This window comes from Aotus nancymaae, unplaced genomic scaffold (assembly GCF_030222135.1).
Source record: "Aotus nancymaae isolate 86718 unplaced genomic scaffold, 86718_ANA_hifiasm-v0.15.2.pri h1tg000036l, whole genome shotgun sequence".
In the NCBI taxonomy this organism is placed as follows: Eukaryota; Metazoa; Chordata; class Mammalia; order Primates; family Aotidae; genus Aotus; species Aotus nancymaae.
This window is the reverse complement of record NW_026988450.1, coordinates 76189394-76766109: the sequence shown is the minus strand read 5'-3', so window position 1 is coordinate 76766109 and position 576716 is coordinate 76189394. Positions and strand designations below refer to the sequence as shown.

The window sequence follows — 576716 nt, the reverse complement described above, 5'->3', positions numbered from 1 at the left end:
AAGAAAGAAAAAGGAAGGAAGGAGGGAGGAAGGAAGGGAGGGAGGGAGGGAAGGAGGAAGGGAGGGAATGGCATAAGAAGATTTGGATCCAGGTGAGAACAGAACCTGGGTTTGAACCTTCATTTCACTATTATTAGCAGATTCTATCCAGTTCCAAAATTTATGCATTGTCTCATGTTTTCACTCCTCTGGGTCTAAATTTTCTCAATTATAATTAAAGAAGGAATTTCACTGCATATCGGGCTAAATAAAATATTATGTAGAAATTGCCTCACATACTGCACTCCAGCCTGGCTCCTGGTGACAGAGCGAGACTCTATCTAAAAAAAAAAAAAAAAGAAAGAAATTGCCTCAGATTACCTCATAGTTACCTATTAGATGCAAAGTATCCAAAAACTACAAGAGGTAGAAAAGTCCATTGGTTCTCAGAATCATGAAAAGAAACAAGAGATATGCAATTGCCAGGCTTGTATGTTCAGTGGTCTCCTTGACATCTCCACTTGGATGTCTCACATCTATCTCAAAAGCAACCTGTTCCAAACTGAAAGTTTTGTCTAACCCCTAATCTTCTCCTTTGTCCTCCCTATTTCATTGAGAGAACCATTGTCCATCAAGTAGCCAGGAATCTGAAAGACATTTCTGACGCCTTCTTCTTCCTAGCTCTCATGCTTAATGTTTCACAATTCTTACCAATTTAACTTCCAAAGTACTCAAATCTCCCTTTCTCAGCTCTTCACCAATGCCACCCTAAATCAGGACATTAGCTCTTACTTCCTTGACCACTCCAGGGGCCTTCTAACTGTCCTTTCTGCTTCCACACTTGCCCTCTCACCTCCTTTAATTTAATCTCTGTAAAGCCACAGAGAGATTCTCTGAAATTCTAAACTGAACCAGGCCACTTTCCCATTCAAAAGCTTTTAGTGTCCCCTTTTGCCCTTAACATGTAATCCGAGGCCAGGCACTATGGCTTATGCTTGTAACTCCAGCAGTTTGGGAGGCCAAGGTGGGAGGATTGCTTGAGGCCTGGAGTTTGTGATCAGCCTGTGCAACACAGGGATACTCCATCTGCTAAATAAATAAATAAATAAGTTAGCCAGGCATGGTGGAGTACCCCTTTAGTTCTAGCTACTTCGGAGGCTGAGACAGGAAGGCAGGAGAATCGCTTGAGCCAAGGAGTTTGAGGTTGCAGTGAGATATGGTAACTCCGCTGTACTGCAGCCCGGGTGACAGAGTGAGATCTCTTCTCTAAAAAAGAAAAGAAAGATATAATCCAAATATTTTGCCTTCATCAGCCTCGCCCCCTGTGCCACACAGCACTCTGGCACTCTGAGCTTTGCGGTGGACTGTGCTTCCTCCACCCTACTGTGTTCTACTACACCGCTCATCCTCCATACCCTCAAATACACCAAGTTATCTCACTTCAGGGTCTACACTCCCATTCCCCCTATTCCTCTAGTCTAACCCCTTCCCACCCCATCTCTCAGGCTGATTAAGTTCTACTCATTCTCTATCAGGAATATCATTCAAAAGATTTCTTTTGACTTCTCAATTAAATTAGCCTCCAGGTTACACCCTCTGTTAAAACCCTCAGTTTGTCCTTGTGGATCCCTGTTAGTGTGAAACTCTGTGTTTATGTATGTGATTGTCTGTTTCAGGTCTGTCTTCTGAATCACCCCAGCACTTTGCCTAATTCCAAATACACAGAAGCCATTAACATATGTTCAATTATTGAATGCATGAATGAAGTTACTGTATCTTCAGTGGCTTTTAATAAAAATCAGTGTTAAGATGTAGTGTCTCAAATAATGTCTCATCATTCTTTCACAGTGAAGTCTCAAAATACTTGAAAAATAGGGTATCTCCAAATAATAATTTTATATTTATTCTTATCATGAAAAAAATTGTATAAATGCGTTTGTACTTCCCTAGCTTAGGAAGCAAATATGATTGAATCTGTTTGGTGAAAAGCTTGCTGTTATTTTGTATTACTGTCAACATCATTACCACAAACAAATGTTTCCTGACCAGGGATCTACTTAATGTGAAGTTCTAGGTTCTCTTTTTGCAAATAAGATGACTACACCCCAAAAAGGTTAAGGATTTTTTTCTCCAGGTCTCACAGCAGGTGAATGCAAAAACCACTACGCTAACTTGAATGTCTGACTTGAAAATCTACGCAATATAAAAATTTAGAAATTGATACAAATCCTTGAAGCAATCAAGAATCACAGATTTCTGGCAGGTTCTAAATGTCCTTCTCTAGAGTCTCAGTTTTCCACCACCCCAGATGCACATTTCCCCTAGTAACATCTTCTTTCTTAACTATTTTATACTTTATTACATTTTTTGTCTTTAGAAAATCAGTATCTTTCCATGAAAATGAAAAGACAGATTAACCCACAATTCAACCCACCAGAGGCAACACTGTTCATTGTAACAGCTCAGATGAGTGACATTCCATGCTAATTGCTGCATGTCTACAATAGTGTAGAGATTATGGGTAATAATATTTATTTTCAAAGATAAAGTAGATATCAATGTTTTGTTTATCTTTCAATCATCGTATAGCAAACAACAACCTCCCTTGAAATTTTAATCTAACAGTCATTACTGGTTAATATCATGCATCTAACTTAAAAGTCTGAAAGGGGAAGCACACAATTTGCTGCAGTCAACTTTAACATGATGCCCAATGCAGTTAATGTTTACAACTCCAGGGTGCTCACCTCCACTAAAAGCCAGTCTTGGACATCAGCCCTACAGGGAAGGACAGCTCATGCCAGAGTGAAAGGTGGGGTCCAAGATAAAAAGTAACCCAGCCTTCCGGAAATCTAAGGTTCAAATGTGTCTGGTTTCCATTAACTGCATTGCAACAGCCTCTTCAAAGGCAAAGAAAATTCCTCCATACACAACTATAAATGCAACTTCCTCCAAGGTGGCAGGTCTGAAAAACGACACTGGGTCAGAGAGTGAAGCTCTCAGTGGAACACTTATTCTTTTATGCTGATTTTAGACAAATTGGTTTTTTTTGTTTAATAACACAAACAATATTTATTACAAAGAAAAAAATCAAAAGCCCCATTCATCATAAACAAGAATTAATTGATATCCTAGTATTATTGCTTTTTAAAAATACATAACAAAATTTTAAGGCATACAAGCATTTTTCACATATTGCTATATTATGATCAGCTTTTCTAACATTTTAATGCTGCCTCATAATCAGTTGAAAAGATGTATGGGTTGCTTCCAATTTCTCTCTATTATAAACATTTCCACAATGAGCATGTTTTTTATTCAACAACTCATTCTACAAAGATTTCTTGAACACCTGCACTGGCAGCCACATAGTATCTAAATTTTTGCTCACATCCTTAATTATTTCTTTAAGGTAAAATTCCCAGAAGTGGAACTGTTGGGGAAAGTATACTTTTCAGATTTTGATTGGAATTGCCAATTGTTGCTTCAGAGAGGCTGTACCAATAGACACTTCTATCAACATCACCTGTGAATGAATGTCTACCTCATCCTACCTCCACCAACGAGGGCAGCAGGTCTGGTTTTAGAGCAGTTTTACTTTCAGTAGGCCTCAGACCAACTGCCGTAGAATCATATGGTAGTACAAATTGTCAGCCCCCAACCTAGAGACCTATTCAATCAGCAATTAGGTTTTTAAAAACTGGTGGGTTTTTTTTTTTTTTAATCATTTTACTTTAAGTTCTGGGATGTATGTGCAGAATATGCAGGTTTGTTACATAGATATACATGTGCCATGGTGGTTTGCTGCACCTTTCAAACCATCATCTAGATTTTAAGCCCCGCACGCATTAGGTATTTGTCCTAATGCTCTCCCTCCCCTTGCCCGCCACCTCTCAACAGGCCCCAGTATGTGATATTTCCCTCCTTGTGTCCATATGTTCTCATTGTTCAACTCCCAATCATGAGTGAGAGCATGTGGTGTTCGGTTTTCTGTTCCTGTGTTAGTTTGCTGAGAATGATGGCTTCCAACTTCATCCATGTCCCTGCAAAGGACATAAAACCAATTTTTATGGCTGCAAACTATTCCATGGTATATATGTGGCACATTTCCTGTATGCAGCCAGTGTGGTGATTCCTCAAGGATCTAAAACCAGAAATACCATTTGACCCAGCAATCCTATTACTGGGTATATACCCAAAGGATTATAAATCACTCTACTATAAAGATACATGAACATGTATGTTTATTAAAAACTGGGTTTTAACAAGCTCTCCACAACATTCCTAAAAGTTTAAGAACCACTAATTTTTTTTTATATTTTATTTTATTTTATTTTATTTTTTTAATTGTACTTTAGATTCTGGAGCTACATGTGCAGATCATGCAGGATTGTTGCATAGGTACATACATGGTAATGTGGTTTGCTGCCTCCATCCTCCTGTCACCTATGTCTGGCATTTCTCCCCATGTTATCCCTCCCCGACCTCCCCACCTTCCCACTGTCCCTCCCTTGGCCCCCTCCAACAGACCCCAGTGTGTGATGCTCCCCTCTCTGTGTGCATGTGTTCTCACTGTTCAACACCCGCCTATGAGTGAGAACATGTGGTATTTGATTTTCTGTTCTTGTGTCAGTTTGCTGAGAATGATGGTTTCCAGATTCATCCATGTCCCTACAAAGGACACAAATTCATTGTTTTTGATGGCTGCATAGTATTCCATGGTGTATATGCACATTTTCCTCGTCCAGTCTATCGTTGATGGACATTTGGGTTGGTTCCAGGTTTTTTGCTATTGTACATAGTGACACTATGAACATATATCTGCATGTGTCTTTATAAAAGAATGATTTATAATCCTTCGGGTATATATCCAGTAATGGGATTGCTGGGTCAAATGGAATTTCTATTTCTAGGTCCTTGAGGAAGCACCACACTGTCTTCCACAATGGTTGAACTAATTTGCACTCCCACCAACAGTGTAAAAGTATTCCTGTTTCTCCATATCCTCTCCAGCATCTGTTGTCTCCAGATTTTTTAATGATCGCCATTCTAACTGATGTGAGGTGGTACCTCAATGTTGTTTTGATTTGCATTTCTCTAATGACCGGTAATGGTGTGCATTTTTTCATATGTTTGTTGGCCTCATGAATGCCTTCTTTTGAAAAGTGTCTGTTCATATCCTTTTCCCACTTTCGAATGGGTTTGTTTGTTTGTTTGTTTTCCTGTAAATCTATTTCAATTCTTTGTAGATTCTGGATATTAGCTCTTTGTCAGATGAGTAGATTGCAAAAATTTTTTCCTATTCTGTTGGTTGATGGTTCACTTTAATGATTGTTTCTTTTGCTGTACAGAAGCTCTGGAGTTTGATTAGATCTCATTTGCCTATTTTGGCTTTTGTTGCCAATGCTTTTGGTGTTTTAGTCATGAAGTCCTTGCCTATGCCTATGTCCTGAATGGTTTTGCCTAGGTTTTCTTCTAGGGTTTTTATGGTGTTAGGTCTTATGTTTATGTCTTTAATCCATCTGGAGTTAATTTTAGTGTAAGGTGTCAGGAAGGGGTCCAGTTTCTGCTTTCTGCATATGGCTAGCCAGTTTTCCCAACACCATTTATTAAACAGGGAATCCTTTCCCCATTGCTTCTTTTTGTCAAATTTGTCAAAGATCAGATCAGATGGTTGTAGATGTGTGGCATTGTCTCCAGGGTCTCTGTTCTGTTCCATTGGTCTACATCTATGTTTTTGTACCAGTACCATGCTGTTTTGATTACTGTAGCCTTGTAGTATAGTTTGAAATCAGGTAGCATGATGCCTCCAGCATTGTTCTTTTTGCTTAGGATTGTCTTGGCTATGCGGGCTCTCTTTTGGTTCCATATGAAGTTTAAGGTGTTTTTTTCCAGTTCTGTGAAGAAGGTCATTGGTAGCTTGATGGGGATAGCGCTGAATCTATAAATTACTTTGGGCAGTATGGCCATTTTCACGATATTGATTCTTCCTAACCATGAGCATGGAATGTTTTTCCATCTGTTTGTGTCCTCTCTTATTTCCTTGAGCAGTGAGAACCACTAATTTTGAGCATACAAAACAGAGTTATGAGTACTACCACCAACCAACTCACACCTCCCTTGACCATTCCCACTGATATCGTTTCTCAATAACTTCCCTATGGCTGACGGACAGGTAGCTCTTCAACAGACGGCCTAGGGGGTTATAAACTCAGCTTTGCAGTCATTTTGGCAAGAAAGTGAACTCCGAAACTGAGGTGGGCATAATATAGAGATCAGCAGAAAGGAGAGAAGGATGTGGTTAGCGGCAGGGCACCTGAGAAGTGGCCACAGGGTTTCCATGAAAAGAGCAGTATGTAGAACCAGGACCGTTAGCTGGAAGACTGGCTTTGAATGTCTGCCCCATCTCACGCCTAACTCTAGGACCTTGGGCAACCCCTCCTCTCCATCCTCAGTTTCCTCTTTGTTTTATCAGGAATAAAAAGTCCCATTTTGTAGGTTGGTGTGAGTTTCACATGCGAGAAGCAATGTGAAATCCTCCAGAAACTGTAAGACCCTGTCCACATTAGGGGGCAACATTATTATCACAGACTTGAGCGTGGGAGGAGGGGAAGGCTGCTCTTCCTGTGCGCAGTCCCCCTTCCTCATTCTGACCATGAAATTCACATTTTCCCCTGAATCTTCAAAGGCCCCATTTATCAGCCATCAGAGTACAAAGCAAACAGCCTCCTTGGCCTTATTTTGAGGGGTATCACTTACACTTCCCAGTTGGAATATTATCCTTCTTATCTCCAGACTGCAGAAATGCATGACCCACCACCTCTCAAAGTTATATGGAAAATTACTTAGAAGAGGCACCTTCGTTGCAGATAAGGAAAGAAACGGTGACAGTTTAGCACACTGTTGGGGAAGGCAGCATAATGTTTAGAGTCCAAAGACAAAAGCTCAAATCCTGACCCTCTTACTAGGATGAAGAGTGTATCATTGGCCATTATGAGAATAAATAGCCCAAAGCAGAAGCAAGAGTTTTATCCCCTACAAATCTGCTTCCTCTACATTTTCTCGTCTCAGAAAATGGCTCTATGGTTTCTCATACCAGAATTGTGAATTATCCTTGATTAATCTCTTTCTCTCATCTTCCAAGTTTAATTGATCACTCTGTTCTACACCCTCATGCAAGTTGCTTAACCTTGGGTCAGTTGCATCATCTGAAAAATGAAAGATAAAAATGTATCTCATCCCAGGTTGTTCAAAAATTAATTTAGATAACATACTTTGAGTCAGTGACCATCTACTTGCTGAAAATACCAGCAATGGCTTTACAGTGAAAAGTGACACCTCTGAGACCCATTACATAAATATTCATGGAGCCCATGCTGTGTCCCAGGTACTGTACAAGGGGCATAACAACAAAAAAGACAGGAAGATCGCTGTCTCCTGGGGGTCAGGATCTCTCTTGGGGTATATAATTTAGTAGGTGGACAGGTGGTTGGTGGAAGGAGAAATAGACAAAGGAAATAAGAAACTCAGATTATGGTAAGTGCTGTCCAAAGGGAGCCTTAAAATAAGATGATTTGATAGAGTAGGCATGTGACTATCTGAAACTGGGTGGTCAGCAATGGCCTCTCTAATGAGGTCACTTTAGGCTGACATTTAAATGACAAGCAGCAGCCAATCATGTAAACAGGATGAAAGGGCAGGAGGCATCAGACAGAGGGAAGAGTCAGTGCAGAGACACTTAGGCACGCGTGAACCTGGAAAGGCTGAGGAATATCAAGAAGGCTACCATGGCTGAAACATGAAGAGTACAAGGAGAGGTAAATGGTAGCTACCAGGGTGATGGAGGAAAATCAGAGGGTTTCACAAACCAAAAAGAAGGAACTGGAGTCTGTTCCATTTTCTCCAGTGACAAGAGAGTCCACTCAAAGGTTTTAAACATGAGAGTGATTTGGTTTTATTTGCCTTTCCAAGAGCTCACTCTGACTTCTGCATGGAGAAAAGATTGTAGGATGAAAAGAGCAGAAAGGAGGTCGGTGAGGAAAATACTTGTAGTAGCTCAGGCAAGAGACAGTGATGGCTTGGACTGGAGTAGAAGAATGGAATTGGAAGAAAGGGAAAATTCTGGATGTGTTTTGAATGGAAAGTCAAGAGGACTTGGTGATCCATTAGATCTGGACGTTGTTAGGAAAAAAGAATCAAAGATAACTAAGATTCCTGGCATGGAAAACTATGAAGCTACTTACAAGGATGGACAAACTCTAGGGAAAGCAGTTTTGCAAAGGGAAATCCAGAGTTCTACTTTGACCATATTATTCTTGTGATGCCAAAGATGCTCATGGGGAAATGTGAAGCTGGCACTTAGATATGAAAGTCTGGGCTTCCAGGGCACATTCAGACTACAGGTAAAAATTTAGGCGTCATCAGAATAGCAGATACCATTCAAGGATCCACTTCTTGCATGTTTTCACACATTGATATATTCTAGATTTCTTGTTACATCCTAGGGAAATACAAATGAACAACATAGTTTCTGCCCTCAAGATAGTCTCACTGCCATAAAGAAAGGAGATCAAGAGAAAAGCGTATCATACCATTTGTAAGTATTAGGATGAAGGTGGTGGTGAGGTGCAGTGTGTGTGGTATTCAGCCATCCTTCCAGGTCTCTCTAGTCCTAGGTTCTGCCTCTCATAAATGGGCATAATACTACCTGTCTTGTCCGTAGGGCACTAGGCATCTCAAAGGAAACAATGTAGATGGAAGTAAATGAAAAATAGAGAGTCCTGGATTATTATCCCAGTGCAAAGAGGGAGAAAGCTGGCATGAAAAGCTTATTAACAAACTTTCCAGTAAAACACAGGGCTAAGTTCTGGCTGATAGAACTTAAATGCATCCGCCTATCTAATCATTCCAGCAGGAAATGTAATTCTTCACAAACCAGTGTTGCTCTGAGGGAATTTGCATGAAGTCTAAGATAGGATGGAAAAATTTCTCTGCTGCTGCTGCAGCTGTGTGATAGCCACCAAAAACCAAGCACAAAGGACTTAGTGACTGTTTGTTTCAAAACAGCCCAACCTTGACCCTTAGCAAACGTTCAACCTTCAAACTTTCTACCAATGACATCACACTGTCCAAATGTGAAAACAATAAGCCATGGAGTGGATATGCCTTGATTCAAACTTTGACATTATCCTTTAAAAACTGCTCCTCCTGATCAAGTCTTTTAGCCTCTGTTTCCTGAAATAGGATATGGCTGTGCTAACCCCCTAAGTATAAGAATTTATCAGAGCTTTCAAGGCATGTAACGTGCTGTATGTGGTACAAAATGAGTGACTTTAAAATGTATTAACATGAAAAGAAAGAGAGGCATATGAGTTTTTTTCAAAACCTTTCTCACTTGGGGAGGCGACAGGTGGGTTTTGTTAATCTGGGCATTGCCAGCACCTATCAGAATAGAGGTTCTCTACATGTCTGTGAAATGAACAAATGACATGCAAAATAGCTGTGTGGAGTCCTCGAAGGACACAGTAAGGCACCTCTGGCTAAACATGCCTGCCTCTATACCAGGGATCCTTTCCTACTGAGCCCAGCTGGTGCCCAGAAGTTAGAAAAATCAACTTTATAATTCACAATTTAAATGGCACCTTTGTTTGAGAAGACTGACATTGGAGCTCAATGGGGAAAAAAGAAGTTCCCATCACTATATAATTACCTCAGTTTTCTTCCACCCCCTAACTAAAGGAAAGGCTTACTTTGACAAAGAGAATATTAAAACCTGCTTCTGCTCTGGCAGGTTTAAAAAAATGTCATGGTGAAGACTCTTCCGAACACGATCGGCTTATGCAATGGGGAGAATATTCATTGCAATAAATGTTCTTCACCGTGTAAAAGTTATTGCACAAAAAGCCAATGTTTCCTTAGGCTAACACTTCCTCAAAGAATGCCAGTTGGGCCACTGGATCTGCAGAATGTTAGTAGATGTCACTGGGAAGACAAGAGCTCCACCATATCCAGGTGCGGGAAAGACTCAGGTAAAAGTAAAAACTGGCCTAAAAGTTGAAGAGGTATTTTTACTGCAGCATTGTTCATCTTCAACATGATAATGTGCATTGTCAGTTCCCAAGAAAGGGAGAATCATTGTTCATGTTCTTTGGATTTCTACAGCATCTCACAGGACTTCCCACACTTTGAGAAATGATTCCTGGGGTCAGGGGAATAGAGCACATCAGCTTTCCAAATCCCTTCCATCCAAAATCAGCTGTCATTTTCTGCCATACACGATCCAAATGGAAGTGACATATCAGCTGAACGTGTTGGTGTCCCCTGGGAAATACTCCCTGTAAACTTCATGAATCCACTTATTTATTCATCCAAGGATTCGTTTACTCATCAACTGATGTTAGAAATCTACTATGGACCAGGCACTGCGATTAAGGCAGAGATCTGTTCTCTTGGAAAGGTGCTGTTGAATCCTACAGGTGATAGGAAAGAAAGAGGAAGCCGAGGGCAGAATGGAGGGTTTAGAATGGAGAAAAGCCTGAAGAGACAGGAGACGGAGGAAGAGACAGGAGAGGGAGAAAGAGGCAGAGAGGTAAAAGCTCTGTTTCATTGCATGTATTTATTGAGAGCTCACTGTTATCAGGCTCTTTTCTAGGTATAGTGAGCACAATAGTGTCCAAGGCACAACCCCTGTCTTTGAAAAATTAACTCTTTATTGGGAGAAAAGAATCCGATTTTGCCTTAAGGAAGACCATGTGGGCTACCATGTGGAAGAGGTAAGGCTGTGACTGGTGTACAGTGGAACAAGCTAGGTAAAAAGCGGGACAGCCTAACCAAGAACAATGACAATGAACATGGGGAGAAGTACGTAAAATACTAACGATACTAACGATACAGAATGGACAGAATGAGATTAGTGGTCTAATTTGAATATTGAATGGAAGACAAAAAAACAAAAGTAAAGACTTCCAGGATTTTAGTTTTTAGCAACCAGGTAGAAAGTGATGCTAGCCAGTGAGATGGGTGGATGATGCAGGCTTAATGATGCGAGATGGGGCTGAGGTGTGTGGAATGTGGTCAGGAGATCCCAGATGTGCAACTGAGGAGTCAAAGATACATTTCTGAAGTTTAGAAGAAAAGGGAGCAGGCCCCAGGGAGAAATTTGGGGTTATCAGCAAAAAATATGGTAACTTAAGTTACAAGATTGAGGGTTTATATGGGGAGATTTTAGAATGAGAATGAAGGAGACTCCAAAAGACACATGACTTTACCAACACATCAATTTTAGCCCACAACCCTTATTTCACACTTCTGACCTCCAGAACTCTAAGAGAATAAATGTGTGTTGCTGAAGACACAAAGCTTGTGGAAATTTCTTACAACATTGGCAGGAAACTAATACAGATGGACACAAAGGGCCCTAATTCAACTTGCAACCTGAAAAAGGTGAACCTTGTAGGCACTCTTCCAAGAAGAAGGGAGCATGCCTCATCTTCTAGGTTCTTGCCTGCTCTATGGTCAGAGAAACTGGAAATTGGTCTCCCATTTGTTGTGGACTAAAGCACTTCAGCATAGCACAGTAGTTGAAACAGAAGCACTCACATGCTGTGTGATTGCATTTATATAAAGTTCAAAAATAGGCAAAACAAATCCATCATGTTGAAAATCAAAGTGGGGATGACGTTTGGGGTGGAGGGAAGGAAGAGCGTGTGGAAGTAAGCAAGTGGAGGGGCTCCTGGACATTGGTTATGCCCTACTTTTTGACCTGGGTGGTAGGTTTCCAGCTGCCCTCACAATGTGATAACACAAAGATTGGCAACACTTTTAGGGGGGAAGAACAGATAGCAAATACTTCAGGCTCTGGGGCCGTTCTTCTCCGGCTTACTTACCTCTGTGGTTGTAGCCCCAAAACAGCCATCAACAATTAATACATGAATCAATCATTGCAGTCTAGTAAAACCTTATTTGCAAAACCCAGTGGCAGGCTGGAATTTGCCCATGGGCTATAGTTTGTTAACCTCTGTGATCATGTACTGAATATGTATTTATAATTTGTGCACTTCTCTTCAAGTGTTTTCTTATTCATCTTTTAAAAGTTTAAAACAAACTATAAAAGAGGGAGGAGTTCTGGATTCAGACTGCCTGGATTCTATTCCTGACTTCTCTACTCAATTAGTTGGTGACATTGGGTTGCTTAAGTTCTCTGTGCCTCCATTTCTTCTTCTGTGACCTGGGCTGTCATAATATTGAAATGAGATAAAGTGTACACAGTGTTAAAAGCAGTGTCTAGTTTACAGGCAGACTTCAATCCATGTTCACTATTTTTAATGAGATCTTGTTATTTGCAACAACGTGGATGGAACTGGAGGACATTATGTTAAGTAAGTAAGCCAGGCACATAAATACAAATTTTGCATGTTCTTACTCATTTGTGGGAGCTAAAACTTAAAACAATTGAACCCATGAAGATATTAGAATGAGGGTTCCCAGAGACTGGGAAGGTCAGTAGTGGCATAGTGGATATAGTTACTGCATAAAATAGTTACAAGTAATAAATAAGATCTAATATCTGATAGTACAACAGGATGAATACAGTCAATAATAATTTAACTGTACCTTTAAAAATAGCTAAGAAAGTATAATTAGATTGCAACACAAAGGATAAATGCTTGAGGTGATGGATGTCCCTTTATGCTGATGTGATTATTATACATCTTATGCCTGTATCAGAATATTTCATGGACCCCTTAAATATATACAGCAACTATGTACTTAAAAAATTAAAAATTAAAAAAAGTTTACTATTCTTATTGTTATTGTTGATGCTCACAATAGTTCTATAAATGTTGGCTTTTAGTTCCATGTTACAAACGAGCAACTGACGCATTTTGCCCAAATCTTTCAGTGTCTCCCCATCTCTCTCCAGATTTCCTGGACTGGTATATGAGGCTCTTTCAAGCTTCCAAGTCTTATCTCCAGCCACACTGTGACCATCACAACCACTTGCAGCTTCCTCACCATACCATGTTCTTTATGCCTCTGGACTTTTGGACATGCTGTTCCATCTGCATAGAAGGACCTTCCTCTTAGCAACTTGGTGAGCCCCAACTCTTCTTTCAAAATCTTGTTGTATGCTCTCTCGTCTGTGAAACTTCTGAGTCTAGACACCATGGATTAGTAACCTCAAAACTTGAACCAATGTATCAGTTATCATTTATCTCATTCTTACTTGTCAAGAGCCATGCACATTCTAGGCAACCAGTGCGTGTCTCCTGAGTGGACTGCATAGCTGAGCTCCCCTCTAAAACTGTGAGCTCTTATTTATCCTTCTTCCCCAGCCCCTAAAATAATGCCCTGTACAAGGCTAGTGCCCAGTAAATATTTGTCAGATGGATGAATGAATTTATTTTGGAAGCCATCCAAGACCTGAGCATCCTCACAGACAAGTAGATCCAGAAGATGAGTAGCACAGTCCCAATCTCAGGGAGCTCCATAGAGAGTTTCAATCCTCATGAACATCAGTCATCAAGGGATAATATTATGAGATTTTTATCTGTATCTTATACCCCAGGGGAAATTCTATGGATGTTATCATAAGTATCGTTCACATTTTCCAGTCATAACATCAAATAAAATACATGCTCACCATTTCCAAGAGTCTGTGAGGGATAAATTTCTTGCTGAGGCAATTATCCTCCACAGCTGCTGTCCACAATTGTGTCCAACTCCCACAGACACCAACAACATTACCTTAATGTTAGAAGGGACCCCAGAGATGAGCTAGCCCAGCCCTACTGTTTTACAGATGAGAAAATAAATAACTTGCAGAGTTTTCTGTTTTCAGGATCATTTTGCTAGAGTGTTTTATTTTTGCTGGACTTGAGAAAATGCAACAACGTTTATGAACAATATTTGATCTCACTTATAAGCTTATAGATATATACATATGTAGCTGAGGGAAAAAATATTTGTAAAAAATCATCGAAAGGAAAATTATTATACAGCCAGGATCTAGAGAGAGTAAAAGAACTGGGGTACCATTTCACCACTTGTCAATAATCACAGTTCCTATTAGGGAAACGATTTTACACAATAATTTTCAAGCAGAGAGCAGAGTGGTGATGAGCACACTACCCATGTCTGAAGCAGTACTGGGTGTTGTAGGTAGAAAAGCATGAATCATTTGGTTATATCAGAAATCATTGAGAGAGAAAAACAATTTGTTATCAAGAGCACTCATTCTTTAGGGACTTTCCAGTGGCATCTATAGCCGCCTCCTGTTCTGACCAACTCATACAACTCTGAAACCCAGTTTCCCATATTCTGAATCATCTTGTGTGCCTTCTGTCCCTGCTACTGGTAAAAGGGCATGAAAAGCCAAACTAGGACTGCCAGACCTGGCCTGAGGATCAGTTCTGAAAAAGCAAAAGGCAAACCCAGATGAGAAATAAGGTTCTTCAGGATCTTGCCTTGCTTCTTCATTCTTATCATCACATTCTAGTGTACTGTTCCAACTGTGTATCTTAATCAGGGCAGACGTCACTTATTTGTATGTGATGACTTTCATATACTTCTTGTTGCCTGGAATCTCCTATTCTTGACCATTGGCCTAGTCAATTTCCAATTCTGAAGAACTTGGTACAAAGCTACTTCTATTTCACTTTCCTGAAAACAATGATTATTTCCAGTTCCTGATGAATATGTCCATCAGAGCTCACATCACAGACCTGTTTATCCACGGTTTACTTATCTTCTTCCTCAACAGACTGAGCCACTAAAGATAGGGACTTTGTTCTACTCCTTGGCAGAACAGTACTGGGCAGCAGTATTGAGCAATGCAACTTTGCTGAAAGAATTAATGATGAAAGAGTCATGAGAGTCATGAGAAGAAGCCAGAGTAAAGTAGTATGGGAATGGGGAATATTTTGTAGTCCAATAATTTGAGGGAATAAAGTTAGTAAGGCCTCTTTATATATATAGACTTCTCAGTGTCTTTTGTATGCAAATGGGCTTGGTAAATATACAAAAGATGGTATTTATAAGTACTTAGTAAAGAAGTACTTTCCAATTTGTCTCTGGAACACTCTGTGTGTGTGTGTGTGTGTGTGTGTGTGTGTGTGTCTTCTATCTCCCAGACGTACTACTCAGGAGATGCAGCTTTCAGGCATCTTCCTCTAGACCTTTTGCTTTAGGGTAAGACCATGACCAGAAAGTGTACTGTCAGTCAATATCTAAGTTATAAGCCCAATGTGCAGGGTTGCAAGTGCTATAACAAATGATTGAATTGAATTTAGATGTAAAAGTACTTCAAGTCATTTTTGAGGCTGAAACCCCCACAATGAAGAAGCTCAAACCCCCACAATGAAGAAGCTCTTCCTCCGAAGTTCTACAAAACCCATCTGAACTTTTGACCCAGAAACTTCTTACACACTCAAGGAAATGTTCATACCAAGTCAATTAGCTTTTACTGTTCTTATCTGTAGGTAAGCAAAGGGCATCAAAAAACTCTCCTAACCATTACATTCATATAACATCTTTCTGGGTGCTCTGCATTCAGTGTGGTGAAGGTAATGAGCAAAAAAAGAAAGACAAGAAAAACAAAAAATACCTTTTGAAACCCTGATATTATTTTCACAAATGATATTTTTATAGGCATAAAATTCTTGCCAAAAATATATGAATGTTTTGATTCCCTCAGATATTATATGATTCTCAAGAAGATCACTATCCCTTTACAAAAATGAATCATAATTGAAGAGAAAAATATCTATGACAGGAGCACTATCTGGTTTTTAAGAGGACATCCTTAACACAAAGACTGGAACATCATAGATGCTCGATAGATATTGAATGAATGAGTAACTGAGTGAACAAATGGATGACTATAGGCAGGATTTAAGTGGATGTCTTGATACATCAAGGTAGGGCTTCACAAAGGGCTGGGAATTGTCAGATACCATACAAACGGGCATCCTCAAAAAGTCATGTTATAGACACATTGGGGAGGGTAAGTGGGAGCTTTTCCTAAGTCCGTAGGATGGCAGAAGGAGAGGAGTGTTTCAAGGATGTACAATGACTAGACTTGTCTGACCCGAGTGGAGTTGGGTTGAGATACAGTATTCACACCAGACAGTTATATTGGAAAAGTCTTAAAGGATAATTAAATGCCATGTTATAAAGCCAGAATTTTATCTTAAAGATAAAAAGGTACCACTGAAAGAAGTTTTTGACCTAAGGAATGATAGATGAAGGTTCTTCTTAGGCATAAGGCTGTCTCATAATTTACAAGGAAAAAAATTGTTGATTAGATGGATATTGAATGAAAAGACCCTTCTCAAATCTCAAGTTCTTGGAAATAGAGATGCAAACCAATGCTTCAGAGTTCTGTAAATGTGAAGAATTGAACAGACAATAACAGATAAGCAATTATGTCATGAGATAGACCAATATTTAAGTTTCTGCTCCTTAACAGCCATTAGACTGGGGCAAGTTACTTAACCTTGCCAAACCTCAATGTCCTCCATTGCAAAATGGGGATATTAATAGCACTACCTCGTAAGGTTGGTGGTAAGGATTAAATTAGATAATGAATGTGAACTATTTACAATGGCGCTAACCCACAGTAAATGGTCAAAACATACCACCTATTAACATTGGACTTGAAATCGCAATTAACGGTTCGTTCACTCAATAGGTCCTTGTTAAGAAGACCATGAAAGAATGAACCAACTTTAAAGGTAATTCCTCAGTCTTCTTGTAATATTAATATTATTAAACATATTTTTAGGGAAGGTCGGAAGTTGGTGTTAATATTTTTGTTCCTTTTATTTATATTTTTGTTGCATTTGAGTCGCCATAATTATATTGGGCAGGGATTTAATTTTCTGTGATATTTAAGGCCTGTTTGTTTCTAGTCTACTTCTTTCTCCTCTAACTCCATTTCCATTTTGTGTCATCTAAGTTAGAGAAAGGCAATGCCAACTCCTTCTCAAAATCACCTGTAGGGACTTGCCTATAGTCACACAGGCAAGACAGCCAGATCTAAAATGTAGATTTTCTCACTTCCAGGCTTATGTCCACTCACACCCATGAAACACTTTTTTTCCATTCTCACTAAAGTATGCCAACTAGGCAACAATACTAATGTGAGAGCAAGTATTGAAGCATCCACTTGAAAAGGTACAGAAATGCATGGGTGTTTACCGGCATGTGGCAAACCTATAGGGTTCACTTTCCAAATGAGTCAGATACCCATTAGAATGGCTTCATTCAACTTATGCATTAAATGTAGAAAATCTTATACAGCAACTCACATGCAAATATTTAAAGTGGTGCTTTTTTAGCTCACAATGCTTTCCCTGCACCTTCTAATCGGCCAACCAGAATCAGCACAAAAACAATATAAAAGACTTACATTTTTTGTTATCAGTAATTTCCAAGTTGGGGAAGACATCATCACAGGATCTCATCCTGACATCAGTACTTCCCCAGCTGACACAGAAAACTCTGCTCTTACAGGGCAGCCCCATGTTGTCGAGCACATAACTAAATATAGATCACAGGCTCACGCCTCTTGATCATCAAACACAGCTCCAAAATAACATTCAAGGAGTTGGTCCACAGCTCCAAAATAACATTCAAGGATTTGGTCTGGTTTTGGGGTTAGAAGGTATGTGTGGACTCATGACTTTGCCATTTCTCATAAAAAATAGGAATTATTTCATGAAGAAGATGCCACGTTATGAATGCTCCAATATCCTGTCATCACCACTGAGCACTGCAGTTAGCTCAAGGCATCTATAGCTTTGCCACCACCAGCAGCCAAAGACACACACACCACAGTTTCTTACGATTCCCATGCCCTGTATCTTGCTCTAACTGCCTTGAAAGTCCTATTCCACCCCTTGCCCGTGTGTCACCCTCTACCTCAAAACTCAGCTTAAACTTCCTCTTGGTAAGAACATCTTGACTGGCCCCTAGGTTCCAAAATCACTTTGCATATGAGCCTTCCACTCTGAGACTTAACACATTACATTATGTGTTGACAAGTCAATTCCACATCAAGCTGTGGTCCACTTAGAAGTAGGAATCATCAAATTCTCCTTTCTAGAGGCCAAGGGAACTTGGTTGGAGCAGCCAGCTTTGGAGCAGCCTCACTCCTTGGGAGCTGAAACAAAGCAGATAGTTATTCAGACCAAACACTGTACTGAGTGTAAGCAAAGAAAGCAAATCAGGGTCATGGAAGGTCATCATGACAGTACCACAGTCAGAGAGGCACCAGCAGCGTTACTTCCACAGAGGGAAGGTGAATTCAGGAGTAAAAGGTGAGGACAGATGAACAAGGCCCAGGGTGATAAAAAGCAGGTAGGAAAGACAATACGAAGTGGAATGAAGTAGAAGGGCTTAGGACAGAAGTAAGGTGGAGCAGAAAAGAAGAGGGCCATGTCCAGGGATCTAAGGCTCTCTGGAGATGGCTTAGAGGTAAATGAGAAAGTTGGCCATTGTAAAGGAACAGGACTGTTCTAGGGACTGTTCCTTTCTACATCTCTGCTACCTGGAACACTGTGTAAAGCAAAGCAGGTATTTGATAACTGTTTACTGAATAAATGAGTAAATTAATGAATAATGAATCAAAGAGTCTTCCAAGAGTAGACCTACATATACCAAGAATCTTAGCCTTGCTACTATAGTAAGTTGGTCATCTGCTCTTGTAGCAGTTCTCATAGGCCGATTGGTTTGCAAGTTGTATATCTGTGGGTTTCCTCTGTTAGATGATTGCCCCAGGAGAGCAGCCAGGGAGTTCCAGAAGAGAGAAGAATACCATCTCTTGCACAAAATAAGCGTTCCATAAATGCCTATGAAAGTGCACTGAACAATATTGAATTTAAATAAATTACTTTTCAGTATAAATCAGTTTAGTGATCCAGAAGAAAAGTTTAGATCAAGATCAAATACAGAAACATTAAAAAGAATAAATTGAATAAGTACATCAAATGATGCTCAACATCACTAATTATCAGGGAAATGCAAATCGACATCACAATGAGATACCACTTCATACCCATTAGAATGGGTAATACATATTTTTTAAAACCCAGAAAATAACAAGTATTGGCAAGAACGTGGGGAAACTGGATCCCTGAACATTGCTGATAGAAATGTAGTGAAAAACACCATGGCAATTCCTCAAAAAATCAAAAGTAGAATTATCGTATGATCCAGCAATTAATTTCTAAGGATATACCCAAAAGAAGCGAATGCAGGAATTTGAACAGGAATTTGTATATCCATGTTCATAGCAGCATTATGCACAGTAGCCAAAAGGTGTAAACAACTCAACTACTAATCAGGTGAATGAATAAGCAAAATGTCATGTACACATACAAAAGAATATTATTCAGCCTTAAAAAAGAAGGACATTCTGGCACACACCACAACTTAAACTTTGAGGACATTATGCTAACCAAAAAAGACAGTCACAAAAGGACAAATGCTGCATGATTCCCCTTATATGAAGTACCTAGAGTAGTCAAATTCATAGAGACAGGAAGTAGAATGGTGGTTACCAGCGGCTTGGGGCAGGTGGAAATAGAGAGTTATTGTTTAATGACTATGGAATTTTAGTTTTGTGAAAAAAAGTTTTGGAGATGATGGTGACACACAACAATATAAATGTATCTAATGCCATTGAACTGTACACTTAAAACTGCTAACGGTAAATTTTATATTATGTATATTTTACAATAAAAAATAGATGTTATTAGCACATTTTAAAAAACTGATAAATCACACTCTAATTTCCTAGTGGATTATCATTTAGGACCATCTCCCCGCTTTGTCACTTTTAGAAAAAATGGGGCTAGTGATCACCAAAATACATACAACACACACACATATAAATACATGCAAACAGTAATTGCACACGCATATATTCTTATAGTAAAGCTTTTTGTAATAAGCCAAAATGGAGACTGTAATAATAATAGCCAGAATATCTTACCTCCAAGCCTTCTCAGCTAATTAGCTTCCAGTTGGGCAGGCAGTGTTCTTTCATTCTCCTCAATCTCCCACACCTTTAAGAACCATGGACTTGAAGAGCAGAAGTAAGCTTAACTGTAAGGTCCAACGGGATGATGAATGTTGAGTCTCTTCCTAGTGTCACAGAGAAAATAATTGTTTCTTTTCTTCTTCCACAAGAGACTCCCCTTCAGCACAACTCACTCATAGGCAGAGAGAAGGTAGAGAAAGTTCTTCAGGTCACTTGCCCACACAGGATATTGATGGATATCACACACAAGACCACATCATTGTGGCAATGAGACATGAGGCTCTGCCTCAGCCAGTCCTGGATACTAGACCCAAGTCCCAGATTCACATCTACCCAAGAATTCAGAGAAGGTCTGTGCTGATCATCGACTTACTAAACAAACAAACAAACCAGTGCGCAGGCTGGAAAGAGGTTCCCTCAGTTCCTGTTCACTCTCAGAGGTGTTTCCCCTCCTCCCCACCCACCTTGTCAACTTGTCCCACAAGGTCCAGTTCCAGTTCCTCCTTGTCATAAACTCTTCTCCTAATATTTAAGTTCTCAGAAGTCTTTTTTCCCCTTTCCTGACTCCTAAATAATGCATTTTGGGTTTTCTTCAGAATGAAGATGTATGTAGTAGAGTCTCTTTGGAGCTTTTATTGAGTTCTTGCTCTGTGCTCTGTCTTATCCTCAATTAGAATGTGAGCCCCCAGTTGAAGCTCACTGCCCTGTCTTCTTGCCCACTTGACACCACCTGATTTATAGTATATTCCCAGGAATTGGTTAAGAGATTGATATATTTCAACAACAGTTTTATTGAGTGAAACCACAGCCTATTGCAATAACATTTCTTTTTAGTAGATCTTGGACACAGTAAATTCTCAATAAACGTCCATGAACTGGCCATCTTAGGACAGCAAGAAATACCCCCTCTGAATGCCAATACTTGTCATTTTTGTGTCTATGAACCAACCAGGAGGAAAGACAAGAATCCTTATGAACCAGCCTCCTCTCTGGAGCAGACTCACAGACTCCTTCAAGGATCAGAATTGCAGGAAATGTACTTAATTAGCCAGTCCAATTTCCTTTTCCAGAAAGCAAACATTAAGTCCAGAGAAGTAGAGTGATTTGTCCAAGATCATCAATGAGTTGTGGGGCAGTTCTTAGACTAGTTCCGAAATCTTGACCATGGAATAGATAAGAAATCTAGTCAAAGGGTTTGTAACAGTACATTTGAAAATACATTTCTTTTTTTTTTTTACCTCAGAGAGAAGTTCTCAACGAGTTATTACTTTGAGGACATTGCAAATTGATAAAGCTGCATAGAATCTTCTTGTCTTTTACTAAGTTTTCCTCCAGAATCCTTATAATTTGAGAAACATGAATTATATTCCAAAGTCACAGAAAGTAGAAAGTTGCAGGAAGGAATTCAGAATGAGGATGAAGATCTTTTCACAACCTGGGCATCCTCTACATTTCATTGCACATTAAGATAAATAAATCATCAGCCCAGGCATTTTCAGAGAAGTCAAGGGCACTTATCCTCCATGGCATAGTGTGGTAATCTCATTTCTTTGTTAATTGTTGAAAATGCATTTCTCATTCAAGTAACTTTAACTTTGAATACCTATGATATGCTAGCTGCTGTGTTAGGTTGAGAGATCCAGAGACAAATTAGGCAAGGCTTCTGCCTATGCAGAGGGCTAGAGACAGGAAATCAACAAATAATGGTAATAAACTGTGGTAGACCCCACAGCAGAAGTTTATAAGATGTCTCAAACCATTCCAGGCACAGAGGAGACACTCAATAAATATTTGTTAAATGAATGAATGAGTGAGTGAATGAATGAGTTAACCAGACTTTGCCTGAGGAATTTGGAAAATATTTTATAGAAAAGTTAATACTGAAGCTGCATTTTTATTCATTTATTCAAGTGATCATTTACCTATTCATGAATTTTGCACATGATCTGTTACTAGGCACCATGGTAAGCTGAGAATACAAAGATGAATAAAGCAAGGCCTTAGACCTCAATAATGAATGACAGACCAATGTTGCAAATAACGTTGTATTTGATATCTTTGTATTCTTGTCTCTGTGTATATCAGAATATAAGTTCTCTGAAAACAGGAGAATTTATATTCTCTGGTTTCTCTACGCTATCTTGAAACACCCAGAACAGGACTTGGCACCTGGGAAGCACTCCACAAACAGTGTTTGCATTAATAACAAGTGACTGAATAGACACATAGATGGTATGTTGACATTACTACAGGAGCACAGAGGAGCAGCATTTCATCAGCAATGTTTCAGGGGCAGAGGGAGAAAGAAGAATTCAAAAACATTGCAGAGAAGTTCCTGTTAGGAGAGGTATGAGGAAAACCGGAACCATCCTAAATGCTAATCAAGGGGACAATTTCTAAAAGGAAAAGGTGGTTGACAAGCCTTCACTCAAGAATCATTTATTGATCAATATTCCATGCTCTAAGGCCAGGGCTAGGATAAGACAAGCTAGGAGTCTAGGGTGGGAGCTTTAAGGAAGCACTCATTCTCAGGCTGGTACAAGCACAGAGTCAGCACCTGAGAGTGGCACCTCCTTACTTTTGGGGTCCTTGAATGTCTCACTTGCCCCACCCGAGTGGCAGTCCTGTTAAGTCCAGTACTGTGCTAGGTACTTGAAATATTGTAGTCAATGAGATACTGTCCCTGCCTTCAAGAACTTCAGGTTCTGATGGGCGGACAGGCCTCCAGCTGGTGATGATGCATTCAGACAAGAGAAGGCAAAAGAAATGGGAAGGTATGAGAGACACAGCATCAGTTCATAGGCTCTGAAAATAAGATCGTGTTTGAGCTGAGCCTAAGACACAATCACAAATTCACAGGAGAGAGAGGAAAAGCATTCCTGACCAGGGAACAGTATCTGCAAAGACTAGAGACCTTGAAAATACATGAAGTGCTTTGAAATGATGAAGTGTATTAGCCAGAAGAGAAAAAAGACTGGTAGTAAATGGGGTTGGATACATAGGCTCTCCTTATTCAACCTTTCAGGGTGGAATTCTGTCTTTATTTTTACCTTTATATCAGTATCTGGGGCAGTTTTCCTTGGAAACAACATGCTGTCTAAATTAATTGGAAGGCCCATCAGTCTGCTGGTTCTGCCTGGTCCTGCCCTCTAAGAGAACAGGGAGGAGGCCCCAGCTGAGCCTTTGCTGCTCGGTCAGATGTATTTTTAGCCCTGGCAGAAAATAACAGCAGTGTGTGCATTTAACAAGAAAAAAATCAAGCCCTGAGAATGATCTAGTGCCAGTGTTGGAGCAATCAGGGACAGAATATGTTTCCAATTGAATTACTACTGTGGTCATAGTTATAAAAAGAGAGAGGGAGGAGGGGAGAAAAATGTTAGGCTGGTCAGTTTCTCGGGAGCATTTAATCTTGGTTCGCTCTAATTTTAACGTTCAAAGACACATGAGCCAACTCTGCCCCTAGGAGTTATTTCAGGGGGACCGGCCAATACCCGCAACTTGCAGTCAACACTGGGCAGCTCTGTTGCCTGAAGTTTTCTTTCTTTTCTTTTTTCCTCTCCCCCAGTTTTGGCCTCCACTAGTTCTTCTGCTTACAAGTTGATGAGATGTAGTGTGAATAATTATGATGAGGGTAAATTTAGAACCTGACAAAGCCGAAGGGTGTAGGACTCAGAAGCTGAGGCTCAGAGAGAGGTGGAAACAGTATAGCATCAAGAAAGAGCCTCGAAGAGTCACGGTACTGAGCCTTCCTGCTGCTTCCAGATTAAACATCTCCATATTACAAATAGTCAGAGACCGCGCCTCCCAGACTGATCACAATTTTCCCCCACAGCGTAGTCTGTCTCCATTGGCTTCCTCCCATCCTTCATCCTATCCTCTACTAAAAAATCATCATAATTAGCGGCCTCCTATTGAAGACCTTCTTTGTGTCAGACATGGGCTGAGCAATTGCAGAAGTTATGTCATTTTATTCTTAGACTGACATGAAAAAGCAGAAACTGCTAGCAATCTGTGACCGAGGAGGAGGCTTAGTGAGGTTAAGTCGCTTTCCAAAGGTCACACACCTTGTAAGTGGCAGAACCTGAATTGTGGCTCATTCTAAAGCCCACTCACCCTCTGTCCATGTATGGCCCTAATCTCCCATCTTCACACCCCCCTATCATACACACGCCACCCTTGCCTTACAATGCATCCAACTCTTTTTCTTATAATTTGCTCCTAGGATGTCTCTTTTTGTTTTCATCAGTCATAGCATGTATTATCATTGGTATTGGTGATAATAACTATTATATATTTGGTACATACTATATGCCAGCCATTGCTCTAAGTGCTTTACAGGTATTATCTCATTTAATTTTCTCAACATTCCTAGGTGGTTACTATTATTATGCCCAACTTACAGAAGGGAAACTGATGCATAAGAAATGGATAAAACTGGGAAAATGACTCTTGTTACTTGACCATGCAATAGGCATAGGACTTAGCACAAGACAGGTATCATTGCACTGGACACTCACAGTAATTGTGAGGCAACATTATTAGCCTCATTTTACAGATGAGAAGCCTGAGGCTCAGAGACAGTTTTGAGTAACTTGGCAAGGTCACAGAGCCAGGATGGAAACTCAGATATGAGAAACTTTTAAGCCCATTGTTCTTATGCTCTGCACCATTAGTTGATTCCATATCTGTTTTCTCAATACGTTGTCACTTTGTGAGAGAAAAAGTCATGCTTTCTTCACTTCAAACTCCCAGCACTTCACACAGTGCCCTGCTACACAATGGGCACTCGGTAAATGTTGGATGAGAGGATGAGTAAATACAGGGCATTTGTAACCTCTTTCCCATGTGATATGTTTAAAATGACTTGGGAGGGAAAAGCAGAGCAGACACGCAAGGAAAGGGCGTTCTAAGGACAGAAGACACTGCCTCCCAGTGTGTTCAGCTCTTGCGGCTGGTCTGGGCTGTCAGGTCAAATCAGACTCACATGAAGGCTATTTTCTTCAACAGATCATCTCCTGTCTAAAAAAAGGTCCAGTCCTGCCCTTCTTGCCCCTCCTTGCTGTCCCCTGGTCCTCTGAGCCGGCTGGCCCTCACAGGGCCTGGATCCCACATCCAGCCTGTCTGTCGGGAAGCAGATGACAATGATCAGGCTTCTATTGGCTCCTCCCAGCACCCCCTGGTCCCCAGCAGTCCTCACCTGTGTCCTGCACTATGCTCCTCCCCTGTGACTCTGAATCATGTCCAGTGTCAGAAAGCTATAAATGCCTGTAGGAATAAAAAGTTAAAGTCCTGAAAATAGGATTACACCTGGGGAGCTTGAGAGCAGATGGTAGAATCACCAGATAAGCCGCTGCCTCTTCTTCACACCTGTCAATCTTGACCTTCCAATCAGTTTCAGGAGAGTAGCAGAGAGGGGCCTCAGAGCCTATGAGAGCTGGATTTCAGAGCTGAATCGTTAGTGCTGAGGCCCTAGACCCTGAACTAGACATTGGCTTCTCTAAGCCTCCTTTTCCCATTAGTAACCCAGGGATAACAATCTCCAATTTGCAAAGTGGTTGGACAATCAGAGGACATCATGGATGAGAGACAAGAGAGTGCAAAGTTTGAGAACACAGTCTTTCCAGTAGAGGTAGAATCTCAGGTACACCGTGTATGACCCATTATTTCAGGTAGTCTAGCACTGAAATTTCTCAGGAGTAGGACTTTGAGTGCTAAGTCTGGGAAATACCCAGACAAATTAGCATGAGTTGGTCCCCCTAGTCATCCACCACACAACAAACTGGGGACAATATATGTTCTTTCCTTGCAGGATGGCCACAAGATTCTGTTAAAATACATGTAAATTTCATGCTCTCATTTCCTCTGTTCCCTACAGTTCCTCCTTGGGTTCACCCATTGACCTCTCTGTTGTTTCCTAAACAAAAGAGGCCAGCCATGCTTTTCAATCAGGCAGAGTACAGGTAAAGGACTACCATACTGCCCTTCCCAATCCCAGGGAGAAGGTCTCCCTCCTGGGCCCAGTGGCTGTATAGCTGACTACCCTGTCTTGAGGATGCTGAGTGGTCCCCACGAGTTCACGAGGAACAGATTTCCATGGTGCTAAATTTAAGCTGACTCCACTCACCTGCTTCATGCCAATCTGGTATCTTGCAGCTGTTAGCTGGAAGAAGGCCAAAGCAGAACACTTATTTAATGAAATGACTCAGACCTATAGCTTGAGAGAATAAAGGAAGTAGACAAAACTCTTGAGAGAATAAATGAAGAAACCCTTTTGAGTGGTTCACAAGAAGAATGTGTGATGGCACAGCATCACTCATGGAAAAAGTCTTTCATCAAGTCTGCTGGGAATGCATGGCCAACAGGCCCAGGGCCTGGCGCATCAACAGGTACATTTTAAAGTGTGTTGATTTTGAAACCATCTTGACAACCTCATTTGAAGTAGTAACGGTTAAACACATTATTTAAAATGTATTTGCCCACAGGTATCTTTTACCAACTTATCTCTCTTCCAAAACGTAAGAGCACAACCTGGATATCCTTTACTTTAAAGGTCAGACCTGTTTTCAAATCCCTCTTCCATCCCTCACCTCCGCTAACCACCTGCCACATACTAGTTTTGTGACCTTGTGTAAATCACTTACCTTTCTGAACCTCAGTTTCTTGACTTGTAAATAGGCAAGAATAATCTTTGCCCATCTACCTCCCAGGCTGCCTTAGTAACAAAAGAAATGGTCAATATGAAATGTTAGACAAATGTCTGTTGTCCTATGTATACACATTGGAACCATTTATTATTAACTTTGTTCACTGTTCATACTGGCAGCTGCATCAACTGTCCAACTTCCTGGCCTTACTTTTCTCCTCCATACATACTTTAAGTCAGAAAGACCAGAGTTTCAACAACATAGCACAGGAATTAGAAATTAGACAGATCTAGGATCAAATCTGAATTCCACTGCTCAGGCTACTTTCATGAGCTTTAGTCTCCTCATCATTAAGATGGAGATTATAAGATCTATCATACAGAGTTGTAATAAGAATCCAGAGACATAAGTCCTGTGTAAGTTACTCCAGGAAAGACAGATTCACAACAGAAGCAGAATTCAAACCCAGGACTCCTGACATCTGAACCAGGGATATGAACATGATGAACACTGCAACTACTCCAGACCAATGTAGCCTCCCTGCCATTTCCTAAGCAAGTTATTCCAATGCAGGTAAAGCCTTAATTTTTACCTAGTATGAAATGCATATATAAATTGTCACCAACATGCTTAGCATGTTACAAAGCACCAGAATGGATAAAAAGATGTAGTAAGTACAGTGAGTGCTGCCCCTAAAAAGTTTATAATCTACTTAGAATTATAGATAGATGGATAGATAGATAGATACTGACAGAGAGAGAGATGGAACAGAGAGAGAATATAATTCCAAGGAGCTCTGAACCACAATATTAGGATCTAGAATATTCTCTGAGGCCAACTCCCACATGTATGATAATGTGAAAATCATAAGAATAAATAACAATTGCAGTATCAGTAGCTGATATCTATAGCATGCCTTCTACGTGCCAGGCATTGTGTTTAAGCATTTTAGCTATGATATCCTTTTTAATTCTTACAGAAGTCTTAATCCTCACAGTAATTAAGCCCTAGTCTAAATACATAGAAACTGAATCTCAAAACATTATCTTTAGTGAAAGGATCTTACACAAAAGAGAGAACATACAGCATGACTCAATTTATATGAAGCCTTAGAACAGAACAAACTAATAATGTGGTAAAAAACATTAAGACAGTGTTTGCTTCTGGTAAAGCATGGAGGTTGGGGCAGGAATTGACACACTTGAGAAAACTTTTGGGGGTCCCAGTGATGTTCATTAGGGGTTGCCGTACACAAGCATGTGCATTTGTCAAAACACATCTTAAGATTTAAGATTTATACATTGGTACATTGCATTGTATGTTTAAAAGGAAAACCAGATATAAAAAATATTAAACTCTGGATAATGATTAAAATGCTGAAGTATGGGCTGGGCATGGTGGCTCATGCCTGTAATCCCAGCATTTTGGGAGGCCGAGGCGGGTGAATCACCTGAGGCCGGGAGTTCGAGACCAGCCTGACTAACATTGAGAAACTCCATCTCTACTAAAAATACAAAATTAGCCAGATGTGGTGGCACACACCTGTAATCCCAGCTACTCGGGAGGCTGAGGCAGGAGAATCTCTTGAACCCAGGAGGCGGAAGTTGCTGTGAGCCGAGATCGTACCATTGCACTCTAGCCTGGGCAACAAGAGCAAAACTCTATCTCAAAAAAAAAAAAAAAAAAAAAAAAAAAATTAAGGAGAATATGTACTGATACTGCAGCTTACTTTAAATTTTGTTTACAAAATTAGATACATTGATGGATGGATAGATCAATGGATAGACCAATGAATAAATATGTGATGATTCAAGTTACAGTAAAGAATAATGGTAGAAATTTGTTGGTAGGTGTAGGACTACTTTCTACTTTTCTGTATGTTTGAATATCCTCACAGTGAAATTTAGTGGAAAATAAGTAAACCCACAGGGACAAACATAGCAAATCCTCATCCTAGTTCTCTTAATGAAATACACACAGTTATTGTCCTGGCTTACTGTGCAGGTAAATTTTAAATGGGGTCAGAATTGGCTGAAAGGCATAAGTTCATACACGTGGATGGGCCAGGGGATGCAGCTAGTAACATTTTTGCTGAGGCAATGCAGACCCTTCTCTGTCAGAGAGCCAAAGGCTCACCCTTGCTGAGTCAGTCCTGTGCTGAGATCTAGGGGCGTAGGGAGTGAAGATCAAGTGCATGTGGTTATGGGCCTGGTGCCCAGCGAGAGACTGATATCACCAAAGGCTCATCTCTTGGGTCATCAAAATGACCTGTTTGCAGTGCCTGGTTGAGGAGGAGGCGGCGACCAGGTACTCCTGGAGCCAGCAGACAAGAAGCTCAGCCCAGGCAAGTAATGGCTCCATTTTCCAATGCAATCACATTTTGGCCTTCAGTTAGCTTTTATTTGGTTTGTTATATTCAATAATAATCTACTCTACTCTGGTCTCTGAGTAGCTGGGCTTAAGCAGAGCCTTTGTTCAGAATGATATAACTTGGCCCTGCTCCTTTCTTAAAATAAGAGTTGCCAGTCAGTGGAAAAAGTATTATCAGAAGCCCTGGATATGAATTTTGGAAATAACTAGCTCTGGGGCTGCATGTGAGCCCTTTAAATTATATGGGCTCTGGTTTTCTCCAAGCATGTAGATGCTATATAAATACTAGATGTAAATTCACAATGAGCTCCTCGTGAGGACAGAATCTTCACCATATTTATGTCCTCAGAGACTAACCTAGTACCCCAAAGCGCAGGAGGCTCCTTGAAGATGTTGGCTGAACTGAAATGGAGAAACAGCCACGTGTGCTTGCATGCTACTGTAAATGCTGATAGATCCTTAATCTGACTTCTGTTATCTCCTGACACAACCTGGTGAGGTAGGCATGATCACTTCATTTTACAGTTTGGGGAAACTGAGGTAGTGAGTGCTTTACGAACAGACATGTGAATACTCTGCCAATGAGCCAGGATATGAAGCCATGCTGGCTTTACAGCCTCCCCTGTTATTTCACACCACATTGATGTCTAGTCAAAGCACCAGGCAGCATTGTCTCTCAGTGTTGCGTTTTCTCCTTTCCCCGTGCGAGACCGTACGTAACAGCTTCTTCCACACTTGACGGAACAGGCAAAGCTGTGAAAACACAGGCAAGCGAGCTCTTCATAGGGAAAATGCCAAGCAACCTCCATCCCCAAGGGCTGAGATGGAACAAAGAAGCAAATAAACCTACTCTTAATTATGAGCTAGGCATTGCTGCAAGCTGGATCACACTGTTGGGTCACCCACACAGATGAGAAGACCCTCGTTGATGACACAAAAAAGCTGCAAGTCACTCAAAAGTGATAGCAAAAGGCCTTCAATACGAGGCCTGATTGATCGAGGCCCTGGGAGAATGTGCTCTTTGCAGACCGTGACAAAACAGCCCCGGTTCATTCATCTTCCCTGACCACAGCCTTTCTCCTTCCTGCTGGGGAAAACGGGCCTCTAATCCAGGGCACGGCTACACCTGCCACGTCTGTTTCCATGGCTGTGGCCATCCTGAGATTACTCTTTGAAGAGGAGATAAAAAATGTTCCAGCTGGAAGAATGGTTCCTAATATCTTTACCCTTGAATGATACCTGTGACCTGCAGGAAAAGGGTAAATCGTGCTTTGATGCCAGAAAGTTTATTCTGATAATTAAATCTCATCATTCCTCAAAAGCCTCGTGATTTTCGTCTCTCCCACTGAAAGAGACTTTGTGTGGGTTTCTAGGTGAATGGCGTCTGGGCAACCAATACGACTGAATCACCCAGATTGTGGCCAGCTCTGTGCACAGTATATTAGATACCTTGTAGCCCTTAATCCCCACAATGGCTTTCAAGCTAGGCAGGCCTACTCAATTTACAGATGTAGAAAATGGGGTTTCCATCTTAACGCAGAAGAAGGTATTCGACTGGAGCCTTGAAAGAAGAATTAGAGATTTAACTAGGTTTCACATAAGTGGCACAACATTAGATAAATGACAATGGCACTTAGAATGGGTCACTGTGGGTTTGAAGGCCATTGACCATGTGTGACTGTGAGCAAGTCCCAAAAGCTTATCTTTGGCAATGGGGATGATGAAAGCACCCTACCCTAGGACTGATCTGATAATTAAATAAACTAATGCATGGGACAGTGCCTGGTACAAGGAAGGCATTAGACAGAATTGTGATGATTTTTAATGAAGAAGCAATTGGATACAAAACACGCAGAAAGCAAAGCAGCAGAGATGAAAGGAATTACCACCAGCAGAAGGTAAGGTGTCAGGAAGCTGCCAAAGGTGAGTGACAGAAACAGCAGAAGAGTCTGCCTGGTTTCAGCAATGCCTCTGGATTGAGCAAGATCAGGAAGAGAAGTGATTGCAGAAGGGCTGAGTCTAGAATAGCATGGGGAAGATTGGGTTTGATCTGGAAGAGGCAAGATGGAGCTATTGGATATTCTTGAGCTGAGGAGTAGCATGGCGAAAGGAGAGATTTTTGGAGACCTCTTTGGTTTCTGGGATGTGATGGTAACTTTGGCATCACATTAGTTGCCAGACTGCTACCAACATTTCTCTTCAATGTCTGATGCTTATAATTCTGTAGTAATTTTTTTTTCTCAAAGTATGGTCTCCAGCAGTCAAATACCCTGGGGAGTCTGAGAAAATTACATAGTTCTAGGCCTTGCCCAAACTTTGGAATTCAAAAACTCTGGTGATAACGCCCAGGAACTCACATGTTTCCAATGCCTCAGATGATTCTTACACATAAGTTTAAAAGTCACTCGCCCCTAAAACAAGGGGTTTCAAACTTGGAGTAAAGAAGAATCCTCATCTGAACAGTTTGTATTATTATAATCAGGGCACAGCATTTCCAAGGCTATGCATAAGTATAATAAACTAAAGATGGCTTTTGCCCTCTTTTTTTTTTCTTTCTTTTTTTTTTTTTTTTTGAGATGGAGTTTCGCTCTTGTTACCCACGCTGGAGTGCAGTAACACGATCTCGGCTCACCGCAACCTCTGCCTCCTGGGTTCAAGCAATTCTCCTGCCTCAGCCTCCTGAGTAGCTGGGACTACAGGCGCACACCACCATGCCCAGCTAATTTTTGTATTTTTAGTAGAGACGGGGTTTCACTGTGTTGACCAGGATGGTCTCGATCTCTTGACCTTGTGATCCACCCACTTCAGTCTCCCAAAGTGCTGGGATTATAGGCGTGAGCCACTGCGCCCGGCCTGTAGCCCTCTTTTAAATTTCCAGACACCTAAAAATAAAGTCAGCAAGGCAACATGAGTTCAAGCCTCAGAAAAGTGGCCAGAGGAGGGATTATAATTTGAAACTGACCCCTGTTACAGAGCAGAACTCTTTTTAGGCCTATAGCTTATGCCAATTCAGTGGCCTGCAGCATATCTCAACTCCAGTGCAGCTTACATTTCTGGCTGAAAAGAGTCCTGGAAAGTAGTCGTGACTCTTGCCAGCTCCAAGTTTGGGAGCAAGGTTGCAGAGCAGGAGGGAAGGAGGAGGAGATTTGAATCAGGTTAATAGCATCGACTCAGTACCTAGTATGAGGCAGATATCCTGGGTAACTTGATAGACACAGAGGTGGGGAAGACTGAAGCCTGCTCTCATGGGACTGAAATCTAGTGTGATAGAAAACATAAAAAGAGTGAAAAAATGACTATGGAAACAGAGAAAAATAAGAGATCAATTCTAGGTAGTTTCAGAAGGGAAGGCTTCATGGAGGAGGTTGACAACTGAGCAGGGTTTTAATAGAGTGAGGGGCATTTCAGCAGCTAGAGAGGATAAATGACAATATACAGATAGAGAGAATACTAAAAGAAATATAGCCAGGGAACTGTATGAAATATTGAATATTCTGATGCAATAGAAATGTTGGATTATCTTCCAGAAGTAAAGAGCCAAGAGCCTGAATAAAAGATTAGAAGCAATTCATGGAAGACTTGAATATCAGCTTAAGAAACGGGGTCCTCGGCCGGGTGCGGTGGCTCACATCTGTAATCCCAGCCCTGTGAGAGGCTAAGGCGGGCGGATCATGAGGTCAGGAGTTCGAGACCAGCCTGACCAACATGGTAAAGCCCCGTCTCTACTAAAAATGCAAAAATTAGCTGGGTGTGGTGGTGCATGCCTGTAATCCCAGCTACTGAGGCAGGAAAATCGCTTGAACCCAGGAGGTGGAGGTTGCAGCAAGCAGAGATCACACCACTGCACTCCAGCCTGATGACAGAGTGATCACAGTTCTGCAGTGTTTTGGAAACATGCCACCACAGTGAACACAAGCTCAGGCTAGCCTGTTGAGGAAGGGGATACAGCTCATCTGAAGCCTTCCTATACCAGCCATTCCCTGGCTGGCCCACTAGCTGGCAGTGATGCACAGGAACAGACAAGATCAGCCAAGTCCAGATGAGACCAGCCAAGCTCAGCTGGGATTAGCAGAACTGTCCAGTCAACCCATAGACACAAGAAAAATAATAATTGTTTTGTTTTGTTTTTCAGCATAACTTTTGTGGTAGTTTGTTGTGCAGCAGTAGTAAACTGATACATGTGGGGTTAAAATGTCCCCAGGGAACTTCTAGATTACAATTTCTCATGACAAACAAGAGCTAGACTCTCCTAAGTGATACATTATAAGCCAGATTATACAAAGAAAATAACAAATGTTTCAGCATCAAGCTGAGGAGGATTTGCTAGACAACAGGTTCTTTTATTATTTCAACAAGCATGTTGAACATTAACCCTGTGGTTGTTAGACATTTAGCACCTAATTAAGCTCATGAGTACTTAAAGGACTCCATGGTGAACAGGGCAGGCCCTTCTCTTGCAGAGTAGGCCCTTCACTGTTACCAAGTGTTTTCATATCCAATAGCTCATTTGATTTTCGTGTTTCCCCATTTACAGATAAGAAAACTGAGGTTCCAAGAAGTCAATTGACTTTCCATAACTGTACGCAACCAGTTAGCAAGTTAACATGCTCCAGTAGATTGACTGCTCATTGTGGGGTGAGAAGAGAGATCCTTGTCTTCCCAACTCCTAGATCCCATAATTAAATTTTAAAGAAATAAATCATAGGAGTAGGATTCAATTCCATAGTTCTGACTCCAATTACTCTGCTTAGTCTATGATACCTGTTTTAAGTAGAAGACGGTATCTATATTCAGGTAAAGGAAAGGAAATTCCCATTCCTCATATTTCCAGCTCCCAACTCTAGTGTTGAGTGTAGTGAGTAATTGTATCTGCTTGATGTAGCTATAAAAGTCCAGGGACTCAGGCATGGCAGGATCTAGGTGATCAAATATTTCTCTTTCCATGTCTCAGCTTTGCATTGCTCTGAGTTGGTGTTCTTCTCAGACTGTTTTAGCATGAGGGGTAAAATGGCCCTTGAAAACTCTAGTTTCCAAGATTCTTTCAGCTTAAGATCTGACAGACATTCCTTCCCCAAATGTCCAAGTTAATTCTTTATATTGTACACTTGCTCAGGTTAGGTTATATGCCAAATCTTGGACAAATTGCTGTGTCCAGGAGACTAGTGTATTCTAAATGATCATCTTTCTGTTAAGGTGAACAAAGGCTATCAATGACCACTACAGTAATCAGTAAATATTTTTGAGTGAATTAATGAATGAATCTTGGCTCACAAAAATTCAAGTCTATCTCCTTTGTTGAGTCACAAGCCAACATCCTTTGCCTGCCCCTCTCACCCCCACACACCCTCACTGCATTCCATGAGCTGAGTGTCATCTAACCAATAACCCTTCCTGGGAAGCAAGTATGGCCTGCAATTCTAGTGGCATCTGTACACTGAGCATATAATTAAATCAGAGGCAAGCACAGCTGGTGGAAGCAGAAAGACATGCATAAACTCTTCAATCTAGGAATGTGTGTGGACCCTGCCATTATAGCCCCCACTTGCTGCTCTAACCCACTAGGATTCCATGAACTCTGTAACTCTAACTCTTCTCTGGCTGAAAACGGCATGAGCCCTTTTCTGAAGTGTGGCTTTCCTCCTCTTTTTCTTCATTGAATGTTCTTGCAAGTCGTCACCAAATTGAAAAGATGTACAAGCCATTTTGTGAGGAATTGATCTAGAAGATATTCAAGGTAGAATGTCACCACGGGGCAGGGCAGGGAGAGTAGGTTCTAAGGCAGAAATGCTCTCTATCCCACATATTCACTGTGGAATTTTGTCAGGTTACTAAACCTCTCTGAGCCGATACATTAATGTCTGTCAACATCAGTAATAAAATCTACCTCCTATGGTCACTTACGAGGGTTTAATGTCATTAAGAACATAAAAGGCCTAGCATGGCAGCAGGACTATGGCAAGTGTTTGACAAATGTCAGTTCTCCTCTTTTTTATAGACATTAAATACTTTGAATCTACTTGTTAAATAAAGTTAAAAGAAAAGAAAATGTAAAGGAATATTCTTTAGAAATGGTCTTCTTAAAGCCAAAGCAAAATCAAATTGCATACCTAATTGTCTAGACTACTCATTTCTTTATTCATTCAATTAATTATTCACTGAACTCTGAATATCTGACGGGTCCCCTACTAGTGCTTGGATGCAACCTTGAGTGAGACATAAGCCCTGGGCTTAAGGAGTGTGTGTCTAGTGGATATGATTATTATCTAATGAGGGATATGTTTAAAGCGACTGCTGTGTTTTGGCTGATGAGCAGTACCCTCACACTGTTAGTTTTTATCTCTCCAAATAAACTACAGGACAGTTAGTGTGAGAAATTTTGTACACCCTTCACATTGCCAAATAAGTGACAAATTTTTTTAAAAAAAATTGAAAAGAAAGTGGGATAGGAAAGAAAATCTTCTTTTCATTTTCTCACTGATGAACAATTTCCCTCTGAATAAATGCTTAAGGGTAGCCAGGTTCTGGGATTCTCCTCTTAGCATGACCAGGGTGTCACAGTATCTATTTAATCACAACATAGCACTTTTCATACTTTACTTTTTCTCATCTATAAAATAGACATGGTAGTACTTTCCCATATTAATCTCATCTTGTATGACTGTGATGCATTCAAGAGCAGAGGCAATATTTTATTTGTCGTTGTATCTCTGCATTTGGCAATTTCTAACACATACTATATGATCCATAAATGGCAATGGCTTGAAACAACAAACATGTCTTATTTCTCTTGAGTCAGAGGGTTGGGTGGGCCATTCTGACATAGGCTGGACTCAGTTGATCTTGACATACTCATCACTTAAGATACATAACTGATCAGCTAGCGGGCCTGCAGGGGTGTGGCTGGTATAGACTTGCCTCAGTTGAGACGACTAGGTTTTGCTCCACATGGCTTCTCAGAGATGACAGGGTCTTCTGGAAAACAAAAGCTTAGCAGGACAGCACTTAGTTTACTTAATAGCACCAAGATATATCCTAGGAAAGCCACTCCATTAGATAGGTCTATATAAGTACAAGGAAAGAGATAAATGAAAGGGATATTCTGATTTCACACGTATATTCTGCTGAAGGAAATACTCAATCTCTCTGGAAGACAACTTGGTAATCTGTGCTCAAATGCAACCTGACTGCTTATTTGGGCTTGAGGCTGGGAAATGGGCTGGGCAAAGTGGCAGGTGAGAGAATGCAAAGGGGAAGGGAGTTGGAAAGAAGATGGAGAAGAAGAGGCAGGGATGTCAGAGGGCACTTTGCATCCTGAAGTCCTGTTACATCTCTGTCCTATGCTCTTCTCAGGACCACTTAACTCTGAGACCGAGTCATAAGTCCAAAGTCTCTTTCTACTTTCTAGAGACAAGAGAGAAGAAAATGTGAACAATTAAACAGGTGAAACAAACCATGCAACCCAGGCTGACTCCCCAGCCTCTTGAGTGGATAAGGGTTGGGGGCAAATCTCACAATAGAGGCAACCCCTCCTCAGCCATGTAGGCAAGGAAAACAGCTGTCTAAACTTCCCAAGCATCACGGACAGATTATACCAAAACCAGTAAGTAAGCAGGTAGTGTGATGTTCAAATGTAACTGGATTTCTTAGCTTCAATCTCTGAAATCTCTGCATGGGGGAAAAAATTTGCCTTTGTTTTTTTCCTTATCGCCTATGTCTGGGTTGTTGGAGTTAGCAGCAGCTTGGCAGTCTGGAATATGTTCTCCATTGTGTTCTTTCTGCGAAGAAAATTACAACGTGAAAAGGAAAGGGAGTGGAGAGGAACACGGCATTCTAAACAGTCTCAGGGAGATAATTGCGAAGTCTCCTTTACTCTCTCCTGGTTCCCCCTCCCTTCCAGGCTCCTCTGAATTTTCTTCCCCATCTTGGATCTGGCAAAGGGCCTGATGCAAAAACTGCCTCTGCAGACAGACGAGACCTCTGGGGCTGGTGTTTCTCAGTGATGTGCCAGCTGTTTCTTCTAGTCTTCCTGGGCATCATGGTACCTGCCCATTGCTGCTAACAGTGAAAAATTCAAAGGTTTTCTTTGGGGAAAGGTGAACTGTTTCGTTTTCGTTCTTTTTCTTGGTCCTTTGGGTTATTCCTTTAATACCTTAACTTCCTGCTTGGGCATTAATTCAGTTAAGGTGGGTCCCAGAACTCACTGAGTAGCTATCTCATTGTTTTATACATTTATAAGCACGTAATAACTATGATTTATTGATTTTTTTTTACTATATGTCCAAGAACAGTATTAAGTATCTATGTCCCTGACTTTATTTAATTTCCACAACCATCCAGGGAGATCCATTTTATTTGTATTTTCATATTAGAAATGAGACGTGGGATCTCAGTGAGTTTCAGTCACTTGCTCAGGTTCACAAGCATTGCCACAATTTGAACCTAGTTATTTCTGATCTCCACTAGAACATGCTCACCCACAAAATTGAGAAAAGCAGTCCTAAGTCCTCAACATCCTTGGGGTCTTAAGGAAAAAGACAGAAACTATAAATGAGGTGATTGGGTCTAGGCGTGGTCACGTGATGCATTTCTGGCCAATGAAATGCAAGCAGAAGAGGCAGTCTTCCAGGAGGTGAAATGACTTGCCCAAGGCCACCCAGCTACAGACCAAGGCCGGAGGGAAACAAAAAAATCCATACAGTTCTTCCACCATGGAAACTTAAAGAATTGTGACTGCCAGGTCACTTTACAGATGCTTGAAATACTGCTCAAAATGATCATTCTCCCTGCCTCACTGTGCACAGCTTAAAAGAAAATGCCACACAAAAAATAATAACCTTGTTTTTATTTTTTCCTCCTTTTTTCTTTTCTTTTTTTTTTTTTTAAACAAATGTAAGTACTGGTTTGTTGGGTAGGTCTGTCCGCATTTACTAGGTAAGAAAACTGAGTCTTCGAGGCAATAAGTCCCCTGTGATCTGAAGGCCAGGGGTGTTTCTCCACACCAGTGTTTCTCGCAGGGCAGCTGCTGGACCAGCAGTACCAGCATCACTTGGCAATTTGTGAGAAATGCAGATTTTCAGGCTCCACCCCAGACCTACTAAATTAGAAACTTTGGTGTTGGGGCCCAGCACTGTGAGTTTTAGCAAATCCTCTTGGTGATTCTGATTCAGTAGCTAAAGATTGAGAACTACTGCTCTACAGCAGCTTACAATTAATAACAAAATCCAATTGTAAATTCATATACTTTCAACTTTCATTGCTTTTACTGGAGACTGCTCTGAAAGCAATTTTATTTTGACCTTGGACAAATCAGTTGAAAAAGCAAGGTGCCAGCAAACTTTCAAAGATCTAATCAGCCATGCAACTTGTGATACACTGACATTTGGTACATGGCACAAAACAGCAGGTTGCTGCATTAAGTACAAAGGTGTGAAGGGGAGGGGGAGGGTTTTTTCAAGTTCTCACTGCTTCCTTCTTGTGCTGTGCCCAGCTGACGCTGAACAAACTGGATTCCACCTCAGCTATGAAGACACAATAGGTCAGTTAGAGATGTTCCCATCCAAGGGCCTCTTTGTACTGATGAGAAACTATGCCAGCTTCCTTGGGAGGAAAGTGATTTGCCCCAGGACACCCAGCTGCAGGGGGAGGCTTGGGGAGGCAATCCAAGCCATTCCCTTTAACATTGATATTTAATTAATCTGACTGCCAGGCAACATCAGCAGATGTTTAAAACAGTGCTTCAAATGACCATTTTTCCTGTGTTCCTGCAATGACTCTTATACAATGCGAACGAAAATGCCATAAAAATCAAAGAGTAACCTTGAACAGTTTTCCTTCTTCTTTTTTTTTTTTTTTTTTTTCTGAGACGGAGTTTCGCTCTTGTTACTCAGGCTGGAGTGCAATGGCACGATCTCAGCTCACCACAACCTCTGCCTCCTGGGTTCAAGCAATTCTCCTGCCTCAGCCTCCCAAGTAGCTGGGACTACAGGTGCACGCCACCATGCTCAGCTAATTTTTTTGTATTTTTAGTAGAGAAGGGATTTCACCATGTTGACCAGGATGGTCTCGATCTCTTGACCTCGTGATCCACCCACCTTGGCCTCCCAAAGTGCTGGGATTATAGGCGTGAGCCACTGCGCCCGACCCTTTCTTCTTTTATTCAAAGCTTTAAGTTTGTTGCATGTTTTAATGTTTTCAAGATTTTGCAGTGGTAAAGTGACAGTATTCTAAAACTACTTGCATAATGCTTTCAGTTTTCAACGCAAACAAAAATCAAGAAATATTCAGTTAAGCCAGCATGAGAACATCTAGGTAGAGCCTAATTGCTCTCTGTCCTTCTGCATCTGAATTGGCTGATAGGGTTGAGCCCCCACTCCCTTGCTGTCATCACCTTTCTCTCCATGCTTTATGTTGGTCCCTGTTCCACAGCCCTATGATTTCTCCCCTGCGGTCACCAGCACCCTCATTGTCTGGTCATCCACTGGCTTTTAACACTTTTCTTGCTTTCACCCTAGTACCCTTCCTTCCTTGGTCACTGTTCCTTCTCCATCTCCTCCTAGAATTTACATCCTCTTGAACTCTCAAATATTGGTGATCTCCAAATTCTGATTTCTGTCAGTCCATTAGCTTCTAGGAAAATTCCATTTCAATATAACAGTAGCTTAAATATATATATCTATGCCACTCTGATTGCTTTTCTGAGCCTCCGACTGGAATATCCAGCCCCCTGCAAGATCACTCCCTTAAGCATTTCCAACTCCCCTTGGTCAAGGTCAACACTGAATTCATCTTCCTACTTCTCTGAAAACCTGCCCCTTCTGTTTGGTAAGACTCAATATGTGATAACACCAACTATCTGGTTTCCTTAGCCAAGCACTAGAGTTATGGTTAATCCTCACTGATTCTCACCAGTATCACTCTCATGGCATACACACACTCATACACTCTACACACATGCGCACCAAACCCCATACACTGTGCCTGTACTCAAAGGCCAGATCCTCTCAGTTTTGACTCCAGATCCTCCCTTTCTCTCCAACTCCATTCCCACTGCTCTTGAGCTGAGATCCTCATCACTGCTCACCTAACCATTGGAAGAATCTTTTACTGCTCTCCTTACCTCCAGCCTTGGTCTCTTTGAGTGAAAGCTCCATGATGCAGCCAAAGGAATTCACTAAAGTGCGTATCAACCATAGCCCTCCTATGTGGTGCTCCCCATCTACTGGTGCCTGTAGAATAAAGTCCCAGCTCTTAAGCATGGCCAACCAAATCCTCCTTGACCTGATCCTAGAGTCCCTTTACTGCCTCCATAAGAAATCTGCCACCAACCAGCACCATAGTATCTTCAAACACTTTACTGAAGATCGGGGGGCAATTGATCTCAACGGAAAATGATTGATTAAAAAAAATAAATATTAGTGGAAATGTAATCTACAAAGTAGAGGTTTGGAACACATGGTTTGTTTATACCAAATTCCACTGCCCCTCCAATGCCACAGCACTTAACTAGCTAGGTGGCATGGGATAAAAAGGGTGTGTAGCCATAAGAAAGACAGAGGGAGTCCTTTATCCACTGACATGGACATACAAGCATTTATTTAAGGAGCCTCCTATTGAGGGAAATAGAGATAGTTGCTAATCTTTACAATTTACATTATTAAGATATCAGTTTGTCCACCTTGGGGACAGTAGGCCTGAAGGGCAGGCAGAGTAAAACTGGGGACCCTAGTTACAGAGCAACAGGCCAGCTAAGAGAAGGGAGGTATTTAAGGACCTAGAGGCCCTGGACTTAAGGAATTTAACCTTGCTAGGAGAAATGCAATAAACCAATAATTTCAGTGCGTTCATTCACTTAACACACATTTATTGACCACCTACTGTGTTCTTCAGGGCTCTATCAAGTCCTGCAGATAAAGTATGAAATAAACACCCGGCCAGTCTCTGCCCTCATGGAGCTTTTGGCCTATTGAGGAAAGATGGGTAAGTATTTCAGAAGGGGCTGATCTAGCCTGGGGAGAAGATGAAAGTGGTTTCAGTAAAAGGTGCACTCGGCGGCCATCACAGAGGCAGAAAAATCTCTTATCAGTGGTTCTTCAAGTGTGGTCTGGATCTGTAGCAGAAGCATCATCTAGAAACTGGTTAGAAATGCACATTCTCAGATACCACTGCAAACCTCTGGAATGATAAACTCTAGGAGTGGGTGGGGCCCAGCAATTTGGGCTTTAATAAGCTCCCCCAAGGGATCCTTACACAGCCACAATTTGGGAGCCATCACCTAGAAACCCAAAAGATGTAAAGCAACTTTCTGTGTCTGGGAATGATCTGGAAAGCTTAAGGCAGGAAGTGACCTATGAGCCCACCTTCAAAGGAGAGTGAGAGCTCCCCAGGAGGACAATCAGAGCTGGCGGGGGAACATTCCATAAATTCCAGGTGTTTGTGTTCCTGAACCAGCTCATAGTACCTCCAACCTTCATATTTTCTTAATGGATTTAAAACTAAATCAGGGAAATGACGTATGCACAAAGTTATTTGCTGCATTTTTGCAAACAATGTAAATCCCCATCAGCAGAAGACTTGTTGAATAAACTCTGATTCATGCATATAAATTAGGACTCTCTCTCACCTGGGAAGAAGCGAAGTCTTTATCTACTCTCTGAGAGGTGAGCTGTAAAATACAGTGCTCAGTACAAAAAGCCAGCTGCAAAATCATGCTATCTTTTGTGTGAAAAAATTAAAACATACATATATGTGTAGAATACTGCAGAGATCCACAAGAAACCAGTAATAGTAGTTTGCCCCTCAAGTGGGGAATTTAAGGAAGCAGAATAGGAGAGGAGGGTGATCTTCACTGGATACCACTTTGCACCTTTTCAATTATGTTTTATGTGCATAGGATTACCAGTGTAAAGAAACAGGAGAGATACCCTCTTCAACAAACAAACAAGTGGAGGGGAGAAGAGAAGGCGCCTGTTCTGAACACCTTCCCTCAATCTCACCCCTGAGACACCTCTTGGGGAATTTGGCAGGTTGGGGGATGTGACAGGGAGGGGTGCCTGGTGTGGTGTTATAATTACTGCTTTCAATACCTATTCTGTTATAACAGGATATGCTGCTCTCGAAGCCCAAAATGCTGTTCTTGGTACAAGCCTTGAGTTCCTGGTATTTGGTAAATGGTCACTGAGCAGAGTAACAGTGGGGGTGGGAGGCAGAGGTGCAAGAGTTAGGGGAGGTGCATAAACAACCACTGCGGTGGGAAAGGGGCCCCACAGGGAGCTCCATTCAGAAAAAGAACAATTGGTGGTTTCAGGCATCTGAACTGAGAGCAGGGAGGGAAATGAGATAGCCTATGAGAGAGGAAGACACTGACCCTTATCTCTATCCAAAAAAGGAAACAAAAAATAGGTGCAAAAGAAGTGGCTTTTCATACAAAATGCTTCTTGGTTTAGCAGTTTTTGGCACCCCCAGAAAACATTATCTCGACATCATTGTCTATGTCGGCTTCCCCACGTCCCTGGAAGGAGAGGAAGCTCACCCTTACAAAGCACCAAGTAAGGATCTTCTTCTGCTCACTCTCCCTTTTTGTTGTCACCTTGAATCCTCTCCAAAATCCTTCCAGAAAAACATCCATTTTGCAGACGTGGAAACTGAGGCTTAGAGGAGCAAAGTAACTCACCCAAATTGGTAATAGTGGAGCCAGATTTTGAACCCAGGTCTTTCAGACTCTGAAGTCTCTGCTACACTTTGCCGCACTTGCCGTATGATTTTAGACATCACATTTTGCCTCTCTAACTTATGGTGTCAAGTGCAGTGTTCATGTTCATTGTAGAGGCACAGAGAGAGAGAGATTGAGAGAGAGAGAGAGAGAGAGAGAGAGAGAGAGATGGTGTGCTACACTAAGCTAGGGAAGACTGTTCTCAGACTCTGAAACCACATGCCTTGGAGTCAGCCACTTGGGCCCAGACTCAAACCCCTAGATTTGAAAACTGAAGTTGAAGGGAGCAGAGACCATGGTGGTGTTTGCAAGAAGATAAAAGAACTCTCCAAGAAAATCCTGTTTAAGACAGAGGGAGGATTCCCAGTATTCATCCGCACTAGTAACCATGGTTTGTATTTGCTTCTATAAAATACTGGTTTATCAAGTCCGTGTAGGTTATGGTAATCTTGAGTCCATCCATCATGCGAGTTGTCTACCATTTTCATGTTGGCCAATAGCCGGGTCACACAGCTCTCCAACTCCAAGAACATTGTCAAGATAAAAGTTTATTTGGAAAGGATGTGACCTTCTCTGGGGTGACAATAAAATTCTGCAGATGGCTTTAACTGAAAGGCACCTTGACTCAAATAAGATATGACCTCTCTGGGACTTGTTTGTTGAATCATTCAGCAAGATTCATTGAAGACCTATTGCATGCTAAGGATACAGAGATGACTAAGAGATAATTCCAGTCTTTATACAACTTACAGAGACTAACGTTAGAGTTCGGAGACTCTAAAACAGAGACCTCAGCAAAGCTTAGGGAGAACAGTGCAGCTTAATTCTCTCCAGGACTGGGGCAGTGGAGCAGGGGTGAAAAGAGTGGGGAATTACAAGAAGCCTCTAAAGGAAGCTTTGAGATAAGCTTAGCAGAATTTAAAAAATAAATAAATAAAGCATTCCAGAGTATTCCAGGTAGAGAGAAGAGCATGAGCAAGTTTTTGGAGACTTGAAAATTTATTATGTGCACGAAGATGTTGCTCATACAGGAAATCTGTCTCAAATTCCTTGCCCTGCTACCAACTTGCTATATGATTTTAGACATCTCATTTTGAATCTTTGATTCGTAGTCTCAAGTGTAGTGTGCATATTTACTGTAGAGGTACAGGGAGAGAGAGAAGAGAGACTTCTGTTTATGGTAAGAAGGGATACAGAATTGCGTTGTCAGAGAGAGTCCTAGCTGGATTTATCACAACCTCTAGGCATCTCTCCATGAGACACACATGTCTGACTAAAAGGCCATGGAGGAAGAATTCCAAGGTTAGCTGGTGGTTGTCATTCATATTGCCTCATAGCTGAGATCTATGATCAACTTCTCAAGAGAAGAGGAAGTAAATATAAAAAGGCTCAATGGCTGAAAGTAGCCAGTCTTGGCAGAATTGACTTCTGGTTCTCTGGGAGAGCCAAGAGATAGAATTGCCCCTTAGCTTCGTGCTGTTTTCTCATACTAGACTACTGGTACCCTTCCTCTTTTACCGACCAGACCCAGCTTCAACATTAACTCTTCCTACATTCCTTCCCTGACCCACCAAGAGAGGTCAGGTGCTCTCTCTTCTGTGCTTTCCAATACTACATGGTTCCTTGACTGTAGCCTTTAGCATACTGAATTGTAATTGCCTATTTGCTTTTGAACACCCCTCATTAGACTGTACATTTCGTTAGGACACCATGCCTCTCCTTTATACTGCTAGCCTGCTATGCAACATGGGCAAAGTAATTGCTGAATATGAATAAGTGAACAAGTTAATGGGAAATGAGAGGGTGAAGGTTGGAAGATAGTAAGCAAATGGCAGTTTGCTCAAAGTGGTCAAGAAGACTAGTTCCCTACAGCATGAATGATATACTCTCTTGGATCCTGAGTACCAGTTTGGATGAGTGCAAGGGAAGAACAAAGGAAGTCCCAGAAAAAGAAGTGTTGTGTTACAACTTACAACTGTCCTGGGAATATGTTATCTCCCAGCTGCTGAAATTTTAAAAGCAGGTGAGGTTTCTGGCCAGTTTTCTATGGGCATCAAAAGGCATAATCCACTCCTACTTGCAATAGTTAGCTTCAGGTGGCTAATCCAGATGAGTTTTTAAAAGACGTGAAAATAATGTTTTCTGAAAAGAAAAGATGAGAAACTATTTGATATGGGAGATGGCAGGTTAGAATGAAATAGAAGAATTGAAGTGAGCTCTACTGAGCCGCAGAAACAAGTGGAGAAGTTAAGATAGACGGTGGTGAAGATAATAATGGTTATAATAACGATAACGATGATGACAATAAAGGCAACAGTAACAGTGATGATGATAAAGGCAGTAGTGATGGCAATGATGATGGTGGTGGTAAGAGATGTCAACATTCTAAGCATCTCAACACAGGCCAAGCCTTCTACATACATCCTGTCATTTACTCACAACTCCAGGAGGTGGGTATTATTTTTGTCTTTATTTTAAAGATGAAGAAAATAAAACTTAGAAAGGGTAAATAATTTACTCACGAGCACAACCCTTATAAGTGGCAAAGCAAGGAATTAACGCAAACTGAATTCAAAGCCCATTCAGCTAACTCTTTTACAGTCTTTTTTACTTATTTACTTCGGATCTTGACATTTTCACGCCAATAGTCCTTGTATACTGGATAACAGTCTATCAGGGTCATTGCTAAGAAGAAATAAACATGACATCAAACTTAACTGGCCGGGCGTCGTGGCTCAGGCCTGTAATTCCAGCACTTGAGGAGGTCGAAGCAGGCAGATCACTAGATCAGGAGTTCAAGACCAACCTGGCCAACATGATAAAATCTCATCTCTGCTAAAAATACAAAAATTAGCTGGGCATGGTGATGTGTGCCTGTAATTCCAGTTACTCAGAGTCTGACGCAGAAGAATTGCTTGAACTGGGACCTGGGAGCCAGAAGTTGTAGTGAGCCGAGATCGCACCATTGCACTCTAGCCTGGGCTAAAGAGTGAGACTCTATCTGAAAAACAAAAAAACGTAGTTCCCCGGAAGTAGTTCAACACACTCCTGACTGTACACAGGAACTCAACGGTGGCTTTGATTTCATATTCCAAAGCAAACGACTGCAGCTGCATAGCAGGCAGTATCCAGAACTCGATTTCAGAAGACAGGTCAGTTCAGATGTGGTAGGACTGAAATTTCAAATCGTGCATGTCACAACTTGCACAAACCACTGAATTGTAATGTAGATTCCATTCATTCTGTGAGCTGCCCCTCTTTATTCAGCAGCAGTCCACAAATCCTTTTGAAACTTAGAGTCACAAGCCTTTGCCTTGGAAAGAATAATCACGGAATCCATTGGCACTCAGAAACTCCGTCAGGTGCCGGATCCATTCCAGGGGATTTAATCACTATGTTTTAACTAATTGCCAGCTCTTAAAAGACAGAAAATATAACCATTAATTCCCATTTACCCAAAAATCAGGGGATGGATATTATTAATTTAATAGTCTGGTGAATAAAAAAAGATTACAGCTAACAAAAGATGAATTTCTACATTTCCGAAATGTAGAGTATGATATAACTACAGTATATTTAACCTCATATGAAGTCAGAATGCCTTACAGTTTGCAGAGTGCTCTAAAGAGCATTACCAAATATGATACAACACCATGACAAAACTAGAAGCATTATCTGCATTAGAGCTAGAACTAGAATTTGAGCCATGCCTTCTAACTCCTCACTCAGAGAGCATTCTACCATCTGCTCTGTGCCATGGTTTTTGGTCACTTTCTAGCCAAGACAAGTGGACATATAAAACTTACAGACAGACAATAAGCAAGTCACACAGAAGCACCGTCAACAAACTTAGTACAAAAGAAACATGTAATTTATTATGGAATACAGATGGTCTTAAGCCCATAGTGCAAAAAGTCATGTTCTACTAACTTTTGTTTTTGTTTTTGTTTTTTTATGCCTGGGCTCAGCACTGAGTAAATGTTTGTTGACTTCTGCAACTAGCATATTACTATTCTATTCAGATAAGAAAGTTGTTTGTGGGGAGCCCTGAGCCACAGGCCAACTCTTTACTTAGTTACTCTGTCAAGTCAAATTAAACCCAGAGCTCAGATACAGCCTGTTCCTGATCAGGATTCCTTGTGATCTTCCTCCTAGAACAATATCATCACATGCTGTCAGGAGGTAGCTCCCTAACAGCAGTAAAAGAAGCACTACGTGGCATCATACTAATGAAGTCAGGGCCTGGCCTGGGTCTGCCGGTAGACACCAAGTCAGGCACTAGCTTCCAGCTTCAGCTTGCATTACATGTAGGACATACCAGATGTTCCCCAAAGAAGCAGGAACAGACCAAAGGAGTTGTTCCTAGTCTAGTGTAGATGCTCTAGGGTATGGAAACTAGGCAAAGTTCCCAGGGAGCCAAATGACGAGGCCATATTTTCAGGGATGGTCAGTTGCCCATTTCCCTTAGTGGCCACTGACCACTTCTCAATGGGGGCATGCCTATTATCCTACTGCCCAGATCGGTCACTAGGGATGAACTGCCAAAGACTTAAGAATCAAACTATTCTGGTTTGAATATCTTTATTCTTCTAGCTGTGTGACTTTAGACAAGTTGATCAACCATACTGAGCCTTAGATCCCTCTTCTATAAAATGAATGAACACAAGGATTAAATGAAATTATGTTTGTAAAGCATCTAGTTTATAGTAAGAAGTCAGTAATATGGAGCTGGATTTCATACAACGTGTAAAAATTATAGACAACTAAAATTACCCTTGAGAATCCTTTGAACTGCCCAGAAAAAACAATATACATTAAATGTATGTATGTATAACATGTATATATACACACAAATATATATAGTCTGCCATAGTAATATAAGTAACAAATACTTATAAATATGTGATATATGCAGTAGTTAGTACATATGCACATATACAATAAAATTTATGATACTATAAGATAGTATCCTAATTATATATGTTTGTAGTTGATTTTCGTGAATTAAATAAACATATGCAAAAACCCTACTCTAAATAGAAGCTGAGCATTTACCATATTACTCTCCTGAAGGTTGTAGATGCAAAGGAGCATGAAATGTCTGACAATAGTAAATTAAGCATATTTTCTACCCAAGATTCTCTTCCAGGCACTGTTTGCTGTATTTCCTCATTTAGTTTTCACAGTAACCTTACAATGCAGTCCCTACTACTACTCTCATTTTGCAGGTAAGAAAGCCAAGGAACAGAGAAGTTAAGTAGCTGGAATAAGATTGCATAGAAAATATAATATATAGTCTGGCTTCCAAAGGACACTGTGATCTAGTTATACAGATGAACGAAAAATGAAATCAATGCTACCTAAATATTTTAAGACGACAATCTGGAAGAATAAATATGACTGACAGAGGACTGATACAGACAATATTTTCTGGACTGAGGACTTCAGAGTTGGAAGCACCCTAAGAGAATCTGGTCAGGATAAGGGAAAGAGAATTTGCTGTGGGATCAGAGGTTCCAAAAGCATTCTTCTGAAGTTAAAACTGAAGCTCTGTCTTAAAGGTGGGAGGAATGGGTGTGGCTAACCAGATGGTAAGAAAATGAAAGCCAATACATCTGTGTTGATTATGGCTGTGAAAATTCGGAGGCAAGCCAGCGACTTTCTGCTTAGTGGATATGTAGGTAAGTGGAGCTGTGGCTATAATGACAACAGATAGGAGCGGTGTAAAAGATAAGCCAAGGTCATATTGTGTTGATCTCTGGGGTGGTGCTCCCAGGAATTTGCCCTGGACTTCAGGAAGCCCCTGAAGACTCCTGCACTGTGGAGCAAGAAGATGAAAAAGGGCATTTGGGGGAGATAAAGTCCCCCATCCCCGGTCCAACATGTTTTGGCCATCAAACCAGCTGGACTGCCCCTCCACGGGGAACAGCTAAAAACAGTTCCAAGGAGCTTGGTTTTACCCAGCAAACAAATCACTAAGCAAATGTGTCTGCTTTCAGGATGAATCTGGACTTTCCAACCCTTGGATGACACCTTCACATGAAACCCACAAGGCCTCTGCTGAATGTCTCTTGCAGTCTAATAAGAAAGCCATTCCTGGCACTAGATGGTCTATGGTCATGGTTTGTTTCCAAAGGTCCTTGTAAATTAAGTCTCCTGGAAGGCACCTTCCTTGAACCTTCTCCCACTGTATTTATGCTTAATTATTTTCATTTTTCACTGCTTCCTCAAATTAAATTTATATGTGCACTTGGCAAATTGTTGCCATTAGTGTAAACATTCATTACAAGACATTCCGACTTCTGATGCCTTGAGATTTTGTAGTAAAATGAATTGTTCTCCCCTTCAATGTCTTCTTTGTATATTCACCCACTTTGATAAAGGTCCATTGACATCAAGTGAGCTTGTTTTGCAAAGCTCTGATCAGAAAGGCTTGTTCCAATAGAGAATTTGTTTATTTTAAAGAACTTGAAGGTAACTCAACATTGAAGTAGCTCTTGTGTTGAATGGTAGAACACAGTGATAAAGTGTGGTGTTACAACTCAGCTTTGTTAGATGTTGTAAGTACCAGGGACAGGCCTGGGATGGAGGTGGGGAAATTGGTAACAGGGAAGACTGAAAGGGCAAAGTGGACCTATAAGAAAAGATTCAAAGGGCTTTCCATCTTAAAAGAAATTTTAATGGATCAAGAAGTTAAAACACACACACACACACACACACACACACACACACACAGAGAAGACAACAGAGACAGCAGGGAATAGTGCTACAATGCAACACTTCTAATAATTGCCCCCAACTTTGCAACTTTATCGTTTTTATAAATGTCAAACTTAGTTTGTTGCTGATTTTGTTTTTTGTTTTTGTTTTGTTTGTTTGTTTTTGAGACCAAATCTCATTCTGCCACCCAGGCTGGAGTGCAGTGGTACAATCTCAACTCACTGTAACCACCACCTCCCAGGTTCAAGCAATTTTCCTGGCTTAGCCTTCCGAGTAGCTGAGATTACAGGTGCCCACCACCACAATGGCCTAATTTTTAGTAAAGACAGGATTTCACCATGTTGACCAGACTGGTCTCAAACTTCTGACCTCAGGTGATCCATCCACTTCAGCCTCCCAAAGTGGTGGGATTACCATGCTCGCCTGTTGCTGATTTTGTCCTGCATAAACATATATTACTTATTGAGAGTCTGTCTGGAAAAATATTTGTTTTATAGTTAACCTTATTCTGAAAAACCAAGAATCACTTTACTTTTTTTCCAGGAGAAAAGATAGTATAAAATATAACCCAGGCCTCTTATACTAGTTTTCTCATTCCCTCATGGATAGAAAGAGTTGATATTCAGTATACCACTGCTGTTCTTTCTGACACCTCAAACACATCTTCCTACTCTTTCTATGACAGCGCACCTCATACTTTAAGACTCAATACCTTCATTGAATAACCATGGTCTCTTCCATATGCTAGTAAGATATTTAAGAGCACACATATTAGAGTCAGATGGATTTGGGTTTGGAGTCCAGCTCATCCATCTCCGACATCTCTGTCCTTGAAGAATATTGAATCTCTTCAAACTTTGGTTTCCTGATCAGTAAAATGAGCATTAAAGAAGAAAATAAATGCTGGCTCCTGGTAGGCTTCCTGATGGGAAGTACGTGCTCAGTAAACTGTAGCTGCTCTGGCTATGACTTACCATGGGTTTTTCTGTGTATCTAGTGTCCTACCACACTGTTTCACTGTGGGCTCTGTGCTCTAATTCTTACACGCTTTAATCGACCTATGTGGATGAAAGTTTTCTCTCAAATAAGACTCTAAGGTCTTTCACAATATGACTCTTAGACTAACTACCACTTAGCCAACTTCTCTCCTTCTGATGCTAACTTCAATCAGCTGCATTGGTCTCGCTGTCCCCCTCATCACTGAAACTTCCTTTTGTCCAGTTCCTCCTGGAATCTCACCCAGATTCTTGTACAAATCTAGCTAAAGATCTCTCTTTTTCTGTCTCTTCCTTTCCTAACCCATTATAATATTAATAACTACTATTTTTGAGCTCTTACTGCTTACCAGGAATTAAGATAAGCACATGGCATGCTCATACTCTAATCTCCATAACAATCCTACATGTATTCCCAATTATTCCAATGTATAGATGAGGAAGCTGAGTGAGGCTGAGAAAGGTTAAGTTCTATGTCCAAGGCTACTCAGTAAATCACCAGGTTAGGGTTCAAACCCAGGTGTTTCTCAGCTCCAAAGCTCTCTCCAGTATGTTCTGCTCCATCCCAATTTATCTTAAAGTCTACTCCTCGATTAATCTTGTTAAGTCACAGATCTGCTCAGAAATGTGCAGCTTGCCCTCCTCTTGATTTGAGAAGATATCTGGTCTGGAATTGAAAGTTCTCTTTATCTGATCCCAGCCTACTGTCTTTTAGGAACCTATCATGGGTACATGAAACTGTTCTCCGCTATGTGTCATGGAAGCCCAGCCTTTACCAACTTGCTGAAACTACTCCCCCTATTGAGAGTGCCTTCCAGGTGGCCATGTCCTCTTACATACCCAATCCTTCCATGAAGCATGCATCCCAGTCACTCTTTTGTTTAGCATCTATCATGTGCTAAGCAGTTTTAACTTCCACACTATTCAGCACTTATAGTGAAGTGAGTGCTCTGACATGATGAGTGTGGGTGGAGTGGGAGATGGGAGGAGAGTCAGCCTGTCAGGAATGCCTTTCTGAAGGACATGATAGCTTACTTGAGACTGAAGAAGTTAGCACTTAGGAAATAATCTCTTCTTATTCTGAATAGATACAGGTCTTTCTTAAGATTACACTTTTTAAAATGTTAGACTTATTTTTTATCTCTTTTTTGACTCCTACTAGACTTGGAGCTCTTGAAGGACAATATTTGTAACATTTCATCATTAAATCTGTTCTACGAAATAGGTACTTCATGGTGGGCATAAGCACAGACTTTGGAATGAGCAAACACGATCTTTAAAAACCCATTTCCACCTATGAGCCACGTGAGCTGGTTAGACTAGTTAAATTTCTTCTTTAAGACTTGATTTCCACATGTGTGAAATAAGAAAAAATAGTATCTGCAACCCCCCCCAGGCTACTATGAGAACACAAAATAATTTCAAAAATGTTTGCATAATGCATAGCATTGTGCCAGGTACACAGTAAGAGCTCAATAAATGGTGGTCCCTTTGTATTTCTAACACAGTCTTAGAGACTGTTTCTTTTTATATACCTCTTAGCACCATACACAAAAATAGTCCCATGTGAACTCAATAACCTGAATTGCCTTATTCTCATCCAAACGTATGTATACAAGTATGATAAAATTAAGTAAAATTAAATCACCAATTTCTTTCTTTTTGCAAAGAAAATTTTTCTTCTGCCCAAAAATAGCACTGGAGGCTGAAAAGCTAGTGCTTAGTCATACACCACCTTGACCAGAGTTTATCAGTCTATAAGTAAGCCTGGTAAGTGATTCATCCTTGTCGTGTGTGTGTGTGTGTGTGTGTGTGTGTGTGTGTGTGTGTGTGTGATAGTGGAGGTGGATCCAGAGGGACTTATTTAACAAATGAAAGCAAAAGCAAAAAAGAATTAAAACCATGTAATTCTTTCTAAGCAGCATTTGTGGTTGGTTTTTGCTTTAGATAGTGATGGTTTTTAATTACCCAAGATACAAACACATCTAAGAAAGAGAATCCCATTATATATTCTCAAGTTGACCCTCATTCATTCAGACCAATAGAGAGGGAAGGACGGATCATGAATTTGAAGAATTTTCCAAAAAAAATGTCATTACCTTCAAATGCACATAGTGGCCTCAGCTTATTAACTACTTATTAAATAGATCCAAACTGAAATTCCCTGATACAGTTTATGAAATAGATAAGAGTATTGAGCACACACTAGGTACCACACACTGCTCTAGAGATTCAGGGGAAAATACACCTATGAATGAGACCTGCCTTTTGGGTGAAAGAACTGCAAATACCTAACTTCACTTCAAGACAGTGAAATAACAGAAAATAGTTTTACGGGCTTCCAGAAGAAAGCAATTGTTGTAAATAGGAATAACAAATTTCCCTGTAGGAGCAAGATGACATTGTAGCCGGGCTTTAAAGACTACACTCAAATGAAAAGCAATGGAATTCATCTTTATTGAGTATCTTTTCTGTGCTGTATGTTGAATATACCATATTTCAAATAATTTTTCCAACTCTCTGAGATAGGCATAAATACGATAGTCTCATTATAGAGATAAGAAGGTATTTTTTCCAAGGCTACACCATCAATGACTAGAAGCTTGGATTCTATCGTGGCCCTGGATGATGTAGAACCTGTGATTTTACACCCCCTATTGCCCTACAGTTTCTGCATAGCACATGAGCAACAAGGTTAAAACGACATTGTACCAGAGTTTCTATCATTGTAGCCAAACAATGAATGCCTGAAAGCCTTTGTAACCAGTTCATTTCTCTAAGTAGATTGAATATGCTCACTGCCAATACTGCTTACACCATTCATTACCCAGTATAGATTAACTAATTTACAGCTAACTTACAACTAATTTAAACAATTAATAAAGGTTATTGGATTGAATCAAATGTATTTCTTTCTCCTAAGAGACAGTGTAAAGGTTAACTTAAACCAGGTTCAAGTCTAATTGTAATAAATTATATAAAATACTAAGTTAGGCAGAGACCTAATGGGGTGTTCCCAGGGCTTTGATTACAGCACCAGCCTACCAAGTACTAATGTACAGATGATGTCTGTGCAAAAGCTCAGGGGAATACAAAGAAGCGTTGTTAGAATACGGGTTGCAGTGGTGTTTGAGTCCTCATGGAAAACAGCTTACTGCCCTTCCTCAGTGGAATGGCCATGTCAATTGCAGTGCCTCCATGTGATGGATCTTATGCAGTCATCACACACCTCACTGGATGCTGCTTTTTGGTCTCCCTTGCTGGCTCCTTCTCATCTCTCCAAAGAAAAACCTTGGTCTTCTTCCCTTTCTAATATTTTCTCACCTCCAAGGTGATTTCATCCAGAAATCCACATTTATATCCACATTTCTATCTCTGCACCTCTATTCTTCACTCTAGACTTGTGCATGCAGCTGCCGGACTGACATCTTCACTTGAATATCTGATAAACTTTTTAAACTTAACATGCTCCAAATTAAATTATTATTAAATTATTAATTGGAGACTCTCCCTGCCTCCTCTCCACAACCCTGATCTATGTCTCCTGAAGTCTTCTGAGTCCCAGTTAATGGAAAGACCAAGTATTCAGTCATTTAGACCAGATGAACTTGGAATCAACTCTTCCTGACTCCTTTCCTTCCTCATACTCCACATGGAATCTACCAGCAAATATTATCATCTCAAGCTTTAAAATACATGTGTAAATTGACCACCTCTGGCCAGCTTCCTGCCACACTCAGCCTAAGCCATCATCACCTTTTGCCTATTTATATTTCTGCAATTGCCTCCAATGATCTCTTTGCTTCTCACCCATGACCCCTGCGTTCTATTCTTAGCCCAGAAGCCAGAGTGGTGTCAGCAGCTCTCCCTCTCATCAGAGTAAAAGTCCAATTTCTTACTAGAAGTCATAACGCCCTATGTGAGGGCTCCCTACACCTCCCCCTTTCCTCCCCCACACACTTTCCCTCTGTGCTGTCTTGCCAACTACAGTCTGGCTACACTGGCCTCTCTGCTGTTCCTTAAAATGACACACAATTTCCCCCAACCTGTGTCCCCTGCACATAGGTAATGGGCCTCAGTCTCCTCACCTGCAAAATGAGATAATTGGATCTGCTAATCTCTAAAGTCCCTCCATAAAAATGTTATGACTTTATAACTATTATCTGGAAATATGAAGACCGTGAAATCCCAACCCTAAAAATGGGACAGTATTTTGAGCTTCAACCAATGATAAAAAAAGAGCCTGCATTTCCATCCTTCTTTACTACGGGCTCTGAAAATCAAATTAGATGTAACCATTCTTATAGTGAAAACTGGAAATTTAGCAGTGGTCCACGAGAGTATATTTAACCACTGAAATAGTATGGTCACAAATACTGTATTAGAATAAGAATAAAAATATTAAAAATATTAAACTGTTAAAAGAAAGTAGGAAAGCAGCTTTATATGAATGCTATTATAACACATGAAAATGTAAAAATAAATAGAAAGAAGTGTAGAAGGAAAATCATTAACATACTAAGAGTAATTGTGCTTAAGTCATGGGATTAAGGGTTAGTTTTTCCTCTTCTTGTCTATCTTTTCTACTATATGGTTTATTTTATTGCCTTTTATAATGAAGATGTGAATGTATATGTGCGTTTAATCTTTCAAATGTTTAAACTAAGAGATGTATCTCCAACTAGAAACAATACGTTATAGTCTTTCAATGACTGGGTCTGCACACTACAGGCAAATTAGAAACAGTGTTCTTTGAACAAGAACATGGTAATAAAAGATTAACAGACAATTTCCCTACATTGATGTGGATCAGCCATGCAGTCAACTGCTCTGGCAGCTAGGAGTTCAAATACGGGGACTCAGGTCTATTTTCTTATATCACAAATATAGTTAGGGACATACTCACTAATTCACATTGTTAGGCATACTCAGAGGCCTTTAGAGGGACTCTAAATTCTTTCTGTCCTCAGTGATGTCAAGATATACCATTCCAAAGGAAAGGGATAGCATAACCCTTATCATTCAAGAATATTCATGGAGTTTCTCAAACTGCACTCCAGTCGATGTGATATTAATTAAGTCACTGTTATGCAGCGAGAAACATAGAGTTCAAAGTTCTATGTTCACCCTTCTCCATACAGATGAACCTGGCTTTGGCCAGGTTGCTCGCCACCATGGGTCTGAAACTCCCTATCCCTAAAATGGTGAAAGTAAAACCTTTGCCACTGTGGAAGAAAGGAAGAAAGGGAGGAATGGGGAGAAGAAATGTGTCCCACCTTACAAGGCTGTTGTGAACGTTAACTATTACAACAGGTTACCATAAGACTTGCTTCAAATTACACACTCAAAACTTCAGTTCTTTATTCATTCAGCAAGTGTTGAGTGAAAATTTAGGATGTGCCAGGACTGTGATAGGTGACGTGGCAGCTACAGTGAACAAGGCTCATTCTCCGGCTCTAAACGGGTGTAGGGGAGCCAAGAAATAAGAGACGATTACAATACTGTGGGCTTTGCACTTTATGGCAGAAAGCACAGTGCCATGGGATCACACAGAAGAGCAGGAGGATGGGGGATAAATAACCCCTAGATACGTAAAAAGGTTTTTAATATCAACAATAACTTGAGTGTTGATTAAATACCAGACACTATTCAGCATTTGCAAAAAAAAACACTTTTTACTTGCGTTATATAACTGATATTCTATTCTGTTATAAATATCTCTATCTTAAGATCATTGAGACAGAGTTATTGAGTTACTTTTCTAGAATCACACAGCTATTAATAATTGGAACCAAGATTCTGGGCCAAGAAATCTGCTTCCAACCCGCATTTCTAACCGCTGTAAATACTGCCTTCTTTATTGGCTATTGTGTTGGTTAAATAAGGTAACAAAGGTAAAGTGCATAGGATATTGTCTACAACATAGCAAATAATAAATGTTAGCCGGTGTTAGTAATAACAGTAGTAGCATCAACGATAAGACTAATAACAAAAGCAGGAATGGAGGAGTAATAGTAGGAGTAGCAGTTACAGTAATAGTGGTGATAGTAATAACGGTAGTGGCCGCAGCAAGATGTAGAGTGCTCTATAAATGCTGGCAGTTAGTCTGGGCTGAGAAGAGACAAAAGAAGAAGGAGGTGAAAAGCGTTCTTATATTTTTGTCTCCTATGGTTTCTGCTCTCAAGAAGTCTACTCTTTGGTACAGAAGGGCCTGTACACATAAAACAGCTGGTCATTTAGAAGAAAAACTCTTTACGCTTCAAACTGAGTAACTGAATTTTTGAGAACCACATGATTTAAGGAAAGGTTGTCTTCTAGGGTAAGCACAGAAGGGACATCATTCTTACGTTTTGGCAGCATACTTGGAATGCACAAGGTGCCGCACTGAGTACTTCATAAGTACCGGGCAGTTTATTCCTTACAAATGCTCTGGGAAGTAGACGCTGCATTGTTGCCATTCTATATAGCAGAACACTAAGGTTCAGACAGGGCAAACTGTCTGCTCAACGTTCCGTGGAATAATAACACAGAGATATGGACTCTGCTAATCTGGCTGCCGGAATGGGGGTACAGTGTAACTCAGGCTGTAGGTGGAACAGACTTGGGCAAAGGGAGAAGAAAAGACAGAGCGTGTTGAGAAGAGGAGCTGCTGGAACTGAAGCAGGTGGAGGTGGCTGTGCTGGGCTCAGGGCAGGGAGGGTGATGCACATAAGCCTAGGTCCTGCCCTGCTAGAGCACCCCACCCAAGAAAAACCACGCACCAGAGACACACATTTGTTTCGTATATTTTGTTTTTAAGTTGCATTTTGTTTTTGTCATTTGTATTAATGTGTGTAAAACCACAATCAGAATAAGGAAACAAGATAACTTTAATTTTGGTATCTCCCAAAATCTACCCAAAATAATAAAACTTTAAAAAAAAGTTAATTTGGGTATAGGACAATATTTGGGGCCATGTTCACAAACCCATTTTACCCTTCTCCCTAATTAGTAGCCTCTAGAATTTGTCTTAGCTGAAGCAACCTTAGGTACTTCAGAAGAACAGTTGTTTATCCAATCAACAAACTTTTTTTGAGCACCTACTCTACATCAGACCATGTACAGACATGACAGTGAAGTGAAAGAAACACAGGCTTTGCTCTTTTGGAATTGACATTCCAGTTGTGCAATCGTTGAGACAGGCAATACATGAAAAACCAAATAAGATAGTATCAGATTGAGACACACAGGACAAATATAGGGTGACATGAAGGAGAATTATTAAGGAAGATCTACACCAGGTTGAGGGGTCAGGGTTTGCCCTGAGAATGTGATGTTTGAGCTGAGAATGGACAGTACGAAGGAGACCACAATGTGGAGATCTAAGACTGGAGGCATCCACGTGGAGGAAACAGCCAGAGCAAAGACCCCAACAGAGAAGAGAACTTGGGGTGCTGAAGCAACAGAGAAAACCAGTTTGGCCAGATGGCAGCATGCCAGAGAGAGAAGAGAGTCAGAGAAAATGAAATCCAGGATATAGCAGGGACCAAATCAGGAAGGATCTTGAAACCTCAGCATAAGATGCTTGGATTTCACTTTAAGTGCTGTGAAAGCCACTTGAGGATGGGAAACAGATCAAAGAAGGAGCTTATTTTCCTTGGTGAAAGCATCTATTTGGTAGCTGTGTAGAGAATGGATTATAGGGGGCTAAAGGTGGGTGGAGAAAACAGTTAGAAAGATATTTTAAAGGTCCAGGTGGGTGAGGATGGAGCATGGACTAGGATGCTTTTGGTTTATTCGGAGCCAAGCAGACAAATGTGGAAAATGTTTTTTAAGTGAGAGTTAAGAGGTCTCCCTGACAGAGTGGACACAGTGGATGAGGAAACTTGTGAAACCTAGGAAAATAACCAGCAGCCAGGTTAGCAGAGTTTTGGTGTAAAGAACTTGATGGATGGTGGTGATCATCAGTGAAACACGTAGATCTGGTGATGAACAAGATGGTGGCGGGTTGGGGAAGAGGATTCAAAGGTTCTGTTCGGACTTAACGGGTTAGAGATGATTATTAGACATCCATGTAGAAATGGAAAGCAGGCATTTATATGTATGAGTAGCGTTCAGAGGAGAGAACAGCCTGGAAATAGATTGTGTTTTTTTCACTCTGTAGATGGTAAGTCAAACGTGATCAGATGAGATCATTGTGGGGGAGAGAGAAGGGAAAAACTAGGTTCAGATCATCTCAACATGTGAATTTCAGTTTCCTCATTTATAAAATAGAGATCATCACCGATACCCCGTAGCATGGCTTTCCAAATTAAGTTTTCTTTATACATAAGTCCCAATCTGACTCCAAAGCCTTAGTTTGTTGTAACACCATATCGCAGTCCTGTCAAGGCCAATTTCACAAGGGTTAGGATTTCTCAAGGGTCAGGGTTTATTAACCAATTTGCAAAGCAAGATCCTGCAGTTCTCTGGACTCCTCTGGCCCTTCTTTCTTTCTCTAGATCCCTCCTTGACTAACTCCATCTCCAACATGTTTTTACACAAACATGCGCAATATTTTTGGGTCATTTTCCATGGACTGCTGAATCCTAAGCCCTCAAAAGAGAGATTTTTCAAGACCCTGACCTGGGAGCATATGACCCCAGGGAGTCATAGCTGGCATGGGTTGCACCCCATTACACAATGTCAACTAAAGTGGCAGCTGATTCCTCTTGGCCGACACAAATAGGAGCTTCCCTTAGAGCCCTGGCCTGGTGCCCAGTGGGGTTAGTGTCAGGCAAGGGAGTCTTCAATCAGTGGGATGAGTGAGGACACTGGCACACATGCTCCCAATCTGCCCTCTCTGCCACATTCCATTGCACAAAAGAAAGAGAGGCAGATTCTGCCGCAATATTAGCTAACATTTCTTGAGCTAACTCTGGGTGAAGCACTTGGGAAAGCAATTTCTATGCATTATCTTATTTAATATTTCCAGCAACCCAGCAAGCTTTATGCTATTATTACCCTCAAGTTATATAAAATAATGAGACTCACGGAGGTTAGGTCATTGCTAAAGGTCAAACAACTAAGAAGTGAATGAGATGTAAAGCATGTCTGCTGTATGCACATTGAGCACAACAGTCCACAGTGTAGTGTGTCAACCCTTTTCAGTCCGTATCAGCAACCTCTTCTATGCACACCATGGGCTGAGCACTGAATGAGGAGTTGGGATGAGTCATAGCTATTAGTCGTGTGGCCTGTAGTGAGTCATTTGCCTTCTCTGGATCTTAGTTTTCTTATATTCAAAGTGGAGAAAACAGTCTCTTCGTCATCAGGTCGTTGGGAGCACACGATGTGATAACTGTGATAAAAATTGCTTGCAAACTCTCAATGGAGAAATGCACATTAAAGACAATGATGCTGATAATAATAAGATGATCATGATGATAATACACATGTACACATACACACATACTAGAATGAAAACATCTCAGGACTCCTTTAGCTAATTATTGAGAATAATTAGACTAGTGCCTGGTGCCTAGATAGTGTTCAATAAATATGAAGTAAATAAATAATTGTGTAAGGAGAAAGAGCTGATAAGAGAAAACTCTATAGACTCAACCCACTTCAAACAATTGAATCTGGAAATGAATCACCTAAACACACATAAAGTTAGGGTTACGATGAAGGTGAAGGAATCAATAACAAAATAAAGATTCTATACTCATAGTTCTGCTTTACCCTTCAGGAGCTTCAGGATCTATTACAACTAAGGAACTTTACCTACCTAGCAGTTAGCACCATACCTAGCATACAGTAGGTTCTTTGTGCAGTTGTTTTCTTATTGTCTTTCATTTCCTCTTTCTCAATCACTCTCCTTTCTCCTCTCTCTCTCTTCTCTCTCTCTAACGCTTTCTTTCTCTTCTTTTTCCCTTATGTATACATATATTCACTCTCATACACACACACACACACACACATATATATATACATATATATATATATATACACACACTAAGGCAGGGTCTTACTCTTTTGCCCAGGCTGGAGTTCAGTGGCACATCACCACTCACTGCATTCACTGCAGCCTTGACCTCCTGGGCTCAAGAAATCCTCCTATGTCAGTCCCGAGTAGGACTACAGTTGCACACCACCATGCCCAGCTAACTTTTTATTTTTACTTTGTAGAGACAGAGTCTCACTATGTTGCCCAGGTTGGGTCTCAAACTTCTGAGCTTAAGCAAACCTCCCACCACAGCTTCCCAAAGTTCACTCATTTTTCCCCTGTATAGCAAAGTCTGGGAAGGAGAGTGTATTAGTCTGTTTTCACACTGCTGATAAAGGCATAACCAAGACTGAGTAATTTAAAAAGAAAAAGAAGTTTAATGAGCTCCCAGTTCCACATGGCTGGGGAGACCTCATAATCATGGCAGAAGGCAAAAGGCACTTACATGCGGCAGACAAGAGAGAAAATGAAAGCCAAGAGAGAAAAAGAAAACCCTTAAAAAAACCATCAGATATCATGATGAGACTTATTCACTACCACAAGAACAAGGTGGGGGAAACTACCCCCATGATTCAATTATCTCCCACTGAGTCTCTCCCACAACACATAGGAATTATGGGAGCTACAATTCCTAATGAGATCTGGGCAGGACACAACCAAAGTATATCAGAGGGGTCCCTGGATTGATGCCTTGGTGATTACTTGAGGGAGAAATGTGTTGAGTAAGATTTCCTCTGATGATTTCCCACTCAGTCTCATTGTTATAACCAGGAGATTTCAGCTGGCCTCAAAAACCTTGACATGTAGTTGTGCCTCAGAGTTCATTGCATGTAATTTACTATCTCATTCAGTGTGAAGAATCCAATTCGGTGAAAGAATTACACCGAGTTATGATTTTCTAGTCAATTAACTTTTATTAAGATCCACCTGCAAGTTAAGATGATTCATTCATTCATTCATTCATTCATTCATTCAATATAGTTCATGTCCTTCTCACACGGTGGAGGCAGCCCTGTACGGTTGTCTTAGCACTCAAGCTTTTGGCTGGGCTCTTAGATTTGTTTTGCTATCTGATTTTGGGCAAGTCCCCTTAGCTTTATGAGGTATACTTTCTTTAACATTATAATGAGAGCAATAGTTACCACATTAGTTTTCAATAAAATAATGTAGGTTAATAAGTCACATGATAACTGGCATATTAACATTCAAAAATTGTATGTATTAAAAACAACAGTGATAGATTGTGATTAGATGAAATCATTAGTCCACGAGCAAGGTGTCTCCTGTTTTATTTAGGAAAACATTTCAGAAAGGCCTGAAATGTTTATTTTACCTTTGAAACACTTATTTGTCAGAAAAAGGGCAGTGTGTCATCATGTGTATATCATTTGGGCCAAAACACACTGACATAAATAAGTTTCACTGTTGAATATGCTTAGACTTGTAATTTTCTTCTTACTCATAAAAAAAGCTCATGACTTGACCATGGTGTTTCCAGTAAATCACTCAAGTTAGTGACCTTATAGGAGGTCATTTGCACTTTTATCTCCTTTTGCTTTAATATCAATTTGAGTTTACACTCCATTAAAGTGGACTCTTTCAGTGTTTTCCAGTATTCACATCCTGCGGTGAATTGACATCATACATGAAAAAGATCACCCCTTCCTATCCCACCAATGCTTGTAAATGTTTAACAATCAGCTCTGTGGGAGTATAGGTTGGGGAAAGCCCTAATTAGTAACATTAACCAAGTTTCATTTTTCTGAGACAGGGTCTTGCTTGTTGCCCAGGCTGGAGTATAGTGAGGCAATTACAGCTCACTGGAGCCTTGATCTCTGGGCTCAGGTGATTCTCCCACTTCAGCCTCCAGAGTAGCTGGAACCACAGGTGTGTATCATCAGGCCTAGCTAATTTTTTTTTTTTTTTTTTTTGGGTAGAGATGGAGTCTCCCTATGTTGCCCAGGCTGGTCTTGAACTTCTTGGCTCAAGCAATCCTCCCACCTCAGCTTCCCAAAGTGCTGGGATTACAGGTGTGAGCCACTGTGCCCAGCCATTAGCTAAGTTTTGCAGCGTAAATACTACCCATGGCCAATTTCCAGCTACCAATATGACATCATGACCAGGTCAAATTATCAGAAAGTGATGAGTTTTGCATATTTGCTACCTGTGTTTTCAATATAATTTATTTACTTTTAGGTTGATATGTATTAATTTTAATAATGCCTACGTTTAACATCAGCTCTCAAAATTCCTAACAATTTAACAATCAGCTCTTCCAAGCCTATATGTTCTGGCTCCAGGCACCACTGGGTAAAGGACCTATCCAGAATCCAATTCAAGTCTGTCACAAACTGCTCTATGAACTTGGGCCACTAAATTTCTCTAAGGTTGGTTCTGCACATGTAAAGCAGGGTAAGAATCCCTGCCCTTCAGAGACTGTAAGGATTGGAGAAAATGCGCATGTAGCCCATGCACATGAATGGCAGCCTTAGTCATGGTGGCCGTTGTTCTCCTTACTGGGTGATACTAAACTTGCAGGATCATAGGAAAACGTTAAGTCCAGATCAGTGTTTTAAAAAGAGCCCTCTCGCAGAAACAGGATGAATTTTTGAGACTGGAGCAATAAAAGAGGGGTATTGGGCAACCCATTTATATTATTCCCAAAATGCACCACACACAACTCTGGTGGGTCACAAGATGATTTTTGGTGGTACATAAGCGCATATTCCATGTTTTGATAACTTTATATGTATTTTGAGAATTTTATTCTATTTATAATAAATACATTGCCTTCCATTCTTTTCAAAATCCATTGTTTATATATGCACAAATCTTCTTTCTGATTTAATTTTAATATATATGAATGTAAATAAATTTTATTTAAAGCATAACATTCCATAAATACTAAGACAGAAGGTGTTCTATTATTTTGAAAAAGCAGACTGGGATAACATCTGAGGTTTGGGGAGTGACTGGATTGGCAGGGGAGAGCAGAAAGGGGTGGTAAAAGGCTGGGCACATCAAGTAGAGTGAAAACTCAGATCACAATTCAGAAAGTCTGTGACCAAAGAGTTTTGCGTGAGTTAAATTGACTTATTTTACTTCAAAAACTAAGAGCTATGTCTACTTGGGTCAAAAGAAAGACTTTCTACTGAGACGCCAGATGGTAAGCCCAGATAGAAACAGGGGAGAGGCAGAGGCAGTCATGAAATCCCTCCCATCTGATTCTTCAGTGGTTGCTGGCTCCTTGGAAATTGAGTGTTATTCTAAAAGGGACAACCCATGGCCTATGCAGAAAAACCCAAAAACAAAGGGAGAAAGGGATATAAGCAAGGAGAACACACACACACACACACACACACACACACACACTATATATATATATATATATATATGTGCAAAGAAACATAGGGGAATCAGGTAAGTTTTCCCTACACTGATTTTCTAAGTGCTAGCCGGATTCTGTCACTGTCATTTTCTCTACACTGATTTTCTGAGTGCAAGCATGCTAAAAATTCTTTGATAACTTCCCATTATTCCGATCCACATTTTGTTACATGATCTATAAGCCCATCTCTTGGAGAGCTGGCCCATTACTCCAATGCAAACTTTGTTACACCATCTATAAGTCTACCCCTTGGAGAGCTGGCTCCTCACCTCCTGAAACTCTGGGTGCCCTTCTTGCATTCCAGCCACGCTGACCAGGACTCAGTTTCTCACACTCCCCTTGCTCTGTCTCACCCCACAGCCTTTGTGCTTAAAATGTGCTTTGGGCCGCACCTGATCTACTCCCACTTCAGCTCTCAGTTGACTTACCCTTTCCTCAGAGAAAACTTTTCTCATCCCACTGTGAGTAGGACAAGACACCAACCTACATTTTATTATGATATCCTTTAGCCTTCCTTCATGACATTTATCACATGTAACTTCCTGGGCAATTATTTGATTGGCATTTAAGTGTCTGCCTGGGCTGGAAATTCCCTGAGAGTAAGGAGTTCACTGATTTTTCTCACCATTGTACACCCAGTCACTAGTACAGGAATTGCCTAATGGGCATTCAGTAAATATGTGTTTGATTAATAAATAATGAATTAGGTAGTAAAAGAATAAATGAGTATGTGTTGTTAACTATAACAAATTGTTCAAATACCATTTTACTCATTTAACTATTTGTTGATTTGTTGCTTTGCTCCAAGTTTTGTGCTAGCTCCAGAGAAAACTAAGCTGAGAAGCCCCAGCCCCTGGCCTTGAGTTCAGAGTCTAGCAGGAGACACAAAACAAGTCATTAAAATACACTGTGATTGCGTCGTATGGACTTAGGTTGTGATTGAATTATGTACAAGAGATGGCCTAAGAGAACAGTAATGCTGCTAGTTTGCATTTGTTTCATATTGCAGTAAGCATTATCAAGACTTCTGTTTTTAACACTCCTTCCTTGGGATCTGTGACTCAGCCACTTAAAATTAAGACTTTTCCCCCATGGTCTGTGCTCTCCTCCACATGACTCTCTGTTCTTTTGGTCACAGTGTATCTATCATATGTATCTATTGCCAATAATCAAAAATTCCTCTTAAAAAGAGAGTAAGATATCACATCTCTTTATGCTATTTTTAAATGTGTACTTAAAAGTGTTTACAAAGTAAGTTAACCTTAAAATGTCATTTTTAATTGGGAATGGAGGAAGAGGCAGCATCAGAGTTCACAGAGAAATAATTTGGAGTTTTTTCTTATTGGAAAACTCTTCCCGGAGACACAGTTTTAACTAACGTTGAGTATACTCAATGTGTGTAATGTTTATAATTAGCATGTATCCATAATTCTGAAGACCCAGATGAATATTTCTGATGAATACAAGCAACTCACATTATTATAGTGAGAAAGCCCATTGTTGACCTCTTTGGATGAAAAAATTAAGACTCAGAAACTTTCAGAGTCTCACTGAAGTTCACACAGGCAGAAAGTAGCCTTGCCAACTCTTGAAGTCAGTCCTCCGATTCCAAACCATGAGCTCTTTCCAACTACTTCGTGTTATCTTGGTAACTCACATGCACTTTTCTCTAACCATACTTTGATTCTCAGAGCTTTGCAGGCAATCTTAGGAGCTTCAGGACCATGGAGATATTCCATTTGCCAGGCTAGATGATACCTAATAAAAGACTTAGGCTTCCCTTTTCCAGGAAACACACCTCTTCTCTGTTACGTGCTTTTGATTTTGACACTTCCACTTCACAAATTAAGTACTAAGTACCCACCTGCACTGTTAAGGTCAGTATCCTCAAAATTGAAAAGGCAGTGCTTAAAAACATTTTTTTTTGAAACAGAGTCTTGCTCTGTCACCCAGGTTGGAGTGCAGTGGCATGATCTCACTGCAACTTTCACCTCCTGGGTTCAAGCGATTCTTCTGCCTCAGCCTCCAGAGTAGCTTACACTACAGGTGTGTGCCACCAAGCCCAGCTAATTTTTTTTTTTTTTTTTTGAGAGGGAGTTTCACTCTTTGTTGCCCGTGATGAAGTGCAGTGTCATGATCTCGGATCACTGCAACCTCCACCTCCCAGGTTCTAGCAATTATCCTGTCTTAGCCTCCCAAGTAGCTGGGATTACAGGCACCCAGCACCATGCACTGCTATTTTTTTTTTTCTTTTTTTTAGTAGGGACAGGTTTTCACCATGTTGGACAGGCTGGTCTTGAACTCCTGATCTCAGGTGATCCACCAGCCTGGGCTTCCCGAAGTGCTGGGATTATAGGTGTGAGCCAGCATGCCCATCCAATACATTTTTTGAAATAGAGTTTAAGTATGTTTATGTTTTTTGGTCCAGTAATTTCTAGGAATAGATGCTAGAGAAATGATCACAGAAATCTACAAAGATTTAGCCTTAGCTAAAGACTGTTCGCAGATACTTGTGTATCTTTTTATTTTTTGAGACGGAGTCTCACTCTGTCGCCAGGCTGGAATGCAGTGGCACAATCTTGGCTCACTGAAACCTCTACCTCCAGGGTTCAAGCGATTCTTCTGCCTCAGCCTCCTGAGTAGCTGGGACTACAGACACATGCAACCATGCCCAGCTAATTTTTGTAATTTTAGTAGAGACGGGGTTTTACCACTTTGGCCAGAATGGTCTCGATCTCTTAACCTTGTGATCCACCCTCCTCGGCCTCCCAAAGTGCTGGGATTACAGGCATGAGCCACTGTGCCCAGCCTGTATCTTAAACAACAATAACAACAACAAAAAAAAAACTTGGAAACAACTTATACAAACTGCAATCTTTAAAAATAATGTGAATGGATATTTAATATCAAGGAAAAATATTGGCAATTATTAATGTAAAAAATTAGGTTATAAAACAAGATGCACATTATAATTTCATAATTTCTCCTTTTTAAACTATATATTTACCTAGTAAAAACCCTAGAAAAAGATGTCAACTTATTAGTAAGGGTAAACTCTAGGAAGTAGGACTATAAATTATTTCTTCTTTTTCTTCTCCTTCTTCTTCTTTCTTCTTTTTCTTCCTCCTCCCCTCCTCCTCCCATCCTCCTCCCCTTCTCCTCCCCTCCTCCTCCCCCCCTCCTCCTCCCCTCCTCCTCCTCTCCTCTCCTCCTCCTCCCCTCCTCCTCCCCCTCCTCCTCCTCTCCTCTCCTCCTCCTCCCCTCCTCCTCCCCTCCTCCTCCCCCTCCTTCTCCTCTCCTCCTCCCCCTCCTCCTCCTCCTCCTTCTTCTTCCTCTCCTTCCTCCTCTCATCCTTCTTCTTCTACCTCTCCCTCCCTCTCCTCTTCCCCTTTTTCTTTTTTCTTTTCCTCTTGTTCTTTTCCTTTTTCTCCTCCTTCTTCTTCTGTCTCTTCTTTTTCTTCTTCTTCTTTCTTATTTTCAGAAAAATACACGATGAACCTGTATTGTTTCCAGGAGAGAAGAATGGAGGCAAGAATAGAGAAAGAAGATTTACCAATGTGGTGACATAAGGAACAGGCTATATCACTTGATCATGAAATGTTGAACCTGGAAGACACTCTACGAAAGGAGGACTCACCTTTCCTGCACACCATGCACACTTCCCACAGATGACAAATTAACCTGACCAGTCATAGCCAAGACTTGAATCAAAATCTCCTGTCTACAGTCAAGGCTCCTTCTGATAGAAAAATGTATCTATAAAGTATAAATAAGTGTACATATGCAAATATTTCAATTAAGAACTCAGAAGAGTTATGGGAAATAGGAAGGAAAAAGAATGTAAGAGCATATTTATGAGCTCTAGTTAAATATATACAACCTCCAGTCAAATACTATTTATTATTTTTATTATAAATAATAATCTTTATGAATGGGATGAATATTTTCAGACACAAAAAGAGAATTAAAAATCTAAAAATTTAAAAAATGAAAAAGAAAATAAATAAATAAAAGAGAACGAATCCACAAAGAAAAGAGAAGTAACTTATCCCGTGCAGAAAGCACCTCATCAGCCCAGACAAACACTCAGAGAGGCATTTAGCAACAACTTGTAGGAGAAGGATTTCCACTGTATATTTTATGATGTCATTCATCATTCTGTTGAATTGTATATTCAGAGAAATACGGCAAGGCCTATTTCTCTTTCCCAAATCCCTGGATTTTCACTCTCTACCCAACCAAAACCCTGTACTAGAAGACAGAAATTGTCAACTGACTCTATTAACAATTTCAACCCCTAAAACTGTACCCTCAAATGCCATGATTGAAATGTGGACTGTCAGTGCATCTAGAGAACTTAGTGCATTGACAACATAGAGGAGAAGTTTTGTGTCTTCTCCATGGGAATTCCCTACTGAAAGGCAGTGCCTTCTTTTAGATTATCCTTTTATTTTATCCCTGCAACGGGATCCTGTATTCTAGCCAGGATCTCAGTGTGCTTCACAGATGTTACCTAGAGGCCAGTATTCACTTTATCTGTTTTCAGAATTGTTTCTCGTATTAGATGACTAATAAGATTTTAGTGCAACATTGAGGTTTACATTTCAACAAAGCTAACAGCCCAAAATTGTGATGATATTTTGTTCCTCTCCTTCATGAAGGCATTAGTTCTCTGGCCGGGAAAGTGTAGGAGGGGATCATAAAAACCTCAGAACCGCTTGATCTCACCATCTGGAACCTTCTCCCCTGCATTGGCATTGACTAATTCAAAGATCTGAAAGATAACTGTCTTTTGGTTATAAGAAAACTTTGGTTCCCTGGAAGCCAAACTCATTATAAACCTCAGACACATAATTTAAATGGAATTCGGGTTTTAATCTTACTTGTATTAACAAGTAATAAAAACATTAATTAAGGTGTCATTAGTTGCTATTATAAACAAATTTCAAAAATGTATAATGTCCCTCCCAAACACAACAGAAATATTTGCAAATATAAAATCCAAAATGGGTGGTGTTCATCAGCAAGCAGATGTTTTTCTGATTCCAAGAAACGGAGTCCTCCCTCTTGTGGCTCCATCATCTTCAGCATGGAGTTCCCCAGGTTAATGGCTTGTCCATGTCAGCACCAAAACGATAGATAGGAAAGACCATGGAAGAGACCATGAGAGATCTTTAAGCACCAAAACAGAAAGTAGGACATTTCTGATCAAACTTTTTTTCTAAATTTTTTTCATTGACGTGCAACACACGCACACACACACATACACACAGAGAGAGAGAGAGAGCTTGAAAAAAAATTGCAGCTCAAAACATTTTCACAAGCTGAGAACACCCATGTGTCTAGCATGAAGATAAAGAAATAAAATATTATCAGCATCCCAAAAACCTCCCTTTTCGTCCTACTCTGTTCACCTCTCACAAAGGTAAGCACTGTCCTGGCTTTTGCCACCAAAGAACGGTTTTGTCTACAAGTTGAATAATACAAAGTAAACACTTCTATTTCTGCTTTCTCACACATTGTGTTTGCAATATTTATTTCTATTGTCACATGTAGTTGAAGATTACTCATTCCCCTGTGGTAGTATTTCATTTTGTGAATATAACTATATTTCATTTATCCATTCTACTGTCTGATGTATATTAAAGTTGTTTCTAGTTTGAGTCTGCAGCAAGTACTGCTACTATGAATTTTGATGATTGTATATCTATATTTCTGTTTGGAACATTTCTGGTAGAGTAATTGCTGAGTCATAGGACGTGTATATTCAGAGTTAGTCAACAGAGCCAAACAGTTCTCCAAAGAGTTGTACCAGTTTACACTTTGACTAGCAATGTATGAGAATTCTAGTTGCTCCATATCCTTCACTACCATAAAGATATTTATTTATTTTTATTTCAATAAGTTTTTAGGGGAACAGGTGGTGGTTGATTACATGAATAAGTTCTTTAGTGGTGATTTCTGATATTTTGATACACCCATCACCCATGCAATGTACACTGTACCTATTGTGTAGTCTTTTATCCCTCATCCTTCTCCCCCCAACCAGAGTCCTCAAATTCCATTGTATAATTCTTATGCCTTTGAATCTTCTTAGCTTAGCTCCCACTTATGAGTGAAAACATACAATATTTGGTTTACCATTGTGAGTTATTTCACTTAGAATAATGATCTCCAATTCCATCCAGGTTGCACTGAATGCCATTATTTCACTCCTTTTTATGGCTGAGTAGTATTCCATGTTAAATATATACCACATTTTCTTTATCCACTTGATTAGTGGGAATTTGGGCTGGTTCCATATTTTTGCAATTGTGAATTGTGCTGCTATAAACATGTGTGTGCAACTATCTTATAATGACTTCTTTTCCTCTGGTTAGATACTCAGAATTGGGATTGCTGGATCAAATGGTAGATCTACTTTTATTTCTTTAAGGAATCGCCACACTATTTTCCATAGTGGTTGTACTAGTTTACATTCCTATCAACAGTGTAAAAGTGCTCCCTTTTCAGCACATCCCCACCAATATCTATTATATTTTGATTTTTTTTTTATTATGGCCTTTCTTGCAGGAGTAAGGTGGTATCTCATTGTGGTTTTAATTTGCATTTCCCTGATAATTAGTGATGTCAAGAATTTTCTCATGTATTTTTTGGGGTTCTTGGTCATAAAGTCTTTGCCTAAGCCAATGTCTAGAAGGGTTTTTCTGGTTATCTTCTAGAATATTTATGGTTTCATGTTTTATATTTAAATCTTTGATCCATCTTGAGTTAATTTTTTTTATAGCATGAGAAATGAGGATCCAGCTTCCTTCTTCTACATGTGGCTTGTCAATTATCCCAGTAATATTTGTTGAATAGGGTGTCCTTTCCCTGCTTTATATTTTTGTTTGCTTTGTCAAAGGTCACCTGACTATATTAGGCTTTATTTCTGGGTTCTCTATTCTGTTCCATTGGTCTATATACCTATTTTTATACCAGTATTATGCTGTTTTGGTGCCTATGGCCTTACAGTACAGTTTGAAGTGAGGTAATGTGATGCCTCTAGATTTGTTCTTTTTGCTTAGTCTTGTTTTGGCTCTTTTTTGGTTCCATATAAATTTTAGTATTGTTTTTGCTAGTTCTGTGAAGAATGATGGTATTTTGATGGGAATTGCACTGAATATGTAGATTGCTTTTGGCAGTACAGTAATTTTTGACAATACCTATTTTACCCATCCATGAGCATGGGATATGCTTCCATTTGTTTGTGTTGTCTACAATTTCTTTCAGCAGTGTTTTGTAGTTTTCCTTGTAGAGGTCTTCCATCTCCTTGGTTAAGTATATTCCTAAGTATTTTACTTTTTTGCAGCTATTGTAAAAGGGGTTGAGTTCTTGATTTGATTCTCAGCTTGGTCTCAGTTGGTGTATAGCAAAGCTACTCATTTTTGTACATTAATTCTGTGTCCTGAAACTTTACTGAATTCATTTACAAGTTATAGGAAGTTTTTTGATGACTCTTCAGGGTTTTCTAGGTATACAATCATGTCATCAGCAAACGGCAACAGTTTGACTTCCTCATTACCAATTTGAATGCCCTTTACTTCTTTCTTTTGTCTGATTGCTCTGGCTAGGACTTACAGGACTATATTGAAGAGGAGTGGTGAGAGTGGGTATCCTTGTCTTATTCCACTTCTCAGGGGTAATGCTTTCAACTTTTCCCAGTTCAGTGTAACACTGGCTGTGGGTTTGTTATAGGTGGTTTTTATTATCCTAAGTTATTTCCCTTCTATGCTGATTTTGCTGAGGGTTTTAATCATAAAAGGATGCTGGATTTCATTAAATATTTTTCTGCATCTATTGAGATGATCCTATGATTTTTCCTTTTAATTCTGTTTATATGGTATATTACATTTATCAACTTGAGGATATTAAATCATTCCTGCTTCCCTGGTGTGAAACTTGCTTGATCATGGTGGATAATCTTTTTTTTAAATTGAATTTTAGGTTTGGAGGTACATGTGAAGAACATGCAAGATTGTTGCATAGGTACACATGTGGCAGTGTGATTTGCTGCCTTCCTCCCCATCACCTATATCTGGCATTTCTCCCCATGCTCTCTCTCCCCAACTACCCACCCCTCGCTGTCCCTCCCCTGTTTCCCCCCGACAGACCCCAGTGTGTGATGCTCCCCTCCCTGTGTCCATGTGTTCTCATTGTTCAACAACCACCTATGAGTGAGAACATGCGGTGTTTGATTTTCTGTTCTTGTGTCAGTTTGCTAACATGCTGTTGGATTCTGTTAGCTAGTATTTTGTTGAGGATTTGCATCTATGTTCATCAGGGACATGGATTTGTAGTTTTCTTTTTGTGTTGTATTCTTCCCTGGTTTTGGTATTAGGGTGATACTGGCTTTATAGAATGATTTAGGTAGGATTCCCTCTTCCCTTATCTTGTAGAATAGTATCAATAGGATTGATATTAATTCTTCTTTGAATGTTTGATGTAATTCAGCTGTGAAGCTGTCTGGTCCTGGACTTTCTTTTGTTGGTAACTTTTAAATTATCATTGCAATCTCACTGCATGTTGCTCTGTTAAGAATTTCTATGTCTTCTTGGTTTAATCTAGAAGGGTTGTATATTTCCAATAATTTATCCATCTCCTCTAGGTTTTCTAGTTTATGCACATAAAGATGTTCATAGTAGTCTTCAATGATCTTTTGTATTTCTGTGATATGGGTTGTAATATCTTCCATTTCATATCTAATTGACCTTATTTGGATCTTCTCTCTTCTTTTCTTGGTTAAGCTCCTCTAATGCCCTGTCTTTAGTATTTTTTGTTTGTTTCCATTTCATTTAGTTCTGCTTTGATCTTTGTTATTTCTTTTCTTCCTTCTGCTGAGTTCGGGTTTAGTTTGTTCTTGTTTCTCCAGTTTCTTATGTGACCTTAGATTGTTTATTTGCTCTCTATCAGACTTTTTGATGTAGACATTTAATGCTATGAACTTTCCCCTTAGCACCACTTTTGCTGCATCCCAGAGATTTTGATAGGTTGCATCACTATTATTGTTCAGTTCAAACAATTTTTTAAATTTCCATCTTCATTTCATTATTGACCCAACTGTTATTCAGGAGCAGGTTGTTTAATTTCCATACATTTGCATGGCTTTGATGGTACCTTTTGGAGTTGATTTCCAATTTTATTCCACTGTGGTCTGAGAAAGTGCTTGATATAATTTTGAATTTCTCAAATATATTGAGACTTGTTTTGTGGCCTATCCTATGGTCTATCTTAGAAAGTGTTCCATGTGTTGATTAATAGAATGTATATTCTGCAGTTACTGGGTAGAATGGTCCATAAATATCTGCTAAGTCCATTTGTTCTAAGGTATAGTTTGTGTCTATTGTTTCTTTGTTGACTTTCTGTCTTGATTACTTGTGTAGTGCTCTCAGTGGAGTATTGAAGTCCCCACTATAGTGTGTTGCTGTCTATCTCATTTCTTAGATCTAGTAGTAATTGTCTTATAAATTTGAGAGTGCCAGTGTTAGATTCATATATATTGAGGATTGTGATATTTTCTTACTGGACTAATTATTTTATCATTATACAGTGTCCCTCTTCATCTTTTTTTAATGTTCTTGTTTTAAATTTGTTTTGTTTTGTCTGACATAAAATGACTACTCCTGCTTGCTTTTGGTGTCCATTTGCATGGAATATCTTTTTTCACCCCTTTCCCTTAAGTTTATGTGAGTCCTTATGTGTCAAGTGAGTCTCTTGAAGATAGCAAATACTTTGTTGAGTTCTTATCCATTCTGCCATTCTGTAATTTTTACATGGAGCATTTAGGCCATTTACATTCAATGTTAATATTGAGATGTGAGGTACTATTCGATTCATCATGCCATTTGTTGCTTGAATACCTTGTGTATTTTTTCAGTGTTATTGTTTTATAGGTCCTGTGATATTTATTAAGTATCTTCTATTTTGGTATATTTTGAGGATTTGTTTCAAGATTTAGACCTTTTAGCATTTCTTGTAGCACTGGCTTGGTAGTGGTGAATTCTCTCAGCATTTGTTTGTCTAAAGAAGACTGTATTTTTCCTTCATTTATAAAGCTTAGTTTCACTGATACAGAATTCTTGGCTGATAATTTTTTTGTTTATGGAGGCTAAAGATAAGACCCTAATTCCTTCTGGCTGGTAGAGTTTCTGCTAAGAAATCTGCTGTGAATCTGATAGGTTTTCCTTTATAGGTTACCTGATGCTTTTGACTCGCAGCTCTTAAGATTCTTTCCTTCATCTTAACTTTACATAACTTGATGACTATGTGTCTAGGCTATGATCTAAGTGTGTCTTTGATATCCAGAAGTTGTAATAATTTTTTATTTATGCTATCTATTTCACTGGAGATTTTTTCCATTCATATCTGTATCATGTTTTTTATTTCTGGAAGTAGTATTAAATAGCACCTTTCTCTGGTGGCTCTTTGATTGGCTTATTGATCAACCTTCTGAATTCTTTTTTGGCAATTTGGAGATTTTGTCTTGGTTTGGCTCCCTTGCTTTTTCATATTATCAAAATCGTTTTTCTGGTTCCTTGTCATTTGGGTAGACTATGTCAGAAGGAAGATCTGGGGCTCAAATGTTGCTGTTCAGATTTTTTTGTCTCACAGGTGTTCTCCCTCGATGTGATGCTCCCCCCTTTCCCCTATGGATAGGGCTTCATCAGAGCTGAACTGCAGTAACTGTTATTTCTCTTCTGGATCTAGCCACCCACTGGAGCTACTGGACTCCAGGCTAATACTGGGGAGTGTCTGCAAAGAGTTCTATGATGTAATCTGTCTTCAGGTTTCTAAGCTGTGGATCCTAGCACTGGCTCCAGTGGAGGTAGCAGGGAAGTGAAGTGTATTCTGTGAGGGTCCTTGGTTGTATTTTTGTTAAGTGTGCTGGTTTTGTGTCGGATGGCCTCCAGCCAGGAGGTGGTCCTTCAAGAGCACATCAGCTGTGATTGTACAGGGAGGATACAAGCTTACACTAGGGTCACCTTTGGATAAGTATTCAGGTTTCTCAGGTGGTGGGCAGGGCCATAGAGCTCCCAAAGATTATGCTTTTTGTGTCTTCAGCTATGAGGGTGAGTAGAAAAAGACCATCAAGTGGGGACAGGCGTGTCTGAGCTCAGACACTCCTTGGGTTAGGCTTGCTGTGGCTGCTGTAGGGTGTAGGGGTGTGGTTCCCAGGCCAATGGAGTTACTTCTCAGGAGGATTATGGCTGTCTCTGCTGCTTCAGCCAGTTCACCAGGGAAGTGAGGGAAAGCCAGCAGTCATGGGCCTCACCCAGCTCCCACACAGCTTGCGGTATGAAAGACCAGTCTCACTCCCACCATGCCCCGCCTGTGGCACCAACTTTATTTCCAGTTCTTGTTGAGAACTTGCCCCAGGCTACAAGCCTCTCAGGTGAGAAAGCAAGCTGACTCACAGTTCCTTGGCTGTCCCACGGAGCCTGCAAGTGTGATCCACCTCCTTCAAAGCCTCTGGGGATTCTCTTGGCTTCCTGGTATATTTCTGTGGTAGTTCTTACAGGAAAAAAACTCACAGTGTGGATTTCCACGTGCTGCTCTGTCCCTCTGAGTAGGAGCTGCAAGTTAGTCCTGCCATTTTTTCCACCATTCCCATTTTTATGAAGCTCTTCCTTGTTTTCTATTTCTGATCACATTCCATTGGTCAGCTTTAGTCACATGATTACATCTAAATGCAAGGGAGACTGGGAAATGTAGGTTGTGTGCCCAGGAAGAATAGGTCACAGTGTGGTATACTGCCACAATATGCAAATATGTTAAAAATCAGCCCAATAACAATAAAATGACAGCTCCCAGAGCATTCCCTCGAGGCTGGAGAAATGAAGCCTACTCTCTCCTAACTGCATATTTGGTCCTACACAGGAATCCCTGAACAGAATAAACATGTTGTAAGTTTTTCTGTCTAAGAATGTTTAATTGCTACCACAGGACTTCTCTTCCTAAGAAATGAAAGTAAAGAGATGAATTTCATGGGGAAATAAAGGCATGTTTGAGGAAATAATTGAAGGAGAAAAACATTATCAAAATATCCTTGAGTTAGTTTAAAAATGTAATTTACCCAAAGCCACATTCCTCATTCAGTCAACTAATTTGGACTTTACCCTAACTAGTTAAGAAACCATGGCTATTAATAAGAGATTTTGTAGTATTAATTATCCTAGTGAGTCCCTATTTATAATATATTCTGTCCCAGACTAAATAGATACCTCATGATAGAAAAAAAAAGAAGGAAGAAAAGAAGGGAGGGAGGGTGGAAAGAAGAAAATAAGGAAGAAAGGAAAAGAGGGAGACAGAGAGGGAGAGAAGAAAGGAAGTTAGAAGAAAAGAAGGAAGAAAGGAAACAGGTCCCTTTCTGTATCAGTTGTAAATCCCCTCACTTCTTTGCTGGGGAACTACAATTGGCTTCTAAAACCAGCCTCTCTGGTCTAATGACAATGACAAAAAGTAACTCTGAGTAAGGAAACCCAAAAGTACTTGAAACCACTTTACAACCCCCATTCAGTAATTTGGTTCTGTGAAAAAATATTCATTGCAACAAAATATTCTTAACTCCTACAGTAAGATATCCAGCCCTCATGGGAATTTGATTTTTTTCTAAGGGTGGAAGTGAAGAGATGCATTATTTTTTATCAGTTTTTAAAACGGATTTTATGACTGTAAGCATGAAGGAATAGTTCTGGCAGAAAAACACCTTCACTCTAATTAAAGTCCAACTGAGATTCTTGATGTCATAGGGTATGAAGTGAGGAACAAAGGGATTTTGCTCCTGTATTATGCATGTCTGCCTAAAACCAAATACACACACTTTCTTGTTCCCTTCAATCTGACCCATCATCCAAGAAATGCTAACACTGAGATACAGACTTCCCCATCATATATTTTAAATATCACCTGATATCAGAAGAGTGCATTTAATAAACACTGCTAATGAAATTACATCCTCAGGAAGCAGTTTCATTGGACATTTGATCAAGATTAGATGTGTTCAGATTCTTTGAGCCAATGATTGAACTTCTGACCTCATTTCAAAGGAAATATTCTTAATTTCAGGAAATAAAGGTCTTATACATAAATGTTTGTTGTAGAGGTGATTATGATAACAACTACAAACTATAGAGATTTGTTAAATTAATTTATCATCTAGAATGTAATGATGATTGAAATTATGTATAGCTCCAATCATATGTAAATCCTTACAAATTTTGAATTAGTAAACTTATAATAATTGATGAAGAGCTCTACTGCCAAAAGAATTGGGCCTTCAGGCTGTAGCTTTAAGTGAACACATTAGTATGTGTTTTCTGAATGGTACAATATTGTATTTCTGTTTCTAAGGGTGTGGCATTTTGATGACTTTACATTTGAGAATGGGTTGAAATTTAATTTAGGTATCACTTTGAAAGTGAGATCATTTTGCAATAACTTGAAGACACGCTTAAAAGATAATGTTAATTGAAAAAAAAGCAGGAAAAAATTGTTAGTATAATCTGGTAACAAAACTGAAACCAAAAAATGAAATACAAGTAAAACTGTTTAAAAAAAATGTTTATTTTTCACAATTTTTCCTCTTCTTTCAAAATTTCTTCAAGAAAAAATTAAAATATTTCTTGAAAAGGAGTATAAATATATAGAAATTTGCAAAAAAAATGCCTCTTAGGTCTATACTTTCTCACAGGTCAACTGCATGTATTGTAATTATAAGGATCACTTAGGTTAGATGAAGCCTGATACTAGCCATGTGTCCACGATGCTTTTTTATGAAACTCAGGATGCCTCATTCCCAGTGGTAGTGTGAGCCCATATTAGTCATTCTCATGCTACTAATAAAAACATACTTGAGACTGAGTACTTTATAAAGAAAAAGAGGTTTAATAGACACCCAGTTCCACGTGGCTGGGGAAGCCCTACAACCATGGCATAAGGTGAAAAAAGGGAAAGACACGTCTTATGTGGTAGCAGTGATAGAGAGAGCATGTGCAGGGGCACTCCCACGTATAAAACCATCAGATATCCTGAGACTTACTCACTTTCACGACAACAGCATGGGAAAGAGATATCCTGAGACTTACTCACTTTCACGACAACAGCATAGGAAAGACTCACACCCATGATTCAATTACCTCCCACCAGGTCCCTCTCATGACACGTGGGAATTATGGGAGCTACAATTTGAGATTTGGGTGGGGACACAGCCAAATCACATCACAGCCCTTACAAGGGGCAAACGTCCAATAATTAGAAGAACCTCCCTAAGCCCCGCAATCAAGTCTTCCACGTCCACAGCCACACGACACATATCTATGATGATGCTGCTGATTGAAGATCAACTTAGAAAAGGGACGCCAACAAGAATTGCATTCTTCCTCAACTCTGCAGCTCTCTTTTACCTTCCTTCTAGAAACAATTTCTCAGTGTGAGGAAATCTGGGGTGGCAAAAGGATCAGAATTTGCCTTTTCCCTTCCTCTTTAATTTGAATGTGCCCTGGCAAGCAGATTGAAGCCACTGCAAGGCACGCTGAGTCAAGTCTCTTTTTATTAACCTCTTTATTGCTCTTGCGGGCAGCTTGCGGTTTTGTTTCTCTTTCAGTGCCAGTGGCACCCAGCCTATCTTTAGTCAGGACCTCCTGCACCATTCTAAAAGAACATTTTTTTTTTCCTCTCCTGCATTTAATCATATTCTCTGCCACCACATTTTAAAAGAAGTGATCTAGGTCCAATCCAGCTGGAGATGCAATAGCCTCTCTGTCCCTAGAGTTCTGATAGAGGAACACTTACCTTCAGATTGGGAAGCATCTCATGGATCCTGTTCACCTGTGATCCCACTCCAGCCCCAATTCCTCACTCATCTCAAAAATTTGGATACAGTGTTTGTTTGGAGAAGGTGCAACACAGAGCTGTTATGTCACTTCGTCAGTGCAACGATATTTCTTGAGAACCCACTGGGTGTCGGGCAGTGTATTAGCTGCTAAAAATGTGGCCATGGAGACATACCTTAAACAAATTATTTCAGTCAGTTATTAAGTCATCACCTCAACTGTTCAGGGTGCTACAGGAGTGTCTCACAGGAAGACATACTTTAAGGCAGTGACTTTCCACTAGGGGCAATTTTGTCCCCCCAGAGACATTAGGCAATGTCTGAAGACATTGCTGGTTGTTACATGAGGGAAGGTGGAGAAATGAATGGGAGTGCTACCGACATTGAGAAGTTAGAGGCTAAGAGGCTGCTAAACATCCTATCATGTAGGATTTTTGGAGGTTTGGGGGTGGAGGAGCTACAGGACAGGCCCCCACTCCTCAACTACTGACAACAAAGAATTATCTGGTAATTGTATCAAGATTAAGAAACCATGGTAAATTTCCAAACTTAAGCAGGCAAAGAATCACCTGGAGAGCTGGGCCACATGCCCAGAGTTTCTGGTTCAGAAGGTCCAGGTGGAGCCTGTGAATTTGCATTTTTTTATAAAAGTTCTCGGGTTATGCTGGCGTTGCTGGTCCAGGGACCATAGGGACCTATAAATGTGGAGTTTCAGAGAACACATCTTCCCCAAAGAAATGATGTGTGAAAGTTTAGCAGAAGTTAGCTACATTTAGCAGAAGTTAGAAGATAAAATTTTGCAGGCAGTTTGTGCCAAAGTCTAGAGGTTAGAGGTCTTGGCATGTTCAAGGAATTGAAATGAAATATGAGGTAGAATAAAGCTGGAAGGGGACCCAGAGTCTGACTGCTCAGGGCCATATTAGGGCTGTGGTCTCTATTCTATTTGAAAGCAATGAAAGAGCACAGAAGAGATTTTAGCAGCAGATGGAGAGAACTTTACCAAGCAGTTGGGGTAGAGAGGTAGAGTAGGGTATGTCACCTACAATTCAATGTAGTAAGACAGTGAGGCCTTTGGAGACACACAATCCTGGCTTCCAATCCTAGCTCAGCCCCCTAATAGTTACATGATTATGGACAAATTATTTAACTGCCATGTGCCTCAGTTTTCTCACATTCAGATCTATTTCAGCAGATTATTGTGAGAATAAATGAGATCATGTTCATAAAAGTTCCCGGCACACAGAAGGGCTCAATGAATGTTAATTCCCTTCCCTTAAGTGTTAATAATGAAAGGACAAGGGGCTCCTCCAGAACCTCATTTGAATCACAAAGAGAACACAGGAAAGCCTGATCTCAGCAATCCAGGCCTAACCAAAGAGCACTTGCATTACCAGTGTGTGCCCAACCTATGCCAGGACCTGCTGCTGGCATGTTAAAGTGCAAGTTAAGCAACCACCTGCCCACACGAAAATGCTGCAAAGCTAATGCTAGGTTTGCAGATACCATCACAGAGCTCAGGCCAAAGTTACCTAATTTATAGATGTTTGGATACTTCAGAGGCTTTTCTCCCTTGTTCTTTATTGTTTTGTAGACTGACAATGGGGAGGAGAAACAGTGTTTAAAATCACAATAAGTAATAATACTTAGCACTTAAATAACATTTGCCATCTTCAAAGCCATTTACAAACACTCACAAGCTAAGGCTTACCCAGCCCCAGCCTTGGGAAAGTGTCATTATCTTTGTTTCTTCAAGACAAGACGGCAAAGAGGATGAGGTAATGGAGTTAGCCAAAGCCTGTAGCCAGTTGGCACCAGAATGAGCAGTTTAATTTAATCCAGGCATCACTAGTGAGCCCATTCCAGAAAGACCTGGACATTTCCCTGAACCATGAGCTGTGCAAAATGTGACTAAAAGAGCAAGTTCCGCTTTTCAAGAACCCCTTGTGAATCCAGTTCGGCACAGATGTTCCCAGCACAATCTGAATTAGACTTAATCGGAAGGTGTGCTTTGGCCAACAAGGTGTTGTCACTGGTTCCCCAACTCTCTTACTCTGCCACCTCCCAGAAAACTGAGCAAATGTCAGGACTTTTTTTGTGTGTGAAATAATTATGTAATTAACAATGATAATATCTCAAAGTTTCCTAATCTGTAAGCTGGAGTGATAATAACCCACGGGGTAATTGTGAGGACAAGGTATGAAAATGCCAGGTAGGTGATCAACACAGGAAGCTTTCTTTATCATTGTTGTGGTTGACGTCACTGCTGTTGTATTTATATCATTTTATTATCTGCCATAAGTTACACATATGCTCTGCCTTAGGGTGTTCATAACAACTCTCTTGTAAAGATAAGCGGCTAACGTCATCCTCTGTGGAAACGTGGGCCAGAGAGGGAAAATGGACTCACTCAGAACCACACAGCTAATCACTGGCAGAGCAGGAAGGAGCCCGAGGACTATCTTTATCTCACCTGCACTTCAATCTCAACTTCTTCTCCTATCACAAAAACTTTTTATTTGTGTTCATGAGCTCTGCCTTTCCACATTCTGTGAAAATAACATCTCCAGTCTCCCCTCCCGTAAGTCCACACTAACTCAGAGGAAATTTATTAAGCTGCTATTATATGCCGTACTCTGTTCCCAGGGCTTATGGAATGTCTTCAAACAATTTGTTCTCAGGAAGTTTCCAATTAAGTGAGAAAGATGAGCACCAACCATCTAGAATAACTGCTTCTCTGAATCTAAGATTTGGAAGGGAATGGCCACCACTACAATTTGGGATTTGTGGAACGTCAACTATGCCTCTTACCCCTTATTCCTACCCCTATGTCCTCGAATGTCCTCCTTTGTCTCAAGGCATGAGATTCACTTGTTAAGATACCTAGAAATTCTTTATGCTTATTTCAAATTAGATGATTTTTTTCTGACCCCAGGCTTTGGGGTCAGAGATATGTGCACCTAATTCTCATATTAACACTACCTTGTATATTTTACTTGTCTTTGAAGAAACTAGAACTCCTATAAAATAAAGATTACAGATTTTTGGTGGAGGATTTGAAGAAGAAAATGTATATCAAGTACTTCCCACAAAACTAAGCACTTGGTAGTTCTCCATAAGTAGCATGTATTGTTACTATTGTATTATTTTTATTATTATTGCTATTATTACAGAACCATGTTATTTAAGCAAACATTGTGTTAAATCTGAATGCAAAGTTTGGCAATGATGCCACTAATATCTCTTCTGTAGATAATCTTAGTGCAATTAATTGGTTATCTAGTGTAATAGACCTGAGGTCCTTGCAAATAATACAGTTATTCATGATGCAGCTGCATAGATTAATTAAAATTTTTAAAAATCTTTGTCCTTTTTTTTCCTGAAATCGTAATAGCTCAGTTTGGAAGCATCGGTCATTTCATAACCACCAGCCATAAGGAGGCGTTACCTCAAAAGAACAGACTTATTGGAGTCAAGCAGAGTATTAATTCCAGCTCTGTTTCTTAGTATCAGTGTGATTGTTGAGGAGTTCAGTTCCATCAGGACTCTGCTTCCTCATTTGTAAAATGGAGATGGTAATACCAACCTCTATGGGCTATTGAAGAGTCAGTGAAATAGTATGTATAAAAACCACTGCCCTATGCAAATGCTAGTAAAATACTAGTTATTTTGCTATTCTTAACAGATCAATTTCTGTTAAGAATATGAAACTGGAAAAAATAATTATTTTATAAATATAGTTATTTGGTAGATAGACTAAAAAAAGAAGGTTACTGATTAGAAAAAAATAATGGAAGGGATAGTTGGTTTTAAACAGTGGAAGAGAATGCATGATAATGATTAAATACCCATTGTATGTCATCCACACAGCATACTAACTAACACCATCTTAATATTAATAATATGTGTTATAGATTCAGACAGACCTGGGTTCAAATCCTAGTTCTATTGCTTCTTAGCTGTGAGGCATTAGACAAGCTACTAAATCTCTCTGGGCCTCTGCTTCCTGATCTACAGGTGCAATAACAAATGTTACCTACCACATTGGATTTTGATGAAGATTATGTACGTGAAAGTACTTATCATAGTACCTGAGAAATAGCAGGCATTTAGAACATTCACTTTATTTTAACTATTATAATAGAAAAAAAAGAAAAGACAGCTTGGTCAGGGTTCTCAATATCAGTGCATTAGAGAGAAGAATACACTTATCTCAGGCAGAGCAGCAGTTTCAAGAGTAACATCTGAAGGTGCTGTGCCAACTGAGAGAAGCAAAGGCATGGAACTGAAGTCCAGAGTGCTTGTAAATCAGAGAACTGCAGCAAACAGAGAACCAAGGCTAGGAGCAACCTGAAGGTGGCAGGATGCTACACTGCCTGAAATATTACCACACATAAGGTGATCATACCTCTCAGTCTGCCCAGGTGTTACAGTATCTACTCAAATGTAGCAATCCACTCCAAATTTAGCAGCTTAACATTTTGTTCATGTATCTGCAATTTCAACAGGGCTCTGCCAGGAGAAAGAGAGAGGAGGAGGGAGAACAGGAGAGAAGACGAGAAGAAGAAATAAAAAAAGGAAAGAAGGAAGGAAGAAAGGAGAAAGAAGAGAATGGATTAATAGATCGACAAATAGATAATTGAAAATTACAGGATGGCAGAGTTTGCTTGGATGGAAGAAAGAGATTGTAGAGAATACCTCACCGTCCCTGGTGTGCTCCAAAGGAAAGGAGATTTATGTAGAAACTGATGGTTGCTCTAGTGAACTCTGACATCCCTTTTAGCTCTCAGATTCTGTGACCCACTCTAAGGAACAGGCATGGTGGTGATTAACATTCTGTTGTCCCAAGATGAGTGGTGCAAGCTTTCATCTTGCAATGTTTATAAATGCCTTTCAAAATGGAATGTGCCATATCCACACTAAGAGCTATTATTAATATGGTGTCCAAACACCTCTCTCCGCATGATAGTTAAACAACAAAGCATTAGGACTTCCATAGTAAGTATGTGTGTGTGCACACACCCCAATGAAGGAATGTTCTTTATTCTCTCCCTGCCTTGGGAGAGATCAGAATATCTCACAGTGACCAGAGATGAGGTAGAACTGGGGACATACAAGTGCCTGTGTAGATAATTGGGTGACAATAACATAATTAATCAAACCACTTTCTATGGAGCTCCTATCTCCCGAAAGATACAGAGCTAAGTGCAATAAGAAATGTAAAAACTTAACAGTAAAAGGCCCTGTCCTGGTAATAAGGATATGACAAAACATTGACCTGGCTGTAAGAGGTTTACTCTCGGAAGATAAACTTTAAGGTGAGTTGACCAGGCCCCAGTGCAGAAAACCCATGGCTCTGAGCAGGAAGTAAGAAAGAGAAGCTCCTACTTGTAAATAACCGGGGGTAAGTTATATAAAATTTTTGCTGTGACTGCAAAGGCCATAGTTTAATTTTTTTTAATTTATAAACACTTTAAGAACCCAGTGAACATTATAAACCGTCTTCCCAGAGATATGCACTTGCAAATAAAATTTTACAATAAGTGTCTCGTGGAGTTCACAAACTTCCTAAAGCTCTGTTCTCCATGGACTCTTTTTTTCTACCTCTTGTGTAACTGTGACTTCTAAGCTGTACATCAGCAAAGTCTGAATGGATTCAAAGCAGAGACCAGATCTTCTCCAGCTCTTGATTCTGGGTATCTAGTCCAGGGTCCAGCAAGCACATTACACAAAATTGAGAAAGCCTCTCTTAGGAAATCCTAGATAACTAGCAAAGCAGAACCAACCTAAGTATACTTCCTAAACTTCCAAATATTCCTCTATCATGAAAGAAATAGAAGCTGAGGAAACTTATATGCCCCAGAGCTATAAATGCTTCTGGAATAGACTTCTCAAAGAGACAAACACCCACTGGTAACCATTCACTGGCAGAAAATGATCTTGTCACTTAAGCAAAGTGCTCATTTACAAAAAGGAGGCAAAGACAAGAAAGTGTAAAAGAGAGAGGGTAGGAGTGGGAGGGGCAGGAGAGATGGAAAGAGCGATTTGGAAATTCAAAGCTTCTCATCTCATCTTTTTCTAAAGCAGTCATCCTCCTTGTGTAGGTAAATAAAACAGCCCCATATGGGTATCCAGTATACAAATGAGCAGCAGGCAAGAAGTTTTCACAGCTACTGAGAGGAAGAGGCCCAGGTGGATGGTCACATGATGGGTCACCTCCCAGTGTCCTCTCACCTGCCCAGGCCTTTGCATGCTGCTCTAGAGCTCCGCCCCTTGAGGGCTTCCAACGTCCGGCCACCTTGAGGGACTTTTTGGTAAAGTGCCACAGAAGATAAAATTAGAAACCAGGCTTCCTTTTTTTCCCCTTCACTCTGTTGCTTACACATACATCAGCGTTCAGTGAGAGACACTCCCCACCTTCTACTGGCAGACACAAGAGTAAGCTGGGTTTCAGGGCTACCTCCCATCTGACTCTCAGACCCCTCCCTTTGCTCACCTGCCACTGCAAAACCAAAGAAAAACATGCCCCTAGCCCCTACATCCTCTTCATTTTATGTGCTCTTTTTTCTTTCAAAATGTGTGACCCTGAGCAAATGGCTTAACTTCACTGAACTTCATCTGTAAAATGGGGAATTTAAAAAGCCTGTCCACCCACACAGAGTGGCTGTGGGAAAAAGAAATGCAGCTACATGAGTGGTGTTTGACAGCAAGCCGGACACCCACACTACTCAGCTGAGATTTTTGTTGGCAACATCGCCATGAGCCCTGTTCCTCGGGGTTGTAACCCCAAATTCAGCTTCGGATATAATCCCTGAGGATCATGTTTGCATTTCTCTCTCACTGTAATAGTCTGCACCCTTAAGGGTGGTCAAAAAAAGTTGCAGACACTAGGGATGTGAATAAAAAATTAGTTGATTCTCTCCTTTCCCCAAGGCTGCTTCTGATCTAATTTTTGTGCATCAAGAGGAGAAAATAAGGACAGAAGTTTCATGTTTTTTCATAAGGGTCAGGATGTGGTTTGCATTTGCTTAATAAAGGAGGATGGAGCATGGTCTAGAAAACTTGCAGCAACTCTTCAAAGCCCACTCTTGACAAGTCAGGTCTGGAGGAAGCCCTGGGCAGCACCTCAAGTGCCATGACACATGGAGAGATGCTTCTGAGTGGTACATGGATAAATTTTATGTTTTTGTTGTCAAATTTAGAAGTGCATTTTAAATAATTATAACAATTGGTACCTGTTTTCCATTAAAAGTCATTACAATTAATTTTTCTTCTGTAATATTTCTACTTACATTTTAAAAAGAGTCACTATCTAGAAAATATAAAAAGATCAATAGTACAAATAGATTTCAAGTGGGTCAAAAGTCTTGACATGTTACTCAAATGAGATAACACAAATAGGGACAGCTTTGAAGAAGAGGCAAGCTATCTGGGCTCCAATTCTAGCTCTAGTTATTTTTCTGTAAAAACGTAGACACCCTGTATGACATCTCTGCTCACAGTTTTCCTAATAATGACAAAGCGAATGTTGCTACGTGGTAGGAAAAATGTTCTCTCTCTCATCCTCATCCTTTAAAGTTTACTCTATCCTGTCTTCCCTCTCTGATGGAACATGTCTCTTCCTGCCTCACTCCCGTGTCATGAAGCATAGACTCCTTGCAGAACAATATAGCAGTGTGATTAAAAGCAAGAGCTTTAGAGCCAGGTTGTTGGGTTCATATCCCAGTTCTGCCACTCACTGCCTGTGCCTCAATTTTCTCATCTGACAAATGGAGCATCTAGCTCATAGACTCATTATTAGAATCAAAGAAGATTAGGAGACGTGCTTAGAGAAGTATCTTGCTCATAATATGCACTCAAGACATGCTGGTTATTGTGATTGTTCTATTAGAAGTTATTGTTATTGTCCTACTGACTATGTCCCACGTGGTTTTATTTTACAGTCAGTTGTCTACTTCTCCCATGAGAAGAAAAGCATCTTGAGGGCAAAGGTGGGGACTCTTCAGTCTTGATTTTTCCCTTAACACCCAACACTATTCTTTGTATGTGATTGGTATGTGTTATTGAATTAAAGAAAATGTTATTTGACAATTTTAGAAGTATTTAGTTGAGTATTGATTTATTCAAGCCAGTGTATTTGGATCATATTTAAAATAAAGTGATATAAAAACAAACGGTACTCTGACCACCTTCTCCCCTCCTGCCCCTTCCACATTCACAAGTAGATAAGATAATTAAATCTCCAAGACTTAAAGATATGTGTCTTTCCTCTTTAGAGTCCATGAGACTTTCACTCCAAATAGGTTCATCATGAAAAATGTGCATCACAGACTCATGATATTTTAGAGTTGAATGAGACTGTAAGACAATAACTCTTATCTCTTATTTTGCAGAGAGGGAAACCGGGGCCCTGAGATGAAAATAGATGCACCCAAGATGACAAAGTGCATTAGTGGCAGTGATAGAATTAGAACATTTCTCAGCATGCCTGGAAGTATCACTGCATTACAAATCTGTGTGGCTGCAACACAATGCTCTGCTAAAAAATATACAATAAGTGGTTTAATGACTCAATGAACAGCTTACTTCTCCAGGAAAAATACATAATCAATTTTTCAGAAGGAATTTGAAGGAAACTCATCATCATATGCTGTACATATCCATTTCTATCATAATCGCATCAATAATTGTTGAGTAGCTGCCATTTAGAGTAGGAGTCTGAAAACAAAAGCCCATGGGCTAAGTCTGGCCCACCACTTGTTTTTGTAAATAAAGTTTTACTGGAACACAGCCCTACTTATCAGTTTCACATTGTCTATGAATATTTTCATGCTATAATAGCAGAATTAAACAGTGGTGACAGAGACCAAATGGCTAGCAAAATGTAAAATGTTTACTTTGACCTTTTATGGAAGAAGTTTGCCAACCTGTTACAGAGCATATACTGCATGCTAGATGTTCTGCTTGGAATGTAACATATATTTCTCTAATCTTTAAACTGATTTACTGAGTGTTTAGGATTATCCAGCCTTATTTTATAAACGAAGTCTTGGGCAAATACCTCAGTTTATTGCTCAGTTTACAATGCTTGAAGAATTCAAGGGATTTGCCCAAGACATAATTTCTAGGCACCAAATTGACTTTTAATAAAAGCAAAACATTAGTACATATTATTACATGTCAATGGTGACAATATGAGATGTAACACCACAGCTTGACATGTTTGACTCAAGAAACCAATGAGAATGCAAAACTGAATAGATAGAGAAAATGTAAAATAGCTTTGACAGTGAACAGGACACACAAAAGAAGAGTAAGAACCTTTTTATAGGAAAAAACAAGTGCCTTCCAAAATATGGAGATCTCAATTCCTATCCTAGCTCTTGCTCCTACATTGCTGTGTAACCTTGAGCAAGTTACATGACCTCTCTCTGCCACAAGTCTCCCATCTACAGAATTTGGTCTTAGGCCCCAACGATTGCTAAGGCTCCTTCTAAGTCTCTGGTTCTGTGGCTTTTCTTGTGGCCATGCAGAGCCAGGACCTCTGCTGTGATTGAGGCAGGCCATGTTCTTTGGGCTATATACTGAGAGTTTTCTGAGGCCCTTGAGAGATCCTTTCCAGGATTCTATCACACTAGAACCTGCTCAGTCAGGACTCTAAGTGTGCAAGAATCTTGATGATAAATCTTTCAGGCAGGGTTTAGGAGTGGAGGTGAGAAGACTGTAGAAAAGCAAATTTGAACTTTTACAAATGAAATTAAAATCAACTTGCCATTTTTTTTCCTCTCTAATGACGACTCCAGATAGATGATTGACAGATAGATAGATAGATAGATAGATAGATAGATAGATAGATAGGACGGGTTCATTGGGTCCAGGAGAAAACATGATTTTGTTATTGTTGTTGTTCAGAAGTGTAATCAATAGTATGGCATTATTTGGTATATACCTGTCAAATTGCCTCTTTACTTACTCAAGTTCTAGAGAATTATCTAATCCTGTGAACCTCAGATTATTCACTATCTTTAAGATACATTATGCAATCAGTGGCAAAATAAATTTTACAGAAGCTTGACTTAACCAATATAACAGACAATATAACCGGCTTTCTCAAGGCAGAGTTCAATCATCTTTAGCCTATGGATTCCTCCTACATAAAAGAAAGCTGAACGTTCTATAGGAATGGCTATTTCATTCAGTGCCAGACCTCTTCATTTTTCTTGTTTGTTCACAAAGTGATGTGGTCAGAGAATGCTGCAGCTGATACTGGAGTGAGATTTGTCACAGAACATACCCCCTTCATCAGAGAATAAATCCCCATTTCAAAATAATTTCCTGATCCCATCAAGATCACAAAAGATTACTAATACTACAGGTCAATGTTATTCAAAATAATATTTAGATGCTTAAATGCCCTAAAAGTTCAGAAATTCTGAAGGCTAATATCTTAATCCTCCTGAGGACCTACAGTTTGACCTCCAGGCCTAATTGAGGCATGGAGTTTTCCCTTAAGAACCAGCAAACTCAGAGAGGAATTTTCTCTTAAGAACCAGCAAGCCAAGAAAGTAAGGAGATGAGACTGGTAGGTCAACCTCTGAGGAAAGGACAAAGGAGACTCTACTACTCCTACACCCAGCTGTGCAAATCGCTGCTGCTTCTTTAGCCTGGATCCAGGAATAGGAGACACGTGGAGCTGTCTGAATTATTTTTAGATAACACAGATACCATTATATCAACATCACACCAGGTCTACTCATAAATGCTCTGTGAGGTCACAGCAAGATGATGAGTTCTAATGGTAAACACAACCACATTTTATTTTTCAACCTGAGAGTTGGCAATCACATGCTCCAAATGATGTTTCACATGGTCTCTCCAATAAATCAAGTGGTCATTTTGACTGGCCAGCAGTGGTACTACGCCCTAGTAACTAAAAAATGTGTTTAAATTAGGCAACAGACTACATGATTCTTATCTGCTGGTCTAACATCAGACAACAGATGCTTACAAATATTTCTAGAATCTTAAATTAGAAAGAACTTTTGGAGTTATATGGTTCAGCCTTCTAACTAATGAGCCTAGAGTCTGAGGCTCTGATAAATCCGATTTAAAACCCCACCTCTGCAAATAACGAGTGCATGGCCTTGAGAAAATTATTAAATCTCTCTGAGGCTTGGGTTTTCCATCTGTAGCATGGAGATAATACCACTGTAACTTTAAAGATAGCTGTAGAATTAAATGAGCATCAGCTCTCAAAGCACCTGGCCCAACATCTGGTACAATGAAAGCATGCAATAAATATAAACTATTAATATCATTATTATTAGTACTGTATCCCCAAAGGCTGGCCATTTGGCCTTCTAAAAATCAATTTTATTGTGACAAAATCTGCATACAATAAAATACACTTATACACAGTTGATGAGCTTTGGCGAATTTATCTGCTGGTCTAATATCAGACAACTGATGTTTGACTGTATCATGTAACCACCATCAAAGCCACAATATAAAACATTTTTTGGGGAGCCGCAGTGGCTCAGGCCAGTTGTCCTGGTGCTTGAAGAGGTGAGGCTATGCATTTGAGGCCCATCTGGGCAACATAGAAACCTCTCATCTATTTAAAAAAAATTCTTTGACATCAGAAAGTTTCTTTCTGACCTTTTAAAGTCAATCTGTTCCAGCCTCAGCCCCGGACAATCTCTAAGCTGCTTTGCACAAATCTTAAATGTTACTATAGATTAATTTTTCCTGTTATAGGATTTCATGTGCACAATACCCTAAAATATGTATTTTGTTTCTGACTACTTTTTCTCAACACATTTTGAAACTCTTTCATATTGTAGTAGCGATAGTTTATTACTTTCATTGCTGAGTAATATTCAATTGTACATATATACCACAATTTGTGTATTCATTTGTCTGTTAACAGATATTTGGACTGTTCCAGTTTAACACTGTTACAAATAAAGCTATGAACATTTGTGTACAAGTCTTTTTTGTGGCCATATATTTTTATTTCTTTTGGGTAAATAAAGAGAATAGCTGGTAGAATGGCGGATTTATGAGAAGCAAGTGTTTAACTTCACAAGAAACTGTCAAATATGTCTTTCAAGTTGTTATGGCATTTTATAATCTCCATTATGACCATGTGTTGAGAGAGGAACCTATTTGGAAGGGATTAGATTGTTGGGGTGGTTTCCCCCATGCTGTTCTCGTGATAGTGAGTAAATTCTCACAAGATATGATGGTTTTATAAATGGTCGTTTTTCCTGTGCTCACACACGCTCTCTCTCACCTGCTGCCATGTGAGACAGGCCTGCTTCCCCTGCCATCACGATTGTAAATTTCCTGAGGCCTCCCCAGTCATGCAGAACTGTGAGTCAATTAAACCTCTTTCCTTTATAAATTACCCAATCTCAAGTATTTCTTTACAGTGGTGTGAAAACGGACTAATACATACTCCTACTGGCAATGTTGAGAGTTTTAGTCACCTGCTAAAACTCTGACTGACAGTTGATATTTTCAGTCTTCCTCATTTTAGTCATTTTTAATGAGAGTGTAGTGATAACTTATTGTGATTTAAACTTGCATTTCTCAGATGACAGATTATGTAGTGTAGATTTTCAGATGTTTATTTGCCATCTCCATATCTTCTTTTACGAAGTGTCCAAAACTTTTACTAAGTTGGATAGGGACAATGTCTTATTATTGTTGAGTTATACAAGTTTTTTATATATTCTTTTTAGAAGTGTTTTGCCAGATATATATGTTGAGACTATTCTACCCCAGTCTGCTTCATTTGGTGTATTTTAAACACACTAAGTATTTTAAACACACTAAGAAAGTATCAGTCTTTTCTAAAGCAGTTCTGAAGTTTAATAGCCTTATTTATCAGGAATATATTGAAGAAAAATCCACCTTTTTATATCAGGGACTGGCAGACTATGATCTGTGGACCAAACATGGCTCATTGCCTGTTTTTATAAATAAAGTTTTATTGGAACGTGACTATTTCATTTGTCTACTTATTGACCATGGTTTCATTTCTGCTGCAAAGGCAGAGTTGAGTAATTACAACAGAGGCCGTGTGGCTTCTGAAGCCTCAAATATTTACTATCTGCCTTTTTATAGAAAAGTTTGGCAACTGCTACTTTATAGCATTGGACTGTTTGTTCTACTCCAACTTGTGGGCAACAGAAAAGAAGCCTGTCATCTCCTCCAAATGATCTCAAACAACTTCTTTGTCTTCCCTTCTGTTCTCCAGGCTAAATAAATAACTCTTAACTTGTCATAGAACAGGTTTTTAAGGTTGCATACCATCCTGACCACCCTTCAGTTTGTTAGTTCCTCTTAAATTGCCACGTCCAAAGCTATCATAAGACTTCTTTGTGATCAAGTCATTATAGGTAATGAGAAAACCATTTACTCCTTTAACTTGGGGTCTATGGCTTTTTAACAACCTCATCCCATGGTTGGCTTCAATTAGGAATGTGGTCACTTATAGACTTCAAGTGTTTTTCTTCTGAAAGAGATCTCCCTAAGATTATTCACCCAATCATTCATCAGTTCACTTAATAACATTATATGAAGTGACTCCTGTGTTTGATGCATTGTATACATAGTTATTTGAATGTAAATGCCAGATGCAGAATTTGTCTCTGTTAATTATTGGAGACTAAGACATTCCAATCTGCCATGTATGATATTGGCTATTGCTAAGATTATCTGTTGCTGTGTGACAAATCACCCCCAACATGATGCATCAATAAGCAATGATCGTCTATTTAGTTCACAATGATGCAATTTGGGCCAAGCTCAGCAGAGAACACTCATCTCTGCTCTGCAAGGCATCAACTGGGGTCCTCAGGCCCTGTCCTTTTTCTATGTAGTCTCCTCATGAGGTCACTCTAATATGGCAGCTTCAGGGTAGCCATCTTCCAAGAGAGCCAGACAGAAGCTGCAGAATCAATTCTAACCTAACCTCGGAAATTACTTAAGGTCACTTTTTATTTGTTACATTTTTTTGTTGAAGAAGTTCCCTCCTGTTTTTCAAGGGATGAGGGAACTCATCTCTACCTCTTGATGACTTTAAAATCTCCACAGCTGCCATTGCTTTGATTGGAAGTGATGGTTCTCAAACAGTGGTCATAAAGAGCTCTGATAGTCCAGGGACTGGATTGAGTTTTTCCTACCATAAACCACAGAACTTTAACACGCATTCCCTTAGTCATTTCTCTCAAGAAGTAAATATGATTTCAGCCTGGTGACAGCCACCTTCACTGCCCACTGACACCTACACTTAAGCCGAGAAGCATCACTCCAGTAGACCCATAGCAAGGACATGAAGTTTTCCACAGGCCTGTGTAAGACAGGCTCATTCAGTTAATTTTCTCTACATTGGAAGCTGTGTTCTGGAGCTCAGCCTCAGGAAGATTGCCTGGGCAGCTTTAAGATAAAATTAAATTCAAAGAGGAGAAGAAATACTCTTTCAATCCCTTAGGTTTCTGGAAATACCATAAAATTTTGCTGATGTCACTCAAGAAAAGAAACTCTTTATAATAAGTAAATTCTGCCAAGACTATCTCCTTGAATATCTTCTGGGGCCAGCAGAGTGATAACATCCTGAGTTCATTTAAAGCAAACTAGGCTTTTCAGCTTTTAATTAACATTATTTTTAAAATGTTAAACATGAACCCTATTACATTGCTCAAGGAAAGATGGATAGGGCTTTTAAGCAGACCCCAGAACTACTCAATTAGAAGAAGCAGGTGAGGTGCTGAAAAGCACGTGAGCTTTGAAACTAATATCCCAGCTGCAGCAACATCACCCTATGACCTGGGGAAATCATGTAACCTCACTGTGCCTCAGATTCCTCATTTTTCAAATAGTGAAAAGCAAATGTGAAATGCTTACCGATGTTCCAAGTGACTTTCATTAAATCTGGAAAGCAGAAAAGTTCCAGGCTTAATTCTTATTATCTAGCCCCCAACAAGGAGGAATAAAGACAAAAATAGAGCAAATATGGGACTTAGAATTAGTCACTTTGCTTCCAAGTAGCTTCTTCGAACCTCTGTTTCCTTGTCTATAAAATGCAGGTAGCCATTCTTGCACTGCACATATACCTGGGAGGATGAGCTGATTAAATAAGTTGATGCCTGAAAAATAGCACCACAAACCCCAATAGCATCAGAACTTGTCAATGGCTTTGTAAAAACAAACAAACAAAAACAGGTTATATGAATCAATCAAGTTCTAAGGTGCTAGTATTGAAAAAAAGGCAAGAGGAGGTAGGAGTTTGAACTGATCCAAGCTCTCACCTTTAGACTGAATCTGCAAAACAGCAAAGATTCAACCAAGATATCTGGAGCATCCAACTATGTGATAACTATGCACAGATTCTCGGTGACAAGGAAGAAAGGAACGTAGGCGGGGAGGGATAACTGACCTTGCTAAGAGAAGGAATAGGACTTAGCAGTTTGGTGTAGGAATCCAATTGCCTGGCTCTGATTCTTAATACAGTATTTCTTAGCTGCAAGGTCTTGGCAAGACCAATTAAACTTTCTGTGCCTCAGTTTCCTCATCTGTAAAATGTAGATAGTTAATACTAGGGTCTCCTGACAGTTGTGAAGATTTTATTAGTTGCTATAAGTGTTTAGAACTTGAGTGCTTGTAGTAAGCCCTCAATCTGTATTATATTTATTAATTTAATTATTGCACTTAACTAAAAATATATTTATAAAGAGCTTAGACTATGCCAAGCCCTGTTCTAGAAACTAGGCAAACAGTTATGAACAAAACAAATCCCTGTCCTCAGGTAGTTTGGACAGGGTTCTAGAGCAGTTGCCAAAACATAATAGACAAATTACTATAAAGTAGGTGAGTTCATATTACTATGATAAATTACTACTGTAAATAGTATGAATAAAAATAAGGCAGGGTAGAGGGGATATTAGATTAAGGCACTGTAATTTTAGGTAAAGTAACCAAGGAAAGCTCCCTGAGGCTGTGACTCACTGTTCATTTATGGGAAGGTGTGCTAGACTGCCCCAGGGGCCCTGAGGATGGAGGTACTCATTTCACCTACTACCAAAAGATCTGGCTGCTGCCTGTAGACTCAGCCAAATAGAACTTTCTCGCTCCAGTTGTTACTCCCTGCTCAGAAGGCAGCCTTCATCCATGACTGGTCAACATGGATATGCAAGAGCCCTGCCATTCATTTCTCAACTGAGAATAATTCTTTTATTTCTTTCCTTTTCATTTCATTATTTTCTCTTTTTCTTTTTTCTTTTTTCTTTTTTTTTTTTTTTTGAGACAGAGCCTCACTCTCTCATCCAGGATGGAGTGCAGTGGTGCGATCTTGGCTCACTGAAACCTCTTCCTCCTGAGTTCAAGCGATTCTCCTGCCTCAGCCTCCCAAGAAGCTAGGAGTACAGGTGCTCGCCACCATGCCCAGCTAAGTTTTGTATTTTTAGTGGAGACGGGGTTTCACCATGTTGGCCAGAATGGTCTTCAACTCCTGACCTCATGTGATCTGCCCGCCTCGGCCTCCCAAAGTGCTGGGATTACAGGCATGAGCCACCATGCCCGGACATCAACTGGGACAATTCTGGAGGGCCAACCCAGCTTCAGGATTACCTGTGGGGATTTCTAGAGGCCTCCATTGAATTGCACCATGGTCCCATTTCTCCCTCTGCCTAATCCCTGTTTCCCTTTTTTTCATAGTTGCTCCTGAGCGTACTCCCCAACTGGCATCCTCCACAAAAACTTCAGAGTCTTGGACTCTCTTCTCTAGGAAACCTGACCTATGACCAAGCTAAGTAACTCGTACAAAGTCTTCGAGCAGAAAGGAGCTAGGACTTGCTCCAGGGCCTGCCTGCCTGCCTTAGTGACCTGTGCACCTCTTGGCAGTTATCAGCTGCAGTACATTCCAGCCTGTTCCTGTCAGTGAGGCAGCAGGAAACGTCTCGGAATTTCTGAGCAACACAGAGCATGAAGGTGGGTATGGCTGTGGATAAGCGAAAAAGAAGTGAATGTTAATTTCAGTAGCAGAAGATACTGAATTTCCCACATCAAAACCCAATGATGAGGAAAACGCATCATTGCACTTTGAAAAAAAACCTATAGTATTCTAGAACTTGACTTATGCTCTGCTGCAAATTCAGTGCTTTTGCAATAAATGGATAACGGTTTACTTTATGTTAGCTTAAAAAACCCTCTTTACAAATAAGTTCTAACTTTCATCTTTCAACAAGTGTTATTTTTCTTATTTTATTTATATTGTTTTATCTTTTTTATTTTAAGTTCAGGGGTACATGTGCAGGATGTGCAGGTTTGTTGCATAGGTAAACATGTGCCATGGTGGTTTGCTGCACAGATCATCCCATCACCTAAGTATTAAGCCCACCATGCACTAGCTATTCTTCCTGATGCTCTCCCTCCTCCCACTCCCTACCCTCTGATAGGGCCAGTGTGCATTGTTCCCCTCTGTGTCCATGTGTTCTCGTCATACAGCTCCTAATTATAAGTAAGAACAAACAGTACTTGGTTTTCTGTTCTTGCATTAGTTTGCTGAGAATAATGGCTTCCAGCTCCATCCATGTCCTTGCAAAGGAAAGAACTAAATCCAAATACATGTAATTTTTAATGAACAGTTACTATGTATATCAGTTCAGTCTCTAGATGTACCTCCTTTTTGTGGATGCATAGTATTCCATGGTGTATATGTACCACATTTTCTTTTCCAATCTATCAGTGATAGGCATTTACGTTGATTCCACGTCTTTGCTATTGCGAATAGTGCTGCAATAAACATACTCCGGCATGTATCTTTTTAACAGAACAATTTATAGTCCTTTGGGTATATACTTAGTAATAGGATTTCTGGGTCAAATGGTAATTCTGCCTCTAAGTCTTTGAGAAATCGCCATACTGTGTTCCACAAGGGTTGAACTAACTTACACTCCCACCAACAGTGTAAACAAGTCTATTTTTCTATGTTTTAGAATGGTATTTATATCTTAGGACATAAAGTGAACTTTTGGAGAGGCCCCAAAAGGCGATCTTCCTCCTACTCTCAATGACATCTTTACTTTTATATCTGAATGTTTTTAATACCTGACTTTGGCTTCAGGCACAACCCTGCATGGAAAAGTTCCAGAAGCTGGTATAAAGCTATCTCAGATGGAAAGAGGGAAGACAGAAAGTCTTCAGAGATTCGGAAAGTCTTTCTGTGTTACAAATGATTGGAAGGGAATCCAGGAGTTGAGAGAGAATTAGCATCACTATAGTGGAATCTCAAAAAAAAGCAAAAGTTCAGTTAAAATACCCAGAACTTGAAGGAAAGAACTAAGTCCAAATACACATAATTTTTAATGAACACTTACTATGTATCTATGCTCAATTTCTAGATGTATGACTGAATTTATTCATCTCCTTTACGTGGAAGATGGTATTATAACTAAGGAATGAAAGCTGAGGTTCAGAACAGGTGACTTTCCAAAATTTACAGAAACGGCTTTCAGAGTGAGTGCTTCAACCTAGATTGGCTAACTCTCAGTGCTATGCCCAAAACCAAGAATTTATTTTTCTAATCATTGGGAAGGCAACTCAGGAAACAAATACCCAGTTTTTTCACAGTTCTGCTCTTACATTTTCTGAGATGCAACATTGTAACCCTCAGGAAACTTAGTTCAGTGGAATGGATTCTTTGAGTTTATCTGCAAATCTGTATAAATGTTTAATCTTCTCTGAAAGTGTTCCTGAAGACACATTTCTTTTGTTCTCCCAGAAACTCTTGAGCTTTCACTGTGGCATTAATAGCACGGATTGAAGCCCACCTTATCAGAGCTGATGTAGAAAAATTACAAAATTTCTAGCAGCACAGCATTCTTTACACAAGTTTAAGCCTCTCCTAGAGCCTATGAAAATCATAATATGGGTCTGACTGAGAAATGATTAAAAGAGAGGCCAAATATTTCTACTAAGTATTAATGGTTCTGACTTTTACTGATGAATGTTGGCCTCTTTTTATTTCAGAATCTTGGAAGAACTTCCAAACCAGAGATGGGAATCCTGATAAGGCATCAAAGCAAATGTTACTTGGTCTCCAACTGAATTTCATAGGAATTCCTGGAATCAATAGGATTCTACCAAACAAAAATATATAACATGATCTTAAAATATAATTTTTTTAACTCCTGCATTATTTGATTAGTGTCTTTGACCGTTTAACCCCCCACTTCAAGGCTCAACTTCTTTTTTTGTTGTTATGTGTACCTTTTTTTAAAACTACACTTTAAGTTCTGGGGTGCATGTGCAGAACGTGCAGGTTTGTTACATAGCTATACATGTGCCATGGTGGTTTCCTGCATCCATCACCCCAGCAAGCCTCAATTTCTGCATATGCTAAGTGAGAAATATCTATTGGAGTTCACATACCATGCAGGTCTAATGTGAACAGCTAACGATCCCTTTGGTTTTCTGGTAAGATATTCACTGAGCTGCCTTGAAAATGTTTTATTGGATATTGGCTGCATAATGAAAATACTCTAATTATGTACCTTCCTCACCTCTCTATGTTCAGCAGCATTTGGGAATTGTCCATTATTCAGTCTAACCACATAAACTTTGTTTTTGAGGCTTTTCATGATCTGCTCTCAAACTCCTACCTCTCTAGACTCCACGGGCATAATCTTTTTTCCCACCACAGCCAAAGATATACCACTTCTGAGACCAATCATTGACTTTCATTTTGCATTGATTTGTTTAATCAGCTTCCTCTGTGAAGAATGCTCCTCTCCTTAGTTGCCCAATGAAAATCAAGTTAGTAATTTAAATCTTACTCAAATATCACCCTAGAGAAGCTTTTCCTGCCACCCCCTTGCCATCTCCCTGAGCTCCATGGCATTTTGCTCTTATGGCTAACCAAGAACAGAAGGCTTCCAGCTATGTTCAAGGTGACCTACAAGATTTACAGAATTGTAATCCAGCAACCCAGATTTCCTAACTCTTTGTTCTATTCTCTTTCCACAGATACTTCTGTATTAAAAAATAATAATAAAAAATAAAAAATAAATTACTCTAGGATCTGTGGGAGACTCTGATGAATACCCGAGACAGTCATTTCATGTTTAATAAGCTAATCTACCCAGCCATTCTAATAAAATTGTAGAAATGCAATTGACTGGACCTCATGACTCACTCATGGCTGGCTCTGTGTCTTCAGATAAGGCAAAGAAAGCTGAGTACAGAGCTTCCAGATAATAAACAAAAGCAAGAATGAACTATAGGGCTGTAGTTTCATCAGGGGTCTCTGGCCAGTGACAGAAAACTCCAAAGCAGGCTTCTGCGATCTCAGAAATGACCACTTCTGTGAAATCATTAGTCCCTGCAATATTTGAGTTTGATTCTGACAGTGACAAGACTCACCAGATAAGGCCATGGACTGAAGTCACAGATTGAGTTTGTGTAACAAAGTTGTCCACAAATGGAGGATTCACTTACTGTCAATGAAAACAAATAAATTCCATTGTAGTGGTGCCTTAAGTCCACAACCTCAAAGTAGAATTTTACCTCCCTCAATTAGAAAACATCCCTGTATGCAAAAATTGAAATACTTCAGGATACCCGTAAGTCATAGGAAGAGAGCTTTTGTCGTTAGAGCTAATCGACCGTACATTTTTTTCAGGTATAGGAAGCCAAGAAGATCTGTAGGATTCAAGAAGGTGGAAGTAACGTTATAACCCTGCCTTGACACAGCATGGCATCTTTTGCAAACACTGTACAATTATCTTGATATATCCTCTCAAAATCCATAAATGTAGGCAAGTAAGTAGCGTAATTATCCCCACTTCACATATGAGGGGAAATGTGGCTCAGAGAACCTGTGTGATTTCCCTAAAGTCATGCTAAGTAGAGGCTCAGGGTCAAAACTACCCTCAGTCCAGTGATTTTCCACTCCCCTAAATATCCTCTCTACCCAGGGGTTTCACACACCATGAAATAGAGAATGAGAAAATCAGAAACAGGGAGCTTCTGTGAAAAAAAGAAGAAAAACAAAAAGAAAAAGAAAAGTATAACATTCTAAAGGAAACTCTAGTTTCTAAAAGTTGTCAGGCAATAATGCTATGAATACTTAAGTTACTGTTGTGATTAATAAAGTGTGTCAAGATTTTCCTATCTAAATTTTGGTCTTTACTCTCCACGGAATGTATTTTACTAGGGATGAAATATAGTGTATTTTGAAGTGCATGGTATTTGGCTAAGGAGAGTCTTGGGTTCAAATGCCAGCTTTGCTACTTACTAGCTTTGTGACTAAGGGCAAGGTACTCAGTCCCTTTGAATCTGAGTTTTCTTATCATGAATATAAAAATTATAATAAATTCATCACAGAAATAAGGAGTAAACACAACTGCATGTGAAAAGTGTTTAACAGGGTGTAATTCGTGCATAATGGGTGCTCAAAGAATGTCAAAATCTAGGGAAACAAATTCTTTAACATCTTATCTGCTAACGGTGATCAAGCCACCCACAAGTTCTTTCATAGGCAGACTTCATTCAGGCTGTGGCCCCACTAGGGTGCTCCTCTTTGCATAACACCTTAGACTTTGTGAAGAAGGTAGACACACTGTCACAATTCAGGAATCAAATCACTATCTTCATTTTCAGCCATTTGCCAGAAATCAAGTTAGCTTTCGTATCCACCAGCAAAAGATAAAGAATTCACTTCTTTTCCTTATCAACAGAGTTTAAACAAAACATGTCCTAAGCATCTGAAACAAGCCCCAATATTGGGAGGGAACTAGATGTGTCCATTAAAATTTCTTGAGTATCTGCTAAGTTCCAGTCTCTCTGTAAGGCACTTCTGCCCACTAAAAGGCATTAGCACATATGAGCCCTACAAACAACTCAACAAGTAAACCATGTAAAGATAATATTCTCTTCATTTTACAAGTGAGAGAACTGAGACTCAGAGTTGCCCAAGGTTGCTTAGCTCCCAAGATAGCAGAACATGATTCTGCTAATGCTTTTCCCCCATCCTTTCAGTCAAGGGCTCATTGCCTATGCCTCCCAAGTGGCCATCAGGTCAACATCCAACAGAAAGTGCCCAGGAGTGTGCGTGAGTGACTATGAGTGGGAGGTGCCTGACTCACCACCGCTGACTCCACCGAGAGGGATCTGCTGCACTGGTTCTCTGCACTCTGACTCTCTTTTTGTGAAATAGGATGGCAACTTACTTAGTTTAGTTTTAAGTCAGTATCTACTTACCAAGTAGCCTGATTCATTTCAGAATTTCACGTGTACTATGTTTCCCAGAAAGCCATTGTAACTGCAGCCTTGATCTGTTTTATTATTTTACAAAGGAAAAATCTTTTTCTCACTGTTGTTCCCTATTTATGAAGTCAACACTCTTTGTCAGGCACAGTGCTAGGTTCTGGGTACAGAGAAACTGACTAGACGGATTCCATCCCTGCCTTCATGGAGCTGATAGTCAGTTGGGCATATCAGACATAAACACTAAATTATGAAAGTTGATTACACAATAAAACTCTAATGACTGCCACAAAGGAGAAGTCCAGCATGCAATAAGAGAGGATATTAGGAGACATACCACAGTTTCAGGGTCAGGGAGGGCTTCCCTGAGAAAGTGCTATTTAAGGAGAAAGGAGAAGGATGAGTATAAGTTGGCCAATCAAATGGAGGGGTGATGACCCTTCCAGCAAAGGAAACAGCACTTGCAAAATCCCCAGGGCAGGAAGAAGAGTGAAACATTTAAGGAACTGAGAGGTCAGTGTGGCTAAAGCCCAGAGACCCAAAGTGGAAAGGATGTAAGAATGGAGGAACAGGAGGATAGCAGTGCTTTCTAAAGCACTGACTGGTGGTGCCCTTGTGAATGCCTACAGTCAGCCCAATGCAAATGCCAATTCATCTATCTGATATTTATGGAAGTTAGACCCAAACCCACAAAAACTTCCATAGACTAACTTTTCTTTCTTCTCTTCCTCTTCCACCTTCTATTTTCTTCTTGATGATTATATGACTTTCTAAGCATGAGAGGGGAAGTAGAGAGAGAGAATCTCTGAAGAAACTGCTTACATTACACATCTCACGTGCTTGTGTGTAGGGAAACATGGTATAACCGTAAGCAAACTAATAAGCTTCAGGGGTTTTTGTTCTTCTGCAAAACAGTGCTGAAAAATCTCAGAATGCTTTTGAGATTAAATGAGGCAATGTATGCAATCTACTATGCACAGTCGCTCACTCTAATAGTTACGTACTAAACAGCACCCTCTTTCTTCTCCAGGTGAGACGGGAAACTGAAGAGGTGTATTAGTTAGGATAGGCTAACTGCCGTAACAAACAAACCTATGCATAGTGGCTCAAACACGATAGAAGTTGATTCCCTGCTCGTGTAATGTCTAAAATGGCTATTCCGGAGGTGGCCAGCTCTCGTCCACAAATGAATCCAGGAAACTGTCTCTTTCTCTCTCAATGATACACCCTGTTCCTCCACATTGGGATGGAGGAAAGGATAAAACATGAAAGAGTGTGTATGAACAAGGCCTAAAAGTGAAAATGTTATTTCTCTTGTAGAGCTCCATTACTTAATCTCACCTAACTACCAGGAAATAAAGTCCAGTGGAGCATTCAGGAAAAAGAGGGAGCAGGTGTAAATGATTAGCCAGCAGTCTTGACCACCACACATAAAGGAGAAAGAGGTCTTTCTTATTCAATCAGCTTAAATAAATCGATTTGTCTGCAAATAGGTGCTGCACGTCTCCTTTCTGCAAACCTCAGTCTAGGTAGAAGTGTGACAGTCACAATGAGCAAGTCAGCGTCTTCTGCCCCATCTGGAAGTTCCTAAGGACATGACAGCAGAGCAACTTCTCCCTTTCCTTTATCTCCCACGACCACTCACTTGTCTCATTAGTTTTGCCAGTTTTCTCTTCCAAGGATGTGTGAAAATCTTTTCTCTTCCTATGATTACTGTCACACTTCTTGAGCTCTCACTTGAGTCATGGTGAAATGTTACCTTACATCACCTGTAACCAGACTGAATCTCCTCCCACCCACCTGTCTGCCTTTCACCTCCAACTCCAGTCCATTCTTCCCCCAGGGATAACCAAAGGGCTAGCACTCCAACACAAATTCCAAATGCAGTAGCCACTGGCCTGTTTCAAATCCGGTTTGGCTCATCCCAGCATACAGGATAAAGACCAAACCTCTTTATTTGACAGTTTACAGGACCCAGCTCAGGCCTCCATGCAGCTTCATCTTCTCCAAGCCCCTTATGGTACCTAGGGCTCCAGCAACACAAAATTACTTATGGTTCTCTGCACAGAGAACCACCAAGCTTTTCTTTTCTCCAGGTCATCTTGGGTCCTGTTGACTCTCTGGTAACACACACATCTTTAAAGTCCATCTCAGGCATCACCAATGATTGGAAGCATCCTCTGATCCTCACTCTGCTCTGCTGTTCTCAGAACACCTTGTGCATGTATTTTTCTCTGAATTATCCCTCTAGTGTATGCTCCTTTGTAATTCATCTGTCCACCCTACTATCCCTGAAACTCCCAGAATGCAGGCAGCATTGAGAGCACTGAACGTCAGTCTAAGGACTTGCAGGTTTATCCTGCAATTTGAGAGAAATTACTGAGGATTTTTTAATAGAAGGAGTGGCACGATGTAGTCAATATTGTAAGAAGACAAATTTCAGGGATGACTTTAAAGTTGAATATGTAAAGAACTGACTGAATGTAGGTCAACTAACAAGAAGGGAGAAGAAACCAGGGTGGAATTTTCTCTACATCCAGGGCCTCAGAATTTGGTCCCAGATCTAGCAGATGTTGGCTGTATAATGTAAGCACCAAACTACCTCTCCTGGCCTTGTTTTATTTGTGAACAAGAAGGAAATAATAAATTCTGGACCATCTCACCAGTTTGATACGTGGGCATTACAAAATAATGAATGCTAATGTGCTCTATAAATTCCAGTAAAATTGGCAAGACTAATAGTTAAAATGTAAATAAATTCAAAATTAGGGAGTGTCATGGTACCTTCAATGCCAAATTGAGTCTCTTCTTGAAGTCAGGATGCATCCCAGAAGCCCCCATTATTTCGTTGTCCAATGTGAGGCTGAGATCATCCCAGCTTGCCTGTCACCTGAAAGCTGAGCTTTAATATTTGAAGGATTGTCATGCAGAAGAAAATGGGACCAACTCCATGGGCTGTGTAGCAGTTTCCAAGAGATGAATACTAGCTCAACATGAGAAAAAAACTTTCAGCCAGAGCTGTCCAAAGGCTGCCAAGGGCTGGGAATGGAGATGGGCCATGAGTTCCATGAGACTGAAGATGATGGGGTCAAAGCTGGATGCCCATGGCTAGACTCCACACATCAGAAAAGTTTGGATTGATCAGCTTCAAAGCTTCCTTTCAGTTCTAAAATTCTACTGTCTGCTACCATTTGGTGCACCTCTATTATTGTGCATATTAATGACACGAGATGGTTGATTCAGGTCTCTTTTTCCCTCCACTAAAACAGGCTCACCAGGAAGGTAGGAACTGGGTATCCTTCACTTGGAATCCTCAGTGCCTGGTACAGCTCCTGGCACACAGTAAACACTCAGAATTGCTGATGGAATAAATGAATGCCTAATGAACTCGTTTTTTCATATTGACACCCCATGGTGGGAAAATGATGGTGTATTAGTTCGTTCTTATACTACTGTGAAGAACTGCCTGAAACTGGGTAACTGGGTAACTTATAAAGGAAAGACGTTTAATTAACTTGCAGTTTTGCATGACTAGGGAGGCCTCAGGAAACTTATAATTATGGCCAAAGCACCTCTTCACAGGAAGGCAGGAGAAAAAATGAGTGCCCAGTGAAGGAGGAAGCACCTTATATAACCTCAGATCGGCCGGGTGCGGTGGCTCACGCCTATAATCCCAGCACTTTGGGAGGCCGAGGCGGGTGGATCACGAGGTCAAGAGATCGAGACCATCCTGGTCAACATGGTGAAACCCCGTCTCTACTAAAAATACAAAAAATTAGCTGGGCATGGTGGCGTGTGTCTGTAATCCCAGCTACTCAGGAGGCTGAGGCAGGAGAATTGCCTGAACCCAGGAGGCGGAGGTTGCGGTGAGCCGAGATCGCGCCATTGCGCTCCAGCCTGGGTAACAAGAGCGAAACTCCATCTCAAAAAAAAACCTCAGATCTCGTGAGAACTAACTCACTGTTATAAGAACAGCGTGGGGGAAAGCGTGCCCCCATGATTCAGTTATCCTACCTGGTCCTGCCTTTGACACATGAGGATATCACAATTCAAGGTGAGATTTAGCTAGGGACACACAGCCAAGCCACATCGGACGGTGTCTTTCAGTTTGTACTAGGATGAGCTCTTTCCCCGTTGACCTTGTGTATAATGATGCTGATCTACTTTCATACTCTCCAACTTGGAGGTTAATTTCAATATTTTTAAAAGTCAAGTAATAAAAATCAGGCATTTGTCCATGTTACAGTGCCCAGGTTTCAAACACACCCAGTTTTTGTGCATCTAACTGAGAATTTATGAATGCAGTATGGCCACTCTTTATCTCATATAGCAAACTATACCCCTGGAATGTTGCACATATTGTCTCATTTAATCCTTACACAAAGCCTGTATTTTAGGTCACCTCATCTCTAGTTTATAGACAAGGAGACTGCAGAGCTCAGAGAGGCTGTATTAGAAATTTAATGTCAGAGGCAGAATTTCAATCCAGTACCATCTGGCTGACTGACCCACGCAGCACTTGGCTTCATTTTAGAGAACAAGTTTCCTCTGATGTGTGTTTCTGTCACAGATGTATTTGGGATGGGGACCTTTCCTGGCTATTAGCAGTTTCTGTCCCTTAATGGGTCAGTCAAATACGAGAGGCAAAAAGATCAATGCAAAGAAGGCCTTCTGATCTCTCAAGAAACCTGGGTTTAATGAGAAGGCAGATGCCCTACCTGCTAAGTAAACCTGGCCTCACAGACCCACCAGGCACAGAGAGCTCCCCACTGTCCTTTTCCAGTGCAATCTCCTTTCTTCCCTCAGATATGATATATAGCAGAACACCGGGAAGTCTCCCAGGCACTCTATTCTAGACCTTATATTTTTCTAGTGTTGACAACTTAATACATGCCCATGCTTCCTCTCATGGGGAAAGATAAGCCCCCAATCGTACTCAGGGAACCGGTGTAGGAAATGCCACATTCCTCCTGTAAACATTTGATTGCACTTTCTCCAAGACATGCATCATTGTGCTGAGCCCCAAGAACAGCTTCAGGTCCACAGATCGGCAGGTGAGATAGCCTGGTCATGAATTATGAGATGGCTTGTTTAAAAACCAATGTCAGAGCTGTGTGTTCTGGGGTGGCCCCCACTCTACGTGACAGACAGCTGTTCAAGTCTCTGATAGGGTGGAGTTCTCTACTTCAGAAACTCATCCCTGAGAAAGGGGGCCTGTTCAAGTAGCTTTTAAAAGGAAATCACTGCAATTATATAGCTAATTTTCTTATCTTCTTATGAATTGAAAAATCAGGTACAACCTCAAGGTCAGTGAGGAACAGTGTACATCTATAAATGCAGTGCACAAACAATAGTAAAACTATTGACAATAATTACCATTATTAAGTGAATGCCTCCAACGTGCCAATAACCATGGTAGGTTCTTTTCATGTTTCACTCCATTGCACCTCACAACATTCTCTTAAGGTCTCTTAAGGTACTTATAGCCCCACTTTAGAACTGCAGAAACTGAGGCAGAGAGAGGTTGAGCAAATTGTGCAGGGTCTTGCATTAAGCAAGTGATGGAACAGAAAACTCTGCAGCCACTAGAAATGGTGCCATAAAGGAATATGGATGGATTTAAAAATATGTGCATGGTATATTACTGAAGGGGAAAATGCAAGTTCCCAACTTGTGTGATCCCACTTTTTCTAACTCACAAAAAGGAGTACTACCTCACAGCATTAGGATGGCTACTGTAAAACAAGAACAAACAGAAAAGAGTAAGCGTTGGTGAGGATGTGGAGAAATTGGAACTGTTGGTAGGAATGTCAGCTGATGCAGCTGCTGCCGAAAACAGCATGACAGTTTCTCAGAAATGTAAAAAAGAAAATCCATATGATCCTGTAATTTCAATTCTTGGTATATGTTCAAAAGAACAGAAAGCAAAATCTCAAGGAGATATTTGTACACCCATGTTCATAGTAGCATTATTCACAACAGGTAAAACACAGAAGCAAACCCAGAAAGGAAAAACAAACTGTGATACAGGCACACCTCACTTTATTACACATTGCTTTATTGTGCTTCTCAGATATTCTGTTTTTCACAAATTGAGGGTTTGTGGCAATTCTGAGTTGAGCAAATCTATTGAAACCATTTTTTTTTCTGACAGCATGTGCTTGTCTCATCTTTCTGTCTGTCACATTTTAGTAACCCTCACAATATTTCTAAGTTTGTAATTATAATGATGGTGATCTGTGATCAGTGACCTTGGGTGGTACCATTGTAATTGTTTTGAGGTGCAATGAACCTCACGCACGTAAGATGGCAGACTTAATGGATCAACATTGTGTGTGTTCTGGCTGCTTCACCAACCAGTCACTCCCATCTCTTGCCCCCTCTCCTCATCTGGCCCTGTTTTCTGAGACACATAGTATTGAAATTAGGCCAGTCTGTAACCCTACAATGGCTGCAGAAAGCTCACGTGAAAGGAAGAGTCACACGTCCCTCACTTTAAGTCAAATGCTAGAAATGATTAAGCTTAGTGAGGACAGCAAGTCAAAACCTGAAATGGGCCAAAGCTAGGCCTGTTGTGCCAAACAGTTAGCATAATTGTGAATGCATAGGAATAACTTTTGAAAGAAATTTTTAAAGTGCCATTCCAGTGAACATATGAATGATAAGAAAGCAAAACAACGCTATTGCTGATATGAAGAAAGTTTTAGTCGTCTGGGTAGAAAATCAAACCAGCCACAACATTCTCTCAAGCCGAAGCCTGATCTAGAGCAAAGCCCTAGGACTGAAGATGCTTTTCAGTTCTCTGAGGGCTAAGGGAAATGGGGAAGCTGCAGAAGGAAAGTTTGGAGCTAGCAGAGTTTGGTTAAAGAAATTTAAGGAAAGAAGCCATCTCCACAACAGAAAAGAACAACATGAAGCCACAGTGCTGATATAGAAACTATGGTAAGTTATCCAGAAGATCTAACTAAGATAATTGACGAAGGCAGCTCTATTAAACAAAAGATTTTTAATGTATACAAACAGTCTTACATCGCAAGAAGATGTCATGTAGGACTTTTATAGCTAAAGAGACATCACTGCTGAGTTTCAGAGCTTCAAAGAACAGACCTACTCTTTTGTTAGAGGCTAACGCAGCTCATGACTTTAAGTTGCAGCTAATGCTCATAAACCATTCCAAAACTCCTAAGGCTCTTAAAAATTATGCTATATCTACTCTACCTGTGTTCTATAAATAGAACAACAAAGGTTAAATGACAGCTCATCTGTTGACAGTGTGGTTTACTGAATATTTTAAGCCCACTGTTGAGACCTACTGCTCAGAAAAAAAAAAAAAGAATATATTTAAAAATATTACTGCTCATTGACAATGCACCTACTCACCCAGGAGCTCTCATGAAGATGTACAAGATTAATGTTGTTTTCATACCTACTAACACAACATCCACTTTGCAACTTATGGCTCAAAGAATAATTTCAACTTTCAGGTCTGATCTGATTATTTAAGAAATACATTTTATAAGGCTATAGCTGCCATTGATAGTGATTTCTCTAATGGATTTGGGCCAAGTAAATTGAAAATCTCTGGAAAGGATTCACCATTATAGATGCTATTAAGAACATTTGTGATTTATGTAACCAACTCAAAACATTCACATTAACAGGAGTTTGAAAGAGGTCTCATGGATGACTTTGAGGGACTCAGAACCTCTAGATGTGATAAAAATAGCAAGAGAACTAGAATTAGAATCGAAGCCTAAAGAATGTGACTATAATCTTATGATGAAACTTTGATAGATGAAAACTTATTTCTTATGGATGAGCAAAGAAAGGGGTTTCTTGAGAATGAATCAACTCCTGGTGAAGATACTATGAACATTATTAAAACAGAAAGGATTTAGAATGTTACATAAGCTTAGTTGATAAAGCCACAGCAGGGTTTGAGAAGGTTGACTCCAAATATAAAAGAAATTCCACTGTCAGTAAAATGCCATCAAACAGCTTTCTACAGAGAAATATTTACCAAGAGGAAGAATCAATTGCAATGAACTTCATTGTTGTCTTTTTTTAAGATATTGCCACAGCCACCCCAACCTTTAGCAGCCACCACTCTGATGAGTCAGCAGCCATCAGCATTGAGGCAAGCCCCTCCACCAGAAAAAAGATTATATTAATAACTATAGGAAGGCTCAGATGATCATTAGCATTTTTTAGCAAGAAAGTATTTTTAATTAATGTATTCACATTGTTACTTCACAAGCATGACACTTATACATGCTGCTGATAAAGACATACCCAAGACTGGGAAGAAAAAGAGGTTTAATTGGACTTATAGTTCCACATGGCTGGGGAGGCCTCAGAATCATGGCGGGAGGTGAAAGGCACCTCTCACGTGATGGCAGCAAAAAGAAAATGAGGAAGAAGCAAAAGTGGAAACCCCTGCTAAACCCATCAGATCTCGTGAGACATATTCACTATCACGAGAATAGTGCAGGAAAAACCAGCCCACATGATTCAGTTACCTGCCCCCTGGGTCCCTCCAACAACACATGGGAATTCTGATACAATTCAAGTTGAGATTTGGGTGGGGACACAGCGAAACCATACTACGTGCTATTGCATGCTTAAGCTACAGTACAGTGTAAACATCACTTTTATACACACGAGAAAATGAAAAAATCATGTCATAACTTATTGTGATATCTGCTTTATTCAGATGGTCTGGAACCAAGCCTGCAAAATCCCCATGTTATGCCTGTTTATACATACAGTGGAATATTATTCTGCCTTAAAAAGGAGGAATACTCTGACATGAACTACAACATGGATGAACACTGAGGACATTATGCAAAAGTGAAACAAGGCAGTTACCCAAAAAAAAGTGCTGTATGAATCTCAGTATATGAGACACCTGGAGTAGTCAAATTCATAGAGACAGAAAGTAGAATGGTGGTTGCCAGGGCCTGGGAGGAGGAAGAAATAGGGAGTTATCATATAGTAAGCACAGTTTCAGTTTTGCAAGATGAAAAGAGTTCTGGAAATTGGTTGCACAATGGTGTGGGTATACTTAAGACTATTGAACTTAGAAATGAAAGGAAGAAAGGAGGAAGGAAGGAAGGAAGGAGGGAGGGAGGGAGGGAGGGAGGGAGGGAAGGAAGGAAAAGGGAAAGGGAAAAATAAAGAAAAGAAAAAAAAGCAGGTTACAGTATGCATGAAAATATATCCAAAAGGATATACACCAATGAGTTGAAAGTAACTTGCATTGGATCATCATTTTACAAATAAATATACCTAATTTTTGCCTGTTTTTCTATTTTTTTCTACAAAAAATGTGTGTTTCACTTGTAATAAGATTTTTTTAAATTGTCTTCAAGACAACAGAAAAGCAGTGTGAGGGAGTGAAAGCTGGAGTAGAGGAAAAGGAACCTACAACTCACGTACAGAGGGATGGAAGGGAACACTGGTTCAGCAGGAGTGTGGTTCCAATCAGGCAGGCTGTGCACACTCCTCAAATGAGGCTTTTGTCCTCAGATGCTCAGCCCTTGTGAAAGAGGAACTTACAAGAATCCTGAATAACCAGAAGCAAGAGGTCTTCACCACATTAAAGAGAATAGGTGGCAACAGTAGAATCAGAATTGTAATTCTGGGTGGAGATACACATTGCTTTAAGGGGGATCTTGTAATATACCTGTTGAGCTCTGCCCAGGAAGGTGGAGGCAGGCACAATGAAGATTTGTGGGAGGGAGAGTCCCTTCCCTGGTCCACTACCAATTAAGATACCAAATTTAAAACTCAGAGATTAAAGGGATCTTAGAAAACATTCAGCCTAAATACCTCAATCCCCCAAAGAAATTTAAGCCCATGAAAGTGACATGATTTGCTTAGGGTTGCATAGCCAGTTTTGTGGCAGACACCAGATTACAATCCAGCTATCCTGAACATGCCTTCCTTATCGGTCCACCATTTATGCCTGGATTTATTCATTGTTCTATTCTTCATTCACATTTATTGAGCATCAAATCTATGCCAGCCTCTGAAAGAGCCACTATCCATCTCCTTATACCCCACACAGTGCTCCACACAAAGTGTATTTGCAGAGGAGGTAAAATGTAGTAGAAAATGTCAGATGCAAGTTTGTGCTTTGCTGCATTTTCACTTCTCTTTGTCATCACTGTTTGCATTGTTGCTTATTCTTCACTTCACTCTGCAATAGTCACCTCATACACAACAGAACCACCATCGTGAGAAGAACTTCTTAGAGAGAAGTGCTGTGGGGGCAGAATCTATGTGAGTGCTTCTCTTAAGCAGCTTTTATAGTTAAGGATATGCTGTGTTTATCCTGGCCAAACTCTGCTTTATGAGCTGTCATGCAGGAGGCAGGAGAAGGTCTGCCTGTCTTAAGCTAGTCATTGTAAAATCTGTTAGAAGTGTAACAGTAGTAGAGGTTGAATGGATATTAACTTTCTCCTCCATCTGCACACTCTTGCCCAATAACTTTTTCGTTTTGTTTTCACATCATCTGTCCCATTTATCAAGACCATCTTCTAAAGTCAAGGAACAAAGATAAATGAGGGCAGAGTATTCTTCAGATTAGTAGAAGGAAATAGTTTTGCCAAGTTGATCTACTTTGGGGAAGAGGATGAGGAACTACGGCCCATGAGCCAAATGTCATTGTGGTTCATCCATTGTTTCTGTCAATAAAGTTTTATTGGAATGCAGTCACATTCATTCATTTACATATTATCTATGACTGTTTTCTCTATAATGGCAGAGTAGAGCAGAAAGGACAGTGACTCTGTATCCAGTAAAGCTGAAAATATTTACTATCTGTGTCTTTACACACTAAAAAAAAAAGCCAACCTCTGATTTACAATATGTGTGGTATTTGATCAAAAGATGATTCACACATCCTATTTTCTTCTCCAGATTTCCAAGATGAAGGGGTGTACAATTGCAAGAATAACTAAAAGAAGGACGAGCATATGCTCTGCAGCTCTAACATTCTGCGGACCACCTTTTACTCAATTTCTTCCATTCTTCTTTATAATAGTGACTGGCGTTAAGTGGCAGGCAGTGGAGAAATGTAACTGGTTTTCTACTGGTAGATAACGTTTGTTACATCTTAAGCATAGTGAAAAAAAAAAAAAGCCAGTGACTCTAGGACTCACAATACATCGGAGTGGTTAACCTTGAGGTACTGAAATGACTCATCAGAGTCCCTGACTTTACTCCTATTGGTTTCCTTAGTTTCAATCTTCAGTCACTGTCTTCATGCTGCTCGTGTTCCTGAAAATGCCCAATATGTGTCAGCTGCACAGGTTCTTGATTTGCTGTCAGGGATTTTAAAAATTTATTTTAAGAACCTTTGACTTCCCTTAGCAGCTGACGAAACTGTAAAAGTTTCTGCTTCACTCCACAGTCTATGGACACAAGCTATTGACTTAAGAAATAACAAGAAAAGGATGCTAAAATAATATTAAGAACAGAACATTTAACTCAATCTGAAGTTTCCAAGTCTAGATAGGAAGACAGGATGCTCTGCATGGTTGAGGCAGAAAGGAACTTAATACAGGGAATTAAAAGCTTAAACAACTGTGGGATGAATTGGAGTCATGTTGGTCGAGAAATCTGGAAAAACTGAAATCCAGGAAGTTGTGCAAATTTGGATAATTCCCAAGAAGATGCACAGAAGGAAACCACTGGAAACTTCCTGCATCTATTGACACCTACTACCTGACAGCCGCTGCTGAGAATAAGAACTTCTTCTCTTTTGCCTTCAAAATACCACATCAACACTTCTTAGAAGAATCTAACCCTGAACCCTCCTGGCAAAAATCTAGAAAATGCAGTCCAAGGCTAGCTTCTCTTATGCAGAGAAGAACATAAAAGGAAGGAGAGGATAATGTTGAGTTGACATTAAATAATCCAGCATATTGGGGATCCAGGAAGACTTCCTGAAGAATATGATGCCAGAGACTGGGTTTTGAAAAATCAAAGTTGGCCAATCCCTGGTCTTGGTCAATGATTCATCAAAGGAGTTTCCCTTTCTAGACTGCAAGAGCCTGAATTAGGGAAGTAGAGCCTTCCTAAGAAGCATTCATCTTATGCAAAAAATGAAGAGAGATCCATAAATAGCCTGATTTGCTCACCAAAGAGAAAGAAAGATATGCTTTATAGTGATTAAAGTGAAAAGCAGTAGCCCTTCACATTAGAAATGTAAGTGAGGAAGAATTTTTCTCCCCACGTATTTCCTAAGCAATGTGGAATTGTTGTGCCAAGAGAGTGTGCCGGGGGGAAACTGACCAACTTCATGGTTGTCAGGCAATGCATAGAAGGCAGACCCTAGCATCCCTCCTGTTATATTATTCTTTCTCTCCTTTGTTGCCCCCATCCCTTCTTTCCAGAGACACACTGGGAACCTTCAAATAACCATCCCATTGGCAGTTGATCCTTCTTCTTTTCCTCAAGATTTAGATTGACAGAAATCTCACAGTGTCGTGAAGGTAAAGGTGCAGCATCAATTAAGCACTTACCATTTCTCTTGCTACGTTACATGCTTTGTGTGCCTGATTCAGTTACGTCTTCTAAGGGACCTTTGAGATAAGATTATTATCTGCACTTTCCAGACAAGAAGGCAGAGGCCAAGAAAGATAGACTAATAATACTGAGGTCACACATCTACTGCTTTGCTCCATAGAAAATGGAGTAGGGAGACCCCGCTTCTCTACTGTAAATGAATCCTGAATGCAGTGGGGGCATTCCTGGGTCTCATAGAGGTCATAACATTCTCACAGCTGTGAAAACATGAAGAACCTTAAATCCATCTCTTGGGACTTCTCTTCTTCCCTCCTTTAGCCTAGAAAATGTGAGACAGTGAGGTCACACCATGGCCAGAACAGTAGCCACCATGGAGTTCCCCACACTCCAACTTCCCTCTGTGCCATTTTCCCAAAGACACAAAACCAAAAACCAAAGAAACAAACAAAAATCGCTCTTTAGAGACTAGAAGATAGTCTAATATAGGTATATTTTCAAATTTTCAGATCAAATTCACCTGTGGGTGTTTTATTTCTTGCAAGTTCTTGTGTTTTTCACCTTCCCCGTTTTTGTGGTTTTTTTTGTTTGTTTGTTTGGTTGGTTGGTTTTTTTTTTTTTAGCCAAGTACGTACTAGCTTGTGTTAGAAAAATTTTAAAAAAGGGGACCGGGCATGGTGGCTCATGCCTGTAATCCCAGCACTTTGGGAGACTGAGGCAGGTGGATCACTTAAGGTCAGAAGTTTGCGACCAGCCTGCCCAACATGGTGAGAACCCTGTCTCTACTAAAAATATAAAAATTAGCCAGGCATGGTAGTGCACACCTATAATCTCAGCTATTTTGGAGGCTGAGATCTGAGAATCACTTGAATCTGGGAGGCGGGGATTGCAGTGAGCCAAGATCATGCCACTGCACTCCAGCCTGGGTGACAGAGTGAGACTCCATCTCAAAAAAAAAAAAAAAAAAGAATGAAAAGAAACATTAAAAATATAGATACACCTGAAGAAAAACAAAATCTATAAACACATTACAAATATAAAAATACGTAGGTCTTCTATGACACAATGAGTTTAGCACTTCATTTTTCTTCTCCACATTCCATTTTGGGTATTTCCCAGTCTTTGTTAATAATTCTTTGAAGTCTTGAGACCCAGATTGTTATTGTGACATTCTTTTAGACATTAGAAATGTTCTGTGTGCTGAATGGATTTCATGCTTTCTTTCAGTTTTAGAACCATAATAGTGACATTTGGACTTATCTCTTCTTTGTTATCACTGCCTCTTGCTAGTCCTTCTATATGGTAACCATTTAGTTCGGAGTCCTTAGTTGTGTTTTATTACTCAGTCTGTAGTATGTCTTAAAGTTGTTCAAGGAGAGTTCATAGATAATATATTTTGTCTCTTTTGCATATCCAGTGATATCATTCTCTTCCCTGCATATGAGAATGCTAACTGGAATATATACATGATATTTTCAGTGCATATTCTTTTCTTCATCAAACTCTATAGATGCTGCCAAATTGTCTTCTGGCATTTAGTGTGCTAGGAAGAAGACTAAGGCCCGGCAAATTTTTATCTTCAGAAACTACCCATAGTTTTATGTCTGGATATTTACAGAGTTTTGTGTTTGTCTCAGTAGGCTGAAAGTTTCACCAAGCTACATAGATGGGAGGCTCTTATCCTTGAGTTTTCCTAAATTAGGGTCAGCTCTTTCTGTCTACCTGAGCTTGCTTTGTTTTAGCTCAGGGATTATTGTTTTTTTTTAATTCTTTCCACTCCATATCCCCTTTTTTCTCTCAACTCTGTAAGATCTTCCCAACTATGTTCTCCACACCAGTGATACACCTTCAGGGAGCAACAATACTGCCCCTTTTTGCCTCTCACATGGTTTAATTCCAGCCGTTGATGCATATTTTTCTTATTTTGTCCCATCACTATTCCCCGATATAAATCATGTTTTGTCTTTATTTCCCTTCAGATCTTGTTTCCAGACTTCTGCTTCCATTTCAGAGAGACCAAGGCTTCATACAGTTTCTGTGCATGACACACAGTTGTCTAAAATAGTCATCTAGATACTTTATGGAAAATCATTTTCAAGATTGCCCTGCCTCCCTGAAGTTATTACATCCCCACCCACCCCTCAGAACACACACCTATTTTTTGGGGGGCATCATTTTTCACTGGCCCCTTGGTGTTGCAGCTGATAACATTGTTTGTTTTACTCATCCTCAGACAGGACAAGGTCAATATGTCAGTATTTATTAATGCCAGAAAGAGTGATTTGCACTGTGCATTGCCCTCTTTGTCAAATTCTCATTTCAAATCCACGATTTATGTTCAGAACTGAGTCTAGCTCCTACTTAATAACCAACTTTCACCTGTGATGCTCTTGCCTTGAATATGGTACCCCTTCCTCAGCCCTTGGCCCAGCTTCCAGTACTTAGAGATAATAATACCAGCCCAATGCCCAGCATGCAGAGCTAGTTGCAGTGGCTCAAGACTTTAGCTTGGCAGCTGTCTCCAGAGCTTTCTCATGATCTATTGTCTCCCTGTGGTCACTTTAATTGTCCCCCGATTCCTGCCCAGCAATTAGCTGTGATTTGCAGAATGTGCCTGGATTGGAGAAAATGGGAAAAGGGGAGCTTGAGGAAAGATAAGTAATAATGGTTGAGAGAGCAGCACATGAGGAAGGGAAATAAGTGATTGCTTCATTTCCGTATGATGCAAAGCTTAGGGGTGAGTCTAGGTTCAGAGAGTGGGCAAAAGCAGAGACACTTCTTGCTTTTTCAGGGGAATTTTTCTCATGAAGAAAAGCAAGAGTATGCCACATGCTGGAACCAAGGTAGGTCTTTCTCAATCCAGACCCATCTACCCTGTCATGACTGTGAATCATTCCAGATTCTATCAATCATTAGGCTGTACTGTTGGTCTTCATTTTCCTTCTCACCTACAGTTTTAACAAGAAAAGCCATGGGGTTCAGCTTTGGAAGGCCCCAGCCAGCTGTCATTGTGAACCAGAAGTCAGTGGGCAGCTAACTTTGAACTTTTCCAATTTCTAAGCAGTCGTTATCTCAAAAAGTCAGAAAGAAAACATCCAAACATCTAAAGCCCATGGTGGTCTGTCTCTCTTCTACTCAGCCTGGTAGAAAACTTGTTCATAAAGCAAGAGAAAAAGATGACAAAGTATTATTATTATTATCATCTCCATTTTAGTAAATCCTCTTCACAGAATCTTTCAAACTGACAGTTTAGTTTTCACTCAACATCTCAGCCTCTGCAGATTGTCCCACCAGTGGGCTTACCACTACTTTATAGATTACCCCAGGTCAAATCTGTGGAGTCCCATTTCTTAGGGACAGCCATGCAGATTCCATAGTCAGCCTCTGTCCTTCTCACTGGGAGGCAAGGGTGGTTTTTGCTGGTCAGGGTGGCTGAACTGGAGCCCTGTTCTTAGAGCCTTGGAAGGAAGGTTACCTCACACCTTCTGCCCTTCACTTATCAGTTTTAGACTTCCTTCTTACCTTCCATTCCCTTCAAATATAATTATCCTGCCTATCTCTCAGACCTCCACCCAGTTTAGGGGCTGAATTTCATTGAGTCTACGCCAGGTAAAAAGACACAAAATGTAAACCAAGAGAAAGACCAATATGAAAAGAGACTAACATGATTAGGGTACATACATGTTAAGAACAGCATGACAGTTAAGATTGAAGGCTCAGGACTCCCCAGGTTCAAACTCCAGCTCTGCCATTTAGCATCTGTATAAATTTGAGCAAGTTATTTGACCTCTCTGTGCTTTATTTCCTCATCTATAGAGCAGGACAATAAGAGTCTCTACCTCGTAGACTTGTGTGAAGATTAAGTGAGTTAATATCTTCAAAGTGCTTTGAGAAATAAATGCCCAAGATCTGCTAGCTATTAACATCAGCGACCACATGGCAAGTTCTTTTGGTGATATTATTGTAGGCATTCCATCTCCTTATCTGTTCTCTCCAGGAGTATTTGCTCGGCTTGCAACACACAAGAGGAATAATAGGGAACAAAGTCAGAGTCTTGTTACTAGATGCACAAGCACACCACTATCCCTTCTCCCAAAAGAGAGTGGGATTACTCAGCCTAGCTTAGTAGCTTAGCACAGCAAGTGTGTAATCAAGACTGAGGTCTGAAGTGAAGACAACACCATGTTCTAGAATGGTCAGTTCTCTGTGGCATTTGCTGAGCCCACTCATCCATCCCTTTACCTAGACAAGAATGCCCAACTGCTTCTCCCACCTGAGAAATAGAGGTAATGTGACCAGCTGCTAGATGGAGACCTGGTCTGCTTACACATGGTGGCAAGATGTGGGAAAAAGAGTTTACCCTGAATGGGCCACACTCTGACAACCAATGCCTTTCTTGAGGGCAAACTGGAAGCATTTCCTCAAATGAACATGCTTCTCCCACCACCCAATAATTTCTCCATAGCCTCCCCATAGCTCTGCCAAATAGACATGCTTACCCACACATTCAAGTTGAACATACTGAGGCTCTGAGTTTCAGGGGTAGAACCAAGAAGAGAATCAGGTGGTTCCCAGCCAGTGTCCATGCTGCTTTCCCCCTACCCCACAGGAGTGATGGGTGCATGCAAAGGTGATAACTCATCAAGTCTCTTCATTCAGTTGCTGAGCCAATTGCAGAAAAAGAATTCAGGAAGAACCTGGAAATCTTATTTGAACTTAAGTCAGAGTCTTCTTAGGGTATCTAAGGTCTCCTTTACTTCAGTACATTCCTCTCTTGTTCTCTACTAATGTGTTAAATAAAATCTGTTCAAATACCTGAATGCAAGACTCAAACAAGGTTTTTCTCAGATCTTACTGAGCCTCATGTTTCCCAAGTGCAGAAGTGAGTAGACTTGGTTGTAGTGGGTATATACCCAATATTGGGTATTTCTTCAGAGCAGCATGAGGATGGACTAATACAGAACCTGTACCTCTTTTCCAGATAGAACCTGAGAAAGTGGTGAGTTCTCAGGTACTCAGTATGGTGTGCAAGCTGAACAAATATTTACTATGCAGCCAAAGCAGCTAAGAGCCCGTGGACCTGAAGGAGCCCTGTGAGGTGAACAAGGGCCATGAAGCAGACACTCATTTGGGCCAAAAAGAGGAGGCCATATAAGAACAAGCATTGGCTTAGTTGATGACACCAAAGAGAGGTGATGATTCAGAACAGGTGATGACCCTGTACAACCAAGGTACAGGGCTTTGGAGATACATTGAATGCTCACTTGTGAAATGATATATATTAATATAGTCTTCCTGATATTTCCCAATATTTCTAGTCTCTCTCTCATCTTCTCTTATTCTGGCATTTAGACATAGTAGCATCAGGTGATTCAGGGAAGAGTAACAGTAACAGAAGGTAAAGATCTTTTAATCTTCAAAAGATTAACTACTGCTTCCAGAGACAGAGAATACATAATAGGTCACAAATAAGCTGTTTCCTGTCTCCCAAAATTAAATGAAGATTCCATGGGATGGGATAATGGAAAAAAGAAAGTCCTTGGAAACAAGCCCTGTGCCTTGTTACCTGAGTGCCAGGTAAAGATGGGGGTGGAGTTGAAGACTGACAGAATCCCCATAAAGTTGGGGCCTCTACCACAGAGGGGACCTGATATAGTTTGGCTGTGTCCCCCTCAAATCTCATCTTGAATTGTAGTTCCCATAACCTCCACATGTCGTAGGAGGGACCAGGTGGAGATCATTGAATCATGGGGGCGGTTTTCCCCATCGTGTTCTCATGATAGTGAGTTAGTTCTCACAAGCTCTGATGGTTTTATAAGGGGCTTCCCCCTTCACTGGACCCTCATTCTCTCTCCTGTGGCCTGCGAAGAGATACCTTCTACAATGATTGTAATTTTCCTGAGGCCTCCTCAGCCATGTGGAACTGTGAGCCAATTAAACCTCTTTTCTTTATAAATTACCCAATATTGGATATTTCTTCAGAGCAGCATGAGGATGGACTAATACAGAACCTGTACCTCTTTTCCAGATAGAACCTGAGAAAGTGGTGAGTTCTCAGGTACTCAGTATGGTGTGCAAGCTGAACAAATATTTACTATGCAGCCAAAGCAGCTAAGAGCCCGTGGACCTGAAGGAGCCCTGTGAGGTGAACAAGGGCCGTGAAGCAGACACTCATTTGGGCCAAAAAGAGGAGGCCATATAAGAACAAGCATTGGCTTAGTTGATGACACCAAAGAGAGGTGATGATCCAGAACAGATTCCTTTTTTCTCTTCCCTCAAAATTTCAACAAGACGTGATGCCCTTACCTTTAAACAAAAAACCTAGACAGAACACCTAGGTACAGAGAAGGGATCTCAAATTGACTGAGATCAAATTTCTAGGACCAGGGAGCAGAGGCTTGCTATACTTGCTATAGGTATTAAGATCTAGTACAAAAGAGAAAGGAAGTAACTTATCTTTTATAAATATTGTAGCCTGAGTTTTATACCCATTGCACTGCTGTTTTAGTATCTGTAGAATCTAGAGCAGAAGACCCATAATTTAATGCAAATAATGGATAAAACTGAAAGAAAACAAATAGGATCATAGCATCTTCCTCCCATGATATCTACTGAAATAAACATAAATTAGGGCCGGGTGCAGTGGCTCACACCTGTAATCCCAGCACTTTGGGAAGCCAAGGTGGGTTGATCACCTGAAGTCAGGAGTTCAAAACCAGTCTGACCAACATGGCAAAATCACATCTCTACTAAAAATACAGAAAGTTGCCAGGTGCGGTGATGCACACCTGTAATCCCAGCTACTTGGAAGAATTGCTTGAACTCAGGAGACAGAGGTTGTGGTGAGCCGAGATTGCACCACTGTACTCCAGTCTGGGCGATAGAGCAAGACTCCACCTCAAAATAAATAAATAAATACACACAAATTAGAAAAGAACAACAAGCCAAAAATTCACCAGAACTATTTAATAGGAAAAGACACTATAACCTTATTCAACAAACTTCAAAAACAGCAAATAAGAAAAGAAATAAGATTCTGGTTCACCAGAAACTAATGTCATGTGCAATTTCTCAAAGACACACTTAGGAAAAGAACATGTAGGAACGGTGAACATGCACAAATAGTGAAGAAAATGGCCAAGAATGAACATTTGAAGCAAGAAGTCCCACATAACATTCATTTATTCATCTATCCACTCATTCAGCAAATAAGAGTGTGCCTACTCTGTTTCAAGCACCATTCTAGAAACTTGATAACAGGGAACAAAGTAGAAAAAGAGCTGCTGTCTTATATTTTCATGGTGGGTGAGAGAAGAAGCAAATGATTAAAAAAAAAAAAATAAGACAGTAGAAAATAAAATGTTTCTGATGATGTTAAGTGCCTTAAAGAAAAATAACAGAGATGGGGATGGAGGGTGCCAGGTCATCTGCCTTATATAACAGTATATATGAAAGTATATTTAACCATATAAATGAGAGCAAAGACCTCACTGATATCCTGACATCTAAGCCTAGACCTGAGGGATTTGAGGAAGGAAGCCATGTGGTTATCTGGGGGAAGAGTATTCTAGGCAGGGGAACTACACTGCAAAAGACCTGCGGACGATGTGGGTCTGGCAGATTTGAGGCTCAGCAAGAAAGCCAGTGTGGGCCGGGCACGGTGGCTCATGCCTGTAATCCCAACTCTTTGGGAGGCCAAGGCAGGTGGATCACAAGGTCAGGAGTTTGAGATCAGCCTAGCTAACATGATAAAATTCTGTCTCTACTAAAAATACAAAAATTAGCTGGGTGTGGTGGTGGACACCCATAATCCCAGCTACTCAGGAGACTAAGGCAGGAGAAATGCTTGAACCCAGGAGGCAGAGGTTGTACTGAAGACATTCTCAAGCATGAAAGTACTCAGGGAATATATGAGACATTTTGTAAAATACACTGGAAGACTAAACACAATCACAAGATAAATTTATTTCCTTTTTTTAAGGTTGTAGTGAGCCGAGATCGCTCCATTGCGCTCCAGCCTGGGTGACAGGGCAAGATTCCATCTCAAAGTAAAAAAAAAAAGAGAGAGAGAGAAAACAAAAAAGAAAACCAGTGTGACTGGGACCAAGCAAGCCAAGGGACAGGAGAGTGGTGCCAGTGGCCATCACCCAGAAGCCTAGGAAGCATCTAAGCCTTTGGCTTGAGCAAGATTTTGAGCAGGAGAGTGTCATGATATAACGAATATTTTTAGAAAATAGAGTCTAGTGAAGCACATTAGACTTTAGCAGAAAGAGCAAGGGCCATCAGAGCCCAACCTGTCACAGTACCCTGTGCTGAGGTGGTGAATGAAGGGGAGGTGCAGCTGGTGGTGGGCCCTGATTCAGGACACTTTGTGGACTCAGATGAAACCAGTGTGAGGTCAACCAGCAACTAGAGCTGAGCTCTCACCCCACACTCTGTATCCTCAGAGTCTGGGAGAACATTCAGAAAGAAACAGCCAGCCCACACATTTAACTAAAAATGACAAGACAAGTCCACCTTATTAAGGATAAGGCAACAAAGGAACAATCATGTGTCCTCCACCTTGAATCAGGGCGAAGAGATGATCTGGGCAGAGCTCACCAAGCTAAGCATGAGAAAAAAAGGGGGTGAGGGGGGAATGGCATTTCAACTATGCAAACATTCTAGAGCACAGAAGAGAAAAGAAACACAATCCACAAAAGAACAATAAAAAACTCAGTATGGAATCATTTATACAAGACTGAAAAACAAGATGATGAAGCAATATGCTGTGATGAAAAGGAAGATTACCGAGTTAAGGAAACAAGGAAGGGCCAAAGCGACATCTTTACAGATTAAATAAATAAATGTAAACCAGCAAAGAACCGACTGGGCACGACTGAAAATTCAAACAATAGCATAAAAAAAGGCTTCAGGACATCACAGTGAATGCAAAGGTAAAAGATAAAGCAAATAAATACATCTGAGATGGTGATAAATAAGCACTTCAAAGTTGACCCACATGAGGTCACTTGTATTTCTCAAGTACAGTGTCCAACTAACGGAAGAGTGTTCAGACATGTAACTTCATGTCTGAAGTTTTTTCTGATATTAGAAAACTATTACACTAAATCTGCAAATCATAAGGAAACTAATAAATTGGAAGAACAACAATATAATTTAAATAGAGGCACTGAATGTATCATGATCAATATTAATCATAGAGAATGCTTTCATTCAGGCCGAACAAAACACACACACACACACACACACACACACACACACACACACACACGGGAGTGGAGGTGGAATCAAGCTGGTCTCTGACTTCTCCACACAAACGTTTTTCCAAAAGAAATCAGAGTAATATCTACATAGCCAAACAAAAGAATGTGTAACCCAAGAATATTAAAACTGAAGACATTCTCAAGCATGAAAGAATTCAGGGAATATGTGAGACATTTTGTAAAATACACTGGAAGACTAAACACAATCGCAAGATACATTTATTTCCTTTTTTATAAAAAAGCACAGCTCTAGAGTAAAGAAGTTATGGTTAAGAGAACTAGTGGTTAGGATTAAATCTATTAAATAGTGTGTGTAGACAACACAACAGTAAAAATGTGGTTTGCAGAATGGAATGTGTTATCAATCATTTAAGTTCAAAATTACAAAAGAAACAAAAATCAGGAGGCAAAAGAGAGAAAGTGGGAGGCACTATTAAGAGTGAGAATCACTTGATTTTTCAGAGAAGAAGGAGAATTCATGCTGCCTGAAAAACTGAAATATTTATGTTAAAAGCAAATAACATGGTACTAACTTACTTGGTTTCAGCAAGTTTTTATTTAAACTTAGAAGAATATTTGAGGAAATAATATCATTGGCCATGAAAGAAACATGATCTAAATTTCAGCAATTCCTTGAGTTTCACTTCAGTTTTCTCTAGTTGCATTAGACTGAAGTTAAGTAAATGCTTTATTTCACTAAATATGTCCAGTAGGATATTTAATAGACTAGCTATTTGCCGAAATAGCTTCCAATTCTTTTTTTTTTTTTTTTTAATGCACACTAATACCTGGTATGATGTCCACCAAGAGTTAAGGCTGGCTATTTACTTCTTGCTGGTGGAATTTTGGGGTAATTTGTTGCTTTCTTCTTTATACTTTTAAAAATATTTTTAAAAATAATTTATTATGATCATGTATCATCTAATAAAAATGAAATTTTTATGTTTACTTTCTTTTATATAATTTTTGAGACAGAGTCTCACTCCATTGCCCAGGCTGGAGTGCAGTGGTGCCATCTCAGCTCACTGTAAACTCTGCCTCCCAGATTCAAGCAATTCTCCTATCTCAGCCTCCAGAGTAGCTGGGATTATAGGTGTGCACCACTATGCCCGGCTAATTTTTATGTTATTAGTAGAGACAAGGTTTCACCATGTTGGCCAGGATGGTCTCAAATTCCTGACCTCAGGTTATCTGCCCACCTCAGCCTCCCAAAAGGCTGAGATTACAGGCGTGAGCCACCGCGCCAGGTCAAAATAATATGTTTATAAACTACAATGAGATACCACTTCACATGCACTTCTGTCTTCCTGAAATTGACTACTATATGAATTTGAAGTGCTCTAGGTGCCTCATATAACCGGAATCATATAGTACTGTATGGGTCTTCTGGTGACTGGCTTATTTCACTCAGCATAATGACCTCAAGATTTATCCACGTTGTACGACATATCACAATCCTACTGATGGCTGTACTTTTTGAAAAAACAGATTGGCTACCAATTTTTGAAAAAAAAAAAAACAGAAAATAACAGGTGTTGGAAAGAATGTGCAGAAAAATGGAACCCTTGTACACTGTTGATGGGACTGTAAAATGCTATAGCCACGTGAAAAACAGTATGGCAATTAGTCCCCCACAAAATTTAAAAATAGAATTACCTTATGATCCAGTAACTCCACTTCTGGGTATATAGCTCAAAGAATTGAAGGCAAGATCTCAGGGAGGTATTTGTACATTCATGTTCATAGCAGCATTATTTGGAACAGGTAAAAGAGGGTAGCAACCTAGTGTCTATCAATGTACATACATGTATTAAACATTAAATGGCATATACATACAACAGAATATTATTTAGCTTTAGAAAGCAAAATAATTCAGATATATAGTACAACATGGATAAACCTTGAGGTCATTATACTGAGTGAAATAAGCCAGTCATGAAAAGACACATACAATACTACATGATTTGGCTTATATGAAGCATCTAAAGAACCTCAAATTTATAGAGTAGTCAAATTCAGGAAGAGGAAAAGCAGAATGATGGTTTCCAGGAGCTGGGAGAAGAGGAGAAGGAGTTATTGTTTAACAGATGCAATTTTAGTTTTGCAAGATGGAAGAGGTTCTGGAGACGGCTGGTGTCACGTGTGCACAATAGGAATATACTTAACACCAGGGAAATGTACACTTAAAAATAGTTAAGATGGTTTTATGGTTAATGGTTTTATGTTATGCATATTATACCATGATAAAAAAGTTTTATTAAAATATTAAACAAATAAATAATAATTTAAAATTTGCACAATCAATATTAATGTAACAATAAATCACTATTAGATGGTACCTTAAACCTGAAATTATTATTCACTAGTAATTGATTTATCGAGGGCCTTATATAAAGTTGCCATTTATTTTAAACATCACAACTTCATGAGCGTGTTCTCATTTTAGAGACAAGAAAACTAAGGCTCAAATATGCTAAGTGACAAATGCAGCATTCACACACTTCCAAGCTCTGAGAGTAGAAATTCATGTTTTTAATTCCAAGCCTATTCATCCATTCATCAGTTTTGTACTGAGGCCCCACTCTGTCCCACACATTATGTTTGTTCCACCATGACATAATTTCTAGACTTCTTCCTGATGACTGATTTTGACTAAGAATTTCCTCTTTAGTTGGTTACAGAAAAGTATATGGCAATATTTCATACTGCTTTAGAGACTCTAATTCATAAACTATCCCAGAATGGTGCATCTATTTAGTATTCCTTTCATCTTCTCTTTGAAGAGGAAACGGTCCCTGATTTTACATATACTCTGCAAATTTATTCCATTTAAAAAATACAGTATAATGAAATTGGAACCATGATGTTTGTTTATAACTGGTTCAACTCTACATGTAGACTGTGCACTTTCTATCTACAGTTCTATTTTACAATTTAAATTTTTTAAAAAATGTCTGTTAAACACAAAGATAACATCAGTTCACTTCACTCAATAAATTCAACTGTGATGTGTGATAGTAAAACATAGAAGACTAAAATATTCATATAAATGTGTCTAGGATTATATATTATTTACCTATTTGTATTTGTCAAATTACCCCCAACATTCATGGCTTACACAACAAACATGTATTCCCTCCAAGACTCTGGGTCTGGAATCCAGGCTCCACTTAGCTGAGACCCTCAGACTTACCCTCTTTCACCTTTACAGAGCCAAACCCCATGTGTTGACTGGGGAGGTCACCATAAAGCTCTACTGAGGAGAATCTGCTTCCAAAGTCGCCGACATGGGTCTTGGCAGGTCTCAGGTATTTCTTAGCTGTTGATCAGAGATATCCATCCCTTGCCACATAGATTTCTGCTCACAATACAAGTTTGCTTCTCTCACAGTAAGGTATGTCAGAGAAAGAGAAACCCAAGATGGAAGATACAGTCTTTGTATAACCTAATGTCAGAAGTTACCTCTAATCACTTCTGCCTTATTCTGTTCATTAGAAGCGAGTCACTAAATCCAGCCCACACTCAAGGGGAGAGGATTACACAAAAGTGTATAGGGAAGGAGGTGGAGGTCACTGAGAGCCCTTGTAGAAGATGATTGCCAAGAATACAAAAGCCACGTACCAAAATGTTAGCAGCGGTTGCCTCTGGATACTCGATCAGAAATATACTTGGCTTTTATATTTTTATTGCTTCTCTGTTTTTCTAAATTGTCCATGGTGCAGAGGCAAAAGTAGTATATATTATTATTATTTTTTTTTTTTGAGATGTAGTTTTGCTCTTGTTGCCCAGGTTGGAGTGTAATGGCACGATCTCAGCTCATCGCAACCTCTGCCTCCTGGGTTTAAGTGATTCTCCTGCCTCAGCCTCCTGAGTAGCTGGGATTATAGGCACGTGCCACCACAAACAGTTAATTTTTGTATTGTTAGTTGACACAGGGTTTCTCCATGTTGGTCAGGATGGTTTCTGACTCCCGACTTCAGGTGATCTGCCTGCCTTGGCCTCCCAAAGTGCTGGAATTACAGGCCTGAGCCACCGTGCCCAGCCAGAAGTGGTCTGTATTTAAATTCTGCTTCTGTCACTCATCATCTGGATAACACATAAGACAAAGCTCTTAGTCTTACCACGCTGTAGCTTTCCCAGTGCCAACCTCTTACAGTTGTAAATATCAATCTGATCTGTGTATAAAAGACTTACGCAGTAGCACATTAACAAAAGCTTATTATCCAAACACCATGGCTCATACCTGTAATCCCAGTACTTTGGGAGGCCGAGATGGGAGGATCACTTGAGGTTCAGGAGTTTGAGACCAGCCTGGGCAACTTAGTGAGAACTTGTCTCTACAAAAATTTCTTTTTTTAATTAGGCAGGCACTGTGATGCACTCCTGTAGTCCCAGCTACTCAGGAGGCTGAGGCAGGGGGATCACTTGAGTCCAGGAGTTGGAGATTACAGTAAGCTGTGATTGTGCCACTGCCCTCCGACTGAGTGAAAAAGTGAGACCCTGTCTCTAAATATAGGTGTTTATTATTAGTCAATATGTAATTTTTAACATATTGAAAATTAGATGGTGGCCAGACACGGTGGTTCGCGCCTGTAATCTCAATATGTTGGGAGGCTGAGGGGGTTGGATCACCTGTGGTCAGGAGTTCAAGACCACCCTGGCCAACATGGAGAAACCTCATCTCTACTAAAAATACAAAAATTAGTCGGGCATGGTGGTAGGTGCCTGTAATCCCAGCTATTCAGGAGGCTGAGACAGAAGAATCGCTTGAACCCGGGAGACGGAGGTTGCAGTGATCTGAGATCATGCCACTGCACTCCAGCCTGGGCAACAGAACAAGATTCTGTCAGAAAGAAGGAAAGAAAGAAAGAGAGAAAAAAGAAAGAAAGAAAGAAAGAAAGAAAGAAAGAAAGAAAGAAAGAAAGAAAGAAAGAAAGAAAGGAAGGAAGGAAGGAAGGAAGGAAGGAAGGAAGGAAGGGAAAAGAAGGAAGGAAAGAAAGAGGGAGGGAAAGAGAAAAAGAAAAAAGAAAGAGAAAAAGAAAGAAAGTAGGAAGGAAGGAAGGAAGAAAGGAAGAAAGAAAGAAAGAAAGAAAGAAGAAAAAAGAAAGAAAGAAAGAAAGAAAGAAAGAGGAAGGGAAAGAGAAAAAGAAAAAAGAAATAAAGAGAAAAAGAAAGAAAGAAAGTAGGAAGGAAGGAAGGAAGGAAGAAAGAAAAAGAAAGAAAGAAAGAAAGAAGAAAGAGGGAAGGAAAATTAGATGGTATGGTTTTGTCCCCACTTATATTTTCATTAGCAGGGAAAAGATATAAACACATAAAACACAGGAAAAATGACAGCAAATAATACAAAAGCAAGTGCTACAGTCTGTAGGTGAGACCATAAATGAAGATATTGGATATAAAGAGAAAATAGAAGATGAGGCAATTGTGGAAAGGGATACATTTTAGAAGAGGCAGGGCAGGCTTTGAACAGATTAGGTGACAGATTAGAGGGTTTGAAATTCTAATGAGCTTCTCATTTACTAAGGGCCTTGTCAGTGCCAGGCTCTGAGGGCAAGGTGTTGAACAAGGCAGAATATCTTCCCTCAAGAAACTCATAGTCTAGGAGACAAAGATATCAATGAAAAGAATCTTTCAGAATATTTGGTGACTTCAGAGCCAGAGATTAACATTGGATCAATAGCTACTTATTAAGCACCTACTATGTGCAGGCATTACAGTGGATACTCAAAACCACTGCCTCCAAAGAGCTCATAGTATAGTGCAGAAGATGGATAATTAAACAGACTATTTCGACGCTAACTTATTTGGCAATGTAACAAATGCTAAAGTGAGAAGAGAGATGAGACGAGATGGAAGAGCAGAGAAGGGTAGAGGACTGCATAAGGAAGGCTTTCTCGGGGCAGGTTATATCTAATTAAGTTGAGGTTACGTTAGCCAAGCCAAGAGTTAGGGGAGGGAAGTTTTAGCTGAAGGAATAGCCCAAGTACAGGGCTGTAAGACACACAGAGAAGATGGCATAACCCAGAGACAACAGGCAGGAGGATTTAGACAGGGAATCAAGGCCAGAATCGAGAGTGTCCAAAACTGCAAACAGGAGGGAGGGTGCACATTTAAAATCTGCAGTGATCAATGACATGGTGAATGCTCTATTCAAGTGTGGCCATGTGTTTCTCACAGAGATCGTGTGCAGAAAACGTTCACAGAGAACCTGGGGAGAAGGTGACCATGACATCAGAGGTCGAGTTCACCTGGGGTCATACTCCCCGGGTCATTTCCTACAATGCTGATGACATCTGGGCTAGAAACTCACTGCAGTTTATTCTAAGCTCTGCAGAACCAGGTGATGCCTGTAGAAACAATTAGTCTCATGCACAATAGACAGTGTCTCAGAGAATGACAGAGAAGAAAAAGCTCTCAAAACAAATCAAAACACACCAAGACTCAAATGGAATCCTCACAGACGCTTTCTTCAATGAGATGGTGCCAGCAAAGGTAGAGTACAGTCTAAAACAGGATGGGAGAAGTTTTCAGTTGCCACCACAGTGGGAAAACCATCTGATTTCACTCGTCCAGAGCACTGTGGCTTTAGGCAAATCCCTTGATCTTTTTGACCCAAGTTTCGCATCTGTGAAATAAGGATAATTAACCTCTATTTCACAGGACTGTTGCAGGGATAAAATGAGATTATCACTATGACAGACACAAACCACTACCTAACTATAAACTAATTTTACTATTATTATGAGACAAAAAGTAGAGTGACACTGTTAATGCTTGAACTCTGAGTTCAATTCCCAATTCTTTCAATTCCTCGATGTATAATCTTAGACAAGTTACTTACCTTCTCTGAGTCTTACTTCTTTATCTGTAAAATGGAGGAAATAATAGTAACGACTTCATAGGAGTTTTATGAGATGTAAATTATTAATTTATGTAAAATGTTAAAACAGCGCAGGCATATAGTAAACTCTCGATAAACATCAGCCATCATCATCACTATTAATAGTAGCAGTTGTAATAATGGCACCAGTAATAATAGTAGTAGTAGTGTTTCTGCGCTTTGGGATCCTGATTTTTACACAATGAATATGTGAATGGAAAAATCACATATTGATGCAATTCAGATTTGTTTTGCACCTCAGAGTATCTTCATCTATTTTGTGCTCTTCAAACCCAATTGCCGGGTTGCAGCATTATTCTGAGATTAAATATAAGGACAAACTTGGAGAAGTCACAAGAATTTCTTATGATCTTACAACAAAATGCCATGCAGAGCGTTGAACCCAACTTTCCTAATGCTAAATTCAGTGTTCTTTCGGATATGTTATCTCTCTGTACTGGGTATGGCATGCTTTAAAAATAATAATTTTGAGACATCTCAACAGGAATTTTCTTTAGATGGAGCTAAAATTAGACTGTATGGGATCAGTGAGTGTTATGGGTCTTTTAAAAAGCATTTGTCTTTTCCAGTATTGTCTCAGCCTTTTCCTCCAAGAAGAAATTTTCAATTAACTATTAGCTTATGTTGCAAACATTTGTTCTTAAATGCACTCATTCATTCTCGTAGGTGATTAAGGATGATGGGTATATAAATATACAAGTACATAAATGACAAGTCAAACCATGTACATATGGTAATTTAATTTTGAGATGAGTACCATGTTTATGCATTTCTATCAGGCTGCCTACTTTTGATGAATGTGCAATTTTTTTAATCCACCATTTTATCATTGCCAATATTTAAGTAAATATCCTAAGTGCAGCACTACAGAAAACCATCTATGCCATCCGGATAATTTGCAGCTGGGAAACACAAGCAATGTGTCATTTTTTGTTTTTTTTTTTTTTAGATTCTAAGTAAATTGATGTTCTGTACTTCATTAACGCTGCGTGTTTCACAGGTGTCAGTGATTTGGAATGTGTCGCTGGGTGAAATAATATTGATCCTAGATAGGAGTATAAGATTTAAGACAAAGTTTAATAATTTGACTAAATATGGCCAAGAATATTTTGGAAACTATCACAGATTACATAATTTTATAGTTATAGAAATATAGAGAAAAGATACCAGATCCAGCTAAGTAAGATTAACCATAGATAAAAGAAGAGAAAGGACATTCTAGAAAGGAGGAAGTGGGTGGAAAAATAGGATGACTTCATTCAGGAACCTACAGGGAGACTGGTGTTGCTGAAGACAAAAATGGCAGAGATGAGACTGAGGTGAGCCAAGGGGAGGTACAGGGTCTTGGATGCCACGCTGAGGGATGTGCACTTTATCTTGAGGTCATGGAAAAGTGTTAGGCACACTGTGGCATGGCCAGGTTTGGTCTGGGACAGGGAGTTGGAGGATGGTGCCTCATTTCCACAGCAGGCTGGAACTCCCAGCATTCCCTGCTCTTTTCTCACTGTTGAGGATGATCTGAGGCTTCCCAAGCACTACCCTCCTCCTCCTCTACAGCAAGAAGGCACGGAAAGTGATTGAAGGACATCCAGAACACTCTAGCTGGTAAGCGTCTAAAGTTAAAATCATCTCTCCCCATCAGCAAAGTCAAAATGTCATTAGGTTTCACAGGGCTCAATGCTAAGGGATGGGAGCCCTCCAGATATAATGTGAAACCAGAAGTGAGACTCTAGGTGGCCAGATACTCTCTTAGGAGCTTTTTGCAGGGTGCTGGCTAGAGCTGAGCTGTTGTACAGCTGTGAGTTTTGCAAACCTGAGCTTGTGAGTTCCTTTCCCAAAACTGTTTCCTCCCTATACCACACAATTCAACTTAACCCCTCTATGAGACTTGAGGGGTCTCAGGGTTTGAAGTAAAACTGAAAATTCCAAAAGAACCACAGAGAGTTCTGCTGTCATGTCCTCCCTAAACTTCTCCTGCCAAAGTATGCCCTCTTCTTTTACTGCATGAGTACTTCACAGATGTAGGACTGACTCAGAGTCCAGATGTTACAGTAAAAGAACGCTGGGCTCAGAATACAGGCATTTGATTTGTATTCTTGTTCTGTAGCTTTCTGACCATCTGACCTGTAAATCCATTTAACGCAACTTTCCCATCTGCAAAACAGAAGGCTAACTAGATGATGTCTAAGGGAGTTTTGAGTTCTCTAACATTCTGTGACTGCGAGATCTTCCTGTCCTTGATGCTGAAAAGGCATAAAAGGAAACAAGGCACAACCCCACAATTATAATATAGCCATGATATTGATAATAAGCAGATACCCAAACAATGTAGTAGGAAAGTGCCCAGTGATGTGGAAAATTCTTCAGCTCTATTGCCAATGAGAAAACAATCTACAAAGAAGTACATTATGATCTCATTTTTGTAAGGCAAATATATGCAAAGAAAACCAAAAAGAGTTTCATGGTCCTCTTGGGCCATAAAATTTTCTTTTTTGTGTTTATTTTTATTTTCTCTCTGCTTTTTTCTTTTCTTTTTTTTATGAAGAAGGTACATCATTTTCCCAGTAATCAAGCACATTTTATTTGTAATATAGTAAGGATCATTATTCTCTGAAGTTTTGTGGCTCTCATGGATCTACAGATTATTTTTATAGAGAAACAATGAAATTTTTGCAAATAATGTGACATTTAATCTGAAACACAATGGATAAATGGGGGTAAGTTTTTTTCTTAGCAACCTCTTCATTCACCCATTTTCCCATCCTTTTCTCTTGAATACCTCTTACGGTTTCTTATGAGTAGCACTGGCTTTTCCTGCTAAAGCATATATATACCACTTGAAGGCAAAAAGCATTTCTCCTGGTCCTCCTGTATTCCCTCTAAAAATAACAAGCATTTGGCCCCAAGAATATACAGAATAAATAAACTTGCGCTTATGATGTTGGTTTTTCTGAAGGCAATGACGTTGTTTGACACCTAACTCTGTGGATGGTTGTGCAAAACCCTCTGTCCCTGGTTTCTCAGCGGTGTGTGACCCAATCTCCCAAAGCCAAATCCATGAGTTCATTTCCTACATTCCTCGGTTTTATTGTTTTCCTTGTGGCTTGAACCAAAATCCCAACAAAGTGTGCAGTCATTGCACTGGGGAAACTAAGTACAGACAGACGGATAAACTAGAAAAGCACCAGAGAGTTCAATTGTAAATGGATGGTTCTGTACAGAAGCAAGAACTCATTGGGGTAGGAAAGAGAGATGGAAGAAGTAGAGGGAGGAGAAAGGAAGGGAAAAACTTCTACTTCTTGGACCTATGCCAAAATAAGGTGAAATTAATCTTAGGAAAAGCTGGTAGTGGAATAGTTGTTAACTGCACTGCATTTCTTAAATACTATATATCTAATGGGCCTTGAGAGCTTGTTTGGAGGTTCTAGCAGCAGAGCACAGCTAATTATATATCCTTGACCAAACCCCAGTCCTCCTCTGTCAGGGAATGGTCGTCCTCTTTGACCAAGTGCGCACCTTTGGGAAGAATGCACTTGGAGCGGTGAGCAAGGAAAGGGACACCCACCTAGCCAGCCAGATCAGCTGAATTAACACTGGCCACCAATGGGGTGACAGTTGTCGCAGCCAGATCACCCTCACACTCAGGACCATGTATCCACATGTCAACAACTCCCAGATGTTACATCTCCTGCCCAGCCCGATCTCCCAAATCCCAGGCTAGTATATTCAATTCACTACTTAATATGGCTACTTGGATACTTAATGAACTTCTCAAACTTAACAAGCCCTAAACTGAATCCCTGATAATCCTCTCTTAAAACTGTATAACCGGAAACCTCCCTATCTCAGTGGACAGGAACCTCGTCCTTCCTGTGCTCAGGCCAAACTAGGAATAGGAGTCATCTGTGCTGTCTCCCTCTCATATCCCACATTCAATTTGTCAGGAAGTGCTGTTGGCTCTATCTTCAGAAAATACCAGAAACCAACTGCTCTTCACCAATCACACTACTTCTCTTCTGGCTCCAGCCACCACCACCTTTTGCCTGTGTTACTGCAAAACCACCTGATGTTCTGCTTCCTTCCTTAACACCCTATACTATATTCTAAGCACAGCATCCAGAGTGAACTTCTTAAAACATACATTATTTTACACCACTCACCTGCTCAAAATATCACCCTGGATTCCCTTTTCACTCAAAGTAAAAGACAAAGGAGGGGTTTTGTTTGTTTGTTTTGCAGACAATGGCCTACGGGACCCCCTGTGAGCCAGCTCTCACTACTTCTGTATTTCTCTTACCTTGTCTCACTCGTTCAGTTCTTGTCACACACGTATCCTCGCCTCTCCTACTAGACAATTATTCACTGTTATTCATGGTTGCTTATAGACACTCTATCTAACTGTTAAATAACATGAAGAGCTAATGTTTTGAATCTCATGTGCAGAGCACTTTGCAGTTTACAAATTGCTTCTGTATATAGTACTTCACTTAATGTTCACAATAATATTGTGAATTCAGCATTACTTGTCACATTTTATAGATAATACATCCAAGCTCAGAGAGGCTGAACAACTTGTCTAGAGTCATATAGTTAGTAATTGGTGCACTTGCGTACAAATATAGGTCTGTTTGATCCTAAAAGGAAAAGGGGGGGATTAATATTGATTTGTTTGTACTGGAGTAAGTTCGTTTACTTGACAATTTCATTTAGTTTCCTTAGTCTATCATCTTCTCTCCTTCCATTATGTCCTACTCCATTACACAAAGTGTCCATAGTAGATGCTTATAAAATGTTGATAAGTATCATCATCATTATCATAATCATGACATTATACATTCCATCTTTTGAGTCAGATTCTCAGTTATCACAGATCATGTTCTTTTTATTTCTTCATTCATGAACTAAAGAAAGAGACTTAACGACCAACAAAGTGGGAGAATTAAATTCGGTGTGCAATAATTGTCTATGTCTCTTTTCCTTCTTTCTAAAATAATTCTCTATTTGTCCTCACTGTCTGCTCTATGGCCATTCCTAAGGGATCACTTGGTTCCTTGAGTTCCTTCCTAACTTGATTCCCACCTAGCAGCACAGTTATTTAATTCGCCAACTGTATGTTTCCAAAGGCCCCCAGCATTGTCTTTTGTAAACGTCATATGGTCTAACTCATCATCATTCCATAAATTGTTCATCTATATCCTCAAATATAATCATTTTTCTCCTTTCTCAGAACATGTTCAGAGCTTGGTCAGTCATGTAGCCAATAAGTATTCGTGTAGCCTTTAATATAGGCTAATCCCTGATTTAGGAATTGGAAATTGACAGAGATAGGACACTTTGTCCTTGTGGTACAATGAAGGATAAAGATAAGAACCAAGGTAATTTTAGTCTCCTGCTAGGACATAAATGTCTGAGCTGGAAACTACCTAAGAGATCAGTTATTCTCCATTTTATAGATCCTGAAACTTAGTCCCAGATTTTTTGGGGCAGTTTCCAGTATTTTGTACCAATTATTTTAATCCTAACAGATTTTAAATGTTAAAGACTGTGTACTCACTTAAAAAAACCAATACTTTCAAGCAATTTCATTGCTCCCTAGTTTTTTTTGTTTTAATTGAAGCTATCAATTGGGGCTTCCAATTAGCATGAGGTAATTGATTTCATTCCATCAAAATTAGAAAAATTTCTAGCCTGGCCAAAGTGGCGAAACCCCATCTCTACTAAAAATGAAAAAATCAGCTGAGCATGGTGGCGGGCACCTGTAATCTCAGCTACTCAGGAGGCTGAGGCAGGACAGTTGCTTGAACCCAGAAGACAGAGGTTGTGATGAATGGATATGGTGCCACTGAACTCCAGACTGCATGACAGAGCAAGACTCAGTCTGAAAAACAGAAAAAGAAAAAGTTGATGCTTTGTTTTGGCTGAGCCTGTGTATTACTAGGAAGACTAAACATATTTTTCATTATAATTTTCACAATTTTTTGTGAATCCCTGGGCATTCAGGGAGCACAGCTTAGGCAAACTTGCTAAGATGGGACAATAATGCCAATGGCAAGAATCAAACGATGAGTCCTGCATTCTGCCCATAGCCCTTCATGTTTCATGCAAGCAGCCATCATTTCTTGGGCCCCAGCTGTGTTTTGGCCACTCTTCTAAGTACTACGACACAAAGAGCTGCAGACGCTCCCAGAAGAGAAGGGAAGAGGAAACTCTGCACACGTGAATAGCAATCATTGACAGCAGTAAGACCAAGTGAAAAAGTAGTGAGCAGAGGGATGAAGGAGGTAGATGCAGCAAACCACGGTGGCACCTGTTATACCTATGTAACAAACCTGAACATTCTGCACATGTACCCCAGAACTTAAACTATAATTTAAAAAAGAAGAAGAAGAAGAAAAGAATTTACATATCATCATCCCACAGACTTTAAGCCTTATTTCATAAGCAATGAGAGGTCACTGAGGATTTTGAATTAGGGAAATGGCACAATCACTTTATGTTTTTTGAAGGCTGTAGTGTGGAGTGTATATTAGCTTAGGGGAAGAGATCAGACACAAGAAGACCAAGTCAGAGGCTATCATAATAATCTAAGCAAGGATATATAAGGGCCAAAGGAGTGGGAAGAGAAGAGTAAATGGAAATGGATGTGAGAAACATTTAGAATATTAGATAGCGCTAGAGGAGCAGGAAGTCAGAATTTTAAAGTGCTATAAGTGTTCTGTCAATTTAGCAGTCACTTCCACCCTGCTTTTTGAGGTCATTAGGTGCCATGTCCCATGAGACCTTCTCTAAGCGAGCCTGAGCTTGGCAACCAGAGATAGACACCTGACCCCAAATAAGCCAGATTTTCTTTCCTGGAATCTTAAATGAAGGCATAAAGATTGAATTGTCCATACTCTGGAAAGCTCTGTATATTTTCATTGGCGCTTTGGAGACTCAAGGGCTAAACACCATGTTGGGGCATGAATAAGCAGCAGAAGGCAGTCTCTAAGGTAGACAACAGAGAAAATGCATACAGAGAAGAAAAATGAAGGACCATGTCAGCCAAGAGAGGAAGCAAGGGAGAGGGGATAGGAAAAAGATAGGAGAGAGAGATGGAGACCTTGGTAAGGGATCATACTCTTTAAATTGTAAGAAAACAAATTGAGAATCATTATTCCAGAGAAACGGGAGTTACGCATTCGACCTGGAGAAGGTGTTTGAACAAAATGCTGCATTCCACTTTAGAGTGGTTTCAAGAGACAGAAAAGAACCTGGCAAAGAAAATCTTAGTAAGGAGGCATCCTGTCCCCGCTGTCATGAGATCAAACATGGCACAAGGACATTGTGACACTTAAGTGTTCTCAAAATGTGACAAATCAGAGTGTTTGACTGTGTTTAAGAAAGGAAGCCTTCTGTGGAACAGTAAGGTAATTATAGCCATTATATTTACATGTTTGTTTAACACCAGTAAATTGCTATGCCACATTTTGGGGTTTGGGGTTTTTCCGAAAGAATGCCTGTGGTAAAGGGATAACAAAAGAACTCATTGAAGAGAAATGTAAATGCATACATGCTGGCCATTGTGCTGGGTGGGAACAAAGACACAGAGACTGAAGATGATTCCTACCATAGGGAAGCTTACCTCCAGGGAACACAGTGGTAGAATGCTAAGTATTACAGTGGAAGTTTTTTGTTGTTTTGTTTTATACTTTAAGTTCTGGGGTACATGTGTAGAACGTGCAGGTTTGTTACATAGGTATACAAGTACCATGGTGGTTTGCTGCATCCATCACCCCGTCATCTACGTTAGGTATTTGTCCTAATGCTATCCCTCCCTAATCTCCCCACCCCCTGCTATCCCTCCCCTGGCCCCCCAGACCCCAACAGACCCCAGTGTGTGATGTTCCCCTCCCTGTGTCCATGTGTTCTCATTGCTCAACACCCCCTTACGAGTGAGAACATGCAGTGTTTGGTTTTCTGTTCTTGTGTTAGTTTGTTGAGAATGAAGGTTTCCAGGTTTATCCATATCCCTGCAAAACACAGGAACTCATCCTTGTTATGGCTGCATAGTATTCCATGGTGTATATGTGCCACATTTTCTTATCCAGTCTATCATTGATGGGCATTTGAGTTGGTTCCAAGTCTTTGCTATCATGAACAATGTCGCAATAAACATATGTGTGCATGTGTCTTTATGATTGAATGTTTTATAATCCTTTGGGTATATACCCAGTAAAAGGATTGCTGGGTCAAATATAGTGGAAGTTTTAACAGGAAACCAGCATAAAACAGAGGGATATGGATAACTATTTTCTAGGAGGAGACATTTGAATATTACAGAATAAACAGAAATGCACTGAACAATTAAAGGTGGAAGAGAGAGGGTGCTATGAAGAAATTATCACATTTTTCCTCCCAGTAGTATTTCATACATGTAGGTACTGATTCATAAACAAAACCTTAAGTCTCTTGAAAGTAGGGTCTAATTCTGTTTTAAATTGATGAGCTGATATTATTCTTGTTGGGTCCCAACCAGTCTTAATATATTTGGTGTTACTCCACGGTGGTGAACCACATGAGTTTGGGAGTCCAACAAACCGGACCTCAGGTCTAAACTCAGACAGTTTCTAGCTGTGTGGCCTTGAGCAAGCTATTTCATAGCTCGGTGCCTCAATGTTCTAAAACGGGTGATACTGATATTTACTTCATTGGATGTTTTTGACAATTATACTACTTCCAGTAATATAAAAAATATTTGAAACATCTTACATAAGAAAAAACTTATTCTTTATATCCCATTCTCCAGTAAACTTATCTCAAAGTCATAAATATATTGGTATATGTAGTTTGTTAATGTACTAGCTTTAAAAATATTACAAGAAATTAAGAAAAAACATTTACCCACTATGTTCACCCAAACAAAACATCAGTCCCTCATCCTCTACCTAAGCTCCCTTCTGTTTTTTGATCTTCCCAGACTTAGATATTAAAAACAGCTAAAATTCCAGTATACATTTAATTACATGTTCTGCTTCTTTTCACCTAATATTATTTACAAATGTTTTTCTTTTGATATATTTTTCATGATTATTGCTCCAAATTTAGAATGGAAGTATTATCATTAATTTAAGTTGTCCCCATTGTTAGATATTTGAATCATTTACAATTTTGCACTATTAAAAATAATATTACATTGCCTTCATTTATTCTGTAAATATTTTTTGAGCATCTATTAGGTGCAAGATATGATTCTTCAATGTTGGATTAGGAAACTGATTCAGTCAGAAATTCTGCTTGCAAGTTTTCAGCCTAGCAGAGTATAGCTAGATCAGTAGGTAAATACATGCAGTAAGAGGAATGGCATGGGTGCTGCAGGAAATGTCCAGTTACACTTTTGGAGCAAGTGGTTTTATTTGGCTATCATTCATGGTTACTGAAACAAAACACAGAGAGATTAAATTGGAATAGTAGGGACCGATCATGGAAGGTCTCGAACTCTAAGTTAGAGAGTCTGGGCTACTTCCTAGAAATGATGGGTTACCATCAATTGAGGCATCATGAAATAATGGCTAAATGAGCATGAGTTCAACAATAAAGGTTTGTTAAATAAATCATGACATGTACAAGAAATGGAATACCATAAAGCCATTAAAATAAGTGGTAAAAGAATAACTAAAGACTTGATAATTTAAAATATTATCTACACAGAAAAGTCAGGTCATAAAGCAATATATACAGTATGACCCCAAGTTTGTAACAGAAAGAAAAAAATGAAAAAAAGCTGGAAAGATATGCACAGCAATGTCTTTGTGGTTATTTCCGAATATAGAAATTATGAGTGATTTTCATGTTTTCCTTTGTAATTCATGTTACTTTTTTCATTTGAAAGTCGGGCATTTAATACAGCTCTAACTGGTCAGCATTTGGATTGTCTCCAATTGCCATTAGTGGCGGAAATGCTTTGATGAAAATTTTTATGCAGAAATATTTGTGTGTGTCTCTATCAATTTATGTAAGTGAAATTTGGGGATCGAGAGGTATGCCCACAGGATATGTATACTTCTAAAAACTTTGGTATTCAAATTTTTAACTTTAAAAAAAGGCATTGATTCTAGAGCTAGACTACCTATGCTTCAATGGAAGCTCCACCATTTCCGAGAATGTGACCCTGAACAAGTTATAGTAGCTTTCTGTGCCTCACTTTGAAATGTGAGGATATTAATGTACCTTCCTCATGGGGTTATTGTAAAGATTAGATGCATTGTTTCCTGTAGCTTACAACAATGCCCAGTGCAGGGTAAGCACTTAATCAATGTAAAACATTATGAATTTGTTTTTTTCTTGGCTGGGTACAGTGGCTCACACCCGTAATCCCAGCACTTTGTTTGGGAGGCTGAGGAGGGTGGATTACTTGAGATCAGGAGTTTAAGACCAGCCTGGCCAACATGGTGAAACCCCGTCTCTACTAAAAATATGAAAAACTAGCTGGGCATGGTGGTACCTGCCTGTAATCCCAGCTACTCAGGAGCCTCAGGAGTATCGATTAAATGTGAGAGGCAGAGGTTGCAGTTAGCTGAGATTGTCCCACTGCACTCCAGTCTGGGTGACAGAGCAAGACTCTGTCTCAAAAACAAAACAAACAAACAAAATTATATAAAAAAAAGAAATTATGAATTTTTATTATTGATAATACAACAAAAAAATTTTTTGTTTTACCTGAAGCACTTTTTTGTCATTTAATGTTTTCCATTAAGACAGTATTTCCCACCCTCCAAGTAATTCATTCTTACAATTTCTATCATCACTTTAGAAAAATGTTCTTTACTAGGTTTGAATCTGTGATCACTAAAAAAAATAGAAAATTTTCTTTAAGAATAATTCCCAGGTTATGGGATAAGAGTCATTATCTTTTGCTCTTGGTATGAAAATGTATATTTTTAATAGTCTTTAAGCTATCCAATCAGTAGTCACAATATATTTTGGCATGGAAGCTAGTTAGGATGTAGTTCTACTGTGTCAAAATCAATTCTGAAAGAACACAGAGATCCCTACAGGATTTCAAGCTTCACTTTTCAAGGGACTATTACAGTTTGAACAAGCATTTGTTCCCAACATTTCCCCCTGGAGCCTCTCTGAGATAGATGAAAGAGGGAAAGGAATCTTTTTTATAAAGTGGAAGGTGCACCCGCCAGAAGCAATTACAGATCAGCAAAGAAAGCATCCTTTAAAATTTTGGGTTTTGTAGAACATAATCCTATCACATAAAATATTCTGTTAAACAAAGCCTTCCTTGCAAAATGAGGCTGCATTAGAATTCAGACGTATTCTGTGTGCCAGTAAAAGAAGTACATCCTTTCCAGACTCCTTTGTGCATCCTCTGCACATGCCTGTAACTGATACAATACCCACGGCCCAGAGGAAGGAACTTAGGACTGGAAATAAGGATACTTGGACTTTAGACTTGCTTGCTACTAATTACCTGGGTGACCTTGTACTCACAGTTACAAGGAAACTTTTCTGAACTTGTTTTCTGTGGTAGAAATAAGTCATACAAACAGCTTGTGTCCAAGTGTCCTTGTGGTCCAAACATTTTGCTCTGTTTTTCCTGATTTTATTATTTCTTTCTAGACTTGGCACAGAGTTAAGAATGCAGTAGGAAGTTATTAAATATTACAACAGGATTCCCCTTAGCACTTGGAGAGAAAAAGTGAAAATTCATGTGCTAACATTTTCTTCCTTAGCACACAACCCATATATGTATGAGTGTGTGTGTGTGTGTGTGTGTGTGTGTGTGTGTATATATATATATATATATATATATATATATATAGAGAGAGAGAGAGAGAGAGAGAGAGAGAGAGATGGAGTTTGCTCTTGTTGCCCAGGCTGGAGTGCAATGGCATGATCTCAGCTCACTGCAACCTCTGCCACCTGGGTTCAAGTGATTCTCCTACCTCAGCCTCCCCAGTAGCTGGGATTACAGGCACATGCCAGCATGCCCAGCTAATTTTTGTATTTTTAGTAGAGAGGGGTTTCACCATGTTGGCCAGGCTGGTCGCGAACTCCTGACCTCGTGATCCACCCAACTCGGCGTCCCAAAGTGCTGAAATTACAGGCATGAGCCACTGCATCCGGCCCAACAATCCACATTTTTAAGGTACCTATTAGGTGTTGGGCACTGTTATGTGGTGGGGACACATAGTCAGCAAAACAGAAACAGTCTTTGTTCTTTGAAGATGAGAGGAACATCGGATAATTAAGCAGGTGATGACTATCAAGTTTGACAGGTGCTGTGACCTCGGGGATAGCCAGCTTTGAGGTGCTGTGATTTTAAACCTGGACCAATCACTGGAAGATGCTAATTGTACTGATGTGTCAGCTCCTTTAGACAACCCTCCCTGGCCCTTTCCAACATCCTTAGCTCAGGCTGGATGAAGTGTTTCCCCTCTGGGCTCCCACTGGATCCAGTGCCAACTTCCACTGGCTCCCTAGTACATTGAACTGAAAGTGTCTGTATATATGTATTCACTCCATTAAATGCACAGTTCTCAAGAAGACAGGTCATTTCCATTATTTCTTTGTGCCTCTACCCAATACACCTATTTTAAGACATAGCACAGTTCCTGATGTTTTGTTGGGACCCAGAAAATGTTTGTTGACTAGACATACCAGGTGGTAGAACTCTAATCAGAGTCCAATCAGCCCAGAAGTCAAGGACCAGCTCTAGCCAACTAACTAGTCTTGCATGGAAAACATCTATATAAAAGTAATTATTTGGTTACCTTCATTCTCACTCAGATTTATCTTTTACTGCTCAAATATTTCCTCCTTTACTAAGCCATAGAGAGCATTGAGCCTTAAAGAGATGATGTTGGAAAAGCCCTTTGACCTCTCTGCAAGAAGGTGAGTACACACACACACACACACACACACACACACACACAAACACATGATAACTTTACATTCCTCTGAAGTTTTCTTTTCAATATTGAGTTCTTATCAGCAGTTGACCCTGATCTCCCATTTCAGGGAACATGTTTCTAATAAACTCAGTAGAAAGTCAAAATAGACAAAATTCCTCTAAGACAACTCTAAGGCATTGGCATTGTCTTGCTAGTGGCCTGAAGGCACCCCAGCAGCATCCTGATCAAACTCAGGGTTCCTACCACTGCCAAGCAACCTCTTTTCCAGTCTGAATCAGGAAAGAAGCTGTCTGAGTCTGTGGGTGGCTGGGAGCAGGGAATCTGCAGGTTAGTTGCTGTCCAACACCTTTGATTTCTCCATTGTTTGCCCCGACCCATGTCTATCTTTTCTTCCTTCAGCTCCCAGTTGCTTTTGCCAAGCTGAGGCTCTCTGCTCTCTGAAAGCCCAGCTTATCTTCCACCTCCTTGCCTTTGCACAGACTAAACTCTGGCATCCAAACTCTCCCACCCTCTCTGCATTTTCAAATATTTCTTATTTTCAAAGTTAAAGTCACAGGGCAAATGCTTCAAAATGTCTTTTCTGATTATTCCAACTTCATATAGTTTCTCCTTCCTCTGAGCTTTCTATGGAGGCTTCTGTTTGTACATATTCTTCTTATTACTTCCTGCCTGGTGCTTCGGGAGTTCATGGACTGCTCTCATCTTCTCTGCTAGCTGCAAGTTCACTGAGGGCTAATTCATTGCTACATTCCCACACCCAGGACAGAAAGGATGCTCAGAACATTTGAGGCTGATGCAGGGATGGGTTCTTCCACCCACTCTTGCACTTCTCATTCTTCAAAATAATGGACACATCTGCTGTTTGAAAGGAGTAAGGGAGAATTGAGAGGCCTGGTTGCTAAAGAATTGCTATAGCACTTCCTCAGATTGGGTTCTTTGTTCTTTCTAGGCTTCCCCCAAGCTAGGCTGATTCTTGGGTGGAAAGCACTCAATCCCAAGGGGAAAGCGTGGGTAAAGGCACAGAGATGTGAGCAGGCTGTGACTTTTGGAAACCACAGAATGAATTGAATGCAGTGTCTAAAGTGAGAGAAGACATGTAACTAGAAAGGTAGAAATATCCTCAGATGCTAGAGACACTTACATGTTGTGTCGGAAGATGAGACTTCATCCCATGGCCAATGAGGGGCCCCCAAGGAAGGTAAGCAGAGGAGGCAACAGTTTGTCTCTGAAACATGACTCTGGCTGTTTTGTGAACAAAGAGGGATGGGAAGTAGGGTTCAGGGAGATCAGCTAAAAGAAAGTTGGTTAAACTCCTAGACTGTACCGTATCATTTGGTTTACCCTGGGTGGGTGAAGGAGAAATAGTAAATTTAGATGCCATACAAGCACTTTTTTTGCAATTAAAAAATATCTGAGAAACCAATGGGCTAACTGCACTGAAAAGCCTTCCAAAACCCCAGGCTAAACACAAATATAAGATACACATTCCCTCTGGCTAAGGGAAAAACGAAGCTTTGAATTAAGTACTGTTTCTAGGCACATCTGCCTGCTCTTTTTTTTTCACACAGTGATTGACACCTGTTTTTAGCTGAAACATTCATTCTTTCCCAGAAAGTGAGGAAGAGGGCACAGAGCTTGCTGAGCCAGGGCAAAAGAGTAAGTCAACAGTAAGTATTATTTTAAAGTAAAAAATTCCAAAGTGATTTTTGTTTAACTCTTTTAAACAAACAAAAACAAATATGTGTTTGTTTCACTCATATGTCTTTCATTTCTGTCTTGGATTCATGGCAAAACCCCAGGTAAAAAACTACCACTCACTGAAGAAGGTATTCCTTCATTTCAGCTACCTTTCTCTGCTGTTTGGAATATTCTGCTTTCCTGTGCCTGCTATTTTTAGAGGCTTAGATATCATATGTAAAGAGAGTTGATCAGTGGGGAGAAATTTGAGTTGAGGAAGTGGTATAGTTTGGATGTGTGCCCCCTGCTCAATCTCATATTAAATGTAATCCCCATTATTGAAGGTGGGGACAGGTGAAAGGTAATTGGCTCATGGGGACAGATTTCTCATGAATAGTTTAGCACCATCCTCCTTTGTACTGTCCTCATGATAGTGATGAGTTCTTGTAAGACCTGGGCATTTGAAAGTGTGCAGCACCTCTCCCATTGCACCCTCTGGCTCTTACTTTTGCCATGTGACATGCCTACTGCCTGTTCACCTTCCGTCATAATTGTAAGTTTCCTGAGGCCTCCCCAGAAGCCAAGCAGATACCAGTATCATGCTTCTGTACAGTTTGCAGAACCGGGAGCTAATTAAATCTCTTTTCTTTGTAAATTACCTAGTCTCAGGTATTTCTTTACAGCAATGCAAGAACAAACCTAATACAGGAAGAGACTCAGAGCTGGTGCCCTGTGTTGCTGCAGTGCTTCCCTCTTAGCTGGGCAGAACTCTTCATTTGGGTCTCATAGAGCATAATCCTATCACGTTAGATATTCTGTTAAATAAAGCTTTACATGGAAGATGAGGCTGCTTTAGAATTCAGATGCATTACTTATGCCAGCAAAAGAAATCAGTCTTTTACAGACTCCTTTGTGCTTCCCTTGTACGTATCTATAGCTGATAGAAGATAGTTGATGAGACCCCCACATGGCAGAAATTTCTTTTTGGAGTCTTGTATGAATTCTCTAATCTCCATTTTCCCATCTAAAAGGGTTAAAAATAATGACAGATGACCTTTGGAGCCTGTTACTCTTTCACAGGGGCTGGAAACTATGGTTTGTGAACAAAATCAAGCATGCCACTAATTTTTGTATGGCCAGAGGGCTAAGAATGGTTTTTACATTATTATTATTATTATTATTATTATTATTATTATTATTTTGAGATGGATTTTCGCTCTTCTTGCCCAGGCTGGAGTGCAATGGAACAATCTCAGCTCATTACAACCTCCTCCTGCTGGCTTCAAGGGATTCTCCTGCCTCAGCCTCCCAAGTGGCTGGGATTACAGCCATGCACCACGACACCTGGCTAATTTTGTGTATTTTTAGTAGAGACAGGGTTTCACCATGTTGGTCTGAAACTCCTGACCTCAAGTGATCCACCCACCTTGGCCTCCCAATGTGATGGGATTACAGGCATAAGCCACCGTGTCCAGCAAGGTTTTACATTTCTAAATGATTGAAAAAAATCAAAACAATAATAATAGATTGTGACACACGAAAAGGATATAAATCAAATTTTGGTGTCTGTAAATAATGTTTCTTGGAATATAGCCACTTGTTCGTTAACCTGTGGTCTACAGCTGTCTTTCACTGTGGTGACAGAATTGAGAAGTCGACACAGAGACTTAATGGCCTGCAAAGCCTAACATATTTGTTATCTGGCCCTTTACAGAAAAGACTTTCTGATCCATGCTCTGTCTACTTAACAATGCTACATGTGAGTTTCCACCAGTGTTTCCATTTTAAAGGTGAGGAGACTGGGGTACAGAGGATAACATGCTCTAGTGAGCACAGCTAGGAAGTGGATTCACCGTCTGTACCACCCAGTCAGACTCCAATGGACATACTCTTATTCTTTATATACTATACGTTCAAGCTTCAACTCCCCACCAAAGAGAAATTGGTTAAAGCTTAAAAAAATAAGATACTGTTAGATGGAAGAAATTAGTTCTAGTATTTGATAGTACAGAAGGGAACTTGTAATTATCACTAATTTATTATCTATTTCAAAATGTAACTAAAAGAGAAGAATTATAACATTCCCAATACAAATAAAAGATCAGCTTTTGAGGTGATGGATATCCTAATTTCCATGATTTGATTACTACACATTGTATGTGGGTATCAAAATACCACACATAGCCCCAAATATTTACAACTATTATTTATTTAAAAAAATAAATCTAAACCGAGTTGATGTCTCGTTCCCTCTGAGAAGTCTCTCTCCACTGTTTTAACTTCTATTATTCTCTTTCTCCTAGCAGCTTTTCAAATCACTCCCTGTCTGTCCCATTCCTTTTGGCCCTTAGTCATGTACTACTGCAGTCACTTATTTGTTTTGCCATCCCAATAGAACGCAAAGCTCATTGAGAGTAGGCAATGTGCCTGCTTTTACACCCCAGCCATCGGCACAGGGCCTGATACACGGTAGGAGCTCAGAACAAATGCCACTGATTGAACAAATATGACTTAGCAGGCCAGTGTGATTCTTCTCCCCGCTACTAAAGCAAGCTCATTTATAACAAAGATTAAAACTTCCACTCCCAGTGTTTTTCCTCCCAGGGAAAAGCAACATGCTAGCCCTCAACGGTCCATTATTAGAGATTGCCCCTATATTGAAAAGAAAAATAACGACATTATAACCCTCATTTACTGACAACGGTGTTTGACCCAACCCACCAAGGACAACCTCCTGCCTTGAGGTTGTTCAGTCATGCCATTTCTCAGTGAATTTCAAGTCTCTCTTCGAGAGCCTGTACTGACTTCCTCCTATCTACAGAATCAAGTCCAGTTTCCTCAGCTTGGTGTTCAGAACCCTCAGGGGTTTGATCCCAAGACAACTTTCCAGCTACATCTTCTCTGTTTCCTCACATTAGCCTTTCCACCATCTCCCAAGCTGCCACCCTTAGCCTGTGACCAAGCCTTCAATCACGCTGTTCCCCATCCTATGTCCCCAGTCATTATATCTTTGAATGCCTAATGCCATGGGGAAATGCAACCGCTACAAGGACAGACACTGCCTCAGTGCCCTCCTCTTGTCCTGCAGGGTTTAACCTAGTGGTTGTGCACAATAAATGCTCAAGAATGGCTTGCTTGTTGCTATGGTTCTAGTCTGTTATCCATCCACCTGTTCTCATCTAAATCCTCTGACTGCATAGGGGTAGGAACACTGCAAGAAGGCAGGAAAAGGAACACAGGCCTGTGTGCCTCCAGTCTTCAGCTTTATCCATTCATCCAGCATTTATTAAACACCTACAGTGTGCCAGGCACTGTATTGAGAACTTTACATTTATTATTTCTCCTAATATTTATAACATCTCAGCGAAGCAGATACTATTATTAGATTCATTAGACAAAAGGGTTAATCTAGGCTCAGAGAGGTGTGTAATTTGCCCAAGGTCACACAGCTATTTGTGTCTGCTCATGGAACAAAATGTATGGTTTTTCTATTACGTGTCATCATCCCAAAACAAAGACCTTGCCACCGGAGAGCTGAAGGACAAAACCTGTGAAACCCAAGAAAACAAATCATAACTCCCTGAGCATGTACAACAAAGGAAGTACAAGTGGCTTATTCACATCAGATTTTCTTTTCAAAAAATGTGAAATGAGGAACTCTACAAACTTGGGTGGGGTTTTCAACATGGTTGGCCTAGCTGAAACAGAGGAGGAAGTGAAAATCAAAGGAAGGAATGAAACATTGATTTTGGGTGAATAAATCTCTATTATCACACATGTTCTAAGTTTTTTCAAACTAATTAAAGTATATGTTCCAAACAGAAAACTTCAGGAAATTTAGGGGCTGGCCATGATAATATACTGCACAGATCTGCCATGAGAAGCTGACTGAATGCCCCAGCTACTGATATCTGCCGTGTTCATGTCACGGCCACACCTCCCGTAGGCACCACCCAGCCAATGACTAAACACCACAAGGAGACTGGTCTGGACCCGTTTCTTAAGGCAGCAGTCCCTAGCCTTTTTGGCACCAGGGACCAGTTTCATAGAAGACAAATTTTCCACAGACTCATGGGATCGTGCGGGATGGTTTTGAGATGATTTAATTGTATTACATTTATTGTGTGCTTTATTTCTATTAATATTATTAATACATCGTAAAGTATAATGAAATAACTATACAACTCACCATAATGTAGAATTGGTGGGAGCCCTGAGCATGTTTTCCTTGAACTAGATGATCCCATCTGGTAGTGATGGGAAACAGGGACACATCATAAGGCATTAGATTCTCATAAGGAGCACGCAACCTAGAGCCCTCACATGAGCAGTTCACAATAGAGAACTCTTATGAGAATCCAATGCCACTGCTAATAGGACAGAGGGTGGAGCTCAGGAAGTAATGCAAGCAATGGGGAGCAGCTGTAAATACAGATGAACCTTCAATGGCTGGGCCACCACTCACCTCCTGCTCTGCGGACCAGTTCCTAACAGGACACAGACCAGTAGAGGTCCATGCCCCGGGGACTGGGAATCTCTGTTTTAAGGCATGAAAGTATTCAGACAGGCTCAAGAACTCCCTCTGATCATGCCAAATACTAGAATTTAGAGCTGTACTACAATCTGAGACTCTGCCACTCAATTTTTTTTCTCCTCCTCTCCTTTCACAGATGTGAGACCTGCAGCAGGTCTGAAGCCTCTCCCTGCCTTCTCCTACTTCCTCTCTCTTTTTCTTCACAGGTGTTTCCTCCAATAAATTTCCTGCACAGCTGATCCTACCCTCTCTGTGTCCTTCTCAGAGGGCCCAAACTTCCACATTACTTCATTTAGACTTTCAGATAATCAGAGTGTTGGTTTTTTTTAACGCATCTTCAGAGAGTTGGAAAGAATTGATCATAGAAAAACAACAATTATCATACCCTTTGCCCAAGAAATTTCTGGCTTCTGAAAAAACTTCTCAAATACCACAGCAACTACAATAATTGCTATGATGAAATATTTGTATCTTTTACTCTGGAATAACCAGCTGAACAACATGAATGGCTGTTTGCTCACTTCAGAGATCAGAAAGCTGAGTCCCAGCACAGTGAGATGACCTGTGTGAAGTGCCACGATGTTAGTGAACATGTATGGTGAACCAACATTGCCCAGCTCCTGGTTTTATAGGCACTTCACGCTGCAATGTTACATGATTTCATGTTTCACACCAACTGCAGGACACAATCAATTCAAAAAACCTGAAGTGACAATTTTGAGTAACATAATCAGTCCATTTAAACTAAAGAAACTAATTTTTGCATAGCAAAGAAAGACCTATTTCTTGAGTGTTTTTAAACCACCTTGATTGTCTGGTCAAAGTTTTCAGTGGCATGAGGCCTCATCAGTTGCTCAATATAATCCAAGCGCCCAGGGCCATTCCAAGACTTTAGAAACCTCCTTACAACATTGGTGAACTGTTGTTGGATGGGCTGACGTTCAGATAGCCACATGGCATAATCTATATTTCAAAGGTGACAACTACAGTTGTCTTTGTAAAAAGTATGCGTTTCAGTGACAAACTGAAGAATATAACATGTCAAAAGCAATTAAAGATAGCATTTATTTCACCCTTACAATGTGCCATGCACCATGCCAGAACCACCCTCGATTAATGCCCAGTTTTGCAGATGAGGACACTGAGGTTGGAGACATTAAGCCATTTGCCCAATGTGTCACACTAGTAAGTGATAGCGAACAGATTGAAGTCAGATTAGACAACCACTCTGCCATTCTATCTTATTCCCCTGAGTATTCCAGATACGAGCACAAAAATCCTCATTTTGGCCTAGCAATGGAGGTAAACAGGACTGAAGCCACGAATAATCCAGAACACCACTTACGTAAAGAAATGTTTTCCAGTGCTTCATTCAAACTAGATCAACAAAGTGATACCTAAAAATGTGTTGTAGATCATTTGAGCTATGCACTAAGTAAAGGACATTTATAATTATCTCGTTAAAGGTTTGACAACTAATGCTTCCAAAGTGCTTAGTGCATTTCAAATCATTTCTCTTAAGATTTTTTTTCTGCAGATCCCTGTTATTTTGTTGACATTCTAATGGGGTAGCTTGAAAAGCCATAGGAAACCGCCCAAAGAGATGATTAAAGGGAATAAGCTTATCTTGACTTCCAATCTTGCTTAGAAAGGGCTTGGTCAGGTCTGTGCATGCAGCCCTTGAGTATGCCATCAGCCTCACCCACGGTGGCCTGTCTTTGACCACACTGACCAACTTATATCAAAGGCTGAATGTGGACAGTGTGACAGGCCGTATTCAATTCTTCCCATGTTAGCAAATTTAGAAAGTCATCTTCAGACTGGAAGAATACCATGGCTGCCTACCCGAGACTCAGAAAAGAGGAAACTAGAAGTCTAAATGAAAAAAAAAAAAAGATAAAAAGAAGAAAATTCTATTCATTACTTATTTAGTCATTATTTATCCACCAAAAATATATATTGAGTGCCATTTTCGGCCAGGCACTCTGTTAGGAACTGCTGAAAACAATATACGTGTTTCTCAAGGAAAAGGGAGGGATTGAAAAAGGAAGTACCCTTTTCATCAGACCCTGTGCACCCACTGGCTACTCGCCCTCCTTCCTTGCTTCAGTCCCATGGATGAATCCTGAGTCTTCTCAGCCAACCGTGGTTACCCACTCACTTTGCCAGCCATTTGTTTACAGCTGGATATGTGACACACTTCTGGTCAATGACATGTAAGAGAAAGTCTGAAAGGGGCCTTCTTGGAAATACCATCCTCCCAAATAGAAAGCAAAGCATAGGAGAAGAGGCCCTTTTTTGCCACCTCGCCCCCTTTCTTCTTGTCAGAGATGACGTTCTGAGAAAACAGAATGCAGGGGGGTGATGCAGCCATAATGCAGTCATGAGGAGAAGCATTGCTGAAACTTGAAGAATGGAAGAACAAACAGAAAGATGGACAGGATGTGGGTCCTTGACGACATCAAAAGGTGACACGCATTGGAGTCCAGCAAGTATGTGATCAGCTCAGATAGGCCTAATGCTTAAGATTTAAGAAGTGTCAGATTAAGGGCCGGGCGCGGTGGCTCACGCCTATAATCCCAGCACTTTGGGAGGCCGAGGCGGGTGGATCACGAGGTCAAGAGATCGAGACCACCCTGGTCAACATGGTGAAACCCCGTCTCTACTAAAAATACAAAAAATTAGCTGGGCATGGTGGCGCGTACCTGTAATCCCAGCTACTCAGGAGGCTGAGGCAGGAGAATTGCCTGAACCCAGGAGGCGGAGGTTGCAGTGAGCCGAGATCGCGCCATTGCACTCCAGACTGGGTAACAAGAGCGAAACTCTGTCTCAAAAAAAAAAAAAAAAAAAAAGAAGTGTCAGATTTCATTAATAATATCAACAAACCAAATGAAAACTTATAGTTTCCACTTATTCTAGATCTAGTTTGTGCCAGGCAATGGGCAACGTGCTTTTCACATTATTTTCATCAGCATAGGAGAGCAAACAGATGCTCAAAAGAGTGAGGTTGGACAGCCACCTCATATTTACCCAAACCGAATGCAGTGTTTAAGTCTCATTCTTCCCCCTTCTTGTCTTAAGAGCCCCCTGATGTTCCCATGGGGAGCCACAGTTACCCATCCCATGTGGTTCTGGATGAACCACCAACTTGTGGTGTCTCAGTCCCCTCTTAGATAATTGAGAAATAGTAAACACTGAAAAACTACTGATGTTCTCTCCTCTGTACACCCCAAAGCACATTTGGCTCATTCTCTTTAATATATAAAATATGATATTTTTACCTTGTTCTTTTCCCAAGGCCCCACCATATTTTTTAAAAAATGACCATCTTTTTAATATATTTTTCAGGACACCACTTATTCTAGATAAATATACCATATTACTAAGGTTCTATTTGGGAGTCAAGCAAAGTTCCAGCCACCCAAATTCTTTGTGTTCTCACCACAGACTAGCTCTAGAGTTATGTGGAGAAGGTGCACACTTACCAGGAAACAAGAAGTTAGAAGGAAAATACGTGGGAGGAAGGGCTCTCACCACTCACACCTGTTAAAGAAATATTACAAACAAACATAAACTTGGAGAACACAGATTCTCCTGCCAGGAAAGTATTGCTCATCGTTAACACTGGAAAGGAATGAAGAGATGAGCTTTGCCTAGAAAGTTTAAGAACATTTTCAGTCTGTTAATGTGGCTTAGCACCTTTCAGATTCACACTTCTCAGACCATAGAATACAGAGGTCAGCAAACTACAAACCAAGGGTCACATCCCGTCTACCACCTCTTTTCATAAATAAAGTTTTATTGGATCACAGCCATGCCTATTTGTTTATGAATTGTCTATGGCTGTTCATACTACAATGGCAGCGTTGAGTTTCCGTGACAGGGACAGTCTACTCCACAAAGTCTAAAATATTTTTTACCTGGTCATTTACAGGAAAAGGTTGTTGGCCACTGGTCTAGAATAATAATATCAGTAATTATCATCAGTTGTTCAAAATCTACATTTATCTAGATTTAGGTCTCAGAACCACTAAAGTCATTACCCAACTTCATATTTCTGAACTGAAAGGAACATGGAGCTTAGAAAACTTCATTAATTCACCAAAGGTAATAGAAAGAGCAAGGATCCAAACTTGGACTTATTTAGTGACTATTACCTGATGCCCTACTGCGTGTTGGGCATGGGCTAAACACAGAGACCACAATGGTGAACAGCACTCGAATCTCTCTTCACTCTTTGGCAAAAGGGGCAGCCCCTTCTCCATCTGCATGCACCACCTGGGTGAGTTGTGTTCCCTTCTAGGCATCTCTAGATGCATATTTTTATTTCTGCCAATAGCAGAGATATAGGAGGTGGGGAAGGCTAATAATAGTACTCACATTCAATTTCAATGTCTAAAAAGATTTTAGATACCTGACTTATTTCACCTTCACCAATGCTTTTTGTCCCCTTCAGAGAGGCAGTATCACAAAGTAGTTAAGAAAGAAACTTCTGGCACCAAAATACCTGCATTTGAACCCTGTTTGCTGGATGTGTGAACTTGAACAAGTTGCTCAACCCCTCTGTGCCTCCATTTTCTCATGTTTAAAATGGGGATTATAAAAGTAAATATATTGTGGGGTTATTAGGAGAATTATTTGCATAAACACATAAAGCACTGACAATAATGCCTGTAATAGTTAAGTGTTCAACAAATGTTTGCTTTTCATATTGTTTCATGGATGAGCTCAAGAATCTTGGTCAAGGCATGTAGGCAGAGGCAGAGCAAGAGATTCTAAATTCCAATCATCTCCTCTTCTTAATGCTAGAAATGTCCTGGAACCCAGCCTTCTCTGTCTCTGCCTCTCAGGTCTCACCATTGCCCATCACACATTCTGTTGTTCTTGTTCAAGCTGCAGGTGTTGTTCTGTGGTGGAAAATGACCTAGAGTTGGAGATCAGAATGGAACACTGCACAGCAACATTCAGAGAAGGAGAGAGAGATGGAAAAAGAGAAATGAGTATGAGAGCATGAGGCCCTATGCAGCATTCTGAGCAGCATCAGGACTTCACTCAGGGGTGGAAGCACCCTGGACAGGGGAATGATTCAGTGCTCCTTCAAGAAAATATGGTTTTAACTGTTTGGCCATCTATGATGTGTGGGGAAATCAGAGAAAGTAGCTTGTTGGTAGCAGCCTCAGCCTCCCCTTTGTCCTCTCAAATGATTCCACTCTGGGCCAGATTTGTATACCATCCTGGCCCTGGCCTGATCCACCATCCCTAGAAGATAACTGTCCGGTACCTCTTTCCATCTTCAGTGTCTTATCAAACATTTCTTCCAAGTAGACTTCTCTGTGCATGGAATATTAATAAATAAACTGTTCCATGTCATTAAATTTCCAGTAATGTATCAAAGCCTATTATAGAATCAATCCCCTGGCAACTTCCTGTCTAGCTCACCCCTTAATTTGACTCTGAGTAGAGTTATTGCCCATTGACAAGGCTAAGTAAAAAGGCATAATCATGAAGATATGGCCAGAGAATGGAGAGGATCCAAATTATATACCAGTGTGAGCAGAAAGGTGTCTTTAATTCAGGGGAATCAGGTTCCTTCCCTGCAAAACTTTCCTCCATGTACCTTGCCAAGGGGCCTCCTTATCAAGATATTCATTTTTTAGGAGGAAGCAGCCATTTAAGACATCAACTGATAAAAGATTTAATTGGAACCAGAAATGTGATTTAAATCCTGATTCCAAAATCCATTACTATTTACCTCATTTATAACGTAGAAATAATTATACTCACTTTACAAATATCATCACATTTGAATGAAATAACATTTTTAAAGTATCATAAAACACTTCATCTATTGCAATTGATCAATAAATATTAGTGTCATTTAAGTAAACAAAGGAGGTAACAGGGTCCAGAAAACTTTGTTTTGCCATGAATCTGCTAAGCAATCAATTGGAAGGAATGTCCAGATGACATTTTTTGAAAGCATTACTCTCTGTCTACCTGCCACCTCCTGGCAGCTGGTGTCCAGGTGAGTCCCTGATGCCCTGGACGCTGCATGCAGAGTTGGGTGATACAGTGAAATAAATGAGATGCACCCATGACCTCTCTGGGAACAAGAGATTGAAGGGGTACTTTGTTAAGACCACTATCTCTGAGTGAGGATCTGAGAAGGCAGAGGTGATGGATAAGGAAGTAAAGATTAAAATGGCAATGGACAAGTAGTGGGAGATTTATGTGTCTACTAACAGCTAAATCATCATCCTCACTCACTGAGGCATCCTTTTATGTCCACGGCTGCTTTGCCCTGTGAACCAGCCTTTGGATGAGATAATAACAACAACACAGTGCCTGTGTATTCAGCACTTATTAAGAGCAAGACAATCTAGTAGGGGTTTTACATACATTCTTTCTTTTAAAGTCTCCCTCAATTCTCATGAAGTTGGAACTCTAATGATCTTCATTTTGTACATGAGGAAATAATCTCAGAGAAGCTCAATAACTTGCTTGGGATCACTAGCAAAGTTGTGAATTAAACTCAAGGTCGCCTGTGTTGTATTTTCTGGTTGGTAACATGCTAGAGCATGTGCAACCCAATAAATGGTGACAATGATGATCAAGGTAAGGAGACAGCCATGGGTTCCAGAGCGGTAACTTAAAGACATCCTTGTCTCCTTAGCACCTCTCTCTGATTTCTCCCCTTAGTCTTCCCTCCCTCCTGGGACCACCAAGTTCCTATCTTTTCCATTCTTCTTTCAATTCTAGCTCATCTAGTCGGGAGAAGTTGTGACAGTTACTGAATCATGAGGAGAGGTTCTCATGATTCAGAGGCTCACTGAACCGCTAATGCCTCACCCTACTCTAGTGAGGAAATGTAGCTTTGACATACTCTCTAAGGAGTCAGGGGACTGGGGGTTTGAGTGCATTCATTTGTCACTGATTACCTGACCTTGGCCAAGTCGCTTGATCTCAGTGAGTCTTAGTCGATAATCAACACCTGTTCTACAAACACATCACATTCCCAGAGGTGGTTGTGATGTCACCTCTTTCTACTACCTTCTCTCATCACATACTCTTTCTTAAGAGATTCTACTTCCACTCTACCCTCTCACGTATAGTTCAAAAGTCCAAAATAATAGCATCTTTTGGAAGAACATCTTCTCAAGGCTCTAAGCTCATCTGGTGCAGTCAGTGCTCTGTACAAGTCCTTTCTTCCGAGAAAGCACAGTGATTTAGTATGTCCAGTTCTCAAACTTCAGTGGGCATCAAGGTCCACTGAAAAGCCGTTAAAACTCAGATTTCTGGCCTCTACTGCTAGAGTTTCTGATTCAGTAGGTCTGGAGTGAGACCAAGAATTTGCATCTCTACCAATTTACCCATTGATGCCAATGCTGCTGGTCCTAGCACCATTTTAAGAACCACTGGTATAGTTTTTTGTTAATGAACAGGCACCTTCACAGCCAGCAAGAATTGGTCAAACTACCTGAAGTTGCTGCTCAGCTCTTCCAGTTTCTAGCTGAGTAACCTTGGGCAGGTCAATTTCTCCGAGCCTCAGTCTCAATCACCATTAAGTAGAGATGATAACAATGCATATCTCACAAAGTTATTGCAACTACTGGGGGAGCTCCTGCACATAGAGCCTTCAGTATTCTACCTTGCCCTTAGCAAATGCTCAATATTTATGAGTTGTTAAAATTCCAGGGATTTTAAAGTCCCTGGGATCAACTATCCTGCATTCCCTCACTAGGCTTCACTGTGCAACCCCTAGAAAAAAAAAACAACTATTGTAATTATTGAATGTATCTCTTCCAGGAGCTTCCCAGAGATGCAGGCAAGCTTCAGAGTAAACCAGTAATTAGAGAATGACTATGAATCATTCCCAATCTCTGGGCTAGTGGCCAAAGTTGAGGCTATTTAGTTTTTTTCTGTAATGAAAGAGCTCATGACACAACACTGAAAATTCAAAATCTGGACCTGGTTAACCTAGTGGGGTAACGTCAAGCAAGTTCAATGCAATTTCCAGGCCTCAGTTTCCTCAGCCGTTCAATGGGAACAATAACGTTCACCTCGAACTGAATGAGCTGTCAGCCTGTTTTGTGAGCTATGGTCCTTCTAGTTGTGAGAAACCTAGCAGCTACCCAAATGTTTGTGTCCATTACTAATCCAGGCAATTAAGGGGCCACCACTGATCACCTGAGTTCAGCCACTGTTCCCTGTCCCTTGACTCTGCTGCCACCTGAATTCTGTTATATAATGAACCCTCATTTCTGAGAAAGACCAGGTTCCCTGTATTTCCAGTGAATGCCATTGGCCTATGTACCCAGCTACAGGCCATTCCAAAAAAGTGATGTTTTGCAAAGACTGGACAGAACCACAAACCTCACAGGAGACAAAGTCCATAATTGGGTACCCATTTTTCTTTCCCTTCTCCTCCAAAAGTCAATTACATTAGTCACTAGTCATGCTTTGAAAAACCTCCAAAAATCCCACAGGAAAGCACCACAAATTGTTTTTATCATTTGTTCCATTTCTCCTGTTTGCTTAGTAATCCTGGCAAATAGCATTGTACAAACAAAAGCCTTTTAATTCTATTGGGTTCTTGCCTGTGACACTAAGGCTCAATGTTAAGGTCCAGGGGTAGGTGGAAAAAGTGCTTTGGATTTAAACTTCCTTATAAATGGGCTTATAACAAAAATGAAAGAACACTTAGCAGTAATTTCTTTATTTATTTAAAAAATATTGAGTGTTTACTGGGTGGCAGGCACAGTTCTTAGCTGTTCAGTATATAACAGAGAATATAACATAGGCTCTGTCCTCTTGTATTAATGCCCAATCAAAGAATATTCTAGATGATAGAAATAATTAATTGCAGAGTATTTGGCCAATAAACACTGGCTCTGTCTCCTTCAGTAGTTTAATTTGTATTGGTCAATGTATGAGTATGGAAGGACAAAACTTTAAAAAGATATCTACCTCTTGCTTTTTAATGTTTTTTTACTGTCAGAAGAAATTATGACTCTTCACAAATCAGAAAACAAGTAATGGAAAATATTTTACCTAATTCTTTTTAATTGGCTACATTAAACAGCTATTCGTATGTTTATTTATTCTTTCAGTCAATCAATGATTGTTTTCTGAGACTTTTTATATACCAGGTACTAGAGATAGAGCAATGAATGAGACATGCTCCCTGCCTTCCAAGACCTGTTAGTCTACTAGGGCCAGACAATTACCATTCAGAATGGTGAATTGTAGTGTGGTTTTTAAGCTGCTATATGACCATTGGGCAAAAGTAGCTTGCTCCTCTAGACCTCACCCTCACCATCCTCCAAATCTTGCTTTGTCCCTCTGAAAGAGTATTGTATCTCATGTACTCTCAGTAAACCTGACTCCATGTGAAAGCTGTTTTTTATTACCATTACCATTATCAGTACAATGATCATCATCATCATCATCACCAACTCCGTTAGGACATTTGGCCCACAAATACATCAGAATGTATTTACTGAGTGTAAGTTAGTCTGAGGCGTCAGAATCTTTTATTTTTATTTATTTTTTTCGACTTTTACTTTAGGTTCAAGGGAACATGTGCAAGTTTGTTATATAGGCAAACTCTTGTCACGGGGTTTTTGCACAGATTATTTCATCACCCAGGTACCAAGCATAGTACTCAATCATTGTTTCTTCTAATCCTCTCCCTCCTCCCACCTTCCACCCTCAAGTATGCCCCATTGGCTGTTGTTCCCATTTGCGTCCATGTGTTCTCATCACTTAGGTCCCACTTATAAGTGAGAACATGCCATATTTGATTTTCTCTTCTTGTGTTAGTTTCCTGATGACAGCTGCCACCTCCTTCTGTGGTCCTGCAAAGGACATGATCTCATTCTTTTTATGGTCACATAGTATTCCATGGTGTATATGTACAACATTTTCATTATCCAATCTACCATTAGTGGGCGCCTAGGTTGATTCCATGTCTTTGCTATTATGAATAGTGCTGCAATGAACACATGCGAGTGTGTGTGTTCACGGCAGAATGATTTCTATTCCTTTGGGTATATACCCAGTAATGGGATTGCTGAGCTAAATGATAGTTCTGTGTTTTGGTCTTTGAGGAATCACCACACTGCTTCCACAATGATTGAACTAATTCACACTTCCACTGACAGTGTATAATTTTTATTTTTTCTCTGCAACTTTGCCATCATCGGTTATTTTTATACTTTTTTTTTTTTGACACAGAGTCTTGCTCTGTCACCAGGCGCCAGGCTGGAACACAGTGGCACAATCTCAGCTCACTGCAATCTCTGCCTCCTGGGTTCAAGCAATTCTCCTGCCTCAGCCTCCTGAGTAGCTGGGATTACAGGCACATGCCACCACACCCAACTAATTTTTGTATTTTTTAGTAGAGACAGGGTTTCACCATGTTGGCCAGGATGGTCTCGATCTTTTGACCTCATGATCCGCCTGCCTCGGCCTCCCAAAGTGCTGGGATTACAGACGTCAGCCACCGCACCCAGCCATTTTTATACTTTTTTAACAATAGCCATTCTGACTGGTGTAAGGTGGTATCTCATTGTGGCTTTGATTTGCATTTCTCTAATGATCAGTGATATTGAGCTTTTTTTCATATGCTTGTTGGCCTCATATATGTTTTCTTTTGAAGTGTCTGTTCATGTCCTTTGCCCATTTTTTTAATGGGGTTGTTTGGATTTTTCTCATAGATTTGTTTAAGTTCCTTGAAGATACTGGATACTAGACCTTTGTTGGATACATAGTATGCAAATATTTTCTCCTGTTCTGTAGGTTGTCTGTTTACTCTGTTGATAGTTTATTTTACTGTGCAGAAGCTCTTAAGTTTAATGAGATCCCATTTGTCAATTTTTGCTTTTGCGGGGTGTCAGAATCCTGAGCCTAAGGCGACTTCATCAGTCACAGCCAAAATCCCTAGAGAAAAAGGGAACTCTGTTGAGGTTTAGCCCAAAAGGGAAATCATCATCACATCAGCAGCTGCTTCTTGCTGACCTGGCATGAATGGACCATGTACTCTGGATAGGCACTTTACGAAAACCACAGAACTTTGCCAGCTTAGAGTTTCCACATTGCCCCACTGGCTTTCCCTGAATTACCATGGCTGATGCTATTCAGTGATTCTGTGTGGGCCATTATGCCACTGCTATCAGCTAAGGTAATAGGAAAGTCTTGGTTAGCGTCATTCTAGTTTTACAGCTTTCTAACTACAGTGCTGTATTTTCAGGTTCTCTTACCTCTCTAGTCTTTTTCACACAGTCCCTGCAGGGATTTTTCTTTCTACTATGCAGTCCAGGTCACTCCAGACTTTTCTTGCTTTCTTCCATGAATGTCACAGACTGGCACTCTCCACAGCCTTAGCTCCAATTAATTCTTTGTTTGATTTCTAGACAACAGCCAGCAATTCTTTGGGTTTTACTCCTGGTTGCTTAAATAAATAAACCAAATGTTAATTTGTTCTCATTGATTAAATGCAGAGATCGTGTAACTGAAAATACTAATGATTTTCTAAGTGTCTACACTAGCACAGTAATGGCGTTGGATTTAGTTCATGTTTGGTGTAGTGGAGGGAAAGGGATGCTCTTACTTTAACATTTTTTATTTGATTTGATTCTTCCAATAGCCTGGCAAAGTAGACAGTACAGGAATTATTGTCTGTGTTTCACAGATGAGGAAACACAGAGACATTAAATAACTTGTCGAACGCCGCACAGGTCAGGAAAAGGTAACCACAGCTAGAACTCAGTAAGCCTGACTCCCTGTTCCATGAAACTGTTGTAGGTGGTTCCATGTCCCATCGTGTTCTCCTGTGGAATAATAACACTTTATGTGATGTATTAATATTTTCTTAAACATTTTCTGTGTTTTCCAGAATGGCTTCCATGGAACAGCAGTTGTGTGAAATACACTATAGGAAAAGAGTCCTGTGGTCAAATGTCTGTAATATGCTGCATACTGCACCCATTTCTTGGAGAGTCAGTACCTTAGTTAGCATATGAAAGCCTCTGAGAAGTCCTGCAGCAGTACAAGACTTGGAAATTTATTTTGACTCAGTATTGTCCAAATACATTTGAGCATGAGGAGACAAGAGTGAAAGCGGAGACACCATATCCCAGCAATACAGACAAGAGAGAAAAAGTGTTTGGGCAAAGGAGGATGGCAGCAGAGGTGGTAAGGAGCAGGTGGGTTCTGAACATATTTCAAATGCAGAGCCAATCAGATTTGCTGGTGGATAGGATATAGGGTGTAAGAAAATGAGAGAAGTCAAGGATGACGCTGAGACTTTTAGGCCTGAGCTACACATGAAGAGAATTTTCACTTCCTTCAGGAAGCTCTCCCTAGAATAATAACCACACCCTTACCATCATAACCTCTTACCACATCACTATACCTTTGTTGATGACGTTTTTGACAATGGCTGAGTTTGTCATTTTTGCTTGCTATTGAATCTCCAGTGCCTCGCCCAAGGTAGGCACCCAATAAATATTTGTTGAATGCATGAATGGACAGAGACTATCAAGTGGTAGTTGCTTAAATTGTAGCTACCATATTATTAATCAATCTAATATGCAGGTAATATTAAGAGAAGATGACTAATCGATTTAATATGCTCAGCAAACTGACACAAGAACAGAAAAACACCACATGTTCTCACTCATAGGCGGATGTTGAACAATGAAAACACATGGACACAGGGAGGGGAGCATCACACACTCGGGTCTGTCGGGGGGAAATAGGGGGAGGGACAGCAGCGGGTGGGGAGTTGGGGAGAGATAGCATGGGAAGAAATGCAGATATAGGTGATGGGGAGGAAGGCAGCAAATCACACTGCATGTGGGTACCTATGCAACAATCTTGCATGTTCTTCACATGTACCCCAAAACCTAAAATGCAATTTAAAAAAATGCAGTGCAGGGCTAGAGAAAGGTGGAAGAGGAGTAACTGCTAACAGAAAACAAAACAAAACAAAAAAGACAGTCAGAAGTCCCAGTTCTAATGTGAGCCATGCCCATATGTTTCTGAGTTGGCCTTGAGCAAGCCCCTTCACCTTTGAGACCCATTCTTCTCATGCTACTCAAAAATAGATAAGACAATATGGTTTTCATCAGCCCTGCACCTTGCTGCCCATGGGTCTAAGTGGAAGCAATAGCTTGTATCTTCAGTAATATCATGCAGCACTCTTCAAGACAGAACCTGTCTGATTTAATGTTCCATTCCCTAGCACAATTTAAGTCCTTTAGGTAGCCAGAAAAGGGGAATACAATTGTTGCTGAAGTCACCAAGAAGACTTCCTGGAGGTTTTCTTTCTTCCTCCTTCCAAGACCTTTAAGTAGCAGATGAATATAGTGGTGTGTGGTAGAGGAAAAAAAAATCTTTTACGGTTTGTACTACTCTAGTTTAATTGACAAGACTGTAATAGGAGCCTGAGCCTTTTCTACCCCCTAAAGGACCATTGAGCAAAAGTCACTTGCTCTTCGAGATGTTACCATCCACCTGAATCTTGTCTTGTCTCTCTGAAAGAGTCCTTCTTTTCCCCTCCAGTTAGGAATGCACACAAATATATATCCCCATCTGGACATTTTTTGAACCATTCTCCCTAAAAACCAACCTTGGGTTCTTGGATCTGGCCAGCTTGCATGGACAGTAGCCTCACCACAATGCATACACAGGTCCACAAGTTTTAATTAGCTCTCTCAATGAGGGCTCTTTTGGGTAAGACTACCCGGAAAGTGATTTTTAGTTTCAGTTCATTTATTTTTGTTTTCCACCTGGCTGCCCAGGGCAAACATCTAACCAGAGAGGTTTTCCCTCTGGGGACCATCCGCTCTATCACTGGTTGCCTTGGTTGCATTGAGTCCCTGCTAGACTCTTTCTTTCCCCAGAAGAGGTCACCACCTGATTAAGAAAAACCGTAGCTTTTGTCCAGCCCCCAGCCCCTCACTGCCACTCAATGCACAATTCTCTATGGCTAATATCCAAACCCAAAAGTCACCCAATCTTTCCTAATGTTATTACCATTCATTTTATTATCATTGTTCTGTGAAAAATATTCAGGGCGCCATCTGCTTATTACTTCCAGTCTACTGTGACAATTTTTTTAAATTTTCCCCTCAAAATGACCCTCTGCTGCTACTTAGCCTAGTTTATAGGTGAGAAGACTGAAGGACAAAGAGATGAACTGGCTTACACAAAGACTATTGACAGCAAAGTTTACATGAGAATCTTTATCTCCTGATAACCTGTTCAGGTGTTGAAACAGAAGGTGCCAGAATTTCATTGGCTGAGCCATTCTTCTAAAAAAGGAGGGGAAAAACTGGAACATGGAACAATTCAAGGTGAGAAATGTCATCCTGTGAAAATAGACAGGAGGTGACTTGAAAGCCAATGGTTTAGCTAGAGGGCACCTCAACAGTCTTTCTGGCTCCAGGGTTCCTTAAAAACAATGGAAACTATGATACAAAAAAAATTACAGCAGAAGATCTCACCAACCCTTACAGCCAGTCACAGGGACAAGATCAAAGGGTAGGCCAATGCATCATGGATCTTTTGTTATTGAATGAAGTGCCTGGGACATGTAGTATGTCACTCTGAGTTCTTGGTTTCAAGTAACATATGCAAAAAAAATTGGAAAAGAGGGGTTAGTAACTTACTGGAAGTTTATCAGATATTCACAGCAACAGAAGACTTAGAAAACAAGAACCCTATATAGCAGTCTGGATGATTTAAGAAGAGGAAGCTCAACAATGATCTTGTAGGAAGAAGGAAGAAAATAGCTGAATACCATTCTGCAGCTGCCTGTGCTGTGAATAAATTTTACGTGCATATTTAGCTTTGGGACATAGGCTCAGGCCTCAAAATCCCAGAAGCAAGTCACACAGTCGGGATTCAAAATCCCAGAGGCAAGGCGGCAGAGGAATACAATGGGCCAAACTCTGGGCATTCGCTAAACTCTATCAACCTAGAGATGAAGAGAGGGAGGATTTAAAGTCTCTGACATCTGTGATAAGTAGAGGCCACTATTCTCTAACAAAAGAAGCTCTGTACCAACCAGGAAGGAGTCTGCATGCTGGACAGCTCCCAAAATTAAAGTCTACAAGAGCCCACTACACAGCAGGCTGGTATGCATCCCTGTAAGTTTAGTGGTTCTTCCAGAGCCCTAGAAGATACAGAACACTACGGCATTCATAGTTAATATAACTAATAGCTATAATTTAGTGATCCCCTACTGTGTAGTGAGCAAAATAGGTACTATATTCATATAGTATCATATTTTATTTTCACAACAGCCCTATAATGGGTTTTGTTGATTCTGCTTTATAGAAGAGGAACTTGAAGTTCAGCAAGGCAAGATATTTCTAGAGTCAAACAATTTGCAGGGAGAATTAGAACTCAGATCTGGTTTTCTGTGCAAAGCTGCAGCTCTTTCCACTACCTGATACTGTGCTCCCCAGACTAGAGATGGCAATCCTGTATTTCTGTAGCAAGGACAGAAGAAGAATGATGGCTCCACAGGAGCCAAGTTGGAAAGGTCATTTTTGAGAAGGGTTTGAACCAAGTTGGTAACTGAAGTCATCCAAAAAATAAACAAACAAATATACTACTGGAATAACCCCAACAATACATCACTTTCCATTTTTATGTGTTATTATGTGGCTTCAACAATAAATAGGCAAGTATTTGTTGAGTAAGACTGTATTAGATTCTATGGAGGGTAAGAGAACATATAAGCCAATATCTTTATCTCTTTTCATTTAACTACCTTGAAATCATGTTGTTTTTCCTATATGCTTAAGAAGAAAACTAGCAGTTTGAATTATATACTTTCAGAGATTAAGCAACAAGGGTCCTTTGGAGGGGTAGTCAGGGGAGTTTCACAAAAGCAGCAACACTGGGAACTCCCCACTGAATATTAGGTTTGAACAAGTGAAATCACGATGAGGGGCACACCTGGAAGAGGACCACTAAAGTGAAGGCACAGACACAAGAGAAGACCGGCCGACCTGGAGCTTAGAGTTCATAATACCATGTAGTGAGAGAAAGAATTAAAAAGCAGGTTGAGCTGGGTATGTGGCATGCACCTACGGTTCCAGCTAACCAGGAGACTGAGGCAGGAAGATCCCTTGAGCCTAAGGGTTAAAATCTATCCTGGGTAACATTGCAAGAACTTGTTTCTTAAAGAAAAGAAGAAAAAGTGTAAGGGTATAAAAGCAGGTTGAAACAAGTAAACGCAGAGATTTTTGAATCATAGGCAATGGGCCTTGACATTTATATGACAGGTGATAGGAATCTGAAGAAGATATTTGAACTTGTTAATATGTCTAGTACCTACTGCAACGTTTGGGCTCTACCAGGTATGTTTGCTAAGTGAGCAAATGAGTGAATGAATGCTATGTATAGAATGTGCTGGCATGGAAAGGGTTAAGAGTGCATTGCAGTGGCAGTCTGGATGGTATAGGATGGTGTTGGTAGATGTAGAAAAGGTATGAAAAGTTTGGAAGCAATGAAAAAGGTACTGTGAAAGGAAAAAAAAATAGATTCTATTTGACCATTATTTCCTGAGTGGTAATTTACATGAAAACAGTAGGGAAAATTTTTCTAATAACCTCTAAATTCAAGAACTCATAACTCTACCAGTAGAGCTCAATATGCTTATACATCATCTTTCTGGCAGGGGAAGAAAATGAGAAGCATATTTTTAAAAGCAGAAAGTAAAAATATTAAAATGTGCATTAAACTTTGGAAATAATATTTCACTGTTTCTCTAACTAGGTAATTGAAGCTCAATTTACTAATGGTCAATGGAGAAACGCAGGTCTTATTATTCCTAGTTTGCAGATGGGAATACTGAGGGTCAAAGAAGCTGGACATTTCACAATGACTTGATTCCAGGTAAATTTGTTCTAAGACCATTTTTGTTTTGTTTTGTTTTTGTTTTTTTGATTATTATCACATGTCACAAGACTCGAGGAAGAAAAGAGAAGGAAAGAAAGATGAGAAAGATTCAAACCTAGGAAGCCTCCAAAGTAGATGTCTCCAGAAATACACGATGGGACTGTATTATAGTGAGGACCCATAGTTGAGTGTGTGTAAAAGTTTTCTCTCTACACAGGTATAGCACCCTCCTGCTTACCCAGGAGAATTTGCAGTGAATGATAATCCCTTTTCTCTCGAGAGAGTTGGTAAATTGATTTTGTTTGTTTGTTGCTTTTGAAATGCACAGGCTGCATGTTTGTAGTTGGTACTTTTTTACAAGGCTCTATTGGGTCAATAAAGACCCACCTTTTCCATTTCTCCTCCCTACATCATACAGTCATCACGTTCCAGCAGATGCTAGGGAACTCTCACCCAAGCCAATAAACCCTAGAGTTACCTAAAGCTACAATCATTCCCATCGAACAAGATCTTGCAGTTTGGAACAAGTCCCATAGCTTCAGCAATTTGGTTTCTTAGCCAGAGCCAACAATACTGATTTCCCCTCTTTGGAAGGTTTAGAAACCTGGGATGCACCATGGATAAAGTGTTCCTTATGCTTTCTGCATCCTTATTCATGACACAGGATCTGCTGAAGAGATGACTGAAGCTTCATAAAAGCTTTATGGGACACAGTGGAGCAGAAAGGCTTTAAGCCACCATCGCCTTCATAAAGTTCAGCTGCTGCCATCAGCTCTCCAATAAAAGCTGAACAGAAAGATTGGCCACATCCCACAAGTAATGCTTCTTCATTATGATTCATTCAGGACCACTGAGTCCCACTGACAAGCTGGGGATAGTCCAGAGGCCGTCTCAGCCAAAACTACCTACTTCTTGGAAATTATCACCTAAGAAATGTGCTTGAGGTTTAAGCCCCAACAGCTGGTTGCATCCCACTGGGCACTACTGAGGTTCCTATCTCTTCACCTGTAGCACTGACTGCCTTTTCCCCAGTCCTCTGCTAACCCACCATTCAGCCTTGCTCCTCTAAAAAAAAAAAAAAAAAAGGAAGAAAAGAAAGAAGAAAAAAAGGCTTCTTCTGAAACAAAAACCCAGAGTTAATAAGATGCATAAAAACTATGATAGCTGGGCGTGCTGGCTCACACCTGTATTCCCAGCACTTTGGGAAGCCAAGGCTGGTGGATCACCTGAGGTCAAGAATTCGAGACCAGCCTGGCCAACATGGTGAAACCCCATTTCTACTAAAAATACAAAAATTATCTGGGCGTGGTGGTAGGCACCTGTAATCCCAGCTCATTGGGAGGCTGAGGCAGAAGAATTGCCTGAACCCAGGAGGCGGAGGTTGCGGTGAGCCAAGATTGCACCATTGCACTCCAGCCTGGGTAACAAGAGCGACACTCCATCTCAAAAAAAAAAAAAAAAAAAAACTAGTATAGACTAGAGCAGCCAGACGGAATGGAGCAGCATAATGGTGATCATTGATGAATCATGGTTATGCCAGGATTTTGCTCTCATTCCTATAAGCAGCTCAAGTTCCCAAAGATGTCATCCTTCTCTTTAGCCAAGTTCATCATACAAAACTTTTCCTTTCTTATGTGTACCTAGAAGTTAAAATAAAAGGGAGGGGGTGGGGAAGATTGAAATTATTGCCATAGATTATTGGGAAAGGAACTTGGTAAAGCCTTTTTGAAGAATAATTAGGCAGTATTCATCAAAACCTTAAAAAGTGCAAGTCCTTTAAACTAGAAACACCACTACTAGCTATTTATGCTATGCTAACAGGAACAGAGCTAGTGGTTGAGGTTATAGAGTTAAGGTGCTCTGACCTTCATGGTGAAAATACTAAGAGACTGTGGATTATGGACATGGCAGCCCTGTGAATGACGACCCATAGATGCAGAAAGCAGAATGCTCCAGACTCTGTCCATGAGGGAAGGGCCATGCCTAGCAAAGCCCAATGAGCACCCACAGCTTTGTCACAGTGCCAACTGCAGGATTCTCAGTGTGCTTTCAGGCACCCCCAAGTGCTTCATCCCACTGCTCCAGAAATGAAAAGTGCTTGGCCTTGCTCTTGGAACTAATTAAGACCTTTAAGACAAGAATCCTTAAGGGGTTTCCCTGAGACCAAGAATAGATATTTCCTGTAATCATGATCAGCTATTTCTCAGTCTCTATCAGACCAGTGAAAATGACCAAAGCAGATAAAGAGAATGAAATAAGCCTGAACTCAAGACAATGGAGTTGTATCGAGGTGGAGGCTGCCCTAAGACCCAATACAATGGAGTTCTCCCTCTCACTTTGTGTTTCGCCTCTTCTGAAAGCTCTCCTAGCTAAAGATGTATACAAATGCATACACACAGGCCCTACTCACATACACTCAGACACATACATCCATGCATGTGCACAGATTCTCCCGAAACAAATATTATTTTAAAATATTAGAAGGAAATGACCTGTGAATTACTACAGCAGCACTTTTCCTTCCAAGCCAAAATTGTATTTGAGTCAGTGTCTGTGGCCCAAATGCTGTGTCACTGAGTGAGAATTTCATATGGCTGTGTGGGAAACTGGTCCGTAACCATACTTGTTAAGAGCATTTAGCATTCTAGCTCCAGCCATTCTGATGTCTGTCTTAGAAATATATCAGGACCTAACGTTAGAAAAAGAAGCAGTATCATTCAGCTTAATTGGGCAATGGTTAGGACTTCCTCCAATAAAGAAAGTAAGCAGGAAAACTGTACCTGACCTCTCTGGGGCTGTTTAGGAGTCCTGGGTTCAGGGACACACAGGATAAATATATCTGAAGTTGCCTAACCTCCCAGTCTGATTTAATTAGTAAACACTTTCAAAGGGATCAAGCTGACTTCTGAGACAACGTCTACCACATACCGCAAAGGTGGGCAAATCAATATTTAAAGGGCACATCCGTGTAGGTGGAGGGTGGAGGGAAATAGATTAGGAACAGATATGGATTTACTTTGGGAGTTCTGTTGTGTAACTGCCCTTGACCTTGCCCCTTCCAGTGGCTAAACTTGCCCCTTCTCCAGGGCTTTTGTAGGACCTCTTCACTAGACACAGCCACCCAGCCTCAGAAAGAAATATATCAAAATACGGATTCACTTAACCTTATTGTAGTCATGTCAGGGTTCTGCTCGTAGAATATTACAATTGTCTTGAATGTCAGGGCTGAACAAGATCTATTTAAGGGTCTAGAACTAAACACTGCTATTCATCAAACTTGTATTAACATACAAATCACTACTCAAGTTTTTTTTTTTTAATCTAGTAATGATATAACCTAAAGGACTGACTCTTCGATGGTGGTGTTTCAGGTAACACCAGCCGTTGTCAACTGCACTTCTGCAAAACACCAGCCCTGTCTGTAGCATTTCCAGACTCTTTATGCTTTTCCAGTGGCTTTTAGCCAATTATCACATAGTTCCCCACCACATTGTGCTGGAACAGCAACTAACAAGACTTCCCAGGTCACACAAAGGCTTTGAAAGAATCAAAGTGCATGCCGCACAAATGAACTATAATCAGTTCCACCTCCACTGTTAACACTCTGGAGAACTTGGCATAGAGAGATTTTCATAACTGGATTTAAAACTAGTAGTCGTACTTGGAGTTGGAGTTCAATTCTCTGAAGTGGTTCAGATGGGAGACTAATATGAGCTTCTTAATATACTTTATTTCACATATCAGAAGGGAGATGAGGCAGTGAAGTAAAGAATACCATTCTTGGAGCACCTGCTGAATTCCATGTATGATATTCTAGGTATGATATGCTGCTGTCCATTCACTGCCTCACTTAATCCTCATGGCAAACATGCAAACTAGGTATTATTATTCCTATTTCACAGAGAAAGCTGAGGCTTAAGTACTTCAGATGGGCTACACACGATCCAGTCTGTTTTGTTTTTGCTGTTTGATTGGTTGGTCGGTTTTTTTGTTTTATTTTGTTTAAGTTTTTGTTCGTTTTGCTTTGTCATTTACACATTAATCATTCATTCAGCAAAAGTTGTAAAATACTCGAAGATAATAACTTTATCTGAATTTATCCCTCTCTATTCCCAACATTCATCTGAGTGCTAGACTCATATTCATTCATTTATTCATTCAAAACGTATTTACCATACAACAGGAATACAGCAGTGAACAAAATCAAAAAGGTGCTTGTTATTATGAAGCTTACATTTTAGCAACAAAGACAATCAATTAATAAATAAGCAAGTTGAAAAGATGTAAGGAAGAAAAGAAGAAAGGGAGGGAGGAAGAGAGGAAGGAAAGAAGGAAAAAGGGAAATTATCAAAAAGTGAGACATATCATGCAGAAAACTGAGATTGGAAGATGTGATGGAGATGATACCTCAAATTGGGTATTCAGAACAGGATTCTCAGACAAAGGAGACCTTCAAACTGAAACCTGAATGACAAGAAAGAGGAAGCCACAGAAAATCAAGGGGAAGATATTGTAGCCAAAGAAACTGCAAAACCCTGACATGGAAAGGAAATTTAAGGGCTCAAAAAAACAGAAAAAAAATGAAGGTGACTAGCAAAGGTCAGTGAGTCAGAGAGAGAGAGAGTCACAGAAGATGATGTCAAAGAGATGGTTAGGAGCCAGGTGACATAGGACTTTGTAAGCCACAGTAAGAATCATTCATCAAATATGTGTTGAATGAATAAATGCACAGGCCTCGGAGAACTATGAGAATGTAAGGACCAGTAGCCTTTTAGGAATTTATACTTGCGTCAAAAAGACAAAAGAAATCCATATTCACTAATTCAAGAACTATTTCCTGAGGCCCTATGGCATGCTGGGCATTGTGGTTGATACAGGGGAATGAGAGTGAATAAGCCATCAGTTCACAGGTTTCAGGGAAGAGACAAGACCATGGTCAGAGTAACAGATTCTTTAATTTGAGAAAACACTATATGAGTACATGGAAAACATCTAATTCAGCCTCAAAAAAAGTCAAGGAAAAGACAGCATATAAGTTACAGCCAAGATAAAAATTCGGAGATGCATTGGTCCCTATAGGCTAGAAAGGTCAGAAAAAGTTGGCATAGAGAAAGTTAGACTTGAGCTGGATCTTCAGGAGCAGAATTTGTTGGTAAGAGGGAGGAATTCCAGATTGAGTAACAAATACACACAGGTTTGAATCAAAGGTCAGCACCTTGATGAGGCATTCAAAGCTCTCCAGTCTCTGCTTCTCCTAAGCAACAGCTTCCCTGCACACACACATAAGCTCCCATGCTCATCCTCCCTCTCCGCTGAAATGCAGCTGAAATGGCCTGCTACTCATCCCCCAAATTACTTAATATCTTGGGCACTGGGAAATGAAGGTCTGATTCTCACTCCAGCTACAAAGACTATATACATCTTGCTGATGGTTGAACATCCCCAGGGATAAAAAATTCCTAATTTTACCAGTTTTTCTTTCTTGGCAAGGAGATTCCTCCTTAAATGCAATAGAAGTCTGCTTCCTTGGTGCAGCTATTCCTTGATCCTAATTATTTTTTCCCCCGATCCTATCTTGGAAGTATGTTGGCCAACTATTTCTGGGTAAGAATCACTATCATGACCTCAGAGGCATGTACAATAAGGATTAATTCCTCACTTATGAAGGTATGGGCTAGCTGGGAAGACTCTGGAGCATGCTGCAGGGTGGTGGGAGGTAGAGGCTCCACATGTTTCTCACCTCGTCTGGGACCAGTGGGCCAAGTGGGGCAGGTTATCACAGTGATAGCAGAAGTATAGGAGAATGAGTGGAAAGGTGAGGTGTTCCTTATAGGGCCAGAATTGGCACTCTGCAACATCCACCTACATTTCATTGGCCAAAGCAAGCCACACATCTAAACCGAAGGAAAATACATGCTGCCTGTTATATGGCTATGACAAAATGGATGCAATGGGGCAAGAATTGCAGCCGAACATTGAACCAACCACAGAAGTCACAAATTATTCAGCTCACTTTCCTACTAATTTCAGATCTCAGAAGGTGGAGTTTATGTTCCTACAAACATCTTTACTTTTCAAGCTAAGCTTTCTCAACTCCTTACCCAGCAGGTTTTCAGAGTCTTTCTCCTCCCCACTGCCCTAATCTGAACACATTTAGTTCATAAACATTTGTAGCCAATGTTTGTGAATGTTTCTATAATCAAATGTGGTCATGGTATTGTCTTCCAGAGTGGCTTTGCCAGTGCAAGCCAGTGGGTACATCTGTTAGGATTTGATGCCTAACAAAACATTGTAAAAGTTAGCTCACACTTCTAGAGGTCAGGCAATTCTTCTGGTCTGGATTGGGCTTGGTGATTTCAGCTGCGACCATTCATGCATCTGCATCAGCTGCAGATCAGCTAGAGATTGGCCGGTCTAAGGTGACCTGGGCTAGTACAGGTGGGATCTCTCTCAACACTATTTGTCTTCCTCCAGAAGGCTAACCAGGACTTATTCACATGGCTGTTATCGGGGTTCCACAAGTTCAAGACTGGAGACTACATGTTTGAAAAATGGGCTCAAGTGACACAACCTCACTTCTACCATATTCTAATGGTCAAAGCAAGTCATGGGGCCAAACCTGAATGAAAAATAGCTGGAACCTCATATAGGAGAAGCTGGAACATACAGTGATCATTTCTGCAATTCCACAACAGGAGTATTCTGTACTGTATGTCCACGAATGCATTGAATATAACCAAGCTTGCCTTAGGTTTTGGCCCATCGCACACTGTTAACTCATAGAGAAGTCAATAAACAACCGTAGACTTTTAATCATGAACTGTTGCCAACTAAATTCATATTACACTTGTATTTATGCAGCTGATCAGAACCAAATTATAACCTTTCATATTCAGTTTCATCTCCATTGCTTCAGCCAGCTTTGATCCCTTTATATCACTTCTTGTAGCAGTCTTTTGATTGCTCTTTAAATACATTGCCAAATTCTGAATAACCTCTTCATGTATTTTCTTATTATAGTTGATGTAAGCAATAAACTGATATCAGATTGGTTCTATCAACAGTTTAAGGGCAGGGATAACCACATTTTCTCGTCTTCTTGCATATTCTATGGTAGCCATTGCTGTTCTGAACACATAGCTGGTCCTTGGTTACCACATGAAATTATATAAGAATGAATCAATACTCAAAACAACACAATTCCAATGGGGTAAGTCAGTGGTTCTTGAATTGCTTTTTATTTCCAGTAAAGTTCTTCTTTTTAAGATAAAATATTTTGTGAAATCCAACATGAAAGGCAGATAAACTTGAGAAGACATTTCTGAAATTCTTTCTACTGAATTTTTTCCATCCTAATCTCCCATAAGATATCTGAGGCCTCCTCAGATGCCATGGAATAGAACTTGAAAAACACTGGATGGAATCAACACTTTTCAAACTTTCACAAACATAACCCTCAGTAAGAAATGCATTTCACATAGTGACACAGAACACACAAACATATAGATAACTGAAGCCACTGCTCTCGAGACAACTTCACCCTAAGTACAACACAATCTCATGTCTTCTATTCTACTCGCCTCATTGTTTTAATGTCAGCCATGAACTGCTAAAGTGATTTTATAATCCACTAAACAAGCAATGCCCCATAGCTGGAAACCATTAGACTAGACGATCTCTTAAAGAAGTCTTTCAAGTTTTAAACTATTGTCCTATGGTTCTACGGCTTCTGTATCCTCAGTTTCTATTGTCTATTCTCAGGGCAGAGAAGGAGCTGACGGACACCTCCAAAAAGAGCAGAAGTTGGGTTCTGGATAAGCCACAATAATGCTTCCCAAGTGCATGAAGACCACATAACCTCATGGGCATCAACAAAATCAGCGGATCACTCTTACGAGGAAAACTCACTCTAGAGTCAGACTACCTAAGTTTAAATCCCATTTACTCAGGCTTATTACTTAATCTGCATATCAGTAATTACCGTCTCTGAAATTTATGCCTAATAATTGGTACCTACCCTGCAGAGTCATTAATAGGATTAAATAAGATAGTGTATAATGAATGTAGCTCAGTGCAGGAAAACATGAAGTGCTCCAAGTTCTCTAGTATTAATAGGAAGTAAATGGTTATTTTTTTTTCCAAAGGAGTAAGCTCAATTATCAAGACCAAATATAAATCACCCCCCATCCCGCCACACACACACACACACACACACACACACACACACACACACACACTCTTTAATAAGCAGGAAGATGTAGGTTCATTATTTCTCTGTCACTGACCAGGTGTGTGGTCTGAGCTTCAAGATCCTCAGTTTCAACAGAGAAATAGCAAAACCCATCTGACAGAGTTGCTAGGAGGATAGTTGGAATAATGATAAAACAATGAATACAAGACACCTGATCCAAGACTCGATGTATAGTAAGTGCTCAAGAAAAAGAGGAGTGGTAGAAAGAGAGAAACAGCCTCACAATATCTGGCCCAAAATAATAATAATAATAATCCAAGTACTTTGAAAAGCAACTGTTGATTTTTTTTATTGTATTTAGGTTCTGGGGTACATGTGCAGATCCTGCAGGATTGTTGCATAGGTACATACATGGCAATCCCTCCCTCCCCCCGTGAACTGATGGCTTATTCACTCTCATTCCCCTGTATCAACCACAATGCCCAGCATGCCACAGGGCCTCAGGTACATACATGGCAATCCCTCCCTCCCCCCATCACCTATATCTGGCATTTCTCCCCATGTTATCCCTCCCCAACTTCCCCATCCCCCCGCTGTGCCTCCCCTGCCCCCCTCAACAGACCCCAGTGTGTGATGCTCCCCTCCCTGTGTCCATGTGTTCTCATTGTTCAACACCCACTTATGAGTGAGAACATGCAGTGTTTGATTTTCTGTTCTTGTGTCAGTTTGCTGAGAATGATGGTTTCCAGATTCATCCATGTCCCTACAAAGGACACCAACTCATCCTTTTTTATGGCTGCATAGTATTCCATGTATATGTGCCACATTTTCCCTGTCCAGTCAATGGGCATTTGGGTTGGTTCCAGGTCTTTGCTATTGTAAACAGTGCCTCAATGACCATATGTGTGCATGTGTCTTTATAATAGAATGATTTATAATCCTTTGGGTATATACCCAGTAATGGGATTGCTGGGTCAAATGGAATTTCTATTTCTAGGTCCTTGAGGAAGCGCCACTGTCTTCCGCAATGGTTGAACTAATTTACACTCCCACCACATTGCTATTTTTAAATAATTAAAGAAATAACCACAGCCAGATCATGTTGGTTATTTTAACTGTGATGCATTGCTCTAAAATGAAAGCCCTACTAAGAAGTTCCAGCAACATAAAGTTGTGAAATTCATCACTCTTTTGTGAGTGTGTGTGTGTATGTGTGTGCGAGACATCTGTTTGGGTCAGCAACCACAATTGTCTTCAGTGTGCCACACAATGTGTTGAGGCAAGTTCCTGTCATCAAGGAACCTACAGTTTATCAATATCTCATCTTCCTCTCCGTCTCTCTGACGTTCTCTCTCATTTTTATTTAGCACTTACTAGGTTATAGGTACTGTACCAGGTTTTTTACATCATTTCACCTATTTCTCATAGCAATCTGATCAGATAGGCTTTGTTATTTGCATTTCATAGTAAAGAATCCTGAGGCCACATAACTCTTCAGAGGCAGAGCAAGGATGCGGACTCAGGTTTCTCTGACTATTAACCCCTCAATCCTCTATGATTTCCTGTAGCGGCACAAAGGTGTGATACCTTTCCTCACCCTTACTCGTCCTAAGGATGACATTCCTATAACAAAAGATGGGTTGCCAAGAGAAAAGCAGGACAATTTTCTTAAATGAAAGTTTGATGTAACATTCGAACCTTCAGAAATGAAGACCCAATGACCTAGAGAAAACTGTCCATTTTTATGCTTAGACTGAATGAAGAATGGACCGCCATGTAGAAATGTGATTGGGCCAGAGGGTATGATCTAATGGGGGAAATTCATCATGACCTGTCTGTTTCTATTCTTCTTGTCCTCTCTGTGTGGCATTTCTCCCTCCCAGGTATGGGGTAGGATTCCTCCAAAATGAGAGTCTGATGACCTACTATCCAATAAGGTAGGCCGGAGAATTTCTTTTTTGGCCAAATCCTCCACAGTAAGGTAGGTGAAAATTACAGTAGTATTTCCAGTTTCTGTGGCTGGGTCTGGGCCAACAGGTAGTGGGAGCAGAAGTTCAGAAGGATCTCACTTCTGTGAGCTCCCTATGTCCTTCAACTCAAAGTACTCAGCAGGCCATGGCGCCATACTTTGGGATATCATGTTCTGAACCCCAACACTCCCAATTCTACTCCTATAAATTGATAAACACAGATAGAAAGTTCACCAGATATAAAATTCTAGCTACGTGGTGCCTGTCTGTGTAGATTGTAACAGCATAGGGTAGGAGCTGAGAACATGGGTTTCAAACTTGGCTAGATCTAGGTTTGAATTTTTTTGTGGTACCACTTAGCTCTGTGGGGGGGGAGAGAGAGAGAGAGAGAGAGAGAGAAAATTGGATTGAAACATGATATAATATAAAGTTTACATAAATACACACATTCATACACACACATATATAGGCATACAACACACACACACATATACACACACACATACATGCACACACCACCACCCCCATAGACTCATTGTTAAAGGTACTTTAAGAGAAGACTGAGAAGATCTGATTCAATCTCCTTCCTTTGCAGTGGAGAAAATCAACCCTGGGTGGGGACAAGGGCACAATGGATTTCTTGCCTGTGCTTCCACAGGGAGGGAGAGACTGTCACCATTGGTACCCCAAGCTCCAGCCCCTCAGCGCTGTGATTTTCCCAGCACTGCATCCTAGGAGCCCACATTTTCTATAAATGTGTCCCGGTTTTCAAGTGGTTACTCCTGAGGTCAAAGGAAATGGCCATCTGGGATAAGGCAGACTCTTACAAAAGAAGAAAGTTCCTCTCATTCTGAGATTTTCCTCTATCTGCCTCATGGAGGTCAAGAAAAGGGCAAGGGAAAGCTCCCATGACTTGACTCCTAAGTCTCCACATCCAAGAATGTTGTAGAAGTTTAAATAAATCAGGCTGTAGGCAACAATTCAGACAGGCTCTCCCACATGTTCTATGATTTTTTTTTTCCTAGTGGATACCATCAGCTGTCTTGTTGCTAAGAGACCAGAGTGGGTGGGAAAGGCCAACAGCCGTATTTTTCAAACTTATCTGCAAAACCGGTTTTGCCCTTGCTCCCTTCAGGAGTTCTGCTTCCTTAAGAACAGGATATTACAACTGGGCAGATGGAGAGAGTGAGACTACATTTTTCGAGAAATGGACTGAGCTTTTCCTGGACATTTGGTGTCATCCAGCAGAGTCCTGGGAGCTGCCAATTATGGGTCTGATGCAGTGTTTGGGAAAGAGCCGCAGAGTACACATGACTCAACAAAATATTACGATTTGCATTCCTATCTCTTGGGAAATTGCACTTATCAGCATCAACAAGTGCCATGTGGTCAGCGAGAGTGCTGGGCTGAGTTTGTCATTGGAGAATTAAAAAGGAATTTTTAAAAAGCAAGAAGGGGTTGTGGGGAGGTGAGTGTTTGAATCACTCCGGGACTTTCCTTTCGGGTTGCATTCCAATCAGACAGACCTAAACCTGGCAGAGTCATAGCATTGCTCAATGTCAGAAACATTCGCCTGGAATGCGGAGATGTGTGAACTTGGACACCCCGTGCAGCTTCCCTGTGTGGCCCAGCATGCTGAATCCACCATAAACACACCATCAGGAGAGCAGGGCAGAGCCCAGAGCCAGGGTTAGCGGGGAAGCGGCATATTTCGTTTAAAGGAAGACACAAAAGGTAAGGCTATCGGCAGCGTTCCCCCTCCAAGGCCTTTGTACAGGCTCACAATGCACACTGATGAGCCAAGCAGAGATGGAAAATGAGCCGGTGCATTTTTTTGCCCTTAGAAGAAAGCAAGAATGTGAATTAACTTCCTCCTTTTCTGGGTTTCTACTTGGCAGTCTGAGACATTAAAAAAAAAAAAAAATCCCTATTTCTAAAGAAGTCTAAAACTCTAAAAGTGGATATATATGGACATCAAATTCTCCATCCTGCCCCTGTCCAGGGACCTTTTCCACCCCAGCTAAGATAGTCAGGGTAGTAAATCCTTGTCACACGAGTATAAATGAGAACATAACTCAGCATACCCAAAAGCCCATTTAGACCTTGCAGCTTGTTCCCAAGCTCAGTGTCCCAGCCGGCAGAAAAATGATCATTGGCAGAGCATTCTGGGTAACCATATGCAAATCACATCACCCCCCGAATCCCCAATACAGAAGAAAGGAAGGCATCACAGCCAATCTGCCATCAACAGCAGAAAGTAATGGCACAGGGTGCAATGTTCACAAAGGTCAGGGATACACAGATTCTAAAAAGTAAAAACAGCCAAGCTAAATCAAATGCATAGTACAAACAGGCAGACAGTAACGATGTGATGGCTTTGTTGCATTTAATGGTCACAACCATCAATGGGATATATACAATAGATTTTCCCATTCACCACTCTGATGATGAACCAGTCAAAATAGTGCTGGCAGTTCCTATCACACAGAAGGTGAAAACTTACTGCTAAAGCAGTGATGATTACTCATGCCAGCTGTCAGAGATGATGCAGTCTTTCACATAGGACAGCAATTAGCTGAAATAATCCCAAACCACTGCTGCCCTTAATGCCTAATTGCCTATCTGGGCTTGTGGTTTTGTCTACCCAAAAGACACATAAAGTAGCAAGTGAAAGGGCTTTCCAACGAAGATTCTAGGGTGAGGGTGAGGGTGTCTTTTTGGGAAACTGACAGGTGCACAAAAAATCAGATAGCCAAACTGAGGGAGACCAAAGGCACTGTGTTCAAAATTGAGAGTACTGCCCTTTAAACTCTAGAAGTAGGGAGGAGGTAGAGGGAGGTGGGGACAGAGGACAGGATCACAGTAACTCTGAGCTCAGACCGATCACACTATGGTTTTGGTTATGAACTGACTGGGTGACGTTAATGTTTTATTTAGGGAGGCAACACAATGTAGTGTCATAGATATCAGCAGCCTTAGTTCTCCATCACAATCTGATAACTCTCATTATGTAACATCAGGCAAGTCACTTCTTCCTCATGAAACAAAAGAGCCAAACCCAAGATTACACTTAAAGCCATGGTTATGATTCCGACAAAGGCATTTTATATGTTATCTCTTAGAAGACAGAGTACAATTAGAGTATATGGCAATAGATAAAACAATGAGTCACATTGAAATCTAGATTTGTAGTTTGAGAAAGTAGTAAAAGAGTGTGTCAAATTCTCCTTTGTGGCCGGGCATGGTGGCTCTCACCTGTAATCCCAGCACTTTAGGAGGCCGAGGTGGGCAGATCACCTGAGGTCAGGAGTTCAAGACCAGCCTGGCCAACATGGTGAAACTCTGTCTCTACTAAAAATACAAAAATTAGCAGGGTATCGTGGTGGGAGCCTGTAATCCCAGCTTCTTGGGAGGCTGAGGCAGGAAAATCACTTGAACTCGGGAGGTGGAGATTGCAGTGAGCTGAGATTGTGCCACTGCAGACACAGCGAGATTCTGTCTCAAAAAAAAAAAAAGAAAGAAAGAAATTTCTCTTTGCATTGTGCAGGACATGCAGAAGAATGTCGTCCTTACAGTGGATGTCCCTTAAATAGGGCGTGCTTTGACATGTGTCCAATATAATGGTAATCACTGTCAGGTTAAAATCTAACAGTGTCTACTGAGCTTTTAGGAAAATTGCCACTAGAAACTTGTCAGCATTATATTGCTAGCATCAAGCACAGTGCAAAGGTGTTGAATAAATGTTTGCTGAGTAAATTGGTGGCTCAATGAAACTTAGTTTTGAGTTGAGTTAAAGGAGATATGCCGGGCGCGGTGGCTCAAGCCTGTAATCCCAGCACTTTGGGAGGCCGAGGCGGGTGGATCACGAGGTGAAGAGATCGAGACCATCCTGGTCAACATGGTGAAACCCCGTCTCTACTAATACAAAAAATTAGCTGGGCACGGTGGCGCGTGCCTGTAATCCCAGCTACTCAGGAGGCTGAGGCAGGAGAATTGCCTGAACCCAGGAGGCGGAGATTGCGGTGAGCCGAGATCGCGCCATTGCGCTCCAGCCTGGGTATCAAGAGCGAAACTCCGTCTCAAAAAAAAAAAAAAAAAAAAAAGGAGATATTTCTCCAGTGAATATTTGGGATTTTTTTCCCTATAGGACAGACAGCTCAAGCAGGTCAATTAGTCAGGGCCATGACTTTCAACCTCACAATCTTGCCCCTCCTCCTATATTTCCTGCATTGGTTAACTCTGCTCCCGTTTACAAAATGCCCTCCCCCCACATTTGCCTAGTAAATTCCTATTCCTATTTTGAAAGCTTTCTCAGATGTCTTCTCCTCTGAAAGCCTCTCCCTGCCACAGCCTTGAGGATAACTGATCACTTCCTCTTTTGTGCCCACACTGATACAAAGAACACAGTGCCTGGCAAATAGTGTTACCTCCATATCCATACATTTTGATTAATGAGCAGATGAATAAATAAATGGTCTGTAAGAATGCTGACAATTGAGGTAAATCAATCAATAGCAATTAGGTGCCTACTTAGTGTAAGGCATTGTGCCTCTGCCTTTTTTTTAGAATCACATATCACAATAAATGTCTGGAGGTGGAGAGGTAAAGAATCTATAAAATGAAACTCCTTGTAGCTTTTGCTATTCCTCAATAATCCCCACAATCCCCTTGGGTTGGCCCCAATTACTAATATTCTCCAAAACTGAGGAACCAAAGGAAGCATTAATGCTAATATGATCCCTTAAATGTTACTCGTTGCAAAGCGTTGTGTTCAACACCATCTCTAAAGGGCTTCCGCCCATTCTCAAAAGAAGAAAAGAAAGCAGAAGCAACTACCTTCCTCCTCTGAAATAGCATTTGTCATTTTCATAAGTGTCTTTGACTCATGCAATTTGTCATTCAGGCACATTTTTCCTCCTGGGTCTGTACTCTTTCCCCTTGAATGGGGAAGGATCATTCTGGCTAAAGGAGTCAAGTTCTTGAGGAGAGAGATCTGGTTTGAGGCAATGTCTTCCAAAGCAGAAGCATAAGACCTAGAGCTAAAAGCTTTGGTCATACAGAAATGTTAGAATGTCAAGAGGATTCCCACCATTTTCTAAATTCAGTAAGCATCTGGATTTGTTAACATCCAACCCAGGCCCAAAAGTCATGGAAAAACAAGATTGTGGAGCCCATTCGACCATTTTCTCTAGCCAGCATTTTATTTTTGTCACAAAAGTTTCAGGAACATTCAACTCATGGATCATTCATAGTGTTGGTGAGGAAGTCTGTACCTTTGGACATGCATGTTTCAAATCCCTTAATAAAATGTCTAGAAAGGTACAAAGAGAACTCTTCACTGTGGTTATCTTTGGAGAGATAAAAGAAATTAGAAGAGTTATAAAGAGGAATTTTTGGTATTTTCTCTAATGTTCCTGTATAGCTTGATTTTTTTGTACCATGAGTACATTGGAAATTTAAAAATAGTAATACATTTGTCAAAATGGGAATATAAGATGAGTTTGGGCCAGCTCCCTTATACTACTAACTCTAATTTTCCCACCTTTGTCATGAAGCCTCTTGGTACATGAATTCAGTCTCTTGTTCTTCAACATTTACCAGGTCACTCGGGAGGGATTCAAGGGCTCACAGGGAAGAGATGAGAATAAAACTGGTCCCAGCAATGGCTGAGCCATTTCCTTGCACAATCTCATTTTCATCCTCCTAAAATCCCCACATAAGTACTAATGGCTACAGAAAGCTGAACATCCAAATCTTATGACTGATTTTCAGATTTTCTTCCATCTATAAATGAGTTCTATACATGTCCTTCTATTTTACAACCTGCTTTTTGCATTTACCTGTACATCGTAACTGTCTTTTTAAGTAAATGAATTTCATTACTGTGGTCATTCTTGATGGCTGCCTAGCATTTATTTATATGGATGTGCTGAAATCTACTCAGCCAAGTCCTTATCACATTTTGAAGATAAGAAAATGAAGTTCAGAGAATTTAGTGAGATACTCAGGACCACATAGCTAGTGAGTAAGAGCAGGAATTAGAATCCTGGTCTGCCAGGGGTCTGGATCCCACTCTTACAGCTGTGCTCCACATTCTGTTCCCAGGACCCCTATCCTCCAGCTTCTTCTGGGAGCCCTGGCCAATTGTTGGATCCATCCTGGCACCTCCTCCTATTCATTGTTCCATCAGAAGCAGTCACTCTTGGAGAAACATTCCATGTTCATGGTTAGGAAGAATCAATATCGTGAAAATGGCCATACTGCCCAAAGTAATTTACAGATTCAACGCTATCCTCATCAAGCTACCAATGACCTTCTTCACAGAACTGGAAAAAAACACCTTAAACTTCATATGGAACCAAAAGAGAGCCCGCATAGCCAAGTCAATTCTAAACAAAAAGAACAAAGTGGGAGGCATCACACTACTGGACTTCAAACTATCCTACAAGGCTACAGTAATCAAAACAGCATGGTACTGGTACCAAAACAGAGATATAGACCACTGGAACAGAACAGAGGCCTTGGAGGCAACATAACATATCTACAACCATCCGATCTTTGACAAACCTGAGAAAAACAAGCAATGGGGAAAGGATTCCCTGTTTAATAAATGGTGTTGGGAAAACTGGCTAGCCATGTGCAGAAAGCAGAAACTGGACCCCTTCCTGACACCTTACACTAAAATTAACTCCAGATGGATTAAACACTTAAACATAAGACCTAACACCATAAAAACCCTAGAAGAAAATCTAGGCAAAACCATTCAGGACATAGGCATAGGCAAGGACTTCATGACCAAAACACCAAAAGCATTGGCAACAAAAGCCAAAATAGACAAATGGGACCTAATCAAACTCCACAGCTTCTGCACAGCAAAAGAAACAAGTCATTAGAGTGAATCGGCAACCAACAGAATGGGAAAAAATTTTTGCAGCCTACCCATCTGACAAAGGGCTGATATCCAGAATTTACAAAGAACTAAAAAAGATTTACAAGAAAAAAAACAAACAAGCCCATTCAAAAGTGGGTGAAGGATATGAACAGAAACTTTACGAAAGAAGACATACATGAGGCCAACAAGCATATGAAAAAATGCTCATCATCACTGGTCATTAGAGAAATGCAAATCAAAACTACATTGAGATACCATCTCACGCCACTTAGAATGGCGATCATTAAAAAATCTGGAGACAACAGATGCTGGAGAGGATGTGGAGAAATAGGAACACTTTTACACTGTTGGTGGGAGTATAAATTAGTTCAATCACTGTGGAAGACAGTGTGGCGATTCCTCAAGGACCTAGAAATAGAAATTCCATTTGACCCAGCAATCCCATTACTGGGTATATATCCAAAGGATTATAAATCCTTCTACTATAAGGACACATGCACACGAATGTTCATTGTGGCACTGTTTACAATAGCAAAGACCTGGAACCAACCCAAATGCCCATCGATGACAGACTGGACAGGGAAACTGTGGCACATATATACCATGGAATATTATGCAGCCATCAAAAACGATGAGTTCGTGTCCTTTGTAGGGACATGGATGAACCTGGAAACCATCATTCTCAGCAAACTGACACAAGAACAGAAAATCCAACACTGCATGTTCTCACTCATAGGTGGGTGTTGAACAATGAGAACACATGGACACAGGGAGGGGAGCATCACACACTGGGGTCTGTTGAGGGGAAATAGGGGAGGAACAGTGGGGGGGTGGGGAGTTGGGGAGGGATAGCATGGGGAGAAATGCCAGATATAGGTGAAGGGGAGGAAGGCAGCTAATCACACTGCCACGTGTGTACCTATGCAACAATTTTGCATGTTCTTCACATGTACCCCAAAACCTAAAATACAATAAAAAAGAAAAAGAAAAAGAAAAAAAAAGAAGCAGTCACTCTTTTCAGATGAGCAAAAAATGAAAATGCAAAGCTCATGCATTTTATTTCGCCTGTGGCTCCCCCAGTGTGATTGGCAACTTCTCACTGCCAGATTATAGTAGAATTTAATCAGCAACTTTTTACTGCCAAATTACAAGGCTTATTCTCGGACTTCCTCATAGTCATCCACCTGTCTGCTCAATAATAAGTTCACTGAAGTCCAAAAAAGTAAGACAAAGCACAACCGGAGAATAGAGGAGACATGGCCAGTATGAAAATGTCTGGGGGTTTTAGTCAAAGTAGTTCCAGAATGAGTCAGCAGGGAGATGTGGATGACAGGAAAACAGATTTCCACTTTTACAACATTAAAATAACTCATGTTCCAGGAATAGGGAAAGTCATCATTCCCTTGAATGTAGGACTAGGACAAGTTCCTTAGCCTCTCTGATCCTCCTTCTCATCTAGAGAATGGTAATCATGATAAAAAGCATGCATGTAAACTGCTTCAGAGTGCCTAACCCATAGCAAGCACTCCAAAAACAAAGATAGTTTTATCACTCTCTCAACGATTCTAAAGCAAACACTATTATGTGCCTTACTTTACAAATTATGAAACTCAGGTGATGAAGCTAAGTGGCAGAAAATAGACTAAAACCAAGTCAACCCGATTTTGAAGTCCATTTTCATAACCACCAAGTTATTACTTCCTCCCTTGATAGAAAAATTAGAACAAGAAAATCCTTCATAATCTCGTGACCCTGAGATAAACACTTTAACTCTTTTAAACACTTTCACTCTTTTAAACACTTTCAGATTTCTCTTCCATACATAAATGAATACTATTATTCAAAATTGGAGATCATGCATTACATTCTATTTTATAACCTGGTTTTTACATTTACTATTACATTGTAACCATCTTTTTAGATCAATAAATGTTCATTCCCATAGTCATTCTTGATGGCCATTAGTTCATATGGACAAGCTGTAATCTGTTCAGTCAGTTCTCTGTTGCTGGACATTTATTCACAAAGTAATCAATACTGCAGTGAAAATTCTTTTTGTTAAGTCTTTGTCTTAGCTAGTATAGGTTAAGGTGATGTAGATACATTGGAGCTTGTTCTAAACTAGCAATTGGATGGATGATGAGAGTTTAAGACTCATTCCATGAGAAAAATTTTGGAGAAACTGGCATCCTCCTCTCTGGAAAAGTGAGGGTCCATAGGCTGAAGTGGTGACATGACAGCTGCCCTGAAATGGACAGGAAGGTGTTGGTGACACAGTGACTAGACTTTCTCCAAAGACTCTGAGCAAGTAGGACTACAAGGCAGCAGGCTTCTGATGAAAAGGACTTTCTCACAGATTCAATTGTCAAAGGGCAGATTTATCTGCTTGAGAAGTGACAAATGCTCCAGGATGCAAGAAACTCAATTATATGCTGATGTCCCCACTGTGCAGGTATGTTCAAGAAGAAAGCAATCAGTCTTAATTCTTACGATTGCCTGAACTTTAAGCATCTAAGCTCTGTCTCTAACTTCCTGACTTGCAATGAAAGTCGGGAACCTACTAAACACCAAGCACATCACAACATTATTTCGCTTCATTCATTTACAGATACTTTTATAAAGAATGTGGCACAAGAAGGTAACCTAACTTATTTCAATGAACACAGCTAGTAAGTCTTGAGAACATAAACCTATGTATTTTTGGCACCAAAGCCCATGCAGTTTGGTCCAGTAATTTAAAGCATGGATTTTAGAGGAGAACAGACTCAGGTCAATAGTAATCCTTTACTTGCTGGCTGGGTGACCTTGAGCAAGTGATTCAGGCTCTCTGAACCAGTGTCTCATCAGTGGCTGCAGGATAATAACACTCCCTAGTATGGCTATGAAGGTTGAAGGAGCTGACTCATGTAAAATTCTCATTATAGTGCCTAGCACAGATGAAGCACTCAATAAATGTTAGGCAACATTAGCTAGTTGGCATGTGCTCAGAGGTTTAGGAGAAGAAAATTGAGGGTTGCACGCTTGGTATCATAATGTGTTCATCCTTCTCTAAAATGAGTTCATCTGTGTGTATCCATGAAGATTTTATGCCCTAGCTTCCAGAAGAAAAATCTTGAACATGGACTTACCCAAGCCATGACATTCATTTGTTCATGGCTGGGCACTGGGCTAGGTGCCATGACTATGAAATGAATAAGCAAGTCAATGATAGTGTCTTCCCTCGTGGAGCTTCCAGCTTCCTGGAGAAGACAGATCTTAACACATATGGCAATGAGGAAGGATGGGAAGGCCACCATAGGTGAAAAGAGGGATGCTATTTGCAGGGCTCCTCACTTTGTCAAGGGGAGTCAAAGTAGGCTTCATAAGTGGGTGATATCTAAGCTAGGCCCTACAGGAAGAAGAGGTAGAACAGAAAACAAAGTGCTGGGTGAACAGAATTACTTAAGGATCAAGCACAAAAGGGAGAGAGGTCATGGAGCAAGTCTGGAAAGCTCATCAGGAGCCCCTTTTACGACAAGTACACTTTACTGTAAGGGAATGGGGACCCATGGGGTAGTGGCTTAAGCAAAGAAGTAATATGAAGAGACAAGCATTTAGAGAGCTCATGTGGGTATAAGAATGGATAAAGGGAGCAAGCTTAGAGGCAGAAGCTTCTGGAAAATAGTGGTAACCTCAAAAGGAGAGTGGCAATGGGACCCAGAAAGTGGTCAGATTGGGGAAACCATTAGGAGCAGCGTCGGCCAAGCGCATTCATTCTGGATGTAAACCTAGAGCACCTGCGTGAACAGGGTTTTCTGTCTGGGTTCTGCGTGGGGCTTAACATGGTAGCTTGCACCAGGGTTTTAAAAAGCCAAACAAAGAAAGATTTTGGTGTCAGACTTTTTCAACTCTGCTTCTCTGGTTCTGCATGTTTAAATCAGAGAAATGAAGAAGATTCTTTGGTAAGCAAAGCAGAATGATTTCTAGCCTCTGGCTCCAAAGGTGTGCTTCTCCTGATCCCCAGCCTCGAGCCAACTCAGAGGATGGGGAGGATGGGGGAGCTGGAAGAATCAGGAAAATCAGTTCTTAATAATAATAGGTCTGTATAATAACAGCTTCTGGCTTACAGAGTACTTTCACAGACATTATCTCATTTGATTCTCACAGTAAATGGGACTGTGGGGAGGTCAGTGGGGAGAAATAGGGCAATTAGCATGAGCCCCACCCTTTCAAATATGAACACTTGTGGCTCAGAGAGAATAAGTGATTTGCCCAAGATTATAAAACTGGTGAGTAGTGGGGCTAGGAATGCAAGTTTTATGACTCTCAGTTCAGTGCCTCAGCTCCCTGTGTTATAGCTATTTTGCGGGAATGAGAGTGGTTCATTAGGCCTACTGAGAAAGATAGCATATATGTACCCATTAACTCCTAAGAACAGAAAAGCCAAGGCTAGAAGAGGATCTCTGAGCAGATGAGGTACAAAATAGGACAGTCTTGAATGGAGTGGGCGGAGGATACTCATAAAAAGAGTGCACATACTCAGTGCATGCCCACTCTGGGGTGCACTGGAGGTACTAGAGGCAGAAAAACACTAGCACTTGTCTGAACCCAAGGAGATCACATTAGGGGAGGAGTGGAGTGGGGAAGGAAGAGTAGACACTCCACACAAGAATCTGGGGGCCTCTGGTCAACAAGTCCTTCAGCCGAGTCTGAAGGCCCATCGAAAAGTCAGGAAGCAAAAACAAATTCCACAGCTTCACCAACTCTGAGTGGGACCATTCAGGTAAAGAGACCTTACTCTGATGCCTGTTCATGTTATCAAAGAGTTAATCAGAAAAAAGACCTGAGACTGTGTGTCTGGACAATTCAGTGAAATCCTCAAAGCAAAAACCTGGCCCGTGTGGCCCTGCTAAGATTAGGGTCTGGCAGCTGCCCAGGAGGTTGTGAAAGGGTTTAGTTTCAGGAGCAGTTGAGCTCTGCCGTCCAGCCCTGGAGAACCACAGAAAGTAATTTTGCAGGAATGATCCACAGTGGGCAACCAAGAAGAAGGAAGAAGAAAACTGTTCCCAGAAACCTGCCGGAGACCTCTGTCAAAATGGTCCTGCCATCTACATCTTGAAAGGTGAGAATGAGGGCACACAGACGCAAACCAAAGGCACTCTTGGTCCTTCCTGTACATCACTGTACCCCAAATTTTCTGCAAAGTCCTTTATGTTTAACAACATTCCATTCTCACAACAACCCTACATTATGTTAAGGAAACTGAGACCCAGAGTAGATGTGGTCTCTGCTTGGGGTCCCATAGGAAGTAAACTACAGAGTTGTGATTTCCCAGGAGGTCTCGTAGCTCAGAGCCCATGTTCCTTCCACTCCTCACAAAGTCTTGTGAGTTTATGTGCTTGAAATAACACTGGAGGGAGAGAAGAGGAAGGGAGCACGGAGCACAGTGGAAATTGTGTCTTAAGCCACCACCCTGACTCACTCCCTTAATTCAGTAGGGAATGGCAGCTGAAGTGTCTGCCTTGAAAGAGTAGGGGTTTCTAGAATAGCAGTGCTTATAAAGGGGAATCCAGGCTGCTAGTGACTGAGGCATGATTCAGCATGGTGACTTCCAGATCAAAGAGGAAGCCTTAACCAACGGCAGCCCCAGATACAAGAAGAACAGTGCCCATGCTATCTGACAATTCTGAGACCCACTGTGGCTCCCTGCTTCCATCTCCAGCCTTGTTTTAAACGAAGATGCAAAAGACTGCAGTCTTGTTCTAGGATGCCGTATCAGGAGCCCCACGTGGGCTTCGGCCTTTGCTCCTGAGTTGGTCCCTATTGGGAATGTTCTTGCTTTCCTCTCTGCCTCTCTAACTCTGAGCCATATTTCAGAGATGACCCTCTCAAGTCCCTTTTGTTTGACCAGATTTGTTTAACCTAATCTGTTTACTCATGGACTCATCGTATCATTCATTTAGCCAATATTTGTTAAGCACCTTCTATTTTCCCGGGTTCTGTGGCAGATATTGGGATGCAGCATTTAAAAGAAAGCTCAGCTCAATCCAGCAAGTGTTTATGATGGTCACCTGGTGTGTCGATCCCTGTTCTAGTCCCCATGAAGAAGACAGAAGATCATTGTCCAGAGAAGACCTGACCTGCACCTACTCATCCCCTGTCCTCACTGCCACATAGGAAAAAGGAATACATGACAATAAAGGGGGAAAATAGTAACAATAAAAGCTTGGAAGATGATTCCCTGTTATAGAAATATTTAACTTCTCTGGGATATGGAGGGGTCAGAAAGGCTTCTAAAAGCAGGTTGCAATCTAGATGTGTTTGAAATGATGAGTGAGATGAATGAAGAGCTGGAATCAAGAAACCTGAGTTCCGGTGCACACTCTGCCTCTGTGCTGACTTGGAGCAAGTCATCTCATCTCTTTGGATCTCATGAGGGAGTTGGAATGGCACAATGGCCAAGGTCTCTCTTGCCTGAGCTCTGATCTTCACATTGATTGACTTCATATTAACTTCACATTGCTCATCTTGTATCTCCAGGCTTCTATTTCCTTGTCTGTAAAATGAAGATTCTAATAACCAAACCTTGAGACTCTAGAAGATTCAACAGGAGAATGCGGAAATATGAACATGCTGAGCCCTGGGAAGGGATGAGTAGGTGCAGATCAGGTCTCCCCTGGACGATGCTCCTCTGCCTTCGTCATGGGGACTAGAACAAGGATGGACACTGAGATGAACATCATCAAGACGTGCTGGGTTGAGATGAGCTTTCCTTCTCACACACACACTCACAGACATACAGTTATTACCCTCTCATCTCAGAATACTCTCCTCCTTCATTTTCATCAAAGCACTGAACTCCTCTGTCTAAACCCTGCTCCATCAGCAGCACCAGCAAAGCTCCAAGGCCCCTCCCTCACTCTCCTTTCTGGGCTCTTAAGTTGCATACACGCTGAGCACAAGGCTTTGGGGGAAGCCAGAGTTGAGATTAAATCCTTCCTAACTGTATGATTTAAACTCACTGGGCCTCAGTTTTCTCACCCATAAGGTAGTGGAAATAACATAACTACATTATGGGATTCTTTTGATAATTAAGTAAGGCAATCCATGAAAGGTATGTGGCAGAGTGCCTACACACGGTAAGTGCCTGATACACATTAGCTGCTGCTATTCCTACTCTGTCAATCACTCGCAGTATGAGTTTGACCAAGTGACTTCACCTCTCCATCCTTCTATTTCTTAGGATTGTTATGAGAATTGGGTAAATTAAAGTATATAAAACAGTCCCTGGCATACATAAGCACTACAGTGTGACCTATAATTGTCATTATTTTCATTACTACCTTTTGTATCCAACTTACTCTTATACTCCTATTATTTCAAGAAGACCTTTTTATGTGATTGAATTTAGAACAATGGCTTCAAATTCTTAAACTCTCTTCCCATGGACAAGTAGAGTCTATATTCCCTCTCCTGAGTCTGGGCAGGTTTATGATAGCTTTGACTAATAGAGTAGAATATAAATGACACTGTGTGGCTTTAAAAGCTGAGTGAAAGAAGGTCATGTTCTTCTGCCTTGTTTGCTGGAACACTTCCTTTCAGAACTCTAAAGAACCGTGTGGGAAGTATGACCATCTTGAAGCCACCATGCTTGAAGAAAGCTCAAGCCACATTGAAGGGCCATCTGCAGGCACCTAGTAGCCAGTTCCAATTGATCGCAGGCTTCCAGTTGTTAACCTAGTTCAGAAATTCCACCCCTCCGTTGTTTAAACAATTCCCAGCCATTCAAGTCTTCCTAGCTGAGGCCCCAGAGAGCATGCAGGACACACAGGCTATCTTTGCTGTGCTTTGTCCAAATCCATGGAATCCTGAAGAATCTGTGAGCGTAATACATGGATGTTGTTTTATATCATTAAGGTTGGGGTGGTTTATTTTACAGCAACAAACTGGCAAGCCCATGATCTATCAGAGACTTCACTAAGATTTCTAGAGACCAGTTTGATAACTGTCCATGATCCAGCTTTCTCAAGGACTTTCTCAGAATCTCTCTTCTACTCTGTAGGCGTCTCAGTCACACCCTCACTATTTCATCTCTTAATGTTTTATGGGCATCCCAATGGGCTCCATGCCTGTTTGCAAAATCTTCATCTTTATTCAATGAGTTCTCAGGTCAGATCATGTTTTCTATTTTACAGAAGCTAAAGCAGAGGTAAGAAAAATTAACTGACTTGTCCAATGTCATCCAGGTATTTTGTAGGATGCCTGACTCCCCATCCAGTGCTTTTTCTACTGCCATCTGTCACAAGCACAGGGATAAAAATTGTCAAATCTCTATATTCTGGGTCTGAATTGGGAAAAAAAATCATCTGGAGCCAGAGGGATTACCAACTCCTTGAACAACTCTAATCTTCATTTCTTTATAAGCCCTATAGAACTGTCACCCAGCCTGCCTCTGCAGAAACAACCTCTTAGTGGCTTAAGCAGAATGACAGGCAAGCATTTGCTTCAGAATAAAATGCTGCAATTACTCTTAGGTAATAGGGGCATGGGTGCTTACGTGTGTGTATAAAGCACTTTAGCTAATATTGCCAGTCACCACAGTACCTAGCAATCTTAAGTCCTGCCTAGCCAGCCACTGTCCCCCTCGTTCTTTCTCATTCCCCAGGGCGAAAACACAGTGAAGATTTGTAATTATGTACTAGTAAAACAGCAGTTCGAACACACACACACACACACACACACACACACACAATTCTTTTTAAAGCCCTTATTTGTAACACTGCCAATTTCCAGGGCATGAACACTTTCACCTCATGTTAGCAACATGAGGAGTTAGGAAGATGTGAGCATAGTCGGCTCTTATGAACCAGTGAGTCAGTTTCAGTGCACCAATGAGCCTCACTTCTCACTCTGTTGAAACATAACCACAGAGTCAAGCTGCCACACTGGTTTTGTCTCTTTAATAGTTTGCCTTCTGCAATTTCTCCCCAAAGACCAGTGTTCAGGGAATAATTTATTCTCAGTACATTGAAAGAGCCATTTTCAGCTAGAACACAACTTGCACAAGATTAGGCTGGTGTAGTTATTGCTTGTTCATTTGTGCACTATTTTTGTGGGACTTAAAGCTTTTGATAATTACAAAAAAAAAACTCTGGTATTAGCAGAATTTAATACTCTACATTTTGGTTTGGAAGCCTAGCATCTACTTGGCCTTTGAGCCCCTAAGATGTACAGTTCTATCTGAAATCCCAATGTAAAGAAATGTAGAATGATAAAATCCTTAGAAAAGTGCCTATACTAATTCAATATATACTATGTGCCAGACATTGTTCTAGACACTCATGACAATACAACCATGATTACAAGAAAGTCTCTTGTATAGTGAACTTTGATTCGACTGGAGGAGATAGTTGATAAACAAGTCAACAGGAAAATGAACAAGATAAAGCCATGTAGTGTCAAATGTTGAAAAAAGTAAAAAAGGGTGAGGTGCTAGAGAAAGTGTGGTATGACTTTAGATTAGGTAGTCAAGGACAGCCTCTCTGAAAAGGTGACATCCAAGCTGAGACTTGAATGGCAAGGAGGAGCCAGCCGTGCCGAGAGCAAGGGGAGGAAAGAGCTTGGTATGTTGAACGTGGCTTTGATTTGCATTTCTCTAATGACCAGTGATGATGAGCATTTTTATATGTTTGTTGGCCTCATAAGTGTCATCTTTTGAAAAGTGTCTGTTCATATCCTTTACCCACTTTTGAATGGGTTTGTTTGTTTTTTTCTTGTAAATCTGTTTTATTCATGTTTAGATCCTCACAGCCTAGTACAACATCTAGGAAAAGAGTGGTACCCAATACAGCTTTACTGAATCATCAGTGTTAGCTGGCTTTGTTAAATTCATGAGCTGGTCCTTGTTTTTTTGTTTATTTGTTCATTTGCATAAGCCAGATTGGGCAAGAATTACCATATCCACAGGTGGATGCTTGCATTTCATCCTGAAAGCATAATCACTTAGTATAAACTTTAAACTCTCATTATATACAAAGGGCTCTAAAAGTTTGTGAGTCACGGATACCTTTGTGCACTAGAGAAACTGGAGTCACATCCACTGAGAGCCTGAGAGATTTAAAAACCCTGGAAGTAGAGGAAACTTCTAATTCTGACCAAATTGGAGTAACAGGGATCTGCCTTCTCACCTAACCAAAAAAAAAAAAAAGACAAAATATGAACAATAGTTTGGAAAACACTTGACATCAGGCAACAAAGGACAATAACACATACCTGAGGCATGGTATGGAAATATAAAGAATATTGACCGAAGAGGCAAAGGTTGGGGTTCTAGCTCAGGAGAATCCTATGACTGCCCTAGATGACCACCTCGAGAATTTTTCCAGGTCTCAGCACAGGGAGAGGGATCTAGGCAGAGCCCAGCAGGCAGGCTGAGTTGGGGAGATAAAGGTGAGTCCAGGTAGAACAATGTAGCAGGAGCTCACAGAACCCAGAACCAGACGGGAAAGAGCTGCACAAAGAACTGCAAAGTCTGCACTACATACTTATTAGAATAGCTAACATGGAAAAGACTGACCGTGAATTGCAAAATTATTATGCAGAGTGAAAGAAGCCACGTGCTAAAGAGTATATAATGGTTAATTCTTTGTATACAAAATTCTAGGGAAATGAAAACTAATATCACAGCGACAGAAAGCAGATCATTGGTGCCTTGGGGACAAGGGACAGGAGGGTTAACAGGGACAGTCTGGAAGAAGGGATTACAAAAGGGCACAAGAAAATTTTGGGAGTGATTGGCACTTTCATTATCTTAATTTCATAGATGTAGATACATGTCAAAACTTACCAAACTACACACTTTAAATATAAGCAACGTATTATATGTCAATTATACCTCAATAAAGTTGTTCGTTTTAAGAAAACCTGGGATTAAAGGTCATAGGAATATAGGTGTCAATTATAATAAAAGCTTCTTTTTTGTTTTTTAAGACAGAGTCTCTCTCTGTTGTGCAGGCTGGAGTACAGTGGCATGACCTTGGCTCACTACAACCTCTGCCTCCCAGGTTCAAATGATTCTCCTGCCTCAGCCTCCTCAGTAGCTGAGATTACAGGCACATGCCACCATGCCCAGCTAATTTTTTGTGTTTTTAGTAGAGATGGGGTTTCACCGTGTTGGCCAGGCTGGTCTCGAACTCCAGACCTCAAGTGATCTGCCCTCCCAAAGTGCTGGGATTACAGGTGTGAGCCACTGCGCCTGGCCTATAATGAAATCTTAGTCTTGTGTAAAATGGGCTTCTGTACTATCCCAGAAACAGTCACACTCAGGCATCTGCTGGGGCTTCCCCAGTGGTGATTGGTGTGGAAAAAAAGAGTATCCGTTGATATTTATTGAGGAAGAAAAAGACCTGGGTTCTAGCTCAGACTATCCTTTTATACACTGTGTCACTTCACATAGAACTGTCCCAAAACATGAATGGGAAGGAACCAAGCTCTTATTTTTAAAAGCAAGAGGAAATAATGGAGAGCACAAGTTTGCAAACCAGACACACCTGGATTTGTTTTCCTACCTGGTCCCTGAAGAGCAACACTCATAGACGAGTACAGGAAGCCCAAGTGTATGGTGATAAATTTTTATGCACTGAAAAATTTATCTTTCTCTCCTGAGCTGCCAACATCCAGATCAAAAATCAGAACATTATCAGGCCCCCCCAGGAGCACCCTCTCATGCTCCATTTCAATCATTACATACATCAAACAAACCTCAGTTCAAATTCTACCTCTACCACTCAGTGGCCATGTGACTTCCAGCACATTTTCTCTTTCATAAAGTGGAGTTCATAATGCCAATTTGTCAGATTTTATTTCTTGAAGAATCAAATAAAATCGCAGGTTTAAATCACCTACCACAACGTCTAACATGTCAGTTGGTTTCATATACAGGCGTTCCCCTCCCAAAGAGAAGCTTGGAAGGGCCAGAATCCAACAGGCAGGAGACAGTAAAGGACTCAGAGGGTCCCAAGTAGCATCAGGGGCATACCTGTGGGTGAGTCATTTTGCCATCCTGGGTTCCAACTCCAATCTCATCAAATGAAGGCCCCATAAACACTGGATTCAACATGGTACTCCTTCAGGACACCTTGCCAGGGATACAAGGATGTATAAGACATGGCCCTCACCCTTTGAAGAGTTTGGAAGTCAGACCTCTCTAGTTCTGATCAGCTGTGAGTGTGAACTTCAGTTTCTGTGAAATTGTGTAAATATATGTAAGTGTACAAATGGGGAGATGAGTGCCGTCTTTTAGGATGGGTCATCACAAGTACAAGAAAACTTTTACAATCAGCATCTTGCCTTACACTCTCAAATCAGATTCTCTAGGGTTAGGCCCCAGAAATGTGTGGTGTGCGTTGCTAATTCCCCAGGTGATTTGGATGCAAGTGGTCTACATAGAGCACATGAGAACCTCCAGTGAAGGAGCTGGGATGATGAAAGTTGTACTGAGCCCAGGACATACACTGCCAAGTTAACCATTACTAATAACTCTCTAAGGCCAATTTGCTTCCTCTTCATGCGCCTCTTTTCCCTAAGACATACCAAAAATATACTCTCCTTAATTAAGAATATCCAGTTACTTGAGCTCCAAACAAGTCTTTTCTTTCAAACCAGGATCTCAGCTCCCCATTCCTACTGGACATCAGCTATCAGGAATGATTTGCCTGTTTTTCAGCAGCAACTGATCATGACATGACAAGCCTGTCCTGGGGCCTCCTCCGAATAAACAGCCCACAGCACTGAGAACAAACCGTTCTGTCAACCAGCAGGCTGCTAGCACAGACCACTCTGTACACCTGTTGTCACAAGTGCTAATGATAAGTGACACTCATCACTGAGGATGTCTGTAACAGCCTTCCCAAAAGAATGGACAGTTGCATCCAATTACTAGCCTTGAATTATACAAAATAAAGAATGATCATTAATAATTATAACAATAGCCGGCATTCACAAGGCACAGATCAAATGCCCAGATACTTCTGGACCCTTTTAATGTGTTATTTCACTTACTCCCTGGTATAGATTGAATTACTGATTTCAGTTCTTCTTCTTTCATTTTTCCCTTTTTTACACCCTTTGCATGTGACTTGCAGTTGTCTCTAAAGGTGGGGGGGTATTTCCCCACTTCTTCCCTCAGACAAACCTAGACTACATCAGCTAACCACAGATCTGTGCGTAAGAATAAGTTGTTCAAATTAGTGGATAGGAAGCCACTTATGTGGTGACTTGTTACATAGCAACAACTGACCAATTCTATCTCCTAGAAAAGTGATTGGCAAACCAAGGTCTGGGCCTAGGTTCTGTTTTTGTAAAGAAAGTTTTATTGGAACAAAAGAAAATAATTCATGTACTTACATATCATCTATGGCTGCTTTCTTGCAGTAACAGCAGACTTGAGAAGTTGCCACAAATACTGCGTGACTTACAAAGCATAAATATTTACTGTCTGGTCCTTTACAGAAAAAAAAAAAAAACTGCTGGTTACTTCCCTAGAAAAGGGTTTCTCAAACATTAGCTTGCATCAGAATCACCTGGAGGACTTATTACACAGGTGGAGCTGAGCCCTAGACCCAGAATTCTGATTCAGTAGGTCTGGAGTGGGACTCAAGAATTGCACTTCTAATAAATTCCATGTAGATGCCCATGCGCTGGTCTGAGGACCACACTTTAAGAACTACTCCCAGAACAATGGTTCTCAACGCTGGCTATATATTAGAATCACCTGGAGAGCTCTCGCGTTGAGCCTTGAGGTATAGCAGTAATTGTTAAAAAGCTTCTTGGGATTTCTAGTTTGCAGCTTGGATTTAGAACACTACTCAGGAGCAACCCTTTTAGTCATTGAAGTATTGGTTGAGCACCACGAACAAGCAACTGTCCTGAAAACACTTTTGAGGGCACAGTCCTGAACCTGAAGGAACTCCTAGTCTGAGGAGCAGACACACAGGTAAATACCAAAAGGTAAGCTATGTGTATGCTGGAGGTGAGCATTCGGTGAGAGGGACGCCCCAGGGATGAGCTGTCAGGCAAGGCTGGGAGAAGGGTAGGGGAGGTCACCTGGGGGAGATGACACCTGAAGCAAATCTTGAAGAGAGAAATGTAATACACATTTCACCAATAAGGAACGTGGACTCAAAGTTTTAGGCCGCTTGGCTAGAATCACATTCTAGTATGTGGCAGGTCAGGACCAGGATTCAAACCCAGCTCTTGGAACATTTCCCTCCCACCCAGATGCCTGTTTATGTCTGTCCCGCTGCATGACAGATTGGTGGAGGCTTCTATTCCGGACTCTAGTCCCTTCCACAAATGTAATGACATCTACAAAATAAGTACCTTCTAAAATAGTTGTTGTTAAATAATGGATCTAATTGAATCATGGTCTTCAGGTGTCTCAAGGACATCCATTCAAGCAGCAGTCATCCAAATATTCTAGGTACGTCAGAATCCTCACTTGTCTGGTTGAAGATTGTTTTGTACATTACAGAGAGACAAAAAGATATCATTTGCCTCTTGATGGACTACACCACCAGCTGATGTAGTCTTCTTGCCTGAAAATCAAACTTAAGTTCAATCAAGAATCTAAGTACCATTTACCAGAAAAACAGTGAACCACAGAGAGGCAATCTGAGAAATCCAGATAGAATGAATCACTCATTTCAGAACAAACAATTCAGCTTCTTCAGTAAATTTAAATTGTGAGGGAAAGGTTATTATGAGCTAAATTGTGTCCCCTCTTTACAATTAAGATGTTAAAGCCCTAACCCCCACTACTTCAGAATATGACTGTATTTGGCGATAAGGCCTTTAAAGCGGTAACTACGTAAAAATGAGGTCAGGTGAGCGGGCTCTATCCAATATGACTGGTGTCCTTATAAAAAGAGGAGATTAGGATACTGATATGCAGAGACAAAGGACCATGTGAAGGCATACAGAGAAGATGGTCACCCGTAAGCCAAGGAAAGAGGCCTCAGAAGAAACCAACCCTTCCAACACCTTCATCTCACACTTCCGGCTTCCAGAACTGTGCGAAAATCATTTCTGTTGTGTAAGCCCTCCAGTCTATGATATTTTATTATGTCGGCCTTAGCATACTAATATGACATCCCTTATCTTTAGAGCTGATGCTTTGGGCATTATTCAACAAACGTTTGAAAACAGCCTCCAGCAACTTCCATCAGCTGGCCTGGTCTTTGGTTCCAACTTCCGGCATTACGTAATAGAAAGTCTTATCCTTCTTCGGATAAGACTTTGAACCCTTTATGTGAGGGAAGCTGCCTGCTATTCACAAGTCTTCCCTTTTCTCCCCTAAACACCTCAGTTCTCTCACTTGTTCCCAGGCCGTGGCTTCCAGACCCTCCCCAAGCACGGTGCTCTTTACCCATCTGAAGAAGGCCTACACCCCTGGAGGCCTGCCTTGCTCAGGGCTTTTGAATTCGCTGTTCCCTTTGCCAGAGACCATCCCAGCCTCGGAGATCTGCTGGGCCCACTGCTTTGCTTTGTTTGGGTCTTTGCTCAAATGTGACTTCGTCAGAGAAGTGTCCCCTGGCCTTTTCATTCTTCACTCCTTTACTTTGCTTCTTCTCTTTCTACAGCACATATTAGACATTTATGCAAAGCTTTATGGGTTGCCTATCTCCATCCAATAGACTGCAAGTTCCCTGAGGACAGGCACTCTGTGTTCCTCCCTGCTGTGTCCTGATGGGGCCTGCTGTTCTGCAGGGACTCAACCTGTATTTCTTGGATGAGTGAGTAAATGACAGCTGGTTTTATAGTGGGGCATTCCAGTTCCAAGTCACAACAAATATCTTTGCTTATGTTCCCCGCTTCCCTTTAAAAAGGCTCAGCAACAAGCCTAAAAGTAGCAAAAGGAAGCTCTGTCAGCGGCTGCCCAGCGCCCTCAGCATCAGCCCCTCCAAAACCGCCAGCCCGCTCAGGCTGCAGCTGGACAGCCCAGAGATACTTCGCGGCCATCTGCAGACCACCGGGCCCAAGACAGCCAGCTGCGGAGACAGCAGGAGGCCTCGGGGACACGTGCTTCAGGCAGGCGTGCACCCACCCCAAGCATATTCGACTTTCTCCTCATCAGATGGCTCCTTTGCATCTGCCCGTGTGTACTTTGGCTTCCAAAGCCTCTGTTTACAAATCTGGGTCAAGGAAGGACAGGAATTCCAACAACACACAATTCACAGAAGCCGGCCCAAGGCCTCCGTTCTCGTTTTTCCTTGTAAGAAGGCTGTGTGGAGCAGCGTTGAGTCACTGTATTTGGAAGCTTCCCAGAGCCAGTTGATATCCAGTTGTCATCTGTATTTACCATCATTGCGACTTGGAGAAAACAGTACCATCTCTGTGAGCCTCCGTTTCCACACTCTTTAAAAAGAAGACAATGACACAACCTTAACAGAATTAGAACTCATGTATGAAGAGAGTAGCACACGGAACTCATTCAGTAATTTGATATTTTTATTTACATTCCCAAGTTATACTCTAGAGTGTCCCATCTCAGGCAGAATCCTGGAGTCATCCTTGATCCCACTTTCTCCCAAAGACAATCGGCCACAGTTCTACTTCTTAATTTATCATGAATTCATCTACTTCTTCCTCTTTCTGTGAGGATCTTCACTGGCTGTTCCTAGCACAGACTCAGGAGTTGTCCCTTGTGAGTTTAGTCACATCTCCGCCACTTCTGGCTGGGCGATGTTGAGCATGTTATTTATCTTCCGTATGACTTGGTTTTTTAACCTGTAAAATGGAATGACAGGGGTGGGTGTGGAGTCAACACTGTTGATTCCGGACTAAAAGTCTCTCCCAACACTCTTCTCCATTGCTACCTCTTGTATACAAGCTGGAAAGCCAAGTATTAGAGTTCCTAGCCTCTCTGTAGCCAGAGGTGTGCTGTACTCATCCTGGCCCAAGATACAAGCAGAATTCTGCTGATAAGTGCTATCAAAGCTTGAAGGTTAGGTTATAATATCCATGGGAAATGCTTAGGGAAAGGCCTGGATCATAGAACAGAGATGCCTGTGGAATGAATGTAGCAAGGTAGAGACCAGAGAGGAAACAGGTTTAAGCAAGAGGAATAAGGTGAGGACCAGGTGATAGGAGAAGATTTCAGGGAGGTGGGTAGTGCTGGAAGGAAGGATAGGACCTGGCTAGGGCCTGAACATCCCTACCCAACACTGATTTAAGACGATCTCAGAAGTTGCCTGTCCCTTGAAGGGAGCTAGTTAAGGAGTCAGTACAAGGGACCCATCATTCATCTTTGGACTGTGAAATGCTTATGAATTGGTCTTGGCACACATTCCAGTCACCGTTAAGTGTGAACGGTGTCTTTCATCTTACACTGTCTGGCAGCTTTCTCACCAGACAGGGCAAAGCTTCGCGGGAAACCCTAGAACATAGGGTTGTGCACAGCAAGGTCCCCTGGGGTGCTCTATGGGGGCAATGATAGCCACAGCCCCACTTGGGGGAACATTCATGTATGATACCCCTTCATATGCCCTGTCCCAGCTGAAGAGCTGCTACACCGTGTCCAGGCCCTCAGAGGCATAAAGTTCATCGAAAGATGTTAGGAAAAATTCCAGTGAATGGGTCTGTCTGTAATCATCACAAAAACTGCTCCTCGCTTTCCTGAACCTGGGTGGGTCCCTTCCACCTACCCAGCCACCTCATGGTAGAACTGCTAATATTGGGGAAGAAGCCAGAAAACAAACAGAGAGAAATATTCCCCCAAAAGAGTGGCTCTTAGGTCTCCCAACGAGGTGACCAATTGCTGTCCAGAAAGTATGTCCAGATTCTGACTCCAAGCAGAGGTGGTTCTAGCCCCAGCTTGGAGATTGATCAAATATGTAAAAGGTTATATTATGCTGGGCACTCAGTAGCCCTTTTGAAAACATGTTTTAAATACCTTCAGTGTCTAGTTTCTCACAGGCTGAACCTGGAACACAACCACAGAAATGTCCTTTCCAAAATGCAAATCATATTCTGTCACTTTCCTGCTCAGAGACTTTGGTGGCTCTGCCTTAACCATGAAATTGAAGCTCAGCCTGGCAGATGCATCCACTGTTTCGTCTTTCTTATTTCTTTTTATATGCTGGATGTCTCAAACTCACTGGTATTCCCCAGACACACAGTGGTACTCATCCCTGCTTGCTCTGCACATCATTGAATTCATTCAATAACTTAACCATTCATTGAATGAACATATATTAAGCGCTTACTGCATTCCTGTATGTTACTTTCTAAGATATAATGATGAACCAGAACAACTGCCTGTCCTCAAAGAACATATCATCAGGAGTACCCATGCCTGGCAGGACATCAGAATCACACACAGGGGTGCTCAAAAGCACAGAGGTTTGAGCTTCATCCTAGTACTCAGAATGGAAAGAGAGGGAAAGGAAACAGCCAGCAAAAGCATCATAAGAGAATAGGGGGAGCTGATTACAGATTTCTCCTTTTACCTTCCTGACAACCAACTGGGTGAATGGGCTAGGCTGTAGAGCCAAAAAGACTGATTCAAAACTCAGGCATTCTTATATTCTGGCTTGCTGAGACCTTTCATCTTTGCATCTGTGGCTGGGTGAAATTATTACTAGTTCTCCCTTTTACTTTCAAAAGTGCCCTGTTTGGGACGATAAGTTCTATAAGCACCTTATTCTATAATCAGATTTCCCCTTTCCTACTTGTGAGCACTTGGGGGAAATGGCTGAAACTTCCTGAGCCTCAGTTTCATGGTCTGTATCACAGAGTGAGCCGTACCTACTTGAGAAGGTGTGAGAATTAAGTGAGGTGATGTCTGTCAAGTCCCTGGCACAGTAGATGTTTAATTCACAGAAGCTGTTGTTATTTTTTTGCCTTGTGGAAAGTGGTTCTCATCTGCTCTGCATTGTTCGTTATCAAATGAAATGAGACCTCAACGACGAGAACATTCAGATGAAACACAGAACAATTTATATTGGTGGAGAGGACGGCCTGAGTCAGCAAGACATTGCTTGGGTAGTCGCTGGCCAGGATGACAAGCCTGTTTAAGTATCTCTGTTACAATATTTAAACTTCAGCTCAACAGCCTAGAAAGCTTCACTTTACTACCCTCCTTCTGGGTTTCAATTTCTCATAGTGTTAGGTCAAATGCCAGCAATGGATCCAGAAGGAGGGAACTGCAGCCTATTTTGATGTCCAGGGTCAGGCCGAGGAGAGAGACTGACACGTTATCTGTCTCGCTGACTGTCCACTCCCCGCACCACAGGGGTGACTCATCAGATGGCCTGTCTGAACAGTGATTCTGCCGGTGATTCATTGTTGCCCACCAGAAAGCCCCCTTCTTAACGTCCTCTTTCTGAGCTCTTCAATTAGCATTTGAGATCCAAGGAGATTTAGAGGGAAGGGAGGGTAGAAAAATCTGCCAGCTGAACTGAGTGTGGCTTCCCTCCATGGCAGTGGAACACAGGGAGGGAGAAGAGGAAGTGTTGGGTGCAGCTTGCTCCCAGAGTGAGAACTTGGAAACAGCCAGAGGAAAATATATATGTATAATAAATGGTGAATATTTATAATATTGCAGAGATCCTTAGGGGTGAAGGAATCTCATCAAGGACAGGAAGAAGGGTGAAAACTTTATAGAAATCAGAAATCTTTTTGAATGGCGTTGCATGAAGGTTGCTATGTGAATGGATTCTTTAAAAGTCTAACATATAGCAAACTGAAGATAAAGTGGATCAACATAAAGAGAATATGTGTAGAGTCTGGGATAGAAGGAAGACTAAGGTAGGAGTTATCCAGTGCTATGCTAGAAAGACAGTTACTGACGCTGGTAGATATTCAAGTCTCTAAAAGTATCCCTAAGTTCTCTAGAATGGGCCTAAAAGTGGTTAGTTTTCCCGAAGTGTGATAGGTAAAATTATTAACATACATACACATAAAGAAAAATTCTTTTACAAGTCATCTGTGCCTCATATCACTTGTACAGCAAACCAAGATTATCACATGTATTTTTCTTTGAGCATAATTAAGTAAAAATATGCAAACTTTTTCTTTCTCCAGACACGCCAAGCTTCCACTGAAACTCAGGCCTCATGCAGTTCTCTCTGCTTAGAATGTTCTCTGCCCAACCTCCACCTGCCCCACTTCTTAACATACAGGTGTCAGGTCAAATGCCTTCTTCTCAGCGAAGACTTCCCTGACTACCTTGTCAAACATAAATGTCATCTGGTTATCCTTTCTCCAGCCTGTGGTGTATTTTTTCTAAAGAATTTTCCAGGATCTCAGCCATATCTTGGTTTACTTGTTTGTAACCTGTCTCTCTCCTCCAGAATGTAAGCTCCAAGAGAGCAGGAACTCCTCCTTGACATTCCTGCCTTAATCCTCAGCATCTAGCCTGTTTCTTGCCATATCATAGACGCTTAATGCATGTTTGTTGAATAAAGACCCATTAAAGTGAATTATGCACTGAATAATGCCATTCTTGCATTGGGGAAAAAAGTGTGGAGTTGTAGGTAGGACATGGAGAATTATGTGTCATCCTGGACATGGCCATAGGAAAGTGTAAAACGTTTAGTAATAATTATACTTTTTCCCCCTCAAATGAGCCATAGACCTGAGAGTTAGGTGGGATGAATTGTTTTTCTATGCTGGTAAATATGGATTAGAGCATATGGCTTAGAAATGAGTCTAAAACAGGTTTCCCGCTCCTGCCTCTTTTGTTAGAGATGACTTAGTTCCAACTAGAAACTGCAAGCTTCTCCATTTCCTTTCCTCCCTCTTTCTCTTCCTCGCCCCTCCTATCACCCTGACTCAGGGCAAAGGCTCTCCCAGTGGGCTGACCTTATGGAAGACATTGAAGCTGAATGAACACCTGTGACTCTGAAAGCCATTCTTTCACGGGGAAGAGCAAACCAGGATACAAGCTTCCTCCCCAATTCTTCTGAGACTAAAGGAATTTCTGTATGGAAGTGGGCTAATGCAGAAATGAGTGGAAGTAAAATGGGTTTCCCTAGAGTAAATATGGTCATAAATGTGTCATGGGTAAAAACGGAAGTCAAGGACCACTGTAAACCACTGTGAGCTCCTAGAGATGAGGGATTATGTCTTCAACTACTATTTAGAGATGACTGATCCTAGCATGTGTCTTTGTGCCTGGCACACAGTAGTGATCTATCAGTGTGTACATAACAGTATGCTCTGAAGGAATGGAAGACTGTATGAATGATTGACTAGATTTGTGATTGAGTGAATAGAATATGCATTATACATCTGTCTCTTACAAATCTAGTAAATGTGAGTCTAATCTTAAACGCTGCTCTCCTTAGAATATAGAAGAAAAAAATATATTTTTTAGACACACAAGACTGAGAAGAAGAACCTGGACAGACTTGACCTCACTAACTTCTGGCCATGTTTTAAACCCTCTTGGGACACCTTATAGCCCCAAGGAATCTGGGGATCTGTGAGTAGTTCACATCATCTGTGATGAACCAATAAGCCATCTCTACCTGCATTCAGTCTCTTGAGGAGAGGTTCTTAACTTAGGTCCATGAACTCTGCAAGGATCAGAAAGCAGATGCCTGGAGGTCTGTGATGAATAAGAAAAAAATATGGCTTGATTTTCACTAACCTCTAACTGAAATTTAATATTTCTATCACTTGTGTATGTAGACAGACACAGTTTATCAGCAATAGCTGTGATTTTTGTCATCCACAGAAATGACAGATGATTTCATATCATATGTCAGCTATGGCAGAGATAATAAAATATTGCCCTCATGTCTATTTCAAAGTTACATTAGTTACTGGGCTTCTGATAGATCTTCTTTGATGCCTTTACGTAACATATAGAGTACTTGTGGTAGTGAGGCCTCTAAGATGCCCTTCAATGACTGAGCCTTCTGGTTTTCACAACCCGTATTCAGCTCTCCCTTGAGGGTGAGCTGGACCTAGTGACCTGCTTCTCATCGATGGAATAGGGCAAAGGTGAGGAGATGTCACATCCAGGATGAGGTTATAAAAGATTACAACTTCGGTCTTGCTCACATTCACTTTCCCTCTTACCTCCTCACTCTGACAGAGCCAGATGCCACGTTAGGAGCTATCTGCAGAGAGGCCCACGTGGCGAGAAACTGAGAGCAGCTTCTGGCCAAGAATCAGTGAGGAAATGAGGCCCTCAGTTAGACATCTCGTGAGAAACCCAATTCTGCCCACAAGCCTGTGAGTGAGCTTGGAAGCAGACTCATGCCCAGGCCATCTCGAGATGACCACACAGCTCTGGCAGACACCTGAATTGCAGCCTCATGAGAGACCTGGAGCAAGAGGACCCAGTTAAGCCACACCCAAGCCCTTGATCTGCAGAGACTGGGAGATAATAAATGCCTGTGGCTCTAATATGCTGTTTGTTGCTCAGCAATGGAGGATAACTAATATAGTTTTGTGTGTATGTGCTTGTGTGTGTGCGCATGCGTGTGTGCTGTTTCATAACAGTTTTTTGCTATAGTTTCCTTTGAAATCCCATGTATCTTTATTTAATGCATTTAAAGTCATTAATCTGAGAAGGAATCATAGGCTTCACCCATCTGCCATGGAGGTCTATGCCACCTAGAAGAATGCCTGCCCCAGACTCTGTTTTGAAGAAGACATGGGTTCCTGGAAGAGGAATGATACATATAGAGTGTATATATATATATGGTGTGTATTGTGGGGGTGGGGGTGTGTGTGTGTATGTGTATGTACATACCACATTTTCCTCACTTTGGAGGTGATGAAGTGGAGTTTGGTCCAGCTGATGGGGCCCCTGAGGTTGGAGCAGTAGATTCTCATCCAAACAGCAAGAGACACCAAAGGGAAAGAAGAGAGCAGAGATCCTGTGTGGCAAGTTTGAGCCCAAAGTCTGAAAAGTGACAGAGCAATGGGACAGATAGAAATGACAGGGTTAGAGCCAGGAATGTCAGAGGTTGGGGAAAGACAGGCAACCTGAGCTCAGCAAGACAGGGGTCCTGAGAAAATGCTGTGTCTGCAAGTGATTTGGCCTCATTCCATTAAAAGGATAGATCAGCAAAGAGAATGTAATCTCCCATCCCATTCAGAGCAGAAGCCCCATGTTATGTGACAGGCATCTAGGCACTGCTTTCTTGCATCTGTTACAAAGCCTGCCCTCTCACCTAAATGGTAAGCTCCTTGGGGGCAAGACTTATGCGTCCTTGTTTCCTTTTAATTCCAGAGATCTACTGCAACACATATGTCCACACATCAAATATCTGCTCATAAACCGTGGTGGGTCTGCGAAACAGAGATGAACTAGGTTTGGTCTGTCTTGAGTTGATCATGGTCTAAAGAGGGAGACAGATCAATACAGGCATTGACATTAAAGAGCTTCAGTTAAAATGTGAACTGCACTTCTCAGCAGGTTTGGAGTCTCTCCAACCCTTGACTTTACATCTGTTAAAGAAAGGTAGTAACACTCATCTTGCTGGTTTGTGGAACATTAAATGAAATAATATATTTCACGAACCTTGCATAAGACCTGACATGGGGCAGACATCTGTACCTTCCTTCTGATTCTCACACCATTTCCAGTCTTCTGATCACAAGGCCACAAGTGTTTATGTGAGATCAAATTGCTGTGCAAAAGCTGTGGCAGACTTCTAGAGACAAGTCCTTTTCCCAACAAGCTTTCCTTCTCACTGCAAGGTAACATCACCCACATGCCATGTTCTGTGAGCTTTTGGAAGCAGAGACCACGTGGAACTCATTTTTGCACCTCAGCGAGTAGAAAAGTGCTGCATCAAAGTAGGGGCTGTTCAGCACAGGTCAAATGAATGACTAGGATGATAAATAATAAATCACAGTAATCCCTCCAAAATCGAGTGCAATAATGCCATGTAAGAAAGATCATCATGAGCTGGAGGACAGGGGCCTTGACCTGGCTCTTTAAAATGTGGAGGACTTGGAAGAGTGGAGGAGAACTGGGGTAGAGAAAGGAGGGAGACAGTGACGGCCCACAATCACCTCGGGAGAGGAAGGAAAAATACTGATGAGGAGATGCGTAAAAAAGCTACAATGGCCTCTGTCAAGTTTCATTTTAAAAAAGAAAAGATCAGAAGTAACTGGCAAATGTCAACATCTGTTAAATATGAGTGGTAGGTGCAAAGGTGATTAGTATATTCCCTATGCTTCTTGCTATGTTGAAAATATTTCATGACAAGAGAGGAAAAAGCATTTTAGGTGGGAAGAGTGCCAGAGGCAGGTGCAGAGAAGTCAGGAGACATGTGGCAAGTGCAGAACAGGAAGCCCTGAGGTAGACTTCTTAACTCAGGTCCCACAGGCCACATCCCAAGTGAGGGGCAGGGGAGCAAGTCTGGTGCTGTCCTTGGTCCTGAGCAAAACCACGTCCTTGGGCATTACTATTTCTAGTTACTCTAAAGCAGTGGGTTCCTGCCTAATCCCCCCAGTGCTCAAAGGTTTCCTTAGTATTCTGTAACTTAATTTTTTTGACTTATTTTAAGTTCAGGCATACAAGTGCAGGTAACATAGGTAAATTTGTGTCATGGGTGTTTGTTGTACAGACTATTTCATTGCCCAGGAATTAGGCCTAGTACTGTTAGTTGTTATTTTTGTGTGTGATTTATTATTTATCTGTGATTTATTATTTATCATCCAAGTCATTCATTCAACCTATACTGAACATCCCCTACTTTGATGCAGCACTCTTCTACTTTCTGGGGTTGTAAAAATGGCAAAAATTAAGCCAACCTGTTGGTTGCTTTTCCTGATCCTCTTCCTTCTCCCACCCTCCACCCTCTGAAAGACCCCAGTGTGTGTTGCCCCCTCTATGTGTCCATGTGTTTCCATCGCTTAGCTCCCACTTATAAGTGAGAACATGTGGTATTTGGTTTTCTGCTCTGCATTAGTTTGCTAAGAGTAACGGCCTCCAGCTCCATCCATGTCCCTGCAAAAGATATAATCTTGTTCTTTTTATAGCCATATAATATTCCATGGTGTATATGTACTACGTTTTCTTTATCTAATCTTTATTTAGGTTGATTCCATGTCTTTGCTATTGTGAATTGTGCTGCAGTGAACATACAAGTGCATGTGTCTTTATAATAGAATAATTTATATCCCTTTGGGTATATACCCAGTAAAGAGGTTGCTTGATTGAATGGTATTCCTGTCCTTACGTCTTTGAGGAATCACCACACTGTCTTCCACAATGGCTGAACTAATTGACACTCCCACCAACTGTATATGTGTTCCCTTTTCTCCACAACCTTGCCAGCATCTGTTACTTTTTTACTTTTTAATAGTAGCGATTTTGACTGGTGTTAGACGGTATCTCATTGTGGTTTTAATTTGCATTTCTCTAAGGATCACTGATGTTGAGCTTTTTTTCATATGCTTGTTGGCTGCATGTATGTCTTCTTTTGCAAAGTGTCAGTTTATGTCCTTTGCCAAATTTTTATGGGGCTGTTTGGGGTTTTTTCTTGTAAATTTAAGTTTCTTATAGATACTGGATATTAGACCTTTGTCAGATGCATAGTTTGCAAAATTTTTCTCCCATTGTGTAGGTTGTCTGGATATTCTGTTGATAGTTTCTTTCACTGTGCAGAAACTCTTTGCCAGTTTTTGCTTTTATGTAACTTAATATTTTGAAGTCCAATTTTTCCCAGCTACTATCACTGAAAAAGAAATAAAAATTTTTAGCAACAGAACATGGGTTTTTTTCCCAACCTGATAGTCGTATGTATCTATTATTTACCAAGCTCTTGTATGTGCTGGGCACTGTGATAAGCAGTTGTTATATATTGTCTCACATTGCTATAATTATCTTAATGTTACAGATGAAGAAAGAGGCACAGAATGATTGAGGTCCCAGAGCTCATAAATGGCAGAGTTGAGATTAAAAGAGGTCACATAAGTACATATCCCAGGAATCAGCTAATCACTCCCTGGCATAGGCAAATAAGGCCTTAACTAGGTAGAAGGAAGTAACCCTGTGAAGTCACTATTTTGTTTTTCCATCTACACAGGCAAGATTGTGGATGCCAAAAATGGCAGTGTAGGTGAAAGTACCTCATAAATTATTAAGTCCTCTGCTAATGTTGGCAGCTCCCTCTGCTCTCTGTCATTGATAGAGATGGTTATAGTGACAATTATATGTCTTCAGCAGATGCCAACAACATAAACTAGATTCTACTTCTGTGGCTCAAGGAGGTAAGCCAAGGCAATAATAATAGTAAATAAATAAAAAGTAAAAGAAAGAAGGAAAGAAATAGAAAAAGACCCTTTTTCTAGATGGGACAGACTTGATATGCGCCCTTTATTTTAACATATATTAGCAATGTGACTGTGGGAAAGTCATTTGATCAGTTGCCAACCTCAGTTTCCTCTGCTAAGAAGGGGTTGTGTCAATCCATAAGGGTAAAAGAGATCATGTTGATAAGGCAGCCTAGGAAAGACTACGGCAGTGCTGCTGATGGCGATGGCAGCTACTTATTGATTGATTGATGGATTGCCTTCTGCCTCGTGCCAGCCACTGTGCTTAGGCACTTTATGCACATTGCTCCAATCCTCATACTCGTTCTAGAAAGTTTCTATTCTATTGCTATCTCCATTTCAAAATAACAGAACTGAGGCTTAGGGAACCCTTAGTAACTCTCAGCTAAATCATAACGCAATTCGACTCATCTATTCAGATGGCACTTGGGAGGCTGGATGGTAAGGGCTGGTAGATAAGAAGTGGCCCTGCCCTACTTTTTCCAGCATCTAGGCAGGTACTTCCAACAACAGGTCCTATTTCAAGATAGTATTTGAGAAGAGAAAATCTCCCAGGCTGCCACCCAGCTTACCAAAGTGCCAAATTCCAAGCCCAGTGGAACCCAGTCCGGCTCCCCGGTGCTCAGAAGGCAGCTGCCTCAGGTCCTTCCCTATGTCTCCCTTTCTCTAGTCTCTGAATCAAAGAAAAATTTTCCCTCCAGGCAGCAAAAACCAGTACAAGGGAACTTGTTCCCTACTCCCTGCTGAGGAGGCAGGGGAGAGGATAGAGGAAATTGTGCCAAAGGTCACAGTGTTCTGGGTCAGCATGTCCCAGCTTTGAAGTCAGAGCTTCCAGCAACCAGGCAAGAAAAATGCAGTGGGCTGCTCCATCTACCAGGCCTCGGACAAGCTCTGGCTGGGCCTCGGCCTACACAGCAGCTGCACACCTCAGGGAGGGCCACCTACACCAGAGACGCCCCCTGGTAGCCACAGCAGCACCCTTAGGAACCTGTGACTACAGAAATAGCCAAGCCACAGAGCACACAACAGCTTCACAGGTGTGCCCAGGTCCCTTGCCCTCTTGCTTCCATCACCAAACTCCCTGGGGGAAAGTAAGCATTTCTGCCTTCCCCAAGTTGTCTTCCTTTCTCTCGCTGTACTTACAACTTCTCCTTAATTTGTTCAATTAAGGAGAACAATTAAGGACTCCCACAAAAAAAAAAAAAAAAATTAATTGTGCAAGCACCATGTACACAATGAAGGGCTAGTTATAAAAACACCACTGGCCCTGTCTTTGTAGAGTTTATAGAGGGACATAGATATTAACTAGTAAATGAAGAGGTTAGGATAGAATTAAAAGTTGTGGTGGCATTATGAAGGAAAGAGAACAGGGTGCCAGAGGAGAGAAGAGAGAGCAATACAGCAACCTCCAGATAGGAGGATAGGAAAGGTTTCTTCCATCAGGCACAATGAGATTGAGGATTGAAGGATCAGCAGGAGGCTGCCTTTAAGGCAAGCTGGAGTGTGGAGTGAGGGATTTTTCTAGGAAAGAGCATGTGCAAAGGTCCTGCGGCAGGAAAAAGAATGAGATATTCAGGAAACTTAAACAATATACGTAATAAATAGATGTGAAACCCCAATTAAGCTGTGAGACCTCAAGTCTATACTTAAATTCTCCACCTCAGGATTCTCAGGTAGAATTAGGTAAGGATTCAGGGAGGAGGTACACTTGAGCTCAGTGTGAAAAGATGCGAAGATGGAGAATCAGAAGATAAATAGTTCTAGTTTAGAGGGTTTTTAGCAGATACCCAAAGTCTCCCTGCTAGAGGATAGAACATCAACTTGTACCTACAACTAAAATAACTAACTTACAGATGTATATTTTCTAAGTATTTTCATCTAGTTCTTCTTCATCATTCTTCAAGCTGGTCTAGAGATAAGTGTGTCTACAGATGGGAATAGAAGTAGGAAAAATGAGAAGAATCCAAGTTCCTGACTCTTTCTCTTCTCCTTACTGCTAAGGAGAACCAGTCTATAGAAGTGTATGGACCAGTCTGTAAAAGAGGGGTCTTGAAATAGAAACATCACCAGCCACATATTCAGAGCTTCCAAGTCCAGCTATCCCCAGCAGGCCAGCAAAATCAGACTGTGGACACTTGTGCGATTATGAACTCCTGGACCTAAAACAAGCCACTGACCTCTCTGAGCCTCAAGTTGCTATTCTCACAAGACGGCAGAGCTGACAATATAATACGAATGTGGGGCCCCTTGTTGGAAAAGCAGGGGGAAAGTATCATTCAAAGGACTATTAATAAAATATAAAACTATTTCCTTTCTGCCAGTCTCTCTTTTGACTTGTCATGCTGTTTTAAATTTTTTATTTAATGTATATATAAGCATCATAAATATTTTAAATCATCAGCATAAATTTTAGCATTCATCTTTATATGGCACAACTCCAGTTTTAAGTGCAAGTATAAGGGAATTGAATCCACATATAGAATCACCAGAATTACCCAGTTTGTATTTTGTAGCCTATACACGCAGATATATTTTCTTCTTACCAAAAGGATAAAAACACGGCCCAAAACAATCTCAGTTATTTTTATTTTCTTTTTCAATAAACACACATTATACCAATGCTCAAAATGGGTGGCGGCTTTCATGACACACTTACCTGGTCCTGGCTGTGAGTTCCATTGAACTTCCAGGCTCCGTGAGTCCACCAGAATTCTGTCCTCATGGGGCATGGCAAGGATGATATGTGATAAACAAGAAATGTGATATGTGCCTTTCTCCTCTCATCACTTATATGGTGCATTACTCCATCAACTTTACTTATAAAACTCAAATTCAGGCCGGGAGCAGTGGCTCACGCCTGTAATCCCAACACTTTGGGAGGCCGAGTCATGTGGATCACGAGGTCAGGAGTTCAAGACCTACCTGGCCAAGATGGTGAAACCCTGTCTCTACTAAAAATACAAAAATTAGCCATGTGTGGTGGCGGGTGCCTGTAATCCCAGCTACTTGGGAAGCTGAGGCAGAGAATTGCTTGAACCCAGGAGGCGGAAGTTGCAGTGAACTGAGATCACGCCACTCCACTCCAGCCTGGGCAACTGAATGAGATTCCGTCTCCAAAAAAAAAAAAACCTCTCAAATTCAAAAATAAAATTCATGAGAAAAGCTAAGGACAGCAGAGCATTAAACCAAGCCTAGGGCTCTTCTGAGCATGGGGCCATGTGTACCTGCCCTTGCCACACTCACATGAAGCCTGCAAGTGTGACGCTCTGGGTAGTAATCCTGACTATATGTGCTTAGTGTCACCAATTATGTTTTGACCATGATAAAATATTTCACCTTTCTGAATCCGATTTTATCTTCCTAGAGGCATTTGCCCTGTACACGCAGATATATTTTGTTCTTCAGATGTATTTTGTTTTGGCAGATAAAGTAGGGTTCCTGTGTATAGACTTGAGAACCAGGGAGAAGGTCTCCTAGAAGAGTCCACACTGGCTTAGGTTCTTGGCGGGCCTGTATTTAAAGCCCAGCTTCCCCACTGAATAGCTTAGTAACATTTAGCAAATAATTCGGCCATCTGAAATCTCACTTTCTTACGTCATAAAATGGGGATAATGGCTGCCCTATTAAAGAAGGGCTGCTAGAACTCAACGTGATGTAGATCTAGTCCCTGAACATAGGAAGCAGAAAACTCACAATCACTACTACTTTTAAGTTCAAGTCTCTGAACTTCAGGTGTCCTGATCACTCTTAGTGTCCCCAGTCACTCCTTGTTATGCTCCTTGTTACCCATAGACACGTGCCTGGTAGAGGAGGCAGATTTGTGGCATGGAGTGGAAGGTTAGGGGGGCTTCCAAGTCCGTCTATTGGAACACAGGTTCCAATTTCAGTACCATTTACTGTGTGACTCTGAGCAAGTGACTTCACATCTTAGGGGCTCAGTTATCTCATGGATAACTGGCCTAACAGAAACTATACCAGTTAGCCTCTTATCAAGGAGTATTACATGGTACCTACTTTATAAAGCTGTTGGGAGGATTACATGAGCTCTGTGCACCACTCAGTATTCTATTTGGCACAAATTCATGCTCCGTAAATTATTCCATGCCTCAATGACCTATCTGCAAAATGAGGATACTGGTAGTCTCTACAGTAGGAGGTTGTTTTCTGAAACAAATGACAATGTCCATGTCATGTGCTCAGCATGGTGCCTGGCATATGGTTATGCCTTAATGAATGTGAAAAACTAACAATAATGATGATTGGCAGTTATCACATTCCTGGTGGTAACAGATAGCTCTCACTTCTCCCCACTTCCCCAGCCTTGGGCACTCCTGACAGTGCCCAAAGGCATCTGTTCATTCAGTATCCATTTTTCTGACTGCACTTCAAAACCCCCACCCCCACCCCAAGAATAGTTTACTCAAGGACTGAGTCTATTTTTGTTTTTGAAGAAGGAAAACAAACCCATGTGCCAAACAGACTTCTTCAAAACAAGACAAATCCCAGACAAGGCCATGGCCCTGGCTTTTAGGAGTTGAGAGGAAGGTTTAATTTTGAGTAACCTCTTGGCAGAAGATAATAACTGCATCTCCTCCTCCTCTGTGGTTGTGAGGCAAGGTCTATTGTCCTCTGGTTTAGCACAAAGGGTCATGTGCTTTTCTATTTGAAGCTATGAAATTATCTCACTTCAAACAACATCAGAACATCAGTCTTTGTCACTGTCCCCAGGCCCCTTTACCCCTTCTTCTGTAACAAAGAATCACTTTTCATAAACTCTTAGAGTTTATTACCCTGGCCTTAAGATGCCCCCCATCAATACACCTTTCTGATAAATCTCTCATTTTCCCCAACCCAACTCAGACACACCTTGTTTAGCTCATTTTTTTTTCACCCAACAGACATTTCTTGAACATTCATTATGTACCAAGCATAGTGCTAGACGCCAGGGACAGACTTGTTGAGTATGATACAATCTGTTTTCTGTGTGTAAGCAGATTATGAATGTACACACATTACCAATGTAATGTAACACATTCCATTGAAATATACATCTAGAATGTTCAAGAATGCACATTACATTGAAACCTACATATCTGGGTTTGATACTTTCCCAGGTATTCTAGTACAGCACTTGCCTACCTAAAACTCTCCAATGCCTTTCCATCATACGCACCATGGCTTGCAAAGTCCTCTGTGCTCTGTTCACTGGCGACCATGGCCTCTCCCACAAACAGACCCCCTCATCTCAATTACATTTTACACCTCAGTGTACATTTCAATGTAATGTGTTAAATGCAGTAGGAAAGGAGAAAAGACAGCACCATGGAAACCCAGAAGAATAGAAGAGGGGGCTTAGCCCTATGCGAGCAGTTCAGTATAAGCTGAAGAAGAGGACATCTTCAAGAAAGAAAGTCAAGCAAGAAAATGGCTATTTCTCACTCATAACTTCCCTACTCATTCATCTCACAAACACAGATTAAGCAATGTTTCCCCAACCCCCACAAATTATCTGGCAGCTACCCTCACCCATTTCAGCTCTCAGCAAGAGTTCTCCTATAAATGCACACTTCATTATTTTACTCTCAGAACACACGAGGATCTCTATAAAGGCAGCAAGCAGCCTGCCATGTTCTCTGTTGTAGCCGTGGCCCCTGACATTAGTGCCCAGCACATAAAAGGCACACAATCAATATGTATCCCATTGAACAAAATATCTTTTGGCAACCTAATGTTGTGAAGGCTCCATGCTAGATAATGGTAATCCTGCATAGACAAATATGCATAAAGAAGTAATTAACAATAGAGGTTGGCAAATGTAAATACTAAATGAATGATACAGACTGTAGATGTTAGGTATATTCAACTCTGTTTAATTAAATTCAGTCCAACGAATACTAATCATGCCTTCCAGGAGCATTATAGGAACAGGAAGGGATACGAAAATAAATCAGAAAAAAAAAAAGAAGTCCTTATTCTCAACCTGTTAACCTAGAAGAGTGAATACAAATGTGCCCCCCCCCCAAAAAAAAAGACTATGAATATTCAAGGGAGGGGCATTAGAAAAGATTTCAGGAAGTGTTTAGTAAAGCACTTCTGTGTGGGTTCAGATGGAGACAGAGGAAGAAATCATTCCAGAAAGAAAAAGCATTTGAAGCAAACAAAAAGAAAGACAGAAAATGGGTGGGGCACTTCAGAAAAGCTCGATTCAACAGCCATTTAAAGACAGTGCTCAGGAGTAGGAAGAGTCTCACCTCAAGTATTCGGCAAGCTCACCAGCTCTTCCAGAAACCTCCTATGCCCACAGTGCTAAAGCATCATGGCCCGGGCCACGACTGCCACACAGAGGCACTGGCCCTTTTTGCTTCTTTCAGCAAGGAAATAACACAATTAATAGTACATCTTAAGAACGTTTAATAGGCAGCTATACAAGAGACATGTACTGCTATTGTCTTTCGAGTCTTTCTACTTCCATGAAGGGACTACACTCTTTTCCATTCCAAATGGGTCTAATCAGTCTTCAATCAGGGTAGTCTCACCCTAACCCTCAGTCTCAGGAGTGGAGGCAAGAAGGTCCATCATAAAACCCATCGCTGCAATAACAACCAGTCCAGTGGTGGGCAGGTTCCCCACCAAGAGTTACTCAGAATATTTTTCTGGATCAATACACAGCTATTGGGAAAGAGAAGTCTTTTCTCAGCGGACATTGCTAACCTAGGAGGAAACAAATTGGAAATATGTACAACTATCTTCTCTGCCCCATAGAAAGCCAGGCAGGCGGCATGAAGCCAACAGGCAGAGGAAGCCAGGCTGAAGGATGGAGAAGGGGCCTGACAATCTCCTCTGACAGATGGTGTGTTTTAAACCTTCAAATGATTGAAAGGACAGTAGACCCATCACCAGAGATACCGAAGTCAAGGGGATGATCTGATTTTCAGAGAAAGATAGTGTCACCTCAAATCATCAAACCTTACAATCAGAAGGGTTGTAAAGGGATTTGGTCCAACCACTTATCTGATGCCTGAATTGCTCTATCTCTTATTTATGTTATTCCTATAATGAGTTTTATTCTGCTGGTGGCCTCATGCAGTCAACAAATGTTGATTAAGCAGTTGATTGATCTGGTGAATAAAGCATGAAGCGCCCTCTTTTTGTGGGGCTTTCCATTTAGTTGGGAAGAAGGCAATAAACAAATGAACATATACCATATCATCAGGTTTTGCATGCAGGGCAGTACGAAAATTGAAACAAGGCCCCATGACAGCTTTGGGGTATGCTGTGTTAGATCATGTAGCCAGGGAAGGGATATTGAAGGGGATTATATTTAAATAGAGACCTGAATGGTGGAAGGAAGTGAGTTATACAGCCAACAAAACAAAAAGAAGAACATTCCGAGCACTCAATGAGGTGAGAGAGCCCTTCATATACAGCTACAAAGCCAGGTACATGTAGAGCTGGGTCAGTGGAGGTGAGGGGGTCTGATTGTGGGGGAGGCCATGGTCACCAATGGACAGAACACAGAGGACTTTGCAAGCTGTGATGAGTATGATGGAAAGGTGTTGGAGAGTTTCAGGTAGGCGAGTGCTGTACAAGAATACCTAGGAGAATATCTAACCCAGATTTCCTAAGGGGAATTCAACTTGTCTTGAAAGTTGAGAAAGACAGATATGGGGACACGAGGAGGTGTTCCTGGCAGGGGGCCATGCAGCCCTCAGAGCAGCAGTGAAAATGCACTTCAGTTGCCTAGAGGAAAGTGAGTGGGCAAAAGGGGACAGACACAGCAGAAGATCTAGGTAAAGGCCCAGTGGACCAGAAGCTTGAAAAAAGAGGTTGGAACGATTCTTTAGTGGAACTTAGATGCCAAGCTAAGGAAACAACTCTTTATTAAATGGGCTAAGCTTTTCTTTGCCCATTTCCATTAAAGATTGTTGGAAAGGAAAAATGACTCCACTCAGCCTCAGCAAATACTTGTATCCCTGGAGAAGAAGTTGACGAAGGAGGAATGAGCATGAGCTGGGATTCAGGCAGACCTGGTTCAAATCCAGTCACACACTCTTAACCGTGCAATGTTGGTCAACAACACCAAGAGGATAAAACCAAGGAAGAAAATCAGAAATGCATAGAGTCACCTTATCGCTCACGAGGAATGTTCTAGAACAGACACTGGCAAACTACTTTATCTTTATAAATAAAGTTTTATCAGAAACACAGACACAGTGTGTGTTTACACATTGCCAATGGTGATATTTTGCTCACTGCAATAGCAAAGCTCAGTAATTGCAACAGAGACCTATGTATGACCAACAAAGCCAAAAAGTAATTACTATCTGATCTTTACAGAAAGAGTTTGCTGACCCTGCTCAGAATTAAAACTTTATTTTACAGAATAAAACTTGATGTAACAGGATGGCCCCTCTGCAGTGGGAGGAAAAATAAAAGGTTGATGCACTTACCACAATTTAGGAGACAAGAAAAGCTAATGGGTTTGGCAATTACCTTTAGACTCGAAAGAAACATTATTTTCCCATGACAAACAGTGGAAGATGTGTTGTGAGACCGGAGACAGAAACGGAGAAATGCAGATGAGAGAAATGGGTAAGGCAAAGAGGCAGAAAGAGAACTATGGAAATGGGTGAAAAGAAATAGGGGGTTGGGCGTGGTGGCTCACGCCTGTAATCCCAGCACTTTGGGAGGCCAAGGTGGGCTGATCACCTGAGGTCAGGAGTTCGAGACCAGCCTGGCCAACATGGTGAAACCCCGTCTCTACTAAAAATACAAAAATTAGCTAGACGTGGTGGCACACATCCCAGCTACTCTGGAGGCTGAGGCAGGAGAATCACTCAAACCCTGGAGGTGGAGGTTGCAAGAGCTGAGATCATGCCACTGCACTCCAGCCTGGGCAACAGAGTGAGAAGACTCCATCTCAAAAGGAAAAGAAAAAAAAAAAATAGGGACACAGGGAAAAGGGACAGGCAGAAAACAGGTCAGGGAATCACAAAAAGTACCACACAATAAGGGGAATGGGAGACTTTTTTAAACCTATGTATATCTTATGTATATGCTGATATTACCTCTCTAGGGTTGTGACAGTGTTATGTCCTCAACACAAAGAAAATGTCTTGACTGGAAATGTCAAAAAGTCATTTCTTCATTCCAGCCTATGCTGGGATGGATAATCAGGATATATTGTCCCAAGGGATACCTGTGTTGACAGAGACCAAGATAAGATCAATACAAGTTTTCGATGGTAAAGTTTGTAGAACATCGAAGAATATGTTTCCCACTTGCTTTTATCAGAAATATCTGTGAAGGTTTATGGGGCCTCCTTTCTAGTCTGTCTTTCTGAGCTTACAAAATTGCTTTTAGGGGATGTCTTACTGATTGCAAATATGACAAACAGAAGTAATGAGCTTTTAAAAGTTCCCTTCCCTGCAAAAAAAAAACAAAGCTATTTCCTGATTTTAAAGACAAGAAGAAGAGTCTGTTACTGTAGGGAAGAAAACTCAGGCAGGTCTTAGGTAAAGTCAGCACTTCTGTTCAAAGTGTGGGCCATGCCCTGCAACCACACTGTGATGACTGAATTGGTCAAAAGCCCTGAAAGCTGGGGGAGAGGGCTCAGGATAAAGAATAGAATGGGGAAATGGAGAGAGAGGCCTTTCATGCCATTCACTATTTTTGCTCTGGAATAAGTCATTGTGCCTGTTATGGATAGAAGCAAACCAGGATTTGAATTCTAAATCTGACACATGGATGGGGAGGAGAATGGAAGAATAGGGAGACGTTGGTCAACGGGTAGAAAGGTACAGTTAGACACCTAGCAGGAAGTTTCTAGTGTTCCAATACACAGCTGGGTGACTATAGCTAATATGTTGTCTATTTCAAAATTGCTAGAAGGGACGATATTGAATTTACTCACCACAAAGAAATCATAAAAATTTTTGGTGATGGATATGCTAATTACCCTAATTCAATCATCACACATTTTATGCATGTACTGAAACATCACCTTGCACCCCACAAATATAAATAATTATGTGTCATCCAAAGTTGAAAATAAATTTTTTTAATTTAAAAATAAAAAGCAAATTAAAAAGAAATAATATGACACATGGGAGCTGGCTGATCCTGAGCAAGAAGTTCTCTCAAGTTCTTTGGTCTAATTTCTGTTTGAGGAACTACAAACAGCTTACTGTAGTTGGAGTAGGCAACGTTTGTGGAGATACGGCAGGAGAGAGTGATGATGGTAATGATGATAAGTAATAACAATAGCTATTGACTAATTGTTCCACGTGTGCCAAAACAAGTGCTTTAAAATATAAACTAATTTTAATCTCACAACAACCTTATTAAGAAGTGAGTTATTACTCTTATTAGCTCCGTTAGATAACTGAGACCCAGAATGTGATAGTTAATTTCATGTCTCAATTTGATCGGGACTTGGGGTGCCTAGATATTTGATTAAACGTTATTCCGGTTGTGTCTTTGGGGTGTTTCTAGGTGAGATTATTATGAAATGGTAGACTGAGTAAAGCAGACTGTCTGCTCCAATGTGGGTGAGCCCCATTCCACTCATTGAAGGGCTAAAGAGAATGGGACTGAACGAGAGAGAATTCATTCTCTGCCTCACTGCTGCTGACCCGGGATGTTGATTTTCTCCTCAGGCCTTTGTATCCGGACCAGAACTGTACTATCAGCTTTCCTGGGTCTTGCTGACTTCAGATCTTGAAATTTCTCAGCCTGAATACCCATGCAAACCAAATCCTTATAATGAATCTCTTTTTAATGTATCTATTTCCTATAAATTCTGCTTCTCTGGAAAACCTGGACGACTACAGAGATTTAAGTGAAGTGGCCAAAATTTGAATTCAGAGAGTTCAATTCCAGGGTCTGTACCATTATCCACTGTGCTCTCTGTTGCCTCTACGATGAGGCTGGAAAGGTAAGTGGGAATTATAGTATTAGTCACCTGGGGTTATCATAACAAACTACCGCAAAGTGGGTGGCTTACAACAATAGAAATTTATTCTATCTGACTCTGAAGTCTAGGATACTGAAATCAAAGTGTGGGTAGAGCCATGCTGTCCTTCAAGGCTACAGGAGAGAATCCCTCCTTGACTTTTCCAACCTCTGGTGGCTTCTGGGAATCCTTCACATCCCTTGTCTTGTAGATGCATCACTCCAATCTCTGTTTGCATCACCTTCTTCTTCGTGTCTCTGTGTATTCTGTCTTCTTCTTATAACCACAACAGCCATTAGATTTAGGGCCCACATTAATCCAGTATGATAGCGTCTCAATTTTCAATGTCTGCAAAGACCCTATTTCAAATAAGGTTACATTCTGAAGTTCCACGTGGACATGAACTTTGGGGAGATATTATTCAACACACTACAATTATGTAGGGCCTTGTGTAATTCGATTATTACTTTTTAGTCGGGGTTTCTTGAGTTGCAAGTGATAGATATCGACCTAATTCATACTGGCTTTAGCATAAAAGAAATTTATGAGCTTAGGTTGCTCAAAACTTTAGATACAAACTTAAGGTATAAAAGTTTCAGAGATGGCTGCTTCCAGGAACACAAACGAATGCCATCTTTTAAGTCTAATTTCTCTTGTTTTGATTTCAGTGAGGCAAACTCTTTCCAAGAGATGTCAAGGTGGCTTCCATCTCTACGGAAATAGGACTAAAAGAACAAATGACCAAATCCACATTGCTTTATTTTTCTTTGAAGTTATTAATAATGATAAGTCAATAAAGTTTCATTCTCTATCTTCTTAGCAATCTCAGGTGAAGGAGAATCTCTCTCCAAAGTTCAAAAAAAAAAAAAAATTCTCAGGAATAAGTTTCAGTGGACCAACCTGGATCATATTACATCTTCAATTACATCTTCAATCCCCAGCTAGGGGATGGGACACCCTAATTAGCCTGGACATAGACCCATTGCACTTGGTCCCACTCATCTGGATGAGTCAGGGATGGTTTCTCAAGGAGAAATTTAGGCATTGGACCAAAAGGGAGGATGGCTGCAGGGCAGGCAAAACCAATACATGCCAGCCTTAGATTCAAAAGAGGTGAGTGACAAAGTTGAATAAACCTTGGGTGTTCAGAAGAAAGCATCCAGGTGGCTGCCATTACATTCAATCCTACATCTCTATTTAAAAAGAGTAGAGCAAAGCAAATACAGTGTGGAATCCAGAGTATGTGCTTATTCCTCTAGTAGGAATGCATTAAGAGGAGCAATTGCTTTTATTTTCACCATAGTTATTGTTATTGATGAGGCTGTATAATTTACTGAAGAATTTCAGCATACCCAGCTCTATTTCATAAAGAGCTAGCCTCAAGAGCTTACATTTTATTTGAAGACATAGCTGCTAGGAATTTCACAGGAGACAAAGAGGAATAAAAGCAGACCAAATGCCAAAAAAATGGACTCAGCTTAATAAGTTGGCTGAAGAAGAAGAACGTTTCACCCACTCTGCATGTCTTAAATGTAGTATTTTCACAGGGTCGAATCTAATTAGGAGCAATGGCATAGAATAGAGTGATTATATGAATCCTCCTGCAGATGACTATTGTAAAAACTGGATTTTAAAAAGTTTAAACAATTTAAAGACACTGGAAAGCATCCAAAACCAGAGAGTAGCCAGAGGAGAGTTTAATCCTAAAAAACCACAGCTGTGAGAAAGATTGGTAATTTGCAGCTTTCTCATGAGGGTGCTCTGTGATCCCCATGGCTGCAACTGAAAACCCATAATCTTACTGGCCTAAGGTGCCAGAGGTCAGAATATAGGGACCGAAGAGGAGGTAACATTTTAAAGGATGATTCCTGGCAATGAGAGAATCATAGAAGTAGTGAGATATAAACACCAAGTATAAATTCCACCAAAATCTTCAGCTGACAGCTAAAATGTGCATGCACAGGAGAGGCCTAAAGGGACCAGGAAAGAGCATAAGTAAGTAGACCAGGTGGACATTTACTCTTTAAAGATAAAACTACAAAAAATAAGATCTGTGTTTTCTATTTTTTTTTAATTAAATGTCTTTCCCATTTTGCACAGTTTAGGTGGCAGAAAATTGAAGTTATAGAAATTATAGGCCTGAAATGTCAGGATAGAAAACCTGAGGTGGGTAGATGAACTAGAAATTAGAGGAAATCCCTAAAAGAAAAGAAAACTGAGAGGGTGAACCTCACAATGCCCAAATTCTTGGCAAATAACCAAGTTTTGCAGGCACCTAGGAGACCCCCAGAGAGTCAGGCTAAAAAAGTGGCAGTGGAAGCCATAAGAAAAGAGTAAGGCTATCAGGTGTTACACACTAAAAGAGATAACCTTTGAGCTTTGAATCCTTTTAACTACTTACTGTAACAAAAATGCAACAATTCTCAAACACACCCAACATAATCCAGAGTCACTATGATGTGTTATCTACAATGTCTACTTTACAACCAAAAATTACTACACATGCAGGCCGGGCACGGTAGCTCACGCCTGTAATCCCAGAACTTTGGGAGGCCGAGGTGGGTGGATCACGAGGTCAAGAGATCGAGACCATCCTGGTCAACATGGTGAAACCCTGTCTCTACTAAAAATACAAATAATTAGCTGGACATGTTGGCACGTGCCTGTAATCCCAGCTACTCAGGAGGCTGAGGCAGGAGAATTGCCTGAACCCAGGAGGCGGAGGTTGTGGTGAGCCGAGATTGCACCATTGCACTCCAGCCTGGGGAACAAGAGCGAAACTCTATCTCAAAAAAAAAAAAAAAAAAAAAAAAATTACTACACATGCAAAGAAACAGAAAAGAGTGACCTATACGCAAGAAAGAAGGCAATAGAAAATAACGTGCATGGGCAAAGATACTGTAGTTTGCAGAAAAGTTTCAAAATGTGACATGAATGAATTATCTAATAAGAAATTCAAATGGGGAGTTAGAAACTATTAAAATGAAAATTATAGCTTTGAAGGAAAAATAAGTTAAATTTTTAGAGCTATCAGAAGAGAACAATCAGTGAATATGAAGATAGAGCACTATAAATGATTCGATTCAAATAACAGAAATTTAAAATATTTAAAGAAACTAAACAGAAGCTCAAAGACCTGTGAGACAATATCAAGCATGATCCAACATGTGTATAATTAGAATCCAAGAAAAAGTGGTAGAAAGGAATAGAAATGTTGTTTGAATACACAGTGGTCCAAAGGTTCCCAAGGTGGCTATAAATCATTAATTTAAAGGTGCCCAAAACTTAACAAACCCATAGCATAATAAGCACAAAGACATATACTCCCGAACACATCATAGTAAAACTATGACTATTTTGGGCTAGAAGCCAAATATAAAGCTAAAACCTTGGAAAGAGCCAGAATAAATAATACATTCCAATAGGAAACTAACAATAAAATCTATGGCAGACATCTCATCAGAATCTATGTAAGTCAAAAGATATTGAAACAGTATATTCAAAGTGCAGTCAAAACAAAACAAATTATCAATCAAGAATAGTGTTTCTAATTATTTTGCTTCAAAAATGAAGGTGGAATAGAGATATTTTCAGATAAATCAGAATTAGTTTCATATTAACTCAAAGATCCATAGAGAAATCACATACAAAAAAATTCAGAGACAGGTAGATAGAAAACAAGGAATTAAAATAAAATATTTTAAAAATACTTGATAAACATGATGACAGGAAAAGGGGGAAAAAGTAAAAAACGAATGAGATAAATAATAAAGATAAAAATAGATGACCTCAGTACAAACTTACCGATCATTATAACAATCTTAAATAAAAAGAGAGAGTCAACAAGTATCGCTTAAGACCAGGAGACAGAGGTTCCAGTGAGCCAAGATCATGTCACTGCACAGCAGCCTGGGCGACAGAGTGAGACTCTGTCTCAAAAATAAATAAATAAATAAAAAGAACAGAAAAAGAAAGAGTCTCAAACTGAATAAAAAATTAAGAACCAACTATATCCTGCCAACAAGGGACATACATTAAAAATAAGACCCAAGCAGATTAAAGGTAAAAGAATAAAAAAGATACCATGCAAATAATAACCGTAAGAAAGCTTGAGTGGCTATATTAGTGTCAGACAGAAGAAACTGCAGGATTATTAGAGACATTGAGAGACAATATGATAATAAAGAGGTCAATAACTGATTAGATTTGATAGATATAGACATAGACATACATATAGATGTAACAACAATAAATTACATTTCACGTCTCTGATTCTGTAATATGAGGATATCACATATACTGAAGCAGCATATGTGAAGCATATATATTTTACTAATATATTTTTTACTAAATTTTACTAGCACATTTTTTTCTCTCCCACCAGAATATAGGCTCACAGAATGTGATTTTTTTGTCTGAGTGTTACCCAGCACCTAAAACAGTGGCCAACGCATGATAGTTGCCCCAAAATTTTGGTTGAAAATAGACCTCTGTGACTAAACAAATGAATGAAATGCCATGGAAGAGCTTGGGATAGCGTCGGGGCTCAATGAATGCTATTTTCCTGCTCTGTTTTCCTTTTCCCCAACATGCAAATAAATACATCCGCAAGTTATTGTGAGACTTGAGTTCACAGTTCAGGATTCATACTCATCCCAGCCAGAATAATATGATTATTTGCTGAATGAGACAGGAAATGACCAATAGCCACAACTGATGACACAGTCACTGGCTGAGGAGATGAATGAACAGCTTCTATGCAGAGTAAGCAATAAGGAACCACAGGAATGCGAGGCAGAAACATTTGTTAATGATTTTTTAAACGAAATGATACAGCTTGCCTTCCAGTTATTCTTTGATGAATCTGACACTCACCCTACAAAATTTAACTGCCATTTTTGCAGACTAAATTCTTTTTGCCTGCACACCCAATTCTGGGAAAAGCGATAAATCAATTCCACAAATCAGAGAATTAGAGTTCCTCATCTTCTGCAAGTAAATAACAAGCCCCTTCCAAGACCTGGTGAATAGTATACATCTTCCGCCCAGAAAAATGCATTCACACCCAATGTTTTGCATACGCTTTTAGGACATTGAAGGACCCTGCTGGCCAGATCCATGCACTAAGTTTTCTGAGGCAAAGTTCTTCATTTTACAGAGGAAAATACCAAGGTCCAGAGAGGAAAATCATCTAGCTCAAGGTCACTGGACTTACAAGAAACAGCTGTGAACCGACTCCACATCTTCTAATATCAAGTCTACTATTATTTTTACTATAATTATTTTGCTTTTCATAGCAGACAAAATCTTTGCAGCCATCTCTGATGAATGAGGTGTGTGACTCAGCTAGTTAATATCCATTTTGGAAGGGGAAAATATGAGTAGAAAGTAATGAGATTAGGGTTTGTGCCTGAGAGGAATGCTGATTTCAACCTTCACTCTCTACTTAGCTGTGTGATCTTGAATGCATTACTGAATATTTCTGAGCTTCCATTTTTCTTGTTTGGAAAATGAATATTAAGAACACCTATCTCACATAGCTTTTGTCAACATTAAATAAGAAAATCTTAGAAAGCATTGGCTGTTAGCAGGAGTAGTAGTGTTATCAGGAGTTTAGTATTTTTATAATGTAAGGCAGTTTTTTGAATGGAAGTAGAAAATGTTTTGAGTAATGACAATATCGTTGGGAGAAGTGTCTAGCCATCCACAGAAGCAACTACAGTCAGTTCACAGAGGGCTCGAATAATGTGCCTCTGCAATTTAGGAGAAAGGCCATCCTGTAAGAGCTAATCTCATAATATTCGATAGATAGTGAATGTTTTAGTGAGAATAGGCTAGTTCGTGCTCCTGTAACAAATCATGAAGGCTGACAATTACAACAAACGTTTATTTCTTATTCACATGACTTGTCCATCACTAGTTGCCTTTGAAACTCCTGGACCTGGCTGTGAAACAGACTGTCTGCAACATCACCTATCATCAGGGTAAAAGGGAAAGACAAATACATAAACTGCATGCTGCCTTCTTCCTGGAAATGACATCTCACTTGCACTCACCTTCCATTGGCCAGAGCAAGCCACATGGCCATGCTGTATACCCACGAGGCAAGACAATATAATCCCTCCCTCTGTGAAGCCCAGGGTATCTGTGAACAGTAATGCAATCTACATTGCTCGATTGGAGCTACCCTTGTAGAACAGCCTACTCTAAGCAATGAAATACGGAGCTGAAGTATTTGAGCCCAACCAAAATGACCAATTGAGAGGAAGGAGTTCTCAGCTGACACAGAACAAAACCCAAGGCCACATCAAAATTACCACAACTAGGCAATGTGAGAAAAAGAGGCAGATTAACAGAAAGTCCATAGTCTCCATCGGAACTGGAAAAGGGAGAGGGGGGCATAAAATATGAATTCCCAATCATTTGGCAAGAGCGCTCTGGTGCACTTAGCAAGCATTTTTTGCCTTAGTGATATTTGTAGGATGGGGGTCACAATAATAAACAGGTCTTAGAGTGGTCATGGGAATCACTAAACAAAATGATTGATATGTGCACAATCACAGCACAGTATGTGGTCCCTATTAGATGATCATTAAATGCTAGCGTGTGTGTGTGTATGTCTCTGTGTAAGTGTATACATAGATATACATATGTACACATATGCATATACACACACACTGTATCATCCATATGTTATAATATATCCACATATTGTGGATCACATCCAGGTTCTGGACCCTGGGAGGAGGCTGAGTCTGCAGACCCCACTTGGCTCTGGTGCTGCCCTCCATGGTTATGCGGCACGGCTTGGAGCCCTTACATATATATTGTGCATTACCATTTGCAAAGTACATGGCCACCCACTTTTTCCCATGGAATCCCTGAAAGCCCACAAAGTGCGAGGTCCCACAGTTTGTAAGTGGCAAAGCCACAGTCCAAGTCGGACGTTACCAGAGGCCTTTGAGATCCAAATTCTGTGCTCTTTCTCCAACAAAATCCTGCTTGCAGCAAAGTTCTGGCCACCTTCTTTGATCTCTCCATTCCCCTCCCCACCCACCCCCCACCGTCATTTTCTCTCTCTCACCCTCCATCTCTGTGATAGCTACTTCAAAGGAACAATATTTGCAGAATAATGGTGCTCCATTACCCTACTTTTCATTCAGGGTCTGTGCCTTCCCTTCAAGTCTCCCGGTGTGTCCAACGCAGGACGTGACTGGCTTTGGGTTGGTTCAGTCCCTGTTCTGGGCTCCATCTGCCCTGGCACTGAAGGCTGGGCCTGCTTCTCATTGTAACAAGGTTGCACTAATTAGCTGTGTTGGATTTTGCATATGGAGAGAGAATGCAAATGAATGCAAAGCAGTGTGCAAATTAGCATCATCCTGGCTCTCCCAAAGAACCAGCCTGCAATACTGATGTCAGTGACAAAGTATATTAATAGCCCATCTCACTAACGCATGCTATTTTTTCAAAGGAGGCAGGCATCAGGGTTTTTCTTTTTTTTTTTCCTGGAATAATAGTGACTTTATATTGAATTCCAAGTTTATGATCCTTGACAAGAAGTTCATTGACCACGATGCTATGTTCTCTACAGAAGGTTTTTGCCGGCAGTAGGGTTTGCTGGAAAGAGAGCACAGACTCAGGAACTAAGCCATAGAGATCGTAGTTTAAAATCCTGCTCTTTGCTTGGGCAAGTTACTTAACCTGAGCCTCAGTCTCCTCAATTGTAAAATGGGGTCAATCAATCTCAGAGTTGTTGATGAGGACTAAATGAGATCGTGTTTAAAGTAGACTGAAACAGAGTAGGTGAGCAGTGAGTGTTCATCTTCTTCTCTCGTATTCCTTCCCCTCTTTGAGGAACTAAGTTGGTAATTAACGGAGACTGGAGGGTGCTCATCCCCTCGTTGTTTTCCCTGTGTTGCTTGCCATTCCATTAAATGTGTCTTTCTAGTACAAAGCTGTGAGAGTAATGCACAGGCTGAGTCATTTTTTGCAAGAAATTATAGGGCCTCTTACATCTTCCAGAAATGAGACGATGACTCTGTCCTGCTCCCCACAGCCCACCTCTGTAATACAGCAGCTATTCTTACAAAGCCTCTTCTATCATCCTCCCTTCCCTAACGCTTTATTCTGTTCCCTGGGAGGTTAGGGGCTCTCCTTTGTGCTCCCAGAATGCCCTCTCCATGGCCCCTTTAAGACTAGACACTGTTGCTGCAACCTGGTTTATCTTCCCCCCAAACAGATGGGAAGTTTCTCACAGGCAGGGACTATTCTGAATCATCTGTGTGTACTGAGCACACATGGAAGACGTCCCGGCCCAAAGAAGGTGCTGGGTCTATGTGGGAGTTAAAGAGATGAGGGAGGATAAAAGGAAAGAAGCATCAGCATATATTTAGCAGGTACCACGTAAAAATCTGCATAATTATTTACAAAACACAGGCAAAACTGATACTTCTATGCTGGAAATGCATGAAAACCTGAGCTTGGGTCCCTGACACAAGCCTCACCTCAGAGCAGAAAGAGGCCACCCGGACGTGGATCTGCTCTAACACAGAGACAGTGCCCCGAGGTGGGCACTGTGGGGACAGTGGGGCTCCTGGTTAGGGTTCTGGGTTTCTCAGACCAGGCTCATCTACTCGGAGTTGAACATCCCAATGTTCTGATGTCCAGGATTCACATTCTGTAACCGAAGCCTGGTGTCTGAAGCAAAATAAATGACTGTTGTTCGAACTTCCTGCCCACCCACTGGAGGGGGGGACACGTGCACACGCACACACATACACACTAAGGAGCACACGCTGGGAGCTGCTCACAGGCAACAGACACACACTCTGAGATCGGCTTTATCTTCTTATGCCTTCTGAATACCCAGACATGGGTCTTGGTGGTTACGGGCATTTCTGAAACTCCGTAGATGCCAGGCATGAAGACAGCCTCAGAGTCCCCAGCCACTCCACCTGCCCAAGCCCACCACAGCCTCAACTCTCCATGAAGACGGCACTCATGGGATTCCACTCAACAATCAGTCTGCAGAGGACCCCTTGTCGTTGGGTCTGAGGAGTGTCCTCGGTCTCCTTTTGGGGCTGTTGAGTAAACTTCAAGGCCAAAAGGTAGAGCTATCAGCTGAGTGACCCAGAGGACCTACAGGAAGGAATCTCTCCAGCCCCCGGCCCCCAGCTCTTTCTCCTGGTAGCTCCTGGGAGAGTTGTTCTCTCTTTGCTGGTGAAGAGACTGAGAGATGATACGGCACTTACATTTGCACTTTGCTCCTGGACTGGAGCCGAGACCATCAAGCAGCCTCTTGGGTCCTGGTCTGGGGACCCAGGTAGATGGTTCCAGGGTCCTGAGTGGGTGGTTCTCAAAGAGCTTTGAGCTCTTTGAGAAAATAAGTTCTTCAGAAGAAAACAGTCCAAAGCACTAGGTTGAAACTTCTAAGCCCCCAGAGGGTCCCACCTCTCCATAGGGGCAGTTGGAGGGATGGGCATGGCCCTTTCTGGGGACACAGCTGAAGGGTAGCATTTGGCCCTTCCGGGGCAGAAGACTCCGTAGGAGGAGGAAAGGGCTAGAGAGACTGAGGAGTAAAGCGGAGAGAGAGAGAAAAGAAAAGGGGAAGAGGAAGGGAGAGAAAAAGAGAGAGGGAGTACGTAAGGAATGCAGGGAGAGAGGGAGGAGGAAGGAAAGGGGAGAGGAGAGAAGGAGCGAGGCGGGGAGGACGTCTACCTTAGAGGGAAGAGTGGGTTCTCCATGGAAACAAAAGTGCCTGTTTGCCTTAGGATCCCACCAAGGAGGAAAATTGTAAATCACTTTCCAGGCAGGAGGCAGGATGATTGCCCTGTCTTTGACAGCTGGATTTGAAAAACACTCCTATCAATCATCATAGATCCCGCGGTGCCCACCTATGCCAGGTGCTATGGGGGCTATTAAAAAAAAAGACAGACCTCACACCCACTATTTTAACTTACACATCACATTCCTTTTAGACAAATATTATGCAGGAATTATTTTGTCTCTTTCCCCATCCTCAACTGCAAAGAGAGGAAGGGAGAGAGGAGGGAGAAGCCGACGAACTTATTTACCTGCCACCATACCAGGAAGGACCTTCCATCCAGGCGCAGGTGCTCGAGGTGGAGAGACTTGAGTCTGAAACTCAGGAGCCCCTGTGCCATTTGTTGAGTGCTTACTGTGTGCCAGGCCTGGTACAGAGTCACCCCCATTCTCTCATTTAGTGCCTACAGCATGCCCTGGGGTGGGCACTGTCACCACTCCCATTTTTCTGAAGAAAAAGCTGGTTTTCAAGAGATGTCACCCAGGTGGTCCAAGTTATAGCACTAGCAGGAGGCCGGTGGCAGGACTTTAACAGACTGAAACAAACGGTGCTATTCTCAACTCCCATAAAATGCCACTTTCCCTTTTCTGTTGGAGACAGAGTCTCGCTCTGTCACCCAGGCTGGAGTGCAGTAGCGTGATCTCAAATCAGTGCAACCTCCGCCTCCTGAGTTCAATCGATTCCCCTGCTTCAGCCTCCTAAGTAACTGGGATTACAAGTATGTGCCACCACACCCAACTAATTTTTATATTTTTAGTAGAGATGGGTTTTCACCATATTGACCAGGCTGCTCTCAAACTTTTGACCTCAAATGATCCACCCACCTCGGCCTCCCAAAGTGCTGAGACTATACGCATGAGCCTACTCGCCTATTTATATATCCTGATTCCATGTCAGCAAATGCCATAGCACTGGGTTGGAGGAAGCCAGGCCTGCAGGAAAAATGAGAAGCTGAAGGAAGGAGGTTGACCCCTTCCTGTGTTAACAGGCACTTGTTGGCCTTATGAGGTCGCTGTGTATGTGTGTCTGTGCCTGTGTATGCGCTTATGTGTGTGTGTACCTGCATACATGTGTGAGCATGAATATGTGTTTATGTGCCCCTCTACATGCCTGCATGTGTGTCTGTGCCTGTGTATGTGTGTGTACATGCATACATGTGTGAGCATGAATGTGTGTTTATGTGCCCCCCTACATGCCTGCATGTGTGTCTGTGCCTGTGCATGTGTGTGTACATGCATACATGTGTGAGCATGAATGTGTGTTTATGTGCCTCTCTGTGTACATGTATATGAGTGCAAGTGTGAGTGTGTGTGCATGCGTGTGTGAGAGAGCATAAGTGTGCATGTATGTGTCTCCATGTGTGTGTAGTAGCTGTGTGGTGCTGAGGAGGATTGTCTATGACAGGGTAGCTGGAAAGGCATTAAGAGTTCCCTTACTTTACATGCAGATGATGGTTTTCACCAAAATGGAGTACTCTCTCTCTCTTTTTCTATTTGTCTGCCTCTCTCTCTCTCTCACACACACACACACACACACACACACACACATCCTTGTATGTGATTTTTCTTATGTGTGACAGAGGTAACTGCTTAAAAATTACCTGGCTGGCAGCCACTGCACTCATGCATTCACAAGCTTTACTCCATGTGGATTCCATGATGGGAGTGTTGTCACCCTCATTTGATGGAGAAAATGAGGCTTGCAGAGGTCAAGTGACATTTCCAAGGTCACCCAGGTTGTGACTCAATAGTGGCTTAAGGTCTCCTTAAATGTGACTGATTTCAGACATACCAAAAAAAGTATATATGGGAACATAATGAGTACTCATGTGCCTGCTGTTCTATTTAAGATAAAAATACCTCCTTCCCGTAAATCTGAGGTTTCTCATTCCCTTAAATGTGTGTGTAGTCTGGTGTTTGTGAACAACGTACATTCTGGTTATTCTCCGTTTGCCCCTGTCCTACCCAGATCCATCTCTGTGCCCCAGAGACTGCTCCCAATAGAGGGCATCTCCCTGACACCCTTGTTTTCTGGTTTTTACTGGGCTCAGCCAAAGGGCCTGGCAAGAGATTGGGGGGTGGGGCAGGAGGAGAGAGAGACTTGGGTATTTTCCACCGCACTTCATCCTTGCTATGGTTGTGTGATCCTGGGGCCTGCCCCCCAGCCTGTCCCCTGAGTCTCAGGCCCCCACTGGGCTCCTATAACACTACCTCCTACACTTGCCCCTTAAGGTAATTCCCAACTTGCAAGTTCCTGGACACCTCAGAACTTCCTTGGTTCCTTGACTCCACTATGTTGATTATAAACTAGTGGCTTAAAACAATAACCAGTTCTTTGCTCACAATTCTGTAGGTTGGTAATTTGACTTGGGCTCAGCTAGGCAGCCCTTCTGCTCAAAGTGGTGCTGATTGGGCTCATTGCACATTTGCAGTCTGTCAATATCAGCTCGTCTTGATTAGTAATGGCTGTTGATGGTATCTTTCTCTCCAAGAGGCTTCCAGTAGGCCAGTGAAGCTTATTTACATGAAGTCAGAAGCATTTCAAAAGGGTCAGGGCAAAAATCACAGGACCTCTGGAACTCACCTCAAATCTCTTTTGCCACAGCCTAATTTGTTAAAACCAGTCACAAAGCCAGCCAGATTAAAACAGGTGGGAAAATGGATTCATTCTCTGGGTATAAGGAGCAGCAATGGGGAATAAATAATGGAATGGAAGGAATCTGTGGTTATTAAATAAATAACTTCCAGAAAATTCTGTAAATGGTCCCTTCCTTTCCTTCTCTTTAAAATCCAATTCCAATTCCAACTGGGAATGCCTTCTGCTTCCTACTGGGATCCTACCAGGCACAGTATATATGGTTATTATGATATACTACACCTATTCTTTTTTTCTAGATGGAGTCTCACTCTGTTGCCCAGGCTGGAGTCCAGTGGCACAATCTCAGCTTACTGCAACTTCCATCTCCCAGGTTCGAGCGATTCTCCTGCCTCAGCCTCCCAAGTAGCTGGAACCACAGACATGTACCACCACACCTGGCTAATTTTTATATATTTAGTAGAGATGGGGTTTCACCATGTTGACCAGGCTGGTCTCAGACTCCTGACCTCAAGTGATCCATCTGCCTCAGCCGCCCAAAGTGCTGGGATTACAAGCATGAGCCACTGCACCTGGCCATACACCTGTTCTTCAGATTGCTTTTTATGCTTTACATCGTGTTTTTGCGATTCACCTGTATTTACTATATGTAGCTCTAGTCCATTGATTTTCACTTATGAGTTACTTGTCCATTCTCTGTTGGATGGACATTTAATTTAACACTTTTTTTGGTATTGCAAATACATTTCTGCTTTGCACATGAGAGTTCTCTAGGGAGTACAATTAGGAGTAAAGTTGCTGTAGTGTAACACTGCCAAATTACTTTCCAAAGTCAATATAGTCTTTAATAGAACAAATAGAATTTGAGAGCTGAACAAAACTGGAAAACCGGGTTCCCCTTACATTATGCAATTATATGTTTTGAAGAACTGTAGGAATATCTGGTTGGAATGAGCCACCCACCCAATGTAAGAATCCTTTCAACAGCATTCCCAGGGGATAGTCAAACAATCCTTTCTTGAATTCTTGGAAATCCACAGGGAAAGCCTGATACTTTAACTGTGATTCCCTCTGCAGAGCAAGAATAATTTTGGAAAAAGAATAGTCCTCTCCTTTTGCTGTGCTGCTGAAGCCTGCACTCACCACTGGAACATGTGGCAAAAGGGAAAAGGAACAAGAGATGAAGGCAGCTGGGTAGGCTGGGTAGAGGCAGAAGGAATATTCTGCCCTGCTAAGAAGTGTGCGCTTTATCCTGAAAGCAATGAAACGTCACTGAAGGAAGATGGGCAGGAAAGAAGCATGTTCAGATTTGATTTTGAAAAAGCCATTCAGTCTGGAGTATCCACAGTGATGGCAGAGGAACCAAAGAGGGGACAGTTACAGTGACCCTGAAGAAAGATGCTAATGCCCACATGAAGAGATATTAAGGCTGCAGAAAGGAATCTGCTTCAGTGGTTGAGACTGGAACCTGGAAGAGATCTGCCATATGGCACTTACTTGCCCTGTTAACCTCCTTGAGCATTTGTTTCTTTATCTGTAAAACAAGGGTATAATGGTACCTATTCCACAGAGTTTGTATGAAGATAAAATAAGATCTTATATTTGAAAAGTTTGATGTCTGGCTCATGGTGTGTGCTGATAGCGTAAGTGTTAGCTATTGTTATTGTTTAAGAACTGCTGAGAACACTTTGGGACAACAATAGTCAGGGTAGACTAAAGTGCTGTAGCTGAAATCCTAAAATGTGTAATGGTTAAAACACAACAGGATTTTATTTTCTTATACACATGGGAGTCCAAGATGAGAGTCCAAGATGAGAGTCTCTGATTTACAGACAGTCTCTTCCATGTGCTGATTTAGGGCTCCTGGTGGCTTCACGGTCGCCTGGAACTTTGTTGTTCTCTTCATCCAGCCTGAGGAAAGGACAGAGGTACATCTACTTCCTAAAAGCCCTCCTCCTGGATGTGGGCACAGCATTCCTGTTCATGGTCCCTTGGCAAGAACCAGTCACATGGCCACACCTAGATGCAAGGGAAGCTGGGAAATGTAGTCACTGACCAAGCAGCCACTTCTCTTTCCACCAGGGCTTCCCACCCTCAGCACTATTGGCACTGCAGGGTGATAATTCTTTGCTGTCAGGCTGTCCTGTGTACACAGTAGAATGTTTGGTAGCATCCCTGGCCTCCACTTACTATATACTAGTAGTGTGAGCACAGGCACCAGTGCACACATGTGCACACACATGAACACACACACACACACCCCTCCTGTATCCCCTACCAAGCTGTGACAACCAAAACTGTCTCTAGACATGTCTTTTGGGGGGCAAAATTGCTCCTGGTCAAGAAATACTGCTTTACACTAAAGAAGGGGAGAAGATATACTGTGAGGCAATGGGCAACCTCTTTTGGAGAGAGAAAATCCAAGCTACTAGCTCAGCTGAATTCCTAGTCCTGACTAGAATGTGAAATCCCTGAATGCATGGGTTTCGTACGCTTTGTTTCCTGCACAATCTCCACCTCCATACCTACAGTAGCTCCTGACACCAAAAAAGGTACTCAAAAAATAGTTGTTAACTAACTTAATGTGTTAGTTAGCTAGACCAACACTTACTAGTCAAACATACTTGGAGTGCTTTCCATAAACCGAGCACTGTGCTTATAAAGGATGTCCTCTCTCCTCACCACAGGTAATAATTAATAATAACAAAAATAATAAAAGCCCAGATCCAGTGGAAGAAGAAAATATCAAGAGATATGCCAACCCCACCTCTCGAGGCATTCAGCACTGGTACCTAAAGGGCAAATACAAAATTCCGGCTCCATCAGCTGCTCCCCACAGCTGCTAAGGGGCCTTATGACACCCAAATGCTGCGATCCCCCTGCCATGCCTGACATCAAGCCATTACATTATCTGAAAGAAGACCTGATTATGCCGGAGGCAACAACCTACAATTTCTCATCTGCTAAGTGAGGTTCCGTGGGGTTTTAATTCTCCCCTTCACGTTAGAGGCTCCCATCCCATCTTTTAAGTCTTTCCCCTCCTCCTGGCTCTGACACTTCTGTCAACATTACAAGGCAGGAGATGCTATGACTTTATGGTTGCCATGGATGAATCTAATGGCTATATTGATTTCTTGGTTACATCTGTTCCAAAAGAGCCACAGAGAATCAGCCCCTTAGGGTCTGGAAAGATAAAAGAAGATAAAACATAAATGGACATTTTTGTTCCTTCAGGGAAAAAATTACTACAAGCAAATTAACGTGTGAGCCCATGTTCCAAAGCATTTATTACAAGATACCATGAAATACAAGCACAGCAGTACAGGGCACACGGTGTACAACCCAGAAAGAGTCAAACGTCAAAATCGCTGGAAAAAGAACCTCGAAGTTAGATTCAAGGCAGGATGATTAAAGAGCCAGACAGATTGTACGTGTCATGAAAGAAAGTTGTTTACTAGCTTTATGAAATGACAATCCCTAAGCTGCCATTTCCTCACTTGTAACATGGAACTAATAATATTAATACCTACCTTGCAGAATGATCATGAAAAACAAATGAAACAAGTGTGAAAATACCCAGCAAAGTCTCTGCCACACATTACAGTTTCAATTGATATTATTTTTGCTTCACAGGGAACAGGGAAAAGAAAAGTGGATAGTCAGAAAATATGCATGGCTTTAAGCACGACAATTAATAAGAAGGAGTAAAAACTGGGGCAACCTCTGAACAATCTCCTATAAATAGAATTAGAAACAAAAGTAAAATGTCGATAAAAATCACATGCAGTTCCTCCATGACATGAGCAGGCAATAGCCACCAGGGTCCCTCTAAGGAGGTCATAGGACACTGAACCCACGTGATGGCTTTCCAGCCCCCAACATCTGTACCTCTTTCCGCTGTCAGCCCAGCACCAGCACAGAAGGTTCTACCCCGGCCAGCCTTGGGGAGAGCAAACTTCCCATCTTGCCACCCGCAAGAGACAAACAAATCAAGCAATTACATAAAAAGGTGAGAGAGGGCCTGGCAGGGTGGCTCACACCTGTAATTCCAGCACTTTGGGAAGCTGAGGCGGGCAGATCATGAGGTCAGAAGATCGAGACCATCCTGTCTAACACGGTGAAATCCCGTCTCTACTAAAAATACAAAAAATTAGCCGGGTATGGCGACACGTGCCTTTAATCCCAGCTACTCGGGAGTCTGAGGCAGGAGAATCGCTTGAACCCGAGAGGCAGAGGTTGCAGTGAGCCAAGATCGCACCACTGCACTCCAGCCTGGGTGAAAGAGCGAGACTTCATCTCAAAAAAGAAAAAAAAAAAGGTGAGAGACAAAGATTAATTTCTACAGCCAGTTTGGACATCAAAACCAGACCTCAGCTACCAAAGAAATCAGAAAAATTCATGAAAGAAGAGCCCGAGGGACTGTTTTAGCCCAATGTTACCATCCACACCATTAGGCTAGTAGGGCAAACATTTTGACTCCAAATCCACATCTCTAAGACATTTGCCAGTGTGGGAAAGGCTGCTTCTTCCCTCCTTCCTTGGTTACTAGGCACTAATCTAGGCACCGTGGTATCAGGAGATGATGAGATGATACTCTGCAGTGCGTCTTCAAATGCAGCAACTGTTGAGAAGACTTGGAAGATTCTAGGGATTGTCCAAGAAACACAGGTGAAATGGTGTCCTCTCGCACTGTTCAGAGAGCCTCCCAAACCCTGGACATTTAAAACTTGGTCAGGCTAGACCATGGAGAGCCTTGTGGTTCACAAGGTGGCAAAGTCCAGATACACTGATTAAAAGTAACCCTTCCACGACTAAGGCCTGTAGATGACATGCATCCAGAGTGATCCGGTTTCCTGCAAGAGGAAGAGTCCTGGGTAAGCAGCTACGATGCACTCAGCATTGGGAACAGATTAAGAGATGAGCAACTTTCATATATTCATTCAGCAGGTGTTCATTAAGCTTCCACTACATGACGATCATGATCTTATGGAACTGGGTTCAGAGCAGTAACTCCACTAGGAAATGAGCACCTTGTTTCTGCTCTCAAGTTGTTCATGGAGATACAGAAAAGTAGATAGAAGTCAAAACAGGAGTGCTAAATTCAACAGGAATGGACAGGAAGGGCCAAGATGAGTCTACAGGGTGAGGAGAAATGAATTCAGCAAAAACTTTGTTAAATAAATGAATGAACAAGTATGAATTAATTAATTAAGAGGTGAGGGACAGGGACCTCTAAGCAGAAGAGATAAAGTGCAAAAGTAAAGGGGCATGCAAGATCAAAACTGCCAGCAAATAAGTGATCTGGTGCAGCCGGTGTGTGCTAAACAAGAGCAATGATAAGAACACAGTGATGATTGGCATTTCTTGAGTGTTTCCATGCACTGTGTGCAAAGGGCTGTAGGTGCATTATTTCATAGAATACATACAACATTATTAGCTCCACTTTACAGATGAGAAAATGGAGGCATTCATGACACTAAGAATTTCCCCTTGGTCACACAGCCTACAAGTGGCACAGCTGGGATTCAGACAAGTGCCAGAGACTTCCTTCTTCACCCGTGGATCTCGAGGAGGGCTTCGCATGTCACAGGAAGGCTTCCAGACTCAGTCTTGTCAGAAATTAAGAGGCCAAAAGAAGATGCCACACGCTCTTGTCTCTTGAACATCTCACATTCTCTAAGGAGAGTCAGGCAAGGGCAAAGTCTACACAGGCCGTGACAAGTGCTAGACCAAAGGCTAGACAAAGAGACATACCTGTGCCTCTGACCCAGAGTGAGGGTAAGTTGAATATTTCTTTGACAGATTGATGAAGACTTCGTAGAGCTGGTGTCGTCTGAGTCAAGTCTGGAGGGAAGAGGAAGATACCAGGCAGATGTCACAGTACACGCAAAAGAAGGGAAGCTAGAAACTACACCACGTGTTGGAGGCAGGTAGGTTTGGAGCAGTCCGAAGCATAGGGGAGGAGTAGCAAGGACTTGTTTTCCACTCTGAGCTTGTCTGTGGCCTGGAGTCCAGGGTTTAGGTCCTGGAGAACCAATAGCTTGAGGGTTCTTCAAATTCAGAGATGGTGGTCCTGAATCACTTAACATGGTACAGATGAAACTTATGCAAGAATGCCCTGCACACATGTTGCGGGGACAGCGGGGGGCTTTCAAAGTACTGATCAGCCGTGACGCTGAGCACCTACCTGCACCTCTAAGAGGGTGAAGGCTGCTGGCAAGAGAGTGGGCTGGAAGACCCAAAAATGTCTCTTTCCTCCTCTTTTTTCAATTTCACACACATACATACAGAAGCTCCTTAACACTGAGAAAGCCCAGCAAAAACACCTGGACCAGGAAAAAGCCAAGAGAGGAAGGAGGGAAAGCACCTGAGCACAAATCCCAGCCCTACCCTGACCAGCTGTGTGCTTATCTTATCATTACTACCTCCCGGGGAAGAACTACATTTCCCAGCCTCCTTTGCAGTTAGTTGAGGCCTCGGGGCTGATTCTGGCCCATGGAGGCTGGGCAAGCGGCACAAAAGCCTCTTCCAGGCCTAGCCTTTTTGAACATCCTAAGTGACCCTCTGACCTCTCTTTTTCCTTCCATGGTGACTTTGGGGACTGTATGCTCCAAATGATAGGGGCTATAGCATGAAGGAGAGCTGCCCAGTAAGACTGCAACTTAAGCAAGAAATGCATTTGCTATGTTAATCCATTGAAACTTTAGGGGTTGTCTATTGCTGCAAAAGATTCTCCAGTGGTTCTAAAACCTTGATCTGCAAACCAACAGCCTGAGACTCAACTTGGAACTTGTCTGAAATACAGATTCTCTGGCCAGGTATGGTGGCTCACACCTATAATCCCAGCACTTTCGGAGGCCAAGGTGGGTGGATCACCTGAGGTCAGGAGTTCAAGACCAGCCTGACCAACATGGTGAAACCCCGTCTCTACTTTTAGTAGCTAATTTTTAACACAAAAACTAGCTAGGCATGGTGGCGCATGCCTATAATCCCAGCTACTTGATAGGCTGAGGCAGGAGAATTGCTTGAACCTGGGGGACGGAAATTGCAGTAAGCTGAGATCACATCACTTCACTCCAGCCTGAGAGACAAAGTGAGACACCGTGTCAAAAAAAAAAAAAAAGAACAAAAAAAATAAACACAGATTCTTAAGTCCCACCCTAAAGCCGCTAAATCAGAAACTCTGTGCTCAAGGCCCAGAAATTGTTTTCAAGTGATTCTGATGCAGCTACAGTTTGAGAACCACTGGCTTTCTCTGAGAGGCTACTGTGTGGCCTTCATCTTTTTGAGTCTTGGTTTCCTCCTCTGTGAAATGGAGATAAGAACACCTCCCTCTGCAGGGTTCATAGGAGGGTTAAGCGATACTGCATGAAATGATGTGTTTAAAGAATCTGGCATGGTAGTTGATACATAGTCAATGGACAATAAATGTCATTTCTTAATAAATAAAAATGTTAAATGTTAGTTCTCTTTCTTTCAGGTAGGGGCCAGGGACTGCCAGAGAAATAGAAGATGGGGCCAGACTCATACCTGTAACCCCAGCACTTTGGGAGGCCAAGGTAGGCAGATCATTTGAGGTCGGGAGTTCAAGACCAGCCTGGCCAACATGGTGAAACGCGCCTCTCCCAAAAAATACAAAAATTAGCTGGATGTGGTGGTGGGTGCCTGTAATCCCAGCTGCTCGGGAGGCTGAGGCCGGAGAATCGCTTGAACCAAGGAAGCAGAGGTTGCAGTGAGTCAAGATCGTGCCACTGAACTCCAGCCTGGGTGACAGAGCAAGACACCTTCTCAAAAAAATTTTGCAACTTTTGAAAAAAGAGAAATAGAAAGTGTGATTCCTGCCTCTTGGCACTGTGCGAGAAGCTTTTACGCTGCCCCACAGTGATTCCTGCCTCCCAGGATTCAAGCTCTTGTGCAATGCACTCCAGCTGCAGGTGGGCTGGACCTAGGGACTCACTTCTAATGAATGCAACATATTAAGCTAACCTCCTTTTAAATGTCCTAAGGGAGAATTATTTGCCTCTTCCAGTTTCTGGAGTCCCCAGGTGTTCCTTGGCTTGTGGCTGCATCACTCCAATCTCTGCTACCTTTTTCAAATGGACTTCTCCTCTTCTGTCTCTTATAAAAATACTTGTCACTAGATTTAGGGTCACCCAAAGAATCCAGGATAATCACACCTCAGGATCCTTAATTATGTATGCAAAAATACTTTTTTTTTTTCCAAGTGAGATGATATTCACAGGTTCTGGGATGTAGATATTTCTTTTGGGGATCCACCATCCAACCCACTACAGTGCCCAAAGAAGAGACAGGTCTTATTCAATCTTATATTCCACTGATCGAGACACCTCATGTGTAGTGCATGACACAAACTTGAAATCTGACAACGTTTTGGAACAGAATGTCAGAAGCGCATAACAGTAAAGCTACTGGGCTTTAGAATTAGCTAAACCCCTATTCAAACTTCAACCACTTACAAATAAGTGACGTTAAGCAAATTACTTCACCTCTCTGGACCTCCGTTTCCTCCTGTGGGCATTTGAATAATGCGTATCTCACGGAGGTGTGATGAGGATCGAGGTAGTAAATGCAGAGCCCATACACAGTGTCTGGCATCAGACAGGGCTGCCAAGTGTGGACACGGTGCCTGGCACACAGTGAGTGCTCAGAAAGGCTCTCTATTCCAACTAGCATTTTGAGGGTTGGAGTTGCTGTTGTTCCTGCTCTCGCAAAACCTCCTAGCCCTTTGCTCTGACTGCCACAGGGATCCTTTTCAGCTGTTCAGAAAGGAAAAAGGAAGAGGGAAGTCCCTGAGGCACCCAACAGCCCTCCTTCGAGACAGCTGTGGACAAAATATCCTAGCCCCGCTCTCCCATCTCCTGGCTGGTTGCCTCCAGCAATGCCTTCCAGAGAAGGGCTGGCGGCAAGCTCGCCCGGGCCCCTCATTGTTATTCCTGGCATGAGGTAATCCTGCCAGCGTCCTCGGAGGCTCATAAGAATACCCGCAGTTTGTCATTCATCAGAGCAACTCAAAGCTGTGTGGCATCCTCCCCAGAAGACCACGCTCCCAACCAGGCTGTGGGAGCCAGCTACTTCCCAGGATGGTCTGGTATGTGCAAGGCAGAGGGAGTGAGTGTGAACCGAAATAACCCAGCCCGGCACTGACTGGAGGACCACATGCCCCCAGACTGCCAGGGAGATACAAGGCTTTGTGTGTGGAAAGAAGCTTCCTGGGATTTTCTGGATGTCAATGCTCTGACTCACACTGCAGTGGGCCCACATTCTCACTGCGGACTGAGGAGCTGTGTGACTCTGAACATTTCACTTAACCTCTCTGGGCTTTAGCTTTGGCTTCTGGGAAATAAAGTAGAGGATAATAACATCTACTTCCTCGAGTTCCTGGGAGGATTAAAACAGACAGTGTGAGTAGAGACTGGAAGAAAGTATGTGCAGCACGTGTATCTGCCCAGGGATTTGTATCTAGGATATATAAATAACCCTCGTGACTCAATAATAAAAAGACAAATGACCCATCTTCCCAAACACAGAAAAGACTTGGACACTTCACAAAGAAGATATACGCAATAAGTGCATGAAACAGTGCCCGATGTCATTAGTAACTAGGAAAATGCAAATAGCAAGCATGGCGAGACAGCACTTCACACCCTCTAAGATGGCCAAAATACAGCATCAAAAATACTGTCAATACCAAGTGTTGGTGAGGAGTGGAGCAATTGGAGCTCTCCTCTGCTCCCGGCAAGAGTTAAAAAATGATGCCACCCTTTGGAAAAACAGTTTGGCAGTTGCTTAGAAAGCTAAAAATACACTCAGCATATGATCCAACAATTCCACTTCTAGGTATTTCCCCAAGACATATGTCCATAAAAAGACTTGTCCATGAAATCTCATAGCAGCCTTACTCATCATCAACACACACTTAAAACATCCCAAATGTCCATGGAATAGATGAAATGATAAACAGTGTGGCGTATCCAGACAAGGAAATACTAAGCAGCCATAAAAAGGATGTGTTTTTGATCTATACAACAACCTGGATGAATCTCATAGTGTACTGAAGAAAACAAGCCAGACATGAGGAAAGAAAAGATGATTCTAAGAAGTTCTAGAACAGAGAAAGTGCATGGGTAGGGACAGAAATCAGAACGGTGGTCTTCTTCATGCGGGGTGATCAGAATGGAAAATAGAGACACAAGGAAACTCTCAGGGGGAGTGTTTGGGGGTGAGGGGTACATGGATGCATACATTTGCAAAACCAGCCAGATTCTATACCTAAGATCTTTGCATTTTGTCATCTGTAAATTATTTTGTGATAAAAAAGATTTAAAAGGGATATTACCTGTAGTAGAGTGATTAGCAAGGGGGCCAAGCTCATAGATGGAAGTCAGTAAAGGCCAGCTACTATTAACAAATTGTAGAAACAAGTAAAAATGACTCAATTGCATGTTGGGAATTTAGAGCCCCGATCTGAACCTCAGGCTTCACTAGTCAGGTCCCCTCTTGGAGAAGGAGCAAAACTTACCCAACGGAACCCAAGGTGAAGTCTGTTGTGCCCTGCCTCTCACGCTTTCTATTTTTTCTCCCATAAACAGAGAAACAGAAAAGGTGCATTCAGTGATGCAGAGATGAAAGGTGCCGCTCTAGGAGGAGTGGAGCAAATGCAGAGGGAGGCGCTGGAGAAGTGGTGAGCACAGACTCGTTAAGCAACAGGGAGGCATGGATACAGCAGCGTGTCCACTCCTGGGCTGCTCCATCTGGGGATTTCAGAGATGCCCGAAGCGGTTGTGAAAATGAGATTGGGCCTAGCCACTGGGGCAGTGACCTCTTGAAGACTGCATAGCCTCCAAGAGGAAGAAAAGGGGCTGGAGCCCGACTGCCTCTCCCCTACCGTACCGTCCCAGGCCACCTTTTCCCATACTGGCCTCCCCTAGCAGGCTCCTCCTGCATCCTTCACTCTTTCCCGGAATGTTCACCCTCTGCTGTGCTGTGGCCTATACTGAAGCAGGAGAGGTTGCTCCCAGCCCAGCGTAGTCTATTCTACTTTAACTGAGACCTCTCATTGGACACAAGTCTGCAGTGGCTTCCGGGATTAGCTTTGAGTGGCTGCTTGCTCAGATCTCAAGGAGCCTTATCTATTTCTCATGAGATAAACCAGATAAGGTGTCCTCCCTGGTTCTGCTCTGCATGGCTGTGATCTTCCCATTACCCTGACTGTGGCTGCTAAGTCTTCTCCCGGGGGTCCAGGGGGCAGCAGAAGAAAGTTGCTGAGACCCACAAGCAGGACCTCCCTCCTGGCCCCCTGCCCAGACAGTGCGGTCCACTTTCTAGGCTTCTGTGGCCTGGCTCCAGCCTTGCCAGCCATCCAGAGATGCCCACATTTGCATAAAGTAATTGCCCTTTAAAAGCGTCTTTTAAAGAGAACACTCTGCATCTGAGGATTACAGCAACAGCAGAAGAAGAAGGAAAAAAAGATTTTCCTCTCATCCACTACCAAACAGGAATGTCAGTTGCAAAGAGCCCATATTTTGGATGCAAATCTTGCAAAGGCCTTAGGAGGCTTTAGGGAAAATATATACATATATTTGTAGACGGTGGCAAAAGTATTACCTTTCTCTCCTCAGCTAAAGATTTTGTCTCTACCTGAATCAAAAGTCTGAACAAACTGCACTGAATTACTAAACTTGGAACAAGTATTTTTAAGGTTTTTCTGAAGCGAAACAGTGCTATCATTTCATTCCCACCCATGACATGCTTCGCACCCAGATCTGGCTACGTTATTAGCAAGGCCTGATGCAGAATGAAAATGCTCGTTCAAACAGGAAGAAAATAAAGCTTTTTTCTTTATTTTGAGATCTCCATCCTGGTGTGTTTTTGTTTTGTTTTCATCTGCTATGTAATGTCATACTCTCTTGGGCACAGGAATACTTGCAGGGTGAATGCAGCCCCTTGAAGACCCCCACAGCCCTGCCCCATGGCACAGTTATGGGATTGATTCTGACCCTCATCGGTCTTGGGCATGTCTGGGGAGACGGGGAGGTGGCAGAAGCAGAACTTCACTTACAAAACACAAACTCAAAGATAAAATGATTAAGATTCTCAAGAACTTCAAGATGGCTATTGCAAACCTTTAAACCCCAAGTGGGGAGCCCCCTTCTGCTAGCAGTCAGCATAACTGAAGTCGAGGAGCCTGCCGCTAGGTTGTGTTATCAATCGGGGCTCAAGGCCTGCTCCTCTGCCCTTGGCCAAGTTACTGATCTTTCCCGTTTATTAAATGGGACTAATCACAGTACCTCCTTTGTCAGGCTGATTGGGTAATTAGTTGATCTAAGAATACTGGCTAACTCTTCTACAGCACTCATTGGCATGAGAGACATTAGGGACTAGCCTAATGCCCCACAATGCTGGACGTGCTTTAGAAATATCAACTCATGTAACTCTCATAACAGGCCTGGAGGGAAGTCGGTGCTGTCTCTGCCTGACAGGAGAGCACGTGGAGGCATGGAGCCACAACGCAACTGGTCCAGTCACACATGGCTTGGGCGGGGAGGAACAGCCTGGCCAAGGTCTGCACCCAACCACCCAGCTCCAGAGCGAACACTTGTGCCAGGTGCCTAAAAGGCAAACAGTGGTTACTGTTTCATTTCACCGAGTCCTCGTCATGTACCTGTGAGGTGGGGTTGTTACGTTCATTTGAGATTGTTAAAGAGAAGGATATGGAAGCTAAGAGAGGTGAAGGAACTTGTCGGAGCTCCCCCAGCTGGACTAACTCCAGGAGAGGAGAGGATGTGGGCTGAGAGGAGGAACAGGGGTGGAGAAGCTGGGGCCTCTGACAGAAGGGACCTGCATGGATGCCTAGGAATTTTGTATGTGAGCCACGGCTCCAGATAGGATAGAAAGGCAGGAGTATGAAGGGTATGGAAGAACAGGGCCTTGTAGCCCTGGGATGCTAAAATCCCAGATTATCAGGGCAGGATAGCAGCATGGAGAGCACTTCTATGTCTTAATTTTATAGCTGAGGAAACTGAAGCTGGGTGTGGGAAGTGGCTAGCCTAACATCCCTTAATCAGAAAACACAGCCCCAAGAGCAGGTGACCCCAGGCCAGCTTCGTGGTGTGTGCTAAGCTCATATCAAGGGTCCCAAGTCCACAAATCCAACAGTCCAACTTCTCTCAAGAGGCTGCTGGATAACCACCAGGCAGTCCCAGGCACAGCCCAGATCCTCACGATAAAGCCCCTTGCCATCTCTAGTTAGGATGTGTTTTTAGTTGTAAAATTTAGGAAAGGAAAACCACCAACTTTGGAGTCAGGCAGATCTAGAATTGAAAACAGCTTTGCCATTTATTAGCTGTGTGACCTTAGGCAAATCACTCTGAGCTTCAATTTCCTCATCAGTAAAAGGGCTCTGAAGTGAGATCACATCACAGTGAACGTAAATTTCTGGAACAGATTAATGAAAAGGAAGTTACAGAGTGTCAAACTGCCTAGTGTAAAAGCTAGCACTTTTTAGGTGCTCAATAAAGACCATTCTGAATCCATCGGAGGCCAAATCCACACAGCATGTAAGAGAAGGGTCTCACGGGAGATGTCAATTGCAGAGGTGCTTACCACACATCTCTGTCTAAAACCCAAAGAGGGAAAGTTTAGCAGAATTCGGGGAGGTCTGAAATAGGGCCACCATTCATCATGACCCAGGAAATAAGATCTGGAGGTTCTGGTGATGGGAAGGAAGAAGGGGAAGTTGAAACAGAGGCTTAAGTGTGAGAGAAGTTACATATTTTGGAGTTTCTTTTCTATTTAAGGTCTTGCTAATCACTTGGTAAAACTCATTTCTGGTTCATGTTCTTAGCAAGAAAACACACTTCATGCTAAACAGTGAGAACAGGCCCCAGCTTGGAAAGTCCTCAGAGGTTCTCAAGTTTCTTGTGTCATCTGCAACTGTAGGGTACCATGGGCTGAGAGACTCGATTTGAATAATTGTACTTTGAGGATTTCTAGGGGAAGCACCCAGGGCAACCTTCTGACTGGTTATAACACATAGAGTCAAATCAAGATGCCTCTGAAGTCCATAAGGCTCACTCCAGACTGCAAACATTCATTCAGCAAAAACAGATTGCTCACCCCATGAGTGCTGAAGGTGCTCTCAGAGACTGAGGACTTACAGTGGGCAACCTGGACACAAAGGGGCTTACACTCTGTCAGGCGAAACTACCCAAAAAGAAGCTCCCGTGGGAATAGGCTGTGGGGCTGCAGGTGTAGAACTTGGGAGCCTAGTAATGGCTGGGAGTTAAAGAATGGCTTTTCAAGGAGATGGTACTGGAGGTGTGAACTGAAGGAGAAGGAATGTATTCGTCTCCTGGGGCTGCTGTGACAGCACATCATAAACTGGGGAGCTTAAAATAACAGGAAAGTACTTTCCCACAGCTCTGAAGACTAGGAGTCTGAAATCAAGGTGTCAGCGGAGCCGTGCTCCCTCTGAAAGCTGTAGGGAAGAACCTTTCCTTGCCTCTAACTAGCGTCTAGTGGTTGCCAGCAATCCTTGGTGGTCCTTGGCTCAGAGACGCCTCATTCCTATCTTTACCTCCATGTCCCCAAGGCCTCTCCCCTGTGCGTCTCTGTCCTGAGGACACCAGCCAGTGGATTAGGGGCCACCCTCATCCAGTGCGACCTTATCTGAACTTGACTGCATCTTGGAAGACCCTATTTCTATTATACATCAAGTCACATTCACAGGTTCTGGGAGTTAGAACTTGAACATATCTTTTGGGGGATGTGGCTCAGCACACTACAGGAAGCAACGGAGGCAGGGTGAGCGGCTGACAAAGCCCTGAGCTAGGCAGGAGATGGAGGCTTCAGGAAGGAAGGAAGCCAATGTGTGTGGAGCCCAGCGAGGGAAGGGGAAAGCGGGTGGCAGTCAGATCATACGGACCCAGCAGATGGGGAAGAGCAACAGGGGAATTTGCCAGTTTTAACTCTCAGATAGACACTCTTTTTCCAGCTCATGCTGTTTGCCTCAAAGAGGTCAACGTCCCAGCAGAGTCAGGGCCACCCAGCCTCTTCATAGTCTGATGCACCACACCTGTGACCAGCCTGCCACTCCAGAACACCAGAGGTGAGGCAGAAATAGCTTAGGGTGTTGACAGCTCTCTGGTCTGGGAAACCAGAGACTAAAGGTGTCCCCTTTACTGCACAGTTGCTGCCTGAGTGCCTCCTGACGGGCAGCAGGGAAAACCAGAAGGGACCTTTCTCTGAAAAAAAAAAAAAAAAAAAAAATAGAGAAACTTGGACATATATATGTATATCAAAAGGTTTATGCTTGAAGCAAAGATTTGTTTTCTGTGCAGACTGTCTTTGGTATAAGGAAGTCCAATCACTTGTTTTACAAATACTTATGGAGTGCCTACAAGTCCAGATACTTTTCTTGGAAAGAGATAAGACAAAAATCCCTGCCTCCCTGAAGCCGATACTCCAGGGGAGTAGGAGAAACTAATATATCAACTCAGACAATTGTAGGACCCGACACCAAGAACAATGGAGGAAAATAAAGCCAGCGAAGCGTATAGTGAGCTTCGTGGGACGTGGGGAGGTTTGAATGTTAAATTTGGTGGCCAGGGAAGGCCTCATGGAAATGATGACACCTGAGCAAAGACTGAGAGGGATGAGGGATTGGGCAAACAGGCTCGAGAGGAAACAGCAGGTGCCTGGAGGGGCTGACTGATGACAAAGGTGCCAGGATGCCAGGATGAAATGAGATAGGAAGGACAAGGAGTGACTAGAGACGTCACGGGGCTGCACCCCATGGGCCACACAGGCCACGGTGAGGCCTGTGGCTTTTACTCCGAATTGGATGGAACCCTTTGAGAGTTTCGAAGCAAACAGGCTTATGTGCTTTGGTTGCCATTCAAAGGATCACCCTGGCCGCTGTTTTCAGGACAGATTGAGAGGCGAAGGCAGAAGCTTGGAGGCCAGTCCAGGGGCTGTTGCAAAAATCCAGGCAGGAATGATAGTGGCTTGGACCAAGAAGTGAGAGGAGTTAATATTCTGGATACATTTGACAGATGAGCTGGATAGATAGCGTAACTGCCCAACCAAGGGGTTCTTCCTGCCCACTGCTTCCATACATCACAGTCAGCAGTGTCCCGCCGGTAGAGATGGTGCTGGAGTCAGCCCCCATCTCTCTGCCGGGAGAACTAGGCAGCTGCTTGGCCTGGCCTCCAGGCCCATTGCCAGCGGGGGGCTACTGAACCAAGGGCAGGTAGCCACCAGCACAATCCAAGATGAGTCCCCAAATTTGTAACCGCTCAAGGGGTTCTTCCTGCCCACTGCATAAAGAAAGACCATGGCATTGTAGTAGAGAAAGAATTTAATAGACACAAGGCCGGCCATGCAGCGTGGGAGATGGAGTTCTTACTCAAATCATCTTGTTCAAAGCTCATACGTTAGCGGGTTTTCAAAGGCAGTTTGGGGGAAGGGGTCAGGTGCTTGCTGTTGATTGGCTGGGGCAGAGATGAAATTGTCGGGGGTTGAAGCTGTCCTCTTGCAGGGCTGAATTGCTTCTGGATAGGGCCATCAGGTCCAGGCAGAGCCATGGGTGTCAGACACGCAAAAAACATAGAAAGAGCTTGTGAAAGGCCAATCTACAATGTAAGTGTTATTTGCTGGAGTAATTGAGGAAGTTGCGTACCTTATAACCTCTGGAATAACATCTGCACCTTAGCGGGATTCAGGCTCCTCTCCTCCCTGCACCGTGATGGCCTCTTACTAGCTTTACGAAAGTGGTTGGGTTTTGGGCAAGGCCTATTATCATTTAAACTGTAGCCTAAATTTCTTCCAAAATTAGTCTGGCCCAATATCCCAGGAATAATTAAGGGAAAGGCAAGATGGAGATGGAGTTAGCTTAGTTTACTGTTATAATTTTCTCACTGATACGCCTTTTGCAAAGGTAGTTTCCATAAGATGGATGAGAGTGGGGAGTCCCAAAGTTGACTGACCTCAAGGTTATGGCCTGAGTGACTGATAAGACAGAGTCGCCATGAACAAATATGGAGAAGAGGGCAGATCAGGAGATCCTGGGGCAAGGGTCAGAAGTTTGTGATGATGATTAGACACTCAAATGAAGATGTGGCAGAAGCAGCTGGATACACCAGCCTGGAGGCCAAGGAGAAGGAGATGGTGATGTAAAGATGACGTAGATTTCCCTAAGACTCAAGGAGTTGTGTAAAGATAGAAAAGAGAAGCCATCTAAGGACAAAGCACTCAAGGCAAATGTTGTGACTCTCGAGACCAGTGAGAAAGAAGGCAATTCAGAAGAGTAGGGTCTGAAAGCCAAATGGAGCCTCTGCAGATTAATCTCCATGCAGCACCCCAAAGAACTTTAAAATGCAAATCGACCCACATAAAATCCCTCAGTGACTGTCCATTGCTCTTAAAGCCAGTCTCCCTGCCGATCCAAGAACCCAGTGTCTCCTGGCCGTTGTTGAACCCCAACCTCCCTGCAGACTTCCTGCTCCCTCATGATTGTGGCCGCTCTGACCAACTGAAGTCCCTCATCTAAGCCAAAGCCTTCCCCATCTCAGGTCCTTTCCCGTCTCAGGGCCTTCCCCATCTCAGGGCCTTTGCCAGAACATCTCCATCCTCCCTGCAGCAGGCTCCTTCAGGTCTTGGCTTGACACCTCCCCAGAGAGGGCTTTGCTGGACCCCAGCTCGAGTGCGTTCCCCTGTAATTCCCGTTCTTACCCATGTCAATGTTGTACTTAACACCAGTTAGTTACCTGTTTAGGTTTTGTCTGTTGGCTTGATTTGAGTCTGTGCCCCCACTGGATGCACTGTGCTCCTGGGGAGCAGAGACTGGGTTTCTCCTGTGCAGTGCCACAGCCCCAGAACCAAGCTCAGGGCCACTCAGAAGAGGTGCCCACGTGATATTTAAATGAGTATATAAAATATCTAACAGGGCGTTTGTTACAGAAAGGAAGGAAGGGAGGGAGGAAGGGAGGAAAGAAGAAAGGAAGCAAAGAAGGAAGGAAAGGAAGGGAAGGGAAGGAAGGAAGGGAAGGAAGGAAGGAAGGAAGGAAAGAATGAAGGAAGAAAAGAAGGCAGGCAGGCAGGCAGGTGGGCTTATGGAATATGCAGACTCAGCATTTAAACCCGGCTTGTTTACTCAAATCTCACTCACTTTCTACTTCCTTCCGCTTCCCCACACAGCCACCAATCAATGAACAAACCCATCCTGGAGCTGGCTGAAGAACATGGGTGCTTAATAAGCTTACAGTGTAACTGAGGATGCTAAACTAAGATGCACGTAACACAACAGTGACCACGATAAAAAAAAAATTCATTAGGAAAGTTTGTTGTAGAAGACTATTTAATTATAAAGAGAGATGTTCGTGATAGTTTTAAAATAACATTTTAGAAAACAGTATGTAAAATTTAGTCTCCTTCCTAAAAATAAATATATACATAGAAAATGTACTGGATGATTAGATACCAAGATATGAGCTGGGTATATTTGACTGGGATGATTACTGGTATTAATTGGGCTATTTTGTTTATTTAAATTTTCTATCATGATTCTCTATCATTTTTGGAGCAATACAAAAGTAATTAAAATTATATTTATGCATACATATAAGTCCATAGTAAGTGGCAAGGCCAGTAGGGATTCCCATAGAAGGGGCAGGCCAGTGGTCAGGCACAGCTTCCAGAAGGAGGGAAGGGGCAGCCTGAGGTGGTGCATGCAGGCGAGAGGACATTTCCTGCTGCTGTTCTCCCACGGTAACGCTGAGGTGGCCCCAGACTCCTCTGGCTGTTCCGCCTCTTCAAGCCTCTGAGGAAGAAATGCAACTTGGTGGCTGGGCCCTTGAGAGGACCCTCCTGCCTGGCTTTGACCTAGAGGTCTCTCGGCCTCCACTGCCTTCATTCCAAAGCACCCCTGAAAGAATCCTTCCTCAGAAGACCCAGGAGAATCTCACAATTCATATCAGCCAGGGATGTGTGATCATGTGACCCACACGTCGCCATATGCAATGACACGGAGAACAGGAGTCAGAGTGAGAGGGCCTGGGTGGGTGGCCCACTCGCCACTGCTTAGCTAGGTGACCCCGGGGGAGTCACTTCATCTAGGAGCATTAATTGTCTCTAATGTGAGGTAATGAACCTCTCACAGGGCTGTAGTAAGGGCAAAGGGGGATAACGTTTTTGAAATCAATGGGAAAAGGTCAGAAAAGCTGCTTTCTAGACAATGACTCACTCACAAGTGTTAGCAAGCAATGATCCCATGGAAATTCAGTGCAGGACTCACTTTTGTTGGATAAAAGAGAAGGAGGGCCCAAAAGTCCCTGCCCAAAGGGGCCAGGATCCCTGGAGGTCCTGAGGCCTGGGCAGAAGGCACTAGGGATGCACCCAGGAGGAAGTTAGGTGCTGCCAGCTTGCTCAACCTCAGCGTGGAGGAAACCTCTGCAGAGGAGGTGCGGACTGATGAAGGGGAGCAGGCAGAAGACAATTTCACACCGAGCAACGTGCCAGGAACCGTATTATCTCTAATATAAGATCCTGCCAGGTAGTCATCATCATCATAATTTTAAAAACAAGGAAAATGAGATACAGAGTGCTTTGCAACCTGTGCAAGGTCACACAGCCAGAACATGGCCTCTCTACCTTCACTAATGTCCACCCCCAGGGCTGAGGGGCTGCAACCGGATGGTAAGGTTTAGTCTTAGCCTTGATGGTGAGGCGGGGAAGGGACAGGGTGACTTGAAAAGCTTTCTGTTCCCCTTGGCAGCTGTCCTTCCAGTCTCACCCCTTCCTTTACCCCTTTGCCAGGTCTGTTGATCACAGAGGCACCATCCCATTTGCTCAGCCTTAAAGTTCAGCATCACCCCTGGTTACTGAAGCCTCCAGCACTGTTCGTTGTGACACTCTAAACACCGCAGCTTCTCCTCCTGGGGATGGGAGCAGGTCAGCCAGAGCCCTGGGTCTCTGTTCCCAGCCCCTGAGCCCAGTCCTGTTCCCAAGGCTGCACACTACAAATCCAGTCCCTTATTGGAAGGACATGGTGGGAGGTGGGGAAGGCAGAGAGGAGAGGGGACCCAGGAACTGCCCCTAAAAAGGGAGGCCCCGAGGTCCAGAGAGGGAAATAACTTTAGGCCTCGCTCATGGAGATGTGTCCAGCCTCAGAGGGAACAGGATCAAGCAGACTTCCAGGTGCCGGGTGGGGCAGAAAGGGAGGGTCGGCCCGGAGCCCCATCTAAGTCTCTGCAGGAAATCGCTGAGGAGGAGCTGGCTGGGGACAGGCTGGGGTGCAAAATGCCTGTCCACTGGCTGTGGGGCAGTAGAGGGCAGAAACTAAGAGGGGAGTTCTTGTCTGAAGCTTATCCCTACAGTCACAGCCCAGAGAGTAGCTAAGTAAAGGACAGTCATAAAACTTGATCACAGCCATATTCAGAGGCCAAGTGGCATGCCGGTTAAGAAGCATGGACTGTCAAGCTGGACAGCCTGGGTTTGAATCCTGGCTCTGTTACTTAATAGATTCTCAGGTAAATGTGTTAAACCACTCCATGCCTTAGTTTCTTCATCGTTACAAGGAATGATAATCACACCTGCCTCAGTGTTGATAAGAGAAAGGAAATGAGTCCGTGTGCTTGAAATTTTCACAGGGAGCTTGGCATGCAGTTAGCACTGCCTAATCCAGTGACTGGCACACCTCTTCTGTAAAGGGGTCAGAGGGTCAATACTTTAGGCTTTGCTAGCCAGATAGCTTCTGTTGAATATTCTCTTTATATTCTTCAAACCTTTAGAGACATAAAAACTGTTCTTAACTCAGAGCTCTTACAAGCACAGATCACTGATCAGATTTAGCCCAAAGGCTGTAGTTTTTTTGTTTTTGTTTTTTGAGACAGAGTCTCACTCTTGTTGCCAGGCTAGAGTTCAGTGGTGCAGTCTCAGGATCCCTGCAACCTCTGCCTCCTGGATTCAAGCGATTCTGCCTCAGCCTCCCGAGTAGGTGGGATTACAGGTGTGCACCACCATGCCCGGCTAATTTTTATATTTTTAGTAGAGACGGGATTTCACCATGTTGGCCAGGCTGATCTTGAACTTCTGACCTCAAGTGCTCCACCTGTCTCAGCCTCCCAAAGTTCTGGGATTACAGGCATGAGCCACCATACCCGGCAAAGGCTGTAGTTTAAGGACACCTGATCTAGACTAAAGGTGACCCTAGAGTTGTAGGTGTGGTTAGGGGCAGGCACGTTGGCTGGCTTCAGTTGGAAGCAGTTTCTAGGCCAGCCTAGTGAGGCAGAGAAAACATAGCAAGACTGGGGGCCTGGGTGGGGTGGAGCAGTGCCTGCTGTGAGCTCTCACGCTGAGCCGTGGACCCACCTGCTGCCATCATCCACATTGCAGTTTAAGAAGCACCTGAGGCTGGAGCCTCTGAGGACAATGACAGTGGACAGTGTGCCGTTCAGAAGAGATGACCCACTGTACATCCTCTAACAAACATTTTCAAGTTTTTTACTATATGCTAAGCACTGTCCTAAGCCATGAACAAGGCAAAGAGGACCGGGCTCAACCCGTGGAGAGCTCAGCTGGCAGGTTGCACCTTTGACAGCCCCAAGCTGGGTCTTCATCCTGGAGTCTCCAGATGCACTAGCCTCAGTGAACTCCTCAGCCTCCAAGGGTTCATTGGGTGATCCTCTTGGTGGGTCTTGGTAATCTGGGAGTCCATTATTCTGTCCTTCTGGAGAGAAAGAGAGAAAAAAAGATTCTTTGACAGTAGCCCACCTGCATTGCTCAGCTGGTACAGGGGACAGGGTGCCCTTCACATAAGGACCTCAGAGCACTTGACACATGTTCACTCATTCCAGAAAGCTCTCCTTCACCACCCTAGACACCAAGGTCTTGAGAGGCTCCTAACTGTGAGCCCTGGTCATCAAAGAGAGTGATAACATAAAGTGAACTCTGCCATTTCACAGATTGGAAAATTGAGTTTAAATGAAGCTAACTAAGGTGTCTAAGGACGTACCATTCGCCATGATGGAAGAGTAGATCAGAAACTTACGTACCCTGTGCCCCACAAACACAGCGGACTCCCTCCTATACCCCATCCGCATTCTATTCTATAATATTACAAAGCACAGTTGTACCTGGTTGGTCATCTTTTTTATCTTGACTCCTGTCCTCTGTGCCCTGAGCCTAGACTTGTTGCAGGACCCATGGTTAATCTCTAATGAACAGACCAGCAATTGACAGGTGGATTGAGTTTCTTTTTACAAAGAAATGAAAGTAACACCATCTTACATATGAGATCTGGGGGGAGGCACAAAGAAGCCAGTTCTGACCACACCAAAAGAGTGTGGTGGAATTGGAGCAGAAAAGAAAAGCCTCCATACATATCTTAGAAATGGCATCAAGAATACGTACCTCAAGCTGGTTCCTTATTTTTGACTTGTGACTGACCGCAACATGAACAAACAAGGGAAAATGAAATTCGTGACCATCCTCAGACAGGGTCACCCTGACATTCAGGGCAGGAACCACAAAGTTTTGATGTAAAGAGCCAGACAGTATATATTTTAGGCTCGGCAGGGCATAGGTCTCTCTCACAACTATTCCACTCCCCTGCTATAGCAGGAAAGCAGCCACCGACAAGATGTAAAGAAATTGGCATAGCTATGTTCCAATAAATCTTTATTTACAAAAACAGGCTGTGGGACATAGTTTGCCAATTGCTGGTTGAGTACAGACAATGGCAATGTGACTACTTAATAAGATTCTATCGTGTGCCAGGAACTCTACATCTTTTAATCTCCTTTCTAAGGCAGGTGCTTGCTGAGTGCTTACCCCAGGCCAGGCACTGTTCTAGGAGCTGAGCTTCAGTGCAGAAAGACAAAACCTAGCTCCCTCAACCCTACATGGTGGAGAACCCTGCCAACACCCCTCTCCAGTAAAAAGCATCACCCCCACCTTTCAGAAAAAGAAAAAGGTATGAATCCTAGAGCTTGTGAGGGGCACAACTAGGATTCCAGCCCAGATTCCAAATCTTGGTTCCTTTCAGGATGCCATACCATTTCTCAAAGCAGAATCAAGACCCTCAATTTCAGCCCAGAGGCTGAATCCCACCTTAAGCCAAGCCAAACTAAAGCTGCAGACCAAGTTTTAATGCCCAAAGCAAGAAAAGATGCAGGGAAAGCTGTGAAGCCTCCGATAAACCAAACAGAAGCTGCTCTCTGGGGCAGGCCAGGCAGGGCTGGTCGCATCCACATCTGGAACCCGGAGATGCAAAATGCAAAAATGCAGATTTAAACTCTGCCTGTACCCCAGCAGTCCCACAGACTTAGAGGCCTGGGGAGGCCCTGGAGCAGGAAGTGGAGCTGACACACACAGCTCTGCTGTTCTGACGCCTGGTATGGGCATGGCACTGGTCCAGAGTCTCCCTGCCATCCTTTCCCTTATGGTTTTACATGGCTCGGACCCTGAAAGAGCCCTCTGTGAAAGGGAAAGAAGACAGGGAGAAACAGAGAGTAGAAGAAAGAATTTTTTTGAGTGCCCACTTGATATCAAGCACTTTAACATTTTACCCACACACGAAGGGCAGGTATTCATCATTGCTTCTGTTTCGTAGACCAAGAATCAGCACAAATTTTTCTTTTTGTAATGGGCCAAGTAGTAAATATTTTGGTTTTGTGGACCATGCCATGTCTGTTGAAACTACTCAACTGTACCATCATTGAGTGAAAGCTCTGCACACACCAACTATAGCTTGTGTAGATAGTATATAAATAAATGAGCATAGTGGTGTGCCAATAAAACTTTATTTATAAATGCTAATGTTAGAATTTCCTATAATTTTCATGCTATGAAATTGCACTTTCTGTGATTTTTTTATTTAAGCATGTAAAAATGTAAATATTTACATTTGCATTTAATTTACATTACATTACAAAAATGTAATGTAACATTTTCTATGTAAAAACCATTTTAAAATGTAGCAACCATCCTTAGTGTGCAAGCTGTACAAAACTAGGCAGTGGACTGGATTCAACTTAGAGATCACAGTTTGCTGACCCCTGTTTTAGAAGAATTCACAGCTGTCATTTAGGTGACCTGGGAGTCTCAAGCAGAACCTGGATTTGCAGGTGTGTATGCCATGCTGCTGATGTGGCATTAGGAGGGCTGGCGAGGACTGTAGCAAAAACCTGTCCATGTTGACAACTTCAAGTAGACCAGTAAAGGCCTTCGTCCATTCCATCATTCAGTCACTCATTCATTGGTTCCTTACAATGTGCAGAGCCCTGAGACGGGTGATATTCAAGCTTTACGGTAACTCTTAAGAGGGCTGGTTATTTACAATGCTTATCCCCATTTTACTGAAGAGAGAACAGAGGTGTGGGGAGAGCACCAAGCTCCTGCCGTGATCCAGGCTGCTTAGGCATCATGAAGGTAGAATCTCTTCCCTAAGGAACATGGCAGCAAATAACCAAAATGGAAAAAAAAAATATGAAAAGACCAAAAAAGAGAGATTTTACAGTTGCATATATGTATCATTCCAGATGGGGCAGTGGGAAAAGCTTGGTAGAAGAGGCGTCTGGGCAGGATGGGAGAGGGAAGCATTTCAGCCACGGGAGGTGGGGGCACCCTGGGGAGCAAGAAACAGAAAGAACAGAAAGAATAAAGTCTCAGAGAGTAGGATGGAGGACTGAGTAGACAGCGGGAGGTCTCCTCGCTGTGCAAAAGTTATTATGTTGGTGCAAAAGTAATTGCGATTTTTGCCAACCTAAGCCTCTGGACACTGGGAGGTGGGCTAGATCCTTCAGAGGAAGGCCTGAGGCCCCTGCCCAGGGGAGGGGAAGGGAAGAGCTTCAGCGAGCTGGGGACACCTGAGCCATCTGCCTGATATGACAATTAAGCAAGGGTTGGTGTGTTGGTAGCACAAGTCTAGGGAGTTTCAGAAGGTGCTAGAAGGGGAGATGGAAAAGGAGATAGAGAAAAATAAATGAGACATGGCAGGGGGGCTGACTGACAGGTAGAAATTCTGGGCCTATGGGTTCTTCGCAGCTTCCCAGCCCCTGTGCTGGGAGGGTCAGCTGGGCCTGCCCGGTGGGATGGAGGGGTAGGTGTCACCACCAGGCCCAAAGTTCCCACAAGGCCCAGGGGAGAAGGGGTGAGTTCAGTCCAGCTGTTGACCTGGTGGGCTCTGGCTTTCTCAGACTCCTCTCAAATTCCCATCCTCACAACCTATGAGAACAGCTCTCAGCAACCCCACAGGACAGTGGGGGCACTGAGACCCAGAGGCCACAAAGCCTGGAATGGAGACACACCCTGAGTTTTCCTATGACTGCTAATGATGCCAGCTGGCCCCTGTGGGGTGCTTACGACACGCCAGTCACTGGGCTAAGCTTTTACCATCGTCACAACTTCACAGAAATGTATTACATAACATAAACGTATGTATATATACATGAAATACTGTATATTATCCTGTTAAGTGACCTTAAAGGTAGAGCAGTTGTTCTGTCCCGTAGAGTATGCAGCCAGGATTGAACACAGCTGTTTCCTTTGTCACCTTACTGCCCTTTCATGTATCCCTCTACAGTCTAAGCAGCACCTCTGGAGGACACAGTTATCAAAAATGAAGAAGAAAGGAAAAGCAGCTGTCTTGGGGATACTGGAACCCCATTATCTCCCCAGATGAGAATGTAAAGGACATGTTGTAGGAGGGGCGGGTGAGCCAGGGTGCTGTGTGATGCGGGCGCTGGAGGACGATTCTGAATAAAGGTCAGGCTTCTCCAGCGTGAGAAAGCCAGCTGGAGAGGAGTGATTCCCTCACCCGCAGCAGCGCAGGCCTAGCCGACAGCAGAGGCAAGTACCAAACTTGGCCCGGAGTAGAGGTTGTATAATCATCTCAGCCCTGCCGGTCACTGCAGAGCACCAGGGCAACCTTGGGACAGGAAAAACAAACTCGGGAACGCCGGCCAGGCCAGGACAGTCCAAGGAGTAAACAGATGAGTGATCGCACCCCAGGGGCCTACCACGCCTCTCTGTCCTGCTGGGCTAATAATAATCATAGTAACTAACATTTATGGAGCACTCACATGCCAGGCACGTGTGCCTAGAGCTTTAGACGCATTCTCCCTTTAATCCTCTGGGAACATCTGTGGGAAAGGTGAGAAAATCATCCCCATTTTACAGATGAGGATCAGGAACTGACCTGGGATCGCTGAGCTGTTTAAATAGAGGAGCTAGAACTGAAACCCACAGCCTGACTCCACAAGCTGCACCCAAGACCTCCGTGCCTCAGGGAGGCCGCTGAGCAGGTGGCAGTAGGAACAAAGCAAATATTTAGGAGCCTGGATGATATGGAATCAGATCTCAGCTCCACTACTTCTAGCTGGATGACCTTGGATTAACTATGCTCAGCGACTGTTGTCTCGGTGGTGTGGTGGGGACCCCGGGTCCCAGGGTGGTAATGAGCATGGGGGGCGCCATAATGAACAAAGTGGATGCCAGTCGTTCTCTCATGCCTGGTGTATGATCTCATGGGACCCCCAGCCCCCGCCACCTCCCAGAATATGACATGGGTCCTTCCTCAACCTCTGACGTCTCCTCAGCTCCTTATCCTCCTGGGCTACTCTCTCTGTTTGATGAACTCCCAAGGAGAGTTCCAAAGACTAACAAGGATGAAAGGCTCCCTAGGAAACACATTCTCTGATGACTCAGAACCCCATCAAAGACAGCTTTTAACTTTTCTCTTCCCTCAGTTGCCAATTCATTATACTCCATACAGGGAACACGAAGGGAAATGTAAAAGGCGAACGATTCAGCTGCATCAGTATGTCTACTTTCTGGAAGTTTGGGCACACAGTCTTTTGAGAAAAGAAAAAGAAACCTTAAGCTCACCAAAGGCAGGTAAAGACAGGCTTCGGTGGAGTTACCCAAACCTATTTGAAAGTAAAATCTCCAGCCGTGCCCTCCTTGGAGGTAACCAATTCCACAAATAGAGAAAACTGCCAACCCTAGGAAAGACTTTTTTCTTTGTCTGCAAAATATCTCCCTACTCCTCTGTAAACATCCAGGTCCCCGTCCCCTAGAATGAGCGAGGTGGAAGGGAAGGCCCATGTCTAGAACTGAATTTCAACATAATTGGTTTCTTCTGCAATGAAATCTGAGGATTGTGTTACGTGCATTTTAAAGGCATTATTCTGAAAAGGTGTCCATAGCTTCTCTAGTTTGCCAAAAGGGTTTATGGTACAAAAAAATGTTCCAAGCATTTCTGATCCTAGTGGGTGAGGCCCTAGTGAACTCACATGTTCCTTACCTTCATGAAATCATTCTCTAACAGTTTCTAATAGGCTTATAGATAAGATCCTGCTGTTTTCCCCTTTCAGCTTCCCTGTGGAAATCCTCCTGGTTTGTCTGCAAATGTGTGTAACAGAGAAAGAGAGAGGGAGACACAAAGAAAGAACGATTCTCTTCTAATCTTGACATACGTTTCCGATTATGACCCCCCCCAACCCTGCTATGCATCATTGTGTGTTTAATCATCTTACTCCCTCATGGCCTGCAAATTCCAGAGAGGCAGGGGCAATGTTGAATCCTTGTATCCCAGTTGTAGACCGAACATTTGCATCCTCCCAAAATTCATATATTGAAATTCTAACACCCAGGGTAATGGTATTAGGAGGTGGGGACTTTGGGGGGTGACAGTCATGAGTGAAGCCCTCATGATTGGGATTAGTGCCATTATAAAAGGGACCTCAGAGAGCTCCCTTGCCCCTTCCTTCGCATGAAGTCACCAGAAAAAAAAAAAAAAAAAGCATCATTTACAAACCTGGCAGTTGGCCTTTACCAGACACAGAATCTATCAGCGTCTTGATCTTGGACTTCCAAGCCTCTAGAACTGTGAGAAGTAAATTTAATCTTACAGTGTTCTGTTGGAGCAGCCAAAATGCACTAAGACAGTAAGTCTCTGATCAGTTTTGGCTGAGGGCTTGAAGTGAAGAGAAGGGGTCTTATCGCACATAGCTTCTCTCATTTCCATGGGTAAATTTCCCTCCCTCCAGCAAATCTCAAGATATTTTCCCTTGGCCTCAGCCATCTGTTTAGAGTTCCTGGCCTTTTCTTCTTATTTGGGCCACATGAAGGACAAGCTGGCATAGCAACTGCCTCCTGGGGTCAGGGCCTGGCAGTGCCTTCTCACCCACATGGACTTTTGCCCTCTCTCCTCCTCTGAGCTCACCACAGCGTGAAGACTACATTCTCTCCAGAAACCTCTGGTCTACACAACCAGCAAAACAGCATCTCGCTTGTGGATTTATCTGGTAATCATGGCAATAAATGAAAACAATCTCTTCTTAAACAGTGACTCTATACCAGGCTGAGTACTGGACCTTTCACAGTTGATATTTATGGAACACTCCATCCCCAAACTGCAGAGGACGTATTCTTCTCAAGTGCACATGCAACATTCGTCACAGTACACTGAGCCATAAAATCAGCCTCAGTCACTTTCAGAGGACTGAAGTCATGCACAGCATCTTCTCTGAGGACAATGGAAAGAAGCTAGAAGTTAACAACAGTAAATAGGTAGACAATCCCCGAACACCTGTAAATGGGGAACCTCACTCTGTGCTTGGCACAATGTAGGCTTTTCAATAACATTAGTTCCATCCTCCAACCATGCCCCAGCATCTTTCTCACCACAGGTAGGATGAACCCCGCTGCTGCTGCTGCAGGTGAAGGTAAACCAGCGGCCAAGGACATTGCTGAAGCCCTGAGTGTGTCACTCACTGGCCAGCCTGCACCGTGAGCTGGGACAGTGAATTAACCTTGGCCCCTGCTCTGAGCCCAGATCCATGCTTAGACAGGAAGATCTTCAGCATTCTGCCAGACAGGGCACCTACTTTCCACTCGGGGAAGCCACAACCTTGCTGAGGGAGCTGCCCAGGTGTGGGGTAAGGCTTGATTTAGTAGTGGATCTTGTTCTGCTGACTCAGAATATTCTCTGGCAAATGAAATCAAACTTGTTTAGTTTGGGGAATTTAACTGTTATGTCTTGAGGGAAAAAACAAAGTAGTGGCTGAACATGGTGGCTCATGCCTGTAATCCCAGCACTTTTGGAGGCCAAAGTGGGCAGATAACTTGAGGTCAGGAGTTCGAGACCAGCCTGGCCAACATGGTGAAACCGTCTCTACTAAAAATTCAAAAATTAGCCGGGTGTGGTGGCATGCAGTAATCCAAGCTACTTGGGAGGCTGAGGCAGGAGAATCGCTTGAACCCAGAGGTGGAGGTTGCAGTGGGCTGAGATTGCTCCAAGGCACTCCAGCCTGGGTGACAGAATGAGACTCTATCTCAAATAAAAACAAAACTCACACACACACACACAAAAGTAGCACATCAGGAATGTCAGTTGAGTTAGAGGGTTTCCATGATCACAGCAACACAGAAAACCAGCAAAAACCTTGGTGAGCCAATCATTCAAAGTAAATGGCAGGCATGGCCCTGGAGTCCTTTGGGTTGGAGAATGAGATGAGCTCTTCTTTATACTTAAGAGTTTCCTTGAGCTTTTCAAGGCCAATAATAGGAGCGATCCATGTTTTTGATTCATTATCTAAATGGGCAGTTGTGTTGTTAATAATCGTCCACCCGTCACATATACACCATGGAATATTATGCAGCCATCAAAAACGATGAGTTCATGTCCTTTGTAGGGACACGGATGAACCTGGAAACCATCATTTTCAGCAAACTGACACAAGAACACAAAATCAAACAACACATGTTCTCACTTATAGGTGGGTGTTGAACAATGAGAATACATGGACACAGGGAGGGGAGCACTACACACTGGGGTCTGTTGGGGGGAAACAGGGGAGGGACAGCGGGGGGTGGGGAGTTGGGGAGAGATAGCATGGGGAGAAATGCCACATATAGGTGAAGGGGAGGAAGGCAGCAAATCACACTGCCACGTATGCACCTATGCAACAATCTTGCATGTTCTTCACATGTACCCCAAAACCTAAAATGCAATAAAAAAAATAATAAAAAAATAATTGGCCACCCGTAAGAGCCAGGTGGAGGGACACATTATTGCCAGATGCATGAAGTGTGTAAACAGCCACAGTTTACGAAGACAAACCTGGTTGCAGCATCATTTTCCTACAAACTAGGATAATGCCACCTAGACACAAATGAGTGGAAAATTAAGATCTGAATTAAAACACATCTAATGAGGCTGGCACATGACAAAACTTCCTTAGAAATCAGTTCTTGGAGGCTTTCACTGGGACTCCATTGAGGGAAGGGAGTTTAAAAAGGTATGATTATAGCCCAGTTTTGTCACATCTGAGCTGTGGAACCACGGGCAAGAAGTTTCACCTCGGTTTCCTCATCTGCGAAAAGGGAGTGGTACTGCATGTTCTCACTCATAAGTGGGTGTTGAACAATGAGAATACATGGACACAGGGAGGGGAACTTCACATACTGGGGCCTGTTTGGGGGCAGCTAGGGGAGGGATAGCAGGGGGGTGGGGGGCTAGGAGAGGGATAGCATTAGGAGAAATACCTAATGTAGATGACAGGGTGATGGATGCAGCAAACCATCATGGCACGTGTATACCTATGTAACAAACCTGCAAGTTCCACACATGTACCCCAGAACTTTAATACTAATAAAAAAAGAAAGCGGGGTGGTAGTGAAAGCCCTACTTCAGAGGGCTGTTGTGAAGATTGAGCTAATGCACCAAGATGCTCTCCAAGTGCCAATCACACAATAGTAAACAGTATTGAGCACTGACCATGCAGTCTAAGCAAAGACACTGCATTATGACAATTCTGGGAAGTAGATAAGAAAATTAAAGCCCAGGAAAGCTAAGACATTTGCCCAAGGACACAGCTGTAAGTCATAGAGACGGGATTCAAACTTAGTCTAACTCCAGAACCTCAAGAAACCTCCAGTCCAATAGGAGTAATCAACAGAAACCACTCCCAGCAATTCCAGGAGGGCCAGCCACACGGCCCCAGGGACGATGTGCTGGAGCCAAATGCAGCCAGGGACCACCCTGTAGGAGCAAGGAGTTAAGCTGTTCCATTTGAGCTGGATCTTCAAGGATGTTTTGTTTTCACCAGGAAGAAGAGGAGGTAAGAAGGGCCTTATCGGAAAACCCATACTGGCCAAAGTAACACGGTACGGATTAAAAGGCTTCTCTGTTTAGGTAAAGCTGACAAGACAAAGACAGCTGCTGTGGTGTGAGCTTTGAGTTTGTAGGAGCCTCTTATGAACTATTTCTGTGTCTTTGCAAACATTCTGGTTAGTACAGCGCTGTGGGTATAAGGCAGGCTCTAATGTCTAATGGTCTAAGTTGACATCAACAAGCTGCGTGACTTTGGGGAAGACACTTAACTTCTCTGGTCCTGAAATAGGTTTGCCTTTTACACGAGGTCAGCATAGTAACACTCTGGGCAGCTGTACTAACTGCAGAGCTCCATGTGAACACTTAGCACCAAGCCTGCTAGGATGCTGACACTTATGTTTCTGTCTCACTAGATGTAGCCCTGAGTCTCCCTGTGCCATCCTTCTGCCCACTGGCAGGAATGCTTAAGGAACTACTAGTTCATGTCCTAACAAAAGGAAATTCTTAGGCCGGGCGCGGTGGCTCACGCCTGTAATCCCAGCACTTTGGGAGGCCAAGGCAGGTGGATCATCTGAGGTCAGGAGTTTGAGACTGGCCTGAGCAACATGGAGAAATCCCATCCCTACTAAAAATACAAAAATTAGCCGGGCTTGGTGGTACATTCCTATTATTCCAGCTACTTGGGAGACTGAGGCAGGAGAATTGCCTGAACCCAGGAGGCGGAGGTTGCAGTGAGCCAAGATTGCACCATTGTACTCCAGCCTGGGCAACAAAAGCGAAACCCCATTGCAAAAAAAAAAAAAAAAGAAAGAAAAAGAAAGAAAAAGAAATTCTCAAGAACCAAAGAGAAATGGAGCTTAGACCATTATTATTACTAGGGATGAATTGCACTAAAGTCAGCTTGTCAACACACAGTCAGATTTAGGGATCTGACTTCATCCCTTTTGCAAAATACATTTTGGCTAAATAACTGTGATGTGATGTCATTTGAATTCTAACCATTTGACAGCTGACAAGGAAGGCACTTTGTCTGGACCACAAGGATGTCCATACTGATCTTTGTGTTTTATCGTGTAAAATGGAATGGCAGATTGGAGACTTTCATACAAAGGTACATTTGCTTCAACGTCTTCTCTTACATTTCATAAACTCTAATCTTGGGGATCTTGTTTTGTGCCTGGGTTTAGCTACGTGCTTATGTTAATCAGTCTTTAAATCAAAGATGCTAAGACATTCATCTTTTCAAATTTCAACATCTCCAAAATAGGTATGTGTCCTGCAACCAGTGGCATACAGTGATGTAGTACTTTAGCTGGAAACATTTGTTTCTTTCTTTGTGCACATTAATTAAGGGTGAGTCATACAAATGAAGGCATCTTAAATTTGAGAAAATATCGTTTGTGTGGAGAAGCATGCTAGGTTTTGGACAAAACTTGCTTTTGCTCGAAACAACAATCACATTAAAATGCATTACCACTCTTAACTTACAGTTGAGAAATCTGAGGCCCAGAGTCTTAAAAAAAAGTTTTTGTTCATGATTGCCTCGTACGTAGGAGGAAGAGTTAGGGTGGGGTTCTCATTATTATTGCAGATTACATATTTACTGCAAAGCTTAATGTTGTAAAACAATAATTGTTTTATGTTGAATGATATTTTTGGTCAAGAATTTGGGATGGGCTTGGCTGGGTGGTTCTCACTTGGAGTTTCCCAGGCCCTTGTGGTCAGATGTCAGCTAGGCCATTACAGGGCTCACGCCTGTAATCCCAGCAATTTGGGAGGTCGAGGCGGGCAGATCACAAGGTCAGGAGTTCGAGACCAGCCTTCCCAACATGGTGAGACCCCATTTCTACTAAAAATACAAAAATTAGCCAGGTGTGGTGGAGCGTGCCTGTAATCCCAGCTACTCAGGAGGCTGAGGCAGGAGAATCATTTGAACCCAGGAGGTGGAGGTTATAGTGAGCAAACATAGTTCCACTACACTCCAGCCTGGGCGAGCGAATGAGACTGTCTCTCAAAAGAAACAAAGAAGTGCAGAGGGCCTACAAGCTCATCCAAGATAGCAGCTCCCGGGGCTGCTGGCTGACATTGAGAGCTCAGATGAGGCTACAGACAAGAACACCCCCCAGGGGCCTCTTTAGCTTGACAGTCTCAGTGCTTTCCCCTGAAGAAGGATGCTCAGAAAACCAGGCAGGAGCTGCATAAGCAGTCACATGCCTGCACAGACTCTAGGAAAAGTCACATATCCCATCTTTCAATGGAAAGAACATCAAGGAACAAGATCATTTTGTTTTTAAACCACCGCAGATGGGAACCCCGTTCTGACTAGTATCAAGACCCCATATTTGGAATTACTTTTCTGGTGCCTAGGAGCAAAGCAAGGAAACAAGAGTGTGAACTAAACATGATGAAGAGGATTTTTAAACAAATGCAAGAGGCTTCATCCAGTCACATGTAGATTCATTTTCGATGTATTCACATTAGAACCTCAAACACTGGCCCAGCATTGCCCCTATCATTCAGAACGTATCTAGAGCTTTCCGGGCCAATTTAGCAGGCCCACAAGAAACATCAGGCTTAGAATTTTGTCACCCATACCTTATTTCTAATCTAAAATGGCTTTATGTAGTTTAACAAATATTTAGTGATCACCTACTATGGAATGTTCTGGTTTCTGGGGATACCTTAATCCGCAAAATAATACCTCATTCTTCACTAGGCTTACATTTTGCCGGAGGATGCAAAAAATAACTAAATTTGTAATAACATCCAGAAGTCATTAGTACTACAGATAATGATAGGAAATGAGGGGCGGGGGAACCTCTTTTAGAGGGAGTGGTCAGAAAAGGCCTCTCTGCGAGTTGACATCTGAGCAGAGACCTGAATGAAGTGAGGAGATGAGCCAGGCAGATGTGCAAGGAAGAGAGAGTGTTCCAGAAAAGGAAAACGGTATGTGGAAAAGCCCTGAAGCCGCACTGGTCTCAGATACGTCTGGCCCACAGCAAGGAAGCCAGTGTGGGGAGCAGGAAGAACAAGGGGGGAAAATGGCAGAGGAAGGGTGGGCCTGGGGTCCGCTCAGGTCAGAGAAGGCACTGAGGATTTTAATCTGAGATGAGATCCATGGGAAGATTTTGAGTGACTGAGTCCCATGATTTGGCTCATATTTTTAAAGGATCTCCTGGCCGCTAAGGGAGAATGAAGGATAGAGTGGAAACAGGAAGACAGATTAGGAGGCTCCTGCAGTAACACAGGCTGAAGGTGGTGACAGCTTTGTCTGGACTGTCCTCTGTGGAGAAGGTAAGTAGGGGTGAAAAGAGCAGATATTTTGAAGGAAGTTTCCACAGGATATTTGCTACTGAACGTACCTACCAGTTGATCCTTTAAACCCATGAACAAGGTTTATTTCAAAATATTGCTTAGTTGCTGCCTAAATTAAGATGGGACCTCGACAGAGGTGGCAACTTGGGTGGCAGAAAATGAGAGACTCAGGTTCCACCACTTCCCTCGAACACGGGCTGAGGATGTTGATCCTCACTGCATAGAAAAGACAGGAGCTGAGGCATTAGCCCTTCCTTCTCACTCTCACTCTGGCAAGAAAGACGGGAGGAGAGTCAAAGAATAAACCACTGGTTGGAAAGACCCTCTCAAAAAAGGAGCTCAAAGATAAGTCTGGAGCCTTCAAAGGGGGCTGCCAGGAGAGACCCAAGCCCATTTGCATGGGCAAGTTTGGGTATTTTGGTCATTCAGTTGTTGACACGACTTGGTAGTCACAGCCTTTCCTTCTTTGCAAGCCAGCGTTCTCTAAGGAGCCTTTTTTCTTTGTCAAAAAGAAACCATCACTGTGGCTGCTTTGAGACAGATTTTAGGGGGAGTTTCATGCTCCGTGAGCCTCAGTAGTGAAAGGGTTAAGGTTCTGCTTAAATACCACAAGTGGCCCAATAATGGGATCAAGATGCAAACCCAAGCCTATAATAGTGACTACTTTTCTTTTAATTTTACTTTGACAAGCACATCTGCAGCTACTTACAACGTGTCAAGCCATGTTCTAATCATTTTATAAAACATTTAGTCATTTAATAATCCTAACAATCATATGAGTTCTGTGTCACTATTATCCTTTATTTAATAGTCAATACACAGTTACTGAGCATTTCACACATGAGAAAAGTGAGTCACCGAGAAGCTAAGTGACTTGTCTAAAGTCATGCCACAGAGCCAATATTAGAACACAGGAACTCTTGCTCTGGAACTTTGGTACATAGGTACCATGTTAAGCTTCTCTACGCTGTGCTTTGTTGGAAATCTGTATATCTATTAGAAATAATTTCAGCTGCAAATAAGAGACAATCTAAGTTAGAGTGACTTAAACAACAGGACATGTTGTACATAACAGGAAGTCTGGAGACAGTCATCTGTCTTGGGCTGATGGAATAACTCAACAATGCTATAAAAAATCCAGACCTTTTCTGTCTTTGCTGCTCCGCTATCGCAGTCTATTGACTTGTCACCTCATAATTACAAGATGGCTGCTGCACATCCAGATATCACATCACAGATCCAGGTAGGAAGAAAGGAAAAGAGTAATAAGCTTCCTTTGCGAGGGGCTTTGCCTTTTTATTTGGGAAGAGACTCCCTCCCCAGCATATTGTTCCTAACAGGACTGGATAACTTGCCTGCCATTACCATATCTACTTTAAACTAGTAATGGTTCATCTCACCAAGTTGGGATAGGAGTCTGATTTCCCTGAGACCTGGGGCCTCCTGCCAACCCCTTGAACATACTGAGGTTATGTACAGTGGGAGGCAATGGCTTTGAGGTGACAAGAGACAGCATCTGCCATGGTAGATGTTACTACCCCATGATGGGAACATTGCAGCTAGAAGTCACAAAGTTAAGATCACATGACTGACAATATGGCAGCTCCAGAATACTAATGCGGGACCATCTAACTCTAAATCTCATTATTTTAACTGTAAAGTAGTACGCTGCTTAGTGGAGTCGAGAACGGATGGACACACAGTTGGCTTTACCACTGAAAGTTGTAGCACCCTGGACAAGCTACTTAACCTCCCTAAGGCTCAATCTACTTATCTCTAAATTGTGGCTAGTAATGATACTGAACCAAGGGGCAGCTATGAGTGTAAATGAAATAATATATGCAAAGACCCTGACAATACTAAACAATGAATAATTTTGGCATTTTTATTATTGTTGCCACTACTATTATCACTCTTTACCCTATGAGACTTTGTAGCTACAGTGGCCTTGTACTCAGATTAGAATACCATTTTGGGCATCTTTGGGCAATCTGGCAATGAAAGTCCATAGTGGGTAGGCTTGAAAGTGAGGAGAGGGTGTTCAATACAATATTAACTACAGATTCAAGAATCCTCCGGCTTGTCTTGCTTGAATGTTGTGAGTCAAGAACTGATGGTTCAAACTATAGGTCTGCAGATCTACAGGGCACACTGGTTTACTTTTAGTCTTGGTTCTATTACTAGTAAAATACAATTTGGCCAGAAGTATCTCATTTCTTGTTTTGGGATCTCTGTGTTTTCATGTGTATGGTGAAGTGGTTTTTCCATTATTGGTATTCAGGGTGTAGCGGACACTAATTGAGCAACTATTATACTCACAGTGCCATAGAAGCCATAGAGGAGCAGTGATAGGGAATGCAGATCTTACACTCAGAAAGCTTAGAGGCTTAGCAATCTTCAGTGTTTCTTTCAGCAATAACATTTAAAGACAATAGCCAGAAGGCAAGGCTAAAACCCTCAACCCAGAGGTTTATTCTGAGGATTTATCATGTTGGTGACATTATAACAAAAAGTCTCTGAACAAATGCAAAAAATATGTAGCTATGGCAGTTTCCTAATGAGTTAAACAAGATTCACCATGTGATCCAGTAATCTGCACTCCTTGGTGTCTACCCAAATGAGTAGGGTTTCTGTTCCCATAAAAACTATGTACCATCATCTATAGCACCTTTATTGGTAGTTGCCAAAAATTGGAAGCAACTAAGATGTCCTTCAGTGAGTGAATAAACAATCTGTGGCGTCAAAATCCCAGCAAGTTATTTTGTGGATATCTACAAGCTGCTTCTTTTATAGAGAGGCAAAAGACCCAGAATAGCTGACACAATACTGCAGGAAAAGAACATATGCTGGAGGACTAACACTACCCAACTCCAACACTTGCCGTAAAGCTATGGTCATCAAGATGGTGTGGTATTGGCAAAAGAATAAACAAGCAGATTAATGGAACAGCACAGAGAGCCTGGAAATAGACCCACATAAACATAGTCAGTTGACCTTTAACAAAGGAGCAAAGACATTACAATGGAGTAAAGATAATTTTTTTTTTTAACAAATGGTACTGAAACAACTGGACATTCACTTGAAAAAAAGAATCTAAACATTGATCTTAAACTTTTCACAAAAATTACCTCAAAATGCATCATAGACCTAAAAGTAAATTTAAAATGATAAAATTCTCAGAAGATAACAAAGAAAAGAAACCTAGATGACCTTGAGTATGGCAATAACTTTTTAGATAAAACACCAAAGGCACAATCTATGAAAAAACTAATCGATAACCTGCACTCCATTAAAATTAAAAACTTCTGATCTGCAAAGACACTATAAAGAGAATAAGAAGACAAGCCACTGACTGGGAGAAAATATATGTACAAGATATGTCACTTAAAGGAATGTTATATACAAAGTATACAAATAACTCTTAAAATTCATGAATAGGAAAATGAGCAACCCAATTAAAAAATGAGCAAAAGGCCTGAACAGGCATCTCATCAAAGAAGGTATACAGATGGCAAATAAACATAAAAAGATGCTCCACATCACATGTCATCGGGAAAATGCAAATTAAAACAACAATTAGATACCACTACACACCTATTAGAATGCTAAAATCCAAAACATGAATACCAAATTCTGGTGGAGGATTTGGAATAACAGGGACTGTCATTGTTGGTGGGAATGCAAAATGATATAGCCACTTTGGAAGACAATCTGTCAGTTTCCTATAAAACAAAACATAGTCTTACCATAAGATCTAGCAACAGAGCTCCTTGATATTTTCTCAAATAAATTGAAAACTTATATCCACACAAAAACCTACACACAAATGTTTGTAGCAGCTTTATACATAATTGCCAAAAACCTGGAAGCAAGCAAGATGCCTTTCAGTAGGTTACTGGGTAAATAAACTGTAGTAATCCAGACAATGAAATGTTATTCAGAGTTAAAAGCAAATGAGGTGTTAAGCTATGAAAAGACACGGAGGGACCTTAAATGTATATTACTCAGTGAAAGAACCGGTATGAAAAGGGTACATCCTATATGATTCCAACTGTGTGATTCTGGGAAAGGCAAAACTATGGAGACAGTAAAAAGATTAGTGGTTACCAGGGGTTAGGGGGAGAGAGGGAGTAATGGGGAAAGACAGGGGAAGCACAGGGGAATTTTAGGGCAGTGAAACTAATCTGTATGATATTATAATGGTAGGTACATAACAGCACACATTTGTCAAAATGCACAGAACTATACAACACAAAGAGTGAAGCCTAATGTAAACTATGGATTCCAGTAACTCTTAATATATCAATATTGGTTCATAAATTGTAACAAATATACATTAACTCAAGATGCAAGTAATAGGAGATATGGAGAGAAGAGGAGAGAGTAGATGTGAACTCTGTACTTTTGACTCAGTATTTTTATAAGCCTACAACTGCTCAGATAAACAGCCTACTAATTTAAATACACACTATAGCTGAGTAACATCCATATCCTTTAATCTAATGATTCCACTGCTGAGATCCTCTTAAGAAACAGGACGTAGAAGGAATACAACTTTATTTACAGAAAGGGAAAAAGTCAGCAACCTGTAGTTCATCACGAACAACCACATGGATAAAAGCAAATTTCAAAATAATAGTTGAAAGGGTTATGGAATAACGTGGATGATGCTCGTGGAAAGACGCAAATGGAAAAAAATTGGAAATCACCTTAATATAACAACTATGTAAAAAAAAAATTAATTAATTTAAAGAAAACAAAACCCTAATTAGCCCAGCGTGGTGGCTGGTGCCTGTAGTCCCAGCTACTTGGACGGTGCTGAGGTGGGAGGATCGCTTGAGCTCAGGACATCAAGGCTGCAGTGAGCCATGTTTGCACCACTGCACTGCAGCCTGGGCAACAAGGTGAGACCCTGTCAACACCTGTATAAATGAACACAAATGGGTTATAGCACATTAATAATAATAATCGATATTACGTTACCAAAGGCATGAGATTAGGATAACTATTTTATTCATTTTTCTAATTTCTTATACTATTTTTAATTTATCTTCAAAAAATATATATGAGGTCTCAAACATATATATATAGTCTATGAATTCTACAGTTAGGGAAAAAAAGACAAAAACAGTTAGTAAAGCCAGATGGCTAATAACAATAGCACCACCTCCACCTCCACCTCCACCATTTCTTAGGAACGTACTACGTGGAAGCCACTGTTCTCAGTACTAAGTTCTAACTAATCTGGGGTAACCCACTCAAAGTCACAGAGCTAGATAGCATGAGTTTGCTTATAAGCAACCGAAGAAACTGGCCTCTGAACCTCTGGCTTTTTCCAAATATACTTATTGAGAACGCAGTAGAGTCACCAGGTGCTTCAAACATGCAAAGAAAAGCGAGAAATAGAAATTTAGAGAACAAGGAGAGGAGGTTAAGAAACTACTCACTCACTCACTTGCCTACCCAGCAAGCATTTATTTACGAATTCCTTATAAGAGGCTAGGCACTGGAGATACACATGACTAAAATGTTATCTCTGGCCTTTAAGAACTCCCATTCTAGTCTCCTCAGAACCCTGTATCTTTCAACTTGTAACATTTCTAATCATGGACAGGCAAGCTAACTGTTTCAGAGGCTGGGATCACAGGCATAAACTGGAACTCCACTAGCAACCACGGGTGTGTGATCACCCTACGTCAGCGTTGGGAGTGCAGCTCCTGAAGGGCAGGAACCATTCCCACGACCCCTCTCTGCCCATCCTAGTTCACTTGAACTGACTTTTGGAGTCAGGAAATTTACTTTTGTCTCTACCCCAACCCCACACCACCAAGCATTTCAGATCAAGTATCTGTGAACCCCATCTACCGACCCCACACCACAAGCATTTGAGATCAAGTATCTGTGAATCATAGGTCAGGTTGACTCATTTCTTAAAGTTTCCAGGTTGTGAATGAAAACGGTATTTGATGGCTGGGAGGATGATCAAATGCAGGGAGCGTTAATGCGCTTTCGTTTATCTACAAAATGCAAACCATTTATCTACAAAAATGCATTTATCTACAAAAATGCAAACCAGATCTGCAAGCATTTCATTAAAATGAAGAAGGCAGCTGCTGAAAAATTTGTAGTCAGAGAGGCTTGAGAAATGGAAACGATCACCATTCCTTTTTAAAAAAACTAATTTATCATGTATACCTTCCTAATGATATTTTCTCTATTTGTGGTACTGCCTTTGTGGTTTATTTTGGTTAATGTGAAAAAAGTGCCCAGGGTGGGTTTTCGGAAGCTCAGTTATGAATTCAGTGCCTATAAAATTATGGTTCATTTTCCATATAAAACAGGAAAAAAGAAATAAAAGAAATGTGGATTGAGCACCTATTGCAGAGTCTCATTTCATCCCCTGAAGCCCGAGCAGGTTAGGAAGGAGAGGCTGGGAGAGGGTTAGCCACCTGTCCCAACAAGCTCAGCAGTGGAAAACACCTCAGGCTTTGGTTTCCTTTGGTAGAAACCTTCTCAACCAGGGAACACATAACCAAAGGGGTGTTCAGGAACAGAAACTCACAGTAGGGTCAAAAAACAAAGTTCTGGGACTAGGGTAAGCAAAACCCAGACGTCGCTTATCTGGGCTATGCCTCCCATGTGGCTTCACACCCATTCACACTGACCTTTCACCTTCAGAATCACATTGTGTCTGCTGACCCATGTGAAACACCCAGAAAGGGCCCATAACTCTTGCCCTACATGGAAAGCCTGATTAGGCCTCCTAGGGAAACCCGCTGGCATCTGAATCAGCTCCTGTGACCTCTGTGGTCCTGAGCCTCATAGCAGGGGAATACCCTTTGCTGCGGATCCACCACAAAGCTTCAGGGCTCAGGTGAGAAAACTTCACCTATGAATCATGGCAGCTCAGCACCTTCTTTGGGCCTCTCTTAGAAGCTTCTGAAAGGCTTAGCATGTGTCACCAGGGGCAGGACAGCTGCAAATTCTCCTGTGAAACAAGAAGATTTCATAGGCCCTGGTAGTCTCTGAGGATGCCTCATCAATTCATGAGATGACCTATTTGTAGGTGACAAGGCTCAGAAATGCCAAATGAAACACTCATAAGTGAGTGTGGTTTTCAGCTTTTCAATGTCATTTTAGTGGATACCTGGCTAATTCGGAATGGTGATGTCACAGAAGCCCGGAGAAGGTAAGTGACTTGTCAAAGAACACACAGCTAGAATTAAACAAGTTTTATTTTATTTTAAATCCACATTTTTTCCCATCATCATACTGCCTTGCTTAGAACAAAGACAAATCTAAGAAAAATAAAAAAAAAAATTCATTTTAATTGGATAGCAAAATAGTAGGAAAGAGGAGAAAAATCTAAAGATGATACATTCCTTGCCAATCACAGGCTCTTTGAGACATTGTCTCAAGTCAGAGCTCTGGGCTGGAGCTTGGAGCTTTCTCATGAATTGCCTATCCCCACCCCAATATGTAGGGAAGGTTGAGCTAACAAGACATTCTTTATGTCAATCCTGGTGGCGTTACGTAGGCCGTATTATAGTCTAAGAGCTTCAGGCTGCTCACTGAGTCCATTGTGCAGATGACAGAAGTAAAGTCCCGGGAGAAGAAATGATCTGCCCAAGGAAACCCAGCTGGGTGTGGGCAGACCAGACACCGGATCACTCTGTCACAACACAGAGTGATGGCCACCATCACTCACTATCCAACCCCGTGGGGTTTCTAGAGCACAGGGCACTTCTCTAGACTGTGAGGACAAAGAAACTCTGGCCCCTCTGGCAACCCTTCCAATCTTACGTAATCTGTCTACTGGTTTGATATAATTTCTTTCTTTCTATTTTTTTTTTTTTTTGAGACAGAGTCTCACTCCGTCACCAGGCGCCAGGCTGGAGAGCAGTGGTGTGACCTCGGCTCACTGCAACCTCCGCCTCCTGGCTTCAAGCAATTCTCCTGCCTCAGCCTCCCAAGTAGCTAGGACTACAGGCACGCGCCACTACGCCCAGCTAATATATATATATTTTGTATTTGTAGTAGAGACGGGGTTTCACTATGTTGGCCAGTATGGTCTCGATCTCTTGATCTTGTGATCCGCCCACCTCGGCCTCCCAAAGTGCTGGGATTACAGACGTGAGCCACCGGGTTTGATATAATTTCTAAGGCAAGTGGCTAATGTGATGAAATGTGGTGTAGCTACCAGAAAAAAAACAGCAATGGACGTGACTGGGTTTGTCAGCTTACACATGAGAAGGGATCTGGAAGTACAATGAATGGGAAAGCAGGTAAAGAGTTTGTGTATTCGGTACAAATAAAAGGTGGTACATCCACTTGATGCGATAAAACAATGTAGCAGTTACAAAGAGCAGAGTGGCTACCATGGATAGCACTCCTCGACATATTACTGAGTGAAAAGGGGTAAACTGCAAAATACTCTACCAGAGGTGTACACAGTAGTACTCGATGTGTATACGTGCGTGCGTGTACTCTGAAATGCATCAGAAAGGTCTGCAACGATGTCCTCTAAAAGATAACAAATGTGATCTGCACAGAACTAATGAGGAGACAAGGATTGAGGACAGGTGAGCAAGAAAACTAGCTTTATGTGGAAAGTTCTTAATTTTTCTGAAATGAATGCAATCATTTAATATTTATGTAATAAAAGATTATTTAAAAAAACAGAAATAGAATTTTAATGATTCATCTATCTATTCACTCACTATTTGAACATCTATTATATGCCAGGAATGAAAGAAGGTAAAAAGAAAATCCAGCCCCTGCCCATAAGAATATGTTCTAACATACAAGGAGGAGGTTTCCTGCTTATAAGCACAATGAGAATAGTGTAAGTGCTCTGGTGAATGAAGAAATCAGGGCAGAATAGGAAAATAAAGAGAGGGATCTCCATCCATGTTTCACAGGAAATCCAAAGGCCAAAACAGAATCCCCAGTCAATTCTGCCAAGGCCTGCCATCTTGAAAGACAATGAGTATTATGACAACAGTTTGCAAATGGACACATCATTTGCAATTTTAAAGGAATATCCATGATCTCTCACTTTAGTTAGAGTTCACAAATGAATATAACAGTACAACGGAGAGTTTGCAGTTTATAAACATTTATCCCTTGTGAACGGACAGAGATCGTTGTGTGGCTTTTAAAAGAAAGTGACTCTTTGGCTGCATTTATCAGTACATATGGTTTACTCCAGTAGGCTAGAAATGGCTCTGCCAAAATTGCTGCTTGAATTTGGGTTTCTAAAAATAACTCATGGGAAGCCTGCAGTGTGAGGGGAAGATGGTTGCACACAGCTCCAGGGAGGAAAATCTCAAGCATTCGATTTGAATTACCTAAGAGCTGAAATTGAGTGCAAATATCTCCTTGTAGCAATTGCTATATAATTAGCCATCCTAATGGAATCCTTTCAAAACCAAGGCAGTTCAACAAGTAATTTTAATTGAAAATAAAACTTTCTGACCAACTATTCTGTCAAAACCACATTAAATGAAGATAGCTCAGCAGTGACCAAATCACTGGGAAAAGCATTATGTGTTATGGGAGAAATAAGCGGGAAGGAAGAGGGGGATATGCTTTTCTTTTTCTTTCCTTTTTGAGATGGAGTCTCACTCTGTCTCCCAGGCTGGAGTGCAGTGGCGCAATCTCTACTCACTACAACCTCCACCTCCTGGGTTCAAGCAATTCTCCTGCCTCAGTCTCCTGAGTAGCTGAGATTACAGGCATGAACCACCATGCCCGGCTAACTTTTGTTTGTATTTTTAGTAGAGATGGGGTTTCACCATATTGGCCAGGCTACTCTCGAACTCCTGATCTTGTGATCCACCTGCCTCGGCCTCCCAAAGTTCTGGGATTACAGGCATGAACCACTGTTCCCGGACAGGATATGCTTTTCTATAGGGGTAAAATGTGGCTCTTTTCTGGGCTTCTTTTTCTAGCTTCATGTGTCTTCTGGTCTCTTGGAAAAAGTATTCAATTTTCTCTGAATCGACGTTAAGCAGCCAAGTTAAGATCTCAGAGATAAGGAAGAGAAGAGAAAATGACACTTGCTTTCTATCCCATTCATGACTAGCACAGGACACCTTCCATTCCAGGAGGGCCACGTTCATGCATGAGCTCCTGGAGAAGAAAACAGAGACTCAGAACTGCCTCTGCACTTGGACCTCTATCTTTGCTACTTATCATCTGTGCCGAGTTATTTTTAGCATCTCTCAGTAGCAGTTTTCTCAGCTTAAAAAAAAAAAAAGAAAAAAATTGCTATTTATTATTCTCACACCTCCCAAAATGGTCAGGAAGATCAAATGTGTGCACCATCAATCTGGTATTCTAGACAGTATCTGCAACTGCCTGTGTGAGGAGGAAGACGGAGGGGACAAGACCCTTTCTCACAATTGAAATGGGTTGGCGAGTGGACCAGCAGCATCAGTACTGCCTGGGAGCCCATCACTAGAGCAGACGCTCAGTCCCACACCGAAAAATTGATCAAAAATCTGCATTTAACAACTACCCCGGGAGATTTGTATGTGACTCAAATTTGAGCCTCACTGGCTGGCATCATCTCCCAGGTGTATGGTTCTATATTGGGTGGCCTGTGTTGAAAAAAAAGAAGGGAGGAATGAAGGGATGGAAGGAGAAAGCTAGGGAGAAAGGGGTCAGTTGAATTAAACAATAAAGTTAAGAGATCTTCAAGTCACTAGTTATGCAGGTTTAGGTTAAAACACCCTCCCTAGGAAATCTTGGGCTTGAAGCCATCCTTCTTGCTTTGAACCACATCACTGAGCTTGCCATCTTCATTCAGACCAAATATGTGGCTCCTCAGACCCAGCATCAGGCCTACGTCTAAAAATGCTCAGGTGGGCCAGGTGCGGTGGTTCATATTCTGTAATCCCAGCACTTTGGGAGGCCAAGGTGGGTGGATCACCTGAGGTCAAGAGTTTGAGACCAGTCTGGCCAACGTGGTGAAACGCCATCTCTACTAAAAATACGAAAATTAGCTAGGCATGGTGGTGCACGCCTATAATCCCAGCTACTTAGAAGGCTGAGGCATGAGAATTGCTGGAACCCAGGAGGTGGAGGTTGCAGTGAGCTGAGATCACACCACTGTACTCCGACCTAGGCGACAGTGAGACTCTGTCAAAAAAATAAAATAAAATAAAAATGCTTAGGTGAACACATGTGGTGAGGGAATGTCTTGTGTGACAGAAAGCTACCTGATTTATTTTCTCCCAAACTGGTAAGCACTATAGTTAACCTACCCTGTAAAAACCCCAGCAGTGCCCGCCTCCGGCTCATTTAGCTTGAATAAGAAAGGAAACATCTCTTCCAGAAGATTCTGAAATTCTGGTTTCCTGAGCCTCGCGGTGACTAAAATGGAGTTGGGGGGAAATGACTCTTAGACTTTTTGTCAGTGTAAGTGGAAATTGAGATAAGAAACAAAATGAGTGACACATAAAATCCTAATTCTGGAATAAGGACCCCGGCAATGCTCAGCTTATAAGGCACTTTTAAAATCCTTACTGGGAGGAAATATAATAAAAACCTGGTTTTAAAGACAAGGAAGTGGAGGCTCTGCAAGATTGAGTGGTCAAGTTGGGAATTAAGCGCTGTGCCCTTTCCATCCCATCCATGCCTGGTCTGTGGCCTGGTATCCGTGTTCCCAGCCATCTTCCAGAAATGATCCAGTAATGTGTTAGAAGCATTACACCATGTCTTTGTGGTCTTTGTCACTGAGTCTTCGCTGAAAATTGACTCTACTGATGAGGGAACTAATGGTGATGTTTCCTTGGATAAAAGCCCAGCTTCAGAGTCAGAAACTTTTGGATTCAAATCATGGCCCTGCTACTTATAACTAACTTTTGGTATACTGACCCCTCTCAACCTCTTGGGTTCTTTATTTTAAAAAATGGCAGCAACAGCAGCTAATAAGCATCAAGTGCCATTCTAAGCACTTTATTAACTCTGTGAGCAGATGCAATATACTGTTATCATTCTTCATGTAGAAATGAGAAAGGTAAGGTACAAAAAATTGAAGCGACTTTGCTAAGGCCACATGGCTGATCATCATCAGAGCCAAGATTCTGTAGGTGCCTGTGATGCAGCAATAATATAGAAATGCTCTTGGAGGGCTGCCAAGAGGTATCTATGAAATCGTAGAAATAAAATGCGAGAGCAATGGCATGATCATGGCTCACTGTAGCCTTGACCTCCTGGGCTCAAACGATCCTCCCACTTCAGCCTCCTAACTAGCTGGGAACACAGGCATGTGCCACCAAACCTGGCTATCTATTTTTAACTTTTGTAGAGACAGGGGTCTCCTTAGTTGCTCGGACTGGTATTAATCTCCTGGCCTCAAGTGATCCTCCCACCTCAGCCTCCAAAAGTGCTGGAATTACAGGCATGAGCTGCTGCACCCATCCTAAAAGTTAATTTCTTGAGTTAGCCAGAAACATAAGGTTACTTTGGCATCCACGTGGCTGATAAGAAGGGGAAGTTGCTGCCTGCGGAAATAGTACTCCCTGACAGGTATTCCTCCCCACCTGTCGTCAGCAGGCATTCTGCTTTGACATCATGGTGCAAGGCAGGAACTTTGGTGCTCTGCCCTTTGAATCTCTCTATTTACTTCTCTTACATGGAGCCTGTATGGGAACCTTGGCTGGAACAGCTGGCATGGAAATGGATCGCCTGTCTGCCTGGCAAAATGAGCTGGACAGATCTAATCTCCAAGGCAATGGACATGTATGAGTGACTCACGGCTTCTGAAATTCTCTGCAAATAGTTAATCAAACAGATGTGAAGGAAGATCCCTTGTATAGAAGAGGCAGCATGCATGCAAAAAATTGGCACATGTAGAACTCTGATGTAGAAGACTCTGTTGGCTGCCAAGTTACTGATCAGCCACTGTTCTCTTCTTCTTTATTAAAATATTCCCAGTTCTGCTCTGGGATAAGGCAGACAACAATGTGCTCAAAAGAAGTCCATGGCAGAAGGAAGCATTGGCCCTGGCTTGAAACAGCCATGACAATCTTGTTATCTCCGTCAGGGACTGGCTGGGAGGTCACCTGGCCCAGTTTGGCCAGTGAGACACAGGGAAAGTCTACTGGGGATTTCTGGGGAAAATTTTCTTCCCTAATAGAAGACAGGGAGTCACAGTCAAAAGGCCCCTTTTTCCTTCCTGATGCTTCTTCCTGCTCAAAATGCTGGTATGACGAAGTGATGTCTGCAGCAGAAATGGCCGTGAGAGATGCTAATCGAGTGCTCTGATGCGGTTGAGCTATCAAATGCATCCCTTCTGATGCATCTGCCAATACCAGGTGCTGGCGAGGATAGAGAAAAACAGAAACCCCTGAGCACTGCCTGTGGAAGTGTAAGTTGGTACAGTCATTCTGGAACACAATCTGGCAGTACTTGCAAAATTAAGTGTGAGTGTGCACTATGACTCATCCACATCACGGTCCATATCAGAGAAACTCTCCCACAGTCCACATGGGTACAGGTGTGAAGAGCTCATCACAGAACTAGGCTGTGGTTACCTAGTGTCCACCAGCAGCAACAGGAGAAGCAAACAGGCCAGGATCTATGGCAAGGGCCAGGTTGATACAGCCCCTCAGATGAACCAGGTGAACACAGAGCACCAAGACTGGATCTGAAAAAGACTCTTGAGTAAGGAGAAGAATCAGATTGAGATCTATAGCAGAATCCTATTTGTCTAAATCAAAAACAGATACCTGGGCCAGGCGCAGTGGCTCACACCTGTAATCCCAGCACTTTGGGAGGCTGGGCAGGTGGATCATGAGGTCAGGAGATCGAGACCCTCCTGGTCAACATGATAAAACCCCTTCTCTACTGAAAAAAAAAAAATTAGCCAGGTGTGGTGGCTCACGCCTGTAGTCCCAGCTACTTGGGAGGCTGAGGCAGGAGAATTGCTTGAATTCACGAGGCAGAGTGAGCTGAGATCACACCACTGCACTCCAGCCTGGTGACAGAGCGAGACTTTGACTCAAAAAAAAAAAAAAAAAAAAAGACAGAACAAGACAGGGAGGATACACATGCAGGGCCTGCAGCAAGCACACAGTAGTGGCTGCCTGGGACAGAGGGAAGGCAATGGGAATAAAAACTCATTACTTGTCTCCTCATCTCCTCTTGCAATAGAGGAGGCAAGTGACTGAGGACAGGGGGCCTGGTAGAGACCAACGATGATGATAATGATAATGAACAAAGAAGGCATTTATAATCAGATTCAAAAGAAAAAAAAACCACAACCCAATTTAGAGTCAGAAAACCCAGGTGGGAATGCTGCCCTGATCCTTGGTGGCCATGGCTCCTGGCCAAATCGCAGAGCCTCAGTTTCCCCATCACAAAGAGCAGGTGTGAAGAGTGGCTCTGCAGAGCTGCTGTGTGAGCATCCAAGGAGATAGTGTGGGGAGATTCTAAGCTTGGAACGTAGCAGGGGCTTCCTGGATGGCAACTGCCAGGAGCCCTAAGAACTCAGCTATCTCCTCTATCAAAGGGGGATTATTCCATTACCTATCCAGCATGGTTATGGTGAAGTTGAAATGAGACATGACCATGAAGGACAGAAAGCAGGGTCGTGATACCCAGGAGCACCTTCTGCCCTGACCCCTGCATGCAGCAGCGATGCGCTGTGGCCATGCCAGATACAGCAGCGAGGGTCAGGCTGTCCTTTGGCGATGTCATTCCCAGTGGAACATGGGCCATACACATTGACATATATACATTTCCTTTTACTTTACTCTATGGTAATGACTGAAGTTTAACTGAATAAGACAAGTTATAAAAAAGGGAAGAGACGAGATGAAAGAAGAGAAAAAAAGAACCTGCCATACTCTTATTATCCCAAGTAGGTAAAACCTTCATTTTTCCAATGAACAGCTAGCCTCTCTTTATACAGGTCTTCTGTCATCTCAGGAAGGACGTAATGACTTATGTAATTATCACATCACAGATTGTCACTGCTCGCCTTAAGGTGCCACCTCTTCGCCATGATGAGACCCTTCAGATGCCTGGGGAAGATTCCGTGAAAAAGAAGGACCACGTATCCCTGGAGTCCATCCTGTTTCTAATTTTGCCCTGAAGTGCAAGAGGCTGCAAGAATGCCCTTCAGCACACAGCCTTCTCGTTTTCTGGAAGCTCTCTTCTAAATAAACTTCCCAAATAGGGATACAAGGTCAAGATGCCTCTTGACAAATTGTTACTGCAAAAGAACAAATTATGCTGCCACTGGCAATGGAGACATTTGCCAGGCTCTGATATGTTCTTAAAATAAATCCCAAAACCAGCTGGGCATGGTGGCTCACACCTGTAATCCCAGCACTTTGGGAGGCCGAAGAGGGCAGATCACTTGAGGTCAGGAGTTCGAGACCAGTATGGCCAACATGGCGAAACTCTGCCTCTACTAAAAATACAAAAATCAGCTGGGTGTGGTAGCATATGCCTGTAATCCCAGCTACTTGGGAGGCTGAGGCAGGAGAATCGCTTGAACCCAGGAGTCAGAGGTTGCAGTGAGCCGAGATTGTGCCACTGCACTCCAGCCTGGTGTCAGAGTGAGACTCTGTCTCAAAAACCAAACAAACAAAAAACAAAATAAAACTTGCTCTAATTTTTGGCAACCAGATGAGAGAGGAACATTAAGGTTATCTGATTCTGGTTGGCATCACTGTGACTCTCAGGGACTCCAAGTTCACTGATGTGCTATTTTCCTCTTATAAGGTCTGTGGAACAGCACTGACATCTTGCTAAAGTGAGTTTTCTGCATCAAAAGAGACCCCTTTCACATGGGCAGGCCTGAGGGGTGAAGCGGGGAAGGAGACAGTGAGAAAGTCAGGGAGAGGGGAGAGTGGGAGCCTAAAGCCTCCTGGGAAAGAAGGAAAAACAGGAACAACAAATAAAAACGTTTGTGTAAAAAGCTGCAAAAGAGAAAAATATCCCAGTCCACTGAGGACACGTCTCTATAAAATGTATGCACACACAGCAGGAACAGCGGGCAAGAGGCCATGCAGACATAAAGACAAGAGTTGTAATTGGGTAAGATGATGGCTCTGAGGTTTGGGCATTCCTTAAAATTGTTTTTATAGATGTGGTTATATTGATTGTCAAATAAGATAACCAGAGAAGCACTATGATAGTCCAATAATAGAAAAATAAGAGCAGTCAGGAGAGAAAAGGCAGAAAATGCAATAAGGGCATAAAGGAGCATGGTCAGTCCCTTCTTTCTTTAAAACCCTCCTGGGGCATCCCTCAGGGCTAAGGATAAGGTCAAGTTCCTCCCTGCAAGCAGGAGGCCCCACATCACTCCTCCAGCCCCATCACTGGTCGCTGGCCATAGGTTGCTCCAGCTCACTCCTAACTCCAGTGCTTCTGCCTGGCCTTTATCTGGTACTTGGGTTGCAACCTCCACAGATCATTCCTCTGGCCCCTCTGTTGGGTTAATCCCCACACTTCCTTCTGGGAAGAGCCTAAGAGCCTAAACATCCATTCCACTGGGAAGCCTCCCCTTTCCCCTGAAGTCAAATCACTGCCTAGTCTCGTCCTGCCAAGACATCCTGTGCATTCCTTTTCTGAGTTTCCCACTGCAATGGCTTGCGCTGGGCTGCTTCAATCTAAACCTTTTGATTGGAAGTCTAACCATTTCAAGAAGGGGACATCACACGAGGACTGTGTCAGCCATGGAAGGAAGGACTGGTCTGGGAGACAGGACAGGCAGAATGGGATGGACAATGGCCATTAGATGACAACATGTCAGTTTTCCCCTTCTACTCCCTAGCCCCACACCACCAATCCAATTAACTCTTCAAAAACTTATTTCTCAAGTGTCTGTTATCACCAAGACATTGTGGTGAGAAATTGCAAAACCAAGGTCATTCCTTGAGTGTATAACCTAGTTAGGGAATCAAGACTTCAGCATGAGGCTTGTTAGCTAGCCATGCAGCAATGAAGTGTAAGATAAAAGAAGACTGTCAAAGATGAATCAAGTGTGGGCACTGTGTGTTCTGGGTTCAGGAGAGTAGGGTCACTGTGGCTGGAAAGGAAAGTCCTCTGAGAGCCAGATTTAAAGGATACCCACAGGACAGGTAGGTGTGCAGGGGGTGGGATGAGAGGCTAGCAGTCAGTGATCAAGGCCTAGAGCAGGGAAGGGGTATTGCATGCTCAGTGACCAGCAAGAAATCCCCTGAGGGAGGGTGTGTTAGGGTCAGAATTTTGAGACCTTAAAACCCAAGCAGAAGAATCTGCACTAGGAAAGAGACGAGTGAAGACTCCATAAAGCAGTGCAGCTGATGAGAGTCATTTGTGAGGACAGATGCTCAGGACAGACTAGAAAAAGATCCAGTTAAGAACCTCCTATGAAAGTTAAAGCAGGAAGAGACGCATGTGGTACAAGAGCTGCCACGTGCCACCAACAGGCATGGTGGTCAATTCCAATTCATTGGAGCCCACGTTTTTACAGGGTCCAGTTGAGACCTCAGAATTATTTCCCACGCAAGGCCAAGAAAACCCCTACCAATGGATCCAGAGTGACAGTTCAAACCTATTTTGCCTTGCAGGTGGTATTAGTATTAGTCAGAAGTGACACTGTGATGCTGCACTAACATGTATCCCCAAATTTTAGTGGCTTAAAGCAAAAAAGATTAATTTCTTCTTTTGGCTGTATGTTCATCACAGGGCAACCTGAGATCATGCTCAATCTCAGCATCATCCATACCAGGCCAATGTGGCAGCCTCTACGCACAGCACTGCTCAGCAGCCGGCCAGAAGAGAGAGTGACCTCTGGAGGGTTTCTTACTAGAATTCCAACATGAAGGACAGAAATGACATGTCAATGCTGCTCACTACTCCTTGGCCAGAATTGCTCACAATGGGCAAGGAGTTCAGTCTTACTCTCTGGAAGGCAGAGTCAGAAATAATAAATGAACTAAGTATATCCCCTTTCAGGTCACATGGAATTTACTATTCATCCATTCTGCTAGCAAGAGCTTATTTTAAAATGGCATGCTCTGCACCCAGCCACTTTCCTTCTCATTATCTTCTTCTATCCTCTTCATAGCAGTGGGCACTATCTGAACTGTCTTAACTAAAATGCCTTCATTGTTTGTGAATCTGTCATCTGCTGTTCCCTGTCTCAGGCCAGGTTCTAAGCTCCATCTCTGCCTTGTTGACAGTGTGGGGCACACAGCAAGAGGCTCAGCAAATATTTGTGAAATGAGTGGGTGAAGGAACGAAGAAGTTCCACAGGGCAGGGACTCCATCAGCTTAATTTAGTGTGCACAACGTCCATCATATAGTCGGAACTCAGTGGGCTGCTGAGATTAGCCAGCTTTTCATGTGTCTGCTTGAAGTGACATGACTCAGCAATTCTTCCCCTCTTGGTGCATTTCCTCTCCCTTTCCCACTACAGGGACTTAAGCTGAAGATTGCCCTTGACAGATACTATGCCTTAGTAATTTCAGCCCTAAGACCGCCACTAACTTTTCTCCCTTACCCTCAGGGATTAGGGCCAGGTTTCAGATTGGCCTGAGAACATAGGGACCAAAGGGAAAATATAACCAGAGTGAAAGAGAGATGAAGGAGAGACTTCTGGCTGGGTGCGGCAGCTCACACCTGCAACCCCAGTACTTTTGGAGGTTGAGGCAGGTGGATCACTTGAGGTCAAGAGTTCAAGACCAGCTTGAACGTGGTAAAAGCCTGTCTCTACTAATAATACAAAAATTAGCCAGCCGTGGTGGCGTGCACCTGCAATCCCAGCTAATCAGGAAGCTGAGGCATAAGAATCACTTGAACCTGGGAGGCGCAGGTTCAAGTAAGCCGAGATTGCATCACTGCACTCCAGCCTGGGGAACAGTGCAATTGGGTCTCAAAAAAATAAAAATAAAAAAGAGACTTCTGAAAGGGATGTAACCAGCCCTTGCACACACATGCACATGCCCGTAAATGGTAAATGCTTCACTCTAGTCTGGCCTCTTCGGGAACTTGCTGTGCAAATTTCAGCAAGGCATTCTCCCTGTAGGCCTCTGTTTCTCTGATAGTAAAATCTGGGTATTGAAGAAGAACATTTCTAAGGTGCCTTCCAGATCTAAAATGCTACAGGCAAGAAATCAGCTAGGGGTATATTTCTCAGAGCAGGGTCCGTGGGGTTATGGCTTTAATAAGGCTTTTGTGGGCCTCACACATAGTGTATCAAATACATTAATTGCACTCATATCCTTCATTAAAACATAATTCCTATGTAACTGTGAAAGTTAAGGTGAACTTGACAAGCTGACATAAAGTTCTATAAAACATAGAGTGTTAACTATTTCTATTTTGTGATTTTGTTTTCATATTTTTAAACTAAGAATCTTACGTGTTTGTTCTCAAGCTTGTTTGTGAGTCTTTGAAGTAATGATAAGTCCCAGACACTCTGTTTATAGCACTTAACTGGTCATATGGGACTATCTCAGATGTTCGGTAAAAATGTCGTTTGCAGGCAGAGCCTGACCCTAGACCCAATGAATTAGAAAATCTAGTGGGGGAACCCAGGAATCTCCGTTATAGCACGTTTCCCAGATGATCATTTGCAATCTGAGGTTTGAAAACCACTGCCATAAAAAGAAGCCGAGGAAAGGGGCCTGGGGAGGCAATTAGGGAAGAGAAAGGAAGGTTGTAAAGGTGACCAAACAAGGGCGAACAGATGATGGTGCATGGCTTATGTTTTGCATGTGTGCAAATGTCCTTCTGCCCAACTGAGCCCACACGTTCCACCAGAGTAAACACATTTTGCAAAACCATGAATCACTCTCTACTGAGCCCCTCCTCCAGACCCGGAAAACAATACTCAAACTCAGTCTGGGACTGCATCCCCTCTGGTGATTTGCAGGAGGAGTTAATATTTCTAGCACATCAGGGCTGGGCGCGGTGGCTCATACCTATAATCCTAGCACTTTGGGAGGCCAGGTGGGCAAGTCACGAGGTCAGGAGTTCAAGACCAGCCTGGCCAATATGGTGAAACCCCGCCTCTACTAAAAATACAAAAAAACTAGCTGGGCGTGGTGGCACGTGCCTGTAATCCCAACTACTCTGGAGGCTGAACTCAGGAGGTGGAGACTGTGATGGGTGGCGATCACACCATTGCACTCCAGCCTGGGTGACAAAGCAAGACTCTGTCTCAAAAAAAAGAAAAAATTCCTAGCATATCATTGAGCACCCACCCTGAAGACTAAAGCTGTTTCTGCCAGGGACTGGTACTGCAGGAGGGACTATCAATAGCGCTGTCGCCCAGATGCTTGCAGCAATGAGTTCTACCTTTGCTTAGTGATGCATACTAGCTCCATCAGTGAGTGGTCTTAACTCATCCACAGGGATGGAGTTTTCGTTTAATCTTGTTTTTTTGGAACTCACAGATAAAGTTGTATGTATTTACTATTTACAGCATGATGTCTTGAAGAACACAGTGCATACATTATGGAATGACTAAATCTAGCTAATTAACATGTGCATCACCTCATGTAGTTATCCTTTTTATGGTTAGAACACTTTACATCCACTCCCTTAGCCTTGTTCATGAATATAACACATTATTAACTATAGGCAAAATCAACTTCTTGAACGCATTCCTCCTATCTAACTGAAATTGTACATCCTTTGACCAGTATCTCCACAACCCCCTCCCCAGGCCTGAGAACCACCAGGCTCCTTTCTACTTCTTTGAGATCAACTTTTTTAGATTTCACATGAGTGAGATTATGCAGTATTTGTCTTTCTGTGCCTGGATTGAGCCACACACAAAAAAGTTATATGTGTGCATGTGTGTGCATGTCACATACACACATGCATACACATACCAAATGTTATATGCATGTATGTTTAGTTTATTTTTTGAAACAGAGTCTTGCTCTGTTGCCCAGGCTGGAGTGCTGTGGTGCAATCTCAGCTCACTGCAATCCCCGCTTCCCAAGTTCAAGTAATTCTTGTGTCTCAGCCTCCAGAGTAGCTAGGACTACAGGTGTATGTCACCACATCTGGCTAATTTTTGTATTTTTGGTAAAGATGAGGTTTTACCACGTTGGCCAAGCTGACCTCAAACTTCTGACCTCAAGTGATACTCCTGCCTCAGCCTCCCAAAGTGCTGAGATTACAGGTTTGAGCCACTGTGCCCAGCCTGTGTGTGTATTTAAGCATCTGCAACAATTAGAGATGAAGGCTAGCAATAAGAAGTCATCAGATTGTTCTGCTGAGTGCTGGTTTTCATGGTGCTAGGAAAGTCCAGGATAAAGGGGTAGGTTGGAAAGGAAGGGCAAACTAATTCAAGAGACCAAGTACTGTGCGAGGGATTTCCTACGTAGGTCTCACATCAATCCACTGGGGTGAGTATTACCTGTCTGTTTCTTCCAGTGAGGAACCAAGACACAAAAAAGATCTGTGACTTGCCCCAGATCCTGCAAGAACAAACCCTGACCCAGCTAACCACAAAGTTCATGTTCAGTGGCCCAGGCAGTGCTGCCTGAAAGTTCCCTAGCTTTAAACATAGGAGGGATGAGAGAAGGAAGCCTGTTCTAGAAAGAGAGAGCCTGAGGAAACTGATCTCTCGAATCAGAGATAACAACCCAAGTAATTTCTCAACAATTTAATTCATAAGCAATCAGTGGTTATCAGAAAAAAATAAATCACAGATTAGCAATAAGAAAAAAACACACAACCACATCCTCCCCCAAGTAATGGTGATTTGATACTTCTATATTTTTACTAGCAAACACATATTTTTTTCTGGCCTACAAATGATATGATACTATTTTTGAAATTTTATCAAAATTTATATAATTTCCCCTTTTTAGAAACATGGATAATGTGTTTCCTGGCCCAGTTGTCACCTTCTGTGAATTTGTGTCAATCCATACATTTCCCTGCACATTCTAAGGAAGAAAGAGAAAAGCTTTCACTTCTTTCTTGTTTCCTGTTGCTGTCTGCTCCTCTGAACAGATGCATTTAGGAAGGGTTAAAGAGTCTCCTACTAAATGTTTTCTGGAAGATAATGTGGCCTTCAGAAACACACTAAACAAAAATTAAGCCGGTTTCCTCCTCCTCCTAGATGAAAATAAAGAATAGGTTTTGTAGCAATTGAGAGACAATAATTTCTAAAAATTATCTTAATGCCAGAGGGAAAAGCAGCTGTCCTGTCTCCCCCTGCACCGCAGGGAGCAGCCCTCCAAGTGCCCCCATCACCCCTTCCAGGCATCCACTAGTTGGGAAAGTGAAAAATAGCCTCCTTTTCACTCCCTGTTGTTAACGAGGTTCCCTATTGAGATGTAGTTAATCACATCAATTAAGAGCTTTTCTTGCACGTGGCCTTGCCTGCCAGGCATGGCCCTGAGTCCATGGGAAGGTGGGTAAGATAAGCAGCCAGTCCGGTGATGTGATTATTAAAATATAGATATTTTGCTTTTTTCTTTCTATGTTTTTTTATTTGTACATTTTTTTTTAATCGGGGATAAGTCATATGCAGTGAAATGCTCAATTCTTAAATAAACAGTTTGATGAGTTTTGACAAATGCAAGTATTCAAATGCACCAAACCACCAAGACACAGAACATTTCGCTCCCCAGAAGGCGTTCCTGTGCCTTTTGTAGTTGGCTCTGCCGCAGTCCCAGGGCAACCACTGTACTGACTTCTAGCACCATCATATGAATGGGGTCACGTTCTGTGTTTAAAGATAAACGTGAATAATGAGCAAGAACAAGCAGCTCCTGGTGCGAATGTAAAACAGGGTAGACACTTTGGAAAACAGTTCAGCAGCTGCTCAAAAGGTTATACACAGAGTTACCATATGACCCAGCAATTCCACTCCTAGGTATATATAGGCCCAAGACAAATGAAAACATACATCCATATAAAGTCTTGTACACAAACCTTCAGAGCAGAATTAATCATAACAGCCCCACCCCCAAAGAAACAACCCAGCGTCCATCAACTGATGAATGAATAAATAAAACAGGGTATATATCCATAAAATGGAATATATTTTGGGCATAAAAAAGAATGAAGTACATGTTGTTCCATAGACAAAACTTGAAAACATTATGCTAAGTGAAAGAAGTCGCTCACAAAAGACCATATATTATGTGGTTCCGTTTACATAAAATGTCTGCAATAGGCAAATCCATGGCCAGGCATGGTGGCTCACACCTATAATTCCAGCACTTTGAGAGGCCAAGGTGGGTGGATCACTTGAGGTCAAGAGTTCAAGACCAGCCTGGCCAACATGGCAAAACTCTGTCCAAAACTAGCTGGGCATGGTGGTGGGTGCCTGTAATCCCAGCTACTTGGGAGGCTGAGGCAGGAAAATCGCTTGACCCTAGGAGGTGGAGGTTGCAGTGAGCCAAGATCACACTTCTGCACTCCAGCCTGGGTGACAAAGAGAGACACCATTTAAAAAAAATATATATATATATATTAATGGTTGCCTAGGACTGGGGATAGAAGGGAGATTGGGAGGTGATATCTAAAGGATATAGATTTCTTTTGAGGTGAGGAGAATATTCTAAAATTCGTAAATTGTATGGTATGTAAATTATATCTTAACAAAGCTGTTTAAAGAAAAAAGAAGGAGAGAGATCCAAGATGGCTGATTAGGAACAGCTCAGGATTGCAGCTCTCAGCGAAAGCGCAGAGAGTGAGTGGACACCACATTTCCAGATGAACTTTTGTTGCCCACAGACCAGGAGATTCCCAGCGGAGGAGCCCACGGGTTGCCAGCGAAACTCTTTTGGCCAGCGCGGCTGTTTTGCCGGCGCCCCGGCGTGATGGTTCTCAGTGCGGAGTATACAGGACTGGGTGCCCTTTTAGTTGGCATTTGGAGCTCCGGGAAGGCAGAGTCACCCATTCAGCTGATTGAAAAGGGGACTGAAACAAGGAGCCAGGCCAGGAGATTCCCAGGCAAAAAAAGCACCACGAATCTCAACACCGCTGTTTCAGCCGGTGCAGTGGGGTGCCGCATGGGAAATCATACAGATCCCGGTGGCTTTTCAGCAGGCGACTGGAACACCTGGGAGAGAATTGACTGTTCAACTAAAAAAAAAAAAAAAAGGCTCTGAGCCAGGGAGCCAGGTGATCAGGCTCAGCTGGTCCCACCCCCACAAAAAAACAGCAATTGGAAACACTGTGGGTTAAGAGTTTCACAGCAAGCACAGCTGAACCAGGGAAGGTCCAGCTCTGTGGGGGAGGGGCATCCACCGAAGGAAAACTAAGAAACAGAAATAACTCCAACACCAACAAGCTGGACATCCACTCAGAGACCCAATCTGAAAGTCAGCAATTACAAAGTCGGCAGGTGGGTAAATCCACAAAGATGGGAAGAAATCAGCGCAAAAAGGCTGAAAACACCCGAAATCAGAATGCCTCTCCTCCTACAGGGGATCACAGCTCCTCATTAGCAAGGGAACAAGGCCTGATGGATAATGAGTGTGACGAATTGACAGAATCAGGCTTCAGAAGGTGGATAATAAGAAACTTCGGTGAGCTAAAAGAATATGTTCTAACCCAATGCAAAGAAACTAAGAACCTTGAAAAAAGGTTTGACGAAATGCTAACGAGAATGAACAATTTAGAGAGGAATATAAGTGAATTAATGGAACTGAAAAACACAACACGAGAACTTTGCGAAGTATGCACAAGTTTTAACAGCGAATTGACCAAGCAGAAGAAAGGATATCAGAGTTCGAAGATTAACTCAATGAAATAAAATGAGAAGACAAGATTAGAGAAAAAAGGGTAAAAAGGAATGAGTAAAGTCTCCAAGAAATATGGGACTATGTGAAAAGACCTAATCTACATTTGATAGGTGTACCTGAATGTGACGAAGGGAATGAATCCAAGCTGGAAAATATTCTTCAGGACATTATCCAGGAAAACCTTCCCAACCTAGCAATCCAGGCCAATATTCAACTCCAGGTAATACAGAGAACACCACAAAGATATTCCTCAAGAAGAGCAACCCCAAGGCACATAATCGTCAGATTCACCAGGGTTGAAATGAAGGAGAAAATGCTAAGGGCAGACAGAGAGAAAGGTCAGGTTACCCACAAAGGGAAGCCTATCAGACTCACAGCAGATCTCTCAGCAGAAACCCTACAAGCCAGAAGAGAGTGGGGGCCTATATTCAACATCCTTAAAGAAAAGAACTTTCAACCCAGAATTTCATATCCAGCCAAACTAAGCTTCATAAGTGAAGTAAAAATAAAATCCTTTGTGAACAAGCAAGTACTCAGAGATTTCATCACCACCAGACCTGCTTTACAAGAGCTTCTGAAAGAAGCACTACACATAGAAAGGAACAACCAGTATCAGCCATTTCAAAAATATACCAAAAGGTAAAGAGCATCAACATAATGAACAATCTGCATCAACTAATGGGCAAAACAGCCAGCTAGCATTAATGGCAGTATTAAACTCACACATATCAATATTAATCCTAAATTTAAATGGACTAAATGCCCCAATCAAAAGACCCAATCAAAAGACACAGACAGGAAAATTGGATTAAAAAGCCAAAATCTGTCAGTATGCTGTATCCAGACCCATCTCACATGCAAGGATACACAAAGACTTAAAACAAAGGGATGGAGGAAGATTTACCAACCAAATGGAGAGCCAAAAAAACCAAAAAAAAAAGCAGGAGTTGCAATTCTCGTCTCTGATAAAATGGACTTTAAAGCAACAAAGATCAAAAGAGGCAAAGAAGGACATTGCATAATGGTAAAGGGATCAATGCAACAAGAAGAGCTGACGATCCTAAATATATACGCACCCAATACAGGAGCACCCAGATACATAAGACAAGTTCTTAATGACTTATAAAGAGACTTAGACTCCCACACAATAATAGTGGGAGACTGTAATCCACATTGTCAATATTGGACAGATCGACGAGACAGAAAATTGACAAGGATATCCAGGACTTGAACTCAGACCTGGAACAAGTAAACTTAATAAACATTTACAGAACTCTCCAGCCCAAATCCACAAAACATACATTTTTCTTAGTACCACATCACGTTTGCTTTAAAAGTGACCACATAATTGGAAGTAAATCACTCCTTAGCAATTGTATAGCATTTCACAGGTTTAAATGAAATATTGGTTGGCTACTTGTTTGTTATTTTCCTCCCTTATTCCTTCCTGTCTCCATTGTTAAGCACAATTATTGGCATAAAAGAGGTTTTTAATACCCATTTTTAGACTGCATTCTAGCCTGGGCAATAGAGCAAGATTCCCATTCTCTCTCCCTCTTTCTCTTCCTCTTTCTTTCTCTCTTTCATTCTTTTCTTCCTTTCTTTCTCTCTTTCATTCTTTCTTTTCTTTTTCTTTCTTTTTTTCCTTTCTTCTTTAAAAAAAAAAAAAGAAAAAAAATTCAGAATCAACAAAAGTGAAGACAATTGTAACGGGCAGAGAAGACAGACCAGTTTTCCTTCAGTGGAAGTTGAACTGCAAAAGTGTTTGGCATTGCGGCCCAAGCACCCTGTGCCACCTGGGGAGCATAACTGATGTTCAGGAAAGAAGGTCTCCTTCCCACGAGAAGGTTCAGGAGTCGGCTGCTTTCCCCGAGTCCCTGCCTGTTCCCAGAGTTTAAACTCTGAGAGTCCAGGAATTATTCATCAGATTCATTTGTTTATTCCACAAACATGTATTAAGCTTATGTTTAGTAGGAAGTACATAACCACATTGCTATCAAGTGCTGATATCAAGTCCTGACATTGCTATCAAGTGGCTGCATTTACAGGGATATGTTGAATGCCTCTGTGTGTCTGGGCCTATGTTTAGCAGGTAGTCCTAGGAGACTAGCATGGTGAAAGGAGCTCATCATGAGAGCAGGACTAAGTACTTAGAGAGCAACCTGGTTCTAAATTCTTATTCTATCATGCATCAGTACATGACTTTCTCTTTTCCTGCCTCACAATCCCTCACCTGTAAAGACCAATGACCTACCCTATGGCTAAACGATAAGGAGTCCCAGCTCTGGGAACCAGACTCCAACCCTACCACTTCCATGCCACATGTGGCTTCATTTAGTTTCTGAACCTCTTTGCACGTCACTTCCCCATGTGTAAAATGGGATGGTATGATAGCTGCCGGCACTATGCAGGATTTGATGAGCTTACAAAATGTAACCCAGGGGTCAACACACTCTTCCTATAAAGTGTCAGACAGTCAAAATCCTGGGCATTGTGGGCCAGCTGGCCCTGCCCCTCCTCATCTCTGCCATTGTAGCATAATGCAGCCATAGGCAATACGTTAAGAAAAAGGGTCTGCTATGTTTAACAAAGTGTTATTTATGGATGTTGAAATTTCCATTTTCATTTCATGTAATTTCCACGTATCAAAAAATATTCTTCTCTTGATTTTTTCACAACCATTTGAAAATGTAAAAACGATTCTTCACACTTGGATTGTACGAATACAGTGGTGGGGACAGACTTGGCCCATGAGGCACAGTTTGGCAACCCCTGCTGTAAAACACATAAACAGTATCCAGCACATAGGCAACTGCCCTGCTCAGCCACTGAGCCTGGGCAACAATGACTGAGCATTATTGACCCATGTTGAGCTGCGTACTGAGCCTTTCCCTACCATGTCTTATTTAAACCTCATCATAATTATGCAAAGGGGGTTCTAGATGAGAAAGCCAGGACCCAGGGTTCTCAGATGAGAACAGAAGCAGAGTCATTGTAAATCCAGGTCTTTCTGACATCAGCCATTGCTTCTATCCATGTCAAAATATGTGCTGGCCACCAGGACACAGCAGGGAACTGACTCACTTGGGCTCAGCTCCAAACAATACAAATCACGATTTAATTAATCTGAGGCATGTGTTGCACAAAGCAAGGGCTGGAAGAATAAAAGGGCACTCACTACACAGGGAGCAATGAGGGAAACCCTCTACAGAAGGGACGATGGAGCTGAGCACGGTGGCTCACGCCTGTAATCTCAGCATTTTGGAAGGCCGAGACTGGCAGATCACGAGGTCAGGAGATAGAGACCACCTTGGCTAACACGGTGAAATCCCATCTCTACCAAAAATACAAAAAACTAGCAAGGCATGGTGGCGGGTGCCTGCAGTCCCAGCTACTTGAGAGGCTAGGGAAGGAGAATAGCTTGAACCTGGGAGGCGGAGGTTGCAGTGAGCCGAGATCACACCACTGCACTCCAGACTGGGTGACAGAGTGAGACTCCATCTCAAATTAAAAAAAAAAAAAAAGGGATTATGGAGTAAGAATAGCTGTGTATCTGGTGCAATGCTGAGTGCCAAAGAGATGAGGCTGGAAAAATAAGTCCACCTTTGGACCCTTGTGCAGAGGGCTTGAGGACACGGTCGTTTCTTATGCTGGGAGTGGAAGAAGACACTGTTCCCCACTGTTTGAAAGAAAACTCCACAACCTCAATAGCCTAGCCAGCCCTTGCTTCAGCCATTCTAGTTTATGGGAATATGTCCTAATAAAGTAGGAAGACATATTCACAAAGATTTAGCTTTAGGAATATTCATGGCAATGCTGTTCCTAATAGTGCCAAAATTGAATTCATCCTAAGTGTCTGCCCTAGACACTTAGAAAAATTCAAAGAGTTTTGCCACTTAGGTCTGAACAACAGTGAAGTTTGGTGTCCAAGCAATCAGATAGTGATGTAGTACAGTACACGTGTTGATGTCAAAGTATATTTATCATGTATTTAGTAAAAGAGCTATTTACAAACTAATGTGTATACCACCATACAACTACACACATACATACATACACACACACACACACACACATCCGTTTGTTTAATTAATTACATCTAAGTGATATAAGGGTTTTTCACTTTTTTGGGAAGAGGTGTGTACTGCTTTATAATAAGATGTAAAATAAAACTGATGCCAGACAAGAGTTCAAAACTCCCGTGATTTAATTGGTTAGGTAGAATCACTATTCATTAATTTATCCAATACTACCTTAGGAAGGATCCATGACAAGCTAGGATCTGGATTATGCACTGATGAATTGAGAGAGATGAGACAGACAGAACTCCATGTTAAGTAGGAATGCTGGTCAGGTAACCACACCCATTCATTCAGTGGTGCTGATATTCTATAATATTTGCAGAGGGGAGCACCAGCTCCTGATCAAGGGTGCAGCCTCTTCCCCTAATTTGATCTCAGGCTTGGCATATACCGCACACAATCAGCTAATGATCAATTTAACAGGAGACCTTCTGGTATCCATGATGAGACTAGTGTTTGGATTGAATGATTCCACCATGTGAGGCTTTCTTTTCCTCACTCACAAACAGGGTAACCTCTCACAGCTTTCAGGATAAGCCAAGGCTCAGGAAGTGTTCTGCAAATGGCAAGGCCCTGCACACACTGCGGGGGAGAGTAATGCCGAGATCCGAACCCCGTTCTACAAGAATGATGACCTGAAATTTAAATGATGATGGATGCCCAAGTGCAGGGAGGAAAACATGTTTATAAACTGAAAAGCTGAACAGAGACAGGCAGTGGGCAGTGGGACTCTAGGTCACCACGCCTCAGAGGGGGGTACCCCTCATTCTGTGCCTCCCACCTCAGCCAGCTCTAGGGTGGCTCCTCATTTTCTGGTGCTTGTTTGTGACTCCAAGGACAATCTGTATATTTGAACTTGGATAAAATTTCCCTGCAGGTTTTTGTTCACATACATAAAACAGAAGTGTTTAGGAAGTACTTAGGACCTACGGCCTTGAAAACAAATCTTAACATATCTTACTTCTGGTGTCGTAGAAAGAAAATGGGTTTGGTCATAAGGGTTTGATTTCTTGTTCTGTGCCCTTTTGTAAGCTATTATCTCCTAGCTTCAGGGTAATAATACCTTTTCTACATGGTAAGTAATAAGAAAAGCAACGTGTGTATACAGTACTGATGCTCAATAAAGAGCAGTTGTAATTTTCTTAGTTGGAAGGCCTCAGGAAACTTACAAAGAAATGGGGTCATATCAGCCAGAAGCTGGGCCTGGGGAAAGTCAGCTCATTCTTAATGGGAGGGAGGTCCAGGGTGGTCTGGTTATCTCACAGCTAAACTTGACGTCAGCTCAGCTTGGAAATGGTGAGGCAAGAATACCCCGTCTTTCTCAGTGATGCAGGAAGCTAAACTAGACTAAAATTCCAAATGTGAAACTGGCCCTGTGTTCTGTACTCCTCTGAGATCATGGTCGTGAATGAATAGAATGCATTCAATTTTTCTTGGGAGGAAAAGGAAAATGAATTAATCAGAGTCAAGAAGGTACTGCTGGAGCAAAAATGGGCTGCCAGGGACCATGATCAGAAGCAGCTTGTGACGTTTCCATCAGAATCACCCCAGGGCAACTCAAAAAATAACAAGATCCTAGGTCAATCTCTTGGAGTCAGCAGGCCTGGGGTGGGACCCAGTATTACATATTTTACCAAGACCCACTGATACTACTTCTGATGCGTCCCAAGGACAGGCTTAGGAACCATTTGTGTGGTGGAGAAGGCACTAGCATTGGTTTCGGGAGGCCCCAGTTCAAGACTCAGCTGAAGACCAGCTCTCAACCACAGTGGTAAAATTTTCTCAAATACTCTGGGGCAGGGCCCAGGGTAAAGCAGTCTGGGACTTGTGTACATGATGCAAACAAATGTATAAACAGGGAAACATCTTTGCGAGCTATGCATGAAATTTTATGTATACACACAATAAATACATATTGTATATATATACAATGCATGAGTATACATACATGTATATTCATATGTAAATACATGAACACATGTATATAGGCATGCATATGCATACAGGCATGAATACACACATGCCCCTATTTCGATTAATCCTGACACAAGTCCTACTTTAATTCCAACATTATCCTCACTTTCCTGATGAGGAATCTGAGGCATGAAGGAAATAAGAAACTCACCTAAGGTCCCATAGCTAGTCAGTGGCAGAGGTAGGAGTTGAAAAGGACAAGCTTGCTCCAGAGTTCCTGGTCAGAGGTCACTACATTATTACAAACCGACGTAAGAGGTTAAGCAGAGTAGAAGTTGAGAGTCATAAAGTTGAAAAGCAGCTTGTGCACAGGGGTGGACTGTGCCCAGTGATGAGTGACAAGAATCCTTCCCATTTCTGTACATGCATGTTGTTTCTCCCATCAAGAGTTGGAGTTGGTTTCCCTGACATGAGTCTGGGCTGGTCTGTGGCTGCTTTAACCAGTGGAAGGTGATGGAGATGATGCTGCCCCAGTTCTACGTCTAGCTCTCAGGAAACTTACACATCTACCCACTTGGGATTCAGCTACCCAACCTACCATAATAAAGAAGGTTGAGCTAGACTGCCATGGCCTCATGGCCAAAGAGAGGCCACCAGCCACTCCAGTCACCCCAGCTGAAGCACCAGACTCCTAATTTAATGCAGCCACACACCGATTTCAAATGCTCCCATGTGGAGCAGAAGAACCACCAGTAGAGCTCAGCCAACCTGTAGAACTATGAGGAAAACAAGTTGTTGTTTTTTAAGCTACTTAAAACAACATTTTATTATGGTTTGATGTGCAGCAAATAGATAACTGATTCACACACCTACATGGCAAGTTGTTGTTTTTTAAGCTACTTAAAACAACATTTTGTTATGGTTTGATGTGCAGCAAATAGATAACTGATTCACACACCTACATGGCTTGCATTCAAGTATAAATTTTAGAATAACCAGCATTATGTGTTGAGTCAGGTAGTGTATTAAGTGCATTACATCCATTGTCTTGTTTGGTCTTTATTGGCATTAATGTAGGAGGTGTTACTATTATTTTGATTTTATTGATAAAGAGACTTAAGCCCAAACAAGTTAAGTAACTTACCCTTGACACTGGCAGTTCTTGAAGTTGTACGTAAATCTGTCTCATTTTAAAGTCTGCATATTATGATGTCTAGGATTTTTAAAATAAAAATAAACACAAAGCTTGCATGTAATATTAATCAGGGTTCTCCCGAGAAACAGAACAAATAGGGGGTGTGTGTGTGTGTGTGTGTGTGTGTGTGTGAGAGAGAGAGAGAGAGAGAGAGAGTGCGTGTGTCTGTAGGGATATTGAGAGATTATAAGGAATAGACTCACAAAATTGTGGGGACCCTTAAGTCTGAACTCTACGGGGCAGGATGGCAAGATGGACATCCAGAGAAGCCTTCACGTTGTAGTTCTAATCCAAAAGCAGCCTGTACGCAGAATTTCTACTTCCTTAGGGAACCTCATCTGTTTTCCCTTAAGGTTTTCCACTGATTGGATGAGGCCCACCCACGTTGTGGAAGATAATGTACTCTACTCAACATCTGCTGATTCAAATGTTAATCTTATCTGAAAAATACCTTCAGTGACATCTGGACTGGTGTTTAACCAAAACCTGAGTAACTATCCAAGGTGACAGATTAAATTAACCATCACATGACATTTCTCTCACTCTGTGATCTGTGTCCCTAAAAACCTGGGCCCAGCATTCCCAGTCAAAGTCATGATTAGCACAAGCAGCAAAATAAATGAAAACTGCAGTTTCATTCAAAATAAATGAAATCTGTCAAATTCAACAGCTGGGGGTGCCCAAATCATGTGGCAACAGGTGACCAGCCACACTGAAACCATTAAGGAATGAGCCCAGAACACAAGGAGAACCAGCACAGCTGCAGGGGGCCATCAGTGTTTCAGCCAACAGGTGCAAGGAACTGAGGATGGCAACAATTAGGAAGCCACAGTTGGTTCCAGGAGCTGGCTTTACCCTCAACTCGCTGTGTGACCTTGGGCCATACCTCACCTCTCTGAGCCTCAGTTCTCTATGCAAGCTTGCTGTTCTGCAAAGAACTGTCAAGTCCTTTCCATGTTTCTCTTCAACTGCATCTTAGGCATAGGTCATGGCCATCGTAACCTCCTTTCAACTGTAGGAAAAGTGTAACAAATTCCATTTTGCCACTACAAAGAAAATGGGGTAGAGTACATCATGCACTTCCCGGTTGCAATAAAGGCAGTCACTGGTGAAACCTCAAACACTTGGGAACTCCCAAAACCCAGGCTCTTCTCTTCCTATTTGTTGGGAGAACCAATAGGAGGTTCTCACTCTGTTGTCACACAGTGGATGGTAACATAGCATCTGTAGGAATTCACATCCTCCCACCACCTCCTACAGTCACCAGCAGATACGCAACACAGAACCCAAACTGGCAAGAGGTTATCACTCACAGTGGATTTTGCTTTTTTGCCCCAACTAAAAGCAGCTGTTTCCTACAAATTTGTGTCAATCAGGTCAGGAAGTTTCTTTTTCCCTGCAATCCATTGTATGCAGAAAGATCAGAGGGCACTGTCAGATACAAGGACGGAACCAGCTGGGCACTTGGAGATACAGGCTGGCTACTCTGGCCTGGCCTTGCCCTAGCCCTCCTGGTTGCTCAGCCGGTCTGCTGTGCTGGTGCAGATGTACCTACCGACAGACACTGAGAATGGGAGACTTATGATAGTTAATTAGGAGCACTGCCATCATCGTAAAGGACCTCTGTTCTGCTCCAAAGCCAGCTAAGAAACTCACATTACTCACATCCTTTCCTGTCTCATAAACATGTTGCCTCTAGTCCATTTAGGGGCAAAACAAAGCCATTCTGAGGAGCCTGTGTGGACATCAGGCAGGACTACATCACATTCTCATCTCATGGATGAAAAAGCCAACACTGATAATTTCATATATTAATGAAGTTAAATAGTTTGCTCACAGTCACTTAGTGAATGGGTGGGCTCAGATTTCAATCTAGCTGTGCTGAATTCCTAAATCCAGGTCCCTTCCTCTTTACCATGCTGTTAAGTCTGTGCCCAGTGCATAAACCGCAGTGAGAACTTAGCCAAAAAATAGGATAATGATCCTTTGTTTCATGCACAACCCATTTACTGAGCATCTTTGCCGGGGTGGTTACTAGAAGAAAGCACTAGAAGGGTCTGGAAGAGTGGTTAGGTACACAAATCCTGGAGCCACTGTGGGTTTTAAAATCCTGGTTTTACCATCTACTATCTTCATGGGAGAGGTAGACCACGTTACTTAGCCTTTGCATGCCTCAGTTTCTTCATCTGTAAAATGAAGTTAGTAACAGTATCTCTACCTCAGTTGGGTCTTATGAGAATAAAATAATTTAGCAAACATAAAGAACTTAAAACAGTACCCTACACATAGTGTGACATAAACAATAAAAACAGCACTGGTTTTTATTGTTATGACTGTGGTAAACACAATTGACTTCATCCTTCCCCTTACAGGGTCCCAATCTAGTGAAGGAAGACAGATGTGAAATAAACAAAACTAAGTGTATCATTTTAAATAATACTCAAGAGAAGAGTAATGCTAGCAAGATAGCACAATAGTAACTTCCAGTGTGCATCCCTTCACAGAAGCAGCAATTTATACAACCATCCATGAAGAAAAATACCTTGGCATTTCACACCCTGGCAAGGCCACTACTGGCATCTTAAGAGAGAACCCCATCCTCTTCACTATGGGAGAATAAGGGCATCCATCTGAAGGCAAGAGTCAACTTCTCCTTAGGCGCAAAACTTCCCCTAGTCCCCTATCAGCACCAAGTTCTCAGCTACCTGTGTCTTATGCAATTCAGGCTTGGCACAGATTCACAGTAATGCAACCTCCTCACTGAATGATAGGCTATGTGAAGACAGAGTCTTCATTTTATGCATCCTTGCAACTCCAGTGCAAAGCATAGACATAACATATGTGTACTCAATCAAATTTTGTTCAATGAAAGAACAAGTGACTCTCTTTCATTCTCTTAGAGTTGAATACTCAATCATCCTGTCACTAGTTCCAGTGCTCAAGCTGAGAACCTTACACCACGGCCAGTACCCTGAAGAAACTGAGACTGTGCTGGGAAATCTGACACAAAAAGAAAAAGGTGAGGTCCATTCTTGCTTTCAGACATGAGGAACTCCGAATCTTTCAAACAGAAGAAGATAACTTTGTGGCAAAAAAAAAAAAAAAAAAAAAAAAAAAACCACAGAGGAAGTGAATGATGGAATGGAACTTAAAGACAGGTGGGATTTGAATAATCGGTGGGGTAGTCCATTAGAAGGTTAGGGAAACCCCCAGTCACTCTTCTCCTGACAAATCAAGCCCCAGTAGGAGCCTTTAGACAGGTTCTTCTCACAAGAATCCTGCAGGCAGGAACTATCAGCCCAGGTTAACGTCAAGGATATAGGGGCTTAGAATGATGAAGTGACATTCCCAGGGTCACAGAAGCAGCAACTGTCAGAGCTGAGATCTGAACCCAACACTCTCTGAAGCCAGAGCCCATGGATCTCTCAGGCATCCGAGGGAGAAGAAACCGGATCAAAGTACAGATATCAAGGAAAGAAAGCAGCGTTTAAAAGACAAGAAGTGAGACCTGTTTACCAGGACTGATCTCCCACATGGGAGGCACAGAGGCAATCAGGCTTTATTCACAGGCTGGAGTGATGTTGCCATGGACTTAAATGCCCCCTAAGAGCTCCGACTTCAAGCCTGTGGGTGACATGGAGCTACTCTCTGTGTTTGAGTTGGACAGGGACATGGTCAGAACTGTGCTTTCAGAATCTGGACTTGGCCACTGGAGGAAGCAGAAGTCAGAGACAGCTAAACTCAAGTTGCCCAACAATGAGGCCTGGGATGGGAGAGGGTGGGGGAGGGATGGAAGGAAACAGAGTGGGCACCAACCGGAAGGAAGCAAAGGTGGGAACTGCGGGCTGGAATGGGTCCAGGGACAGGGAAAACCGCTTTTCTTTCCCTTTCTTATGATAGCAAGATTAGTACTTGAGAGTGGGGCTGCACAGGCCAGGACTTCCCAAAACTCAGGAGGGAAAGAGCCCAGGGCACGTGTCCCCAGCAGAGACCGTAGCTCCAAATCACGTGATCATCAGTCATCTCCGTGGCCACCCTGGAGCCCTTGTCCCCAGTGTACTTTGGCCTCAGACAGGCCCTCAGGGGACAGCAGTGTCCTTTCCTTCAGCATTCAGGGCAAATGAGAGGCAAAGAGATCCATGGGGAACATAAAAGCATTACTATAGATAAAAAGTCCGACACACAGAGAGATAGCAAGTGCGTGTCAGAATCAAAATTTAAACCTAGGGCTCTCTGTGTAAACCTTACATGAATCAGTCAAGGAGCAGCAGGGAGGCAGGGAAAGAATAGGCCCCCCAACCTCACTCCCTGCCTTCCCATCCTGCCAGTGCCTTCCAAACAGATGCCAGACAGCACGGGAGCCCCGTGTTGCATCCACCCTGATAATGCATCCACACAGGTCAGTCTTCTGAGCACAGAACAAGGCATAGAAGAGCAAGGAGTGGACCTGGAGGGGCCCACGGAAGCTCCCAAGCACCCACCACTCCAACAGCCCAGCCCCTGCAGGTCCCAGTGCCCTTTACCCTATAGAGCCACAGAATCCCCAGGCCTTGACTCTGCAGCAAGGGGCCGCCTGCCTCTCAAGAGAAGGGCAGAGCCCCACACAGGCAAGGGCTCTGCCTCCGCCCAAAGCTGGGCATGCATCATCACGCTCCCGCCTTCCTTCCCCATTCACACTCCCTTGCCCTGCCTCTATCAGTGGCTCCAAGATGCAAACATCTCGAGATGGCCCACGTCTGTGCAGGTCAGCTAACAGGAGTGCTGTCTTAAGAGATGAGGGCTAGCTGATGCCCACTACCAGGCCCAGCCAGCCCCGCCCATGTCCCTGCCAGCCCTGCATATGGAGGCCTAGCGGCCAGGAAAAAGAAAGGGCTCCTATCTCCGATTCCGCAGGGCCTCTGATAAGAAATGTCATCCCTTGCTGGGTAATATTACCCAGCCAGATAAAAATCTCTATCAAGCTTAAACATATGGCTGGCTACAGAGCACAGTGGAGAAGGGTAATTTATTTGCTTAAGCTGAAAACCCTGCACAGCCAAGAGAAGTGCCTGAATAAAAGAGTAAGAGCCAAATTATAACCTCTTCTGACTTGGCCTGGGGACTTTTCCCTGGGAAGGATGAGACACCTGAGAACAACAGGGGGCCCTCCACACTTTCCTCCTGACACAATAAGCACTTTCACCTTCCTCTTACTTCAGAGGGCACGTTCACTTATGTTATCACATTTAATCCTCAGTACAACCTCAAGAGAAGCATTTTTAGCTTCCTTTTACAGATCAGGAAATTGAGATTCAGCAAGGTGAAGGAAAGTGGCCAAGGTCACACAGGCAGCCATGCTGGAGCGAGGACTCAAACCCCAGCAGGTCTGACTTGCCAGCCCACCATCAGATGCGAGGCTGATCCCAGCTCCTGGGGAGGCTCGGCTCACACAGTAACCTAACCAGCGAAGTTAGATCTGCCCGACATAACTGACAATGTCAGCTACACATTGTAATCTTGAAGGTCCATTTCCAGGCTCTCCCCTGTCTCCTTGTTTCTCCGTCGCTTGGGGGATTAAAGGAAAGCCTTGCAGAGCACAGAAGCCCAAGGAAAAGGAGGAGAAGCCAGGGACAGCACCCGCAGGAGCAGTGAGTGACCTCAGGGCTTAGATTCCAGCCTCATCTGCTCAAGAAGTAGCAGGTAAAAGGAAATTGTGGAAAGAAAACTCCTCTCTTTGTTCATTCATTCATTCATTCACAAATATTAGTGGAAAGCCTATTGTGTGCCTTCTCTGAACTTGGCCTTAGAGATACCAATGCAAATGAGCAGGCTGGGGTCCACCTTCCTGGAGCGTCCGTCTTCCAGGACTGAGTTACAGGTCAGTAAAGAGGCAGCAGCCACAGTGTGTTAGTTGTGCTTGAGGATGCAGAAGTGCATGTGACTGACCTGGGGTCGGTGGCTGTGCATTAGTGTGTAGCTGTTAGCACGCTCCACACACTGTTCTAGGCCCTATTCTTTAAAAAGTCAATGTTGTTAGGGTGGACATTGCTCTTCAGTAATTAATTTAGCTTCAAGATTGTTCCCAATTAGTTCATACAGCCACTAATTTTTTTAGATTAATTTTTAATTCACAAACAAAAATTGTATATATGTATGGTCTACAACATAAAGTTTTGAATATGTACACACTGTGAAATGGCTCAGTTAATTAACATGTGCATCATCTCACATACTTATTTTTCTTTACATATATATATATTTTGTTGTTGTTGTTGTTGTTGTTGTTTTTGAGATGGAGTCTCACTCTGTTGCCCAGGCTGGAGTGCGGTGGCACGATCTCAGCTCACCAACCTCCACCTCCCGTGTTCAAGTGATTCTCCTGCCTCAGCCTCCCGAGTAGCTGGGACTACAGGAGTGTGCTACCACGACTAATTTTTTATTTTTTTTAGTAGAAATGGGGTTTCACCATGTTGGCCAAGCTGGTCTTGAACTCCTTACCACAAGTGATCCACTTGCCTCGGACTCCCAAAGTGCTGGGATTACAGGCATGAGCCTCCTCGTCCAGCCTCTTTACTAATATTTTAAACAGCTGTATTAGTGTTCTATTTTATCACAATTTAATCAACCAATCACTAACTAATGAGCATTTAAGCTGAGTCTCATTTTTCTACGTCAAACAGTGTTGTGATAAAGATTCTATTCACATCATGCATGTGTTTCTGCATGAAAAATTCTTAGAATTCACTCAGTGTTTTTTGAGCTTGGCTTTTCCTGTGCTTGTCGCTGTAGCTGTAGATTTACAAGATAATGGCTCCCATGCACCCACCCTCTTCAGACCCTGATAGCGTTCTAGTAAAAGGGTTTTAGTTCTCTTTGGTAAGCAACTGTCACCATTTCCACAAAAGCACAAGAAACCACATCTCTCGTCCCTGCCTCCTCTGGCCCAGGGTGGCTTAGCCCAGAACCAAGCTGAACTTACTAGCAAGACACCAATCTCTCTTCTCACAGGTCATTCCTAGAAAGTATCAGCTTTCTTTTTCTTCTGGACTCTGAAGGATTCAAGAACACAGAAACCCCAAGGTTAGACAGAGGCAAATCTCCACTGAAGCTCAGGATTCATCTAAAACCAAAGCCTGGCCTCCAAAAGCACAGCAAACATCAATTGCACACTTTGGAGCCCAGAGTATCTTAGAGGAAAGCATCAGTCCCAACCAGCACATCTTCGGATAGTCAAATGATAAACAGAGTATGACCCCATGGCCGGAACAAAGTAGAACAGACAGAAGAGGACATCCTGTTTGTGAGCGGTTAGCCAACCACTGAGGACACTGTGGGGGGCCCTGAAGGGAGAGCAATCATGAGAAAGGCAGAGCCCCATTCCTTGGGGAACCCAGAGTCCGCTGGAGAAGACCAAAGAAAGGGCTGTGAGGTATGTGATCATAGACGGAGAAACTAAGAGCCTCGGGAACAAAAAAAAGGGCATCACTCGCTCTTTTTGGACAAGTTGGAGAAGAGGGTATTTGAGTTGGATATTGAAGAGTAAGCATTTAGCAGACAGAAAAGCGGAGAAGACTTTCAGATGGTACTAACAGAGCAGGGTGGCATGGAGAGTGAAAGAAGGTTCGGCCAGTGGCCAGGCTGTAAAGGGTATTCCTCATACAAGATAAGGAGCTAAGGAGCTGCGCGAAGGAGCTCGGCTTCTCCCTCCAGATGCAGTGAGGGACTGTGTAGACGCCTGAGCAGCAGAATGACAGATTAGAACTACGCTTCTGCGCCACCATGGAGCACAAACTGGTGAGAGAAGACTCTCGGCCATGTGGGAACCAGTATCCTACAGTTAAACGCATCCCACAAGGCAACAGACGTAGTGATTTAAACAGAGGCCCACGGAGCCAGGCTCCCGGTCTTCAAATCCCAGCTCTGCCACTCCCAGGTTGAACAAGTTACTTACTGACCCCATGCACAGTTTTCTCATTTGTAACATGGGGATGATATCAGCAGAGGCCTGGATAAGTCAGTATATGTAAAGTGCTTAGGACAGTGTCTGGCACACAGCGGGGACACAACGCAAGGCACCTGTTGGGATGGCCTCCATCTCTCTTGTTCCCTTGGTTTTCTCTTTCAGCATTGTCATTTCTTCTGAAAGGTGAGCTGCCATGAATCTGAGCAAGAGTGAGGAGGTCTGAGCCAACACCTGCTTAGGAGGCTGGAACTACCTCTGAAATAGTTTGGGGTCTGCAGCTTCTTGTTAGTCTCCAGAATCCCTGTAACAGGGATGCTCGAAGACCACGGTCCTCAAACTCCACTGCATAATAGAGTCACCTGGGGAGATGTAAATCCCCACGCTCAGGTCCCATTCCAGACAAAATCAGAATCTTTGCAGCTGAGGAACTAGCAGCAGGATTTCAAAGTTTTCTAGGCAATTCCAACATTTAGCCCAGTCTTAGAACAACGGATGTAAGAGTCAAATTGAATAGGAAAGGAAAACATGGCAGAGGGGAAAGCATTCCCACCCCTGAGCTGTGTCATCTGCAGAAACCACGTCAGCTCATTATGATGCCTCTCCTCATTACACCTTCCAGGGCAGCTTGGCTGTCACATGGAGCTGCCAGACTTAGAAGTTGCCCTGGATCATTAAATTTGTAACACACCCTTCCAAAGTCTTCTGGAAGCAGGTTAGAGTAAGAGCCGTGTGGGTAACTCTTGTGGAAAAAGCACTGGGTTGCATGCAGACAGCTGGTTCTGGCCCTAGGCTCGTTCACTAAAACTATGTGACTTAAAAAGCCAATAATGCTTAAGCATCAGTTTCTTCAGAAGTAGAATAAAGATAAGAACTGACTTACCCATTAGATAAGGTGTTCGTGGGGTACAAGCCGGAAGACATAGGTCGGCCATTGCAAAGCATTTTTATCTAACATGTTTTCTAAGCCTTCAATGGAACATAAAAAGTTTAGGTTAGAGAAACACCCCCTTAAACAATTTTTTTCAATGAGAGAAGGGAGGAGTCGAGTAGGGTCGGCCGGCCACATGAAAGCTCTCTTCAGGGCAGGCTGCAGTGGTGCCTGGCCACACGGGGTCCAAGTGGGGCCAATGATAGGGCAGGAGCTGAGGGTGTGTCCCAGGGCTGCCCCAGCAAAGACGTTGAGATGGGATATGTTATCTGGGAACGATGGAACAATTGTGCCGTTTTCCTAAACCTGAATCTGACAAGAGGGGATAAGACTCCAGGAAGCATGTTCCAAAACCACTGGCTGGAGTGGTCCCCACAACCCATTGTTCATTCGTTTATCTACTTACTCCTTCATGTACCTTACAATACTGTATGTCAACCACATACCAAGAACTGTGTGGATGTACAAGATTGTAGGAATGCTGGAATGAATAAGGCCCACTCTGCACTCTCAGAAGGGACAGAGAGAAGTAGGGCAAACAAGTGGCATTTAAGTACAACACAATGTGTTGAAGTATAATAAAATAACAAGCATAATAGCAAATAGCCACCACGCGTTGATAGCCAACTATGCACAGGTACCAGGTTTGGTATTTTATATTGAACATCTCAAATTCTTGCTGTCTCCTCAAGGTAAGGATCTTTCTGGGGGCACAGACAGTTGTCGTAGGCATTACTACCTTTATTTAACATGTACTGAGTCCTGACTGTGTTACAGGCATGTCGCTGAGGTTTTGTTTGCCACCGGCAGAGAGGTAGTAAAATTTAGATTAGAGCATGGGCTCTGGGCCCAGATTTGTCTGTCATTAGCTGGGTGACTTTGAGTAAGTTACTTTACCTCTCTGTGCCTGAGGCTGGGCCTGGAGGTCATCTCTAAAATAGAGACGTATGCATTTAACAAATGTTTACTAGGTACTTACCATTTCCCAGGGAATAAAGCACTTAATAAAATTAACAAAAGTCTCTACGTTCCTGGGGTTCATGAAGGGATGGGGGTGTCAGACTGTCAACAAATAAACAAGTAACTATATGGTGGGTCAGATGGTGATAAGCTCTATGGAGGTCAATCAAGATAGAAACAAAAAGGAAGATGGAGGTGTGAGATGGGTGCTGTCTGCAGAGAGTGGCCAAGACAGGCTTGTCTGATAAGATGTTTGGGGCGAGGTGCGGTGGCTCCTGCCTGTAGTCTCAGCACTTTGGGAGGCTGAGGCAGCAGGATTGCTTGAGCCCAGGAGGTTGACACAAGCCTGAACAATATAGTGAGACTCCTTCTCCACCAAAATAATAATAATAATAATAATCAAAAAATTAACCAGATGTGATGGTGCATATCTGTAGTCCCAGCTACTTAGGGGGGCTGAGGTAGGAGAACCACTTGAGCCCAGGAGGTCAAGGCTGTAGTGAAACATGATTGCACCACTGCACGCCAGCCTGGATGACAGAGCAAGACCCGGTCTTTAAAAAAAAAAAAAAAAAAAGGCAAGACGTTTGCCCTTCTTGTGCATGTGTGTGTGCATGTGTAGAAAATAGTTGAGGAAAATAACTTAAGTAATACTCTACAGCAGTTAAAAAAGAGTAATGTAAGTGTACACATTCATACATATGCACACACAAAGATCTCCAAAATACAATTATTGACTGAAAAAATTAAGATGTTGAAACACTTGGTTTCCCCCAGCTCTAATGCCAGGGAGTCCACAGAGCCACAGACAGCGGGTGGAGGACCCAGGGATCAAGGCTGAGGGGCTCGGCTGCTAAGGCTCCCGCCGTAGGCGTCTCCCTCCGTGAGGGAGAGAATGCCATGCCCTCTGTCTAAGTCTCTAGCCAACAGCATCTTGCAACCCACCTCCAGTCGGGTTTTGCTCTCTCAGTTCCTTGAAGATATACTGATTTCAAAACAAAATAAATCAAAAGAGCTTCCCACACCTCCTGGCCCCTAGCCTGTGATAAGCCATGGGGAGCAATGCATGAATACTGAGTTGCAAAGTGAAGTCCTAGGGGCTTTATCCAGCTACAGATTTCACCCACAGGGTGTTTTAAATATTTTTGAAGTTATTGCCTACAACATCCAAAATTCAGAAACTTTCATTATATTCAAAGTCCAAAACTCAATTTGGTATCACTGAACCCACCCTCCCACAATACAACAGCAAGTGGATACTAAGGTAGAGCTGGCCCCTTTATTTAGGGAAGGCACCCTCCCATTGACCCATCCCCACTGCTTAAAAACCACCTAGTCCAAGGATAAGCACACTGGCTCACACTTGTAATCCCAGCACTGTGGGAGGCTGAGGCAGGCAGATCACCTGAGGCCAGGAGTTCAAGACCAGCCTGGCCAACATGGTGAAACCCTGTCTCTACTAAAAATACAAAAATTGGCCAGGTGTGGTGGTGCACGCCTGTAATTCTAAGCTACTTGGGAGGCTGTGGCATGAGAATTACTTGAACCCTGGAGGCAGAGGTTGCAGTGAGCCAAAATCGTGCCACTGTACTCCAGCCTGGGCGACAGAGTGAGAGCTTGTCTTAAAATAAAATAAAATAACCACCTAGTCCAATTTCCTCATAGATGGTGATCCCACTGCTCAGACAGATGAGAAGACTCACATAGCAAGACGGAGCCATTCCAGAACTACCACCACCACTCAGTATTCCTCACACAAAGACCTATGTCCCTTCCTCCTGCCAGGCTGCACTCCTTCTTCTTTAGGATCAATTACAGCCTTAGAAAGTAGATGATCCAGCTTGACATTGGGTGACATGGGGCTAGAGCAAGGCTCCGAGGATGACCCTGGGTCCAGGGCACCTTGGGGAGAAGTGGTGTTCTTGTAGTGCATGATGGTCCAAACACATTGCAACACTATCGCCATAATTAGCCCAGGCTTGGTCATCAGGATGACTCTTGCTCAATATTATTCTTTGCTTCTTAGTTTCTACATCCAGAGAAACAATACTTCTCTAAAAATCAATTGTTCCCAGCAACCCACCTACCCAGTTCTTGGAAAACATGGATTAAACATTCTGCCTTACAAAGAAAACAAGGAACAAAGAGAGTGAGGGAAATTCATCACCATGGTCCCGCACTTCACATTATTCACACCAAGTGTTTTTCAAGTCACCAAGTTCAAATGACCCTGTCCCTTGGGGCTGCAAAACTATTTGTTCCAACACTTGCCAGTAAGGAAGCTTCATATGCTTTAATAAACAGGATTGCTCAGTACTGAGGGACGCTAAATAGCTTCAAGAGACTGGAGGTTAGGGGAACTGAGAATAGCCTGGAAGGAAGATGCTGGAATAATCAATTTCTGACACAGGAGAAGGAATGACTGGATGCCAGTCTGCTGCCCAGAACACGGGAGGGACTATGACACAGGAACTGCAAAGCATCAGTCAAATAAATAGGTGGCCCTATGAGAATCCCTCCCAAACTTCCAGAAAAAGTAAGGAGATAGATGCCTCTCCATGATGACATCAAACTGTCTTAAGAAGAGGTAGCATCTAGTAATGTGGGATGCTTGACACATAGTTAGTGTTCAGCAACCTCTACACACATACACACACACCCCCCAAACACACACACATGAACAACACACACAAAATACACACACATTCACCAAACACACATGCACACCACACACATGCAGACAAACAACACACACAAATATACACACATGCACACAAACAACACATACACATATGCACACAAACACACAAGCACAAACATGTACAAACAACGCACAAGCACAACACATTAACACAAGCATAAACACACATGCACAAACATGTGCACAAACACAGGCCCACAACACACAAACACACACATAAACACATGCAAACAACATACAAGCACAAAACACAAACACAAGCAGAAACACACACATATACAAGCAGAAACACACATGCACATATACACAATCACACACAAGCACACACACATGCAAACACACACAAGCACAAGACACACAAACACATGCACACAAACAATACATATACAAATACACAAGCACAAATGTACATACACAAACACAAGTACAAACACACACAAACACACACACAAAAGCACAAAACACATACAAACACACAAGCACTCATACACAAACACATACAACACACATAAAATACACACATAATTTCTGAATCTCTTAACCTGTGCTGTGCAGCCCCGTGGACTTGCTCCTCTCTGCCCACGATGGCCTCTTGATGATCACGCTCATATTTAAGGCTTACATAACTTATAAATCCAAATCCAAATATCCATTTTTGCATAAGTTTTGGATATCGAAATGTATCCCTTTATTCCATGTGTTAGGATTTTCATGAAAAATAGAATCAGTAGGATGTGGCGTATGTGTAAAGAGAGAGACAGAAAGAGAGAGATTTTAAGGAATTGGCTCATGTGATTATGGGGGCTGGCAAGTCCAAACTCTGCAGGGCAGGCCAGCAAGCTGGAGCCCCCAGGAAGAGCTGATACTGCAGGTTGAGTCCAAAGGCAGTGTGAAGCCAGAATTCCCACTTCCTACTTCTTTGGTCTTTTTACTCTTAAACCCTTCAACTCACTTTTACACTGTTGGTGGGAGTGTAAATTTGTTCAACCATTGTGGAAGACAGTGTGGCAATTCCTCAAGGATCTAGAAATAGAAATTCCATTTGACCCAGCAATCCCATTACTGGATATACATCCAAAGGATTCTAAATCGTTCTATTATAAGGATACATGCACACGAATGTTCATTGTAGCACTGTTTATAACACCAAAGACTTGGAACCAACCCAAATGCCCATCGATGATAGACTGGACAGGGAAAATGTGGCACACATACACCATGGAATATTATGCAGCCATAAAAAATGATGAGTTCGTGTCCTTTGTAGGGATATAGATGAACCTGGAAACCATCATTCTCAGCAAACTGACACAAGAACAGAAAATCAAACACCGCATGTTCTCACTCATAGGCGGGTGTTGAACAATGAGAACACATGGACACAGGGAGGGGAGCACTACACACTGGGGTCTGTTGGGGGAAATAGGGGCGGGACTGCGAGGGGTGGGGAGTCGGGGAGAGATAGCATGGGGAGAAATTCCAGATATAGGTGAAAGGGAAGAAGGCAGCAAATCACACTGCTATGTGTGTACCTATGCAACAATCTTGCACGTTCTTCACATGTACCCCAAAAGATAAAATGCAATTTAAAAAAAAAAAACCCTTCAATTGATGGGAGGAGGCCTGTTCACATTGTGGAGGATAAACTCCCTTCCTCAATGTCTACTGATTTAGATGTTAACCTCATTCAAAACATACTCCATGATGACATCTAAACTGGTGTTTGATCACATGTCTGAGTGCCATGGCCTGGCCAAGTGGACACTGAGGATCTGTACATGCAGCTGCCTCCTCACTGCCTCCACTTGGAGGTCTGACCAACATCTCAAACATAACAATTGCATCTCTATCCAAAATACAAACAAACGAATAGGCACTCCTGCTCAACCTGAGGATTCGCCCATATCAACAGATGGAAACTCCATTCTGTAGTTGCAGGAGATAAACAACAATTGGGATCATATTTCTTTGGCACCCCATAGCCAATCCACCAGCAAATCTTACCTTTGAGATATATTCTGAATCTGATCAGGTCTCACCATCTCCTCTGCTTGCCCCAGGCCAGGATTACTGTCATACGCTGGATTTCCACAATAGCCTCCTGATCGGCCTGTCTTTCCACCTTTGCCACTTCCAGCCCACTTTCAACATAGCAGCCATAAGGATCTGAGTAAAATGCAAATCAGAATCTTTTAAAAATTTCCAATGGTCCCCTCTCAATAGAGAAAGAGCCCAAGTGCTTACCAAGACTCCCTCTGAGCCATCTCCTCCCTGTCTTTTTTGCTCTTTGTGGCTAGACTCTCTTCCCCACCACCATTTTCCCTGAGGTATGGCTGCCCATCTCTCATGCCCAGATGGGGCATTTCCTGAAACCCACCCAGCTACAAGGAGAAGCAGCATCCGCCAGGGCCTTAGAGGCTGAGCAAGGGCCATTTAGGGCATTCACTTGAGGACAACAGGAGGGGAGGGAGGGAGCACCGAAAGGCATTAACTAGAGGAAGGGTGGGCACAGGGTAGAATTCGTCTCTTTGGAGGATTCCCCAAGGCAGCTGGTGCGGATTGTTCTCTGAACCGTATTTTAAAAGAGAAGAATTAGGTGACTGCCAGGTAAGGAAAGGTGGCAGGAGGGAAGAAGGGGGAAAGGAGGGGAGGCAGGAACCTGAGCAGGAACCTCCATGAAGTCCCCTGCCAAGCAGCTACTATTTCACACAGCAACAGTCACGGACCCACAGGGAACAAAGGCAGAAAGAAGAAACGGTGTTTGATTGTGGCCAGGAGGAAGAAAGCCTTCCAGTGACCAAGAGGAGGGACACCCAGTGCTGAGTAGGTTGGCTTGGCACATGTAGCTGATCCGTCTCTCCCCTCCTCCTGCTTCCCTTCCCTCCCTCCGACAGGACCTGAGCACAAAGACGCAATGGCTGCAAGATCCCTTCTGTGTTCTGACGACTTGGCTGCAGACATCTGGAGAGGGAGAGAGGAACTATCATCTCTCCTACTGCAGAACATTAAATCTCCTTCCAAAGACCTGCCCAGCTCTCAGCAGGGTGCTTTGTCTACCACGTCAGGTTCAAGGTACCTACAGGGCCTCCTCTCACTGAATCTAGTGAGATGGGGCTGCTCCGCTTCTCAGAACCCCTCTCAATTAGTAAGACACAACCTACTGCAGAGAGTATTTTTGCAAGCAATAAAGGATTCCGTCCCCAAGGAGTCAAATAACAGGAACTGGGCCCTGTCAATGAATCTGCTAAATGACCCTGAAGGGGCCAAGTTGAAGCTGTGCAACGGGCAGAGCTGGGAAATGGGTGGCTTGATCGTTTCCAGAGGCTTGTTACTCCGGAGACCAGCACCCTCAAGCCCATTCACGTGCCACACCTCCCTCTCAGCACTTATCACTGCTGGAAACGACATTCTTTCTTTCTTAGCCTCCCTCACTTGGCTACAGACCCCATTAGGACCATGGCTGCGTCTGCTGTTCACCGCGGCAACCTCGCAGCCAGGGAAGTGCCAGGCATGTGGTGATCACTGAATAAATACGTGCTGAATAATGACACCGCTCACGCCAAAAGGGGACAAGACAGGACAGAGGCTCTGGAGGAAATGTGGAGCTCAAAGGAATCTTCCATGGACATTTGATCCAAATTCTTAATTCCACACAGCAAAATGAAAGTTTATACCAGTGATTCCAATCTCAGGCCTCCTCTATGGGGGTCCTCAAGCTATTTTTCAAAGAGTCAAGAAGTCTACCAGAAATTGCACCTTTTTTTTCCCAATAAGGTCACAGTTGTCACCTAAAATATCAAGCGTCTTTGCTTGATACTGGCCCAAATTATAGCAACGCAGCTTGGTGACCCGGATCAGAAACTCCCACTGGCAGGTATTTTTAGATGAGAAAGTGGAGAAATAAATACATAACCATGAAGTTTGTTGGGCTGATAAACTCCCTCCCAGGGAAGGAGAGCCAGTAAAAGGGATTTCTGGTATTGCAAATGTTGGGAACCACTAGACTACACCAGTGGTTCTTCATCAAGGGTGATTTTGCACCCTCACCTCCCCACCAACACCAGGAATGGCACTGAGCTCAATGCGCTAGCGGGCTCTCAGCCACCAATGCCAGCAGCGTTTATGTTTACCTGGAAGGCAGGGGCAGAGACTGAGCTTCGTGTGCTCCTGAGCAGCTCTGGGTCCCACTGAGGCATGGGGTTCAGAGCCCAGGCTTCTCAGCAAGGGTAGAGAACATGGGATGCTTGGGTACTCCCTTCTGTCTGTGGGCACAGCTAACCCATGTATTTATGCTAAAAACATGCATTGAGGTCTGGGTGCAGTGCTTACACCTATAATCCCAGCACTTTAGGAGGCTGAGCTGGGCAGATCATTTCAGGTCAGGAGTTCGAGACCGGCTTGACCTACATAGTGAAAATACATATGTGAAAATACACATAAAAAAATAATTTTTGTCTCTTCTAAAATACAAAAATTAGCCAGGCGTGGTGGCAGGCACCTGTAGTCCCAGCTACTCAGGAGGCTGAGGTAGGATAATTACTTGAACCCAGGAGGCGAAGGTTGCAGTGAGCCAAGATTACTCCATACTGCACTCCAGCCTGGGCGACAGAGCAAGACTTCCTTTCAAAAAAAAAATGCATTGAGATCCTCCCTCAGAATGGACTCTTCTTACAGGCCAGATGCTTCAAGGCTGCCCCAGACTGCCCTCTCCAAGCCTTTTGCTGACATGGTCTCAGGAATGCAAACAAACTGCAACAACACAGTAACAGTGACAACTGCATTTCCAGGTGGGGAAAAGAACATTCTCTACAGCAAATCAAAGCAAGCTCCCCCAAACCCATACCTGAAAAAAATCTATTAAAAGCATAAATCAGAGAATCTCATATGAGATCACCTCTTACTCATTGTGTGACCATAAGCCAGTCAGCCTCTCTGTTCCTCAGTTTCCCCATGTGGGAAGCAGTGATAATGATTACTCCCCTCTGAATACATGTGCAAAATAAAAACAGATGGGCTTTATGCCCCGTAACCAACTGAAAGACAGGGGGGAGGCTGTAAAATGAGCCCAGTGTCTCCTGCCCTTCGAGGTGGGGTGATCTCAGTGCCTAAGGCCCAGCACAGTGCCCAGCCCCCTAGAAGTGCTGGGTATTGGGAACCTCTGCCTCCTCCCACTGCCTGGGAGAGCCTCCTTCTCTGGACCTCTGGCAGTGGCAGTGGCGGTGGCTAACTGCTCAGGAGGAGAGGGGCCCAGGCAGCTGTTTGGTGAGAATCTCAATAGCAAGTGTGACAAACCAAAGAGCATCAAAGCCATCCCGAATGTCCCAGAGAAAGAGTCTGAACCCATGGCAGGCCTGGAGGCTGCATCCTCCATGCAGCAGGGACAGGCAGAAATGGAACAGCACCCTGTGGCCAAGTCCTGGCCCTAACAAAGCCTCGGGTTTCTCTAACAGTCACCTGCTCAGCTGTCCTCCAGGAGCTGCTTTGACAGCCTTCTAGTACCTTTCTGTCAAAGCCCAGGCGTGGTAACCCTGCGGCAGCTTCCATCCACTCTACTCACTCCTACGATGACTGGCAGGTACATGGCAGGGGCAAGATTCCTGTTTACTAAATAAAAGAATGATGTATGTCCATGAGTAGCTTGCAGAGGTAAACTGAGGCTGCCTGTGAACTGCAGTGCCTGTGAGGATCAGGAGTGAGTGACTGTTTCAGAACAGCCAAAACTACTAAATGTCCTATCAATCCTCCTATCCACAAGCCCCACCCCAGAAAACCTCTCCAGACATTGCCCAGCACTGCGGCATCCCTGCTGACTGGGTCTCCAGCATCCAGTGCCTTCCTGTTGATGAGGAGGCACAGGAGGAAGGCGCTGGGGTACAGACTGTGCTCCAGATAGCGAACTTCGCGTGCATTTCACAGCTCAATCCTCATCACCACACATGACATGGAAATTACTATTACTCTTATTTTACAGATGACAGACGAACATGAGGCTTTGAGAAGCAACATGGCAAAAGGCCCCTTAACCAACAAAAGGTGGACGTGAACTTGGAACAAAGCACTGGGACTCCAGGGTTCTAGCTTGGAACCACCGAGCCAATCAGTCTCCTTCATCATTAGGGAAGTGGTGTTAACACTTAGAATATGGCAGGGACACACTGTATTAGTTCCTCTTGCTGCTGTAACAAATAAGCGCAAACTTGGTGGCTAATAACAACATAAATTTATTCTCTTATCATGCTGGAGGTCGGAAGCTGAAACAAGTCATAAGGAACTGAAAGCAAGGCACCAGCAGGGCTGGGCCCTTCTGGAGGCTCCAAAGGAAAATCAATTTCTTGGCTTCCACTTCCAGAGGCTGCCAGCATGTCTTGGCTCCTGGCTGCATCACTACAACCTCTGCTTCCGTGGTCGCATCTCGGTAGTCAGTCTCAGTCTACCGTCTCCTCTCAGGTAGTCAGTCTCCCTCTGCCTCCCTCTAATAAGGAACCACTAATAAGTAACTGTTTGTGATTACTTTGGGTCTACCTGAGAAATTCAGCATACTCTTCCAATCTCAAGACCCTTAACTTAATCACATCGACAAAGTCCTTTTTGCCACATGAGGTAACAGTCAAAGGTCTCAGGGAGTGTGGTCATCTTTGGGGGGCTGCTGTCCAGCGGACCACATGTGCTGAGTTGGCTGTGCCCTGCACTGTGCCTTATTCATCATCACATTCCCAGCACCTAGCAAGGCTCTGTAAATGCAGGAGGGAAGAAGGGTAGGAACAAAAGCATTCCATCCCCTCGCCCCCCACAGAGTGTGAGAGCAGAGAGACAGGCTCAAGTCCAAGGAAGGCTGAGCAGACACATGGATATCTACTGGGAACCCTTAGAAATTGCAAGGTGTCAGCGCCTCATTGGCTTGAGGTTGGAAGTCCCCAGTGAGTCATGTATTTGTTTTCCTAACCCTGTGTGTTCCCACAGCGATTGCAGCCCAAACAGCAGGCCCACAAGCAGCAGGCAGCTCCTCTCCTGCCAATTTCCTGGGAACTCAGGCGGGGCTAGAGTAGCCAACAGGTTTACTGCTGTGCTGTGGTGAAGGCACTTTTCCTGCATGACAGTAAACAAAGCCAGACAGAAGAGAAGCCTGCAAATAACTGGATCCTTGCCACAGATGCTTTTATTGCCCCCTACCCCTGCCCGGCACATGATATTATGAGCAGTTGCTTTTCAGGATAAATAAAATAGCCATAATAGCTACTGCTCATGCCAGGACTTTGCAAATATAATCTCTGTTCTTTTCAGCAGATCAGGCAAAGCAAGTGTTTCTCTGTTCATTTCACAGATGGGGAAACCGTGGCAAAGGCAGCTGTAAAGTAACTTACTCAAAAGTCCCCTGCTGGGAAAAGGCAGAGCAAGGATGCAAATCTCAATCTGTCAGACTCTCAGGTAGAGCTCTTTCAGCTTTGGCACACATTTGCCAAGTGTGACGAATAAACTGTGTATATGGAGCCACGGGTTCTGTCTGTGCTGTGACAGAGCCAGGTGTTCTGGCTTCCAAGCCAGAGCTGAGTGATCCGGAGCCCAAGCTCCCTGCTGAACTAAGGGTGTCCCTGCCTGTACTGACATTTGTTCCATTTTGCACATGCATGTTTAGCTTCCATGCCGTGTTTGACACTGCAGTAGGCACAGAGGACACAGAGATAAATAAAGGAGCCACGGTCACCGCCTTCAAATGGCTCAGTGGACACACACACAAAGAGAGAAGCCAGGACAGCACAGTAAGCGTGTTCTAGGTCAGAACAAAGCCCTGGAAGTGTCAGGTTCCAGAATGGAGAGTCCAGGAGGTGAGAACAGTTTTGTGGGAAATGGGCTTCTTCCCCCAGATCCAGAAAGATGAAGTTTTCCAGGAGGAAGAGAATACCAGTCCTTGTAGAGAAAAGGGCATTCTCCTTACAAACCTTTATTTCACTGGGAAAAATAAATACACCCCTGGGTTGATGTTTCACATAGAATAAGCGTAGAGAGGGAAAGAGGAAGAAAAGGAGGAGAAAAAAGAGGGAGCGAGGGAGGAAGAGAACATCTTGTTTCTATCTCCCCCCATTCAAATCTCTGCCCTGTGCGTTTATTAGGCTAAAGGTCAGGGCAAAAAAAAAAAAAAAAAGTGCAGATGGTACCACCTGTAAGCTCACAGCTCGCCAGGCTGGGGAGGTGGCTGGCAAAGTAGTTGGATTCCCAGCCTTCTGACTTTGGCCACCCAGGAATCACTTTCAGATGGGTCTCCTTGACATGGGAAAGCAAGTAAAAGTGTGGAGAGGGGGCTCTGGCAGGCAAGGGAAGAAAAGTATTCCTAAGGGAATGGATTCAGGATACAGGCCAAAGGCTTAATTTGGCATCTGGACTCCCTGGGGCTGTGCCATAGCGAAAGGGGACAAAGGAGAAGGGGAAACAGCTCCAGCTACACAAGGAGGAATGCCTTACTTCAAGGTCATGGTCAAATTCAGAGCCCCAAGTCAGTTTCAGTTCTCAAGGCTGGACATTTCTCTGGACCTGTGAGGCCCCAGCCTGCACACTATGGCTAATTTATGACTCAGGGGCCTCATTTCTCCATGACCTATCTCAAAAGACCTTCTTCTGAAGACTCCAAAGATTTCACGAAAAATTCTCTGCTATGTTCTAGCCCCTGGGGTGGCCACCCAGGGAGAAGCCTTTGGGAAGCCTGTGGCTCTATCAACCTGGGGAAAAAGAGGTCACAATTTCTTTCTCTTAAAGCTTCTTTTCCTTCCAGCCTCCACCAAGCAACACTGTGAGGGAGAATTGACTGCAAGAGTCACAGAAGTCTGACCTGGGCACAGGTGTGGGTACACTCACGCTCACACACACGCGCACACACGCACGCTCACACATGCTCACACACACATATGCACACACGCACGCTCACATACATGCACGCTCACACACATGTGCACACACGCACACACACGGACAGACACGCACACTCACGTGCACTCAAGCACACGCACCCACGCTCACACACGCACACACTCGTACACACACATACACACACGCACACACACATGTACACACACGCACATACACATGCGCACACACACACACACGCACCAGGCAGGTGCCATTCCAATGCTGGATGAGCCACTGCTCCGTTAAGCAACCTTGATAAAGCCCCCTGGTCCTATAGAGCCTCAGAGAGTCATACCACTGGTCTCCTTAAGTGGATTATTGGGTATTCAGTCATTGTTAGTCTCTCCTTTTTTCTAATGATGCAATTATTTTTAAGTAAGGATGACAGCAAAGCTCAGAGAAGTCTGAGGACACGTGAGATGACGTTACCTGTGATCAAGTGCATACAGCTCCTAACTCCTCGCCCCACCTGCACCCTCACCCTCTACCATGCACCTCTGCAGTGCCTTCCCACTCTGACACTCAGTGTGGTGAGGTCACTTGCCTCAGCCAATGGGGTGCTAGCTAAAGAGGGGCCGGCAGAAGCTTGGAAAGGGCTTGCTCACTTTGGAGTGGTCTGGCTCATGCTCTGTGCTTTTCACCATAAGAAGGACATTTCCCCAGCTAGTCTGCTGGTTCCAGAAGGAGATGAAAGACCCAGAGAGCAGAGTGAGACACCCCAGCCACTCCAGCAAAATCACATCAGCCACCGGGCAGCCATACCCCAGACATAGAGGCAGTCCAGCCAAGATTGGCAGGGCTGCTCAGCCAATCTCCTCAGATGTGTAGATAACAGATGCTTAATACTGAAAGCCACTCAGATTCTGTAGCTGTTACTCGGCATTACCGTGGCAAAAGTAACTGATGCAATTATGGTACACCATGATAGAAATATAATATGCCTCTTTCAGGGCTACTGATGAGATTAAATGAAATAAATGAAGGTCATACACAGCGAATGGTAGCTGTGATCCACCATCTTCATGACAGGGCGAGGTCATCACTGTACTGTCTGGAGAGGTCAAGGGAACAGCCTCAGTTTCCTATCCTGAGGGAACAACACATGTTCATGAAGGCAACAGGAATAGGGCAACCTCCCCACACTTCTTGCTGTAGCCCCGCAGGTTCCAGCAGCTCTGGGCCCATTCACACAGTCAGGATCCAGAGCTGCAGGCACAGCAGTATGGGCTGCGACAGCTTCTAGGACCATGACCTCCTCCTCAGCTCTGGGCCTCGCAGACTCCACCGCATGACTACATGGGTCTTCAGCTGCCCCTTCAGGCCCAGTTTCCTCGGATTTCAGAATTACTCTCCCTCCAAGGCTTGCTCTCAGAATCAACAATGAAAATGAATTTGAAATCCCAGCAAGAAGGAGATCACTACACAAAATGGAGGCAGGTCTTCCTCCGTCACCACTGCCATCACTGTCATCGTCATCATCATCGTCATCATCACATAATTGTCCTCGCCATCATAATAAGTAGGGGAACAAAATATCCCAAGATTAGGGGGAAGAAATGGGTAGCAAGGTAGCTATAGACCAGCGCTTCACAACCAGAGTGCCAGGTTCAAATTCCACATCTTAAGGAAGTTACTTAACATCTCTGAGCTTCGGTTTTCTCATCTATAGAATGAAGGTAACAGTACTATCTACGTCTAGTGTCTTTATGAAGATTAAATGAATTAACATAAGCAGTTGAAATAGTGTTTGGCACGTATGAAGTGCTCAGAAAGTATTAGCTGCTAATGTTACTACTACCATTGCTGTTACCATTATTTGATGCTCACACAGAGAGCAGGCACTTTAACTTATCCTATCTAATCCTCACAAAAACTCTAAGAGTTTGGACTCATTCAGTCAATTTGGCAAGGTGAAGAGCCTTGCTTAGCTTCCAGGTGAATGCTTTGTACACAATACCAGGGGCCCGTGCAACGTGCAGGCAATCACAGGGCCCAGAAATGCTCCCCGTGCCTCCCTACACCCCATACCTATAATGAGGAAACAGACTGATAAGCTCCCTGGCAGTTCCTGGGTCGTTTTCACTTTATTTGTGCTGCTTTCTGCAGCTTTTGTGTTCTACAATGCCCTTGGCTGGGTGAGCAGCCCCTGGAGCATTAAAGGCCCCGCTGGCAGCAAATACAAAGCCAGAGCAGTGCCAAGGGTCCCTCCCCTGCCAGTCACCCACCACCCGCCACACAGCCCGGGAGATTCACAAGGAGGAGGTGCCCAGCCTCCTAACCACTCCAGGTGTTACTTAACCCTCAGCCTTGCGCTCTTTCCTGGAACAGGCCAGGTGCGCCAACCCCAGTGTGACAGGCAGGGCTGATGTTCAAGTTGCTCCTGGGCTGAGGGCGGCAGGCAGATAGCTGTCAACACAATGGTTTGGAGAACTTTGGCGTGAAAGAGCTCAGAAAAACTTCTTAGGGAGGGCGCTATCTTGAATCCAGAATGGAGAGATCCCTGTTTCCATAATTCAATATTCATTTACTGAACACCTGCTCTGGGACTGGGGCTGAGGGATTCAAAGACAATCTGACATGGTCCTGACTTGAGGGGTACACAGGCTAGTTGGGGGGGCATGTGGAAAGACATGTTGAGTGTTGTGATGAGATTTGAGCAAGAAATGAGATCAAAACAGAAGACTGAACTTCCTGTGTCTATTCATTCAGTAACTACTAACAGAATGCCCTCTTTGCAGCAGGTGCCGGGGGGTGACAGTGAGTGAGGCACACAGTTCCTGTTCTCAAGGAACTTGCATTCTTGTTGACTCTGCCTTGGGGAACTCCAAAAGCCTTCCCAGAAGCTTCTGGATGTCAGCTGTGCCCCAAGTAGCTGAGAAATTTTGGGGATCTTATGTTGCGTCTCAGCACTTCCACATCCTCAACTGTAAAATGGACGTAACATGTTTGTAAGATGGATATAACGTGTTTGTGTTATAACATACCAGGTGGCCTTGAAATATTTCCCTGAAATTTCCTAACAGAAAAAAACAAAACTCAACTTATATTCAATGACAAAACTTGGTTACAAAAGCAGAGGAGCCTATTCTTCACCTATTCAAATATATGTATATGCAGAAATATGTATTTAATATGAAATGAAACTTACATATGTATATAATAGGTATACACTGTTATGTCCACAGAAACTATTATTACATATCATTATAAACTAGCAATTCAAGCGTGTGTAGGGGTATGCATCCGTGTTTGCAAATGTGTTGGTAGGATAACACGTTTTTTTTCCTTTTTCTTTTTCTTAAGATGGCGTCTCATTCTGTCACCCGAGCTGGAGTGCACCGGCACAGTCACAACTGACTGCAGCCTCTAACTCCCAGGCTCAAGTGATCCTTCCTCTTCAGCCACCAAGGAGCTGGAACGGCAGGTGCCCACCACCACGTCCAGCTAATTTAAAAAAAAAAATTTGTAAAAACAGGGTGTCACTCTGTTGCTCAGGCTAGTCTCAAGCTGTTGGGCTCAAGCGATCTTCCCAGCTCAGCCTTTCAAATTGCTGGAATTGCAGGCGCAAGCCACAACATCCAGCAACAAGCATTTTGTAAGTTTTCTTTTACTTATCTGAATTTCTTAAATTGTAGTGTAATCATGTACTATTTTTTGAAATTTAGAAAATAGGAGGCCAGGCACAATGGCTCATACCTGTAATCCCAGCACTTTGGGAGGCTGAGGTAGGCAGGTTGATTGAGCCCAGGAGTTCAAGGCCAGCCTGTGCAATGCAATAAGGCCCTGTTTACAGCAAAAAAATAAAAAATAAAAATAAATAAAAAAATTAACTGAGGCTGGTGGTGTGCACCTGTGGTCCCAGCAACTTGGGAGGCTGAGGTGGGAGAATTGCTTAAGCTCAGGAGGTCAAGGCTGCAGTAAGCAGTGATACAGCCTCTGCACTCTACAAAAAATAAAACAAAATAAAAAATTAGCCAGCCAGTCAGTCAGCCACGGTGGTGGTGGTGTAGTCCCAGCAGCTACTTGGGAGGCTGAGGTGGGAGGATTACCTAAGTCCAGAAGTGTGAGACCAGCCTGGACAACATAGTAAGACCCTATCTCTACAAAAAAATTAAAAATTAGCCAGGCGCAGTGGTGTATGCCTGTTGTTCCACCTACTTGGAGGCTGAGGTGGGAGGATTGCTTGAGCCTGGGAGGTCGAAGCTGCAGTGAGCTGAGATCACATCACTGCACTCCAGCCTGAGTGACAAAGCAAGACCCTGTTCCAAAAATAATAAATAACATTTAAAAATTTAAAAATAGGAACAGGAGACCCCTCTTGTACATGAGAGTCTTTTAGGCTCTGATACTCCTCAGCTACTAGAATGAAGATCCCCACATGATCACAGCGTTCCCCCAGCAACTCATGTTGAAGGCTCAGCTTGCAATGTGCTAACCTCTGGTATTCATCACCCTTCACTGTGCCAGTGAACTGGGTGCTCTGTGCTACCCACTTATAGAAGAGAAAACAGAGGCACAAAGCAGATAGGTCCCTAGCTAGTGATGGCAGAGTGAGGTGCTCAACACTCACTGAATCTTGCATCTGATTGAATCTTTTGGCTGAAGCCAAAGTCTGTGCTCCTACCCTCTGCCCAGCCCTGCCTTTCCTTGGAGAGCTCAGAACTCAGCCAGGCTATTCCTGCTGCCAGTTCTCCTTTGTTGGGACTGAGGCTGTGGGCTGCACAGCCTGGGATGAACCAGAGGGCTTCACTATGGATAACGGGGAGCCTGGGAAAAGACTGGGCTGTGGGAACAGCCCCAGCCGGCAGCCCCGGATGCAATGCCCATGCCAGCCGAGGAGAAGGTCTGGGCATTTCTGTCCCCATATGAATGGGCCTGGGAGCAGCCAGGTCACAGGAGCCAGAAAGGCGGGAAGCAGCTGCCAGGGCGCCGGCACCAGCACCCTGCCCTGCGTGCTCGGGCCAGCTCGGTTGGCTGCCTGTCAAGGCTTCAAAGGAGTGTGTGAAGCAGGCTGGGAGACCTGGCTGGACTGGTCTGCCTGAAACTGAGGTGGCTGAACAAAACGAGGCCATGTGGGCTGGTTTGGCGGGAGCCCGTGGCGGGACGGAGGGCAGGAAGCAGGAGACAGGGAGTGGGGGTTGGGGAGAGATACAAAGTGCAGTTGGCACTGGGCAGCCTCTGCCTGCAGGAGGAGACCGAACGCCAGCTGGGGGCCTCAGGTGTGGCCCGAATACAAGCAAACAGGCTGAGGGAAGGCTGTGCCTTGGCAAGGGGCAGCCAGCAGAGAGCAAACCCTTGTGCTAGTTAAAATCCAAGGGATTAGGTGCAGCATCTGCACATCCTGGGAAATTCAGTCATTCCTCCATTCATCCAACAGTGGCTGAACACTCACCATGAGCTAGCACTCAGTAGTGCTGAGGACCCGGCTGGGGGCCAGAACACCAGGGCCCCTACCTTGGCCAGCTTGTCTGGTGCCACAGCCCAGGGAGGTGAGAACCCAGGGTCTCTCCAGGATGAAGAGAGGGCAAAGACTTGTCACGCGGCACAGAACCTAGACTAAATGCCTGGGCTCCCCACTGATTGCATCACTGACTCTGGGACTCAAAGCCTATGACCTCCCCCAGAGCCTCAGTGTCCATCATACACTACTGTGCTCAGTAACTGTTGGCTGGGCAGTCAAGCACATCAGTGAGTGGGTAGGAGCGGGTAAGCGCAGGATATAGGATGCCTGTCCCCATCCAGGTTCTCTTCTGACTACATTCTGCCCACTCCCAGGGGAATCACCACCTTGTGGATGAGAGATTCCACTACCAGGGACCACAAACAGTGAAGTCCTGAGCACAGGGCCTGGCTCTCTAGGTGTCCAGTCAAGGGAGCCATTGTTAGTGCTGTCGGGGAATGCAACAGTGGGAAGAGACGTCACTTGACTTCAGTGACAAGCAGCGGGCCCTCGGCCACACAAGCAGGGTTGGAACCCAGATCCGAGGTGCTCGAAGCCCAGCTCCTTCCTCAACTTCAAGCCAGAGCCAAAGAGAAGGTCACAACCTGGCCTCTGTCTCTAAGATATTTATGTTCTTCCCAGAGAAGAGATCCACACATAAATGGAACTGGGGAGACCGTGAATGACATCTTGTCATGAAAGGTCCCAACAGATGACCCATTAAAGAGCTCAAGGAGATCAGGGAAGGCAAAGAGAGGGGCTGGGAGATGGCAGACAAGAAAGCCTCAGTGCACGGGCCTGGGAATCAGGGGTCCTGGGTTCTACTCCAGACTCTGGCATCTCTTCTGTGGAATGAAGCCAGTCACGTTCCCCACACAGCGTCTTCCCGTTTGGTAAATGAGAGGATACGCGCAGAGTATCTGTACACAAGGTCTCTGCACACTTCCCTCCCTCCGTGCTTCCTGAGGGAGGGCAGGTAGGCAGCTGTAAGGAGAGGGCCAATATTTGAACTTTGCTGGCCTCTCGAACAGGACCAGCAGAGCTGGAATGGCTCTGGGTGCCGCCTGCCCTAGCAGGAGCCCAGCCAGCCTCCTTGCCCTCCAGCCTGCCCTGGCACAGCTGATCTCGGTAAGGAGCCAATGTGGCATGCAGAGAGCCAGGTTGCAGAGATGGAGACAGAGGGACCTGGGCTGATTTTCTACCCACTGCTCAATGTGGGGCTTGGGGAAAGAAATTTCTCCTCTGTGAGCCTCACCTTCCTCGGGTGTAAATATGGGAGCGAAAAACGCTTGCTGCAGAAGGTTGTCAGAGAGATTAAATGAGAGCCCAAACGAAAAGCAGCTCAGTGAAACATGAGTTCCTCTCTCCCTACTCTCGCTTTATTCAAGCACAAGCACTTTGGATGAGAGCAAACAAACAAACAGTGTCTTCTTAAATGTCCACTACTACAAAAGAGTGAATCAGAAAGACGGCTGGGGCCAGGCACGGTGGCTCGCACCTGTAATCCCCACCGTGTGAGGCTCCCACCTTGGGAGGCTGAGAAGGGTGGATCACTTGAGGTCAGGAGTTTGAGATCAGCCTGGCCAACATGGTGAGACCTCATCTCTACTAAAATTACAAAAATTAGCTGGATGTGGTGGTACACACCTGTAATCCCAGCTACTCTGGAGTCTGAGGCAGAAGAATCCTTTGAACTCTGGAGGCAGAGGTTGTAGTGAGCTGAGATCACACCATTGTACTCCAGCCTGGGCAATAGAGCAAGACTCAGGTCTCAAAATAAATAAATAATGGTGGCTTGATTTTCAAGAAGGAAGATCTGGGCTCCAGTCTCTGCTCTGATACTTCTTCTACCTTAAGGCACTGGGCAAGCTACTCAAGCTCTCTTGGCCTCAGTTACTTCACCTGTAAAATGGGGCTAATAAGGATATTCCATTCATAGGGCTTGGGAGACCTTAAGTGAGCTAACGTATGTGCAAATGCTTTGCAAACCAGGAAGCTTTCAACACGTTCATTATTGCAATGCTCTGTCTCAGCAAGGCAGATCCTCGTGTAAGAAACAGTCCTGAAATAGTCTCTCACATGGTTCTAACAGGAAGGGAGCTGTATTGAGATTCTGCATGAATCTTCCCTAACATCTCATCAAAGGCAGGCAGTATGGCAGATTCTTTCTGATGTGGCCAAAATGGTCTGAGAATGGGGCAAGACTGGGCATTTGGAGAAAGGTGCCTGGGGTGAGCTGGACAGAAGCCTCTTTCCTCTTAGGGCTGAAGGTGCCTGGTGCAGGGCTCTCAGGCACCTTGCCTGTGTTTGTTCTGTGCACACTGGCTGGGTTTCCTGCCTTCTCCTCTGGGCACATTAGGTGATGGTGGGATTACCACCTGCCTGACAGGTAGTTGAAAGAGAGAGGGGTAAAAAGAGGGCAAGAAACAGTGAGAAGCTGCCAGCCGAGCAGCTGGCCCCCGAGGCCCAGAACATCCAGGGTGCAACAATGGAAGCCATCCTGCTTCCGCACCCCGAACTGCTGAGCAAACACACAAGTGTGGCAGGTGCCCGAGGCTGCCAGCCAAGTAGGGCTCCTGCCTGGCCAGTGGCAGCCCAACCAGCTCCCTGGCACCGCTCCCACTCTCTGAGCTGGCAGGCAGAATGAAGGATATGTAGATGCCGGGGCAGCCAGCAAGAAGGGGCTTCTCCCCTCAGGTCCTTGGAGGGGTCGTCTAGAAATGGCACAGCTGGGGCTGGGCACAGTGATTCATGCCTGTAATCCCAACACTTTGAGAGGCCCAGATGGGATCACTTGAAACTAGGAGTTTGAGACCAGCCTGGTCAACATAGTGAGACCCCACCTCTATAAAAATGAATGAATGAATGAAATAGAAATAGCACAGCTGCAGCTAGCCAGCCCTCAGGCCTCCTCCCCAAAGGCACCCTTCTCAGGATGCTGACTTGCTTCCCTGAAGGGAGCACAGGCGCACAGGAGCAGCTCAGGTGCTTCATAGCACGTCTTTTGTTTTTTTGCTGTTAAACTATAGTGCTTCTTTTACGGTGCTCACATGGAGACCTGGAAACTGATAATGCCTCCACAGGAAACTTTTTTTTTTTGAGACAGGATCTCACTCTGTCACCCAGGTAGTGATACACCAAGCAGTGACACAATCATGGCTCGCTGCAGTGTGGACCTTCCCAGGCTCAGATGACGCTTCCACCTTAGCCTCCTGAGCAGCTGGGACTACAGACACGCACCACCACACCAGGCTAACTTCTATTATTTCTTTATGTGTATATGTATGTATGTACGTATGTAGAAATGGGGTCTCGCCTGCCATGCTGCTCAGGCTTATTTGGAATTCCTGGGCTCCATTCAGCCTTCTGCTTTGGCCTCCCAAATCCCACTTTGGCTTCCCAAAGTGCTGGGATTATAGGCATGAGCCACTGTGCCAGCCCTCCGTTAGCAACTTTTATCCAGGAATTTCAGTGACACCCACTGGGCCCGTGAGATCTCAATAAGTCACATCAAGGGCCCTAGAAGGGATATTAGGTAATCTGGTCACACTGACTGCTGTGTAGCCTTGGGCAGGCCACTTCCATTCACAAGTGGAATTCCTTCATTGATAAATTGAGGAGCTTGACCTGGATGCCTGCTTTGGCCCCTGCAGACTGTGGTGGGGGGTAAGATGTTGTCCTTTGCTGTCAGGTAGCTCTGGATCTAGAAGCTCGTGCTATTACCTCCTTAGCTGTGTGCTCTCTGATCAACTATTTGATGTCTCTGAGCTGTTTTGTCCCCTTTAAAAATCAGAAGAGCAGTTCCTCCATGCAGAATAGACAAGAAGGGCCTGGTGTCGAGCAAATGCCCAAAATATGGGGACTGCTATTTCTTTTGTTCACTCATGCCACGTTCTCAAACTAACACCAATGTCAAGCTGTTTCCTCCTTGAAGAATGTAACAGGCTTGCCTTGAAGATGGGGACCCAAAATACTCGGTGGATCAATCAACATCTTACATAAAACTAGGAACATGGCTACTTCACATCTCTCTCTCTGAATGTCCAGCAAATGGAATATCAAGTGGGTGGCAGTGATCCCGGCCTATTAGAGATGTTCTGAGCAGAGAAATCAGGTGCAGAGGGGTAACATAATTTATCCTTCTAAGATCATTCAGTCATTCCCAAAGTTGTTGATGTACCAGGCAATGCATGTGGCACTGACCAACCCATGCCCTGGCAAGATTTGAATCCAATAGTTACTATGATTGTAATAAGCCATCCAGTAGTTATTACTGATGTTCCCACTGTCTCTATCACCAAAACAATGTGCACAGCAAGCTCGGTGGCATAAGCACTAAGTGTCCACATATCTGCGTGGTCAAGCAGGTAGTTTGGTGACCTTGGCTGGGCTCACACGGAGGTCTGGGCATTGGCTGGCTGTCAACTAGGACCATTAGAGTGCCTTAGTTATGTTCTGTGTGCCACTCTTCCTTCTCCTGGAACCAGTGACTATCCCTGAAATATCCTTTTCATGGTGGTAACATAGATTCAACCATGGAAAGTCAACTTGCAGCTGGGTGCACCGCCTCACGCCTATAATCCCAGCACTTTGGGAGGCTGAGGTGGGCAGATCACTTGAGGTCAGGAGTTCAAGACCAGCCTAGCCAACATGGTGAAACTCCATCTCAACTAAAAATACAAAAATTAGCCTGGTGTGGTGGTGCACTCCTATAATCCTAGCTACTTGGGGGACGGAGGTGTGAGAATCACTTGAACCCAGGAGGTGGAATTTGCAATTTGCCATTGCCCTCCAGGCTGAGTCACAGAGCAGGACTCTGTCTCAAACAAACAAACAAACCAAAAAACTCAGCTTGCATCATGTCTGCTAACAGCTCATGAGACACAATCAGTCCCACATGAGATAACAGGGAATGATGAAGAGTTGGGGCCGTTCCTGTAATCAATTAACCACATCATTTTATAGATGAAGAAGGGAGGGTCCATATAATTATGCTTCTTATGTAAAGTTACTGAGCTCAGTGTCTGGGTCAGGACTTGAACTTGGGCTATTCCAACTGTACCAAGTCCCATGCTGTTGCCATCAGGTATCATGGGCGCAAAGAAGAGGAAGTAAGAACTTGGAAAACCAAGAGGGAACCTGACACCAGATTTGGCCCTGCCAGAAATTCTTCAGTGTACCTTATGTGTGGAGTGCCTTTGTGAGTTCAGGGAAATGCCTTCCTGGCCCTGCTGGAGAGCTAGAGCAAGCTCTGCCCAACAAAACTATCCTCACCCTACACAGAATGAAAGCAAATAACATTGAATGAAATAGCTGCAATCAACCAGCAGCTTTGTTTGGGAGAATGGATATGAATTAAGCAGTTCCTCAGAGAGGAATGCAACTTTACCTTTATTTCTAAGCCCCATAAATCCATGGTAAAGGTCAAGCCAAGACTCCATGTTAACTGATCCACTGCCACTCCCTCTCTACCCCAAAATGTCCTGTTTTACTGGCGATAAGGAGAGCACATTGTAACCCACCTCCACACAGGGTCTGCAGCTCTGCTGGGTTGACAAAGGAAAGAAAAGGACAAACAGGGTTCAGAGCTGACACCCAGCATCTAACTCAGTGGTTCTGGAAGCTGATTTTTTTTTTTTTTTTTTTTTTTTTAAAGACAGAATCTTGCTCTGTGGCCCAGGCTAGGGTGCAATGGCATGATCTCGGCTCACTGCAACCTCTGCCTTCCGGGTTCAAGCGATTCTCATGCCTCAGCATCCTGAGTAGCTGGGATTACAGGCACATAATGCTTCCCTGCCCCTGCCCTCTCCCTCACTCCGAGCACCTTCCGTAATGCCACAGACATAATGACGCGTGCCATCTGAGCTCAGACGCTAATCAAGAACGAAGGATAAAGGACGCTGAAGACCTCTCTGCCGTATTAGGAATATCACCTACAGTTGCTCATTAAAATAGTTCATAAATGAGTATTTATTCGGTTGTTTTTGCACTATTTTAAGATGGATGTCTCCAAGGACTTGAAAAATCTCAGTAGTATTTTTAGCACACTCACCCTGCAACAGCATTTCTGTTTGTAGGGGCTGCTTACACTGAGTATAAAGGTGGCCCAGACACTGGCAAATAATATTTGATTCTATTAGAATATTACTATCACAATTTTAAGATTATAGCTAATACATAGGAAACATGTTATTCCAGTGGATTAGCTCATTTAATCTGTACAACAAGGCTATGAGGTTGGGACTTTTGGTGTTTATATTTAACGGATGAGGAAACAGAGGCATGAAGAAGGTAAGTGAGTCACCCAAGCTTGCGCAGCTAGTGAGGACTAGAACTCAATTTTGAACCCAGGCGGTGTGGCCATAAACCCTGCAGCTATAATACCTCCCTGTACGGCTACCATTTTGGTCCACTCATGAGACAGATTAAAACCCTTTGTCACTGGATCAATGTCATTATCAGTAATGTGAGTGCTACAGTTCATTGTCTGTCACTATTTTTAACACTTTATATGTGCACAGAGCTTTAAAGTTTTAGAGGCTTTTCTCTTAATTCTCACATTGGATAGCTGCATGGATGTGAGGCTGGCGAGCAAGGCAAGGATGATTCTGCCTCATGGATGGTCCCCAGTGAAATGACAAAGTCCAAATTCCAAAGTCACAATCCCACTGAAACTTCTGGCCCCAAATTTCCTTCTCCCCAGGCTGGTACGCCCTCCTTCCACAAGGACCATCCCCCTCCGAGACCCCTTCCACTCTGACTCCAAATGTTGCTGTTCCCACCTGGGGATACTCACACAGGCCTGAATTGGAAATTATGGTGTTTGCTTTCGTGTTTCATTGTTGGTCTGTGAGTTTCTATTTGTGAGTGTTTAACCTTCTGAATTGATAGGGAAGCCCATTTTCTTCCTTTTTCTTTTTTTTCTTATGTTCCTCAATCTGGGAAATACAGGGTAGGGAGGGGAAAAAACCTTTCCATCTTACATTCTTGACATGACTCCTTGCCAAGGAGTCTGTCCTGAGGGTTGCCGGCTGGACATCCCCAGCCTCAGAAGCCACGTCTGCAGTGAGCATTCTGCACGGGGAGCCGGTGCCCAGCCGAGGGGTCTCCATGGTAGACCTGGGCACTGAAGGATGCAGGCAGGCCTGCCCTGGAATGCGTCTTAGAAAATACACTCTCCTTGGTTCCCAACTCTGCCCCTGCTGCTGGGAAGCTGAGGATTTCCCATTCCCAATCCTGTTCCCTCCCCCATCTTCATTACTTTCAATAGTTACATAGGAAGTTCTTTTCCCTCCAATAAAGATGGTCATCACTTTTTTTTTTTTAGCCTGGGTGTCAACATTTTCTTTAAATCCCTGAGAGCTTTGACACAAGCCTATGAATCATACTGGAGAGGGGGCGAGAGGTTGGGCTTTAGATTAGACAGGGCTGAAGTTCAAATACAAGGCTGGGTCTCAGACTGGCTGTGTGGCTGAGGGCACTTAGAGTCGGATAGGGAGATGAGCCTTGTGCATAGTGCCCCTCAACAATGGCACCTCTGGGGAACCCATGAGGGCTGCAGGGATGAGATGGAATGAAAGCAGGGCCCTACAGGACTCGGGAAACGGAGAGACCTGGGGCTGGAAAGCTTGGGCATGCAAGAGGGCAACAGTAGAACAAAGCACAAGAGGGAGTCCTGGGAATCGGACCGGAGAGGCAATGCCCCTGTCCCCAGTAGAGACTGTGAATCCTAGGCTGGGGGATGTGCCCTGGATTCAGTAGAAACAGGAAACCCACAGGATGCCTGTAGCTAGGGAGTGAGTGATGGAAGCAAAGCCACACTCCAGGAAGAGGAACCTGGAGGCAGTGTGAGGAATGGTTGGGCAGATGGAGGGCCTGGAGTTGGGAAGCCTTTTAAGGAAGCTACCAAAACATCCCAGGGGGTCTGAAATAGAAAGGCAAGGCCCACATTGCAGTGGTAAAACCCACCAAGTGTTGACTGTAGGCAGATGGGGCAGATAAAGTGTTCAGAAGATGGTAGAACCTGCTCATTCAGGAGCAGCAGGGCAAGCTGGGCTGAGACACGTGAAAGTGAGCTACTGGGACTTGAGAGTCCCCTGCGAAGGTGCAAACATGCTCTGGAAGTCAGAAAAGAGGGGCCCAGAGTCTGCATTCCCAGCAACTAGGATCTTACATTAATTTTCTACAGCCACTATAACAAATGACTACAAACTTAGTGGCTTAAAACAACACATACAATTATCTCAGTGTTGCTTAGGTCAGAATGTGGGCTGGCTCAGCTGGTTTCCCTGCTCCTCGTTCACGAAGTTGAATTCAAGTTGACAGCAGACTGGGCTTTTATCAGGAGGCTCTGGAAGGATCCTCTTCCAAACTTATTCATGTTGCTGAACTCAGTTCCCTGCTGCTGTAAGATGGAGGCCCCCATTTCTTTGTTGGCTGTTAGCTAGGGGCCAAACTTAACAATCAGCCCACATTAGTGGGCTTAGTGGGCCCATATTTCAGAGCCCACTGTGGCACATCAACTCCTTCTCACGCTTAGAATCCTTCATGGCATCTTCCTGATCACAGTCAGAAAAAAAAAAAAACTCTCTGCTTTTAAGGGCCCATGTGATTGGATTGGGCCCACCTGGATAACCAAGGATACTCTCCCTATTAAAAGTCAATTGATTAGCAACCTTAATTACATCTACAAAATCCCCTTTGCCATGTAAAGTAACGTATTCATTCATAGGCATAACATCAGAGATTACGGTATGGGCATCTTTAGAGGGCCAGTCTGTCCACCAGAGCTTCTCTGCTTCTCCACAGGAAACAGGTACAGACATTACATAATAAATCATAAGGTGTAGAGAGCCCTGCCACAGAAGGAGGAGTGGGTTCTAAGCATCATGGAGATGAAGCACTTTACCCAGCCTCAGGGACGGGTGATGGAAAAGAAGAAAATCAGGAAACATTTCCCAAAAGAAAAATGAGATTCTCTGATGGAACCTGGAATTGAGCAGAGCAAAGGGATGTGTCACCAGCAGAGTTGATTAGGCTACAGGTTATTAGAAGAACATATTTAGAAGAAACCGGAAGCTGGAGTGAACTCCAAGTAGACACCAAATGTGGACAGCGTTGCAGAAGCACAGCATTGCAGGGGCTAGCCTCTGAGTGCCATGCTGCTGCCACCTCCCCTCTCCTGGGGGGCCGATTCTGTCCTTCCAGAAGCAACACAGTGCGCCTTCATGGAAACCCCCCCGATAGGCGAGAGGAGCTAAGTGAATCTGCACATGCTGGTCTGGGAAGATGTCCATGACACCGTATATAAAAATGTCATGCTTACGAATACCATTGCAAAGTTCCAATTCCTGCCTCCCTCAAATCAAAGTACAAAAAGCAAACACTTGGGAGCATGTATGCACTTGCGAAAGCTGACTGTTAAATATTCAAGAATTTTGCAAACTAGTTTTTAAAGCTTTGGTTGCCTGACAAACCTAGAGTTCAGGGTTTTTGTTTCTTTCTCCTCTTGAGGGGTTTAACGGTACACCCTTAGGTTTGCATGAATTACCAAATTGATAACAGGGATTATCTCAAGAAGGGGCAGGATGGGTTTCAAGCTGGTGTTGGTGACTCTCCCTTCTTTACAATATTAGTTTTTATAATTGGTGCAATTATAGCAATTTTTATTTTTTCCATTGTCTTCCAGATGTAAAAAATTAATGAACATAAAACAAAGTCACCGTGCTGTAATTCCCCATTTTCAGAGCTCTTTTCCTTGGAGGAAGCAGCAGCAGCATCCTGGGTACCATGGCTGCCTTCAGCTGGTCCAGACGCAGTGGCTCTGATGTTCTCTGGCAAGCAGAAAATGCTGCCTGATGATGATCAGGGGCTGCTCATAGCTGATGCACTAGTAAGAACTGGGCAGCCCACACCAGCTAGACAGCTGAGATCTTCCCAGGAAGCTGGACACACCTCTTCAGGGAAGAGCCTTCTTCAGCTGCAGACTGAGCCACAGACCTAGGGCTCACCTGCTGCAGCCATTATGAATCATACTAGGATTGTCAGGGAATAATCTTTTTCTCTAGGAATCAGCCCTTTCCCTCCTGCTTTCAGATCCAGGGAATTTTAGGTGGTGGGGGAGAAGGGAGGTAGCTGATAGATTCCAGACAGCAACACTAACTCCCTGTCCTGAGGATGCAAGACTTTCTCATTTGTAAGGCTCTGCATAACATACTTATCCTAGCACACAGGGCTTCAATGTCAGGAAGGAGGCTCCTTCCCAGGAAGCTGGCTGGACACAGACGAGCTGAAGCTATCCCAAGAAGACACTTCCTGTTCGACCCTGTCGTTCATTGCTATGGCCACCTGATGCCGAGATTTTCCACCTGGAACACTGCAGTACCTCTCTCCCTGGCATTTCTCCAGCACTCTTCTTCTGTGACTGTTTAGCCCAATAGCACACAGAATGACATTACACATAGTGGTGAAGAGGCTGTTGCATGTGGTGATGAAGATGTCATTACACACAGCGATGAAAGGGGCTTCCAGGAGCCTAACAGAGGTGACAGAGGCACAGAGGGGCAGCTGCTCACTTACTGGGGAGAACATCCACCGATTTACAGCCTGTGTATCTGGCACAGAGCGGCTAATCATGACAATATGACCCCTGATCTGTGGGTGACTTTATATGACCTTTTACAACATCTTTTTTTCCTTATCATATCATCATGGCATTTGAACAATTTGCATCCTGTCTCTTTTCTTCATAATGCAATCATTTTTAACCATCATTTTCATGTTTAAATGGCTGAAGAATGAATACTGTGCATGTGCTCCAGAGACTTCAACCACTCCCCTCTCACAGGACATTGAAGCTATTTCGGAGTTTTCATGGTTATAAATGTACTGCAGCCAACATTTTTGTACATATGCACAACAGGATTCTGAAAAGGTTCTCTGAAATAAATCTACATATTTATAGATTATTACAAATTCCCAGGGCACAGGAGCGTGAGTGAGATGTGCTGGTATTCCATCTGATCCTGGAAAACACAGGAGCTGAATGTGACCACCAGCTGGGTCACATGTGGCATCACCCCTGACGTAAGGAGTGAGAGCCCCAGAGACCTCATCTGACATGTGGCAGGCTGCGATGGCTGCCAACGTAAATGAGGCTGTGTGTGTCCAGGTCCTATTAACTCATATTAAAAAAAATGAAGGAGGGCTGGTCATGATAACTCACACCTGTAATCCCAGCACTTTGGGAAGCTGAGCCAGGAGGATAACTTGAGCCCAGGAGTTCGAGATCAGCCCTGGCAAAATAGCAAGGCCCCTGTCTCCACCTTTTTTTTTTTTTTAAATAGCACTTGGTGGCATGCACTCCCAGCTGCTTGGGAGGCTGAGGTGGGAGGATCACTTAAGCCTAGGGGGTCGAGGCTGCAGTGAGCTGTAATCATGCCACTGCACTCCAGCCTGGGCTATAGAGCAAGACTCTGTCTCAGAAACTAACAAGCAAAACAAAAACTTAAGGAGGAGGCAGCTGGCCGTGTCATTGTGTAGACAATACATTTTTAATGTCTCGGGAACCAGCCAGCAGGATTTTTGGTGTCGCAGGAACCTACCCACCTGTTCCGCTATGGGTACTTCTGCTCCATTCTCCATTGCCCTTTGGCACAATGAGAAGGCCCTTTGATGTGGAGACATTCAGAGGCAAAGTTTGGACAACAGGACTCTGGGGCCTCCATTCAAGGGCAAGAGGATTTAATTCAGGTTAGGAAGGCCTGGATTTGAGGTCCACTGGATTTGTATAGCTGTCTGTACATCCCCCAGCCTCTCTGAGTTTATGCATTTCCATCTATTAGCAGGTGGGGTGATGATGGCCAGATAATCTCTGATGTTCTACACCATCTTGGAATCTTTTTTTTTCTTTCTGAGACAGGGTCTCGCTGTGTTGCCCAGTCTTGTTCTGAATTCCTGGACTCAAGCCATACTCCTGCCTTGGTCTCCCAAAGTGCTTGGATTATAGACATGAACCACCATGTCCAGCCACCATTCTAGAATCTAAGACGATGGGAGCTGCTGACCCAGGAATGGCAGGGGACTCGTTCTCACCTGGACTGAGACATCAGGCCCTCTAAACTTCAAATTTCCATAGCACTGAAGCTCTGATTAGGAAAAGCCATGGTTTTCTGGCCAGGATAACCATGTCATGTCACCTGGATAGCTTATTCAATTATGAGTGTTTTAAAAGCACTGCTGATGTCACTCATCTTTGTCTCCCTCACAGCACCAGTTGTGTGGTGGGCATGTAGGAGAATTCATGCTGTCTCCTTTGTGGTGAAAACACAACCGAAGACAATCTAAAAGACACCAGCAAGGGAGGAGTTAATGTAAATCACGATCCAGCTGTAAGCGTTAGCCATTACATTCATGGTGGAGATCTGTCCTTAATAACACAGAGAGATGTCCACCACATTATTTCCAAAGGGATACATTAATTCCAGGACCACATGAATGGTCCTATCAGGCCATGTGTACCTACAAACAATCCACACGTAAGTAAGGCCATAGTTGGTGACAAACGTTATACAAGGGTATATTCACAAACCCAACCTCACTTACTCTTAAGCAACACTAAAGGAAGGTAAAAGGTAAAAGGTATTTATGGCAGAGAAAGGTTACCATCCCTCCTCCTCCTCGTCCTCCTCCTCCTCCTCCTTTCTTCTTCTTCTTCGTCTTCTTTTTTTTTTTTCTTTTTGAGACAGGGTCTTGCTCTGCTGCCCAGGCTAGGGTGCAATGATGTGATCTTGGTTCACTGCAACCTCCACTTCCCAGATTCCGGTGATCCTCCCACTTCAGCCTCTTAAATAGCTGAGACCACAGGCATGTGCCACCACACCTGGCTAATTCTTATATTTTCTGTAGAGTCGGGGTTTCACTATGTTGCCCACGATGATCTCCAACTCTTGAGATTAAGCAATCCCCCCATCTTGGCTTCCCAAAGACCATCCCCTTCTAAAGCTCATCTAGAACTGATCCCTGGCAAGTGAAATGATTGTATACTTCTTTCAGGAAGAGGCGTTTTAAGAAGTGGTGTGCCTTCTCTCCTGTTCATCCTCCTGCCGGCTGGATGGATTTCAAGGTTCCAGGGATGGCAGAACAGCAACATGCAAGAGACCTGGGTCTCCAGACCACCACATGAAGAAAAGCCACCTAATGACCAGGAATATCCTTCTCAAACTGTTATCTGAGTTCAAAAAGGGGCATCTTTTGAGCTACTAAAATACTGAGGTCTATTTGTTATGGCATCTAGAGTTACTCTAACTAAACAATCACTTCTCAGACAGTCACAATGGCTCACACTTGTAATCCCAGCACTTTGGGAGGCTGAGGCGGGCAGATCACTTGAGGCCAGGAGTTTGAGACCAGCCTGCCCAATATAGTGAAAACCCGTCTCTACTAAAAATACAAAATTGCTGGCAGTGGCGCATGCCAGCAATCCTAGCTACTCAGGAGGCTGAGGCACAAGAATCGCTTGAACCTGGATAGCAGAGGTTGCAGTTAACTGAGATCACACCACTGCACTCCAGCCTGGGCAACAGAGTGCGATCCTGTCTCAAAACAAAAACAAAAACAAAAAAAAAAACACCTCTTTTCTTTCTCTTAAGTGAGGAAACCAAGGCTCAAAGTGGTAAATTAAACTGTCAAGAATACACTACTCATAAGATGTTGATTCCACTAGTTTCTTGGAAAGTTTCAAAGTCTGTGATCTTCCACAGTACCCAGTTGGTGGCATGCTAATTGCTTAAGTGCTCCTAGAGTCCAGATGAAGAAAGTTCGGGGTACAATACTCTGAGAGTACAAAGCACTCCAGAAATAACCCAGTTGCATTTGTCATTAGCTTTCCTGTCCACGTTCCCTTTTCTTAGTCAGGTTCAGTCCATCTAGAACTTCAATTTCAATGGAAACAGAGGAGGCGAATGTGGTAGCAGACATCACTAAGCACTCTGAAAGCCTTCTTGTTACTTTGAAACGGTCTAAAAAGCCCATTCTTTCTACCCACTGGGTCCCCACCTTCCCTGCCAAGTCTGTGTTCTCTGTTCGGTTCATTATCAGCACCGCCCACGGCCAGACACAGCCAGGCGGCTTCACAGAAGCCAAAGAGCTTATCAGAAATAAGTACTTTATTTGACAGTGAGGCCAGATGTGGAGAGAGAGGCATTTCAAGGCCCTCACTTCCCTTCTCATAATTAGTCAGCTTCTAGCAATGATGAGAGTCCGAGGACATCAAAAATAATGAATGACCTTCTCAAGCAGCTCCAGTGAGGGAGCATTGTTTCAGCACCCATCACAGGATTCTAGAATGTAAGCATTGAGGGAGAGTCTCAAAATACTGGCAAACCTGCCTTGTACAGATGAGGACAAACTCCCAGAGAAAAGCGATGTCGTCTGTCCAGCCACTCTCTACGTATCGACTGTGCACCTGCCATGTGTTAGGCGGGGGGGAATGAATGCAGAAAAGACACATTCCCTCACCTTGAAAAAAATAAACAGAGCTTCATGAGAGATACTGACACATTTATCTCAGGCCCATACATGTCTATTACAGGGCCAACTAATGCCTGGGTCCCCACTGCTCACCAGAACAGCAGCTATTACAGCAGCTGCAGTGGTCCAGACCCATCCCCATACACATGTCTACAGTTCCCAGTAGACTATGAAGATTTCTGTAAAGGTCTTTTGTGACTCTGGGATTTAACACAGCATCTCAGGATGTGCTGTTTAAGCTAGATTGAGTCAAATGAATTAATGAATGAATCACACTGGAACAAAATGAACAAAAGTTGTTTTGTTGTTCCAGGGTGATTCATTCATTAATTCATTTGACAAAACACAGTTCCTAACCCTGACGATTAGGACTTACTGTTGAGGGATAGAGAGGTATGTAATTACAGTAAATCCCATGACACTACAGTGGAAGGTGAAGAAAGAATGCAGACGGCACAACTAACTGTCAGGAGAGTCTCCCCCACAGCAAGGTACGGATAAGGACCGTTTGTTCTCGTTCTGTAGCATCCCAGCCAGCCCCCACCTGGGATCCACTTCTTCTGTTCATTATCTGTCCGCTTCAAAGTGCGAACAGCCCAAGAGGCAGAGGTTGCGTCTCCCTTGGCCATTCCTCAGCATTCATCAAGTGTTCAATAAACATTTGTGGAATGAATATATTTGGTTAGGAACACAAAAATGCATTACAATTCTATAATAGAAATACAAAGTGATGATATGCTTATACAAAGGAGGAAGTGGCTAACTATGCTAGAAGGAAAAAAAAAAACAAAACAGGGACTATATCTTATACACAGTTTATTTATTTATTTATTTATTTGAGATGGAGTTTTGCTCTTGTTGCCCAGGCTGGAGTGCGACAGCACAATCTCGGCTCACTGCAACCTCTGCCTCCCAGGTTCAAGTGATTCTCTTGCCTCACCCCCCCCCCAAGTACCTGGGATTACAGGTATGTGCCACCACATCAAGCTAATTTTGCATTTTTTTTTTTTTTTGGTAGAGATGGGGTTTCTCCATGTTGGTCAGGCTGGTCTCAAACTCCCGACCTCAGGTGATCTGCCTGCCGCAACCTCCCAAAGTGCTGGGATTACAGGCCTAAGCCACCACACCCAGCCTTTTATATACATTTTTACAGTCACACACATGCAGCTATTGCAATGATCACACCAACCATTAAGCAAGTCTTACTTATGGAACCCTAACTATTCACCAGGTATAGTCCCAAGTGTTAATGCTCACAACAGGCTCATAAGGAAACTAATATTATTACCTCCATGTTGAAGACGAGATGGAAAGAGAGGCACAGATGAGTAGGAGGTGGCCTTTCTTAGGTCAAAGAGCTAGTAACAACAGGAGTCGCAGTATAAATCCACACGCCATCCCACTAGACCATGACCTCCAATTAGGACAGTTTCAGGGAAAGAGAAATGAAATCATTTCTACAAAAGCAAAAGCAATCAGCACACAGCTAGCAGGCCCTGGGAACATAGGGCCCTTCATGCCTCATTCCAATAACCCACAAACCTGAATGCACAAACCTAACCCAAACCAACAAAAATTTGGTGATTCTCAACCATCTGAAGAGATTTTTTTAAATACCAAAGCCCAGATCCCTCTCTAGATCAATTAAATCTTAATCTACGACATACGGTGGGAGTGAAGTGGATACTAGCAGATTTTGCAAGTCGCTAGATGACTATGGTATATAGCCAGGACTGGGAACTCCTAGAAGCATTTGTTTACAAGGAACAAAACACGACTCTAGCAGGATGAGTGGCCAAGAAAGAATGAGTTGACTGTTTGACTACGGTTTCCCTAGACTGATCGTTCATGTGACTCGAAATGGGGTCTCCATCAACTCTGCCAGAACTTCTGGCACTCCCAACAGGGCCAACGCTGGCTCACATTCATTTGAAGAGGGTGCTCAACTGCCTGTAACCTTAATGCTCTGCCTGAGGGGAGTTGAAGACCTTGCTAAACTCACTCAACTCTCGAAGCCTCCATTTTCTCATTTGCAAAATAAGAATAATAAAAGCTTCAAAGGGCATTTGTGAGCATTAAGGGAGATACTGATATTGATGAATTTACTACAATGCGAAACAAACAGAAAAGCATCAGCCTCAGAGAAAATGTTATCATTTCCACCTTGGAAAAGCTGAGCAGAGTGAAGAGTACGGTAGAGACCCGGGTCCCAGCCTGGTTTGGCATTTCCTAGCAAGTCTAGAAATCACTCTGCCCACGGTTTCCTCTTCTGCCAGCCAGGCTCCTTCATGCATTCCCTCATTCAGCAAATGTGTATTGAACATCAACTCTAATGTTTTGATATTAAATCATAGGAGATAATATACATATAAAAATGCTTTGGAAATTTTAATGTGCTCTACAAATAAGAGGGAATTGTTTCTGTTTGTAATGATTCATTGTGAGCTCATAAGTCCCAAGGTCTACAGGGCCCTACAAGGGGTCATGTCACATGCAATGCTTGGATCCTTTCAGCCCCACCCCCTCTCAGTAGTGATATGGTCCCTGTGTGGATATCTCCAGTGATGAGATCCCAACCACTGTCAGAGACAGAGCATTCTCTCGGGTTCCTCTTCCTTTTATTAGGCTGTTTTCTGTTTGCTTGCTGTTTCTACCTCTCCATTTTGGTTCTGATCTTTGGGACCACAAAAAATATATTTGACCTCCTCTCAGCCTTTCACTAATTGAATATCACCATCATGAAAGTCCAGCCTCGACCTCCTAACTCCTCTCCACATCTTCTCTCTGTGAAGCGAAGATGGCCCTCGTTTCCTTGTGTTACTCAGTTTGGAAGGCCATAATAGACTACCCCAGACTGGGGGTGGCTTAAATAATAGAAAATTAATTTTCTTACAATTCTGAAGACTGCAAGATCAAGGCGCCAGTATGATCCGTTCTGATGAAGGCCCTCTCCATGGATTGTGGATGGTTGCCTTCTCACTGTCTCCTCACATAGCAGAGAGAGAAGAGAGACAGCAAGCTCTCTGGGGTCTCTTCTTTTGAGGGCACTAATCCAATCACGAGGGCCCCACACTCATGATCTCATTTAATCTTCATTACCTCCCAAAGATCCACCCCTTAATACTGAATACATGGGGGTTGGGGTTTTCAACATATACATCTGGGAGGAGGAAAACAATTCAGTCCATAACACTTCCCCCAAAAGTTTCTCTTGCTAAACAGAAGCAAATCCGATTGAGACATTGACTAAGTACCCACCATGCCTACAAAACACGACTTGTATATGCTGAGGAAATCAATTTGATTACCTTAGTATTAAGGCACATATACTCTAGAGATGGTTACCATATACATTTTAGAGGTCCCTGAATCTTCAGAGAGAATGAGCCAGAGGCCTGGATTAGGGAATTTACAAATAGAGTCAAAGAAGTCAAGGCAAGAAGAAAACATAGCCCCACCCGTTGATTAGATTTTATCCTAGAGATTAAGCTCCTGAATCAAAATCACAAAATCTCAGCCTATTCACTGTTGACTGACTGCCTTCTCTGGACCATGCTGCAGTGATCAGAGCAGCAACAAACATGGCAGGCAAATGTACCAACCCTTGGGGGACTTTAACTTGTTTTCTGCTATGGGAGTGAGATAAACTATGTGTGATTCAAGGGGATGGGTCATGTGAAACTTCCCTGTACCCCTCAAGCCCAGCACAGAGCCTGATCCAGAGAAGATGCTCAATGATGACACCTTGTAAAACAACAAATAACAGCCAAGACCTCTCCTAAGTCTGCTGAAGGGCAGCCACAGGGCTTCCTAAAAATCAGAGGCCATTTGCTATTAAAGAATGCCGTGAGTTTTGCACAGTGGCAGTATCATAGCCAATGAGGTTTATCTGAGGTGCAATTATTGCTGTTAGAAAGCCACAGACGGTTCTAGAGACCAGAGCCATCAAAATCCTTGTTCTTGTGCAGAAAAGAAGGCAAACCAGGGACCGAACTTGGCTTTTGATGATGACTCACCACCATAATCCCAGGTCTTGATGACAGGTTAAATCTTGTAAAACTTTAATTTGGTGAAGAAGTTGGCTGCTGCGTTACTGTGTCATATGTCTTGGGAGAGCTCCAGTTTCTGTCACCCTAGCATTAACTGAAAAATGGGATGAAATATGAAGACATTTTGCAGTTTATAAGATAAAAGCACCAGGGAGTTTTAACAGTTTGGAGAAGTTATCATCCTAAAATTGGACTCCAATGGTCACTGAAACCATTGCTGCATTCAGTAAAACTGGGTTGCCTAAAGCTACTGCCATGGAAGTGAGAATCTAAGATATGGTTTAGGAGGCATAAATCAGTCACATAGAGGCTTGATGCACACTATGTCCAATGAAGCTTCCACCATAGAACGGAAAAGCAGTAGCTCAGCAGAATGGCAACTTCCGATTTTAGGTTTCTGTCAATCTATTCCAACACTTAGCAAAAGATTCTCGCTGTTCCGCCCCAGAAACAGTTTTATCTTATCAGTTGACTTCCCTGAAATCATGCTGTACTGAGCTATGATTCTTACTCAAGTGTAGTTCCTATGTCAGAATCTTATCAATGAGAAATTTCACATGATGGCGTGCCAAAATACCTAATACCACACTCGCATATTTTTAATTCCAACAGAATTAGCATTGCATCTTCGACACAGTGCGGTTTACCCTGGTAGTCATCTCAAACCCTGAAGACGGTGACTGTGCTATGTGATTATTTACCTGCTTAGCTCGGGTTCCCGTTGTTCACTTTCACAGCAAGACAGATCAGGACTGGTACAACCACTGCTTTTACTGGGTTTACCAAGTGTTAACAGATCCTTCAATGTGTTTCTCAAAATTTCTCTTGACCTATGATAAAGAAAAGTAATATGTATTTTGAAAAAAATCACAGAGCTCGAGTTAAAGCTTCATTTAATACTGTCTGTATGTCTTAAACGTCTTTAGACCAAAAAAAAAAAAAAAAGCTTTACAGTTCAATTAATGTTTCCCCTTTGGGGGCAATTTAACAGGGAGGGCTTGAGAAAAAGAATAAAAGAGAGCTATTAAACTCATTTTTTGTAAAGTCACTTGTGTCTCGGCCAGGCGAGGTGACTCATGCCTGTGATCCTAGCACTTTGGGAGGCCGAGGCGGGCAGACCACAAGGTCAAAAGATCAAGACCATCCTGGCCAACATGGTGAAACCCCGTCTCTACTAAAAATACAAAAATTAGCCGGACATGGTGGTGCATGCCTGTAGTCCCAGGTACTTGGGAGGCTGAGTCAGGAGAATCACTTGAACCCAGGGGTCGGAGGTTGCAGTGAGCCAAGATTGTGCCACTGCACTCCAGCATGGTGACAGAGTGAGACTCCATCTCAAAGTACAAAAAAAAAAGGATACTTGCGTCTTATTCAGGACTTATAGAATAGGTCTTTTTTTTGTAGCAAATATTTTAAACAAGAGGTATTTTGTTATGGGATGCTTTTTTAACTGTAGCTAAAACACTTTTTAGCAGTGGAAATTCTGAAAAGCTTGCCATTTCTTTTATTATACTTACTGGAAGATGATTACTTTTGTTGAAGGACAATATTTTCCCCTCTTTTCCTTACCCTTTGGCCCCAAAAAGTGTTTCTGCTAATGATATAAGCAGATTTGTAATACTTTATCTGCTTTTAAGCTGTGCAAATTAATATTTGGATAATTCATAATTAGCTTGATTATGTCACTTGATAAAATAGTGATGTGTATTCATGTTAGTTCAACCATATATTAATACTGCCTGGGAATAGGTAGCTATAATTGTGTTAGGAACCTAATTTGACAGTGTTCACTGGCTTGGAAAAACCTATTGCAAGAACTTAAACATCTACGTGAACACTGATATCAAAAGAGCATGTAAGCCTGACCATAACTTCTGTTCCTAGACGGATCTGGCTGTGGTTTTCAGATCCTAACCCGCAGGGAGCCCCTACAACCTCATCAGCTGAGTGGGCAGAACAATGACATCAGGCCTGCACATGCCCAGGATTGTGCCCAGCATGGTCAGGGACTGATAAAGACACCCGTACATTCTATTTTTATTACTATCACCACCATTGTAATCATTACGGAGAGATGTATCCATAGAGACATCATGTCAGAGAAAAGCAGAGGAACCCAAAAGGCAACAATGAAACCAACATTTAGAAAAAAAAGGTGATGGAACATTCCAGAAAGCTGGAGACACTGGCAGAAACCATTTCAGAGAATTAGCTGCAAAAGAAGTAGGGAACAGGTGAGAGAAAGGGACAGTTCTTTCCGGAGCTAACTCAGTGGATGCGCCAGAGCCTGTGGGAGCATACATTTTTGCATCAGTTTCCTCACTGATAAACTGGAAGAAAAGTACGTGGCAGACAGAGTGACATTAGTCAATATTTATAACAAGTCAGGGTACACAGTAGGCCCTCACTCAAGAGAAGACACTTTTGTTCTCACCTCTTTTTAAATTAAGGAGCATCTGCCCTGAATACAATCTTGCACAAAACTAAATCCACCTAAACACAACTTCACATTAACTACGAAAGCCTAGTGATCATTAAAAATTCCTGGGAGTAACAGATGACCATTCACTAATTAATCGGGTTTAGGTAACTCAAGTGCCACTTAAAGAATCATTGCTCCTTAAAGGGGTAAATGCAATGACAGTCACTTGGGAAATTTCTAATTTGTCACTCCTCTGGGGAGACCAAAATGATACAATCTTAGTCGTAAATTTCTCCCTAAAGTTTCTGAGGGTGAACAATTTCCAGCCTCCTCAGACAAAGGTAAGATGAGTCAGCTGGCATTACTGTCAACCAGTATGAAATGCAGGCCACCTTTGTGTCTACAACTAACAGACTTTGTTAAGCATCAGATGTAGGGCAGTGGTTTGTGGAGTGAAAACAAGGTGGGTGTCCACTGGGCAAGACACTGCACAGCACTGCCCGTGCAGGGAAATAGAACAGAGAATGAGCTGAATGGGAAGACGTCAACGCTAAACCTACACATGCAGAAACACACCAGTGCATGCAACCCACATACTCACTGTTTTCCCATTATGATATTAAAGCATGCTCTTCGTTTTCAAAGACATCAGAAAGTAAAAGGTGTCTCACACCTTCCAATCACATTTCCCAGAAATGTCTGTCAACAGGAAGTACATACTCTTCTCAGAATTTCTCCCATGTGTAGATAAATATGCATATTGCTCCGTCTTGAGTCTACAAAAATGGGCCAATTCTATGCAAACAGTACTACAACTTATCTTTTCCAATTGATGGTGGACACCATTCCATATGGGTACGTATAAATCTATCTCATGGTTTGTATTTAGTTTTTATTTTAAAACAATTTCACCTGTACAAAGTAAGAGTGTAAAAAACACAGAGAAGTTCCATTTAGCCTTGCAGCTTCTCAATGCTGACATCTTATATACAGTACAATTATTTAGTTGTGCCAGGAAATTAACTTTAGTGCAATACTATTGCCTAATCTAGCTATTTAGTACACTATTGCTTTGTTGCCTTATCTAGAGACGGTATTCAAATTTCATCGATAACACTTTTTTCCAATGCAGAATGCCGCCCGCAGTCATTCGTTGCATATACATTTGGCATGTCCCTTTGTCTCTTTTAATCTGGACTCACTCCTCAGTCTTTGTTTGTCTTTCATTTTTTTTTTCCTTTTTTGAAATGGAGTCTTGCTCTGTAGCCCAGGCTGGAGTACAGTGGCGTGATCTCAGTTCACTGCAACCTCCACCTCCCGGGTTCTGGTTCAAGCAATTCTGCTACCTCAGCCTCCCAAGTGAATTAATCACTCAGGTTTCACCCTCAGAAACATAAAGTTCTGGCATCGGAGGGACAGAAGGACTGTTCTGACCAGTGCCTGGTCAGGAAGGTGAGTTCGGTCTAGGAGGATTGTGCCTGGGAACTGCCATGGTCTGAATGTTGGTGTCTCCCCAAAACGCATAGTTGAAATCCTAACACTCAAGGCGGTGGTATTTGGAGGTGGGGCTTTGGGAGGCGATCAGATCACGAGTGTGGAATCCTCATGAATGGGATTAGTGCCCTGATAAAAGAGACCCCAGAAAGCTCTCTTGCCCCGTCCTCCATGGGAGGACGCAGTAAGAAGACACTGAACCGGGAAGCCGGTCCTCACCAGACACCAAGTCTGCCAGCACATTGATCTTGGACTTTCTGGTTTTGAGAAGTATGAGAAATAAATTTTTGTTGTTTGTAAACCACCCAGTTTAGGTATTTTGTTACAGCAGCCCAGATGGACGAAGACAGGAATGAAGGGGAAAATCATAGACAGAGAATCACTTTTGTTCCACAAACCTTTCACACTCTGTTAATGGCTCGAGGTGAACAGGAGGAAACAGAGTCCTAATCTGCTGGGGGCCAATGGTGAGTCTGAAAGCGACACAGGAAGGGTGTCAGCCTCAGCCTTCTGGGGCCCTTGAGCAGCCGGGCACTGGTGCAGAGGAAACCCCCCAAGAAGCATTCAGCCCACATTTCCCCCCAGCTAGCCTCACTTCCCCCCTCAGCACTGCCGTGGTTTATTTTGACAAGGTTGTTTCCACCCGGCATGGTCACACACCCTTGCAGACACCAGGGAGCCCTGCCCACTCTGGGAACCACTGTTCACTGTGGAAAACCCAAAGCATCACCTTTACGCACAGCAGGCTGGGAAACAGAGCTGCTAGCAAGCCCCTCAGGAGCAGTCATGGCTGTGGGCAAGCAGCAAAACGGCGTGCAGACAGCAGGCAGGGCTTCCTGGCACAGACCTGCAGATGGGCGGTGGAGGGGGGACAGCAGCAATGCCCTGTGCTTCCAAGTGACGAGCTTGGAAACCTGCTTCAAGCTGAACTGAGCAAAGGAGACAAGGGTGGGAAATACAGAAATACGCCTCGCAAGAGAAGAGGAAACATACCAGATGTTTTAACGGGTAGAACTTCAGATAAAAAACAAACCATGTATTGAAAATGGAAAAGGCGCAAACAGGACAAGTGGTCTGGGAGAAGCAGCAGCTGCAAAAAGCAAGTACACCCCTGGCTGGGCATGGTGGCTCGTGCCTATAATCCCAGCACTTTGGGAAGCCAAGGCGGGCAGATCACAAGGTCAGGAGTTTGAGACCAGCCTGGCCAACATAATGAAACCTGTCTCTCCTAAAAATACAAAAAATTAGCTGGGTGTGGTGACGGGCACCTGTAATCCCAGCTACTCAGGAGGCTGAGGCAGGAGAATCGCTTGAACCTGGAAGGTGGAGGTTGCAGTGAGCTGAGATCGCACCACAGCACACCAGCCCGGGCAACAGTGCAAGACTCTATCTCAAATAAAAAAAAAAGCAAGTCCACCCCTTTTGGGATGGGATCTGGGGGTGGAATCATCAGAACTGAGAAGCCTAGAGGAGTGTGCAGAGCTCCAGGCTGGGCTGGCATCTCTGGTAGTAGCACAACGCAGCTGGTTCCAGGTATGGGAATAAACAACAAAACCCTATGCACTAAAATCAACTATCGCTATTGGGACAAAGTGCTGCTGCCAGGAAAGTATAGCTACAGTGACACTGTCAGACACAGAAGGCAAATGGGAAGGGGCAAGGCCCTCCGCCCTCCCCACCTGCCAGTTTTCCTTTGAACAACCAGGTCTGGCCACTCTGGGCCTGCAGAATATCAGGGCCATGATCAGCGGACACAGACTGGCCATTGCCCATTTTATTCTGAGCATACACAAGAACGAGAGTCAAAATATTTCTCAACAATTAACTTGCCATGCACAAACCTTGGGCAACCAGTGAGGTGCCTGATCACTCAGAGCAGGTGCTGGCCTGAGCCTGGGGCCAGGCCAGTACGTTACATGAGGTCTCCTAGCTCCTGATCACATCTGGTGCTTCGAGTTCTGCAATGAGCCCTCCTGACTGCCCAATAGGCCCACATCACTTACTTTTATTGCCTGCCTGGCCTCTGTAGACAACTGAGTTTGCAACACCTGGCTGAGAAGGAAGCCAGGTGGGAGATTCTACGTGATATGTCTTTCATCCCCATTCTGTGTGCCTCAGGTCCCAGGAAGGCAGTGACATCCCTAATAGGTCTAGCCCAGGAGTTCTAGGAGCAGTGTGCAGAGGAAGAGGTTGTATGGAGTGGGAGAGGCATGGGAGGGGATGGCAGCAGGAAAGGTTGTCAGTAAGAGGACAGGAGCAGGACAGGACAGTCCAGAAACCAGCAAGGCCACAGGAAGCCCGGGGAGGGACACGTTCAAAGACCTGTGAGCATAACACGGTGTCCTGGTTTGCAAACATCTCGGCAATACACATTTCCAAGTCTCTTTCTACAGGCATCTGGCTCACCTTGATTTTGTTGAATGAGGCCACATTGACCATAGGGAAAAGTCCAACGTTCTCAGCCCACTGCTCTTGCCCCATGTGAACTTTCCAACGTCTCCATTCATTACCTTCTTTTGCCAATCAATGTGGACAAAAAAAAATAAAAGTCTGTTAAAAGTGGGTGGAGGCTGGCAGCAAGTGGCTCACGCCTGTAATCCCAGCACTTTGGGAGACTGAAGTGGGTGGGTCACCTGAGGTCAGGAGGTTGAGACTAGCCTGGCCAACACGGTGAAACCTCATTTCTACTAAAAATACAAAAATTAGCCAGGCATGGTGGTGCGCACCTATAATCCCAGCTACCTGGGAGGCTCAGGCAGGGGAATCACTTGAACCTGAGAGATGGAGATTGCAGTGAGCTAAGATCATGCCACTGCACTCCAGCCTGGGCAACAGAGTGAGACTCTATCTCAAAAAAAAAATAGTGGGTGGAACGTGGTAATGAATTAGAGTTGGAGACAGCAGTATGAACTCATATTTAGCTTAACATAGATAAGATGGATACCCGTAGAAATATTTACACATATATGCATGCACACAGATTCGTATACACACAGATCTTTATTTATTTATTTATTTTTGAGGCAGAGTCTCGCTGTGTCGCCAGGCGCCAGGCTGGAGTGCAATGGCACAATCTCAGCTCACTGCAACCTTCACTTCCCCAGTTCAAGCAATTCTCCTGCCTCAGCCTCCCAAGTAGCTGGGACTACAGGCATGCGCCACCGCGCCCAGCTAATTTTTGTATTTTTTAGTAGAGACAGTGTTTCACCATGTTGGCCAGGATGGTCTCTCCCAAAGTGCTGGATTACAGGCGTGAGCCACCGCACCCGGCCTATTTTTATTTATTTTTTACAGGGGAAAGCGTGAACACAGTCCTTCACTACTACAAATTATGCAGTCAAGTTTCCCACATTTGGGGAAACTGCAGGGGTCAGCACATCCAGAGTGCAATGGATAAGCCTCACCCTGAGGAAACTACCTTCGTGATCATGGTATCTCCCCTGCCAGGTAAGTATTTATATATTTATTAAAAACAAATTCTTTTGATCCTCCCCATCCTCTCTACACACTTATATTTCACTGCTCTATCCATTGAGAAGATCTGGAGGAAACAATACCCCAAGCACATCTAGCACCCAGATCTTGGATCCTTTCTTCAATAAAATGAGCGGGGATCCTTGGAGAAATGACTGATTCTACAACTGGGGCTGGAAATACACAAGATGAGCCCTAGGCATCTTAAAGTGCCAGAAAGTATGTATGTACCAAAAAGAGAAAGAGAGAGAAGGAAGAAGGAAGGAAGGAAGGAAGGAAGGGAGGAAGGAAGGAAGGAAAAGGGGAAGCGAGGAAGGGAGGGAGGGAGGAAAAGAAAAAGAAAGAAAGAGAGAGAAAGAGAGAGAGAGGGGGAGGGAGGGATGGAGGGAAACATTTACAATGAGGAAGTATGTCAAATGGACACAGGAAGTAACTGAAGTGTTCCTAACAGCCAAGGAAGAAAAATCATGAGCAACAAAATAAAGTCATACTGGATCATAACCCAAAGAAATTAAAACTTATAAAATAAATACCTGCAAGTCCGTACTGATATATAAATAAATAAATAGGAGAGAGGAGTTAAACCTCCCAGGCAGAAAGTCTATATAGTTCATATAGATCCTCTAGCCATGGAGAGGGAAGAACCGGAATCCCCTCTCCTTAGGGGATGGCTACGCACAGTGACTTTCTTCTAAAGAATCTAATATCAAAAGGGAGTTAAGAAAGAACAAAGAAAGAGAAGTATTGTTAAGGTGGACAAACCTGACAGGCACTGCTGCAGCCAGGTAGTCAAAGTCACCATCAGGGACAGGTCATGCTGATGGTGCCTACCCTTGATTTGATAAAAGCAGAACTTCACCTCCGTGGTCTTCCTCCATAATCCCAATCTAGCGATAAGAAGAAGAATCAGACAACCCTGACAGAGGTGCGTTCTACAAAATATCTGACCAGTCAAAACTGGTCATCAAAACGCACAACTGTCAAGGTCATCAAAAACCACGAGAGGGCCAGGCGCAGTGGCTCACGCCTGTAATCCCAGCACTTTGGGAGGCCGAGGCGGGTGGATCACGAGGTCAAGAGATCGAGACCATCCTGGCCAACATGGTGAAACTCCATCTCTACTGAAAATACAAAAAATTAGCTGGGCACGGTGGCGCATGCCTGTAATCCCAGCTACTCAGGAGGCTGAGATAGGAGAATTGCCTGAACCCAGGAGGCGGAGGTTGTGGTGAGCCGAGATCGTGCCATTGCACTCCAGCCTGGGTAACAAGAGTGAAACTCCATCTCAAAAGAAAAAAAAAAAAAAAAAAAAAACAAGAGAGTCTGAGAAAAGTGACACAGCCCATGAGGGCCTAAGGAGACATGATCACTAAAGGTTGTGGGATCACAGATGGGACCCTGAAACAGAAGAAGGACATTCGGTAAGAACTAAAATAATGTTTGAACTTCTATAAATAATAATGTATCAGCATTGGTCCATTAATTGTGGCAAATGTGCCACACTAATGCAAAGTGTTAGCAACAGGGAAAACTGGGATCAGGTATATGGGACTTTTTTGGACCATTTTCACAATTCTCCTGTAAATCTAAAACTCTTCTGAAAATAGAGATTATTCTTTAAAAGTGTCTGGAGGATGTGCACAAGCGTATGGAAGCAGAAGGGCTACAGGTAAAAAATCATGACACCCAGAAAATCTCCTTCCATTTTTGCTCCCCACGGTGACTATCTTACATGGCTCCCATTAAACTCTGAACAATGTTATCAGCCTGGAAACTGAATTGGCATAAATGTGTAATGTCGAAGCTGGGAGGGACTATGGTGGCCATCCAGCCCCCTGCTTTCAACTGCACTTGAGGAAAATCTGATCCAAAGACCAGAAGCAAATGACCAATGAATGTTTTAGTTCAGCGCCCAGGGGTAGAGCTAAAATCCTCAGGGTCCTGGAGGGGTGACAGACAGCAATGTCAGCCAGTCCTCAGAACAGCCCACTCTGCAGAGGGAACCGAGGCTCACTAGGGCCCAGAGGCTTCTTCCCAGCCACAGGGCTGGCAAGCAGCAAAGCAGAGAGCCAGGTTCAGGTCTCCTTTCCAGCTTCACAGAAGCGTGACCTCCCTACCTCCACTAACCCTCACACCCTCAACCCCGTCCCATGGCCAGTCACTGTCCCATTTCCTCCCACAGCAGCAGGGGGCGGGGCTGAAGACTCAGATAAGACACAACTCAGGAAGGATGGCACTTAGATTGGTTTCTCTTTTTTTTTTTCTTGATTCTGTCTTTATGAAACTTTTCTTTAATCCAACATTGTTTAAGGTCCTGAGCTGATTTCTTGTGAGCTTGAAGCCAGGGTGCCCATGCTCTGCAAAAGCAAAAAGATGCCCATATGAGTCCTCGAGGCTCAATGTTGTCATGCACTGCATGGACAGGCCAAGGTCCTAATTTCAAGGTTTTATTTTTGAAGGAAAAAAAAAAATCCACAGGATGCAGGATGCCCTCCATCCCACAGTGGGTATGCCCCCACTGCAACCAGCTCCGGGAGGATGATAAAACTAAAAAGGAAGCAGTTCCAAACAGAAGGACACAAATTACCAGCAGAGCCATTATCACTCACAGCAACTCAGGCCGAGGGTTCATGCAGTGCAGGGTTTTGAAACCCGGACTATACCTGGGAAGGAGGGAGAGAAAAAGAGACCTGGATGCTGGGTGGGGGTTCTGTTATTTACTTCGTTACAAATCAAGAAGGAAACCTGCAGGATCAGGAGCTTTTCCTAGCTCCTCAAATAAACCTGGATCCCAAGAGGAACAGAAAGGGGAAGGGTGAGAGCGGGAGAGGAATCGGAGTGCAAGCTCAGAGGTCCTTGAGGGAGGGAAGAGGAGGTGTCTGCTTTTGGGGAATGGCTATAAGAGGCATGTTGGGATGGAGATGCCCAAATGTGTAGCATTTATACCGATTTAGCAAATGGCCCTCTCATTAGTAAAAGCTTCTAAACATTAGCCTTAAGTTTAAAAAAAAAATTTTTTTGAAATTTTGCAGCCGGGCGTGGTGGCTCACGCCTGTAATCCCAGCACTTTCGGAGGCCGAGGCGGGTGGATCATGAGGTCAAGAGATCGAGACCATCCTGGCCAACATGGTGAAAACCCGTCTCTACTAAAAATACAAAAAATTAGCTGGGCATGGTGGCGCGTGCCTGTAATCCCAGCTACTCAAGAGGCTGAGGCAGGAGAATTGCCTGAACCCAGGAGGCGGAGGTTGCGGTGAGCCGAGATCGCACCATTGCACTCCAGCCTGGGTAACAAGAGCGAAACTCCGTCTCAAAAAAAAAAAAAGAAATTTTGCAAAAGCCCAGAGCACCAGTATGTGCTTCACACACTTCCCGTGGGAAGATTCCTTCATTTGCAAACTTGTATATTACATAATCGTCTCCATTTCCTCACAGGTTGTGAAGAGTAAATGAGATAATATAATGTAAAGTGCTTGGAATATCATGAATAAGACACCTGAGCTATTACTATTTTTACCATGATTACTGGTAGATTACAAGTAGTCTCTTCATAGCCATCATGATTACTACCAGTACTAACACGACTATCACCACAAACACTATTACTACTATAAGGATAGTACTTTATTAGTGGTGCTTAATAGTATCTATCATCTTTCTCAATACTTAGTATATTTCAGGAAGAAAACTGATGAATGGACTGATATAACACACAATTAAGGAAATGAACAAAGAAATGGATACATTCCTATAATGTGGGGAGTGTATCTTAAAAGGAAAGAGGTCGAATAGGTTGCAAAGAGGAAAACCAGGAGTCAAGAGCTGTCTCTAGTGCCAGGAGCTGGATGCTGTGAACCCAGGAGTGTTCAATAACTACCAAACTGATGTCTGAGCAAGGAAGAGACAAAGAATGACAACAGTCAATTGGGCTCAGCTTAGACAAACCCTCAAAGCCAGGACACAGACAGAACAGGACAAGAGTGACACTTACAGTCACTTGATTCCGGGTCCTTGTTTTAAAGATGGGGCTGTGAAGGATCAAAGGGGTCAGCTGGGCTCAATACTCAAAGGGCAGCTGTGGGCCAAGGCAATCGAACCAGCCTGGTGGGCGGAGCTGCACACTACCCAGAAATACAGGTGTTTGGATAGACTGTGTCTCTGCAGGGCGATGGTTAATTTTATGTGTCAACTTAATAGGGCCACAGGGTGCCCAGAGAGCTGGCTAAACAGCATTTCTCAGTGTGTCCAGATGAGGCTATCATTTAAACCAGGAGCCTGAGGAGTAAAGCAGATGGTCCTCTCCAATGCGGAGTGGGCCTCATTCAGCCCACTGAGGGCCTGAATACAACCTAAAGGCGCAGGCAGGTTGACTTTCATCTCTGCCTGATCGCTTGTGCTGGGACATCAATCTTCTGCCCTTGGCATTCCTGGTTCTCAGGCCTTCAGACCCAGACTGGAATCTACGCTACGGGCTCTCCAGCCCTCTGCCCGTCCTGCGACGACAGCAGCTGTCCTAGTTCTCCAGCTTGCAGGTGGCAAATCACAGGACCTCTCAGCTCCATAATTGCATGAGTCAATACCTTATCATAAATAAATCTCCTATAGACATAAACATCAAGGCAGATATTGATATAGACATAAATATGCATCTATCTTCATCTTCTATTGGTCCCGTTTCTCTGGAAAACCCTGACTAATACACCAGTATATTTTCAAGACTTTAAAGAAGGACAGAGATCTTTTTTGCCCACTCTGTTGGCTCCTCAGAGCCTATCTCAGCACCTGACTCATAGCAGGAAAGTGGACAAGGGCCGAGAGGACAGGAGGGAGTGGCTACCTCCTGCCAGTCACCACACAAGGTGCCAGGGAGGTGGATTCAGTGAGACCCAAGGCTCTGTGCCCAGGGAAAGCTGAACAGACCATGTTCCCAGGTGAGATCCCCAAACACCGCTCCCTATCATCAGATCCCTTCCTACAAAAGGCACTGTAGAGAGAAAGATCTGCATCTTCAGAAGAAACAGAGCTGAAAGAGGGGGCCAGGAGTGGGCAGAGAACAATGGTGGAGAAGGAGAGACGGAGAAGGGGTGAGGAGCAGCACGAGAGTACAGTGGATGTGCTGGGAGAACAGGTGGACACGGGGCAGGTTTAAGGGATTCAGAAGACTCATGTTCTGACTTGAGAGCCACCATCCACAAGCAGGAGAGATCTCGAGCAATGCAACTGCTCCCAGCCTCAAGTCCCTTTATCTGTGAAATTCTGGGAGCCATGAAGCTGGCTTCACTCCCTGTGATTTCCTTCAGAGAAAGCACAGTGGCTTTGTTCCTTTATTTCAGGCACCCTGAACAGCAGCACTCTGCAGGTTCTCCTTCGATATTAGTGCAATAAAAGAAAGGAGAAAGGATGAGAAATCACTTTATAAACGGTAAAGTCCTAGGCAGATGACAGGGCTGGCTCTGTTTCTCAAGGCAGACTGGGGAGCTTCTGAAGGGGGAGTACTTTCTTCATCACTTTGCCAATCCAGCCCCAAGTCAGTGTCCTGAATTGAGTCAACCCAAGAAAACATTCTCCAAGCACGTCCTCTGTGCTGTCAAAATGCCAAAAGCTAGAAGCAGACAGAGAATAAGACCCAGCCCCTGCAATCCAGGGGAGGAGAGCTGGTGTTCAGGAAATCAGAATGCTGCTTCTGGAGACAGAATAAATCCCTTCGCGGAGATGATCAGAATTGACCATTCCAAAGCCCGGCCTTTCCTGGAACCACAGTGATAATCATCACCCATAGTGACAGCTGCAGTGGGTGGTCATCCATGTGGCCAGCTGCTAGATAAGCTGGCCTGAAAGAGACTCAGAAATGCTTTTGTTTTCAGGGGCTGGCGCAGCCACTGTTCCCTGCCTGGGCCTTGCCCGTTGCAGGCATCACGGAGGAAGCTCCATGTTTGTGGGTGTGACAGTATGTGATCAGTGAAAGATGTTATCAGAAGAAATAAAATTAAGCACATTTTCCCCTAGACTTACTAATCCTTCCTCTGCAATTGCCCTCATGTTTTGACATTAATTGAACTCTGTCTTTACTACTAAAAATAAACTCCAGGGCAATTGCAATGCACCAAAAACCTCACTATGAAACCACAAGAAACAGTAATAGAGAAATGGGCCACTACCAGATGTGTTTTGAGATGTTTCTGTTTCAAAAGCAGAGTTCCAAGTGGGCCGGGGGTTCTTTAAATCCTGTGGACATCAAGGGCAGGAAGCAATCTTTACACATATACCTTGTGGCTAAAGACTAGTGCTGGCTTGTATCCCTTGATGGGGAAGCAGGGGCCTGCTGATTCGTTCTCACCAAAGGTCAGGGGGCCAGCATGGCCACTGTGGCCGTAACAGGCAGGGAGCCAGCAGATGACAGCAGGGGAAGGCAAGACCAGGAGAGGAATCTAAAAGAGCAAGGTGAAGGTCGAAAGGGAAGAAGTCCATTCGGTCTGCACATCCAGGGAGGGGACCAGAGTTGAGCAAGAACGAACTGAGAGGGTCAGGAGCCAGACAGGTCAGAGCTGGAAATAGAAACAAGCAGGCTCCCTTTCATTGCCCATTTTCTTGGGCAATGTTCCAGCATCCTCAGAACGAGACCAAGTGGCTTCTGGTCCATGATGCAGTTGAGAAAACTAAAGTCTGGCTGGGTGTATGGTGTGTGCCTGTAGTACCAGCTACTAAGGAGGCTAAGGTGGGAGGATCGCTTAAGTCCAGGAATTGGAGGCCAGGGAGGGCAACATAGCCAAGACCCTGTCTTTAAAAAGAAAAAGAAAAAAATGTTTGTGTGTCTTGAGACAGAGTCTCGCTCTGTCACCCAGGCTGGAGTGCAGTGGCGTGATCTTGGCTAATTGCAACTCTGCCTCCCGGTTTCAAGTGACCTCTTGTGCCTAAGCCTCCCAAGTCATCCCTGGGATTACAGGTACGTGCCACCATGCCCAGATAATTTTTGTATTTTTAGTAGAAATGGGGTTTCACCATGTTGGCCAGGCTGGTCCCGAACCCCTGGCCTCAAATGATCTCCCCACTTCAGTCTCTCAAAGAGCTGGGATTACAGGTGTGAGCCACCGTGCCTGGCAAGAAAGAATTTTTTTTTGTTTTTGTTTGTTTGTTTGTTTTTTAGAAAGAACTTTGAAAAGCATAAAAGACTTGCCCAGAGTCACATGGGCAGTAGGGGGTGGAGCCTGGGGTAGACCCTAAGTGTCCAACTCCGTGTTCATGGCGCCTTTGCTGCATGGCAGGCAACAGTCACGACTCATGAGTGGGAAAGGTGAGGATGCTCTCCTGTTGGTGTGCGTCCCAGCCAAGCTGATTTCTAGGTAGGCGCAGGCAGGCAGGCTCCCAGAGTGAGAAGTGTCTTTAGGGAGTAGAACTACACACAGACGCAAATGCCTGAGCCTTTCTTCTGTCATAGAACAGCCCTGTCTCAGGACTGTGGGCCTTGGAATCCCACCACTTGCCCTTGGTGTCTTCCTGCTCCCAGCAGCTGAATTTTAGGGAAATGTCTCTTCGTCACCCCACCCCGAGATAGACCTGTCAAGCCTCTGGCTTTCAGACTCTCTGCCCACGTGGCTGAGGTCCCATCAGCCCTTTTCGCCAATATGGGAATCGCTTGCTCCATCCCTCCAGGTGCAACAGGGCACGGGGATCAGCTGAAAAGGCTGCTGCCCCTGCACGCTCTCCTGCCCCTTAAGCCAGTCACCTGCATCAGAAGCAAGGGCTCCCAAGACATAATTCAATGACTGTCCTTGAGGGTCAAAAAGAGGTACGCTGGGCTCCCAAAGAAGGTCTGTCAGCTGTAGGCATTGCAGTAGCGGAAATGAGAAATTCAACAATGAAAAGAAAATGAATGGGTAATACAAATGCACAAAGGTGCTGAGCTCTAAAAGATGGAAAAGATTTTAATCGCTAAATAGCAGCTCGGCTCCCAGTACGTTTTATTCACAAGCATATTTCAAGAGTCACAGGAGGCAGCACTGCTCCAGGAAGCCTCCCTGCACAGAGAAAGTCCCCTCCGCCACACTTACATACCCCTGGGAGTATGGAGTATCCTATGTGTGCCAGTCTCCCCACCTTGACTGAAGGGCAAGGCCTCATGCTCTTCACCTCTGCGTGCCGTAGGAATGCTGACTATCACAGCAGATTTGAAATGCAAATGCACTTTGGGAAATTTCAGGCACAATACAAAAGATGACAGATATAGCGCAACGGGAGCACAATTCTCTGCTACCCTCTCAGTTCTGACTTCTCTGTCTTCTCACCAGTCCGCACCTTCTCACCCACCTTTCCACCCTTGCACAGCTTTCAAATTCGTGGTAGGAATCATGTTAGTTTCCTGTTCATCATGTCATTTATTCTTTCCAACATCTTACTTCAAAAAAAAATTGAAACTGACCTCATTCTTTCCTCTGAAGCTTTAAAAACTTTCTTCTTTTGGTTATGTCTCTATCGTGTTTTCTCTCTCCTTTCAATCACTCATTTGTTTTCTCTTTCGCCCTGGGCCAGGCACGATGCCAGATCTTGGGATGTGTAAGACAGTCCTTGCTCTAAGCAATTTCACCAGCAATAATGGAAATGGGTAGGGGGAGGGGTAAAGGTAATTTCAACCCAGTGCAGCAGCCATGGTATAATGGAGCCATGTCTTCACTCGCCCGCTGCAGTCCAGTGGAGGGAGTAATCAACTCTGCTTTGGGTGAGGGGCTGGGCACAACTGGGAAGGTGATTCCCAGCCTCTTCCCAGGCTGACTTGGTGGTAGGTGAAAGGCAGCGGGGACAGCAAATGAAAGACTTTGAAATAGCCTGGTACGTGCAAGGAACCCCAAATGGCAAAACTGATGAATAATTTGAAAAAACTCTTCCATTTTGGAGCATTTCTTCCTCCGTGCAAGACAGCATGCTAAGCTGTTTTTCTCCACTACCTCATTAACACACACAACATCTTCATGAGGTAGGTACTAATACCTTCTCTACTTTACAAATGAGGAGACTAACGCTTTGAGAGGCTGAGTGATTTGTCCAAAGTGAGGCAAGTAGCAAAACTAAGAAAACCCAAGTCTGCCTGAAGCCCTTGGTCTTACCCTCTAACCCTTTACCCCCTGCACCCCCAGCCTTCGTGTGGAAGGGCCATGGAATTCAAGGAGGTGAAAGAAGGAAGCACAGATTGGGCTGGGAAAGGAGGAAGAGCTCATGTTCTGGATGCCCCAAAGGTGTTTCGATCTGATTATGTAACCTTCACCCCACCCTTTCCTCCTCCCCGCAAGGCTGTCTCCACATGTTCTAGCAAGACAGCTGGAGCATCCTGCACCTTCTGCTACCAGTGGGGAGTTCACTAAGAGATGGTGGGGTGGGCTCTGCTAGGGACAGAGGGAGAGCTTCCGAGGCACAGTGAATAGGTAGACTAGACTCTGAGAACCAGGTTGGGGTGAGGTTATGGAGAACCAGCTTCCCAAGCACTTTGGAGCAGTCCAAGAAGACATGCTGAGAGGTCAAGAACCACAACCCAAGTTGTGCTGCAAGAGACCTTCAACTCCAAAAGCTATTTTTGGTTTCACAAGGATCAGGAGGATAAACTCCCTTACCTTAATTCTCCAATCTCAAAATACTCCAGCTTTAGTTTAGGGAAGGACAGTTCTCAAGTCCATCCAGAGTGCTGAAGGGATATGTATTTTTTCAGACTGAAAGTGCCTAAATAAGACATATGCACACATATGTTTATTGCGGCACTGTTCACAATAGCAAAGACTTGGAACCAACCCAAATGCCCATCAATGATAGACTGGATAAAGAAAATGTGGCACATATACACTACGGAATACTATGCAGTCATAAAAAAGGATGAGTTCATGTCCTTTGCAGGGACATGAATGAAACTGGAAAACATCATTCTCAGCAAACTGACACAAGAACAGAAAACCAAACACCACATGTTCTCACTCATAAGTGGGTGTTGAACATGAGAACACATGGACACAGGGAAAGGAACATCATACACTGGGGCTTGTCAGGGGTTGGGGGGCTAGGGGAGGAATAGCAGGGGGTGGGGGGATTGGGGAGGGATAGCAGGGGTTTGGGGAGCTAGAAGAGGGATAGCAGGAGGTTGGAGGCTAGAGGAGGGATAGTATTAAAAGAAATACCTAATGTAGATGACGAGGTGATGGGTGCAGCAAACCACCATGGCATGCGTATGCCTATGTAACAAACTTGCACATTCTGCACATGTACCCCAGAACTTAAAATATAATAATTTTTTTAAAGTGCCTAAATCCCAGGTGTAACAGGATTCCAGAAAGACACACAAAAAAAGGATCAATATTAGTATCAATGTTTACCTTGAATAGATTTGGTAATGAGATGTTTCCTTCATTTAAAAGATAAGGACTGCATCTTTACTATATGCTGAATGAGAAGCAGAAGAAGAGAAGACATTTCACAAGCAATGCGCATGTGCCAAGCACTGTGTCAGGCATTTGATGGACATTAAACCATTTAATCCTATGAGATTGGTTTTGATATCCCCCGTTTCTGAAGTCACACAGGCAGCAGAGGCAGAAGTGATGGTTGGGTCTTTCTGACTCACAAGCCCCACCCATCAATCATGCTTCCCTTCTCTACTAGAGCACTTTCATTCACCGTCTTCCAAGAATACTAGGTAGAGAGGAATAGGAAACATACACAGCAACTCCATTCTGAGAATGGCCTGTCCCTGGGTGCCCAGCCCATTTCATACACAAAGGAGATCACGAGAGCCATGGATGCTGCATCAGATTAACGTTGTTGTAAGTTTCATCTGAGCCCAACACTGTCATGTGGTAACATGTGTTCAGTGGACATCATGCATTATTCGGGAAACAAAAAAATGTTGCCTCATCAGAGACTCTTATCTGAACTGATCATCAAGATGGCTAAATACTGATCATCAAGATGGCTAGATGAGGTGATCAAAAGGGGTGGCACAATGTGGAGAATGAGATCCAGGAGTCATCCTTCTACGCTACCCTGAAGCGGTGCCTGGTGCTTAGCCTGGGGGTCCAGGCACTGACCTTCTCCTCCAAAGAACTGTGATGCTCCGGTGTGAGCCCCACAGAAAACCCCATTCGTACATTTACAAGGTGCCCTTTTCCCTTTCCAGACTCTTCACCCCCTCATCCTCATTGGCAGCAAATCATGAATGAGGAGAGACCTGTCAGCACAAACTCAGAATAAAGAACCTTGAAAAGTTCTGAAGGAGAATTTGCCCTCAGCTCTGGGACTAGCTAGTGAAACATCCTTGCCCCACAGGTGAGAAGAGAGGGCAGGTGGCCTGTATTCCCCACGTTGATTTCCTCATCTCTCCCCGAGAAACAACTTGCCGTGATTGTCTTCTCTGCGGCCCTCTAGTTGTCACATTACTCCCTTAGATGTGTTGGTGTCACAGACAGACCTGCAATGGTTCTGCAAGCCTCAGAGTCCTCGCATCCTCCCATGAAGTGCTGGCTTAACACATCCCGCACTCAGAGTCCGGTTCCCAGCAGCACAGGGTGAATTCCCCCTCACTCAGAAAAGTCCCTTTGACTAGAAGGCATGCAGAAAGATACTGCCCTCAGCGCCTCCGGGCTCCCCAGTGAGCAGCCTCCTACACTCCTCAGGCACCATGATCGGGAAAGCACTTTTAGCCTTATTGTCAAAATGCATTTGCTTCATTACCCAAAAAGGGCAGAGGCACAGCCTCCTGGTCGGCGGTGGGCTCGTCTCAGACTTCCTGGGTTGGCATCCCAGTTCTACGACCTAAAGAGGCTTCTTAGGACCCTGAGCAAGTACTCAAACATGAGCTCTCTGGGCCTCAGTTTCTCGTCTTCAAAGCTTGTTCCTAGTGTTAAATGAGAATCTTTGCAGAGTTCAGCGCTTATTATTATAAGCCCATAGAAATGTCAGCTTTTATTAGCACCACGTAGGCAAACGCTAGAGACTAAACCTCTCTCTCTCCTCCCAAGAGGAAATGAAAAGGTCTCCCCTCTTTCTGTCTCACCACGGTGACTTAGCGTAGGGGGCTCAGCATGTGGGGCCAAGGGAACAAATGAAGGCAATGAGATTGAGCCAAAGCCTGGGGCTTCAGTCAAAGGTTCTCAGCTCCAGGCCTGGCTGTGACCCCTCCTCTTGATGCACTCATCTGTGAAAAAGAGTGGATTCGAACACTACCTGCCTGCCAGGTGTGCTGCCACGATTAAATGAGACAGTGCATGAAAGAGGCACTCTGTAAACTACCAGGGAAATCAGCTAATTCTAAGGTATCAGGGAAATCCACCTCATTACAATAGTGCCTTCACTAGCAAATTCTGTAGAGGACATTTCACTAAGGATCGCCCTCCTGGGACCTTACCGAACACACACAGAGTTCCCAAGAGGTCAGGAGACAGACACAACCTTCCTTCCCATTTTACAGATGTGGAAACTGAAGACCCGAGGGCTAAGGAGGCTGCCTGACGCCAAGCGACAAATCCACCAATACAGGGCTGAAGTGTTGGTTTGCAAGCTCCGTACCTTCCCTCCTCCTTGTAAGGGGTGGGGTTGGGGGGGGGTGGGGCTGCTGCAATAACCTAGCACGCTGGCTCCTGCAGAAAAAAGAACCTCTTTCCAAGACAGCCAAACTGATTAATGTTTTCAATTAATGTTTTTAACCACACACACAAAGCAATGTTCCATGGAAATTAAAGAAATTAAAATGTTTAAGCTTCTCCCAGGAGCCGCCAAGAATCCTGGGCAGGCCACGGTGTTTAGAGCCCAGTGCGAAGCAGGAAGGTCAGAGCCCCACCTCAAAACACTGAACCTGCCCAGCAGTGGGGACACTTCCCATCCACAGGGTGACAGGACACGAGGAGATAACATGCTCAGTTATTGCCCATGTCAATAATTGGTGAGGGTAGCAGGGATGAAGAGGGAGGTCTGATAGGAGGTGCTAGGGCCTGGGACTGAAGGGTCAGGTGGCTGCCCCCAGACCCTCTGGCTACCCTCTCACTTGACACACAGTCCTCAAGGATGGGATATCCACCTGCTGTGTGGGTGACAGAGGTACCTGCACCCGATGTGACCAAACAAGCCATGGGCTTTCTTTCCTTTTTTTTTTTTTGTTTAGAGATGGAGTTTTGCTCTTTTTGCCCAGGCTGCAGTACAATGGCTCAATCTCGGCTCACCACAACCTCCGCCTCCCGGCTTCAAGTGAATCTCCTGCCTCAGCCTCCCAAGTAGCTGGAATTACAGACATGCGCCACCACGTCTGGCTAATTTTGTATTTTTAGTAGAGATGGGGTTTTTCCATGTTGATCAGGTTGGTCTTGAACTCCCGACCTCAGGTGATCTGTCCATCTCAGCCTCCCAAAGCGCTGGGCTTTCTAAGGGCACTGACAACACTTCCTTGATGGTGCCTGGGACCACAGAAGGTCCTGCTGGGGCCCGATGCTGTGCTTTGATATCTGAGAAGCCTGCCTACCAAGAACAGGCAGACCCAGGCCCCCTGAGGCTCCCAGGAGGTTCAGGGCAGAGGTGTGCTCTGTGTTAGCATCTGCTCTCCTCTCTGCCAGCAGAATATCAAGCACGCCACAGATTCAGATCATCCACGCCTCTCCACAGGCTGAGAGGCAGGGCCATCTGATGTTCTTTCTCCCACCGGAAGGTGAACTGCACAGAGGCTAGGTAACCTGAACAAGGAGAGGCAGTCCCACGTATAGGGCAGGTCTCTGGAAAGACGGGAAGACTCAGGGTATAACACACAGCATTGAATAATCACTAGCTCTGCCACCAGCAAGGTGGCTCATCCTGTACAGCTGCTGGCCTTAGATGCCACTAGAACATGGCCCCGGCCGTGGGGCCAACTGGGCAGGCAGGTGGCAGCCAGGACTAGCTACCAAGGGCTAGGGTAGGAGCCCTTGGTCACTTGGCAAGAGACAGTGAGCAGGCTTTGAAATGAGCAATGGCACTTGGGTTCATGATGTGGAAATCATCAAAACACCAACTGCAAATAGACCGCAGAGGTAGACTAGGTATCTGCAGGAACTGTGGATGGCAGAGAGTGGGACCGTTTCCCCCGGGAAGCTCCTGAGTGCAAGCTCCAGCTTTGGGACATGTTCTTTTCCTCTGGAGAAGGCCCCAGAAAGAGACACAGAAACAGACACTGCCGTACTTCTCACAGGGTCAGCAGAGCCTGGCTCCCATGCTCGCTAGATTCCATCAAATCCAGCAGGTCGAGAATGAGGGGAACGTATACAGTGTGCCCAGCTCTGAGCCGGTCCCAACCAGTTAGGAGCCGTCTCAACGTGAGAAGTCAACATAACCTCTCTGGTCTTCAACTGTAAATCAATAATTAAAAACAAAAAAACAAAAAAACAAAAAAACAAAAAAAAAAACAGCTACTCGGCTGGGCACGGTGGCTCATGCATGTAATTCCAGCCTTTGGGAAGCTGAGGCAGGTGGATCATTTAAGGCCAGAAGTTCAAAACCAGGCTGGCCAACGTGGTGACACCCCATCTCCACTAAAAATACAAAAATGAGCTGGACATGATGGTGCACACCTGTAATCCCAGTTGCTTGGGAGGCCAAGGCAGGAGAATCGCTTGAACCTGAGAGGCGGAGTTGCAGTGAGCTGAGAGTGTGCCATAGTACTCCAGCCTGGCAACAGAGCAAAGCTCTGTCTCAAAACAACAACAAGAACAACAACAACAACAACAAAAACCCAGCTACTGCTGGACTGGGTGGGGTGGATGGGTGTATTGCCCTGCAGTGTCTGCAGAATGCTTAACACAACCCCTGGCTCAGAGTGGGTGCCTTATAAACACTTTGTTATTCTCAGGGTCAAATTGCTGACCTTACTGCTATTGCCTGGTAGGCGAATCAGGTTTCAGGGCAAACAGTCCAGATTTGAATCCTAGCGCTGCCACTTGTTGCGAATGTGACCACAGACAAATCACTTTACTTCTTTTATTTATTTTTCTTTTTTGAGTCGGAGTTTCGCTCTTGTTACCCAGGCTGAAGTGCAATGGCGCGATCTCGGCTCACCGCAACCTCCGCCTTCTGGGTTCAGGCAATTCTCCTGCCTCAGCCTCCTGAGTAGCTGGGATTACAGGCACGCGCCACCATGCCCAGCTAATTTTTTGTATTTTTAGTAGAGACGGGGTTTCACCATGTTGACCAGGATGGTCTCGATCTCTTGACCTCGTGATCCACCCGCCTCGGCCTCCCAAAGTGCTGGGATTACATCACTACTTCTTGATTCCTCGGTTTTCATTTCTACAGAAACTTGGATGTGACCCCCAGCCATAGGGGACCGTTGAGAATTACAGGAATAAAGCAAGTCATACGGTATGAGTTTCCAAAAATAACAGTCCCAACCCAAACTGAGGAGTGTTTCTACAAAACACCTTCCCTGGACTCTTGAAAAATGTCAAAGTTGGCCAGGTGTGGTGACTCACACCTGTAATCTCAGCACTTTCAAGAGCCAAAGTGGGTGGATCACTTGAGGTCAGGAGTTCAAGACCAGCCTGGTCAACATGGTAAAACCGCATCTCTACTAAAAATGCAAAAATTAGCCAGGCATGGTGACGCATGCCTGTAACCCCAGCTACTGGAGAGGCTGAGGCAGGAGAATCACTTGAACCCGGGAGGCGGAGGTTGCATTGACTCGAGATCATGCCACTGCACTCCAGCCTGGGCCACAGAGCAAGACTCTGTATATTAAAAAAAAAAAAAAAAAAGTCCAAGTCAAGTATGACTGAGAAACATGAGACACAGCTACTAAATGCAATAACAACCCATAATTGGCGGGAAAAAAAGTAGTCAAAAAGGCATTATTGGGACTACTGATCAAATTGTGTGAGGCCTGAGGATTAGATAATACAATTGCAGCAATGCTAAATTTCCTGAGTTTGATAATGACACACTCATTATGTAAAGAATGTCCCTGTTCTTAGGAAGCACACACTGAATAGGGATGAAAGGGCATGTCTACAACTTACTCAAATGGATCAGAAAAAAATAACATATTTGGTGTTGGGGTGGAGAGTGAGTTAGTATGATGATCTGGGTGTGCAGTAGTTACTCATATCTTCATAATTTTTTCTGCTAGTTTGAAATTATACTAAAATAAATGAAAACCACAAGCTACAGAAGAAGGGGACGAGAACCACTCTGAAGAGCCTGGAGTATTAACTGTCCACGCAAGCACGAAATCAAAACCTTTCTCAAAAGACCTACGTCAAGGCTGGGCGCGGTGACTCACGCCTGCAATCCCAGCACTTTGGGAGGCTGAGGCGGGTGGACCACGAGGTCAGGAGTTCGAGATCAGCCTGACCAACATAGTGAAACCCTGTCTCTACCAAAAATACAAAAATTAGCCAGTGTGATGGCGTGCGCCTGTAATCCCAGCTACTCAGGAGGCTGAGGCAGGAGAATCACTTCGATCAGGAAGGCAGAGGTTGCAGTGAGCCGAGACCATGCCACTACACTCCAGCCTGAGAGACAGAGCAAAACTCCATCTCAAAAAAAAACAAAACAAAAAAAACAAAAAAAACTACCTTACCTTATCTACAAATGTTAGGATTTTTATGTAGAAAACTACAAAAGCTAAGAGTAAAATATTATTTGAGCTACCACCTCCGTCCAAGAAAAAGGAAGAAAAATAGATGACTACTACCATTCATATGACCCAGGGCCAGGCTGGGAGGGCCAACAGGAGACAATTAGGCTGCATCCTGGCCATCCAGCATCCTGACGCTCAGACCTTAACACGGCTGCAAACTTCAGGGGAGCCCACACCCGCGTCTCCCCGCCCTGTGTTCGCCCACCACACTGTCCCCAGCACTGCACACAACAGGGGCCCAACACTCGTTAGTAGATGTACTTGTGGACACAATCTTTTCAATAATGCACAGACTCTCTCAGGAAGAAGGACCAAAAAACCTGCAACAATTGTGTCCCAGGAAGGAGAAACAGGGGTCAGGGACGCGACGGGTAGCAGTCTTCATTGGAAAACTTTGTATTCCTTTTGGATTTTGTGCCTTGTAAATGCTTTAGTTATTCAAAGAGTTGTGGTTTTATTTTTCTTAGTTCTTTTTTTAAATTGATTCTATTGATTGATTGAGATACAGTCTCACTATGTTGCCCAGGCTGGTCTGGAACGCTTGAGCTCAAGCCATCCTCCCTCTCCTGTCTCCCACAGTGCTGAGATCACAGGCGTGAACCACTGCCCCAAGTTATTTTGTTTTTTTTAATACAAAAGGAAAAAAAGAAATCAACAAAGTTACTTGTGAGCCTGCCCTGAGTGTGAAGCCGTGAGTAATTCCATGCTACTTAATGCTGAGTCTCTCGCACATGGCTGTTGCTTGCTACGCTACACATCCTCCTGTTTCCAGAGGGTGAAGAGACTAGAACGATTCAAGACTTACAGTCAGCAGCATCGCTGATCATACTTGGGGAGCAGGGGGGGTGTTTAGATTTGATCACCAAAAGGCCAGTCCTTATGTTCCTGAAACCCTAGAGCTGCTGTTTAAACAAGGTAGGAAAGCCAGCCTCAAGTCATCCTAAGAGAGTTATCCAACTCCAATAGGTGCCAGGAACTGTGAAGGTGTTGCCATCCCGACAGCAACCCCAGGAGGTGGGCAGGTACTCATATAATCCGCATCTTACATCTCAAGGAACCAGGTCACAGAATGATCACAAAAGGCACCCAAAACTTCTGCAGAAGGAGAAGGCTGGTAGGTGAGGAAAGGAAGGCTAGCGCCAAACACTGGGCTCCTAAAGTCTGTACTTCCCCCTTGCAGGGAGTGTGAGGACCGCCACTGTCCCATGAAAAAAGTCGTTAGAGTCAGAGACACCTGGGTTCCACGCCAAGCTCCCTCCAAAAGCGGCAGGTGTGAGCAGACAGCCTCCAGCGGCACTACCTCGTGTGAGGACTGAAGGAGACAATAGGTGGGGAAATGCTTTGTAAACTGTAAAGTGCTGTGCCAATCTCACCGTCGAAACAGGACGCAGTGGGGGTGTGGGGAGGAAGGAGGCGTCTGGAAGTTCAGTGTCACCAGGAGGTTTTCCCTGAGCCATCAGAAGTATTTCCCCTCCTAATCTTCTACCTCAAACTTTCCTTTTTGTATTACACTTACATTCAACTTTCCCTCAAAAACATCCTCCTACTTCAGGGGTGTTAAGTTATTAAGTCAGCCCCAAAGGTAAATAGTTTTCATTTCTCTAACCCCAAAAACCTCCCTTCCTGCTAGCACGCCTAGGTCGTGTCACCCACAACATCAAAGCCATTGCTTTCCGTAAAAGCCTTTCTGATCATTTGGTGACTTGTGCAGAAAGCCACCACCCACAACATGCCAGGCTGTGCAGTATCTTCCTGCCGCCCTGTCAGGAGGTGAATGGGCCGGGAAAAAAATGCCAAACTCTACCAGCACATGCTTTGCACATGGTCACATGCCCTGCACTCTCTCCAAGCCATCTGAGTAACCTTGGCCAGGCCAAGAGGGCTCCACCAGGGCCCTCTTGCAGAGGAAGGAGATTGGACCAAGCAAACTCTAGTTCTCTTGGAGATCTAAAATTCACTGATTCCATCTCATCCTCCCTGCTCAGAACTTCCTGAAATATAATAGTTCATTTACACACACACACACAAACACACACACACACGCATGCACACACACATATACACACACACAGAAGCTAAGTAACTGCGTACAAGCTGGGCTGTAAGGCTGGGTGCAGTAGCACACATCTGTAATCCCAGAACTTTGGGAGACCAAGGCAGGGAATCACTTGAGGTCAGGAGTTCAAGACCAGCCTGGCCAACATGATGAAACCCGTCTCTACTACAAATACAAAAATGAGCCAGGTGTGATGGTGGATGCCTGTAATCCCAGCTACTCAAGAGGCTGAGGCAAGAGAATCACCTGCACCCAGGAGGTAGAGGTTGCAGTGAACCGAGATTACACCACTACACTATAGCCTGGGCAGCAGAGCGAGACTCTGTCTCAAACAAAAAAAAAAGAAGCTGTAGTTTTTGGTGACTCACAGAGGAGAAAACATAGTTTTCCACTTAGCTCAAAAGAATGGTTCCTCCATTCTTCAATTACTCAAATGATGTAATGACGTAAAGTCACCAAGCCAATGGGGCACCTGGGGAAGTTCCAGGCTCCTGGGAGTTCAAACGTCAATGAAGGTAAGTGAAGCAGGGAATTTCCCACGGTGGACAGGTGCACTCAGAGATGGCCTGCAACAGAGTCCCCGCCCTGAGAAAACATCCCATGTCCATTCAACTCTCCAGCTCGGTACCCTTCTAGGGAACCCAGGAAACAGTGAGCCCGATGCTGGCCCAGAGCCCATTGTCCAGGAAGTCACACCCAATGTATGAAGGTTGCCTCTTCCAGGAAGTCAGTGTTGAGCCACCGCCCAGCCCAAACCCCCTAGACTCTAACCTCCGTAAGAGGAGTAATGGTGCCTGGCGTGTCACAGGAGCATAAGACACCATTTCTAAAATAGTAAATGTTTGCTAAATGAATTACTCACATTGCTTCCATAAAGCTTAGGTAATTCCATTCCCCAAAATACTGGGTGCCTTTTATGTGCTAGATAGTGGGGATAAAATGATAAACAAAGCAGATATTTGGCCAGGCATCATGGCTCACACCTGTAATCCCAGCACTTCAGGAGGCTGAGGCAGGAGGATCACTTGATGCCAGGAGTTCAAAACCAGCCCGGGCAACACAGTGAGACCCCATCTCTGCAAAAATACTTTAAAATTTAGCCGGATCCTGTGGTATGGACCTGCAGGTCTAACGACTTGGGAGGCTGTGATGGAAGGATGGTTTGAGCCCAGGAGGTCAAGGCTATAGTGAGCTATGATCGTGCCAATGCACTCCAACCCGGGTGACAGAGCAAGATCCTTTCTTTAAAAACAAGCCACCACCACAACAAAAAAACAAAGCAGATGTTTCTCCATCCAGACTTCTTCTAAAGCAGTTACTAAAGGGCTGGCAGATGACCATCAGCTCTCAGCCCTCTCAGGGGACTTCCTTGGCAGTTCAAGATTAGGCATACCTTGTGGGGGCACATAAAATGACTGATCAATCCTCACCTCCATTGAGGACAATTCTGAAGGACCAGACCAGCTCCCAGGCTCCCCTGGCATTGCTCCCAGCAGCTGTATATGTGACTTCCTTGCTCAACCAAATGTGTAAGTTCATCTATCTGTCCATCTAGTCACCATCTAATCACCCAACAGAAGTTTTTATATTAGGTGCTGGGTGAACCAAGTTGAAGAAAATGGGTCTCTGACTCATCCATGCATTTGCAACACATACAGCTGTTGGGACATTGTTACAGCTCCATTTCTCTCTCTGTCCAACCATGGTTTCTTCCCCTTCAGTTTCACAGCTGTTGATCCTAAAGGAATCCCAGAACAAATATCCTACTCACTAATCTACATCTTAGCATCTGTTTCCTAGAGAGCCCAGTCTGCATCATCAAGAAGGTTCATATGACAGATGCTCAGGCCTTGTGCCACCAAGATGAAGGTTTAGGACCGGGGGGCACACATGTCATGGAAGATGGGGGCTAGTCTGTGGGAACGCCTTGCTGACAAGGATGCAAATCCTGGGCTTAAGGCTGTGATCAATGAGGAAGGGTAGTGAGCGGTGTGCAAACACTTGCGGTTGTTTTAATGAGTGGATGAGTCCCAGCTCACTGAGTTAGAGACCCGTTTCTTCAACTTGGTTCACCCAGCACCTAATACAAAAACTTCTGTTGGGTAATTAGATGATGACTAGATGGACAAATAGATGGATGAACTTATACATTTGGTTGAGCAAGGAAGGCACACGTACAGCTGTCAGAGAGACCTGGGTTCCAAGCTAAGCTCCCTCCAAAAGCTGCAGGTGTGAGCAGATAGCCTTCAGCGGCACTACCTCGTGTGAGGACTGAAGGAGACAATAGGTGGGGAAATGCTTTGTAAACTGTAAAGTGCTGTGCCAATCTCACCATCGAAACAGAGGATGCAGTGGGGGTGTGGGGAGGAAGGAGGTGTAGACAATAAATGAAAGATGATTATTTGGTACAGGTTAAATTGGTTAAATTGGCCAGGCATGGTGGCTCACGCCTGTAATCCAAGCACTTTGGAAGCCAAGGTGGGCGGATCACCTGAGGTCGGAAGTTCAAGACCAGCCTGACCAACATGGTGAAACCCCGTTTTTTAAAAAAAAATTGCTTAAATTGTGTCATTCATGTAAAGTATTAATCACAATGTTCAAATAACAATAATGATAAAAATGGCAATTGCCAAAGTGAGAGGATGACTTGAGGCCAGGAGTTTAAGATAAGCCTGGGCAACACAGTGAGACCTACACATACAAACACAAATGTAAAAAAATCAGCAAGGCAGATTGAGTCTGGGAGTTCAAGAATACGCTGAGTTATGTTTGTGCCACGGTGCTCCAGCCAGGGCAACAGAGCAAAACCTTGTTTCTGAAAAAATAATAATAATAATAATGGTTCGGGTGTGGTGGTCCACACCTGTAATCCCAGCACTTTGGGAAGCCAAGGTGGGCAGATCACCTGTTTTCATGAGTTCGAGACCAGCTTGGCCAAATAGTGAAAACCCATCTCTACTAAAAATACAAAAAATTAGTCGGGCATGGTGGTGCATGCCTGTAATCCCAGCTACTCAAGAGGCTGAGGCAGGAGAATCACTAGAACTCAGGAGGCAGAGGTTGTAGTGAGCCAAGATTGTGCCACCTGTGCACTCCAGACTGGGCAACAGAGTGAGACTCCATCTAAAAATAATAATTAAAAAAAAAACAAAAAGATGACAACTATGGCTGGAGGTGATAGCTCAGGAATGTGCATTGGGAGGCCACGGCAGGAGGATCACATGAAGCCAGGAATCTGAGACCAGCCTGGGCAACATAGTGAGATCTTGTCTCTACAAAAAAAAAAAAAAAAAAAAGTAATTAGCCAGATGTGGTGGTACACACTTATAATCCCAGCTATTCAGGGAGGCTGAGGTGGAAGGATTGCTTGAGCCCAGGAATTTGAGGCTGCAGTAAACTATGATTGCACCACTGCACTCCAGCCTGGGTGACAGAGCAAGACACTATCTCTTGAAACAAAAAAAGGGAGAGACAAGTAAGCTACTCATGGAGAACTTTGAATAAGAGGTAACTTGTGATCAGCAGCTTGAAAGAAGTGACGGATGGAAGTTGGCAAGAGAAGAGAAGAGCAACAAGACATTGGCACATAAGCCGTGACTCTGCTCTGCTCATCAGATGCTAGGTAAATATAACACTGTCACCGGGACAGCCCAGCAATGCATGGGGAGGCATGCTGTCACCTAACACCCATCACTACGGATGTGGGTGAGAACATGCCTGCAACCAGTGAAGATGAACAGTTAAACAGAAGGCACCGAACTTACAACTGCGGTTTATAGACTTAATTCTACAGTGGTAAGAAGCCTTCAAGCTCATGGAACCATGGTATTGGGTGGACAGCTGGTAATGCAAGTCTTAGAACTGAGACGATTTCTTTTTCTTTTCTTTTTTTGGTTGAGGGGGAGGTAGAGCAGAGTCTGGCTTCACTGCCTAGGCCTGGAGTGCAGTGACAAGATCTCGGCTCACTGCAACCTCCACTTCCTGGGTCCAAGCGATTCTCCTGCCTTAGCCTCTCCAGTAGCTGGGATTACAGGCATGTGCCACCATGCCTGGCTAATGTTTCTGTACTTTTAGTAGATGCGGTTTCACCATGTTGGCCAGGCTGGACTCAAATTCCTGACCTCAAGTGATCTATCCGCTTTGGCTTTTGAAAGTGCTGGGATTACAGGTGTGAACTACCAAGCCCAGCCAAGATTTCTTAAACAATCCAAACTTTGAACTATCCATAGTTTCTTCAGGTGTCTCCTGCAGCAGATGGGGACTTCAGAAGTACCTGGAGTCTCCATTCTGAGAAAACAGCTTCAGGAGCAGAACCCACACTTGAGAAGCTGAGGCTCCAGCTTCAGTTCCCCCACAGGAAATATACAGACCCTGAGGGACAACCTCATTCAGGTGCCCACCAGACCTACTGGGCATCCTTATTTCTGAGGGTGATTCCTGGAGAAACAGATGGGAGGATTGATAACAAGGAGAATAAATTAGAGCCTGGGCTTTGTGCAAACAAGAGTAAGCCACAATAAGAAAGGGATAATAAAGTTCGACTGGGAAAATCCTTAAACCGGTGGTGTCACAGAGGCTATTTGCTAAGTGGTACATTGTATCTGGAAAACACTGATGCCTTTAGACTATTACTACACGTCGTGGATCTGGGTGCACCTAAAACACTAAATACGGGCGCTGTCAGAGGTGGCAGGGGGATGTCAACTCAAAGAACTGAACTCCAGGACAGGCTGGGATGCTGTGTGTCAGGTTGAAGGTCACAAGTAGCAAAGAAGCAGTGACGCTCAGAGCTGAAGCAGACAGGCCTTGCTGCTGAGCTACCTGGGCTGGAACTGAGGCTCCACCACTTCCTTCCTGTGTGACCTCAGGTAGCAGAGCAAGGAGCACCGCCCTGAGGCTCAGGCCTGATCTGCGATACGGGGATAAGGATACAGACCCCCCAGAGTGTCTGTGGGAACTGAACATGACCCGTGCAAAGCCCCTGACACCTGGTTAGTGCTCACTAAGTAGGTGCTGGTGTTATCATAAGCATAGGTCGCAGTGCCCCCCTTTCTAACTACTCCACAAATCCCTAGGAAGTCAAGAGAGCCTCCTGAAGGTGACTCCTGGGAGCCTGATGGAGATGGAAGCTTCAGCAGGAGGACTATAGCCCTATTTTGATCAAAGCAGCTTTCCTTTAACCAGTTATAGGTATAGGGCTTGCATAGAAGATTTCAGAAGCCAGTGGAGTTTCAGGGCTTTAAGACAGAAGCAGCACTTCAAATATTCATCCTCTTGTTTAATAATAATAATAATAATAAAACCTCCAGAAAGCAAGGAACTCATTTAAACTCACCCGGCAGGTCAGAGGCAGGGAAAAGGCAGCTGCAGCTGCTGGCCCTGAATCTCCCACACAGGCAGTTAAAGGCCAGAGTTATTGGATTCATGATCCGAGGTCTAATCCTCTGGACTTTCACACTATGGACATAGGGGCTTGACATCCCAAATGGAAGTCCACAAGTCTTCGCCCCTACAGACTGGTGAAAAGAATCAAAGGGATGTCAAGTAGAGAGTCTTATTCCAGGCAGAAAGGAATGAGTCCCTATCTTCCCTAAGAAGAGATAGTCTTCACCAGAACCACATCTGGAGCTGTGATGGGCTGGGCCGGACACGGGAACTAGGCCCTGGGGTCCCTAGAGGGCTGACACTCCAGGAACTCTAGAGGCATCAAAGAAAACCTCAGATTAACAAGCGCCAGAATTGAGAGAGGTAAGGAACTAAGGAAAAGAACTAGTCCCTTCCTTGTCAAGATTTCATACCTCCCAGCAGACAGTAGGGTCTTACCCAAAGTCACAATGCATGAGTCTCCATCTGCCTAAAAGGTAGGCCCACCCAAGCAGTTACGTGACTTCTCCCCAGGCAAAAGGAGAGAAGAAAAAGATTTCTCAGAAGTGTAAATGCTCTCAAGTGACCACAGGTCAAATGTCAACTGAAGCATCAGCCCAGGCGAAGGAAGGAAACTCCAGCATAGAAGAAAAAAAATCAATCCTCATCACAGCCACTCATCTCCAGCCTCCTTGGTGCTGGGTACTAGCGGGTTTGTCATGTGGTCACTGATCCTGAAAAGCCACCTAATGCCCTTGAGCAACAGATGGGCAAAATGAGGCTGAGAGAGCTTACCCAAGGCAGAGCCAGACTGAATGCACACTGCATACACTGTTCATAGCAAGACCTAGGTAATAAGGCTTTACCAAGTTCCTCTTGCTTTTGCCCAAATCCTTTCAAATAGAAATCTTTTTAAGAAAAAATTAATCTGTAAGAGGATGATTTTCAACAAGAAAGTTATGAATTCCCCAGCATGGGAAGGGTGCAAGTAACAGCAATTTCACCATCAGGAATGCTACAGAGGGAGTTCTGCTCTAGAGAAGGATTGGAAGAGATGACCTCTGAGGTTTCTTTTAACTCTGGGATTCTGCAAATGTAAGTTGAAATTCTAACTCCCATCCTTTTATTCCCTTTAGTTGAATGTCGGCATTTCTGGAAACCCAAACCTGTAAGTTCCGCTCTTCCTCAGTGACAGCAAGGATCTTTAAAAGCCATCCTGGCTTTTCCCTGCTAGCCTCAGCCTTCCTGCAGAGGAAGGTTCCAGCTGAAGAGCTGAGGAGGGCTCCAGGGACTCAATGTCAGACGGGCAGAGACAAACAGAGCTAGAGAAGCCTCCAACCCCACAGGATGTAGTGAGTGAAGCAGCAAGACAAAATCAGAAAAAGCCATCCAGAAACACAACAGCCCCACAAATAAAGAGACAACACGAAAACACAGGGACTTTTTTCTTCTCTTCATTTTTCAAGCTAGGAAACCCAAAAATAGTTGAAGGAGCTGTAATCTCAAGCTTTCTGAAGAAAAACGCTGCCTAACTCAGAAGACAAATCTAGAGGGACAACTGTCAAGTTTGAAGTCATAAAGACCACAAGGCCATTCAGTGATTTCATGCAGAACCCCACGACGTGAAGGGCAGTGTTGCAATCCCAGACTCCAAACTCAGGGGCCAGCGTGCTAAGCCGAATTTCACACAGAGACTTAATGCTGAAGCTCACTCATTTTAAGGCTGCGTCACAACTGGCTCAACTTGAAGGCATCCACATGGAAAGTAACGAAGTTGGCTGGGGGAGCAGCCAATGTCAGCATTCCCAAAGAGAGTTGGTAAACACACAGACGGAAAAAAGAACATTTCCCTCACTAAGGATAAAAAATAGATACAAATCTAACAAGAGACCATTTTGCATGCATTGAATGATAATTTTTTTAAGCTAATCACCCCCAGTGTTGATGAGGTTGTGGTGAAACTGGCATGTCCACATGTTGATGGAGGCAGCGTCAACAACCCTAGTTGAAAGTAATTTGGCAATGTGGGTCAACGGCCATAAAATTGTGCTCTTTGACTCAATAATCCTTCTGCTGAGAATCTGTCCAAAGGATTTTCCAAGAAAAAAGAGTTATATGCACGAGGATGCTCGTGGCACCCTTAGACGTGTAACAACAAACTACTAGACACTTTAATTTTTAACAACAGAGAACTGATTTAGAATATGACTTGTCAACTTGATGAACCATTATACACTCTTTAAAAATGACCATTTGTTAAGAACACATGGACACGGGGAGGGGAGTATCACACATTGGGGTCTGTGGGGGAGAAATAGGGGAGGGACGGTGGGGGGCGGGGAGTTAGGGAGGGACAACATGGCAAGAAATGCCAGATATAGGTGATGGGGAGGAAGGCAGCAAACCACACTGCCATGTGTGAACCTATGCAACAATCTTGCATGTTCTTCACATGTACCCCCTGTAAGGCTGGTTGCCTCGCTGGGAGCCGAATGGACACGCCCTTCTCTCTCCACGCCTGAAAACTATGTCACCATTCTGAGCGCATTACTCAGCATTTGTCCTCTCCACGCAGGCTCCCCATACCCGTTTCTTCATTCCAATCTCAGCCCTGCACCCGCCAAAATTTTGAAAAAGCCCGCCAAGGACCTGCCCTATGGCAAGCTTACCCCATACGTCCTCGACCAGCCCCTCATCCGTGCCCGGTCCCATCATAACCAATGGAAATTCCTCCGCTTTGTTCACCTCGTCCATGCCCAGTTCCCTCATATCCAATGAAATTACCTCCTCTTTGTTTCCCCGCAGTCGATCGGCTACCTCCACTCCCTATAAAACCCCACGTCCCAAGAAGAGAAGCGCAACTTCTTTGGCCCCTTTCCAGGACCATAGAACCTCGCCCAGGAGCTGAATAAATTGGCTTTTAATTTCCTTACTCCGGTCTCTGTTTCCTCTAACTCGACGAGAAATCTTACACCCCCAAACCTAAAATGCAATTTTTTTAAAAAAAGAAAAAATGACCATTTGTAAGATGCTTTAATAAAATGAAAAAAATGTTTAGGACATATTATAATAAAAATGTTTTAGTTTTAGGGTTTTAAAAAACCTGATTACAAACCATTCCTTACATCTATGACTATATAAAATCATTAATTAATGCATAGAAAAAACATATCAGATATCTGAAAACAATCTGATTAGTCAAGAAAGAATTACTGATTCTGTTTTCTCACCCGTGTCTATTCTTTGGAATTACAATGCTGTGTGTGTAATCAATGACATCAATAATGACGATGGGCTGGGCGCAGTGGCTCAAGCCTGTAATAGCAGCACTTTGGGAGGCTGAGGAGGGTGAATCATCTGAGGTCACGAGTTTGAGACCAGCCTGGCCAACATGGTAAAACCCCATGTCCACTAAAAAATACAAAAGTTAACCCCATGTGGTGGTGCTCACCTATAGTCCCAGCTACTCAGGAGGCTGAAGCAGGAGAATTGCTTGAACCCAGGAGGAAGAGGTTACAGTGAATTGAGATTGTACCACTGCACTCCAGCCTGAGTGACAGCGAGACTCAAAAAAAAACAAAAATTAATAACAACGATGACGATGACATTTTATTGGAAAAACTTCAGTAATGTATAAAATTAGGATAAAACTCTGGGGAACTGGAAATAGAATTCAGAATATGAGAAAGGATCAAACTCAGAGGCATTTGAGCACCCAGTCAAAGAAACACAATCTCTAATCAGAGAATGAAAACTAGAGGCACCAATGGGGTCATATATTAGCAATGTCAGCTATCCAGGCCCCACGGCACATCCGGCACTATCTGATCATCTCAGTTTTGTGAGATTCAGTCTTCCTCCCCTGCACTCAGCCCCGAGTGTTCAAAGAGGAACAGAAAATCCCAATCTGTGTATATATAACTGCCCATCATTCGAAAACATAAAGCCCTTCTGAGAGGCCAAGAAATAACTTAAATACTGAATTTCCTCAACTATCTCTTTTCAAAAAGGCAACTTCGGTCAGCTTCTATACGTAGCACTGGAAGTAACGAAGAACTTTAGTTTCCCATTGGGTGGGACCTAGTTGGGATTTCCAGTGTGGACCACAATCCCAACTGTCCCCACTGAAAGTCCAAGCGGGGGTGGCCAAGGCAAAGGCAGCCCTTTGGAATCACAGGGGACCTAAGTCTACTTAATCCCAACTGTCCCCACTGAAAGTCCAAGCGGGGGTGGCCAAGGCAAAGGCAGCCCTTTGGAATCACAGGGGACCTAAGTCTACTTCTGACTCCAACACTACCAGCCCTGTGCCTTTGGGCATGTTATTTTACCCCCAGGACCTCAATATTCACATCCACAAAATGGGGACATTTCAGAACTTTCCTCCTAGTGGCATGGTGAGGATTGCGCGTGGCTCCTGGCAGTAGTTGATGTGCACTAACTGGTGGCTCTCTCCATTATTCTTATTTCCTAGGTATTCCTGTCACTGATTCATCTCCCAGGTCTTCAGGAACCATGGGTGCACACGTGGCAAGGAGGGCACATGGGTAAATGACTAAATGTAGCTCAACAGCCAGGCATGGTGGCTCATATCTGTAATCCTGGCACTTTGGGAGGCCAAGGCAGCAAGATCGCTGGGAGTTCAAGACCAGCCTGGGCAACATAGCAAAACTCTATCTTACAAAAAATATATACATATATAAAAACTTAGCTGGACAAGGCCGGGCGCAGTGGCTCATGCCTATAATCCCAGCACTTTGGGAGGCCAAGATGGGCAGATCAGAAGGTCAGGAGTTTAAGACCAGCCTGACCAACATGGTGAAATCCTGTCTCTACTAAAAATACAAAAATTAGCTGGGCATGGTGGCGGGCACCTGTAATCCCAGCTACTTGGGAGGCTGAGGCAGGAGAACCACTTGAACTGGGAGGTGGAAGTTGCAGTGAGCTGAGATAGCATCACTGCACTCCAGCCTGGTGACAGAGCGAGACTCCATCTCAAAAAACAAAAAACGTAGCTGGACAAAATTTTTTAAATATCCAACTCAACCTTGGCTGATATTAGGATCACCCGGGAGCTTCAAAAAGCCACAGACACCTCAGTCCTTCCCAGAACAATTATATCAGCTTCTCTGGGAGTGAAACCCTGGCACAGCTATTTTTAAAGTTGATTCCACTGTACCACTGGGTAGGGACATATCCAATTCAAGCAAGAGCAACCCAGTGATCTCCTCCACACCCGAGCCCAAGAAAGCATGAGGCAAGAGTCTTCCTTAACTGACTAGGCCACAGTTCAACAGCTCCATTTGAAACAATCAAGAGCTCTGTTAGTGACCAGCAAATGGCAAGAAGCTCCCCAACTCCCTGCCCACTGCTCAGCCCAGTGACTTTCTGTAAAGCAATAAAGCTGGCCAGCTGGAGTGGTCCATCCCACAGAGGTCACTGGGAAGCACCTGACCAATACAGGCAGGGGCACCGACAGTCCTGGGGTGAACACAAGCCCATGGGGCAGAACTGTGCCCCAGCGTGCAGCTTGCAGGTCTTGTGCTGCTGTCCCAGCACTGAAGTGCTGTAGTAGTTGCGGAAGAATCTGCAGGGCTCCTCAGGAGCAGGTGTCCAGGGTGGCTGGGGCCAGACACCCTGCCTGTCCCAGCCCCAGTGAAGGGACCAGGACAGCAATTCTCAGACTGGCTTTTCCATGGGTGATATGAGTAAAGTGGGTCTTGCTGGGCCATCTCCAGCACTCTCACCCGTCTGGCAGTCTCACTTGGCCGGACTGTTCAAAGCAGCATTCTACTCTGCTTTACTCTTTCTTCCTCCATTTCTAAAGAATCCTCAGTAAACACCCTGGGGCCTCCAGGATAACAGCCCCTTTCTGTCCCAGTGGTGACAGATATGCTAAGAATGTTCCATGCACACAACCTGCAGTAGCTCCTGTAACCTCACAGTGGGCGTTTGGGGTTGATGTTGTCCTTATCCCCATTTTACAGATGAGGAAACGGAGGCCCAGAGAGGTCGGCTACCTTGCCCAAGGTCAGGGCAGACTGGAACTCATGGCCTGTCATGGGTTCCAGAGGCTGAACTATTGTTCTGGGCTACACTGCAGTGCCCTGGCTTGAGGGCTGCCCCCTTCATTGATTCCTCCCTTTAATCAAAAAATATTATTGGGCCCCTGCTCTATGCTAGCACATGGCAGGGGGCTGGAGATAAGGCATGGGAAGAGGTATAGGTCATCCTCTCAAGAGCTCCCACCTAAACCTAACTCTCTCACAAACAACCCCAAACAGATCATGTACTGGTGGAAACCTCTCTAAGCAGTGTGGGCCTGGACCGCCTTCTGCAGAGGCCCAGCAGGGAACGGAGGCAGGGGGGCAGAGGGGCAGGGTGAGGCAGACCAGGAGGTGAATGCCGGCTGTGTAGGGACTGGCTTCGTGATCTGGGCAAGCCTCTCCCTGGCTCTCAGCTGCCAAGGCCTGCTATGCAGAACAAATGAGAAACTGTCTGCCCTCCACAAAAAATAGCTCCGACTGGTTAGAAGTCAGAAGTACAGGCCAAGTGCGGTGGCTGATGCCTGTAATCCCAGCACTTTGGGAGGCCGAGATGGGCGGAACAGCTGGGGTCAGGAGTCTGAAACCAGCCTGACCAAATGGTGGAACCCCATCTCTACTAAAAATACAAAAATTAGCTGGGCGCAGTGGCGTATGCCTGTCATCCCAGCTACTTAGGAGGCTGAGGCAGAAGAATCGCTTGAACCGGGGAAGCGGAGGTTGAGGTGAGCTAAGATCATGCCATTCCACTCCAGCCTGGGCAACAAGAGTGAACTCCAACTCAAAAAAAAAGAAGTCAGAAGTGCAGTTTAGAGCAGGGGCTATCAACCTTTTTCTTTAAGGGTTAGACAGAAACTATTTTAGGCTTTTTGGAGGCCACAGGGTCTCTGACATGACCAGACTCTGCTGTTATAATAGTGTCTGAGCAGCACTGACAGCACACAGAAGAATCGACATGGCTGTGTGCCAATAAAACTTTATTTACAAAAACTGGCAGCCTGTCAGTTTGCTGGCCCCTGATTTCGATGGCATGAGATGGAACATGTAACGGCCATGCTATCAGTTAGCTGAGTGATAAGCGGCTCCATTTTCTTTTGCGTTCTCCCAGAGCACTTGGCCTTTAAGGTAATAGTGACTCCCAATTTTTTGAGGTTTCCTACTTTCTTTGGTGATCTTTAGTTTTTGTTTTGTTTTGCGGGGAGGTGTCTTACATAGCTTTATTTAACCCTACAGGGCCCCTAACCAAGGGTGAGACTCCAATTGTAAGTCTTCTCCCGGCCCCTGTTAGGCTGTGACCGAGGGTTGGAAATTGATGGCTAGTAAAGAACAAGTCACGGCAGATGGAGAGGAATGTGAAATCAGACAAAATGCTGTAACTTATGCTTGAAGCGTGCGTCCCCTGAGGGTCTGAGAAGATAGGAAAAGGAGAAGATCAGGCATAGCAGGAAAGGTGAGAGAGCCACATGCCTAGATGCACAACTCCCGCTGATGTGGTAAGGCCTTTCCCTGTTATCCAAGAGCCAAAGGGGGATTGAGCGTGCTGGGTCCAGGCAGAAAGAGCTGCTGGAAACCATGGGGGTCACAGCCCTGACTTCAGGTCTTCCTTTCTGAAAAGCCCCTTCCACTTCACCCATGCAACAACTTCCTATCACCCTGGGTCCACTGCGAAGAAGACCAACCAGCCTGGATGGACAGCGCTGCTCCTGCTCTGTCCTCTGCAAATGGGCGTTCATCCCGGGCCAAAAGTGGCCCCGCCATCAGACAAGCCAGCGTTCAATCCCAACACTTACACTGGTGAACTGTGTAGACCTTAGGCAGGTTTCTTATTTCTGAGTCTCACTTTCCCATATTTATCTTGACAGTGAAAATAGCTTTATTCACCCACGTAGCCACCATTCACTGGAGTGGATATGACCCTCTACTCCCTAGCACTGTCCCCAGGAAGGGAAGAGAAAAGCCTGGGACACAGTGAGTGCTCAGGAAGAGGCAGTGAAGAGGACAGAGACTCCTTGGAAGTCCAGCACAATGCTGACTCACAGGAAACAAACAGGAGTGTTTCAATGGCTGCACACCAATCTGAGGATGACACGAGTCCCTAGGTGGTCAGCGTCCAACTCACAGGGCTGTAGAACTTTAGGGCATGGTGTGTGGTGGCCAGGAGGGGCTCCAAAAGGAATCTAGGAATGGCCAAGGTCTGAGATGGATAGATTTTAGGTTGGTCAGAGAAGCCCTGAGGCCAAGGAGAATCAAGATAAAGGAATGGAAACCAGCAGAGCCTGGGGTTGCCACCTGTTTGATGCAAACTATGGGTTGGAGACTTGGATTACCAGATCTCAGCAGACTGAATGACAAATCCTCTGACATAATAAGTGTCCACTAATAATAAAGAATGAAAGAGAGCATTCCCAGTCCAGTATCAGCAGATGCAAATGTCAAAGTTCACGTATAAACATGCAATTCCTGGCTCTAAATGGAGTCTAGGAAAGCCATCGCCTCAAGATAGAATGAGATTCTCTTCTGTATTTGATTCTCAGGGCTGCTGTACTAAATGGTCACAAAATAACTGGCTTGAAGCAACATGTAGCTGGGCATGGTGGCACGTGCCTGTAGTCCCAGCTACTCAGCAGGCTGAGGCAGGAGAATCACTTGAACCCGGGAGGCGGAGGTTGCAGTGAGCTGAGGTCTCGCCACTGCACCCCAACCACTCCAACATGGAGGACAGAGTGAGACTCCATCTCAAAAAAAAAAGAAACAGCATAAATGTTTTCTCTCAATGTTCTGGAATCTGCAAGTCCAAAATCAAGGGGTCAGCAGGGCCATGCTGTCCGTGAAGTCTCCGAGGAGAAAGGCTTCTTTGCCTCTCCTGGCTTCTGGTGGCTGCCAGGAATCTGTGGCATCCCTTGGCTTGTAGGTGCATCCATCTCATCTCCACCTCCATCATCACATGGCCTTCCTCCAGAGTGTGTCTGTATCTGCATGTGTCCTTCCTCTTACAAAAACATCCTTCATTGGATTAAAAGCTCGCCATACCCCAAGATGGCCTCATCGTAACTATTACATCCTCAAAGACCCTTCTAATGAATGTCACATTCAAGGGGTCGGGGATTAGGACCTGAGCATATCTGTTTAGGGGACACAATTCACATACTGTACTCACCCTTTCAGGGCCTCCCAGATATGCCCCACTGGCCAGCTTTTGCCTAAGCCAGGCCTCCTGGAGTGTCTTCAGTTAACAGGAACGTAACGCTGAGTCCCTGGTGGCAATTGTAAAATCAGAGAAGCTGCAGGTGCCAACCTCACCTCCAAAAGCACTTAGCTTGTGCGTCCACATCGGCACTGTCTTGATGTCTCCCTAATGGTGTTTTCGAAAGAGGTTTCAAGCCACCCCCATCCCACCACGCCCTACAGCTAAGCCAGCCCTCTACCCTCAAGAGGCATCCAAATGCATGGTGGCTCAGCGACAGGCATCCCCAGGCCTGCAACAGTTAATAAGTCAGGCAGTTAGTGAGGGACCGTTGAGGACAAATCCTGATCCCAAAAGCCAGGCAAGTGGGTCGCCTAGGAAAAGGGACGTGCACACCCCCGGCTCTCCCACTCAGTTCTGACAGATCCGGAACTTCTCCCCAGCTGCCATTTGGAAAACCCTATGCAATCTGTGTATGGAGTCAGCCAGGCAGGCCCTCCACAAACACTTGTCAGTTTCCACTGTCCTACACAGGATTGTTGGCTGAGCACAGACGCAAACAAAGAAGGTCAATGCAGAAGAAGAATGAGTGCTCCAAAGCCATAGGTTTCCGGAGCCTTCAAACCCAAAGTGTCCTCTTGAGGCAGCACCCAAGCATACAACAGGTGCTCAATAAATGTCAGTGGAAACAAACTGACCGAAAGGACTTTGCCATTCTGTAAAGGAAGCCTGTGTGTGCTCAGATACTCACCAATGAACCTCCTGTGAGACGTCTGGCGAGTTACAGAACCATCGTGAGCTCCTCTCCTTACCTGGATGTATAAAGCTGACGTTAAAAGGAGACTTAAAGCACGTGCCATACTTTCCCTTTCCATCTTTGTGGCAGGAGAAGTACAGCCCAGGCGAGCTGCCCTTTATTCGGGAGATGGCTCAAAGCAAGCTGGGAAAATACAGGGTGAGCCTTTCCTGACGAAGCCTTGTTCTTGGCAGGGCCACAGAGCACCCTGTGGACCGGGCTTTGTGGTAGATGCCAGGCAGGGGCATTGACTGACCTCGTGGAACTGTCCAGACATGCACAGGTGAGCACACCACGTGCTCAGGGTGGCCCCCGTGCTAGCCTCTGCCATTTTTCTACCTTTCAGCCAATATTGTATTACAAGCCCAGTTAGTGTCCCATACAGGAGGAGACGTGGACAAACAAGAGCCCAGTCTTCATGGGACTAATCCCAGGGTCCTCTCCTCCCTCCTCCTTGCTTTCTAAGCCCTCCAGAAGTTAACCTCCCTTCTCCCCAGTTCACTGCCCAGTTCATTCTTAATCTTCCAGGAGAGGCCCCGGGTCAGGTTTTCCACTCAAAGAAAGGCCCTGTCCTCCTTCTGACCTGTACCTTTGCCATCAGCGGGTGGGTATCCATTCCTACCAAATAGGACCCAACCTGCAATCAGCCCTGGGGTGGGTGTCCCATGAGCCTCCAGAAACAAACACTCATTACCCAAGGCATTGCCAGGTATGCCACCCTTGAATTAAAGTCTTTCAGGGCTAGCATCAGCAGCCTCCTGGAGGGCTTCCTTTCTGGGGCAAAGGGGACTGGGGCTCAGGAGCCATCTCGGCCAGCAAGCTCACCAGCCACAGCTCTGGGATACCAGGGAGAGGGGCGTGGAGTCTCGGCACATCAAGGGAAGAAAAAAAGAAAGGCATTCTAACATCCCCATCAGCAGGCATTCCTCACCATACCCCTAAAAGATGAAAGGATAATCCCAACAGTCAAATGGTTTCCTAAAAAGTCCTTCCTATGTCCCACTGTGGCTCAAACTTGACTTTCACATCCCTGATGCATGCTGTCCAATGGAGTGGCCACTGGCTACATAGGGCTATTTAAATTTAAATCTGTTGAAATGAATTCACACTAAAATTGCAGTCCCTCAGCCTCTACAGCCCCAGAACAAGTGTTCAACAGCCCGATGTGGTCAGGGGCAAGGATGTCAGGCAGCTCAGGTAACAGAAGGCTCTTCACTGCTCCCACGGCCTTCTCTGGCAGCTGAGAAGAGGGGCAAGCCCCACCCCCCATCTTGTACCCCAGTTTAGCTTCCTAGAGGTATAGTGGAAAGCAACTCCATAAGGAGAGAAATGGGAATAGCTCGGAAATCAACAAAATAACTAGCCTGGAGTCTTTTCTAAGACTCAGGGACGAAGGGCAGCTCTGCTACTTACTAGGTGCGTGATCCTCAGCAATTCAGGTCACCTCTGAGTGCCTCGGCTTTCCTCCACAATGGAGGCAAATGTACTCTCCCTGCCTCTTCCCTCAGCTTTGGGACAATTATGAGACTCCGTAAACCAGGTAAATTCAATACCATACAATGGCAGGATGAAAAACAACACGGTACCATTAAGGTTTGCCTTCTCTTAGACACTATTATTGTCATTCTTGTGTTGTTATGAAAACATCAGTTACATTGCTCCACCAGCATTTACAGGGACTCTGAGCAATGCAATTTAATTTAATACAAACCAAGCAAGCTACTGACTCCATGCGCCTCCTGCGAAACCTCTAAAATTGGACTTGCAATTATTCTATTCATCGTGACATTCTCTCTCACTGGTCTTCCAGCCCTGATTCTGCATTCATATCAAAGCAGTCTTTCCCAAAGGTAAACCCTGTAGCTTCCTTGCCTCTCCTCCTCACCTAAGTTCTGCATCGTCATAAAGATAGGATAGAAGCCCTTCAGAGCCTCAAGCACAGAGCTCCGGGGAGACTCAGAACAGCCTGCTCATCTCCTGCTAATCTCTGTTCTGCACCCAACACCTGACTCTGTTAGTTCCTAGATGTAGGGCAGAGGCTTGGACACCCAGCTCAAAATGGACCAAAAGGCAGCGGAGGGTGAGGGGAAGCCACCTTCTCTAAAAAACTCTACCTGCATCAGAAGTGCCTGCAACTTGATGGGGAGGAAGGCAGCAAATCACACTGCCATGTGCGTACCTATGCAACAATCCTGCATGTTCTTCACATGTACCCCAAAACCTAAAATGCAATTAAAAAAAAAACAAAGAAGTGCCTGCAACTGACATATCCAAGGGCAGAGGGAAGAGAACAAGGAAGGGTCCCCCAACCCAGGATAGTCAGTTGGCTTTAAGTGGGGGTGAACAGAACTGTGTCTTCAGCCTCTCTGTGACTGTGCCAGGATGATGCCACCTTCCCAGTGACAGATGTGACGCCAGAGCCTACGACAAGCCCTAGAGTGAGGAGCTGCCTGAGAGACCAATCACAACTGTCCAGGCCCGGGGCAGACCTATCTCTGCCTGACGCTGTGATGGGTAGGGGGAGCGCGGGGCTCTGATGAATCTGCCACCTGGCTGTAAGAAAATGTGTAGGTTATACCCACATCAGGGGCAACCTGTTCTCACTGATGAACTTGGGTAAAGTACATGAGGGAGTGCTTTATACACTTTTTGCAGCTTTTATTAAGTGTAAAAGTGAAATTATATCAAACATTTTAATTAGGTGTTTAAAATATGTATATATTTCTCATATAAGATAACAAAAAAGTGACAAAACAACAGAAAAGAACATCTAGATATGAGATCTGGGTCTTGACTTTCCCCAGAAGTGCTGGGGCCTAGAGTGGGTTCAATGCTCTCTTCTCCCCAGAAAAAAAGACAGTGCCCTTAGAGCCTGGTGCCTGTGGCCTTCTTCGGGAAGAAGGCTTTTGCTGATGTAATGAAGTTAAGAATCTTGGCTGGGCATGGGGGCTCACGCCTGCAATGCAGTGCTTTGGGAGGCTGAGGCAGAACAATGGCTTGAGCCCAAGACTATGAGAGCCACAAGGGGAATATGGTAAAACCCCATCCCTAAAATAAATAAATAAAATAATAATCATAAAATTAAATAGGCCAGGCATGCTGGCTCAGCCTCTGGGAGGCTGAGGTGGGTGGATCACAAGGTCAAGAGATGGAGACCATCCTGGTGAAACCCTGTCTTTATTAAAAATACCAAAAATCAGCCGGGTATGAAGGCAGACGCCTATAATCCCAGCTACTCAGGAGGCTGAGGCAGGAGAATCACTTGAACCTGGGAGGTGGAGGGTGCCGTGAGCCAAGATTGCGCCAATGCACTCCCGCCTGGGTGACAGTGCTAGATTCCACCTCAAAAAAATAAAAATTAAAAAAAAAAGAGGAGAGATGGACATAGAGAAGGCTGTGTGGAGACAGGAACAGATTGGAATGACTCAGCCACAAGCCAAGCATCACCTGGCGTCACAAGCAGCTGGAAGAGGCAAGAAAGGCCCCTTAGCACCTTCAGAGGAGGGTGCACAACCTCGCCGACACCTCGATGTTAGACGTCTGGCCTCCGGAACTGTGAGACAATAAACTTCTATTGTTTTAAGCTACCAGATCTGTAGAAATTTATCACTGCAGCCATAAAAAATGATTAGAGTCTTTGCCTCCAGCATGAGAAGGAAGCCAGGTGGTGAACTCAGGAGGAGGGTATGAGGCCCAGTGTGGCTGGCACCCTTCCGAGGACCTCCATCATCCAGTTCTGGTCCCACCAGTGGCTTGGGTTGTATCCGCCAAGCTGAGAAGGGGCCACCACATGACAGGCATAACCAGGAACTATTTCTGAACCAGTGAGCTAATGGTCTCCCACTCTGGTGCAGGCCTGCTGCAGGGGACAAATCACGGAACAGCTGGGAATGGCAACTGACAAAAAGGCTCTCGGCAGATGCTGCTTCTCTCCAGACATGGCTGAGATGCCCCTCTTTGCCCAGCCTTCCCTGACCCCATCTGCTTGTCCTGGAAGGATGCTCCAGGTCATCACGTCACTCCCCCATCTGTAGTAAGCCTTCGAAGCCCCTGCGGGGTCCCCTCCAGCTGTGAGTTCCCCGAGGGTGTGGACTCAGCCATTCTCCACTGGACATTCAACCCTTGACAAACATTACTGGATGAATAAAAGATCCTAGAACTGGAAACAGAGTATGAATATATTTCTATTCCAACTCTCAGTCAATAGATATGCAAACCGAGAATCAGAGAAGTGGAGACAACCACCAGGACCGGGTCCCAAGGCACCCAGGACAAAGGCCACGCTGGATTTCAGGCAGGACTCTATTCCTCTGCTTCCAGCCCCACCTGGACTTCCAGCTAGATCAGCTTCCTCCCCAAACATCATTCCCTGATGTTTCCCAAGTGCCTAAAATGGTGCCTGGCACATGGTATGTGTTTGAGTGAACATTGGTTAAATGAGCCCAGAAGGCAGAGTGGGGATGTACAAAGTTGGTTTCAATATTTGTAAATGCTGCTACTTTTAAAAAGGGGGTGGGGGGCTGCCTTCTATGGAAACATTAAAAAGTATCTAAGGACGCTAAATCCCCTGTGTTGGTAGTTCAGGGAACTTTGCTGTCACACTTTTTCTCAGAGAAAACAGGAGGGGGTGAGAAGAGCAGGAATTGAGTGATTTCCAATAACAACCCAAGTGCGAACCACCACACTCACCCATCACCAAACATGTAGCCAGTCTCACCAGGCACTGAGAGGCACTGGACACCCAGAAAGGGCAAACCCCAGCCCAGCCCCCTGGACCGCACAGTCTAAGGTGGAGGGCAGGCAGTCACTAACAAGGTGGCAAGTGGCCGATGCCAGCCTGGGACCTGGGATGACAGAGCGTGGTGTGGAGTCGGACGGGGCAGGGTCAGGAAAGCTGATGTGTGAAGGGTGGAAGATCCCAGGACTGAAAGATCCTGCCTTGGGCACCTCTAGGAGGAAGAGAAAGCTGCTGGGCAGGGTGAGACCCAGACTCTATTGAGGAAAGGAAGAGAGCTGGGTAGTCCGTCCTCAGTCCTGCAGGCCGGAGGTCCATGCGGGCCCTCTCCCAAACACCTCCTCTTCCCTGACCACCCCAGCGGGGATCTGATGCTTCTTCAAGTCTCAGTCTGCTCCTTTGTAAAAGAGGGACACTAAAATGCAGACGAAGTTGGGTGTGGTGGTTCATGCCTATAATCCCAGCACTTTGGGAGGCAGAGGTGGGTATCTCACCTGAGGTCAGGAGTTTGAGAACAGCCTGGCCAATATGGTGAAACCCTGTCTCTACTAAAAATACAAAACTTAGCCAGGCTCAGTGGTGTGTGCCTGTAATACCACCTACTCAGGAGGCTGAGACAGGAGAATCACTTGAACCCAGGAGGCAAAGGCTGCAGTGAGCCGAGATCACGTCACTGCACTCCAGCCTGGGTGAGAAATCAAGACACTGTCTCAAAAAAATAAAAAATAAATAAATATATGCAGACAGACCCCCAGAAGACAGGGACCAAAAGCCCAACCTGGGCGTGAGGACACCCAGGCCCTAGGCCCTAAGAGGGATGGTAACCCCTAGTCCTGTCACCTACAAAATAAGGTCACAGCAGAGCAAGATAATCTATAATGTCACAGCTGAAGTAAAAAAAAATTCAGTGAGTTAAGCCAGGCATGGTGGCTCACATCTGTAATCCCAGCATTTTGGGAGGCCAAGGCGGGTGGATCATGAGATCAGGAGTTCAAGACCAGCCTGATCAACATGGTGAAACCCCATCTCTACTAAAAATACAAAAATTAGCTGGACATGGTGGTGGGCACCTGCAATCCCAGCTACCCAGGAGGCTGAGGTGGGAGAACCCCTTGAACCCAAAAGGTAGAGGTTGCAAATCACAACACTGTACTCTAGCCTGGGCGAGACTCCATCTCAAAACAAACAAACCAAACAAAAAACAAATTTAAGGAGTTGATCACTACCATCTCAAGGGGCTGGCCTAAGGATTAAGTAGGAAAACACATGTCAAAAACCATTAGGCTGCAAAGCAGTGGCACTGATGATCGTGTGTTTAACAACGATCCCTCAAATGTGTGGCCCACTCCCAGTGAGCCGGCCCTGGGCTCAGAATTCTACATTCATTATCTCCTTCGTCCTCACAACAAACCTGGAAAATGCAGAGGTGCAACATTTCTACCCATTTCACAGACCAACGTGTGAAGGTACAGGTTAGTCATTGCTGAAGCCAGGAATCAGGAGTTAGACCCGGGCAGGGACCCCTGCAGGCCATCCCCACTCCCTCTCCAGTCTAAGAAGGCGAGGTCTAAAGAGGAGCACCATGGACAGAAATGGGTGTTTTCCTCACTTCTTAGTTTGACAAAAGAATCCTTCATGTTGTCCGTGGTTTGCAGAATAGTAATGTGTTTGGGGAATAGGTGCTCAGTGATACAGACAAGGGTGTACATTTCCAGTCTCAGAGTCTTCAGGGCAGCTTGTTGAGGGAAGAACCCAGACTTGCTCATGCTGCCCTTGGCACGGCCCTCACTTACCTTAGCTACTCACCCAATGTGGGGTGAGGCATACCCGTCCCAGACTCCAGCCCAAACAATCCCCATCATCTCCATGTTTCCTAGTACAACACACAGTACCGAACCTACGCAGTGGCCTAAGCTGGACACCGAGCAGAACATTGTACCCCTTCCTTCCAGTAATCCCGGAGGCTCTTCCCACACCAAGTCCAGGGACTTCGCGCTATTGAGTCTCCAGTCCATCCCTGTCTCCTCCAGCTCAGGCCCTCATCACCACTGGCCACAAGCTTGGACCTCCCTTTGACCTTGTCTTCCTACAGCAAAGGCCATGCTTTCAAAATGTCAACCTCTCCCTCTCCCACCTTTGCTTAAAAGTTGCATCATGAGACCACTGCCCTCAGCACAAAGTCAAAGTGATCTTTCTAGGATCTGGTCTGTGCTTACCTTTCTTGTCTCCCTCCTGCCTCCTCTCTGGGCAAACTCCTTCCTTCCCCTGACCACCCCAAGTCCACACCGTGGGCCCTTCTGTGTGCCTACGACATGCTGTGTTCCCAGGCCCCTTGGCTGTGACTACCTGATTTCTTATCTAAATCCCTCCCCTACCCACCCCCAACAGGAGAACAAAAAATCTCTAAGGAAAAAGAGCCAAGTCATTCCTGTACTTCCAGAATGCAGGCAGCACTGTGCCTGGCCTCTAGTATGTGCTCGATTAAACTACTGCATGATGAGAAAAACCCTACATTTCGAAGTGTCCCAGGAAACTGAAACAATAATATCCTCTCCCCACAAACAAAACTCAGAAAACAGTTATCCATGCCTCAGTTTTTGTGTCTGCAAAATGGAGACAGACTCCAGAACAGGGTTGACAGGAAGGAAGAACATCAAAGCAAACCCTGCAGAGGCCTTCAGTGATAAGTGTTCACTTTCCCTATCTTCAGCTTGCTGATTTCCCTATCAGGGTGCATGCATCCAGAAGGCCACCAAGATCCTATCTGCCACCAACTGAACTTCAAAAGCATCTTTATCTTCAGAGCCCACCTCAAGGAAGATGGATTCCTAACTTCTCTCAGTAATCCTTTTATTCTGGGGTAGCTGCCCAGCCTTATCTGTAATGTCCCCAAGCTGTTGTCTTTCCAAGAAGGGTGTCGCCTATCTACAGGCCTCCAGGAGGCAAGGCCAGGGAGGCAAATGGAGGACAGCACCTCGGAGGCCTGAGATCTGGCTTCTGCCACCCACAGGCTGTATGGCTTGGGACAAATCAACCCATTCATCAGAGGCTCAGTTTCTCCATGTGCCCGTCTGTTCAAATAAGGGAGTGGACTCACAGACCCTCCAACTTGGGAACTGCAGTAACAGAGGTTACGCTGGACATGCTGAACGAACGGCACAATGCCTGCTCAAGCCGATCCCTTCTAGCAAAAGAGGGAGAGTGTGAAGCAGAAAGAAACTGGGGACATTTCCAGAAACCATGTCAACCTGGGTTGCCTGCAGATGAGAAAACTACCATGTGCAGAAGACCCCTTCCAAGAACCACGTACTGCCTCTGGGGAAGGCCAGAAGTAAGTGCAGACATACATGAGAAAGCAGCATTAGGGTCAGTTCAGTGGATGCCAACTCCCTACTCCCAGAAATGAGTTCAGCCTAATGAAAATTCTGCAGGGCCCTCACCTGTATATTACATTCAGAGCTAGGAGTTCAAGCATACAGGGGCTCCTGAGGGGCTGCTGACCTTGGTCCCAACCCCCTCCTGCCATTTCCTAACTGGTTTGTTCTCAGCCTCCTTGAACTTCAGAGGCTGAGCAGCTTAACGGTGTTGGGAACAGCCTAGATCAGCCTCTGGCCCACTGAAGATGTCTGTTTCCTGACTCCTTTCCTTAAAGAGTTTGCAATGAGAATAGCTCCTTTAACGATAAGCACTGGGTCTTTTTTCTTTTTTTTTTTTTAAGATGGAGTTTCGCTCTTGTTGCCCAGTCTGGGGTGCAATGGCGTGATGATCTCGGCTCACTGCAACCTCCGCCTCTTGGGTTCAAACAATTCTCCTGCCTCAGCCTCCTGAGTAGCTGGGATTACAGGCATACACCAACATGCCTGGCCAATTTTTTTGTATTTTTAGTAGAGACGGGATTTCTCCATGTTGGTCAGGTTGGTCTCGAACTCTTGACCTCAGGTGATCTGCCTGCCTCAGCCTCCCAAAGTGCTGGGATTACAGGCATGAGCCACTGCGTCTGGTCTTTTAACATATATCCTCAGAGTGTAGCAACATTTCAAATACCAGAGTTCCTTCATAAATGCTCACTAAATACATGGATAAGAAAAACATAAGACAGGAAGCAATCAAGGGACTGATAAGCAGAGTCATCAATTCACTTGGTAAAATGTACTCACATGGCGAGCACTCAGGAAACATCCCAAATCTCCCTCCCACTCTTTCTTCCTTAGAGCCACACAGATGCTCCTAGGCCTGAGCTCAGCCACCCCACCCTGCTAAATCTTCAGCCACGAGAGGCAGCACAGAACAGCAGCAAACCATGAGGACCCAGGCCACCTGCTGTGTTCCCACCTTGGTGCTGTGACCGTGACAGCTGACTGAAGCCCTTAAGGTCCCCTTCAGTCGCACCCACTTCACAGTGAGCTATGAGGATTCTGTGAGTTAAAATAGGAAATGGGCTTAGAAGCGGGCCCGACACGTGGCTCTTGTGGCTGTGGGCTGTGGGATTATCAGTGCCACTTTTCTTATTCAGTACAACCAGATGTTGGAAAAGTCCTGGACTCACTGAGCCACAGAAGGCACATGTCCAGATCCTGGACTGCAGCTGTCAAGACACACTTTGAGCCTTGGACATGGAATCCTAAATCATTGAGTCAAATCCTGGCTCTCACCTACCTCTGGCACCTGACTTTCTCCTCTCTGAGCCTCAGTTTCCTCACCTGGAAAGCAGACCTTTCAACCTGCTCTGTCTTCCCCAAAAAGGGGATCAAATGAAACAGAAAGCATGGGCCGGGTGTGATGGCTCAGTCCTGTAATCCCAGCACTTTGGGATGCCGAGGCAGGTGGACTGCCTGAGCTCAGGAGTCCGAGACTAGCCTGGGCAACAAGGTGAAACCCCATCTCCACCAAAACACAAAAAATTAGCTGGGCATGGCGGTGTGCACCTGTAGTCTCACCTACTGGGGAGGTTAAGTCAGGAGAATCGCTTAAACCTAGGAGGCAGAGGTTGCAGTTAGCTGAGATCATACCACTGCACTCCAGCCTGGGCAACAGAGCGAGACTCTATATCAAAAAAGATAAAAAAACAAAAAACAAAACAAAACAACAGGAAGCATGTAAGGTTGGTATAGTAGGTGCTAAATAATCATATTCATTTAAATGAATGGATTACAACCTCTCCCACACTTAAACCAATCAGCCAACCAACCATTCTGTCCATCCTGGTTGATGCCACGCCCATCTTCCCTTCAGCTCACCACCTGTCGTTCCCATGTGCCTCTCTGCTTCCTGTTAGGAGCACTCAGTTTTGATCACCCAGCAGGGTTTTTGGTGCCAGGGAATTAGAAACCATGGCCAAGATCTGAGAACACATGTATCCCCACATCACACAGGCTGCCAGCTATTTCTTGGCCTTGTGCTGTGGAACCAACCAAGGCAGGGAAGCTGTAAGGTGCATCTATACCTCCCTCCTGCCATGTGCCTGCCTGTGTGCCCCTCTTGTGTGTACCAGTTCAGGGATTGCAGCAGTATCAGCTGCACAGCACATGCTGCAAAGCCTCCCAAGGCAAAGAGAAGCACTCGTTCCCATGACTGGGAAGGCCTAGGATGGAACAAGCTGTGTGGTCCTGGGCAAGTCACTCCTCATGCATCTCAGTCTTGTCACCTATAAAATGGAGACCGTGTCCTCCCTGGCCTGCAGAAGACACGTGTAAAACCAATCCTGAGTCTGAAGAGGGCTTCATATCACAGACCATCACGGTGCTTTTCCTAGTGCTTGGGAGCGGAGTATAGACTCTGCCATCCTCAAGCTGTGCAGCCTTAGGCATTTGACTTGAAATTTCTGAACCTGACTTCCACATGTGCAAAACAGGGATGGTAATAGTAGCTAAAGTAGAGGTAAATAGTGGTTGAGAAGTTCTTTGAAAAGCATTAAACCACCATGCAACCTAGGCCAGTGATATGGGGTTAATTTCTAGAGAGAAGAATCAAAAGTGGGGCCGGGCGCAGTGGCTCACGCCGGTAATCCCAGCACTTCGAGAGGCCAAGGCGGGTGGATCACAAGGTCAGGAGTTTAAGAACAGCCTGGCCAACATAGTGAAACCCCGTCTCTACTAAAAATAAAAAATAAAATAAAATAAAGTAGGCGGGCATGGTGGCAGGCCCCTGTGGTCCCGGCTACTTGGGAAGCTGAGGCAGGAGAACCGCTTGAACCTGGGAGGCTGAGGTTGCAGTGAGCCGAGATCACGCCATTGCACTACAGTGTGGGTGACATGGTAAGACTCTGCACCCCCCAACAAAAAAGAATAAAAAGTGATAATGATTGTGATGATCATAATACTAATAACAGTACCTACCATGATAGTGAGGCCTATGAAAGGCCATTGTTTATTTGTTTGTTGAGATGGAGTTTCACTCTTGTTACCCAGGCTAGAGTGCAGTGGCACCATCTCAGCTCACTGCAAACTCCGCCTCCTGGGTTCAAACAATTCTCCTGCCTCAGCCTCCTGAGTAGCTGGGACTACAGGCATGCACCACCACACCTGGCTAATTTTTTTGTATTTTTAGTAGAGACGGGGTTTCTCTATGTTGGTCAGGCTGGTCTCGAACTCCTGACCTCAGGTGATCTGCCCGCCTCAGCCTCCCAAAGTGCTGGGATTACAGGCATGAGCCACCGTGCCCGGCCAAAAAGCCATTCTTAAAATGAAATAAAAATGAATACACAAGAACAAGCTTCTGCTAAAAGGTGGGCTCTAGCTCAGGTGTGAAGCAGACCCTGTTTTCATGTTCTGCAAAGAAACATGAGACTTAATAAAACAATTAAACTGAAGAGCTGTGTCTTCCCTTCACCAGGGAACATGGAATAGAGGTGGCAGTGCCTTCTCCTGCCATAGCTCCCGATCTGTCCCTACACAACGTGAAAAGACAGAGCAGACTTTGTTCAGAGCTCCCTTCTTGCCAGCCAAGGAAAGGCCTTTGCTGGTGCTGGATGGATGAGGGGCAGGCCCCTCTCAGCCTCAGCTCTGGCGCCAGCCCTGCCGGCCTGGCTCTGCACCATCCTTCCTATGGACCAAACACTAGGGTTCAATCTGGAACAACTGAGTGCTGGAGCCAAAGCCAGCGCTCTTCCCTTTTAGCACAGGTCCCAGGTACCCTTCTCACACTCCACTGTGACATACTATAGTTGGAGATGTGCCTGTCTACCTTCCCGAGCTCTGCAAGGGCACTAACCCGGGCTATCTCTGTCAAGAGGTGGTACAGGATGATAGACAAATTCAAAGCCCTAGAGCCCAGCTACCCAGCATCAAATTTAGCCTTTGCACAAACTAATTGGGCATCTTGGACAAATTACTAAGTCTCTTGGAGCTTGCTTTTTCATCTGCAGCACAGAAATGATATTCCAGCCAGGCGTGGTGGCTCGTGCTTGTAATCCCAGCACTCTGGGAGGCTGAGGTAGGCAGATTACTTGAGGCCAGGATTTGGAGACCCGCCTGGGCAACATGGCAAAACTCCGGTCTTACTGAAAATACAAAAAAATTAGCAGGGTATGATGGAGTCCACCGGTAATCCCAGCTGCCAAGAGGCTGAGACATGAGAAGCGCTTGAACCTGGGAGGTGGAGGTTGAAGTGAGCCAAGATTGCACCACTGCACTCCAGCCTAGGAGACAAGGAGGAGCGGGGAGAGAGGAGAAGATAAAAAAAATTACGGACTCTTGAGGACAACTCTCAGGCCCACTGTGTTTTGGTAACTTAGTGTCTTGACCTGAACTACCACGAAGCTGTTTATGGATTTTATTTATCCCACTTAGTATGAAAATGAATGTATTTCCCTGCAGAAACTTTAGGCTTGGTTAGAGGCACTGCCCCAGACACACGGTGTATTAGTCTGCTAGGGCTGCCATAACAAAGTCCTACAGACTGGGTGGCTTTAACAACAGAAACTGACTTTCTCATAATCCTGGAGGCCAGAGGATCACGTTGAAGGTGCTGGCAGTCTGGTGTCTCCTGAGGCCTCTCCTTGGTGTGCAGACGGCCATCTCTCACTGTGTCCACATATGGCCTTCTCTTTGTGTGTGCGCATCCCTGGCGTCTCCGTCCAAATTTCCTCTCATTACAGGGACTCTAGCCAGGTTGGCTTAGGGCCCACCCTAATAGCCTCATTCTAACTTAATCACCTCTTTAAAGGCCCTGCCTTCAAATCCAGTCACATACTGAGGTCCTTGGTACTAGGACTACAACAAGTGAATTGGAGAGACGCCGTGCAGCCCGTAACACATGGTATGATATGTGTTATCTCTCTAAAATCTCAAAACGGTATTAACTCCCAAGCATAATTCATCCTAAATGTTTTGAATAAAGGATGGAGGACCTGGAACACAGGCCTGCAGGCAGTGCGAAGGATAAGTGTGGCAGCACACGGAAAGCACTGGCCCAGGGAACGGACCTAACAGCCTCCCTGGACCACGCAGAGCACTGGTTACAGAGCAGCAGCTTGCTCACTGTTTGCTTCATGGAGGAATCCACCAACTCAAACAGAGCCCGAATCCTTCTTCTAAACTGTTTGGCCATGGGGAAGCCACTCCCTGGGCCTCAGCTTGCTCACCTGTGCAAGGGAGGCAACTTCCACCTGGGAGAGGCATGGCGGGGCTGAAGGACACCCACGGGAAGAAGTGGGTACCTGCTGAGTCTAAGTCACAGCAGGCAAACAACCACCACGAGACACGATTTCATCAAAAAGCATCTGTGGCTGTTAAGATATAGGCACTGTCACCCTCAGAATGATTCTCAAATAACATTCGGAGGTCCACAGGAAAACTGAAGAGCCACAGAGGTCAGCTTCACCCCCAGAAGCAAGTCTTTTCTTAGATCAATGTCAAGACATGGCAAAAGTCATGGCTTTGGTTTCTTTTTGCATCTATTTATGCCTTACTGCTAGTAATTAAGAGATACTCAAGATTATCAGTATTTCAAGTTTTGTAAAAGTTTTCTCCAAAGTCCTGTGGCCAACCTGCCTAGGCCATGCTTTGCATTTATGTATTTTCTGTAGTTGGAATTCCACTGGAGAAATTATGGGCCAGGCAGCTTTTGCCCCACTTATGTGAACTGTAACAAAAAAAGAAAAGAGTGGCTCATGCCTATAATCCCAGCACTTTGGGAGGCCAAGGCGGGTGGATCACGAGGTCAAGAGATCGAGACCATCCTGGTCAACATGGTGAAACCCCATCTCTACTAAAAATACAAAAATTAGCCGGGCGTGGTGGTGCACACCCATAGTCCCAGCTACTCAGGAGGCTGAGGCAGGAGAATTGCTTGAACCCAGGAGGCAAAGGTTGCGGTGAGCCGAGATCGCGCCATTGCACTCCAGCCTGGGTAACAAGAGCCAAACTCCATCTCAAAAAAAAAAAGAAAGAAAGAAAAGAAAAGAAAACAAATGAAAGGAAAGGAAAGGAAAAGAGGAAAAGAACAGGAGAAGGGAGGGGAGGAGAAGGGGAAAGGGAGGGGAAGGGAGGAGAGGGGAGGAGAAAAAATGTGCCAGTCATCTAGGGAGTCCACATAGAAATGAGCTCACAACAGATTTCTTGGAGTTGGGAGAAGGGAGTGTCTTCTCTAATCTCAGGAAATCTGGGTTTCAGCTCTCATTCTACAAGTTAGAGCTTCAACCTCAGCTTCCTTATCTCTAAAATAGAAGCAAATTACCTGTTCGACTTATCTCATGGTGAATTTGGGAGGGGTGTGGATAGCGCTGTTGCTACCACATCAAACATTAAATGGTTTCTAGCATACACTAAATACTAAATAAATGCTACCTATTATAATCTATTCTTCTAACTATCTTTAGAGCCACCCCCCGATAAAGGTATTCCAAAGAGCTTGATTTTTGCAGATGGAGACAAGAGTGGGGTTTGAGTCAGATTCTTGGGCAATCTACAGCCTGTCATCTCTCATCTCAAGGTCTATCTGTTCATTCATTTTTTTCCTTTAATATACCAAGTAATGTTCATTCATTTTATGCAAAAAGTCCAGTGAAAGCACTCCCGCACAGGGAGGTTAAAGTAGAGTGATCTCCAAGCAGATCGGGGCCAAGATACTTCAGAACAACTGGGAAGGACAGAGACTGCCCAGCCTGACCTTCAAAGCAAAAATAAGTAACATGCAAAAATAAGTGATCATCAATCAGTTCAGGGCCAAATTCCAGGCAGGCCCTTGTTCTCCCATGGAGGAAGGACAGAGAAGCTTCTCCTACTGGAGAGAATGACCTGGAAAGGGCAGGCATGACCCAGGTGCAGTCACAGCTTGCCATTCTAAACCCTGAGACCCTGCTGAGCTCCCCAGACCGAGCCTGTGTTGTCGCATTTTGTTTCAAAGGATGACTATAAAATCAATGGAGAAAAAAGACCTAGCACAAAATAAATACCCAAAACGTGCCAGTGTATTCTAGAATAGGGTGTTTAAAGAAAAAAATAGCAGATTTTCAAGATGTAAAGACAAGTCAGGAAACAAGGGGGCTTGGAAGCAGGGAAGGGGCTTTGCAGCCCTCGGGAAAGTTTTGCTGAGTAAGCATTAAGACTGTGAATATTAAGACAGCCTCAGAGCTCAAGGGAGCTCAAAGGGTTTTAACAGACATGATCTCACTGGGATTTTTTTTTTATTAGCTTCTAAGGTTAACAGGTTTCTCCATCTCTGCTGAGACAGTGAAACTGTGGGCTCCTCTGGCCTCCCTGGGCACATGGAGGCCGGAACAGTCTTTCTGAACCTGCTTGGGTGGCAAACGCCCAGGATCTGTTTCTTGATCTACAATCTGTCATGAGCTAGGCATTGCAGAAGGAAATTAAATTTTTATAAATGAATTTCCTAGAGCAACGTTAAAAGAATTCTGTTTTTTGGCCAGGCGTGGTAGCTCCAGTCTGTAATCTCAGCACTCTGGGAGGCCAAGGTGGGTGGATCCCGAGGTCAGGAGGTCAAGACCAGCCTATCCAATATGGTGAAGCCCCATCTCTACTAAAAAAACAAAAATTAGCCAGGCATGGTGGCACATGCTTGTAGCCCCAGCTACTCCGGAGGCTGAGGCAGGGGAATCACCTGAACCCAGGAGGCAGAGGTTGCAGTGAGCCGAGGTCATGTCACTGTACTTCAGCCTGGGTGACAAAGCAAGACTCTATCTCAAAAAAAAAAAAAATTCTGTTTTTGTTTTTCTAAGGAGCAGAGCAGCGTAGAAAGAAGGGAGGCTCTGGGGTCAGCCCTGGACTTGATTCCCAGTTCAGCTGCTTTCTGGATGTGTTTCCTAGTCTGCAAAATAGGGTAAACAGTTTTCCCCCTTGAAGGGCGGTGCCAAGGACCAGTGCAATGACAAATGTGAGTCTCAGGCACAGTCTAGGCATGTGACTGGGGGGAGGCTTGCTGTTGATATTACTGTATTCCTTCGTTACACGCCTTTTAGCTTCTCCCAGGGGTATTCATTTAGCTCTAATCTCAAGACCTTTCTGTGCTCTGACGTCCCTCGGATGTCAGATCCATGCTGTGACGCTGTCTTCCTTTTGATCAGCCCAAGGCCTGCATCAACTCTACCCGCTGGCCTTGCCCTGGGCTTCCCACCCAGGGCCCTACCCCTGAGTCCTCTGCTGGGGTACGGGTATGACAGCGACACGGCTGTGGATGCTGCTGTGCTGGGAGCTTTGTCTCAGGAACACTGAGCGCCAGCAGTGCACTGGGGTAGAAGGAGCAGCGTGGGGTGGAAGTTTCCCAGAAGGGTCCTCTCCATTCCCTCTTCAGTAAGACAGGGGCTTGGATTCCCACGGGATTGCCCAATGGAGTGAGATAATGTCTGTGAAATAGTTTATAAACTGCAAAAGCGCTGAGCGGGCTAAGTGGTGTGAGCCATCCTCCCTCTGCACCTCCTCACGGGCACCTGAATCTTGAGTATGAGGGAAGGAGACGTAAAGGAGAATTCCCGGCCCAGACTCTTTCGGGGGAAAGTCCTCCCAGGTCAGTCTTTAGTTCTGGTGGCACATCTCTCTCCTAAGTGACTGCCAGCTGTCTCTTCCCAACCCCCAATCAGCATTTCTCCCCAAGAGTCCCTTAAGCAAATTTCATCTGAGTCTGGTAACCCCTGGCCCCCGGTGCTTATTTGAGACAGTGGGAAACTCCTCCGCCTTCAGGTTCAGGAGTGGTGGCAGTGTGGAGCCGTGGCTGGAGCTCCCATGCTTGAAGCAGGGGCTGGATCAGCCTCACCTGAGAAACTCTGGTCTCATTTCCCCACACGGCACGGCAGTTTGTGGTTAAGGGCTGGACATGCAGATGGTACACAGGTGCTGGGACGTCCAGAAACACCCAGGTCTCAGCCTCCCATGAATATGCAGGGAGAGTAATAACAACACGCCGCCATGGGACTATCGGATGTTAACCCCAAGGCTTGGCACACAGTAGCGCCCAAGTGAGGGGAGCCGCTTTCTGTGTTAGCATTCCCACTGCTGAGACCGCATCATCAGTAAAAGGGAGATTAGAAGAGCATGAGCCCCAGAAGTTAATTAAAAGGATTAAATGAGAAGATTCATGTAAAGTGCTTAGCAGTCTCTAACACTTAGTAAGTGCTCAATAAACGAGCGTTCTAATGGTTTGAGTTGGAGGGAGACTCCCATTCTATGGCATGCAGCTTTTCCAGGAACCCGGGCCGCCAGGGAAGGTGGGGGACAGCCTCAGCTGGAAGCAGAGGAGTCTCTGGCCTGTGACTAAGGCGCAGCGAGTCAGAATCCAGCCGCTGGGTAGGGCCGGCTTGGGCTGATGCCTGGGCTGGCCCCCATTCAGGGTGATGCATTTTTACCGTAAGGTCTGGGTAACTCCACAGCCAGCACTGGGCCTCCTGGTCCCTGGGTGGGGCCTGACACTCACCCATCAACCACGAGAGCGCTTCGTAAAAGAAGCGGGGACTCCGGAGCAGTGAGGGCCGGGGAAGAAAGGGCAGATTTACGGGTTTCAGGGTCATCTGCTAAGTGCCACCCCTGTTGGTGTAACCATGCGAGATGTTAGGATAGCACCGCAGCTCTGGGTGCCAGGCAGAGCTCCGGGACAGGAGCCAAAGTCAGTTAATACCAGGGATGGGGGAGGTGGCTGAATAGGGAGAGGAGGCTGATGGGCAGTGGCAGTGAAGGGGAGGCTGGGCTGTCTCCCAAAAAAAGGAGGAGAAAAAAGAGAGATGGGGGAAGGGGAGGAGAGAGACAGACAGACAGACAGACACACACACACACACACACACACACACACACACACACACACACACAGCTCCTGGAGTTCAAACATTCCAAACTCAATGCAGCAAATGGGAGGTTCAGGTCAGACACACAGACACAGACACACACACACACACACACACACACACACACACACAGCTCCTGGAGTTCAAACGTTCCAAACTCAATGCAGCAAATGGGAGGTTCGTTCAGTGGCGGGTCTGGCCTTCACCGTGTCCCACAGGTCAGGCACTACTGGGTAAGTCCTTCACCTACACGTCTCACTGTAACAAAAGCTGGGACATTATAGTGATCCTCTGTGTGGGCGCCAGAGACCAACTACGAAGTTCCACTTGTTGACTGGCCCCTTCCTTGCTGAGTAACATTGGGCAAGTTAATTAACAGCTCTGTGCTCCACTCTCCTCATCTGTAAAATGGGAACAATAGTATCTCCCCTCCCCCCGGGTAAAGGCTACACGTGAGGATTAAGTGTGTTCAGACGTGGAAAAGGCTTAAACAGGGCCTGTCCCACAGCGAGCCCCCGACGAACGTTGGCTGTTCCTGACGCCTCTTACCACAGCCTGGGAGGTAGAAATGTTCATGCTTCTCTTTAGAGCAGAGCCCAAGGGGGTTCAGAGAGGGTGAGTGACTTGCTCATGGTCACTGTATTGATCATCGAGGGTGGCCATAACAAATTTTCACAGGCTGGGTGGCTCAAACAACAGAGGTTTACTTCCTCACAGTTCTGAAAGCCAGAAGTCTACGATCAAGGTGTGGGCAGGGCCGGTTTCTTCTGAGGCCTCTGTGCTGGGCTTGTAGGTGGCCATCTCCTCCCTGTGTCTCCCTGTGGTCTTCTCTCCTCGTGTGCCATCTTAATCTCCTCTTCCGCGGAGGACGCCAGCCTGCCTGTATCAGCTCGCCGTGTGAGCTCAGTTAACCGGACCTCTTTAGAGACCCTGTTTCTGAATGCAGTTACATTCTGAGGAACGGGTGGGTAACATGTGAATTGTACAAATCCATTGTATTCCTTTGTGACACCCAGCCTCTGGTGGGCAGTCACAGCACACTGGCCATGTCCAGAGAGGTCCAGAAGCCTGCCTCAGGTGTCAAAGCAGCTAGGAGGCAGGGCCGGCTAAGACTCTGCCTGACTCTACCATTCTCCCAAATCTAAGCTAACCAACCAGTGACCCCTATGCCCACTTGAGAGGGGAGGAATCTGAGGCCCACCTTGTAAATACCTGCAGGCTCAGTGTGCCTGGCTTTAGACAGAGCAGGGGACACAGAAGGGAACACAGAAGAAAGAGCAGTTACAAAGGGCAGACCACAGGTCCAGGACAAGGCAACTATCCAGAGCTTATCCGTGGTTCTGTTTTTGCCCAAACTCTCTCGGCCCACCTTTGAGCAGCAGTAATTATCTCTTTGCTTTATCAACTTCCTTTACCATCCCTTGTCCAATTCTTTCCCAATAAGCCAGAGAATAAGAGTGCAGACACTAAAGGTCAGATTTTCGTGGTGCTGCACACATTTCACCCAGCTGAGTGGCTTTGAGGAAGCTACCTAAACTCTCTGAGCCTCCATTTCCTCGTGTGCAAATCGAGGAAAATACCCACCTACTTATTCGAAGGAAACAAAAGATTGAGTACCTGCCATGTGACAGGCCTGCAACAAGGGACACCTCTTAGCCTAAACAAGAGGCACATTCTGAACAAGCAACCATGGGTTTAACGGGTACCAAGTTATGAAAACAACGGGTCTGCGTTTCAATAAATATTTGTTATATACGTGAACAGGACTGTTCCCAGAGCCTGCTGCTTGGAGGAAATTGGGGAATAAAGGACTCAAAAACAAGGTAAGACTGCCAGAGCAGGGAAGGGAAGAAAGGAGGGAGGGAGTGATGACCTTGGATCACAGGCAGGCTGATGCTGGCAGAAGCTAAAACTTACTTTTCTGGGATTCTAGGAATTCCAACAAATGAGACCAACAACAGATACTCTCAAATTAGAGAAAGGCATTGTTTCCAAACTTTGGCCCTTGTATACAAGCGCTGCAGACAAGCTGTCACTTTGTACTCTGTTTCCTTATAGATAAAAATGGGGATAATAATATTGCCTGTCTGCCTAATTTGTACAAAGCTCTTACAAGAGGGTCTCGCACGTGTAGTAGGTGCTCAATAAATGTGAGCTCTTCTTTGTATTTCTATTTAATGGTCTTGCTATCATTCCTCCACGGTCTCTTTCCTTTGCTTGGGAATCAGCACTTTCTCAGACATAAACTAGTTACCAAAGCAATGGTGATGGCCACCAATTCCTCTCTCTTGTGAGTAACAAGCCTACCTGGAAACATTTGAAAGACGGAACATGCTTTCTTGACATTGGGTTCACCTTCCTACACATACTTAACCTCTTCCCCCTACCTCCACTAGACTATATGGCCCACAAGGGCAGAACTATGTCTGTTTTGCCCGCTGTTATATCCCTAGCACCCAGGAGGATCTGATATTTTAGGTACCCAATACAATCAATTGAATGACTGGTGTATAATAATTACCCAAAAGGCCTAGGTGAGTAAGCATGAGCAGAAAGGCCGATCACCCTAAGTTTCCTGCCTTAAACGTCTGGCTGGTACCCTGACAGACCAGCAGCACTTTGGCCTGCAGGGTTTTTCCTGGGTCTGCACTCCAGCGAGCCCGGCCTTGGTGCGGTGCTTCATCTGTCTCTAAACTCCTTCGTACACATTCATATGTGTTACTAACTTTCTCTTTTCCAACCCACAGGGAGGCTGGTAGCTTTAGTCCCTTATTACAGAGACACAAAATGAGGCCCAGAGAGCTCATGGGTCTCTCCCTGGGACACAGAGCTGACCAGGGACAGTGAGTATCCCAAAAGCCAGGCCTTTGGTTCCACATCCTGGGCTGAGTCAAGTGCTAACTAATGTTGGTTAATTGAAGGACAAAATGAACGGATGGGAACAACAGTGGGATATGATCGTTTTCCAAAGAACTCAGCCCTGTCTATGGCTACGTGACAGAAAAGACTGCTCAGTGGGAGGTCCGAAACGGACACTCACTGGCAACAAAAGGAACGGGGAAAGGGAATTGTTTCAGATAATCAATGGACGAGGGCAGCGTGTCCTCCTAGATTGGCAGGGCATGGGCGAGGGGCTGTGAGGGTTCACGCTGCCTTTGTAGGGCCTTCTGCATGAGGCAGGTGAGGGCAGGCTGCTCAGCCTTCTGGCAGTCAGGGTAACTACCAGAAATGTCATCTCCCCCATGAGATTAGCAAAAAGCAAAAATCTGACCCATCAAATGTGGGTGACCAGATGGGGAAAATCAGGGCTCTTGTGTACAGCGGGTGGGAGTGGAAATTGGCATGATCGTTCTGGAAGGCAATGTGATCACATCTCATAAAACGGAAAACGTTCTTTAGCCTCCAAGGCAGTGAAGTTGCCTCGGGGTATAAATCCCGGAAGAGCTCTCACATAAGTGACCAAGAAAGCTCGTGAGGATGTTCCTCTCAGCAGTGTTTGTAATATGGGGGGAGCGGGGGGAAGAAAGAAAGAAAAGAAAAAAATGCATCAAGCACAGTGTCTCTCAACAGGGGAATGGTTAACTGGCCCTTGAAAAATACTCGGCCACTGTTCATTGTTCATTCTCCTCTGATCTGACTTCCCACACACGCACTCACCCCACCCACTTCAGGTTCATTTTTATGTTTTATCAGCCCATTGCCTTGACCCCCAGGGAAAAGTAGAATTCACATATGAAGAAAGAGGGTCAGACTCCCCGGAAAGCTTTTCAGTGTTCTTTGCCCAGGAGAGGTTCCCATTACAATCGGGCCTGGACCTCAGCCATGAGCCCGGGGAGGGAAGGAACCAATTTCATTCCACTTAAACCAATTTGCCAGGCCCAGACAGCAGCTAATGAGCAGCCTGCGCCCTCGGAGTCATCGATACCACTTTCCAAATCAAGTTACCAAATTGGTCTTAAAACCACTTCAAAGGGGCCGGGCTGACCGTTAGCAGTGAGGCATCCTGCCGGCCATATGGCCACGGTTCTTCCCACTGGCATCCTCCTCCTCGGTATCAGCTACAGAGGGGATGAGCTGGCTGGCTGCTTTTGTCTCTGCTTTGGAGCCCTCCTTCCCCTGAATGCCTGATCGTCCATAATGGAACTTGGGTCACCATTTAAAAAAAAAAAAAAATGGGACAACTGTGGCAGGGGGATCCAAATAAAGAAGGGTCCGTGCAGGCAGCGCAGCCACCAGCACAACAGCCAGGCGACATCAGTCCTCTTACTGTCCCCATTTTACAGACAAAGAAGCTGAGAGTATGAAATCTGGGCAAGGTCCACCACAGCTACCAAGTGGCGGAGCCAGGAATTGAACCTGGGGCTTCCTTAAACCATAATCCGTGCTCAGCCTGTAAGCCACACAGGCTTTATAATTTAGACCTTAATGACTTACATTTCCTTCTCTACAATTAAGCATAAAAAATAATCAGATGGGCCAGGTGCAATGGCTCATGCCTGTAATACTAGCATTTTGGGAGGCTGAAGCAGGAGGATTGCTGGGGGATGAAGGCTGCAGAGAACTAGGATCGCATTACTGTACTTCAGCCTGGGCCACTCCTCTCTCTTTTTTAAAACAAAAATGGTCAAATGAACCTTGAACAAGAGCCAAAAATAATTTTCCTTAAGGAGAATCACTGGAACCCGCGAGGCAGAGGTTGCGGTGAGTGAAGATCACGCCACTGTACTCGAGCCTGGGCAACAAGAGTGAAACTCCGTCTCAAAAAATAATAATAATAATAAAATAACAATTTTCCTTAAGGTGCCTTTTGTTACTAATCATGAATATAACCCCTATTTTTTATTGAGTGCCCATGGAATGAAAAGCACTTGACTATCTTGTCTCTTTAATCACACAAAAGTCCTGAAGTAGATGGGGAGATTTTTTTTCTTGCGCGTGTAGAGTAGTATGTTCCACGTCCTACAGCCAGGAACAGAACTCTTCCACATAGGGGATGAAATTCACTTCAGACCCTCAATTCAGCATTCTTTTTCCTGAATCAAACTGTCCATCAACTTGTCTGTCTTCCAGCAGAAGGCTCTGTGGAGGAGCCCATGTCAACCCTATCAGTGGTCTCTAGATTAGTGGTTCTCAACAAAGGGAGACTTTTTTGCACACATATATGCACGCGTGCACACACACCACACCACCAGCAGTAGCAGCAGCAGCACCATGAAGGAACATGTGGCAATGTCTGGAAACACTTTGGATTGTCCCAACTGGGAGTTTGGGTTGGGACTGACAGTGCCACTGGCATCCAGTGGGTAGAGGCCAGAGATGCTGAGCTACATCCTACAATGCACAGACAGCCCCCACAACAAATTACCTGACCCAAAATATGAATGGCGCCAAGGCTGTGAAACCTGCTACAGACCCTGCCTATGCCTTTGCGATTTCTTCATGGTCTTGATATCATACAAAGAGCTTCTTTATTAATGAATACAATAAAATAATACTCATTTGCATTAAAACTGAGCACAACTAATTTTTGCAGCTAATGGACCCACCAGGGCTGGACAGAATAAAGGCCTGGGCTGAAATTCATTACATGAAATGATGCTAAGATCACATGAGAAATGCGTTCTTTCACTTCAGATTACCGAGAGGCTACTATGTGTCAGACCTCACGTTAGGATCTGGGGATGGTGTCAACAGGCAGGGACACTCTGCAGGACCTCCTTCCCTCCCTGGAGGACACACATCCTCTTACCGAGTCACCAGATGGTCCATGGGACATTTCCAGGCCCCCCACAACAGCACATCTTCTTTCAGGACCTTAGGGGAGAGGCTCAAGACAGAAAAAAAGAGAGACCTGGGAAGATGTGTCACTCAACTTGGAGGGGAGGCCGTGATGCAGGCCCCACTTCCCTGCTCAGACTTTATTTCTCAAATCCTAAGGAATAGTAACCACAGTTAAAATGACAGTTTATACAAATCTCAGCATTGGACATGACAGTTTCATTATAGGCTTTCCAAAGCCACTTCAGAACAGCCACTACCTAAAAAGCACCCAGGACAGGAGAGCCAAGGCCCAGCTTCCAGGAGGGACCGAATCTCACAGCCTTTACCATTGAAAGACAATAAAGCTGGAGGCTCCAATACTTAACACAAAATGAGGCACCCGCTGGTCAGGCAAGTCAGAAATTAAATCCAGCTCTACTGGATGAGAACCTTCAACCTTGACACCAGTTCAACCTTGACACCAGGTGGCTATCACTCATTCTGGTCACCAGTACATGGTGGACCTCAGAAAGTTCTGGACACTTCCTGGGCCTCAGTTTCAGCAGCTATAGAATGGGTCATTATAACCCCTATGGCAGCCTTGGGGGACTCTTCCAGGTCAAGTGGGAGAGCTAGTGATGTCAGTGTCAATGCATAAAGATGTAAATTAGGTGCTTCCCTGCCACTGGCTGTGTAGTTGTATGCAGGAGAAGCCTAAATGAGAGGTGGCTATAGGCCGACAAGAACAGAACCACACCGTTTCTTTCCCATCATCATAGGCAGGCGAACCTGGGTTGCGTTGCCAGCTCCACAACCTTAGACAAGCCCTGGAAATTCTCCATGATTCCTTCCGCAGCCACCCAATAGGATGACACTTCCCAACTGGCAGAACTGACAGGTGAAAGTGTCCAGCCAAGGCAAACATGCCCTTGTGAGTCTCAAGAGCCACATGCATGGAGTTACAGAGCTGGTGACACTGGATCACACTCTGAGGGCCCGACATCTGGGGGCCTGGGGACCTGGGACTCAGGGTGCCCTTGGGAAGGGAGTCATCCCCTGACAAAAATGGGCCCGCAGGGGTGCTGCCCTGCAGGCCTGGTTCAAAGAGCCACAAGGCCCCCTGAGGAAGTCAAAGGGGATGGTTTCTGGAAGGAGAGGCACAGTCCGCTTCCCAAAAGGGAGAAGTCCCACCCTATACCCATGGCCCAGAGCTGAGCTGGTGCTGGACAAGGGGCTTTGCAAGAAAGAGGGTCCCCTCAGGCCAGACAGACACTAGCACTGGAGCAGGAAACTGAACATGGCCGGGAAAGAAATGCATTGCCCTAAATCACAATAAAATTTGAAAAAGACATGATAATCATAGTTTTCACATAAACGCCATCATCCCAAAATCCAAAATAATCATAACTTCTTTTTTTTTTTTTTTTTTTTTTGAGACTGAGTCTTGCTCTGTCGCCAGGCTGGAGTGCAGTGGCAGGATCTCAGCTCACTGCAACCTCCGCCTCCCAGGTTCAAGCGATTCTCCTGACTCAGCCTCCCGAGTAGCTGAGACTACAGGCACTTACTACCACGCCCAGCTAATTTTTGTATTTTTTAGTAGAGATGGGATTTCACCATGTTGGCCAGGATGGTCTCAATCTCTTGACCTCATGATCCACCTGCCTCAGCCTCCCAAAGTGCTGGGATTACAGGCGTGAGCCACCACGCCCGGCCAATAATCATAACTTTTTAAAAAGTAATGCCCAACAAGGAAATCAGAATAATAGCAAACTGGCTAAAGAAAGCATGACATTGTTCCCACTAGAATAATGACAGCAAACATTTACTGAGGATTTTCTATAGATCAGATACTATTAAGTTGACCTTCTAAAGGTCAACAATGCCATGCTGCCAAACTCACATGGTTCCCCGTAATATTTTAAGCACTTTGCATGTATCCACTCAATCATCACAGCAACCCTTCTGAGGCACTGTGTCAGAATACTTGCCACACCCCATTCCAATCAAAAAGATGCCCATATCTGAATTTCCAGGAACCTGTGAATATGTTGCCTCCCATGGCAATGGAACTTCCTAGATGTGATTAAAGCTAAGGACCTTGAAGTAGGGATTATTCTGGATTATCAGGGCAGCCCCTGTCCAATAATCACGTGAATTCTTAAAATTAGAGAATCTTTTCCAGCTAGGATCACAGAGGTGAAAAGAAAGAGGAAGAAGAGATTTAGATCCTAAGAGGAACTGGACTCACCATTGCTGGACTTAAACATGGAGAGAGGAGGCCACGAGCCCAGAGGGGAGGCTTCCAGAAGCTCAGTGCAGCTGGACAGCCCACAAGAAAACAGGATCTCAGATTGACAACCTCAAGGAAATCAATTCTACCAACACCCAGAATGAGCAAGGAAACAGACCCTCCTCTGGAGTCTCCAGAAGGAAAGGCAGCCTGCAGGCTCCTTGACTTTAGCCTGGTGAGATCCATGTCTGATCTCTGCCCTAGAGAACTGGACATGAGCTGGGGACAGTGGCTCATACTAGTGATCCCAGCACTTCAGGAGGCCAAGGTGGGAAGGTTGCTTGAGTCCAGGAGTTTCAATCCAGCCTGGGCAAGACAGTGAGACCTCGTCTCTAAAAAAAATACAAAAAATTAGCCAGGCATGGTAACTTATGCCTGTAGTCCCAGCTACTGTGGAGGCTGAGGTGGGAGGATCACTTGAGCCCTGGAGGTCAAGGCTGCAATGGGCCATGTTCACACCATTGTACTCCAGCCTGGGTGACAGAGCAAGACTCGTCTCAAACCGATCCCCCCCAAAAAACTATACATTAATATATTATGTTGTATAAATGGTAATTTGTGTTAGTTTTTATGGCAATCACAGAAATTAATAAACGAGATAAAAAGCATTCGTAGCCATGCTTGGGGGGTGAGGGCACAGATGAGAATATGAATCATGGTGCCCAAGGTCACTCAGCCAGCAAGGGGCAGAGCTGGGTCTGACCAGCTCCTGGGACCTCCAGCTCTGCTGTTCTGCTCCGCAGTCTCGTTGAAGAACAATTCCAAATCGAGTTCTCAGATGGTAATACAAAGATTGTATTTTGGGCTGACTCTGCCAAAAGTTGGACTTAAAAAAAAAATGCAGTTTTTTTTTTTTTTGAGATGGAGTCTCGCTCTGTCACCAGGCTGGAGTGCAGTGGCGCCATCTCGGCTCACTGCAACCTTCACCTCCCAGGTTCAAGCAATTCTCCTGCCTCAGCCTCCCGAGTAGCTGGAACTACAGTCTTGCGCCACTATGCCCAGCTGATTTTTGTATTTTTTAGTAGAGGCAGGGTTTCACCCTGTTGGCCAGGATGGTCTCAGTCTCCTAACCTCGTGATCCACACTCCTCGGCCTCCCAAAGTGCTGGGATTACAGGCGTGAGCCACCGTACCCAGCACAGTTATTATTTTAAATAATTAAAAATACTAAAAGATCTTGCCCTGACCAGGTCTGGATGATAGCAATAAAAACGTGGCTAGACATATACACCATGGAATACTATGCAGTCATAAAAAAGGATGAGTTCATGTCCTTTGCAGGGACATGGATGAAGCTGGAAACCATCATTCTCAGCAAACTAACACAAGAACAGAAAACTGAACCCGCATGTTCTCACTCATAAATGGGAATTGAACGAGAACACATGGACACGGGGAGGGGAACATCATCACACCGGGGCCTGCTGGGGGAGGGGAACATCATCACACCGGGGCCTGCTGGGGGAGGGGGCTAAGGGGAAGGATAGCAGAGAGTGGGGGGATTGGGGAGGGATAGCATTAGGAGAAATACCTAATATAGATGACGGGGCATGGATGCAGCAAAACACCATGGCACGTGTATACTGATAAAACAATCCTGCACATTCTGCACATGTACCCCAGAACTTAAGGTATTAAAAAATAAAGAAAAAACAGATAAAATTAAAAAACAAAACAAAAAAACGTGGCTAGAGATGAACTAACATAGAGGTGGTGGGGGAGCGGGGAGATGAGTCTAGAGAGACCAGGCCTGGTATTCAGCAGGAACTCACTTACCTGCAGTGGTTTTGTGAAAGATGGAAGTGCTCCCATAGCAGCGAGTAAACAGATGCCTCCCCATGAGGGCAACTGTTGTCCCCCATGTCTGGGTATGTTCCCTGGGGGAACATTCCCCCATCCGCCTCCACAAAATACAAGGTTCAGGCCTGACGCAGAGTGCCTGACCCTAGCATCAGGCATCCCAATGGCTCAGACTTGAATATTTGACTATCACCCCCAAGGGATCAGAAAGTTAAGAAACAGCGGGCCCAGCTGGCAGGTGCCTTTGGACTTACCTAGAAGAAAGGTAAACCTCTACTTTCATCAGGCTGCTAAAGATAGGGAAGGTATGTGGAAAATGTATAGACCCTTAGGCCTGGTCTTAGACCTGGATTCATGGGACTGGATTTCTGATTGGATGGTGATTTCTTCATCTTCTCTGTTAGCACATGGCCTCGGGTAAGTCACTTACCGCTCCAAATCTCAGTGTCCCGGAGGTAAAATGGGAACACCAGGGGAGCCATGTTCTGTGCAGCTCAAAGGAGAGATGATTCAGCCTCCACTTAAAGTGCCATCACGATGACTGCATGTGCCAAGGATGCCCGGGCACTGTGGGAGAAGTCCCAGGGAGTGTGTTCAGCTGCAGAAGCAAAAGGGATGAGTGTCAGCGCCCTAGGAGTCAAGGCAGGCCTTACAGAGCACAGCACTGCCAGGGCCCCACACCCGGCTCCCATACTGCCTAACATGGCTTTTCTCCAGCACCTCCCCGGGCTGGGCCACACCCACTCCACTTCTGCTCCATCTGTGGTCCCAGGCCCCCATCCATGAAGCCTGTGTGCTTTACCCATTCCATATCAGGATGCAGGGCCACAGTGCTGGTTGAGAAAGTGCCACAGCCCCACCTTTGTACACGGAGCCCTTAATAAATGTTGGTAAAGGAAGGTGAGAATAGGCGAGAAGAGTCACTGGGTTGTCAAGACAGATCCCAGTTCTTTCTTCCTCCGTAACAACCAAGCCTTGGTTTAGAGAAAGCTGAAGCAAGAAGACCCCCGGTCCAACCCCCATAGTCCAATTTAACTTCCAAAATAGAGAAAGTACACCCCACAACAGGGAAGGGCCTTCTGTGATATCACCCAGAAGTCCTAAATTGCTGATCCCTTTCAGCCTCGGTTTCCTCATCTGTGAAATGGGCATGATGCCACCTGTGCACCTCACCAGGGGAAGGAATGCTCAAAGGAGACGCTCAACAAAACCCCGTGTGAGCATCTTTCTCCCACATGATGGCCGCACTATCGAACGAGACCCACGCACCTGCCGCTCGGAGACCCTGGGACGGAGGAACTAAAGGGCAATAAACTAAGATTTTGGACATTAGTAAAAACAGACCGGAATTTTCATTCATTTTCAGGGACACTTCAACCTTTCTCTTCTGTATTCCCTAGTGTTGCAGCTTTAAAAAATGGCATATCTTTATGAGAATGCCATTTTCTTTTTTTTTTTTTTTTTTTTGAGGAGGAGGAGTTTCGCTGTTGTTACCCAGGCTGGAGTGCAATGGCGTGATCTCGGCTCACCGCAACCTCTGCCTCCTGGGTTCAGGCAATTCTCCTGCCTCAGCCTCCCGAGTAGCTGGGATTACAGGCACACACCACCATGCCCAGCTAATTTTTGTATTTTTAGTAGAGACGAGGTTTCACCTTGTTGACCAGGATGGTCTCGATCTCTTGACCTCGTGATCCACCCGCCTCGGCCTCCCAAAGTGCTGAGATTATAGGTGAGAGCCACCACGCACGGTCAAGAATGTCATTTTCTTTAAACGCCTTAAGAAAAAGTCCCAAAGGGATCTTACATTTGAGTTCCTATGCAATCTGTATTGCTAGAAGCTTTCAAATGTATATATTTCTGAAACCACAGGATGTAGCCCTAGGCCTTGGGTTCCTATCAGCAGCCCCTTAAGGCTCTGGGAGCATCTCCTCTTTTAGTTTGGAGCCGCTGCCCTTGAGGAACATGCCGTGGACACAGCTGTCTGAGATGAATAAGCCTCATCTCTGGCTAAAAGGAAACACAGTGTGATCTGGGGTCTCTCTGCTTTAGGATGGGGCTTCCTTGGGGGACTGAAGCCATGCGGATGGCATCCTTTCCCTAGAAAGCGCTGAGACTGTCAATTTCACTCACTTTCGATCAGGGCTTGTTGCCTCTTCACGGCCTCCACTGGTAAAAGCAGGGCTGGCGCTGTCTCTGGAATGATGTGAAGGGCACCACCCCCATCCCCACCCTAAGCAAAAACAGTATCATTCTCTGGGTGGCTACGCTCCTTGTGAACACCCCAAGGAGGTCACTTGAAGAGGTTACAAGGCCAGTGATTCCCAGCTGGCTTCTGCTGAGGGAAAGAGACTGATCTGGGAAGAATCGGAACAGGAGCCTGGTGAGGAAAATCAGGGGCTTCCAATGTTGACTTCCACACGGGGTTTGAACTGGATGGAGCATGTAGCATGATTTAGCATGATGGAGACCAATTTCCAGCTCTGTCACTTTCTCAGTGAGACTAAAAAATGTCTTCCCTCTCTGAGCCTTGGGTTTGATGTCTGTAAACCATGGGTGGTAAATAATGTCCTTGTCCGATGCCCATAAATGTTGAATTGGGGCTGGGCTCACTCCTGTAATCCCAGAACTTTGGGAGGCCATGGACTGTGGATCACTCTAGGCCAGAGTTCAAGACTAGCCTGACCTACATGGCGAAACTCTGTCTCTAATAAAAATACAAAAATTAGCTGGGTGTGGTAGTACACACCTGGAATCCCAGCTACTCAGGAGGCTATAGGCACGAAAATCACTTGAACCCAGGAGGCAGAGGTTTCAGTGAGCCAGGATCGTGCCACTGCACTCCAGCCTGTCTACAAACGGAAAAGAAAAAAAGAAAAAGAATGAATTAGGTAATGTGGCAAAGCATCTCAAGATTTTCACCCAAGACTCGTCAGTTTCCTTGGCCCTGCTGTCAACTTAATTGCAGTTTACTTGTAGAGGCAAAGAGGATGCCACAGCCAAGGGACTGAACCAGGTAACTCAGGATGATGCGGGCTGCAAGCCTGAGGGGTTAGGTGACTTGGTCTGGACTTAAAACGGAGACAGGAAATTAGATACCAGCATCCATTTTTCTGATTTACAAACACTTTCCTGCATAAAACTCTTCCAAGGCACGTAGTATGTGAACATACACAGTTATGCTTTAGGCAGTCCCTCCCATCTAGAGAATCCAACCAAGGCTACACAGGGTGTCTAGGGAGCAGAGGTTATTCTGTGGCGCGGCTGGCTCTGCAGAGGTGGGTGTCATGCCGAGTCACATGGGAGGGCAGGTTCCCAGCCAAGAGTTTAGAGCGAAGACCTGCTCAAGCTACATTAGGGGTGAGGTTCCCTCTAGAAGGCGCCCTCAAGCAGCCCCGTCACTGGAAAGCACAAGAGGAAGCAGCCCTGCCCTGAAAACTGCAAGAGCTCAGCAGTGCCCACTGCCTTTGTTGACCTTCGCAGGCAGGCAGGCATGGCCGGAGGAGAATGATTTCTCCAAGGCCAGGACACGGAGCAGGAGGACGCACGGATCCAACCAGGAACCAGATTCAGAAAGCGGCAGGCCAGCACTGGGGCGGCCATAGGAAGCCAAAGCCACATCCAGCATCCCCAGCACTGCCTTACTCCTTTCTGAGAAAGTCCATCAAAGCAATATGAGAGCAGCTGGCACGATGGAGCGATCCTCATTCGATACAGGAGAGTTCTGGCCTGGCCACTTCCGGGCTACAGTTCTGCTTAGAGAAAACTGTCCAACTCTTACCTCAAGACCATTCCTCACTCAAACCCCTTCCACCCTCACCTGGCCACCCCTCACAAGATTCTCATTCTTGGGCCCACAGCTCCCAGTGACATCTCTCAGATTATGAAATTACCAGTTACTCCAACGTTTGGTCAAATCCACCCTAACCAGGACGATCATTCCAGCCAAGATCATCAGAGCATGTACTGCATGCTGGATGCGGTTCTCTGCTCCATACAGAGGACCTGACTTGGACAAATGTTCACTACGACCCTTTGGGATACATACTGCTCCATTTTACAGATAAGAAAACAGAGGTTTCTCAAGATAAAGTAACCTCCCACACTTGTGCAACCAGAAGTCATGCTCTGTGCCACCAGGCCATGCACACCTCACCTTCTTCCCGGCTGTGGACCAGACCCCCGAATAGATACGTGACTCTGTCATCTATTAGTTGTGTGACATCAGACAAACGACTTAGTCTGTCTAAAACTTCACCTCTTCCTCTACAACAGGGGATCATAACAACACCTGCCTGAATAAAAATGCCCACCCCAGGGAAAAAGACACACACACACACACACACACACACACACACACACACACACACACACCCCAGACCCACCTGGCCTCTCTAAATAGGGAGTGGGTTAACCTTCAGAAGCAAAAGGCAGACAAAAGGGCACAGCCACCCAGCATACAGATTATGTTTTGTTCCTTCTGAAGGAAAAGGCTTAAAAGAAGAAGAGAACGCAGGAGAGGGCCTGCTTGGATAACAGAGCACCCAGGTATGACATTAAAACCAAACAAAACTCTCCAATATTGTTTCTATCCCAATCCCATCTGGCCCCAGGAGCAACTGAAGTGGAGAATGCCTAAGCAATTATCAAACTGTATCAGTTCCACCCCAGCTCCAGGCTCTCCAGGAAACCGTTGACAAATCAAAGTCAAGAATTCAGCAGTTTCTCAACCCTTCCCCACACCCCTGGAGGTAGACCCCTATCCCAAAGAACAAAGTCTTCATCCTGTTAGAAATCTATGAAATCTATGAAGGGAACATGTGAAGAAATATTGCAGAGATAAGGAAGCCTGTCACGAAGGAGTCAGTCTGGAATCTCCAGTCCAGAAAGTGGGAGAAATGTTCCCATTCACTCTTTCCAGACCTAAGACCATTCGGGAGTCCCCAGACAAAGCCTGGTCGTCTCTTTAGCCTCCATCTTTGGCAAACCTGTTTCAACGATCACTGAGGCACTTTCAGACCAACTTCCTTCCATCCAGAGAGAGCCCAGATTGTCCTGGGGAAAAAGACACCCACCCAGAGGGAGGGTTCAAGGGGCCCAATGTCTCAGCAGCCCCCACCCCAGTCACGACCACCAGATCAGTGGCTTGATGAAGATGAGGATGGGGCTGTCTTATTTATTGCCTTTACCAGGACGGGTACCTACCTGGGGCAAAGGAAGTATTCAATACATTTTTATTAAATGCTGGAATGTGCAGCATCCTTCCCCGAAAAAGCTGCACATAGTCACCTCTACTCAATAAAATGCCCAACCAGGGACTGAAGTTTCTTTGCCCCTTTGAAAATATGAAAGGCTCTTTTTCAGTTACCTTAGCAGATGGCCAATACTAGGGAAAAGGAGACCCATCGAAGGGCAGTGAAAAGGGCTCGGTGTTGAACGCTGTGGCTGAATTGATGGTTTCAGTGCTGACTTGGGAGCAACCTGCAGCTCTGTAAGAGTCACAGCTAGTCGAGAGTTCACCGTGGGGCTGGAGCCCTGCTGAAGGCTTCGAATGCCCATCTCATTTGACCTTCTGGCTTTAGAGGCTCAAATAATAATTCTGATTTTATCGACCAAGAGTCCAGGATATAGAGAAACTGTTCAAACTTTTCTAAAGTTGCTCATCTAGAAAGCTATGGAGGCAATACCCCACCCAGTTCTGCCCAGTAGCACCCAACACACAACAGGCCCTTTAAAAATATTCATGAAACTGGCGAGGTATGGTGGCTTATACCTTAATCCCAGCCTGTAATACAGGAGAGTTCTAGTCTGGGCATTTTGGGGCTACAGTTCTGCTTAGAGAAGACATTGTCCAACTCATACCTCAAGACCATTAAGAGGCCTTGAGGTAAGAGGCCTCAAGGGAGGCCAAGGTGGGTGGATCACCTGAGGTCGGGAGTTCGAGATCAGCCTGACCAACATGGAAAAACCCTGTATCTACTAAAAATACAGAATTAGCCAGGCGTAGTGGTGCATGCCTGTAGTCCCAGCTACTCGGAAGGCTGAGGGAGCAGAATCGCTTGAACCCGGGAGGCAGAGGTTGTGGTGAGCCGAGATCATGCCATTGCACTCCATTCTGGGGAACAAGAGCAAAACTCCATCTCAAAAAAAAAAAAAAAAAAATGCATGAAACTGAGTTAGCTAACAAATTAATTCTCATCTGTAAAAGGGCAATAATATGCCCTTTTATAACTCCAAGGCCTTTAGAAGGAAAAAATAAGATAACCCATGAAAAGAACTGCTAAGATCCAAATTGCTATAGATAAATCCCTAATTCCTAACAAGAAGTCTCAAGATTGATAAACAGAAGAGAAAAATTGAATGTGCCAATACCTGGCACAGGACTATCCATGCATTGGAGGTAGATACACATATATATTCACGCACATGTGTGTATATGTACGTATAGACAGAGTTGTGTATATCTAGGCATCTATCTATTAACTTACTGAGATAAAAATAAGAAATGTGTATTATAAGATAGAAACATAATGTGTATTATGTTTTCTTTTCTTTCTCTTAATTAGCAAAGGAAGAAGGAAGCCTTGGGTGTGGAAGATGAAGCTCTATGTAGCTTGGTGTCCATCAGGTACCGTGTCTACAAACAGCTAATCTGCACAGAGTTCACTGGGAGTCCAGAGATGAGCCCGTAGAAGGCTGGGACTCAGCCACAGCGTGGTGAATCGGATAAAGCAGGTGCTGAGAAGTAAACGGGGCCGATTTCCCTTACTGCTTACCTGCGAAATCCCGCAGACAGGATAGAAAGGAAACTCATGTGACGATAGTTCTCACACGCTCTCCAATGTTCAAGCCCCCCTGGGATAATCCATCTCAGACTTCCCAGGGAAGGCCGTCATTATTCATCCCTTTACCAGGAGAGGGGCAAAGAGGAAGGAGGCCAAACCTCATTAGTAATGGGAGAGGAGCAGAAACACAGACCTCCTGCCTCCTCAAGACCTGCCCTGCCCAGGAGCTCCTGACACCCACGGCTGGGCCTCACCTGCCTCCAGTGCTGGCATGGGGCAAATGGGCTGGGAGGACATGCCATTTCCAGCACAGAGGCAGCCCCCACTCCTGACGTTTCTGCCCATCCACAGCCCAGACTGTCCACCGCCAAAGGCCAGGTCCTCCGTGGTGGTGCTCCCGGGAATCCGGAGAAAATTCAATAGAGGAAGCCTGGGGATGGGGTGGGAGGAGGAAACGAGGCAAAGAGGCCCTGCCAAGTTTTCCAGAGGAAATGAGTAACCCGTTGTTATGCAGTCACACAGCGCCAAGCGAGGAAGTGGCATTGTCTGGGGACCAGCCACGGGGCCTTACATAATAGGCACCCCTCTCACTTTCTGGCCCTGGCCGTATTTGGGGATTGGCAAAAACTTCTGATGAGCACCTCTAGCCTGTATAAACACTGGCTTTATGAGGGTGGTGGAGAGAGGTCTGGATGGGAGTTCTGCTTGGCTGGCACTGAGTGAAATAGATTCCCATGGCCTCATCCAGCAGGCTTCCATCCGTTGGGTGGCAGTGCTGCTCAGTGGTTAGCCCTGACTCTGAGTCCAGGCTGCCAGCACCCATCCAGATTCCAGCTCCACCACTTTCCAGCTGTGTGATAAGGGCAGGTTGCTTAACTGCTCTGTGCCTCAAGTGCCTTATCTATAAAATGATACTATTTGACCTGACTCCTAGAGTTACAGAGGATGAAGTTGAATCATCCACATACAGTGCTCAGAACAATGCCTTGCACAAAATAAGCTTTCAATGATGAGCCAGTCAGGATCCTGGAGAGAAGCATAGTGTCCCCCCACCTTCAAGACAGGAAACAGAATAAGTAAAATGCAGGGGTGGGGCCTGCATGCGGTACAGTCTGCACCAGGTTTGGTGGCTGGGCAAAAGAGAGGTGGGGCAATCACTTCCCCCCCAGCACCCCGGAAGCACAAATGGACAAGGAGTCTCCCTGGGAGCAACTAACAGAGGAGATAAGCTTGGAAATAAGAAACACCAAATTCTTGGCCAGGCTGGGACTACAGTGGCTCACACCTGCAATCCCAGCACTTTGGAAGGCTGAAGTCTGCAGATGGCTTGAGCCCAGGAATTTGAGACCAGTTTGGCCAACATAGTGAAACCCCATCACTACAGAAAAATGCAAAAATTAGCTGGGCGTGGTGGAGCGTGCCTGTAGTCCCAGCTACTAGGGACGCTGAAGGAGAGAATTCCTTGAGCCTGGGAGGCTGAGGCTGCAGTGATAGCGCCACTGCACTCCAGCCTGAGCAACACAATGAGACTCTGTCTTCCCCCAAAAAAAAAAAAAAGAGAGAGAGAATTTCCCCACTGTAGGTTTATCATTATTATTATTTGTGAAACAATTGCAAACGTGCTAGTAACACAGAGCAAATCCTTTTCCCCTATAGTATGTGAGAGGGAGTGACTGGCCCCTTGATGCCATATCACCACAGAATGCTTTCATGCTTTCTTATGTATTTTTCTTCTTTTTTTTTTTTTTGAGACAGAGTCTCACTCTGTCACCCAGGCTGGAGTGCAGTGGCACAATCTCAGCTCACTGCAACCTCCGCCTCCCAGGTTCAAGCAATTCTCCTGCCTCAGCTTCCTGAGTACCTGGGATTACAGGGGCACGCCACCATGCCCAGCTAATTTTTGTATTTTTAGTAGAGATGGGGTTTCACCATGTGGTTCAGACTGATCTCGAACTCCTGACCTCATGATCCACCCACCTCAGCCTCTCAAAGTGCTGGGATTATAGGTGTGAGTCACCCGCTCCCCGCCCCTTGTGTACTTTTCTAAAGCAAGGACATTCTCCCTGGGATCCTATAGAAACATCAGGAAGCTGACACAGATACACAACTAACATCTAATGCTTCCAGCTATCTGAGGTTTAACAATTGTTGAGAATCAAGCTTTGCATTTAATTGTCACATCTCTTTTGCCTCTTTCAATCTGAAACCATTCCTCTGTCTTTTGCTGACACTCACGACCTTGACACTTCTGAAGATTATAAGGCAGTTATTTGGAAGCACATCCTTTAATTTGAGTTATTCTGATATTTCCTCATGATCACATTCACATCATGTATCTTTATTAAAATTTTCTTTTCTTTTCTTTTCTTTTTTTTTTTTTTGAGACGGAGTTTCGCTTTTGTTACCCAGGCTAGAGTGCAATGGCACGATCTCGGCTCACCACAACCTCCGCCTCCTGGGTTCAAGCAATTCTCCCGCCTCAGCCTCCTGAGTAGATGGGACTACAGGCGTGTGCCACCATGCCCAGCTAATTTTTGTATTTTTAGTAGAGACAGGGTTTCACCGTGTTGACCAGGATGGTCTCGATCTCTTGACCTCGTGATCCACCCGCCTCGGCCTCCCAAAGTGCTGGGATTATAGGTGTGAGCCACTGCGCCCAGCCTTCTTTTCTTTTTTTTTAAAAAAATGTTTCCTGGGAGCACAGAACATATTAACATTTATTTTTCTTTTGCATAATTGCAAAGCAAGAGTTGGGAGGAAGATTTCCTGGAAGAAAGTAAATCATCTAAGTCAACTGTGATGACAAGCTGCACCCAATCATTTTTAATTGGGCAAGGCAAGACTGTAGTCGTTTATGGCTTAGGGAGGATCCAGCAGTCTGCCTGTCTGAGGAAGGACGACAGCTTTTACACAGCCGAGTGGATCCTGGCATCATTTGCTCATGCCAGCTTTGCTTACAAATAAAAAAAGAAAGAAAGAAAGAAAAATGAAAACCCTCAGAGTTCAGCTTAAAAAGACCTTTCATGCAATGCCAGACCTCTCCCTTTCCCACCCCCCAACCCCCCTTGCTTCTGTTCCAAAGTACAATACATATGTTTATCTTGCTTCTAAGTAGGGGTATATTAAAATACTTGAGGATTTTCCCCTCCTAATTCTGGCATGCTGGCTCCCGCTGGCTACGCAGCCACATATCATGAAGCGCAAAAGCAACAGTAAATTACACCCTTCACAAACACAGGGATCTTTCCTGAGGTTGGAAGTCGCATCACTTGAAAGGCTGACTTTCTTCAAACTTCCAGGAACTGAGTGGCCCAGCGCCCGTCTATTTAAAGGTCAACCCAGCCCTGCTGCATTTGGAGGGCTGCCTCGGACACAGGCTTATTCTCAGCCCCTCTCTGCAGCCACCGCAGCGGGCCAGGCTGTGAGCCGCACTGTGTCCCTTCAAAGGGAGAAGGGAGGCCAGAGACAGAGGAGGGCCAGCGAGAGATGGGAGATTAGTAACAACCAGTCGCCTCCCCGCTACCCACTGCACCCCTCTGGGGGACAGGGCGGGGTGATGGTGGCTAGCAGAGTAAACTCCTCTGCCATGATTAAATCTCAGAATCGAGCTCAAGTCCCAATTTTCAGGGACAAGATGGTCCATTCGGTCACACTTTTAACTCAGCTGCCTGGGCCTAAGCTCTAGCAGAGTAGAGCAGATGGTAAAGACAATTCAATTCACGACCATCTTGATAAGCATAGGGACCATGGCAATGGGATTTTGCCATGTAGGAGAAAGATAGGGCTCAACTCAATACAGCCTGAGCAACTGGAAATTCATAGCCAAGGAGCAGGGTGGGTGTCAGTGGATAGAAAATTACCACGAGGCAACATCAGGAGTAAGGGGGATTCTGCTTAAACCAACCTAACAAGATTCTTGGTAAAGGCAGGCCAGGGTGACCAGACATCATCTGGAGGGTGGTGGAAGAGAAGGAACCATATCTATCAGATATAGAAAGTGATCAGATATTGAGAGTGGGTGGTCCTTGCCAAACTGACTCAGTAGAGCTTTTTGCTAAAACTGGATTTTACAAGAAAGGGCACAGATGGGCCTAAGAAAAGACTTAAGTATCTGATTAAATTGGGTCAGGCAAAGAATCTTTGTCAGTAGTTAGTGGGAGATGGACCCCGTACCAGCTTGGCAAGGCAGCCAGAGGGGACAACAGCCCTTCTCACCCACCCACCACACTGAGAATCTTTGGAAAGTATTTAACCCTTAGTTTGGTGCTAACATACACACGTCTGTATTTAATTCTAAGGGCTTTGCTCAGTATGTGCTCACTCTTAAAACTGCTGGTGATTCAGAGGATGCCAGACAGTGAGAAGTCACAGCTGACAGAGCACCTGCAGCGGGCACAAGAGTTCTGTGGTTGGGGGCGGTCAGTGCAGCTTACAGATGACTTCCAGGATGATGTAGTCAGTAGTCTAAAGTCATCCAGCTAAGGAGGGGGGTGTGGCCAGAATCCCAACCCTGATTGGTCTGACTCCGGAACATACCCTCTGATTTCATCACACTCTTCATGCACCCCCACATTCGTGAAGTCAGCAATGTTGTAAAGAAGACAGGCCCCACAGATCCTGCACCACACAGCAAGCAGTGCTAGGACAGAAAGAACTCATCCCCCTCGAGAGGCATCCAAAAGGGCTTCCTGGAAGAGGTGGCATTTAAATTTTGCCGACAATGGGGCTTTTTGACAGGTCAGAGAAGAGAAAAGGAAGAGCAACCCAGGAGGAAAGTACAACATGAACAAAAGCAATGAGACAGAGATGGGCTTGGGTGGGTGACGACAATTGACTGGTGAGGCTGAGCCCCCACGTGTGAGGGAGCCCAGGACTCCTTCTGGGTGTCTTTCCAGCCTCTATGAAGTGGGTGTCCCCTCAATGCAAGTCACTGCACCACATCATCAACCCAGATTATTTCCAACCCCCACAACAGTGTGAGGAATAGAGATGACTAGTCCCCGGTGAGAGAACTCCCCACTACTGAGTCCCTAGCTCCTGAGTAACAGGGCCCAGACTTGAACCCAGGGCTGTTTGGTACCAAGGTCCGTGAGTTTCCCAGGCGGCCCTCCCACGTCCTTTTTCCCTTTCTGGTGAGGTCATTGTCGGCACAGAAAAGGATGTTCAGGGGGAATGAACGGAGGAGGGAAGGAAGAGGGGAACAGTGCCAGGGCTGTGATTCAATACAGACCTTTCCTAGCGTCTGATTAGCCTGAAAAGACTTGGAAGTCAAAACCAACCAAACAAAACACTCAAGGGGCCAGCCCAGGAAGCTTCTATTCTTCGGAACAGCACTGAAAAGAGAGCGCGCAGGCCAAGGATCTCTAAGTCAGATACATCATCAGAGCAGACTGAGGAAAGGGAATGTGTTTCCGGATCGTGTCTGAGCGTGGGCACCCAGGGACAGATCCTGAGAAGGGAATGTCTGTCGCTGTGATTTCATGGGGAGCAGCCTCAGGAGAAAGGAAGTGAAGGCAGCAGAGCCAGGCAAGGGAAGGGGGTGGTCTCGGCTGGCGACCAGCTCAGGCCATCAGGCCATCCACAGGGAACCCTGGAACATGAACTGCACCACGGAGTTTGCCCCACATGGAAGCAAGGGGGAGCAGCCCTTTGCACCCCTGAGTCAGCCAGGGCTGGTGGAGGGTGAGCAACTTCCCGGATGAAGCAGCTCCATTTGGAGGAAGGCTAATCTCCAGAGGAGGGGTGCTGTGGACATTAGCAGCCGCCGTCTCGGCAGCTGGGGTGAGTGCACCGGTCCAGGGACGGGGACCTTCAACAACATCCACTACAGTTAGTCACAACCGAATGACTGTGCGATGCTCAGGAATGAGAACTGCCCTCATTTGTTAACATTTCCTGCAGTCTGCTTCCCTAGGTCAGACACTGCCTGGGCTGAATCAGCCTCTCAAATGGATGCTGGAAACATCTGGGACTTAGAGGGACACTAGGAGCGGGAAGAGCACCCCTCTGGGGAGACGAGAGCCGGGCAGAGACCGTGACTGGAGGGAAGTGGACAGAACAAGAACAGCGCTGCAGAGTCCCCCTTTTCTCCACTCTTCTCTTCTAAAGAGAGCTGGCATCCCAAATCAAATGAAACGAGCTGAGAACACAAACTCATGCTCCCGTTCTTACACCCTAAAAAAGTCTAAAACTCAGCTGGGCCTGGAGGCTGACACCTGTAATCCCAGCACTTTGGGAGGCTGACGGGGGTGGATCATCTGAGGTAGGGAGTTTGAGACCAGCCTGGCCAACTGGGAAACCCCATCTGTACTAAAAATACAAAATTAGCTGGGCATGGTGGTATGTGCCTGTAATCCCGCTACTTGGGGGGCTAAGGCAGGAGAATCCCTTGAATCCGGGAGGCAGAGGTTGCGGTGAGCCAAAATTATACCATTGCACTCCAACCTGGCCAACGAGAGCAAAACTCCATTTCAAAAAAAAAAAAAATCTGAAACTCACAGAACAGCCTCTGATAAATGTTTTCACAAGATTATACAATCTCAATAATTATTTTCAATAAATTAATTGATGGGTCCTATCCCAGTGCCTGGCATACAGTTAGCACTGAAGAAAAGCTGAATGGCGTGTCCACTGACACACTGTAACATCCACCATACGCTTACAGACAACCTCCTCGATCTTTCCCAAAATAGTAGAGGCTCTCCTTTGTCAAGTTGAGTTTGGCCTTAGTAACATGATGCTGAATTAGCCACATCTTGATTTTTCTTTCTTTTTTTTTTTTTTTTGAGACATCTCGCTCTGTCTCCAGGCTGAAGTGCAGTGGCACAATCTCAGCTCACTGCAACCTCCACCTCCCAGTTCAAGTGATTCTCCTGCCTCAGCCTCCCGAGTGGCTGGGACTACAGGCATGCACCACCGCGCCCAGCTCATTTTTGTATTTTTAGTAGAGACGGGGTTTTACCACGTTGGCCAGGATGGTCTCAAACTCCTGACCTTGTGATCTGACCACCTTGACCTCCCAAAGTGCTGAGATTACAGGCGCGAGCCACCACACCCAACCTATATCTTGATTTTTCAACTACAGCTTTGCTGTCCCCAAATGTTCATCAACAGATGAATACATTTTGTTAAAAAATGCAATACATCTGTGCTATGAAACATTATTCAGTCCTACCGAGAAATGATGTGCTGATCTATGCTACAACACAGATGAGCCTTGAAAACATTACACCCAGTGAAAAAAACCAGACACAAAAGAGCGCTCCAGAATAGGTATATCTGTAGTACAAGTAGCGCAGCAATTTCTTAGCACTCAGAGAATTGTGGGGAGAAAGAGGTGACCGCTAATAAAAACAAAGTTTCTTTCTGAGGTGATGAAAATGCTCTAAAATGGATTGTGGTAATGGTTACACAACCCCATGGATATATTAAAAACAATTGTATTGGCCAGGCACAGTGGCTCGTGCCTGTAATCCCAGCACTACGGGAGGCAGAGGTGGGTGGATCACTTGAGGCCAGGAGTTCAAGACCAGCCGGGGTAACATGGCAAAACCCTGTCTCTACTAAAAATACAAAAATCAGCCGGGCATGATGGTGTGTGCCTGTAGTCCCAGCTACTTGGGAAGCTGTAGGAGAATTGCTTGAACTCGGGAGGCAGAGGTAGCACTGAGCCAAGAGGGCACCACTGCACTCCAACCTGAGCAAGACTCTGTCTCAAAAAAAAGTTGTATTGTATACCTTAAATGGGTGAGTTGCAGGTGAATTACATGTGAATTACATCTCAATAATGCTGCTATATATAGAAAAGAAAGAAGTTCACTGTGATGCGAAGGAATAACACCAGCAATGATGGATCCTGGTCACTGTACAGAAACGCAAACTGGTGGCTTCGAGAAGAGGTCTGAACAGCTCCATGAACACACAGATGTGTGTCCCCAAATGCATCCCCCTGGAAAGGCGGAAGAGAACAGCTGCTGCCCACTACTCCCCAAATCTCTGGCCTCCGCCTCCAACACCATGCCAGAGGGGGCATGGAACAGACAGCAAGGAACTTTTATTTTGTCTCCTGCCCTGAGCAATTCCTAAACAGTGGGAGTTAAATATTTATAAAGCCGTCACTGTTTGTTTAATGTTCAATCTGTACTTGGGAAGGCTGAGGTAGGGAAACGCGGAAGTGACAGCTGATTATACAAGCCGGGAGCAGCTTGGCGCACCAGGATCTGACACTTCCCAGGGCTCTGGCCCTCACCTTCTCTCCCTTTTGCTCCCAGCAAGGGCTGCCTTCCTCCTTCTCAATGTGCCCCTGGGTTAGGGGGAGGCTCCTGTGTTTAGTCTCCTCTTCCCAGCTCCCGTAGAATAAGACAAAATAGCCCTTTTCACCAAAAGCCACAGTCTCCTTACTTTTGATGTGATGTGAGCAGTCCCTGAGACTAGGATGCTGCTGAGGAGACAGCTTGCTTCATGGAACTCAATGCATTGAACCCTCTGCCAACAGAAGATCCCGCCCAGAAGCGGGGACCCAAACCAAGAAGCCCCCCATAATCATCCTCCTCGTCCTCTGAGCATGTCCCTCACCAGGCCCCAACCTGACGCTTCATCAAATACGAATGTTGAAATCCAACTCACAGGCTTCACATCTGGCTTTGTCATTTATCAGCTGTGTGACATTGACCTCCTCTGACTCAGTTTCCCGCACTGTGAAGCACACATGAATGGCCCGTCTGCTTCGCAGAGTCGCTTTTGAACATTAACTAAAATAGTACTTTGAGGCAGCCAGCGTCGTTAGGAAGAACTCGGCGGTGACCCCACCACCTGCTTCTGAGTCCCAACTCTAAACCTCGCTTGTCTGTGACTTTGAGCAATTCCAGTCACTTGTCCCAGACCTTCTCACTGGCCTACACAGAAAATGAGATTACTATATAATGAGATACCCAATACAATGACAAAAACGAAATATGCCAGCAGATAAAATGAGGTAGGGTGAGCACTGCCCAAAAGTGTTGCTGATACCACGCAAGGTGGGCAGATGGCCACTAAGGCTCCTTCATGCCTGGGACTCCCATGACTCTTTTGGGGGCCCAGATACCTCTGAAAGTGGCTAATGCACAGGGATTATACTGCCAGCTTCATCTGGTAAGAGCTTTGCCAGAATCTCCAAATTGCTTTCCCCATTAGGGTGTCACCAGTTAGTCTAGAAGTGAAGAGATGACCTGGGCTAAGTAACAGTGAGAGGCCCGGTCCACCTGCAGGACCTCTCTTAAACCTGCCGCCTTCCCTTCCTATCACTATGTTGGCAGTAGAGTGGGGGCACAGAGATGGATAAGCGAGATCTCCCTCCTCAAGGGCTCCTGGCTCCCACAGTGAGCCAGACACATAAAGAAACCCCTAATGAATGCTGGGATGGAGGTAGGAAGAGACCCCTAATGAATGCTGGGATAGAGGTAGCTCAGAGAGGTGTAGTCAAGGCAAAGGAGAGTGAACTAGGCAGAGGGAACAGCAGGAGCTCTGCAGGCAGGGAAACTGAGGCAGAAGAGAACCTCATTACCCCAGAAAATAACCCACTTAAGATAGGTCCAGATATTCCAGGCAGGGTATGGGGGCACAGGGGTTGCAATATCTTGAAAAATCAAGCTTCACCACCTGCTTCTGATTCCCAGCTCTACCCATTTGGCTGTGATCTTAGATGACTTTTGTCACTTGTCCCAGCCCTCCTTAGTGGGGGGTGGGGGGAGGCTTTATCTTGGAAAAAGAAATAAATAATTATAAAAACTACATTAGTAGGCAATTTATAATTACACGTAAATGATGCATAAAATAAGATTTATCTGTCCTATACTTTAAAACTTAAACCTGAAATTATAATTTTATTTATTTTTTGAGACAGAGTCTCACTCTCTCACCCAGGCTGGAGTGCAGTATCACGATCTTGGCACACTGCAACCTCCATCTCCTGAGTTAAAGTGATTCTCATGCCACAACCTCCCGAGTAGATGGAATTGCAGGCACACACCACAATGCCCAGCTAATTTTCTGTATTTTTTAATAGAGATGGGGTTTCACTATGTTGTTGAGGATGGTCTCAAACTTCTGGCCTCAAGTGATCCTCCGTCTTGGCCTCCCAAAGTGCTGGGATTACAGGCATGAGCCACTGCCCCCGGCCCCTGAAACTAATAATTTTAAACTACAATCTAATTTGCTGAGTTGTGTACAGAAGGAATCTAATGTCGAGGCTTTCCTCAGCATGCACTTTCTCACAAAATGTAAAATTCCTTCAATCCACCCCTCCATCATTGATGCAAAGAATCATTTTGCAAAAGACCTTCTCAGGCCTTCTCTTAATTTTTTAACATTTTTAAATCCCTTTCCCTTGATTTGCCTAAAGGGCCATCATCTTTCCTTTCTCTTCTCCATGGTTAACTGGTCCGATTCTGCCAGTGCTCCCCACTTGCTGTATCCTCAGCATTACTTAACGTCTGGCACACAGGAGGTGTCAGAAAGCGTGTGTGGTTCATGCCACCTCTCACAGGCCTTTGCCGATTACAGGAAACCCTGCACCTGGTGCAAAACATGCAATTTCTTGCAGGTGATCTGCCGTGGAGAGAAAAAACCCTGTTCCCCAATTCCACCACTGTCATCTCATTGAAAACATAGGAATCATAAGGATCAACACTTAAATATTTTATTATGGTTGCATATTTATTAACCAATCAAAGGGTAGGATCTTTCTTTGGTCTGCTGATTGGAGATGCAAATTGTCTTTCATGCAAAATACACACTCACAAGTCAACATCTACAATTCCTGGTTTCAATTTCTTTAAAGCAATGCCAAAGCTAGTCACCTGTAAAGCATATGGAATACAAAACCCTTATGGTTTTACAATTTTTTCTCTATTTTTTACAGCTGTTTTGCCTCTAAGTTATTTAGTGACAATTTTTTTTTTAGCAAACCAATATTATCCATTCTATCCAAAGTACTAAATTTTCATAAACTCTCTTTATAAACTCAATTTTCATCAGTTTATGTAATATTTAATTACCAACACGACAACTTTTGACAAGCATATAAATTAACTGGTTGTAACAAGCCTTCTGGGCACACCAATATCAATAGCTAACATTTATTGAGTGCTTACCTTACGCCATAAAATACTGTTCTAAGTCTTTAAATATATTAATTCATTTAATGCTCATAATCACTTTAGAAGGTGGGTATTAGTATTAGTCTAATTTTACAGATGCAGCGTACAGGCACAGAGAGGTTAATTAAAACTTGCCCCAAGGTCACACAGCTAAGAAATAGAAAAAAGCTTTGAATCTGAAAAACTGGGCTTCTGGGTAGCCCACGAGCCTTCAGTGAGCCTGGGGCCTCACTCAGTTTGCTTTCACAAAGGGAATGAGTAACATCACTTAATTCAGTGAGTGGGCCAAATGGAGGTCAGCTAAGAGTTTCTGCTGTTCTTGCAGTGGACTGACAGATGTTTACAACGTCTGGCCATCAGTAAATGACTGATTATCATTGGATGTGGGTGGGCTGAATGCTGGCAGTGAGTTTATTCGTGCATATTTTTATGTTAGGATGACTTTTGCCTTCCTAGGCAAGCTCTGTCTGCAGGAACACAGATAACGCAGGACCCTCTCAGTTTCTGTGTGGCTAAAACATGAACTGCTGCTGGGGACAGGACGAGAGGAGAGGCTGGGGAGACTGAAAGGCCAGATGTGTCAGGCCAAGGGATTTGGATCTAACTCTGCCTATAGATGCTTCTTTCACGTTCAGTGACTGGCCAGAAATTGCACCTGCCTACTGCTGCCTCCTAGCAAAGGGATAAGATTCAGGAGATCCCCAAACTGCTGGCACAAATGACAGAGCAGAAGGAAGGGGAAGCAAACCTGGAAGTGGAATGGTGGGCCTGCGTGCGAGAGCTTGGAGGCTTTCCTTCCACATCTAACCTTCCCTGAGTCCCCAGGACACCTGCACTGCTGGATGGTGGGCCACAGTGAGTGAGGCTGAGCAACGAAGGTAGGGACCCTGACCAGAGGCCAGGTAGCCCTTCCAGGCAGAGGGAAGGTCAGACATCCGATCTCTGGGCTCTCGGTCCATTGTCCTTTCCACTGCACCACGCCACAGTCACCAACAGAGCTGAACTGGGTAGCAGGATGGTGACTGCTTAGGGGAGGGGGTAGACCCAGGTCAGACCGGAAGAAGTGTGAGAAAAAATATATACCATTGCACAAAAGCAGGGAGAAGTCTCCAAAGCCCCCTCCTGAAGCCCAGACAAACAGACTGTGTCACTAAGTCAATAACTTTACAGAGTGGAGGGTTAACAAGAGGAAATGGCTTTGTCACTTGAATCCTTTCTACCTGTTAAAAGAAGTCACCTTCCTGCTCCTTGAAGTAATTGACATCAAGGAGGAATGCAGAGAATTTTCGATTCCTCAGTCTGCTGACAAGGTGCTCTGTTAGAATGTGTACACTCCACAGCAGCCCAAATACTACTTAAAGTGCAGAGGCAGGTGGCATTAGAAAATAGGACAAGCCAACAAAAGCAAGCCAGGCTTCACTGCTCCCTGGATAGCAGAGGTCGAGGCCTGACCAGGGTCCTGGTACCCCACATGCAATCACATCTCAAGGGAGGGAAGGCCCAACACGCACTGCGTTCACCAACCTGACAGCTGCCATCTGAAGAAGGGTGTCAGGAGGGCCCCAAAGATCAGAACCCAGAGAGCTGGCCGATCCAGCGGGAGGAAGAATATAGAACTCTGCATACCATCTTTCAGTGGTAGTGAGTGCCCCATCAGTGGAGGTATTCCAGGGCGGACTGAAGACAAGTGGCCAGGTTGCTCTGAGTTGGGGGGTCAACTTATCTCTTGGGTGGTTAGAAGAGAATACGGCAAGATTCCACCAATGACTCAAGACTTGTGCATCTGTTCACAAATGCATCTCAGAAAGGTTGCACAATCTAACCTGACCCGTTGTTCCTTCACATTCCTTCTCTCTCTCACTTGCAAAGCTAGAGGAGCTGTATGGATGTCAGGAGCAGAGTGTCCTTTCTTCCTTTATGGAGGGCCTACGACGTGCTGGCACTGTCTGGGGAACTCCCTGGCTGTGCTGGATGTTTTTCTTTTTTGAGATGGGGTCTCACTCTATTGCCCAGGCTGGAGTGCAATGGCGCGATCTCGGCTCACCACAACCTCTGCCTCCCAGGTTCAAGCGATTCTCCAGCCTCAGCCTCCCGAGTAGCTGAGATTACAGGCATGTGCCACCACACCCAGCTAATTCTGTATTTTTAGTACAGATGGGGTTGCTCCATGTTGGTCAAGCTGGTCTCAAACTCCCAACCTCAGGTGATCCACCCGCCTCGGCCTCCCAAAGTGCTGGGATTACAGGTCCCTAGTGCCAGTTCTCTAGAGCTCTGGCACAATGGGTCCAGTTTATCAATGAGACTAGAAGCCAATAAACATTCCTGAGGGCCTCCTGGCTCCACTTGTGAAAGCCACCATCCATTGGTGCTAACGTTATTCTATCATTCCCACTGACAAATGAGGACACAGATCAGAGAGGAGAAAGGACACCCTCTGTTCACCAAACAAGTCCGTGGAGGAGCTGGCTTTCCAATTTAGCCAGCCCTGCTCAGCTCCAAGGCCCACACTCTCTCCCTGGCTGTGCTGGACGGGGCAAGACACAGTCCCACCCCCCCAGGAACACCCACCCACTCCACCAGGAAAGTCAGGGCTTGCTTCTGCTGTCTCCGCTCCCCGATCCACAGCCTCAGGGGTCATTCCACCATTTCCTCTATATTTCACCATTGGCCCAACTGAATTCCAGTGGTGCAGGCTGCTCCCAAGGCATGGCAGAGATGACCAGGGCTTTGAGCGCACAGATGAAAGGCAGCGCTGCAGAGCGCATGAGGTCTGAGCACAAATGTCAACTGCTTTCATCAGGAAAACCCAAAATTACCCACTCTTACAAGCAGTCTTTCATCTGCTATGGGGCAAGCAGAGGCTGCTTATTAGAAATGCTGCCTTGTCCGTAATCTCCTTGTGGGGGATGGGGTCGAGGGGCAAACGCCAGCATCACCCTCAGAATCACAGCGCTGCCTCACTCCCAGGGGCAGCCAGGCTGTCGGAAACACAGGCTCCACTCTGCCCTCGGCCACCGGACGCTGACTAACCGGACAGAGAGGAGGTCTGCCTGGGCCAGCTGCCACCACTGCAGAGGCGCACTCTGCCAAAAGACAGCTGCCCCCAAGGCGGGCTGCGGGAGCGGCGGGCCGGCCAAGCCACTGCTGTGCACCTCCCACACATACAGACTGTAGCTCCAGGAAACAGAGGTCTGAGACCGCAAACTAAATGAACAGGAGGACTGACCGGCCCCTCTGTTTCTTCTTTCTCTCTTTCTCTCTCTTTCTCCAGCAAAGCCAGCAATTGAGAACTCCACATCATAGATTACTGTGGCTAAACGGGGCCTCTTGAGGTCATCGATACGGTTCCCTGGATCAAGACCAGTCTGTCCTGGGTCATCACAGGAGCCAGGCCATAATCTTCATGAAAGGGATCTCAAGAGAGCGCTGGTTTCCTTTATTGCTACCAGAGCAGCCTTCACCTTTCTGAATCCCAGAACTCATGACATTTGGCTTTTGCCTTTTATTCCAATATCTATCTTCTACTCATGATCTATGAGCCCCTCAGACCAGGGGCTGTTCTGGTTTTTTGGTTTGTTTGTTTGTTTTTCTTTTTTGAGACAAGGTCTCATTCTATTGCCCAGACTGGAGTGCAATGACGTGATCTCAGCTCACCTCAACTTCCGCCTCCCGGGTTTAAGCGATTCTCCTGCCTCAGCCTCCCAAGTAGCTAAGATTACAGGCATGTGCCACCACACCCAGCTAATTTTGTATTTTTAGTAGAGATGGGGCTTCCCCATGTTGATCAGACTGGTCTCAAACCCCCCACCTCAGGTGATTCGCCCGCCTCAGCCTCCCAAAGTGCTGGGATTACAGGTGTGAGCCACCGTGCCTGGCTGGGACCAGGGACTGTTTCAGTCTTCTCTGTGTCTTCAGGACTTAACACAAGGCCTAGTCCAGGGAGCTGGCTAGTAAATGTGGGTGGATGGATGGGCAGGTGCATGGATGGATTAGTAGATGGTAGTGTAGGCAGAAAGGGGAACAGATGGAAGAGAATTGTAACTAGGGGCTATCAAACACACCTACTCTAGACTGCCACCATCATGGAAGTTTGGGACAAAACGGGGCCTGAGAGATGCTCTAAGTCTCACTGCCACTCCTTATTTTGCGGAAGAGAAAACTTGCACTCCAGCACTCACTGCCTTGTGCAAGGTGAGGTAATTCATGCTAACACCTAAAGTTGTTGGCAGCCTCCACCAGAAAGAATAAATAACAATCCATTCTGCTATCAGAACCGAAATGATACTCCTGCTGCCCTAGCTTGTGCGAGAAGTGCTGCTAAAAATACAATAAAAGCAAGAGGAAGAGGGGCCCAGAAAGGAAGGAACACAGGTCTCCCACCACTATAAGCCAAGCTTAAGGTGATGGGTCACAAATTCCCACCAGGAAGGCCAGTCCTCTCTGCTTCTCACCTAGATCACACACCTCACCAGGATGAGGAGGACGAAGCTGAGCACTTGGATCTTCCTGGAATAATTCCTACTGTGAGAGAAAATGCAGCCAAAATCCAGAGACCAGAATGAAATCATCTATCTCCTGCTTGGTGATGGCGAATACAGACAAATCAATCCATGACTACTTCCTGACAGCCTGCTGTGCATTCAGTCCTGGGCTGAGCACACACAAAAGACAAGAAGGCTAAATCCCGACCAGGCCCACATTGAGGTCATTGCTCGACTACTCATTCATGCACTTGTTCACACAATAAATCCTTACTGAGCACCAATCGCATGGCATAGCACTAGATTCAGGAGTTTGGGTCTGTTCTCTGCTGAGTATGCAGGAAGCCTGAACTTGATTCCAGGAGAGACCGTCTAACAATAACCATCATGCACATCACTCATGTCTGCATTCCGTTAGCAAAGCACTTGCCCCTACATGGTGTGTTTAATGCTCACAACAACCCCAGGGAAGACTTCAGATAAGTGTTCTCATGCTCTCCCACTGTACATTTAGGGAAACTGAGGTACTGAGGGTTGAAGGCACTCATCCATGACCACATAGTGGAACGGTGACTGAAACCCTCATCTTCTGTCTTCTTTTGGCTACAAATCTTTGGTGGGCTGGGCTGTGAAGCATGCGAATAGGTGGAAAGCACAGGGCAAGCCTGCATGAAGACATAGAGCCGGACTCTTCAGGGTCAGTACCCATGATACTTAGCACTTGGCATGAGCCAGAATCGGAAGCAAAGCAAAACGAAACAAAAGCCGTCTGCTGCAAAGGAGGAGAGACATAGACAAGTGATCGAAAGCAGGAATTCTAGAGTCAGACCAATCCTGGTTCTACTTCTACACTGTGAGCTCTGAAGAAGCCTCTACTTTCTCATCTGTAGAATGGGGCTAATGAACTCAGCCCATCTCTGTAGAATCCACCAGGATTAAGTACCAGACATGGTGCCCACATGTCCTTTTTAACCTGATGAGATCTGTGATGTCACAACTGTTTTAATTGAGATGAAATCTACATAATATAATATGAACCATTTTAAAGTGCACAAATTCAGTGATATTTATTTAGTACATTCACAATGTGGTATAATCATCATGCCTATCTAGTTCGAAAACATTTTCATCATCCCCAAATAAAACTTTGTACCCATTGGCCTGGCATGGTGACTCACGCCTATAATCTCAGCACTTTGGGAGGCCAAGGTGGGTGGATCACCTGAGGTCAGGAATTCAACACCAGCCTGGGCAACATGGTGAAATCCCATCTCTACTAAAAATACAAAATTAGCCAGATGTGGTGGTGCATGTCTGTAAATCCTAGCTAATTGGGAGGCTGAGGCAGGAAAATCGCCTGAACACGGGAGGTGGAGGTTGCAGTGAGCTGAGATTGAGCTACTGCACTCCAGCACTCCAGCCTGGACAACAAGAGCGAAATTGGGTCTCAAATTAAAAAAAAAAAAAAACCTTTGTACCCATTAAGCAGCTACTCCCCATTGCCCCCAGCAACTATTAGTCTGCTTTGAGTCTTTATAGTTTTGCTTATTCTTGAAAATTCATAAAAATTGAATCAGATAAGGCTAGGCACAGTGGCTCATGCCTGTAATCCCAGCACTTTGGGAAGCTTAGGTGGGTGGATCACCTGAGGTCGGGAGTTCAAGACCAGCCTGAACAACATGGAGAAACCCTATCTCTAAAAAAGATAAATAAAAATGAAAAAAAAAAGGAAAAAAAATTGAATCAGACAATATGTGACTTTTTGTGCCTGGCTTCTGTCACTCAGCACAGGATTTCTGAGGTTCATTCATGTGGTAACATGTATCAATGTCTCATTCCCTTTTACAGTTGAATACTCTTTGCCATTCTTCCACTGACAGACATGGGACATCTGGGTTGTTTTCACCTTCTAGCTACTGTGAATAGAGCACACGCACGTACAAGCTTTTGTGTGGACACACACTTTCAACTCTCTTTGAGATATACCTAGGAGTGGAATTGCTAGGTCATATGCAATTCCATATTTGATTTTTGAGGAACCACCAAACTATCTTCCACAGAGACTGCATCATCTTACATTCCTACCAGCAATGTACAAGGGTTCCAATTTCTCCACATCCTCGCCAACACTTTCTATTTTCTGTTTTGTTTTTTTAAATATATCCATCCTACTAGATATGAAGGGGTATCTCCTGGTTTTACTTTGCATCCTCCTGAAACCCAGTGCTCTTGAGCATCTTTTCATGTGTTTATTGGCCATTTATATAACTTCTCTGGAGAAACGTGTGTTCAAGCCTTTTGCCCATTCTAAAATTGGGTTGTCTTTTTGGTTTTGAGTCCACTGTTGTTTTGAGCATGTGTGTAGCAAATTCATATGCTGCCTCAGGCCTATTCATCTGGCAGTCCCAGACACAACCAAAAAGCAGGGTTGGCGTGAGGCCACGGGGCTGCTGGATTCTGCATGCGGGCCTGGAGGAACAGAGAGTGGTGTGTGTAGCCCCAAACCCTTCAGTTAGAGAGGCTGCTGGGGCCCCTGGAGACTTCCAGGTGAGAACAAAGGACAAGATTAAATGGAATGGAAAATGGGACCTTCGAGGAAGGTGAGAGGAGGTCAAGAGAGGGAAAGATTGTGGACTGCTTAATCCCTCTTAGACCCTGGAGTGTCTGAGTAGGTGATTGCAAGGAGTCAGTGGCCAGCTGTTTTCCATTTCCCCAGCAGAACAGAAGGAAATGTGCAGTCGGGGAGAGGGTTAGACTGAGCACAAGAAAGTGCTTCCGGCCGGGCACAGTGGCTCACACCTATAATCCCAGCACTTTGGGAAGCCAAGGCGGGTGGATCACGAGGTCAACAGATCGAGACCATCCTGGTCAACATGGTGAAACCCTGTCTCTACTAAAAATACAAAAATTAGCTGGGCATGGTGGCTCATACCTGTAGTCCCAGCTACTAGGGAGGCTGAGGCAGGAGAATTGCTTGAACCCAAGAGGCGGAGGTTGCGGTGAGCCGAGATCGCGTCATTGCACTCCAGCCTGGGTAACAAGAGTGAAACTCCGTCTCAGAAAAAAAAAAAAGTGCTTCCATACTGAAGAGCTCTACCTGGCAGAATCTGCCAACACTTAGCACAGAATGCAGACCACCCATGGGGCAGACTGGACCCACCCAAGCAGCAGTGCCCAACAGAAACCAGGCTTAATTGGCCCTGTCCCCCATGGAAACGCCTTCTTCATTCAGCACAGAGAGAGGGACTCATTGCAGTCATGTGTGGCTCAGCATTCGCCACAACACCCCAAGGCTTCCCAACATGGGAGGGCCTAGACTGGGCCCGGTTCAATGGATCAGGCGAGGTGCAGTGAAATCCTGGTTGGAAGGCCAAGTGCCAGGAACCAGACATGAAGAGCACGTTGTGCCTGACCCTGAGGAATGCATGGCTGATGGGAGGATGCTGGGGAAACCACTCACTCCAACCAGCAGAAGGCACAGGCACTATGGAAACACCCAGACAGAAAGGCTCTTGGACAAGGAGTTGAGCTTCAAAGTTAGCAGGAAGGGAGGGAAGAGGCCAAGCATGATGGCTCATGCCAGTAATCCTGACACTCTGGGAGGCTGAGGTGGGTGGATCACTTGAGGTCAGGAGTTCATGACCAGCTTGGCCAACATGGTGAAACCCCATCTCTACTAAAAAGAAAAAAAGGGGGAGGTGGAGGGAGGCAGGCGCGGTGGCTCAAGCCTGTAATTTCAACACTTTAGGAGGCCAAGGCAGGTGGATCACCTGAGGTCAGGAGTTCAAGACCAGCCTGGCTAACATGGTGAAAGCCCGTCTCTACTAAAAATACAAAAAATTAGCCTGGCATGGTGGCGGATGCCTGTAATCCCAGCTACTTGGGAGGCTGAGGCAGGAGAATTGCTTGAACCCAGGAGGTAGAAGTTGCAATGAGCCAAGATTGTGCCCATTGCACTCCAGCCTGGGCAACAGAGTAAGACTCTGTCCAAAAAAAACAAAACAAAAAGAACAAGAAGAAGGAAGGGGAAGGATATAAAATAGTTAACTCAGTATTCGGAGTCAGTGGACATGTATCTAGTGCTAATGCCACCATTTATAATTTCTGGCAAATTCTTTCACCTTTCCTCCTCTATCACAATAGATAACTCAACCTTTCCTCACAATAACTTCTCCACTGGGATGGTGGGGAATAACTCGAGTGAGACAGCTCACAGAAAGCTGCTGCCCTCCCACAGTGGGGGCTGTACCTCGGCCGGTGCTCACGCTGCAGCCTCTCCCTGGGTTCCAACCGCTCCTCAACCACTTATTTGCCAAGGGATCTTTGGCAGATTACTTAACTCCTCTGAGTCTCAGCTTCCTCATCTGTAGAATGGGTGTGTAATAATAGTACTTATTATAAGGTGGTTGCCTGTGTTACATGAGTTAACATGTGGAAATCACTTGGAAGATGAATGGGCAGTGCTCAAAAAGTTAAGTAGCTATTATTCTCTAACTTTCAATAAAATAAACAATCCTTCTTCCTAAACTCTCTACATATTCAGTATAGATTTCTGCACAGTGAGCTGAGCCGAATGCCAGGATGTTCAAAATGCAGAATCACAGAACTTTAAAACATACGGGATCTGGAGAAACTAATGTTCTGCTCAAAGAAGTCAAGAGACAAGTACAAAGTCTCCCCTAACTCAGGGCAACTCAAATCCAGGTCTCCACTAAAGGCTAGGGACTCCCCTGCCCTCTCCCCATCCACCAACTTCCCTACACTGAGCCGCACCCATTCTTTATCCATTATGAAACAAGCACCACCTGTAAGCCTGCGGTGAAGTTCAGTTAAAACAGTTTACTGAATGTAAAGCTGTTCTTTTTGCCATCGCCTAAGATAAGGCCCGAGGCCAAAGGGAGCAGGGAGGTCACCCATAGTGCAGACCCCTAGTCGCAACAAAAGAACCATCAATTTCTAAATTTCTAAACAGCGCTCCATGAAGCAAAGAGAAGCGCAGCAGAGGGGGCATACATGCCATTAGACACGGCTGGTGTAAGCCCTAGTTCTATGACTGTCCCTTTGGACAAGTTCTGGACCTTCCCTAGGCCCCAGTTTACTCATCTGTAAAACAGGGACTACAGGGCCGGGTGCAGTGGCTCACACCTGTCATCCCAGCACTTTGGGAGGCTGAGGTGGGTGGATCACCAGAGGTCAGGAGTTCAAGACCGGCCTGACCAACTGGAGAAACCCCATCTCTACTAAAAATACCAAAAAAAAAAAAAAAAAATAGCCAGGCATGGTGACACATGTTTGTAATCCCAGCTACTTGGGAGGCTGAGGCAGGAGAATCACTCGAACCCAGGAGGCGGAGGTTGCAGTGAGCCAAGATCATGCCTGGGAAACAAAAGCAAGACTCTGTCTCAAAAAAAAAAAAAAAAAAAAAAAACAGGGATTATGCAGGTGTGGTAGTGAGGATGAGAAACAGAAGCTTAGACAGTGCCTGGTGTTTGGCAGCCTGTTCTTATTAGAGCCGTCATCTCCTCTGAAGACCTCCAGCCCTGCACTTCACAGTGGCCACAGGGATCAGTTTTGGTTATTCACAGTCCGGGGGTGGGCCCTGCAGAGCCTTTGCAAGGCCGGCCAGGTGAACAGCTGGGAGCTGGGGACCCTCAGCCACTCAGTTCTGCTGTGCAGGTCAGAGCAACTGCACACAGGAGCTCTCCCCTTGTGGTATCCTCAGGGCTTTGAATCCCAACCCAGTTGAGTCTGGATGCACTCAACAGACACAGGTCCAGAAAAACAAAGGCCAAAATGAGGAACACATATAGCATAAGCAAGAGGGTGGCCCTATTAAGAGGAGCCGGACTGCAAATGGCAGAGGAGGTCATCATTCTGGGAGTGCTGCCTGTCCAACCTCCTCTGAGTCCCTGGATGGTTCAGAGCAGGAGGAAGAGGAGATGGAAGTCTACAGGTCCAGCCTGCCCCAGGTTCTGGGACTGACGAGTTGTCGGAACTGAGTTAAAGACCATATCTTCATCCTTCTCAGAGCTGCAGAACTTCTATAAGTAAGCCTGACCCACCAAGACTATAGCACAGTAATGCCTTACAATAATTTCTATTGCTCTTTACTGTACAATGCAGTCTCTCTCTCTCTCTCTCTCTCTCTCTCACACACACACACACACACACACACACACACACACACACACATAGCATACTGAGACAATGGTTAACAGCACAAACTCTGAAGCCAGACTTCTGGGGCTGGAACACCAGCAAGCCACTTTCAGCTGTGTGGCATTAGACATTATACTTAGCCTCTCTGATCCTCCAGTTTTCTCGTTTGTAAAATGCGGCTAATTATAGCACCATCCTTCTAGGATTATTATGGGAATTAAATGATTTAACAGATGAGACCTAATTGGCACTGCCCAGAAGTTAATAAGCACTAGATAAATGTCAGTTATGATGATTATTACTAATCTAATTATCATCATCAGGAAGTCATTTAAGTTAACTGATCTAACTGGTAGGTTCCTCATGAGTTGTCAATCACACAGAGATTTACCAAGGAAAGATCATAAAGAAAAGAAGGAAGAAAATTAGCATTCTTCATCACCTTCCTACACATGTGATCATTCAGGTCAGGATTTCACATCGCCCCGCAAAGCTGAGGTTGTGATCCCCGATTTCCAGGTGAGGACACCAACGTTTGGAGAAGCCAAGGCAACAGAGTTAGGTTCTAAAGCTAATAAATTTGTTATGGAACAAAAACCAGCTTCTAAAATGTTACTTTCTTGGGCATGATAACGCGACCCCGTACCTTTTGCACACAGCTGCCCCTGCTAACATCTCCCCAATCCTCCCACTAGCCCCATCCTCCCCTTGCGTGGCCAGCAGAGACCCGAATCCACAGTGGACACTGCTTAGGCACCCCACTAATTGCTCTTCCAGCCCGCGTAAAGCCGACCTCACCGCAGGGTGAGGACGGACAAGGTGTGCAGAGACCCTTCCCCACACCCCACTCCCAGCACGTTGGGGCCAACCCCCACACACCCAGCCTCTGCCCCATATTGGAAAAACTGCCTCCCACTCTGGTGCTGCAGGTGTGACTCTCAGCCGCAGTGACAACTGTGGCACCTACAGACCTGACAAACACCCCGACAAGAAAAAAAGCGTCAAGCCATTTTCCCCACAACTCTCCACTCCAGTTGGCTGATCACTGCCTCTCAGAAAGAAGTCCTGGGTCCCTCTGGGTCCCAGAGCCCCCGCAGTGACTCTGCCCACTGTTCCTTTCCAACATGGATGCCCTCAATTCTGGGGTCCCCTGGACCCTCCCCTGTACCACACCACATCCCCGTGCCTGCTCCAGAGAGCACTAACCTCCTGTGACCAGTGCGGCCAAAGCAGTTCTTTTTTTTTCTTTTTGAGACAGAGTCTCGCTCTGTCACCCAGGCTGGAGTGCAATGGCAGGATCTCGGCTCACTGCAACCTCTGCCTCCCAGGTTCAAGCAATTCTCCTGCCTCAGCCTCCTGAGTAGCTGGAATTACAGGCGCATGCCACCACACTTGACTAATTTTTGTATTTTTAGTAGAGACGGGGGTTTCACCATGTTAGTCAGGCTGGTCTCGAACTCCTGACCTCAGGTGATCCTCCCGCTTTGGCCTCCCAAAGTGCTGGGATTACAGGCATGAGCCACCATGCCCAGCCAAAAGCAGTTCTTAAAGGTCCAATCCACTCAGTTATTAAATGAAAAACAGTTGCCCATGAGTCACCCCCAAAGAGTTCTGCACATATGCCAAACATTCTGTACCCACGATTTAATTGATCTTTGAAACAACCCCTGAAGCAAGCACTATTATCACACTCATTATGCAGCTGGGAAAACCAAGGCTCAGAAGGTAAAGTGATTAGAATCACACGCTGGTGATTTACAAAGCCATGATTCAGACCCAGGATTTCTGTCACTGAGAAGACTCACTTTGAAGACTCTTTCATACTGTTTTCCTGTAGTTTCACCTGATCTGGGGAGAGAGAGCCCTGTTTTTCCAGTAACCACCCTGAAAACACAGCCGCCCGTCACCTAGATTCACGAGTACTCTGAATAGTAAGAGGAGCCAATATGCAAGTAGAAAAAAAGCAGCCTGTATGACACCCTTTAATTGTTAAAAGTCTCTTTTGATGGGCGAGGTGGCTCACACCTGTAATCTCAGCACTTTGGGAGGCCGAGGTGGGCGGATCATGAGGTCAGGAGTTCGAGACCACTCTGGCCAACATAGTGAAACCCCATCTTTACTAAAAATACAAAAAATTAGCCAGGTGTGGTGGCGGGCACCTGTAATGCCAGCTACTCAGGAGGCTGAAGCAGGAGAATAGCTTGAACTAGGGAGGCGGAGGTTGCAATGAGCTGGGAGCACACCACTGCACTCCAGCCCGGACAACAGTGCAAGGCTCCATCTCAAAAGAGAGTCGCTCTTTCAACCAGGTCTCTTCAGAGTTCTTCATTCATCAGCAAATACGAACTAACACCATATTGAGGGCCTTCAAATATACAGTGGGCCAAACCTTGTCCTTCCACCAGAAATGCCCACAGGCTGGGAGGCATGGACCCATAACAGCAGGAGCCGTGTGGGAAAAAACAGGCAGCATCTATGAGCTGAGAGGACAGTACAACCAACTCTGCTAAGTGAGAACAGGCTCTGAAGACCCGGCAGCTGGGTTCGAAGCTGAGACTGGACTGCGGACGGGAAAGGGAGACAGAGGCGGAGTAGGACTGCAGCTCTTAGCACTGGTGATGGTGGCTGCCTCACTTTCCTGTGGCAGGCACCCTACTGCTATGACTGTTCCAACACCTCCCACAGCCTTTCCACCCACACTCCAAGGAGTTTCTCCATTTGACTCAAATCCACCAGGAAACTGCTATTGCATCTAACCTCAAGGTCCCAGATGATGGGGTTTGTAGCCGAGAGTCCCATCACGGGTTAAGAAACTGAGCAGGAAGGAATGCAGGGATACACAGGCACCCACAGATAATGAAGGACCCACCCTCCTAACGGCCGACCAACGTGAAAATACGAAGCCTGGGATGCTCAAAAAGGACTGTGTATGGAAGACTCAAATGTGGTTGTATTTTCTGGTGTTGTGCCATAGGTGTCCTCCGCTTATCACCCAGCACACAAAAAGAAGGCGAATTCCAAAAAGATGAGGCAGCCATAAAATTAAGATCGAGAATGCCATGGGTGATGCACGGCCACAGATTAACTGAAATGGAATTTCCTTCTTAGTCACTGGAAGCCATAGGAACCCAACTCTAGGCAGAGAGGCCACTGAGCCACTTGAATCAGCCCCTTGTTTGCTGCTCCTAGGGAAATGCAATCAGGAAGAAGCTGGGTGTGGAATGTGGTCCTTTCCGTAGCACTTTTTCATTCCTTCAGCTACGCCCCACCCCTCCCGATCCCCACCCCAACCATCCCCTCCTTACAACCACCATAAAACCTTGCCTTGGAGATCCAAAATCCACAATGATTAGGGTGATCGCTTAGAAAACAGGGTCCCAAATGGTGAGGATTTCGTGGAAAAAGTATGAAGATTTCACACAGTCTTTCTGCCGTCTGGGCTTCCTGACCCAAATCTGATTGTTGGAGGCACTGCATACTGATCCAGGAATTCACTGACCATACGGTCTGAACTGTTTCAGTGGTGTTCTCTTCCCTACCAGTCCTGTCCGCCGCCCCCTGTCCAGCATGCACCCCAGCCAGCCAGCAGAGCTGCGGCAGAACTTCCTGTCATCTTCCGGTGTGCCAGCCGCCGCGGCTTATGACTTCCGGAGACACCGCAGGAGAACAGGCACTGTAAACATAGCAGGCCCGTGTCACTCCTATCAGGCGAAAAGATCCGGCCTCCTGCAGGCCAGAGTGCCTTCAAAGGGCCCCAGCTGTCCATCTGGGACCAGAGCACTGTCATTTCTAGCTCTGCATTTTGACATATGAGGGGTAGAAAGCAGGCATCTGGAAATATGCTCAGGAGTGCCAAGGAAGGCTGGGAATCCCAGCTGAGTCCTCAGTGACGGGGTGTCTCAGCCTCTCTGAGCCTGTTTTCACATCTGTAAAATGAAGATGGGATGACATTTACATCTTGGGGTCACTGGGAGAATTATTTAAATCCTGGCACATAGTATGCACTGAATAAAGGGTAACAATTACATAAGAATGGTGACATCAGCTGGACGTGGTGACTCAGGCCTGTAATCCCTAAGCACTTTGGGAGGCTTAGGTGGGCAGATCATGAAGTCAAGAGATCGAGATAACTCTGGCCAACATGGTGAAAACCCCCTGTCTACTAAAAATACAAAAATTAGCTGGGCGTGCTGGTGTGTGCCTGTAATCCCAGCTCTTTGGGACACTGAGGCAGGAGAATTGCTTGAACCGGGGAGGGGGAGGTTGCAGTGAGCCAAGATCGCGCCATTGCACTCCAGCCTGGTGACAGAGTGAGAAGTTGTCTCAAAAAAAAAAAAAAAAAAAAAGAACGGTAACATCTATGACTGCACATTGACACCTCAACCATTAAGCACAAGACCTTAACATCTGACAGAATGCATGGGAATAAGACTCTAGCAGGAGACCACAGAAGCATCGGGAAAGCCCTGGATTCTCCAGGTGGCAAAACGGAGTCCAGCCCCCACGCCCCCCTCAACCCCTAGGAGCAGGGGACATCAGATGTGTCTTTTAAGCCATTTCTCACCCATTCATCACACCAAAGAATTACAATCTGCTCAGCCACAGCCTAAATTTCCCCCAATTTCTCCTTTTACCATTATCTTTGGTGCTATCTAAACATTTATCATCCTCAGGAAGACATAAAATGCTGGTGCTGTCTGAATTCAAAATGCAATGTCAACTGGAAACCTCAAAGCCATTTGGAGGATTTATTTTGGTGCTAACTAGAGAGCAAATGAAACCCCAGGAATGGCTTAATTAACCCCGCAAGCAGCAGCCAGGCATTTTCTTCCTGTCTCGTTCTGGTTCTCGAGGTTCCCTTAGGTCACCAACAAGGACAAAGGAATCGACAGAGACAAGAACATAACCCAGGTGGTCATTAGGGCTGTCCATGAAAGCAGAGTGGGGAAAGGAGGTCTCATTTGGAAGAAGACCAGTCCAGCTCTGCCTGAGATCTGCCAGACACTGATTATGTGACCATCTACAAGTTCCTAACCCTCTTCAAACCGCTCTGAGGTCATAAGGATGACCAGGCTTCATGAACACTTGGTATATGTGGGGTGCTGTGCAGAATGTATCTTATTGAAACCTCAGACCCTTCCTATACAGAGCAACTAGCATAGCCCCATTTTACAGATGGGGAAACCAAGATCAAGAGAAGTTAAATAACTTGCCTCAGATCTGCAAATGGCAAAGCCATGACTCAATCCAGACCAGCCAGCTCAGACCCCCTGAATCCACCACACTCTTGCACATGACACAAAAGACTCAGACTGTGAAGTCAGGTAAATCCAAGATGGGAGATTGACTCAACCCCAATTTCCTCACCTGAGAAATGGGGTTGACAGCGACAACTTCACAGTGTTGCTACAGCAATGAAATGAGGTGAAAGTCATGTAAAATGACAGAAGAACACAATTATACATATTCAACAAAACCCACAGTCCTCAATTTTTCAGCACACTTCCCTGCACATAGCACATAGTAGCTGCTCAATAAATATTCATAGCAACTCAGCGATGACCAATGGATGTGAAAACCTTACAAAGCTGTTGTAAGGATTAAATGATGCCAAAAATAAGAACTGCCAGCGTACTAAGACCACAAGAAACATATATCCCAAAGGAAATTCTCTTCTCCATGTGAAGCTTTCCCTGGACATAACCCTCAGGGCACCATGCAGGTGGTCTATATTTCTGTAACCAATCAGTTACCAGAAGAGATACTGAAGCTCAGCACAAAAGAGCAGGTGAGTGCTCCCAGCCCATGGCATTTGCCCACGTTCCTGAGTCGGGGGGGGAGGGGGGTATCAAAGCATCACCCCCAATGTTGCATCCCCCAAAATCACGTGAAGTCATCAAGTCACAGACAGAAGCTGGTCCCATTGGATTCCTAAATATTCATCTGTGCATTTGTGTGTTTTGAGGCTAGGGAAGGGCAGGGGAGAGAGAAACTGTTCCCCAAGGAAGCCAGGCTCCTTCGAGCACCACAAAGACTCATCAGCAGATAGACCAGTGCTCTGCAGACACACAAAACACAGACTGGACCCAGGATGCTTGGCCATGGAAGTCAATACGAGGCCTGAACCTTAATCCTGCCCGGGATCAGCTCTTTGGATGTACAGTCTGTGTAGGCGCACAAGGCTCCTGGCTCAGAAGGGCTCAAGCTTGGTTTAATGCTCTGCTGTCCACTTCTAGAAATTCTTCATCATTTTTGAACAAGAGGGCTCATATTTCATTTTACACTGAGCCCCGCATATTACGTCCCCAGTTTGGCCTACCACAGACAAGCCAACAGGCCCAGCTGCTCCCCCTCTCTGGCCTCAGTCTTGTCAGTAGTAAACTGGAAGCATAATGCCTGCCTCTCAGCTGCCAAAGCTATCCAGAGACCTACGCAGTCAATGCTTCATGAGTGTAGCTGCCATCCCCCTAACTGAGGGCCATGGTTTGCTGCCTGGCAAATGGGGTTATTTTCCCAGGTACTGGCTACCATATGGAGCTTTGCAGATACGATGAAGCCAGAGATAGACACACACCTCAAAATTATGGCTGTTGACATCATCATCATCGTCATCACTGTAAAACACTCAGCTGAGCCCAGAATAAGTCACATCATTTAGGGGTCTGAGAGTGCTGCACAACAAGGCTGGGGGTGGTCAGATTCGGCAATGATACCAACATGCATCCTCTCTCCTGGTATCAATCTGCAAAACTGGATAATGCACCAGAACAAAAATATCCCTAAACCCCTAGTACTCAATAATAAAAGAAGATATTGCCCAGGCTCCAGTAAGACAAGTGAAATGCCTCTACTACATACTAAAGACAAGTGTAAGTTCCTTAAGGATAGAAAACAGGGCTTCACACACACACAAATGAAACATCTAGCAATACATCTAACCAAAGAGGTGAAAGATCTCTACAAGGAGAACTACAAAACATTGCTGAAAGAAATCAGCGATCACACAAATAAATGGAAAAACATTCCATGCTCATTGATTGGAAGAAGCAAAAATCAATAAAATGGCCATAATCCCAAAGCAATTTATCAATTCAATGCTATTTCTGTCAAATTACCAACATCATTTTTCACAGAAGTAAAAAAAAAAAATTCTAAAACACATATGGAACCAAAAAAGAGTCTGAATTGCCAAAACAATCCTAAGAAATAAGAACAAAGCTAGAGATCTCACATTACCTGACTTCAAACTATACTACAAGGCGACAGTAACCAAAACAGTATGGTACCGGTACAAAAACAAATACACAGAACAATGGAACAGAATAGAGAACCCAGAAATAAAGTCACATATCTACAACCATCTGATATTCAACAAACTAGACACAAAGAGGCAATAGGGAAAAGACTTCCTATTCAATAAATGGTGCTGGGATAAATGGCTATCCATATGCAGAAGAAAATGAAACAGAACCCCTACTTATCATCATACAAAAAAATAACTCAAGATGAATTAAAGACTTAAATTAAGACTTCAAACTATAAAAATCCTAGAAGAAAACCTAGGAAATACCCTTCTCAATATAGGCCTTGACAAGGAATTTACAGCTAAGTCTTTAAAAACAATTGCAACAAAAACCAAAATTGACAAGTGGGGCCTAATTAAACTAAGGAGCTTCTGCAGAGCAAAAGAAACTATCAAGAGAGTAAACAGACGAGCCACAGAAAGGGAAAAAATATTCACAAACTATGCAAAAGTTCCAATATTCAAATCTATAAAGAACTTAAATCAACAAGCAAAAAAGCAAATAATCCCATGAAAAACTGGGCAAAGCTCATAGACGGACACTTCTCAAAAGAAGACATCATGCAACCACCAAACATGAAAACATGCTCAGCATCACTAGTCACTGGAGAAACACAAATCAAAACCACAATGAGATACATCTTGTACTAATCAGAATCGTTTTTGTTAAAAAGTCAAAAAATAAGAGATGTTAGTGGGCCTACATTGAAAAGAAGACGCTGACATGCTGTTGGTGAGAATATAAATTTAGTCCAGCCACTGTGGGGAACAGTAGCGATTTCTCAGAGAACCATGAGTTAAATTACCATTTGACGCAGCAATCTCATAGCTGGGTATATACCCAAAAGAAAATAAATAATTCTACCAAAAGGACACACACACCCATGTGTTCACGGCAGCACCATCCACAATAGCAAAGACATGGAATCAACTTAAATGCCCATCAGTGGTGGACTGGATTAAAAAATGTGGTACACGTCCACCAAGGAATACTATGCAACCATAAAAAAGAATGGAATAATGTTTTTTGCAGCAACATGGATGCAGCTGGAGGCCATTATCATAAGCAAACTAATGCTGAAACAGAAAATAAGATACTGCATGTTCTCACTTATAAGTGGGGGCAAAACATTGGGTGCACACGGGCATAAAGATGGGAACGACAGACACTGAGGACTACTAGAGAGGGGAGGAAAAGAGGGGAAGAAGGACTGAAAACCTGACTATTGGGTACTATGCTCAGTACCTGGCTAATGAGTTCAATCATATGCCAAACCTCAGCAGCACCCCATATACCTCTGTAACAAACCTGCACATGCATCTCTTGATTCTAAAATAAAAATTGGAAAAAAATAGAGCTTCAGCTCTAGAGCACTGATGTAGCTCCCAGAACATGCAGCCTCACACAATGCCTTGCACACAGCTGGAACACAATGACAGCCCTAGAAATGCCTTGTGAACCATCAACGTGCTTGATGCTCAGTGGTATCCTTCAACTCACAGGTAGGGTGAACCACCACTGCAGTTTGCACAAGACTAAGGAGGTTCCCAGAATGTGGGACTTTCGGTGCTAAAACCAGGAAAGCCTCTGGCAAACCAGGACAAGTTGGCCAATCTAGTCACAGGTATTATCTCTGTGTGAACAGAGGTTCCTCCTCAGGGGAGGGTTATAGGGCTCTTCTTAAGCCATCAACACATTTCTATGCATTCTAAGTTTTCACCAAAGAACTTCTATTAGTTTTATCGCCACAGAAAGTGTTTAAGAAGTAAAAAGACTATTTCACAGTATGCACTATCCATTACCAAATTCAAATTTTCCATTTCTAATCATATTTTTCTTAAAAAAAAAAAAAAAAAAAAGGTATCCTTGGCCAGGTGCGGTGGCTCACATGTGTAATCCCAGCACTTTGGGCGGAAAAGGTAGGAGGATCGCTTGAGCCCAGGAGTTCAAGACTAGCCTGAGCAACACGGTGAGACCGCATCTCTATTAAATGTAAAATTAAAAATTAAAAAAAAGGCCGGGCGCGGTGGCTCACGCCTGTAATCCCAGCACTTTGGGAGGCCGAGGCGGGTGGATCACGAGGTCAAGAGATCGAGACCATCCTGGTCAACATGGTGAAACCCTGTCTCTACTAAAAATGCAAAAAAAATTAGTTGGGCATGGTGGCGCGTCCCTGTAATCCCAGCTACTCAGGAGACTGAGGCAGGAGAATTGCCTGAACCCAGGAGGCGGAGGTCGCGGTGAGCCGAGATCGCACCATTGCACTCCAGCCTGGGTAACAAAAGCGAAACTCCATCTCAAAAAAAAATTGAAAAAAAAAAACAAAAAAACAACTCAGCTCAAACTTACTCTGTTTAATCCTCCCTTGTGGCCGGGCATGGTGGTTCATGCCTATAATTCCAACACTTTGGGAGGCCAAGGTGGGAGGATCACTCGAGTTCAAAAGTTTGAGACCAGCCTGGCAACATATCAAGACTCCGTCTCTAAAAATAAAAAAGAAAAGAAAAAAAAAAAATCCTCCCTTGCTCATTTCTGTCAGCTTTTTCCCATAGCATTCAGCTTCCTTCCAGCAGTTTTCCCCTCCTGACCTTCTATAAACGGCCCTGCTGCCCTGAAGTGTCCTTCTGGGCCAAGGCAGGCATCTCAATCTTGTCTTTACTAAAATGTGTCTGTGCTGTGGGCTTTGCTAGAAGCCCCAGATCCTGGCTGACACAGGCTCCTAAAGGGGTTCGTCACAGTAACTCTGGGTCCCCCACACCTCTTATTGCAATGGGTCACCTGGGTAAACCTCAGCGAGTGAGGACCAGACTCCAGGCAGCCCCTCCAGGAGCCCTCGGTAGTAAGCCCAGCTTCTTCCTCAGCTCTCCACCACGCATCCAACTCCCCAAAAGCCCACAGCATTGATGTGGGGGACCTCCGCATCCATCCTCATGATACCCAGCCAGGTCCAGACACCGCTGCTGGCCTCTTCACTGGTGTCTTCTCAACAGCAATGTCTTCACTCACACGCCCACTCTAGGCCCCTATTTCTTTTTTCTTTCTGTTGATCCCACAGGGGCCCCTATTATATTGCTCCTTCTACACCTGGACTCTGGACCTGCCCTGGCACTTGCCTTGTCCCCTTCCAGAATTCACCCCATTCAAGCATATCACAAGCTGGTACTTGGTGTCGGGCACGCTGATGGGCAGAGGGATATAGTGGTGAGCACCACCCATCCCTGCCCTCCAGAAGTTCCCAGGTTCTCAGGGAAGGAACCCAGGAAACAGTGCCAACTAGAGAGTGATGTGGCAACCTCTGGTCAGGCTGCAAATGCACATGCTCTGTGCCCTGTGCTCCTGGGACACACTCAGACATGCACCTGCAGCCGTATGCCAGGATGCTCATGACAGCATTGTTTACAATGGCAAAATCCTGGCAACAACCCAAGACTGTGGCGCAGTGAATGAATGAACGGGCAATCGTCTGCCCAGCATAAGGCTGGGAGAAAAGAGGAAACTGCAGACATCTTACACACGATGTCACCTGCCTACAAATTTAAAAACACACAAACTGGTGCTACCAGTGATCTTCAGATAGATTTGTAATAAAATTGTAAGAACATGACCTGTTATACCCCAAGTTCAGGAGAGGTACTTGTATGAAAAGAAGGACAGGGAATGGGAGAAAAGGCTCGTAAACTTCTCACTTATCCCTATTTTTTTTTAAATTTCTTTAAAGACAATGATCCAAAGCGAAGCATGCCACATCATGAGCACGTGCTAATCCAGGGGTGGGAATACGGCGTTTGTTAAATAACCCTTTATGGCTTTCTGCTTTGTGTATCAGTGCTAGACATCGCATTATGCAGAGATCACCCCGAAATTCCACAGCAGATTCTAGAATGTATGGAGGCTTTGGGAAAGACAGTGGAAAGCCTAGGAGCCAGAGAGCTCCAGGCGCTCACAGCACAGCAGGGAGGCGGGCCGCTGGATCATGAGGTCTCCAGCCTGGCCTGAAAGGACTGTGCTCTATCCCCTCACTTCCACCAGCTCCAGGCTCCCTCCCCAAAGAATCAGGGGTCAGGCTCTGCTCTGCTCCCTTCCTTCCAGAGGTCTCTGTGGATGAAATGCAACCCCACAGAGCAATGGCATCCAGCTCTCAGGCACTTTCCCAGAGGTGACTCATCTGTCCTCTCAACAAGCGCATGAGGGGCACAAGACGAGAACTGTCACCCCATTGAGAGATGGGGAGCCAGAGCCTCACAGAAGTCCCAAGAACTGCCTGAGCTGACTCAACAGTCAGAAACTAGGGCAGTCACAAAGCCCGTCTGACTTCCACATTTGAATGAGATGCAGGGCTTACTATGCGTCATGTTCGGAGAGGGGAGCTGGACCACTGGCTTCCCGAGGGAGCAAGTGAAGGCCCAGAGAGGCCAAGTGTCTTCCCTCAGCTCACACAGCCAGAAAGTCCCAGGGATTTCCTAACATCCCTCCACCACCTCCCCAGAGCATTTCTCCATCAGGAAAATTATTTTTATTACAGGTATCCTCATGTTCCCTGAAAACCCAACATGAAGCTTCTGCCCCACCCCACCCCACTCCCACCCGCAGCGAGCAGAAAGCTGAGAGCTGGGGCGGCCAGTGTTTATTTGTTTATGTCATCATCCCCACTGAACCCAGTCTCCAGCTTCTGAGTGACTCAGAGACCTGATGACCACTAGCAGCTGCTCTTTGCTTGGAGCCAGATAAGCCAACAGGGGGTGGGGGCGTCCATTGCACTTCCTGGTAATCAGGTGGGACACACTCTTCTCCCCAGTGCCCCCACCCCTTGTGGAGTGATAAATGGTGACAGTTAGATGAGAGGGAAAGACCCCATCCCCAGCAACTGCACTGGAGACCCAGCTATCAGCTTAGTGCCAACACTTTAACAAGCCTGCAAGACAAAGAGAGAGGGATGAAGCCCCCACCCCATCGCCTCACCCCCACCACAGGGAAATAATCTGCCTCCTGGGAACAGGAGAGATCAGAGAGCCACCAGGGCCACTGGAATACAGGTTCCCAGCCAAGGCCACCCTGAGCCCCAGAGTCTCAGGAATGGGCCATGCTCGGCTCCAGTCCAGTGTGGTCCATCAATTATGGTGGCTTCACTGCCCCAGTCTGGTCTCCAGCATGATAAGCAAATGCTCTTCCCTGCCTGGCTTGGTCTCCAAAGCCTTTTCCGTGGAAGTTCCCTGGGCCAGAAACAGAATGCATCTTGAGGCTTTATCTGTCCTCAAAAGCCTGATCTCTGGATCCTACTCCTCTCACTTTAACTGAACACAACACTCAGCTCCAAAGAACAGAATACTAATTTTTTCTCTTTCTTTCCTTCTTTCTCCCTCTCTTTCTTTCCCTTTCTCTTTTTCTCTTTCTCTCTCTTTCTTTCTCTTTCCCCCTACCCCTTCTCCTTCTTTCCTTTCTTCTTCCCCGCTCCTTCCTTCCTCTTTCTTTCTCCCTTCCCTCCCCCTCCATCTCTTTCCTTTCCTTTTCTTTCTTTCTCCTTTCTCCTCCTTCCTTCCTTTCCTTCTTTCCTATCTTTCTCTTTCTCCCTTCCTTCCTTCCATCTCTTTTTCTCTCTCTCATTCTCCCTTTCTTTCCCTCCCTTCCCCCCTCCCTCCCTCCCTCCCCCATCCCCCTCCTTCCCCCCTCCCTCCCTCCCTCCTTTCCTTCCTTCTTTTCTTTCTTAGAATTGGGCCTTCTTCCAGACTTCTCACATAGCCGCTTACTCTGCTCTTCCTATGGACAGCAGAGAATCATTTGCCAACTTTATCAAATATGCTCCCTTCTCTTAAGATAGGCCGACCTGGCTGCTCCCTGTGTCTCTCACAGGCTAACCAGGCACTGTAGGGAAGAGGCCCAAATGCACCCACCTGGCCAGACACCCAGAGGCCAAGGCCATGGTCCTGCCCCACATCGTGAGAGTTCTCTGCAGTGCCTACAAACCTATGCATGCCTCCAAACTAGCTCAGGGATAACAGGGGGCTGGGGAAAGGGTGGAAGGTCAGAGACCCTCTTGGAATCTGTTCCCTTCATTAACTTTGGAATTCCACAAGCCAGTGTTTTCTCAAGGCTTCTTACACTGAATACTCACCCAGGAGGAGGGGGCTGCAATCTTTACACCCACAGGCTCTAGGGGGAAATACAGGAGACAGCTTCATGGGGTGAGGCCAGCCACCACCTGCCCCGCCCCGAGGTGGAGGAACTAACATTTAGAGAGCAAATACTAACTGGCCAGCTTTAGAGTAAAACTAGAGGTTCAGAGGTGTTACAGTTTGCAGATGAACAAAGTGCTCAGAGAGGCCGGGCACTGTAGCTCACGCCTATAATCCCAGCACTTTGGGAGGCCAAGGCAGGTGGATCACGAGGTCAAGAGATCGAGACCATCCTGGTCAACATGGTGAAACCCTATCTCTACTAAAAATACAAAAAGTAGCTGGGCATGGTGGTGCACGCTTGTAGTCCCAGCTACTCGGGAGGCTGAGGCAGGAGAATTGCTCGAACCCAGGAGGCGGAGGTTGTGGTGAGCCGAGATCACGCCATTGCACTCCAGCCTGGGTAACAAGAGTGAAACTCCGTCCCAAAAAAAAAAAAAAAAAAAAAAAAAAAAAATGTGCTCAGAGAGATTAAAACACTTGGGCACGTTGTGGGGCAGGGGACAGCGGGAGGAAGGGCATCAGGAAAAACAGCTAATGCATGCTGGGCTTAGTATCTAGGTGATGGGGTGATAGGTGCAGCAAATTACATGGCACACGTCTACCATGTAACAAACGTGCACATCCTGAACATGTACCCCAGAACTTAAAATAAATACATACATAATAAATAAAAATAAAATCCTCTATACAGAAAAATAAAAACTTGAGCAAGATCACACAGCAGGTATAAAACAGCAAAGCTTCAAAACCTGATTTAGTTTTGTTCCAAAGACCACACTCTTCAAATAATTGTAGCTCTCAGTCAAAGAGGGCCAAGATCTCATATGACACAGCCACTCATGAGGCAGGAGGCTGAGTGACTGTCCCTGGAACCCAGGCCTGCCAGACACAAAGCCCACTCAAGTTAGCATGGAGGCCTGTGTGTGTCATTCAGGGACTGAACAGTATGTCATAGTGAAAATGTTCTAAAGTGACGTCCCCAAACTGTCACCAAGATCCCTACCTGTGAATGCAGCATCCCCTGCCAAAATGCACATGCCTTTCCGTTTTACTATGCATGGATATCAGAGCCTAGGACACAGTAAACCCTCAATAAATGTCTGCTAAATGAACAGTAAGAAAACTAGCCATGTGAAGGCTGTCTTTTAAGTTTTCTGTAAACCCCAATGAAAACACTGCGCATATGCTGCTTAGCAAGTCTCAGAGAAATATCACATCTTGTAACAATTTTTTTTTTCAGTCTGTATGATCCAGGAGAAGTTTCTGCCTTTCAAAGACAAATAAGGTTCCCTTATTTAGACCAAGGACAAACTACAGTCTATAGGCCCATCGCCAGTTCTTGTAAATAAAGTTTTATTGGCACACAGCCACACCCACTCATTTACATATTATCTATGGCTGCTTTCCAGGTACAAAGGCAAAACTGGCTAGCAGTACAGAGATGTGTGGCCCACAGAGCTGAAAACATTTACCGTCTAGCCCTTGATATAAAAAGTCTGCCAATCTTTACTTTAGACACAAATATAACCTACTCAGCGTTGTGCTAACTAACTAGGAAGCTCAGAGCTAAATGTAATGTTAAATTTTAGTAACTCATTCATCTTCAATATTTTTTATATCTTTATGCCTATATGCTTTGATCTTCTAATTCCATTTTAATGTTTTATTTAAAAAAAAACTAATGTTCCCGGAGTACATATTATATGCCTGGCCCTGAATTAAGCTTTTTAATATGTTCTCTTATTTAATTCTCACAATAAACTCATGGAGTAGGTATTATTATCTTCAATTTATTTATTTATGTATTTATTTTGGAGATGGACTCTCACCCTGTCACCCAGGCTGGAGTGCACTGGTACAATCTGGGCTCACTACAACCTCTGCCTCCCAGGTTCAAATGATTCTCCTGCTTCAGGCTCCTGAGTAGCTGGGATTACAGGCACATGCCATCATGCCCAGCTAATTTTTGTATTTTTAGTAGAGACAAGGTTTCGCTATGTTGGTCAGGCTGGTCTTGAACTCCTGCTCTCAGGTGATCTGCCCGCCTCAGCCTCCCAAAGTGCTGGGATTACAGGCTTAAGCCGCCTCACCTGGACCTTATTTTCAATTTATTGAGAATAAATGAATGGAAAGAATAAACAAATAAGTCACCAATTGATTGTATAGTGGAAATAGTTACTATTTCACCATTCAATCTCAGAGAATAATTAATGCAGGAATTGACTGAAAACCTTTGGGTGCTCAATGAATGTAACAGGCAGCACTGAGACGTAACTGCAGGCAATTTCAGCCAAATTATAGGATTACCAAGTGCTAGCGTTCTGGGATCCTTACTGTTTTCAGTCTAGCTTCAACCAAGTCGTGCAGTCGCTTTACCATGAATCTTCAGGATTTGGGGAGAACCATGATGAACTGAAGCTACAGCAGACATGACAGAGGACACAGAGCTACTACTCAAGTCACAGGCTCAGACACTACCTCCAGTGACATGGCCAGAGCCACACAGACAGAGCACCACAAACAGAAACAATGGCCTGCACCCCAATTTAGTCCCCTTCAGGAGGACCAGGTCCACGTCTCGTTAACAGTATTTTTGAAAAGTTGACCTTTTCTTAAATACCAACATCCTAAGCAGTATTATCTGCAAAATCACAGGTCTTATGTACAATTGCTGTCTTTTTCAAATCTGAGTTAAATACAAAACAATTTTTAAATCTTATCTGTAACCTAACATCATCTCACATCACTCATCAGCATGCTTTGAGAAGCGCTGGCTGGACGGGAGTAGCGGGTGTCGAGGCTGACCGTGAGACTGCAAACACTAGCTTCTCTGCTCTCACCATCAACAACCGTGGCAGCTTTCTGGGTCTCACTGAACCTCAGTTTGTTCATATGTAAAAGGGGAAGCCGCATCCCCCTCGCCAGATGAGAAGGTGAACTGGGCACATTCTAGGTATTCATACACACCAGCTCTTAAGCAACCTCGGGCTGTTGACCGAGAACCCCTGGAGATGACCGAGTCATAGCACTTCTCTCACGGTCACCCTGGGCAGACTGTCAGGTGCTCCAGGCACCCCGAGGGGGAAGAGGCCCAAGATGCCAGGCCATCTCCAGGAACCTGGCCAGGATGTCAGCGTGGGTGACAGGGCAGCCTCTACAGCTAGAGAATGTGCTGTCAATCATTCCAGGAGCCCATCAAGTGAAAAAAGTACAGGTTGGGTCTGCTCTAGCAGCCGTCAGGGATAACAGGGCTCTTCTAAGTGGCTGAAGGTAGGCTTGTGACATGACATCAGAACAGCAAGCTCCTGCACCATGAGCAGAAATGCAAACTGTTCAGGCAAAAGTCCAGGGAAAACTGGGAGAGCCGCCCTGGACTCATGATGCACGAGCAGCTCCCTCAGCGCCAGCTCCCACCATCTAACTGATGAGTCTGGGAGCCACTAGGCCTGGTTTGCCCGACCACAGTCTCGTGTACACCTGTTGTCCCAGAGTTTAAGTGATACAGCACCCTTTTCACTCTCAAGTGTCCTGGCTGATCAGTTTCTCTATGAATGTACTAAAGGCCCAAAAAGGAGACATAGTTAGCTCAACGTCACAGTCACCGGTGGCCAAGAAGGGAGAAATTGAATCTCTCAATTGCAGTCAATGTTGCACAGTGGCTTCGGAGTCAGGCAGAGCTGTCAAATGCTGCCTGTATTCCCTGGGGACACTTGATTTCCCTCTGGGTGCTCCAGTTACATCAACAGTAAAACAAGCTGGGCGCGGTGGCTCACGCCTGAATTCCCAGCACTTTGGGAGGCTGAGGCAGGCAGATCACTTGGGGTCAGGAGTTTGAGACCAGCCTGGCCAACATGGTAAAACCCCGTCTCTATTAAAAATACAAAAATTAGCCAGGTGTGGTGATGTGCACCTGTAATCCCAGCTGCTCAGGAGGCTGAGGCACGAGAATCGCTTGAACCCGGGAGGAGGAGGTTGCAGTGAGCCAAGATCGCACCACTGCACTCCAGCCTGGGCCACACAGCAAGACTCAGTCTCAAAAAAACAAGAAAGAAAGAAAACAGTAAAACAGATGATCACCACAATGGTGTGTATCTCATAGCTCTGTTTTGAGGCTTGAATGGCAAAACATGTGCTATGTGCCCTGTAGAGACCATGGCTTCATACATAGAGATTATCACTACGTCAGTGTCCATGGGACACAACGTCCTTGCTGACACAGAGAAGGAATCGTATTCATCGCCATAACCATTCTGTGTCCTTTGGTGCCTGAGCCCACTCTGGCCCTACTGTGAAGAGCGGGAGATAACCCGGACCAGCACAAATGGGTTGTTCTAGGGAGTAACTGATAAAAGGGGAAAAAAACAGAGCTATGGGCCATGTGATAAGGGAGGCACAGCTGCCACCACCATAGGGCGGGGGAAGAGGGCAAGAGGGGTGACAGAGGCCTGGGAAGGCACAGGGGAGCGGGGAGTGTGCTGCCTCTATCTTTCCCGGCTAAGCCCCTCCCATCCCAGAACCTCTCTGCTCACCACTGTGAGCCTCTCTGCAGACCCTCAGCAATCTCCCTACCCAAAATGACTCCTCTGCCTGCCCCTATGTGACCACAGTATGGCAAGCACAGCCCAGCACCCGCTGCAGCACAACGTCACACACACCGTTCCCAAGACTGCAGGTAACAGTCTCCAGCCGAAGGGGCCTGGTTCAGTGTAAAACATGAGGTACTTCTCAGCTTCTGGCTCTGCCTTCTCCTGGATAAATAACTTTGGACAAGGTACATGGTCCCTCAGAGCCCCAGGGCACTCAACTGTGTAATGGATACACCACTGCTCTCCTAGTGGGATGGCTGGGCTAAGTCATACATATGCTCAATAAAAGAGTATCTCCTTTCTGTCTGACCTTTTCAAAGAAGCCAAAAGAAAACCACTGAGAGCCACCATTTGATCGGGGCAACTGTGACGCAGCAAATAAAATGTCTGCTATGTGTCTAGCCTGTGAGCAAGGCAAATGCATTTCCTGAACTCAGGGAGATTACTTTTTAGTGTGAGAAAAAAGACATGAAACCAAATAACTTGCACAGATGAATATACAATTGTAACACATCTAGGAGGTATGGATGAGAGCAGCGTGTAACACCCAGAGGGACGTTATTTGCTTTAGGGGATCAGGAAAGCCTGAGAAAGGGCTGTGAGGCAGGAGCAGAACTAGGAATCCAATCAAAATCAGACTCAAGGCCCCGCCCCAACTGCGGTCTTGGCCGCCACGTGCCAGGTGGCTTCAAGTGACCTGAGAACTGGACCACTTGCTCTTTGAGCTGCAACTCTGCTTCAGGCAGCTTGGCACCACTCATTGCTCAGAGCTAGCAGCCTCCCAGGCCACAAGGTCCAGACCTGAGAGGCCAGTCCTTCCACTTTTCAGCTGCAGAACTGCAACAGGCCTTTGTGGCCAACCCAGCTGCTCCCTCCCTCCAGCTGGCACGAGACTCCATTTCCTCATTTGCCACTGACTTGTCACTCTGTCTTCCCGTGGGCTGCAGGGAAACTCTGACCTTTAATCCACTGTCCACGCCAACCAGCTGTACTCAGATCAGAGTCCAGCACTGCCTCCCTGGCTGTGCTCAGAAGGATCATCAGGGCCAAGAAATGCCCATCATCCCCAGAAGCTACCCTAGCCAGCATTATCCACCACGTGCTGAGTGTCTGCCATGTGATCAGCATTTCAATGTCTCCTTGATGTTCAACTCCAGTCCTGTGACATTTGATAGTACTTAACCCTTCACTGCAGGGAAAGGAATCCAGCAGTTCACATGGAGGCACGCCATGTGTATGTGTGAAAGATTCACACCCAGGCCCATCTGCCTCCACATGCACCTGCCCACATCCAACCCTCACAGTACCAGCCATATGGCCCATGTTGTTCCTAGCCCTAAGCACAGAGCCAAGAAATTAACCCCCACGCATATCCTCCCATTGAATCTCCCATGTCTTTATTCATTAACAATCCTGTCTTAATTTACCCTTTCTGCAGTATCAGAGGCTGTGCCAAGTGGCACACAACGTCTTCAGGACACAGAACCAACAGCAGAGGCACTTTATAGGGAGGTCGATGATAACAGCTAAACCGGGAGAATCAGAAAAATGGTGATGTGTGTCTACAATGACACATGTGAGTGCAGGGAGCAGTCATGGCTTCCAGGAAGGACCTCTGGATTTCCCTCTGTCTCCCCCATGCACCCAGTATCACACCAACCACACAGAGGTGCTCATTAAGTGCCAGCTCGTTGCAACAACCAGCCACATCCCAGTGAACCCTCCGCCACCAGCCAGAGCAACCTCACCTCAAGCCCAGCTGAGCCGGAAGGAATGTGTGTGAGATGCTTCACCAGGAGAGTCGGGGTCTTACGTTCCACAGGGAGACCCAAAGGAAGTTGGCAGAGACCCAAGTAAACAGAGGTCTTAGCCCTCGCAGCCAGCTGCAATCCCTCGTCCCCCGTGGACATCCAAGCTGTAAGAGTCCATGAGGCACTCAGCCAGGGCCACCCTTAAAACCACTTTAAGTATCCTGAAATGTGCCGGGCGTGTGTCATTCCAGTGCATGGTTCCACCAGGGTTATTCCCTAGAAGACTGAATATTCACTGTAAATCCATCAGACTCAGAAAATAACACTTGACCGAAGCTCTGTGCAGCTGACAGTTGCAGCCATCTTGAGGGGCATCTTTTTCATCTCCTTCTGGCCAAAAGATCAGGCCTGCAACAGGGAAGAAGAAAAATAAACAGTCTTGTCACGGTCACCAACTCTGAGCAGTATTCAGTCATTCTTTCCTCCTTGTAGTTGGTCCTAACATAGTCAGAGAGTAACTCACTAAAAATAATTCTCCATACCTGGTAACACACAAAGGTGAGACTGGCCTCTAGGGAGGTCTTCAGGTGAGAGCTGCCTCCCCTACGGCACCAAGGACCTCTCAGACAGAGAACTGGCAGCTGCTCAGAGCCTCAGGACCACCCTGGGAGGGGACAGGAGGCTGTGGGGCGTCCATTATAAAGACGAGGGGAGAACATTTGTGAGTGGCTTAGAAAGCTGACAGCATGGCCAGGCCTGGCAGGCAGCCGGGGCTCCCCTGCAGAGCTGAGACGTCCCTGCCGGGAGCTGGGGGTTTAGGGTCAGCTGGTAGGAAGTAGTTCTTTGTTTTGTTTCTTTTTAAAGACAACCACAGAACCCTGGCCTGGCTCCAGGCCTTGTCCGGCACTGCGAGCCTCTTCCAGGGCAGGGCCTGGGGCCCGTTCTTTCCTTACTCATTCATTCAGTGATTACTGAGCACCTGCCAGGTACTCAGCACTGTTCCATCAGTGGGGCGATAGCTTTGTCTTCCCAGTCCAGTGTATTAAAATCACTCCAGAGATAACTGAAGAACAAATCGGTCCAAGTGCGTAGGGCTGGAGGCTCAATATCCCCCAGCCCACCCAGTGATAACAATAACTGCCCTTTAAGGAACGTCTATGATGTACTTGCTAATATCCCGACCTCTCCATCTGATTCGATCTCTCAAACACCCTGGGACGCCCGCCCCTATTTTCCAGATGAAGAAAAGGAGGAACAGACAACCACTCTGCTTTCAGACTAGTAAGAGAGGAGCCTAAATCTGAGGCTAGACAGTCTGTCTCCCAAGTCCATGCCCTGATCTGATGCTCTAAGTTACCTTGTGAGGAATTCCTGCCCAGAATGGCCGCAGCTAAAACTTACTTCCAGGCTTTCTGCATGTATGAAACCCTCATTTCATTCTCACAAAAAACAATGAGTTGTAGATTATTGTTAACCAACTTTAGAGATGAGAAAGATGAGGCCCAGAGAAGTGAAGCAACTTCCACAAGGTCACACAGCTAAAAAGGAAAAAAAAAAAAACCCACACAGAAAAGGGGTTTGAGACAGAGCGCGGTAGCTCACGCCTGTAATCCTAGCACTTTGTGATGCCGAGGCTGGTGGATCACCTTGAGGCCAGGGGTTCAAGATCAGACTGGCCAACATGGCAAAACCTTGTCTCTACTAAAAATACAAAAATTAGCTGGGTGCGGTGGTGCATACCTGTCATTCCAGCTATTTGCAAGGCTAAGGAATGGGAATCACTTGAACCAAGGAGACAGAGGTTGCAGTGAGCTGAGATCACACCACTGCATTCTAGCCTGGGCCACAGAATGAGTCTCTATCTCAAAAAAAAAAAAAAAAAAAAAAGGAAAAGGTTTTTGACAAGGCAGCAGACTGGCAGACTGGCTCCAAAGCCCACGAGCTTGACCACTACTCCAGCTTCCATCAAAAGCAACTATTAGAGCCCAAGAAATGTTTACAAACTTAGTGGTTTAAAACAGAAAAAGAAATAAAAAATAAAACAGCACACATTTATGATCTTCCAGCTCTAGAAGTCAGAAGTCTGACATGGGTCTCACGGGGCTAAAATCAGGCTGTTGGGAAGTCTGCGTTCCTTTCTGGTGGCTGAGAGGGAATGGGTGTCCTTGCTTTTCCAGCTTCTAAAGCCTGCCTCATATGCCTTGCCTATGGCTTCTTCTTCCGTCTTCAATTACACCCCCAACGCATCCCTTTCACTCTGCTTCTGTGGCCATATCTCTGTCTCTGAATAACTCTCTGCCTCCCTCTTCCACTCCTAAGGACCCATGTGATTATACTGGGCTCTCCCAGATGATCCAAAATCATCTGTCATCTCAGGGTCCTTGGCCTTCATAGCATCTGCAAAGTCCCTTTCGACATGCAAGGCAATATAGCCACAGGTTCTAGGGATTTGGATGTGGACATTTAGGGGGATGGTGTTCTGCCTGCCACGCAGGAATGACAGAGAGCACCCATCTCCTGTTTTAAGCATTCTTCAGTGAGGAGGTACCACCCTTTCTCAAAATGGAAATCAAGCTAGCTACCTCACCCCGCCCACGATGCACACAGGCACATACATTTGCAGCGGCCAAAGAAGAAATCATGAATGAAACAGTAAGGTATGTTTTCTTCTTAAAAACATATCCGGCCGGGCACATTGGCTTACGTCTCTAATCCCAGCACTTTGGGAGGCCGAGGTGGGTGGATCACAAGGTCAACAGATCAAGATCATCCTGGCCAACATGGTGAAACCCCATCTCTACTAAAAAATACAAAAATGAGCTGGGTGTGGTGGCGCACGCCTGTAGTCCCAGCTACTCGGAAGGCTGAAGCAGGAGATTTGCTTGATCCAGGGAGGCGGAGCTTGCAGTGAGCTGAGATCCTGCCACTGCACTCCAGCCTGGCGCCTGGCTACAGAGCAAGACTGTCTCAAAAAATAAATAAGTAAATAAATAAATAAATAAAATATCCGCCCCATTGCCCCTTATAACATCTGGGGCTCCCCAGTGTCCTCGTTTGTAAAAAGGAAAACAGTGCTTGCCACACGGGGTTCATGCCAAGATCACTGCTGTTCTCAGAATCAGAATGGCCTCCGATTAATGAGGACATTTTAGGTGGCTGACACTGTGCTAGGTGCTTAACACATATTATTTTATTTACTTCAACTGCAACAGCTGGTGGGAGGTAGACTTAGTTTTCTCACTCTACACATGAGACTACTGAGGCTCAGATTTTAAGAGACAGAGTCAGGCCAGGTGCAGTGGCTCACATCTGTAATCTTGGCACTTTGGGAGGCTGAGATGGGCGGATCATCTGAGGTCAGGAGTTCAACGCCAACCTGGCCAACATGGCAAAACCCCGTCTCTACTAAAAATACAAAAATTAGCCAGGTGTGGTGGTGTGCCCCTGAAATCCCAGCTACTTGGGAGGCTGAGACAGGAGAATCACTTGAACCCAGGTGGCAAAGGTTGCAGTGTGCCAAGATTGTGCCACTGCACTCCAGCCTCGGAGAGAGAATGAGGATCAGTCTCAAAAAAAAAAGAGATAGAGTCAGATTCTGCATCCAAGTTGGGTTTGACGCCAAAGCTGTGTTCTTTCCATCCTGAGACACACTCTTTCTTATTTAAATAAGACAGCGTTTCTAGGCCAAGTGCAGTGGCTCATGCCTGTAAATCCCAGCACTTTGGGAGGCCCAGGTAGGTGGATTGCCTGAGGTCAGGAGCTCAAGACCAGCATGGCCAACATGGTGCAACCTCATCTCTACTAAAAATACAAAAAATTAGCGAGGTGTGGTGGCAGGTACTACCTGGGAGGCTGAGGCATGAGAATCACTTGAACCCAGGAGGTGGAGGTTGCAGTGAACCGAGTTTGAGACTGCACCACTGCACTCCAGCCTGGGTGACAGAGCACAGAGTGAGACTCTAAAAAAAAAAAAAAAAAAGACAGTGTTTCTAGAAAGTTCAAGAAGGTTCTGGCAATGGTTGAGTAGCTTCTATTGAACCAGTTCCCTGGTACAGAGCAACTATAAACACTGAACAAAATATTTTTAAAAAATGTAAAATCCTCAAGGCACCAGATGAGCAAAAGTAGGACATCCTGGAGTGTGATCAAGACTTGGAAAAAAGAAGCTCAGCACTCCAATGAGTTCCTGCTTTCGGTCAACTTTAGCCTGAGGGTAGGCCCAGTTCTGCAACAGGTGGGTGGCTAACACTCAGACGGTCTTGCTGCGCTGAAACATCAGTACAGAGATCAAGGCAACACAACAGGTGAAAGTGAGAGAAAAATCCTGGAAAAAAGTGTTTCCGAAAAGGGGAGTTCAAGTTCTTTGTACAAATGTTCCCTAAGTCACTAAGGGACTCCTGAGCCAAGCTTGTATGCAGTAACCCAATTAAAGCCAAAAGAACTAAACAGCAATTTCCAGTGCTGCCCAACACTAGGGAGTCAGAGTTTGAAGTCTGAGTTTACTGAGTTAACTACCTACTGAAATGAAAAAGCTCTACTCTTTGGAGGAACAAAACAGAATCAGCCCCTACAAAGTATCACTCACAATGTCTGTGATACAATTTAAAATAGCTGAATATAACAACCAACCAAAGAGAAAACAAAAACAGGAAATGTGATCCATTCTTAAGGAAAAAGATAGTTATGGGGACCATCCCCATGACCCTGAGGTGACCCAGTTTCTCAAATTAGCAGACAAGGGTTTTTAAAGCAGCTGTTATAACTACGCTCAAAGACTCAAAGGAAAATATATTCTTAGTAAACAAAAAGATAAGAAAGGTTAACAAAGAAAGAAAACAGAAGAGCCAAATAGAAATTCTATAATTTTTTTTTTTTTAATCTGAAACAATCCATTGGATGCATTTCACAGCAGACTGAATGGGAAAGAAGAGTCAGTACAATTTGAGGAGAGGCCAGTAGAAATGATTTAATCTGAACAACAGAAAAAATTTTGAAAAATTGAAGAGAGCCTCAGAGACCTGTTAGATAATATCAAAAAGCCTAAGAGACATGTAATTTTAGTCCCAAAAGGAGAAAAGACAGAGAATGGAGCAGGATCAATATCTTGGGCTGGAGGAAAGCCTGAAAGTGTTCTAAATTCAGTGAAAGACATTAATTTATAAATATGAGGATATCAGCAAATCCCATGCCGGATATATATGTATTTTAAAATCACACCTAAGTACATAATGGCTGAACTGCTGAAAACCAATGTTTAAAAAACCTCATGAAAAGAGCTAGAGAAAAACAATGGTTCTAATTTATTTAAATCATTGAAAAAATAGATAATTACACCTGAACCCAATATGTGCTCTGCAGGTGACTTCCTCTTGTCTCATTTATTTAGTTATTTATTTATTTCCTTGAGATCTCAGCTCACCACAGCCTCCAACTCCCAGATTCAAGCAATTCTCCTGCCTCAGCCTCCTGAGTAGCTGGGATTACAGGCATACGTCACCACATCTGGCTAATTTTGTATTTTTAGTAGAGAACAGAGTTTCTCCATGTTGTTCAGGCTGGTCACGAACTCCCGACCTCAGGTGATCAGCTCACCTCAGCCTCCCAAAGTGCTGGGATTACAGGTGTGAGCTGCACCACCTGGCCAGGATATGTTTTTAACCTTTAATTTCCACATCTGAAAATGGTGGTAAACAACATCTGCTCATTTCATAGAACCACTCTGAGGTTGTATTATGTTTTGAATGTTTGTTACCTACACCCCCAATGCCTGAACTGCTATGTTGAAATCTTAACTGCCAAGGTGATGATCTCAAAAAGAGAGGTCTTTGAGAATTGATTGGGTTATAAGGGTAGAAGATTAGCACCCCTATAAAAGGGGCATGAAAGATCTTATTTATTTGTCCCTTTCACCATATAAAGACCCAATAAGAAAGCATCATTGCTGAACCAGGAAACACGTCCTCACCAGATGCCAAATACGTCTGAGCCTCGATCTTGGACTTCCCAACCTCCAGAACCATGAGAAATAAAGTTCTGCTGTTTACAAACTACAGTCTAAGGTGGTTTGTTACAGCAGCCAGAATGGACTATGACAGGTTGACGTAAACAACTTGAAGCACTTAGCATGTTGCTGGGCACATTTTAAGAGCGTGATGGATCTATCATTCTCATCTCAAAAGGAAGAGGCTCCTGCAGGTCACGCCAGGGCAGTCACTCCAGGACCGCACACACTCACTTCTCAGCTCCTACAAGCCACCACCAAGACCTGCCCAGGGAAGCAGCCCCAGAGAGGCACTGCTCTTGAATGTCAGGACTGGAGTCCCATCAGCTGAGAGGGCCACTTCCCGCAGGAAGGAGAACTGTGATTGATGGTAGCAGCCTCAGTTAATGACAGGGGAGTGAGCAGGGGACACAGTCTGTTAAATATTTACGGAGGCCCACAGGCAAGTCTGAAGCCAAGTTTGTTTTCTTGGGGTTGGGTCCATTAAAGCTCTGTCACCTGAGGAAGAATTATGACACAGTCTGTTGGGTATTACTGCAGCCAAGTGGTGGTCCCTGGCCAATGGCAAGGGCTGCCCTGGTGCTCACAAGAAGCTGGCTGCATCTCGCCCTCTGCCTGCAAAAATACACAATACGTGGCATTGTACACCGGGACCTCCTTATCATCAAATCATAATATACTCTCAGGGAACATTTTCCTTTTCTCTCCCATTTAGTTGCTGTTAGATTCCTTTCCTTTGCTCTTTCTCTAATGGGTTGGCTAAAATTTAAAAACCACACAATGCCAGTAATTGGCTTTGATGTGGAACTGGAAGTTATACGTGCTAGGGAACAGGCACTCTGAAAAAGAACAAGCAGGCTGGGCACAGTGGCTCACGCCTGTAATCCCAGAACTTTGGGAGACTGCGGCGGGTGGATCACCTGAGGTTGGGAGTTCAAGACCAGCCTGACCAACATGGAGAAATCCTGTCTCTATTAAAAATACAAAAATTAGCGGGGTGTGGTGGCACATGCCTATAATCCCAGCTACTCAGAAGGCTGAGGCAGGAGAATTGCTTGAACCCAGGAGGAAGACGTTGTGGTGAGTCGAGATCATGCCATTGCACTCCAGCCTGGGTAACAAGAACAAAACGCCATCTCAGAAAAAAAAAAAAAAGAAAGAAAGAAACGAAAAATGACAAATCACCACTTTGGGAAACTGTTTTGCACTATTCATTAATGCTGAATATATACAAACCCTCTGACCTGCAGTTCCACTCCTCAGTATAAATGCACAGATATGTGTGCATATGTTCATTAAAAGGCATGTCTAAGCCAGGCACGGTGGCTCACGCCTGTAATCCTAGCACTTTGGGAGGCTGAGGTGGGTGGATCACCTGAGGTCAGGAGTTCAAGACCAGCCTGGCCATCATGGTGAAACCCCATCTTTTAAAAAAATAAAAATAAAAATAAAAATAAAAAAAATTTTTTTTAACAAAGGCATGTCTAAGGAGATCACCACAGCAGTATTCACAACAGCCAAACACTGGAAACCACTCAAATGTCCATCAACAGTAGAACGGATTTTTTAAATATGTATACGATCTAGTGACCAGTGAGAATGATCTAGAAATGCACGTACCACGTGACTACACCCCACACACGTAATATTGGGTGAAAGACACCAGACACAGGAGAGTGTGTGATGATGTTAATTTATATTAAGTACATAAACAGGTTAAACTAATCTACATGGTTAGTAGTCAGGACAAGGTTTTCCTGAGTGGCTGATGGGGAGGGGGCTTCCAAAATGCTGGAAATGTTCTATTTATCCAGGTTCTGGCTCCACACTCAGGTTCGGTTTGAGAACATCTGTCAAGCTATCGATATACATATGACATGTGCACTTTTCTCCATGCACATTATGTCTATGAAGAGTGAGCTCATACTTTCTGAGTTTCTCTTGTGAAAATATGTTTGCTGGAATGTCAAAGACATTGAAACACTCCCTCCAGGCTTGGGAATTGTCAGCTTCCAGGTTTCCCTGTTTCATCGTATTCTCACGCTCCACTGCCTCACAGCTGACCCTTCCCCAGAGGACACTGAGGGGAAGTCTTCACAATAAGCATGCTCTGGTCCAGTGACATGGAATTGCCCCACAAGAAAACGTGGCCCCAGCCTCATTCTCTTGCCTCCATCTCTCTCCTCTCTGCCTCCCAGGCTGTCATGGCCAAATCTGTCATTTCCTTCTTTACCCTCCCTACCGGGCATTTACACCAGCTGAGCTCCTGCAGTGGACATTTGGAAGAAAAATGAAAAACAGGCTGCATCTACTCCCTACCCAACACCAAGACAGCATCTCTGTACATCCACTCCCCCTAAATATGGGATGGGCAGATGGATGCTTTGGTAACTGACAGCTTAAAGTATCCAGGGGTGGCACAGGCTGGTAAATGGGGTATGAGGTACAGAACGCAGAAAGCGAGGGAAGGTGTCCCTGGTACCAAAGCTGTGAGAGGAGCAGTTGCAGGGGTAGCCACAGTTAGTGTCTGTCTCCCAGTGCGTGTGTGGCTATGCCTTCCTCTCTCTCTGCCTCTGAGCCTCCTGGATTCTGCGTGTGTGTGTGTGTGTGTGTGCACGTGTGTGTGTTTCTCTTTCCCTCTCTTGAAGAAGAGACTGGTCATGTTATTAATTTTAGCACCAGCAAGAGTCAGCAGATGCTGATCATAACACCTCTGAGATCTGGCCAACGGGGCTGCAGTCTGAGCTGCAAGAGCGAGAAATCAGTTCCGTGAGGTCAGAACCACCACATCTCTAAAGTCTCACAAGCTAGGTGTGCCTCAATTTCTCTTTCTCTCAGGATCATGAAGTAAGATTTCTTCAACACTGAGACCACAAACACAAGGTCTCCTTTATCTTCTTCCGAGGAAGGGAGAGGCGGCAAATTATCTGGGGTCCTCGCACGATTTCTCTGTGGTACCCTAGAGGCTGAGGCTTCCCTACGCTGGAAGATAAATCAGAGAGATCCATTCCCAGAGAAAGCAGCAGCTGTTCCCCTCTATTTTTGCTTCATTTCACTTCCTCCCTAACGTATGCTGGGAGGACTCGATCAGCTGCTTTGGAATTCCCAAACCTTCGAGCACCCGCTCCCCTCATGCTCACCCGATTCCTCATGGAGGCGGGCGGGGGTGGAGTGGGAGCCACATGAACCAAGGTGTGAATCCTCATGCTGTGGTCACAGTTGTGTGGCCTTGGGCACATCCCTTAAGCTCATTGAAAGTGTTTCCTCATCTGTTCAATAAAAACAAGGTCTGAGCCCGGGACAGTGGCTCATGCCTGTAATCCTAGGACTTTGAAAGAAGGTGGGCAGATCCCTTGGACCCAGGAGTTTGATACCAGCCTGGGCAACATGGTGAAACCCTATCTCTACAAAAAATACAAAAATTAGCTGGGGGTGGTGGCGCACCTGAAGTCCCAGCTACTCTCGGGAGACTGAGGTGAGAGGATAGCTTGAGTCCAGGAAGTGAGTGGAGGTTGCAGTGAGCCAACATCATGCCACAGCCTAGGTGACAAAGTAAGACCCAGTCTCAATAATAATAAAAATAATAATAATAATAGGCCAGGCTTGGTGGCTCACACCTGTAATCCCAGCACTTTGAGAGACTGAGGCAGGTAGATTACCTGAGGTCAGGAGTCCAAGACCAGCCTGACCAACATGGTGAAACTCCATCGCTACTAAAAATACAAAAATTAGCTGGGTGTGGTGCAGGCGCTTATAATCCCTGCTACTCAGGAATCTGAGGCAGGAGAATCACTTGAACCCAGGAGGAGGAGGTTGCAGTGAGCTGAGTTTGTGCCACTGCACTCCAGCCTGGACAACAACAGCAAAACTCCATCTCAAAAAACAATAATAATAAGGAATAGAAACGTGCCCTCTGGAGTTCATCTGTGGATGAGACACTGGATGGATAGAGAGTGCTCAGCGCACAGGGGACTCACAACACAAGCAGACAGTCAATGTCCCCGTTAACAGCACAGCACTGCTATTACTGTGGCTATTCCTCAAGTCAGACTTGGGAGACGCAAACCAAACTCAATTGAGTTCCCTAATGTTATTAAGGGCTTGCTTTCCTCTACACTTTGTCAGACACAATGTGGGTCTCTGCAAGGAGGAGGCCAGCGGCTCACACAGAACTAGCCTTCTGCCAGCAGGCACCTTCACTCGCAGGATGCAGCAGAGCCCTGCTTGAGCTCTGCAAGGTCCACTGCTTACAGCCATTCTTCAGGAACACTGACATTCGCGTTCTGCCAGCCTCCAGAAACCCAAGCGTGTCCTGCACAGTACTTGGGAATTCACCAGGTGCTTAGGAAATGTTGACGGGAAGGCAGGGCATGGTGGCTCAAGCCTGTAATCCCAGCACTTTGAGAAGTGGATCATGAGGTCAGGAGTTCAAGACTACCCTGGCCAGCATGGTGACACCCCATCTCCACTAAAATACAAAAAATTAGCCAGCATGGTGGTGCACGCCTATAGTCCCAGCTACTCGGGAGGCTGAGGCAGGAGAATTGCTTGAACCCGGCAGGTGGTAGTTGCAGTGAGCCAAGATTGCGCCACTGCACTACAGCCTGGAAGACAGAGCAAGACTCTCAAAAAAAAAAAAAGGAAATATTGACTGAAATAGTGAGCAATTAATTCCAGCTACATAGACAGTACTCACGTGCTAGCTTCTAACATAGTGCTAGAAGCCAAACATCGTCAAACATGAAAGACACAATCCCTGCCTTCATAGAGCTTTCAGTCTGTACCAAGATTTCCAGAGAAGCAAGCACACACACAGGACAGGACCATAAATGAGGACATTTGGTGCTGTCCAGGTTGCCATGGCGGGCGGGCAAAAGCTGAGGGACAGGAGGAAGGGCTGGATCACAGGGGATGGAAGAGGTCCCAGCATGTCAGCACACAAGAAACCCCAGAAATAATCCCATTCAATGTCTTCACCGAAGAGCTGAAAAGTCAAACCTGGAGAAGTAAAGTGACTCGCCCAACACCACTCAGCTAAGACCTGTAGATGCAGAGTGAGAAGCAAATCTCAATAAGAAGGGTGTGCTGGGCACAATGCCTAGAGGAGAAACTGGTCCTTAAATTGGTAGGTGCTGCTGGGCGCGGTAGCTCACACCTGTAATCCCAGCACTTTGGGAGGCCAAGGCAGGTGGATCAGGAGGTCCGGAGTTCGAGACCAGCCTGGCCAACGAGGTGAAACTCTGTCTCTACTGAAGATACAAAAAATTAGCCAGGTGTGGTGGTGGATGCATGTAATCCCAGCTCCTCGGGAGGCTGAGGCAGGAGAATCGCTTGAATCTGGGAGGCAGAGGTTGCAGTGAACCAAGACAGTGCCATTGCACTCCAGCCTGGGCAAAAGGGCGAGACTCCATCTCAAAAAAAAGAAAAGAATTTAGTAGGTGCTGGGGCATTGTCCATCGAAGGTGGCACAACCGGAAGCCCAGAAGAGCACGTATTTACCACACCTCCGGAGTGCTGGTTCTGAGGGCGCTGGCTGTGCTCCTGTGATCTCCAAAAACACCGTGAAACAGGAACTCACTTTGAAACAGCAACGCTGGTACACAGCAAAGTCCAAGTATGCCCAAGTCATGCAGGAGTGAGAGAGAGACAGAGCTGGGACACGAGTTCAGGCACTGCCTCCAGAGCCTTTGTCCTTTTTTTTTTTTTTTTTTCCTGAGATAGAGTCTCACTCTGTCACCCAGGCTAGAGTACAGTGGCGTGATCTCAACTCACTACAACCTCCACCTCCTGGGTGCAAGCGATTCTCCTGCCTCAACCTCCCAAGTAGCTGGGACTACAGACTCCTCCTGCCACGCCCGGCTAATTTTTGTATTTTTAATAGAGACAGGGTTTCGTTATGTTGGCAAGGCTGGTCTTGAACTCCTGATCTCAACTGATCTGCCTGCCTTGGTCTCCCAAGTGCTCGGATTACAGGCGTGAGCCACCTCACCTGGTCCTGGGCCTGGGCCTTTGTTCTTAACCACTAGTCCGTCTTGCCTTTGAATGACTATGTGATGAGAAAGACTGGAAGCAGGGCAGTAGGAAAAGAAACTTCTAAAAGAAAGAGATGGGAATGGCAGGTTGCAAGAAATGCAAGGAAAACAGAGGTTTCCAAGGCATCAATAACCTCTACTGCTAGGAACTGACCAAAACGGTCCCAGCAGGGCGTGAGTCTTGCTCTTTTTCCCTCAGTGATGTCATCATGTCACCCATGACATGCTTCTCCAGACTGGCTCCCTGTCAGAGTGGACGGTGGGTCTCACTATGGCCTGAAGCCATGATATCATTCCCCCTAGGCTCAGAGAGTGGGGAGGCAAGCCTCCAGAACAGCCCACCCCTGGCCATTTCTCCCCACCCCCTTGCAGGTGAGAAGGCAAATGTCCTTGTCGGCAAGATGCCTGTCGGCAGCATCCAGGGAGGCTGTGGGCACTTCTCGCCAATGGACACTTTCTTACAGATCCAATGGTCTCAGGCACCTAAAAGTTATGGGAATATGACTGCGCTAATAAGGATCCCAGCGTGATGACTTCACGATAACCTTCTTTTGAATTAACTAGACCAGATCAGTAAGGAACAGCAATCATAATTTTAAGACAGAATGAGAGGCAGACAGGAAGACAGGCAGACAGCAGTGGGTAAAGGAAAGAGGAAGAGAGGGAAAAAGAAAGGAGGGATGTGATGTCAAGCAATGACCAACGCGTCAGAGACAAACAGGTCAGGAGGAGAATTCTAGCTCTGAGGCTTCCACATCTGTGAAGCTTTAAGTTTCAGTTCTTTGACTCTGCATCCATATCTGTGAAATGCCTTGCAGAGCTGGGGAAGGCTAGAGATAACCCATGTGAAGCCCCTGCACATGCTAGACCTCAATATAGGCAAAGTTTCCATTTTGTCAGGCTCACCTCCACTCTCCTTCAGCTTTAGGCTTGAAGATGCTAAAGATAGTGAAATGACGGAGAAGGGTCGTGAATACTGTTCTTCTCCAAACGACATATCTTCAAAATTTGTTGTTTTTTTAATTCAAATTCCCTTTGTTTCACTATACCCACAAAGTCCCTCAGGAAAAGGTCAGCAAAGGCCCAAATGTCAGTCAAATCCCCATGAACAAAGGGGCAAAGTGCCAAGGACCTGAGCTGTCTAACAATGACTCAAGGTGACAGTTCTTTACAGAACAGCAGGACCCGCTCCTGAAGATTCCAGATACAGAAGTTCAAGGGTGTACAAGTTCTCCATGAAAGTTCAGTAAGTTTGTGTTTTTTTTGGTTGAGGGGGTTTGAGACAGAGTCTGGTTCTGTCCCCCAGGCTGGAATACAGTGGTGTGATCATGCCTCACTACAGCCTCAAACTCCCAGGCTCAAGCAATCTCCCATTGCAGCCTCCTGAGTAGCTGGGACTACAGGCGAAAGCCACCATGCCCTGCTAATTTTTGTATTTCTTTGTAGAGAGAGGGTTTCATCATGTTGCTCAGGCTAGAAAGGAAGTTCACTAAGTTTGACAGAAACTCAAGCGTTTACGCTGGTCTCTGCTGCAAAGAGCTTAAAATCTCATTTCAAAAACAAGACTGGCTGGGCGCAGTGGCTCACGCCTGTAATCCCAGCACTTTGGGAGGCCGAGGTGGGCGGATCACCTGTGGTCAGGAGTTCGAGACCAGCCTGGCCAACATGGTAAAACTGTCTCAACTAAAAATACAAAATTAGCCGGGCATGGTGACACGCCCCTGTAATCCCAGCTACTCGGGAGGCTGAGGCAGGAGAATCACTTGAACCTGGGAGGTGGAGATTTCAGTGAGCCAAGATCACGCATTGCACTCCAGTCTGGGCAACAGAGTGAGATTCCGTCTCAAAAAAAAATAAAAATTAAAAAAAAAAACAGGACTATGAGAAATAGTCCATTTAAGGACTAAGTCAAAATATTATCCTAAACAATAGTAGATGTGCCATATGGAGTTCAGGGAAGCTCCAGGAGAGATCAGAGCTGCTTTTCCGGGAAGTCCATGTATCCCCTGAGAGGTATGTAAGTTGGGAAGAGGGAGAGAGACCCTAGGGGTAGGGGTAGGGGTAATGTCAAAATAAGGAGGATAGAAGGAAATGGCATTTATCAGTCAGCAATCACAAAGAAAACCCTTTTAATTTCCCACTTAATCCCATTCATCCTCACAACCCCACAGACGGGTCTCACATCCGAAACTTACAGAAACAGCAGCATGAAGAGGGCAGACACCTTGCCCAGTCTGTGTGGCTGACAAGGGTAGACTTGAACCTAGGCCCATCAGACCGCAAGTCCCCTTGGGGGCCATCATCACACCACAGGCTGCCTCACTTTAGGATCTGGGCACGTTCTAGGCGGTCAGAGCTCCCACTCTCTGAGGGGCTGGGGAGTTGGCCTCCTCAGCGAAAGGCAACTTTCCACCATGCCACTCTGCTGAACCTGTCCTCTCGCACATCCCACAGCTCCATACATCCCATAATCACCACCTTTGTTCTGACTCCTCCTTAAAACCTGGATTAGCTGGGCTTCCGGGGAGGTCACGCTCCTGACTTTGGAATGCACTTCTGACTTTCACAGAAGCAGGCCTCTACTCAAGTCACGCAGGCACATCTCACTAAGTAAACTTTGGCAGCCATCTAGCTTGCTCAAGGACTCTGGCTAAGTCCAAATGTGGGGGAAGGGGACAGAGGAAAGAGGTGACAGCACGAACAGCCTGAGACAGGGAGCAGGGACATCGGCTCTGCTCTCCTGTCACCCAAGCGCTACGGAGGACAGGAGTTGTGGAAAACTTGCAGAAGTGCTCTGGGGGCGCCTAGGAGCTGACTTGTTTCCCTCCTCTTCCTGCATGGAGGACAGACCCCACTTAGGCACCCTCCCATCAGAACAGGGCCGGGAGATGGGACGAGTGTGCCGGCAATGCTAACACCATCCAGGGAATGAGAAAGGATGAAGACGGGAGAAGAGACGAAAGGGAGAGGAAGGGAAAGAAGGGAGCAGCTCAAACAAATACGCAGGAGAAATTGAAATTAACCGTATTCAAAACTTGTCAGAATAGCACTCCAGAAAAGAGCCCTGACTGGGGGAACCCAAGTCCCCAGAGCTCCGTGGGAACTAGGTGGCATTACAGCATTCATAGCAAGCCAAGTGTGAAACCACACACACATACACACATACACACACACACACACTGCTGTTTGGGCGTGTGTGTGAATCTGTATGTTTTCCCAGTATCTCCATGGTGCAGGTCACAGTCCTGCTCTCCTAAAAGGCTTCCCCTCTAGGCCAGTGAGTCTCAAACCTGAGTATGCCTAAGCATCACCGGGCTTGTTCCAATGCAGACCCCGATGCCCATCCCTGTAATTCTGCTCAGTACACCTGGACGGGGCAGGGGGTGGTGGGTATCTATTTGACAGGGCCCCCAGGTGAGGCAGGGGCGCCACAGAACTCCCCAGAGAAGCCCTGTTTCAGAGGACTTACTGCTCCAAGAACAAACCAATCTCTCTTTCCAGCACGAGGCCTTGGAGATAAAAATGAGAATATGAGTGATGGTTGCTAGAAGGGAGAAGGAGGGGCCCATGAGCTGTCCTTCCTGAGCTCCATTCTGTACGGGGCACAGGCAGGGTCCAAACACCCAGCGTCTCCCTTCCTCCTCATCCTCCCCATGGAAGCAGTTGCTAGAAGCCTGTGCAGACGAGCAGCCAAGGCTCCCCAGGGTGCCTTTTCACTGAGCTAGGAAATAGCAGAACTGGGAACTTCCCTTTGTCTCAGAGAAAAGAAAATAAGGAAAGGATCACACTCCATGTTGCGGAAATGTGGAGCGGCTTAGAGAAGAAGAAGGACGTGGAGAAGAAACTCAGGAAAATAAACTATTGAGCACATTTTACTTTGCATACTTGGCCACACCCCTTTTAGTCCTTCAGTCCTTGACTATACTTATTTCACAGATGAGGAATGGAGGCTCAAAATGTGTCTAATGATGAAGTATTCCTCCCCCAACACACTTTTTTTTTTATTTGAGACAGAGTTTTGCTCTGTTGCCCAGGCTGGAATGCAATGGCGCGATCTCAGCTCAATGCAACCTCCGCCTCCCAGGTTCAAGTGATTCTCCTGCCTCAGCCTCCTGAGTAGCTGGGATTACAGGCGTCCACCACCACACCCAGCTAATTTTTGTATTTTTAGTGGAGACGGGGTTTCACCATGTTAGCCAGGATAGTCTCGATCTCCTGATGTTGTGATCTGCCCACCTCAGCCTCCCAAAGTGCTGGGATTACAGGCATGAACCACAGCGCCCAGCCGAAGTATTCCTCTTATAATCCGAAAACAACACTTGAAAAAGAAAAAGGGAAAAAGAAGAGAGAAAGAGAAAGACAGACAGACAGACAGACAGAGAGGACGCACAGCTCTCACTTCACGCTATGGCTCCAGAAAGCAGGCCACCTCTGTGCACGCTCCTGGCTCTCACAAACCATATCACTGGGAGCAAGAACAGACCTCAGCTGTGATGGAGGGGACGATGTGCAGCTTTCCACGGTCACTGGCTAAGATGGGAAAGTGTTAAGACCAAAATCCAGCACCCTAATATCTCCCCCCAACAACCACAGAACACTGAGTACAACTAGGAATGACACATCCCATCGTTATAGTGGAGGATGTTCCTCCAGTATAAATACACAGGCACCCAAAGCGCCATATCCAAAGAAGCACACATGGCAAAAGGGCAACAGCACCTCCTCCAGCAGGCATAGCACAGCCCAGGCCACACACACACACACACACACACACACACACCCGGGAGGCCAACCAAGACTCTGCAGGGCGAGGGAAGGGCCAGGTGGCAGGCCAAATGCCAAAGATGAGTAGGCTTCCTGCAGGTGGGAAGGGCACCCGCCAGGGGATGTGAAGGAAGGGAAGCGTTGGCATAAGCCGTAAAGGGGATGAAGAACTTTCTTTTGGGGAAGAAGAGGATCACACAGCAAATTGAACTGCCTCACTTCTGTCTCAAACCTGCTTCACAATCAGGCCAAAGGTCATACCCGCCACTAACATTCACGGTGCATGTTTCAGATCAGAGACGTTGCACATCAAGAATGTCAGCATGGCTCAGACTCTCAACACCCCTGCTAGGTAGGTATCAGTCCATGCTTGTGTTACAGGTGACAAAACCACAGCACAAGTCGTACGGGTGGTAATAAGAGGAACTGGGATTGAGGACCCACAGTCCAGGCTCTTAAACTTTTAGCTTCAGCTACTGCCATCCCTGATCTCTGGACACGGTGGATGTGTCACTCACTGATTCTCCTCTGAGCTTCTATCCCTGCTGCTCCTCCAACTGTTACCCTCCTGGTGAACTTCTACTCATCCTACCAAGCCCTTCTCCTCCTCTGTGCAGCATCTCCCAGTCTTCTCATTATCCCCTTGCGACTCCTGCCTAAATCCACTGCTGTCCCTTCCCTGGTACTCCCATGGCATAATGACATCATCAAATTTAAATCCTAAGCCCGTCATCTCTACTGTGTCATTCATTCTGGCACTGCAACCCAGGATGAGGAAGGGCATGTTGTAAAAATATGCAGGCTATATTTTCTCCATAACCCGAGCCTGAGATTGAACTGCCCTGAGCTTTGCATGTTCCCTTGAACTGGGAGCAGCGTTAGGACAGTACCTACATCGCCTTAAATTCTGTGTCTCCCAGATATAAGGCACTTGGCTGCTTGGCAGCTAGTGGTGCTCAATTAATGTTCATGCTGGGCATTCATCCAGTAGACATTTACTGCACATCTATTGTATGTTAGTCACTGTGCTTGGCCAGAGTGATGAAGGTTGTTTTTAATGAAGAGATGGCAATAGATTCCAAAGGAGGTCAGGCACGGTGGCTCACACTTGTAATCCCAGCACTTGGGGAGGCTAAGGTAGGCGGATTGCCTGAGTCCAGGAGTTCACGAGTTCACAACCAGCCTAGGCAACACAGTGAAACCCCCTCTACTAAAATACAAAAAAATTAGCCGGGTGTGATGGCACGTGCCTGTAGTCCTAGCTACTCAGGAGGCTAAGGCAGAAGAATTGCTTGAACCGGGGAGGTAGAAGTTGCAGTGAGCTGAGATTGTGCCACGGCACTCCAGCCTGGGAGACAGAGCAAGACTCTGTCTCAAAAAAAGAAAAAAAAATCCAAAGGAGAAATGGACAACATATAATCATTGATTCACAGAAGCAGTGAAATGCAGAAATGCAGCAAAGATTTTGTGGGGCAGAGGCCTCCTCCGGGAAGCACAGGCTCTGAAGTCTCCGTGGTATATTTGTACCCTGCCTCCATTGCGTACTGTGTACACCAGGAGGGGTATTTAGCATTTCTAAGCTTCACCTTCCTCCTCAGAAATTAACAACTCCCTTTACTCCCTAGGGTTGCTGGGAGGATAAAATGAGACAATCCATGCAAAGTGCACAGCGGGTCTCACCCACACAGAAAACACGCAATAGGTATTAGCTACTGTTGCTACCACCTAGTAGCTCCATACATGAAAGTGAAAGCTAGCCACGATGATTTTTCAGCAGCTAAGAATGATCCTGAAGGATAAACATATTTTTGTGCTTCTAGAACTTAGAAGGGATTTCCTTCCTATTCATTTTCCAAATAAGGAAAAGAACGTGTTATCCTTCAGTTAATTCCAGATGCCAAGTAATCTAGGGTTATGCTTACCCAGCAGGTAAAGGAGCTGAAGGTAAATCAGGAATATGTCATGGGAATCTTCAGAAGGTTGCAAGGAGAAACAGGCATTCCATCTGAGACTGCCCAGATTTCTCTAAAACCCTCAGGAGGACACACCCAGAGGCCAGAGGCAGGCCCTTGTTTAAGGATACCATAGGCACTCCAGGCTGGAAGCTGCTGCCCCATGCCCTCAACTAACCCCAAGCAGGACAGCCAGAGCAGGCAACACCAGTAAGTGAGAGGGTGGGAAAACAGGAAGAAACGTGCGGGGCTGGGGAAGGAGAGGGCAGCTCAGTGGTGCAGTCAGCAGCAGATCAGGAAATGGACAGGCTGTCCCGCCATTTTGCTTTAATGTGTCTGGATTCCTAGAAGATCGGAAGCAAGGGGCAGCGTGGGAAAAAAGAATATATATCAAACGTACAAAGGACCAGGGACCATTGTGGACATAATTTCATCAAACGTCTTCTGTAACTTGCATGATGGCCTTTGACAGTGGGGGGACTATCCCCCCCATGTGAAACCTGAAACACTGAAATAATCAAGCTCAGATTCCAAGCCAGGGTTTTCCGGCTGCTTCCGCTGAAATTCTCTGCCAAAGGACACGCATGATATTCTATGGAAAAGTCACTTCTTTTTTTTTATTTGAGACGGAGTCTCGATCTGTTGCCCAGGCTGGAGTGCAATGGCACAATCTCAGCTTACCACAACCTTCGCCTCCTGGATTCAGGCAATTCTCCTGCCTCAACCTTCCAAATAACTGGGATTACAGGCATGAGCCACCAGGCCCAGCTAATTTTGTGTTTTTAGTAGAGACAGAGTTTCTTCATGTTGTTCAGGCTGGTCTCGAACTCTTGACCTCAAGTGATTCACCCGCCTCGGCCTCCCAAAGTTCTGGGATTACAGGTGTGAGCCACCACGCTCGGCCCAGGTCACTTCTCCTTTTTACATTTCTGTAGTATTTGAAGTTATTTTTAATGAGTTTTTTTTTTTAATTTTTAATTTTTGTGGGTACATAGGCATATATATTTATAGGATACATGAGATATTTTGATACAGGCATACAATGCATAATAGTCCCATCAGGGTAAATGGGGTATCCATCACCTCAAGCATTTACCCTTTCTTTGTGGTACAAGAAATCCAATTAAACTCATTTATTTATTTATTTATTTATTTATTTGAGACGGATACTCATTCTGATGCCCAAGCTGGAGTGCAGTGGCAGGATCTTGGCTCACTGCAATCTCCGCCACCTGGGTCCAAGCAATTCTCCTGAGTAGCTGGGATTACAGGCACCCACCGCCACACCCAGCTACTTTTGTATTTTTAGTAGAGACAGGGTTTCACCATGTTGGCCAGGCTGGTCTCAAACTCCTGACCTCAAGTAATCTGCCTGCCTCGGCCTCTCAAAGTGCTGGGATTACAGGCATGAGCCACTGTGCCCAGCCTCTTTTAGTTGTTATTATTATTATTTTCAGATAGATACTTGCTCTGTCTCCCAGGCTGGAGTGCAGTGGTGCTATCTCGGCTCACTGTAACCTCCGCCTCCTGCCTTCAAGTGATTTTCCTGCCTCAGCCTCCTGAGTAGCTGGGATTACAGACACCTGCCACTTTGCCTGGCTAATTTGTGTGTGTGTGTTTTTAGTAGAGACAGGTTTTCACCATGTTGGTCAGGCTGGTCTCAAACTCTTGACCTCAGGTGATCTGCCTGCCTCAGCCTCTCAAAGTGCTGGGATTAAAGGCATGAGTCCCCACACCTGGTCAGTTATTTTTAAATGTACAATATATTATTGTTGACTGTACTTCCAATGCAATCGGAAAAGAAAAATACAGACGCTTTGCTGGGTTTTGTTTTTCAATCAGCATCTGGCACTAGAATTTGCAGATATCATTCGGGATGTGAGAACACTTTCTGACTGTGGGTCAAAAAACACCACCAAAGAGCTGTATCTTCATCTCTTCTCCTCACAGATGATGCCATGCCCGACACTGAGAGGCAGTCGCACATTTCACCCAATTCTGGTGGACTCTGCCTGAGGACAGACAAGCAGAGGGCCCCTGGGCACCAGGAGTCCTGCGCATCCCTTCCCCAGCAGCAAAACCTGCAAAGACCTAGTCAGCTGGGCCAACATCAGACAACCCCAGGATGTGAAGCATCCCTCTCCTCGCTAATGTCTATTTGATATAAAAGTTTTTGCTGAGTGTGGGGGCTCACGCCTGTAATCCCAGCACTTCGGGAGGCAGAGGCAGGCGGATCACCTGAGGTCGGGAGTTCGAGACCAGCCTGACCAACATGGAGAAACCCCACCTCTACTAAAAATACAAAATTAGCCAGGCATGGTGGTGTACACTTGTAATCCCAGCTACTTGGGAGGCTGAGGCAGGAGAATCACTTGAACCCGGGAGGCGGAGTTTGCGGTGAGCCTAGATCATTCCACTATCCTCCATCCTGGGCAACAAGAGTAAAACTTCATTTCAAAAAAATAAAAAAAAGAAAAAGACATAAAAGTTCTCATATCCACTTCCCTGCATTCCCATGAGTAAAACCACATTTATTCTGAGGTTTGCCATCCCCTGAGAGGGCTCCTGGGTATCACATCAGCAGAAAGACAGTTGTATGTGCTAACTCCAGGCCAAAACATGGAGGAATGCCAGCTATACACAGCGTCCTTGTCCCAGGCAGCCTCTCCTAGTGCTCCGTGGCGGAGCACACAGCTGGCAGTAACCATTCTTCTTCATTGCATGTTTTTGATTTGCTCTCTGTCTTTATGTTTTCCTTGCAGAGGATGTAGACAGGGCATGGGTATTCAGCCCATCCACAAGGTGATCTGGAGTACAGTCCAGGAGGACAGGAATAAATTCAGCATCTTACCTTCTGAACTTCCTGCCCCTCCCCCAGTCACTGGACAGAGAAGAAGAGGAGGAGGAGGAGGAGGAGGCAGAAGGGACGTGTGACTGTGGCTGTCACAGAGTTAATAGGAAACAGAGCATGTTCAGCAACACTACTCACCACTTTGGCAAACAATATAAACAATAAGGGCTCACATTCTCAGGCTGCACGCTGGGGCTCTGCATGCATCATTGCCTTTAATCATTGCCTTGACCCAGACAACTTTGCAAGTAAGGTCACTGAGGCCCAGAAATGTAAAGCCATCTGCCCAAGCGCTCATAGCTGGTAAGTGGGAGAAGGAGCTTCCTCTAGCTGAAGAGGATGTTTGTCTAGACATCTCAAGAGCTCTCAGACCTCCACATGCAGAATGAAATGGCCAGTTCCACAGACACTTCGGCTTTCCTTCATTCAGCAAATATTTACCAAGTAGTCCTAAGGAGGCAGTGCCACTCGCTCTCTGGCTCCACTTCCCTCAACCCCCAAAGGGTATTTGGTTCTGTATTGGCTACTGTCTTAGTTTCTGAGGGCAGCCATAACAAATTGCTACAAATTGGGTGGCTCGTATCAGCAGAAATGCATTCTCTCACGGTTCTGGAGCCTTGATGTCCAAGATCAACGTGTCAGCAGGACTGTGCTCCCTCTGAAGCTCCATGAAAGAATCTTCCTTGCCTCTTTCTGGCATCTGCTGGCTTCCTGCCATCCTTGGAGCTCTTTGGCTTGTACGTGCCCCTGTGGTCTTCCTCTGTGGTCATATGGCTAACCTCTGCCTCTGTGGTCACAGGGACTTTTCCCTGTATCTCTACAAATCTTTCTTCCCTAGACCCTCTCCTCTCCTCTCCTCTAAGGACGTCAGTCATTGGCTTTAGCCTTCACCTTAATCCAGTATGATATCATCTTAAGTAATGACATCTAAAAACACCACATGTCCACCAGGCATGGTGGCTCACACCTGTAATTCCAACACTTTGGGAGGCCAAGGTGGGCAGATCACGACATCAGGAGATTGAGACTATCCTGGCTAACATGGTAAAACCCCGTCTCTACTAAAAATATAAAAATTAGCCAAGTGTAGTGGCGCGTGCTTAGAATTTCAGCTACTCAGGAGGCTGAGGCAGGAGAATCGCTTGAACCCAAGAGGCGGAGGTTGCCATGAGCCGAGATCATGCCACTGCACTCCAGCCTGGGCGACAGAGCAAGACTCCGTCTCAAAAAAAAAGAAAAAGTCGGGCGCGGTGGCTCACGCCTATAATCCCAGCACTTTGGGAGGCCGAGAAGGGTGGATCACAAGGTCAAGAGATCGAGACCATCCTGGTCAACATGGTGAAACCCCGTCTCTACTAAAAATACAAAAATTAGCTGGGCATGGTGGCTCACGCCTGTAGTCCCAGCTACTCGGGAGGCTGAGGCAGGAGAATTGCTTGAACCCAGGAGACAGAGGTTGCGGTGAGCCCAGATCGCGCCATTGCACTCCAGCCTGGGTAACAAGAGTGAAACTCTGTCTCAAAAAACAAAAAAAGAAAAAGAAAAAAGACCTTATGTCCAAATAATGCCATGTTCTGAAGTTCATACAGACATGAATTTTGGGGGGATACTACTCAATTCAGTACAATTGTTTATGATCTTCTTCTATTATAAGGTAAAATTTGTAAATGACAAACATTCTCAAGCTTACAGGTTATGAAGTAGCAGAGAACAGTAGAAACAACCAGTTCCTTAAGGTCTCAGAAAAACAAAAGGAGGGAAAGAGCCTAATGGGAAAGGTTGGTATTATCTACCATCTTCTTTGCCCCTTTGACTTGTGGTATTAGTCCAATACTGCAAAGTTTAATGCTAAGTAATAAGTACAATACATACTTGAAAGCATTAGCATCATTTTGTTGTTTAATAATAAAGAATAGTCTGGGTGTGGTGGCTCACACCTGTAATCCCAGCACTTTGGAAGGAGGAGGTGAGTGGATCACCTGAGGTCAGGAGTTCGAGACCAGCCTGGGCAACATGGTGAAACTCTGTCTCTACTAAAAATACAAAAATTAGCTGGGCGTGGTGGCTTGTGCCTGTAATCCCGGTACTCAGGAGGCTGAGGCAGGAGAATCGCTTGAACCCAGGAGGCAGAGGTTAGAGTGAGCCAAAATCGTCCCATTGCACTCCAGCCTGGGCAACAAGAGTGAGACTCCATCTTAAAATAAGTAAATAAATAAAATAAAGAATAATAGTGGCAACTTCATGATTTACTAACAACTGCTTAAATAATTCATTGCAATTGTAACAGTGTGGAACCTGCAAACTTGTTGAGTCCATCCTGAACCAGACACCTAGGCCTCCGTTCAATATCATCTCTGTCATCTACAGCATCCTAAGCGGCTTCTTATTGACTTTGGTCCAGCAGAAGCGACTCCTGAATATAAAGTGTGCCTAAAGACCACAGCAGTGCCTGTGGGTACCTTCTGGGAAATTTTAAACAAATCTTAAAGTCTGAGAAACTTTTAAAAAGTAAAGAGATAATACAATGTGTGTGTGTGTGTGTGTGTGTGTGTGTGTTAAAAGGAAGGAGAAATAATAGGATGCCAAATTATACACATAGAACCATTAAAAAAAAAAAAAGTGTAATCCCAGCACTTTGGAAAGCCAAGGCGAGCGGATCACCTGAGGTCAGGAGTTGGAGACCAGCCTAGACAACATGGCGAAAACCCGTCTCTACTAAAACTACAAAAAAATTAGCTGGGTGTGTTGGCACGGGCCTGAAATCCCACCTACTCTGGAAGCTGAGGCACAAAAACTGCTTGAACACAGGAGGTCTGGGTTGCAGTGAGCAGAGATCACGCCATTGCACTCCAACCTGAGCACACACAAAAAAACTGAGATTCAAGTGATAGGAGACTGGTAGAATCAACTATATGCCTGGATTCTGGAAATCAGCACTATTTTATTTCTGGGCAGTGGAGCTCAGAGGGGAATGCCACAGATCCTGAGGCCTTACAGCTCAAAGAGCTCTCAGATGTACCCTAACCTCTCTGTCTTCCCACCACCTGGCAAGACTGCTATGGGATTAAATTAAATGAGTTAATATCTGCAAAGGACTTAGAAGAGTTATCTAGTTTCTGGCAGAGCTATACAATTCTTTGTTAAACAAAATAAACATCTATTTCATCATAAAACAAAGATTATTTTAAAAGTCAAGGAAAAAAACACTGGCAGACAAGGACAGAGAGAAGATCACGGAGAAAGGAACCTCACGCTCCGGTCACGTTTTCCTTTGATGATAGTTGAGATGGATGTCCTACCCTCAGTGAAGGCATACTTCAGATTCAGCAGGAAGTAGCAACCGTGATTGTATTAGGGGGCAGAGGGTGAGTGATCTGGGGCCTCTGGGACATTTTCATCTGGAGATGCTCCATAAAGGATGACATCTCACAAGATCTTAGCTTCAGGTCCCAGATTCCCCAGTCCCCTTCTCCCCACCCCACCTGCTACACGAATCCCCTAACATATCTGCATAAAAAAATGAGACTGCACAGCCACAGGGGCTGTCCCCGAAGTTCATTTTTCACCTTCCACTGAGGCCAGCCCAGAGGGCATTACCATTCCAATAGCCCAGGCTTTGTCAGGGAGGAAGGCAGAGTGAGGACGGAAAGGTGGGAGTAAGTGCTGGCTCAGTAGAGCCCTCCCCGGCCGGGCATCCTCCAAGAGCATCGCTCATTGTTATTCCAGCCAGGTGTCAGCAAGCTGGCCAAGCCTGGGATACTGCCGAGGAATGTGCACCTCAAGATCCGAGCTAATTCCCCCCACAAAATTCCTCACCTCCCACCCCTCTAACTGCTGAGGAGTAAACAGGGGTGGGGAGGGTCCAGGCAGAGGAGCTGATGAGTCTCGTTTGCACAAAAAAAGGACTGCCAAGCGGCGGTGGCTGGGACCCCTCCTCCTCCATCCTCCCAGGCAAATGTGCCCCTCCCCCTTCTTCCTTCCTGACAGCCTGACCTTGGCTGAGGCCAAACGCAGGCCCAGGCAGCATCCCTGGCCATTCCTAGCATTCTAGGCAAGGTAGCCCGAGGAAGGCCGCAGGCAGGTCTTGAGCAGAAGTGAGGAGGGCATCCGAGGCCAGCCAAGCCAGGCCCCAGGTGGAAACCACTTGGAAGAGCCTCACCCTCAGGTGAGCAACCCATGCACTGCCTCGTTGATGACTTGGGTTTAAAGTCATCCTCCACGTGAATGCAAGCCTTACACACAAACACACGTAGCATTAGTGCAAGCTCCTCATAGGCACAAGGAGCCCTCCTCCGAATGGCCCAAGGCTCCCTGGTGGCTGTTTACTCAGCATAAAGTGTAGCACTATGGAGGGTTAGTGAACACGAGGCGAGATCTGCCCAGATCCCCAAGCCCATGATCTTCCCTGCACACTAATACGGATGCACACACAGTGTATGACAGTCAGGTCTCCTGCAGTGATGTCGGCGTTCTCCAGCAATTAACTGAGCCTCCAACACAGACTGCGGTCTCTGCAGCTACTTCTACCACTGCTCCCCCGCCACCCTGGAACCCACCAGATGGAAGGTTCCTCTCTCTATCCCCCATCCCCTTCCCCTTGCGACCACCCCATGTTCTTCCAGCCCACTCCTGTATCGATTGACAGGGGCTATTCCTCCAGACCTCCTTCATTCCTCTGATGCTGAGGGAGAGAGAATTGGAGGGACACTGAGGGGAGGCAGGATGTCCCAGTGCCTATGATCCAAGATCACGACAAGCCCCAGCAGGTCAGGAGCGGGCCTCAGCTCAGAGAGCACCAGCATCTCTGTCATCCAGCCCCACTCTGCCCTGGTATCCTATTGCTGTGGGTCAGGGGCAGGACAAGGGTCCCATCTGCAGGAGTTGGAATTTGTGTCAAGAAAGACCACAAAGGGGGCCAGGCATGGTGGCTCACACCTGTAATCCCAGCACACTGGGAGGCCGAGGCAGGCAGATCACAAGGTCAGGAGATCGAGACCATCCTGGCCAACATAGTGAAACCCCATCTTTACTAAATATACAAAAAATTAGCCGGGTGTGGTGTCACTTGCCTGTAGTCCCAGCTACTCGGGAAGCTGAGGCAAGAGAATCGCTTGAACCCGGGAGGCGGAGGTTGCAGTGAGCTGACATAGCACCACTACACTCCAGCCTGGGGGACAGAGGGAGACTCCGTCTCCAAAAAAAAAAAAAAAAGAAAGAAAAGAAAGACCACGAAGGTACTGGGCCCAGAGCGGGGGCACAGCCAGCAGACATGATGACCTGGAGGAGCAGATCGTCTGGGGCTTAAGGCTACTTGCCAAGGGCTCCTGAGAGCTCCAATAGATCAACAATTCAAACAGCAGGGCAGGAGGGGAAGAGGTCCCTAATTCACCATCACGTCATCTTGGCCAGGCGGCCAGAGGCAGGGCTGGGCTGTCAGAGGGAGAGGCCATGGGCTGTGACGTTTCTGCAGACTCCTTTATCTCACTGCTCTGCAAACCCTGACTACTTAAGCCATCCCTGCCAGGTCACCAGGCAGCTTCAGCGCCCCAACTCACAGATGATCACACCGAAATAAGGGTTTGCCTGCCAGTGCCACACCCAAAGGACATTTCCCTTGGGCTGCCCTCAACTCCCACCTCCCACGGGCTGGACACCAGGCTGGCCATCAAATGCTGCATCCATCGCACTCACTTCCTAGGGCTGCCGGAACAAACTACTGCAACCTTAGCGACTTAAATCCACCCACATTTATGATGATACAGTTCTGAAGATACAAAGTTCAAAATGGGTCTCACTGAGTGTTACCAGGACTGCGCTCCCTCCTAGAGGCTCTGGGGCAGTGCCTATTTCCTTGCCTTTTTCAACTTCTAGGGACTGTTCTTATTCCTTGTCTCATGATCCCCTTCTCCATCCTCAAAGCCAACAACGTTACTTGTCACATAACATCTTCCTGAACCCTTCTTTGTCTGCCTCTCTCGCCCACTTGTAAGTACCCCTGGCCGGGCATGGTGGCTCACGACTGTAATCCCAGCACTTTGGGAGGCTGAGACGGCCGGATCACCTGAGGTCAGGAGTTCAAGACCAGTATGACCAACATGGAGAAACACTGTCTCTAGTAAAAATGCAAAAAAAATAGCTGAGCATGGTAGTGCATGTCTGTAATCCCAGCTTCTCAGAAGGCTAAGGCAAAAGAATTTTTTGAACCTGGGAGGCGGAGGGTGCCATGAGCCGAGATTATGTCGTTGCACTCCAGCCTGGGCGTCAAGAGCAAAACTCCATCTCAAAAAAAAAAAAAGGACCCCTGTGATTACACTGGGCCCTCTGGATAATCTAAAAGAATCTCCCTCTTTTAAAGTCAGCTTTAATTCCACCTGTGACTTTAATTTCCCTTCTCTGTATGGCACATGACATCCCCATGCTCCAGAGATCAGGATGTGAACCTCTTTGGGAGAAGCATAATTCCGTCTGCCACACGCAGGTTTACGCCAGTCCTCAGGCTGCTGTTCAATATCTGCAAAGCCCTCAGATTGGCACCTACCACTTCATCCCTCTGGAAAAGCCAGGACCACCCTGATTCCAGTGAACCCTGGATGATTTCAATCACCTCCTCCTCCTGGGCTTCCTCATCCAAATTGGGGTGCAGTAATCTGGTGCCCACTTCAAGAAATAGTGGCAAGAGACTCACCCAGGGCCAGGCAGCTGTAAGAATTAGATGTGGGGTTGAACACTGGTGTTCAAGCAGGCCTGCTGTCTACAGCCCCATATGAATCTCAAGCACTCAGACTAGCTCTGAGCTTAGATTCTCTTAGCCAGGTCCCTCTAGGAGTAGGTAGTCTCCGCCATCTACATCTTGTGCTTTGGTGAGCGAGAAAATCTCCATCTCTAGTTCCCATTGCCACTGCTGAGAATTTCTCTATGTTAGAAGTATCCTGCCACCTTCCACACATGTCCGTTGCAAAAAGCAACAGGAAAAGAATAAAAGAAGGCAGTGGGGGTGGCGCGGGCAGAAGAAACCAAAATTTATTGAATATGGCCCGACGCAGTGGCTCACGCCTATAATCCCAGCACTTTGAAAGGCTGAGGAGGGTGGATCAAGAGGTCAGGAGTTCAAGACCAGCCTGGCCAACATGGTGAAACCCCAACTCTACTAAAAATACAAAACTTATCCAGGCATGGTGGCACATGCCTGTAGTCCCAGCTGCTCAGGAGGCTGAGGCAGGAGAATCACTTGAACCCAGGAGGCGGAGGTTGTAGTGAGCTGAGATCACGCCACTGCACTCCAGCCTGAGTGACAGAGCAAGACTGTCTCAAAAAAAAAAAAAGAAAGGAAAAAAAACAAAACAAAGAAAAGACCCCAAAAAAATTTGTTTAAATACAACAAATTTACTGAATGCTTGCCAAGGGCCAGGAGCAGACATCCAGTTACTGAATCTTGTCCGCAAACCCTGACAGCAGGCCTCATTAGCTCCATTTTACAGACAGGAGACTGAGATTCCCAGAGGCTGGAAGCATGCCCAAACTCACGCAGGAGAGGGCTGGCAAGGCCCCAGATCCAGCCGGCAGGTTCCCTCCCTTCCTCCAGGTCTCTTTCGTCCCCGCACACCCAGGAACCCAGCATTCCAACCCACACCAAATTTACCTGACCCTTCCCCCAAGTAACCTTTCTTTCCTGCCCCACCCCAGCTGCAAACCCACACCCTACCTGCAGCTTCTCCAGCCTGGAGCTGTTGAACCAGAGTTCTTGGCTGGTTTCAAGCTTCAGCTTGTGAGGAAAGAGGCTTCTTTCCCTTTGGATGGCAGGCCCAGGAAAGCCATGCAGGGTTTAGGGCAGGGCTGTGGCAATCTCCTGGAAGCCAGTCCCAATCTTTCCCCTACATCTAGCTCCATCTTCACTAAGCCAAAAAAACCCAGAATCGGTGATGCCAGCAGGCACAGGAGCAAAGGCCTGGCACCCCAGTAACTCTTACTGCTCACACCCAGGCACCAAAGTAAAGCCCTGGCCACAGGTGCACAGGGTCCTGGGGGACCCAGCTTGAAGGTGAGCCCAGACACCTGGTCTCAGATACTCCGGGTCCAACCTGGGGGACCTCAGCAAGTCATTCTACCCCTCTGGGCTTTGGCTTCTAAGCCAGCACTTTGCTAAGGGCTGGGGCTACACATACCAAAATATAAAAGAGACATGGTCCCTGTCCTTAGCAGAGAAGCAGACATTACTAAAATGTTCACACAAGCACCCAGCTAAGAAAGAAACTGCACTTGATGCAACAAAGAAGTCCACCCCCGATCCCAACAGCTAATTCAGGGGTTTAAGGTGGGGCTCCCAGAAGATGTGACTTTGAAACTGACACTGGAAATGAGTAGGATTTTTTGTTTATGAAGACAGAAGAGAAGACAGAAGATCCTTGGCAAATGCCACTCATCTGAGAACATTTAAAACTGGCAACTGGCCAGGTGCAGTGGCTCACATCTGTAATCCGAGCACTTTGAGAGGCTAAGGCAGGCGGATCATGAGGTCCATAGTTCGAGATCAGCTTGGCCAACATGGTAAAACCCTGTGTCTAGTAAAAATACAAAAAAATTAGCCGGCGCAGTGGCCAATACCTGTAATCCCCGCTTCTCGGGAAGCTGAGCCAGGAGAATTGCTTAAACACAGGAGGCAGAGGTTGCAGTGAGCCAAGATCGTCCCATTGCACTTGGATATAAATAAATAAATAAATAAATAAAACTGGCAACTGCCCGGATTAATGGGGCAGAACCTTGTATTCACTTGCAAAGCATGTTTTGGTACCACAATCAGATGCAGATTTGTAAAGAAATGGCCCCCATAGAAATGGAGGCGTCGGTTCCAGGGACAGGATGCCTAACAAAGAGGACTTACTGTGGGACACCCGTTCCACCATCAGCAAAATTCACAAGTTAATCAAGACAGATCTTACAAATCAATGAGAAAAAAGTTGCTAACGCCCTAAAGGAAATGACCAGTTAACAAACACAAATAAGCAATAAACATAAAAAGCTGGCCAACCACATTAGCAGTCAAAGAAAAGCAGCTTTGTAAGAAGATACAGTTCCCCTCTCCTGTTTTAAGAGTTTGCTGCAGGTGGAGCTCAGTGGTTCAACCCATAATTCCAGCATGTAGGGAGGCCAGGAGTTTGAGACAAGCCTGGTAACACAGTGAGACCCTGTGTGTACAAAAAATATTTTAAAATTAGTTGGGCATAGGAGTGTGCACCTGTGGGAGGCTGGGAGGCTGAGGTGGGAGAATCTCTTGAGCCCAGAAGGTCTAAGCTATGAACAATGAACTGAGCTATGAACGTACCACTGCAATCCAGCCTGGGTGAAAAAGTGAGACCCTGTCTTTAAAAAATAAAAATTAAAAGTTAATTTTTTTTTTGAGATGGCATCTCACTCTGTCTTCCAGGCTAGAGCGCAGTGGTGCAATCTCAGCTCACTGCAACCTCTGCCTCCTGGGTTCAAGTGATTCTCCTGCCTCAGCCTCCCTCGTAGCTGGGATTACAGGCACCTGCCACCACGCCTGGCTAATCTTTGTATTTTTAGTAGAGATGGGGTTTCACCATGTTGGCCTGGCTGGTCTCAAACTCCTGATCTCAAGTGAGCCACCCACCTCGGCCTCCCAAAGTGCTGGGATTACAGGCGTGAGCCACCGCACCCAGCCACAAAAGTTAAAATTTGTTAAAAGAGTTTGCTGCAGCAATTAGAATGCCCACACTATTGCAGGTTGCCTCAGCAACCCCTAACCTTGCCTGTGAAGTGGTGAGTGGTAAAATATCCCCCAACAGCAAGCTGGGAATGCATTGAGACCGTATTAAACTCCTGGGGTGTGGATGGCTCTGCCAAGAAAACAGTCAGAGACACACGGAAAGGTTTACACCTCCCAACAGGTAAAAGCAGAGGAAAACCCCGCAGGACCAACGTGGCTGATGATCAGCAATGACAGTGACAATAATGCCAGTGGCATGCAGCATGCGCCCACTATCAGCTCTGTGCCTGGTCCTAGGTGAGGCACATCGACAACTTTCTTCACCTCATCCTCACAACAACCCCATGTAAACGGCCTTCTTATTAACCCCATTTTACAGAGAAGAAAAACCTACTTATGGAGCACCTTTCCTATCCAGGTGCATAATGAAATACGGATAAGATGCGTAAAGCAAGTTTTTAAAATGTTAAGACCAGGCACAGTGGCTCACTTATAATTCCAGCACTTTGGGAGGCCGAGGTGGGTGGATCCCTGGAGGTTGGGAGTTTGAGGCCAGCCTGACCAACTTGGAACAACCCCTGTCTCTACTAAAAAAAAAAAAAAAAAAACCACACAGCACTGCTATTTAGTATTATAGCACCTACCATACTGTGCTATAACAACTTAATTTTATGCTTGGCTTCCCATTAGAAGATAAACTGCATCAGAATAAGGACTCTGTTGGCTCTTCTCCATCTGGGCACCTTCAAAGCCTGGCACAATGCCCAGTGGATAGTGGCTAGGCAATAAAAGGGTGGTTGGCTGCAAGGATGGAATGGGTGGCTGGGAAGAAAGGTAGCTGGATGAAAGGATAGTTCACTGGGGCCAGGCACGGTGGCTCATACCTGTAGTCACAGCACTTTGGGAGGCTGAGGCAGGCGGATCACCTGAGGTCAGGAGTTCATGACCAGCCTGGCCAACATGGTAAAACCTCATCTCTACTAAAAACACAAAAATTAGCTGGGCATGGTGGTGCATGCCTGTCATCCCAGCTACTTGGGAGGCTGAGGCAGGAGAATCGCTTAAATCCGGGAGGCAGAAGTTGCAGTGAGCTGAGATCGCGCCATTACACTCCAGCCTGGGCAACAAGAGCAATACTCTGTCTCAAAAAAAAAATAAAAGGATAGTTAGTTGGAAGGCTAGCTAAGTGGAAGGCTGGTTAGATGAAAGGGTGGCTAGGTAGAACTGAATGAATGAATGAGAGAAAAAAATATGAAACGGTAAAAGGAAAACAGAAGCATAGGAGAAGGGGGATATTGATGTGAAATCATGACGAAGAGGGGAGGTAACAGGTTTCCAGGCAACGTGACATCAGCACACCAAGGAGGAGGGAGGCTGGAGACACGTCTGCAGAGCCATCCCAAGTTCAAACCTCTACCATGGGTCACAAACCACCATTCTGGGAATGCTTCAATGTGAAAGACATTCTTCAAGGAGCCCTTTGCCCTGGAGAAGGTCGCCCAGTAGGAGGGAGAGAAATGGCCACCTGGCCAAGTGCTAAACTCCACAGGAGACGGAGAGCTCACAGTTATCTTCTCTACAGGACTGTCAGCAGGCATCAACCTCGTAAGTCTGCCCCATGGCACTCCCTGAGCTCTGAGGCTCCAAGAAAACTTTTCCCCAAACGCTCCTCCCTGGAATGCTTGGCTCTGTCCTTGCCTTCTGAAGATGTCTTCGAGAAGACTTTGGTTCCGTTGGTGCCTGGCATACGAGCAGCCTGTTGCTGGTTGCATACCGCACCCCAGTGCCCAGAGCTGGAAACCGATTCTGCCAGGAGCCCGGCCTCCTGCGCCAGCACCACCACTGCCAGAACCTGCTCCTCGCCTCCTGGAGCTCCCTGGGAGCTGGTTCTCTTCACAGAGCAGCCTGGTGGTTCTAGGAAGTGGCCCTGCCCAGAAGCACACGCACCGTTCCTGGCAGCCCTGGAGCGTCATCAGTTCTCATCACCGCTGGCAGCCGCAGCTGGTCACAGGGCCCGTGTGAAAGGAGGTGTTCACGGGGCTTGATGTCACAGCATTATTCCTGAGGCTCACCACACCCAGATAATACAAGCTTAAGGAGGTGGCGATGATACACCGAAGGAGAGAAGAGAAAGTGATCTCCCCTCGGGATCTGTGTGACTCAGCCTCTCTGCTTGTAGAGACAAAGAAACAAATGACGGCCACGGGCCTCGGTGCATGAGAACCTCATGCGACTACCTTTGACCTAGATGGTATCATCCCCATTTCACAGACAAGGCAATTGAGGCTAGAACAGGTTAAATAAATAGCAGTCCCGAGATTCAACCCCAGGTGACTCTAAAGCCCAAATCTGACTCCTGCACAGATTTCTCCAAGTTCAGCATGGCCCCATACCTGCTCAGTTCAGATGGAAGTCACGAAGGGATTCCATAGAACCAGGGCAGCCAGGCCCCGGGCAGAGAGTCAGACCTGTGTGAATAGTTCGCAGGCCATGGATATTTCTGCCCCAAACTCACAGCTCCTTATGTGATGTTTGCCACTGAATTATTTAGGAGCAGTAGTCTAGGGTTGTAGGAAGGACGCAAGTTCCAAAAACAGACACCAGAGTTCAAGTTCAGACTCTGCCACTTTGAGACATGAGCAAGCTGCTTCATCTACCCATTGTTCCTCAATAAAAGGTCATGCCCAGCATGAGGCGGCACCCACATACATTGTTCCTCGTCTTTCCTCCCCTGCCTCACTAGATAAGGAGCCCATACCTGGTTGTTTTGTATGTTCTAAGAATATAAGAATGGCCAGGCGCAGTGGCTCACACCTGTAATCCCAGCACTTCAGGAGGCCGAGGTGGGTGGATCACGAGGTCAGGAGTTCGAGACCAGCCTGGCCATTATGGTGAAACCCCGTCTCTACTAAAAATACAAAAATTAGCTGGGCATGGCAGCGCGCACCTATAGCCCCAGCTGCTCAGGAGGCTGAGGCAGGAGAATCGCTTGAACTGGGCAGGTGGATGTCACGGTGAGCCGAGATCAGGCCACTGCACTCTAGCCTGGGTGACAGGGAGAGATTTCATCTCAAAAAAAAAAAAAAAAGAAAAAAGAAACTGACACTGGATTCCATTTTAATATAGCTGGCTAAAAGCACTTAGAGTCCCAGGCCTGCCACATCGTGCCTATAAAAGCCTTCCCAGGATGGGTTGATGGGTGCAGCAAACCACCATGGCACATGTATACCTATATAACAAACCTACATATTCTGCACGTGTACCCCTGAACTTAAACTATTTTTTTAAAAAAGCCTTCCCGGGACACCCAGCCATTCCAGCATGCCTGCTAAGTCCTACACATCATGTTCCCCATCAAAGCCCTCCACATACCCCCAAACCCTACCACCCCCCTCACTCCCTGGGAAAAAAGAAAGAGCCCTCCACACACCAGAAAGACACCAATTCTTTTGTCTACATCAGTGGAGGGCGGGTATGGAAATTCTTTCTTTCAGGGACGAGGGATGCCCACTCTTGTTTTTCTAGAAATATGGAGTCCTCAAGTTTCTCACTCTGCTTTTAATAAAGATGTAGGCACAAGAAATATTTCTCATCTCTCTTTTCTAAAAGAAAAACAATGGATGAACTTGAAGGTAAATGGCATGGTCAGGTGGCTGGTCAGGAAGGGTCACAGTTACGGAGAAGCGAGAGCATCATGACCAAGGGAAGCTGCTTATGGGTTCCAGCCAGGGCGGCTGACAGCTGCGGGACCCCCTACCCCTACCGGCCATATGTTTCGTGCCTCTGCTTCCCACAAGGGAAGCCAGAAATTTTCGTTTTCACATGAGCTCTATCCATTTTTACAGTTAGTGATTAGCTCAAAGGACAATTCTTTCAAATGCACGGCCAAGAAAAACACTGTCCTGAGCAAACTCACTGGTGGGGATTCCCACTCAGTTGGCTGAGGCCTGAAATGATGGGAGTTCACCTGGAAAGGTGCCCTCCAGCCTCTCCTGGGGAGTGTGTTACCAATGCAGATTCCAATCCCCTCACCCACTCACGGATGCCCCCTTCCCAGGAGAGGGAAGGGACTATGCTTTAGAAATACTGATGTAGGCCAGGTGCAGTGGCTCATGCCTGTAATCCCAGCACGTTGGGAGGCTGAGGAGGGCAGATCACCTAAGGTCAGGTGTTCAAGACCAGCCTGGCCAACACGGTGAAACAAAAATTAGCGAGGCATAGTGGTGAGGGCCTGTAATCCCAGCTACTTGGGAGGCTGAGGCAGGAGAATCGCTTGAACCCAGGAGGTGGAGGTTGCAGTGAGCCGTGATCAGGCCACTGCACTCTAGCCTGGGTGACACAGCAAGACTCCAACTCAAAAAAAAAGAAAAAAACACTGATCTAGTCCAGTGTCTGCCAGGGCCAACAGAAATGACCCTGCAGAGCCACCTGACTAAAGGAGGGTGCAGCTGGGGCCTGAACCCTAGAGGGTTTCTCTTAGGCCAGAGGCACCTTACAGCCTCAACGAGGGCTCTTCCTCAGGGTCAGTGAGCCATCCAATTTCCACACACCAAGATTCATTCCCATCCCCCACTCTCCAGACACTAACCCTTAGGGGTCCTTACAGCCAAAGCCCCCAGCTGCTTCTCCATCCACCCCTAGAGTGCCTCAGGGCTTCACCTGCTCAATCCACAGGGACAGCAGGACTCCAAAATACACTTGTTACACCTTAATAGTTGGCTTCCTGCACTGCAGACAGCTATGGTCTTTGGGGAAGATTCCAGCAGCCAAGTGGGAGAAAGAGGAGAGAAACCTAACTTGAATTGGGTAGTTTAAAATGGTAAACTGAGTCAGACAGGGCTGGGGTCAAATCCCAGACATGCTGCTTCCTAGCTCTGTGACCCTGACTCTAAGTCAGTATCTTCTTCTGCACCTTCAATTTCTTCAACCATGAAATGGGTATGAAACATCAGCATCTTCGGGTCAGGACGGGAATCCACAAGCTCAGTGCACACCGAACATGCTACCCTGTGCCAGTGGATAAATGGCATTCCTGTACCTGCTTCTTCACAGTAATGGGTAGATTCTCAAGGCCCTTTCAAGACACTCACAAAATATGCAAGACTCAGGAGATGCGTATGCTCTTCCTACGGCCCTGCCAGGACACGCCACCCAGCCCTCTCCTCCCGAAATCTTGCCTGGTTAATTCCTGCCTGGACTTGCTTAATCATCACCCTGGCTGCTTTCCTGTAACTCAGCTGCTGACTTGAATTGAACTCTTCGATTCTGGATCCTGTGAGGCAGACCGAGATTGAGGGATGTGTCTCTGAAAATGACCTGGCATACAGTCACAGGCCTGTAAAATGACCAGGGTGCAAAAGACCTAGAGTGTCTATCCAGCATCAGAGAGGGTCATGTGACAATTTAGGACCCCTTTAAACTCTCAGAGGAACAGGAAAGCCCAGGACAGTCCCACAAAGCACTCACTGTCCAGTCTGGGGCTGCACCGTGACTCAGAGGCCTGCCTTTCTGCTGAGCGATGACTCAGCGGTCCAGTGCAGAATCAGGGCAGCCGTGAGCAAGCCCCTGAGCTCCCTCCAGAAGCAGGGGGTCTCGTGCCAGGCAGGCCGGGCTCGAGTCAGCCCACAGGAATGCCCCCTGCCCTCCCGCCTGTGCCCACTGCCGGAGACTCACGCGGCTGGCATCCCAGCAGTGCCACATGATCTACCTGTCGCTGAGCCAGGGTAAACAGGCAGGAAACAGGAGCCTGGCTTCCCGGCTGCCGTAGGGATGAAGTCATACGTATGGAGGGCAAGGCTGCGCTAGATCCGAGAAGGGTGGGCGGCCTGGGGGCAGGAAATGGCTGGGATGCCAGCAGGCCTCCCTGCCACACTGCAGCAGTCTGGCACATGGGGCTGGGGACAGAGGAACCGGAAAGAGAAAATGCAGGACAGAGCAAGGGCTGTGGGGTACGGGTGGGGGTAAAGGAAAGGTCAGTGAAAAGCTGGGATGTAAACAATGCTATAAGATGCTCAGAGATTCGTGCCCCGCCTTCCTTCCCTCTCTATTTATTATTATTATTTTTGTTTTGTTTTGTTTTTTTTTGGTTGAGACGGCGTCTCACTCTGTCACCCAGGCTGGAGTGCAGCAATGCGATCTCAGCTCATTGTACCCTCCACTTCCCAGGATCAAACAATTCTCCTGCCGTAGCCTCCTGAGTAGCTGGGATTACAGGCACCCACCACCCCGCCCAACTAATTTTTGTATTTTTAGTACAGACAGAGTTTCACCAGGTTGCCCAGATTGGTCTCAAACTCCTGACCTCAGGTGATCCATCAGCCTCAGTCTCCCAAAGTGCTGGGATTATAGGCTCGAGCCATCACGTATGGCCCCTCTCATTCACTTTTAAAGCTCAGTCCTGACCACATGCCCAACGCTCAGGTCATGCCACACCCCTACAGAAAGCCTCTGCCTCAACCAGACTGAGCTAAAGAGCCCCCTCAAACTCACTCATGGGGAGCCTCCGCTGCTGCCAGCCCTTAGGTCAACCTGAGCCTCCACCAGCAGAATCTCCCTCAGCCCATTCCATTTCTTCTCTCAAAATCCTATGCCACTCACGTTCCACCTCTTCCAGGAAGCCTTCCTGGAGTTGCTGGAGTCACTTTCCCCTGACTCTACTGGGCACGGTTCTTTCCCAATTGCATTATGGGAATTCTCTGGGAGGTTATATCTTGTCTCATCACTTGAAGCCCAGGCCTGGGAAGACTGGCTCTCCTTCTACCATGTACTTCAAGGCTCTGGCCACAGCCTATCTTGCCCATGGGAGATGCTTGATAAACTTATCCCAGCTGGGACTTTTCCTGATCTGAAATCTGTACATCGTGAGAGAGAACCTTGTCTGTTCTCCCAGCAACCACTACGCCAGTCAGTCACACGTGATCACTGTTTCCTGAGTCCCTCCCCAGGTCAGCTGGACACGGTGCAAGGTGCCACAGAGACAGAGAGGGCCAAGTCCTGTGGGTCTGCCTTGTGGCCCCATTGTCTAAGGGGAACAGCCAGATCATCAGAACATGTCATACCATGTGGCCAGAACCTAGAGAACAACAGGTACCAGGCTGCTGTGCAGATGGAGAGGGAGGAGGGCAGGGCACGCTTCTCAAATAGAAATAAAGAACCAACAACATCAGCTCCCATTTACTGAGCTCTTAGTGCATGCCAAAGGCTTAACCTGCCTTAATCCTGATAGCAATCGTGCCAGGACGCCAGGCCCTGTACCATTCACTTTATACGTCAACTCATTCAAACATCAACCCTATGAAATAGATACTGCTAAAATGTCCTATTTCGCAGATGAGAGTGCTGAGAGCCAGAGAGGTTAATATCACACAAGATTACACAGGTGAATTCAAACCCCAGCAGGCGGCCGGGCGCGGTGGCTCACGTCTGTAACCCCAGCACTTTGGGAGGCTAAGGCTGGCGGATCACCAGAGGTCGGGAGTTCAAGACCAGCCTGACTAACATGTAGAAACCCCATCTCTACTAAAAGTACAAAATTAGCTAGGCGTGGTGGCACATGCCTGTAATCCCAGCTTCTAGGAAGGCTAAGGCAGGAGAATAGCTTAAACCCAGGAGGCAGAGGTTGCAGCGAGCCGAGATCATGCCATTGCACTCGAGCCTGGGCAACAAGAGTGAAACTCCATCTCAAAAAAAAACCACAGCAGGTTATAGCCAGGGTTCCTGCACTAACCGCTTTACCTCACTGTCTCTCTGCCTTGAGGCATCCAAGCAGGAGAATGACATGCCCAGTGGAGTCTGGATGACTTGTCCAAGGTCCTAAGCTTACTCATGACAAGGAGAGTCACCAGCTCACTAAACATCCAAGTGTCTGCAAAGGGCTCTCGCGGGCTTCAGTGTTAGCGCAATGCAGCTTTCTGACGCCAGACTATGCCTTGGAAGCTGCTGATCATGCTGTCTTCCAACTGCAGTCACTGCTGCTACAGTTTGGAATCCCACACAAAGTAAACACAATTCATCACAGCAATTACTGCAGTGACTCAGTCCCAGGAATTCTGTAACCAGATATTGAGGCAGCTCCCCAGTTGCTGCTGAGCCTGGGTATGGGCTACCCAGAGTCACCCATGGTCAGCCAACAGGCCAGGTCGGCTCCAGATCACCCTTGTAAAGTGCTGACTGAGCTTCAGCCCTTGGAGATCTTGAGATGAGCCCTCACCGCAGGGTCATCACTCACTTCCCACCTAGGATGACAGGAACAGGGACTGCGAGCATAGCGTGGCAACTGGTCCGGAGAATGGGACAGTTTTCACCAATGAACCAGTCCAGAGCAGCGGGGGCCACAGAGCACAGAGCCCCAGAACGACCCCTTGTCCCAACCTCACTCTTGCATGGAGAAACCATGGCTAGAGCCTCCACAGCCTGAGTCTCGGTGAATGAGCACCTGGCTCAAGTCTCATCTCGGAGACTCTGGACCCCAGGTGTAGATTCACCCTCCTGAAAGGCTGGGATAAGATGACTCTCGCTGCTTGTGGGAGAGGTTATCCCACTCTCTGACCTCACAGTGGAGGCAAAAGAGGACACATGCAGAGAACGGCTGTGTTCGTGCACCATAAATTACAGGTCAATTGGTGCTAGGCTCTAGGCTGGGTGTTTTGCTACATCATCCCACCTGCTCGCCACAAGCCTGCAGAGCCCACACTATTATATTATCCCTAGGATACAGATGAGGGCCATGAGTGGGGATGGTCCAAATGAGTTAAGTAACCAGGTCACACTGTTTGGGACTGAGTTTGCCTTGGAAACTCAGGATTCTCTAATTCCATGGCCCTTGTTCTTACCACACACACACAGTGCACCCCAAAGAAAGGGAGAAAGAAAAACCTTGGAAGAGTGCCCACCCCGAATGAACACGTCAATTAAGGTGACACTTATAGAGCAGGCCACGTGACAAACAAGCCAGCAAATGACTCACAACACCCTGATTCACCACTCACCCCCCAAAGTTTATATTTAAAATTGAGTTTCCTCCATCCCCAGTTTTTTGTTTCAATTTCTTCTGAATTCCTGTTTTAATATAAAATGCTTAAAAACGCTTAGAAACTTCTTTTTAACTACATTTTCTCTTTTTCCTTTTTCTTCTTTTTTTTTTTGAGACGGAGTCTCCTTCTGTCACCCAAGGTAGAGTGCTATAGCACGATCTTGGCTCACCGCAACCTCCACCTCCAGGGGGTACAGTAATTCTCCTGCCTCAGCATCCCGAGTAGCTGGAATTACAGGCACCCGCCTAATTTTTGTATTTTTAGTAGGGACAGGGTTTTGCCATGTTGGTGAGGCTGGTCTTGAACTCCTGACCTCAGCTGATCCACCCGCCTCAGCCTCCCAAAGTGCTGGGATTACAGGCATGAACCACTGCACCCGGTCATAACTACATTTTCTTAATTTAAACAGGCACTATGACATTAATTCCACAGTTACCCAACCAATGAATCTACATAAAAAATGAAAGGACAAGATTCACATCAATCTTACTAGTTTAATTCCATGCAAACACTATGTCAGGCAAAGTCACTATTCTTCACATCTGCAAAGCCAGCTCTGCAGTGGTCCACACCATCACTGTGTCTTACTATACAAACCACAGTGCTCTGTGGTATGAAATCTACTCCAATCATTTTTATCATTACTTATCTTTTTAGGATACCTGAACCAGGGCAGTGGCATCATAACCAAGAATGCAGACATGTGCCCCCAACAGATGCTGGGGGCCAGAGTTTCCAACCAGGTTTCCAATGTGTATCAGAGAAGCTGCAGAGATCAAAAATCTTTTACAAAATAAAAGTTCCTTTTCCAAGCCAAAGTACTAATTCCTGATAATCTATTTTGAAAACCAGACTGACCCTTAGGCTCTCTTAAAGGGAGGCACACCTTTGCCTAACTGCCCTAGGGTGGGTGGTATAGAGAGCTGTGCTCTCCCAAATGACCTTTAAGGAAGTTTCTAGTCCCTCAAGGCCCCTCACCACCTCACATACCCACAGGCTCATACGCATACATGTACAGGCAGTGCATCCATGCCTGTGCCCACAGGAGCACGCATACACACACGTACCGGCTGTGCCCCCGTGCATGTGCACACAGGAGCATGCATACACACACGTACGGGCCGTGCCCCCGTGCGCGTGCACACAGGAGCACGCATACACACACGTACGGGCCGTGCCCCCATGCGCGTGCACACAGGAGCACGTATACACACATGTACGGGCCGTGCCCCCGTGCATGTGCACACAGGAGCACGCATACACACATGTATGGGCTGTGCTCCCATGCATATGCACACAGTCTTTTTCTTTTCTTATTTTCAAATGTCCCTGTTTCTTATTCCACTTCCTTTTACCTTGGTGGCATAATCAGAAGTGTGTTGATAGCTACCACTTCATAGGAACGGCAAGGCTCCGGAAGTTTTTCATAGGATCCTACTTTATCTGATTGAAAACCAGTCTTTCCACCTCCTGGGAGCACCGTGGTTAGAAAGCTGGGCCACACTGCAAGTTCTGCCTAACCCTCAGTAAGTGCAAGCCTGGGAGGATCCCAGAGCTGTTTTCCACCTGCGGTTTACTTCCATTTTGTCACTAAACTGCTCTGACCCTGCCACAGAGACACTGAAAAGGTAAAGGTTTCCCAAAGCCTAAGAAAAAGAACAGAAAACAGCCTGGCTGCAGCCTCAGCCACGGTCTGTCAGCCTTAAACCCCCAGGCTCCCCGGCCTGGCATTATCTGCTGCCTACTCTCTAACCCTCTTCCTGTGTCCTTAGTAACCTCCCTATATGAAGACACACTCTTCCTACTGAGCCAGGGCACCGTAGGGCTCTCAGCAGCCACCCAACCAATCAGGGTTGGCACAGGGAAAGAGACTAGCTGCCATCCCCTTCCCAGCAATCAGCATCACACAGGAGAGCCCCTGGGATCTGACTTCCAGCTGTCTCCAACCCCACCACCCTTCAGTGTGGTCCACACCACGCCCTGGGAGGGCTTCACTCCTCTCTAGGCCTGGACCTCCTCCCTACATGCCCAGCAACATCCCAGGGGGCCTTTCCACACCATGCAGGCATCATGTCCCTCTGCCACGCTGTACCAGTACCATCCCTGTGGGTCAAGATGGCCAGGGGAGATCTATGTTAATTCTAGCTAACTAATTATAAGCTTGCTTGGCTCAGAGTACACTGAAGTTTATACACTGAACTAAACTATATTATTGGGTGCAGTTAATTAGAAATCAAGCAGCAACAGGGGCCTAAGGTAAAGACCACTCAAGAGCGCAGTAACACCGGGAAACGCCTCGGGTGGTTGCAGAGCAGGGGATACTGCTCTGGTCCCACAAATGCCTTCTCAACATGGAGGCTGTACAAGGTCCTCATAAAGAGGGCTTATGCAAAGATCTCTGAGAAGGGAGGTAACTTCTGCTCACAAGATCCAGGAGGGTCTTTGTAGATGGGAGCTGGCAAGGAGGAGAAAAGCCTTGCAGGGCAGAGATCACGGAACACCTCAGGCTCTGCCTAGGTTCTCAGAATATGGAGTGATTTTAATTGCGCTAAGTCCTCAGTGCTCTGGAGAGAAAAGCCCCTTGATGCATTGGGAGTGGTCAGACCCCGTGGCTCCTCATCCGCTATACTTCTGATGCAGCCGCACCCTGATAACAGTCGGTGATAAACTCAGAGCACTAGTTTAGCCTGTCTTAGAAGGATCTCAAGTGTCTCTACCTGGCTATCTTATCTACCCCTTCACCCTCCCCTTCCAAGTCCATAAGATCAATGAGATTATACACATAATAAAAGTGTTAGGAGCCCAGAGCTCGGGCCAAGGCAGTTGCCAGGCTTGCGCTTGTCCCCTGGACCCATGCTGTAACTTCTACCCTTGTGTCTCTGTCTTTATTTCCTTTTCTCAATCCCTCGTCACCAGCGGGACTAAGGGTACCCACGTACGGGGTTGGGCTGGTTCCCAACAACTCTGAGCACAGCTGCTCCCACAGCCCTTTATTGAAGCACTAGGGCTGGTGGTCACCAGCTTTTCCAGTTTTGAGAAGGACTGATCAAATTTGTGGTTTTTGAGAGAGGAGGTCTTGCTATGTTGGCTGGTCTCAAACTCTTGGGCTCAAGCAATCCCCCTGCCTCAGTCTCCCCGGTAGCTGGGACTACAGGCACATGTCACCACACCTGGCTTTGGTCAGGTACATTATAGGGATATGCCACTGGGATTTATATCAGTCGTGTGGATAAAACATACCCTTGACATGTGATAAGAACTGACATTTTACTTCTGGGGTCTCCCTCCCAAAAACCCATGACCCCAGTCTAATCATGACAAGATTATAAACGTTTTAAATTAAATGTACAATAGATAATACACTCAAATGTTTGAGCTGCTCCTGATTTTGTTCAATATATTCATGCTTCAAAATTCAAATGATACCCAAAGATAAACTAACAAAAGTCTCCTTCACAGTCTGAGGTTGCAGTGAGCTACAATCATACCACTGCACGCCAGCCTGGGCAACAGAACGAGACTCTGTCTCTGAAAAGAGAAAAAAAAAAATCTCCTTCAAGCACCTTTCTCCCCTGCCCAGTCTCCGGCGCTCCCCGGCACCTCCCTCCTCCCACCACTCACAGGCTACTCCTTGTGTTGATTTCTCGTGTATCCTAACGGAGTTTGTGCAAAGACAATTTTTACATTGTCTTTGTCTTGCGTGTAGACGCAAGCTTCTTTTTACACAAAAGATGGCATTCCATACCCACCGCCTCACACTGCTTTATGTCAACACCACATCCTGAGATCTGCCTGTGTTTGTGCACACAGCACTTCCCTTCCTCATTCTTTTCCGAATCTCGCCTAGTACAATGTGTCATCAATTGCCGAAGCAGTCTTTAACTCGCAGAATGTTTGAGTTACTCCCAGTCTTTTGCTGTTATAAAAACGTTCCCATGAATAATCTTGGGCGCTGTTCTTTTCCTACAGATATCTGTCGGTTATCTCTGTAGGGGAGATGTCCCAAAATGAAATGGCTAGGTCAAAGGGCACATGCCTTTGTAGTTTGGATAGAGAATGCCAAAAGGTCATAATTCCTCCCAAAGGGCCACACCAACTTGCATTCACTCCAGCAACACAGCTTTTCTCAATAACAGAGCACATCACCGACATGTTTATTATACAGCCTTGGTATTTTATAATTGGGTAGAGCCACTTATCAAACTACCATCTGTGGCCAGGTGCAGTGGCTCATGCCTGCAATCCCAGCACTTTGGGAGGCCAAGGCGGGCAGATAACTTGAGGATAGGAGTTCAACCAGCCTGGTCAATATGGTGAAACCCTGTCTCTAGTAAAAATACAAAAATTAGCCAGGTATGGTGGTGGGCACCTGTAATCCCAGCCACTCCAGAGGCTGAGGCAGGAGAATTGCCTGAACCTGGGAGGCGGAGGTTGCAGTGAGCCGAGATTGCACCAGTGCACTCCAGCCTAGACAACAGAGTGAGACTCCATCTCAAACAAGCAAACAAAAAAGAAGTAGCATTTGGGATCCCTTTCCTGTGAACTGTCTTTATATTGTGCAGACCCATTTCCCACACAAATATCAGCTACACCAGCCGCCACCCGGCCATGAGCTAGACTCCGTGGGTGGCGGGTGCAACTTAGAGACACATGGCACAGGCTCCAGTCATCAGGGAGTTGATCCATGTAAAAGGAGGGGGCAGCCTGAGGGAACATGCAGCAGGAATGCGAGGCTAAGAGCAAGGATCATTCCAGGAAGGAAAAGCTCACCTAGCAAGTGGGATTAACCACGGCCTCTGAGTACTACCTGCTACTTGGAGAGATGGGAGGACAGGCAAGGTGCCCCACGCAGGTAATCCTGTTTAGTAGGAAGATAAGGTCAAAGACGCCACGGATGCCCACCGGGGTCTCGACACCAGCCAAGGAACTGGGTTTTACCATGAAAGTGGAGGAGAACTCTCCCACCCGTCCTTTCTTTCCACTCTACTGACATCTGCAGATTGGTTACTTTGTCCACTTTCATGACCATTTAGTTCAGTAGCTCTTAAAGCTCCAATCACCCGAAGAGCCTTTACAAAGCATGCCGCGCAGCCCTGGCTGGAAGGGGTCCGGATGTGTACCTGGGAAAGGTTCCAGGGTGAGTTGATTCTCACGAGCATCTCTGATAAAGGACTACCACCCAGGCTTAGGGCTGATGGGGACAGCACAGCCTCCCTGAGACCCCGCTAGGAACAGGCCTTTCAAAGTGTAGGTGGGATGTGACAGAGAAACAGAGACAAAAGGAGTGACCTTTCCTCCGAGTTTTGTTCCAGTGAGAGAGAAAAATCGCCAGTGCCACAGAGATGTCCACCTTGGAAATCTCTCTTGAACACAAAATCCTCGCCAGGCCTTGAGGCTGTGGATGGGAAAACAGAACACTCCGTCCTGCAATTATCTCAGATCTACTAAGAATTCTCCCCAAGACCAGAGACACGCTGGGCAGTTCATCTGTATATCTGATGTATTATTTATGCTCCTGCCAGCTTCCAGTATGCTCTGGGTCATATCACTTGCATAACCCCATCGGTAGGTGGAAGATGATAATGTTGAGTCTGCTATATAAGTATGCTTGGGGTCAAGGACTAGCTTTCTTAAGTTCCTAGACTCACACAGTATTTTTGATTAGCCATTCCTCTCCATTGCAGCATACAACGTGTCTAGGCTCTCAAATGCTGTTAAACCTCCTCCTCCTCTCCACCTTTACCCTCTCCCCTCTGTCCCAGCCAGTCCACCAAAGAGTCACTCTTGTATCTTGGCCATGACCCCTTGAAAGCCATGAGGGTCTCCTTTTTTTTTTTTTTTTTTTTTTCCTGAGACGGAGTCTTGCTCTGTCGCCCAGGCTGAAATGCAGTGGCGCAATCTCAGCTCTTTGCAACCTCCGCCTCCCGGGTTCAAGCAATTCTCCTGCTTCAGCCTCCCGAGTAGCTGTGATTACAGGCACCCGCCACCATGCCTGGCCAATTTTTGTATTTTTAGCAGAGACAAAGTTTCTTCATGTTGGCCAGGCTGGTCTTGAACTCCTGACCTCAGGTGATCTGCACGCCTCGGCCTCCCAAAACGCTGGGATTACAGGTGTGAGCCACCCCGCCCAGCGAGGATCTCCCTTTTCTATAAAGACTCAAGACAACACCCTTCATTTAGGCCATTCATGCAACAATAATCTAGATCCACACTTGGTCCCTAACTCCTCACTCTGATCATTCACTCCAAGGAAAGAAGCCACCTCAGTCCCCACAATGAAGCCAGTGCTTCAGACCCCCAGTGCCATCCCCTGTCACCACACACACCTTATTTCTCAGTTCTTATACCAGGCAAAGGGCTAAATTCTAAACACACCTCCTTTTTTATTTTTTGAACTTTCATTTATTTTTTTATTGCATTTTAGGTTTGGGGGTACATGTGAAGAACATGCAAGATTGTTGCATAGGTGCATATGTGGCAGTGTGATTTGCTGCCTTCCTCCCCTTCACCTATATCTGGCATTTCTCCCCATGCTATCTCTCCCCAACTCCCCACCCTCCGCTGTCCCTCCCCTTTTTCCCCCCAACAGACCCCAGTATGTGATGCTCCCCTCCCTGAGTCCATGTGTTCTCATTGTTCAACACCCACCTATGAGTGAGAACATGCGGTGTTTGATTTTCTGTTCTTGTGTCAGTTTGCTGAGAATGATGATTTCCAGGTTCATCCATGTCCCTACAAAGGACACAAACTCATCATTTTTGACAGCTGCATAATATTCCATGGTGTGTATGTGCCACATTTTCCCTGTCCAGTCTATCATCAATGGGCATTTGGGTTGGTTCCAGGTCTTTGCTATTGTAAACTGTGCTGCAATGAACATTCGTAAACACACCTCCTTTAAGAAACTTTTCCCCATTACTGCAACCAACACCCTACACATATCGACCACCTGCTGGGTTCCAGGCACTGTCCCCAGCAATCAGATGCCTGTAAAACACACCTCTGTTCCTTCCCACGAGGTTCAGTCTACTGGATGGGACAGACATTCTGAAGCAAGAGGATGTAAAGGGTTCTGTTCACAGTTAACACAGGGATCTCTGGCAGCCTATCCTAAAACCTGGAAGTCAGGGAGAACTTCCTGGGGGAGGTGGCATGAGTTGCATCTTTAAGAAGCAAAGAGGATTAAAAGGTTACAAGAGGGTTGTGTTGGTCGTAGAGGAATGGACGGAGACGAGCTGAGTTTCTAAGGCCTCGTGGGCAAGGGACAGGATCACGACAAACTGGGTGTGCAACACGCCCACCCAAGAGCACAGATGCACAAATAAAGGTGGTCTTGGTTCTGCTGCCTGCTTCGCACTTGCCATTTTAGACCCATTATGAGGATGCAATCAGGACTGGGCAGATTTTCTCATTCATGGGAGGGCACCACATTCTGCTAACTAATGCAAATAGATCCTTTTAATAATGTAGGCATGCATCAATAATTCAGAGGCTAGGAGCCTCCCCAAAGAAGGCATGGAGAATATCAACGATCCCCTGCCACCAGACTTAGCAGCTTTGGAAGGCACAGCCCAAGCAGCCACTCTGGAAAGAAAGGGGCTTCGCTCAAACAATCTGTACAAAACTCCCCGTGAACACATCACATCTAGTCTGCCCAGGAAGACAAGGGATTCCCACCTCCTATTAAAAAACAGGCAAACAGGCATCTCTCCAGAGCCATTTGATTTACAAATGCCTGGTGATGATAAACCTCTTCCAACCATATCACCTTTTTTTGTTTGTTTTTTGTTTTTATTTATCTATTTATTTTTGAAACAGAATCTCACTCTGTGGCCCAGGCTGGAGTGCAGTGGCGTGATCTCAACTCACTGCAACCTCCACCTCCCAGGTTCAAGTGATTTCCCTGCCTCAGCCTCCCAAGTAGCTGGGATTACAGGCGTGCGCCACTGCACCCGGCTAATTTTTGTAATTTTAGTAGAGACGGGATTTTGCCATGTTGCCCAGGCTGGTCTCGAACTCCTGACCTCAAGTGATCCACCCACTTTAGCCTCACAAAGTGCTGGGATTATAGTCACGAGCCACCTCGCCCAGCCCATACCACCTGTTTTTATCCTCACGACCTGTGTGTAGATAAGTTTCCACCTGTCACTTCTGTAGATCAGGAAACTGGGGTTCTTGCTTGTTGGGCATACATTCAGAAGATTTCAGAGAGGGTACTGTGACCTGGCCTTCTAGCTCTATGCTACTTTCTCTCTACTACACAAACTCTAGGAAGTTGGGTACTAGGCGATCCCTTGAGGCCACCTCATTCAACCCCCCTTGAGACCCCACACAGGAGCTAAGGGCCTCTGTGACTTACTTGTTGGTGACCACTCTCATTCAAGATGCTTGAAATTGACTAATTTCCAGCATCTTGAAATTGACATCTGGAAATTGACATCTTCCATCTCTTGAAATTGACTAATTTGCTCAGAGATGAAAAGGTCTCTTCTGAAGCAAGACGAAGGGCTAGTGCACATGGGTCACTTCACTGTTGGCCCTGCCTCACCCTCTCTGGAGGAGGGGACAGATGACCTTCCAGGAGGGCTGGGTCTTGGAGAGAGGCAGCCTTTCTGTGGAGTCCAGAGTTGCTACCTAGGAGTGGGGAGACAAAAATTCAATGCAGGCTATGCCCAGTGCCTCACGCCTGTAATTCCAACTCTTTGGGAGGCTGGGGTGGTAGGATTGCTTGAAGCCAGGAGTTCAAGATCAGCCTGGCCAACAAAGAGAGACCCTGTCTCTACAAAAAAAAAAATTAAATTAAAAAAAAAATCTGGGGCCGGGCGCAGTGGCTCACGCCTGTAATCCCAACACTTCGGGAGGCCGAGGTGGGTGGATCACCTGAGGTCAGGAGTTCGAGACCAGCCTGACCAACATGGAGAAACCCCTGTCTCTTAAAAAAAAAAATCCACCTGGTGCAGTAATCCACACCTGTATCCCAGCTATTCGGAAAGCTGAGGCAGGAGGATCACTTGAGCCCAGGAGTTGGTAGCTGCAGTGAGATATGATTATACCACTGCACTCCAGCCTGGATGACAGAGCAGAATTCTCTCTTAAAAAAAAAAAAAAAATATATATATATATATATATATATATATATATATATATATTTCAGAGCAGTCCCATAAAAGAACAAAGCTGTTTTCCAGCTTTTGTCTTAAAAACTGCAAATTGATTAAAAAAAAAAAAAAGTTGATGAGGAAAGCATAAAATTCCAGGGATTTAAAATAAACTTCTTCCACAAAAGTTTAAGGGGCCATATAACTTTTAAAAATAATAAAATAACACTATATACATATATGTATACATATATGTATGTATATATGATATAATAGCAAATATAAATAATAATTTTAAAATAACAACTTTAAAATGCATCAATATGCCTTTGCAAATAAAAACACAGGTGTCGGCCAGGTATGGTGGCTCACACCTGTAATCCCTGAACTTTGGGAGGCCAACGTGGGCAGGTCACTTGAGGCCAGGAGTTTAAGACCAGCCTGGCCAACATGGTGAAACCCTGTCTCTACTAAAAATACAAAAATTAGCCAGGCATAGTGGCGCACGCCTGTGGTCCCAGCTACTTCAGAAGCTGAGGCACAAGAATCGCTTGAACCTGGGAGGCAGAGGTTGCAGTGAGCCGAGATCCCACCACTATACTCCAGCCTGGGTAAAAGAGCAAGACTCTGTCTCAAAAAGAAAAAAAACAACAAGAACAACCACCAAAAAAAAAAAACCAGGTATGTAGCTCCTGGGTCAGATAGGAGGTATAAAACTGTGGCTGTGATGAGAAGTCTACCAAGTCTGGGGTTAAGACTTAGATGCTACCACGGACCTCACCTCAGCCATGCCACTTAGCCTCTTGCTGTCGAATCTAACCTCCTATAAAATGTGGCTAATAAGCTGTGCCCATGGTGTCTCATGCCTGTAATCTCAGCACTTTGGGAGATTGAGGCGGGCGGATCAGTTGAAGTCAGGAGTTCAAGACTGGCCTGGCCAACATGGAGAAACCCCCTCTCTACTAAAAATATAAAAATTAGCCAGGCATGGTGGTGCACGCCTGTAATCCCAGCTACTTGGGAGGCTGAGGCAGAAAGATCACTTGAACCTGGGAGGTGGAGGTTGCATTGAGCCAAGATTGCACTATTGTACTCCAGCCTGGGTGACAGAGCGACACTCCGTCTCAGAAAAAAAAAAAAAAAATGGGGCTAATAGTACCTACCTCCCCTTCCTTCAGGCCAAGAAGAGGTGGATGAAGATCTAAGCTTGAGCTGAAAGGGAATCTGCTGAACAGGCACTATGTGCCAGGTACATGCCAAGCACTGCTGACCTTACCCTCCAAGGCCCTCTGATGTATACCTTCCCCATTTTACAGGACTGGAGACTCAAAGACAGCAAGCACTGTTCCCCAAACCACCCATTCCCAGAGCAAGCTTTGGGGCACGCAAGGGTGGAATAGAGCTTCCCGCCTGCCATGGGTTCCAGATGACCGGATGCCTTGGTCACAGCAACAGAGCGTGACAGAAGTGGAAGCTGTCTGAGTGGGCACCTCCTTCTTCACTCGCCATCCCACTCAAGTGTGTTCTCCCTCCCCTGGGCATCCTAAGAGAACCAGCTCAGTAAAAGAAACTCGGCTGTAGTGCAGCCTGAGAAGATACTGGCCAACTTTTCAGTCCCCAGCTGGACAGGACCAGCTTCCTGCATGGGCAAGGCCAGTTTGGTGCCAGTCCTCTTAGGGGAACAAATCCAGACAAGAAAGCTTTTGTGTGCCCAGCTCTGCGGAAGCACAGCTAGCAGAGTGGTAGGGTCCCCAAGGCCAGGGGCCGGTCCCTCCAAGGTGTGGCCAGGGCGGCCAGCAGGTCTCCTCCCTCTTGGAACCAGTCTCCCGGCATCCCACACTATTTTAAGACCTCTGGAGATCCAAACAGGATTCGAGGCTTGCCCAGGACAGCCTGTAAAAGTTTTCCACTGGAACAAAGATTTAAATGCTGTAACTCAAAACATGACTTTACAATGGGCTCTGATTATCAAACGTTCCAGAATATCCTCTTTTGAGACACACTGCTTCTTTCTCTTTCCTGTCGTTTACAGGCTGGCTGGCATGAGGCACGTAGACCGGACTGGGCAGACGTCTCCTCTGAAGACGTTGGAGGAAGCACTCATCCTCAGAAAGGGAGAGGAAGGGGTGTCTGTTCACCCCTACCATAGAGAGACGTTCTCCTGATGGCAGTGGCTGTGACACACACATCTGCTCAAACCCTCCAATGGCTTCCCACCCCTTCCAAAGAAAGCCAAAGGCCCCATGTAGTGTGGACCCCTGGCCTCTCTGACCTCACCTTCTACCCGCTTTACCTGCTCACTCCTCTCCAACCATTGGGACCCCTCATTCCCTGGGGTATTCTCCAGTTCCTCTCCCTCCCAACTCAATCCTTTGTCTTCTCTGTGCCAAGAAGCAGATGCCCGTGGGCGCCATCAACAGCTCCCCCGTGCACTGGCCATCCATTGTGTTCAGCCAGTGGGAGGTACCAGCAGGAGGTCAGAGGGCAGAAGAAGGGAGATTTCGCACGGTAGGAGTCACAGGTCCCGCTCCACATGGCAGCAGCTGGGAGCCCTACACTGCAGCCAGTCCTCCCTTGCCCTGGCAACACTGCAGCATGCCCATGATCCCTGCGGTTCCCTAACCTTCTCTGACACCTTCCCTAACTCCTCCCTCCACAGTCTCTTCCCTAAACCTCCCTTCCTCAGCTAAACTATCAGACCCTGACTGATGCACTGGCTCATGACCCATCCGGGGGTGCTTCCTGTGCCCTCTGCCTGCCTTATTATCTGGCTTCAAGTTTCAGCTCTGCCTTTTTTTTTTTTAAAGATGGGGTTTCACCCTGATGGCCAGGCTGGTCTTGAACTACTGACCTCAGGTGATCCACTCACCTCGGCCTCCCAAAGTGCTAGGATTACAGGCGTGAGCCACCATGCCCGGCATTTTTTTTTTTTTTTTTTTGAGACAAGGTCTCAGTCTGTTACCCAGGTTGGTGTGCAGTGGCATGATCACAGCTCGATGCAGCCTTGACCTCCTGGGCTCAACCCATCCTTCCACCTCAGCCTTCTGGGGAGTTGGGACCACAGGTCTATCCCACCATGCCTGGCTAATTTTTTGTATTTTCGGTAGAGATGGAGTCTCTCTATGTCACCCAGGCTGATGTCAAACTCCTAGCCCCAAGTGATCCTCTCACCTTAGTCTCCCAAAGTGCTGGAATTACAGGCATGAGTGGCTGCACCCAGCCCGCCTTTCATTATATGGGTGACCCTGGGTGAAGTTAGTCCGTTTCTGTGCCACAGGTCCTTCACCTATAAAATGGGGTGACGATAATAGGACAGTCACACATTGCTTAAGGACAGGGACACATTCTGAGAAATGCGTCATTAGGCAATTTCGTTGTGTGAACATTACAGAGTGAAATTGCACAAAACTACTTACTACCCATCTGGCCTATGTGGTATAGCCTGTCGCTCCTAGGCTGCAATCCTGAACGACACGTTACTATACTGAAGATCGTAGCCAACTACACAACAATGGTGAGCATTTGTGTATCAAATCATATCTAAACATAGAAAAAGTACAGTAAAAATACTGTATTATAATCTCATAGGACCACCATTGTAAATACAGTCCATTGCTGATCCACACATCGTGATGTGGTTACATGACTGTACTTAGAACATAGGGTTATAACAAAGATGAAGTTAGCTAATTTATGAAAAGCACTTAGAATAGTGCCTGGTACATAGTAAATAATAAAGAGAAACTACCATTATTATTTAGAACTCTCATCAGAGTCAGGCTCACTCCGTCACCCAGGCTGGAGTCCAGTGGCGCCATCTTGACTCACTGCAACCTCCACCTCCCGGGTTCAAATGATTCTCCTGCCTCAGCCTCCCAAATAGCCGGGATTACAGGCACCCGCCACCATAACTGGCTGATTTTTGTATTTTTAGTAGAGAGGGCTTTCACCATGTTGGCCAAGCTGGTGTCGAACTCCTGACCTCAGGTGATCCACCCACCTCAGCCTCCTAAAGTGTTGGAATTACAGGCACAAACCACCATGCCCAGCTAGACCTTGTTTTTGACCCTATATGGTTTGAGCTAAGTTACTTGCTATTCCTCCAAATGACAAACATTTAAACCACAGGTTCCCAACAATTCTGAGCACAGGTCCCATTACCAGTATCTGTCCATAGCCTTGCAAGACAAGTGCTACGGGAAGGACCACCTCACTCTACAGCAAACTGTGACATGATATGTAATCAGATATTATGTATACATATATGTTTTTAAAATTCATAAATAATCACACCCTTTTAGAACTACAACTGATATTCTCAACCCCACAGAAGACTAAGTCAAGTAAGCAGTACATGGGCTGATCGTATCTGGCAACACAAAAGGTTATGAACACTGGATAGAATTCCAATCCTGGAGATGAGGTGGGGCAAGTTCCTCCCTGGGCCCCGTTTCCTCATCTCTAAACAACACTCATCTTCTCTACTTCTCAGGCTCACTTTGTAACTAACAGTGAAAGGGATGACCACTTAGCCTGGCACACAGAAGGACCTCAATCAATATTAGTTTCTCTCATTAATAAAACAAAGTAATTGACATAGAAAACTCAGGAAATTATATGGGAATAATATACTCTCATGATGTCACGGCCTCCGAAAAACAATAAATCAAGGGAATTGTTCAAAAGTATATTTTCCAAGTGCAGTGGTTCATGACACCATTATGAAGTTTCTAAACTTCCCCTTAATTTCCGGTATTCAAAAAAAAAAAAAAACCTAAACAATAAAATGTCAGTGGCAACTGAGACCCACCCCAGCCTTCTTTTTTCCTTTTAGAGGTTGAAAGCTGTTGCTTGAAGCCTGCAGTCCTTGGCCAGAAAGACTTGGGTTGGATGGAAGGCGAGCCCATGGCCCTTCTCTGGGTACGAGGTGATAATTATGGCTGAAGGGGTGTGGGGGTGTTTGTCAGTCATGAGAAAGATTCCAAAGAGCGCTGGCATTTGCCAGACAAATAACTGACCCTCAGGGGGCCTGGCTTATGGTCCCATGGGCTAGAATCCATATCCTCAGGTGTGGGACAGGCCAGTGAAGGCCAACTATAACCAGGACCGCTCATGTCCACTGCCCATCACCTAGAGGATGTCATCACACCTGGCATGGGAGATTTGAAAATGGGGAGCAGGTGGGGGACTCCCTGCGCGGCAGCCCCTCTCAGTGCAGTGCAGAAGCCAAGTGTGTGGACTCTGAAGCCACGTGTCCAGGTCTGAATCGAGGCTTTCTTGCTCGCTGACTGTGGGCCAAGTTTCTTATTGTCTGTGTGCCTCAGTCTTCCCCTCTGTAACATGGAGACAATTATGGAAAGTAAGTGTTGTAAAGCACATAAAGCAGCGTCTATAACACACTAGAAGCACTCTTTTACATTCTTATTTTATATTAGCAGTCAGTATTGTTGCCATTACCTCCAGCCTCTGGATCCGCCCAGTGCTGGCCAGCTGCAACAAAGACGTTCCATGTTCTTCCACAATGAAGGCGCGTCACCGCAGTCACTCCAAAATTGAGACTACCTGGTTCAGTCGTGACCTAACCCTCTGCAGCCTGCATACAAGCATTTGTTTACCTTTCATAGAAAAATAGCTAATGTTTGCTGGGCTTAATAACTAGGTGATGGGTTGATAGGTGCAGCAAACCACCACGGCACACGTTTACCTATATAACAAACCTGCACATCCTGTACATGTACCTCGGAACATAAAAATAAAAATTAATTTAAAAAAAAGAATATGTATGCCGGGCGCGGTGGCTCACGCCTGTAATCCCAGCACTTTGGGAGGCCGAGGTGGGTGGATCACGAGGTCAAGAGATCGAAACCATCCTGGTCAACATGGTGAAACCCCGTCTCTACTAAAAATACAAAAAATTAGCTGGGCATGGTGGCGCGCGCCTATAGTCCTAGCTACTCGGGAGGCTGAGGCAGGAGAATTGCTTGAACTGAGGAGGCGGAGGTTGCGGTGAGCCGAGATCACGTCATTGCACTCCAGCCTGGGTAACAAGAGCGAGACTCCGTCTCAAAAAAAAAGAATATGTATGAACCACCCACTGAGTACCAGATAACGCAGAGTTCAAGGACAAAGTCACGGTTTCTACTCACTCGTGGAGGAGTCATGCCAAAACAAAGAGCCAAATAATTAAATGAAATTGTTTTACAGGCTATGACTGGTGCCACAGTGAAATTCAGTAGCATCCAGTGATGAGAAATAATGGAGGTTGGGGAATGGGTCTATCAGAATGGGTGGTCTGGCTGGACATGGTGGCTCACATCTGTAATAACAGCACTTTGGGAGGCCAAGGCAGGCAGATCACAAGGTCAGGAGATCCAGACCATCCTGGCTAACACAGTGAAACCCATCTCTACTAAAAAAAAATAAAAAAGAAGAAGAAGAAGAAGGGGCGGTCTAACCGGGCACGGTGGTTCGCATCTATAATTACGTAATCCCAGCACTTTGGGAGGCCCAGGAGGGCAGATCACAAGGTCAGAAGTTCAAGACCAGCCTGACCAACATGGTAAAACCCTGTCTCTACTAAAAATACAAAAATTAGCCAGGCATGGTGGCATGCACCTGTAATTCCAGTTAATCAGGAGGCTGAGGCAGGAGAATTGCTTGAACCCAGGAGGTGGAGGTTGCAGTGAGCTGAGATCACACCACTGCACTCCAGCCTGGGCAACAGAGCAAGACTCTGTCTCAAAAAAAAAAGGTGGGGGGTGGTCTGAGGATGTGATATTGAAATTAGGATGAGAATCAGCTTTTCAAAAAGCTGGGGATAGAGCATTATAGGATCTGGGACCAGTAAGTGCCAAGGTCCTGTGGCGCTCAGGGAAGGTTGTCAGGGAACTGATCAAAGACCTGGATGGCAGGCTACAGAGGGAGGCGCCACTCAATGAGGCTAGAAGACACTAGTGTTCACAAAATAACTCCATGAATACTAAACAATCTTAGGCCTGCATAGTCTATCCAATATGCATTTCTCTAATGACCAGTGGTAATAAGCTTTTTTCATATGTTTGCTGGCCGCATAACTGTCTTCTTTTGAGAAGCGTCTGTTCATATCCTTTGCCCACTTTTTGATGGGGTTGTTTTTTTCTTGTAAATTTGTTTACATTCTTTGTAGATTCTGGATATTAGCCCTTTGTCAGACGGATAGATTGCAAAAATTTTCTCCCATTCTGTAGGTTGCCTGTTCCCTCTGATAATAGTTTCTTTGCTGTGCAGAAGCTCTTTAGTTTAATTAGATCCCATTTGTCAATTTTAACTTTTGTTGCCATTGCTTTTGGTGTTTTAGTCAACAAGTCCTTGCCCATGCCTGTGTCCTGAATGGTATTACCTAGGTTTTCTTCTAGGGTTTTTATGGTTCTAGGTCTTACGTTTAAGTCTTTAATCCATCTTGAGTCAATTTTTGTATAAGGTATAAGGAAGGGGTCCAGTTTCAGTTTTCTGCATACGGCTAGCCATTTTTCCCAGCACTATTTATTAAATAGGGAATTCTTTCCCCATTGCTTGTTTTTTTCAGGTTTGTCAAAGATCAGATGTTTGTAAATGTGTGGTGTTATTTCTGAGGCTTCTATTCTGTTCCATTGGTCTATATATCTGTTTTGGTACCAGTAGCACACTGTTTTGGTATGCTGTTTAAGGAGGCTTGATGAATTCTGCTGGTTAATAAGCATAGGTGAGGTTGTAAGCAGGCCACAGCAGAAGCAGAAGGCCCAAGTAGAAGATACTACCTATGGGCAGGCAGGAACTATGGTTGCTGTGGGAAGACTATGCTTAAAGTGTGATACAAGGTCCTCAACTTCAGTGTCACCGTAAGCTTTTTAGATCCAATTCTCAGGCCTCATCCTAAGTCTCCAGAAAGGGACCCAAGTGTCTTGAGTTTCAACAAGCCCTGCTGGGGATTCTGACTACGCTAAAATCTGAAAATCACCAGACTAGAAGACGGATAATATTAACTAGCAAACAACTTTGTCTCCAGGGATGACTTCATATCCCTCTGGAGCCAGGCAGAGCCAATGCACTGCGGCCAAGACATTAAGAGCCATAAGGCAGCCTTGTAATCCCACCATTTTGGGAGGCTGAGGTGAGTGGATCGCTTGAGTCCAGGACTTCAAGCCCAGCCTGGACAACATGGCAAAACCCTGTTTCTACTAAAGATAACAAAAATTAGCTGGGCGTTGTAGCATGCACCTGTAGTCCCAGCTACTTGGGAGGCTGAGGTGGGAGGTGGCTTGAGCCCAGGAAGCCAAGGTTGCAGTGATACAAGATTGTGCCACTGCACTCCAGCCTGGGCGGCAGAGCAAGATCCTGTCTGGGAAAATAATAAAATTATATATATATATATATATATTTATACATATATAGAGAGTCTTCTCTGAAAACCACTTTATTCATATATATATATGAATAAAGTGGTTTTCAGAGAAGGCTCTTTTCGTGGGATTGATGTTCACCTACCTGGGCTAGGACCGGGTGAGGCCAGGCTAGAGGGCAGGAGAGAGAAGCAGCTTCAGCCCTGCAGACACCATCGCTGTAACCACATTCCAGTTCCACAGAGGAATGCAGACAATCCCCCCAGTCCTTGGGGCAGGACTGTCAGGAGGAAGAGAGGATTATGAAATGCCTGCTTGTTGACCAAAATCTACTTAGGGAATCTCACTGAATCCCTCAACAACCCGGAACAGTACTGTTCTGTTTACTCCCTTGGGCTCAATAGTGCCCAAAAGATTATGTGACCAACAGGTAACAGAGCCAGGATTTGATGTGCAGAGACCATTTAAGGGAAAAAAAAAAAAACAAAAAAAAAACAAAAAAAAAAACACACCTCACTTCACAGGCCTTGGGATCAGACCTGTCCTTACAGACCCTAAAACATTCCACTTTCTCCTCATTCCTCTAAACCTAGGTGACACCCATCATCTAAGGCAATCCAGAAAGGCTGAGACCAGAGCCCCAAGTGGCCAAGACAACAAAAAAGGAGCCAAACGGCTGGGCCCGGTAGCTCAAACCTATAATCTCAGCACTTTGGGATGTCAAGGTGGGCAGATCACGAGGTCAGGAGTTCGAGACCAGCCTGGCCAGTATGGTGAAACCCTGTCTCTACTAAAAATACAAAAATAAGCCGGGCGTGGTGGTGCACGCCTGTAATCCCAACTACTCTGGAGGCTGAGGCAGGAGAATCGCTTGAACCTGGGAGGCGGAGGTTGCAGTGAGCCAAGATGGCGCCACTGCACTCCAGCCTGGGCAAAAGAGCAAGACTCTGTCTCAAAAAAAAAAAAAAAAAAACAAGAGGAAGAAGAAAGGAGCCATAATAGTGTTGCCCATCACCCCCTCCTATATATTTGGGGAGGTAGGGAAAGAGTCCTCTCAACAGGCTGCTTGTTTTGTTCCAGAATGGTAACAGATACTACTGTTCATTAAATAACTCCACGAATATCAAATAATCTCAGACTTGGATAGCCTTGTATCCAAATTCTATTTACCTTATCCAATTGTGCATGAATTTGATCTCTTCTTGATCACCTCTGGTGACAAAGAATTCACTCGTATTTTCAGAGAATGCTCATTCTCTAAATCATTCACAAAAGCACTTACTGCGCACCTGCTATGTGCCAGGCATGCCGTTAAGCACCACAGTAAGAATGCCTGTTAATGATACCGTATCTGTCAGCAGGTTGCCAGGCTATTTGGAATGCTGGATAGAGAATTCTACGCTGAGTCTGGGTTCAAAGGATCGGCTAGTGATGCCTGTCATGGGTACTGGAGAGAAAGTAACAAGTAAGGCACACATTTGCTATCTCCGCTGTGGGAATGTAGAGACATCATTCAGGTCCTCTCTTCCCTGGGCTCACAATCTAGTCAGGCAAACCAAAAAATGTAACAAACCACAAAACGTGGGGATATATGCCAAGATGGGGGTGGAGGAGGGGTGCCTGACACATAAGTCTTAACAGCCTGAAAAAAAACACTTGACGTTTTTAAGCGGTGGCTTTCTCATGTGTAAAATGGGAATAATACCTGCCTGCCCTGCCCAGCCTTTCCTGCAAAGATGTTGTTTTGAGACTCATATAAGCTAATGCGTAAGTCAAAACTAATGCTGACATTAGCCTTCAGGGAACCTACTGAGGACACTGATTTGCCTAAGCAAAGAACAAAAGGCAATGAAGAGAGAGCAGAACTCAAGAGCAGTCATCCCCATTGGTCACTGGCTTCCTCTTGATTGCTCCCATGAGGCGCTCTTGCCAAGTTGGTCAACAACCTCCTCGTTCCCAAATCTAACAGTCAGTTCTGTGTGACTCATTCTACCTGACATCTTAGCAACACCGCAAGTGATGACCCTCCTCCTTCCTTAAGAAGGACTTCCTTCTCTAGGCTCCTGGCACGTTTTCCTGCCTCTCTGGTGGCTCCTTGCCATCACCTTTTCCAGCTCCCCAACTCTACCCCTACCACTAGTGGCCATGCCTAGTCCTGTGTCCACTTTCCTGTCTATACCGCAGTCCCATGGATTTAGATCCCATCTCAGCTGAAGTCTTCCGAATGCTCTCTCCCACTATGACGGTCTCAAGTCCCAGGCTCACTTTGTCAACTACCTAGGTGGCATCTCCTGTGGACATCAATGGGCATCTGCAATTTAGCATGTCTGCACAGAACTCTCTGCTCCCACAATCTACTGCCCATCTTCCCTGTCTCCATTGAAGATACCAGCATCTGCCAAGTTGCTGAAGCCAAAAATCTAGGAGTCATTCTTTTTTTTTCTTTTTTTTTTCTTTTCTTTTCTTTTCTTTTTATTTTGAGACGGAGTAAAATACTTTCTTCGCTTTCCTTGTTACCACCGAGACATAGGCGACACTGCTCTCCCCTGTAATAAAGCAATACGGCTTCCCCAACCCCACTCCCACGCCTCCACATAGCAAGCTGCTTGCTTGCATCCCTGCCCCCTCTGCACCTGCCAAGCCAACCACACCGCTCCCTCCACTTCCGCTATCTGGCCCTCCTGTTCCTCAAATAACCAGGCTTGCTCCTGTCTTCTTTGAGAAATGTCTATCCATACCTCACAAATACCAGATGCTGTCATCTGCCAGGATGTTATCTGCAATAAAATGCCAGATATCTGTACTAAGTTAATTGCTCCCAGAATTCATGTCTATTCAGAACCTCAGTAGGTAACCTTATTTGGAAATTGAGTCTTTGCAGGTGTAATTAGTTAAGTAAAGAAGCGCTTATGCTAGATCAGGTGGGCCGTGGATCTAACGAATGGCGTTATTACAAGAAGAAGAGAGAATACAGAGACACACGCAGGGAAGAAGGCTACATAGAGACGGAGGCTGAAGGCTGCAGCCACAAGCCAGGGACTGCCAGCAACCCCCAAAACCAAGAGGAGGCAAGAAAAGATTATTTGTCAATGCCTTCAGGTGGAGCATGGCCCTCCTCACACCCTGAATGTGGATTTCTAGCCTCCAGAACGGCAAGAGAATAAGTATCTGTTGTTGAAAGGCACCCACTGCTAATTTGTAACGTCAGCCCTAGGAAACGAATACGGCAACTTACCAAGATTATCTCCAGTCCGTGTGCAAAGGTAGAAGTGTTGATCTCACTTTACAGATGGGAAATTAAGTGTCAGAGCGGAGGTGTCTCTTTCTCAAGTTCATACCGCCACACTTTATAAGAGGCAGAGTTGAAATCCAAACCTCATTCAACTTCAGAAAACCCTCTCTTTACACTGGGCTGAGCAGCCACCATCTTTTTATAGACCAGACTGAGAAGCAACACCTGAAAGCCTTGCTTACTTAAAGGACCTCTGGTTGCTGGGCGTGGTAGCTCAGGTCTGTAATCCCAGCACTTTGGGAGGATGAGGGAGGTGGATCACAAGGTCAGGAGTTCAAGATCAGCCTGGCCAAGATGGTGAAACCTCATCTCTACTACAAATACAAAAAAAATTTAGCTGGGTGTAGTGGCAGGCACCTGTAATCCCAGTTACTCAGGAGGCTGAAGCAGAGAATTGCTTGAACCCGGGAGGCAGAGGTTGCAGTGAGCTGAGATTGCGCCACTGCACTCCAGCATGGGCAACAGAGAGAGACTCCATCTCAAAAAAAAAAAAAAATGACCTCTGACAGCTCTTGGGTTGGAAAGGATTTCTGGGAAGGCAAGGAGAGAAGAACTGGCTACCAACTATTTCAAGAACAAACTTAAAGGCAGTGGAGCCTTAATTCCATAGTTATCATGTACTCTTTTGATGCTAGGACCATACCATCTCATATATACATGTGTGTGAATATAGTGAATATATTTTTATGCAGGTTTTGTTTATTGTTGAGACCGAGTCTCACTCTGTCACCCAGGCTAGAGTGCAGTGGTGCAATCTCAGCTCACTGCAACCTCCGCCTCCCAGGTTCAAGCAATCCTCCTGCCTCAGCCTTTTGAGTAGCTGGGATTACAGGTGTACGCCACCATGCCTGGCTAATTTTTGCGTTTTTTTTTTAGTAGAGACAGGGTTTCGCCATGTGGGGCAGGCTGGTCTCAAACTTCTGACCTCAGGTGATCTGCCCACCTCAGCCTCCCAGAGTGCTGGGATTACAGTTGTGAGCTACCGCGCCCGGCCTGCAGGTTTTATTGTACACAATACATAACAATTATTTTTTGCTCATCACAGAGTCCTTTGTCATTCCTCACCTGAATCACTATTATGCTTGTCTCAGATGCTAACAAGTTTACCTCTGAACAGGCATTCACAGCAAAAGATCCAAAAATCTTTAACTTGTTGAGGCGCGGAACTTGGAACAGCATCTGGCGTGTAATTATTTTTAAGAGGGAAAAACAGTCCATCTTGTCAGCTTTCCATTCCCAGCAAAGACAAATTGGCCACGAGGAGCCGCATGGAAGGGTGAGTCTGGTAGGGGACCTGCACCATCCTTTCACGGATTCACTGAGTTTCATCAAGATGAATGCAGTCATTCACTCTCTGAGAATGGACTGTCCTCAACATCCCTCTCCCCACGTTTATAGAAAAACTTGGCCTCGCCTGGCTCCCAAAACCACCGTGAAGAGGTTTCATGCAAGTTTTGTAAAGCGTCAATGAAAACAGGACTTGTTTGCTTTATCATTTAAATTTCAAAATACATCTCAGGCCAAGGAGAAAAATAAACACCACAGGGCATGCGCTGCCATGAAGAGAAAGGAGAGGCTACCAAGCTTCACCATCTGGCTGAAAATCAGAAGCCCCATACTTAACGGCAGCAGCTGCCGCTTCTTCTAATTATTGTTGTTGTTATTTGCAGACAATAAGTCTCACCTACTCAGAACTTTACAGAGCCTCTCCCTCAGAAACATCATTTCCACTCTGGGCCTCAGTTTCCCTCACTTGGACAACAAGGAACTAGACACTCAGAAGCCCTTAGCAAGAGGTCTACTTTGAGAATAAAAAAAGGAGAGAGCCAATTCGGCTTGACTGAGCGGTGCCCAGGTGTAACCTGCCAGAAAGCACACAGCCTTCTGCCCAACAAAGCAGACAGTCCCAGCAGCAGGAAGACACACACCCCGCCCACCCCTCATCGTGGGATCCATAAGGCTGTGTTCATTTTGAATGGGGAAACAAAAAGTAGGCTGATAAACACGTTTATGTTTCCAGAATTGCTCATTGGGTAGAAAACATTGCATTGAACATTGAACATTGAACAAGATGCCCTCCAAAGAGCATGCACTCGGCCCTAACAGCCTGGCTCACCAGAAGTGACAGCGGTGCTGGGGGAAATGCAGCTGGGGGGCTTTGGGCCAGAATGAAGATCAAAGACTTTTGGGACAGGGGAAGACTTCAGGCTTTCCAGCACTGTCCCCGCTGAAGCCACCCAGCAAGATGCTCCTGCAGAACTCAACTCAACACTCGTGGTCTGGAGCTGTGCAGGGAATCCATCGTATTTGCCAGAAAGAAAGGGGGAAGGAAATTTTTCCAGGGAGCTGCCAACTCCGTGCATGGGGCCTGGGGAGCAGCTCAACCCTAACGTGCAAGCACAGAGGCCCCGGAGTTCTTGGAACAGACCCTGGTTCAAAGGAGGATAAGGAACAAACTGCACAGACTCTCCTTTCTGTGCTGGGAGGTCCCAGGCCGTGCAGGGGCTGCTTAGGAGGAAGCCAAGGACTCCAGCCTCAGGGCGGCTCAGCCAGGCCTGTGGCTCCCCTCTACAGGGCACCACAGAGGGCGAACCAGAGCAGCGGTCAGCTGCCAGGGGACCAGGGCTAGGTGTCTAGGACTCAGGTTGGCATATTCTGGAGGCAGACTGGGAGGCCAGCAAGAGACAGCGGACAGTCCATGCGAGTGTTAGAAAGCTCTGGGACTAGGCCGGGCACCATTCACGCCTGTCATCCCAGCACTTTGGGAGGCCGAGGTAGGTGGATCACCTGAGGTCGGGAGTTTGAGACCAGCCTGACCAGCATGAAAAAACCCTATCTCTACTAAAAATACAAAATTAGCCAGGCATGTTAGCGCATGCCTGTAATCCAAGCTACTTGGGAGGCTGAGGCAGGAGAATCACTTGAACCCAGCAGGCAGAGGGAGGTTATAGTGAGCCAAGATCACACCATTGCACTCCAGGCTGGAAACAAGAGGAAAACTCTGCTTTTAAAAAAAAGAGAGAGAGAGAGAAGAAAAGAAAAAAAAAAAAAAACTCTGGGGCTTGAGATCCAGGGGATGTGAGTTCAGACGGACAGCTGTGAAACCGACAGAGAGGTTTTGCATTCTTCCAGGACTTCCATCTTTGCATTAAGAAGCAGGATGGCTTTCAAAGATCTTTTACTACCTGGTGGATTTTTAAGAACTTGTCGCTTATTAATTGAAGAACCAAAAGATACACATGGTAAAAGTATCCAATAGGACTGAAAAAAAGTCACACAGTCAAGGCTAAGTTTCTCTCCTGGCCCCAGAAAGCTTGCAGGTGGCCTCCTTAGCAACAGCCACTATCACCGTTTTCTTTGTATGCCCTTCCAGATCCAGTCTGTGCAAATATGCTTGTGTGTATATGGACGTATGTGTGTGTTATCCTCCTTTACACTCAAATGGAAACAGTTAGGAAACTCCAAAACAGACACTCACCATCTGGAGCCTTACTTTGTCATCCATCGAATGACAAGCTTGGATAGGTCCCTTCTGACTCCGAAGATTCCACACGGTGAATCTAGCCAGCCATACACAACCAGCCTGAGAAGCTAAAGGGCAGGTTGGCTAGACTCAATGCTGGGGAAGCATCAGGTCTGCTGGACTCTAGTGAGAACCACTGATTTTGATGAGAAATCACCAGGATCAGGCACCAGGTCAAGCAATCTAGAGGCAGCACTTCATTCAGCCTTCCCAATCCCCTTAGCAATTAGGGACTATTGCCAGGCACCATGGCTCACACCTGTAATCCCAGCACTTTGATCACAACGTCAGGAGTTTGAGACCAGGCTGACCAATATGGTGAAAACTCTTGTTTCTACTAAAAATACAAAAATTAGCTGGGCATGGTAGTGCGTGCCTGTAATTCCAGCTACTCAGGAAGCTGAGGCAGGAGAATTGCTTGAACCCAGGAGGCAGGGGTCACAGTAAGCCGAGATGACGCCACTGCACTCCAGCCTGGGCAACAGAGCGAGACTCTATCTTAAAAAAAAAAAATGAAGAAGTAATTAGGGACTATTATTATTCCCATTTTACAGAAAACAAAAGCAAGATCCAAAGGCCAAGCAATTAGCCCAGGGTCACTGGCAACTGGTAGGTACACAGGATAGGCTGGGTGTGCGGGTAGCTCATGCCTATAATCCCATGGGTGTGTGGGTAGCTCATGCCTATAATCCCAGCACTTCGGGATGCCAAGGAGGGAAGGTTGTTTGAGCCAAGGAGTTCAAAACTGGCCTGGGCAACATAACAAGACCTCATCTCTACTAACAAAATTAAAATAAAAATAAAAAAATTAGCTGGGCGCAGTGGCATGCTCCTGTAGTCCCAGCAACCGGGGAGGCTAAGACAAGAGAATCCACTGAGTCCAGGAATTTGAGGCTGCAATGAGCTATGATTGTATGACTGCACTCCAGCTTGGGCAATAGAGTGAGACCCCATCTCAAAAAATAAAAATTACAATTAAAAATAGACCGGGTATGGTAGCTGACGCCCGTAATCCCATCATTTTGGGAAGCCGAGGCGGTCAGATCATGAGGTCAAGAGATCGAGACCAGTCTGATCAACATGGTGAAACCCCATCTCTACTAAAAATACAAAAATTACCCAGGCGTGGTGGCGCACACCTGTAGTCCCAGCTTTGGGAGGCTGAGAATCGCTTGAACCGGGGAGGCAGAGGTTGCAGTGAGCCAAGATCGCGCCACTGCACTCTAGCCTGGAGACAAAGAGAGACTCCGTCTCAAAAAAGTAAAATATAAATGCACTTTTATCATGCTCAGCATTTTAGGGGACACCCATATAGCAGAGAAAGAGATGCAAGCCATATGACAAAGGTATGTACCCAACAAGGTTGAATGATTCTACAAGGGACATACAACTAGCCACATATGTCAGATGCAGAACCTAAGCCCTTTGGTTTTGCATTCAAGTCCCATGCTTTTGATTTCCACTAAAGCATCCTGAAAATGCAACATGGTCGTAGCCCACTTAGCGGTCAGTTCTGAAGTCGGTGTCAATCATCTACTCTTTCTTACCCATGAGAAAGTAAGGTAAACAGTAATTAGGTAACTTTCCAAAGTTCTCTTTCGTAAGACTGACACTCAGTGATTGGTGCCCAGGCTCAGCCCAGGATTCTTTCCACTCAGCCACAGCAGATCTCAGGACGCAGACTTCCACTGCGGCTCTACAAAGCAGCTGTCATTTTCCACGCAGCAAACTGTGCTATTTAAGTCAAACTCAAAATGATAGTGAAAAATGGTGACAAATGCCGAAGAATCATCCCCTTCACCTCAACAAGACCCAAGTCTCCCTGACCTCAGAAACCCAATTTCACAAGAAAGCAACTCCCACCGACAAAAAATATTTGACATAATTTTGTGACTGTAACTTGGTGTAACTAAAGGGAAAAACAATTGAACAGCATGCATTGAGAGCCGTAAAAATGTCTAGAACCAGGCCAAGAGTAGTGGCTTACACCTGTAATCCCAGCACTTTGGGAGGCCAAGGCAAGCAGATCACAAGGTCAGGAGTTCGAGACCAGCCTGGCCAACATGGTGAAACCCGGTCTCTATTAAAGATACAAAAAATTAGCTGGATGTGGTGGCATGTGCCTGTAATCTCAGCTACTCAGAAGGCTGAGGCAGGAGAATCACTTGAACCCAGGAGGCAGAGGTTGCAGTGAGCCAAGATCTTGCCATTGCACTCTAGCCTGGGAGACAGAGCAAGACTCGGTCTCAAAAAAAAAAAAAAAACAAAGTCTAGAAGCTTTAACTTGATAATTCTTTCAGAAATCTATCCTAAAGAAATCTGAGGCCAGGTGCGATGGTTCATGCCTGCTGTAATCTGAGGACTCTGGGAGGCCGAGGCAGGTGGATCATGAGCTCAGGAGTTCAAGACCAGCCTGACCAAGATGGTGAAACCGCATCTCTACTAAAAATACAAAGAAATTTGCCAGGCATGGTGGCACGCTCCTGTAATCCCAGCTATTCCGGAGGCTGAGGAGGAGACTTGCTTAAACCTGGGACGCGGAGGATGCAGTGAGCCGAGATCGTGCCACTGCACTCCAGCCTCAGGAACAGAGCAAGACTCTGTCTCAAAAAAAAAAAAAAGAAATCTGAAAGGTGGAATTAGGTTTCTGCACACATATGCACACAGACATACACACCAAAACACACCTTATCTCAACATTATTTAAAAGAGGAAAATACATAAAATGTTCTTTTTTTCTTAAGATACTGTCTGGCTCTGTCACCCGGGCTCACTGCAACCTCTGCTTCCTGGGTCCAAGCAATTCTCCAGCCTCAGCCTCCCGAGTAGCTGGGACTACAAGCATGCACCACCACACATAGCTAATTTTTGTATGTTTAGTAGGGATGGGTTTTCACCATGTTCCCCAAGCTGGTCTCAAACTCCTCATCTCAAGTGTTCCACCCACCTTGGCCTCCCAAAGTACTGGGATTACTGGCATGAGCCACCATCCATGCCTGGCCACATTAAATGTTCTTAGTATCTAATAGTACAGATAAAATTGGGAGAAAAACAAACCATCGTTGCAATAGGATGTTATAACATTACATTGCATTAACTATGATACCTAAAAGCTTGCTCTTTACACCACATGGAAATACTAATAGTACATTAGGAGAAAAATCCAATGAACTCGTTGACATTACATGATCTCAAGTTTAAAAGAAATATGCAAAGAAAAATGCAGCAAGTGCATCACCATGAATTATTTGCTTCTTTATACTCTTAACACTTCCCACATTTTCTACAAAAACAATCTCAAAAATAGAAGCATTATTTGAAAGAAATGATTACCCATGCTCCTGGATAAAAAGGTATAATTTAAGAGCAACCTGGCTGGGAGTGGTGGTTCACGTCTGTAATCTCAACACTTTGGGAGGCCAAGACAGGCAGATCACTTGAGCCCAGGAGTTTGAGATTAGGCGGGGCAATATAGCAAGACCCTGACTCTACAAAAACCTAGAAAAATGAGTGGGATCTGGTGGCACACACCTGTGGTCCCAGCTACTGGGGAGGTTGAGATGGGAGAATCACTTGAGTCCAGGCGTTGGAGGTTCTAAGGAGCTTTGATTGCACCACTGCACTCCAAACTGAGCAACAGAGTAAGACCCTTCTCTAAAAAATAAAAAATATATATAACTCTATCAACACAGTTGCAGGTGGGCAAGAAAAATAAAAATAAAAATAAATAAATAAAATCAACCTAAGAATGCGCTTAGCCTTGTTTTCCTTTTCAGCTTATGTGACTAACAAGTTACACAATCCTGCAAAATCAGGGACTGACCTTAGGAAACGATTGATGGATTCAGTAAGAAGCGGCTCCCTCTTATCAGAGCAGTGAACACAGAAGGCAAGTCTCAGAAACTGCCCATGCTGGAGCAGGTCTGCAGACACCAGAACGATGGGGCACAGGGGGCTGGGAGGGGCCGCAAGGGAGGGACCTGAGGAACAGGCACCATTTCTTCAGTCTTCATAATCACTTTAGGAATTTGGAACTGTTAATTTTTTTTTAGATGGAGTTTTGCTCCTGTTGCCTAGGCTGGAGTGCAATGGTGATCTCAACTCACAGTAACCACCTCCTGGGTTCAAGTGATTCTCCTGCCTCAGCCTCCCGAGTAGCTGGGATTACAGGCATGCACTACCACACTTGGCTAATTTTGTATTGTTAGTAGAGACGGAGTTTCTCCATGTTGGCCAGGCTGGTCTCGAACTCCTGGGACCTCAGGTGATCCACCCGCCTCAGCCTCCCAAAGTGCTGGGATTACAGGCATGAGCCACAGCACCTGGCCGGGACTGTTAATTATTATTTCCATTTTACAATAAAAGAAGCTGACTGAGAGTTTAAAATGCAACTACTCTTAGGATGAAGCCAGATAGTTGTTTTTTTTGAGATAAGGTTTTACTCGGTCATCCAGGCTGGAATGCAGTGGTGCAATTACAGCTCACTGTAGCCTCAAACTCCTGGGCTTGAGCAATCCTCTCACCCCAGTTAGGACCACAAGTGCACTCCACCATGTGTGGCTAATTTTTTTTAAACATTTTGTAGAGATGGCCTCTCACTTTGTTACCCAGGTTAGTGTTAAACTCCTAGGTTCAAGAGATCCTCCCACCTCAGCCTCCCGAACTGCTAGGATTACAGGCGTGAGCTACCACACCCGGCCATACTTTCCATTTTCTGGCATCTGTTTTTTCCCACTGGCAAGGTGTGGAACATTTATACTCCCTCTCACACCCATGCGCCAGCACTTTGGGAGGCTGAGGCGAGTGGATCACCTGAGGTCAAGAGTTTGAGACCAGCCTGACCAACACGGAGAAACCCCGTCTCCACTAAAAATACAAAAAATTAGCTGGGTGTGGTGACACATCCCTGTAATCCCAGCTACTCTGGAGGCTGAGTTGGGAGAATTGCTGAACCCAGGAGACAGAGGTTGCAGTGAGCTGAGATGGTGCCATTGCACTCCAGGCTGGGCAACAAGAGCAAAACTCCGTCTCAAAAAAAAAGAAAGAACGACAGAAAATGGGAAGTACAAGTGGCAAGCGTGGGTGTGCTGGTCTCTCTGCCTCCCCCAGTGTGAGTCCCAGGATACTGCTGAAGGTCCAGAAGTCTAAGTCAAAATCAATGGAGAAGGAGCAACATGAGGCTAGTTGTTAGAGGTACTGACCTCTAACCCTGATTCACTCTGGGAAATAGGGCTAAGAGGAGGCAGGAAGAGGGCAGGAGAATCTGGCCTTTCCAAAAAAGCTTTACCCATTCAAATGTTAAATATGTGCAAGTGCTATTTTAACTAAAAACCTAATTCTTTCCGAAAGATATCAGACCCAGAGTTTAAGCATATCAAAAGCAGGAGTTTCATATTTTAAGCTCCGATCCTTCTCTTTGATATGGTTAAAAAGCTCGGGGTCCATATGAAGTCGGCTATCAGTGGGATGGGCGGGCGGCCACAGCTGAAAGCCTCCCCGACAACCAGACACAAGAATCCACATCCCCATCAAGCAGAAGCCACCTTAGGGCATGCACCATTCCAAGCGTCCTTCTCATGCAGATAAACTGGGAAGGGATTCCAGTGTGAGATCACAGCACACATGCCACTTTCAATATAAAGACTTTCGAACTTTAACAACAACAATGAAAAATACATTATTGAGCTTTGGAGATAGCTTTCTTCCTTCTCTTGATCTTTCTGCCAAAGACTCCTGCTTTCCTTCCAAGACATTGTCCTCAAAGCAGTTAGAATGATCTGATCGTGAAATCCAATCATGTCACTCGCTGGCTCAAAATCCTTGTCTCTCCATGGGCTGCTGGACAAAATTTACACCCAGCTGCTGGCCTCCTTTAACCTGGGTTCATTTCCCACTTGCCACATTGTAGTTCACTCAGGCAAACTGAATTCCTGCAGTTCCCAGACTGAACTGGGCCCTCACTCATCTCAGCCCTGTCGGTGCCGTTCCACCTGCCCATAATGTCCTTATCTCTGGCCAGCCCAACAAGCTCAGCATGTCTGCTTCCGAGATTCATCTCAAGTCCTGCCTCAGTGGGACTGCCCCCTGATTTGTCCAGATGGACTTACCCCTCTAATAATCACTGCATTAAATTTATTTATGTATTTATTCATTATTTATTTTCGGAGACAGAGTCCTGCTCTGTCACCCAGGCTGGAGCACAGTAGCGCCATCTTGGCTCACTGCAACCTCCACCTCCCAGGTGCAAGCGATCTCGTGCCTCAGCCCCCCACCCCCAGTAGCTACAGGCACTTGCCACTATGTCCGGTTAATTTTCATATTTTTAGTAGAGATGCGATTTCACCATGCTGGCCAGACTAGTCATGAATTCCTGATCTCAAGTGATCCGCCTCTCTCGGCCTCCCAAAGTGCTGGGATTACAGGTGTGAGCCATGTACCTGGTCTGCACTAAATTTTTCAATCTTTCCTTTTGTTGTTTGCCACAGATAGTCTGAGTCTTTCTTTCCTTGGGTCCTCAGGTTCTAAAAAAACAACCACTACAGTAACAGCTACAACAACCAAGACTCACTGAGCTCTTAAAATGGGCCAGACACTATCCTAGGCACTTCATATGCATTATTTCACTCTACGCATTATTGAAATGCATGAAACAATATGCACTTCATACATACGAAATACAAATGAAATTATATGGATTATTTATTTAATCCTTACAACAACTATGAAGTATGTACTATTTCGATACTCATTTTACAGATAGAACAACTGAAAGTTCTGAGAGTTTAAACAACTTAATATTATATAATTGATTATTGGTAGAGCCAGAATTCAAACCCAGGCAGCCTGATCCACATCTGGAAGGCCTGCCATATACGGTTGTGCAGATTGTACACTGCACGACTCCAAAGTCCACCATCCGTGTCAAGTTTAGCTTAGCACTGCCCAGTGGAAATATAATGCAAACCACAAAAGGAATTCTTAATTTTCTAGTTGCTACATTTAAAAAAAAATAAGAAACAAAAGATAAAATTAATTTTAATAATGTTTTATGTAACAATATATTGGAATCTTATTTTAACATGTAATCGATATTTCAAAAGTTATTAAGCATATTTTTAATTCTTTTTTTTAACTAAGTCTTAAAATCCAGTGTGCAATTTACATATACAACACATTTTAATTTGGATTTTTGCACATTTCAACTGCTCAATAGCCGCATGTGGCTAGTGACTACCAAATGGGACAACAGGCCTAGCTCTTACTTGAACAAGCCCCAAGCTCCCTGGGCCTCAGTGTCCCCATGTTAAAAATGAGGGCGGGCTTGATCCCTATATCTTCTTTAACCATCAGATTGAGTTTGATAACCTTTCATTGATCTTAGCTAATATCTGCTTTTTTCATGTTACAGAAGACAACAATGCTTTCTCTAGCTCTCAAAACATGCTACCAGTTCAAAGTATCAGAAACTGAGGCTCAGGCTGGGCGAGGTGGCTCATGCCTGTAATCCCAACACTTTGGGAGGCCAAAGCGGGAGGATCACTTGAGGCCAAGAGTTTAAGACCAGCCAGGACAACATGGAAAAACCCTGTTTCTACTAAAAATACAAAATTCAGCCAGGCATGAAGGTGCACATCTGTAATCCCAGCTACTCAGGAGGCTGAGGCACAAGAATCCCTTGAACCCAGGAGGCAGAGGTTGCAGTGAGCCAAGATTGCGCCACTGAATTCCAACCTGGACAACAGAATGAGACTGTCTTGAAAAAAAAAAAAAAAAACTGAGGCTCAGAGAGGTCAACTGCTCAGCCCAAAGTCACACAGCCAGCAGGGACCAGAACTCAGGCCTCCCTGCCTGCAAATATAGTTCACTGGTCTTCACTTACTGCTTGCTAATTCTTCACCCAAGCACCCCAGGAAATGGGTACCTCCTTCTCTCGAGGGAGATACTACACCTCCCCTCAGCATCACAGGCACATTGTTGAAATTTAATGAACCATTCTGTGCATCAGCCTTTAAAGAGATCCCATCATGCATCCTGCTCTGCTTACTGAGCGGAGGAACATCTGGAAGTTGAAACCACTCAACAGCTGGGCAACATTTTCATCCTTAAAAAGCATAATTTATTACTTCAACAATGAAAACCATATTTGTCAATTTCGGGAGAAGGCTGTACAACTTTGCAGCTAGCAGTTTCTGGACTGGGAGGGGTGTATGTTTGCCCTTGGCCCCGTGACCTACTGGAGTAAACAGAATGAGCCTGCTGCTAATCCACTCTCGCTGATTAAACTCCCAGCCCACACAGAGGCAACCCTTCTCTATCACAGATCAGGCCTGTGGGAGGGCTGGACGGCTGGCCTTGAACCCCTATTTCTCTTCCAAACTCGGCAGATGCATCCCAAGCAAGCTGAAATGGGTGCAGGGCAAGTCCCATGGGAGCATCTCTACAAAAGGCAAAGAGTTCCAAACTCCAAATGCTTGACCCCACCCTTAGAATCATCTCAATCCAGCGACATTCCAAGAAGATGAAAGAATCCCGATGATCCTTGAAGCTGCCAGATGAGACTGGATAGAATCTGCGCTGTAAGGACAAAGAGACGTCTGCCTTCTAATTCCACCGCCGCATTGCTTAGAGATTATTGATGAGGGCAAACTACGTGGCCAAAGAAATCCCTTCCAATGTTAAGAGTCTGTGAGTCCAGGAAAACCCAAAGCACTATTGGGTCCTACCTATTTAACATGTACCCCAGAAACCCTGGCACAGGTAACCTGGAAAGGCATCCCCAGCTGCTCTGCTCCGAGCTCCTGAGGGCTGGGCAGCCTGCGGGTGCCATCAGCAAACCTATCTGTCTCCCTAGGCTCTTTCACAATGCACATCTCAACTAATCTACCTGGAATGCTGGAGGAAGAGATCAGATCAAGACAGGAGAGCATACCAGTTAGGATATGTCCTTCAAATCCCAGTGTGCTCTGCGACTGATTAACTGTTAACCTAGAGAAGAGACTTAGCTCTCTGCTGCAGTTTCTCCATCTATACAACAGGGAAATTACTATGGATTGACCACCTCGACTGTTGTGAAGATTAAGTATACAGGTTGAATACAAATGCAGAATGCTCAGAGCAAAGGCTGGTGTCAGTCAGAGCTATCTCGAACACGAGTTTACAGACAAGGAACGCAAGATCCAAGAAGATCCTAGTGACTGGCCTCATTTCGCAGAGATGGGGTTCACACTTGGATCTCAGGACTCCAGAATCAAGAGAAAAACTAAGGTGACATGTACACACGAGCTTCTACAACTGTAAAGTGCTAAACACCCTTGCTCACTTCCTGAGCACCAATTTTGCTAGAGCCCCAGTACCAGTGTGCCTACCCCAGACCTCACAAGCCAATTAGAGAGAAACTAGCACTCCAGCAGGGACCATCTAGCAAGACCCCATCTGTGTTAAAAATAGAACAAATTAGCTGAGAGTGGTAGCACATGCCTGTATTCCCAGCTACTCTGGAGGCTGAGGCAAGAATATCCCTTGAGCCTGGGAGATAGAGGCTCTTGTGAGCTACGATCACGCCACTGCATTCCAGCCTAAGCAACAGAGTGAGTGAGAGAGAAAGAAAATAACCAGCCTTTATTGAGCATCTACCACACGCCAGCTCTGGGAAAGCTCTACACGCACAGGACCTCATTCGCCTCTCACAACAAGGTACGGATCTAGTGGGTACTATTTATTTTCTAGTTCTACAGATGAGGACGTGGGGGCTCTAGAGGGTAAGAAACTAGCTGAGATCTCAGAGTTTTGAAGCGGCAGAGGGGGAATTCGAATCAACATTGCTGGAACTGCAGAGCGCACCCTCATCCATTATGCATGACTGCCTTCCAACACATGTCAGCAATTTTTTGTGGCTTCTGCTGGTCTCTCACCGAATATCTGAATAACACAGAACGCCAGGCAGAGCCCTCAGTTGTAAAAAGCTCAGGCTCTGAACCTGACATAATACATGAATGAATAAATCCTGCTGATGAGCCGGGTCCCTCTCCTGGAAGAGAGACCTGCCTGCTCTCCCGTCTTACAATCTGGGTCTCCAGTGTGGATGGAATGTCAGGCAGGGGGCAGCACAGGAATTAACAGCTATTGATTCCTCATAGGGACATCCGGAACAGGGTGGGGCCTCTTGGGAGCCCCTTCTATTCAGCTGCGATAAGTGAATCTGTTTTTGAAAGGTTTATCTTAGCAGGGGGGTACCCAAGCTCCGGGGCCAGAAAGCACACATCCACTGAAGGAGGCCCCTCCAGGCCAACATTCCAAGCCTGAAATGGGAAGCCTGGAAGGAAGTGGGGGGTGAAATCCCACCTGGGCAAGTCAAGATCACCTTGAGGAAAGCCACAATCTGGCAGGACTATGAAGCTGCCTGGCGTCGTTGACCTACGTTGAGGGGAAGTAAACAGGACCCGGTCTGTTTCCCTTCTGCCAGATACTGCCCCTCTCCTGGACGTCAGTTCTGCCTCTGCGAGTGTAAGTGATCTTTAAACACCAACAGGAACCAGGCAAACAGCAGGGAGCATTTACTCTGTGTTTATTATTTCCAGGTCCTGAGTTAATCTCTGTGCACGCCCTAGCTTCCTCTATCTCTCCCCTTTTTTTCTGAGACAAGGTGTCACTCTGTTACAGGTCACACCAGTGTAAGTGGTACGATCACAGCTCACGGCAGGATCGACCTCCCAAGTTCAAGCAATTCTCCCATCTCAGCCTCTAGTAGCTGGGACTGCAGGCACATGCCACCACACGCAGATCATTTTTTTGTATTTTTCATAGTTGGACAGGGTCCAACTATGTCGCCCAGGCTGGTCTCCAACTCTTGAGCTCAAGTGATCCTCCTACCTCAGCCTCCCCAAGTGCTGGAATCATAGGTGTGAGCCACCATGCCAGGCCTCTATCTTATTTAACTCTTAGGGACATATATTCATACATATATGACACAGACCCAATTCACAGACAGGGCAGCTACTGAGGTAGACAGATGTTCAGTTCATTGCATAATGAACTAAGTAATAAAAAGAGGTAAAGGCCCAGCAGGTCTGTGTCCCTCCTGTTCCAGAACAGCGCTCTCCACCATCTGCATTTCTTTGAAGATTACTGATGAAGGTAAACTACCTGGCCAAAGAAGTGCATTCCAAATTTGACAGTCTACAATCCCAGGAAAATCCAACAGCAGTACTGGGTCCTAGCTGTATACCCCAGAAATTCTGCCATAGGCAACCAGAGGTAGGAAATGCCGACAACTTACATGTCTTTGGAGAACAGATAAAGCAACTGTGGTCAGTTCCCACAATGGAACAGATTATCACGGTGAAAAATAAGCCACAGCAGCGGGCATCAGCAGACACTTACCAACATGATGCAGAGTGGCAAAGGAAGCTGCAGACTATGGAAGTTCTAGAACGCTCTAAAGAAAGTAAAGGAAGCAACGTAGTATTTAAGAATGTAAATGGGAGGACGAGGCAGGTGGATCACCTGAGGTTCGGAGTTTGAGACCACCTGGCCAACATGGTGAAATCCCATTTCTACTGAAAATACAAAAATTAGCTGTGCGTGGTGGCATGCGCCTGAAATCCCAGCAACTCAGGAGGCTGAGGCAGGCTAGTCGTTTATGTTGTGGGCAGTACAACACAAAGGATGTGATAGATGACTGGAAGATAATTCGATTTGTCGGGATTTTGAGGGCGGATACCCTGTGCCTCCTCTGCCCTGATGAATTCCTGCCAGGCCCAAGAGAGCTGGGTGCTCCCTTCCATATGTGCAGAATGAAGAAGGAGCATCTGCCTGATCAAGCTGCTGAAAGCACTGACAAGGACTCACGTAAAAGCTGAAGTCAGCCCCAGCAGAGGGTCAACACTGGCCGCCGGTAAGGAGAGGATCAAGACTCTAGGAGCAGCACAGCCACGTGATCAAGATCTGGGCTCTGCCACTTCTGGCTGAATGGCCTTGGCTAAGTTTCTTAAAATGTCTGTGCCTCACACCAAAAGTACAGGCAACAAAAGAAAGAGTTAAATGGGGGAGGGGGGGCGTGTAAAATAAAATAAAGGGTTAAATGAGAATGAATTTTAAAAAATTATTCAGCCTTAAAAAGGCCTAAAATTGTAACACAGGCTACAACGTAGATGTACCTTTAACAGATCACACTAAGACCGGGCGCGAGGCAGGCGGATGACCTGAGGTCAGGAGTTTGAGACCAGCATGGCCAACATGGCGAAACTCTATCTCTACTAAAAAACACAAAAATTAGCCGGGCGTGGTGGTGGCACGTGCCTGTAATCCCAGCTACTAGAAAGGCTGAGGCAGGAGAATCTCTTGAACCCGGGAGGCAGAGGTTCTGGTGAGGTGAAATTGTGCCACTGCACTCCAGCCTAAGCAACAGAGCAAGACTCTGTCTTAAAAAAAAAAGGAGGCCGGGCTTGGTGGCTCACGCCTGTAATCCAAGCACTTTGGAGGCCAAGGCGGGCAGATCACCTGAGGTCGGGAGTTCAAGACCAGCTTGACCAACTTGGTGAAACCCCATCTTTAAATAAATAAATAAATAAAAAAGATTACCCTAAGTGTAATAAGCCAGTCGCAAAAGGACAAATACTACAATTCCATTTATATGAGATGCTTAGAGTAGTCAGATTCGTAGGAACTGTGGATACCAGGGATTGAGGGGAGGGAGAGGGGGAGTAAGTGTTTAATGGGTGCAGAGTTTCAGTTTGAGATGATGAAAACTGTTCCGGAGATGGTTAGATTAGTGGTAATGGTTACACAACAGTTCGAATGGCCTTAATGCCACTGAATTGTACGGTTAGAAATGGTTACAATGGCAAATTGTATTGTGTAAATTCTACCACAGTAAAAACACTTTACACATCAAAATTAAAAATCAAATGTCTGCGCCTCAGTCTCCACATCTGTAAATGAGGATGGTGATCGTATGAGTCCCCTCAAAGGGTTTGTGAGGGAGATTAAATTAGCCAAAGCCTGCAGAGCAGCTAGAGCATTGCCCAGAATGCAGCAGGACCTAAATAAATGATAGTAAATTAGGAAATGCCCAGCATGGAGCCGGAACTGCTCATTAAGACTCAACTCAGCCCCTCCTGATCTGGGGAAGAAATAAAGACAGGGACACATGAAAGGCGGGCTCCCTCAAGCCAACTTCACACAAAAACCCTCCCTGGCAGTTGGGGGTGGTGACTCATGCCTGTAATCCCAACACTTTGGGAGGCTGAGGTGGTGGATCATCTGAGGTAGGGAGTTCGAGACCAGCCTAGCCAACATGGAGAAGTGCCGTGTCTACTAAAAATACGAAATTAGCCAGGCATGGTGGTGCATGCCTGCAATCCCAGCTACTCAGGAGGCTGAGGCAGAATTGCTTGAACCTGGGAGGCAGAGGCTGAGGTGAGCCGTGATCGCGCCACTGCACTCCAGCCTGGGCAACAAGAGTAAAACTCTATCTCAAAAAAAAAAAAAAGAAAAGAAAAGAAACCCTCCCTGGGTGACACATCAGGCAGGCTCCTGGATTCTGGAGAGGTCCAGAGATGGCTCAGTTGTCTCCACCTGCTCAGCTTCTCCCAGCCGAAGCTCTTGGGAATAATGAGGAAGGGGCTGGAGAGGGATGATGGACGTCTTCTCCACCAGGCAATGTCCTCCCTACTCTCAGGTCCACTTTCACCACCTGTCTGGCTAAAGGACAACTCTAGATTTAGGACAACTGAAAGTGCAAAAAGAATTTCCCCAAGGCAGGTGGATCACCTGAGGTTAGGAGTTTGAGACCAGCCTGACCAACATGGTGAAACCCCATCTCTACTAAAAGTACAAAATTAGCCGGGCATGGTAGCACACGCGTGTAATTCCAGCTACTTGGGAGGCTGAGGCAGAAGAATTGCTTGAACTAGAAAGGCGGAGGTTGCAGTGAGCTGAGATCATGCTATTGCACTCCAGCCTGGGCAACAAGAATGAAACTCCATCTCAGAAAATAATAAAATAAAATAAAATAAAAAAGAATTTCCCATCCGTGAGGCTAACAGGTTTGCCTCTGGTTCCCATGTGACCTGTATCATCCTGTTTACGTCTGGTTTGGGGATGACCATGTTTTTGTTGAAGGAGCCAAAGGTGAGGTATGCAGCAACTCATTTAATTCTCTCGAATACCCAAAAAACATGGGGACCATTTGTATTCACATTTTACAGATGAGGGAACTTAGGGACCAGGATCTGAAGCCCACATAGCTACTTGGCGGCAGGGCTGAGGTTCAAGCCACATGGTCTGTCATCAGAGTAAGAAGAGACAAAAGTGGGCATGGGCGAGGGACAGGAGGGGAAGCCTGATTGACATGGTCACTGTCACTCACATGGCCTAAAGCAGAGCTGGGTCTGGGGGAGGCATTTACAAATATAGCCAGGAGGGCAGGTGACATATGCACACTTTTTTTGGTTCAGAAGTCAGAGCCAGAGAGCAGAAGACACTGGGTAAGAGACCTAGAGCTTTCCTCTCCATGGAATCCTGGGATCAAACTGTTCCTCCCTTCCCCCATCTTCCCACCAGCACGTTTATTTATAATCTTTTTTTTTTTTTTTTTTGAGATGGAGTCTCACTCTGTCGCCCAGGCTGGAGTGCAATGGCGCAATCTCGGCTCACTGCAACCCCCACCTTCCAAGCTCAAGCAATTCTCCTGCCTCAGCCTCCCAAGTAGCTGAGATTACAGGCTTTTGCCATCACACCAGCAATTTTTGCATTTTTACCAGAGACCAGGTTTCACCATGTTGGCCAGGTTGGTCTCAAACTGCTGACCTCAAGTGATCCGCCCACCTCAGCTTTCCAAAGTACTGGGATTACAGGCATGAGCCACTGCGCCAGAGACATCTATTTATAATTTTAAAAGGTTTTTATGACACAGGAGAAAGAAAAACAAACCTATAAACTTCTTATCTGTAACTTCCAGCAACTGAGACAATTACTGCTTTAATTTTTCCTCTTTGCCCTCTCAATCTCTCTAGCCAGAGATTGTCCATAACCAGAGACTTGAGATTAGGATAGTTACAATTTGCAGCCAAAATCAAAAGCCCTGCCCTTCTGGGGTGGCAAGAGGGGTGGGAATAACAAAGTTGAGGTGGAAATAAAGAAAAACTTTACCTAGGTAAAAGAGTTTATCCCTCCCGGCTGACTTAGGTTCCAGACTCAGTCGCTGCACTGTGACCTAGGTTCCGATCTATGTTTCAATAACCGTGAACTTGGGTAAGTCAGTTAAACTCTCTGAACCTCTCATCTAAAAAAATTGTCCCATCTAAAAAAATTGGGTTGAAAATGTTTGCTACCCTCTACTACACTCATTCACTAAGCAGTAAACGAGGTCATGCAAATTCAGCCCGTGGCACGGCACCCATCACACAGTGGGTTCTCACCAGATGTAAGCTGTTGTAAATAATCACTATTACTATTACTGCAAAACTTCACCGTCAGTCAGAGGCAGGAATTAGTGGTTCCCGTGCAGAGATAAGAACCAGGGACTCACAGCCCCTCTGTAGCAAGCAAACCCAAACCAACCCTCCTATGCTCCGCCCCCAGCCCTGTCCATCAACTCTATCTGCTCACTTCCCCTAGAAACAGCTCCCAGACCTCAGCCAGCCTATCTCACTGGAGGACTTGCTTAAGACGCCTCCTCTCCGAAGGCTTCCCATCAGCTGCTTCCTTCCTGGAGCTCCAGCACCACCCTGTCCATCTCTGGGAGGACCAGTACCTCACCCTGGTGTTGTGGCTATGTGAAAATCACATATCTGCCTCCTTGCGCTAGATCCCGAGGGCTCAGCCAGCCTCACACCGTCCTGCATGTGAGATACTCAGTAAATGGTGCAAGACTGAATTTTTATTAATCGCATGAATTAATACAGGAAAAGTTCAAACTGGCACGAAGTCAGGGCTTAATGCCATTTTATTATAGCTACCTGTAGGACTAAATAGCATTATGCCAGATTGTACCTATATGAATGCTATCTTTTTTTTTTCTGACGCGGAGTCTCTCTCTGTCGCCCAGGCTGGAGTGCAGTGACGCCATCTCGGCTCACTGCAACCTTCGCCTCTCAGGTGCAAGTGATTCTTCTGCCTCAGCCTCCCGAGTTGCTGGACTACAGGCATGCGGCACCACACCTGGCTAATTTTTGTATTTTTAGAAGAGACGGGGTTTCACCATGTTGGCCAGGCCGGTCTCAGCCTCCCAAAGTGCTGGGATTACAGGGCTGAGCCACCGCGCCCAGCCTATTGATGCTATGTTATCATTGTCAGTATTCTTTCTCTCACTCTGCGTCTCCCAAATGCTTGGACTGGCTCTTGCACACTATAAAAGCTATAGTTCTTCTTATTTGTTCCCTGTGAGATCCTGACACAGTTTCAAGTGCATATTAAGCTTCCATAGTTCCCAACCAGGGCCTTACTGAATTTTTCCAGAAAGACAACAAGATGGGAATGCTGCGCAAAATGGGTTGGACTGAGACTTTTTCATCATGATAGCGACTGCTTTTTTCCTTCCTTCTTTTCTTCCCTCCTTCCCTCTCTTCCCTTCCTTCCTTCCTCTCCCTTTCCTTCTTTCTTTTCTTCCTTCCTTCCCTCCCTCTCTTCTTTTCTCTCTTTTTTTGACAAGATCTTGCTTTGTCACTCCATTTGGAAGACAGTGGAGTGAACACAGCTCACTGCAGCCTCAACTTCCCAAGCTCAAGTGATCCTCCAGCCTTGACCTCCTGAGTAGCTGGGACTACAGGTGCATGCCACTGGCTAATTTTTTTTTTAATTTTTTTCTAGAGATGAAGTCTCATTATGTTGTTCCAGGACAAAGCAGGCAAGAGCTACCATGCCTGCCTTCTTTTCTTTCTTTTCTTTTCTTTCTTTTCTTCTTTCCTTCTTTTTTCTTTCTCCCCTCCCTTCCCCTTTTCTTTTCTTTTTTTCTAAAGAAAATAATTCTTTCTTTCTTTTTTTTTTTTTTTTTGAGACGGAGTTTCGCTCTTGTTACCCAGTCTGGAGTGCAATGGCGTGATCTCGGCTCACTGCAACCTCCGCCTCCTGGGTTCAGGCAATTCTCCTGCCTCAGCCTCCCGAGTAGCTGGGACTACAGGCGCGTGCCACCATGCTCAACTAATTTTTGTATTTTTTTAGTAGAGACGGGGTTTCACCATGTTGACCAGGATGGTCTCGATCTCTTGACCTCGTGATCCACCCGCCTCAGCCTCTCAAAGTGCTGGGATTATAGGTGTGAGCCACCGCGCCCGGCCAATTCTTTCTTTTTTTTTTGAGATGAGGCCTCACCCTTTCACCCAGGCTGGAGTGCAGTGGCGCAATCACAGCTCATTGCCGCCTAGAGACCTCCTGGGCCTAAGTGATCCTCCCGCCTCGGCCTCCCAAAGTGCTGGGATTACAGGCATGAGCCGCCACGCCCGAAGATTCATTTCTTTAGGCAATTTTGCTGTAATTGTTCACTGCAACTGAAGATAAATCTGAAAATCATGCTTGTTCCCCTGATGGAAATCAGCAATGGCTTACCAGCAGAGAGGGCAAAAGTCAGTGAGCTACCAGAAACCACTGCTGCTCAGTTAACAGCCGGCCCCATGTTATGGAGCCCTGTGTTAACTGGCAGGACACAAAAGAACTGGAAAAAAAAAAAGAGCCAATATATGTTGAGGGGGCAGAGTGACAAAGGAAAAAGGAAAAGAACAGAAGAATAGAGTTATCTAGAATCTAAGGAATGATGACTTTTCCAGGCACATACAGACTGTCACTAAAGTATGTTAGGAACTGAAGCAATTCAGAACAGCATTACATACAAACAGTTCTAAGGGAGAAATGTTAACCCCCTGTGAGCGGGGAGGTGCTTGTTCAGTCTAGCATTCAAGTCAGTAACCACTTAATTAGGGAGCACCCCTGCCCCCGGCGACTGCCCGCTCCCTGCTAGGCGCTGGGGGAATGGAAAGGAAAGATATGAAATGCCTGAGGAGCTTGTGCAATGGGTGAGAGAAGCCTATAATCAAGGTGTTGCAAACTGCTGGCCCCAGGGGCCACGTGTGGCCCACAGGTGTTTCGTTTGGCCTATGAATGTTCCTTTAAAAACTTAACTGAAAACATTTAAAAATCAGGAGAGTTTATTTATTTTTATTTCTTTTCTTCTTTTTTTCTTTTTTTTGAGATGGAGTCTTGCTCTGTTGCCCAGGCTGGAGTGCAGTGGCTCGATCTTGGCTCACTGCAACCTCCGCCTCCCAGGTTCAAGCAATTATCCTACCTCAGCCTCCCAAGTAGCTGAGACTATAAGCGCCTTCTACGACGCCCAGCTGATTTGATTTTATTTTTTTTTTAGTAGAGACGGGGTTTCACCGTGTTAGCCAGGATGGTTTCGATCTCCTTACCTCATGATCCAGCCACATTGCTCAGCCTCCCAAAGTGGCGGGATTTCAGGTGTGGGCCACTGCACTGGGCCAGGAGAGTTCAGATTTTAAAAGGCTTCTCTTTTAAAAGTGAAAGCTCTGACATCACTGGGTCTGTCTTTTGGCATGGGGAAAGAAGACGGGGAGGAGGGAGCTGGAATCGAACAGCAGCCTCAGCTACCATCTAGCAACCTCTCTCTAACAGCATCTCTCTGATAACATCTAGAGAAGGGACCCGCTGGTTTGCCAATCCGGATGCTTCTTATTGTATTTGATCAGCCCCACCTGGTGTAGTTCTACAATCTGCTCATCCTCCTAAACAGCTGAGTTTGGAACACCTGACAGAAACCCACTGTCGAAACAAAATAGTAATACAATGGGGTATGAGCTGTGAGAACTCACACACAGGGTGCTGGGAGGGGATCTCGCAGAACCGGTGTGGGGAGAAGAGAAGTGCTTCCTGGAGGAGGTGACCCCTTAACAGAGTCATAAAGCCTAAGTAGGAGTTCATTAGAAGAAGAAATGAGGAAAGAGACCAGATCCTGTCCCATTTCCCTGGCTGGCTTTTTCTCTCGGTCTGTGAGACACAAACCTTAGAGAAGAATCTACAGACACAAATCCTCTAAAGTCTGGAAGAATCACTTCATTCCAGACCTTCAAAAATATTCACACCACACATTCACCTGCTGCCTCTGCCCTGAAGATCCTTTTCTGACAATTTTTATTTCTGACCCCATGGCAGTGCTTTCGTCCACAGGGCAGGGGGGGCCAGATTCCTATCCCAGGGCCACCGGGCATTCAGCAATTCAATACCCGCTCGCAGAGCCTCTGACGCAGCAGGTACTCAAGCTAATAATGGGAAGCCATTAAAAGCTTTTAAGTGGTTGCCTTTCACGATCTAGGTTGCCATTTGCAAAACTCACTTGCTTGGAGGAGGGAGGTGCAGGATGCTCCTTAGCTTTTCCTTTCTAACGAGATCAGTATGCAGAGAATGTTTTCCTAATGGAGAAAGCATGTATGGAATTTCCAGAATCATGAAAAGGAAGAGATACGGCTTTTGCAAGGCCTGGGGAGAGGAGAGGGGAGGGTTCATTCAGGCCAGCCAGGAACTTTGCAAAGGCCAGGGGACAGCCCCCGAGCCCCGGCAGGCCTGAAGCCCCCTCCGGCTCCTCTCCCATTCCAGAGGGCACACTTCTGGGGAGCCATTTGTCCCAGGTGTTCTCGGAGAAGGTAGCCCTGTAAATGGGGAAGGACAGCAATGGCCATGGGAACTCAGCCTGCCAGAGGAAGCCTCTTGTCTCCACCGGCTGGGCCTGGCCAGGAGCTTTTCACGGACCAAATGAAATCTTTTGTTTTGTGAAAAGCAGTGTGCCACATGGGTAGGAGATATCTCTCTTCAGAATCTCTAAGTGCAATGGTTGGCTGACGTGATCCCAACGCTGCTGCTGGCTCAGTGGAATAAATCAGAACTATGAAACGAACTCAGTCACAGTAAGGTCCGGAAGGGACCTCTGTCTTCTACAGCCGCTCTCCTATAAATGCCTGGGGACTTTCCACACAGAAGACCTTTTCCTTTTCCCATTTCCTTTTGGAAAAAAAAAAGGGAAAAGCTAAGTATCCCACAAGGGGGTAGCTGACACACTCACTGCTACATTAACTAGAATGTTCCAAAGAGACTCCAAGCTGAGCATGATGACTCACTCTTGTAATTCCAACACTTTGGGAGGCCAAGGTGGGAGGATCGCTTAAAGCCAGGAGTTTTAAGCCTGGACAACAAAGTAAGACCCCATCTTTACAAAAAAAATTAAAAATAGGCCGGGCGCGGTGGCTCATGCCTGTAATCCCATCACTCCGGGAGGCCAAGGTGGACGGATCACGAGGTCAGCAGTTCAAGACCAGCGTGGCCAACATGGTGAAACCCCGTCTCTACTAAAAATACAAAAACCAGCTGGGCATGGTGGCACGCGCCTGTAATCCCAGCTGCTCTGGGGGAGGCAGGAGAATTGCTTGAAGCCAGGAGGCGGAGGTTGTGGTGAGCGGAGATCACGCCACTGCACTCCAGCCTGGGTGACAGCAAGATTCCATCTCAAAAAAAAAAAAAAAAATAGTTGGGGTGGTGGCATGCACCGATAGTCCCAGCTGCTCCGGAGGCGGAGGTGGAGAACTGCTGAGCCAGGGGGTCCAGGCTGCAATGAGTCACCATGGCTCCCTGCACTCCTGCCTGAAGCAACAGAGCAAGACTCTGTCTCCAAAAAGAAAAAAAGAAAACTTTCAATAACTCCCCATTGCCCACAGGGTAAAAAGTCCAAATGCTTCAGCACAGTTGGAAGGTCCCTGGCCACCTCTTCCCTCAAACTTGGCCCTCCAAGAAGTCCTTTCTTCCTCCAAAATAAATACCAAATTCATCCTCTTCTCTTCCTCCCCACTGCTAGAGCCGGGTCCAGCTCTGTTTTCTGGATTGCTGTAATCCAGTCCCCAAATGCGCCTCCTGCTTCCATGGATCCATCATCTACCCAGCAAAAAGGTCAATCATATGAGGCCCTGCCCAGTTTAGCAGCCCCCAAAGACTTAAAAAAGCACTTAAGGCCCTCCATGACCAGACGCCTGTTCACCTGGACCCTGGACGTCCGCTCCTTTCCAGCCACACGAGTCTCCTGACACTCTGAACACGCCAAAGGATTTGCAGCCTCAGGGCCTTCACACGTGCTGTTCTCTTTAACTAGGATATGTCTTCCATAAACTTTTTTGAAAGAAATTTAAAGAACCATCTGGACTCAAACCTGTAATCCCAGCAGCACTTTGGGAGGCTGAGGTGGGAATATCACCTGAGGTCAGGAGTTAGAGACAAGCCTGGCCAACATGGTGAAACCCTGTCTCTACTAAAACAAAAGACAAAAATAAGCCAGATGTTGGGGGTTGTGCCTGTAGTCTCAGATACTCAGGAGGCTGAGGAACCAGAATCGCTTGAACCCAGGAGGTGGAGGTTGCAGTGAGCCGAGATTGCACCACTGCATTCCAGCCTGAGTGACAGAGCAACACTGTCTCAAGAAAAAAAAGAGTAAAAGAAAAATTCAAAGAACCTAGAACTGACAACCATGAACATTTCGTCATGTGTTTTCAGTCTTTTTTTCTTTTCTGCATGTTTTCAAAATGTGTAAGTGATCTGTGTATGTATCTATCGTCTTCTTTAAAAAAAAAAAAAAAAGCATTAAAGGTAGGTCAGACCCTGTGGCTCTTCCCTATAATCCCAGCATTTTGGGAGGACCAGACAGGAGGATGCCTTGAGACTGGGAGTTCGAGACCAGATGGGGCAACATAGTGAGAGCTCATCTCTACAAAATATACAGGCATGGTGGCTCACACCTATAGTCCCAACTACTTGGGAGGCTAAGGCAGGAGGATCACTTGAGCCTGAAAAGTAGAGGCTGCAGTGAGCTGTGATCACACCACTCACACTCCAGCAATCTTGACAGTGAGATGCTGTCTCAACAAATAAATTAATAAGTTTATTTTTTATTTATTTATTTATTTATTTATTTATTTTGAGACAGAGTCTCGCTCTGTCGCCAGGCGCCAGGCTGGAGTCCAGTGGCGCGATCTCCACTCACTGCAACCTCTGCCTCCTGGGTTCAAGCAATTCTCCTGCCTCAGCCTTCCGGAGTAGCTGGGACTTCAGACGCGTGCCACCACACCCAGCTAATTTTTTTATATTTTAGTAGAGACGGGGTTTCACTATGTTGGCCAGGATAGTCTTGATCTCTTGACCTCGTGATCCGCCTGCCTCGGCCTCCCAAAGTGCTGGGATTACAGGCGTGAGACACCACGCCCGGCCCCGAGTTGATTTGTTAAAGCAATAAAGGCAAAGTTAAAGCAGGCTTTGACTTTCACAATCACCCCACTTTCCCTCTCTCCCCAAGTGATGACAGTGAGTTTGATACAGATCTTTCCAGCCCATTTTTTAAACCTTTACATCCGTCTTTAAATATCCTTAAGTAACATACAGTATGAGCTATGAATTCTCAACATGAGTTTGAGACATTTGATACAGATCTTTTGATACAGATCTTTCCAGCCCCCCTGCTTTTTTTTTTAAGAGATGGGTTTTTGCATTTTCGTCAGGCTGGTCTGGAACTCCTGACCTCCCACCTCGGCCTCCCAAAGTGCTGGGATTACAGGCATGAGCCACCGTGCCCAGCCATCCAGCCCATTTTTTAAACCTTGACATCCATCTCTAAATATCCTTAAGTAACATACAGCATGAGCTATGAATTCTCACCCTTACCTAGGAATGGGGCTGCACATGTTTCCAATTTTACTACCTGCTGCCAAGGTGGTCTCTAAAGTGACCTCACATACTCATTAGCGGAGCTAACACTCTGTGCCTGGTCAACACTTGACTCAGACATCCTATTTCTGACATGTGGTAAAACAGGAAACACGTATCTCATGGCAACACCCAGATGCCATTCGACTGGAGAATAGATAAACAAACAGTTTATCCCAGTTAGCAATAAAAACTACAATCAATAAAATATACAACCCCAGTTAGCAATAAAAACTACCAAACTCCTGATGCGCACAACAACGTGGAAGGCTCCCAAATGCATCATGCCCAGTGAAAGAAGCCAAACCCGAGAGACTACCACTGTATGAATTCATTTATAGGACACTCTGAAAAAGGCAGCATTGTAAGGTCAGAAAACAACTCAGGTTGGTTAAAGCTGGAAGTGGAGAAGGAGACTGACTACGAATTGTGATGATCACACGGCAGTGTCACACAGCTCTAGGCATTTATCAAAACCCTTAGCATTGTATCCTAGAAAGGGGGAATTTTACTGACGAGAAATCAGACTTCCAAAAACCCGACTTTGTTAGTTAGCAAAATTCAAATTTTATCATCCACTTTGCTTTTTTTTTTTTTTTTCCTGAGATGGAGTCTCGCTGTGTCACCAGGATAGAGTCCAATGGCCTGATCTCGACTCACTACGACCTCCACCTCCCAGGTTCAAGTGAGTCTCCTGCCTCAGCCTCCAGAGTAGCAGGGATTACAGGCACGTGCCATCACGCCTGGCTCCTTTTTGTATTTTTAGTAGAGACGGGGTTTCACCATGTTGGCCAGGATGGCCTCAATTTCTTGACCTCGTGATCTGCCTGCCTCGGCCTCCCAAAGTGCTGGGATTACAGGCATGAGCCACCGCACCCAGCCCCATTTTGCTTTCTATGAGCACTGCATGGTTGTATCTCTTTTTTTTTTTTTTTTTTTTTTTTCGAGCTGGAGTCTCACTCTGTTGCCCAGGCTGGAGTGCAGTGGCTTGATCTTGGCTCACTGCAACCTCCACCTCCTGAGTTCAAGCGATTCTCCTGCCTCAGCCTCCAGAGTACCTGGGACTGCAGGCGCACGCCACCATGCCTGGCTAAATTTTGTATTTTTAGTACAGACAGGATTTCACCATATTAGTCAGGCTGGTCTTGAACTCCTGACCTCATTATCTGCCCGCCTCAGCTCCCCAAAGTGCTGGGATTACAGGCATGAGGCACTGCACCTAACCAACATGGTGGTATCTTTCACCCACTTTCCCATCAGGCTGTTTGTCTTTTTATTGCTGACTTCTGGGAATTCAGTACACATTCTAGATATTAGTGCTTTGTAATGTGTTGTACGTATTGCAAACATCTTCTAAGTCTTTTATTTGGCTTTTAATACCATTGTTGATTTTGTTGCTCAGATGTGCCTTTCTCTTTAATATGTAGTTATATTGATCGATGCTGTCTTTTCTGCTAATACTTTGCTCCTCTGGTTAACTTCTTTTTTTTTTTTTTTTTTTTTTTTTAATAGAAACAGGGTTTCACCATGTTGGTCAGGCTGGTCTTGAACTCCTGACTTCAGGTGATCCGCCCACCTCGGCCTCCCAAAGTGCTGGGATTACAGGCGTGAGCCACCGCACCCAGCCTCCTCTGGTTAACTTCTACTGAGTCTTTGTGTCTCACTCAAATGCCGATTCCTCAGACAGGATTTCAGAATGAAACCCCTCACCACACAATAACCATTCCTTCATATTATTCTAGTTCATATTATTTCATATTTCTTACAATAATGTTATTTTTTCTTTGTCTATTTGCTTGTTTCCCCCACTTAAAAATAAGCCTCTTGGCCGGGCATGGTGGCTCACACCTGTAATCCCAGCATTTTGGGAGGCCGAGGTGGGAGGATCACCTGAGGTTGGGAGTTCAAGACCAGCCTGACCAACATGGAGAAACCCCGTCTCTATTAAAAATATAAAAAATTAGCTGGGCATGGTGGCACATGCCTGTAATCCCAGCTACCTGGTAGGCTGAGGCAGGAGAATGGCTTGAACCCGGGAGGCGGAGGTTGCAGTGAGCCAAGATCACGCCATTGCACTCCAGCCTAGGAAACCAGAGTGAAACTCTGTCTCCAAAAAAAAAAAAAGCCTCTTAAGAACTGGTACCAGTTGATCTACTTTGATCACTACTGAATATCCAAGGCCTTGAGCAGAACTTGGCACACAATAGGCATTCCACAAATACCTTCCAATAAATGAGTGAAAAAAATCCAGTACAGGTGCATGGGCTGCACATAAACACGTGCCAAGCACGTAACGCTATACATACATGTTAATGACATGTTAGTACATTGTGGACAGCAAAACACATCATGTGTCTCACCAGAAAACAGAAAATTCAGCTTCTGTGCAAATCTCATGAGCCACAATGTTTACCTGAAATTCTATAAATATTCAGACAATCCTAGGACTGAGAATTTGTGGGTTTTTTTAATTAACTGAAAAATAGAAAGCATGATCTATATAAACAGGCTGTTATGAAGCTAAGCAACCAAATCAAAGGAACAATCAAGTAAGCAATGAAACAGTCACTGAACAAAATATCTACCCAATAAAAAAGACATGGACGAAGTGCATATAATATTCAAAAATGCTATGTCCTAATAGTAACTAACAAAAAAATCAGGACGTGTCCGAATGTGATGGCTCACACTGTAATCCCAGCACTTTGGGAAGTCAAGGTGGGTGGATCACTTGACGTAAGGAGTTCAAGACCAGCCTGGCCAAGATAGTGAAACCCTGTCTCTACTAAAATTACAAAAAAAAAAAAAAAGAAAATTAACCAGGCATGGTGGCACCCCAGCTAGTCGGAGGCTGAGGCAGAAGAATCTCTTGAACCTGGGAGGTAGAGGTTGCAGTGAGTTGAGATAGAATCACTGCACTCCAGCCTGGGTAACAGAGACCCTGTCTCAAAAAAAAAAAAAAAAAATCAAGATACAACATATGAACTGTAATTACAATACTTAAAAAAAAAAAAAGGCTAGGCACAGTGGCTCACACGTGTAATCTCAACATTTTGGGAGGCCAAGGTGGGGGGGTCACTTGAAGCCAGGAGTTTGAGACCAGCCTGAGAGTGAGACGCTATCTCTGCAAAAATAAATAAATAAATAAAACACAAAGACAAAACAGTGATTGTATTGTTTGTATTCAACTCAAGAAATATTATTATTATTATTTTTGAGTCAGAGTTTCACTCTTGTTGCCCAGGCTGGAGTGCAGTGGCAGGATCTCCAGTCACTTCAACCTCAGCCTTCAGGTTTCAAGAGATTCTCCTGCCTCTGCCTCCTGAGTAGCTGAGATTACAGGCTCACACCACCACGCCTGGCTAGCTTTTATATTTTTAGTAGAGACCGGGTTTCACCACGTTGGCCATGCTGATCTTGAACTCCTGACCTTGTGATCCACCCACCTTGGCCTCCCAAAGTGCTGGGATTACAGGCGTGAGCCACTGACAGCAAGAAATGTTATTTTTATTTTTATTTTTATTTTTTGAGATGAAGTCTCGCTCTGTCGCCCAGCTAGATTGCAATGGCACGATCTCGGCTCACCGCAACCTCCACCTCCTGGGTTCAAGCAATTCTCCTGCCTCAGCCTCCCAAGTACCTGGGATTACAGGTACGCGCCACCACATCCAGCTAATTTTTGTATTTTTTTTTTTTTTTGAGATGGAGTTTCGATCTTGTTACCCAGGCTGGAGTGCAATGGCGCAATCTCGGCTCACCGCAACCTCTGCCTCCTGGTTTCAAGCAATTCTCCTGCCTTAGCCTCCTGAGTAGCTGGCACTACAGGCGCATGCCACCATACCCAGCTAATTTTTTGTATTTTTAGTAGAGACGGGGTTTCACCATGTTGGTCAGGCTGGTCTCGAACCCCTGACCTTGTGATCTGCCTGCCTCAGCCTCCCAAAGTGCTGGGATTACAGGCATGAGCCACTGTGCCTGGCTAGAAATATTATTTTTTATAGATTTACCGACTCCACCTCCCCAGCTTTTAAAATTTCATTTATTTATTTATTTATTTATTTATTTATTTCAGAGACAGGGTCTCATTCTCTCACCCAGACTGGAGTACAGTGGTATAATCATAACTCACTGCAGCCTCAAACTTCTGGGTTCAAGCAAGCCTCTTGACTCAGCCTCCCGAGTAGCAGGGACTACAGGTGCCTGCCACCAAGCCTGGCTAATTAAAAAAAAAAATTGTAGAGACAGGATCTCACTATGTTGCCCAGGCTGATCTGAAACTCCTGGGCTCAACTGATCCTCCCATCTCTATCTCCCGAAGTGCTGGATTACAAGCATGAGCCACAGTACCTGGCTCATATTCCCTACTTCCACCAAAAGCCTAGAATTCTCAAATCAGGTATCTTCCTCCTGAAATCCACCTTTCACATGAGTTTGCCATCTTTCTTTACTCTTTTTTTTTTTTTTTTTTTTTTAAATTGAGATGGAGTCTTGTTCTGTCGCCCAGGCTGGAGTTCAGTGGCGCGATCTCGGCTCACTGCAGCCTTCGCCTCCCGGGTTCAAGCGATTCTCTTGCCTCAGCCTCTGGAGTAGCTGGGACTACAGGCGTATGCCACCACACCCGGCTAATTTTTTGTATTTTTAGTAGAGATGGGGTTTCACCATGTTAGCCAGGATGGTCTCGATCTCCTGGCTTCGTGATCCGCCCGCCTCAGCCTCCCAAAGTGCTGGGATTACAGGTGTGAGCCACTGTGTCTGACTGAGTTTGTCATCTTTCTAGATGTATATCTTGGAAGTTACTCCTTGCTGACAATCCTTTAAAAGTGCTCGGTTCACAGGACCCATTTGAAATCACTTATGCCTGGTCATTCAGGCTCCCCAGGGTATCCTGCCCCTCACCCCCCGCCTCACCTGCCTTTTCCACCTCCGCCACACTACCAGCCACCTTAGAGGACTTGCAGTCCGAGGCCTCAAACCTCTGCATTGCCAGTCCACTGCTGTCACCAAGGCCCAGGCTGAGACCCAACACCCCATCGTCTTCCTTTCCTCCTGGGTGAGGCTCTTCCAGTTTCTGAGCTGCGGCAGGCCTGGTTGGCTGCAGTCCCACTCCAACCTGCCTTCTTTCTCTCCTTGCAGTTACATCTGCACTGTGCCTCCCTCTCACCCTAGAAGCTTCCAGAAGACGGGGATGGTTTCTCATTCACAATAGAACCCCTGTGCCTCACCCACACTTTCGATTCAGTAAATGCCGACTTTGTCCAAGGCATTGTTCTAGCCAGTGCAAAAGCGATTCAAGCCACATGTAATTTTAGATTTTCTAGTAACCATAAAGTTAGAACAAACAGGTGAAATTGATTTTAATAACATTAATCCAATTTGTATTTAACCCAATATATCCAAAACTATGTCAGTTCAATATATAATTAACATCAAGGAATTAATTGGTTAATGAGATATCCTGGCAGAGCACCGTGGCTTAGGCCTGTAACCCTATCACCATAGGAGGCTGAGGCAGGCAGATTGCTGGAACCCAAGAGTTCAAGAAAGCCTGGGCAACACAGGGAGACCCCAGCTCCACCAAAAATACAAAAATCATCTGGGCATGGTAACACAGACCTCTGGTCCCAGCTGCCCAGGAGGCTGAGTGGGAGGATCACCTGAGCTCGGGAGGTCAAGGCTGTAATGATCTATGATCACACCACTGCATTCCAGCCTGGGTGACAGAGTGAGTCCCTAACTCAAATAAATAAACAGGCTGGTCGCAGTGCCTCAAGCCTGTAATCCCAGCACTTTGGGAGGCTGAGTTGGGGGATTATCTGAGGTCAGGAGTTTGAGACCAGCCTGGCCAGCACAGGGAAACCCCATCTCTACTAAAAATACAAAATTAGCCAGGCGTGGTTGTACACACCTGTCATCTCAGTTACTCGGGAGGCTGAGGCAGAAGAATAGCTTGAACCTGGGAGACAGAGGTTGCAATGAGCCAAGATCGTGCCACTGCACTCCAGCTTGGGCAACAGGTGAGACTCCGTCTCACCTCTTCCTTCTCACTAAGTCTTTGAAATTCAATGTGCATTTCACACATACATTACATCTCAATTTCCTTTTAAGTGCTCAATACCCATATAGGGCTCACAGCTACCGTATGGAGAGCTCAGTTTAAGAATCTGGGGATAGCCGGGCGAGGTGGCTCACGCCTGTAATCCCAGCACTTTGGGAGGCCAAGGTGGGCGGATCATGAGGTCAGGTGTTCAAGACCAGCCTGACCAACATGGTAAAACCCCATCTGTACTAAAAATACAAAAATTAGACAGGCGTGGTGGCACGCCCCTATAATCCCAGCTACTCAGCAGGCTGAGGCAGGAGAATCGCTTGAACCTGGATGGCGGAGATTGCAGTAAGGTGAGATTGAACCACTGCGCTCCAGCCTGGGCGACAGAGCGCGACTCCGTCTCAAAAAAAAAAAACCTATGCTGCAGATACAACAGCGAACAGCCTAGAAGGCTAGAAGTCTATTCCTGCAGCCCCGTCCACCACTGCCAGCCTGGCCTCAGCACTTACATCCTGTGCATGTTTGTCCTGGTACTCTAGCTCCGGACCCTGATTTAGTTTCTTCTCAACACAGCAGCCAGACTGACCATTTCAAAAGCTAAGTCAGATCAAATTACTTTCCTTTTTAAAACACTGCAAGGAAGCCAGGTTCATTGGCTAACGCCTGTAATCCCAACACTTTTGGAGGCTGAGGCGGGCAAATCACTTAAGGTCAGGAGTTCGAGACCAGCCTGGACAACATGGCAAAAGCCCATCTCTACAAAAATAAAAACATTCACCAGGCGTGGCAGCACACACCTGTAATCCCAGCTACTCAGGAGGCTGAGGCACAAGAATCACTTAAATCCAGGAGGTGGAGGTTGCAGTGAGCCAAGATTGCCCCACTGCACTCAAGCCTGGGCAACAGCGAGACTGTCTCAAAACAAGCAAAATACACCAGGCACGATGCCTGTAGTCCCAGCTACTCAAGAGGCTGAGGCTGGAGGATCGCTTGAGTCCAGGAGTTCTGGGCAGTAATGCACTATGCCGATGGGTTGTCCGCACTAAGTTCGACATCAACATGGTGACCTCCCAGGAGCAGGGGACCACCAGGTTGCCTAAGGAGGGGTGAACCGGCCCAGGTAGGAAACGGAGCAGGTCAAAACTCCCGTGCTGATCAGTAGTGGGATCGCGCCTGTGAATAACCACTGCACTCCAGCCTGGGCAACCTAGCGAGACCCTGTCTCTTAACAATGAATGAATAAATAAATAAATAGATAAATAAAAACACTGCAAGGACTCCCTATTTTACAGAGTAAAAGACAGACTCTGTGGCATCCTGCAGGTTTTCTGTGAGGCTCCACACTGCCTGCTGCTAGGGTTCTCCTACTCCTCCTACTCTCTCCTTGCTCATACCAGCTTCTCCTGGCTGCTCCTCAACCCCACAGGCTCACTGCTGCCTCCACCTCTGTCCTAGCTCTTCCCAGAGCCCTAGATGCCCATCCTTCCCCTCCTTCAGGTGGAGACTAACGTCAGCTCCTCCATGGAGCCTGCCCTGACTCTGATCGGCCAACTTAACCGTGCAGCACCATGCCCCAGCCCTCCAGACACCGGCTCTCCTCTGCCTGTTCCCACCGCACCTCATATTCTTGAATACACAATTCATATCCTTCTTTATTATGTCTGCTGTTCCTTATCTGTCTAACCCAGCTGTAACCTAAGCTCTAGAATGAAAATCTGTCCTTTTTCTTCCTTTACGCATCCCCAGCACCTACAGCCATGCCTGGCACAGAGTAGACACACAACACGTATGTGCTGGAGGAATGAATGGCTTACAATTTAGTGGGAGAAGAGAGACATATTGCCATATGTACTAGGAAGATAAGCACTGTTGAGAAAAAGATAGGAAGAAAGGGAGGCTGCTGTTGTTTTTTTTTTGGAGGGGGGAGCCAGGCAGAGTCTCGATCTGTTGCCAGGCTAGAGTGCAGTGGCGCAATCTTGGCTCACTGCAACCTCCACCTCCCAGGTTCAAGAAAATCTCCTTCCTCAGCCTCTCGAGTAGCTGGGACTACGGGGGCATGCTACCACGCCCTGCTAATTTTTGTATTTTTAGTAGCGACGGGGTTTCACCATGTTGGCCAGGATGGTCTCGATCTCTTGACCTTGTGATCCACCCACCTCCGCCTCCCAAAGTGCTGGGATTGCAGGTGAGAGTTAGTGTGTCCAGCCGGGAGGCTACTGTTTCATAAGGGAGGAAAATAATATAATAATAATAAACATAGCAACCACCACTACATACTAACTACAATGTGCCAGAGCCTGTACTTTACTGTAACACAGTGGGGCCAGGGTGACTTTGCACTAGAGTCAGTTTTTGCCTGCACTGCCTTCATCTATTCCCGCAATTGTCTCTGGGGACCAGCCCACTCCACTACTGTGTGGCTTCCAGTAGGACAGAGCTCCAGGAGGGCAGAGATTTTTGTTTCTTTTGCTCCTTGATGAATCTCCAGCAGCTAAAACAGTGCCAGGCATACAGCAACTGCTCAGGAAATGAATTGCATCCATCAGTCTTGAAGCAAGTAGCCAATGTGAGGGCTAATGCACCAGAAAAAAGGCCCTGAAGAATAATAAATAATAATTGCTTTACTCAAATGTTTTACTTAAGGGCTTACTTCCTCTGTGCTAAGTGTTCTGCTAAGTGCTGTGCACCATCCCTGGGAGGGAGAAGCGATTCTCCTCCCCTGCTCAGCAGCTGAGGAAATGGAGTCACAGTGAGCTGAAATAACTTGCGAAGGCAGACTGACATGCGAGACCCACTTCTGCAGCTTTACTTACTTTCTTATCTATTTCTTACTTGTATAAGCCAGGGTTTGTTTCTGATGCTTGCAAAGAATTAGAGTGAAGTCACTGCCATCTTAAGATCTAGGAAACTAGAATGTTGCCTTTGTCTTCAGAAACCACCACTTCATGCAGCCACAGGAAGTAATAAAGCTCAATAATTGGAACAGTAATAATATTAGCTGACTTTTACTGTGTGCTCACAATGAGCCTAGGTCCTCTGCCAGACACATTCTGCTCATCATCTGTTTCATCATCAAAGCAACCCATTTTATCGATGAGGAAACTGAAGTTTAGAGAAATAATTTGCCCAAAAGTAAGCAGATCTACACTCCTCGACTTTCTGAGACATCCCCTAGTGCCTCCTGCTACTATCTGTTTTCCTTCTTTTTTGGGGGGCGGGGAGGGCAGGGACGGAGTCGTGCTCTGTCACCAGACTGGAGTACAGTGGCACGATCTCGGATCACTGCAACCTCGGACTCCCAAGTAGCTGGGATTACAGGCACGTGACACCATGCCCAGCTAATTTTTGTATTTTTAGTAGAGACCGGGTTTCACCATTTTGATCAGGCTGGTCTCAATCTCTTAACCTCGTGATCCACCGGCTTCGGCCTCCCAAAGTGCTGGAATTACAGGCGTGAGCCACCGCGCCTGGACTGTTTTCCTTCTTTTTCATCAGCACACTTTCCCTACAGGCAAGCCCCTGTAGAGAAACCCCCACTTCCCACCATGCCAATCTGTCTCACATATAAAAAGATAATGACTAGGCCAGGTGTGGTGGCTCATCCCTGTAATCCTAGCACTTTGGGAGGCTGAGAGGGTGGATCACCTGAGGTCAGGAGTGCGAGACCAGCCTGACCAACGTGGAGAAACTCTTTATCTACTAAAAATACAAAATTAGCCAAGCATGATGGCGCATGCCTGTAATCCCAGCTACTCGCGATGCTGAGGCAGGAGAATCACTTGAACCTGGGAGGCAGAGGTTGCGGTGAGCAGAGATTGCACCATTGCACTTCAGCCTGGGCGACAAGAGCAAAAATCCATCTCCAAAGAAAAAAATATATATATAATGACTGTAGACTGTGTTGCTTCTTGTTTCCTTGAAGACAAAGAGTTCTTTATTTATTCATTTTTATTTTACTATTTTTTACAGAGACAGGGTCTCACTCTGTTGCCCAGGATGGTCTCAAACTCCTGGACTCAAGCAATCTTCCTGCCTCAGCCTTTCAAAGTGCAAAAATTATAGACATTAGCCACCATGCCAGGCTGAAACAGCGGTTCTTGACAGACACCTGATTCAGCAAAGTACCAGGGCTGTTTGGGACACTCAGATGCCCCTGTTCTCAAGAATTTCACAGTCGACGATAATAAAGAGGCAGATAAACAAAACAATACCCCATGCCTCTCCACAAAAAAAAAAAAAAAAGGAGGAAGAAAAAAACAGACAATTTGGAATTTTACAATTAAAAAATGAATGAGACCATTTCCACATCATGTATATGTCTTGCGTTTTATGACCTGACATTGTTTTTGTTTTTAATGACAGGGCTGGGAGAGGGGCCACCACGACCTTTATAATGCTTAAGGTCCCTACAATACCTAAACACACACAAGATAGAGGTGGGTACTTAGAAGACATTGTTGGGGGATGAAGGGGAGACAGAGATCATGGCTAAAAGAGCTCAATCTCGCCAGTTGTGGTGGCTCATGCCTGTAATCCCAGCACTTTGGGAGGCCGAGGTGGGAGGATCACCAGGTCAGGAGATCGAGACCATCCTGGCCAACATACTGAAAATCCATCTCTACTGAAATACAAAAAATTAGCTGGGCATGGTGGCGCGTGCCTATAGTCCCAGCTACTAGGGAGGCTGAGACGGAAAACTGCTTGAACCTTGGAGGTGGAGGCTGCAGTGAGCCAATATAATGCCACTGCACTCCAGCCTAGGCAAATGAGCAAGACTCTGCTCAAAAAGAAAGAGCTCTCAAGCCTGTAATCCCAGCACTTTGGGAGGCCGAGGAGGGTGGATCACGAGGTCAAGAGATCGAGACCATCCTGGTCAATATGGTGAAACCTCATCTCTACTAAAAATACAAAAAAAAAAAAAATTAGCTGGGCATAGTAGTGCGTGCCGGTAATCCCAGCTACTCCGGAGGCTGAGGCAGGAGAATTGCCTGAACCCAGGAGGCAGAGGTTGCGGTGAGCCGAGATCGCGCCATTGCACTCCAGCCTGGGTAACAAGAGCGAAACTCCGTCTCAAAAAAAAAAAAAAGAGCTCAAATCTCCCATCCACAGTGAAGGTTGATAGTAATTAAATCCTGAAACCTAGTTTTGTTCACAAAGTCAAGTGGTATGCCTGATTGCAGCCTCTTGCTAATGATTATAGATTTTGTACCAAGACTGAGGCTTCTTTTTTTGTTTGTTTGTTTGGTTTGGCTTTTTTTGGGGGGAGGGGTGGGAGACGGAGTCTTACTCTATCTCCCAGTCTGAGGTGCAATGGCAATCTCAGCTCACTGCAACCTCTGCCTCGTGGGTTCAAGAGATCCTCCTGCCTCAGCCTACCGAGTAGCTGCGACTACAGGCATGTGCCACCACGCCAGGCTGATTTTCTCTCTCTCTCTCTCTCTTTTTTTTTTTATTTTTAGTAGAGACAGGATTTCACCGTGTTGGCCAGACTGGCCTTGAACTCCTGACCTCAGGTGATCTGCCTGCCTTGGCCTCCCAAAGTGTTGGGATTACAGGTGTAAGCCATTGCACCCAGCCAAGAGACTCCTGCCCACACCCACAGCCCAGAACTTTCCAGCATGGCAGCCCTCACCTAAGGCCTCTTGGCCCCTTTGTCTCTGCCTCCTCCATGGCTACAGAAAAGGCCGGCAGCTAGAGCACGAGGTTTTTCTCCTCATGCAGGATGTTCAGGTTTCTGAAGTTTGTGCCTGAGGTACGTAGGGAGGGTGGGGGCCACACTCTGTCCTCCTGCTCAAGGCCAAGGGGTACCCTTTGCTTGTTCCCTTTTTTTTTTTTTTTTTTTTGAGACCAAGTTTCACTGTTGCTGCCCAGGCTGGAGTGCAATAGCATGATCTTGGCTCACCACAACCTCCACCTTCCCAGGTTCAAGCGATTCTCCTGCCTCAGCCTCCCAAGTAGCTGGGATTACAGGCACCCACCACCATGCCTGGCTAATTGTTTGTATTTTTAGTGGAGACGGGGTTTCACCATGTTGGCCAGGCTAGTCTCAAACTCCTGACCTCAGGTGATCCACCCGCCTCAGCCTCCCAAAGCGTTGGGATTACAGGCAAAAGCCACCCTGCCCGGCCCCTTTGCTTGTTCTTAGATTTTTTTTTTTTTTTTTTGAGACGGAGTTTCACTCTTGTTACCCAGGCTGTAGTGCAATGGCGCGATCTCGGCTCACCGCAACCTCCGCCTCCTGGGTTCAGGCAATTCTCCTGCCTCAGCCTCCTGAGTAGCTGGGATTACAGGCACACGCCACCATGCCCAGCTAATTTTTTGTAGTTTTAGTAGAGAAGGGGTTTCACCATGTTGACCAGGATGGTCTCGATCTCTTGACCTCGTGATCCACCCGCCTCGACCTCCCAAAGTGCTGGGATTACAGGCTTGAGCCACCCTGCCCGGCCCCTTTGCTTGTTCTTAATCTCACTATCCTCTAACTTCTGAAAGTCACACTAGGAAATCAGAAAACAGTGATCCAAATCCCTACAGCTCTGCCACTCCCAAGCTGTGTGACCTGGGTGGATATTTTTAACCTCTCTGGGCTGTGGGTTCCTCATCTACAAAATCACAATAATAATAATCCTATTTTACAGGAAAGTTAAATGAGATCATATAATTTGAAGTATTAGAGCCAAGCCCACCCCGCAACAAGAACTCTACCATTGCTAGACATTTTATTCTAAGTGCCTCATGGAGCTGCAGTGAGTAGAAGGTGAAGAACATGCTTTGCATGATAAACAAACAATGTCCATGTTATACCTGCACTATTATTGTTGTTATTATTAATTGTTATTATTACTGTTATTAGTTTCTTAGATTACTTGAGGCCAGAAAACAGAAGAGAAAAGGGGGCTCCTGCCAAAGGACCCATTTTGACAGCATTCCAAAAGGCCTTGAATTTCTCTTTTTTTTTTCTTTTTGAGAGGGAGTCTCACTCTTGTTGCCCAGGCTGGAGTACAATGGCGAGATCTCGGCTCACTGCAACCTCTGCCTCTGGAGTTCAAGTGATTCTCCTGCCTCGGAATCCCGAGTAACTAGGATTACAGGCATCCCTCAGCACACCCAGCTAATTTTTTGTATTTTTAGTAAAGATGGGATTTCTCCATGTTGGTCAGGCTGGTCTCAGACTCCAGACCTCAGGTGATCCACCTGCCTTGGCCTCCCAAAGTGCTGGGATTACAGGCATAAGCCACCACGCCCAGCCGTTCTTTTTCTTTTTGAGATGAGGTCTCACTCTGTCGCCCAGGTTGGAGTGCAGTGGCGTGATCTCAGCTCAATGCAACCTCCGCCTCCCTAGTTCAGGCAATTCTCCTGCCTCAGTCTCCCAAGTAGCTAGGATAGCAAGCATGTGCCACCACACCCTGCTAATTTTTGTATTTTTAGTAGAGACAGGGTTTCACCATGTTGGTCAGGATGGTCTTGAATGCCTGACCTCGTGATTCACCTGCCTCAACCTCCCAAAGTGCTGGGATTACAGGCATGAGCCATCGCGCCCGGCCCAAGGCCTTGAATTTCTGAGACTCTCTACAGATGATATTTGAAGCGACTGTCCACAGGACTCAATGGTCCAAATGATTCCAGATTGTTGCTCTGTTCCCATCCTGGGTCAGCGTCCCACCACAGACACTGGGAATATAAGTTGGGGAGTGTGGTGTAGTCCTGATCCCTTAAAGAGAATCAGCATCGGGAAACAACAAAAAACAAAACAAGAGAACAAGGAGATGCCATGTCTGCAGCCAACTATGAAAGGAAATGTGGCCAGATTCTGTGGCTCACGCCTGTAATCCCAACACTTTGGGAGGCCAAGGCGGGCAGATCACGAGGTCAGGGGATCGAGACCATCCTGGCTAACATGGTGAAACTCCGTCTCTACTAAAACTAAAAAAATTAGCCATGCGTGGTGGCATGGCCAGCTACTCGGGAGGCTGAGGCAGGAGAATCTCTTGAACCCAGGAGGCAGATGTTGCCGTGAGCCAAGATCGAGCCACTGCACTCCAGCATGGGCGACAGAGCAAGACTCTGAGAAAGGAAAGAAAGGAAAGAGGAAAGAGGAAAAAGGAAAGGAAAGGAAAGGAGAAAGGAATGAAGGAAATGCAAAATAAAAAACCCACACGTCCAAAGGGCCACCTGATATATAAAACACATAGCAAAGGACAGCCATCAGCAGGCCTGCCGCTGCCTCTCCGGAGAACGTGGACCAGCAACTATGGGAGGCCGGGGCGGGCGGATCACGAGGTCAGGAGATCTAGCCAAGGTCTTCCTCTTCCCCCAGATAATCTGCCGATGGTCTGCCCAAATGCAGGGACACTCACACAAACAGAAGGAAAGAACAGGGTGTCTTACGATCCAGGAGATCGCTTGACTGAGCTGCCGGAGAAACGTGTCCATCTTGGGCAGGCAGAAGGCCCAGGCATGGCAAACACAGGCTCTGAAGCCCAGCCAGAGTGCCCGCCTACCGCTCAGGCGGCAGAAAAAACCCTCAAGAACAGGGAGCAGATTTGATGTGGGCAGTGAGAATTCACCAGGTTTTTAGACCATAAACCAGTGGGGGTCAGACATGTCAGAACAGAGGGAAGAACTCCCTATTTCCAGTCCAGAAAAGCTCCAGCCACAGAAACACACGACATGGAGGTGGGGGGGGGGGGTTGGTTAAGAGAGAGGAAAAAGAAAGTTAATCCGAAAAAAAAATAGATTTCTTCTATTTTTCAAGAGAAGCCAGTTTATGCAAAAATTCTGCACTCAAGGTAGATAAGGCAACACAAATAAACCACTCTTAACCAGGCAAAACAACCACATAACCACTTAACAAATCCCCTCTGTGCATTCAGTGGGCACAGCATATACCCCACGGTGAAGCCACCCTGCCTTTCCATCTTCGTACCTATAAATGGAATTCCAGTTGGGCCCTTGTGCCGAAGCTTTAGACCACAAGGCATGTCCTCACCTCCAAGATGTAGCTCGTCTCAAATAATAGCGACCAGGCCACGAGGTTTCTTCCACACATGGATTCTGTATTTGTCCTGCAGCTTCCATGAAGGCCTTTCTCCTAATAAATCCTTTAGAAAGTTCCACTCAGGGTTTTGAGGATTGATACAACCCTCTTCTTGACTGATGAGAGCTTTAGAAAGATTCGCTGTGACCACAGGACTGTGTCAAGTTGAACAAGTCTCAACTTGTCGCTGCCAGTATGCAAAATAGGTCTGCAACATCTTATAACAGACAACGCAGCAGACACGGTCCCTGCATCCTCAGGGCCCCCGCCCACCCACCACACACAAACACATTTCTCTAGGGTTTTTTCCCGTGGCAAGGAAATAACGCCAGTAGCCAGGATTCACACAGTGGTGGAGTGGGAGAGAGCTGGGCTAACAGCCTCTCTCTGGAAAACCTAAGACCAGAAAAGAAACACCAAAATCTCACCCTCTTGTCCCTAAACCCCTGCACGTGATTTCTTCTCCTCTCTAATGTTCTGGAAGGGCCTAAAGTCAGGAGCTTGGGTGAACAGAAGAATCTTCCATGCCTGCAAACCATCGGGAAAATGCATGAGGTATCCACACACAGACACATGCAGCTTCATGGCTGTGCTTCCTGAAAGTCTACACCGAGAACCACAAACACTGGCATAAATAAGAGCACGTTAGCCACAGAAGGCAAACCTAATTAAATCAACAGCCCAGCCAAGAAGAATTATCATGATGAGAGTTTAGGAGCACCCAACAAACCCACACAGGCGATGCAAAAGCAGAGAAAGTCTCAAAACACAGAGTTACAGAGTTTTTGGAAATCACCTTCGCCCAGCCCTGAGGGGGTGTGGGAGGAAGGAGAGAGTGATGGTCAAAGGATGGAGGCAAGATCACACATTCACAGACCTCTAGTTTCTCCAGAGGGGCCTTCAAACCACATCTTGGCCCCAAATCCGTTCTGACTGGAGAGGGGTCTATTTTTAGCGATTAGTTAATAGGCCTTTGATCAAGTTCATAAATCCAGAATTGCCTGTAAGCACCGGCCATTCGGTGTCATCCCTCTCCCCTCCCCCTCCCCAAACGCCCAAACTCGCCTCCAGTCTTGAGGCTGGTGATGAGGACGGTGCACGCTTAGCACACACGCACTGGATTCCGAAAGCCCCTTTCCTCCATCACACTCCTCACAGCGCATCCCTGCCCAAGGCCAAGGCTCGAGAGTTTCCAGAAACGCAGGGGACAAAATTGGAACTTACCGGAGGGCAGATCTGGCCGGTTCTCCACAGGTCACCGGGGCCGACCACATCCCTTGCGCAAGGAAATCCACTGGAAGGTGCCGGGGGTTCCGGGGCACATCCTTGCCCGCAGCTCCTCGCCGCCCCTCCTCGTTCCGGCCGCCCCGAGCCCGCCCGGCCCGCGGGCCCATGTGCTCGGCGGCCACACGCGCTCTGCCCGGAGGAGCGCGGGGCTGGCGGGTGGCCCGTGACGTCACGGCGGCTCGCGCTCGGGCCGCGGGGGAGGGGGAAGGCGCGAGGCGCGCTCCGCCCGGCCCGCCCCGTGCGTCCTGGGTCCCCGCGCTCCTGGCAGTCCCCGGGTCCCCGCCCGCTGCCCGATGCGCCCCTCTGCCCGCTTCTCGGCAGCCCGGGGGAGGGCCGCGCGCGGAGGATGGGCGGGCCTGGGCCACTGAGGCCGCCGAGGGCCCAGACTGGGCTGGGGGTCCTCGCTGCCAACGCCCCGGAGTCCCACCGAGCCCGCGGGAATCCCCGCTGATGCCAGCTCGCGTGTGCGCCGCGCATTCCGCAGCCTCTCCCTGCGCCCTCTTCCCCACCCCACACCGTCCTGGAGGTGAGCGGTCTTCCCACTTTCCTGATGAGGAAGGCGAGTTAAGTGAAACAGAAGGGCCAAAGATGCTCCGGGGTGGGTGCGGGTCCCGCGAAAGACTCCCGGCTGAGCTCCAGCTCCAGCTATCTGAGCGCCTCCTTGGGTACCACCCAGCATCCGCGGGCCTGCTGAGGGGCGCACGCACCTTCTCGCCTCCTTCGACGTCTCCCGCTGCTTCCAGGGGCCGAATTGCAAACCGGTGCAGAGTACCACCTGTCTGCGCAGCTCCCTCCACTCCGGGCAGACTTGACCTACAGAATGTCTTCAGTTAGTCCTTTAAATGACCAATAGTTCCTCCAAAGGAACAAGAGGACACTCGCCTCTCTGCATAAGCTCGAGACTGTGCAGATGTAAGAACTACCTCTGTTCAGTTCAGTGCTTATTTTAGCCTATTTATTTATTTATTTTGAGAAGGAGTTTTGCTCTGTCACCCAGGCTGGAGTGCAGTGGCGCGATCTCTGCTCACTGCAACCTCCGCTTCCCGGATTCAAGCAATTTTCTTGCCTCAGCCTCCTGAGTAGCTGGGATTACAGGCGCGTGCCACCACTCCCGGCTAATTCTTGTGTTTTTAGTAGAGACAGGGTTTCACCATGTTGGCCAGGATTGTCTCCAACTCCTGACCTCAGGTAATCCACCCGCCTTGGCCTCCCAAAGTGCTGGGATTATACGCGTGAGCCACCGTGCCCAGCGCCCGGTCAGTTGAACGTTTATTGAGCACTCAGGGGAGTCAGGCATCCTGCTAGGCGATGGGGAGAGGGCTACACACGGACTCTGGAAGGACATCACAGCCCAGTGAAAACGTGGACACACACATGGGTGATTTCAATATTATAGAGGTTGCTCCTCTCTCCCCTGCCGGCCACCTTACATGCCACTCACTCCAACCCACCTGGAGGCTCCTCCCTCCCTGCGTGTAGTGTTTCATCACCTCTCTTCCTGTGGCTTCCTCTCAAAGCAAATGTTCTCATTGGAAAAAGAAAAAAAATTACTCAGTTGATGCTCCTGTTCTGCCTGTTTCACAGAGTGATTTACACTCATGGGCACCTGTTTTGTGCCTGGCTCTCTGTGACGGACTGGACAGGGGTCTGATTTGTGCCTGGCTCTGAGAGGGGCTGGGCAGGCCTCTGAGCTTCAGTTATCATCTAGTTGACATCCATCTTGTAAAATATAAAGAGGCTGGGCGCGGTGACTCACGCCTGTAATTCCAGCACTTTGGGAGCCTAAGGCTGGTGGATCATGAGATCAGGAGTTCAAGATCAGCCTGGACAAGATGGTGAAACCCTGTCTCTACTAAAAATTACAAAAAAAATTAGGCAGGCACGGTGGCAGGTGTCTGTAAGTAATCCCGGCTACTCAGGAGGCTGAGGCAGGAGAAGAGCTTAAACCCAGGAGGTGGAGGTTGCAGTGAGCCAAAATCGCACCACTGCACTCCAGCCTGGGTGACAGTGAGACTTCATCTCAAAAAAATAAATAAAAACTAAAAAATAGGGCCGGGCACGGTGGCTCACACCTGTAATCCCAGCAGTTAGGGAGGCCGAGGCGGGTGGATCACAAGGTCAAGAGATCGAGACCATCCTGGTCAACATGGTGAAACCCCGTGTCTACTAAAAATACAAAAATTAGCTGGGCGTGGTGGTGTGCACCTGTAGTCCCAGCTACTCGGGAGGCTGAGGCAGGAGAATTGCTTGAACTCAGGAGGCAGAGGTTGTGGTGAGCTGAGCTCGTGCCATTGCACTCCAGCCTGGGTAACAAGAGTGAAACTCCGTCTCAAAAAAAAAAAATTAAATTAAAAAACAAAATAAAATATAAAGAGAAAATGATTGGAAACTGCATCTACACATCATGCTGTATGAGCTGTGAGAACTTAATCCTTTCAGTGCTTAAGCATTTTTTTCCAGAAACTAAAGGCTGTGACCTTGAAAAAGCCAGCGTCCTCCTGAGGGATACTGCTGGGGTATGAGAGGCCCAGCTTCTAATGGCACACATCTCTGTCCATGTCCCTGGCAGATGATGCCCAGTCCCTTCTGCATGGGAAATCTCCCCTGACTGAAAAGACACTTCTCACCCAGGACACACTCAACTTTGACCTTGATGCTGTTTGCCCTGTCTGGGTCTCTTAACTCTGATGCACTAATCTTAGATTCACATTTTCTTTTTTTTTTTTTTTGAAACGGAGTTTCACTCTTGTTACCCAGGCTGGAGTGCAATGGTGTGATCTTGGCTCACCGCAACCTCCGCCTCCCGGGTTCAAGCCATTCTCCTGCCTCAGCCTCCCATGTAGCTGGGACTACAGGCACACGCCACCACGCCCAGCTAATTTCTGTATTTTTAGTAGAGACAGGGTTTCACCTTGTTGACCAGGATGGCCTCGATCTCTTGACCTCGTGATCCACCCGCCTCGGCCTCCCAAAGTGCTGGGATTATAGGCGTGAGCCACTGCGCCGGGCCCACATTTTCTTTTTTAAAATTTATTTTTTTGGAATTAAAATATTTTTCAGTAAAAATGCAAAGAAACAAATAATTTTTAATATTTCTACCATCCCACGTCTTGCTCCATCACCAAGCTAGAGTGCAGTGGCATGATCTCGGCTCATTGCAACCTCTGCCTCCTGGCTTCAATTCCCTTGCTTCAGCCTCCGGAGTAGCTGGGACTGCAGGCCTGCGCTACCAGGCCTGGCTAATTTTTTGTATTTTAGTAGAGACAAGGTTTCACCACATCGGCCAGGATGGTCTCTATCTCCTGACCTCATGATCCACTCACCTCAGCCTCCCAAAGTGTTGGGATTACAGGCATGAGCCACCATGCCTGGGCTTGCTTTTGTTTCTTTAAAGTCACTTTTCTTCTTGCAAAAGTGATATTTTATATATACATACACATATATATGTATATACAAACACACGCATTGTAAAACATTAAAACTCAGCAAAATATCTCCAGGTAGATAGTGAAAATAAAAAATAAATAAATAAAATTCAGCAAAAAAAAAAAAAAAAAGAGAGAAGAAAAACAAATTTTACCAGCCAGAAATAATTTTCCTGAATATTAGATGAGGCCTTTTTGGGCATAGATGGATAGATATAGGCATAGATCTTGGTATAGATATGTAAATGGATGTAGGATTGACAAATAAGAAAAATATTTAAAAATGTTAATATCTCATAGTTGCAATTAAGAAATCTAACTTTCTTTTAACAGAAGAAAAGGAAGCTAGCATAAATCTAAGGGAATTGTTAAGTTTTAAATATTTCTTTACCACATGAGAAGCACTTCTTTCAAATAAGGCTACAAAGATTCAGAATAATGAAAAGCAGGAAAAGAGTGACATGATTGTGTTTCATTTGTAGGCCTCTCCATTGTAAACCGCAGGCAACTTTTAGCCATTACATTCGCACATTTTCTCACATCTGCCTTTACTTCACCTATATTTGTTAGTTGTTTTCTGGTTTTTGTTTTTTTGTTTTTGAGACCGGACCTCACTCTATCATCCAGGCCAGAGAGCAGTAGCACAATATTAACTGACTGCAGCCTCCACATCTCAGGCTCAGGCAATCCTCCTACCTCAGCCTCCTGAATAGGTGTGTTCCATCATGCCTGGCTACCTCCTAGGCTCAAGTGATTCACCTGCCTTGGACTCTCAAAGCGTTGGGATTACAAGTATGAGCCACTGCACCTAACCTAGTTGTGCTATCATCTTTCAATTACCATTCTCCATTCTGTAAGTGCAATTCTCATGGTTGTTCAGTATTGGGTCTATAATTTAATAATTTCGTGCTCAGTACCAGTCTTTACCTTCTCTATATCTATCTGCATCCTTTTGGTTTTTGTTTGTCTGTTTTCTTTGAGACGAAGTCTAGCTCTGTCACCCAGGCTGGAGTACAGTGGCATGATCTGGGCTCACTGCAATCTCTGCCTCCTGGGTTGGAGAGATTCTCCTGCCTCAGCCTCCTGAGTGTGGATTACAGGCGTCTGACGCCACTCTTAGCTAATTTTTGTATTTTTAGCAGAGGCAGGTTTTTTTAGCAGAGGCATGTTGGCCAGGCTGCTCCCAAACTCCTGACCTCAAGTAATCTGCCCATGTCAGCCTCCCAAAGTTCTGGAATCACAGACGTGAGCCACTCTGCCCAGCCCTGTATCTGCATCCTTATCTACAAAATCCATTCATTCCTTTATCAAACATTATCAAATTCCTCTTATGTGCCAGGCACGGTGCTAGTCCTCAGCACTATGCGTGCACTAGGACAGGCCAAGTCCCTGCTCCTGTGAGGCTGACATTCTAGTGGGAAGCAGCAGGCAAATAAGCCAATAAGCAAGGTAATTTCAACAATGGTCAATGCTACTGTGACAATAAATCTCGACAGAGAGCTAGAGAGAAAATGGGGCAAGAAGAGAATTCACTCTAGATAATCTGACCAACAAGAAGAAACCAGCGAGCCGGATGTGGTGACTCACTCCTGCAATCCCAGCACTTTGGGACGCTAAGGCAGGCAGATCACTTGAGGCCAGGAGTTCAAGACCAGCCTGGCCAGCAAGGCAAAACCCCATCTCAACAAAAAAATATAAAAATTAGCTGGCCATGGTGGCATGCACCTTGTATTCCAGCTACTTGGGAGGCTGAAGTTGGAGAACTGCTGGAGCCTGGAAGGTGGAGGTTGCAATAAGCTGAGATCACGCCACTACACTCCACTGGGTAACAGAGAGACTCTATCTCGAAAAAAAAAAAAAAAAAAAAAAAAAAGCCAGCTATAAAAACTAGATAGCAGTGGAATATTTCAGGAAGAGAGAACAGCAAGGATTAAGGCCTAGAGAACCATCAATCATTTCACAAAGGCTTGAGTCAGACAAATAGCTGCCATCATCATTTTCTATTGGGTCAGGAATCACATGTCAGTAACTCCATATAGAACCAGTGAGTGAATGAATGGATGGACATCCTAGATCTTGTGAGACCAGAATGAGAGGGGGTAACCTCAGGTGTGGTGGAAGAACAGAGAGGCATCAATTTGGAAAAGGCTGAAAAGAGTGCCCCAGGGAGGTGGGACCAGAGCTGAAACTCAAAAAATACGTTGGAGTTTGCCATTTGTCCAAGAGAATGGGGGCATTTGAGCAAAGGGAACGGTGTGCGTGTATAGTTTGATGTACTGTTAGCAATTCAGGATGGCTGGAGTGCATGAAGAATGTTCTTTGTAGATCTATGATTTGAAATTTAGTCCTCTACTTTCTGCCTGAACTAACAGGCTTCAAGAGCAGTTATGATAGGTGCCACCACTTGCTGAGTCTATGAATCTGAGTTCTCCTCTTTCCAATGTCTGTCTACTGATTAGTCCTATAAATTCACCCACCAACCCTTCTTCATGCTTACTATCATTGCTCTGGAACAGGCTGCCATCTCTCTCTCTCTCTTTTTTTTTTTTTTTTGAGAAAGAGTTTCACTCTTGTCACCCAGGCTGAAGTGCAAGGGTGTGATCTCGGCTCGCTGCAACTTCCGCCTTCTGGGTTCAAGCGATTCTCCTGCCTCATCCTCCCGAGCAGTTGGGATTATAGGTACATGCCACCACACCCAGCTAATTTTTGTATTTTTAGTAGACAAGGATTTTCATCATGTTGGCCAGGCTGATCTTGAACTCCCAACCACAGGTGATCTGCCTGCCTCGGCCTCCCAAAGTGCTGGGATTATAGGCATGAGCCACCGCCCCTGGCTTTTTTTTTTTTTGAGACAAGGTCTCACTGTCACCCTAGGCTGGAGTGTAGTGGCACAATTGTGGCTCACTGCAGCCTCAAACTCCTGACTTCAAATAATCCTCCCACTTGGACCTCCCAAAGCTCTACTATATGGGTGTGAGGCACTGTGCCTGGCCGGCTTCTGGATTCTGCAGCAGCACAACTGGTCCCTCTGATTTCAATTATTTGTCCATTGATAGACACTAAATAGCCTCTCTGGATTTACCTTATGAAGATGCAGATTTTTCTCTTCTCACTCCAACTATACAGTATTTAGCTATCCTGTCTCATTGTTCTTGTTTTCTCTTAGAAAATCCTTCTTTAGGGCTGAGCTGTGTACTGTCTTTGGTGGCTCGGCTGCAGTCTCTCTTCCATGAGCACTTCACAGAAGGCTCTAGGTTGCCTCTGCTTCTCCCACTAGGACTCAGGTCATGCTGCCCCCAGCCCTACCTGGCAGCCTCCAGGCTTTACTGAGTCTCGTTGGCCTCTGAACAGCCCCCGGGCAGAGACACTGTTATAATCCCCACTTACCAAGTCACACAGGCAAGCTGAGGTCCAGAGAAGTCTTGTCTGAGCAAATCGGCAAGTGGCAGAACCAGGACTTGCTAACAACTCACCTGTCTCTTCTACAGCACAGCTGCTCCTGAGATGACAGGAAGCCAAGACTGATTTTATTTCAAGCAGCAGAGACAAAGAAAGCCAGCTCTTAATGAATGAGCACTTCCTGGAACCACATTTATCATCTTTACTCTCCCATCATCCCCACACGGAGTGTGGGAAAGAGTGTCCAGCTTCATATCAGACAGAACTTAGCTCGAATCCAGTTGCTACCATATGACCCTGGACGAGTTACTTAATCAAAGTCTCAGGTTTTTTTTTTTTGGGGGGGGTTTCATTGATTTTATTTTTAATTTTCTTGAGACAAGAGTCTCGCTCTGGTGCTCACTCCGGAATGCAATGATGTGATCACAACTCACTGTAGCCCCAAGCTGCTGGGCTGAAGTAATTCTCTCACCTCAGCCTCCAGAATAGCTTGGACTACAGGCACACACCACCACGCACAACTCGTTTTTAATTTTTTTTGGTAGAAGGCTGGGCGCGGTGGCTCACGCCTGTAATCCTAGCACTTTGGGAGGCCAAGGTGGGTGGATTGCCTGAGCTCAGGAGTTGGAGACCAGTCTGGGTGAACACGGTGAAACCCCATCTCTACTAAAAAATACAAAAAATTAGCTGGGCATGGCAGCATGCACCTATAATCCCAGCTACTCGGGAGGCGGAGACAGGAGAATCACTTGAACCTGGAAGGTGGAGGTTGTAGTGAGCTGAGATCGCACCATTACACTCCAGCCTGGGTGACAGAGTGAGACTCCGTCTGAAAAAAAATGGTTTTTGTTTGTTTTGTTTTGTTTTTTTTTTGTAGAGACAAGGCCTCACTATGTTTCCCAGGCATGTTTCAAATTCTGGGCTCAAGCTATCCTCCTGCCTCAGCCTCCCAAAGTGCTGGGATTATGGACCTGAGCCCCTGTGGCCACCTCATAGTTTAACTTTGTTAAATTGTGGTAAAATATGCATATCATGAAATTGACCATTTTAACCATCTGACATTTTAGCCATTTCTCAGTGTACAATCTAGTGGCATTCAATGCATTCACATTGTTGTGAAACCATCACTGCCACTCTTCTTCAGAATTATTTTCATCTTGCAAAACTGAAACTCTGTACTTATTTAAAACCATCTCCCTAGTTTCCCCTTTCCCAACCTCCGGCAGCTACCATTCTACTTTCTGTCTCTATTAATTGGACTACCCTAGCTACGTCATGTAAGTGACATCATGTAGTAACTGTCTTTTTATGACTGGCTGATTTCACTTAGCATAATGTCCTCAAAGTTTATCCAATAGCATGTATCAGAACATCCTTTTTGTCCCCCCTTTTCTTTTGTGTGTGTTTTTTTTTGTTTGTTTGTTTTTTTTTTGAGACGGAGTTTCGCTCTTGTTACCCAGTCTGGAGTGCAATGGTGTGATCTCTGCTCACCGCAACCTCCGCCTCCTGGGTTCAAGCAATTCTCCTGCCTCAGCCTCCCGAGTAGCTGGGATTACAGGCGTGCGCCACCATGCCCAGCTAATTTTTTGTATTTTTAGTAGAGGGGTTTCACCTTGTTGACCAGGGGTTTCACCTTGGTCAACAAGGGGTTTCACCTTGTTGACCAGAATGGTCTCGATCTCTTGACCTCGTGATCCACCCACCTCAGCCTCCCAAAGTGCTGGGATTACAGGCGTGAGTCACCGCGCCCAGCCTCTGTTTTGTGTTTTTTCGAGACAGAGTCTCACTCTGTTGCCCGTGCTGGAGTGCTGTGGCTTAATCTCAGCTCATTGCACACTCCACCTCCTAGATTCAAGTGATTCTTGTGTCTCAGCCTCTCGAGTACCTGAGATTACAGGCATGCTCCACCACACCTGGCTAATTTTTGCATTTTTAGTAGAGACAGGGTTTCACCATGTTGGACAGGCTGGTCTTGAACTCCTGATCCCAAGTGATCTGCCTGCCGTGACCTCCCAAAATGCTGGGATTACAGGCATGAGCCACCACACCCAGCCCAGAATAGCCTTTGTCTTATTTTTTCTTGCCTTTTTCCACATCTTCTACTTCTTTTTAAGGTTGAGATATTCTATTGTTAGCATATGACACATTTTAAATTATTTTTTAGATGATTTTGCTATATTGCCCAGGCTGTTCTCGAACTCTGGACCTTAAACCATCCTCTCATATCAGCTTCCTGAATAGCTTGTGATTAAAGGTATAGCCACCACTCCCACCTGTATGTCTTCTTTTGAAAACTATCTATTTGGTATTTGCCTATTTTTTTTTTTTTTTTTTTTTTGAGACGGCGTTTCGCTCTCATTACCCAGGCCGGAGTGGAGTGCAATGGCGCGATCTCGGCTCACCGCAACCTCCGCCTCCTGGGTTCAGGCAATTCTCCTGCCTCAGCCTCCTGAGTAGCTGGGATTACAGGCACGCGCCACCATGCCCAGCTAATTTTTTTGTATTAGTAGAGACGGGGCTTCACAATGTTGACCAGGATGGTCTCGATCTCTTGACCTCGTGATCCACCCGCCTCGGCCTCCCAAAGTGCTGGGATTACAGGCTTGAGCCACCGCGCCCGGCCAGTATTTGCCTATTTTTGAGTTAAACTATTTATTGTTTTGCTACTGAATTGTTTGAGTTCTTTACAAATGTGGGATATTAACCCCTTATCAGAGGTATGGTTTGCAAATATTTTCTCCCATTCTGTAGGTCGTCTCTTCACTTTCTTGATTATTTCCTTTACTGTGCAGAAGCATTTTAATTTCATGCAAGCTCGGCCCGGCGCGGTGGCTCACGCCCACAATCCCAGCACTTTGTGAGGCCGAGGCAGGAGATTCGCTTGAACCCAGGAGGTGGAGGTTGCAGTGGGCCAAGATCATGCCACTGCATTCCAGCCTAGCATCAGAGTAAGACTCTTGTCTTGAAAAAACACTAAGTTAAAATTAAAAAATAATTTCATGCAATCTCATGTGTCTATTTTCACTTTTATTTTCTGTGCTTTTGGAAGTATATTAAAAAATCAGACCAGGCATGATGACTCATGCTTGTAATCCCAGCATTTTGAGAGGGTGAGACAGGAAGATCACCTGAGCCAGGATTTTGAGACCAGTCTGGGCAACATGTCAAAATTCCATCTCTACAAAGTGTGAAAATTGGGGACTGAGGTAGGAGGATCACCTGAGCCCAACGAGGTCAAGGCTGCAGTGAGTCATGATCACACCACTGCACTCCAGCCTGGGTGACAGAGTGAGACCCTGTCTCAAAAAATAAATAAAAATACAATTAGAAAATAATTGCCCATGGCCAGGCACAGTGGCTCACGCCTATAATCCCAGCACTTCGGGAGGCTGAGGAGGGTGGATCACGAGGTCAAGAGATCGAGACCATCCTGGTCAACATGGCGAAACTCTGTCTCTACTAAAAATACAAAAATTAGCTGGGCATGGTGGCGCAGCCTGTAGTCCCAGCTACTCGGGAGGCTGAGGCAGGAGAATTGCTTGAACCCAGGAGGCGGAGGTTGCGGTGAGCCGAGATCACACCATTGCACTCCAGCCTGGGTAACAAGAGTGAAAACTCCGTCTTAAAAAAAAAAAAATTGCCCAGACCAGGGCCAGGGGCAAACATCTCTGTGACTAAATCATTGCATATGTCCTTAATGATTTCCTTAGGGTGAATTCTTAGAAGTGACTTACGACTTATTAACACTTTCTTTGCCATGTAATTTGCAAATACATATCCCTGAAGTCTTATTTGCCTTTTCCTGTTGTTTATGAGTGGCGTTATAAATTTGCTTTAATGTCAACAAGTTCATAGTTACCAGTCCTTTGTTATTTATTCCTATGGTTTTTATATTCAGAAAGTCATTATTCATCTTGTGATCACATTTACCTGCTATAGGGCATGCTTTGATGGATGCCCCGGTATCTACTCTACCCAATGATCAGTCTAAGCCTAGCATGTGATTCTATTTCCCTTCTTAGCAATTAATTCAGCAACGGGCTCGGTTCATCCAATTCTGGCCAATAGCATGTGAGAGGAAAGCTCTTGGGGAGCTGAAGGGAAATTTAGACAATCCTAAGTGAGAGACAAAAGAAATCACTTTTTCTCTTATGTAAAAACAATACTCTGTTGTGTGAGCTTAATATTGTCAGAGCAGTATATTCTTGGCCTTGGCCATCACATCCATGGTAAAACCAGGAGTAAGTAAAAGAAGAGCCTCAGCCAACTGTGTCCCTTTTACCAGAAAAAGCAAACATCTTCCGACCAACCCT

General features: G+C 44.6%; 1 long non-coding RNA gene and 1 other non-coding gene across 12 annotated transcripts; both read right to left on the bottom strand.

Annotated features, from left to right (window-relative positions):
• Window positions 1–199041: 199041 nt before the first annotated feature.
• Window positions 199042–564452, bottom strand: LOC105716817 (uncharacterized). 11 transcript variants are annotated; one of them, XR_010345628.1, is made up of 9 exons: window positions 564182–564452; window positions 461844–462254; window positions 413903–414070; window positions 344907–345035; window positions 344173–344299; window positions 313294–313455; window positions 307581–307666; window positions 258224–258334; window positions 249412–254134 (listed from the first exon to the last, which is right to left on the bottom strand). It is a non-coding gene; the product is annotated as an uncharacterized LOC105716817 (long non-coding RNA). The 11 variants fall into 11 exon arrangements; XR_010345633.1 differs by lacking the exons at window positions 258224–258334; window positions 307581–307666 and adding an exon at window positions 199042–199498 and having other exon boundaries at window positions 253997–254134; window positions 564182–564450; XR_010345634.1 differs by lacking the exons at window positions 258224–258334; window positions 307581–307666 and having other exon boundaries at window positions 249404–251227; window positions 253997–254134; window positions 564182–564450.
• LOC135278201 (U1 spliceosomal RNA) lies at window positions 351413–351576 on the bottom strand. Its single transcript, XR_010345750.1, has one exon. It is a non-coding gene; the product is annotated as a U1 spliceosomal RNA (small nuclear RNA).
• Window positions 564453–576716: the final 12264 nt, after the last annotated feature.